The 494,492-nt window shown below is 43.7% G+C and overlaps 1 protein-coding gene, 3 non-coding genes and 1 pseudogene across 4 annotated transcripts; 3 read left to right on the top strand and 2 right to left on the bottom strand.

Annotated features, from left to right (window-relative positions):
* The first annotated feature begins 7,525 nt into the window (after positions 1–7,525).
* On the top strand, positions 7,526–312,687 carry LOC144672924 (NACHT, LRR and PYD domains-containing protein 3-like). Its single transcript, XM_078534937.1, is given in 13 exon segments — positions 7,526–7,617; positions 10,833–10,999; positions 16,913–17,084; positions 17,190–17,255; positions 20,751–22,488; positions 26,868–26,954; positions 27,316–27,495; positions 38,823–38,978; positions 299,553–299,723; positions 301,200–301,370; positions 302,764–302,928; positions 311,200–311,367; positions 312,309–312,687. Coding segments are annotated over 13 exon segments (3,399 nt in total). The 5' UTR covers positions 7,526–7,553; the 3' UTR covers positions 312,403–312,687.
* trnai-aau (transfer RNA isoleucine (anticodon AAU)) lies at positions 91,109–91,182 on the top strand. The gene has a single exon. It is a non-coding gene; the product is annotated as a tRNA-Ile (tRNA).
* Positions 312,688–353,468: 40,781 nt separating the features above from the next.
* On the top strand, positions 353,469–353,542 carry trnai-aau (transfer RNA isoleucine (anticodon AAU)). Its single transcript has one exon. It is a non-coding gene; the product is annotated as a tRNA-Ile (tRNA).
* Positions 353,543–358,702: 5,160 nt separating this feature from the next.
* trnad-guc (transfer RNA aspartic acid (anticodon GUC)) lies at positions 358,703–358,774 on the bottom strand. The gene has a single exon. It is a non-coding gene; the product is annotated as a tRNA-Asp (tRNA).
* Positions 358,775–405,056: 46,282 nt separating this feature from the next.
* LOC144672926 (histone H3.3A-like) lies at positions 405,057–406,307 on the bottom strand (annotated as a pseudogene).
* Between the last annotated feature and the right edge of the window lie 88,185 nt (positions 406,308–494,492).

The raw sequence follows: 494,492 nt of genomic DNA, 5'->3' as shown, positions 1-494,492 counted from the left end.
GGTGCTGGGTCAGTGGGGGGCGGGGGGCAGGGTCAGTGGGATGCGGGCGCGGGGCTGGGTCAGTGGGGGGACGCGGGGTTGTGTCAGTGGGAGGGGAGTGCGGGGCTGGGTCAGTGGGGGGTGCGGGGCTGGGTCAATGGGGGGGTGCGGGGCTGGGTCAGTGGGGTGTGCGGGGCTGTGTCAGTGGGATGCTGGGCTGGGTCAGTGGGGTGCGCGGACTGGGTCAGTGGGGGATGCGGGGCTGGGTCAGCGGGATGGGGGTGCGGGGCTTGGTCATTGGGGGTGCGGGGCTGATATAGTGGGGTGTGCGGGGCTGGGTTAGTGGGGGATGCCGTGCTGGGTCAGTGGGGGGTGCGGGGCTGGGTCAGTGGGGGATGCGGGGCTGGGTTTTGGGGTGTGCGGGGCTGTGTCAGTGGGATGCTGGGCTGGGTCAGTGGGGTGCGCGGGACTGGGTCAGTGGGGGGATGCGGGGCTGGGTCAGTGGGATGGGGGTGCGGGTCTTGGTCATTGGGGGGTGTGGGGCTGGGTCAGTGGGGGGTGCGGGACTGGATCAGTGGGTGTGCGGGGCTGGGTCAGTGGGTGGTGCGGGGCCGGGTCAGTGGGTTGCGCGGGGCTGGGTCAGTGGGGGTTGCGGGGCAGGGTCAGTGGGAGGTGGGCACGGGGCTGGTTCAGTGGGGGATGCGGGGCTGGGTCAGTGGGATGGGGGTGCGGGACAGGGTCAGTGGGGGGTGCGGGGCTGGGTCAGTGGGGGGTGCGGAGCTGGGTGAGTGGCGGGTGCGGGGTTGGGTCAGTGGGGGGTGCGGGGCTGGGTCAGTGGGGGGCGCGGGGCAGTGTCAGAGGGGGGGCGGTGCTGGGTCAGTGGGACGCGGGACTGGGTCAGTGGGGGGTGCGGGTCTGGGTCAGTGGGGGGTGTGAGGCTGGGTCAGTGGGGGTAGCGGGGCTGTGTCGGTGGGAGGGTGCGGGGCTGGGTCAGTGGGGGGTGCGGGGCTGGTTCAGTGGGCGGTGCGGAGCTGGTTCAGTGGGCGGTGCGGGGCTGGATCAGTGGGGGGTGCGGGGCTGGGTCAGTGGGGGTGCGAAGCTGGGTCTGTGGGGGTTGCGGGGCTGGGTCAGTTGGGGGTGCGGGGCTGGGTCAGTGAGTGTTGCGGGGCTGGGTCAGTGTGTGGTGCTGGGCTGTGTCAGTGGGATGCGGGGCTGGGTCAGAGGGGGATGCGGGGCTCGGTCAGTGGGGGGACCGGTGCTGTTTCAGTGGGGGGTGCGGGGCTGGGTCAGTGGGTGGTGCGGGCTGGGTCAGTGGAGGTTGCGATGCTGGGTCAGTGGGGGGTGCGGGACTGGGTCATCGGGGGTTGCGGGGCCGGGTCAGTGGGGTGCGCGGGGCTGGGTCAGTGGGTGGTGCGGGTCTTGGTCAGTGGGCTGTGCGGGCTTGGTGAGTGGGGGGTGCGTGGCTGGGTCAGTAGGCGGTGTGAGGCTGGGTCAGTGGAGGTAGTGGGGCTGTGTCGGTGGGAGGGTGCGGGGCTGGGTCAGTGGGGTTTGCGGAGCTGGGTCAGTGGGCGGTGCGGGGCTGGGTCAGTGGGGGGGGCGTGGCTGTGTCAGTGGGGGGTGCGGAGCTGGGTCTGTGGGGGGTGCGAGGCTGGGTCAGTGGGCGGTGCGGGGCTGGGTCAGTGGGGGGTGCGGGGCTGGGTCAGTGGGCGGTGCGGGGCTGGGTCAGTGGGGGGGGGCGGGGCTGTGTCAGTGGGGGGTGCGGAGCTGGGTCTGTGGGGGGTGCGAGGCTAGGTCAGTTGGGGGTGCGGGGCTGGGTCAGTGCAGGTTGCGTGGCTGGGTCAGTGTGTGGTGCTGGGTTGTGTCAGTGGGGGATGCGGGGCTGGGTCAGCGGGGGATGCGGGGCTGGGTCAGTGGGGGGTGCGGGGCTGGGTCAGTGGGAGTTGCGGGGCTGGCTGAGTGGGGGGTACGGGGCTGGGTCAGTGGGGGTTGCGGGGCCGGGTCAGTGGGGAGAGCTGTGCTGGGTCAGTGGGAGGTGCGGGGCTGGGTGAGTGTGGGGTTTGGGGCTGGGTCAGTGGGGGGTGCCGGGCTGGGTCATTGGGAGGTGCGGAGCTGCGTCTGTGGGGGGTGCGAGGCTAGGTCAGTTGGGGGTGCGGGCTGGGTCAGTGCGGATTGCGGGGCTGGGTCAGTGTATCGTGCTGGGTTGTGTCAGTGGGGGATACGGGGCTGGGTCAGTGGGGGATGCGGGGCTGGGTCAGTGGGGGGACCGGGGCTGTTTCAGTGGATGGCGCGGCGCTGGGTCAGTGGGGGGTGCGGGGCTGGGTCAGTGGGGCTTTCAAGGTTGGTTCAGTGGGGGGTGCGGGGCTGGGTCAGTGGGGGGTGCGGGGCTGGGTCAGTGGGGGGTGCGGGGCTGGGTCAGAGGGGACGCGGGGCTGGGTCAGTCGGGGGTGCGGTGCCTGGTCATTGGAGGGCGCGGTGCTGGGACAGTGGGGGTTGCGGGGCTGGGTCAGTGGGGGTTTTCAGGGTTGGTTCATTGGGGGGAGCGGGTTTGGGTCATTGGGTGGTCGAGGCTGTGTCAGTGGGGGTTGCGGGGCTGGGTCAGTGGGGGGATGCGGGGCCTGGGTCAGTGTGGGTGCGATGCTGGGTCAGTGGGTGGTGCGGGGCTGGGCCAGTCGGGGGTGCGGGTCTGGGTCAGTGGTGGTTTGAGGGTTGGTTCAGTGGGGGGTGCGGGGCTGGGTCATTGGTGAGTGCGGGGCTGTGTCAGTGGGGGGTGCGTGCTGGGTTAGTGGGAAGTGTGTGTGGGTCTGTTTCATTGGGGGGTGCGGGGCTGGGTCAGTGGGGGGTGCGGTGCTGGGTCATTGGGGGGTCCGGGGCTGGGTCAGTGGGAGGCGGGCGCGGGGCTGGGTCAGTGGGGGGTGCAGGGCTGGGTCAATGGGGAGTGTGGGGCTGGGTCAGTGGGAGGTGCGGGGATGGGTCAGTGGGGTGTGCTGGGCTGGGACAGAGGGGGACGCGGGGCTGGGTCAGTGGGGGGTGCAGGGCTAGGTCAATGGGGGATGCGGGGCTGGGTCAGTCGGGGGTGCGGGGCTAGGTCAGTGGGGTGTGCGGGGCTGGGTCAGTGGGGGGTGCGGGGCTGGGCCAGTGGGGGTTGCGGTGCTGGGTCAGTGGGGGGTGCGGGGCTGGGTCAGTGGGGGTTTCAGGTTTGGTTCAGTGGGGGGTGCGGGGCTGGGTCAGTGGGGGGTGCGGGGCTGGGTCAGTGGGGGGTTCGGTGCTGGGTCAGTGGGGGGGCGGCGCTCGGTCAGTGGGGGGTGCGGAGCTGGGTCAGTAGGGGTTTCAGGGTTGGTTCAGTGGGGGGTGCGGTGCTGGGTCAGTGGGGGGTGCAGGGCTCGGTCAGTGGGGGGTGCGGGGCTGGGTCAGTGGGGGGGCGCGGCTGGATCAGTGGGGGGCGCGGGGCTGGGTCAGTGGGTGGTGCGGGGCTGGGTCAGTGGGGGTTGCGGTGCTGGGTCAGTGGGAATCGGGTGCGGGACTGGGTCAGTGGGGGTTTCAGGTTTGGTTCAGTGGGGGGTGCGGGGCTTGGTCAGTGGGGGGTGCGGCGCTGGGTCAGTGGAAAGCGGGTGCGGGGCTGGGTCAGTGGGGGGTGCGGGCCTGTGTCAGTGGGGGGTGCGGGCTGGGTCAGTGGGGAGTGCGGGGCCGGGTCAGTGGGGGGTGCGGGGCTGGGTCAGTGGGGGGTGCGGGGCCGGGTCAGTGGGGGGTGCGGGGCTGGGTCAGTGGGGGGTGTGGGGCTGGGTCAGTGGGGGGTGTGGGGCTGGGTCAGTGGGGGGTGCGGGGCTGGGTCAGAGGGGACGCGGGGCTGGGTCAGTCGGGGGTGCGGGGCCTGGTCATTGGAGGGCGCGGTGCTGGGACAGTGGGGGTTGCGGGGCTGGGTCAGTGGGGGGATGCGGGGCTGGGTCAGTGTGGGGTGCGGTGCTGGGTCAGTGGGTGGTGCGGGGCTGGGCCAGTCGGGGGTGCGGGTCTGGGTCAGTGGTGGTTTGAGGGTTGGTTCAGTGGGGGGTGCGGGGCTGGGTCATTGGTGAGTGCGGGGCTGTGTCAGTGGGGGGTGCGTGCTGGGTTAGTGGGAAGTGTGTGTGGGTCTGTTTCATTGGGGGGTGCGGGGCTGGGTCAATGGGGAGTGTGGGGCTGGGTCAGTGGGGGGTGCAGGGCTGGGTCAGTGGGGGGTGCGGGGCTGGGTCAGTGGGTAGGGGTGCGGGGCTGGGTCAGTGTGGGGTGCTGTGCTGGGTCAGTGGGGGGTGCAGGGCTGGGTCAGTGGGGGGTGCGGGGCTGGGTCAATAGGGTGCGCTGGGCTGGGTCAGTGGGGTGTGCAGGGCTGGGTCAGTGGGGGGTGCAATGCTGGGTCCGTGGGTGTGCGGGGCTGGGTCAGTGGGGGGTTCGGGCCTGGGTCAGGGGGGGAACGGGCCAGGGTCAGTGCGGGATGCGGGCCAGGGTCAGTGGGAGGTGCAGGGCTGGGTCAGCGGGGGGTGCGGGGCTGGGTCAGTGGGTAGGGGTGCGGGGCTGGGTCAGTGTGGGGTGCTGTGCTGGGTCAGTGGGGGGTGCTGGGCCGGGTCATTGGGGTGTGCGGGGCTGGGTCAGTGGGGGGTGCGGTGCTGGGTCAGTGGGGGGTGAGGGGCTGGGTCTCTGGGGGATGCGGGGCTGGGTCAGTGGGATGCGGGGCTGGGTCAGTGGGGAATGCGGGGCTGGGTCAGTGGGGGTTCCGGGGCTGGTTCAGTGGGTGGTGCGGGACTGGGTCAGTGCGGGGTGCGGGGCCGGGACAGTGGGGGATGAGCGGGGCTGGGTCAGTGGGTGGTGCGGGTCTGGGTCAGTGGGAGGTGCGGGGATGGGTCAGTGGGTGGTGCGGGGCTCTGTCATTGGGGGGTGCGGTGCCGGGTCAGTGGGGTGCACGGTGCTGGGTCAGTGGGGGGTGCGGGGCTGTGTCAGTGGGCGGTGCGGGGCTGGGTCAGTGGAGGGTGCGGGGCGGGGTCAGTGGGCTGCGGGCGTGGGGCTAGGTCAGTGGGGGATGCGGGGCTGGGATAGTGGGATGGGGGTTCGGGGCTGGGTCAGTGGGGGGTGCGGGGCTGGGTCAGTGGGAGGTGCGGGGATGGGTCAGTGGGGTGTGCTGGGCTGGGACAGTGGGGGACGCGGGGCTGGGTCAGTGGGGGTTGCAGGGCTAGGTCAATGGGGGATGCGGGGCTGGGTCAGTCGGGGGTGCGGGGCTGGGTCAGTGGGGTGTGCGGGGCTGGGCCAGTGGGGGTTGCGGGGCTGGGTCAGTGGGGGGTGCGGGGCTGGGCCAGTGGGGGTTGCGGTGCTGGGTCATTGGGGGGTGCGGGGCTGGGTCAGTGGGGGTTTCAGGTTTGGTTCAGTGGGGGGTGCGGTGCTGGGTCATTGGGGGGTGCGGGGCTGGGTCAGTGGGGGGTGCGGGGCTCGGTCAGTGGGAAGTGGGTGCGGGGCTGTGTCTGTGGGGGGTGCGGGGCTGGGTCAGTGGGGGGTGCGGGGCTGGGTCAGTGGGGGGGGCGCGGCTGGATCAGTGGGGGGCGCGGGGCTGGGTCAGTGGGGGGCGCGGGGCTGGGTCAGTGGGACGCTCTGCTGGGTCAGTGGGGGGTGCGGGGCTGGGTCAGTGGGGGTTGCGGTGCTGGGTCAGTGGGAATCGGGTGCGGGACTGGGTCAGTGGGGGTTTCAGGTTTGGTTCAGTGGGGGGTGCGGGGCTTGGTCAGTGGGGGGTGCGGCGCTGGGTCAGTGGAAAGCGGGTGCGGGGCTGGGTCAGTGGGGGGTGCGGGCCTGTGTCAGTGGGGGGTGCGGGCTGGGTCAGTGGGGGGTGCTGTGCTGGGTCAGTGGGGGGTGCGGGGCTGGGTCAGTGGGGAGTGCGGGGATGGGTCAGTGGGGGGTGCGGGGCCGGGTCAGTGGGGGGTGCGGGGCTGGGTCAGTGGGGGGTGCGGGGCTGGGTCAGTGGGGGGTGCGGGGCTGGGTCAGTGGTGGGTGCGGGGCCGGGTCAGTGGTGGGTGCGGGGCCGGGTCAGTGGGGGGTGCGGGGCTGGGTCAGTGCGGGGTGCGGGGCTGGATCAGTAGGGGGTGCGGGGCTGGGTCAGTGGGGGGTGGGTGTAATGTGAGTTAAACAGCAGATTAGTAAATTTTACATTGTCTCAAACTTCTTTACAAATTAATGTTGGTAATTTAATTTGTAATTTGGAGAAAAGACTGATCCGAGACTGAATCATTTTTATACTTCGACAGTGAAGAAATGATAGGACACTGGCTGATAGTTTGATTGGGCACAAGGGTATGGGCAGACATGCAGTGAGACACACATGTGGGGAAAATGCAACAAATTTCATTTGTATAGCACCTTTCATTAACAAAACATCCCGTGCTGCTAAACAAATGCAGTGCAATTAATTTTTAAAAAGGCACCGAGATACTGAAGGAGTACCAGAGCAGGTGACCAAAAACTTTGGTCAGAGAGTTAGTGTTCTTAAGGAGAATTTGAATGGAGGAGAGAAAAGTAACAGAGGCTGAGACACTCAGGAAGGGAATTCCAGAGCTCAGAACTTGGCCCCCAGTTTTGGACGATTATCATCCGGATGTGAAACATGTCAGACTTGGAGAGATGGAGGGCAGAGATATCGATGGTTCCCAGAGCTGTTCGAGGTTACATAGATAGGACGAGAGGGGCCATGGAGAAATTTGAAATGCTAGCTTGGGGATTTTAAAATGAGATGTTGTGAGACTAGGAGCCAGCGTGGACCAGTACGCACACGTGATGGGTAAAAGAGACTTGTTTAGAGTCAGGATACAGGAAGCAGTGATGAAGTAGAGCTGGGTGTCCTCAGCTTACATGTGGAACCAGGTTGCCAAGGGACAGCGTATTGATGAGAAATAGAAGAGGGCTAACGAGACATCACTGGGAGACTCCAGAGATAATGGTGTGGGAGTGGGAAGAGATTCTTTGGCTGCAATTTAAAAGATAAGAATTGATCTGGGAACTTTTGCCGCATTTTCACCCAGCTGGGTGACAGCAGAGAGGAGTTGGAGAAGGATGATGTGGTCAACCATGTCAAAGGCTGTAGACAGGTCGGGAAGGATGAAAATGCTTCATTTCTTACTGTCAGAGCCAGGAAGGTTGTTATTTGTGACTTCATTAAGAGCCGTTTTGGTCCTGTGGAATGGTTGCACCTTGATTGGAGGGATTCAAACATGGAATTCCATGAAAGATGGGCATGGATTTTGGAGATAATAACATGTTCAAGGACTTTGAGAGGGAAAAGGAGACTGGAGGACAGTTGTTTGCAAGGACGAAGGGGTCAAGCGTGGATTTTTTGAGGAGAAGGGTGAGAGCAGGTCGTACATTGTCTAGCAGCCAAAATCTACCATCTGTATCACCGTGACATTTGTGAGACTGTAAAATCTCTAACGGTATCCTGCAAATAAATGCTGTGCATCGCCTCACTGTTTGAAGCTGTCAATGTTCTTCTGATTTTAATATATCCATCTAATCCTTGTATTCATCTAATATTTATTACAGAACATCCTAATCTGGGAACATCTGTCAGCACCATGGCTGAAGGTCCAAACGAGACAGAATATCCAACAACTACAAAAAGAATGAGAATGGGCACAGGTATGTTCATAAAATACTTCAGAATAAAATTTCTATGCTTATAGATTGACCATATCTTGTGCAAGACCTGCAGCTCAGACAGGAAGAGGGAACAGGACAGGGGCAGAGTAGAAGGAGTTAAATGAGTGACCCTCTAAAGGGACATCACAGTCACAGGTTGAGGGAGCCCCTGAGTACTGGAACTGCTTAGCAGATACCTGGCATTGGAGCCATGTGTGGTCAAATGCTGCCATGATGGCAAGGACAGTCACCTCACCTCAGATCTAGAATCAATTGGCTGCTTAAGGAAGAGTGTTCCCTTGTATTGAAGTTTTTATTATAATTTCACTCCTGAATGGTCTGGCTCCAATCTTTTTACTATACTCCCTAGTCATAGAGCCATGGGGAGAATTCCACACCAAGGCAGTGACCCGCACCACCTCCCTGGATTAAAAATAAGCTGCACCAAGCCCCAAGTGACTGGGAGTGTCCGAGCCAAATTAACAGCCATAGGGCCATTAATTGGCTCAGAACAAGACTTAAACTGCTATCAGAAAGGATGTCCCACCTCCGAGAGCTACCTGATCATAAAATGGCAAGTAGCATTCATGCCATACAAGTGCCAAGCAATGATGATCTCCAACTAGATAGAATACAACCATCTCCACTTGACATTTAATGGCATCACCATCATTGAATCGCCCGCTATCAACATCCTGGGGGTTACCATTGACCAGTAACTGAACTGGATTCGCCATATAAATACTGTAGCTACAAGAGCATGTCAGAAGTTGGGAATTATGAGGAGAGTAACTCACTCCTGTCTTCTCAAAGTCTGCCCACCATCTGCAAAGCACAACTTAGGAGTGCAATGGAATATTCTCCCCTTGCCTAGATGTCTGCAGCTCCAACAACACTCAAAAATCTACACCATCCAGAACAAAGAGCCCACTTGATCAGCACCCCATCCACCACTTAAAACATTTTAAAAATTATTAATTCATGGCTTGTGGGCTTCACTGGCTAGGCCAGCATTTATTGCCCATCCTGAGTTCTAAATTGCCCTTGAGATGATGGTGGTTAGCTGCCGCCTTGAACTGCTGCAGTCCATATGGCGCAGGTATATCCACAGTGCTGTTAGGGAGAGAGTTCCAGCAACAGTGAGGGAATGGTGACATATTTTCAAGCCAAGATACTGAGTGGTTTGGAGGAGAACTTCCAGATGGTGGTGTTCCCATCTATTGCTGCCCTTGCCTTCTGAGATGGTAGCGTCTGTGGGTGGGAAGGTGCTGTCTAAGCAGCCTTGGTGAGTTCCTGCAGTTCATCTTGTAGATCGTACACACTATTGCCACTGTGTCGGTGGTGGAGGGAGTGAATGTTTGTGGATGGGGTGCCAATCAACCGGGTTGCTTTGTTCTGGATGCTGTCAAACTTCGTAAGTATTCGTGGAGCTGCACTCATCCAGGCAAGTGGAGAGTATTCCATCACACAGCTGACTTGTGCCTTGTAGATGGTGGACAGGCTTTGGGGAGTCAGGAGCGGAGTTACTCACTGCAGCATTCCTAGCCTCTGACCTGCTCTTCTAGCCACTGTATTTATGTGGCTAGTTCATGTCACTTTCTGGTCAATTGTAACACCCACGATATTGATGGTGGAGAATTCAGCAATGGCAATGGCATTGAATGTCAAGGGGCGATGGTTAGATTCTCTCTTGTTGGAAATGGTCATTGTCTGATAGTTGTGTGGCACAAATATTACTTGCCACTTGTCAGCCCAAGCCTGGATATCACCCAGGCCTTGCTGCATGTGGACATGGACTGCTTCAGTATCTGAGGAGTTGTGAATGATGCTGAACATTGTGCAATCATCAGTGAACATCCCCACTTCAGACCTTATGATGGAATGAAGATCATTGCTGAAGCAGCTGGAGATGGTTGGGCCTAGGACACTACCCTGAGGAACTCCTGCAGTGATGTCCTGGAACTGAGATGATTGACCTCCAACAACCACAACCATCTACATTTGTGCTTGGTCTGACTCCAACTACTGGAGAGTTTTCCCACTGATTCCCATTGACTACAGTTTTGCTAAGGTTCCATGATGCCACACCCAGTCAAATGCTGCATTGATGTCAAGGGCAGTCACTTTCATCCCACCTCTGGAGCTCAGGTCTTTTGTCCATGTTTGAAACAAGACTGTAATGAGGTAAGGAGCTGGGTGATCCTGGCGGAACCCAAATGAGTGTCAGTGAGCAGGTTATTGCTGAGCAATTGCTGCTTGAAAGCACTGTTGCTGACTCCTTCCTTCACTTTACTGATGGTCGAGTGTAGACTGATGGGTAATTGGCCGGGTTGGATTTGTCCTGCTTTTTGTGTACAGGTCATACCTGGGCAATTTTTCACATTGTCGGGCAGATGCCAGTGTTGTAGCTGCACTGAAACTGCTTGGCTAGGGGCGCTGCAAGCTCTGGAGCTTAAGTCTTCAATACTGTTGCTGGAATATTGTCAGGGCACATAGCCTTTGGAGTATCCAATGCCTGCATCTGTTTCTTTATCACATGGAGTGAATTGAATTGGCTGAAGACTGGCATCTGTCATGCTGGGGGCATCTGGTGGAGGCCGAGATGGATCATCCAGTGTGTAGTGTCTACAAGATGCACCGTAGAATCTCACCAAGGCTCCTTTGACTCCACCTTGCAAATCCATGAACTTTACCGCCAAGAAGAACAGGGGCAACAGATGCATGGGAATACCATAACCTGCAAGTTCCTCTCCAGGCTACACACTATCCGGACCTTGAATAAAATCACTGTTCCTTTACTGTCACTGTGTCAAAATCCTGGGACTCCCTTCCCAGAAGCACTGTGGGCATACATGCACCAGATATATTGCAGTGGCTCAAGAAGGTGTCTCACCACCTCCTTCTCTGGGGCAATTTGGGATAGACAACAAACGCTGTCCTTGCCATCGACTCCCACATCCAGCAAACAATAAAGACAATTGCTGGTTTTAAATTTGAGATTGATAGCTTCTTGTTAACCATGGGTATGAAGGGATTTGGGGCAAGGTTAGGAATTAGGTCACAAATCAGCTATGCTATCACTTAATGTTTCTGGATTTTCACACTTTGTTTGATAATGTGGCTCACAGGAGGATTCAGTCGCTTCCTGTAAAGGAAGTAGAACAACGTGGCTAGAAATTCAATGATTTTTGTTATTCTCCATTTTGTGTGCACAGATCCAAACTCCAGAATCACTGAGTTCTTGACAAAGTGGGATGATTTCCAGCTGTTCCAGTTGACAAAATTTTACTGGGACAGACTAGAACAGGCGATTGAAGAAGGGGTGGATGGAATCAGCTCATTGTTAACATACGAGAAGATTTTCAATGGACACGAACATCGGGTAAGTGGGAGGGTTGCAATGAGTTTGGTTTATTTAAACATTACAGAACTTGCAGAATGTAAGGATGATGGAAGACCAAGATCTATCTAGATCATCTTCTAACACCCGGGCAGTCACATGCTAAGAATGGTGATAAATCAATCTCCAATAATTAGCCTAAAACAGAACCAAGCATGAGGTGAGGAAAGCCTCAGAGCTTTGGGAACCGTAGACCCAAAGTGATCTGTTTCTTCCAAGCATACAACACTTACCACATACAGATACAGCAGCATTGTGGTTACGTTACTGAATTAACAAACTAGTAGCCTGGACTCTTACTCCAGAGACCTGAACTTAGATCTCACTGTGACAGTTTGTGAATTTGATCTAAGGTAATTAGATAATATTGAATTGTCATCAAAAGCCATCTGGGTGGCTCATGTCCTTTAGGGAAGGAAACCTGCTGTCCTTACTCATCCTGACCTGTATATGGCTCCAGACACCCAGCAACATGGCTGACTCTTCACTACCCTCTGAAATGGTCTAGATCAACATGCAACACAGCTATAAAAAGGTATAATAAGAGCACCCAGCATTGGATTCAGTCACAGCTCAGTCGACCATGCAAAGTCCCCACTAACATTGAAGGACTTGTAACAAATGTGACTTATAAAACAACAGCCTGACATAAGAATAATCCTGTCAATATGACCATCAAACAACATCCCAGACTCTTCTGCTACTATTCCTGGGTATGCCCTTTCCCACTAGATGGATCCACCAGTTATGGCAGCCTAGGGGTATAAAGTAACCAGGGAGAGTCCTCAATATAGACGCAGAACCCCAGGAAATCTCTTGGCATGAGGCCAAAGATAGACAACAAAACCACCTGTTGATTATTGCCCTCCTTCAGTTGATGAATATGGACTCCTCCAGGTTAATTAGAAAAAGCAGGGGCAGAGTATTCACTATGGGTGGGGACTTAATTTCTCCCATCAAGAATGGCTCGATAGCACCACTAATGACAGTGCTTTCTGAGTCCTGAAAGACATATCTACCAGACTGGGCTTGCAGCAGTTGGCCAGAGAACCAACAGGAGGTGAAACCTTATTTGTCCTCACCCATCTACCTATTGCAGATGCATCTGTCTATGACACTATAGGAGTGACCACCGCACAGTCCTCGTAGGAAATGAAATACCATCTTCAAATTGAAGACACCTCTCATTGTGATGTGCGATAGTATCACCGTGCTAAATGTGATGGATACACAATAGATCTACTGTCTCTAAACTCACTATCCACAAAGCGCTGTGGGCCATCAGCTGCAGAATTGTGGTAAGGCATATCCATCACTCTACCATTTCAATCAAACCAGGGGCTCAACCCTGGTTCAATTAATGTGTAGGAGAGCATTGCAGGATCAGCATCAGGGGTATATAAACATAAGATGCCAACCTGGTGAGGCCACAACACATCACCATAACATATATACTTCACATCTATCTTCACCCAAGAGAATGAGGATGAAGATATCGAACTCGGGGATAGAGACTGCAAGGTTCTTGAGCAAATTGATATCGGGAGTGTCAAGGTATTGGAGGTGTTGGCAGGCTTAAAAGTGGACAACCCTCCAGGTCCGGATGATGTGTGTCCCAGACTGCTGAGGGAGGCAAGGGAGAAGATCGCAGGGGCTCTGACTCAAATTTTTAATTCCTCTCTGGCCACGGGGGAGGTTCCAGAGGACTGGAGAACAGCTAATATGGTTCTGTTATTTAAGAAGTGTTATAGAGAGAAGCCAGGGAACTACGGGCCAGTGAGCCTCACGTCAGTGGTAGGGAAACTATTGGAGAAAATTCTGAAGGAGAGAATCTATCTCCACTTGGAGAGGCAGGGTTTGATCAGGGATAATCAGCATGGCTTTGTCAGAGGGAGGCCATGCCTAACAAATTTAATTTAATTTTTTGAGGAAGTTACCAAGTGTGTAGATGAGGGTAGTGTAGTTGATGTAGTTTATATGGATTTCAGCAAAGCCTTTGACAAGGTCCCACATGGGAGACTTATAAAGAAGGCAAATGCACATGGGAGACAGGGTAATTTGACGAGGTGGATTCAAAATTGGCTTAGTTGTAGGAGAGAGAGTGTGATGACAGAAGGATGTTTTAGTGCCTGGAGGCCAGTGTCCAGTGGCGTACCAAAGGGATCTGTGCTGGGTCCCCTATTATTCATCATTTATAAAAATGACATAGATGACAATGTGGGGTGTAGGACGAGTAAGTTTGTGGATGACACAAAGATTGGCCGGGTGGTTAACAGTGAGGTTGAGTGTCCTGGACTACAGGAAGATATAGACGGGATGGTCAAATCCACAGAAAAGTGGCAGATGGAATTTAACCCTGTAAAGTGTGAGGTGATAAACTTTGGAAGGACTAATTTGGCAAGGAAGTATTCAATGAACCGCAGGACACTAGGAAGTTCATAGGAACAAAGGGACCTCGACGTGCGTGTCCATAGATCTCTGAAGGAGGAGGGGCATGTTAGTGAGGTGGTGAATAAGGCATATGGGACACTTGCCTTTATCAATCAAGGCATAGATTACAAAAGTAGGGAGGTCCTGTTGGAGTTGGAAAGAACCTTGGTGAGGCCACAGCTGGAGTACTATGTGCAGTTCTGGTCGCCACATTATAGGAAGTATGTGATTGCACTGGAAGGGGTGCAGATGAGATTCACCAGGATGTTGCCTGGGATGAAAAAGTTAAGTTATGAAGAGAGGTTGAATATACTTGGGTGGTTTTCGTTGGATTAGAGAAGACCTGAGGGGTGACCTGATTGAGGTGTACAAGATTATGAGGGGCATGGACAGAATAGATAGGGAGCAACTGTTCCCCTTAGTTGAAGGGTCAGTTACGAGGGGACATAAGTTCAAGGTGAGGGGCAGGAGGTTTAAGGGGATGTGAGGATAAACGTTTTTACCCAGAGGGTGGTGAAGGTCTGGAATGCGCTGCCTGGGAGGGTGGTGGAGGTGGGTTGCCTCACATCCTTTAAAATATACCTGGATGAGCACTTGGCACATCATAAATTCAAAGCTATGGGCTGGTAAATGGGATTAGGTAGGTAGGGCAGGTGTTTCTCACGTTTCGATGTAGACTCGATGGGCCGAAGGGCCTCTTCTGCACTCTGTGATCCTGTGATATTCAGAAGCAAGTGATCACACAACCAACAGTGCATATAGCTTTGCATTCCTGCCAGACTAGTAATATTGTGGTGAAAAGCTAAACAACTAACTGGAGGAGAAGAATCCACAAACATTTACATAATCAATGATGGGGAGCCCAGCACGAATGCAAAAGACAAGGCTGAAGCTTTTGTAACTATCTACAGTCCGAAGTGTTTAGCTGATGATTCATCCACTAGGTTCTGGTTCCCATTAACACTCAAACAAGTCTTCAGCCAATTTAAATCCCTCCACATGATGTAAAGGAGCAACCGAGCTCACTGGATACAAGGTCCCCAACAATATCCCGGTTGTAATGCTGGAGATTAGTGCTCCAGGACTAGCCGCAATTCTAGCCAAGTTGTCTCAGTGCGACACTGGCATCTCCCTGATAATATGGAAAATTGCACGGGAATATCCTATCCATGAAAAGCAGGACAAATCTGAGCCAGCAATTGCAATCCCATCAGCCTACTCTCAGTCATCAGCAAAACAATGGAAGGTATCATCGACAGTGCTTTGAACTGGCCCTTACTCAGCAATAACCTGCTCACCAATACTCAGTTTGGGTTCTGCCAGGACCACTCTGTTCCAGACCTAATCACAGCTTTGGATCAAACATGGCCAAAAGAATTCCAGAGGAAAGGTGATGGTGCTTTCCCTTCACATCCAGGCAGCATTTGAGCTAATGTGGCATCATGGTGTCCTCACAAAATTGAAGTCAATGGGAAACAGCAATCATATTACTTCTCAATCTCTTTTTCCAGTGAGGACACGCCCAGTTTACACAATAGATCCTCGCCCAACCCCTCCATCCTCTCAATCGTTCTAGTTGTTCTCTTAAGCAGCTCTCATAACCTTGTTGTACTGAGGCAATCATGACTATACACAGTATTCTAAGTATGGTCACACCAATGTTTTTAGGAAGTTGCAAATTACCTCATACTTTTGGCTCAATATTGCCCTCTTAATACACCCCAACACCTAATTTGCTTTCCATGCTGCCACTGAGAATTGTTCCCATATTAAATAACGGAATCACCAAATCTTACAGAATAGAAATGGGAAAATGGATAGAACTGCAAATATTGTGAATCTGACACAATGACATGAAACTGAAAACACCCAGCAGATCCATCATTATCTGTAAAATGATAGGGGAATGATTCAGGTTTATCTCTATAAATAAAAAGAAAGAGTTTGATGAGGCTGGGAAAAGGAGAGAACAGGGAGGGTATAGTGGGAAAGCCTTCACCATCCCCTTCTCTAGGGTCATTAAGAATGAGTAACAAATGCTGACTTAGCCGGTGATGCCCACATCTCATCAAAGAATATTTTAAGACTCCTGTCCCTGTTTCTCGCTCTGAGTGAACATCATGGGTGAACATCAGGTAATTGAGTTCATTCACTGTGTAATTTCCTGCCTCTATACACTTGGTGTGGAACGTAACTCCCTTTTCCGACTGTTAGACATTGGAAAAATTGACCCAATTGTCTGCTTTCCCAGCCACAAACTCCATCTTCTCACCACTTGTTTGGATTTCTCCCCCTGGTCACTGACTAAAGCTTAGCCAGGCTATCTGGGATTTCAGTGTCCAGCTTCAAGCTGAACTCAATTTGCTGCAAACTTGCCAGCACAAAAATGTCCTACTTCTCTCCACATAACACTGCAAGTCTCTCCCCCTATCTCAACACTTCTCCTCAACCTTCATCCATGGATTTGGAACAGTTGAGTTTGGAGGGAACCAAAGTAACCTTGCAACCTCTGGAATGTTATGCTACTCAGATTCTGCTGCCTTTACCCTGAACCACTCCAGGTCCCAGATATCACTTGTGTGCTCACAAACCTATCATATCTCCCAGTACTCAGATGCCTTCAATTTAAAATTCCCATTCTTCTGTTTAAATAACTTAATGACCTTGACCCTTTCGTTCCTTGTAAGCTGCTCGAGTCCTGAAACCTCCCATTGGAATTCTCCATTGCTCTGACTCTGGCCTTATGAGCAGCCTTTTCTCACACCGCCAGAGTGTTCAGTTATCTTGGGTCCCACTCACTCTCACACTCCTTACCTAGTTTTCATACTCGTAGCAAATTTGCAAAAATATCAAGCTTCTGAACTTTCAGTTACTGAGGGGGAAATTGATCGGATTGATTGGATTTTTCAACATTATTATTGGTCGATTCTCCTGACAGATAAATCAGCAGTACTGGTTTGGTTCAGTCAATGGTGATTTCTCTGCCAGTTTTCATTTTAAGATTCCCATTCTTTTATGAAAATAACATAATGACCAGAATTGTCTCTTCCCCTCCACCAGAGATCTGATTTGCTGCTATTTTCCTGCTGAGTAAATGAGAAACTGTAACAGCAAGAAGTCAGTGTGAGGAAACAAGTGGATCATATTGTCAATCAATAATTTGACAAAGAAAACTCATCACACTGATCACATTAAAATACTGCAGATTGTAATGATTCCTCACTCCCCCCAAAATGTATTTCAGACTTCTGGCTTAGTTTATTCACATTCATTTGCTGTTAATGACTGAGATGAGATGAAGATGATTTTTAGTGATTGTTCATTATGTATCAGTTCTCAGCCCAGTGACTGTTTATTGGGCTCAAAACAATTGGAAATGCCATCACTGAGCATATCCTTCCCTTCTCATTCTCAGTGTTTATTTTTCACTCTGATCCTCAATATATTCATTATTATTCTTTGCAGAAAGTCACCGAGCTCACGGATAAGGGAAACCGGGTGGAGAGTTCCAAGCTTCTCCTAAGTCTGGTGATGGAGAAAGGCTCTCGGGCCCGAAGGGTGATGTGGGAATCCTTTGTGAAAGTGCATCATGGGGTCCCAAAGTTGGATAAAATAATAAAAGAAATACAGGAACTTGGTATGGTAAAATCACACAGTGAATTCAATTTCAGATTCAAACATTGCAGATTTTGCTATAACATTACACAGATCTGATTTCATGACAGTTAATTGCTTTAAACAGGTTCTGATCCATTTGATTACATGAACATTGGAAGAGGCTTATCTGAAGTACCCAGTCACCTGAAAGGTAAGAGATGAAATGGACATTTAAAACCATTTCACTTTTTTTTACTCATTCACGGGATGTGGGCTACGCTGGCAGGGCCAGCATTTATTGCCCATCCCTAGTTGCCCTTGAGATGGTGGTGGTGACATGCCTTCTTGAGCCACTGCAGTCCATGTGGTGTAGGTACGCCCACAGTGCTGTTTGAAGGGAGTTCCAGGATTTTGACCCAGCGACAGTGAAGGTATGGTGATATATTTCCAAGTCAGGGTGGTGAGCGACTTGGGTGGTGGTGTTCCCATCTATCTGTTGCCTTGGTCCTCATAGGTGGTAGTGGTCGTGGGTTTGGAAGATGCTGTCTAAGGAGACTTGGTGAGTTTCTGCAGTGCACCTTGCAGATGGTACACAATGCTGCTACTGTGCGTCAGTGGTGGAGGGAGTGAATGTTTGTGGATGTGGTGCCAATCAAGCAGACTGCTTTGCCCTGGACGGTGTCCAGCTTCTTGACTGTTGTGGGAGCTGCACTCATCCAGGCAAGTGGGGAGTATTCCATCACACTCCTGACTTGTGCCTTGCAGATGGTGGACAGCTTTGGGGAGTCAGGAGATGAGTTACTTATTGCACGATTCTTAGCCTCTGACCTGCTCTTGTAGCCACAGTATTTTTGTGGCTAGTCCAGTTCAGTTCCTGGTCAATGGTAACCCCCGAGGATGTTGGTAGTGGGGGGATTGAATGATGGTAACACCATTGAACATCAAGGGGCGATGGTTGGATTCTCTCTAGTAGGAGCTGGTCATTCCCTGACACTTGTGTGGCGTGAATGTTACTTGCTACTTGTTAGCCATGCCCTCCTGCACTCTTCATTGAACCCCTGGCTTGATGGTATTTGTAGAGTGGGGGATACGCTGGGCCATGAGATTACAGATTGTGTTTGAGTACAATTCTGCTCGTATTCTTCTCTGACCTCCTCAGTTGATCGAATCCAATTCAGGAAGTCGCGTTGTCCAGTTGTTAGCTATAAGCCAGTTACTTTCTACATGATGCGATCTCTGTCCAAGTCATGAACTGGTCCAGCTCCCTCTTCAGAATCAGCACCCACCATAGCAACTGGAAACTCTTTCCAAAGGTTCTCAGTTCTCCGGGCAGAGAAAAGAAACACTGAACATGCTGTTTATTCCTACACTTACATAGTTTAAACTAGTCCTCCCCAATTTGATAAACTAGCATCATCTATCAATAGGGACTCTATCCAGGCATTCATGTATTTACAAGGCCTCTGTAAATTAGCGTAAATCTTTGCTGCTTGAAATTAAACAACTTAAAGTCCTTGAGCCTGTCTAAGTAGCTGAGGTTCTCTAAGCTAGGAATCATTCCTGCAGCTCTCCTTTGGAACATTTCCAATGACACTATATTATCCAACACGTAGGGGTAACCAAATCTGTGCATACTATTGAGATGTGGTCTGACCAGGAACCTGTACAGGCAATGTGATAGCCCTTGTTTAACACTGATTGGTTCCATCAATTTTAACTCAATACTTTGTTAGCTTTAACTACAGTTTTTCTGCACTGATCATGAACCTTCAGTGATCTGTACACAGTAGCACCAAGATCTTTTTTATCTCACCCTGTCTCAGTATTGTTCCCTGCAAGTGATGCTTGTATTCAATATTGGCCCAATCAATATGTATGAGGTACAGTTATCTGAATGGAACACTGTTTGCCAATGTGTGTCCACAGTTGTAGCACATCTAAACGTTTTATTGGATTTGATCACCCTCTACTATCTTAATCTTCAAATCGATGTTTTTGTCATCTGAAAACGTATATATTGTATGCCTTACACCCTACTACTTGTGCTCCTGATTCATATTTTCACCCTTGTCCAGCTCATGAATGCAGATTGTCAAAGTCATGGGTGCAGGACCAACCCTCGGGAGAGATCACTTGTCACATGTCTTCCAATTAAATTTGAGGTTCGGGATTGAAGAGATTTCCTAATCCAGAGCTTCAAATTTCAACTCACACTCCATCAAATGAAGTAACCTAGTGTGAGGATGCATATCGAAGGCTTTCTGAAAGTCTAGAGTGACAATGTCCACCAAAATTCTCTCATGCCCTATCCTAGTGACTTCCTCAATAAACTCCTCCAAATTTGTTGGACACAAGCTAATTTTTTTGAAGTTGTGTTGTGAATTTCTAATGGCCTCTTCCCTTTCCCAGTGATCATAAAGAACATTCCTTATTATCCCTTCCACTATTTGTCCCTTTTTAAATGGTATGGATAATGTTAATGAAATTTGAAACATTACATTTTTATTATTTCACGGAACAGGATGAGAGGTCAGAAAGTCTTTGATGCGAAATGAGAATATCTACAGATATTCACACAACAGAACATTAATGTGGAGAAATGTGAGGAAAAGGGAATATTCAGGGTGACTGGGAATCTACTGACCCATTTCCTCATGGCGGTGAAAGAGAGCACACTATTCTACTCAACGAATAATCCTACAATTCACGGTTTGTGTTTAAACCCAATGTAATAATTACAATAAATATATTTTCAATTTCCCAAAACTACATTGTGGGAAACTAGAAGGAAAACTAATTATTTGTAAACAGTTCAAATGAACTGTGAATGTTCCTGCTGTAATGTTACATGGAGTGAAGTAGGTAGTTGTTCTATTTCAAGTTCTGATCAGTAAGAGGACAGGACTATTATAAAAACACAATCAATGTATGCATGTGTAAAACTCCTGAAAAATTGTTAGCGATTTCTGAAACGCAGGACAACAGGAAAAGGATTATTCTTTTTGAGTTCTCTGTCCGAAGGCAGGTCCGACTCACAGCTAAACCACGGTAGGGCAAGGAGGCAGGTCCAAGATCCACCCCAGCTGGAATGGAATCGAACCCCATGCTGTTGGCACCAACCTGATCCATGCTGGCCGCCCAGAAAACTGAACCAATCGGCCCTAATATCTCAGATAACCTGCCCACAGCCTGATAGAATACCAGAAGGAATCTTGATCTCCAAGTGTACAGTGATATCAAAGATAACTTACTGAAGGCAGGTTACAATAACAGTGGGACTCCTGAACAATTACAGTCACTCCCTCTCCCACTCCTATCCAATGTCCTATTTACCATTGCTGCAGAAGTTTGGCTTCGCTGAGGATTTCATAAACTGATTGACAAGAACATCTACCACCATATAACCAGGGCCTTTGTGGATTCGTAATGAGGTGTCCAGAGTAAAGGCAGGTCAGAAAGTGTTAACCATCAGAGAGAAAATAACATCTTTATAAAATCTCCATGTTCAGTAAATATTAGAACCAAGTGACGAATATAATTTTTCTTGGTCATTGCTCACTTTCAAGCGAGGTTTCCAATAATTGAGCTTTAATTCCAGCAGAAACTTTGATTGAAACCGTGAAATGAATCTATCTATTCAGCAAGGTCATATTGAGAAGCCTTTTATGTTATTACAACTAACATTTACAGTCTACTTTAATTGAAGGTGTTGAACAGGAACACAAGGAGATCCTCCGGGTTCAAACTGAAACACTGAGAGTGAACACTATCCTAATAAAGGAGAAGGTTAAGATTTTCCAGCTGATTGATCGATACGGTGAGCTAACGATCATTTCTAATGTTCGAGATCGGACACTTGTAGAACATGAACTGTTGGCAAGAGGCCGGCACCATGAAGAGTGGAGAAAGAAAGATCTTCGGAGAGAACTGGAAAAAATCCGAACTGATCAATTGTTCCAGAGCAGTTTTTCCCTGAGAAAATCCAAATCTGGGAGTTCAGCAGCAGTGAGTGGAGTCCCAGGGATCGGAAAAACAACAATGGTACAAAAGATGCTTTATCATTGGTCCACTGGGAAAATATACCCAGACTTTCAATTTGTTTTCAGTTTTAAACTCCGGGATTTGAACACCATTAACTGCAGAATAAACCTGAGGAATCTGATACTGTTTTTCTATCCTTACTTTGGGAATGTTCTGGGAGAGCTCTGGAAGAAACCAGAGGGATTGCTGTTTATATTCGATGGTTTGGATGAATTCAAGGACAGGATTGATTTTGCTGACAATCGGAGAAATACAGAGCCTCAGTTCATGTGTACAGATCCTGAATGCAGGTGTAAAGTGTCCGACATTGTGTACAGTTTAATACAGCACAAGCTGCTCCCAGGATGTTCAGTGCTAGTGACCAGTCGCCCCACTGCATTACATTTATTGGAAAAGGCTGAGATTAGTGTCTGGGCTGAAATCCTGGGATTTGTTGGTGATGAACAGAAGGAATATTTCAACAAGTTTTTGGAAGATCAGGCAGTGGCAGCAGCTGTTTTCAAACACGTGGAGGAGAACGAGATCCTGTACACCATGTACTACAACCCTTCCTACTGCTGGATCCTCGGTCTGTCACTGGGCCTCTTCTTTACACAAAAAGACAGGAAACAGTAGCAAGTTCCCAAGACCATCACCCAGCTATATTCCTACTATATTTGCAACATTCTGAAAAACCATGGCCGAGAGATTGAAAGCCCCCATGATGTGTTCCTGAAGCTTGGTGAGATGGCCTTCACAGGAGTCTCTGAGAAGAAGATTGTGTTTAGAAATGGAGATTTGATCAAGTACAATCTGCAACCTTCCCAGTTCCTGTCTGGGTTCCTGATGGAACTTTTGGAGAGAGATGATTCTGTCCAGAGTGTGGTTTACACGTTCCCACACCTCACCATCCAAGAGTTTGCAGCTGCACTCGCTCAATTCCTGACTCCCGATCCCATGGACATCCAGAAACTCCTCAGTGAAGCGGACTGTGAAGAAGATGGGAGATTTGAGATATTTCGCCGTTTTGTTGCTGGTCTCTCCTCCCCACAGTCAGCTCGGCCCCTGGAGGATTTTCTGAGTCCATTTCTTCATCAAACAACCTGTCGAGTGATTGACTGGGTGAAGGAGAATGTTCACGGTCAGCTTCAAAATGGAGGGACTAAAATTGTTAAAAGGAACCTCGTGAACACGTTCCACTACCTGTTTGAGTCTCAGAATAAAGCACTGGCTCAGGCCACAGTGGGATCTGTTGGAACACTTGCATTTAGTGGATTGCGACTGACCCCGATTGACTGTGCGGTCCTGTCTCATGTCCTTGGACTTTGTGATACAATAAAACACCTCAATCTACAGAGGTGCTACATTCAGTGTGAAGGACTCCAGCGGCTGGAAAACGTTCTGTACAAATATCAGAGTTTGAGGTAATTGCTTGTTTGGTCCTGGAGCTCGTATTTTGATTATTGAAGTAAAATTTACCATCTTATAAATGAAAAAACAAATAACTTCCAGTTCAAGAAATAAGAGGCAGAGTCAGAAAAAACTTTACAAAATAAGATGAGTGTAAAATTCCAAATTAGAAAATAAGAATAATACTTTTGAGAACAAATTGTTGGGATACTTAATGGTGAATCAAATAGTTTAAGCGTGGGATTTTGATGATAAGAAATAGGGCTAATTATATACAAAGGGAAAATGATAAAGATAGTCTAAGGATAATAAACACCAGTGGAGATAAAAATAACTTAAATAATAATAACTATAAACCATATCAATTGTAAGCTGTACTCATCACAAGGAAAATAAGTTCTATATATCATCATAATTAATCAAATTGTTTCTGGCGGGAGGGTGAAATATCTTAAATTTAGATAATTACGATTAAAGACCTTTCAAATTCAAATCATTTAAATTTAGTCTCAATTCTGTTCATTTAATGAGGAAACCTGCTGCTGACCTAAACGTTCGAATTCCCCCATTGCATGTTCATACCCAGAAGGCAGGCAGACATGCTGGACAACTGGGAGGAATTTTCAGGAATCTGTACCATTGACTGGTTCTTACACAGAGTGAACAGTCTCTGGTAGAACTGACAGTTGGACAGTTACAACAGGATTTTCTGATAATCCACCCCACGTCTGTGAAACTGCTGCAAGCAGGGAACTCCCGGAAATTCCCGGATATATCATAAAAGCTGCACCTGCAGTAAATGTAGAGGTTATTTAATGGGGAATAATGTGGGAAACACCCCTCCCATATCAACTACGGGAACAGGGACATGTCAACTTTGTAACAGGACAGAATAAACTTTCCTTGTTGCATAAAATCCAGCGGATAGATTTTGCAGCAGCAATTATCACACTTTGACAATATCCAGCAATAGCTGGAAATCAAGATGTGGAAGGGAGAGAGGAACCTGGTGAAATTAGAATCACTAAGGAAGCAGTGCTGAGTGAACTGATGGAGCTGCAGGCTGACAAGATTCCGCGTCCTGATGGGCTTCATCTTAGGGTCTTAAAAGAGGTGACTAATGAGGTATTGGATGCGCTGGTGTTTTTTTTTCCAATATTCGCTAGGTTCTGGAAAGGTTCCATCAGATTGGAAAGTAGCAAATATAACCCCTCTATTCAAGAAGGGAGGGAGGCAGAAAGCAGGAAACTATAAACCAGTTAGCTTAACGTCTGAAGTGGGGAAGGTGTTTAGAATCGATCATTAAGGGGGTTATAGCTGGGCATCTTGAGAAACTCAATGTAATCGGGAAGAGTAAACATGGTTTTGTGAAAGGGCAATCATGTATAACCAATTTAATGAAGTTCTTTGAAGGAGTGACATGTGCAGTGGATAGACGGCAGCCTGTAGACATACTGTGCTTGGATTTCCAGAGGCATTTGTTAAAGTGCAACATCAAAGGTTATTGCATAAAATCGATGGGATTAGGAAAACTGCGGAAATTTCTCTGAACTATAGCAATAGTCTCACCTGCGGTAAAGGTAGAGCCTGTTTAATGCTAAATAAAGTGGGGGACAGCCCTTCCCTGTCAACGAGGAGAACAGGGACACTTCAACTTTGTTAAGGGGAGAGAATAAAATTTCCTTCTTGTATAAAATCCAGGGGGATGGATTTTAAAGCAACAGTTAGCAGAGTTTCACAATATAATTCACTCCGAGGTGTTATACAGAGTAATGTTATGCACAGAGTTATGAAGGACATGGAATCACTCCTTTAATTCTTGGAAAATTGGGCCGTTCTCATAAAAGCCCCAGAATTAACGAAGAACAGAAACGAGACAAGTTTCCTCAAACTTGACCGGCCAGTCACTGAGCTTCAGGAGAGTAATTCTGATCATCAGGGATTGAGGCCAAAGTGGGGGGCATTTAGAGGCTGCACAGACAACTCTCTATCTAATAAATATTGAGAGGGATGAAAGTGGTATACACCAGTAGTTAATTTAGTGATAGTGTATTGTTCACCAGTTTACACTGCTCACTGTTTCCTTTTCCCTTCAATTGAAAGGAAAATCGGGTGAGCTGTAGTATGGGCGGGTGATCCAAGATCACCCATCATACACTATCAACTAAAGATCAAATTACCCCCAATAGATTTAATTTACAGTAACAGTAAAATCTCTGCATTGATTTCTGATGTTGCTTCCATGTTTCCTGTGATATTGGGAAAAACAATTGAATCTGATCTGAGTTTTTATTCAATGTAACTACATTTCGGGGCTCCCCGAAGGAGGGAAACAGAGGCAGCGGAGGGAGGAGGCGAAATTGCCAAGAATACTGGCACCGGCAGTGTGTCAATTTCAAGATGCCGATGCTCGTTTCATCGTGAATCACCAAGAGTAGGCGGGTTGGGACAGGAATCTCAAGTAAGACAGTTGAGAACTTCGTTCAGCAGATAATAAGGTTTGAGATTTAAAGTTCTAAAGTTGTGGACAGTTTACCTGTTCATCTGAAGGAAAGTGGGCACAGAGTGGGAGCCACACATGGCTGCCACAGCCCGATAAGAAGGTCAGTGGGGTAGGCACTTAGTAAGGAGGTGCCTTGGTGCTGTGGAGGTGGCAGGGAGAGTGGAAACCCAGGATTTGAATGGGGTTGGCACTCCCAGCAGTGCGGAGGGAAACTCAGGATTTGAATGGGATTGGCACTCACAGCAGTGTGGAGGGAAACTCAGCATTTGAATGGGATTGGCACTCCCAGCAGTGTGGAGGGAAACTCAGCATTTGAATGGGGTTGGCACTCCCAGCAGTGCGGAGAGAAACTCAGAATTTGAATGGGGTTGACACTCCCAGCAGTGTGGAGGGAAACTCAGGATATGAATGGGGTTGACACTCCCAGCAGTGCGGAGGGAAACTCAGGATTTGAATGGGGTTGGCACTCCCAGCAGTGTGGGGGTAAAAGAGGGAGAAAGGCTGCCATGAAAAATTGAGAGGCCACCTTCCCAGAAGGAAGGCTCCAGCTGTCAGATGTTGGATGAGGGGCAACACCCTCCGCAGGGAGGGCAGAACCCCATGCATCAGAAGGGCATAGGAGAGGAAAGAGGGGCAGGAAGGCAACAGAGGCCAAACATTCAATACAGGAACTGTTGCTGAAGACGGAGCTATCAAGGCCCAGTGATGGTGGATATTGTGACTCTTCAGGCAGTGCCCACATACATCTGTGTCCTCAATGCTGAATACCTCACAGCGCTGGTCACAGTTATTGTGGCATTGAACTGCTTCACTTCTGGCTCCTTCCAAGGATCGGGTGTGGACCTTAGAGACATGTCACATGTGGCTGCTCACCAGGCCATCTCACAGGTCATGGATTCACTTTTAGCTAGAGCTGGACAGCGCATTCATTTAATAACAGGGAGGCCTTGCAGGGACACGGGGATTCCCCCAGGGGCAGAGTATCACTGATTGTACCCATTGGCCATCAAGGCACCCAGTGACTGACCAGGGAGATCCATACAGGAAGGGCTTCCACTCCCTCAATGATTCGTCTGTGACCACAACAAAAACTTCCTCCTGTGCACTCACTTTCCTGGCAGCTGCCATGATACTTCATCCTCCAAAGTGTGTGTCCTAGAGGATAACGGATATTCCTCGAAGTGATGTTACTGAGCTCTCTGTGGGAGTCCCAGAAAGAGGCACAATGGTTGGACAACCATTGAACAGGACATCAGGCTTCTGAAGATGTGATTCCAGTGCCTGGACCAGGCAGGTGGTGACCTCCAATCCCCTCTTGCAAGTGTCTCTGTCAGTGTGGAAATCTGCTGCATTCTCCATAACATGGCTCTCCAGAGAGGTGTGGACCTTGAGGAGAATGAGGCACTGGGATGACACAGCTCATCGAGGGAACAGCAGGCTGTGAGAGAGGAGGTGAAGGGAGAGGACGCTGAACAAAGTGGAGCCCCTGCTGCATGATGAGGTGGCTTCCTCCTGCCCCCCTCGGGGAAGAGGAACTCGCCCCCACCCCTTCCCTCATGGCCTCCAGTTTGGCAGTGATAAAGTGAGGGGATTCCCTGCCCTGGGTACCAAGCCTCGGGCTTCCCTGTGACATCTCACTTCACTCTGGTGCTGTGGGAGGCTTTGGTACAAACTCCTGATCTCTCCCTCAGGACAACCAGCAGCCTCAGTGTTGGCTGCCAAGTGAACAGGAAATCTGTCTCCATGACAAATAATGATGTCCCCATTTAAAAATCATAACTTTAATCACTTTCCCACCGGTTGTGGGTTTTGAACCCAAAATAATCCTGTTCCTTGCCTCCATTGTGAAAATTCAGCCTGTTTTAATGTGTTTCTCACGTCTCTGTTTAGACTAAGTCATAATAATCTGGGAGATTCAGGAGTGAAACTACTGTCTGCGGTCCTGAGGAATCCAGGCTGTAAAATTCAGGAACTGGAGTAAGTACCAGACTGTGTGAGTTTGTGTTTATAATAAAGGGATGTCTGACACTGTATTTTATTATTGGTTTCAGGATTTTGGTTATTAATAGCACTATGTACGTTATTATGAGTATCAGTAACAGGATTAATATTAATCAGTGGGGTGAAAATGGACATGGAAATGGCAGGGATGTAAAACAGGTAAAATCACATTTTCTGGTGTCTATAGGAACACCTGATATTGAGGACTATTGAAGTAGATCCATATCGCAGATGACCGATGCAATGCTGACTACTCTGCAGCTCCATTCATGTCCAATTTCACCCCCGCCTGTATTTTGTCCAGATTTCCACTGTTTTCTCTCCCTCTGATCTCCAGACTGTGTAACAACACTCTCACAGTTTCTTGTGCTAAGGATCTTGCCTCCGCTCTTAGTACAAACCGGTCACTGACGAACCTGGACCTAAGTAATAATAAACTGAAAGATTCTGGAGTGAAACTTCTGTCTGCAGCTCTGAGGAATCTAGGTAGTAAAATTGAAAAACTGAGTTTAGTACATAAGAACATTAGAAATAGGAGTAGGAGTTGGTCATTTGGACCCTCGATCCTGCTCTGCTATTCAATAAGATCATGGCTGATCTGCTTGTGTTTTGAATTTCACATTCCTTTGCCTAACAAGAATCTATCCAGCTCCGCCTTAAAAATATTCAATAACCCCGCCTCCTCCACCTTCTGAGGCAGAGAGTTCCACAGTCTCACAACTGTCTGAGAGAAAACAAATTCTCATATCTGTCCTTAAATGAAAAACCCTAATTTTAAAAACAGTGACCCCGAGTTCTGGACTCACCCACAGGAGGAAAAATCTTTTCCATGTCCACCTCATCAAGACCATTCAGCATCTTTTACACTTAAATCAAATCACCCCTCACGCTTTTAAACTCCAATTCAAACAAGCACAGTCTGTCCAACCTTTCCTCACAAGACAACCCACTCATTCCAGGTATCAATTCAGGAAACCACCTATGAACTGCTTCCAACGCATTTACATCCTTCCTTAAATAAGGAGACCAAAACTACACACTATTCAAGATACGGTCTTAGCAATGCCCCGTATAACTGAAGCATAACATCCTTACTTCTCTGTTCAATTCCCCTTTAATAAAGGACAGCATTCCATTAGCCTTCTGAATTACTTGCTGTACCTGCAAACTAACTTTTTATGACTCATGTACTAGAACACCCAGATCCATCTACACCTCGGAATTCTGCTGTCGTTCTTTGTTTAAATAATATTCTACTTTTTTATTATTCCTGCCAATGTGAACAACTTCGCATTTTCCCACGTTATAATCCATGTGCCAGATTTTGTTCACTCAACTTAGCTATATCCATCTGAAACCTCCTTCTGTCCTCTTGACAACATACTTTCCAACCTATTCTTTGTATCATCTGAAAATTTAGTGACCATGCCATCACTCCCTTCAGGTAAATCATTGATGTAAATTGTAAAAGGCTGAGAGCCCAGCACAGATCCCTGCGGGACTCCACTCGACACTTCCTGCTTTTCAGAAAAAAGACCCATTTATACATCCTCTGCTTTCTGCCAGCCAACCAATCTCCTATCCATGCTAATATGTTACACCCTACACCACCAGCATTTAATATCCACAGTAACCTTTGGCATGGCACCTTATCAAATGCCTTCTGGACATTCAAGTACAGTCTGCCTACGAGCTCCCTTTATCCACAGTGCATATTACTCCTTCAAATAATTCCCAATAAACTGGTTAAATCGGACGGGAGTCTCAGCGTCACCGCGCGCTATTCAGATTTTCAGATTGGCGGGTGTGCAGCCAAACTGTCAAAGGCCTATTGAGGCCTTTAAGAAAGTAATGAAAGTAGTTCAGAATGCTGCCTGTCCAACCTTAAGGTTGGAGGGCAGGCAAAGAGTCCAGGTGGCCTTCATATTTTTCATAAAACCTCATCCATGGGCGGGATGAGGTTTCATGAAGGGTTTATTAATTAAATCAAACATTTTAAAACATTTGATAAACACTGTCTCATGAGGGGACATGTCGAAATAATTTTTTGTGTCTTTAATAAAAACTTTCATTCCACAATTAATCTCGGTGAGGCCGCTCTGTGCCTCAGGGAGATTTCTGCCTCTGTCACCCGCGCATGTGTGAAAGATCGCACGCCCCGACTCAGGGAATCCCCCCTCCCCACTCCCGCTGCCCCCACAGGGAGTGTTCAGCGCTTCGGGGGCGTGCGTCATTCTGGGTGGGCTTTAATTGTCCCGCCCACGTAAAATGGCGGCACAGCCTCGATCTGGGGCGCCCATCGGGATCGCGCCCGACCCCACCCAACCCCCATCCCTTTCTGCCCAAGATTTTCCTTTCACAAAACCATGCTGACTCTACCTGATTACCCGAGTTTTTCTCAGTGTTTAGCTATCACCCCCTTAATGATCAATTTTAACAACTTCCCCACCACAAATACCAATAGTTTCCTGTTTTGTGCCTCGCTCAAGGTTTTAAAGTTTCGGGTTATTTAATTTCAAACTCTTAGTTATTTTTATTTATAGATCTACCTTAACTCCCTTCCACTGGGCACTTACCAGCCAATCAACGCACTGGCTTCCTGTGACGTCACAATCGCCTTTACCCCACACTGCTGCCTGACAGCAGCTGAAAGGGTGCATTCCTCAGCTCCCGACTGCCCCCTGCAGCTCCGCTCCCACTCCCAGCAAGGTCGGCCGCTCTGCAATCCCTGGTCTTTATTTACAGGCGCTTCTCAGAACCTAACTGTCTCCCGCAGCTCTGCTCTGTCTCCCAGCAAGTTACCAGGCTGTGGAATTATGTTTATAATAACTGCATGTCTGATGCTGTAAAGTATTATGATTATCAGTAATAGTGTCACTAATAAACACTGCACATTATCATTACTACAAGTATTAGTGTTATTAATAAACACCCCGGATTTACTCTGATTCATGAAATGTTTCTCTCTATGATCTCCAGCCGGATAGTAACAGCCTCACATATTCATAGCTCCGCCCTCAGCACAAATTGGGCACTGATGAGCCTGGACCTGAGTTACGACAAACTGCAAGATTCAGGAATAATACCTTTAAAAATCATTTAAAGTCATTCTCAAAGACATGAATCAGAATTAAAAACTGGACAAAACGATTATGGCTTCTACAATTCCCATGGTGGAATTTCATGGCCCCTCTCGCCAGCGGGATTTTCCAGACCCCGCCGAAGTCAATGGATTGTGAACGGCCCATCCTATTTTACAGCCCCTCCCGTGCAGTAAAATTCCCCCCCATATTGTATTCTTACATTTTTAGCTTAGCTTAATTTATCATTCACATTATAGATCTTTAAACTAAAAAGCTTCTCAGTTTGTAATAAAAGTGTAAAACATTCACAAATATATTGGTAAGGCAGATAATAAACTAGCAAAATGAATCAGCTATCACAGTCTGTGGCTCCCACTAACCCAACAGTAAAATTCAGAAACTGTGTGAGATGTTGTTTCTGATAACAGGATGTCGAACTCTGTACGGTATCATTAGTATCAGTCATGGTGTCATCAACAACAACATCAACTTTCATTCATATAGCAGCTTTAATATAGTTAATTGTCCCAAGACACTTCACAGGAGTGTTATCGAACAGACTTGGGCAGCGTGGAAAATGAGATATTAGGACAGGCAACTAAAAGCCAAGTCAGGGAGGTAGGTTTTAACGAGAGTGTTAAAGGAGAAGAGAGGGGTAGAGAGGTGGAAGGAATTAGGAAGGGAAATCCAAAGCTTGGGGCTGAAGAGCTCAAGGCGCAGCTGCCAATGACAATAATTTCCATATTTAATAATCTGAAACATAAACACGTTGTTATTATTAGTATTGGGAATAGTGTTGTTTAAAATAAAACTTATTAATAGGCACATAATTAGCTTGGCAGCGAAGTTAAAGCCCAAGTAATAAAAGGGACTGTGACAGCATGGATATAAAGTTGTCTGAGTGACAGGAAACAGAAAATAGTTGTTAATAGTTGTTTTTCAGTTCGAGGAAGCAGACAGTGGAGCTCTCCACCGGTTGCTTCAGGACGAGCAGTATTACATTTCTTGATATATGCTAATGACTTAGACTTGGGTGCACCTAAAAATGAGGCACCAAACTGGTGAAGCTACAACCCAGGACAACTTGCATGCCAACTAATGGGAGAAGAACATGATCCCACAACCAACCGATAAGATCAAAGTTTTGTACACCTGTCACATCCAGTTGTGAATGGTGACGGGCGATTAAACAGCTCACTGGAGGAAAAGGCTCCACCAATATTCCCATCCTCAATGGGGGAGGCCAGACACGTCTGACGATTATTGGCTCAAACAGTCCAATTTAACTGGGTCAGACCCATTCTTAGACCATTAAAGTTGGCTTTCCCCATATTAATTATTCTTACTCTGGACTGTTCTTTGTTTTATCCCATAGTCAGCTTAAACCTTATGATACAGTGATCACTCCTTTAGACTTGATTCACTTGGCCCATCTTATTCCAAAGAATCATGTCAAGCTGTGCATCCTTTCTCACACTGGAAACACGCTGCTGTAGAACAATTTCCTTGTCACTCTAGGAATTCTGGCCCCTCTCTGCCTGTCACATTAATATAATCCCAGTCTATATTTGGAAAATTAAAGTTCCCCATTATAACTACTCTATAATTCTTGCACCTCTCTGGAATTTCCTTGCAAATTTGTTCTTCTCCATCTTTCCCCTAGTTGGTCGCCTAGAGACTAGCAATGTAATTGCACCTTTTTTGTTCCATAGATCGAGCCATATAAATTACGTCCTTGTCCTCTTTGGATCATCCCCTTTCTCCAGCGCTGAAATATTCTGCTTAATCATTCCAAATACCCCATTCCATTTTCTCCCTTTCCTATCTTTCCTGAATACCCTACATTCAGACCAATCTTATTTACCACACTCCATGCATTCACAAACATGCTCTGTAACCCTGATTTAGACTTTAGTGTCTTCTCCCTTACTCTGCACAGACTTAATAACTTATTATTTCCTACTCTAGTGCTATATATTTCTCGCAGTATTCCTTGGTATTCCTCTCTGTTATTACCTGCTGGTTCCCACACTCCTGCCAAGTTAGTTTAAACCCTCCCCAATACCAGGAGCAAATCACCAGGAACTCAGCTCCAGCTCTGTTCCGGTGCAATCCATCTGGCCTGTAGAGGTCCCACCTCCCTCAGAGCTGCTTACAAAGTCCCAGCAATTCTAAATCCCTTTCCCCTGCACCATCTTTCCAGCCACTAATTCATCTGCTTACCCTCCTATTTCTGTGTTCACTTGTGTGGGATACAAGGAGTTATCCAGAGATTACTGCTTTTCAGGCTGCGCTTGCTAATTTCTTACCTAGCTCCCTAACTTCTGTCTGCAGGGAAACAGTCTCAGTATAGGCTACTGAACTTTAAGGACTGATGCTTCACTTAAGGGGTTATGAATCTTTGGAATTCTCTATCCCAGAGGGTTGTGGATCACCATCGTTGAATAAATAATTCTAAGGCTGAGATGGACAGGTTTTTGGTCCCTCATGGGATTGAGCAACACGGGGAGTGGGTGGGAAAGTGGAGTTGAAACCCTAGGTCATCCATGACCGTATTGTCTGAGCAGGCTATTCCGTCTCTTATTTCTTTGTTCTTGTGCAGCAAGACCAAGAGAATTTGTAGGCTTGGCCTGATAAGTGGCAAATAACAAATGCACCACACAAGAGCCAGGCAATTACCATCTCCAACAACAGAGAATCTAACCTCACCACCGCTCGACCACCACTCCACCCACCTCCCAGCCCATAGAGGCTGGGAATTCTGCAGTGAGTAACTCACCTCCTGACACCCCAAAATCTCTTAAATATCTAGAAGGCCACAAGTCAGGAATATGAAGGAATGCTCTCCACTTGCCTGGATCAGTGCAGCTCTAACAACAATCAAGAAGCTCGACACCATCCAGGGGAAATGAGCATGCTTGTACAGAATCCCATTGACCAACTTAACATCCATTCCCTCCACCACTGACCCACATTGGCGGCTGCATCACACCAAGACTCCTTCAACAGCAAATTCCAAAACCGTGGCCTTTATCACCTGGAAGGACAAGGTCAGCAGATGCATCACAAACTGCAAGTGCTCCTCGAATTCACACACCATCCTGACTTGGAACTATATCCCCGTCCCTGCACTGTCACCTGGTCAAAACATGCAAGTGAAGCTTGAGATTCAACATACAGACGTGTTCCATATGAGTCTTTACTTAGACACCCATTTAATATAATTAATCTTCCACCTTGTGCAGCTCTGCTGCTGTTTCTTTGAATGTCTTTTACATTTCCCTTGAACCGTTAGCACATGAGGCAAAAACGCTGGAAATGAATTGAACTTATTCTGTGTTGTCCTTCCATTGTCACCCTTTGCAGGAGGCAGTGAACTGTTAAAGGCCCAGTAATGTCCTCAAAATAATGGTGAAATATTAATTTTGTGATGCACCATCTTAAAATTCATTGAAGACACATACACAGCAAGGTGATATGTCACAATAAAATATAACCCTGTGAAACCCAAGTGCAATGAGATGAACCTTTTAAAGTGATGATGGGGGCTCCTACGTTGTGCTCCCCCTGCGCTTTCAGCTGAGGTGGAGGCAGGGTGCTGACCTTTCTCCTCCGAGGATTTCAATGACCATGGTGGTTGTCCTCTGGTTTCCTGAGGTCTGGAGGGCCCCAGCATACTGAGGGCCTCCTGCACAGATAGGCTCTGTTATCGTGGGTTTGTGAGGTGCTGGTGTTCCGGTCAGAGCAGTGGAGGACCCGCTGCCAAATCCAGGAGCACTCTGAGAGGAGCCCCCAGATGCTGCAGGCAGTCTCTCCTATACACTTTCAGGGCACACTGGACCCTCCCTGCTCACCTGAGGAGTCCGAGGACTTGGTGATGACTCCAGTCACCTCACCCCCTCTCACCCAGCCATTGCTCATGGAGGTGGTGATGAGATGCAGGTCAGTGTGTATCTCCAATCGTTGGTCTTCTGGATTGACTGTCCATCAAGATCACCAATCTCTCAGTACAGGATGCCTAGGGCACACATGCCCAGGACAAAGCAATACTCATCGCTTGGATTAACGCCTGCATCCTTTGTGTCTGGTTACACACAGCTTCTTTATGTTAACATACCTCATGCTGCAGTTCCAACATCTGCTACCTTGTTGAAGATGCTGGTGACATGTCATCAGCCTGAAGCTTGACATTGCCTTTCCCTCCCAAAGCCCTCCGAGTGTGTGACCTTGGCTATTACTGTATCCATCAGCTGCTCGGGCGTGTCTGTGCTGTTCACCAGATTGTGACTCCTTTACTAATGGAATGTGATTATCTCCCGACGTGATAGTACCTGCACTGGTGGAGGGTGCGACGGGAATAATGTGACGGTGCACCCTCTGAGGTCCCCTTCTCGTCCTCAGAGGTGGATGGCTGTCACCCGGTCACAGCCCTCGATCTGTGAAAGAAAAAATAGTGTTTCTAGGGAAATGTTTGTTTTGTGCTCGCCAGAGGGTCTCCTGTGTCCATCCATTAGGGCACTCATTCTCTCAGCTCCACAACCCACCTCAACATCAGTGATTGCCCACCTTGCCTCCAGATCTCCCAGTTCATGTGTCTGAATTTCCATGGGTGGAAGGATGAGGAGATCTGGGCTACAGTGACCCATCTTGGCTCAGTCCCTCTCGTCAGCTGTTTTCATCTGCAAGCATAGAAATCTTCATGTAACTGGCCCATCAAAGACACACACTAGCCTATACTGGTGGCAGCCTGACTGTCCCGCATGGCACCACATGCATGTCTCCTGCATGCAGCACTCATCAGCGTGCAACCCTTGATCTGTCTTCTGCCATTTCAGCTCTTCATTCAGTAACCAGTGCTCCCTCGCTGGTCCCTCCAGAGTTGCTGTTTTTGAAAGTACTGCTGGCTGCCTTTACGGATGGCGCCAGCATTGTCTGAACCAGGACGTCCCCTGTCTGCACCCCCGAAGTGGACGGCTCCTCCCACCTGTCAGCTCTGATTAAATCGCATTCGTAACTCTGACTACCCTGACCCTCCGTCCACACACCCACTTACAATCTGATCAGGCCTTCACCGCCTCCGGTAAAATTCCAGTCATTATCTTCAGCCCCATCACAAACTCCATTCCCAAGCCATTGACCGTCCCAAACCCCTCCCTAGCAACCCGAATAAGGACATGGGAATCCTGTGCTTTTGTTTTGTATCATCATCCTTTTTCATATTGTCCTTTCCTTGCCACCCTCCCATCCCCATTTCCCTGTTGCTTAAAACCTGCTGATTCGCTGATTTTTTTGTTCAATTCTAATGAAAGTGCATTGACAGAAACACTTAACTCTTTTTCTCTCTGAACAGATATTGCCTGACCTGCTGAGTATTTCCAGCATATTCTATTTAGATTTCAGATTTACACCAACGATAGTATTTTGCCTTCTAGATAAATGGAAGTTGTTTCTTGAATTTCTCACACTATATATTATTATTGTCATTAATGCTCTTTAAAACAATGACTTTACCCTGATCCCTCTTATCTTTCTCCTTCTGATCTTCAGCCTGCGTCATAACAATCTCACAGCTTCTTGTGCCGAGGATCTCGCCTCTGCTCTCAGTACAAACCGATCACTGACGGATCTGAAACTTGTAATAATAAACTGGGAGATTCAGGGATGAAACTATTGTCTGAGGCTCTGAGGGATCCGGACTGTAAAATACAGAAACTGTGGTAAGTACAGACTGTGTGACATTGTATTTATAATATCAGAATAGTAAACAAAACAATGTCAGCACTGTTACTGGTATAATAAATAAATGCTGTCCAATTTTATTAGTGCCAGTGATAAAGTTATTAATTTTTGAGTAAATCTACATTTACTCAGATTCATGTTATTTTTGTCTCCAGTCCAGTCCATGGGATGTCAGTCCCACAGATAGATGATCTGAGAGTGCGGGGGAATAAAGTGATGATTCACCCTCTGAGGAGCCCTCCTCCTCCCCAGAGGTGGACGGCTGGCCCCAGGTCACAGAAGTCCTTGATTTGCGAGAGCGAGAATCGTGAATGGAGGGAAATGCATATTAAAACACATCCTTCGGATTATTGTTTGTGACCAGTGATGGACAAATGAACAAGATGTTTTGTGGTCAGCAGAGGCTCTCCTGTGTCCATCCATTAAGGCACTTATTCTCTCAACTCCACAACGCACCTCAACATCAGTGATTACCGCCCTGCCTCCAGATCTCCCAGTTCATGTGTCTGAATTTCCATGGGTGTAAAGTTGAGGAGATCTGAGACACAGCGACCCATCTTGGCTCAGGCCCTCTCGCCAGCTGTTTCATCTGCAAGCATAGAAATCTTCATGTAACTCGCCCATCAAAGAGACACACTAGCCTATACTGGTGGCAGCCTGACTGTCCCGCATGGCACCACATGCATGTCTCCTGCATGCAGCACTCATCGGCGTGCAACCCTTGATCTGTCTTCTGCCATTTCAGCTCTTCATTCAGTAACCAGGGCTCCCTCGCTGGTCCCTCCAGAGTTGCTGTGTTTGAAAGTACTGCTGGCTGCCTTTACAGATGGCGCCAGCATTGTCTGAACCGGGACGTCCCCTGTCTGCACCCCCGAAGTGGACGGCTCCTCCCACCTGTCAGCACTGATAATATCGCATTCGTAACTCTGACTACCCTGACCCTCCGTCCAAACACCCACTTACAATCTGATCAGGCCTTCACCGCCTCCGGTAAAATTCCAGTCATTATCTTCAGCCCCATCACAAACTCCATTCCCAAGCCATTGACCATCCCAAGCCCCTCCCCAGCAACCCGGATAAGGACATGGGAATCCTGTGCTTTTGTTTTGTATCATCATCCTTTTTCATATTGTCCATTCCTTGCCACCCTCCCATCCCCATTTCCCTGTTGCTTAAAACCTGTTGATTCGCTGATTTTTTTTTCAATTCTAATGAAAATGCATTGACAGAAACATTAAACTCTTTTTCTCTCTGAACAGATATTGCCTGACCTGCTGAGTATTTCCAGCATATTCTATTTAGATTTCAGATTTACACCAACGTTTAACCTACTAGATCAATGGAAGTTGTTTCTTGAATTTCTCACACTATATATTATTATTGTCATTCATGGTCTTTAAAACACTGACTTTACACTGATCCCTCTTATCTTTCTCCCTCTGATCTTCAGCCTGTGTTGTAACGATCTCACAAGTTCTGCTTTCGAGGATCTCGCCGCTGCTCTCAGTACAAACTGGTCACTGACGGATCTGAACCTTGATCATAATAAACTGGGAGATTCAGGGGTGAATCTATTGTCTGAGGCTCTGAGGGATCCGGACTGTAAAATACAGAAACTGGGGTAAGTACAAACTGTGTGAGATTGTGTTTATAATAGGATAGAAAACAAAACAATGTCAGCCCTGTTACTGGTATAATAAATGAACGCTGTCCAATTTTACTAGTGCCGGTGATAAAGTTATTAATTTTAAAAATCTCCATTTACTCTGATTCATGTAATTTCTGTCTCTAATCCAGTCCATGGGATGTCAGTCCCACAAATGTTTCTGCTGAGGGTGCTGGGGAATAAAGTGATGGTGCACCCTCTGAGGACCTCTCCTCCTCCTCAGAGGTGGGCTGTCCCCCGGTCACAGGAGTCCTTGATTTGTGAGAGCGAGAAGAGTGATTCGAGGGCAATGCACATTACAACACACCCTTCAGATTATTGTGTGTGAACAGTGATGCACACATGAACACGATGTTTTGTGGTCAGCAGAGGCTCTCCTCTGTCCATCTATTTAAACACTCTCTCTCCCAGCTCCATAACCCATCTCACCATCAGTAATTGCCGCCCAGCCTCTAGGCTTCCCAGCTCCAGCGCTTCACCTTCCATCAAAGTCCGGAATGAGCCTAAGATGGTGCAGCCTGACTGTCCATCATGACACCACAGGGATGGGTCCTGCATGGAGCCATTTGGTCATCACAAATCAACTCTGACTGGGCCCTCCAGAGAGGCTGACATGTCTCTAACAGCCAATGCTGCTGCCTGGGCGTTGCCAGTGGCTGGGAGGGAATGACCTTTCTACCAAATTCACTTTCATCATAAGCCATAAGTGAAGTTGTAAGCTTCACCCTGTGTGCAGCACTCACGGCCATTATCCTCATCCCCACCACAAACTCCATCCCCTGATCACTGATGTCCCATGTCCTCTAGCGACCCCGGGCAAGGACTTGGGGATACTGTGGATGTGTCTTGCAAGCAGGGAAATTATCCCTTTGAGGTCGTGACCCTAGAATTACAGCGAGTATGACGTGGTTCAACACCCAATAGAACAATTGGGAAGTTAATGGGTTTAATTTCCCGCTTCATTATCCGCGGGAGCTCTTCAACGTTTGCGCGTGCCCGCCAAAGGAAAATTCGCACGAGTGCGCGATGATGTCAGGACGCTCGTCCGACATCATCTCGCCCGATTCCCCGCCTGCTTGGGTCAGGCACGAGCCCTCCTGCGGGACTCTGGGCTCTGTTTCTCCCTTCACAGATACTGTCTCCCAGGCTGACTACTTACAGAACTTTCCTTTATATTTCACATCCACAGCATCAATTATAGATTGCTTTCATGGTTTGAAGTTGTGTTTCTTGAATGTTTCACACTGTATATTATTATTTTAATTAGTTACATTCTTTGAAAAAAACTGGAAATTTATTCTGATTCCTGTTATTTTTTCTCTCTCGAACCCTCCCCCCACCCCCCAGTCTATGGGGCAACAATCTGACAGATTCTTGTGCTGAGGATCTTGCCTCTGTTTTTAATCGCTCACTGACAGATCTGGACCTGACTGCTAACGAACTGGGAGATTCAGGAATGAAACGACTGTCTTTAGCTCTGAGGAGACCGGACTGTAAAATACAGAAACTGGAGTAAGTACTAGACAGTGTGAGATTGTGTTTAGAATAAATGAATGTTTAACAATATATTTGTGCACTGTTACTAGTATTAAAAAACACTGTCCATTATTATTAGTGTTAGCTATGAATAAAAGGAAACATTTAGTTTGATTCATGTTATTTCTCTCTCTGAACCCTAGGCTATGGGATGCCAGTCCCAAAGATCTTTGTGTCTCGGTTGTAGGGGAATATTGCGAGGTCTCCCCTCCTCTTCAGAGTTGGGTGTCTGTCCCCGGTCACTGTGGCCATTAATTTGCGAAAAAGAAAAAAGTGATTAGATGGCAAAAGTGAGGAAAAGGTCTTGGGGTCGCTCTGTTAATAACTGATGACATTAGCACAGTAGTCAGAGATGACCTTAGTTCAGAAGATCAAGATGTAGAATTAGTTTGAGTAGAAATAAGAATTAGCAAAGGTAACATGTCACTTTTTTATTCAATCATGGGATCCAGGCATCACTGGCTAGGCCAACATTAATTGCCCATCCTTAATTGTCCTTGGAAAAGTTGTGGTGAGCTGCCTTCTTGAACCACAGCAGTCCATGTGGGAGTAGCTTATAGGCCCCTAATACCTTCACACTTTCGGACAGAATATACAGAAAAAAACATGTGCGCCTGTAAGAATGGTGCTGCAATAACCGCGTGTTATTTTAATCTTCACACATGTTGGATGAAGCAGAATGGCAAAGGTTTCCTGGAAGATGAGCTCGTAGAGTGTATTCAAGACAACTTCTTAGTCAGTATATCCAAGTACCCACCACAGAACGGCTATTTTAGACCTGGGAATGTTCAATGAGACTGGAATAATTAATGACATCTTAGTAAAGATGCCTGTAATTAGCATAGTATGAGAGCAAGTCAGAAGTATAAAACCTGATAAAGGTTCTCCAAATATTTATATAGGAAATGAGAACTAAAGTGTGCACAGGTTTCTTCGAGAATGAGGCTGGGAAATTAATATTGGGAAAGGAGGAAATGGCAGAAGTTTTGAACAGGCAATTTGTGTCCCTCTTCACTGTAGAATACACAAGAAACATCCCAAGAATACTTGGAAATCAAGAGGTGAAAAGAAAGGAGGAACTTAAAACAATCAGGGTTCCGAGGGAAAAGGTATTAAGGAAACTATTAGAACCAAAGGTTGACAAGTCCCTTGACTTGATGGCTTTCATCATAGGGTCTTAAAGGAAGTGGCTGCAGACAGAGTAGATGCATTGATTGTGATCTTCCAAAATTCACTGGATTCATGGAAGGTCCAGCAGATTGGAAATCACATGGGGAGAATGTATTAGATTTCTTTGAGGAAGTAACATGAAAATTGATAAAGGAGAATCTGTAGATTTGGTGCACTTGGATTTCCAAAAGCAATTTGATAAGGTGTGACATTAAAGATATAAAAGATAACAAGATAAGATTTTGTAATATAGGTAGTAGCATATTAGTATGTATAGATGATTGATTAGCTAACAACAAACAGAGAGTTGGGGCAAAGGGTCATTTTCGGTTTGGCAAACTGCTACTAGTGGAGTGACACAAAGGCCTCAAATACCTTTGTAAATTACTTGGGTGAAGGAACTGAATGCATGGTAGCTAAATTTGCTGATGGCGCAAAGGTAGGAAAGTAACTTGTCAAGTGGACATAAAGAGTCTATTAAGGGATTCAGAGGTGAAGTGAATGGGCAAAAAATTGGCAGATGGAGTTTAATGTGGGACAATGTGAATTTGTCCTCTTTGGCTGTAAGAATATAAAAGCAGTGTCCTACCTGAATGGAGAAAGACTGCAGACTGTACGGTACTGAGGGATCTGGGAGCCCCAGTCCATGAATCGCTAGGCATGCAGTGGAGCAAGTGATTAGGGAGAAATTTGGTCTGCTGGCGTTTCTGTGGATGCTGTGGCAGAAGCAGTTCCAACGACTGTCTAGTAAACCGAAGACCCTGAGTGTGAATCTCAGTGGTGCCTTAACCCCAATTTCCATTCAAGGCTTTGAAATGTGATGTGTTTACTTCAAAAATACTTTGATGCACAAAAACCCAGCAATCAAAGTGTCCCAACGGAAGAAATCAAGAATTGTATTAGATCAAGGGAAGAGATGTATAAAGTTGCCAGAAAAAGGAAAGCCTGAGAATTGGGAACAGTTTAGAAATCTGCCGAGGAGGACATAGAAATGGAATAAGAAAGAAAAGATAGAATATGAGAGTAAACTAGCAAGAAACACAAAAACTGATTGTAAATGCTTATGTAGGTATGTAAAAAGGAAAATATTAGTAAAAATAAATGTGGTTCCATTACAAGCAAAGTCAGGAAAATTTACAGTGCGGAATAAGGAAATGGCAGAGAAATTAAACAAATATTTTGTGTCTGTCTTCACAGAGAAATATAATAAAAAATCGCTCAGAAATAAAGGAGAATCAAGGGACTAGTGTAAACGAGGAACTGCAAGATATTAATATTTGTTAAAAAAAAAAGTATTCGAAAAATTACTGGGACCTAAAGTAGATAAACCCCCTGAACCTGATGTTCTACATCCCAGAGTGTTGAAGGAAGTGGCTGCAGAGATAGTAGATGCGTTGTTGATCATATTTCAAAATTCTGTAGCCTCTGGAATGGTTTCTGCAGATTGGAAGTTGGGAAATATAACCCCGTTGTTTAAGAAGGAGGTAGAGAGTAAACTGGGAACTAGAGATCTGTTAGCCTGACATAAGTAGTAGGGAAAATGCTAGATTCTGCAATAAAGGATGTGATAATAGAACACTTAGAAAATAATGGTAACATTGGGCAGATTCAACATGGATTTATGAAAGGGAAATCATGTTTAACATACTTGATGGGGTTTTTGAGGATGCAGTCAGCAGAATAGATAAGGGGAGACCCGTGGATGTGGTACATTGAGGTAGCACAAGGATTACAGCCGCAGCTATACACAATCTATATCAATGATTTGGACGTGGGGATTAAATGTAATATTTAGATGTTTGCGGGTGACTGGAAATTAAGTGGAAGTGTGAGTTGTGAGGAGGATGCAAAGATGTTTCGATGGGATCTGGAGAGGATAAGAGATTGGCCAAAACTTGGCAGATGGAATACAATATGGAGAAATGTGAGGTTATCCACATTGGCAGGAAATAACAAATACAGACATCTGTTAAATGGTGAGAGACTGGGAAGCGTTGATCTTCCAAGGTATTTCAATGTCCTTGTTCATGACTCACTTAAAGCTAACATGCAGGTACAGCAAACAGTTAAAAAGGTAAATGTTATGTTGGCTTTTATTACAAGTGTATTTGAGTTTAGGAGTAAAGATGTCTCACTGCCTTGGTGAGACAGCAACAGGAGCATTCTATGCAGTTTTTGTCTTCTTACCTAAGGAAAAATATACTTGTCTTAGACTGAGTGCAATGAACGTTCCACTAAAATAATTCCTGGAGCAATGCGTGCTGAGGAAAAATTAAATAGACTGGACCTCTATTCTCTTGAGTTTAGAAGAATGAGAGGTGATCTCATTCAGGCATACATAATTCTTACAGGGATTGACAGTGTAGATGCAGGTAGGAGGTTGCCCCAGGCTGGGGGTGTATAGAACCAGGGGACGCAGTCTCAGAATAAGGGGCAGGCCATTTAGGCCTGAGATGTGCAGGAATCTCTTCACTCAGAGGGTGGTGAATATTTGGAATTCACTGCCCCAGAGGAGGCTCAGTCATTTAGTATGTTCAAGACTGGGATTTATAGATTTCTACACATTGAAAGCATCATGGAACATGGGGTTAATAAAAGGAAATGTTGTTGAAGTGGAAGATGAACCATGATCTCAATGAATGGCGGAGTGGGCTCTAAGGGCTGAATAGTTGGCTCCTGCCCCTATTTCATATGTTTTTATTGCAAGGGGAATGCATTATAAAAGAAGTTTTGCTGCAGCTAAACAGGGCCTTAGTCAGACAGCATCTGGAGTAAACTATACAGTCTTGGTCTATTTAGTTAAGAAAGGGTATAATTGCATTAGAACCATTTCAGAGAAGGTTCACTCGACTGATTGCTGGGATGAAGGGGTTTATTTTATGATGAAAAGTTAAGCAGATTGGGCCTACACTCGTTGGTGTTCAGGAGGCTGAGAGGTGATCTTATTGAACACAGAAGATCCTGAGGGGACTTGATAGGGTTTGTGCTGAGAGGATTTTTCCTCTTGTGGGAGGATAACTTAGGGACACTGTTTTAAAAAATAGCGGTCTCCCATTTAAGACTCAGATGAGAAGAAATTTAGTTAGTCTGTGGAATTCTCTTCCCAAGAGGCGAGTGGAGGCTGGGTCATTAAATATATTCAAGGCTGAGTTAAGGTAGATTTTTGATTGACAAGAGAATTGAGGGTTACGCAGACCAACAGGAAAGCTGAGTTCAGGCCAGAATCAGATCAGCCAGAATCAGATCAGCCATCATCTTATCAAATGACGGAGAAGGCTTCGGGGCTGAATGGCCTACTCCTGCTCCTAGTTATTCTGTTCTTATTCCAACACGTTCTTCAGACTACAATCTGTGGCCAGTGATGGATAGAGAAGCATTATGTTTTGTGGACCCCGGAGGCCCTCCTGTGCCCGTTCACTAGGCCACTCGATCTCTCAGCTCCACCAACCATCTGCCCGGCCTTCAGGCCTCCCAGCTGCAGCACTTCATCTTCCATTGGTGTAAGGATGGCAAGATCTGGACGCCAGCACTCTTAGTGGCTCCTTCCCTGACATCATGTGCTCTCTTCTACAAGCACATACATTTCTTTGGTTACTCACCCATCAAAGGTACACATTAGTCTATGCTGATGTCAGCCTGGCTGTCCATCATGTCACCACAGAGATGCCTCCTGCATGTGGACACTCAGTCTCGGCAGTGCAGGGTCAACTCTCACTGGCCAGGGCCTTCCACAGAGAGGCTGACATGTCTCTGACAGTCAATGCTGCTACCTGGGCATCCTTAGTCACGTATAACGCTGTACGTTTAACATTGGTGCTGCACTCACCTTGCCAGAACACATCAGGACTTTGATCCTTTTGTGTCACTGCAACCACGTGCCCCACACCTGCTCACCTCCTCGGCAATCTCTACCAAGGCTTGCTTGGATTGACTGGGCCGATCTCCTCCTCCTGTCCTGAGGGAACAAGACCTCCCTCCGAGCCCGAGCAGTCTGGGGAAGCACATCCAGGGAGACATCAGTAAACCAGGGATGTTGCCTTCATAGCTTCCAGCAAGATCACAGCCATTATCCACAACCCGACCAGAAAAATTCATTCCTGAGTCACGGATCATCCCATGTCCCCCCCACCCCCGAGTGACATGGAGATACTGTGCTGCTGTCTTGCACCATCATCCCTTCTGTCAGTTAATCACATCGCAGATCCCATTCTGATCTCTCCTTGCCAGCAGATCCCCCAAACGCTGTAGCTTATAACCTGTCAATTCACTGCTATTTCCCAGTTCTAATAACAGCTCAGACTTTAATATGATAGAATTCTTCATCAAGATGGAGAGTGATGTAGTTGATTCTGAGTCTAGGGTCCTGAATCTTAATAAAGGAAACTACAATGGTATGAGGCGCAAGTTGGCTGTGATGTATTGGGAAAACGTTATTTAAAGGGGTGACGGTGGATAGGCAATGGCAAACATTCAAAAAGCACGTGGGTCAACTGCAACAATTGTTTATTCCTGGCATGCGCAGAAGTAAAACAGGAAGGGCGGACAAACCATGGCTTACAAGGGAATTTAGAGACAACATTAAATAAAAGGAAAAGGCATACAAATTAGCCAGAGAAAACAACAGACCTGAGGATTGAGAGCAGTTTAGAATCCAGTAAAGAAGGGCCAAATAATTGTTTAAGAAGAGGAAAATAGAGCATGAGAGTAAGTTTGCGGGGAACGTAAAAACTGACTGTAAAAGTTTCTATAGGTATGTGAAGAGAAAAAAATTGGTGAAGACAAATGTAGGTCCCTTACAGTCAAAAACAGGGCAATTTATAATGGGGAACAAAGAAGTGGCCGCCAATTAAATACATACTTTGGTTATCTCTTCACAAAGGAGGACACAAATAACATACCAGAAATGTTGAGGAACTCAGGGTTTAGTGAGAGGGAGGAACTGAAAGAAATCGGTATTGGTAGGGAAATGGGTTGGGGAAATTGATGGGATTGAAGGCCGATAAATCCCTAGGGCCTGATAATCTACATCCTAGAGTACTTAAGGAAGTGGCCCGAGAATAGTGGATACATTGGTGGTCATCTTCCGAGATTCTATAGACTCTGGAACAGTTCCTACAGATTGGAGGGTAGCTAATGTAACCCCACTATTTAGGTAGAGGTAGAGAGAAAACAAGGAATTATAGACCAGTCAGCCTGACGTCGGTAGTGGGGAAAATTCTAGAGTCCATTATAAAAGATTTAATAGCTGAGCGTTTGGAAAACAGTGGCAGAATCGGACAGAGTGAGCATGGATATACGAAAGGGAAATCATGTTTGACAAATGTACTGGAATTGTTTGAGGATGTAACTGGTAGAGTTGATGAGGGGGAGCCAGTGGATGTGGTTTATTTGGATGTTCAGAAGACTTTCGATAAAGTCCAGCCTAAGAGATTAGCATGTGAAATGAAAGCACATGGGATTGGGGGTAGTGTATTGAAATGGATAGAAAACAGGTTGACAGACAGGAAACAAAGAGTAGGAATACACAGGTCTTTTTCCGAATGGCAGGCAGTGACTAGTGGGGTACAGCAGGGATCGGTGCTGGGACCACAACTATTCGCAATATATATTAATGATTTAGATGATGGAACTAAATGTAATATCTCCACATTTGCAGATGACACAAAGCTGGGTGGGAGGGTGAGATGTGAGGAGGATGTGGAGATGCTTCAGTGTGATTTGGACAAGCTGAGTGAGTGGGCAAATGTATGGCAGATGCATTATAATGTGGATAAATGTGAGGTTACCCACTTTGGTAGCAAAAACAGGAAGGCAGATTATATTCGGAATGGCTATAAATTGAGAGAGGGGAATGTGCAGCGATACCTGGGTGTCCTCGTGCACCAGTCGCTGAAGGTAAACATGCAGGTGCAGCAGGCGGCAAATAAACCAAATGGTATGTTGGCCTTCATAGTCAGAGGATTCGAGTACAGGAGCAGGGATGTCTTCCTGAAATTATACAGGGCCTTGGAGAAACCACACCTGGATGATTGTGTGCAGTTTTGGACTCCTTATCAGAGGAAGGATGTTCTTGCTATAAAGGGAGTGCAGCAAAGGTTTACCAGACTGATTCCTGGGATGGCGGGACTGACATATGAGAAGGAATTGGGTCGGTTAGGATTATATTCGCTGGAGCTCAGAAGAATCAGGGGGGACCTCAAAGAAAGCTATCAAATTCCAACAGGACTTGACAGGGTAGATTCAGGAAGGATGTTCCGGATGGTAGGGGATCCAGAACCAGGGGTCACACTCTGAGGATACGGGATAGACTATTTAGGACTGAGATGAGAAATTTCTTCACCCAGAAATTGGTGAGCACTACCACAGAAAGTAGTAGAGGCCAAAGCATTGCATGTGTTGAAGAAGGAGTTAGATATAGCTCTTGGGGCGAAAGGGATCAAAGGATATGGGGAGAAAGCGGGAGCAGGATATCGAGTTGGATGATCAACCATGATCATAATGAATGGTGGAGCAGGCTCGAAGAGCCGAATGGCCAACTCCTGCTCCTAGTTTCTATGGTTCTATGTTTAACTCTGTTTCTCTCTTCACAAATACTTGCCTGATCTACTGAGTATTTCCAGTATATTATATTTATATTTAATTTGCAGCATTAATAGTGTTTTCTTTTTCCTTTATAAATGGATGTTGTGCTTTTGGAATGTCTCTTACTGTATATTATTATTAATAATATTCGTTAAAACACTGTGGATTTACCCTGATTCCTGTTATTTTTCTCCCCCTGTTCCTTAGTCTATGGGGTAACCGTCTCACTGATTCTTGTGCCGAGTATCTCGCCTCCGCTCTCAGTACAAACCGGTCACTGACGGATCTGAACCTGGTATACAACCGCTTCACAGACCAATCTGTCCCCGCTTTCAGCCGACTCATCCTGACCTGTAGGACTCCAAATCTGATCAAGTGAGTGTTTGTGTTAATTGTTAGTGTAATAATTAAAATATAAATGAGATTTAAAATATAAATGGTCCTGAATCTATCAAACAGCAGCAATGAAAAGCGGATTGCCGCTGCTCGACAAGATTCTCCCAAACTGAAACTGCTTCATTTTCCTCCCGGGACCTTCAGCAGTGACCCCACCTCCCCGGGGAGCTCCACACGAGCAGAGTCTAGTCGGGTCAGGGGAGAGTGGTGGGGTCGGGGGGTTAATGCGGTCAGGTTGATGGCCAATGGGGCTGGGTCAGCGGCGTTGTTGGGTCAGGCTGTAGAGCCGGGGGTTTAGTCAGATTTGGTCAAGGACAGAGTTGGGAGGGTTAGGAGGTAGTCGGGTTGGCGGGGGTGTTTGGAGGGGTTAATCGGGTAGTGTGGGTGTAGTATGATGGTCGGTGGGGGGGGTGGGGGTGGTTGGAGGGGTTAATCGGGTAGTGTGGGTGTAGTATGATGGTCAGTGGGGGTGTGGGGGTGGTTGGAGGGGTTAATCGGGTAGTGTGGGTGTAGTATGATGGTCAGTGGGGGGTGGGGGTGGTTGGAGGGGTTAATCGGGTAGTGTGGGTGTAGTATGATGGCCAGTGGGGTTTGGGGGTGGTTGGAGGGGTTAATCGGGTAATGTGGGTGTAGTATCATGTTCAGTGAGGGGTGGGGGTTGGAGGGGTTAATCGGGTAGTGTGGGTGTATTATGATGGTCAGTGGGGGGTGGGGGTGGTTGGAGGGGTTAATCGGGTAGTGTGGGTGTAGTATGATGGTCAGTGGGGGGTGGGGGTGGTTGGAGGGGTTAATCGGGTAGTGTGGGTGTAGTATGATGGTCAGTGGGGGGTGGGGGTGGTTGGAGGGGTTAATCGGGTTGTCTGGGTGTAGTATGATGGTCAGTTGAAGGGTGGGGGGTGGGTGATTGGGGGACTCAGTTGTGGAGTTACCCGTGTATTAGACCAGGTTTTACAGTCTAACATTTCCTGGGTAACTACCCGGGTAAGTCCTGTGGATTTGTCCCAAGTCTCCGATTCTTACCCAGAGTCAGAGACATTCACACAGGGTCCCGGACAGCAGGGGTATTGCCCAGTGGAAATTTAAACCTCTGGGGCAATTCCCACGTAGACCCGTGAGTCAGGACATCCCAGGGACCCGCTGCCCATCTTCAGCCATATGTCTGGTCTCTGATGACCCAGTGAGCAGGAGATTTGTCCCATTAACTCCAGTCTCCCTGTTATTGACACTGTTGTTCAATCTGTTTATTCCTTTTTAATCTTTAATCTCTTTCAGGCTGGAGTGCAATCAGTTCAGTCAAAGTGGAGAAAATCAGCTGAAGTTGCTGCAGGGAACCAGATCTGGACTGAGAGTGAGATGCGAACCTTAGGATTGATAAACGTTCCTGTTCTCATTATAGGAACATTTTTAACCGAGTTTCTCTCCCTCCCCTTTAACCGGCCGCGCTCCAGGTTTAAATCCTATTGGCCCTTTCCCAGTTTCCAGCTCGAGCTGAGTGAGCGTCATCTCCCATTGTGACGTCAGAGGCCCAGCCACAGGGTCACGAGACTCAGCCGCCCGACCCCACAGGCGCTGCTTCTGCAGGATATCCGGGGCTGAATGTTCCCCAATGGGTCACTGGGGAAATGTACAGACAGGGAGGCCCCAGGGTGGGGATCAGTCTGGGCTGCAGTGGGACATTGACAATTACACTCAGTATTCCTGGGATTGGGGGTAAAGCCCCTAGGGCTCCCGCTCAGTATCACTGTCCAGTGACCCTGCTGGGAAGTGAACCTGTGTGGGTTCAGGGTGGGTACAGGGTCTGTTCAGCTGGGATAGATCCCACTGTCCAATAGAGACAAACACCCACTGCATGGGGAGTCCCAGAGAGAGTATCCTATTGGGGAGGTTCCAGCGGATTCTGTAACTGAGGGATTGGACTGAAAGTATCAATGCTTTTCTGTCGTCCCTAAGAAAGAAATCATCAGTTGTTGAAACAATGTGTTGAAGTTAGACACTGCCCTATTGATATTGCTGTAATTTACACACTGAAGGGTGAGTTTCTAAACAGCTGGAATGACAAAGAGGACTGGAGTGTGTCAAATAAAGATGGTGACCTGGTAAGTTCACCCACCCGCTCAAAGAGTAACAAGTTGTGGAAGTTAAGTGACCCAGTGGAAACTACACTGCAGTAAATGGACATGATCCATGTAGGGACCCACAGCCTGAAACTCTGCGGGCCTAATGTACGGGTTGTGGTCTGAACACAGAGCAGGATCACCAGCATTTAAACAGAGAGAAGATAGTTTGATGTTCTGGGTCAGGTTCCTTAAGATGTAACTTTGTTGGATTGATATTATTTTCCAGATACTGATGGGCCTGTTGTACATTACATTATTTCCTGATTTATTTTACATTCCCCATCATATACAGTTTGTTTATTCTCCCCTCACTCTGGTACAATAAATGGTGAAGTTTTACTGTGTTCATCAGGCTTCAAAAAATCAAGGAAGGGAACCAATAATTTGAAATCAGTAATAACCAGATTCGAACAACAGGCTCACACAAGAAAGATGATCTGGTATTAGATATGTCCTGGGGCCACAGACTGACAGATCAAGGGACAGAGAGATAAGACTCTATGGTTTAATGTAAGGAATCAACTCAGAAATGTCAACGTAATCACCATACAGTAATGAGAGATTAATACTGATACAGTGGAAAGAACAGGTAACAGGGACAAAAAAACACACTTTGTAAAGGCTTTTACACCCTTTTATAATGTTGTCACTGACACCCAATTAACGCTGATAGCCCACAAATTGCAATGAGATAAGTGGCCCATTTAATGGAGTCGATTTCAACTATCAGGGGAGGATTGTGTATTGGGTTATGTTGCTGGACTAACAATCCTGGGGTTTTTCTGATAACCCAGAGAACATGAGTTCAGATGAAAGTTTGAGAATTTTAATTCAGTTTAACAGAAGCTGGATTTTAAATAGAAACTGTTGTCACTGATCATTAATCTGCCCGAGTGTTTGTAAAGGAAACGTGCCGTCCTTATCTGGCCTGTTCTGTCTCTGACTCCAGACTCTCCAATGTGATTGACTGTCATGTTCGCGGCCTCTGAAGTGCCCGAGTAATCCGCTTAGTTGTATCAAACAGTCACATCGATCATTCTAGGAGATGCCCCAACAGCGACATCTCAGGGTAATTTGAGTCGACAATTACAGTGACTTCACCAGCAACAGCCACAGCTGGGAAGTGGGTGGAAATTGTCACTCGGGTGTAAAACTGGTGTTTCAGATCCTTGAAATGGAAATTGAAAGGTTTCTGTGAGGCCGCTGATTTCTAATGCCAGTTTCTCACCAGAGGAGCAAGTTGGGGGATAAATGTTCATGCAGACACCGGGGTGCTCCCCATATCTTCTTGTACTAGAGCGGCTGGGATGTGTTGTATCCACTGGAACAGACAGAGAGCGCCAGGGATTAACACCTCATCGGGGAAAGCAACAAACAATGGAAAAGAGAATCGGGCCGAGTCCAAAAAACCCGGACGATTTACTATATACCCCGTTATGGGCAAAATCCCAAGACAAACCTCTTCTCCAATCAACAGTATTAGATCGACAGACTGCGGAATGGATGAATTAGATTCCTGAATGGTTCATAAATGAATCTCCCTAATCTGATCTAAACTATAATTTTATAATCAGTGATCTAGTGAATACTTTTTGATGGTGATAGACTGAGTTAGCAGCCTCTCATTCATTGTGCTACTTACCTGCCTATTAATTGTCAAATTAATGTTCCTGGGTGACCCTGTCTGCAACTATACAGAATAGGTCCTCCCGATCCACTCCAGCTCTACCCTCATAATTGTAAACACCTCAAATAAATGGTCACTTAGTCTCCTCTGTTCCAAAGAAAACAACCCCAGTCTATCCAGTCTTTCCTCATAGGAAATGGGTGAGTGCCAGGCTGTCAAGGAGGACAAGGCCAGTAGTGCAATAAACCCCTCAGTGCATCTCGCTCTACAACATTTATTCAGACCTGAATACTGGTGAGAATGACGGGTCAACTGGGGAGTGCAGCCAGAGCCAAACCCATGGTGCCACGGATTGTTCAGCTGACAGGGGGTGAGGAGGTGCAATAATTGGGGATTCTGTAGTTCAGGGAGACCGCTGGCCTTTCTGCGGCTGCAGAGATGAGTCTTGGATGAATTGTTGCCAGACCAACCACCTCCCCCCAACCCCCATGGTGGGTCAAGGCCACGCCGAAATCGGCAAAGGCAAAGAAAGCAATGCTCAAAAAGATGCAAATAAAAATATATAAATTGTTGAATTCTGAGCTTGGAGGTTCTTCTCAGCATCACCACATCTCTCTTAAAAGAGCTGAGACCACAAGAAAATGGCACTTGCGGCCCAGCTCCTTCTCAATAGAGATTAGTAAGAAACATGTGCTACACCCGCGCTTTCTCTTTGTCAGATCTGAACAATTATTGTGTGTTGCGTCTCCTGTGTAATGGACCTAGAGCTAATCTTCTTCCCTATTATTCCCAAATTTCCCCTGTCCAATACAATGTGAACAATTATTGTGTTGTGTTCTTCTCTAATCTGTAAACTTCATTGTTCCGGAGTGTGGGAACATCTACTGGCCGGAACTGAGAACTGTAACAGAGCGGCTCCGATTCACATTTACAGTCAGTGTTACAAAAACAGCCACAATGTGCAATGTAAGCAAATAGTTTCTGTCTGTTAATTATGTTGTATTGTTCCAAATTTTATAGTGAGAAATGAATAGAATCGAGAAATAATAACGATATTGCTTCACTCCTTGGATTATTGTGAATTTACCATTTTATTCTTTACTAGACATTAAGCACCATTTCTGTCTGATTTCTCAGGTTTATATGACTAAAAAAAATAAACACAAATAGAATAAAAACTAAGCTGATGGCTTCACAGGAAATAAAAGCAAAAGAAATGGGGGTGAAATACAAACAGAATAAAATGAAATAAATCTGAAAAAGCTGGTCAGGCTGATCCTGAAACATCTGTGGAGAAGTTCGGGTTAACAGTTCAGGGCCCTGAACCTCCTCTGGACCTGAAAAGATAATCCAGCTTCTCCACAGAGAGATTTGAACATTCGCCTTCTTTATTTTAATAATGTTTTATTTTGATTTCAGAGTTGCTTATTTGGTATTGAAATATTCTTTTGTAAATTCCATGGGCCCAAATCTTCCTGTCTCCGGATGGTCAGAAATTGGGTGTTTGTGAGAAGATGTGTGTTAGGATCTTGCGGAAGTCCTGACTCGGGGACTTTCCTTATTCAATGGGCCAAGGGAGCTGGACAGGCTTTTCCTGATTCCACATCCTGGGTTGTTCTTCCCCGGTGTCTTGGGGATGACACTAGGCAGTAAATAGGAACTCTCTGCTTCTTTCTTGCCTGTGAGCTGTCTGATTGGGACTCTTCCTGTTAATCCTGTTTTATTGTCACACTCACAAGGTCTGAACTGCTGCTCTCTTTCCCATGGTCTCTAAGATTATTAACCAGGTTAGGAAGGAATCAGTGACCCTGACCAGTAACAGCCGTTTCCTAATGGTTATCCACAAGGGCGGTTCAGACACTCTCCTCACTTCATCATTAACGACCATAAATAAAACATAAAAGATACAAAACCACAGCAACAACAATAACTTCCATTTATAGGGCGCCTTTAACAAAGTAAAATGTCACAAGTTGCAGGAGGGTTACGGACAAATTTGACACAAGAACAGAATAAATAGGAGCAGGAGTAAACCACACGGCCCGTCCAGCCCGCTCCGCTATTTCATATGGTCAGGGCCAGGATTCCCTTCCCGCCATCCGAAGAGTTGGTGGTGAACACATTCCCGCCAACTCCCACTGCCCCGCAGCCATTTCACTCTGGGATGAGCGTCAATTGGCTGCAGGTGGAAGTTCCGCCCTTCACTGGGAGGAAGTCCCGCCTCAGAGAGCTGCTGGCTATTCTGATTTGTCGAGAGCTCTCTGGTCCCTGAGGCTCCAGGAGTGGAAAGGACCGGGACTGGAAGTAGCTGCCAGAGCCTCAATCCCAAAATTCCAGCAACAGGTAATTTCTGGGGGCCTCAGGCCGGGTGGGGGGCGGCCTTGCAGCTACCGGGCTTAAGGGGTGGGGGCAAAGTTTTTCTTTATTCGTTCATGGGGTGTGGGTGTCCCAGGAAAGAAATAATTCATTGCCCATCTGTAATTGCCCCTGAACAGAGTAACTGACTACGCCACTTCCGAAGGCATTTAAGAGTCAACCACATTACTCTGGAGTAATGTAGGAGTTTGGATCCACATGTAGACAAGACCAGGTAAGGATGACGGATGAGAAATTTCCTTCCCTAAAGGACATTCGTGCACAAGATGGGTCTTTACAACAATTGACATTGGTTTCATAGTCACCATCACTGAGACTAGTTTCTATTCCAGAATTTGTGTAAGTAAATTCAAACTCCACCAGCTGCTGTGTTGGGATTTGAACCCGTATCCCCAGAGCAGTAGCCTAGGAATAAGGATTAGTATTCCAGCGACAATACCACTACAGCACCATACCCACCCCTGATGGAGGAACCTTCACTCCGCCCCCATCCCTCGCCCAAGGCCTGAACTGGATCATTGTCGGGCTTCCTCCAGAATCGAGAAGTCCTCCCGCCAGATTAAAAATTGAGGCTGGGCAGGAAAGGGCCGTTAAGGGAATATATTTAAGAAGGAAATTGATAGATCTCTGGACTCTAAAGGTGCCAAGTGTTCTGGGGAGAGAGCGGGAGGATGGCGTTGAGATAGAGAATCAGCCATGATCATACTGAATGGCGGAGCAGGCTCGAAGGGCCGAATGACCGTGCCCTGCTCCTATTTCCTATGTTTCTCAATTGGGGCAGGGGTGGACAGCCCATCTGAGACCACGTCCACCCCAGCATTAAATTGCTGAGAGATCGGGCAGGCGTGAATGCAGTGGGAAGCCTATCTGTGATACTGCCCGCTCAACCAGCCACCCCCTTCGGCCCCCTTCCCCTGCCCGGCCAACCACCGACAAACCAGCCAGACACAGCATCAAATTCAGGCCTCTTTTATTGCAGCTCACAAGCTGTGGGAAGCTCCACCCGCTTTTACTCTTATTGGTCTAACAAGGTTGAAGGTTTTCTCTACCACTGCAAACTAACTGTTTTAGTTTTATTTTCAGTAATATAACAGGCATTTAGAAATATGCCTCATGAAAGAGCAAAAATAAACTTTTGAGCAAAGCTGAGAAAAATACCTATAGGATTGGAAAAAAACAAAGATTAAAATAGTTTTTGGTTTGTCTTTTACCTGATTACAAAAAGTTTACACAGTTGTGCACATTTGGGAATGTTTGCTCCACCCTTTTGAGAAGAAGCAGAGAAGTTCACCCTTTCCACTGACAGCCCAGTGATTATTGAACTAAAAACTTTCCCTTTTAAAGATTTGGCTTCATCCCATTTGTTATCTTACAGGACAAACTGTTTGTGAACAGGAGATATGGGAGTTATCCCTAAACTGATTGCAAACACTTCTGTCTCTGATATAAAACACCGGATTATGTGAATATTATTGGACGATAACTTCCTCCAGGGCTCATGCATGAGAGAGAAGAGTAATTAATGGGATGTCCCACTTAGAATATAAGAGCGAAATAACACCAACAAATGGAAATGAATAACTCTTCCTGGCTATAGTTGAATGGAATATATCAATCCATATGGATCTATGTACATTTTAATAAAAGTCAGGAAAGGGTAGATGAAACTAGTAAGTTGAGTGCTTTATCTTGAGGTCTTTGTGTCTTTGCCTCTGAATGATTTAAGGAAACTCCTTTTGATAGTCTGCCCACTCCCTCGGGAATTGCAGCACACGAGGGAGATAAGCAAATATCTACAGGCAGATGCCACCCCCTCCTCCCATCACCCCCTTGCCCCTGAACAACTTCTGGTAAGATTACCTAAGAGTGAAGAGTGGCTTGTTTTAGATGGCATGATATTGGCATTTCGGTATGCGTGTGCAGATATGATATGTTAATGTGCAGTTACTAACATGTGGAAATGTATGATGCTCCTGCACTGAAGAATGGGCCCCAGACTTGCTCCAATACTTGGCAACAGAACCACATGAATGGATTAATGTGATCAGTAGCGTGATAAAACATTATAAATCACCAAGGCATAAAATAGATATTCCACAGAAAAAATGACTTTAGAAGAATCAGGGTACAATTAAACACACTGGTATCTACCAGGAGGAGTAACATTTAAATGAAAAGGGATTTTGATTTAGAAAATATCCACAAGGTGGATGCAGCTGAAGACAGCTGGAGAATATTTAAAGTCCATGCATAAACTTCTGTTTGAACTGTAAGTACTTACGACATTCCAATAATTTAGAATTGTGTGAGTGATGTGCAGGTGGAGAGGATGAATCAAAGTCAACAGTTACCACATTTTATTGGAAAAGGTTTTAAATGTCTTCTTGGGGGCAGCTCAAAGGTTTGTGTTGTTGATTTTGATAATTTTAATACCTTTAGTATGTTATCTACAGTTTGTAATCAAGTAATTAGGAAAAGAAGGTTATAGGTTGGAAATAGATGGATTAACCAGAAATCTGTTTGTGAATGGGCTAATTGTTGGGAGGGCTAATTTTTCGAAGAGGTGACCAGGTGTGCAGATGAGAGCAATGCAATTGACGTAGTCTACTTGGACTTCAACAAAGCTTTCAGCTTTCTTCCAGTTGTTCTATTTAGGCCTCTCTCTCTCTCTCTCTGTCTGTCTGAATTTAGTTCCTGAAATGTTCACTGGCTATTGCTCTTATGATCAAAAAATTGCCGTCAGTGTTCCAGCTCAGAATGGGATTATTAAGGAGCAGAATAGGGTCAGTTTATGAGCTCGGTCCAGGGCTCAGTTCCCCTCTGACAGCGCTGACCCAGTGACTGTGCGGCGATCCCTCATTCCCAAAACTCTGACAGTGAAGCGATCCCTCATTCCTGACCCACTGACTGTGCAGCGCTCCTGTTTTCCTGACGCTTTGAAAGTGCAGCGGTCCCTCATTTGTGGCCTACTGTGAGTGCAGCTCTCCCTCTGTTTTGACCATCTGACAGCATAGCGCTGCCTTATTCCTGACCCTCTGACAGTGCAGCGTTCCCTCATGCCTAACCATCTGACACTGCAACGCTTGATCAGTCCTGACCCTCCGACAGTGCAGCACTCCTCCAGTCGTGACTCTAAGAGTGCCGCACTCCCTCCGTCCTGCCTCACTGACTGTGCGGTGCTCCCTCATTCCAGAACCTCTGACAATGAAACGCTCGCTCATTCCTGACCCTCCGACTGTGCAGCGCTCCCTCAATCCTGAGCCTTTGACAGTGCAGCAGTGCTGCAGCCGTGACTCCCTGACATTGCAGCGCTCTGATTTTCATGATCCCCTGACAATTCAGCACTACCTCATTCCTGAGCCTCTGAGAGTGCAGCGTTCCCTCATGCCTAACCCTCTGACAGTGCAGCACTCGATCAGTCCTTACCCACTCTCGGTGTCGTGCTCTCTGAGTCCTCACCCACTGACAGCACAGCATTCCATCGGTTTTGACCCTCTGACAGCATACTGCTCCCTTATTCCTGACCCTCTGAAACTGCAGAGTTCCCTCATGCGTAACCCTCTGACAGTGCAGCGCTCGATCAGTCCTGACCCTCTGACAGTGCTGCGCTCCCCGAGTCCTCACCCACTGACAGCACAGGGCTCCTTCAGTCGTGAGAATCTCACAGTGCAACACTGCCTCAGCCCTGACCTTCCGACAGTGCAGCGCTCCCTCAGTCCTCACAGTCTGACAGTGCAGCAATCTCTCAATCCTGACCATCTAACTGTGAAGCTCTCCCTCAGTCCAAACTCTCTGACAGTACAGCACACACTTAGCCCTAAAGCTTTGACAGTGAAATGCTGCTTCAGTCCTGACCCTCCGACAGTGCAGCGCTCCCTCAGTCCTGACAGTCTGACAGTGCAGCACTCTCTCAATACTGACCATCTATCTGTGCAGTGCTCCCTCAGTCCAAACTCTCTGACAGTGCAGCACACACTCAGCCCTGAAGCTTTGACAGTGAAACGCTGCTGCATTCCTGACTCTCGACAGTGCAGCGATCCTTAGCCCTGTCACTTTTACACTGCAGAGCTACTCCAATCCCTGCCATCTGACAGTTTAGCGCTCCCACAATCCACATCCTCTGGCAATGAAGTGCTCCTTCAGTCCTGACCCTCTGACAGTGCAGTGCTCCGCCAGCCTTGACCCGTGTCAGTGCAGAGCTCCCTCAACACTGACCTTTTGACAGTACAGTGTTGTCTCAGTCAGTACCCCCTGACAATGCAGCACCCCCTGTTTCCTGTCCCTCTGACAAAGCAGAGCTCCCTCATGCCCAAACCTGTCACAGTGCAGCGCTCGATCAGTCCACCCTCTGACAGTGCAGCGCTCCCCCATTCATGACCCCCTGACAGCGCATCGCTCCATCAGCCCTGACCATATGATGCTGTAGTGTCACCTCAGGCTTAGCCTCTGACCGTGCGGCGCCCCTCAATGCTAACCCCCTGAAAATGTAGCGCTCCCTCAGCCCTTAACATCTGACAGTGCAGTGCTCGTTCAGTCCTAACCATCTGACAGTGCAGCGCTCCCTCAGCCCTTAACATCTGACAGTGCAGCGCTCCCTCAGTCCTGAGCATCTGACAGTGTAGCGCTCCCTCAGTCCTGAGCATCTGACAGTGCAGTGCTCTTTCAGTCCTAACCATCTGACATTGAACGACTCTCTTACGCCTCACCCACTGATAGTGCAGCTCACTTTCAATCCTGACCATATGGCAACACAGCGCTCCCTCAATCCTCATGCACTGACAGTGTAGCGCTCCCTCAGTCCAAACCCTCTGACAGTGAAGCACTCCCTGATTCATGATCCTCATACAATGTAGCGCTCCCTCAGCCATGTCCCTCTGGCAGTGCAGTGCTCCTTCAGCTCTGACAATGCAGTCCTACAACAGACCTGACCCTCTGACAGTGCAGCGCTCCAACAGACCTGACCGTCTGACAGTGCAGCGCTCCTCCAGTCGTAACTCCCTAAGACTGCAGCACTAACTCAACCCTGACCCACTCACATTGCAGAGCTCGCTCAGTCCTGACATCTGACAGTGCAGAGCTCGCTCAGTCCCGACCCACTGACTGTGCAGCACACCCTGATTCCTGACCCTCTGACAATGTAGCCCTCCATCATGCTTAACCCTCTGACGGTGCAGCGCTCGTCCTGACCCTCTGATACTGCAGTACTCCCTGATTCCTGACCCTCTGACAACGCAGCCCTCCCTCATACGTAAACCTCTGACAGTGCAGCACTCTATCATTCCAGGACCTCTGACAGTGCAGCGCTCCCCCATTCCCGACCACCTCGCAGTGCATTGCTCCATCAGGCCTGACCCCATGACACTGCGGTGCCACCTCAGGCCAGGCCTCTGACTGTGCAGCGCTCCCTCAATCCTAACCCCCTGAAAGTGCAGCGTTCCCTCAGTCCTGAACATCTGACAGTGCAGTGCTCTCTCAGTCCTGACCATCTAGCAACGCAGTGCTCCCTCCATCCTCACACACAGTGCAGGGCTCCCTTAGTCGAAATCCTCTGACAGTGCAACAATCCCTCAGTCCTGGTACTCACACAAGGTAGCGCTCCCTCAACCTGTTCCTCTGAAAATGCAGTGCTCCTTCAGGCCTGACCCGCTGACAATGCAGCCCTCCCTCAGAGCTGACCCTCCGACAGTACGGCGCTCCTCCAGTCATTACCCACTGAGTATGCAGCAGGCCCTCCGTCCCCACCCACTGACTTTGCAGAACTCTCTCAGTTCTGACCCACTGACTGTGCGGCGCTCCCTCATTCCTGAACCTCTGACAATGAGGCGCTCCCTCATTCCTGAACCTCTGACAGTGCGGCACTCACTCATTCCTGACCCACTGAGTGTGCGGCGCTCCCTCATTCCTGACCCACTGACAGTGAGGCGCTCCCTCATTCCTGACCCACTGACTATGCAGTGCTCCCTCAAACCTGATTCTCTGACAGTGCAGCGGTACTGCCGTCCTGATTCTCTGACATTGCAGCTCTGCCTCAATCCTGATCCTTTGACAATGCAGCGGAACTGCAGTCCTCATCTCTGACAGAGCAGCGCCCCCGTATTCCTGACCCCTCACAATTCGGCACTACCTCAGTCCTGACCATCTGACAGTGTCCGACAGGCCTCCTCCTGGAACACCAGGGTTTTTTGATTCACGAGTCCCATTTCTACACGGAATGGGAGATTAGAAAACGGCTCAAGACGCGAAGGTAATGAGTGATTCCGGGCAGTTCCCCCATGCTTTCTACCGACTATTGTGCCTGATGTTTTGTACCGGCATGTAACAAGGTTACACGTGTCCAGCTGTGGTGACCGAGGGTCTAAGTTGTTGTACATGAGAGTTGTACATGGGGTTCGGTGTGAATGCTCAAACACTGCCCGCAGCCTCCATGATTGAAATGATTATCTTCTTCTACCAGCTTCTTAACACGAGAATGCATTTCATTTAATTCATTAGCACAAAGCTTGGAAATACAAATAAGTTATCCAGATCAGTTGAATAATGTTGATTTGTTAGATACTGAAGAAACTTCTAAAGCCGGTGAACAACATGGTCAGAAATAGGTTGAAATGTATTTTAATAGAGAACCAGGTTGGGAGGAAAAGCAGCGCCTTCAGCTCATGTACGTTAATGGGATTTGATTTCATTCAGTTTTATCTGTGTAAAGCGACCGCAATAGGGCTCGAATCCACATTCTCCTCATAACGTTGCACGATAAACGGGGCTTAAAAGCCGTATCTATTCGGCCTTGAGACAAGCCAAACCTCCAGCAAACAATTGTGAATAAATGTTATCGATACATTCAAGACCCTGACTCTCAATGTAAGTAGCGCACTTTGCCCCCGAGTCCTCATCCACTCCTGAAGCTGAATTCTGACTGTTTTCTATGAATCTTGTTTGTTAATTTGTTGTTTTAACCGGAAAACACGATGTTCACCGCGGGAAAGCAGCAGACACCGCACGGCAGGAAGTTGAGGAAATGTTTTCAATTTCACAAGAACAATTTATTTTCGCCGTAGTAGAAATACAGTCAATATAAATTAGAACAGAGGCGTTAATTGAACTCGAGTTAGGACAGGAAACATGGGTTCGGTTTTTCACTTTTCTAGCCAATACCCGAATAACGGCCCAAACAGATTGAACCGCCTTCTTCAGTTCTTCCCTGAATTCAGTTTGTGTATCTGCATGAAGACACGTGTTTGTACAGGGACACAAAAACATCAGCATCTAACCTGATTGAGGAGCGATGTATGTGAAACATATATAATCGGGTCGGTAATGCACGGCTAGGTTGTGAGTTACAGAACAGACAGCGGCTGTCAACCGCAACACTATAAAACTGCCTGATATAATGAACAGGTAAATAATGGATTTCCTTCCGTTTTCCACCTCTAGATCATTGTGATTCTTAGTGTCGTGAGCCCGGAGTTCCCTGTGGGCTCTGGGAGCTGTTAAATTGCATCTGATTGTCAATTGAATAACAATATGAAAACAAAAGGAAGTCAAATAGAGAAAATACTTCCGATCCCATAGTCCGCTACCCGGCAGGTGATAAAAAATAAATCCCAGCTTGGGCGGAAACCCCCGTGAACATTGTTTAATGATCAGTTGGTGTTCATAGGCAAACCAGAATTGGATATTCTCCAAATAGTTCAGCACAAAGGCCGTTATTAAGGTCACTGTAGCAATTTTGGCAGCGCAACACTTTATTTTAACCTTCTGACAGCACATAGATACACAAAGGTCAAAACTGAAGGAGACTGTAAACCACACAGACGTTTATATGTCATTATTACTCATGTACATGTTTAACTTGCCGACGGCAGTGTAGGAGAGGAATGAGTGTGGGAAGAATTTTCTGCATTGAATCCCTTGACTCCTCAACTTCCACAGCCGAACCTGGATGTCTCTGCATCCCTTTACATCACCCCAACCAGTTTCAGTTTGCACAGAAGGTTTGGTTTCCAAATTTCAGTTTTAATTTTTGTTTCCTTAGGATATGGGAGGATCAGATTTCTTTCTCTGTTTCCTTTTTCAGATTGGGCCTGGCTCAATAAAATAAAACAAGCTTTGAAAGGAGAGATTCCATCACAGGAACTAATCGAGAGAATACATTCTGCCGCATTTGTGGTGTGTTCTATTATCGAGAGTAGCAAGTTCCTTGCAGCAAAGTCTAGTTTCTCAATACACGTTTCTACAGAGCACTTCCGCTAGCAGGTCAACGTGCCATGTTTTCCTTTCACTGATCCACTCTCCGCGAGCCTCTCTCTTGGTGGGATGCTGTGTTGTTGTTCAGCCTATTAAGTTGCATGTCGATAAGAGCTATCTTGCATTTGTTATCGACCAACTTCAAATTGTCAGTCTGATTCATGCGCATAATCCTGACGTTCCCGCTTGCGAATCGACGAGATGACCTCTCCTATATTTTAGTTTGTTTCATTTATTTGCCTGGTGCAATGGATTCTATCAACTTGTTGTGGAGAGACTCTAATCTAGAAGAACCCATTGAAGCAGCTGGGCTGTGGTGGGTCAGCACCTTAGTAGTCGGGCGCTGCCCGATGTGAGGTGGTTGGCGAATGACCAGAGAGATACGATTGTCCATCCCACCGCCAGAGGCTGCCGGTAGCACTCGTTCGTTATGGCAATCAAATTGGAGTTATCACTCATAGCTACTGTTTCCCGTGTTGTGTTAACATTCTGCAATGAAAATGGGGTGCCCTGTCTCCAGGGCTCCAGGTTTGGCAAAATGTATGTAGATCTGGGCTGCGCAAACGGCAGGGTGCGACTCTTGACCTCCCCGGTTGAATCTGCATCAATGCAGAAGACTGCGATTGGCACCAGCTTGGTTGCAAAGGTAGCCAGGAATGTGCCATATTTAGACATCAATCTGCCTTTGGGTTCCAGTCCAGATATTTTGACAGGGGTTATTCGCATCTTCTTTAGCTCTTCCGAGGCATCCATATCGCAGTGGAGCTATTGTCCCACAGCTGCGAGTTCGGTTCCTGAGTCCACATGGCAGTGGGCCTGGACACGGCATGTCTGGGGCTAACCCGCTCTGTGTTTCTCTGAAACTTCAGCCTGGGGCTGTGAGGAACCCGTTTCCATGGTCACTGGGAAGATGCACAGTTGAGAACTTGCTCATGGGGAGGCCCTGCACCGACAGAGGGAGATTTACACATTTCTCATTCTTGTAAGCCAGCAGTGTGGGCTGCAAATGAGATGACATTCAGCGCACAAAAGCAGAAAGCATGCTCACTCTCTTCACCCACACATTGGACACATCCCATCAATCTGTTGGATGCATTAATTTCAATTAAAACGGAAAAAGGAACAGGCGTACCATGCATCTACGTCAAAGCCATTAGAGTTATGGGGTACAAAGTAATTAATGGAAATTGCCCATGTCTACATATATAGAACCAGAATATGTCATCGCACTGTGTGAAGCTTCATTTGCTCTGGATATCATAGAGGGGGTATAAGTGAAGACAAAGCATTTCTGAAGATGATCAACAAAGACAGGTGAGAGTTTCTACCCTTGACATCTAGGCTGCATTTGACCGAGTGTGGAATCAAGCAGCCCTAGCAGAACTGGAGCCAATGGGAATCAGGAGGAAAATGCTTCACTGTTTGAGTCATACCTGGCAGAAGCTGAGCTGGGCGAACCATTGTGGCTACAAGAGTAGGTCAGAAGCTATGAATCCTGCAGCGAGTCACTCACCTCCTGACTCCCGAAAGCCTGTCCACCAACCACAAGGCACAAGTCAGGATGGAATACTCTCCTCTGGCTTGGATGAGTGCAGCTCCCACAACATTCAAGAAGCTTGACACCATCCGTGGCAAAGCAGCCCGATTGCTTGGCACCCCTTTCACAAACATTCACTCCCTGTGCCACCGACAAACAGCAGCAGCAGTGTGTACCATCTGCAAGATGCACTGCAGAAACTTACGAAGGCTGTTTTGGCAGCACCTTCCAAACCCACGACCACTCCCATCTAGTTGGACAGGGCATTAGACAGATGGGAACACCACCACCTGGAAGTCCCTCCCAAGCCACTCGCATTCCTGACTTGGAAATACATCTCCGTTCCTCCACTGTCGCTGGGTCAAAATCCTGGAACTTCGTCCCTAACAACACTGTGGATGTGCCTACACTACAGTGAATGCAGCAGTTCAAGAAGGCAGTTCACCACCGCCTCCTCATGGGCAAATGGGTATTGGCATTAAATGATCGCCTTGGCAACGATGAAGGCATCCCGTAAAATGAATAAAAATGTGATAAATTTTATTTGCATCTTATAATTTTTTTTGTTGATAGAAAGTTAAAAATCCAAAATCCTTAGGCATCGACACCAATTTGTTCCAACCCCTGAATATTCCAACCAGCTGTGCGAGGTTTTGTGCACCCCTGTCCAGTTGTTGTTGTTGTTCCTGTGTATCCCTGTCCAACTGTGGTAGCCGTAGGAACCCCTACTTCCACTGTGGTAGCCCTAGTTTCCTGTTTGCATCCGTGGTCCCCCTGTGTATATCTGCTCAGAGGTGCTAGTGCCTGGGTATACCTGTCAGCGGTGTAACCTGGTCAATTTGTCCATCAATGTCGTCTTCTAGGGTCGTGTTGATAAGATTTATGTGGTTATGGGAACTCGTAATACACCGTCCAAACAAAGTTTACCCCATTCACAGAATTGGAAGGGAGCTTTCCGGAGCCGGAGGGCGGTCGCTTTCCATCCAAATGTATCCGAAAGAGAGTGATCTCCTGCCGAAAATTCCGGGATGGAAATTCGGAAGTTGAGTCAGGAATTTAAAAAAATGTAAAGTATATTTTTTCCCGCTGTCACTTGTATGGCTTTGAACGTTGTGACACTTGCTGAAGTGAGTGCAGTGGATTCAACATTTCGCTGCCTCTCTTAACATTTTCTTCGAGCTGAGACCAAAGACATGGGTGTTACATCGTGTCGATGTTATCAGCTTCGCCTGACACGTGAAAGGCCCCTTATTACTTGATAGAAATCTGCTTCCGCATGCGGCGGATATTCATAGGCTGAATGCAATTGTCCTTCATCCACAAATGTGATCTGACATGTTACCTGTTTTGTGAAATGCACTTTTCTGAATGGAAATCGAACCAGAACCGCGAAAATCCTAACCATTAGGCCGGCAGGGAAGGATACCTAAATGTCGTTGAAATGACGAAAGGATCATTTGGATGTGCTTTTCATTTTGAGCATTAAATGAAAATTAATTTCATGAATCTGCTATTTAAAGATCTGTTGACGTGTTCCTCTATTCTTGTTCATTTATCCGGCTGCATCTGACTTCAATCTGGAAGGGCTTTTTTCTGCCTATTTAATTCTCCTTTACATTTCAAATACATTGAAAAATAACCCACAGGTACACATGCAGTTTTCGAGAATAATGAACTATAAAAATCTTCCCAGATCAGACCACATTCAGCCGAAATGAGGAAAAATACAGATCCATGCAAGCAGCAGAGTGTTGAAACGCATTTCGATCCAGCAGATCAAGTCAAAATCACATCGCGAGTCTCGCGCTGAGAATTGTTTTGAGCCGATATCAGGGTAATTTGCGCTTCCCCCATAGCGTAGTCATGGCTGAGTGGTTAAGGCGATGGACTACCAAGTCCATCAGGGTTTCCCTGCGTAGGTTCAAATCCGGCTGGTTACGCGGTTTCATTTGCTCCATCAGTTTCAATATTTGACGGAGTTAATTTGTGATGTATTATACCTGACGTGGAATGCTACCGCACCGAGAACAACAGGAGATATTCCCTCCCATTATTGTTCATCTGCGTATAATTACGAAATTTCAGCCATAAATTCAGCAAGTTAGTGACATGTTTCCTTCTGGCCCCCTCTCCCTTTGTCTCGATTACTCCACGTCTAATTATACATAACAAAAACAGAAAATGCTGGAAATACTTAGCTGGTCTAACAGCATCTGTGGAGAGGAAAAAAAGTTTCCACTTCTCTTTAGTTCTGAAGAAGAGTCAAACGGACTCGAATCGTTAACTCTGTCTTTCTCTCCACAGATGCTGTCAGACCTGCTGGGATTTTCCACTAATTGTTGTTTTTGTTTCAGATTTCCAGCATCCGCAGTATTTAGGTTTTAACTTAGTGTTTAATTGACTTCCGCTCTCTTCCAGGAATGCCTACCTTGCAGAAGTACTGTTCTTCACTCCGACAGGATTTCCGCGTGACTCTTTTCCCCTTTTCACCTTCATTGCTTTCCATTTCCCTTCTGGTGTTTGACAAGGTGTTCAGTAAAACTCGCTGTCACAGCCATTCTTCCTTCCAAAGTGACTGTCCCCGCCTCCAATTTACCCCTCGTGGTTCCAACTGAAGCTCTGTCCCTCATGTTTTGAAACCGCCCAGGGTTACAGGTATCCCCGGGACATACAACACTCCATGGGCTGCTGTTCTCGCTGCATCCTGAGATCCACACTCAGTGCCGTGCGCTGTTATATGGTCACACCCGACCTTTCCATCCAGCACCACCGACTTACCCTATCTCAAAGCTGTCCTTGTCCCCAGTTTCATTGTATTCTTCCCCTCATCCGAGGCCTTAAAAATAAACCTTGTCTCTCTATTTCAGGTGCTAAGGGGCGCAAGCTCCGACAAATCATTGATATGAAAGCCCAGCCAGGACCCTCCACCCCTCCCCACCCCTTTGGCCCCATCCAGTCTTCCAATCCCAGCCCCGGCCGTGAATTCACCATGCCCTCTGACCTTCCCCTCTCTGATGCTGAACGTTCAGAGCTCAGTAAAGGACTCAGGTTCATACCCTTACGCCCTTGCCTCAATGAATTCTGGGCTCGGCACAATGCTGAACTCTTCTTCCGGCGCCTTCGTCTCCGTGGTTACTTCTTTGGGCAGGAGTCCACCACCCCCACACCAACCCCCGCCCCCCCGCTCTCCCCCACCACCTTCAAAGGATCTTTTCACTCGCCTAGAGTATTCTCCCTTCACCTGGACCCCTCCCTCCGGCCTCTTACCTGCTCTTGATCTTTTCATTGAGAGCTGTCAGAGTGACATCGGCCATCTCAATTTCTCTGCTCCTCTCTCTCACGCTAACCTGTCTTCTTCTGAAGTTGTCACACTCCATTCTCTCAGGCCCATCTCTAACTATGTTATCAAATCTGCTGACAAAGGTAGCGCTGTTGTTGTCTGGTGCACTGATTTCTACCTCGCAGAGGCTGAGCGCCAACTCAAAGGCACTTCCTCCTACCTCCACATGGACCATGACCCCACCACCAAACGTCAGGACATTGTTTCCAAAGCGGTGCCTGGCCTGAACACCTCTGGGGATCTTCTCTACACAGCTTCCAACCTCACAGTCTCCCAACCTCATAATCTCCCAACCTCGGACAGCACGCTACTACCTCCTCCCCAAAATCCACAAACAGGCCTGTCCCAGTAGACCGATCATGTCAGCCTGTTCCTGCCTCATGGAAATTATTTCTTCGTATCTTGACCCCATTCTCTCTCAATTTCTCCAGTCTTGTCCCACCGACATCCACGATTCCCCTTTTCCTGACATCATATCAACAATTTCCAGTTCCCTGGCCCCAACCACCTCCTCTTCTCCATGGACGTCCAATCTCTCTACACCTCCATCCCCCACCGGGATGGTCTGAGTGCTCTCCGCTTCTTCTTGAACAGAGACCCGAACAATCCCCATCCACCACCTCTCTCCTCCGTCTGGCTGAACTTGTTCTCTCACTGAACAATTCCTCCTTAAACTCACCTCACTTCCGCAAATAAAAGGTGTGGCTATGAGTATCCACATGGGCCCCAGTTATGCCTGTCTCTTTATGGGATATGTGGAGCATTCCTTGTTCCAGTCTTACTCAGGACCCATCCCACAACTCTTTCTCCGGTACATCGATGACTGTTTCAGTGCCACTTCATGCTCTCGTCTGGGCCTGGAAAACTGTATCAATTTTGCTTCCAATTTCCACCCTCCATCACTTTCACATGGTCCATCTCCGACACTTCACTTCCCTCCCTTCACCTCTCTGTCTCAAGTTCTGGTGATAGACTGTCCACCAATATTCATTACAATCCAACCAACTCGCACAGCTACCTCAATTACAGCTCCTCACACCCTGCTTCATATAAGGACTCCATCACATTCTCTCAGTTACTTCAAGTCCGTCGCATCTGTTCCAATGATGCCACTTTCCTAAACAATTCTTCTGACATTTCTTCCTTCTTCCTGAACCGCGGTTTCCCACCCACGGTGGTTGACAGGTCCCTCAAGTGTGTCCCACCCATCTCCCACGCCTCTGCCCTAACACTTTCCTTCTCCTCCCAGAACCTTGATAGGTCATGTACTCACTTTTCAACCCACCAGCCTCCGCATTCAAAGGATCATGCTCCACAAATTCCGCCAACTCCAGCATGATGCCACCATCAAACACATCATCCCTTCACCCATCCTGTTGGCATTTGGTATGGACTGTTCCCCTTGGGGCACCCTGGTCCACTCCTCCATCACCCCCTACACCTCAAACCCCTCCCACGGCACCTTCCCATGCAATCGCAGCAGATGCAACACCAGCCCTTTTACTTCCCCCCTCCTCAACGTCCAAAGGCCCAAACACTCCTTCCCAGTGAAGCAGCGCTTCAGTTGTACTTTTTCAACTTAGTCTACTGCATTCGTTGCTCCTAATGCGGTCTTCTCTACATTGGAGAGACCAAACGCAGACCGGGTGGCTTCTTTGTGGAACAAATACGGCCTGGACACGAGCATGACCCAGAACTTCCTGCCGCTTGCCACTTCAACACTCCACCCTTCTCTCATGCCCACATGTCCGTCCTTGGCCTGCTGCATTGTTCCAGTGAAGCCCAACGCAAACTGGAGGAACAGCACCTCATCTTCTGACTAGGCACTTTACAGCCTTCTGGGCTGAATATTGAGTTCAACAACTTCATATGATGAACTCTCTCCTGCAACCTCGCGCCTTTTTTATTCTTTTTTACAAATATGTTTTTATTAATTTATATATATAATTTCTCCCCACCTATTTTAATTACTTTTTAAAAAATGTATTCGTTGTTTTATTCTGCTTTCTACTCTTAATGTCACATTTAGCACCACCTTTAGCACCACCTTTAGCCAGTATCACCACTTCGGATTTATGCTTATTACATCTTTTGCAATCTCTCCTTTGCCGCCACCTACCACTGGCCTTCTACCCAGCTTCAACTATCCCACCGCCTTAAACAGTTTACACTTCACCACATTTTCACCTCTTTAGTTCGAAAGAAGACGGGCTCGAAACGTTAACTCTGTCTTTCTCTCCACAGAGGCTGTTAGGCCTGCTGAGTTTTTCCAGCAATTTTTGTTTTTGCGTCACATTTCCAGCATCCGCAGTATTTTGCTTTTATCTTAAAGGAAAATGTCGTTATTGCGCAGGAATAAAAGAAGATCATCAACAGTTCCCCAAATCTGGCTGCCAGTGGGATTGGCAGAGTCTGGCCGCCACGTGATCCTGCAACAATCTAAACTTTGGCTTTCGGAGAGCCTCACGATTATGTGGAACATTAAAGTGTGACGGGTAAAGGGTTAGGTCACCGAACTCAACAAAAGTAGCTCTTTCACAATTGAAGTTCAAAATCCATTGTACATGTAAGGTTTACAATAACATTCTTGAACATTGAGGTGATCTGCCATAGGTTTATTAAGGATGCAATAATACACAAGGGGGGATTTGAAATTGCAATCACTCCGAGGTACTGTTGGTGGGCGACCCAAACATAGCAGAGCGCTGAGTTCAGTATCTGAAGCCGAATAGACAGTAAAGCTTTGAGTCATTGGACGTTTGTTTCCGCGTACTAGACAATGCCCCTAACATGCCTTGTTTGATTGCATTGAAGCTGAAATATTTATTTATTGATAATTTCACTCGTGATAAATATCCAAGAATAAAACATTTTAAAAGCAAGTCTGTCCTTATTTTTGTATCTATCATATTACATAAAACGGTGCCCGTTCAGGTGTTTCCTCAGGAGAACCACATAAGACGGTTCTCAAATCTGACTTTTTTATTCGTTCATGCGGTGTGGGGTTCTCGGTCAGCATTTATTGCCCATTTATTGTTCAGGGAGCGTTTAAGTGTCAACCACAATGCTGTTGGTCTGGAGTCACACGTAGGCCACACCAGCTAATGTCTGGAAGATTCCTTCCCTGAAGCACATCAGTGAAGCAGGTGGGTTGTTATGACGATCGGCAATGGTTTCATGGTCATCATCAAACTTTTACTTGCAGATTATTTTGAGGAATTTATTTTACACCATTTGCCTTAGCGAGATTCGAACCCCGGTCACCAGAACATTGCCCCAGGTCTCTGAATACTAATTTAGTGAAAATATCGCGATGTCATTCCGTCCTCTTAAAATGTTGACATCATAGGCAATGGGTGGATCAAATTAAATACCTTATTATTTCATCCTAGAACTGACTATTATTGCAGGGTCGGCTCAGGCCATTCCAAAAGTACTTTCTATAGACTGTTACTTCCCCGTTTAACCGGCAAAGATTTAGGTTAATATAGCTGAAAAATAAAGGAAAACTACTATAGCTTGAACGCACCAGAGGATAGTCTGATCAACCTTTTTGTTTAAGTGCCTGTTATTGAGGTTAAAGTATTTAAATTCAACACTAAATTAGATCTCCTCAAGATCATATACTTACTACGACCTATATTATGTCTGTGCCCTCCGTCCGCTCGTTTGGTGAATTCCGCTCTTCAGAACCAGGTTAAGCATTTTATTTAGTAGTTATGGTCTTACATTGGAACTGCTCTTTTGAACATTTCAATCATCTTTGGCGCTTCGTGATCATAGTTTCACTTTTGCGTGTCCATAGATAGCCTCAAGATTATGGACATCATTATATTCAATACAGAAAATGCTCTCCTTTCTGGCTGTCTAGGAGAATATAGCGGTGGGGTTGGGGTTGGGGGTGGGGGTGGGGTATTGGGGTGGCCTGGAGTCATTTGTTTGGAATCTTTCCCTCCATTCCCCAGATGTTTAGGGTACTGTTGAAGTTATGAAAGCTAATGTTCACATTAATCAGTTTAACCAATATCACAACCAACTGCAAGACAGCTATGAACGAACTCTCTTAACTCCACTTCCCAGACACTCACTGGTTTGGTTATTGATACCAGGTTGATTTTATTTGTCGAGTCGTGACCATCTGGATTATATTCAGGAGGACTGGATAAATAGATGCAGATAGCGCCCGTCAGTTGAGGGATCAAGAACTAAACGCCAGATATAAAATATTAAATGACAGAACAATTTAGAAATTATGGTGAAGAAAGGTCTTTACTGGAGAACTGGGAGATGGTGGAATTCGCAGATTCAGAAGTTATTCGAAAATAAAGAGGAAAATAAATAAGCTGGTGACTAAAAATAAGCAGGTGATGTTCTTACAAGGCGGCTAAAATTTATTGGGACTATTTTCTTGGCTGGAGGGTAAAGGCCCAAAAGGTTTGGCTGGTTGGAATGATCTGTTTCCTTGTTACAAAATACCGACATATTCACGACCAATTGAGAGTTGAAGTTAATACGATGAGCCAAGTTCTTGCTACCGTTATAATTAGATACTGATCAGGAGACAGGACGCTCGTCTATTACTTCTGGAAACAATGGAGAGTGAAACCTGACTGAGGTCCAGGGTTTGTAACATTCACATCAATATTACAGGTAAACTATAAACAACCACAATTTCAATACCCACTTCGTTGCTTCTATTCTAAAGGAATCTATCACTTAATATTACAGAGAGTATTATTCCTGTAGCTGGAGTGGAAGGCACTAAGCGCTAACTCCCACGTGTTCGACTCCATATCTGAACCTCAAGTATGACTGTTCCCTTTGGATGTGGGGTAAAAGGTGGAAGGTTTCAGCAGGAAATTGAGCTGCACAGTTTCGGAGAGTAGACATGAAACACACGGCTCTAAGGTCAGGAAATGTTTTCTGATGCCTGTTCATTTTCAATGACAACAAATCCCTTTGATCCAAACGGAAGGTGACCATTCTGTGCGGAATCACGGGCTGTAATTCTGCTCTAACTAGGGCAGGTCGTTTGGCTTTGTTTTATTATATTTTTAACCACGGACAAAATAAATATCCAAGGAGATTTCACAACATTAATGAGCCCTTCCACGAACTTCGCATGTGTCACTGCATAAATGCACGTGTTTATAGAAGACTTCAACTGGGTGAGCATATATCCGGTCTCATTGGCAATATATTCAGGATCCGTATATACTGGTTGGATACGTCAGACCAGGGCACCAGTCCACTGACTCACCACTGATATCAGGCTCAACAATATATATATATTCAGTATAACAATATATTCAGTTCTGTTGAAGGGTCGTGTGGACCCGAAACGTCGACTCTTTTCTTCTCCACCGATGCTGCCAGACCTGCTGAGTTTTTCCAGGTAATTCTGTTTTTGTTTTGTCAACAATATAAAATTGGCCGACACGGCGAACTGAAAAATAATGGATTTCCTTCGGTTCTCCTTCTCTGGATCGCGCTGATTCCCAGTCCTGGGAGTACGGAGTCTCCTGCGGGCAATATTGGTTACTACAATGCGTCTGACCGTTAAACAATTACACAGCAATATCAATGCAAAAGAAACCAATGAAAATAGAAAACTTTGTAATCTGAAGTAGGCTCCGCCTGCAGGCGATCTGAAAAAGGCCACATTGGTGCTGAAACCCCACTGAATATTGTTCATTATTATTTTATGTTCAAATGCAAACCAGAAAGGGATGTTCTCTAAACACATTATCACAGAAACAATTATTATGACGATGGACGCAGTTCTCACTGTACAATACCTGGTTTTCAGTTTCTCACAACATATAGCTACAAACCGTACAAATGTGAAGCAGACAGTAAACCACACGGACAAGCCGACGTTGGTAGAAGTCATGTACACCATAAGTTTGCAAATGACAGTGTAGGAGAGGAATGAATATGGAAAACGTTCCCTGAGAATTTGATGAGCAACTCTATAGACGAGCGTGGCCAATAGATCCACTGTCGCCATGGCCACCATGTGAATGGAGATACTTATGGAAAGGTGGCACTTTCCTCTGCAGACGGTCACTATTTCAAAAGATTCACTGTAAGAAAGAGGAAGAAGAGTTAAATAAGGCTGGGGGGAGTGGGGGTGGCACTCAGAAACCTCCGGTCACAATTTGTGGGGCAACGTACAGATTTGTTGCTACTTTCAATTGGGAACACGGTTTCCTTTTAGAATATTCGGCCAGCATTGATGACATTTCTTTTGAATCAAGTAAATCATTGAAGACTCAATTACCTTCAAACACATTTCATTTAGGGGGTAACAGGTTCGTTCGGATTCAGGAAGGGGAATGATCAGAGAGAACGGTCCACAACATTGAGGCCCAGACGCTGATAACACATGGCAGGGATCGGGGGGCTGGGGCCGTGGTGTGCAGCGGGGGGAGGTGGATGGTTCACTGTGGGGTGGTGGCGGAGGTTTACCGACTTGGGACGAGAAAGTAAAACATGAGGGATCAGTCAATTATCTGTCATTTTTCTACAATGATTTGTTTTCCATGCTTAACACAATTAAACTACAAAAAAGTCCACATATCTTCCATTGCTGTGCGATTAAGGAAAGATGGGGTGTGAACAGCAACAGCTAAACAATAAATATTTATCTAGCGCTTTCAAGGAAGTGCCGTAAAAGCAAACTAGACAAGGAACACGTGGGGAGCTTTTAGGACGGTGGCGAAAAGCTTGGTCAAAGAGTGAAACTTTAACAAGTTTCTTGAAAGGCCGACGAGACGTGGAGAGACGGGGGAAGGGGCGATTTGGCGGGAAATTCAGAGAGTTGGACCTAAGCAGCAAAGATACAGGAACGAATCGTGGAACAACTAAAACTGGGGATGTCCAAGATGCCAGATTTAGAAGATTGCAAATTTCACCGCAGTCTGTGGGGTTGCAGGGGATTTCAGGTTTACAATGGGCGAGGCCAGGGGTAATGGGTGTTGGGGTGTGGGGAGCGGCGGGGGTGGGGGGCCGGGGTGTGGAGTGCGGGGGGTGGAGGGAAGCCGGTGGGGTGGTGGGGGTGTGTGGGAGGTGGCGATTTGCAAACAAGGATGAGGATTTTAAAATCGAGGCATTGTTTGACCGGGAGATGATTTACACCAGCGAGCACAGGCATGATATGTCAACACGACTCGTTGTGGATAAGGGTTCGGGAGCAGAGATTTTATGACCACAAGCTAATGGAAGGCAGAATGTAGGAGCCCGGGCGGGTGTGCATTGGAATAGCAAAGTCTGCAGGTGACAAAGGCTGGAATGAGGATTTCAACAGCAGATCAAATGAGACAAGGCAAAGTCGGACAATGTTAGGGAGATGATCAAAGACTGGTCACGAAATACATTGGAACTGTGGTCAGAAAGTCACCTCACGGTGAAATTCTGACACCAAGTTTGAAAACAAACTTCCTTAGTCCAATACAATTTCTCAGCAGGGGAAAGGAGTCAAAGTTAAGCAATGGAGTTTTGAATAGACAAGAAACAATGGCTTCTGTCTACCTGATATTTAATGGGTGGAGATTTAGGATCATTCGCTGCTGGATCTTTGATAAGCAGTCTAATGAATCGGTCGAGGTGGAGCAATCTACAGGTTCGATTGCGAGGCAGATCTGGGTGTCAACAGCGGACATTTGTTTTATTCATTCCCGGGCTAAGCCAGCATTTGTTGCCCATCCCTTGTTGTGCTTGCGAAGGTGGTGGGTAGCCGCCTTCTTGCACGGCTGCAGCCCATGTGGTGCAGGTGTACCCGCAGTGCTGTTACGGAGGGAGTTCCAGGATTTTGACCGAGCGGCAATGAGGGAATGACGATAGATCTCCAAGTCAGAATGATCAGTGGCTTGGAGGGGAACTTCGACGTCGTGTTTTTCCCTCGATTCTGTTGTCCATGTACTTCCAATTGGTCGTGGATTTTGAAGCTGCGGCCGAAGGAGTCTGGGTGAGTTCCTGATTGAGTCCCTGTTCATGTGAAAACAATTGCTCTGTTTGAGCGTAATGTCGACGAGTGGCAGCATGTTGATGGGAAATAGGAAGCGGACAGGAATAGGTCCTCGCGGCGGTTTCGATATCAGAGGCAATGGCGCAGAAGAGGGAAGAGAAGCCCTTGCAATCGATGCTCTGCCTGTGATTAAATGAAAAGGTATCGCACGGAATCACAGAATTGTTATGGTGCAGAAGGGGACCATTCGGCCCCTCGTGTCTGCACCAGCTCTCCGAATGAGCAACCCATCTAACATTATTCCCCGCATCCCACCTCCCCCCCCCTCCACCCCTCCACCCCTACTTCCCGTAACCCTGCACATTCTTCCTTTTCAGATAACAGTCTAATTAACTGTGAGTGTTTCAATTGCATCGGTCTCCTCTACAGCCTTGGGCAGTGCACTCCAATCCCGAACACTCGCTGCACCAAAATATTTCTCCTCATACCACTTCTCCTTCTTTTAGTAATTACTCCAAACATTTTCCCTCTCCTTCTCGATCCTTTCACGAATGGGACAATTATCTACTCTGTCCAAACGCCTCATGATTTCGAACACCTCCATCAAACCTTCTCTCAATCTTCCTTTCTCTAAGGAAAACAGTCCTAACTTATCCAATCTATCTTCATAACCAAATTTCCTCATCCCTGGAACCATTCCAGTCAATCTGTTCTGCAACCTCTCTAATGCCTTCTCATCCTTCCTGAAGCGTGGCGCCCAGAACCGGACACAATACTGTAGCTGAGGCCGAACTGAGGCCTTGTACAAATGCAACTTTAACTTCCTGCTATTGTACTCTATTGATAAACCCCAGGATACGACAGAGCACTGTCAACATGCCCAGTTCCCTTCAATATTCATGAACAATCGGTCGCTTAGAAATACAGAACTTGAGTACTGTTGAAAAAAGACATTTTGTCGATGCTTTTCGTCTTGCCCTCATGTGGACAATCACATGAATAACAATGTCAGGGCAATTTTTGGCAAATGCTGACCGATCACAGAATCACATCTAATGTCGGACACTGTATTTTGAGTTCTGCAACCACGGTTTGTTAGGGTACAGTCTGTACCTTGCCCGTTCCGACAGCAGAAGTGAAGTGCTGTTTGATACGATTTGATATGTCTCCTATCAAACAGCATCTCCCTTCTCCTGTTCACAATGGGCAAGGTACAGACCGTACCCAACCAGCCCGTGCTCGCAAAACTCAACACACAGTGTCCAAATTAGATGTGATTCTGCGTTTGGACAACATTTGCTAAATATTCCTCAGTGAGAAAAAAATTATGCTGAAAACCAATTAAAGACTGTGAGTTGGGCTCTGTGTGTATAAAGAGCTATATATATCAATACCCAGAGCAGTGTTCTTTGCAGCCAGAAAGAACATGTACACACAATGCGCCTGTTTCAGCGAAACAAAATAAGTGATAGCCATTCGTTCCTTCTTTCCTCGGTGCAATGCCGTGGTGAATTCCAAGCATCAAGGTTTAAAATTTGAAACAATTCAGTAGCCATCGACCAGTGCTTTCTCCACGGCAACACCTCTACCAATCAGAGTCCACTTGCCAGTCACTCAGCACTCTCTTATCAGACAGTATAAAGTTGTTACTTCCCTGACTTTGGTAGTCTTGCGATTGTCATTATCATTCTCATTGCAAGGCAACAATCTTTGACAAAATGCCTTTTTTCAGCATTAACCAATTTATGAACACATACAACCAAGTCTGTCTGTCCCTCCACACCCTTCAGAGTTGTACGCTTTATTTTATAATGACCTTCCATTTTCTTCTTAACAAAATTAATCACTTCACATCACTTTGCATTAAACTTCATCTGCCTCTTGTCCGGCCATTCCACCAAATTGTCGACGTCCTTTTGATGTTCTATACTATCCTCGACACATTTCGGAATACCTCAAGGGTTTCTATATCTGCAAGGATTAAAAATTTGTCCTATACACGAGGGTCTAGGTCATTAATGCATATCAGGGAAAGCACGTGTCCCAACACTGACCCCTGGGGAACTCTAGTTCAAACCTTCATCCAGCCGACAAAGAAATCCATTCACCAAAACTTCCCGTTTCCTTTCGCTCAGCGAGTTCCATCTCCACCTTTTTACTGTCCCTTTTATTGCACGAGCTGCAAACTTGCTCACAAGTCTGTTGCGTTATATTGTGTCAAATGGTGTTTGGAAGACCATGAACACCATATCAAAAGTGGTGCCCTTATCAACCGTCTCTGTTAGCTCTTTAAAAAAATCTACAGCAATTTCGTGGAACAAGATTTTCCATTAAAGAATCGATCCATGCTAATTGAACCAAGAGAGTGCGGTCCCAGTTCACTACAAGACAATGTAAAACAATGGAGGGAGATGTCTTGGTCAACGCCATCTGCAGACAGACCCACCGGCGCCCACATCCCAGGAGTGAATAAATAAAGTCACTGGATTTTATGCTCTGATAAAGTAATGGAGTAGCGAAAATCATAGAGAGCAAATCGATTCTCCCAATTTGCCGACCAGCAGAGCCCCTCGCCGGCGAGGTGGACACCTAAATTTCCCGCTTATGTTCATCAAATGATCCCGCTGGACAAGTGTCAAAGCAAGGAGGAAATTCTCATTCTGTTACATAATCATTAACAGTGAGATATTCAACAGCTATCAGACAGCAGGAAATACTGACTTACCAGGAGTACCAATGGCTACCAGCACGGGATAGTAAATATCCTTGATCTGTAGAATTATTGGCCGTTTCATTCTTTAGAAGAATCTTCGCCTCCTGCCCTGTTTTGCAGTTCCCATTGGAATGTATCTGAGATCCTTAAGTGATCCTCTTTATAGTGCAATCCGTGCCCAGCTGAGAAAAGCAGCTTGCATAACATCTGGCGTTAGTTCCAGTCACTTAACAAACAAACAGCGCTTCCGCTTCAGTGACTTCAGAACGCCAATGGCAAAGTTGAGCAGGCCAGTCCACAAAACGCCTGCCATTGAAATTCATCATCAGAATGAAATCCCAGGGGATATGTGCCTCAATATTTCCATGATAATTTTGTGGATCAGCATTTCAACGACCCAAAAAAGGTTCTGGATCTAGTTTAGATCCCTTTTAGATCTAGTAGTGTGCAATGAAGACGGTTTAATTAATAATCTTATAGAACGCGATTTCTAAGGGAGACTGAAAATAATAAGGTAGAAGATTAGATTTTGTTTCTGTAAATGATTTGGTTTACGCTGAATCTCGGATGATGAGTCTCAAAATAGCAAACAAATAGCTTTTGAATTCGAGCTGTCAAATGTAAGTTAGGTCACCAAATTTAAAGATAAGATTTTTGACAAACAATGGTTCTCATTAAAATACTTACTGTACAATTTTAAACACGTTCACATCCATTTAAGTTGTATCAGCCCCAAGACAAAAGAAGAACAGCGCAACCGTTATGAACAAGAGTGCTTAAAGATACCATAGTAATAAACCGCGGGAATGGAAAGCTTTTAGATTTCAGCCAAAGAGGATCTACAATTTACAAGGATACAGTAAAGAGAATATGATATTACACCAATGCTAACTTTAAAAAAAGTTTGTAAACATTTCTATAAATTATGCAGATGAAAAGAAAAATAATTGTGAGAGTAAACATTGACCCTTTGGACTCAGAGAAATGTGGAATTATAATGGGGAATCGGGATTTGGCTCAAAAACGATTCAGAATAAACCTGAAACCAAATATCAAGTGAATATATTGAACTTATGTAAATCTGTACCAGGAAAGGAAGATTTCTGGAGACATTCATGGGGGTAGGTTGCAAGCAATCTCCTAGACCTTTCCACTTGCAACATTGAGTTTGACAGAAGAGGTCGCTGCAAAGATAGCAGATGTATTGGATTCGATCTTTCAGAATTACTTAGAATCCAGAACAGTTCCCAAGGATTGGAAAGTAACAAACCCCGATACTTAGGAAGAGGACAAGAAAGAAAACGGGGAACTATTAGCTTCACACCACTGCCACGCAAAATGATATTTTCCTTTCTTTTCGGGATGTGCTAATAGAACATTGGAAAATCATAATGTTATTCAATAAACTCCACACAAGATTGTGAAGGGGAAATTGAGTACGGCGACCTTATCAGCGTTTCTGAGGATGTAATTATGAGGGGGATAAAGGGAACACAAGTGAATGCACTAAATTTGGATTTTCAGAGAGCATCCATTAAAGAATCCTTAAAGGTTCTTATACAAACTTAGGAATTATGGGATCTGGCGTCAATTCTAGCATGGAAAATGAATTGGCTAATGGACAGACAACAGAGAGTAGGAAGAAAAGTGACATTTTCACCTTGGCTGGTTGTAATTAGTGGGGTGCTGGATGGATGAATACTTCGGTCTCAGCTATGTACATTCGATATTAATGGCTGAGATGATGGAACTGAGTTCGAAGTGTAGGATAAAGTTGTTTCCCACAGCAAGAGTTCACGTGAGGCTGGAAAACAGCACCGCCATAGTGTGATGTAAAGAGTCACATAACAGTAAACCTGGGATGGACAGGTTCGGACATCGGAAAGACGTGAACTAGAGACGCTCGTGTAGAAAACTGCATGGAGATAGCTCTTAGCCTGGGCTATACTGGTGGTTATGTATACAGCTGTGTGTTACCAATAAACAGTGACTGTTCAACAGTTGAACTTTCTTCGTAAGACCAATGGACAGAACTCTTACAACTTGGTAGCAACTAATGACCGAACCCAGAACTCAAGACAAGCTGGGGAAAGACCCCAAAATCTGAAAAACTAAAGGAACCACATCCTGACCTGACGAATTCACCAAAACTGAAGAGAACAGATGAAGATCGCCTAAGAAGAAACCCCATTGCAGAACTGGAGGCTCAAGGGCAGAAGAGAAATCCACTGTGTAGCTGAAGGACTCCAGCAGAGCCCGCCCCGGGCATTGTGAATCTCCATCCAATACAGAGTCAAATAACCGAGCCAGGTCGCAAGGGTGAGCAAGCTAAATAATATTTAAAAATAGGTACAAAGGCTGAACGGGTCTTTAAAAGTATTGAGGGCATTAATCAGGCAGAACAGTCCATTTCTTCAATCACCGCCCCCAGCCCAAGTCCAGAGTCGGCGGCCTAGAACCGTTGAAATAAAAACGTTTGACGCCTCAGTAAAAGCCGGAAATCCCCTTTGATGAATTGAAGACTCTACTCTGGGAAATTCGCGAGAAGACCCAAACGTTCGATTCAAAGACTTGCTGCAAAGAAAATAGATCACTTTGAGGTCGGGTCCGACATCGCCGCTGGAGCCCGCCAAAACCCCAAAAAGCGCGGGGTGAAGTGAACTAAACGGTTTCTGCAGATCCATCTTTAAAAGTGCAACAGCATTTAAATCTGAACTCCCCTCTGCTGAAAGAAAAACAGCCTTGGATAATAAATCAGAGCTAACAGGTCGATCTTTGCTGATCCAAGGGGCAATTCAGGCACAGAATTGGTGGCGTTGGCGGGCATTTTTAAAGGATATACCATAGCTTTAGGGTTAGATAAGGAGACACAGGTTGAAGAACTGAAAACACTTTTGGAAGCAGAAGGTCCGATAACCGATGACGTCATTGTGAGCCAAGGAATAAATGAATCTCCGGGTAAATTTGAAGCTGTTCTGAAATCTTTCGATACCTATTTTAATTTAAGAAGGAATACAATTTTTGTGCGAGGAAAGTTCAACAACAAGTCCAACAACCTGGAGAGCCCATTGGCATCCTGGACCTGGTGGTGTCCGATAACGGCCTGCAATTCTCTAGTGAAGCCTTCACTCAATTCATCATCCATTACGGATTTCAGCAACTTAACTGCTCCCCAAATTTTCCACAATCAAATGGTGAGGCGGAAGGTGGCGGCCCACCATTAAACCCTCTTCTGAGATATAGAAAATACGTCCCATAGACGCTTTGAACATTGAGATCCAACTTGCCTCAGTGCAACAGGCAGGAGCTGTGCAATGTCCCGCATAATCTTAGTAGAACTTAATTCTCCTAGTTTCTGTTACCAAGCTGAAACTGTTTACATTTCGGCATATTGTATTCCACCTGCCCTGTTCTTTCCCACACACTCAGCCCATCCATCTCCCTCTGCAAATTTTCTGCGTTATCTCCAACACACACTTTCCCGTCACTTTTCATCGTCAGTAAACTTGGATACTTGGTGTTGTCAGAGTTCTTTTCAGTAGCTGTTCAGTGGCATGTAATGTTGAACAATAACCGTTTGTTGGCAACACATAACTGTATGTGTGTGTGTGTGTGTGTGTGTGTGCGCGCGTATGTGTGCTTACTTGCGTGTGTGTGTGTTTTTGTGTGGTTGTGTACAAACTATAGGCCAGACTAAGAGCTATCTCCATGCTGATATCTACTCAAGTCTCCTGATCATGCCTGTCCCATGCGCTAACCTGTCTATCTTAGGTATACTGTCATGTCACTCTTTCTATCACGCTGTGGGCAGTGCTGTTCTCCAGTCTCACATTAACTCTTGCTATGCCGAACGTACTCGCAGTACCGTTCCCTCCAGTCTTAATCCAACATAATTGCATTACAATATTTTTTACAGCTACCCTTTCTCCTTCTTCAAGCCTATGACTTGATAAATTCAGACAGCCTGGAGGCCTGACAATTCTACCAGATCTCGTTCTGGTCACATCTGGAGGGTGTAGGCCCAGTTGTTCTGGGCCATCTTTATTGGTTTGGAGTTGAAAAATCAGAGTATCCTTTCTTTCTGGCACATTTTTTAAATCATTCATGGGATTTGGCAGGCGGCTGGCTAGGCCGGTGTTTATTACCCATCACCAATTGCCCTTGATAAGGTGGTGCTGAGCTGCTTTACTGAACCGCTGCAATGGATGTGATGTAGGTACACCCACTTGACTGTCTCTACCTGATTAACTTAAAAGTATGATAGGAGGTTCTTCTCAACAGATGAGGAGGAGAATCATGTTCCGGCGGATTGTACCATCACCTCCCCAGTCTATGATGCCCGCTCTTTCAAGGTGCCTGGTCCAAACCTTGTCACTTCTGTTTAACTGGAGCAGGTTCTTGGTGCAGTACCTCCTACTGTAGGCAGAACAGTGCATTCTCGGTCCTGAACTTCCTTCTGATCCCTGACTGGCAGAATAACATAGAGATCCAACCTGCCAGGGTTTCGGTCTCCTTACCAAAGGAAGGGCAGCTTTCCCTCACAGAAAGGACAATGTATCTTAATTGGACTGGTTCATGGGAGGAGATGATTGTGTGTGAAGAGGGAGTGTTTAAGCTAGGCCTCTACTCAGGTGACCGGCCTGCTTTGAAAACTTTATTTTCAGTAAGATTTGAATCTCAGAACACTCCAGCTTGGAGAATCACGGGAAACACCAGAGTCAGGAGCTGCGACAAGAGCTCCATCATCTCAGTGCTGACCCGTAGCTCCATTCAAGATCCATCTGCCAACTATATAACTGCAGCAGCTTTAACAAAGACTATTCCAGCTTCCACTACCTCAACTGCTGGTAACATACTTAGCATCAGATCGCTCCTGATTAAGAATTTACTGGCAGATCACAGAGTCACAGTAGCATAAGGTGTCGACAGGGGTGCTTCAGACTCGCCTGAGTTCTGGATCGATGTGATATCGTCCTGTGTTAACGCTGTAAATGTAAATTATTCAGCACCGGGCAGAGATGACAATAACCCCACACACTATCCTTATTACAGCTCTGGTGTGGAAGGTGGGGGCACGATTTAAGTTTCTAACTTTTCACAAAGATACGGCGACGCTTCATCTCCGGCCGCCATCTTATTCTTGCTCCACCAGCTCTATGTTTATTCATCTGCCAAAGTGATTTTTACTGACGTGACCCCAGAATTTTATCTGCTTTCATTTTATGAAGGAGCACAGTTTGATGTTGAACTGAATGAGTCACAGGCATCAACCAATATTCTCTGGGTTATTCGCTTCCCACTCCACAGGGCCCAGCCAGTTCCAGTGTCACGGGGCGAATGGATAAAATTAAAAGCAAACATCTCTGCATCAACCTCTCTGTCTCTTCTCCAGCTCTCTCTCCCTCGATATCACTCTATCTCTCGCTTTCCATTTTTCTCCCTCTGGCTCTCTATGTATCTCTCCCTCTCAACACCCAACATCCCCGCCCACCTTCAACCCGTCTCCCTCTCTCTCGCACACACGTGCACGCGCATACACGCACACACACACGTACACGCGCACACACGCGCACACACGTACACGCGCACACACGCACACACGTACACGCAAACACACGCACACACACACGTACACGCGCGCACACGCACACACACGTACACGCGCGCACACGCACACGCGCACACACGCACACACGCACACGCACGTACACGCACACACACGTACACACACGTACACGCGCACACACACACACGCACACGCACACACACGCAAACACAAACGCACACTGATACTAACACACTTTCTTCCTATTCTGGCCCAAACGAATTGAAACGAAATATTTTCAGGAAAGCCACAGTGACAGCCTTTAAAGAGATTGTTTGGGTGAAGTCGTGGTTCCTTGCCACGATTAGGAAAGGATGGCCAGACAAAACCAAAGATTTTCGATGAGGAAATATGTATCGAGCAAAAGGAAAGAAGTAAAGGCTGTCAGATTGTTTTCTTTTATTCCTTCACCTGATGAGGGCTTGCTGGCTGGGCCAGCCTATATTGCCCATCCTAATTGTCCTTGAGAAGTTGATGGCGAGCTGCCTTCTTGAACAGCCCCACTTCCTGTGGTGTAGGTACACCCAGAGTTCTGTTAGGGAGGGGGTTCCAGGGTTTTGACCATGTGACAGTCAAGGAACGGCGATATATTTCCAAGTCAGGATGGTGAGTGACTTGGACGGGAACTTCCAAGTGGTGGTGTTCCCATTTATCTGCTGCCCTTGTCCTTCAAGGTGGTAGTGGTCGTGGGTTTGGAAGGTGCTGACTAAGGAGCCTTGGTGAATCCCCGCAGTGCATCCTGTAGATGGTAGACACTGTTTCTACCGTCCGTCAGTGGTGGAGAGAGTGAATGATTGTTCGTGGGGTGCCACTCAAGAGGGCTGCGTGGAACTGGACCGTATCAAATTACTTGAGTGTTTTGGGAGATGCACTCATCCAGGCAAGTGGGGAGTATCCCATCACACTCCTGACTTGTGCCTTGTAGATTACAGACAGGCTCTCAGGAGTCAGGGAATGAGTTACTCGTCGCGGGATCCACAGCCTCTGACCTGCTCTTGTAGCCACAGCATTTATATAGCTAGTCCAGTTCAGTTTCTGGTCAATGTTAACCCCGAGAATGTTGATTGTGTGGATTCAGTGAAGTGCAGTCGGACGTCAAAGGGCGATGGTTAGATTATCTCTTGATGGAGATTATCATTTCCTGTCACTTGTGTGCTGTAAATGTTACTTGCCACTTGTCAGCCCAAGCCTGGATATTGTTCAGGTCTTGTTGCCTTTGGCCATGGACTGCTTCAGTATCCGAGGAGTTGTGAATGGTGCTGAACATTTTGCAATCATCAGCGAACATCCCCACTTCTGACCATATCTTGGACGGAAGATCATTGATGAAGCAGCTGATGATGGTTCGGCCGAGGACTCTACCCTGGGGACAATACACCACAAGTGAGAACCATGGAAAATAATAGAAAATTCATTGGGGAAGTGAAGAATAAATACAGGTAGAAAAGGGAGACTGGGAGAATAGACTAGCAGATTTTTTTTTTGCTGTATGGATATAAATATTAATGGTTGTGAAAACAGGAACGGGCCGGATAGGGACTAAAACGGAATTTCGCACCTGGAGCCAGAGGACTTATATTGTGTTTGCCAAGAAAGAAAAACACTGCCAAAGGCAGAGTGAAACACGAGGTAGTTGTGAAATTGGGTGGACGACAATTGTAGATAGAGGAGCCATTATAAACCTGGTTTTAATTAAATGTTGATAATTCACCAGGATTGGTTCAGGGGCAGGGTGTTGAGGAAAGTAAGTTTGGAAATTGCGGAGGGCAGTGGGCCGCAAATTTCCAATCCTGCTTAGTTATAACGGACGATGCTAGAGGATTGTAGAATTGCAAATGGTATACCATTGTTCACAAAATGTAGCTAATTATCATTTCGTAAACCACACACGCACCAGTTTAACCTCAAGTGGTGGAAGAGATTTTGGAAACGATATCCAGAGACAAAATGTATTACCACATGGATAAGTGCGGATTCATTCAGGAAAACATGTCTGGATGTGTTAAAAGCAGTTAGCGTTCAGTTAACTTGATTGTTTTGGGATGAAGACTGTCAGTGGAGCATGGGCACCAAGTCAGCTGAATGATAGGAAACAAAGAGCCGTGGTGAATTGCTATATAATGGGATTCTCCAGCCATCAGCAGTGTCATCAATGCTGTTTTTCTTCAACATAGGACCGAGGCGTCAACTTGGAGGGCACCATTTCAAAAGTTGTGGATGACACAAAACTCAGAAGTGTTGTAAAATTCAGAGGAGGATAATGATAAACTTCCAGAGGACAGAGGCAGGGTGATGGAACAGATGGCATGAAGTGAAATTTAACGCGGAGAAGAGTGAAGTTGTACATTTTTTCAGGGAGGGCGAGGAATGGCGATATAAGGTACACTAGTCAATGCTAAATGAGATGCAGGAGCCGAGGCGGCTGGAGAAATGTCTTGAAGTTGGCAGCGCATGTCAGGAAATTAGTTAAATTAGTGACCGGCGATTCAGAGCAAAATCCAGTGGGTCACTGACTGTGCGGTGAATTTTCAATTCACTCCCAGCATTCGGCGGAGTTGCAAGGAGAGGGAACTGGAAGATCTTTCTACCTGGCTTTCAGTAAGAGATTTGTTGTGTTTATAGCAAATATGGTAACAACTAACCAGAAAGAAAAATAATCCAACTGCAGTTGTCATTTATGCGTTGATCTCAGTGCCAGCTTGTGGCAGCACCGCTTGACAGAAGAGAAGGCAACACTGTGGAGAGTTCTCACTGCTTTCCGCTAGTATTTGCGCTGCGCTGAGTGTCCTTCATAAGAAGTGAAACCGAGTTAAATTTAATTCAAAAACGTTATACGGCGAAAGCGTTGGTTTCTCAGTTAGTGAATTATGTGTCGCCGACAAATATCTGAGCTATGACGTACATTTTGCAATATCGGTGTTTTGTTTCATTCGGACGTGGTTTAAAGTAATTCGCAATAAATTATTACCCTGTTGTACGACGCTTGTAAAGCACATAGAAGCAAATGATTTTAGTGCCTCCAGCTGAACAGTCGATGTAGAGACAGACATTAAGCATGTGGAGAGTACACAAAGAGCTTATCCAGTGAGCAATGGGCGTATTTTCTAGGTGGTGAGAAACAGGGGACCGTAGAGAAGCAAAAGGATTTCGTTCTACAGGTACAGAGCTCACTAATCGCCAGTGCACATGCACAAACAATCATTTTAAGATCTGGACTTCCAGGCTGTCATATCCGAGGTGCCACTCATTCCAATAGATAGACAGACAACTGTCTTAAATCTACAGCTACGCAGATCTATGTAACAGACGGAGTGGCATAAAAGCTACAAGCGAGTTTTGTAATGCAATATTGTGAATTGCATCCCACTATTTTGCTGTGAACATGATTCTGGGGCCGCAAACGCATTAGGAATTCTTTATCTGTGATGGTGCTGCATGATGGTACGAATTGAGGATTCTCAGGATGGTGCAACTGAAGCAGGAGATCAGGCAAAAAGTTCGTGAATTATTGAGAAGTTGTGAAATACATAATACACCTGTCCCTATTTCTCATGTTCCTCCAGACGCTACTCAGAGGAAGCAGCAGGATTACAGTGACCCTGGAGTGGAAGCAGTGCTGATTCCGGAATTTAGTAGGTCACTTTAGAAGTTCAGTTTTGATAATTCTAGATTTGTATAATTATAGGATGGGTAAAGCACAGAAGGTGCCTGTCCGTTCTGTGCTGCTTCTGAAGGAGACGATCACCTAGTGTCAATCCCTCGACGTTTCCTGCAACTTTCTTTCGTTTGCAGGGCAACTAACTGTTTCTAATCTCTTGAGAAAAGAAGAATGAAGGGTGGTTTGATCGAGGTTTCTATCTTGTTAGAATCTAGTATGAGATTAAATAGGGAGAAGCTGCTTCCACCGCCGTTAAGAATGGGGTTGAATCAGAACATATTGTTGTCACTGATTCACAGGGATAGTGTCTCGCCAAACCAAGAGAAAAGCCTGGAAGAACGTTTCACACTTAGAGTAGCTGGAAATCTGCAAATAATTCCTAAAATTCATCGAGAACGCCACATTTTCGAGAAGAAAGTTTTTTTTTTGTTGCAAATCGAAGAAACTTATACGTCTCTTCTGTTCTCTTGAATAATTCAGCATACTTTGCTCTTTTTTCCCGACATTTCAATGGGACTGTACCCTTTGTCCCAAAAGGATGCAATTGGATAAGGACTGGAGCCATGGATCTTCAGATTAAATGTCTGATGCTGTACCGACTCGGCTATCCGGCCTCCATTGAGCATGTTTTCCATAGCAGCCTTCACTGTCTAACTAGAGTTATTACAGCGTCTATTGTTTCCATTCCCTTCTTTGTATTTCACCCCCTAAAACGCGTTTCCCTCACAGACAGACCGGCAGCGTCACTTTGGCTTCATTTCACAAACCTTCCAACTTGCATCAACTATTCGCTCCTAACCAGTGGCGTGTGATGTGATGATTGTTGTTATCCTCGTCTGTGCATTAGACCTTCAAAGGTTTGAAGAGTGTATTCATTTCAGGGAGCTATTAAGTTGCAGAAATTGAAGGGGGAAGCTCTAAAGTCACAGGGATGGATTTCACGAGTGGGTAAATGATTTGTAATGGTGTTTGATGTGGGAAAGTGTAATACCATCCCCTTGAAATCAAGACAGCTCATTCGGAGTAACGTTTAAATAGTGTGAAGCACTAAGTGTAGGTGTCTAAATCGATCTGCAAGCCCGAGAGCATTGATTAAAAAGATTCACCATGCACCCCTCCCCACTCTTTCCTGCATAACGTGCGGTAACATAGATCAGTCAACATCTTCCCTTGCTCTGCTAAACCCGGAATAAATCAAAGTGCTTCCTTAAGTAAACACCTCCAAAGGTAATATTGGTCCATTCGGGCTTCTTAATATTGGCACGTAAACCCAAATGCTTTTTTCGGGCTTTGTTACGTTGATGTAAACTTCATAACATCTGCCTCCAGTTGATGTCTTGCTTGGTTTTACTGATTTAGTTTTGTCACGTTTCTATCTTTATTCCTTCATGTTACTTTCGGACGGTTGCAATGCAGCCATTCACAGCCCCACCTGGACATATCCTTTGTTTCCTTTCCATGCCCATTACAACTCTCTATGGATTTTACATCAAGAAACCTTTTCCCTCCTTCCCTCCACCCTCACAGACATTCGCGTTGTACATCCCGCCCCTTCTTCCTCTCTACAGGATTCACATTTAATATATTTAAATCTTTCTTCACTTCTGATGAAAAGTCATCGACCTGAACAGTTCACTCTGTTGCATCCACAGGTGCTCCCTGACGGGTTGAGTATTCCCAGGATTATTTTTTAATATTCCCAGCAATCACGCTGCATTGTTTTACTGTCTGAAAGGTTGGTAGAATCAGATTCAATCTGAATTTAAAGGGAACTAATTTACAGAGTGACGTGGGAAGCTTGATTGTGGAACAAAATTGACAGTTCTTTCCAAGAACGGGCACAGAGTAGATGGGCCGAGAGGCCTCCTTCTGAGCTGCAGGATTTGATGAATCACGTCTTTAATTTCTGCGTTGACCGGGAGATTAGAAAATGGCTGAAGACGTGAAGGTGATGACCGAATGGTTACAGTTAATTGTCTGATGTTGTGTGCCGAACATGTAATACATGTAAGAGGATTTCAAGCACAGCACAAGTCTATAAATTACTAGTATATTAACTCCTAAAACCCCTAATTAACCTCGCTTCCACTTACACTCCCGTTAAGGAAACAGTAAAAACAAATATATGTAAACAGACCCCAGCAAGTCGACACAATACCCTGGGAAGAAGTATTCAAAGTGGCTATTCCAAGCTTCGGTCTGTGTAGACAGCAGGCTTAATGCACAAATACTGAAGGCTGTTTGCACTTCCCGTCGACCTTAGAATGCCTTCCCTGGCATCGTTCTCCTTTATAAATGTTTGTCTTTTTTAATGTAAACCTCATTGTTCCCATATGTCTTTGAAACTTACCTTTCTCATAATATGAATCATATTGCTAATCATAGTGCTAATATTATCAGGAACATTTGGAAAAATAAACATGCTGATTGCTTGCCTTCTTCGGCTAGGTGCAACATCCAACCATCTCTTTGAAATTAAAACTACTGTGATTTACCCGAAACTGCAAATTCTGCTCACCTCACATTCTAAGACTTCAGCCATGTTTTCCCATTTAGCATTTCAAACCTAGATTCAGTTGATGAGTCAAAGACTCCAGACCAGCTGTTTCCAATTCAATTACATCCCACACACACTCAGAGAAACTAATCAAATCCCACTATTACCTACCTTTACAATAAATCACAATAATGTTACGAGAATTATTGCACGTTCGCGACATCTGGAATTCCCTCCCTTAAGCTCTGTCCCACTTTACCTCTCTCTTCTTCTTTCAAACACTCGTTCAAATCTACCCATTTGGCCAGACAGTTCGTCATTTTCCTAAATACCTCCTTGTGAAACTTCGTTTTAAATGTTGATATATCACGCTCCTTTCAAGCAAATTGGCAAGGGGAGGGGTGGGGAGTTTGTGAAATGCAATAGATACATAGAAGATTCTGCTGTGTTGTTCAGTTGAGCGGTCTTCAAAATTAAATTGTGTGGATCCGTTCAAAGTTAATATATCCCTTCGGTCAGAGCTCGGGTTATGGAATATTGATGAGGGTCACTGCTGAATCTGGGATGGCGAGTTTTATCTAACGTTGGCTCCCATTTTTAGCAGCAGAAACCACAGGATATCCACGTTCATCATGCCGGAACTCCACCATCGATTTGTAATTTGGTAATTTCCATGAGGTGACCAGGACTGCACACAGTACTCAAATTGTGGCCTAACTAATGATTCATACAGCTCCACCATAACCTCCCTGCAAGTATATTTAAGCCTCGTCTAATAAACGAAATGATTCTACTTGACTTCTTAAACACCTCATCGGCCTTTCATGTAACATTCGGGAATCTGTGGAGATTCGCTCCAATGTCCATCACTTCCTCTAAACCTCCCAATACTCTCTTCATTAATTGTGTATTCCCTGCGACCTGTTTGAGTTCCCCAGCTGCATTATATCGCTCTCCCCCGGGTTGAATTCCATTTGGCATTTTTCTGACCATCTAACCAGTCAATTGATATCTCCCTGCTATCAAACCTCCACACTATCAAACACAGCCAGTTTTCTCGTTGCCTAAAAACTTCATGAAGATTCCCCCTATATATTTCCAAATAGTTAATATGTGCCATGAAAAGCGCGGCTAAATATACATGTGGCTTTTGTTTTTCAGGAGAGAAATCTGGTTGGTACAAATCCATCTCCCAAATACCCTTAACGCTGATGTTTTCAGGATTCACGTCGGTGCTCGGGCGCAGTTTTAAATGTAAGTTCTCCATTGGCTCTGCCATGCAGCCCGATAAACAAATACCAATGATCTTTGCAGCAAAACAGTGCAACGGATTTGAAACCTTTGCATTATAACTACACGCCGTTGATTGGTGACACATAACCTCCTGGGCTCAGAAATCAATGCCGCCCCCGTCTAATTCCAACCAATCCCGAACGCTTCGTTATGAAGACAGCCAGAAGAGGGTAAACCCGAGGCAAAAAAAGATTGAGCTCCCCCCACACTGTTGTTCTGCGGCTTGTGAAGCGGCGCTGCTGTATGACTGTTAATCAGATAAATACATCAATCACAGCGGCAGTTGGCCTGTTACTTACCGCTTTCCCAACTTGCTCTGATCGCCTCAAGTCATCGATTGAGAGCCAGGCGGAAATATATTTCTGTTCCCTGACATTGCAACTCCCGCGAATGATAGCATCAAATGTAAATTTCAACAGGCACTCGGTAATTTCTCGTTGAAGCCCCCGCCGTGAGTTTGCCCGATTGTGAGCAACTTCCTTCCAATTCGCCATGAAATCCACACGCTTCAATTCCTACATCCTAGAGATACTGCAACATTTCCACACTATTTTTACTTCAGTGTTTGAAGTGCTTATATATTTTATATAATTTAGCATCGTTCCGAAGACAATTGTGAATGAGCAACTTGCACTGGTCATGCGCGACATGCCCACACCCCATGAAATAGATAGAAAAGAGATTGCATAGATACCAGCCTATTGACGGGAGATTTTGCAGTTTAAGGTTTGCTTTGAGCAGATTATTTACATCATTGACAAGAAGGAGAAGGTATCTGTAGCTGAACAGCTTTGTGAAGATCGGATCATTCAGCAGCTCTGGGAGAAACATACACTCACAGCTCGCTGTTAACCTGAACTTTCAACTGGGCAAATCCGGGAGTTGCAGACTGTGCGCGATCAATCAGCGAGGAAGATTGAGGAATCCTCCACTCACTGCCCGTTGAGTTTGAAAACCAGATACTAGGGGAGTTTCGCCAGCTGGCCGGTTAGCTCAGATGGTTAGAGCGTGGTGCTAATAACGCCAAGGTCGCGGGTTCGATCCCCGTACGGGCCAACGTATTTTATTCGAGTTAGAAGGAATTAAAGCCCGGACCCGGTTCAGTTGTTATTCCTCCGCTGTCACATGGACAGACCGTTTCGAAAAGTATTTCTGCAGCGTTGCAGGCTGTGTTTTTTTTCCTTCCATGCTTCTTCCTTCTGGAACATTTCTGCCTCTAGTTCTGACAAATCCGTCCTTCTTTTAACAATTCTGTGCTACAAATTTGTTGGCGACAAGACAACAAAGCTTTGCTACTGCACAACGGAACACTTGCAAACGACGCTCTGCTCAGCATCTCTGGGGCAAATATATCCATACAGCTCCCTGGTAACCTGTAGCTTTGACTGGGCAAATACGAGAGTTCCAGCCTGTGCGGGATCAGTCAGGTAAGGAAGAATGCTGAATTCTCCACTCACTGCTAGACTGAATTTGAAAAGCAATTGATCAAACTAGGAAACGTGCTGCTTGGCGACCAGTTAGCTCCGAGATAAAGGCAAAATGCTGCGGATGCTGGAAATCTGAAACAGAAACAAAAAATGCTGGAAAAACCTCTTCAGAGTCATACGGACTCGAAATGTTAACTCTGTCTTTCCCTCCACAGATGTTGTCAGACCTGCTGAGTTTTTCCAGCACTTTCTGTTTTTGATCAGTTAGCTGCAATGGTTAGAGGATGATGCTAATAGCGTTAAAGCTCACGGGTTCCATCCCCATTGAACAATGGGACATGGGAAATGTGTGGTAATTCTGTCCCTATTCCAGTTCAGATGCAGTCCTTCTACTGTTCCATAGTTCGAGGTTCAGTTATAATTCCTATACTGTCACATCGGAATGGGATTTCGAATCGGACCGTGTTCTCCTGCCGCATCGCAGGTTGAGCCTTTTTCTCTTCCACACTTCTTGCCTTTGGAAAATTTCTGCCTCTTGTCCTGGCATCTGTCCTTTTTCACACTTCTGTGCAATAAACCGGTCAGCATCATGGCAACAAATATTTTCTCCTGTACAGAGAAACTTGCAGACGAGCAGTGACATCGCTGTTAACTGTGCCCATGCCTGCCGTTCGCTGCAATGCTGCAGGCAAATTACCTCGAGCCAATTTGCAAGTGTCAGTGCAACCAATCGTACTAGCCTACCATAAAGTGATTGCATTGAAGCTATCAACAGCTCTCTACACGACAACAATAACTCGCTTCACAACAATTTCACGCAAATACTGCATCTGTCAGCAAAGTCTATCCATTATCAAATTTCTCAACAGTCAGTCAGCTGCTGGCGAGGCCAAAAAAACATTTGCTGCTTCGAGATATCTTTTAAAAAAGCAACACAATATACTCCTAATTTGTTGTTAATTATTCTCAAACATGCCCGGAACGAAGTAAAATACTGAACCGCGCAAAGTCTACTTCATTGCTGAGCGACTTGTAAGCGACGGATAAACTAGGTCCCTGAGAAGCCAATGTTTTCCCGTCTAACTTGTCGTAATTCCAATCTCTCTCAGACATTCTAGTGACGAAGACACCCAGCAGAGGGCAAACCCAACGCAAAATTAACGTGAGCTCTCCCCACGGTTTAGTAGCTTTGCTATATGACTGTTACTGGGATAGATTTTTGAATCACCGAGGGCAGTCGGCCTGTTATTTGTTCTCTAATTTACTGGTTCCGCAACTTGCTCCAATCGCCTAAAGCCCTGACTGAGAGCCAGGTGGAAATATATTTTAGTTTCCTGCACTTGCAACTTCCCCGGCTTTTACTACCAAATTTAAAATTCAACAGGCATTCGGTCATTTCTCGCTAAAGAACCGCTCATAATTCGTAAAAACTGTGATCGTTTTACTTCTCATTCGCAATTCAGTTCCAATTCCAAGCTTCACTTGCATCATCCTGAGGACAGGGCAACATCTCAAAACTAATTTTACTTCAATGTTTGAAGTATTTTCACTTTGTAAAGTTAGCAATCCTTCTCAAGGCAATTTCGGATGAGCAACTTATACTGGTCGTGGAGGCATATCCATATCTCATGTAATAAATAGAAAAAGAGAGTTTGGATAAGATATCAGCCTGTTGATGGCGAGAAGGTTTTCAGCTTGAGGTTTGCTTTCGGCGGAATATTTTGAACATTCAGAAGGGGAGCGTTGAAGTTGCTGATCAGCTTTGTGAACATCGGAACAATGAGGCATCTCTGGGGAAAACTCATTCCCTTCCAGATCCCTGGTAACCTAAAGCTTTCAATTTACAAAGACGATAGTTCCAACGGTCCGGCTGGTGCGCGGTCAGTCAGCAAGGACTGAGTGTCGATGGTCCTTGGGTCGTTCTTCGGTACCATTCCAGACACAGAATCCGAGTGACCCCCGCCCCCCTGCTGCCTTGATACTGTCTCAAAGAAGTGTACAGGAAGGATATTGAGCGTATATTGTTTTCATGCTTTGAAAAAGTGTCTGCATGTATGACAGGAAAGAATCAAGGCGCATAATACTCAGTCGAAACACATCTGAACATTCCCTCTACATACTGTGATATTTATCTGGCTCTCGCTATCACTGATCTCGTTTCCCTCTTTCTTACGGAGAACCTATTGACAATCATGATTCTCGCCAGAAGAAACTGCGGCCTTTTCAAATTTATATGTCTATATGGTGTCTGGAAACAGCAGATCTACTGATTATGTTCTTCATATATTAGAATATCAAACTTTCAGCAAAGTCTTTACACGTTCACTCCTCTCCAACACTGTCATTGTTATGGCAGCACCAAACTTTAAATTGAACAGGCACTCCGTCATTTCGCGCTGAAGCACCCGTCATAAGTTGGCACTGAAGTGGCCGCCTTACTTCTCATTCGCAATTTAGCTCCATGTCCAATCTTCAATTGTCACTGTCATGGACAGAATTTTAAAGCAAAGTATGTCACTGTGAAAACTGCTACAGTGACCATAACAGCGGTCTCTGTGCTGATCTATTGGGAGAATTTGCCATTTTGATTTGCTCAGGAACACAAATGTTCATTTCTCAGCAACTGAACAAACTGCAAAAACGGGTGATCAACAAACTGATCATTAACAATCTTCACTCGGGTTCCCGCCCTGGCGTGGACTTTGTTTCCATCGTCTTCCGGGGTAGTGGACTTTTCCCATGTTTTCAGGTGAAGTTCCAGGCAGCAGAATTTTGGATGAGCACAAGTATGTGTGGGGTGGAAGATGAGAGGCCGGCCAGGTGAACACTGGAATAGTCAAGCCGCGAGTGGACAAAGACATGGGTGAGGGTTTCAGCAGCAGATAAGCTGAGGCAGGGTCGCAATTGGCCGATGTTCGGGATGTTCAAGTACTGAGTGTTCATCTGATAACAGCCTGTCAGTCTGTCTAATATCATGTAGTTATATAAGAGACATTAGGTGTAAAATGGATAAAGCGTCAGCCATTATTGTCCAATATTAGGATTGTTACTGTATCTGTATCTCTGGAACATTATGTCGCTGCGGGACTTTTCACATTTCACTGCAATCAGAAGGTGACCAAAATGTCCCAGTCTGTGGCCAAGGACTGAGACCCTTTAATGCTGAAATTAGCCCCTTTAGATCGTCCAATTGGGATAATTCCCTGCAGGATATTTGCTGTTCATGAACCATTAATTTCAATAATTCCTGTCACTGGGTTCACTGAGAGGGATGAAGAGTCATTGAACAGACCGGAGTGTCACAGTTGTTCTGTTCCTGACTCTCCCCCTCCCGGTCTTTTAGTGAGGACTCGGTCTCCCAGGGAATGTGTTGTCTCCAATTCCGCCCGATTCCCGTCTTTTAACTCTGAGAGAACTGACAGCTGTCAGTAACTCCAGTATCGGGATCCTGGTGAGTTCATTGTGGTTCAGTGTTTAGACAACACAATAACAAACAAGGTTCACAGAACATATCATAACTCAGATTCAGGAGGGGATCAGATACGTGGGCAATCTGCGCTCTCTACCTTCTGATTCAGGTTCCTGAACGTTGCGGAAAAATAAATGATAATTCTGGAATTGTTGATGTTGTGGTCGTATTAGATGAGGCGTTTTACTTCCCTGTGTCGTGCAAGGTTATCAGAAGATTGTAGGTTGGAGTCCTGCAATTTGTCCTATGTTTTTTTGACGTAGGTAAATTGTCGTGTACAGAAGTTCTCGCACACTTTATGTGTAGAATTCTTTTTTCTAATTCCCTCGGTAAAAACCCTGACTTTAACTCTTTGACGGTGGCACTGGGTCCGAGATTCCCAGTCAGCGGGAATAGTTTTGGGCTGATCTTACTTGTTCAAATTTACAAAAAAATGCATCGAATGCCTCCTGCAATCATGGGGAAGGATCTCGGTAAAGGGACAGTCAGTGCGTTAAATGTAGGGGCTGAGCTCTGGTTTGATGTCGAGAATTGAAGAGGGTTAGGAGTGAGTTCAAAAGACAAACAGATTTGCAGAGGAAGAAAACGGAAAGATTGGCGACGAGGAAGAAAGAGGAATATGAACGGTCTTCACCATCTTTCAAATTTTATTCAATGAAAGATCAAAAGAGAAAATAATCTCTGTGCCAAGGAGCTGCTGATAGTGCGGAGAATAGAAAATAGAGCTGGAATTAGGAGAATCATCGTGTTCACTGAGGGAGAGGAGATGGGATAAGAAAAGAAAAGTTGCGAGGGGGCGGGGATGAAAGGCTGGATCCTGAATAGCTGCCGTCCAAAAACAATGGAAATAAAGGGAAAAAATAAGTTTAATAAATTAATAAAATGGTGGCAGATGTTATAATGTAAATTACTCTATCATGTTACAGACACTGTTTACAAGATACTCGTTGACTGTCAGATTATTAATGAATTCTGCCTCGTTAGTCATTACTAAACCGAATGGGGCCGGCTCCTCTCGGTTTTAAAATACCTTTTTTCAGCAAACTGTCCTGGGTTCAAGCTACCAATTCACTGATTTCACTGAAATTCCGATTCAGCCCAGTTTTCGTGAAAGAGCCAGAGTCGGGTGTTCGGACACACAGGGAACTGTCGGCTGACTGTTGGTGTGAAGGGGCTTTCCTCTCAAGGAACTTTAATATTCCAGGATCTCTAAAAACTACCGCTGTTCCTAAATTTCTGAGACGAAATCTGCACTCTCCCCTGTATATAAAACAATGCCCAAGACATTTCAAATTTCTTCATATGATAGACAATGCCTACTCCCCTTCGGGGAACTGAACCCCGGTCTCCCGCGTGACAGGCGGGGATACTGACGACTATACTAACGAGGAACTGCTAAACTGTGGCACAGAGTAGATAAACCTGGGGTTAACTTCACTCAGTAACAAATGAAAATGCTGAAGTGGCAAAATGTGGGACTGGAGGGGGCTTCCATTAGTTGTTTCCGAGACTTCTGATTGAAGTCGCTGTAGTTCAATTGCTGTCAGGAACTTATGATGCTTAATAACCCACAAATTGATATTTGTAGAATGAAAGAAATTAAATTGTCCTCCGATCAGCACATTCATATCGTGAAGCATGCATCTTTTCTGTAGTGTCTCGGTTTATCAATGGGAAAATCTGACCGCCAGTGAGATCCGCGGATGTAATACTCACATCAAACTTCCAGGGAAGTTGTCAATATGGGGAATTGTCAGTGAATACGCGGCACACGCCTATGCTCAATAATGCGCACGACTGAGGAAAAAATGTAAATTCTGCACCTGCAGTGAAAGTCTAGGAGAGTTCGGAGACAATGAAAATATCATCAATTCAGGTTATCTGTTTTGTGGCAAATCCTGGCAAAATAACACTCCTTCTGACCCCATTTTGGGACTTTTAATAATGATAGGGATTTATTTTTCCTCTTGAAACATTTCCCGACCAGGAACCCAATGAGGGGGAAAAAAAAACAAATGTTAAAATGAAAGGTGAATAAATTTATGTTCACCCTGCAGTGATGGGGGAATTCCCCCCGCCCCCTGTCATTATTGTGTCCAGCCTACTGCTGGGCCGCCGTCTTGCATTTGTGCAGCAGCTGTTTATTATTTGATTCAGCTCTGTCTCTCCCGCCACTGGCTCTCCATCCTGTCGATGGTGCTGTCTCATGAACTCCGAGAAGGTAACGCATTCGCTTATTAAAATCACAAGACAGAGGCTCTTTGAGTGAAACATTTGGACCCAGGCCAAGTGTTTAGTTCACCACCCAGCAGATCCTGGGAATTACATGCAATGCATTCACTTGCTTTATAAATGCCTGGTTACTGGTTGATATATGCACTCATCCTTGACTGTCTCAATGACCTTCAAGGGTAAAGGCTTCCTCTCGTCTGCTGTAGAAGCTGCGCCCCTGCAACTTGAGTTGTGCAGGACATCACTAGTGAAGAGTGCATGTACCAGGCGGCTTATAACCAGGTTTCTCTTTTCTACATTTTTTCCGATTTTTCCGGTGCTACAAAACACATTTGACGATGTTGCAGTTCCACCTTCTCGTGCCCAGGGTTCTGAAAGTTAGGGAATTAATTTGAGACCCTGATAGTCGGATGGCTGCAAATGTCTGTTGCTGCTAAAACATGATGGGATGTGAAAACTAGACAATGTACTTTCATTTCCTGAGTGAATTGTACTTGCGTCAAATCTCCTTTCCCACTCCCATTCCTCAATCCTGCCTCCAGCAGGGATCCTTTGTGTGAAAATGGATTCTTGAGGGCCCTGTAACTTTGTAATTTCGGCATTCATGTGTGGTTGATTGGCAGTTACCCCCTGAGGTCTGCATAATGCTAGGAATAACTGCTGGTCTGTTTGTAAAATATTTTTAAAAATGTTTCAATGAGGGACATTGAACCATCGTAAAGAGCGAGTCAAAGCGTGATCTCTGCGATTTCTCATTTAAATTCCCAACCCGGAGACAAGAATCATTCATTGGCATCGATCAACCTCAAAGCTTCGAGGCTGAGCTACGCAGGCCACTATATGCCTTACAGAGCGGTAGAACAAGGACTTTCTTCATTCTCTCCAATGTAACATCCCTGACAAGGCCGGCATCCCCATCCCTTGAGAAAGGTTAAGAGTCAACCACATTTCTGCAGGTCAGACTGGGTAAGGACAGCAGGTTTCCATCCCTAAAGGACATTTATGAACCTGATGTTTTTTTTTACAACAACCGATGATAGTCTAATGTGAGTCAGCATTATTTAATTTAGTTTTATAACCCAGAATTTCTTAAATGATTGTAAATTCGATCAGTTGCCGTAGTTGGATTTGAACCTGCGTCCCCTGAATATTAACCTCCCTGGATTATTAATCCAGTCACATGTCCAGAGAAAAAGGCCAGTCAATTAATGTAGGCCCCAGTCTCTCTGATCCACTGCTTGTGAGCATATTCTCGGGAAAGTCGAGGGTGAGAACATGATTAGACCTCTCAGTTTGACCTAAGTTCACATAATGGAGGGAGGGTTCCACAAGCACTCACCCACTTTTCATTTTCAGACCTGCTGTCAATTGCCACTGTCCATGCCCTCCAAGGGACCAAAAATGCCCCGCATGAGATGTAGCTTTCCAGGATTCATAGCTTCAATGTAAAGAGGAAACTCGCAGATTACTTTATCTTGCTCTCCAGATAAATCCAAGGGCTATAATTTCAGAAGCCGTGGAGGGGTCCGGGGAACGGGGGCGGGGTGGGGGGGATGATCCACGTGAATTTCACTACATTCAATATCAGGATCTCTATTCACACACATCTGTTTTCAGGCGCCTCAAACAATTCATCATAATGTGCAGGGTCCCGGCAATCACACACTGTAGAGGAAGCTGCTGATTTGTGGGGGGCAGCATGGGACAGAGAATTCTTACCCAGCTTGTCACACAGAGGACATGCTCGTACCTTGGCCCAGCTGTTCAATTAAGCCCGCGGTCTATCGTTCTCTACACACAGGATAACATTCTCCTGTCTCACGGCTTCCATTTCAGTCTGTCACACTCGCTGTCTCACCACTGGAATGTCTGGATCTGTGTAAAGTGGTGTTCGATCTGCGATGCTCGACTGCGCATGTCCATTACCCACCAATGTAAGTTCAGCTGTTACCAAGTGAAGTCCAGCAGAATGTGGCTGTGAAAGCAGCTGGTGAGGGGCTCTGTGTCTTATTGGCCTGATGTGGCTGTTATCATTCTGACTGGGGGTTAAACGTTGAGTCTCAGCCTCCTGCTGCCTTTCCTCCTTCCCTCTGGCTGCCCCACTCGGCTCCTTTCCGCTGTCACTGTACAGAGTGTCGGTTTTCACTAATGCTGAGCACTGCTCGGTTTCACTGGTGGAGGATGATACGGTCCTGGTGGGAGATGGTTCCTCCTCCCCTCATCCTCCAGCTTGGCCATTATCCCTGCAAACAGGAATTCACCAAGGCTCCTTAGCCAGCTCCTTTCAAACAAACCACCACGACCATCTAAGAGGACATGTGCAGCAGCGACATGAGAACACCCGCAGCTGAAAGTTTCCCTCCAAGTCACTCAACATCCTGACTTAGAAATATAACACCGTTCCTTCTCTGTCACTGGGTCAAAATCCGGGAACTCTCTTCCTACAAGTACCGTTGTTGTACCTACATCACAAGGACTGCGGCGGTTCAATAAGGCAGCTCACAACCACCTTCTCAAGGGGAATTAAAGATGGGCAATTAATGCTGGCCTACCCAGCCAAGCCCACATCCCGTAACTGAATAAATTTAATTATTGGTAATCAATTCCTGGAGTTGCACTTGGAACCAGGGTTTCTGGCTGAGTCCAAAAGACCTCACATCTACTATTTTAGAGGTTCTGTATAAACGCGACTTGATGTAGTTAATAATAACACTATGACTGATGGAAATGCAGTGGTGAAGTGGGGGATTTGAATATGTAGGAGCTCTAAGCAAATGAGTTTGTCATATCATCCCTTAATCTACTCTAACCTTCTCTCCCCCTGTATTAATCATTTGATTCCGCAAATATTATTAAACCTATGCTTTGTAGTTAAAACTTTTAGTTCCCGGAAGTATTTTATTTCCAACCATGTGGCGTTGTGAATCGTTGATCTTTAGCATAGCTGGAATTCAATTGTGCCACAGTTTAATAATTGAATTCAAGCCTATTAAAGCATGACATACAGGAAACGTTCCTTATTTCTGACTGGGGCTTGGAGGGAGGGCGTGAGGCTGCGGGGTGCGGTGGGGCTACCGGTATGTAGCGGGACCACTGCATTTTCAAGATTGAGATCAATAACCTAGACATGGGTGTGCAGGGCATAATTTCAAAATTTGAGGATGGTGCAAGACTGGAAGTATTGTGAACTGTGAGGCGGATAATAATATACTAAAATAGGGTATAGGTAGGGGAAGTATGGAATAGGAAGACACAAGGCAGGTGAAATTTAATGTACAGAAATGTGAAGTGATACAGTGTGGTCAGGTGAACGAGGAGCCGTGACATAAAATGATGGTCCTGATTCTGATTGGATGCAGGAGCAAAGGGACGTGGGTGTACAGGTGCATACATCATTGAAGGTGGCAGGGCAGTTTTAGAAAGCAGTCCTTCGTCCTGAATACTCGGCTTTATAAATCAGGGCATAGAGAACGAAAGGAACTAAGTAATTAACCTTCATAAAATTGTGGTTCAACTTAAACGAAGGTTTTAGAAAGAGTTCAGAAAAGATTTACGAGAATGATTCCAAGGATGGGAGACTTCAATTATGTGGATAAATGGGCGAAGCTGGGGCTGTTCTTCTTCGAGAAGAGAAAGTTGAGAGGAGATTGGTTAGACGATTCGGGTGGAGAAATTATGGTCATGTCTTAAATTGTGTGGAGGTATAAAGCAAATTATTCCCTATTGTATAAAGAACCTGAAAACGTTAACTCTGCTGTCTCTGTTCACAGAAGCTGTCAGGCCCGCGGAGGATTTCCAGCATCCTCTGATTTTATTACAAATATCTGTAAGGACAGCTGTGGCCAGTCTGTATGGTTCAGAGAGAGGGAAGATTCACCCGCCCCCCATCCGCCTCCCATTTCTTCGTCGCTTTACAGAACAAACCCTGGTAGGAGTGAAATACCAGTTATCTTTCGTTTCTGTGGCCTGTTTTGGGGGCAATGATAATTGTGCAAGACGAGTTCACCGTTTACGAGCTCGATGCGTCACTGCAGGGTTGACAATGAAAATTATATTGACACGGAAATTGTTACAGGCGTCACCTCCGATGCTCTAAATCCAGTAACAACTTCTGCAAACGCAAGTTAAATTCGGATGACACTCGCCACTCACAATGGCTTTGGTTTATGGCAGGTAGAATGAAGAAACATGATTTAAATGAAAGAACTAGTGACCGCTCGCTTCTTAAACATAAGGTGTCTTTCCACCTGGTTGCGAGATAAAGAGAGCAGAGTCCTTGAATTAACTGCTGTCAAATGCCAAAAGTGGCTGCTTTACAACAAATTTACCACATTTTAAGTGATTAGTCATGATTGAGACACAGGTGGGTTTTGTGCTCCTGCCCGCTATATCTTCGATAACATTGATTGCTATTGGCAGATTGGTGCATCTTCCCCTTGCATCTGCATTCAAGTGTAACAACCACATTTAGCTCCCCTCTTGAAAGCGACCATTGTCCTTCGTAAGGCAATTGTACTTAGGTGAATTATTACTGTTTTGTTCGCTGTCAACTGGGGAGATACATAATCGATCTATCGCCAATTGGAAGCAGTAATATTCTCCATAGCTTGACTTTTCAATTTGTGACTCCATTTTGTGTTCAGTTATAAGGTGTAAACGTCAATATTAACTGTGCATATTCAAGGATAAAATGGTTCCTGCTGCATTAAGTTTGAGCGAGGAATAGATTTATCTGCCCTATTAGCATTTTTTTTCAGTGATATGTCATGACACCCTTTCATTCTCCAAGCGCAGTTACAACCTAAAAGTATCTTTTCATTTTCCTTATTTCTTTTTGTTTATGCCCAAGGGTACTTGTGCCATGATACTTGGCCAAAGCATTATAAATGCTCCTAAAGTGAAATAGAGGATTGTAGGCAACATCACTTTCATATAATAGGGGCTTTCCCAATTTTACTCAGAGTGCTGATTAAAATATTAACTCCGGCAATGCAGAACATTACCTTATAATCAGGCGACCGGATTTCGGAAAGAAATAAAACAAAACAAGAAAAAAAAATCCTTGGAGGCACTGAATCACCCCCAGCAATGTGTCAGGGATGTTATCACGAATTACTTTGAGTACAGGCCTCCGCAGTAACATTATAGTGTTACAGCTAGAAATGTTAGAATGATTCTCTGCACGGACACAACTATTATTGTTCGTGTAGGGGCTTCCCCAGTGATGCTGCGATAGTGGATATCTGAAATTTAAAGGTCAATGCTGACCATTGCCTGAAAAATAAACTCTGATTCACTCTACGCTGATGCTACAAGATCTCCTGAGTATTCCCAGCATTTTCTGTTTGTATTTCAGGACAAAAAAATTTGGAGCAGGGCATACAAATGTTTGAGTGGAGACTTCATGAATAATGATAGGTTAAAATCAGCACCGATAATTTTCTAAATTTTCTTACTATTATTGTTATAGTAGGTAATGTCTAGTACTGTTGACTGACAGCAAAAGCATAAATACACGGACATATCCAGTATTGTTAACGTTCGAGCAATATCATCGCCAGTCATAATAACGCCGAGTCATCACGAGGTATCCACACAGAATACAATAGGTTTAAGTTGTACATTACAGTCTATAACAGGTTTACATTCTGCAATGGCTGAGTCCAGATCGCACCAGAATAATAAGAAGCTCCAAGAGACCAATACTCTTCAGGAGGAACGTCCCTTTCAACATTCAAAGGTGGCATGCGCAGAACACATCACCTCTGGGGTTACTTTCCGATCATTAATTTTATTTGACGAAGTTTCTGGAAATGAGCTGGTCAATCTTCCCATTGGCGGACCGGGGTCTCTGACGAGGTAAATTAGCCGCTTGTTTGTTAAGTGACTATAACTAATACGAATTATTAAATGAGCTGATTTCATCAGTCGAACAGGGGTTGGCCTATAAAGGGGGAAACAATTACGGTTCTTAAATACAATCAGAAAACTGAGTGAAATCTCGCATCCTTCTAAAAAAAAATGACCCGGCCAACGATTCTACAAGTAACAGATGTTTACTATCCAATTCTCGCAGCCTTTGGTATTCCCGGTAAGTCAGTGTTGTCTAATAGCTGTTTGGTTTCACTGTTAGTGATTATGTAGCTGATTGAAGGAATGTCTCACTGCCGAGTCATTTCACTGCCAGGATAAATTGCTGAATATCAGCGGGAACCCTAGCCGTTCACAGGGCCTGTGAGCCGCGGTAATGCTCAGCAGATCCTCACAGTGAAGGAGAATTTGGCTAATTTCCCGCCCCCACAAAACTAAAGCATGTGTTGCTTAGTGTCAATGGCCATCATCTCATATGTAATGTTGCCCATTCTCTACATTACATTGCTAATTCCTAGTACTTCAGCGCCCTCCACCCAGCAGTCGGCGGGAAGTTATTTTGAGGAATACGAAGCTATTCCTCATTCCTCCCTGGCAGCGAATCTTTCCGGATCCACCGCCTACCGTTCAGTTCCTGAGCGGATCCTTCAGACCGCTTATAAAGAAGCAAAGGCCAACGTTTTGAATTACATTGGATAGTGTATCTTCATCTGAAGGTTTTATTTGAATTTATTGCGTCCTGTAATGGATTGTAAATTATATTGAATGCCGCTGGCATCGGATACTCTTCCCGAGATAGTCATCTCCAATTAATCAGAAAGAGCCGAATGTAAAATTATTTTTAGTGTAACATGGAGCCCAGTGGCAATTTATCAAATTCACTCGGTGTATCACTTGGTAACGGCCCGATGACAGGAAGGTTGTTTGAAAGGAAATATGCATATTATTTGACTGTTGAAATTCAAGAAGATATAAGAATATCCCACTTTCCATTTACGAAAGTTATATCGGTAACTGGACTGCCTCTGCAAGGTGCTGACGGCTGAGTTGCGCTGGACAGTTCCATGCAGCCTCAATCTAGCGACAGGGACAATGGTCAATGAAAGGGAATCGGGCGATATGTATGCCGGACGGCTGATCCGATTTAGCCAGTTTTACGCTGTTGTCCGAAGTCACCATTGGCCCCAGTTGAGGCATCAATGCATTAGGGTCGGTGGTAGTGGGAGGGGTTTGGAGCTACTCTCCGTTACTATTTTCCAGGCTGAATTCGAGTGACCCTTCTCTCAGCATCATGAAAATATCAGACTGAAATTTAGCGGGAGGACAGCAGAGACCCAGTCCCGATACAGTGTTTCTCTACACTGAGGATCAACTCTCTGAAAGAACCGAACTTCCCCTAAGGACCCCGATGGAAGAAGACAATGGACAAAAATTAACTTTTTAAAACATTTATTGTAAAAAATCAAACCAAAGTCAAAAAGTATATAATTAGCTTCTAATTGTATTCAGTAGAAAGTATTGATTATTGTTGAAGTAACTGATACAACAATGATAAGTCTCACGGATATCTCAGTTAGCCCACAGCCCACATATGGCACTGTGTTCAGTCCTAATGTCTCTCACAACTCCATCTTGCTCCAGCAGTGCTCAACCACTGTTCTTAACGTAAGATCTGATTCTCAAGTGGCCTCCAACAACCACTTGAATGCAATCCAGCTACACGGATATGATTATCGACAGCAAGCCTACTTCTGTGTGGCCTGTTTCACTGGGGTCACAACAGTCCTGATAGCGGAGTTTTCCCAGAGGCTCTGTCACTCACCATTCAATAGCGCTCTCGTGTACAGTATCATTAGCTCTGTGGCTCATAGCTTTTCTCAGGTTTTAGTATTCTCAGATTGCTCCCATACACAACTTCAGCGAGAACCACTGAGCCTTGGCGGCTTCTGCTGAAAAGGAATTGAACTTTTTAGACTCCTGCTTGTTCTGACCACATGGTGAAACCCGATCTCCCAAACTGTTTACACTTCCCAGCCAGTTTCCAATCCCTTACCAATTACATGCGCACATTCATTTCTCAGAATTCCGGTGTCCAACGAAGAGATCCCTCCCCCATAAATCTGGTTCCGTTCTCTGTTTCAGCGAGGGGCCAATCTCAAAAATACTCCCCTCGAAACTATTTAATCACAATAGAGTGCATATTCGTTTATTTATTTTCGGAGTTTCATCAACACTGGCCAATGTTATAAATTGGACACATGTATATAACGCTGGGTAGAAATGCACAGGAACATTTCCAATAATATTCTGTGGAAGGTATCTGAGTGTCCATGTTACCTACTTTCTCTCCCTTTTTCCCACAGCGAACCTTATGACAATCGTGATTCTCTCCAGAGGAAATGGCGGCCTTTCAAAATGTATTTCTTTCTATATGGTGTCCATGGCAATAGCCGATTTACTGGTCATGCTCAACAATGTTCTCGTGCATAAAATCCTGAGTAAACGTTTTCCACATATAATCCTGTCCTATACACCCATTTGCAAGTTCATAATGTACTCAATTAGTACCAACCTGTATTTGTCGGTGTGGTTTACAGTCTCCTTCACACTTGACCGGTTTATGTTTATATGTAGCCACAAGTTTAATACAAGGTATTGCACAGTGAGAACTGCGGCTACAGTTCTAACAACAATCTGTGTCCTCTCACTTTTACATAACATTCCAAACTGGTTTGCATTCGAACCTCTGAGAACAATTAACAATTCTCACTGGGGCTTCCAGCCCAGCCTAGATTTTTATACATCTCCTTTTGGTGTAATATTTATTTGGCTACAAAGCATTTTATTGACATGGATTCCTTTCTCTTTGATATTACTGTTTAATTGTTTGACAGTCAGACGGATTTTAATAGCCAGTCGAGCCCGTAAGGAGCTCCGGGGTCACAGCAGCGAGAATCATAATGATCCGGAAATACAGAACCGAAGGAAATCAATTATATTACTGTTCACTGTATCGGCTACTTTTATACTGTTGTGGCTGACAGCAGTCGTTCGTACGTTAGTCAGTAGTATGCTCATTCATGTACGACCCGATTATGCAGCTCCTGCATACATCGCTACTGAAACCGGATACATGCTCATGTATTTGAGTTCCTGCACAAACACTTTTATTTATGTAGCTACACAAACTAAATTCAGGGAAGAGCTGAAGAAAATACTGAAATCTCCATGGACAATAATTTTGTTAATGTTAAAAAAAATGCAAAACGAAACCAACTGTTCCTGTTCTAACTATAGTTAACTTGTAGACTATGTTCCAGTTTTGAATGTGGCCTTTCTGTTGCTACGACAATGTATTGTGTTTTTTAAGGCATCAGAAATCATTATTCCACATTGTTCCATGTGTTTTATGTCTGCTGATATTCCACGGGGATTATAATTGTTTCTTGTTATAGCGGCGCACTTGCAAGTCAAGGGCCATAGAGAACAGTTAGTAACATGTTTCAGCATTGGAGTAAAACCTCTCTGTGTTGGCCTTAACTCCCCTACACGGCAGGAACTGCATGAGAAGCGCCAGTTTAATAAGCAGCTAAGGTCCCAAAACTTCCAATGTCAACAGCAGTGAATTGAAGTTGCTGTTGCGCATCCCAAACACTGCGGACGTCCTGACACGTGGACACGCTCTGAAATTGCCCCGGAAGTTTAAATTCCTGATTGACTGATTTGCGCTCTCCTGATTGACTGATTTGCGCTCTCCTGGACCCGCTGTCATTGTCTCCCACACTGAGCTCAGTGTCAGAGATTTGGGTGTCAGATACACGGGACTTGCCTGCATACTCACACTGCGAATGTTACGCTGGTTAAAACTTGATCTATCTCAGGGATTAACCAACAGAACTGAACGAAACACCACACTCAACTCTCCAATTCACCACCACCTCCCCCCAACCATGCCGACTCGATCCGACTGCCCACGAGACGCAATGGTCCACCGATCCAACTGTCACCCGAATGATTGCCCAGCCCAGCTGACTACCCTATCTCCGCCCGGACTAATCCTTCCAATTAAGCTATTTCCCTCCCAATCAGCCCCCAGCCACTCCCACCTCTCCTCACGACCTGACTGCTGTTCCCCGAACTGACTACCTGCCAACACGTTTGCTCTCCTCGACCCAGCTACTCAGCCAACCTGACTACTCACCCGGCTCAATGGCCCACCTGATCCAAAGCGACTACTGCCGATTGGGCGTGATTAACGTGATTACCCACCTATGAATCCCAACTCCAGTTCTATAGGCAAAGGGATTGCTTATTCTCTCAGTCCTAAATTCCTTACATTCTCTAATATGTGGACGTTCGTCCTCAACCATACATAAATTCAAAATCCATTGAATCTCAACAAAGTGCAGTTGAACCAGTTAATTAACATGTTTCAGTGAGAGATGCCTGTGTCCTTCCATCTACTGACGGGAGAAGAATGGATTTTACAGGTGGGAGCTGCCCAAATGACAGGGTCCGTGCAGGAGAGATTCCAGTCAATGACCTGCAGGCCCATTCCTCTGGACTGGATAGGCAGAAAATACAGGAATGCCTTCTAATAAAGACGCAGACTGGAAGACCTTATCGATTATAATTGATAAGATTGTCATGAAGTTTCTCCACATTGTATCCTCTTGTTTTCTCTTTATATTGTAGTAGCTGCTATCTTTAGCCATTATATACTAAGTAGCGAAGGATATGTCAATTTGCAACAACACGAGGCTATCAGGCCAGTACTGACCCTGCAATAAGCATCAGTTTCAGGATGAAGTTTTATGGAAGTTATTTAAAGATATGTTATTGCACACTGATTAATAAACTTCAGAAACGTTTACTCGTTTGATACCGTCTAGAAATATAATCATTTGTCATAAATCATCCTGTCAATTGGCAGCAATGATAAAGGTGAATAGCAAGGTTTATAAATAATCAATTGTTAGAATTTCAATTATGTTGACCTAGATTGAATTTATCTATTAGACAACAAGTTAAGGGCCTAATACTTTTGGCCGATTGGTAAAAAAATCTTGTGCATTAGGGGAAATTATCAACATTGAATAAGAATAAGCAAATTATATTCTCACGATATGAAATTGAAATTTAACAATTACAGAATTGTGTAAAGCAAACTTATAGGAATTGTTATATAGAGGGAGTGAGAACAACGTGTAAAAATGTAGTCGTAGTATTTCAGTTAGTGAAAAATGCAAGATTTGTATCTGCCCACGGTTTGCACCCGCCGCCCTGCAACCCGCCTCCACCGCCAAATAAAATCATTACCTGCCGCTGCAATTTCTGCCTCTAAATGTATTTTAAATAAAATTGCACGGAGTGCGTTCTCAATAAGAGAAACATTCATTCCAATGCTCTCGAACCTGATTAAAGCATTTATGCTTCAATGGCGATATAATTATACTGGTTTTGAATAGCCTGTCATTAGCTGCTTACATTGAGCGTCACTCTGCCATGTTCTCATTCATGTTGAGATCCTTCAAAAGTCGAACTTCACATTGGAATCCAGTGCGACAACACTGAATAGGTGCTTGTCAAAGTCACAGATCACACGCATGCAGGATATGAGCGTCTGACCACGTATCACCCCGATCGCATCGATTACACAATGTCGCGCAGCTCCGCCTTTTTTGCTGCTAACCTCACCCGCCAAGTTGATGTCACTCCAGACTTGGCTTATGCATTGTTACTCTGCCGGCCTTCTACCGTCCACTATCCAGAAAAGCAATATCAGAGAAAGCCCTGATGGCCAGAATGCAACTGGCACTGAGCCCCAATCACACAACACTAGCGCTCGCTGAACATGTACTCTGGTATGGGCAACCCCTCCATTTAAAAATGTTCATTCTCGTATCAATCCCATCCTTACCCTTGTCTCTACCATCGTCTGCGATCTCCTTCTCTACAGCCTTCTGAATATTATGTATTCCTCATATTCCGGCGTCTTGCTCATCTCCTAATTCCTTCACTGGACAATTGTTGGATTTTCTTTCAGATCTCTATGATGTAATCTCGGGAATCTTCTCCCAAAATCTATTTCTCCCCCTTTCAAGTCGTCATTAAAACTCACATCTGGCCTCTTTTCCTAGTGATTTAAATATCTGTCTCAGTCTCCTTATTTATCCAAATACAACATTTGTAAGCCCAACGACACTATGTTATCAAGTTAACACAGTGATATTAATGAAAGTTGTTATTTGCTAAAATGAACTATCCATTCTTGCCAGTCCGTCCCCAACACATGCCTGAATGGTCCTGTCCATTTAACGTGGATGGAGCATAAATTACTGAATATTATTGAGTGTTGGTTCCATTCGTGACACTGAACCTCTGATCATCACAGTTTACGGTTTCAGCACAGGAATAGGTTCTAATCCCGGTTCACAGGGTATTCACTGGTAACCAGCACTGGGGCAGAGGTTGTCATAGCGCAGTGGCTGTTCTCAACTACTAGGCCATCAATTGCTCCCTACAGGGTTCACCATGTCAGACCAGTTTCAGCTTATGCTGGAGAGATAACCGAAAGTGGCAACTGCGAAATGTTTTATGACAACGACAAGAAAAAACGTCGAAGCGATTATCATTCCTGGACCCCGCCATTACCATTGAGACACACTCAAGAGATCGCGGCAAGTTAGCACAACGGTTCCCGCTTGCTTCATAGATGATTTTGATCCAATCGTGGTTCCTTATAATCGCACGTGATTTGCTTCTTCCCGCGTTGAAAATGCCCGCTTCTTTTCCGGATTAATTTAAAGCTCGTTGCAGAAACAGACAGAGGCACTGCTGAGATTCACAATTGGGATCTTCATTTTAATAGACAGGCGCTTCCACTAAATAAGCCGCGGTGACAACCTGCAAGCAAGCATTGAAATACAAAGCTTTGAATTGTAGATCACTATATTGCTGCAGTATGATCTTAAGAAAGAGAGGGGAAGTTGTATTAACTCATTTTAACAATCAAGCATCCAGGCAATATCACGAGAATGCTGGAAATACTCAGCAGGTCAGTCAACATCGGTGACGAGAGCAGGAGATGTAACCTTTTAGATCGCTGGCCAGTCGAATAAACTGCTCTGTTGTGAAGTAAGTCAGATACCGAATCAGAGGGAGTGTCCAAAATAACCTTCACCTCAGCCCTATCCAATCCCGACAGATTGACCTTCATTCAGATGGACTTGACGGGGATCAATAAAATATTTATATGATGCTTGTTATTTGCTTCTTGCTAGGAGACGCTTTCTGACGCCTGGTTTTCATTGTATGTCTTCACGCTCTACACTTCCTCCTGACAGGAGAAACAACACACTGCCAAATTTATGGAGGTGTCACTTCAGTCCCTCAGGAAACATGAGGAACAGCATCAGCCAGACTGGGCAGAACCACCTGATGCTTTATTAGTAAACAAAAAATAAACACCTTGAATATCTTCTCTGTTGTGCATTCGACTTTCCTGAAAAAATACCTTCTCGATTTTTCAATTTCAATGTCATCTTCTTATAACAGTCAAACGTCAATGCATACATCACTTCCTCAACGGCCAACTTCAATTGCTTGGCGTAATTGGGTGCTGCCAGATCTGGCGTCGCATTTAATACAGTTTTCAAACTATCAAATAGCTTCTGAAACTCCAGTGTCCATTGCAAATTCTCATTCTTTTTTACTACTTCAGTTAGTGAAGCAAGCACACGGCTTAAATTTGGTACAAACTTCCAGTAACACCAGCTCATGCCCAGAAATCTCAAAACTTCCCATTTTGTTGTAGCACTGGGAAATCCATGATAGCCATGAATTTCACACCTCTTGGAACCACCTTTCCATCTCCAATTGTATGGCTTAAATACATAACTTGCATTGTTGCAAATTCACTTTTAGACAAGTTCATCGTCAAATTAGCTTCTTGTAATCGAATAAATAATTCTTCCAGACGCTGTAAATTCTCCTCCCACGCCTGACTATAAATGATTCGTTCATCAACATAAACAGCATAATTGCATTGATCTGCAACTACTTTGTTTGTCATCCTGTGATGTGTCACAAGTGCATTCTTCTTACCAAATAGCATGATTTTAAACTGTTATAGTCCATTTGTCGTCACAAAACCCGATTTGTACTTTGCTCTCTCCGATAATGGTACTTGTCAATATGCTTTTAGCAAGTCAATATTTGCGATAAATTATGTTTGCCCCACTTTTTCAATGCAATCTCCAACCGTTCTATTAGATTTGAATCCTATTTTGTCATCGCATTCACCTTTTGATTGTTCACACAAAGCCTTTGTGTTCCACCTGGTTTTGGTGCCAGAACAATGGGTGAACTCAAGTTATTGCAACTAGACTTAATGATATAATTTTGAAGCATGAAGTCAATTTATTTCTGTGCTTGTGATCACTTGCTGAATTTAGTCCATAAGAATGTTGCCTTGTCGAAGAAGAAACTCTTACAGGGGCATCTTGCACAGCTAAATCTTTCCTCCCCAATGCATTCCCACAAATAAGCATTTTTGTCTGCAATAGCGTACCCAAACCACTTTGTTAGATTTTGGAAGGCAATTCAATATTACATTTAAGTACTCAATTATTCCCTCTTTATTTATTTTGAATACAGGTAAATCAATTTCAGAGTCCTGCATTTCTACTTCTTCTTCATTATCTACCACAACTAAAAACTAATTTCGTCGTCTTCCCACCTCTTTGGAAGAGGTGACAGAACGCTCTCATCATAGTTTTTAATAGTTTGATGCAATCCTTCCAAAGCTCCTTGTTGACAAGCTGTTGACTTAAACTGTTTTTTTCCCTAAACTGTTACTTTCGCCCTTAAACAGCTGTGACATTAAATTTGAAACCTGATCTGATTGTTTTTCCTGAGATAAACCATATCTCGTAAAAAACAAATAGTCAACCCTTCCACAGTCTCCTTCGTTATATATATTTTTTTAAGATATCGCTTCAGGAAGCCTGGTAGACACATCCATCATTGTCAGTAAATCCTGATTTCCACTTTAATATTATGAAAGGGAGCTACACAATCAATCAGAGCTCATATCAAAGGCTAATCAAATGTTGGTATTAGGATTAACGGTACCGATTAATCACAGTTTGTGGTTTCCCTATCACCTGACATCTGTGACAAGTTTACAGAAGGTGGCGACAAACCTATGCAATCCTGGCCAATAAAAACATTTCTGCATTGTTGCCTGAGTTTTCCTAATTCCGAAATGCCTCCACATTGGAATTTAATGAACAATGCTCTGAATCTGATTTCTATATCCTAATGGGATGACAATGTGATGTGTCTCTCAGCAGTTTTCATTTGCTGAGACATGGTCCAGCCTCCAATTTCGCATTTCAAATATCAACCGTAAAGGAATAACACTATTGGATGCATTTGCCTCTCTTTCTGAATAAACCGTCTGATATAACTGTTTTAATCCCAAAACCTTTTGCTGCATCTCAATTAACTGCCTTGAGTTAAACCTTTCAGCAGAAATATATTCTGTTGTGTCTTTCTGAACAATAATATCAGACACATTGCCTGCTAATTGGATTTCAATACCCTCTTCCTACATTTGAACTGCCTGTCCATCTGGTTTCTCTTGCTTCAAACTATGTGCCTGTCATCTCGTTATCACTTATTCTGGAAACAATCCAGGATGCTCCTCTTGTAACACGTCTGTTTAAAACGCTTCTACACGCTTCTCAAATGCCACATTGGTGATCCAGCGACTCATTAACCAAAATAAATTGAACCTCTGCAATGGGCATTTTTTCCACCACCCCAACAATCACTTCGCTAGTTTTTCACTTACTTTTTAAATTTACCTTCCACAATGGAATATGTTTAGCATCCCCAAGAACCTCACTCAATATCACCTCTTCCTGCAATTCTCTGTATGAAAAACAAACATCACTATCCCACAACAGTAATGATCTACTAGCCGCTGTCTCTCTTGAAATTTTAACATCCTTACCTACTCCACCATGTACACATGGAAAGACATTCCCTTCACACACAAAATCTTTACACATTTTTACAAACTGCTCTTCATAATTCTCTTGGGTAATTTTTGCACACATTCCAACTTCTTCACTTGTCACTCATTCTCCTGGTTTTACTTGTACACAAACCAGGGTTTTTTTTCCTGTGCCTGAACATCAATATTCACAGTGCGTTTACTTCCAGAACATTTCTGCACCCCCCCGCCCCCCCCAATAATTCCAACAGGTTTTTCCTGCAATTTCCAACACACTGCCTTCATGTGTCCCACTTTATTAGAATGAAATCACCTCACCTTTCAGCACCTTCCTTTTCATTCAGAGATAAAACTTCCTGGGGGTTTACAGCTATTCCTTTTATTCCCTGACTCCCTACCTACCTGCTCCATTAATTCACCTCCTGGTGCATCCTTTCATCTGTGGAATTATTCTCAACTGTAACTGTCGCCTGTTATTGAGACCATTGGAGTTCCGCTTAACTGCGCTGTTAGGCAATGAATTTACTTTTAAATGAATTGGAGGTGAAATTTTGAAGGAGCAGAAAACGGGCTTCCAACTTTGACTTACCATAATTGACGGAAACCATTTTTACTGCCCACATTCCCCAGTAGGAACATTTTTACTATTTTTCAATACTTAAATTTGAGTTGCTTTTTCCCTGAATTTTACTGTGGCCCTGTTTATGACTGTGCAGCTCCGGAACCCATTTTATTTCCAAGACCTTTTTCAGCAAAGCCTATTCATGAGAACATTCCTTTACATTCAGTCAGCTGCTGGCGAGGCAAAAAAAGCATTTGCTGCTTCCACGTCTTTTTGAAAAAATACTGCACGACGTACTCCTAATGTGTTGTTAAATTACTTTGAAATACGCCCGCAACGAAACAAAATACCGGACCGAGCAACGTCTACCTTATTGCTGAGCTACTTGTAAGCGACGCGTAAACAAGGTCGCTGAGTAGCCAATGCTTTCCCGTATAGCTTGTTGAAATTCCAACTTCTCTCGAACAATCTTGTTACGATGCCACCTAGCAGCGGCAAAATAACTGTGAGCTCTCCCCACCGTGAAGCCGCTTTGCTGTACGTCTGTTACTGAGATAATTACATAAATCACAACGGCTGTTGGCCTGATATATGTTCTGTCATTTACTGTTTTCCTAACTTGCTCTAATCGCCTAAAGTCCTTGACTGAGAACCAGGCGGAAACATGTTTCAGTTCCCTGCACTTGCAACTCCCCCGAATTATACGACCAATTTTAAGACAAGCCAGAGCCACCAGAGGTGGCCGCACACCGGTACACCGTCACGGAGGGGTTGGAAAGTCGCATTGAACGAGGTAGCTCGTTTTTCGGCCGGCGCAGACACGATGGCCCAATTGGCCCCTTTCTGTGCTGTAAACTTTCTGTGATTTCTATGAGTGCAGTGTGAATATGCCGGCAGAACTCATCGGGAAACGACAACCTGATTTGGCCTCGAGGCCGATCATTCAGTGGGTGAGATGAGGTGTCAGAGGGTCCTTGTGTCGTCTGTTACCAGCTAGGGACTCGATGACAATGGATTGGGAGGAGGTGGAAGGGGAATAGGGTGGATGGAGTGGTTCATGGCCTGGTTATCTTGAGCCAGTTAATGCAATTACAGTCAGTATTAATCCGGCAACCATGAAAACCACTGGAAATTCAGGGGCCTTATCCCAGGTAATTATTGCAGAAGGAATCATGGCGAATGATAAATTTAGATGGATTGAATGGAAAACTGTGGGCAAATGGGCTAAATGGCCTGAAGGGAACATTATAAATAAGTGGGCTAGAACGGTTGAAGGGAATATCTGGTGGGGTGGGCTTTATAATTTAATTGTATGTGCTAAAGGGAACACTGCTTATTGCCGAGCTGGATGAGTTAAATGGATTATTATGGACTTGCTCCTCATTCCTCCCTCGCAAAGAATCTTTGTGGTTCTACCCGCCCTCGCTCATATCCTGAACGGGTCCTTCAGGGCGACTGTAAATAGACAAAGGGCAACGTTTTTAATTACTTCGGATAGTTTTTTTTTCTTCAGATGAAAGTTTTATTTGAATGTATTACTTCCTGCAATGGATTAGGACTCATATTGAACACCGGTGGGACCTGGTGCCCTTCCCGAGATTCCCATCCCCAACTAATCAGAAGGAGCCGACTTTAAAATAATTTTTAGTGAAAGATGGAGCCTCAGTGGCAATTTATGAAATTCACTCGGTGTATCAAAGGGTCATGGCTTGATAACAGGAATGTTGTAGTTAAGGACATTTGTTTATTATTTGACTTTGAAATTGAACAAGTTATGGAAGTATCCCATTTTCCCTTCACGATGCTTATATAGGCAACTGGCCTGTCTCTGCAAGGTACTCGCGGTGATTTGCACTGTTGAGTTCCATTGAGCCTCAATCCAGAGATGGGGCGATGGTCTTTCAAAGGAAATCGGGTGTTATGTACAACAGACGGCTGATCGTATTCAGCCATTTTTACTCAATTTTCCGAAGTCAACAATAGTCCCAGTTGAGCTATCAATGCATAGGGGCGGTGCGACTGGGTGGAGTTTGGGGCTGCTCTCCGTTACCATCCTCCAGACTGAATTCGAGGGACCCTACTCTCAGCACTATGAAAACATCAGTCAGAGATTTACCGGGAGTCGACAGAGACCCAGTCCATATAGACAGTGTTACTGTTCACTTCAGGATCAATTTCCTGAAAGAACGTAACTTCCCAAAGTTCCCAGGTGGAAGAAAATGATGGATAAGTTTTCATTTTTTATAGCATTATCTTAAAAAAAAATTCAAACCAAAGTCAACAAATATATAATTAAATGCTAATTGTATTGGGTAAAATAGTATGTATTATAATTGATGTAGCTGATATAACAATGATAAGTCTCACGCATTTCTCAGCTAGCCCTCAGCACATAGTCGGCACTGTGTTCGGTCCTAAAGTCTCTCACAATTCCGTCTTGCTTCGGCGTTGCTCAGCCACTGTCCTTAACGCAGTGTCTATTTCTCAGGTGGCCTCCATCACCCACTGGATCCCAATCCGGTTTCACGAAAATGAAGGCCTTCTTCTTTGGAACCCCTTTCACTCGGGTCACAAGAGTTCTGATGGCAGGGTTTTCCCAGACGCACTGTCACTCCATCATTCAGTAACCCTCTCGTATCAAGTATGTTCAGCTCTGGGTAAAAGAAAAAAAAAATCTCAGCTCTTCGGCGTGACTGGGTGGCTCATAGCTTTTCTCAAGTTATAGTTTTCTAAGATTGCTCCCACACACATCTTCAGCGAGAACCCCTGGGACTGCGGCCCTTCAGCTGAAAAAGAATTGAACTTTTCAGACGCCTGCTTGTTCTGACCTTATACTGAAATCCAATCTCCCAGCCTGTTATACTTCCCAATCAGTTTCCGTTCCTGTTCCTGCTTCAGCTGGGGGCAGTCATAAAAATAAAGCCCTTGAAACTGTTTAATCTCAATATTTATTTTGCGAATTTCATCAACACTGGCCAATATTATTAATCGTATACGTGTATATAACGCTGGCTAGAAATGCACATAATTTCCCATAATATTCTGTGTAAAGTACCTGAGTTTCCACTTTATCTACTTTCTCTCCATTTTCCCACAGCGAACCTGATGATAATCGTGATTCTCTCCAGTGGAAATTGCGGCCTTTCAAAATGTATTTCTTTCTATATGGTGTCCATGGCAATAGCTGATTTACTGGTCATGCTCAACAATGTTCTCGTGCGTAAAGTCCTGAGTAAGCACTTTCCACATATCATCATGTTCTATACACCCATTTGCAAGTTCATAATGTACTCAATTAGTACCAACCTGTATTTATCGGTGTGGTTTACAGTCTCCTTCACATTTGACAGGTTTGTGTCTATATTTAACCGCAAGTTTAACACAAGATATTGCACAGTGAGAACTGCGGCTACAGTTCTAACAACAATCTGTGTCCTCTCACTTTTACACAACATTCCAAATTGGTTTGCATTTGAACCAAAGCGAACAATTAACAACGTTGACTGGGGTTTCCAACCAAGCCAGGAATTTTATACATCTACTTTTGGTGCCATATTCATTTGGCTACAAAGTATTTTATTGCCCTGGATTCCATTCACTTTGATATTACTGTTTAATTGTTTGACAGTCGGACAGATTTTAATAGTCAGTCGAGCCCGTAAGGAGCTCCGGGGTCACAGCAGCGAGAATCAGAGTGATCCAGAAATACAGTACCGATGGAAATCGATTATATTACTGTTCACTGTATCCGGTGCTTTTATATTATTGTGGCTGACAGCAATCGTTTGTACGTTAGTCATTGGTCTGGTCATTCATGTACTACCGGATTATACAGCTCCTGCATTAATCGCCAATCAAACCAGACAAATGCTCATGTATTTGAGTTCCTGCACAAACGCGTTTATTTATGCAGCTACTCAAACTAAATTCAGGGAAGAGCTGAGGAAGATTGTGACATCTCCTTGGGCAATAATTCTGGTACATATTTTTAAAAATGCAAAATGAAATCAACTCTTCCTGTTCTAACTATAATTAAATTGCAGCCAATGTTCCTGTTTTGATTGGAGGCCTTTCTTCTTCCACGACAATATATTGTTTTTTTAAAAGTTATCAGAAAACACTGATCCACTTTGTGTCACGTGTTTTATGTCTGCTGATATTCCATGGGGATTATAATTGTTTCTTCCTAAAGCGGCGCACTTGCCACTCAGGGTGCACAGAGGACAGCCATTAACATGTTTCTGCATTGGAGTAAAACCTCTCTGCATTGGCCTTTACTCCCTTGTATGGCCGGTACTTCAATGAGAAGCGCCAGTTTAATAACAGCTAGGGCCCATAAACTTTCAATGTTCACGGCAGTTATTTTAATATGCTATTGCGCATCCCAAATACTGTGGATGTCCTGACACGTGCACACGGGCTGAAATTGCCTCGGAAGGTTAAATTTCTGATTGGCTGTTTTGCATTGACCTGGATCCGCTGTCAATATCTCTCAGGCTGAGCTCACTGTCAGAGACTTGGGGGTCAGATACAGGGGACTTGCCTGCATACTTGCCCTGCGAATGTTACGTTGGGAAAAACTTAATCTAGCTCATTGGCTAAGCAGCATAACTGAACTGCTCACCACAACCAGTGCTGAAACTCACCACCACCACCACGACCCCCCGAAAAACCTGATTATCCCCCAACCCTAACTGTGTACCGAACCAACTGCCCACTCCACTGATCGCCCACCTCACCTGACTATCCTCTCTCCGCCCCGACTACACCTTTCAATTCGTCTACTTCCCTCCCAACAAGTCCACCCCCTCCCCGCCACCCCCCAGCCCTCCCCACGACCTGACTGCCCTTTCCAAAACTGACTACCTGCTAACACGATTGCACTCCTCAACCCTTCTACTGACCCAACCTGGCTACTCACCTGACTCAACGTTCTCCTGAATCAAACTGACAAATGCCCATCGGACTGCCTACACAATCTGGCTGCCCGCTCAACCCGATTACCCACCTATGCGACCCAACTGCACACCCAACCTGAATGCCCAACTAGAGAGCGGACTGCCCACTGAACCCAATTACCCACCAAGTTGACACAACTACCCACTCAACCTGTGTATCCAACTACACGACCTTACAGCCGGGCCAACCTGATTATCCACCTACGTGATCTGACAACCGGAACAATTCTATTTCCCCACCACTACACCCCTAACGGCCCAACTGCCTACCCAACTGGATTACTTATCTGCCCAACCCCGAATACATACCCAACGCGATTACCCACTAATGTCACCCAACTCTCGTTCTCCAAGCAAAGGGATTGCTTCTTCTTTCAGTTCTAAATTCCTTATATCCTCTCATCTGTGGGCGATGGTTCCTGACCCTTCAGATCTTGGAAGCAGTGTGCTGCTTCACACCCTTCTTATGTTAAATCACCTGGGCACAACTCGCCAAACTATATCAATCATATTAATTTCAAAATCCAATAAATGTCAGGAAAGTGCAGATAAACCAGTTAATTAATACCTTTTTGTAGGAGTCTAAACACGTTTCTATTTTAGAATTTTCATTCCTGCATTCAAATCCACCCATGGCCTTGCCTCTGCGATCGTCTATGATCTCTTCCCTCTCTACAATGTTCTGAGAATTCTCTATTCCTCATATTGTGGCGTCATGTTCATCCATTAATTCTTCACTACACTATTGTTGGACTTGCCTTCAGGTCTCTGGGATCTTCACTCTGGAATCCTCTCCCAAAACCCATCTCTCCTCCTTTAAAATCGTCATTAAAACTAACATCTGTTCAGTTGCACTAATGCTTTAATTATCCGGCTGGGTATCCTTATTTGTCCAAATGCACTCAATGACGTTTTTTAATTAAGTTACGGTGCGACATTACGACCGTTCTTATTTGCTAAAATGAACCACCCATTCTTGTAAGCGCGTCTCCAACACATATCTGAATGGTTCTGTCCATTTAAAGTGGGTAGAATATTAATAACTGAACATTATTGAGTAATGATTTCATTCGTGGTACATAACCTATTATTATCGCAGTTTGAATGTGAATGGCTTCAGCACAGGAAATGAATCCAAGGCCGATTCACAGCGCATCCAGTGGTAATCAGCACTGGGGCAGACAGTGTCATAGCGCATTGACTGTTCTCAAATACTAGGCCCTCAACTGCCCCCTACATGGTTCAGCATGCCAGACTAGTTTCAGTTGATGCTGGCGAGATAACTGAAAGTAGCTACATCAAAATACTTTGTGACAACGATAATAAAGATGTAGACGCGGTTATCTTTCACGGACTCTGCCAAATTCCCTTGGGATACATTCAAGAGGCCGCGACATGTGTGCACAACGGTCCACATTCGCTTCATAGATAATTTTGATCCAATAGTGCTTCCCTATGGTCGCACGTGATTTGCTCCTTCCCTCCTGAAAAATGGCCACTTCTTTACCGTATTACTTTAAAGCCGTACATTGCAGAAACAGAGGCACTGCTGAGTGAATTGGACTCTTCAGTTTAAAAGACAGCCGCTTTCACTAAAAAAGGCACGGTGACAACCTGCAAGCAAGCATTGTAATCCAATGTTGTGAATTCTATACCACTATATTGCTGCAGTATCATCAAAAAAAGAGTGGGGGGAGATGTATTACCACAGTTTGATATTGTAAAATCCAGCTCATATCAAGAGAATGCTGGGAATATTCAGTTGGCCAGGCAGCATCTGTGAAGAGAGGAGGAGATGTAAGCTTTCAGATCGGTGACCAATCGATTAAACTGCACTGCTGTAAAGGAAGTCAGATACCGAATCAACAGAAGTGCCCAAAAAACCCTTCACGTCACCGCTATCCAATCGCACCAGGCTGCTCTTCATTCAGATCGACATGTCGGGAATTAATGAAACACTCATATGAGGATTCTTATTTGCTTCCTTCAAGGTGCCGTTTTCTGACACCTGGTTTTCATTCCATGCCTTGACGTTCTATACTTCCTCCTGACATGTGAAACAACCCGCCTCCTAATATATGGAGGCGCCAATTCAGTCCCTCAGAAAACCTGATGAACAGCATCAGCCAAACAGGGCAGAATAACCTGATGCTTTATTATCGCACTCAACAAGCAATAAACACTTTGAACATCTTAAACAAAAACATAATTACCTGGAAAAACTCAGCAGCTCTGGCAGCATCGGTGGGGAGGAAAACAGTTGCCGTTTCGAGTCCTCACGACCCTTCGGCAGAACTGAAGTATAGTTAGGAGAGAGGTGAAATATAAGCTGGTTTAAGGTGGGGGGCGGGGGGAGAGAGAAGTTGAGGGTGGGGTGGTTGTAGGGATAAGCAAGCAGTGATAGGAGCAGATAATCAAAATATGTCACAGACAAAAGGATCAAAGAGGTGTTGAAGATGGTGATATTATCTAAGAAAAGTGCTAATCAAGATTGGATGGCAGGACACTCAAGTTATAGCTCTAGTGGGGATGGGGTGGACAGACTAACAAAGTATTAGTTGTAGATTTAAAAATAATGGAAAAAGGTGGGAAAAGAAGAATCTATATAAATTATTGAAAAAAAAGGGGGGGGGGTGTGGGGAAGAAACGGGGTGGGGATGGGGGGAGGGGGAGTTTAAGATCTAAAGTTGTTGAATTCAATATTCAGCCCGGAAGGCTGTAAAGTGTCTAGTCGGAAGATGAGGTGCTGTTCCTCCAGTTTGCGTTGGACTTCACTGGAACAATGCAGCAATCAAGGACAGACATGTGGGCCAGAGAACAGGGTGGGGTGTTAAACTGGCAAGCGACAGGGAGGTTTGGGTCTTTCTTGCAGACAGACCGCAGGTCTTCTGCAAAGCGGTCGCCCAGTTTGCGTTTGGTCTCTCCAATGTAGAGGAGACCACATTGGGAGTAACGAATGCAGTTGACTAAGTTAGGGGAAATGCAAGTGATATGCTGCTTCACTTGAAAGGAGTGTTTGGGCCCTTGGACGGTGAGGAGAGAGGAAGTGAAGGGGTAGGTGTTGCATCTTCTGCGTCGGCAAGGGGAGGTGCCATAGGTGGGAGTTGAGGAGTAGGGGGTGATGGAGGAGTGGACCAGGGTGTCCCGGAGGGAATGATCCCTACGGAATGCCACCAGGGGGGGTGAAGGGAAGAAGTGTTTGGTGGTGGCATCATGCTGGAGTTGACGGAAATTGCGGAGGATGATCCTTTGAATGCGGAGGCTGGTGGGGTGATAATTGAGGACAAGGGGGACCCTATCATGTTTCTGGGAGGGAGGAGAAGGCGTGAGGGCGGATGCGCGGGATATGGGCCAGACACTGTTGAGGGCCCTGTCAACGACCGTGGGTGGAAAACCTCGGTTAAGGAAGAAGGAGGACATGTCAGAGGAGCTGTTTTTGAAGGTAGCGTCATCAGAACAGATGCGACGGAGGCGGAGGAACTGAGAGAATGGGATGGAGTCCTTACAGGAAGTGGGGTGTGAGGAGCTGTAGTCGAGGTAGCTGTGGGAGTCGGTAGGCTTGTAATGGATACTGGTGGACAGTCTATCATCAGAAATTGAGACAGAGAGATCAAGGAAGGGAAGATAAGTGTCAGAGATGGACCATGTGAAAATGATGGAGGGGTGGAGATTGGAAGCAAAATTAATAAATTTTTCCAGGTCCCGATGAGAGCATGAAGCAGCACCGAAGTAATCATCAATGTAACGGAGAAAGAGTTGTGGGAGGGGGCAGGAGTAGGACTGGAACAAGGAATGTTCCACATTCCCCATAAAGAGACAGGCATAGCTGGGGCCCATGCGGTTACCCATAGCCACACCTTTTATTTGGAAGAAGTGAGAGGAGTTAAAGGAGAAATTGTTCAGTGTGAGAACAAGTTCAGCCAGATGGAGGAGAGTAGTGGTGGATGGGGATTGTTGGGGCCTCTGTTGAAGGAAGAAGCTAAGGGCCCTCAGACCATCGTGGTGGGTGATGGAGGTGTAGAGGGATTGGACATCCATGGTGAAGAGGAAGCGGTTGGGGCCAGGGAACTGGAAATTGTTGATGTGACGTAAGATGTCAGAGGAATCACGGATGTATGTGGGAAGGGACTGGACAAGGGGAGAGAGAAGGGAGTTAAGATAACGAGAAATGAGTTCCATGGTGCAGGAACAGGCTGACACGATCTGTCTGCCAGGACAGTTCTGTTTGTGGATTTTGGGTAGGAGGTAGAAGCGGGCCGTCCGAGGTTGGGCGACTATGAAGTTGGAAATGTGGGAGGAAGATCTCCAGAGGAGATGAGGTCAGTGACAGTCCTGGAAACAATGGCTTGATGTTCTGTCTTGGGGTCATGGTCCAGGGAGAGGTAGGAGGAAGTGTCTGCGAGTTGACGCTCAGCCTCCACGAGGTAGAGGTCAGTGCACCAGACAAGAACAGTATCACGCTTGTCAGCGGGTTTGATGACAATGTTGGGGTTGGACCTGAGAGAACGGAGTGCAGTGAGTTCAGAGAGAGACAGATTAGAATGGGTGAGAGGAGCAGAGAAATTGAGACAGCTAATGTCACGCCGACAGTTCTCAATGAAAAGATCAAGAGAAGGTAAGAATCCAGAGGGAGGGGTCCAGGCGGAGTGAGAATATTGGAGGTGGGTAAAAGGATCCGTTGAACGGGGAGAGGACTCCTGCCCAAAGAAGTGAGCACGGAGACGAAGACGGCGGAACAAGATTTCAGCATCGTGCCGAGCCCGAAATTCATTGAGATGAGGGTGTAAGTGTATTAAGCTAAGTCCTTTGCTGAGCACTGAACGTTCAGCATCGGAGAGGAGAAGGTCAGGGGGTATAGTGAATACGCGGCTGGGCTGGGATTGGAAGATGGGGTGGGGACGGAGGGACAAGCAGGGGTGGATGGTCCCAGATGGGCGTTGGTGTCGATGAGTTGTTGGAGCTTGTGTTCCTTAGCACCTGAGAGAAAGAGAAAAAGTTTCTTTTTGAGGCGATGGATTAGGCGAAGAATAACATGAAACTGGGGGCACGCGCAGTTTGAAAAGGGTGCGGCGGTGCTGCTGGAGGGAGAGGTCGTGTGTCTTCATATGGCGGCGCATGGCACTGAGTGTGGATCTCAGAATGCGGTGGGAAAAGCAGTCCGAGAAACGTTTTATGTCCCGGAGATACCTGTAATCCTGGGTGGATTCGAAACAAGAGGGATGGAATTTCAGTTGAAATCCACGTGGGGTGAGTCGGAGATGGAGACAGTCACTGAGAAAGGAAATAAGGCTGTGAAAGCGGGTTTTAGTAAACACCTTGTCAAACATCAGGAGAGAAATGGAAAGCAATGAAGGTGAGCAGTGCAGAAGAGTCAGGCGGAAATCCTGTCAGAGAACAGATCAGTACTTCTTCAGGGAGGGCATTTCTTGAAGAGAGGTGCCCTCTCTTTTAGCCTTTTGTTTTTATCTCTATGTTTAATTGACTGCCACCTCTCTTCAAGAAATGCCCCACTAGAGCTGTACCTTGAGTATCCTGCCATCCATTCTTAATTAGCACTTTTCTTAGATAATATCACCACCTTCAACACCTCTTTGATCCTTTTGTCTGTGACATCTTTTGATTATCTGATCCTATCACGGCTTTCTTATCCCCACAACCACCCCACCCTCAACTTCTCTCTCACCCCGCCCCCCATCTTAGACCAGCTTATATTTCATCTCTCTCCTAACTATACTTCAGTTCTGCCGAAGGGTCGTGAGGACGCGAAACGGCAACTGTTTTCTTCTCAACCGATGCTGCCAGACCTGCTGAGTTTTTCCAGGTAATTCTGTTTTTGTTTTGGATTTCCAGCATCCGCAGTAGCTTTTAGCCTTTTGTTTTTATCACTTTGAATATCTTCTCTGTTGCGCATTCAACTTCCGTGAAAAATTCCCTATCGATTTTTCAATTTCAGTGTCATCTTCTTGTAACAATCTAACCCCAATGCCTAAATCACTTGCCTCAACAGCCAAATTAAATTTCTTGTTATAATTGGGTTCTGCCAAAACTAGTCTCGAAATTAAGACAGTTTTCAAATTCTCAAATGTCTTCTTAAACTCCAGTATCCATTGAATCTGCTCGTTCTTTTTAAATAGTTCAGTCAGTGCTAGAAATATGTCAAATTTGGGTACAATCTCGTAACTTAAATAGAAACACAGACTCGAAACATCTCGGGCAAACTTTGTCAATCTCTCATAACACCTATTTAACTCCAGAATATACTCTTCCATGGACTGATGGTCTGTCATCGCAAATTATTCAAACGTTGACCACGCTGCGTAGATTTCCAACAAATCACCTTCAAAATAAAACCTATCCACCAATTGCCATAGAAGAGTTAGTCCCTCCTCAGTGTCCAACCCAGCTCCAAAAATAATTGACTCCTAATCTTGTTGTTTACTGGTGCTGCCGAATTCAAAGCGGTGCCCTTCTTCCTCTTGGAAAATGAGGTAACTCGAGTCCACATTTACACCTCATTTTCCGCTGCTTCTACGGTTCAAATTACCCAAAAAACAGTTGCAATCAATGGTTGAAAATTTGATTCTGGCTTCACCATTTTTCACCAGAGATTTCCTCGAGCAATACTTCTGTCAGAAATAGATACAAAGAATGCTTATTCAGCTTACAGCCACTACAGCTCGACGTTCATTCTCTGGAACCATGGTACAATTTGATACTCATTCCCTGAGTAAAGGAGGAATATGGAGCCAGTCTTTCTTAACATTGGTTTAGTCACAAAACCCAGAGAACACAGGCACAAACTTAACTTTCCTTCCTTCCACATGGGTGGAAACCAATTCTTTTATATTCTTAATAATAATGCACCACCATTTCCCCAATTAATAACAGAACCTCTCACTTATAACTAGAGCAGGCGCTTCATGTGACAGGATTACAACATTAAGGATGATAACCGTATCTACTTCAGAATTGCTGTGCGGTCAAAGACAGGAGGGTGTGACTACCAGTGAGGCAAGTAACTGGACCCAGCAAGTAGCAATGGACGAGCCTCAGTCCTTGCACTTGTCCAACAGGAATTAATTGCTTGCAGCTTACATAAAAGAGAGCAGTGACTACACCGTGGATGAACGCAGTCCTAAAGGGTCTCATTCAAGCAGGCAAAGTAAAGAATTGAAATGAGCTGTAGAAGAGGACAGCATAGTCAGGCGTATAGATAGCAATCTTTGCAGCATGAGCTAAGACCTGAAAGTCCTGCTGCCCGCAAAATGCCCGTTTTAAGGCTGGAGAGAAACCTGGAATGGGAGGGGGAGGATCCAATTGTTCTGATCCATGTGATATCTCCTTCTGTGGCGCAATATTAACTTTGCTTACTTTTTCTTAATGATAACGCCCTTGTTAAGAGGCTTGGAGCTTTCCGGTCCATTTCGCCCTTGGCAGCCTGTGATGGTGATATAGTGGTGAGCATAGCTCCCTTCTAAGTAATTGACCCGGGTTCGACTCTCGGCCGCCGCAGTCTGTTAGTTTCTAAACCCCTCAGATATGAAGTTCGCAGCTGAATTTGATCTGTTTCGGTGAAACTCTGTTCCAAAAATACGAGCCGGTTTAATTTTTATAAAAAATATTTCCAACCTCCACTTCTCATCCATTTAAAATGTAGCTCAGGTGAATTCCTTGTTGCTGATAATGAAGGCTTTTCCTGAACTGTATTATTGAGCAGGGAGAGAATTACTCCGATTTAGTAAAATTCGCCAATTATCTGAATTTTCCCCCCTGTTGCTTCCCATTTATTATTTGAATAGGGATTGTTTTATTGTTCAAAAGGCGAGACATTGCTCAATTTGGGAATCTGAAATAATGACACTATTTGCTGAAACACTCATTTGTGCTCCGACAGCATCTGTGGAGAGAGGAAGGGAGGATTCACACTTCAGGTCGATTGAAGTTTTAACGAATAGACCTGCAATCAAAGCGTCGAAATTGCCAGAGCGACTAAGTTCTTCCAGTATTTTCCATTAGAATCATGGAATAGCTAGAACACAGAAAGAGGCTATTCGGGCTGTCCAATCTGTGCTGGCCCTCTGAAGGTGCAATTCACCGAATGCTGCTCCCTGTAATCCTGCAATGTTTCACTGTTCATCTGAGTGCTGATTGATTCTGTAATTATCAGTCTCTGGCACTATCTGGGAGTGTGGAATTGATTCTGTAAATATCAGTCTCTGGCACTATCTGTGAGTGTGGAATTGATTCTGTACATATCAGTCTCTGGTGCTACCTGCGATTGTGGGATTCATTCTATCAATGTCAGTCTCTGGTACTATCTGTGATTGTGAGATTAGTTGTGTAAATATCAGTCTCAATCACTACCTGTGAGTGTGGGATTGATTCTGTATCTGTCAATCTCTGACTCACGAACAATCAGCGTTCGGGTGGCACTAAATACCTCATGCGCAGATGTCTGCTGTAAATCAGCAACTGAAATCAACATTTTCTGCAATTCACTTAGATCATTATCTGAGCAAAAGGATTGGGATTGGGAAAAGATCACAGAGCATTGAAAAGTGGGGGCTTGACTCTTTACAAACCCCAATTTGGCATCATTCCCTACAGGGGATTTGTTGTTCACAAGCCCATCTTCACTAAGCAATCCTGCAGAAACATGGGAGGAATGAGGGAGGTAGTGATTTGCTGGGACCACGCAATAGTTAATATCTGACAGGGAGACCCCCAGATTCATTTAATCGAAGTGAAACACTCCGTTACTGAGAACAATACCCAGCAACCCTGACCTGCAAGATTGCAGAGATTACAACAGGGAAAAAGGAGGTTAAATATGAGGCTTTGGATCACTCTCTGGCACTGACCCTGAGTGTGTGATTAATAATGTATTTTTCACCGGTAAAATATCAGTGAGAAATGAGACAGCGTCTTCTACCTTTCCAATTGTATGTTCGTAAAACTGGATTGAACAATGTATTCTGCAGCCGATACTTTGCCTGACTGTCTGTCTCTCACTGCCTGAACTCACCCTGACTTTGTCTTTCACTCCGCCCTTTTTCCCTTTTCTCCCTTGCCCTATAAAACAATGTGAGATTCGCTTACTGAAGGGCCAGAGCACAACATTTGTATTTTTATATTAATTAAACATATTGCTGGCTGTGAATAATCTAATAATGTAAAATTATACCTGTCTTAATCCAGCCAGAGCTGTGATGCGTTTCAGCCCCTGAATCTGGGGAACAGACACTGTGAGCAGAGCTGCGAAACTACAAATAACCCCGGAGAGTCCACAGCAGAGGCCGAGTGGAGTGGGAAGCCTATCCCAGGAACTGTCAATCTGGGGGCAGTTTGCCCTGTGAATGTGCAGATGTGAACATTGCGTCAGAGAGAGTGTGTGAAAGGGGCTGGCGGGTTAAAATAATGTCCCCCTGTGTTTCTGTGTCCGCTCTCAGCACCTGATTTCTGTTCCCCTCTTGTGTGAAACAAAAAGATTTCCCTGTTATAGGATCACTCTGCTCTGAAGTGAGAATTAAACGGGAAGATTGAGTTGATTTTGAGATTTCAGTCAAAAAGAAAAGAACGTGTCAGTGAATGGATGAGACAGTGTGACCAGTGCAGAAGTGAAAGAGTTTTAAAACCAAACTAAGGCTTTTTCAGCGAATGAGGCCTTTTTCAAGAGCAACCATTCTGTCAGTCTGGACTGTCCGAATTTCAAAGGCTTTGGACAGTTTAACAGCAGAAAGGAACAAAATCTTTCGTGCAGTAGGACACCCAGATCCCTCTGTAACTCCGAGCTCTGCAATCTCTCATCGTTTATAATATGTGCCCCTTTTTTGTTTGTCCTGCCAAAATGGTCAAACTCACATTTTCCTGCTTAACACCCCATTTGCCATCTCTTTGTCCAATCACATAACCTATCTACATCCTTCCGTCCCCTTCACAACTAACTTTCTTACCTCCATTTGTGTGATCCTTACTTCCCCATCTACTTTGACGGTTGTTCAAGTCTTATTTGTCGCTTTTAGAAATGTTTCTGTTCAGGGATTGTTGTGAATGGGGAGTTATTCCTGCCCGGTAAAGTTTGAAAGTGATAGCAGAGTGAATCACCATCAATAAAGGATTTTAAAACATAAACATTTCAACAAGGTCCATTCTCCTGCCTTCTCCCCGCATCCCTGCGCATTGATGGTTTCCCAACCAACATCTAACCCCTCCTGCTCTGGGAGAGGAAGTGGGAATGCAGCCTGTGTCTGGGATGGTCAGTATTAGATGAATGGCCTCTGCTCCTCACAGACATACAGAAGTGGTCACATTAAAAATCCATTGTGTGGTCCAGAGGCCAATCCCTCAGTACCTGCTGCTCCCAGGGGCATTTCCACTTCCTGTGCTGGTGTGGGCCACATTTCTGCTTGTGATCAGTAAGTGCAGCAGCTCCATGTGGATCGGGAGTGAGTGGGGCAGAGAATGCGGGAGACTGTAGCCTATAGTGGAGCTTCTGTGGAAGGGGTGGGCAGGCCAGCTTGGAAATGGGGAGGGGGGAGCCAGGCCTGCACGAATATAGGGGGTGGGAGAATGGAGGCAAGGCCAGCATGGAGTTGGTTTAGAGGGTCCGGCGGCGAGGGGGAGGGGGTTGTGGGGGCAGGGGTCAGAGGTGAGACGGGGGGAAAAACAGGCTTGAGGCAAACATCGTGGTTTATTCGGATTTTCTTAGAAATAAATGGTCCGTTAACCTGATACTTCAAGGTAAGATAATTCTCTGCTTTTAACTTGGAATGTGATCTTTAGGGAGACGGGGCACATGGCTACTGCAGTTTGGAACCTCCTGCACACGATGAGACGGTTGGTAATGCAGCAGTCGGCCCTGTGCAGAGTCAGCCTGCATGGTGCATCCTGGGCTAGAACTTGGACTCCCTGCTTTCGGGATGCAGAGCGAAAAAAATAATGGCCACAGGCCAGTCCTCACCACAAAGGGGCCTGAAAAACCTGCAGCACATTCGGGAGATGTTCCTCGCTGCATGTGTTTGTCTCAACTGTAGGGGCCTCTTCAAATGTTGCTCGCACTTTGTTCAAACATTATAAAAGTTTGTAACATTTCTCAGTACTATCCCCGGACAGAGAGAGATGTTTTCTTCAACAAAGTTTACAGTGGACAGACTTTCCCAGTCAAGAGTAGACAGACTGTGTTCACCCGCTTGAAGTCTAATAATTACATCCAGCTAGAAATGGCCTAGAAACATTTGCATTCCAATAGAGGTCACAAAAAACGGTACAGTCACCCCAATTCTTGTCATGAAGTGTTCCCAGGTGTTTTTGTTTCCCGCCACTAATTTTCAGTCCTTTCTGTCATTGACAATTCTCACTCCATCAGCTGGTTCTTACCACACTTCTCCGCTTTTATTACCATCCGCTTCGGCCATATCAGGACCTCTTGTACGGACATCAGTGACCTTATTGCTGCCGAACATTCGGCGCCCCCGGCAGATCCAGCCGCAGCGACCCGAAAGTTCTGTCTGGTTTTTTGGATCGCGGAGCTGCTGACCAGGATTGAGCCGCTGTCTGCCGTGAGCGAGCAGAAGGATCGAGAGGAAGGTTGGACGGGCCCGGACTAATGGAAGGGAAGAGGGAAGTTCATCGGGAAAACTTTTTGAAAGTAGGTGGTAGGATTTTTATTTTCTTCTGTTGTAACACATAGAAGGTGAACTTCAGCCCATTTGACATGGGGAAACTAAACAAATGAATAGGCCTGGGAACATACCAAACAAGTTAGAATGTAAAACTGAGCAGAAAATTGTTTAAAATTCAGTCTGCACAATTGTTTCTTCAATACTTCCGTTTAGCCGAGTGTCTACAGCTCAAAGTTGATCATTTCGTAATGAACTCAGACACATGATTTATGTTTTGTCTGCACAGCGCAGCCCAAGGCAGTGACCATTGCACTGTTACAGATTCAGATACTAATATCTGTGAGAAGCGTGATACAAAGAATCTTTTACTCAATCATATTGATTGTGAGGTGACTGATTTCTGAGACATTCCAATATTAATTTTGCAGAGTTAAGGAAGGAGCTGTTGACCTGCAGCCGGACGCTGCTGCTGACCGGGCTGCAGGAGCGAGCGCAGAGTAGGTGAAGAATGCGAAGTCCAAGGGCAGTGTGCATCCTCCTGCCGCTGGTCACCATGGCAATGGGAGTGGCCCTCCACAGGGAAAGGGAAAACAGTGTCATTCACCCGGGCCTAGGTTGGAGACTAGCCGACTGCTGTTTGCAGGGATAATGGCCAAGCTGGAGGATGAGGAGGAGGAGAAACCACCTACAGCCAGAACCGTGTCAACCCCCACCAGAGGAACCGAGCAATGATCAGCATTGATGATAACGGGCACTGCACACAGTGCCAGTGGAAAGGAGCCTAGTGAGCCAGCCAGAGGGAAGGGGGCAAGGCAGCATGAGGCTGAGACTTAACGTTTACCCCCAGTCAGAGTGAAAACAGCCACATCAGGCCAATGAGACACAGAGCCGCTCACCAGCTGCATTCACAGCCACAAAAGGCTGAGCGTCACTTGTTAAGAACTGAACGTACATGGGTGCGAAATGGACAAGGACCGCCCAGCATCACAGATCCAACACCACTTTACCCACCTCCATACATACCAGGGGTCAGATTCCGAGGTGTGGCAGATGGACAAGCACACTTGGCCCTACGAGAGACTCTGGGTGAAATGGAAGCCCTGAGGCAGAAGAATGGTAACCTGCGTACAGAGAACGAGAGGCGGCGGTCTCAATGGAGCAATTGGATAAGGACACAGCACTACAGTGTGTGATTGCTGCACAATATGATGTATTGTTTGAGGGACCTGAAAACGGTGTTCTGTGAACTTGGAACTGACCACTCCTAACCCAGGTAGAGATTTGCAATTGGATGTCATGCAATTAATGTGTATCCCTCCTGCCCCCACTTTAACCATCCCCTCCCCATAACTGCTGAATTTATAGCCCTTCGATTCCTCTGGGTAGACATAGAGTGTAATCTGTGACTTTACTCTTTCCATTGAAGCTGTGAATCCTGGGAAGCTGCAGGTCATGCGACACATTGTTTCTCCCTTTGAGAGTAATGCTGGGTCCGACAGCAGGCCTGAAGGTGAAAAGGGGCTGAGTACTTGTGGAACTCTCTTTCCGTTACGTGAACTTAGGTCACACTGAGAGGTCACATCGTGCCCTCATCCCTGACTTTCCCGTGAACATGCTCACAAGCAGTGGATCAGAGAGACCGGGGCTTATGCCAATTGGATGGCATCTCTCTCTTGTAATGCAACTGGATTAGTAATCTAATAAATCAAAAGTAAATTGTCATCTAAACAATTCGAGCCAGACTGAAGTCCCTACAAACAGTTTCTGCCATAAGCATTGGACTGGAGCTCACAGACAGCCCGCCATACAAATGTGTTCTGTACCCTCCTGACACAGATATCGAGCTCAAAATTAATCGCATCTGGAATACTGTAAGCAACATTCATCTACATGACTATAATACAGTTATTCATCGTATTTATATTGTATATAGTGTTCTCATAAATCCGACGCACTCAAAGGAGAATAATTGTAAAAACAATCAATTATATATAAAACCGCAAAGTGCAATTGTGAAAATGTGTGAGAGAGAAGGGCAGGTAACGATCGATATTTGGTGAGAGAGAGAGAGAGTCACCCATTGGTTCCAGAGAAGTGGAGGATTGAAAATGTTACATTCAAATTTTAAAAAAATGGGAGAAATGTTAAACTGCCCATTGCCAGCCAGCCTGTTTCACGCCAATGGCGGGGAAGCTTAGACAAACAATAATCCTGAAATAAATAAATAAATTGAAATAGAGAAATAAATCGGAATCCTGGCGATCGCCGACACTGGCAGCTTTCCCGGAAGTTTAGCGTGAGTATTAAATGCGCAGATTTCACTATCGGCACATTTTCTCATTGAGAAATGGAGCCACTAGTCTCACGAGGAATTCTTCACGATAGAATTGTCCTGACCACGGGGCAACTCAATTTCTATTAGTCAACAATTATGCCAATTTTTGGGTTATTAAGCATTAAAAATCCAGATTGGAATTGAAACACAGTGAGTTCACTGAGAGAAAGTATCCTTTCATCCTCGCCTCTGAGGTAACTGAAGGAAGGCGGCACCCCGACAGTACCACATTGAACCACATCTTCAGTTTCATTTGTGAATGCGAGAAGCTAACCCAAGGTTTTTTTTACTTTGGTTACCTTGGTAAAAGGCTATGGGCCAAGTGCTGGTAAATGCGGTTAGGTAGGTAGGACAGGCGCTGCTCACGTGTCGGTGCAGACTCGATGGGCTGAAGGGCCTCTTCTGCACTGTGATTCTGTGATTCTGTGAAAATCTGAAAGATGGTGAATGCCATTCATATTCCTCTCTCTTCCTCCTCGCCAATCTTTCGTTTTCTTTTACTGTAACTCTGTTTTCCCCTTGAACTCCCTCCTAAACCTCTTCAATTTCTGTCACTAAACCGCAGCTCAGCCCCTACATTTAATCCACTGACTGTCCCTTTACTGAAGTATTTCCTCATGATGGCAGGAGGGATGCAGTACATTTATTTTATAACTGTGAACGGGTAGGATCAGTCCATAAACTATTGCCGCTGACCCAGGGTCACAGTCAAAGAATTAAAGCCAGAGATTTCCCAGCGGGAATTAGAAAATAATTCTACACACAAAGGAAGCTGGAATTTCTCTGCTCGGCAATAAATGTTTCACCCGTTGTTTATTTGAAATCTGAGATTAAAAGAGTTTTCTTAAAAGAGGTTATTAAGAAATATGAGGGAAAGGCGAAAATATGGAGGTAGTTACCAAAAAAACAGAAAATCAGAACATGCTCCATCGAATAAAGGGTCTGAACAAGAGTAAAGTTCGAGGAACAGCCCCTGACCTTGCAACTGGGTGCGAGAGAGCATTCTGGACTCAACACTGAGTTCAACAATTTTAGATCAGGACATCTGCCTCAATATTGTTCGGTCACGTTTCTTTCTTTACTCCTTCATGTTACATTCGGACCGTTGCTTAGCGGCAATTCACAAACTCAGATGGACACCTCTTTTTTTATTGCTTTCCTACAGCCACTAGAATTTGTTTGTAACCATGGAAACTCTCTCCCTGCTTTCCACCCTCATTGTCATTGTCTTTTGTACATCCCACCTCCTCCCTTCACTCCACTGGTTTAACCCCTGTCACATTTACATCTTTCTTCCATTTTGAAAAAAAAATCATCGACCTGAACAGTTCGCATTTTGTATCCACAGATGCTTTATGAATTGCTGAATATTTCCACAATTTTCTGTTAATTTCGGTTTTCCAGTGTCTTTACTAGTTTCCTTTTCAATCTGAAGGCATTTTGGAAAAAATCTTGAACGCCATTCATATTCCTCTCACTTTCTTCTTCGCCAATCTTTCAGCTTTCTTGATCCGCAACTCTGTTTGCCTCTTGAGCTTCGTCCGAACGCCCCTCAATTCCGGACACTAAAACACAGCTCAGTCCCTATGTTGAAAACTCTGGCTATCTCTGTAACGAATCCGCCCCCGTGATTATTGCACTGCTTTGATCCAAAATTTTGGAATGCTAAGGTAAACATAAAATCAATCCAAGACCTATTTCAGTTTCCTGGGAATCTCGGATTAAGGTCCACAGTGAAAATATTCAAGCCAGGGATTCCAGCATGGAAATTAGGAAACAATTCTATGCACAAAGATTCCCAGAACTTCAGAACTCTCTACAGTACAAGGAAATTAATGTTTGATCGATGGTTGTATTTTAAATCTAAGAATGTAAGATCTTTGTTAGAGGATATTAAGGGCTATGGGGCAAAGGCGAGCACATGGTGATAGTCACCAATCAGCCACAACATCATTGAACATGTTCTAGGGACTAAATGGCCTCAAGAGCAACAAACTTCGAGGACAACAGATCAACTTCCAACTGGATAATCTGCAGCCTTCTGCTCTCAACATTGAGTTCAACAAATTTAGATTCTAATATCTGCCTCAATGTTGTTTCGAGAGTGTATTATTTTTCTTATTGTCGGTTTGGTTTGTGACGTTTCTTTCTTTATTCTCCATGTTACATTTGGGCCGTTGCTATGCTGCTACTCCCACCTCACCTGGACACACTTTTTCTTTCCTTATTATACTCCCATCACCTGGACACACCTTTTCTTTCCTTATTATACTCCCATCACCTGGACACACCTTTTCTTTCCTTACTATACTCCCACAGTCACAAAAGCTCGGAAATGTTACAACGCAGGAGAAGGTCATTCGATCCATCGTGTCTGAATGAGCAATTCACTTAGTGCCATTCCCCGCGTTCTCCCCGTATGGACGGTCTTCCTTTCGAGATAACAGTCTCACTCCCTTCTTTATGCTTCCCTCGAACCTACATTCACCACAATGTCAGGCGGTGCATTCCAGAACTTAACCACTTTCTGCGAGAAAAAAAATATGTTTTTTTCGTCGTGTCTCTTTTGCTTTATTTCAAACAACTTATTTAAAGCTGCGCTAGCTCGAACTTGATCATTTCACGGATGGGAACACTTGCTTCCCATCCAACCTTTCCAGACCTTTCGCGATCTTCAATCCCTCTAGCAAATCTCTTCTCAACCTTCCTTTCTCCCAGGGAATCAGTACTAACTTCTCCAATCTATCTTCACAACTGAAGCTCCTCATCCTAGGAAACATTCTCGTGAACATTTTCGGCCTTCCTTCCAACATCCTTCACATTTTCACATCCTTCCAAAAGGGAAGCGCCCAGAACCGGGTGGAATGCACCAGCTGAGGCTGAACCAGAGCCTTCTATATATCTTGTTTATCTTATTCCCATTACAACACTCTTTGAGTTTTAGTGCCGTGAAATCCATTGCCTCCTGCCCTCTCAGACAATCACTTTCGAAGTGACCCCATAAACATCGGATCAGACCTAAGCTGTACAGGCCTTCCACATCCAGTTGTGAAAGGTGGTGGACAATTAAACACTGACTGGACAAGGAAGCTCCACAAATAAATGATGACCTTACCAGCGGTTTTCACATCCATGAAGCAACAATAAAAAAACTGTCAATGTATTCCAGGAATGGCAGCAATGCTACCCCGGGGTCCTATTCCAGTCACTGTTGAAAGGGTTCCATAGTGGCCCAATCCGCTTCTTCGACACTTTGACGGATACCACAAGGCCACGCTCTGTTTCACTCAGATTCATGTCAAGGACAGTTTCCAGTTGGCATGAAACAGGGGAACAAACTTTATTGAAATAAATTGTAGTTGATGGAGATGCCTTTAAAGCCTTGGTTTTTTGCCAGAATTAATTCTCAAACCCCTTGAGACATTCGTGGATTAATCCGTAATATCCCTGTTCGTGAAGGTGTGTGCGCCGGATCAAGATCAAAGAGCAAAAGAAAATCGGAAGTCCTCTGTAACTTCTGCTCTAACCCAGAAACGTTTATCATTCGATTAACCAGACAAACCCGTTAGTTCATTAGAATGATCTGAAGAGGAAGAGATGCTTCAGCACAACTGTGCGCGCTCGCTTTAAAGGGAATTTCGATCCTATCGTTCTTCTTTATATTCACATGTCATTCTAAATGCTTCCCTCTGACTTAAAAATGCTCAGCTCTTTGCCTGGTTAATTTGGAAAAAAAAGCAAAAACGCCATTGAAATTAGAACTCAGCATTGCCTGCATTACTGATACAAGATACCAAGCACCAAACCACAGCGCAAAGTTATAAACGACACCAGGCTGCGATGTTTTGAACCATATTCCACTATTTGGTGTAAACTCACTGGGAATTCTTCATCTGCTATGGGGCTTGGTGGCAGCGAGAATTGAGAATTTTCAGGAAGGGGAATTAAGGCAGATATTCAGCCAGTAAGTTCTGGAATGTTTGAGAAGCCGGGAGACATATGATAAACCTGCTCCTATTTCTCATGTTCTTACAGACACCACACAGAGGAAACACCAGGGTTATATCGAACTTGGAGTGGAAGCAGTGCTGATTCACCAGTGGGATTCCGGAGTTCAGTAGTTTACTTTTGGAGTTCAAGTTTCCTCATCCTAGATTCGTGTAATCATAGAATGGGCTGTTTGGCCCATCATGTTTGTGCTGGCTCTTTGCAGGAGAAATTATTCTACTATCATTTCCCCGCCTTTTCCCTGATCCCTGCACACTTTCTTTTTCTTTTCAGGGATTCAAGTTTTCCTATTGCCTTGATTTACAGAGTTTATTTTTCCTTCTTCATTATGTCTGTCTTCAGTATTTTCCCCTTCACAGGTGAGATGAGAGTGGCTGACCTCGACATCAAGACAGCTTTTGTCCGAGTGCAACGTCAAGGATCCCGAGCACAACAGGAGTTAATGGGAAGCATGGAGAAAACGCTCCGCTGGTTGGAGTCATAACCACCACAAAGGTAAGTTGTTGTTGGAGGTCAATCATCTAAGTTACAGGACATCACTGCAGGAGTTCCTCAGGGTAGACACCTCGGCCTAAACACCTTCAGCTGCTTCATCAATGACTTTCCCTCCATCATAAGGTCAGAAGTGCGGATGTTCACTGATGATGGCACAATGTTCAGCACCATTCGAAAATCCTCACACACTGAAGCAGTCCATGTCCAAATGCATCAAGACCAGGACAATATCCAGGCTTGGGTTGAGAAGTGGCAAGTAACATTCGTGCCGCACAAGTGCCAGGAAATGACCATCTCCAACAAGAGAGGATCTACTCATTGCTCCTTGAGTCCAATGGCTTTGTCATTACTGATTCTCTCATGATCAAAATCCTGGGATACCATTGGCCAGAAACTGAACTGGACTAGCCATACAAATGCAGTGGCAGCAAGACAGGTTAGAGGCGAGGAACCTTGCGGCGAGTAACTCACCTGATGACTCCCCAAAGACTGTCCTCCATCTACATGGCACAAGTCAAGAGTGTGTTTCAATACCGGCCTGGATGAGTGCAGCAACAACCCTCCAGAAGCTTGACACCATCCAGGAGAAGATAACCCACTTGACTGGCACCCCATCCACCCAACATCCCTCGACCACAAGAGTACAGTAGCAGCAGTGTTCTTCATCCAGCTGATGCACTGTAGGAACTCACCAAGTCTCCTTGGACAGCAATTTCAAAACCCACGAACACTGCCATCTAGAAGAAGAAGGGCAGCAGATGCACAGGAACGCCGCTACTTGGGAGTTCCCCTCCAACCCTCACACCATTCTGACCTGGAAATATATCGCCGTTCCTTCACTACCTCTGGATCAATACCCTAAAAATACCCCTCCCCCCACAGCTAACGGCACTGTGGGTGCACCTACACCACGTGGAATGGACAAGGCAGCTCAGCAGCACTTTCTCAAGGGCAACTAGGGATGAGATTTTATTCTCTACACTTTGACAACCGTGCTTGATGCTGACCTGGTCTAAAATTCTGCATTCCCTCCCTAAACTACTCCACTTCTCCAGCTCCTTCTGAGCTTTAAGATGTTCTTTAAAAACTTCCGCTTTGACCAAGCTTTTGCCATCTGATCTAATATCTCCTTCTGTTGCTCAGCATCATTTTTGTTTTATTTGTAATTATAACCCTCTTGTTAAGAGTTTTGTGACTTATTGCTATGTACTCATGCTGGCAGTTAGCGATGGTGGTATAGTGGTGAGCGTAGCTGCCATCCAAGTAGTTTACCCGGTTTCGATTCCCGGCCATCGCAGTTTCTTGGTTTTTAAACCTCCAAATCAGAAACCCCAAGCTTGAAGCTGAATTTGATCCGTTTCGGTGAGATTTTGCTCCGAACACACGGACGGGTTTAATAGAAATATAATTATTTCCCACCTCCACTGATCTTCCATTTAAAATGTAACTCAGATGTATTCCTTCTTGATGATAATGAAGGTTGTCCCTGAGCTGCGGTGTGGAGCCGGGATAGAATTAGTCGGATTTGTAAAATTCAGCGATTCTCTGAATATTTTCACTCTGCTGCTTCCAATTTCTTATTTGAATATCGATTGCTGCGCAGGGATTGTTTTATTGTTCATAAAATGACAGACTGCTCACGCTGGGAATCTGAAATAATAATAGAAGGTGCTGGAAAAACTCAGCAGGTCCTGCAGCATCTGTGGAGACAGGATATGGGGTTTCACATTTCACCTTGATTGAAGATTTAACGAATAGACCCGTTATCGAAGCTTTGAAACTGCCGGAGCTACTCAGTTCTCCCAGTATTTTCCATTAGAATCATACAATGGCTACATCACTGAAAGAGGCTATTCGGGCAGTCTAATCTGTGCTGGCCCTCTTGAACAATTCACCCAATGCCACTCCCCGTAACCCTGCAATGCTTTCCTATACCTGTGAGTGCGGATGGATTCTATAAATAAGCCTCTGGTACCGTCTGCGATTGTGGAATTGATTCTGTAAATATCAGTCTCTGATACTGTCTGTAATTGTGGGATTGATTCGATCAATTTCAGTCCCTGGTACTATCTGCGAGTATGGGATTGATTCTGTAAATATCAGTCTCTGATACTGTCTGTAATTGTGGGATTGATTCGATCAATTTCAGTCCCTGGCAATATCTGCGAGTATGGGATTGATTCTGTAAATATCAGGCTCTGATACTGTCTGTAATTGTGGGATTGATTCGATCAATTTCAGCCCCTGGCACTATCTGCGAGTGTGGAATTGATTCGATGAAGATCAGTCTTTTCTACCATCGGTGGGTGTGGGATTGATTCTGTAAATATCAATCTCTGTTACTAGCTGTGAGTGTGGAATTGATTCTGTATCTATCCGTCTCCGACTCACGAACAAGCAGCGTTCGGTTTGGGACTAAATACCTCATGCGTGGTCTTCCGCTGCAAATCAATAACTGAAATCAACATTTTCTGCAATTCACTTTGATCAGCATCGAAACATATAAACTGGAGATGGGGAAACGGTCAGAGAACAATGAAAAATCGGACTTGTCCTTTTAGGAAGCTCAATTTGGGATCATTCCCCACAGGGCATTTGCTGTTTACGATCCCATCTTCACAAAGAAATCCTGCAGAAACATAGGAGGACTGAGGGGGCTAGCGAGTTTGCTGGGACTGTGCAATCGTTAATACTTACTCACCTCTGAAGTGAGAATTAAACGGAAAGATTTAGTTGATTTTATGATTTCAGTAGGAAAGTAGAGAACATGTCAGCGAATGGGTGAGAGAGTGCGATCGCATCAGCAATAAAAGAGGTTTAAGTCGAGACTGAGGCTTTTTCAGCGAATGAGACGTTTGCAAAAGCAACCATTCTGCTCTGAGACAGGAAGGATCTAGCATGGCACTCTGGACTGTCCTATCTTCAAGCAGCACACAGAAACCAAATGATTCATGCACTAGGACACCCAAACTCCTTTGCATCTCAGAGCTCTGCAATCTCTCGCCGGTTGGATTATGTGCCTCCTTTTTGTCCGTCCTGTCAAAATGGACAACCTGACGTTTTACTACTTTCTACTCCATTCGCCATGTCTTTGTCCAATCACGTAACATATCTAGATGCTTACGCCCTCTTCACAACTTACTTTCCGACCTACAATTGTGTCGTACTTACTTTACAGCCTTGCCGCATGTTCAAGTCTCATTTGTCACTTTTAGAGTGTTGTGAAGGGGGTGTTATTCCCGCCGGTAATTTTTGAAAGCGACAGCAGAACGAACCACAATTTATACAGGATTTTAAAACATGAACATTTCACCAGCTGTAATTCACCTGCCTTCTCCCCGCAACCCCGCACATTGTTAATTCTCCAATCATCATCTAATCCCCTCTTGCTCCGGGAGAGGAAGTGGGAATGCAGCCTGTGTCTGGGACGGTCAGTATTAGAGGAATGGCCTCTGCACCTCGCAGACATACAGAAGTGGACACATTAAAAATCCTTTGTGTGGTCCAGAGGCCACTCCCCCAGTATCTGCTGCTCCCAGGGGCATTTCCACTTCCTGTGCTGGCCGGTGCCCCTTTTCTACTTGTGATCGGGAAGTGAAGAAGTTCCATGTGGGTCAGGAGTGAGCAGGACCGAGAATGCGAGAGTTTGGACTCTTGGGCCCGAGCGGGGAGAGGCCGCAACGTTTTAAATTGAGCGCGGGTGAAGGGCGAGGCCGGAACCAGGTGGATCCCGAGAGAGGGAGGAGTGGCGAATGCAAACAATTATTGTGATATTGGGGAAGGGGAGGGGGGAATCAGGCCAGCATGGAGACGGGGGAGGGGGAATCAGGCCAGCATGGAGACGGGGAAAGGGTTCCAGGACGGCATGGAGACGAGGGAGGGGGAGTCAGGCCAGCACGGAGACGAGGGAGGGGGAATCAGGCCAGCACGGAGACGGGGGAGGGGGAGTCAGGCCAGCACGGAGACGAGGGAGGGGGAATCAGGCCAGCATGGAGACGGGGGAGGGGGAGTCAGGCCAGCACGGAGACGAGGGAGGGGGAATCAGGCCAGCATGGAGACGGGGGAGGGGGAGTCAGGCCAGCATGGAGACGAGGGAGGGGGAATCAGGCCAGCATGGAGACGAGGGAGGGGGAATCAGGCCAGCATGGAGACGGGGGAGGGGGATCCAGGATGGCATGGAGACGGGGTAGGGGGAGTCAGGCCAGCATGGAGACGGGGGAGGGGGAATCAGGTCAGCATGGAGACGGGAGAGGGGGAGTCCGGCCAGCATGGAGACGGGGGAGGGTGAGTCAGGCCAGCATGGAGACGGGAAAGGGGGAGTCAGGCCAGCATGGAAACGGGGGAGGGGGATCCAGGACGGCACGGTGATAGAGGGTGGGAGGAGGGAAGCATGACCGGCATGGAGTTGTTTTTAGTGGGGGAGGCGGGTGAGAAGGGGGAAGAACTGGCTTGAAACAACTACCCTGATTTTTTTCGGTTATTCTTTGAAATAAATGGCCCGTTAACCTAATCTTTCTGCGTGTAAGGGCTGTGACATTGGGAGAATTCTCTGATTCATCCTCCGAATGTGATCTTTAGGGAGACGGAGCACATTCCTGCTGCAGTTTGAAACCTCCTCCACATGATGAGGCCGCTAGTAATGCAGCACTCGGCCCTGTGCTGAGTCAGCCCGCATGGTGCACCCTGGGCTAGAAATTGGACTCCCTGCTTTCGGGATGGAGAGAAAATAAAATATGACCGCAGGCCAGTCCTCACCACAAGGGAACCTGCAAAACCTCCAGCACATTCGGGAGATGATCCTCGCTACATGTTTATCTCAACCACGGAACTCTCTTCATCTGCCGCTCGTGCTTTATTCAAGAATTGTTTCAGTTTCCACCCTTTCTCAGTGCCATCCCCGCATTGGGAGATGTTTTCTTCAACTTAGTTTAGAGTGGACAAAATGTCCACTTGAGGTTTAATAATTACACCCAAATGAAAATGGTCTAGAAACATCTGCATTCCAATAGAGATCAAACAAATCTCTAGATTGATATAGTCACCAATCCTTGTCATAAACTGTTCCCAGATCTTTTTGCTTCCCGCCACTAATTTTCAGTCTTTTCTGACCATTGCTGCCATTCTGACCATTGACCATTCTCACTCCCTAAGCAGGTTCCTATCAGGCTTTGTGCACTATTATTACAACCCCTTTCGGCCATCTGGACATCAGTGACCTTATTGCTGCCGAGCACTCGGCGTCCCCGGCAGATCCTGCCGCAGCGACCCGAAAGATATGTCTGGTTTTCTGGATCGCGGAGCAGCTGACCAGGATTGAGCCGCTGTCTGCGGTGAGCGACAAGAAGGATCGAGAGGAAGGTGGGGGCGCACACTGTCAAATAGAAGGGGCGATGGAAGGTCTTGGGGAAAATTTTGAGATTAAGCGGTAAGATTTGTTCTTTATTTTCTCCGACTGTAACATCGAGAAGGCCGCAGTGACAGGGAAAAGCGAGGTTAGTGAATAGGCCTGGGGTCAAGGCGAGCAACGTAGAGTGTAAAACTAGCCAGAAAACTGCTTAAAAAATCACTCTGCACAATCATTTCTTCAATACCTCCGATTAGACATACATGTATAGGTCAAACTCGACCATTTCATTTTTTGTAAAGATACTAATGTTTATTTTGCAACCTGAGCCAAGAGTTCGAAGGAATGTTTACAAAATCTTTCGCTATTTCCTCATTAAGTCACGATCAACACTCAAAACTAACAAAAATACAAAATAAAGGCCCAGCCCCCACAAGAAGACAAACCTAAGGTCCATAATGTTTTAGAAAATGTTTAAATGTGACTTCAAAATAGTCTGGAGGAAATGTGATGAAGCAAAGAGTTTAAGCACGCTGCCCCCGGTTCCGTCGTGCAATCTGGGTGTCCTTGGGCATAACGGTCACTCTTTTGGCATGGATGGCACACAGGTTGGTGTCCTCAAACAGGCCAACCAAGTAGACCTCACTGGCTTCCTGAAATGCTCCAATTGCCGCACTCTGAAACCTCAGGTCAGTTTCGAAGCCCTGGGCAATTTCCCTCACCAGGCGCTGGAAGGACAGTTTACGGATAAGCAAGTCGGTAGAATTCTAGTATCGGTGGATTTCTCGGAGCGCGACTGTACCCGGCCTGTAGCGATGAGATTTCTTCACTTCGCCAGTGGAGGGACATTTCCGGACTGACTTGGTGGACAGCTGCTTCCTGGGCGCTTTTCCGCTGGTGGATTTACAGAGGTAGATAGTAATACCTGCAATAAACAAAGAACCCTTTTATTCAATCCTATTCATTGCGAATTGACTGATTTCGGAGACATTCAGATATTCCTTTTGCAGAGTTAAAGAAGGAGCTGAAGACCGCCCAGCACACTGTTGATCTGCAGCTGGGCGCTGCTGCTGACCGGGCTGCAGGAGCGAGCGCACAGAAGGTGAAAAAGTGAAGACCAAGGTCAGTGTGCAGCCTCCTGCCGCTGGTCACCATGGCAATGGGAGTAGCCCTCCACAGAGAAAGGGAAAACAGTGTCATTCACCCTAGCCTGGGTTGTAGACTAGCCGACTGCTGTTTGCAGGGATAATGGCCAAGCTGGAGGATGAGGAGGAGGAGGAACCATCTCCCACCAGGACCGTGTGAACCTCCACCAGTGGCACCGAGCAGTGCTCAGCATTAGTGAAAACCGACACTCTGTACAGTGACAGCGGAAAGGAGCCGAGTGAGGCAGCCAGAGGGAAGGAGGAAAGGCAGCAGGAGTCTGAGACTCAACGTTCAGCCCCCGGTCAGAATGAAAACAGCCACATCAGGCCCATGAGACAAAGAGCCCCTCACCAGCTGCTTTCACAGCCACATTCTGCTGAGCTTCACTTGGTAACTGCTGAACTTACATGGTTGGGTAATGCACATGCGCAGTCCAGCATCGCAGATCCAACATCACTTTATCCACCTCCATACCTACTAGAGTTCAGCTACTGAGTGTGACAGGCTGAAATGAAAGCCGTGAGACAGGAGAATGTTATCCTGTGTGTAGAGAACGATAGACCTCGGGGTCAATTGAACAGCTGGGCCAAGGTACGAGCATGTCCTCTGTGTGACAAGCTGGGTAAGAATTCTCTGTCCCATGCTGCACCCCACAAATCAGCAGCTTCCTCTACAGTGTGTGATTGCCGGGACCCTGCACATTATGATGAATTGTTTGAGGCGCCTGAAAACAGATCTGTGTCAATAGAGATTCTGCCATTGAATGTAGTGAAATTCACGTGGATCATCCCCGCACCGCCCCCACCCCCGCCCCCCCCCCACACCTCCCCCCCCCCGCCCCCCCAACCCCCCACCCCCCACCCCGCCCCCGTTCCACGCCCCCTACACGGATTCTGAATTTATAGCCCTTGGATTTGTCTGGGGAGCAAGATAATGTAATCTGCGAGTTTCCTCTTTCCATTGAAGCTGTGAATCCTGCAAAGCTCATGCGGGACATTTTTGGTCCCTTGGAGGGCATGGACAGTAGCAATTGACAGCAGGTCTGAAGATGAAAAGTGGGTGAGTGTTTGTGGAACCCTCCCTCCATTATGTGAACTTAGGTCAAACTGAGAGGTCACATCATGTTCTCACCCTCGACATTCCCGAGAATATGCTCACAAGCAGTGGATCAGAGAGACTGGGGCCTACATTAATTGTCTGGCCTTTTTCTCTGGACATGTGACTGGATTAGTAATCCAGGGAGGCTAATGCTCAGGGGACGCAGGTTCAAATCCAACTACGGCAACTGATCGAATTTCAAATCAGTTGAGAAATTCTGGGATATAAATCTAATTTAAATAATGCTTACCCACATTAGACTATCAGCGGTTGTTGTAAAAAAACATCAGGTTCATAAATGTCCTTTAGGGATGGAAACCTGCTGTCCTTACCCAGTCTGACCTGCAGAAAGGTGGTTGTCTCTTAACCATTCTCAAGGGATGAGGATGCCGGCCTTGTCAGGGATGTTACATCGGAGAGAATGAAGAAAGTCCTTGTTCTACCCACTCTTTAAGGAATATAGTGGCCTGCCTAGTTAAGCCTCGAAGCTTTGAGTTATTCTTGTCTCCGGGTTGGGAATTTAAATGAGAAATCGCAGCGATCACGCTTTGAATCGCTCTTTATGATGGTTCAATGTCCATCATTGAAACATTTTTAAAAATATTTTGCAAGCAGACCAGCAGTTATTCCTAGCATTATGCAGACCTCAGGGGGTAACTGCCAATCAAACACACATGAATGCCGAAATTACAAAGTAACAGGGCCCTCAAGAATCCATTTTCACACAAAGGATACCTGCTGGAGGCAGGATTGAGGAATGGGAGTGGGAAAGGAGATTTGACGCAAGTACAATTCACTCAGGAAATGAAAGCACATTGTCTAGTTTTCACATCCCATCATGTTTTAGCAGCAACACACATTTGCAGCTATCGGACTATCAGGGTCTCAAATTAATTCCCTAACTTTCAGAACCCTGGGCACGAGAAGGTGGAACTGCAACATCGTCAAATGTGTTTTGTAGCACCGGAAAAATTGGAGACTCTGAAAAATGTAGAAAAGAGAAACCTGGTTATAAGCCGCCTGGTCCATGCACGCTTCACTAGTGATGTCCTGCACAACTCAAGCTGCAGGGGCGCAGCTTCTACAGCAGACGGGAGGAAGCCTTTTCCCTTGAAGGTCATTGAGACAGTCAAGGATGAGTGCATATATCAACCAGTAACCAGGCATTTAAAAAGCAAATGAATGCATTGCATGCGATTCCCAGGATCTGCTGGGTGGTGAACTAAACACGCGGTCTGGGTCCAAATGTTTCACTCAAAGAGCCTTTGTCTTGTGATTTTAATAAGCGAATGCGTTACCTTCTCGGAGTTCATGAGACAGCACCATCGACAGGATGGAGAGCCAGTGACGGGAGAGACAGAGCTGAACCGAATAATAAACAGCTGCTGCACAAATGCAAGACGGCGGCCCAGCAGGAGGCTGGACCCAATAATGACAGGGGGCGGGGTGGATTCCCCCATCACTGCAGGGTGAACATAAATATATTCAGTTTTCATTTTAACATTTGTTTTTTTCCCCCTTAATTGGGTTAGTGGTCGGGAAATGTTTCAAGAGGAAAAATAAATCCCTATCATTATTAAAAGTCCCAAAAAGGTGTCAGAAGAAGTGTTATTTTGCCAGGATTTGCCACAAAACAGATAACCTGAATTGATGACATTTTTATTATCTCTAACTCTCCTAGACTTTCACTGCAAGTACAGAATTTACATTTTTTCCTCAGTCGTGCGCATTATTGAGCATAGGCGTGTGCCGCGTATTCACTGACAATTCCCCATATTGGCAACTTCCCTGGAAGTTTGGTGTGTGTTAAATCCGCGGATCTCACTGGCGGTCAGATTTTCCCATTGATAAACCGAGACACTACACAAAGGAGGAATGTTTCACGATATGAACGTGCTGATCGGAGGACAATTTCATTTCTTTCATTCTCCAAATCTATCAATTTGTGGGTTATTAAGCATCATAAGTTCCTGACAGCAATTGAACAACAGCGACTTCAATCAGAAGTCTCGGAAACAACTGTTGGAAGCCCCCTCCAGTCCCACATTTTGCCACTTCAGCATTTTCATTTGTTACTGAGTGAAGTTAACCCCAGGTTTTTCTACTTTGTGCCAAGGTTCAGTAGTTCCTCGTTAGTATAGTGGTCAGTATCCCCGCCTGTCACGCGATAGAGCGGGGTTCAATTCCCCGATGATGAGTAGGCGTAGTCCTATTATCTTTATTAAGAGGAAACACACGAAATGTCTTGGGCATTGTTTTATATACAGGAGAGAGTGCAGATAAAGATTTGGTCTCAGGAACAGCGGTTGTTTTCAGAGATCCCGGAATATTAAAGTTCCTTGAGAGGAAAGCCCCTTCACACCAACAGTCAGCCGACAGTTCCCTGTGTGTCCTAACATCCGACGCTGGCTCTTTCACTTAAACTGGGCTGAATCGGAATTTCAGTGAAATCAGTGAATTGGTAGCTTGAACCCAGGACAGTTTGCTTAAAAAAGGTATTTTAAAACCGAGAGGAACCGGCCACACTCGATTTAGTAATGACTAACAAGGCAGACTTCATTAATAATCTGACAGTAAACGAGTATCTTGTAAACAGTGAGTGTAACATGACAGAGTAATTTACATTATAACATCTGCCACCATTTTGTTCATTTATTAAACGTATTTTTCCCATTATTTCCATTGCTTTTGGATGGCAGCTATTCAGGATCCAGCCTTTCATCCACGCCCCCTCGCAACTTTTCTTTTCTTATCCCATCGCCTCTCCCTCAGTGAACACGATGATTCTCCTAATTCCAGCTCTATTTTCTGGTATCTGCACTATCAGCAGCTGTTTGGTACAGATGTTATTTTCTCTTTTGATCTTTCATTGAGTAAAATTTGAAAGATGGTGAAGGCCATTCATATTCCTCTCTCTTCCTCCTCGCCAATCTTTCAGTTTTCTTCCTCTGTAAATCTGTTTGTCTCTTGAACTCACTCCTAACCCACTTCAATTCCCGACACTAAACCACAGCTCAGTCCCTACATTTAACCCACTGACTATTCCTTTGCCGAGATCTTTCCTCATGATTGCAGGAGGGATTCGATACATTTTTTTGTAACCTTGAACAAGTAAGATCAGCCCAAAACTATTTCCGCTGACTGGGAATCTCGGACCCAGTGCCACCGTCAAAGAGTTAAAGCCAGAGTTTTTACCGAGGGAATTAGAAAAAAGAATTCTACACACAAAGTGTGCGAGAACTTCTGTACACGGCAATTTATCTGCGTCAAAAGAACATAGGACAAATTGCAGGACTCCAACCTACAATCTTCTGATAACCTTGCACGACACAGGGAAGTAAAACGCTTCATCTATTGGGCCATACGACCATAACAGCAACAATGCAACAAATATCATTTATTTTTCCGCAACGTTCAGGAACCTGAATCAGAAGGTAGAGAGCGCAGATTGCCCACGTATCTGATCCCCTCCTGAATCTGAGTTATGATATTTTCTGTGAACCTTGTTCGTTATTGTGTTCTCTAAACACTGAACCACAATGAACTTACCAGGATCCCGATACTGGAGTTACTGACAACTGTGTTCACTCAGTGTTAAAAGACGGGAATCGGGCGGAATTGGGGACAACACATTCCCTGGGAGACCGAGTCCTCACTAAACTACCGGGAGGGGGAGAGTCAGGAACAGAACAACTGTGACACTCCCGCTCTGTTCACTGACTCTTCATCCCTCTCAGTGAACCCAGTGACAGGAATTATTGATATTAATGGTTCATGAACAGCAAATATCCTGCAGGGAATTATCCCAATTGAGCGACTTAATGGGGCAAATGTCAGCTTTAAAGGGTCTCAGTCCTTGGCCACAGTCTGGGACATTTTGTTCAGCTTCTGATTGCAGTGAAATGTGAAAAGTCCCGCAGCGACATAATGTTCCAGAGATACAGACACAGTAACAATCCTAATATTGAACAATAATGGCTGACGCTGTATCCATTTTACCCCTAATGTCTCTGATATAACTACATGATATTAGACAGACTGACAGGCTGTTGTCAGATGAACACTCAGTACTTGAACATCATAAACATCGGCCAACTGTGAACCTGCCTCAGCTAATCTGCTGCTGAAACCCTCATCCATGCCTTTGTTTACTCTTGGCTTGACTATTCCAGTGTTCCCCTGGCCGGCCTCCCATCTTCCACCCCAGACATACCTGTGCTCATCCAAAATTCTGATGCCTGGAACTTCAACTGAATCTAGTCCAGTTGACTAATCACCCCCGTGTTTGTTGACCGACACTGGCTCTTCCCACGGCAATGCCTCAATTTTGATACCCTCATCCTTACTTTAAAAGCTCTCCATGACTTCACCTCTTCATTTCTCCGTAACCTCCTCCAGCCCAACAAAACTTCCTGATTCCTGCTCTTCTGCCATCTTGTGCATTCCGGGTTTTAATCTCTACAGCATTGACAACCGTGCACTCAGCTATCCTGGTCTAAAATTCTGTACTCCCTCCTTAACCCCTCCTCTTCTCCAGCTCCCTCTCATCTTTAGGAAGCTCCTTAAAGTCTACCTCTCTGAGAAAACTTTTGTCACCAGACCTAATTTCTCCTTTCTTGGCTGAGCATCAGCTTATTTTTTTAACGATAACGCTCCTCTTAAGTGCCTTGAGAGACTTTGCAGCTGCAAAAGTACCGAGTTCAGTGATGGTGGTATAGTGGTGAGTGGCTTTGCTTTTCAAGCAGTTGACTCTGGTTCAATTCCCTAACATCGCAGTTTGTTGATTTTTTAAACATCTCAAATCAGAAACCCCACACTCGGATCTTTATTTGATCCGTTTCGGTGAGATCTTGCACGGAAATCACGCGCAGGTGTAATTCAAATAAAAAGATTTACAACCTTCACTTATCTTCCATTTAAAACATAACTCAGGCTTGTTCCTCATCGCTGATAATGAAGGTTTTCCCTGAACTTTAGTGTGGTCCTGGGATAGGATTACTCGGATTCAGTAAAATTCACTAATTCTCTGAACGTTTTCCCTCTGCTGCTTCCTAATTCTTTATTTGAATGTCGATTCCAGCACAGAGATTGTTTTACTGTTCAGAAAGGGACAGACTGCTCACGTTGGGAATCTGAAATAATAAAAGAAGGTGCTACAATCATCTCCCAAAGAGGAAGGTTAGTAAATATTTCAGGTCTATCGAAGGTTTCAATAATTGACCCCCTAAACCGAAACTATCAGAACAGCCGAATTTTTCCTGCATTTTTCAATTTTTTGAGATGAGTTCTTTCAATATTTCACCTCTTTCCCAACTCAATGTTTCCTGTGAAAATTTCAAGGCTGTGCTCAGTTCCTTGCGTATTTATGTTTTATCTGAAGTGATGTAGGTCATATCCTGAGAAATCAGACTGAAATCCTGCTTATTCTAGGGTAAAATGTACTTGGGTTTTGTAATCTGCCTTTCAGGGATAGCAGCATGATTTACTGGAAGGGAAATGGGCCGTGAAATCCAGTCTTAGTTTCACTGCTGCCTGTGAGCAGAACAAGCACAGCTGTGATGTCTTGAAGCTTTATACCTCTGGACAAGTATTTATGTATACCTAATCCAAATATATGAAACCGCACCAATCACCCCGCATTTGCTGACCTAGAAAACTAGCTCCTGACCCGCCAATGCCTCCATTATAAAATTCCCATTCTCAATTTCAAATCCCTACATGACTACGTTCCTCCCTTATATAAGTGGACCTTGGAAATCGCTTCACTTGAATTACAGCCGCGTGTGTTTTGGGAAGAAAATCTCATCTCATCAGGATCAACTCCTGCTTGGAGCCCCTGAACTCAGAAATCTAAAATGTACAAACTGCGATTGGTGGGAATAGAACCCAGATCGACTGCTTGAAAAGCAGCTATGCTCACTACCAGGACACCACAGCTGACGACATGCAATGGATGGGGCAAAGTATCTCAAAGCATTAGCCATATATTTGAATGGTGGTTGGCGCCTCCATCATTATAACAACAGAAAATGGTGTTCAGCAGTGATCAGACAGCCTGGCATTAAGATTAACTACAGATCCGATTGGTGAACAGTGTCAGATTATGCTGCATGGCATGAGGTGACTCTTGAAGTTTTGATCAGACCTAAAGAGAGCCGAAGTTCGGAATGCATTAAGAAGACAGCGCGCTGACTGTACAGAAAAGCTTGTAAAACAGAGTCAGATAGTGTTCAAATGAAGCGCAGGGAAGCAGACGGATCCCTCATGGTGAGATTGCAGTGCATGGCCTGTGACTTCAGTGATTGGGAGAGGGTTTCAAAAGGACCAGCTCCAGATTAGGTCAGTCAAGAAAGGCGACTGACCAGGGCGTGGACCGGATTGATAGTGAGCGAGGGAGAGTCAAAGAATGAAAATAAATAAACAAAACTGCATAAACATCAGACCAGAGAAGGCTGCGATTATATTAGCACAACTTTGGAAAAGTCAGCAAAAGCAGCCACAGTGACAGTCATTCCAGGTACTACAGAAGAAGGAAGGTCAAAGGGACTTTGTCAAAATGTCCACAAAATTCCCCAGATTGAATTCGGATGCAGCTGAACTACCACCCGAATTCAAAATGTTTAAACAGAGCTATGGTTTCTTGATTCAGGTGTGCCTGAGCCAGACAAGCAAGCCATTAAAATTCGCCTAAATTTGTGAATGAAGGTCTACGCAGGCTGAACATGTCAGGATTAACAGCAGAAGAGATAAGGATGCGCAAAGATATGGGTTATTTTGGAAGACCGGTTCAGAATCACGTTCAACTTCAGAATTCATCATCGACATGTCATGTCATTTCCACCACAGACCGAACCCATGGACAACTTCATCAGCAGATGCAGAAAAAGGGGTCCATCGTATGATTTTTCTAGTGCAGAAATAGTCGGCAGAATTGGTCAGTTGTTAATCACATAGACACATTCCAGCAAGACTTGCAAGACAAGCCCAAAATAAATAGCATCAAAGAAATACTCAAGGATAGACATAAGTGTTAAATGAGCTTCGCTGGTCAACGAAGCTTAAAGGTTCCAAGTGCAACACCGACTGTTGATGCACTCAAACCAAGCAAGGCGTGTGCAAGTCAGGAGGACGCATTTACAATGCTGCGTGAATAGGCCTTCATTTATTCACGCAGCTTCCTCTCCCAATTAGCTGTTTAATTGTCCACCACCATGCATGACTCGATGTGGCAGGACTGCAGAGCTTCGATCTGATCCAGTGGTTGTGCCGTCGTTTCGAAAGTGATTGCCTGTGAGGTAGGAGACAACATTTTTCATGGCACAATGTGCCGGGCTAGGGGGAGAAGCCAGGGAATGTCTCATTCGGAGATCTGCTGCAGACAGGGTGGTCTGAGTGACCTTCTGCTGCGCTGTAACATTTCTGTATTCCTGTGGGTACAGTAAAGAATAAAGAAATGTGTCCAGATGAAGTTCTGAGTGGCAGCATAGCAACCACCTAAATGTCACATGATTTAGAAAGAAAGAATCGTGACAAAACCAAACCAGGAAAATAAAAATAGGCGCAAGAACCAACATAGAGGCGGATGTTATGGTATAAATTTCTTGAACTGAATGTTGAGTCCAGAAGGCTGTAGGTAAGTTGTTTCCCTCGAAGTTTGCTGTTGCTGAGGAGAGTTAGCCCCTGGAATACGTTCAATGATGTTGTGTCTAATTTGTTACTAACTCCATCTGCTCGCCTTTGCCTCAGATTCCTTAATACCCTCCTTTATCAAAACTCGATCAATCTCAGATTGAAAATATAACAATCAATCAAACATTAGATTCCGTTCACAGAATGTGACCCTGAAGTTCTAGCTCGCTTTGTGTGTAGAATTGTTTCCTAATTTCCATGCCGGAATCTCTGGTTTTAATGTTTACACTCCGAGATTACCAGCCAATCGAAATAGGCTCTTCGACTGACTGATATGTTTCCCTTAGCATCTGGTAAGCTTGTGTCAAATCACTGCAGAAATCGGGAAGGGGGACTTCATTACTGGGGCAGTCAGTGGCTTCAGCATAGGGACTGAGCTGTGGTTTAGTGTCAGGAATTGAGGAGCGTTAGGAGGGAGTTCACGAGACAAACAGATCTATGGAGGAAGACAACTGGAAGATTAGCAAGGAGCAAGAGCGAGGAATATAAATATTGTTCGCAACTTTTTTTCGCAAACCTTTCAAATGGAAAAGGGAAACGGTGTAGTCACTGGAATAGTGAATAAAAAAACAGAAACAAAAAAAGGACCCAAAAATGTTTAGGAGGTCACAGAGCATCAGTGTAGACAAACACAGTGAACTGTTTAGGTCGATGGCTTTTCATCAGAACAAAATAAATTAGAAGAATACAATGTTTAAACCAGTGGAGAGCGGGAGGGCGCAGGGTTAACAAAAGAGCTGAGTGAGGGTTTTTGTTGGGGCGGTGGGTTGTTGGGGTGGAGGAGAGAAAAGGCTTCATGGTACAAAAGCTGAACAGAATTGTAATGGTTCTAGTAAAAAAAACAAAGGATGTGTCCAGATGAGATTGTGAATGGCTGCATAGCAACCGGACGTTTTATTTAATGATAACGCTCTTGGTAAGTGTCTTGACATTTTCCCCTGCATTGAAGGTCCTGTCATCAGCGTTAGTGGTGCAGTGGGGGATATAATCTGTCTTCCGCGCAACTGATTCGTGTTCCATTCCTGCCAATCGCAGTTTGAGGAAGTCATGCCGACTCGAAACGTTAACTTGGTTACTCTCTCCACAGACTCTGCCAGACCTGCTGAGCTTTTCCAGCATGTTTTGTTTTTTTTATTGTTAATTTTAAACCTCTCAAATAAGAAACGCCAAGCCCGGAGATTATTTTGATCCGTTAAGGTGAGATTTTGTTCCTAAAACACATGCGGGAGAAATTCTAATGAGAAGATTTCCAACCGCTACTTTCTTCAACACGGATATAACATTCTCAATCCTCAAGTCAGCTGGCATCCTCACTGGCTCTTTCTCTCTCTGTCTCTCTCTCCACCTCTCTATCATTACCTCCGCATAACACACACACACACACACACACACCATATGTTCACCATTGCATTTTGTGGCTTTATATATGATAGATTGCTTTTCCCAGGACGATTATTATGCTCGTTTAGATCAGTCGGAAAGCATCTCCTCTACAACAGCGCAATGATCATTGCTTTGCTGCGCTGTAAATGAGTTTGTGTGTGCATGTCAGAGGCATGGAAGATCTAAGCATGTACACATCGTGCAATTCAATTCACTCGTTAGCATAGTGTTTAGTATCCCCATTTGTTACGCAGGAGATCGGGGGTCTATTCCACGAAGGGGCGAAAGCTCTGTTATTTATACAGAGAAAGCACGAGAAATTGGAAACAGAATTTGAATTTGGTAGGTATATGGGAGACAGATGCTGATAAAGATTGTATATCAACAGAGTCAAGAATCTGCGGTTGCTTTCAGAGATCCCGGAATATGAGCGCACGTTGAAAAGAAGGGCCCTGAACCCACACAGTTAGGCGACATTTCCGTATGCGCGTTAACACAGAAACTGGCTCCTTCACCTCAATTGGGCTGAATCGGAATTTCTGTGATATTAGTGTTTTGGTAGATTGAATCGAGGACAGTTTGATGAAACTAGATACTTTGAAACCGAGAGGAGCCGGGCTATGCTCAATTTGGGAATGAATATACACGCAGAGTGCATTAATAATCTGACAATAAACGTACATCTTGTAAACTGTGACCGTAACATGACAGAGTAATTTACACTTTAATCTCTGCCACCATTTTGTTCATTTTTAAAATTTACTTTTTTCCTTCATTTCCTTTGCTTTTTGACGGCAGCTATTCAGAATCCACCATCTTTTGTTTCCTTGCTTACCCCGTTTCCCCTCCCTCAGTAAACACAAGAATTCTGCTAATTTCAGTTCTATTTGCCGCTCACTGCACTAATCAGCAGCTGCTTGGCACAGGGATGCTTTTCCCTTTGGGTTCTTCATTGAATAAAATTTGAAAGATGGAGAACGCCATTCATATTCCTCGCTTTTCCTCCTTGCCAATCTTTCAGTTTTCCCCCTCTGGAACTTTGTTTGCTTCTTGAACTCCCTCCTAACCCTCTTCAAATCCAGACACTAAACCACAGCTCAGTCCCAACATTTTACCGAGTGACAGTCTCTTTACCGAAACCCATACTCATGATTGCAGGAGGAATTTGATAATTTTTTTTGAAAGTTATTTCCAATGAATTGTACCCTAGCACGCAGGGCCGCAGGCACGGATTTAAAGCCAGACAACAGTGTAGCTATCTTTTTAATGCTTCCTTTGAACCTGCCGCCAGCACACTCTCGGGCAGTGCATTCCACGCCTTAAACACTTTTTGCAGGGATAGTAAAGTTTTTCCTCGTGTCACTTTTGCTTTTTTTTAACGAACTACTTTAAATTTCTAACCTCGAAGTCTTGAACATTTCACGAACGGTAACACTTCCTCCCTGTCTCTTCTGACCAGGTACCTCGTGATTTTCAATCCTTCTATCAAATCGACTCTCAGCCTTCTTTTCTCCCAGGAAAACAGTCCTAACTTCTCCAATCTACCATCATAACTGAAGTTCCTCATTCCAGGAGTATTCTCGTGAAACTTTCCTGCCCTCTTTCCAACATCCTTCACATCACCACATCGTTCATAAAGAGCAGCGCCCAGAGCCAGACCTGATACAACAACTGAGACTCAACGAGTGCCTTCTACAAATCCTGTGCACCTCATTCCCATTACAACACTTGGTTTTTGTGCCTATTCCCTCCTGTCCTCACAGACAATCGCTTTCGATGTGATCCCACAATCAAAGGATCAGATTTAAGCTGTGCAGAGCTTGCACGTACAGTGGCGAATGATGGTGGAGAATTAAACATCTATAATGGAGAAGAAGGCTCCACAAATAAATGTTGGCCTTGCCAGCAATTCTCTCACCCAAGAACGAAAAATAGTAAAAGCTGTCGATGTATACCGAGCCTCACGGCAACCCTAACCTGGGGTCGTGTCCAAGTCTCAGTTGAAAGAATCTCATTGTGACCTCAACTCATTGCCTACACACTGACAGAGAGAACATAATCATAGAATGGGCACAATACAGAAGGCCATTTGGCCCATCCTGTCTGTGCTGGCTTTCAGAAGGAGAACTTCACCTAGTGTCAATCCTTCGCCTTTTTCCTGATCCCTGCGTAACACCGCCCCCCACCACCCGCCCCACCCCCCACCATTTCCAGGGCTTCCAAACTTTTCTATTTCCTTGAGTATAGAAGAATGAAGGTTTAAACCTGTTAAAGTGATTTGTTAGGTTAAACACGGAGAAACTGTTTCTCCCGCCAGTAAGAATGGGGTTGAATCTTGACATGTTTTTGTCTCTGATCCACAGCGATCGTGCCAACCAAGGGAAAAATCAGGAAGCACTTTTCACACTTAGAGTAACTGGAAATCCGGAAACAATTCTAAAATCGATCGAAGCTACCACAATTACGAGACGGTGGGTATTTTTCTTCAAACTAAAGGGTTCTCCGTTTCTTCAGTTCTCCTTGAAGAATTCAACCTCCATGACTCGTTTTGTTGCCGTTTTGCTGGGAGTGAACACCTTGAGCCAAAAAGGCAACGCCCAAACAGCGATGGAAGCCTGGACCCTCAGGATAAAAGTCTGATGCTCTACCGAAGGCGGGACCCGGGCTTCTTTTCACATGCATCCCACAGCCGCCTTCACTGTCCACAAAGAGGCATCGCAAACTTATGTGGCATTTCTTTCTTTGGCAGTTCTGTTTCTTTTCATATTGCCAGTTTTCACACGACTTTGTTTTTCACCTGAAAGGAAGGTGAAATCAGATTCAATCGGGATTTCAATGAAACTAATTTACAGGGTAATGGGGAAAAGCTGGTTTGTGGAACAGTATTTACAGATCTATCAAAGAGTATGGACAGACTCGATGGGCCGACAGGCTTCCTTCTGAAAGATAGGATTCCGCGATTCAGGAGTTTCATTTCGACATGGGCTGGGAGATTAGAAAAGGGCTCATGAGGGTGAAGGTGATGAGTGAATGATTCCAGACAATTGTCTGATGTTTTGTACATTACATTATGCCTGACATTTTGTACCGACATGGAACAAGGCTGCATTTGTCTTGCTGTGGTGACCGAGTGGTTAAGGTGTTGTGCATGAGTGTTGTGTATACGGTTCGGAGGGAAGGTTCAAACACCGCTCGCAGCCTCCCCATGATTAAAATGATTATCTCCTGCCATCAGTTCCCTGACTTGAGAATGCATTAAATTAAACCCATTGACCCGAAACTTTGAAACACAAATAATTTACGCAGATCAATTAGATAATGTAGATTTGCTAGAAACGGAACGAACAGAAAAAAAACAGGTGTTCAGGAAACTGGTTGAAATGTATTTTAACAAAGAACCTGAAATGTTTGGGATGAAAAGCAGGATTTTCAGCTCATGAGTATTAGCGCGGTTTGCTTTCATTCATATGGAGGGGGTTTATCTGCGAGACAGGATGGTAACAGCTTGTGTGGCTGCATAGACGCAAGTTTTTGGACAGGAACTCAAATAAATCAACATATAACTAGTTTGAGAGGCGATGTATGTCAGGGATGTAAAATCGGGTCGGTAATTAACGGCTAAGCTGATAGTTGCAGAACAGACAGCAGCTGTCAACCACAGCATCATAAAACTGCCTGATATAGTGAAGAGGCAAATAAAGGGTTTTATTCTGTTTTCCACCTCTGTGTCATTCTGATTCTTGCTGTTTTGAGCCCGGAGTCCCCTGCGGTCTCTGGCAGATGTTAACATGTGCCTGATTGTCAAACAATTCAATAATAAAATATAAAATAAAATTGAGAAATGGAGATAAAATACATCCGAAAATTCCGCTACCCCGGAAGACGATGGAAAAAAATCCGCGCCAGGGCGGGAACCCGAGTGAAGATTGTTAATGATCAGTTTGTTGATCACCCGTTTTTGCAGTTTGTTCAGTTGCTGAGAAATGAACATTTGTGTTCCTGAGCAAATCAAAATGGCAAATTCTCCCAATAGATCAGCACAGAGACCGCTGTTATGGTCACTGTAGCAGTTTTCACAGTGACATACTTTGCTTTAAAATTCTGGCCATATATCGCTGACAGTGACAGTGACAATTGAAGATTGGAAATGGAGCTAAATTGCGAATGAGAAGTAAGGCGGCCACTTCAGTGCCAACTTATGACGGGTGTTTCAGCGCGAAATGACGGAGTGCCTGTTCAATTTAAATATTGTTCCATTTGTTCCTTGTACCTTTCTTCAGCCATAGTGTCTCACTTGTGTTTCAATGGATCATATATTTTGTCAATCAATATATTTCCTGGACTCTTTAGAATTATATAAACCTTTCTCATTGTTGGCATAAATAAGTATTTGCCAATATTGCAATTTTTAAACAATTTTTAATCCACTCATTCAAATTTGGTTGTGCTCCCCAATCTATTGCAAAGATCTTTGTCATTTCTTGCTATTAACTTAAAGTCCAATATACTATGATCATTATAATCCTCTTATTTCCAAACTTATGCTCTCTATCAAGTCCAGATAGATTGCGTTTCTTGCATAATAGGTTGGAAATTTTACTGTTAGCCTTGTTGATATCCGTGCCCTCAACATCGTTGTCAAACTCATCAGCCTTTTAATTTCGTGGTAGTTGACATTTACCCATGATTATTCATCTATGGTTTACTTAACTAATTGCTCGAAATGATTGTATGATTATCATTCAACCTCCCTCCAATTTCTAGTTCAGCTGCAGTTTGCCACCGTTAGCATGATTTGATTGTTTTTGGACAATCAACGGATGAGGTCCTCTACGCGCATCCGGATACCTGAAGTTCGTAGTCTGCAGCCGAGCGGGAAACAGAAACCTTGATATCTGCTGGCACTTTACGCCAAAACAGGGCAAAAAGAAACATTATTTGAATGATAAATAGTAATGAGAATCTTTCCAAACTCATGTCTCATTTCACAGCACAGAAGGACAAAGGCACAACCACTGGAATCTGATTCCTGTAAATGAGAACAAAGAGGGGAATGCTGATCGAGTTCATTCAGTTCATGGTCACTTAAAAAGAAAACAAAGGAAAGTAAAGCGACATTTACCCAGTCAATATTCGGTGCGAAAGGAAAATTTATACTTGATCTATTTGCCTGAGTCGGCTCCTCGCCAGGTGGAATATTTTCAATCTCATTATAAATTGGTTGGTACAAACGAACAATGAATCGCTGTCGCCAATCACAGCATCTATTGGATGAAAGGTGGAAAGTGGAACTTTTTCCACCTTTTCAGACGCGTGTAAACATTAATTACGTGTTTCCTTGCATCTCAAAATACATCCGGGGCAGTTTCAGTACTTGTGCATGTGCTGTGTCAGTGCCAGCCTATGACTGTATAAAGTGAGAGATGATTTTAAGTGCAGCTCTGCTTTCTGCCTTTGAATGACGCCTCTTATGCCAGTTGGCATCTTATAACTTTCTCAATTTACAAATAAGTTGGTGTTTTTTTTAGAGTTGTACTTAAAATGAAACATTTTGTTTTTAGGATTTAGGTTTTTAAGACTGAGAATCATTCAGTCAAACAATATTTGTTTTGAAATAGTTTATTCCAGCACTGAATGATAGAGGTTTGCGAGTGGCAGGTGAGTATGTTTCCCCCTGCAAACTGTTAAACATTTACAGAAATAATGCAATAAGTAACATGTGTTAGACAGATAAAGAAGCAAACACGGGTCTCAGATAGCTCCATTATCTAACAACTGATCTCATCGGCCCTGGCAGGAATTCACTTCACAAAGCCTTTCCAACTTTAATAACTACTCTTCAAGCAAACTCTCTAAAGTGGAAAGAATCGTTGATATGGCCTTAGGTATTTATGCTGAACATTAGTGTTTTGTATGAGCGGGCAGCCCGCATTATAACCCATTCTGTGAACGGTGCCAAGATATGGAGCGAAGCAAGTTCTGAGGAGGATGCAAAACATATGAAAATGAATATAGTCTGGTTAAGTGAGTGGCCAAAATTTGAGAAGTGAAGTATAATGTGCGAAAACATGTGCTTTTCCAGGGGCTGGAAGAATATAAAATCAGAATGATGTCAAAATGAAGATAAACAGTAAGATGATTTGATAAAAGGGACACCGGTATCCAAGTACATGAACGTCAAAATTTCAGCGTGCGTCTGGAGCAAACTCAGAAGGGAAAGGCAATAATGCTCTCCATTGCAAGGCAACAGAACAAAATATCGCTGAGACCACAACTAGAATACATCGCGCAGTTTTGATTAGCTTATTTAAAGAACCATTTAATTGCATTAGAGGCAGCTCAGGGATGAATCAGGGGACCGATTCCTGTGATAAGGCGGTACCTTTTGAGAGAAGGCTGAGCATGCGATGTGGAAAGCATTGAAGTTTAGAGGACAGAAATGTAAGGTTTCTGTTAAATATCAGATTCTGAATGGGATTTATTTGGCCGTTGCTCAAGTTGCGCTGTTTAAAAATTAACGAGTTTTCCAATTAAGTGGGAGAAGAGGAGGTATGTGTTCCGTTTAATCGCAGCATTGCTGGTGTTTGAAATTTTCTCCCGCAACGGGCAGCGGAGGCTGGATCACTAAGCATATTCAGTGTAGATGTAGACACGATTTCGAAGGAGAATAATTTTAAGCATTCTGGGGACTTGTCACAGATGTGGATTTAAGAACGCATTGCCTCAGCCATGATAGGATTGAATGGTGGGGCAGTCTGGCGAGCCCGATTGGTCTACTCCTGTTTATATTTCTGATCTTCTAATATCCTATCAACAATTGGGTGGACCCCATTCAATTTCTTTGTTTTTCAAAAACAAAGAAATTTTCTAAAATACTGTGTGGGCTTCGCTAGGCATTTCATAACGCCCATGACTGCGGATGATGCAGCGCATGCGGCCTACGTTCGAATAAGCTGCAGAAAATCCGAAATTCGTTCGCGTTGCAACGTGAACCTTGGCCTCTGTCAAACAGACTTAGTAATAAACACTTTGAGACCACACCAATCAATGATCCACCTTATAATTTTACATGAGTGCTTTACTTTCTTTGAGATTAAAATATAACAACAAGAAATTAAAGCAAACTATTTCCCATGATGCTAAAATAATGCTAAGTAGCACCCTAGGCCTGCATCAATCCATAATTATCATTGTCTGTGTATTTTCTTTCCCCTCCAATCGATATGATTTTTTGATCCTTCCCAGATAAAATCACTTGGAAGAAAACTCTGTCACTAAGAACAGGAATCTTTAATTTGAATATTATGCTGGCTGGATATTGTTTTTATCGAGCACTAAATATTTCTTTGAAAATTCAATTTTTGATTTCGGACAGGCATTTTGAAGGCTCCTCTTTTGGGACATTACTCACTCACCGACTTTCCAATTTTACTTTACCATTGAACACTTGTTTGCTCATGGGATCTAATCTTCAACTGCTCAATTAGGTTTTATTTCTCTTGCTTCTTAATTCTATAACCTTTGACATATCGACATCTGTGCTCATACTCCTGACTGCAGTTAGCAAGCTTTAAGGATCAGAAATCATAGCTTTCCTTCAATGGCATTCGAAACAATCAGGATTGATTTTAAGGTAGCCTATTAAGGAGCAACAGATTTTATGTGATACCTGGGGAAAATAGACCTGACAAGCAAACAGCACATGAGATTTGAGAGCTGTTCAACGATCCAGTGAACAAATGACCCAGTGGATGCTGACATCTGGAGCTTGTGACGAACAAATTTTCGACTGTAGTTGAAGTGTTCAGAAACCCTTCCAATGGTCTTCTTCCATCTTCCTTGGAATTTCTCGATATGGGCATCTGGAAACGGCGTGATGAGAACAGCCACCTGCCTCCGTGCTCTTAATACACTTCAATTCTATGATTTGGTTTTTTAGCCTGTTGAAAATTATGAAAGTATAGGCACCCATTAACTCGAAACACAAATGTGTAACTTCATACCGATCTCACCTATGAGATTTCCGCTTGTTGATAAACTTTCGCTTCAATTTACTCATCGCATAGTGAGGCTGAATGTTACCACATCAACTTACGGATGGGCAGTTATAACAAATTGTTCATGCATTTGTTTGCGATCTTGTGGCTCAGTTGGTAAAACCCCTTTCATTGAACAGGTGATCCCCAGGTTCAATTCCAACCCCAGGCTGTAACGGCCTTGAAAATGTTGTTCAACGTAAATCTTATTCCATCCTCTATACCATCCTCTAAAATGGAGAAAGATAAGTGATAATTTCCCCAAAAAGAATAAGGTCACTGTCTGTTTCTGCAATCTGACTGGTATGGACTTGTCATTTGAGGCATAAAACGTTGTGCTCGGGGAAGTACCGGGTTTGGGAGATGTGAGTATTTCAGAAGGCTTATCAAGTGAGGTGTGGTAAATATTGGTTATATGATAGCTTGCAAGAACGGAAGGGCTCCAGTGTTCATTTTTTAACCACACTTACGTCAGTTTAAACAAAGTGGAGAACAATAGCAGAAGGGAGAAAATGTAAAGATGTCAGCCAAAACGAAGAGAAGGAAGGGACTTGATCCCACCAACCAGTCGACGCCTCCAAAGTCAGAATCGGAGAGGGAGTTAGAGAAATGGAGTGACACAACTTGACAAGGGGAATAAAATAGCGACACACTCAAAAAATTGTATTCAAAATTGTCCGTCATCTCCCCCATGCATGGTTTCCAGCACCTTGTGCTGTGGCTATCATTTTTAAAAATGGGACTTTCAGTGAAATGGCAAAAACTAACTAAAGTGCGTTACTTGTGACTATGCATTCCAAACTTAAACTAATGCAGAATCTGAATGATAATATAGGCAAAAAGCTGATACAAAATCTCAAAACAATCTCAGAAGACGGAATTAAAATAAGGACGTGGCCAAGTGATAATATTAGTGGACCAGTTATCCAGAATCCCATGTTAATGATTTGGGGATTCGAGTTCGAATGGGACATGGTGTGGTGGAAAATTCAGTTCATAAAATGTGGAATTTAAAACTAGTCTCAGAAATGATGATGATTAAAATGTAATCAAATGTTTCAAAATCACATTTGGTTCATTAATGTCCTTCAGGGAAGAAAATCTGCCATACGTACCGATTTTGACAGACATATGATGGAGGAATGTCTCTGTTGATTACCGACGATGATAACAAGACACAAAGGGAAATCAGTACTTGGAACGCGTTTGGGAAGAAGTGAAAATGATAAGGTGAAGAATTCACTTTTGGAAGTTGTGTTCAGAATCTGAGCAGTAATGGGTAGGGCAAAGTACTAAACGTCAAATAATGAGTTCATATCTGAAAGGCCGAGCGTAATTCATGGAGGATACTCATCTACATAAACTGTAAAGATCTGATCAACAAATGGGGCGCAGCTGAAGGATTCATAGAATGGTTTCCGGATAGCAGCATTGGACGTTCGGGATCCAACTATAGTGCAGCGCTCAACCTGGTACTTTGTAATAAGACAGTATTAATTAAATAGTTCATTATGAAGGCGCCCTAGGTAGACTTGATCAAAACATTACTGAATTTAACACTCAGTTTGATGGAATAAATGTTGTACCAAACTAGCATTTTAAACGTTGGTAAGCACAATGATGAGGGCATGAGTGCAGATGCTGCTAAAGCGAACTGTTAAATGAGGTTAATGAATAGGTCAATAGAAATGCAGCAACATACAGTTAAAGGGATATTTCAGAATACACAGAATACCTACTTTCCGACCAGAAAGGAAAAAAGAAAAAAATCAAGACGTGGGCCCACCAAACGTGGCTAACTAATAAAAAAAAAAATAAAGACAATATCAACCTTAACGGGATGAAAAACTAAAGCACTTAACGGTGCAAATGCTGGTGGGATGTCCGGAGATTGGAGAGATTGTACAGAACATGAAGGAATGGCAAAACAGATGAATAAGGGTGGAAACATTAAAATATGGGGGTAACCAAGCTGGAGACATACAGAGCGTGGTAAGAAATTCTATAGATTTCCAATAAGAAAATAATTAACTCAGTATGCGTTGGTACTATGAAAAGGAAGCCCGGGAAATTATGAATTGAAAATAACGGAGCCGGCAGAGTAACTGAACAAGTGATTTGTATTGCTCATCACTACAGATGATGCACGCAACATTCCAGAAATACCAGTAAATCAGGGAGCAGAATGGCAGAGTTGTGGTTCTGAGCAAATGTTGGGGGCTGCGTCCTGACAAGCGCCAGGTCCAGATGAACTTAATCTCCTGTGGCCCTACAATAAGTGGCGAGGGAGATAATTTATGCGTTGGTTTTATTTACTTCAAAATGCCGATGATAATGTAACTTTCCATTCGATTTGAAAATAGGGATTAGAACTCGTTAATTACATAGGGTGCGGGGGGCATGATTTATGGAGGGGGAAGGCAGTGCAGTAAGCAGGGAAATAAAGGACAGTTTGATTAACTAGAGGAAATATGTTATGAAAGCGCACTTAACAAATAAACAATGCAAACAGGCGGATTCATCATAGTTAAGTAGATCGGAAATCCTCTTTAACAAAAATCAGTGGATTATTTTCAAGACATGTGCTGCGTATAAAGGTGCACGGTGGATGCACCGTACTTTAGTGCAACAATTAGTTATGAAAGCTAACAGAATGTTATCGGTTAATACTGTGAGAATTTAATACTAATGTAAGTATGCTCCATTTGTACAGGGAGCTGGTGAGGCCACAACTACAGTATTCTGTACACTATTGCCCTCCCTAATTTTGGAAGGATGTACATGTGCTGGAAGCAGTTAAGAGACGGTTAAATAGGTAAATGCCAGGAATGGGCAGGTTGCCTTCTGAGGCAACATTTGACAGACTTGGCTGCATCCACTGGAGCTTAATGCGTAATAGGTGGTTTGATTGAAATATTTAAGATCCAGAACAGTGTTGACAGGATGGATGTGGAGGTGATCATTCCTCTTGTTGGAGTATCTAGAACTAGGGGTCACAGTTTAAATTAAAGGGAACACTCGGTAAAGATAGAGATGAAGAAAACGTTTTATCTTCTCTCAGGGCAAGTGAGATCTTTACTCCCCTTCCTCAAAAGAGAGTGGAAGCAGTGTATTTTCGACATTTGTTAATGCTGAGTTAGATAAATGCTTGCTGAAGTTGGGGTTGAACTGTTAACGGCAGTAAGCCGGAGGTTAATTCAGATCAGCAGTGACCTTACTGAATGTCGGAGAAGGATCGAGGGGCAGAGTGGCCAACTCCTGCTACATTTCAGTTAATTTTTATTCTAATTGTTCGTACGCATGCTCGTTTGTTATTGTTAATTAACGAAGGAATGGAATAACGGTACAGTTTCAGATCCAGTAAGTAAATAGTCAGAATCAACTTCCGCTTGAGGGCTACCACAAGGAACAATGTCGATCGATCCATTTACCTTTATACAATTATCACCAAACATTTTTAACAAACGTAAAACTTCCTCAGGTTGTTGCATGTTAAAATGTCTTAAGCAAAGAAAATTTCTACGGAGTAGAAATATCAGTATACTAAAATAACGATTTCAGAAAAAAAACCTCCTTCTTTCTTTCAGCTTGCACAAATCTAAACGGACAGAAACTCCCATTGATTCATGATCGCTGGTGTAAGGTATTAAAATCTGATTAGTGCTAGCCCTCATTGCAACTCTGCACTGATATATACTCCCAGTAAGGCATGGCAACTGGGGTCAGGTGCAGAAGTCTGTTTCGTGACAAACACTCAGTAAATTTGACAGTGGCAAATAATTACTACATACATATGCACAACGTAATCTATCACTGTCAGATTCCAGGGCAGTGCACGAAATTTGATTATATTATAATATAGTCTTGCTTGAAGTTATAAATCATCCATGTGTTGATCAGTCAAGGAGTGGCCCATCATTTTATTGATGCTGCCGATTTCTGTCTGTTCTCAGTCTCTTTGCAAGACGTCAACTGTTGAAAACTACTTCACTTTGTAGTTTTCGGCCACTTGATGAGTCATGCTATGGGCCAAACGGAATTTTTTGGCTTGATCTTGAAACAGCTGGAAATTTTGGGTCTATCAGGGACCATGTAGAGAAATATAAACATTGTACCAGGTGCTGCCGTAGACTTAGTTTATGGAGTGAATTCGACGTCTGCAGGTCGGCGCTATCAAATAAACATGATCAATGTACATCCCAGTGAGCAAATGAGAAGGAGGAATTTAAAGTTTACAGTACACGGGGCTAGCATTCTACAATACTCACCAGTGAAGGGAACCATTCCTGTATCAACTGCGAGTCGAATTATTCAATGTTCATCTTTGTTGTAAAAAGGTGAACATAGCACTATTGTATTCACAAAAGCATGCAGACAGTAGCATCTTCATGTTACACTTGGACCGCACAATATCCGTAGGCAAAGATGGACATATTTTCTATTACTGCCTCTATCCGTTGTGCCGTTTATCGCCAGTGGAATAGTTAATGAACTTAAAATCTGGGCCTTGAAATGTTTCAATTTCCCTCGACAATGTGTCCAGTTAATAAAATTAAGTGATAGAATTATGAAGTGTTCGGGCAAACCTGCGTGGCTGAACATGTTTGATTAATAATGTAACAATTGCCATTCGCCATGATTCGTGATTACGTCTCTCGATGGCTTATCTCTGTTATTAATAAGAACTTCGTGGAAATTTAACTCTCCTATAATGTCCCTGAGAATATCAGATCTGTACCTGATAGATGACAGGTTCCCTACAGAGAACAGGAGATTTCAGAAGCTTTTCAGAACAACATTATGAAATAATATAAATATGAACATTGAAATTGCATGCAATGTTTTAGGAATTGAGATATTTGTGGCAGGTCTTGGTTTCTGGAAGTTTCTGGAACAGTAACACTACATGGAATGATTGCGTAAGAGCAGCAAGTGAATGAAAAAAAAACGGCTTCAAGGTTGTAATCCAATACGCAAATTAATTCAAAGAATCATCCGTAAACGATTGATGAGTTTTCTGCAGAGGGTGCCACATGACTTGATATATTGAATCTAACAGAATACGTGTGAAGTGAAGGGAAATGGACGTCTCTGTCTGCAGTGAACTCTGGAAGGATAGGGAAAAGAAAAATAAAGTTGGAGGCGATGTTGTTCGGGGTATGATGACAATTCTCCAGGAGAGCAATTTCGCAGAGCAATGATCGGCTAGGTCAATATAGTCATATAAGCAGAAATAGCAATATAAAGTAGTTCGGCCGGTTTTATAGATTCCAGGATAACACGCAGCATATTATGGAGTTAATTTATCATCAAACTTCAGTGACATGAATCATTAACCGGAAACAATACCGGGCGCTTTAATTTAACAAGTACAGAGTGGGGAACGTCACAACCAAAGGAAAGGAGGGTGAAGGATTCCTAAATTCTCTTGAATATAAGCTGCTTAATCAATAAGTTAGAAGCAGCTTGAGGAATGATCAAATGTTCGATGCAGTTCTACGTAATGAAGTCGCATAAATTTTTCGTGTTTCAGACGAACACATTCGGTGGAATTAAAAAATATATACAAAGAACAACAAAGAAAAATACAGCACAGGAACAGGCCCTTCGGCCCCCCAAGTCTGCGCCGATCATATTGCCCGTCAAATAAAAACTTTGCACTTCCGGGGTCCGTATCCCTCTATTCCCATCCTATTCATGTATTTGTAAAGTTCCCTCTTAAACACCACTATCGTACGTGCTTCCCCAACTCCTCTGGCACCGAATTCCAGACATTCACTACCCTCTGCGCAAAAAACTTACTCCGCACATCTCCTCTAAAATTTTCTCCTCTCACCTTAAGTCGATGTCCCCTAGTAATTGACTCTTCCACTCAGGGAAAAAGCTTCTGACTATCTAATCTGTCTATGCCACTCATAATTTTGTAAACTTCTATCAAGTCGCCCCTCAATCTCCGTCGCTCCAGTGAGAACAATCCGAGTTTCTCCAACCTCTCCTCATACCTAATAACTTCCAGACCAGGTAGCATCCTGGTAAACCTCCTCTGCACCCTCTACAACGCCTCCATATCCTTCTGGTGATGTGGCGACCAGAATTGCACGCCATATTCCAAGTGTGGCCTAAACAAGGTTCTACATAGCTGCAGCATGACTTCCCCGCTTTTATACTCAATACCACTGCCGATGAAGGCACGAATGCCATATGCCTTCCTGACAAGCTTTTCCGACCGGGTTGCCACTTTCAGTGACCTGTGGACCTGTAGACCAAGGTCCCTCTGCCCATCGATGCACTTAAGGGTTCTGCCATTTACTGTATATTTCCTGCCTGTATTAGATCTTCCAAAAATTATTACTTCGCATTTGTCCGATAAAACCCCACCTGCGATTTCTCCGCCCAAGGCTCCAACCGATCTATATCCCGTTGATTCCTTTAACAATCCTCTTCACAATCTGCAACTCCTCCAACCATTGTGTCGTCTGCAAACTTACATATTAACCCAGTTACATTTTCTTCCAAATCATTTACATATACTACAAACAGCAAAGGTCCCACCACTGATCCCTGCGGAACTCCACTAGTCACAGCTCTCCATTCAGAAAAGCACCCTTCCACTGCTTCCCTCTGTCTTCTATGACCAAGCCAATCCTGCATCTATCTTGCCAGATCACTTCTGACCCTGTACGACGTTGCCTTCTGTAACAGTCTGCCTTGATGGACCTTGTCAATGGCCTTACTGAAATCCATGTGGATAACATGCACTGCCCTTCCATCCTCGATCATCTTTGTCTCTTCCTTTAAAAATTAGGTCAATTTGGAGAGACATAAACTCCCTTTCACAAACCCATGCTGCCTCTCACTAATACGCCCATTTGCTTCCAATTGTTAATAAATCCTCTCAGGAAGAATCTTCTCCAATAATTCCCCTGCCACTGATGTAAGGCTCACCGGCCTGTAATTTTCTCAGTTATCCTTGCTACACTTCTTAAACAATGGAACAACATTTGCATTTCTCCAGTCCTCTGGGATCTCAAAAGTAGCCAGTGAGGATACAAAGGTTTATGTCAAGGCCCCAGAAATCGTCTCCCTTGCCTCCCTCAGTACTCTGAGGTAGATCCCATCCAATCCAAGGGAATTATCGACCGTAATATTCTTCAAGACGCCTAAAAGCTCCTCTTTTTTGATCTCAACATGATCCAGGCTATGTACACACTCTTCCCTAGACAAATCGACGGCTAAGTCCTACTCTTTGGTAAATACAGATGAGAAGTATTCATTTAGCATCTCTCCCATTTCTTCTGGCTCCACACATAAATTCCCACCTCTGTCCCTGACTGGGCCTACCCTTTCCCAGGCTCTTGCTTTTTACATATGTATAAAGGGACTTGAGATTTCCTTAATCCTGGTTGCCAGTGACTTTTCATGACCCCTTTTAGCTCTCCAGACAATTGCATAAATTCCTTCCTACTTTCTTTATATTCTCCACGGGCTTCATCTGTTCCTAGCCTACTTGACCTTACGAATGCTTCCCTTTTCGTTTTGACTAATATCACATTATCCTTCATTATCGAAGGTTCCTGAAACTTGCCATGCGTATCCTTCAGCCTCGCAGGAACATGCCGATCCCGAATTCTAATCAACTGACGTTTGAAAGCCCCCCACATGGCCATTGTTGATTTGCCCTCAAACATCCACCTCCAGTGTCGATTCCTCAGTTCCCATCTAATATTATTACAATTAGCCTTCCCTCAATTAAGCACCTTAAACCGAGGACTCCTATTATCCTCATCCACCAGCACCTTTAAATTTATTGAATTATAGTCACTTTTCCCGAAATGCTCCCCTACTGTAACTTCGACCACCTGGCCTGGTTCATTCCCTAATACCAGGACCAGTATTGCCCCGTCCCTAGTTGGAAAATCTACACATTGTCTCAGGAAGCCCTCCTGGATGCACCATACAAATTCTGCACCATCCAAACCTCTAGCACTAATTGATTGCCAGTCAATATAAGGAAACTTAAAATCACTCACCATAACAACCCTATTGCTTATACATCTTTCCAAATCTGTCTGCAAAACTGTTCCTCAATCTCCAGGCGGCAGTTGGGAGACCAATAGTTAAACCCAACATTGTGACTGCACCTATCCCGGAGCTCTGCCTATATTGCCTCGCTGCATGAGTCCACCGAAGTCTCCTCCTCTTGTACAGCTGTGATATTCTCCTTAACCAGCAATGTAATTTTAATGATATTGAATTTGAAATAGTGCTCATTGGATGACCCTGTGACATTTTCAATCGCTGAGAAGAAAGAAGAGCCCAGTTTGCACTAAAAGTTACATACTCAATGGGGATAGTGACTTCCCTGGTGCTCAATAATTGCATGTATCATGAAACATATTTTCTGCACATGTTCAATTGGAAGATGCCTTTTCTAACTTGAATTTTCCTTCCCCTTTCTGCTGCAGACAATTCCTCTGCATTAATCTCTGAGGTGAATCATTCCCAGAGCTATTAACATATATCATGTGGAATCTCCATAGGATTTTGGGGATGTAACATTTTTTCACTTTTTATTAAAATGTACAAATGCATTACAACAACTACCCAAAACCCCCTTTCTTAATTAAACTTTGCACTGAAAGCAAATTGTACATTTCAAAGCGCAATATTTTAATAACTTAAGAATGGAAGCTGAATTCTGATAGGAAAGGGAGAAAATGAATCATCACTCCATTTGCTGCATCTCATATTCTTTCATTAATGCCCCTAGCTCGACTTTGGGCATTCAGTGATCTAATTCAAAATCGCCCGGTGTCTCTTCCATGCATGTTCTCCTGCACCTTGGCTGTGACTGACCTCTGTATCTGTGGACATTGAATGAAATGACAGGAACTAACTAAAGCGAGTTACTTTTGAATATGCATTGAAAACTTAAACTAATACACAATCTGAAAGACATTCTAGGCAGAAAGCTGATACAATACTGACTATTTTGTAGAAGTAACATGTGCTGTGGAAAAGTGGAAAAGGCGAATGTACTGCATTGTGGTAGAGGAAGTAATTATGAAAGCGAACAGAAGGTTATCGGTTATTGTTAGAAGAACTGGATACTAATGATGGGAGCTTATGCTTCACCTCCTCAGGACACTAGTGAGACAAAACTGGGGAATTATGTACAGTATCGGCCTGCTTATTTAAAGAAAGATGGAAATGCCTTAGAAACAGTTAAGAGAAGGTTTAATAGACTAATGACAGAAATGGGCTGGCTGCCTTTCTGGGGAGCGATTCGACAGTGTTTGCTTGTATCCATTGGAATTTAGAAGAGCAAGAGATGACTTGATTGCGACGCTTAAGATCCTGAGCGGTCACCACAGGGTGGATTTGCAGAATATGTTTCCTCTTGAGAGAGCATCTGGAACTGAGAGTCACTGTTTAAAATTTAGGGATCCACCTCTTATAGATCGAGATGTGAGAACATGTATTTTTTTTTTCCACAGAGAGTAGTGAGAATTGAATTCGTCTTCCTCAAAAGGCATTGGAACCAGTGACATATGAGTATGTATTTAAGGCAGAGGCATAGGATGATAAATAGTTTTAAAACAAGTGGGTGAAAGGTACGATAGGAAGCCAGAGGTTATTTCAGATCAGCCATGTTCTTAAAGAATGATGGTGCAAAGAACGAGGGGCAGAGTGGCCTGCTCCTGCTCAATTTCGCATTCTTTTTGTTATTGTTCGTTCCTATGTCCGCATGTTAATTATCAGAAAAAGAGAATACCGGGATAGTTCCAGAAACTTGTAATTAAATAAGCAGCATCATCCTCTGCAGGAGTTCAATAAGGGACAATGTCAACGATACATTTACCTTGATAAACTTATCACTAAACATTTATAACAAACATGAAACTTCCTCCAATTGACACATTTTAAATTGTCTTAAATATAGAACATTTCCATGGAGTGGAGAGATCAGTAAGCTAAATTAACGATTTCAGAATAAAGCCTGCTTTATTCTCTCAATTGGCACAAGTCTACACCGACAGAGCCTCCCATTAGCCAATGGTCACTGGTCTCAGGTATTTCAACTCTAGTCAGTGCTAACACTCATTTCAACTCTGCACTGACATATCATCTAAGTAAGGCATGGCCACTGGGGTCAGGAGCTCAACTTGGTTTCGCAACAAACACTCTGTGAAATTGACACTGGCAAATCAATTCTGCATACATACCGACGACGGATTCCGAAACTGTTTGCAAGGTTGCACGGTAGTGCACGAAATTTTATCATGTTATAGTATAGTCTCGCTTTAACGTATAAATCTTTACATGTTGTTCAATCAAGGGCCGGCCCATAATTTTATTGATGGTGCTGATTTATGTTGGGCTTCAGCCTGTTTGCAAAAGGTCAAGTATTAAAAACTCTTTCAATTTCTGTTTTTCTGCCAATTGATTGTTTGAGTCACAATGTGAGCTTTGCTTAAATGTCTTTCTTGATCTTGAAACAGCTAAAATAACGCATTTGGCAGGAACCTTTGCAAAGAAACGTACATATTGCACCACTAGGAACCGCTGGCTTAGCTTATGAAGTCTTTCTAAAGGTGGAGGTGGGCATTATGGTATAAATGTGACCAATGTACATTCTAGTGATCGAAAGAGAAGGAGGAAATTGCTCCATAAAATTCGCTAGCGCAACGGGCAGTGTTCTACAGTAGGGAACCATTATTGTATTCATTATGACGCAAATTATTCAATGTTCATCATTGCTCTGTGAAGGTGAACACTGCACTATTGTTTTCACTAATGCAAATTGCATTCCAATCAACATGATACCTTTGAACCCCACAACACCCTTCGGCGATGATGCACATCGTTTCTCTAATTGCATCATTCGTTTGTGCAGTTTTCGCCATTGAAATAGTTAGCGAATTTTAAATCTGGACCTTGATTTTTTTTTTACAATTTCCGTTCACAATGTATCTGGTTAACATTATTAGGAGTTACGGGTCACAAAGTGTCTGGACAACCATGGATTGCTGAACTTGTTTGATAAATGATGTAACTACTGTAATTCCCTTGAATCGTGATTGTGTCTCTAGATTGTTTAAATCTGCTATTATTGACAACTTCGTGACAATTTAACTCTTTCTCCCTGTCCGTGAGAACATCAGCTCTATATCTGTTAGTTGACAGGGTCCCTGAAGTGTAGAGGAGGTTTGAGTAGCATTTCAGAACATCATTATGTAAGAATATAAACTCGTACAATCAAATTACATGCACCGTTTTTAGGAATTGAGATATCTGGGTGTCTGGGAGTTGACTTCTTCCTTAACGGTTGCTGGTTGTGTTCTTGGTAAGGCTTGATATCCAATTGTGTACTCTAAGGTCAACTTTTTAATGAAATACCGCCTCGTTACTGCCATTTTCCCTGTGATGAGACACTGAGCGTCGATCTGACAGTGCCATCCGTTTCCATGGAGCCATAACACCCTGAGTTACATGTCGTGTGGACATGTGGTTCCTTGGGGGCGCTGTTCTAATAACAATGAATGAGAGTGTTCAACAATTGTTTTACAATACCCTGGGTAACTGTCAGCATATACGTGTTGATATGTCTATTCTTGGTTTGTGGAGGGCTGTTCGTTTGTTTGTCGATATGTACAATTAGTTCACGTATTTCACAAAATTTGAAGGCAGTTCTGGAGTGAGTTTAGAAGCCCTTATGAATGTCAAAGGGATTTCAGGAGATCAGGATTCAGCCATTATTTAATTTATTTGTTAAATGTAGCATTTGTTACGCAATGCACTCCAGGCAGATTTGGCAGATTTATTTTTATAGGCAGGAGTTTATGATGGACAGGCAGGGCGGTGGTGTTGAGTCCACAGTCAGATTATCCATGCTTATTTTGAATGGTGGAAGGAAACAGAAGGGCCGAATGGGCCTTTATTTACTTATAATAATAATGGGGTTCCGAGCTAGTTACAGTGCTTGCAGGGGTATTCCCAGAATTCACATTCATGGAGGGTTATGAGAATATGCAGCAGCTGTAACATGAGTAGCACGGATTCCATGCTTCGAATCCTTGATTCTAAAATGATTATTCGTAGCCAAATATATCCTGTTAAAATTTCCAGGATGTCCGTTTGTAAGTGCAAAATATTGATAGATGTCACTGTCACTGAGTCACCTCAGATACACGGCAGCAACTCTAAGATCTGCCAGCTCCACAATTCTGTGCGAGTATTGAAAGCTGCTGTGGAACCTTCTTGCTGTCTATATTCATGTTCCATGCTCATGTTTGTTGTCTGCAAAGTTGTCAGAGTGAATCAGTTTGTGTTGAACCAGATACATCAGTGGAAACAGATGACTGCGTGGCAAAGTTTTCAACGGAAAAATTCTGTTTCAATTCATTTTCATCACCGTTGACAATCGATTTAAAGAAATAGCTTTGTAAATGTCTATGTCTGCTGAGATTGTTTTCATTCTAAATAGCGTCCGGTAAATGTGCCATCCGATAAAAACTGTAACTTTATAACTGCACCACTTCTGTGTTCGGACATTGATCTTCATTAAATATTCAGATACCTATAATTATCCAGATAAACCTTTAGTCCCCGAGATTTCAGGCTGACGGTAAAATATGACTATTTAGGTTGATTCGAAGCAAGTAACCAACTGACTTATTTTCAAGGTGCATTCTCGTCACTGGATAACAGCAATTCAAGGTTTTGCATTTACACATACTCAATCTATCTGTTTGCTTTTGATAAACAACAATATTGATGCTACACTGGCCTAGAAATTAGTGCAGAAATAGTGCCTCATTTTCAATGGCTTAGACCATAAGACATAGGAGCAGAAATTAGGCCATTCGGCACATCGTGTCTGCTCCGCCATTCAATCAGGGCTGAGAAGTTTGTCAACCCCATTTTCCCGCCTTCTCCTCGTAACCTTTGATCCAATCTATCTCGGTCTTAAATACACTCAAAGACCTGGCCTCCACAGCCTTCTGAATTCCATAGATTCACCACTCTCTGGCTAAAGAATTTTCTCCTCATCTCTGTTCTAAAATGTCCTCCCTTTACTCTGAGGCTGTGTCCTCGGGTCCTAGTCCCTCCTACTAATGGAAACATCTTCCACAAGTCCACTCTATCCAGGTCTTTCAGTACTCTAAGATTCAGTTAGATCCCCCCGCAGCCCCCAAACCCCTCAGACTTCTAAACTCCATCGAGTAAAGATCAAGAGTCCTCAAACGTACCTCATATGTTAAGCCTTTCATTCCTGGGATCATTCTCGTGCACCTCCTCTGGACTCTCTCCAGGGCCAGCACATCCCTCTTCAGATATGGGGCCCAAAATTGCTCAAAATATTCTAAATGTGGTCTGACCAGAACCTTATAAAGCCTCAGCAGCACATCCCTGATTTTATATTCTAGTCCTCTCGAAATAAATGCCAACATTGCATTTGCCTTCCTAACTATCGCGTCAACTTGCATGTTAACCTTAAGAAAATCCTGGACTAGGACTCCCAAGTCCCTTTGCACTCCAGGATTCTGAATTCTCTCCCCATTTAGAAAATAGACTATGCCTCTATTCTTCCTACCAAAGTGCACAACCTCACAATTCCCAACGTAGTATTCCATCCGCCACTTATTTGCCCATTCTCCTAACCTGTCCAAATCCTTCTGTAGCCAGCCCACTTCCTCAATACTACCTGTCCCTCCACTTATCTTTGTATCATCTGCAAACTTAGCCAGGATGCCCTCAGTTCCTTCATCTTGATCAGTAATGTATAAATTGAAACGTTGTTTTCCAAACACTGACCCCTGCGGAACTCTACTAGTCACGGGCAGCCATCCTGAGAAGGATCCCCTTATCCCCACTCTCTGCCTCCTGCCAGACAGCCAATCATCTATCTATGCTAGCACCTTGCCTCTAACACCATGGGCTCGTATCTTACTGAGGATCCTCCTGTGCTGCATCTTGTCAAATGCCTTCTGGAAGTCCAAGTAGATAACATCCATTGGCTCTCCTTTGTCTAAACTACTCGTTAAATTCTCAAAAAATTCTAACAGATGTGTCAGGCATGACGTCCCCTTGATGAAACCATGCTGACTTTGCCCGGTTTTACCATGCACTTCCAAGTATTCTGAAATCTCATCATTAATAATGGACTCTAAAATCTTACCTATTTCTTCTATTTCACTTCAAAGGTACAGGGAGGATTGTGGTTCCATCTATACTTGAATTTACTGATTGATTTGGAATCGGAGACATTGATCCTGACCTGTGGATTTGTTGTGTTATACATTTGGGAAAGTGTGTACAGATTACGGTAACTTGGTACCGTGATGCTCTTTTGTGATCAGGGAAAAAAATATTTGCAGGCACTAAACTGTCCTGTAGTTTCAGTCAATACATCAACTTGCTCAAAAAAAAACTTGTTGTCTTTTTAAAGGCTTTATTTGTACAGCTCAAATTCAAGTTCCGAGGGGAAAATTCCAGGCACATTATGTCCACATTGGAGGTGAACTGCAAACATAACACGAGCAGAGAAGCCACCACAACGCCAAGTGCTTCTTGTTAGTCCCCAGGACAGCAAAACGCGCAGTGACTGTTGTGAGTCTCTGCAGGCTGCGAGTTGCGTTTAATGCGTTGGGGCACATGAATGCCCCCATCGTTTCCAAGAGTTCGCCTTCTATAAAGCACATCCCTTCCTGTTTAGAGGGAACTCAATTACGTCTCCCCTGATAGAGACCATTGAATGTGGAATTTAATTTTGTTCCCTGTTTTCGGTAATTCTTTATATTTTTTTATTATTCTCTCCTGAAGTCTCTTCGAGTGATCATGTTTCCTCAACTATTTGGAAAGTTGCCCTATGCAACTACACAACACATATATGGTGTGCAATGCAGCAGCAATACTGAGTCTACAGTTCAGAAGGTCTGAAATCTCTACAATGTGCACATGCAGCAAATTTATGATTTTAAAATGTGTTGCCTTCATTGCTGGCTGCATTGATAATGGTAATGGACGTGAAGTGCCATGATTCTAATGTTGCATTTGACTGAGACTTCAACCAAGAAGGTGACTTTGATAATCCATTTTAATACAATTTGCCAGTGTTTCTAGAGTTGTTTAATACTTTCTCTGTAGCATGTTATTTCCCATCCATTGCACCCCGAAATCTTTGTGTGTCCTTAGAATCTCTTTTTTAATGGCAGTATGCTATAGATGCTGTGAGACTGAAAACTGACCAAAAAACCTTGAAATATTTAGACTTCCAAGCAACAGCTGTAAGGAGAAAAATAATCTTCATCATTCAGCCAAGTGTCCTTTTGTTAAAAATGGTAAATGTTGTGTCGTCATAGTTCCAGTAGGAACAGGCACTTTGAAAGTGGGAAGGGGGAAAATTGTTTAAAGAGCTCAAGTAAATCTATATCATACTGAGAACGGCAGAGGTGCCTAAACGGAGGGCATAATCTTTTCCAGCTCCCTTTGTAAGCAATATTATAGAAAAACAATTTTGACATGATTTATATTTAACTCGGTTCTGAGCTTGGGAAGATGCAATGTGTGAAGGAGGGAAATAAGGTTCATTTGTAGAAAATTCAGTTAAAATCCATTGAAATAGGTCCCGGGGCTGAAGAGAGAATGGCCTGGCTGAGGTGGGAGAAAAACATTACATTGGAAACTTACTTGAAGGTGATTGTCACGCTTGAGGACTTCACAGTAATTTTCAGCAAAACAATGACATAATGTTTGCTTTGTCTCTCGAATGTAAGCAGAAAAATATTGGGGTTAATGAACACTCAACCCTTTCACTTTGGAAGGATTGAATATGGCTCTTCATATTGAATGAGAGGACATGACTGGAAACCTGCTGCACATCCACCAACTATAGGGGAAGGTGCCATTAAAAGAAGAGTGGGTATCCTTGGTGAAGCAACAATGGACCAGGGACATTTTAGGGAATGTAACCATGTAATTAAATAAAATAAATCGAGAGGTAGCTTGGATAGGTTTTATGGTAGCTTTCCATAGAATGTGGCGGAAATGGCAAAGCCTGAGGCCTGAATTTGTAGGTTTTGGAGTGAATGTCGAGGAGCAGTTTTCACCATGGTGTAAACAATAATGGAGACGAGCGTCACCTGAACTCTTTGAAATGGAACACGCATTTTTGACGGACGGCAACCATTGAGTCAGTGAGCCCACAATTGAGGAAAAGATAAATCATATCCGAAGCAACCTTTGGAAGCTTGCATTGCCAGATTGGAAATTAGAGAAACAGAGAAGTTGGGAGTTTGGCATAGCATCCTCAAGAGAGGAGGATTGTGGAAAATTTAATCCAGGTAACTGTGTTGATCAGATTCTTAGGGTATATTATTCTTGACAGAAATGGGGAAGCTGCTCTCCCCCTCCAGCATCTTTATGTCCCCAAGTGTCTGAGTTCCATGAAGATTTTATTCGTGTTCTAGTGATCTACACTAGATAAATCGTTCCCGCCCCTTCCCTTTCATTACTTCAAATTGACACTTCCAACCTGTCCTCCAACACCCTGAATTTCTGCTCTCCTCTCTATGGGACAATCCCATGCCATCACAGGTGAGAAAAACAAATGTTCCATTGGGGTGAGGCTGTACGGCTGACCTGTCCTTCACAATCTAACAGCTGTAACCAAATAGATTAAATTGGAGGAACCAAAATATTTTGCCAAAATCTCCCAAAAGGTTTTTACTACAAAAAGCTAGTATCAGTGGGCAAAAAAATTGGCTGTTCCGAACAGCAAATTTAAACAGATTTAATTTCAGCTGACATTCACCCTCTTAACTAAGGCTCCATATAGACTTTTTATACTCGCAGAAATGTTAACTATAATCTATGGATTACCTCTGGAGAAATTTACCATGATAATCATCATATTACCGAATGCTTCATTGCTAGAATGTGTTTGGGATTGGGGTAAGGACAGGGAAATATGTAATAATTAAGCAGATGAAATCTATAACAAATGCATTACGATAATACATTCTCAAATGTTTGCATGGACTCCTTTTGAACTGGTCATTATAAGACAGAGGGTGTATGTTTCAGTTTGGAATTGTTCAGCTAAGTTCTATCTGTGAATTAATGAGTCTGTGTAATGTTCTGTTAACGAGCATGCGGTTTGTGACTGACACCAAAAAGTGTAATTCACATGTCAACTCATCTAACACAAACACGTGAAACCGAGATTTAAAAGGTAACCGTGCTTTAAGCTATTGTATATTAATCTATTCGTAAGTGAAAAACAGTCTCTCAAATTGCCAACATGTCTGAGCTTCAAATAATTATTTCCACGAGAAAAGTGATAACGTTAATATAACGCATGGATTCATTTGCCTTGATTTGTTTCAAGCCTTTGAATGGAGTTGCACAGAATGTGGAATGATAACCAATATTCATTGGAAATGTTTAGTGGAGTTAAGGGCTTCTTTTATTTTAGTACTCGGTAGGGTGAGGGCTGTAGTTGTGACAAAGTCGTTTTTTTTTTTCTCCATACTGGTCAATCCCATTGCTCCCTTTGCAGATATTTTACAGGCCAGGAAACACGTACCAGGTGTAACGTCGGGAGGCAGAATGGAACTTAGGTAAAGATTACTTGCTTCCTCTTTTTAACCATCTGAAATGAAATTGACCAAAAAGTAAAGGGTGATTATCTTTAGTTCTGCTCTCGGCTGCTGTTAACATTAACAGTGGAATGCTGAAGCTCTGCTCAGCGAGGACAGGATAGGAGCAGTTACTATCGTGACCATACGATGGAAGCTGCCTTCATGGTGCGAACATAAATGTTCGTGCCTGCCTGAAACGGTAGAATCCTGTTTTGTGAATAGCAATCCAGGTGGTTGTACAGAATGGAGAATGGTTTAAAATTTAAGCACCGCTCCTCTGTGCACCACCCTTGGGTCAGGAATAAAGTATATTTGAATGCATTTGACAGCCTTTGTTTCATCATTCTAACCTTGTCCATTTAATTTCCTTACATGACTAAATTCATGCAGTGTAACAAACATGTGATGAGATTCAATCCCTTCACCTCTAACTAAGACAATGTGATCATTAATTGTGATCAAAAGAGCTTTTCACAATCCAAAATTATATATCATGCGATATTAAATCACTTCTTCCTCGATTGTCTCCATTTTCACGTTTTAAAATTGATGGTCAGCGTTGTCTATAACTCAGCGCAATGAGACTAGGTTGAAGTGCAGTCAGGAACCATTCCTAGACCCTGTTCGGGGATGGGCTGCACAGCGTGGGTCGACAACGTGCATCAGTGTAGAAGTTATTGGGGATTTGATATGAAGCGGAGTGGAATGTTATTCCTCCTGTCAAGTTCGCACATTTTGCATTTCTCCACCCGTCCCCCTAACCACACCCCCCCCCCACCCCGACCCACACCCCACCCCCCACACCCTCCTCGTAACAGAGAAAAAAATGCAGTTGAATGGGTGCAGTGAATTCTGGAAAGGCGGGACGAGTAGAAGGCGTGGTCCAATTTGGGACAGATGACATAGCTAGAGAATTGACACAGCTCATTATTACAAATTTTCATCAACGATAAACTATGAAAACCGGACATCACAGTTCATTATCTGTAGTTTCATCCCAGAGCTGCATGCTAGGAAATACTGAACCAAGAAGATAGTGCAGATGAATGCGTGGTTCCGCACATGATGGACGAGAAATAGCTTCAGGTGCCTAGGATAATCTCGACAAGAGGGAAGAGACAAGATTAATTTTGATAATCTGTCGATTTTGCCCCAGATCAGGGCTACGACAATGCATTTAAATATTGTTGTGGGCGACAGACTAAAATGTATGAGTGTGATTGGACACCAGGACCCAGCAAATGAGTGAAGGAGCAGCAACACGACAAGGAATGGAGACGTAAGAGCAGCAACAACAGTTTTAAAAATATATTAAAGGCGTGTAGGGTATTATGGAATAGCTGGCTGTCAAGTTAAGGAATTTTCCAGAATCGATTGACAAGTTTGCTACAGAAGGTGCTTCAGAAGTTGATGATAATAAGAATAAAACAGAATACTTGGGAAATGATGGGAACCGGGCGCCTTTGTCTGCAGTAAACACTGAGCGGATATAGTTGAGATAAATGAGGTTGGAGGCAATATTGTTCAGGAAATAGATGAGAATTCTACAGGAGTGCAGAATAGCATATCATTGATAGCCTAAATCATTTTGGTCAGATAAACGGAAAGAGCAATGTAAAGTAGTTCGACGTCTTTTAGTGATTATCAAATAACACACAGCAGATTCGCGATTGAATTTATCAGCAAACTTTAGTGACATGTGAAAATAAAGGGCAACAATATCGAGCGTTTTCACTTACCATGTACAGGCTGGGGAACATTTTAAGAAAAGGCAAAGAGGGCGAAAGATCACTAAATTTTCTCGAATAGAATCTGCTTAATGAATTTGTTGGAAGGACAGTGAAGAAGGTTCAAATTTTCGATATAGTTTTGCTGAAAGAATTCGCAAAAATGTTCTGTGTTTCAGACGATAGAATGCGGTGGACTAATGCATATATATATATATACATATATCTGTGTGTGTGTGTATAATAATTATTATACCAAAATTTCAAGGTTCAAAATAATAATTACATGATTTTTTATGCAATTGATGAAGGGAAGATTATAAATCGTCTACATTCAAAGTAGAAACAGTTATGTAACCAGCCAAAATATTTCCATGACGAAGGAACAATAATAAAGTTCAGAAGTTTGAGGAAAATGTTTCAATCTTCTTTGGGAATTGAACTGCAGCTCGAGAAATGAATTAGTGCAAATGTTATGGTGTTGTACATGAAGGGGCAGATGGCAACTCTTGGAATAGCGGACTCATCTTTATAACATCTTTGACATTGGAGAGACCTCATCAAGAAAAAAATAATTCTCACTTGGGAAATGGATTAACAATGTCAACCAGACCATTTGTTAAAGCCAATCATGTCTGAATAATCTGTGGGTTATCTGATGAATTAACAGACATTGCGAGGAAGGGCATGCTATCGATATGTATGACGTGGGCTTTCAATTTTGTCAAACAAACTCTCTGTAGATTTTCACAGTCAGTCCAAGTGCATTGCATGAAAGAACATTGTGAACTTGCTTGTTTGGTTGACGAAAAGGGAGGCGGATGAAAATAGTCGTAAATGAATTTTCATCCAAGTAGGAAGAGGGTGTTCCGCTTAGGCATCGAGTATAATACTATTCATCTTTTTTTTACACATATGTTTAAAATATTAAGATAAGTTTGGGTACAGAAAGAAACTGGTTACAACACTTTATAATGTTGCAAAATCATGAACATATTAGCAACAGAAATAAGACGGACACAGGCAAAGTGGTAAAGTGGCCAGACGCGTGGCTGCTTGAATTTTTTGTGCTTTTGTGAGACGCAATGCATCATGGGAAACATTCCGTCTTGTGGCATCAAAGTATAAATGTAACTACTTTGAAGGGGGAAATGAACACAATTACGATGATGTGCATACCCATGATTACTTGAAAGCGGCGTGGAGATTGGGGAAAATGAAACATACTCTGTACTGGTTTGGTAAACATGGGTATTAAATTGAAATCTAATGAATCATTTAATACATTTGTAAATTAATTTCTATTATTCAGATGGCATATGGCGCACAATTTTAGCCACTGTAATGACGGAAGGATGTGAAGGTCCTGCAGAAGGTACAGAAAAAGTTGTTAGGAAGACACGATGACAACTAAATAACATCATGAAGATAAACCAACAACATTCTGGGGTTGGCCTCACAATGTAGCTATTGGGAAGGCGTCCTTCTCGCATGAAGTCCTAGAAATAGGGAGCGATATTCAAAAACATAGGATCTCTCAAACAAGTGGCAGATGAGCAGGAATGTCTTATTTCAGAACGATGTTAGTCTTTGAAAGCTCCTTGCACGGAAGTTGATGGGCATTGAAGTTTTGTCAGTTTGAGAAAGACAATGCATTTGATCCTCAAAGAAGCTGTGTTATTTTGAAGGGTTGTGGCAGAGACATGGATTTCTGGCTCAAATCAGATCAACAATGATCATATTAAACAGCAGAGAAGTCTTGCTGAGGCATATGGCCTCTTCCATTCCCGGAGTATCTTATGGGCGGGAGAATGTTGTTATGTGGAGACATTGGTGAAATTGTTTTGTTTTTTTTCCCTGTTGGAGCTGAATAGGTTATGAAATAATCCAACAGCGCTTGTAACACATAATCATAGAACAATTACAGAACATAAGGAGACCATTCAGCCCATCTTTTCCATGCCATCCCGAGGAAACCAAGGAGCCCATTCTAATCCACCTTCCTTCACCCGGCCCATATCCCTGCAGTTTACAACACTTTAGGTGCACATCCAGGTGCTTTTTAAAAGTGTTTAAAGTTTCTGCCTCTACCACAAATATGGAATGCGAATTCCAGTCATCCACTAGACGCTGTATAAAAAGAAATCTTACCCATTTCATCCCTACACCTTCTGCCAATTGTCTTGAATCTATGTCCCCTGGTTTTAGAATTCTCCGTCAAGGGATACAATTTTATCCAGTCCACTCTATCTATTCCCCTTATAACTTTGTACACTTCAATCAAGTTACCTCTCAGCCTTCTTTGTTCTAAGCAAAATAACCCCAACCTATCCAATCTCTGCATGTAGCTACGCTTTTTAAAATCTGGAAACAATCTTGTAAAACTCCTCTGCACTCTCTCTAAACCTATTCCGACCTTCCTGTAATGCAGTCACCAGAACTGCATACAATACTCCAGTTGAGGCCTTACCAATGTTTCATACAATTCCAACAATTTATCCTTACTTTTATGTTCTATACCTCTGTCAATCAAGGAGAGCATTTCATACGGCTTCTATCCAATCTTGTCCGCTTGAAATGCTGCTTTCAGTTACCTATGTACTATTACGCCAAGATCACTACAGTTTAATCTGCACTAATGTTGTTTACATTTTATCATGAATGATTTTCTCTTGAAATCCATGTCCCTCTTCATAAAGCACAAAACCTGTATGCTTTATCATCATACTCTATCAGATTATTTAATTCATGGAAATATAGCAGCCCTCTCTGCCTCGAAACCACATATGTAAACTACTCAGTATTTTCTATATTCTCGCCTCCAGGTACTTACCAAGTTAATCACCTCATACCTTCGTGTCATTGGCAAACTTTGAAATCGTGTGTTTGCAGTCAATTATCTGCCATCACTACATACTAGTAAAAGCAGGCGATTAACGTTGATATGTTAATTGGTTAGCGAGGTGATGGCGGATTGGGAGTTATCGTACGTGGAAAGCTTGGTCAGACTTGTGGAGGATCCCATTTAGAATAATGAGAGATGATTTTATTTTTACACTTGAAAGGTCCTGATGGAGATTGACATGGTGACGGCTGAATGGATGTTTCGACTCGTGGAACAGTCTAGAACTGGATCGCAGGGCTTAAAAGCTAAGTTTCCTCCCACTTCAGTCGCGGTTGAGAAGAATTTTTTCTCAGGTGATCTTGAAACTTTGAATGTCTCTTGCCCAAAGAGCAGTGACAGCAGGGCCAGTGCACATTTTTAACGTGAATGTAGATGCACACTTGATTAACAAGGGGGTCGAATTTCATCGCGGGTAGATTAAATATGGGGTTGAGGCCACAAGAATATCAGTCATGATCTTATTGAATGGCGGAGCAGGCTCTAATGGCAGAATGACCTTCTGTTGCTCCTAGTTAGTGTGTGTGGGGAATTAGTTATTGCTGAAGAACGTCTGCTTGCTGCAATTTCCGTGTGAGAATGCGAGAGGGGGTAGTTATGTGTGGAGAGAGATCTCTGTTATTATGATGTTTCTCTGTATGGATGGTGTCTGCGGGGGCGCTAGTGTGCGTGAATGGGGAGAAGTCCTCTCTGTGGAACAAGGCTGCATCAGCAAGAATGGAAAATAGCGATGTAAACAGCAGTATCCTCCTACATCTGTCTACTCACTGTCCTGTGCACGTCTTTCTCTCTTATCTTCCTCTGGCCTCATTTCATACCGGGTTCGATTTCCAAAATAAAAGCACTGCCCGAGATCTCTCAACTACTCAAATTCTGCTCCCTTGTCTCTCTAAAATTTTCATCACTTCACTATTGAGGAGCGAGGGTTACATATGACCTACAATCATATCTCCTCCTGCTGTCGTGCAACCAATGAAACTTCACAGAGTATCATTCTAAATATACCTCAACCACCGTTATCGGAGATGAAAGCTAGTTAAGTTACTTCATTTTAAGTTCAACCTATAACCTGTATTCTCGCAAAATAAAGAAGAAGATGCAAAATTGTAATTTTAAAAAAAAACTGAAAATGCCTGAAAACAACTCTGCTCATCTGGTAGCATCTGTGGACAGGGAAACAGAAAAAAACAAAACTGTGAGTCCAATAATTATTATTTATTAGGAACTGGAGAGAAGTGGAATTCCGATGAGCTTAAAGCTGTTGCAAAAAAAAAGAAAGGGGTAGTGCAACAAATTAAGAGGTCAGGGATATGCCGGAGGGATGGAGAGACTACATCAGAAAGATGCAATTGAACACAGGACAAAGGGAATGACAATCACGTTGCTAAAGTTTGATACTTTTGTCTGGGCCAGATGTCGATAGTACAATAAATGTCAGCACTGTCTGAAACAAAATAAATGGTTCGCAGGAAATGGCAGAAAAACACGCCCGCTCTGTCGCGAGACAACAAAGTCTGCTTTCGGTCTCCGCAATGAAAACGAGACTGCATCGTGAGCAGCGAATGCAGTAGAATACATTGACTGAAGTACAAGTAAATCGCTGCTTGACCTGGAGGGATTGCTTGAGGCTTCGAAGGCCAAGGGGGATGAGGTAAAGGTGCAGATGTTACAGCTCATTCGATTGCAAGTGAGAGTGCCCTGTAAAGGCAATAAAGTGTTGGAGTAGATAGCGGATTGCACCAAGGTGTCACAGAGGGAACTGTTTCATTGTAAATTTGACTGGCAAACGAGGGGGCGATGTGTTTGCTGCTGGTATCATGCTACAATTCGTGGAAGAGGCGTAGGCTGCTGGGGTGGTGAATGAGCTCGTGGTGAACCACGTCCTAGTTTCAGAAAAGATGTGTACAGAAGTGCTGGATATGTGTCGGATACTGTTCAGGGGCCAAAGAGCAGGGTTTGCTGGGCTGGGGAAGAAGGGAGGATTCTCCGGATGTAAATTGTGAAAGGTAACATAATCAGATCTGTGGATGGCAAGAAATTTTGGAAAATTTGAGACTCCTTACCGAAATAATGATGTGAAGATTTATAACCCAGAAGTTTGTGGAAATCAGTGGGTTTGCAAAAAATGTTTGTGGACTGCCTAATGTCAACAATTGAGACAGGAAAGTCACGTATTGGAGGTATCGGAGAAGGATCATGTGATGGTGAAAAAAAGTTTGTAATTGGAAGAAAACTTGCTGAATTATATTTGTCTCCAGACATTCAGGCAAAAGCATGATTTTGCACCAAAACAGACTTCGATGTTCCAGAAAAAAAAAGAATAAACCCTGTGAGTGGGCCTAAGTCGGACTATATTCAGGAATGTCGAACATGACCACACACAAAAAAGGCAGATGTAACTGGGGTCCATACTGGCAGCCATACCCACACCGATGTGACTGCAAATGTCACATGAGAATAAAGTTTTTTCACGCAGTGAGTAGATGGGGTTTGGAATGCTATGCCTGGAATCGTGGCGGAGGCAGGTTCAATAGAGGCATTCAAAATGCCACTGGATGATTATTTAAATTGAAACAAATGTGCAGGGCTTCAGGGAAAAGGCAGGAGATTGACACGGATTTAAAATGTCCAGGGAGCTGATGTAGACACGATGTGCCTAATGCCGCCCTTCTACACCTTTACCGTTCTTTGATTCTGTGATTCTTATTTTGCGGAAGTAAAATAAAAACAAGTTAATGTTTGTTTCCTCAATGAGAGAACGAGTTGTTTTAAGCTGTGCTGTGTGGTGGTGGATGAGGAATGTCCGGGCCTATGTTCATTAAACAAACCGAGAGCCCTCAACACGCCCATGTGGAGTAGGGAGGTTTAGAGTGATTGGATGTACATAGTGAAGAGTGCCGATCAGGGCAATGTAACTGGAAAGTTTTGAGGTGATGTAGGGGATCTTAATTATCACAAAGTTAGGTAGGATGTTTAAGCACAGTAGGGGGAAAAATAAAGCCTAATATGAAGAAATAATTCCATCGGGGTAGGCTCTGGTGGAGACAATGGATTTAATAGGAAAGTCCTTTTTGGGAGTATATATAAAGTTGGTACAAGTGGGCTGCAGAGTTGGGGCACCATGAGGCTGGAGACTTTAGAGGGAAGGTCTACTTTGGAGTTGACATCAGTCGCAGGCTTGCAAACTATAGCTTGATGTTTGTTGATGGGGTTTTGTTCCAGATGTGGTGCAGAAGAAGTGTCTGAGTTTAGGTCCACAGACTCTGCAAGGTAGAGGACGGTGTGCCAGACAACATGCGCACCAAATTGAGTTTATCAACTTGGCTTTTTTGTACATTGTATCAATGTCAATGACTGAACACACAGTCACACAGAACTAGATGTTGATGAAGACTGTGATTCTGAGCCGAGCTCATAGAAAAGCCAAAGCTAATTTATCTGCCGTTATGACTCTATAGTGACACTCGGCCATTAACTGGCATAATGACTTATAAACTGACATGGTGAATATAAAGTAACCAGAACGATGGAAAATTAGTAATCACCCCAAAGTGACCCATTGTCTTCAATCCTGAGCAATAATAACATATTTACTCACTTTTAGCAAAACAAACAAAAACCAAGAGATTATCCGTGTCGCAAAGGATTTGAGGAGTTAGAAATCGACGCCTTGCAGATACACTGCCCCAATGATTAGCAAGTAATCATGTGAACTTAAGCCGTTCGATTACCTCCAAACTAGCGATGAGATATTATATACCCAACTGTCATTTAACTAACTCGCTACCCATAAACTCCCCCACTCCTCCAAAAGGACAAGCTCCCCACAACTCAACCCTCGTCCAACCTATAAAATAACATTAACATCGACCAGTCCAAAAACTACCACTCTCGGCCTAACAACGCAAAAAGTCAACAAAGCCTCTGTCTGATGTGTTGAAATAGAAGATGAAGCAGCAATGATAAAAAAAAAGCTGTACTGACGCAACTCCCGTGTTGGGGCCCTGCAATATTCGCCAATAATCTGACGGAACACCCGTGAACTGATACTACGCCTGTTAATTTACTAAACCTATGGGCAATGGCAGACCGACACAAAAACAACAATATCTAACCGTACCACTGTCTATGTAGTTAATCGTGTATTCATTTAATATTAAAAAAAACTGAAAAGCAATGCACTATCAATTAACTGAACTATTCCGATAAAGCGAATACTCTCTAATTAGAAACGTATGTAAAATTACATGACACATTGAGCTTATTGAAAATGCAGGCACAGTAACATTGTGAAGTAGCATTGAGTATTCAAGTAGCGCTCATAAAGAAATATCAATAATGAAGTAATTCAACCACTGGTTTAACCTGAACTTAACCATTAACTGTATCAGCTTCCTGATTAAACCTTACTCAACTTCAGTAGATTGACTCACATCAATCAGCTGGGTGTATGAATGCCCGACATCAGGAAATTGAATCATCAACTACCAATTCAAAAAACAGGCGAAAACTGTGTGAACACAGGCAAGGTCGTTGGACGGCCTTCGCCGGAAGGCCGGGGACGAGGGTGGGCCAAATTCAAACCGGTTTGAACATGAGGCAGAGGCATTGCGTGGCCTTCGAATGGAGGCCCAGGATTATTTGGGACTAATGTGAAAATGGTTCGCACATTAGTTTAATTCATTAATTGGCTTTAAATAATGGCTCGGGATGATTTGGGACTAAAAAATAAAACTTCCATTGTCGGCAGAGCGCATGATTTTTGTACTAAACACCTACTTTGAATCTGTCTGTGCTGGAGAGTAGAATTTTCCTAACTGGTAGAGAGAACAAATTGGCGACCTTGAATTTGAAACACATTCACATATTGGATATATGTAAACTCCAGGCATTAATCAAAGCAGCAAAATCAACTGGCCTAAAATCTGCCAGGGGGACAGAAAGCAGGGAGCGATACTGAATGGTCGTTGATTTTACATGAAGCATCAGTCCAATACTGCCCCGAACGTATATGTGTTAGGGGTACTTTCTCACATTTAGGCATTACAGTCATCATCAGAAGTGAAACATTAAATTCTTCAGCACTGTATATAAGCAGTGATCAAGCAAGAAAGCAAATAACAAATTAAATCTTGCATTGGGGTTTGCTATGTGATACATTTTGAGGTAAATTGACAGTTGGCAAAATATAATTTATATAAACCGAGACATTGCAAATAATATATAAAAATAAGTATTCCTTGCTGATTCAACGTCAATAAAATGACTCGAAGCACACGACTGTTTAAAAAATAGAACCTACTACAAGAATTTTACCTCAACTGCTACAACAATCACCTCAACTTCCAAATATTCATTTTACTGATTACCAAGCAACTGATTTAGAAATCCTCACTTAACAAAGTTACCACGACCCATCAATTCATCCCTCGCTCATAAACGAATACAATGTAGAAATGGTAACCAAGTGCTCTGAAACTGACCTAGCATCTCAGAAATTCTCCAGTGTTTATCACTTTTCATATTAACAAACCATCCATTACAATGTAAAGTGATACACTGCAGACTGGCCAAAAACCATTCAAAATATTCAGCACCCAAACAAAAAGAGGCATACTCGTTATCCGAGGTAATTTTTAGCCCTCATCGAAATCCTATCCGTAAAGTGCTGCCCCTGGACTGCTCTGGGGAGTTTGGCTACACCGAATCATTTATTTTATTCAGCAGAAACGCTGGCCGCCAGTAGCTTGAAGGCGGAGTTGTTGAGGAGGGTGACGTTAGGCAGGGATTTGGAGGCGCGGTGGGAGCGGTGATAAATGCCGACATGCCGGTTGTAGACTTTCACAGCCTGAGCAATGGCAATAGTCGATTAAAGCCGCCAAACTAGACGTATTGTTTGTTGCACACGCCAGACTGTCTCGACAGTTTACCGGCATCTTATTCCATGAACAACTATTAATGACACTGGTTTGGACTATTTGCAGGTGACATTCTGTCATGTTTTTCCCGTGAATTGGTGCCGGTACCCAGATATACTGCCACGACTCATTGACCTGGACATGTTCAATGTTTACAAGCCTTATGTCAATATTGTAAGGGAGCAGCGACGAAGTTGCTGGTGCAGACATCACCACAACGCCAGGTGTTTCCTGTCAGTTCTGCACAACAACAAAACATACAGCGAGTGCTCTGTGAATCTGCACACTACGAGCTGCTGTGGGATTACACACAGACATTTTCAGTAGTAACTACTCATCTTAAAGTAAAAACACATTTCATGTCGCAACAAATATCCCTGTTGGCTCTACTTCTCTCCAAGACTAGCGCTGATTAATGGAAAAACATTTATTCAAATGATTGGCAATATTTCCCAAAGAAGGTGCAAGTACATTTCGGCAGTTTATAGAGAATAATTTAGGAGCAGCATAGATCCGACTGGGTAAATTGGGAAAACCATCCAAGAAATAATGGTGGTCTCTACCCTTCTGTTATTGGTGATAATGGAAATCAAGCAACTGCCCTTGAAATGAAGCATTTCCTATAAGTTTAACAACAATGGGCACCAATAATTTAGAAGTCAATGGAGATGAAGCCGGTTTTCAGATTTCAGGTTATTTCATTCTCAATAGTTAGCTAAACCGCCAAGTTTAGCTGCTTGAATTTCTAATGTTTTCACTATCACCCTATTTGGAATCTCTGCCAAATTCTCCTCCACAACTTTGACAAATTAAACTCGTTATGGGACTGCAGACAACCCACTGAAATATATAACTAGTAGCCACAAAATAATCAAGAGCAAACACACAGTGTTATCAATATACACAGAATTATTTATCTGCAAAGCTTTTAAACTGGGTCCTTCGGCCTTGGACCTGAGGAGGAGAGTTTGTAAATAGATGTTTGCGTTGATTGTGTCTTCGCTATCCTATGGTGAAAAGGCCTCTCGATAAAGTGTCCCAGTGTGAAAAGCATTTATTTAATTGTTTGACACGTTTAATAAATGTAAGAATTAAGCTGCAGTCTGTCTAGCATTGAAAGCTGTAAACCACACGCTCCCCAGCTCAAACACAGATTATAATCAGGATGCAGAAAATACATCACACTAATCTTAAAAATTAGAACCTTAAAGCTGTCAAACATAACCGAATAGCTCTCATGAGGCTCATGAGTTGGCCACTCTGATTTTGATTTTAGAATAATAATGATAAATGAGTACATAAACACTTTGTTGTTCCTTACATTCTTTGTTACAGTCTGAAGGAATGTTCTTCGCCTTTTTATTCCCGACTTCTAGCGGGAAAGAAAAATCATAATTTTTTCTTGCAATGCCTGTTGAATTTCAAGTGAATTTCATATCTCATCCCAAAGCCATCAGTAACGAATAGAGTTAACGATTCATGTTGAAATGACCTTCCATGTGGTTGGGAAGTGGTTGAAATGACAGGTCATCTAGACATGAAACGATAACCGTTTCTTTCCGGAGTTGATGCATCACTGGCTGTACATTCTAGCGTTCTGTTTTGTTTGTATTTTACATCAACAGCCTCACATTTTCCCCCCCTGTTTTTTGTACTGAACAGGAAAGCCATGTAATAGGAGCAAAGAAACAGAGAGACAGTTAGAGAGTCTGGTGGTTAGAAAGACAGAGACTGAGTTAGAGAGAGTAAGCCAGGAATAAGGCAGATACAGAGAAACACAAACATTCATACAGACACACAGACAAACACACATAAAGAGATATATCTCAGGGCGAGTGGGGAAAAGTATACCAATTAGCTTTTGTGTCATTAACTGGATGTTATGAACTTAAATAAATTGACAACATTGTTATTGAACAGAAATTTAATCACACAGCGGCTGACTAAGATCTGGAATACACCATAAAACATAATGGTGTAATCATATTCCACAGGATTCTTTAGAAGGCAATTGGACATGTGCTTTAAGATAACTCATTTGCAAATGTATGTCGGGATAACAGCAGTTGTGACACAGCAGGTGTAAGAGCCCACTGCTTTGTAAGTTGCTGCTGTAAATTTCAATGATTCAATGATCTGATACAGTGTTGCTGACTCATTTCCTTTCCATTCTAACAGGAAAAGGCGGTGGATGGGCCCGCGGTTCGTTTGATCCATTAATGGGCAAGTTCATTCTCATTGGTCTGTTACCAGGCGGCACTCTAGAGCTCCCACATGATAACATCTCTATGTTATTTGGAAGGAAGAGTCAACTCTGTTCAAACTGTTTTCAAACACTTAATTGCCGCCTCAGCCGGGTTTTCGGAAGGTGTTCGAAGGAGAGCCCGGCATCTGTGTACAGCATTCGGTTAAAGCTCAATTCCCAGCGCAGGATCCCAGTGCCGGGAAGATGCTGCGGTCCTTTCTGACTCTAGCTGCACTGCAACTTCTGAAATGTAAGATTTTAAAATTAATATTATCCTGTTCTACATTGCGGCTTCCACTGTTATTCAACAATGAATCTTATCAATACAGATATTGATATTTACTGCAGAAAACATTGAGCTATTTTGTAAGGTAAATTTTGGATTTGTATTCAAACATTAACACGTTTGCCTATTGTGTAATGTGATATTGCTGCATAATAATACGCAGATCGAAGGACGCTCGCTGCCTGAAAGGCCGGTGGATGCAGGAACCCTCATCACATTTCAAACATGTTCGGTTGCGCATTTAAATTATGGTAGCGCACAAAACAAGCGGCCAAAAGTGGAAAGTGAGACTAGGCGGTATCCGATTTTTCGACCCGCGCAGGCCCATTCAACCGAAGGCTCTAATTCTGAGCCTCAAATTGCTATGGCTTTACCCGTGTGCATAGGTCCCTGTTCTCTATCAGCGTTCACCTGAATTCCCTTAACCGGCTGGCTAGTTTGGAGTTGAAAACATTCCCAACTGAGACAGTTGTACAAATATAAAACAGATGGATTTGCCGAGAGAGAATAGTCCAGTCTGGGCTTAATTTATTGAACACGGACTTTTTTACATTTATTTCTGCGCTTCATTAAGATCATATGAACTGAGGATTGATGAGTCGAGTTTATTTGCCGAAATTTTATCCAGTTAATATTTTAGGCATTTCAATTGATTTATAAATATATCATTTTGAATCATATTTGAAAGGTTTTGCACCTGGTTGGTGATTGTTTTAAATGTGATATTAAGCTCAGAACGATTTAAATCCGAAAGAGAACAGAAATAGCACAGCAGCTGAATTTATTGAGTGCCCTGCTACTCTTCCTCACACACAGCTTATTAAGATTAACACTCTGATCAGACAATTTCAGCAGAGCTGGTACGACGTCGAAAGCCGTCACTGTTGGAATATCATGGAGCCGAGTCCTGGTTTATGTCAATTAACTGAGTATGAAACTGCACCTGCTAACGTGTGAGCCTCCACACATAGTACTCTCAGGGGTATTTCTCAGTCGACGTTCCGCCTGAATTATGTGTGATATAGGGGCAAACACTAAAGCGTGCAAAACAGTTGGTTCTGCCTTCGAGTGTTTGCAAGTTCGATAAATAGTTTATATTGAAATAAGAAGAAGGAGCACAATTAATATTATAATGTTTTCTTTTGGCGATTAATTGCATTCTCCAAATATATAGTTACTGCAACTTCTTTAACTCATGGGAAATGGTACTTATCAATGTTCTTCCTTAATTTGTTAATACATCCTTCCAAGTTATGACCACATTGTATGAAGTTTGAAATTCCCATTGAACTATTTGTTTTCACGGGTTATGTGATAAGTACGTTGGCTCAAATTTATTCCGAATTCTCATTGTTTTTCAAGGTCCCATGTGGTGTTTAATGAGGTATCGAGACTTGTGCCTTTACTTCCTTCCACCGGCCTGATATTATTGTTCAGTTTTATGTCGATGCCTTGGTTGAAATTTGTTGCTGCTTCCAGTGCGTGTCTTCATTTACAATTCTAAATCTCTTATTAGAAATAGGAAATGCTGCCTTAGTGACAGGGAAACCTCGCTGCATTCTTGTCAGGTGCACGGTAAAAGGCACATGGCTCTCTCAATCAGTTTCTAATTATTTAGAAATAAATGACTGACACTAAACTCCAGGCATTGTAATTTATTTGAGGAACATGTCTTCTAAATCAAAGAACTGCTGGAAGCATGTATTATATATTGCTCCGGAAAATATTTTCACAAATCCTGGAATGAACAAAATTCTTTGTCGAAAATTGGAATATTTTTCCTTAAATTGGTAATTAATTTGGGATGAAATAGTTAATTTAATTGTGTTGAATTCTGAGCTAGTAGACTCTTTGCTCATTTGTTTCATTTTAAATCCGCCAAGTTCAAAAGGCCAAATGTTGACCATTGCTTTTGGTGGCCGTTATCTGGGCTAACATGTTTTACTTATTTCCAATTGCAACTGAGACTTGGGTGTCAAAAGGTCTAAAGTGATCATACTCCCAGCAGTTTGCTTTTATCTTGACCTCTGCCCCTCTTGTACAGAAACCGCAGACTGAACATGCAATTCGAACCTGGTTATTTAAATTTAGTGGATAAGGAGCGTAAAACGTCGCTGTTAGAAAGGAGCGGATCAAATTCTGGAATGTAAATTAACTCAATGAGTACAGAATCCTGGCCAGGGCAGCACTCACTGGTGAATGAACCAATGCAGATTTCCAGTAACTGACTTTCCTCAGAAGAAATGCGTTCAAACCTACTTGTGATACTTTGAAATAAGAAACATTGTTTATTCAGCAGTAGAGTGTTGGACACGATTTTTGAATAGAGTATAATAAAATATTAATCATTGTCAGCATCAACATTGCTTTAATTATCTGTTACCATATGTATAATTATTAACTGCAATCTACAAACAATAAATTAGCTAAAAACGTTCTTATATTTACGTATTTGCTCAGAAGTTTGTTTAGCTTTTACTTTCATCAATATTATGGCTGTTTTATATGAAGTTGTATTTTCTGCTTCGCTCATTTTCTATGTACAGATTCACGAAATTATCAAGTTTTCTCCGCCTCCTTCCACGTTCCCGATAACTTTTATGTACAGTTAAGGGGATCTCTGGATTTTTTTTTTTAATTACTTTGCATCGGGGCGAGGATTATTTTTTTTTTGCTGCTTTGTCAGTAAAAAGAACTAAAATAAATTGTGTTTTACTGTCAGGTAATAAATTCGAGAATAGTTATCAGATACATTTTTCATTTACCGAAATATATTTACATTGGCTATTTAATTTAATTCTTAAAAAAAGTAATATTTTTAAAAGTTTCAATTCTAAAATTCTAATTGTGTCGCTAATTTAACGAACATTCCCTGCACAGCGCAGAAAGGAGACAGAAGACAAAATTAATATTATTCAGAATCATTTTCACAAACCAAGCGCAGATCAGGTTTAAATCCCCAAAGAGGGCCAATGTTGTTAAAATTTAAAATGCGTGTGATTAGATGGAGCGAGATTTGAAATTGTTTAGTTACATTGTGGAAATGTCATTGAGTGCATATTATGGACTGTATTATTTTCCGTTCATTCGACATCAAACAGGGAAATTAATTTATCCAATTCTATTAATCACTGTGACATCTAAATATTAACTTGCATCTGCTTAACATAAACTTTGAATACCTGACCAAATAGATATCACATTTCGATTTAATCCAGAATACAACTCCAAAAACGAGGCAGTTAGTTTTAATTTCTCCCCTGCGGCTCTTGCACAGGCAAAGCAGAGTCGATTGCAAATGTTTTAATCCCAGAGTGCTGGAAGCAGAGCGCATTTACTCTTGGAGAAGCATGAATCACATTCTGGGATGTAAGGTCAATGACTGACTGTACCAACCATGTTAAAGTTGAAGTTACTGCCAACTGAACCCTTGCACATATTTTTCAAACATATGTTTATCAGTGGTAGAGCTTTGTGACTGTTGTGTGCTTTCATGAGCTGAACGATTTCAAATACTATTTTCAACTTTGGAATGATGGACAATGACTGTTTTTTTTTTCAAATTTAAATTGTAAATTGCGATCGATCAACGTTGGTTGTGATAGGATAATTATGGTAAAAATGAGTATTAATTGCACGCTGATAGGTGAGGAGAGCATAAGATTTCACATTTTACCGGGAATTAACCTGTAAACATGCTTGATTATTTGTATCTTTTTGGGGGCCTGAAATCTGTTTTAATTAAATCACTTTCCTAAGGCAGACATTTATGTGTATATTATTTTTGTGAACCTGAATGTTTGTCAGCCTGTTCCACATGCTTCATATGTTTTTATAATAGATCATGTTGTAGCTAATGAGATATCAGATCTCAACTCTCAAACTTGCATTCCTTTATGTCGCTTTGTATCAGGCTTTAGGTTGTATTTATATCTTGTGCACCTTGTACATGAGGTACTTAAAGAGGACATGTTTGGGCTGACGCTCAAGGGGGTTGCTATGAACTTGCTGGTGCGCAACTTGTTGAGTATTGTTGCGACTTCCATTACCCAGACAATCACAGACAATTCCAACAAACTCCTGAGTAATATTTTCTAGGTAGGTGCACGCTTTATGCAGGACTGGCAGAAATCATGTAAGGGGTTGTAGAAATCCAACTGAGGATGGGAATCAATGTAAGATGTTCTATAACACGGCAAACAGGGAATATAGAGATACAAGAATATCCTCCTGGTTAAAATAAAAACCCGAGCCAATTTTGGAAAATGTTAACGCACAGTCAATGGTGTGAAACCAACAAATGGAAAGTGACCAAGAAACATGCAGGCCACCATGTCTTCGAGCACCGAGCGTGAGTGAGGTAAACATACCATCGATAGTATGTTAGAGGGACTTTAGATGATGAGAAGGTGATCTGTGTAATGGGGTATTCTCGGGATCTCCTGGTTAAACGTTGACCAGTTAATAACATGAACTTGCTGCTGAGTCTGTACTGGATGCTTCATTAGGAGTGGAAAACAGATGAAATGACAAACCGCTTGATTATTTCTTCCGAAAAGCGACGGGAAATCTACCTTCAGATAATGATGGAAACTTGCGAGTTTGTTGAATTTTTTTATCATAAAGTTCCTGAAAACATTATGTTCAAAAAATGACAAAATATTCTCTCAGTTGCTTTGAACAAATACCGTTTCTGGCCGTTTCATCGTCCTCTTAACCCATGAAACTTTAATTCTCAACATTTCATTTCAGGCAGAACTGGGAGCAGTCAGGCTGATCCATCAGGTAATAACTCTTAATTTTCATATTATCTGATATTTTCCTGTTCAATCTACGTGAATTAAAACTAACTGTCGGAGAAAATTGCGGTACCGATTTGATCATTGATTAACTCGCTCTCCACGTGCCTGTCAGGGAGGAATGGGATGTTTCCTGCACTCTGGCAATGAACATATTTAAACCCTGTTGAGGGGCAATTGCTGCCTAATGCAGAGCGACCATGACTTGGGTCCCGGAGAGGGGAATGCCAATAACCACTGATACTGCTGCCGATCCCAAATGGGCTGCCAATTCGCGAATTACATCCAGACAGAGATAGAGGTTACATGACGTTCCAGTTCCGGTGGGCGGGGTAGGGAAGGCATGGCTGGGAGAAGGAGATTGCATTTGTGCTCTGGTGCTCTGGATGGACCTCAATCTCCGCCAGTCAGTGAGTTCGCTGTTAAAGTCACGTCCATCTCCTGACCTCCGGGGACTGGATATATTCTGAACGTATCGACCAACTGCCCCAGAAGGGGCATCTCTCCCACTTATAACCGGCTCGTTTAAAGGGTTGAATACAATTATACCCTTGTGTTTGACAGGTTTTATTTTTAAATCGGGATTCAATGGGAGATTGGGCACAGGCCAATATTCCAAATTCTTCTGCTTTGACCTGCAGAAAGTGGAGACCGGTTAGCTGGGTCTCGCGGATTTAATGGATTGTAATGCTGCGCTTATTATTGTATTTTACAGAGGCGGTGAAACTGAGACTGGCGAATGGGGGCAGTCGGTGCGCAGGAAGATTGGAGATTCACTACAGGGGAAAGTGGGGGACTGTGCATGGTTACAGTTGGGACCTGCAGGACGCCGCCGTTGTGTGTCGGGAGCTGGGCTGCGGGACCGCGGTCTCTGCACCGGGCGGGGCTCACTTTGGGAAAGGCTCCGGGCCCATTGTGACGCTTAATGTTGAGTGCAGCGGGAACGAGGCCGCCCTGCGAGACTGCGAATCAGTTGCCTGGGGTCACTATTCCGGGCCACACAACTATGGTGCCAGCGCGATCTGCTCAGGTACAAATATTTCTTCTGCTTCTCATCGCCGCCGGGTCTGATTTTTTTCCCCAGGAATAAAGGTGGAGATGTTATTTTGGGACAGCCGATTGCTGAAGAATGAGACTTAGGGCAGGATATTCCACTTGCAGTTTGTGTTATATTCAATCAGATTCATTGTGTGTCATAAATTCATGTCAATAATTGTGTTAATTTAAAAAAAAAATAAGCTCACACCGGAATGGCAGGTTGCACCTCGCTTTATATCACTGCTGGCTTCTTGCTGTGAGGTGACGCGGACCATCCGAGGATAGGGAAGAATGTCCGGAAAATCCCGCACGCATTTTACCCTCTCCCTCGCCACTCGCCCGGATGGTTCGGGGTGCTCTTGGGGGAATGAGTGAGAGCGATTGCAGAGTCCAGTTTTTCAGTTGCCCGGCTGTTAGATCATTGATTTATGTTCTCCCTCCCTGTATAAATTCCCTGGTGTAACGACCCTGGGGAGCACATCGGAGCGCGCACGTGTCTTTCATTCAGCTCCATTGCAGAGTCTCCCAGAGAGCAGGGGAATTCCCCAGATGAAGTTGAAACTTCCCGGGCTGTTCACACATAGTTCAAGGCGCCAATACTTCCGCAGGGGCCGCATGCTCATCTCTGCCATTCCTTAGGTTTCCGAGAGTCACTAGTACGGAATATTTGGGCTGATATTTTACAGGGTGTGAAACGGGAATTGGGGAAGAAGGTTTCTGTGCGTAGGGAGAGTCTAAGTCATGGGGCAGCACGGGTCTAATCTGCAAACAGAATCCCGATGTTAACTGCACAGTCCATTCGTTTCAATATTTAATTTATATTGAGATCGGAAGAAGTGCTGCATTTCAAACAAATATGTTAAGTGCAGTGCACGGCACAATTGCAGTCAATAATCTTAACAGCGTTATAGTACTGGAAGAAAGTAGAAAGTTCACCATCAACGCACCCAAGAAATCCGACCACATGGACCTAACCTGGCCATCCTCAGAACAGATTCATTAGCAATTTAACACTTTGTAGGATTTTGTTGCAAAGGGCAGCAATTATAAAACTGAATCAGTCTTTTAAAACTAAACTCAATGGAGATTAAACGGAAACTGCATTTTCTAAGTTACTGATCGATGTCGAACTTTTTTCAACTGCTTCAGTCATGTCTTTCTTAACGTTATATGTTCTGAAGACGAGTTGTTTGGGCATGACTGCTCAGTGCACGTCTCCATTCGCAATTCATCAAATTAGGAAGCAGCCCAGGAGCACACAGAGCAAATCCTGCACAACATCCATGCCTCAAATGATAAATGACAATTAATTAGTGCACCACACGTGTGTCTGCAAACGGCTAACGACAGCAAAGAATGAGAGATTCCACTTAACATTCAATTGCTTTACAATCAAACAGTCGATCACCATCTTAAACTCCGGGAAAACCGTTGACTGAACTTTCATTTGCAATACCGAATGCCAATGCCGTGGCGTCTTCAGCGGGCCAGAGGCTGAATGTTTTGTGAGTTTCGGTCTTCAACTGTCTCACCAGAGTTTCTTATTTCCCGAATCATTGCTCATTGTGGAAACTGCACTTGACCTGTATAGGCGCTGCTGAGGCACTGTTCAGGAGACTTCCCATCCCCAGACGAAGTTTTCTCTTTGACTGGGTGTTTAATCACCGCCATCAACCACCATTCTCTTCCTCACCGGGCAATAAGACTGATTTCTTAATTATGTGCAGGGGGGAACGGCAGCCCCTCTAAAAACATTCTCTTCTCCATCTCTCAAAGAAACGGCCTTCTTCTCGCTGGTTCAAATTCCATGAACTCCCAATCGAACAGCAATGTGGTAGCCCGTTCACCACACACAAGGCAGCTTATTTTATGGAACACAAAATAATCTTCTCAAGCAAACTTGGATGGACACTTAATACAGATCGTGTTAGCGAAGTTCACATCTGTAAATCTGTTGGAAACATTACACAGAATCACACATTTTCGACGATAAAGCTACTTACTCCATAGGACAACCGGTCAATCTCAGGGTTTATGATCTAATCGAGCCTCCCCCGCTCCCCAACCAATTTAGCCTCCCGCCAAATCAACACCACGTTTTCTATCTTCATCAATATAACGTGAGGTTCCATTCTCCCCCATCTGTTCATCAGTCATAAATAAATCCATGTCAACCACCTCATCTTCTGTGACCAGGAGTTCCACATTCTAACAACCGTTTGGTAAAAAAAACATTTCTTCTGAATGCATTTGCAAATTTTAGTAGTTTTTTTATGTTTGCAAGTTTGGCCATAGACCACAGTTAACGATCATCTATCCTTTCAATTCGTTCAATCGTCATAAAGATCTTTATCATTTCAGTGCTCGGGCTACCTTCCCTAGTGAAAACAAATGTACCCAAGCAATTAATTTCATTTCCCCCGACCTTCCTCGTAGAACTGTCAAAATCCAATTAAATAACTTTCAACTTTTCTCGCGTCTCTTGGAATTTGACTGCCCCGTTGCGGCGGTGCCGTGGGTGTAAATGGCGGTGAGCTATTCAAATGTCCATTGACTTCGGCGGGACTGTAATATGCCGGGAGTGCAAGAGTGGGCTGACCGAAATATAATGAAACTATCAAGATTTTTAATTTCTTCCCTCCAAAAATGAAGGCCGAGACTGAGATCCATCCCATGGCGCATCTAACTAATTTGCACTTTCATTTTCCAATGAATACTTGAGCTCTGAATTAATTCTAACAAAAGTACTGCATTGCCCTTCACTATTATAACATTCATTTGCAAACTAAGTGCACATTTTGTGAATTTATTGCATTTACTGTTTATTCTGTCTCTGTAAGTACCTCCTCACAGATTTCCTGAGTTTCAACTGAGCTTCGAATTTGACTTCACAGACTAATTTTGAACTGTTTCCTGTGGAAAATCTGTTTCTGTAAACGGTAAACAATATTGTTCCTGGCATCCGTCCTGCTGGATTACAATGTACTACCTTTGTACTGGTCTGAATATCTACCCTCAATCCCTATTCATTGATTTCTGTTTGCTATGCAGTTTGGAATTAATTCTGCTCGCTTTCCGCTAGCTCCACATCGTCTCTCACGGAATTAGCTTGTTTTTTTCTCTCTATTGCACGACAGTACAGAAAATCTACTGTTAAATGTAAAGGAAACGATGTAACTATTAAAAAAAAAACAGAAGATGCCAAAACCAATGATTTGAGTAAGAGGTTCCTGTGGAGAGACAATGTTCTCGTTAACACCAGTAGCTTTTGGCACTAAAACTGTGGAAATGATATTCAGAGACGACATTCATTAATGGCCAAACGATCCATAAACGACGTTGGTAACCATTATAGAAGGCAGCGATCTGATACTCTGTTATCCAAACGTTTGAATGCATCCGGCAGTGCAGTTGCTGTCCTGGATCAAATGACCCTTAATTATTGATGGTCATTTTTGTTTTTATCTCTTCTCCCCTACATTATGCGATGTAATTTAGGCTACGTGATGGAAGGTTACCGGACATTAATTGCCAAGGCCCGAGAAGACTATTCGGTTGCAATGAGTTTGCTTCTTCATCGCCTCTCACTGTCCTGATTAAACTAGATGTGACGGCCGAGTGACGATGAGAGAGAATATTGTTGGACTATCACTGTCTCCCCATTTATTTGCTCGTCGATCATAGCCTTAAGAGGCTCCCTAAAGCTTCGGGAATCAAAAGGTGATGTAAGGGAACAAGAACCAATCGACATAAGCTGTCCTTTCAAGTTTACACTTGAAAGACGAGGAACAGTCTGGGGAGCTCTAAATGCACTCCTTACATGATCAGCGTATTCAAACCAAGGCTTGGTTCCCAGAACTGTACATGGTTATCTGGTGTTTGGGTCCTTTTGATTCTAGCTGTCAATATGTTATAAATGCTAAAATAGGAGGAGCCATTTTTTTCCCCTTGTATGTGACCGTTACATTTTACTGATAGATTCAGAAGGGCTCTTAACATTGCTTTGTGCTTCCAGTGTTCGGAACTTTTCACTAGGAAGGCAGTGTGGGATCAATCATTTAATGTTTGAGGTTATTTCGTGTCTGTGTTCGTCAATGTGCCCCATTGACGAAATGACAAACGCAAGCAGATCAAATGGGAGACTCTAAACACTCGACGACAAGTCAGGGTTCCTGGATTTATCCGACTAATTTTCTGGCCTTTCACAGTATGTGCAATAGGTGCCAGAGAAGAGTTACGCCCTGAAAGTATTATGAAGAGAAAGCTGCTGTCGCTTCCATATAAGTAGATGTTGTGAAGAGTGGGTCTTATAATTTCAAGAGAAGGGATTGAAACGTGAGGGTCCAGAGGTAGTAAAAGTCGATAAATTGGGACTTTGAGAATAGATATGTAATAAAATTATTAAATACAACCCGATAGAAAATACAGAATGGAAGGGAAAGGGATTTTTTTTGGTGATCAGATGTTTTCCCGCAGGGATAGATGGGGGTGGGGAGGGGAGGTGCCTGGATGCAACTTGATGTAGTTTATATTTGCAAATTAGTGCCAATGTAATACCAGCTGTGAAAAGTCGAATTCTGGGTGGTCTTCATTAATGAAATCTATCGACTGCACCTCGAAGGTGTGCACGTGTGTTGGGGTGAAAGATGGTAAGGGTAGCATTATCTTTTTGTCATTCAGTGTAGACAGAATTTCAGTGTTCTTCATAGGCCGCATTTCGGTCTATAGTTTCAGGGCGGGAATCGGGATAAGAGCGATATGGGATTGAAGAAAGTTGGCTGCGGGTAGAGTAGACATTGTTTGACGTCAAAGTGCACATCTCTTTCAGTATATGCTTAGCCAAGTTCCCTCTGTAGATATAGTGCGTGTTTGTAACACGGTACTGAGGTAGCAATAAATCTAAGTATGTTAAAGGTTGCATATGGCCACTTTGCAAGCAATAACTTCTGGAGCAATGTAGGGTTTAGCTTAATCGCGATTGTGCCAGAATGAACATTTTATCAGCAGTCATCATGACAGGTTTTGCTTAAACAGATACGCACAAAATTGAAAATGATTGCGACTATCATGAATTGTTCTTCCTCAGATCACATGTTTCCCAGACTCGTTTCCGGGGATTTCCAATGCTCGGGCAGACTGGAAATACAGTTCGGCAAAACCTGGGGAACAGTGTGTGATCTTCACTGGGATTGGAATGACGCCAGTGTGGCTTGTGATCAGCTTCAGCGTGGAGTCGCTGTGTCCGTGGCAAAAGGGGCTTATTTTGGAAAGGGCACTGGACTTCAACGGAGCGACAAATTTGAATTTAAGGCAATGAGACAAGCCTGACAGACTGTCCTAACTCTCCAGTAAATGAAAACGAGCGCACCCACATGAACGATGTCAGTGTGAGCTGTTCCGGTGAGTAAAACGAATCCGAATGACAAAAAAAGTTTTCTGGTGAACTTTTCAGAAACTGAGAAAAAGCCATTGATATTTCCTTCTTTCATGATCATTCCCAAGCTCTTCTTTATAGTTCACTGTCGCTTTTTTATGATTCTGGAATAACACAATTCTGTGTAAGTCAGTAACTTCTACGTTATCTGAAAATAGCACACTATTATTGCTAAATTAATGCTTGCACCATGCATAGGTTCTTCATTCACATTTGCCGGAACACCCATTATCGAAAGAACTCTCAAGTCGTGTTCTGTTTGCCAAACCTGAGGCAGACTTCATTAATTACAAACGTAGGCGAATCATTAATTAACGGTGGTTGCGTTATTTTAGAGAGACGTTTCAATGAATTGACCCAAATGAGGTAAATAATTAGGAGAAAATTTCCTTTCTGGTTTCTCGCTCAAAATAGTGGGATTATCTCAGTCGCAGCATTGCAAGTCTACTTTCAATCTGCCCACGTCAGCAGTTCAAGAGAATGGATTTCAATCGCTTTTGCAGGGGAGTGTAGGAACCAGTAATAAATACAAACCTTGTCAAATATATTCCTATCCCCGTCAACAACAAATTCATCCTTTGAGTGGCCTTGTTCTGGATTACTGCACCCGTGACTCTTTATCAAATCTTTGAAATCAATATAAGATTTTTAACATAGTTTTATCAGCCCTAATTCTTCCAGATTAAATAGCTTCAAGTCATCTTTGTTCAAACTGGGATCATAATACAATGCTTAATTACATTATACATCTTTCATATCTACGTTTTATCCCCCCCCAAGACGAATATTTTCTTCCGGAGTGCCCTGTCCAAATCTGACATATGTTATACAGGTTGGTTCTGGCCAAGACTGGGTATGACTGAAACGTCACGTCCTGTCTTTGGTATTTCAAAGCTGTTGTGACAAAGTCCAAAATTCCATTAGCTTTTTGTTGGATGAACTCTCTACTTTGAGCAAATAGACACGTTCGTTTAAAGGCCTTCGTAGTCTGGTGAGTTTCAAACAATAAGATGTGTAAACAGTGCAGTGTAACACACACTTATCCATTTTCATCTTTTCCTTTTTTACCTTTCGCCATGTCTCTATTCAAATGTAGATTTACAAAATGTTTTCGTCCTCATTTTTATTAAAAACAGGGAAGCATGGACCCCGATTGGTTGGTGGTGAGAACAGGTGCTCCGGCCGGGTGGAAGTGCTGCATGGAGGGCAGTGGGGGACGCTGTGTGATATTCACTTTGGTTTACAAGACGCCAGTGTGGTGTGTGAGCACCTTCAGTGCGGGGATGTAAAGGAAATCCCGAGGGGTTCTTACTTTGGGCAGGGAACTGACCCCGTGTGGAAGGAAAATTACAGGTGCCGCGGGAATGAATCCCGATTGACAGATTGTCCGATTACATCCGAGGAAAATTTTAACTGCTCACATGGAAATGACGCGAGTGTCATCTGTTCGGGTGAGTCCTCTCAGTCGATGTAATCATGGATTAAAATAATCTCCCTGCAGAAGTGAAAGAGGCCTTTCAGCATGTTCTGTCCGTGCAGGTTCTCTGCAAAAGTATCTCACCCACTCACACACCCATGCAATTTACAATAATCCGGTATTATTTTCCATGCAATTATCTGACCACATATATTTTAAAATCTCCGATTGATATTCATCCACCACATCTTCAGGCAGTGCATTTCAGATCCTCGCCGCCACATGCTTAGACGGTGCTTTTAATATCTTCAAGCACCATATTTTCCGACAATGAATTGCAGATCCTCATCATCATCATTTTCAGAGAGTGCATTTTAGGTCCTCATCCTTCGCTTTCTCAGGCAGTGCATTGCAGACACTCATCATCCACATTCTCGAACAGTACATTGCAGAACATCAAACACCCACATTCTTAGACAGTGCATTGCAGATCTCCATTCCCCCACATTCTCAGGCAGTGCATTGCAGATCCACATCCCCCACAATCTCGGGCAGTGAATTGCAGATCCACATAGGCCACAAACTCAGACCGTGCATTTCATATCCTCACCCCCCACATTCTCGGAAAGTGCATTTCAAATTCTAATCCACCACTTTGTCAGGTAGCGTGAAGGAGATCCTCACGTACCACATTCTCAGCCAGTGCATTGTAGACCATCATCCACCACATTCTCAGACAGTGCATTGCAGATCCTCAGGCACTACAATCTCAGACAGTGTTTTGCAGATTGTCATCCACCACATTCTCGTACATTGCATCCCGGGTCCTCATCACCCACATTCTCAGTCAATGCATTGCAGATCCTCATCCATCACAATCTAAGACAGTGCATTGCAGATCGTAATCCAGCATTTTCTCAGACATTGCATTGCATTTCCTCATTCACTACAATTTCAGTCAGTGCATTGCAGATCCTCGTCCTCCACATTCACAGGCAGTGCATTTCAGGACCTGATTAATTGCACCATGCAAAATTAGCATCCTTACGGCACCATTTCCAATTTGTCCAGCACCATAAATCTGTACTGATCATTCATGATCCTTCCGCCATTGGCAACAATTTTTCTGTGTCATATTGTCCAGATCCCGGAGGTTTTGAGCATTCCCTCTCCAAGTAGAATATTCGTAGCTCCCTAAAACTATGTAGAAAAAGTAAGTTTATCATCACCATAATGATCTTATGAAGCATTTCTGCATCTTTTCTAATGCCTTCAGACCCTCCCTAAAGTTTGTAGCCCAAAAATGGAAGGATTACTCCAGATGAGGCCGACATGAATCATCACATCTTCCCTGCCGTGTACTCAGTGCCTTAGTTATACACCAAAGAACTCAAAACTTTAGTAGCCTTTTCCCAACCTGCGCTGTCAAGTACAATTGTTTGTAGAAATGCACCCGAGATTCATCAGCTGCTGAAACTCATTTAGAAATCATCCCGTTCTTTATTGTTCCTTCTACTCGTCCTTCGTCTGCCAGCCTTACTTCACTTATAAACACTCTCACTTCTAATGCACAAGGCCAGGTACAAGAATGACTCAAGTTATTTACCAGAGCAGTCAAGTCTGTGAATGAAGTGCAGTGCTGTGGGAATGCTGCCCTCTATAATATTTCGTGTTCCAGGTAAGAGGGGTAATCGATGCCATATCTGCATCAGTGGACGTTAATAAAAATGTGAACCATGGCTCTACTTTGAGGGAAACGAGGGAGTCTTCCCCGGTGTCCTTTCTAAAGTTATCCCTTGATCAACATCAAACAATGTAGCTCATCTGGTCATTATCACATGACTGTTTGTGCGATTTTACTGCGCCCATTATGGCTGCGGCGTTCCTTAAATTGCAACAGTGACGACATTACACAATGCAAATAAATGCCTGTAACTTGCGTTGAGACATCCGGTAGTTTTGAAAAAAACACTTATCAACTTTAAATATACATTTATTTTACTTCCGACAAAAGTGAGCCAACCAATGCTTCCCTCAGCTAAATTTCATCTGGAACTTTCCGGCCCGTTCTAACAGCTTGTCTGTGTTCGATTGAATTTTATCCTTTCAACATTTTACAACACTTAAAAATTCCGTGAAAAAAAAAACAATAAATTGTTCCTCTTACAACCAATAATATATATTACTGGAATAATATATATAATATATATTACTGGAAAATTAGGGTTGCTATCCGGGAGGAATGTTTTTTTCCTCTGGCCTGGAAAAGAAGAAATCTTGAACACGACATCCTGTCCCTTTCAAAGAGCAATTCCATCTCCAAGCAGCCATTTTAGCCTTTTATTCCACAGGCGCTAACATTTCTGCCAAGCATCATTCGTGGCCCTTTTCCAAAGGTCATTTGAAAGCCCATCAAAACCACATCCACCCCATGACCCTCATTAACACTCTCTGTAACCTCATTTATTTACTCTAGCAAGTCCGTGCAATGCGATGTCTCTTACCAAATCCGCCCTAGTTTGTTAATGAATCCGCATTTTTTCAACTTGCTGTTACTTCTGCCCCAAGCGATATTTTCCAAGGAAAGAAAACTTTCCCAAAGACAATATTAAACTTACTGGTCTGAATTTACTGCATTTATCCTTACACCCTTTCTTGAACAAGGGTATAATATTTGGAAACATCAGTTATCGGCATTGAAGAAGGATGGGAACATTATGACCATTATCTGGCGATTTCAGTTCAGGTCATGCGCCTCGAATACATCTCATCCAATCCATGTGTCGTGTCAAATTCAACATCAGTTGCCCAAGCCAATTTGTCCTCTTTATAAATATCTAGCCATTCCATTTTTTTTTCTTCTGCCTATTCTTTGTCCACCATTGAGCAGCGTTTTCTTCCTTGGCAAAAACATACTCAAAATGCTCACTCAGCAGCTGAGCCAAAACATCAGCCTTTATATACCGATGTCCTTCCTGGTGTCGGTTTTGTGCCTATATAAGCCTGTAAGATCACGTTTTATGTTAGTGGGACTCTCTTATACGGTCTGGATATTGTACATTAATCTTGGATCTCACTTGCATTATCCAAATTCAATATCCCATGCATATATTTTGTTCTGCTTCACCTTAATCCCCACCTCTTTAATCAGCCAGGGAGCCTTGGAGTTTTTGCATCGTCCTGCACGTCTCTAAGCCAATTTTCCATTTTTGCACCTGCAAAAGAGCCTGCACGTCACGGAAATCATTTATTACAATGTATGTTCACACACCTGAATGGTAAATATAATTGAAACCCTTATACAACCCCTATTGCTCTTATCCTGAATAACACCACATTATTTCCTCCGTTATTGCAATCTTTCTTTTCTAGTTTTCTGTGCAGTTTGGTTTTTCTCTCTAACATTATCTGCCCGTTCCCAAATCCCTGCGAAATTAGTTCTGAACTGTCCAACAAACAAACCAGACGGACATTGCCCTCGGACTTTTTCATCTGAAACACATGAAAACATCCATTGGTCCCTTCTTCACAGAACTGAGTCTATGAGTCCATGAGAACAGATCACAAAGTCACATGAGCTTGATTAGCGCTCTCATGGACCGTTTATCCGGCGACGTTCATCAGTTCTATCGCTCGTGCGTTGTGCTGGGATATTTTAATATAATCAGGATATTATTCCGTTGATGGCAATTTACTAGATTCTTTGCAATATCCTTAAAAATCATCTGCAGGACTACACCCCTCTTCCTACCTCTGAAATTGCTCCACTAACGGAGCACGAATGCCACTGCTCACCCTACCGCATCAGAGGGCTCAGCAGGGTCCCAGTGATCTGCCTCACCTTGGCACCACGGTCACAACATTTACTTGAATAATTATTGCCCCGGTTATGTTGAATCAAATGTGCATTTTTTTTTAACGTTAACCCTTGCTCTCAACGGCTTTCTTCTTGTAGATGAAAGTTGGTCACTGGGATTGACAAATGGGGGAAGCCGCTGTGATGGTCAGGTGGAAATTTACCATAACGGTCGCTGGGGCAGAGTACAGGACAGCCTCTGGGAAATAAATGATGCTAACGTGGTCTTCAGGCAACTAGGATGTGGTGTCGCAATTGCCGCTTTTATCTTTTCAAATTATGGAGAGAGTGAAGTGCCTGTGTGGGTGAATGATGTCCAGTGTGGAGGAAACGAATTGCATCTCCGCAACTGCAGCTCATTTGCAATGAATTCTTCTCTCAATGAGAGTGTCGGCGTCGGAGTTCTTTGTTCAGGTGAATAAATAGTTCAATTTTACAGGAACATACATAGAAATATCTAATAAGGAGTGTGGTGTGAATATACGTCACTTGTTCCTCGAGTTCTTTTAACCTAACTGCTTAACACTGTAGGGCTAACGTGGAGAGAGTGGGCACGGACAGAACTGATCAACAAACAGCACTTGCATGTTAGCTGTGCATTTATTAACGACGGAATTCTCAATTATCTCTAAGACAGGAAATTCTGACTGCACGGTTGGGAGAGTGTGTTGTTAGCGCGGGTCGGAGGGTGTTATGAGGCGGAGGTGAGGTGGTGTCGGGAGGATCCTTACAACTTGGTGCGAAATTGTGTTAATTTAACAACGTTTTCATAGAATTGCAGTTCACATACTGGTCAGGGCAAGAGGCCGCTCATGGGATTTCTGGATTATTCCATCCTTGAAAAACCTAGGTACTTACAGGCCTTTCAGCAGCAGAAGGCTGAGCTTCTGTGAAATGTCTTTCTTAAAAGTCAACTTGGTTTCTTTTTCCATTGATGCTGCCAGACCTCCTGAGGAGTTACAGCATTTTTTTCAATATAATCAATATAAAATAGCGAGATATTCAGAAATCGAGTGAAATAAGGGTTCGAGATGCGTGCAGGGAAAAATAAACTGTGTACAATTGAAGTTCATTAGTAGTTTGGGTGCAACGATGAATACAAAAAAGGTTAATTGAGGTTGAAACAGGGCACACAGCATTGAGCACACAATATGTGAACTGCAATCCAAAATATCGTAGGAGTCAGGTGTGGGAATATTTGAAATATTTGTGCATTCCACACTATAAATTTCAAATAATTAGAGATACATGGTTTCAACTATAGAAACAGTTACCTGTCATATTCAAGTCAAATATTTTTTAAATTACTTTTGCTGGATAATATCCAATAGTTTCAACTGGGTTATGACATAAATGCGTAATCGAATCCTCTTGATGAAAACTGTATTTTTTGGATCAGAACACACACAGTTAAGGCTGTCAGATGGTGGAAGCCCATGTGCAGGACGAGTGGAGATTTATTACAACGGGACCTGGGGCTCAGTTTGTGATGATTCCTGGGATCTGACAGACGCTGACGTAGTTTGCAAACAGCTGCATTGCGGAAAGGCATTGGACGTGACACTTCCTGCCTCTTGTGGACCAGGCTCAGGTCCAGTTTGGCTGGAAGGCTTGGAGTGTTCAGGGGAGGATTCGTATCTCTGGCAATGTCCCTCTGCATATTGGGGTTCCCACGACTGTTCTCATAAAGAAGATGTGAAGATTATGTGCTCAGGTATGGGTGACCTAAATGAACTCATTTCCTTTATACAAGAAGATTCACACAGTTGGTATTTTACTGAATAGCGCAGAAACTGCACATCAACGGTTTATTCTGCTCAACGCGTCTGACAGCTGCTTATTCTGCTCATAATCTTATATCATTTCATCTGGCATGAGCTGAATTCCACTCTGCATTTTCCTCTCGTGTCTTTATCAAACGTCACATTCAAGGCATCACCACAATTCGCCCCACCAAACGTACATGTTCCATGTTCCACATTCTCCTTCAACCTGGGTAATAGAGAGTGAATAAAAAAGCTGAAATCGCAATTTGTTTGGCTGTTGTGTTTCTTCGTCCAAAAAAAGCACAACTTTATTCTAATCAGCACTGAAATAATTTCGGCATTGACACGCCTATCCTGCCGTCTCTGAACGTCTTCCTGCAGTTAGTGGAGTCTGTCTTGGTATTAACTGCAAATCCTAGTGCATTTTGAACATTTACTTCAATTCCAAATACCAAGTGTAGTATGTTAATCTTAAACAGATGTGACCCCCAACATTAATCCATATGCACAGCACGCTCCATCTTCTGCTATTCTATGTGAAATCCTGCGTTGTTGTTTGTTGGCTCTTCTTTTAATACTGTGCCGATAATTTCATTTTCCCTGATCTCAGCCTTAATTCTGCTGTTTGAAAACTTTTCGAAAGTTATTGTTTTCAAAATCCATGTGGATTACATAGATATTATTATCTCCACATAATCTTTCTGAAACTTCTTCAAGTAATTCAATTAATTGAAAGATATAGAGTTCGCTCTTTTGAAATCTGCGTTGATTATCCTTGATTGTATAATTGGATTGTACATGCATCACTGTTACATTTTTGGAATAATTATCTCTATTCAGTGAGCACATCTGGCGCAACTTGGGTTAAGGGGGCACTGTTGACTTGATTCAATTTATCACTGGAAACATCTGGAGATTTCTTATTTCGTTGATAGAACACAAGGAGCCACGGCTGGTGAATGGAAAGCATCGCTGTCAGGGGAGGGCGGAAGTGTTCTACAATGGGACCTGGGGAACAGTGTGCTCGGAATCACTGAATCGCCATGATGCTGAGGTGATTTGTAAACAGCTACAGTCCGGTCCTCTCGCTTCTATTGAGTATAGCGCTCGGTCATTCGGTGAAGGATCAGGACGTATTTGGCTCGATGAGATGGAATGTATTTCACACGAGTCGACCATTTGGCAGTGTCGGACAGACCCGTGGGGACAACACAACTGTAATCACAGAGAAGATGCAGGCGTTTTATGTTCAGGTAACAAAACAAACCTTCTAATGTGAGAGTGTTATTTCATTCATTGATGTCCAAATGAGTCAGCACGTTTCCTTCCCCAACAGGAGGAAAGATAACGAAGGACCAACCCGTAAGTGAAAAGGATTGTGCTCGACAATCAGGTGATCTATCGGCTTTATTATATCAATTATCTGAGTTGTATACCTGTATTTTTGTGCAGAAATAATAGTGATTGATTATCATTGACAGATTCGGGTGTAGGTTTGCGCCTGTTTGGAGGTAACAGCAGATGCTCCGGACGAGTGGAGATACTGTACAAAACCACCAGGGGCACGGTGTGTGATGACTCCTGGGATATGGCCGATGCAAATGTTGTCTGCAGACAGCTGGGTTGTGGCTCTGCTCTACTTGCCGCAGGAGGGGCCGATTTTGGCCAGGGTGGAGGTGACATGTGGTTTGATGAGGTGAGGTGTACCGGAAGCGAATCCTTTCTCTCCGATTGTCCTTCTTCAGCGTCTGCTCAGCCTGACTGTGATCACAAGGAAGACGCCAGTGTGATTTGTTCCGGTAAGGGTAGTGCAGAACGGGGCGGGTTGGGGCCGGGAGATTGGCGGTTGGTGAATGTTCGCTCAATATGTCTCATGAATTCGTAAACGATGAACAACAGATCACTTTCTAAATTAAAGTTCTATCTTTTTTTGCATAATAACCCATAGGTCCCGAATTGTACTCGGCTGCTTCTCCATTCACACCCGCAGGTTGGTCTTATGAATAAGTAGTATTCCTGTCAAGGCTAATGTCCAGAATGATCTGATATGATTGACATTTGCTTGTTTCATAAAAAAATTCTGAAGTTAATCTTAGTGTTTCAGAATGTAGTACTATTTCACAATACATAGCATCCTGTGTCCCAGTTGAATCTTTCTTTAATATTTCATTAAGAACATGAAGACAATATCACTTCCATCCCTCTTGTGATCGGTATAACAATCGGGATCCTGTTGATCTGTGAGTTCATCGCACTAATTGTGGTAATGCGGAGACAATCATCAAGGAAAGGTGAGGTCAAATATTACCACTGACTTCACATTAAATATCGGATATTTTTATTTTTTATTTCAATTCATGAAAGATAAATGAGCCTCGCTGGCAGCCCTGCATTCATGGCCCATCCATAATTGCCCTTGAGAAAGTGGTGATGAGATGTCTTCTTGATCCGTTGCAATCCATGTCGCGTAGGTACACCCACAGTGCTTTTACAGAGGGAGTGTAAGGATTTGACCCAGCGACCATGCCGGAATGGCGACAAATATGCAAATAAGGATGATGAGAGGCTTGGAGGGTGACTTCCAGGAAGTGGTTTTCCCATGTCTCTGCTTCCCTTGTCATTGGTTGTTTATGTGGTTTTGGAAGGTCTTGTCTAAGTAGACTTGCTGGATTCTTCAAGTGCATCTTGTAAACAGTACACACTGCTGCCACTATAAGTCGATGGTGAAGGATGTGATTGGTTGTGGATATCGTGCCAATAAAGCGGAAAACATTATTCTGGATTGGGGGAAACTTCTAGAGTTTTGTTGTAGCTGCACTCAAACAGGCAAGTGGAGAATATTCAGGAACACCCCTGATTGTCCCTTGTAGATGATGAAAACGATTTGCCTAGTCTGGAGTTGAGTTCCTCAGAAGCGTTCCTTGCCTCTGACCTGCTTTTGTCACCACATCATTCATATCACAAGCCCAGTTCAGTTTCTGGTCAATGGAAACCCCCGGGATGTTGTCAGCGGGGGAATCAGTGATGGTGATGCCACTGATTGTCAAAGGCTGACAGTTAGATCACACCTTGTTGTAGATGGCCATTTCCTGGCACTAGTGAGGCACAAATTTTACTCACCAATATGAACGTCAGGCCTGGATATGGTCCATGTCTGACTAGATGCGGACATGGCCTGCTGCAGTAGCTGAGGATTCGAGACTGGTAATAAACATTGTGCCATAATCAGCGGACATCCCCACTCATGACCTTCAGATGAAGAGATGGTCATTTGATGATGCAGGTGAAGATCGTTGGTCCTAGCACGCTATGCTGAGGAGCACCTGTATTAATGCGCATTTACTGAAAGATGATTGACCTCCAACAACCACAACTTCCTTGTTTTGTGCTCACTCTGACTTCAAGCAGCGAAGATTTCCCCCTGAATCCTATTGGCTCCAGTTTTTTTTTCAGGCGCCTTCATGCTTGATACGCTGACGAGAACTCACTTTATTGCCCTTTTCCATTGAATGTCACTTGTCATGTTGGAAACTAATGTTAACCGATTTAGCGAGGATTCTCGTTCAAAGTACTCGGTCAAATAGTGAAATGTGTCATTTAAATGGAAGTGTCATTTGACTGTCCACATTCACAGTCCTAATTGTTCCACCGCTACTGTGTCTGAAGGTCAATCAATTGTTGTAGCCATCGATCTGAAGGTTATTTGTAGCATTTTAGACTTAGTGCCCAGTCATGATGTTTCCGTCAATCGAAGTCTATCCAATCAGTGTCCGTCCAGTCCTTCCGTTTCCCTGCCCAGATGCCCAATCTCGAGCTCCATAGCCAGAATCGATTCACACTTTTGAGGCAGGAGACTTTGATGGGATTTTAAGCACCAGTTTATGAATATTGTGTACCCTGACTTAACTAACTACTCTGATCTGAACAACCATAACACTCCTGTTCGATGCGCACAGCAAATTAATTTTAATACTGTTGCGATACATAAAAGAAACGTCAGCTCCTCACTCGTCTTTCCAACCTGATGCTGTCAGCAGAATTCAGTCATTTTCCCCAGCTTCTCTTCAGCTAAAATCCCCTTGGGTCTCACAACAGAGTTTTCAGCTGGAATTCATTCCTCCCGAAAACGCCTAGTTTCGTCTTTTCCGACCTTAATTACATTTTCCATAGTCTGGTGGAGTTGAACACACGTCCATGCGGTTACCCACACACGCACACACCCACACAGACACAGCCACACGCACATAAAGTCTATCTCTCTCTATCTCTCTCACACACACGTATGGATACGCGCTCTCTCGTAAAAAAAACTACTTAACAAAAGATCCTTCAAAGCCAGCTCACTGACTTTCTGCATTCACTTTCGCCATCAGTTTTGTGTTAATATTTGCAAACACATTTATTATTAAACAAAGGTAAAACGAAACAAATTGTCAATCCCACCGCATTGTCTCCAGCAGGTTATGTCACTGGCAGTTGGGGTACACCAATTGATTTGTACGAAGCAATTTATGAAGAAATTGAAGATATTCCGCCTGTCAAGGATCCCGCTCTGACCCGTGGCTCAGGTTTGTAACTTCCATTGCTAAGCCAATCCGCACTGGGGGATTCCATTTCCGTTTACTCATTTTAAAAGTCAGGGCAATGAATGGGCCCGACAGGCATTCCGCTCACTTTACTCATGTGAAAGTTTCCGATCTCCGTGTGCTTCTGTTATGTGAGAAGAGTGATGAGCTCCTCAAATTTCCCCAAATTCTGTGCTGCTCAAAGGGTGTTTTGCCGTTTGGCGGAAAATAGGGAGCAGATCGGTGTTTCCAACTTCCCAAGGGACTGCTCACTGCCTCCATTAGGTATCTGACTGACTAAATTATACAAAGAGAGGATTATTGAACAGAAAATGCAACCCACTCTCCCCAACTATGATAGTCTGCAGGGCCGCTGATCTCAGGGGCCGGGAATCACATTCGGGAATAATTGATCCAACATTATGAATATCTATAATGAAAAAGAAAATATATTCAAACTACTTTCAACTGAATCCAGGGGATCATATTTCAATAACTAATAAGAATATGATAAATACTGGGGCAAACCATTGGGAACAAGAGCACACAGAAAAAAAGAAATGACGATAAAATAGCGAAGAATAACAATGATGGGAAGCGGCTTGGTGGCAAAGCAGCATAAGGGAGAAAACGAAGAAAGACGACAAATGTAATTACGGTGATAATAATGACTAATCAATGAAATGATCGTGGACCGTCTAGCAAGTTAGTACAATATTTAACGGCACAAAGAAATGGTCGGTCAGTATGGTATGACCGTGTTCCAAAAAGGAACTGAAAGAATAGAGCAGCATTCACGAAATATCAGAAATATTAATCAACAACATTATTTCAGTATTCACCAGGGGTAAGAGGGCATGACTTTGGAAAATTAGGTTAGGAGTGACAAAATTTCATTTAAAATCAACTTAAAAAGAAAGTTAAATAAAATCTTACCAAAAAAGCATGGGTCATAACAATTTGCATCCAATCATTATGGAAAAATATTATAAGATAGCAGAGGCACAATTACAGTGATTAACCAATTAATTTCAAGCGGTGGTAGTGCCACGATCCTGGCAGATAATTAATATTAAATGTACAATTAAATATGGAGAAGGAAAATTTCCAGGGAAGAATGATCCGTTATCTGAACGTTGGTGGGAGAAAAACTAATTAAATTGATACAAAGGAGGAAAAGGGTACAAATTCGCATCAAACAACCAAAAGCGCAGTCAGCAAATACTCCATAATGGGAACTGTCACATTAGCAACTTCAGCAAAATGCTGAAAAAGTTAACAGCATAGATAAGGTTAGCAGTCAGGACATTAAATCTGTGGATTTGATAAATAATTTTGGAACTGTGCACTTAATATTCCGATGGATAAGACAAGTGCTAACCTCTCAGCTATTGCCCAGTGTGTGTCAATCTTGCCTCTGAAACAATATCCTCCGGCATCCAGTTCCACTCCAGTACTTGTTCAGAAATTTCAACGCTGACACTGTGGTGCAGAAATGAGCGGCTGATGCCTTCTTGGCCGTGTTCTCTTTCAGAGTCGTTGTTTAAGTGGTGAAAAAAATGTCTTCTCCTGGAGAATTTAGACCTGCCCTTGGTATACTGACAAATATGTATCTCTTGAGCAAAATCACAAAGTCAGATTATCTGCTAATTAGCACATCGCTGTGATTGCCTGTGGAAAGTTTTTTGTGTACAAATTGTCTGCTGCATTTCCCATATTTAAATAGTGATGATACATCACAAGTATCCATTAGCTGTTAAAAGCTTTGGACATCTGGCGATCTTGAAAATCACTGTTTGCTCGTATTCATCACATTTATATGCAGTAAAGTGACACCTATGAGAATGGGTAGCCTGCTGCCTGCAAGACAGGAAACAGAGAGTGGTACACAAGGTAGTTATGTAGGGGGAGGAAAGTGGGAATGGGTATTTAAAACGCGTCTCTGCTGGGATTACTGTTGTTCTAAATTAATCTGAACGATTCAGACTTTGGATAAAAATGATATTTTTTCTAAATTTAACTATTGAACAAATTGTGTTGGGCTGGGGGTAGTGAAAGCATTTTAAAAACATACATTATTAAATTTGCGGCAAAGAACATACGATTGGCAAATGAATATCTACATAAGTAATTATGGGGAATTTCAATCTGTATATAAACTAAGAATTAATTTTCGGTCTGTAACAATGAATCCGAATTAAATGTTAAAATCGTGGAATGCAGGGGTTCAGGGAAATAAATAAAGAAAGTAAATCGATGGAGAATGGTCAGGCTGTAAAAAGCCAAAACAAACACTATCTTTTATTTCTGGATAGATGTGCTTAAATAACAATATTATTCTGTTGAACCTCGATCGAACATTAGTTAGAGGGAATTTGGAGTATAATTTAGGGTTCTGGTCAGCATATTTTTAAAGATATAGAGGAGTAGTTGATGAGGCTCAAAGTACTTTACAAGAACGGAAACCGTGTTAGGAGCAAAAGGAATCCAAAAATGCTGAAAATAAGGATCAAAAAATGCTTGTTGGTCTCTTTTTGGTTCCGTTGCCCATGAGTTCCTTTCTCCTCCCTCAAATAGGACGGATTTAACGTCTCTGATAATGAAATGGAAAGCGGAGTTTTGGGGAGGGGGTTACTTATTTTAACCTCTACTCCAAAGGGCTGTTTACTTCTGTACCATGATGACACTATAATGACATAAATAATTCCTCCAAGAACCAATGTATTTTTTGCCCCTTTCTTTAACAGTTTCTGCTTCCATTGATTCGCTCAATCATATCGAATATTACACCAGCCATGTTTTGGATTTCAAAAGTCTTGGATCGCAAAATCCTGACGAGAACTCCTCCAGTATTCAGGGTGGGTAAACTTTTACTTCCGACCATCTGTTTTTCATCCTTCACACTCAGTAAGATCTACAATCGAATATGAATTATTAAAAAGAACGAATACAAGTTAAGTTGCACGGACGATGATATCAGCTATTACAGTGACTTTAGATAAAAGCGCTTCTAAAATACTTTCAGGCTGATACAATATCATATCAAGATCATGTGATTGTACTCAATAATATAAAGGCGTGAAATAGTTTCATTTAGAGTACATATCATTTTGTTAGTTTCATCACAAGGCCCAGTAATCTGTGAAATGTGAAATACACATGCACGCTGTAGAGATCATTGGGTCAGTGAGACACGTGACATCAAAACATAAAATAAAAATACTGTGACGCGAATGGTTGCAAAAATTCTCCACACTTTAAGCTCCCTCCCCTGTTAGCGCAATAGAACCACTGTCCTCTCTTCTGATTGTTTTGTTGACAAGTCTCAATGTTATTCTAACTGTTCATTGTTAGCAATTAATCTCAATGAAAGTCGTTTGTTCCTCCCAGCTCTCCGCGATTACGACGATGCTAAGACTACAGACAATGATTCTAAGGGCGATCACTTGCTGCTGGACAGTGTTCATGATGATTTCTTCACACGGGAAAGTGCCGTGTGATATGTGAATTCTGGGTGAGATAGAGATTTATTTATCTCCTCAGCCTGTCCTCTGTATTGTTGGTGACTTTCTTACTCTCTGCTTATATCGGTTCTGAAATGCCTGATAGTCCATTGGATGATCTGCGGAGTCTCTCACTAACGGGATACGCGCTGCTTGAAAGGTTGGGTAGACAGGTTGTTCGAAGGGTTGTGCGCTCCATCCATCATCTCGACTTAGTATATGCACGTCTGTGTTTGTTGGATTGCGGCCAACAGCGTTCTCAGATAAGTCACGGGGTTAGTTGTGTATCTTCAGGGATGCGTTGGAAACATCCCTGAATTGATTTTCCTCCTCCTTCTTGGGAGAAATCGGCCTCCACCAACTCCCGCCACTGACTTCGGAGCAGTTGATTACTTCTGAGTATTCCTTCCCTCACCTGCTCACATTTGCGGAATGAACTGGATCTGTTTTAAAGTTCATTCATATTGGCGATGGAACAAACATTTGTTTGGTGTATGCTCCTCTTGAGATGATACCATATATTTCATTAATTTATTGGATATGGGCGTCGCTGGCTTGGCCAGCATTTATTGCCCAAACACAATTGTCTTTGCGAAGGTTGTGGTGAGCTTCCTTCTTGTAGCTTTGTAGCCCCTCTATTGTAGGTCCCTGCTCAGTGCTGTTGGACACAGGATTCCAGGATTCTGAGCCAGCGACACAGAAGGAAAGGCGATAAATTTCCAAGTCAGAAAGGCTTGTGACTTGGAGGAACATTACAAATGTTGGTGATCTCATGTATGCTATACCCGTGTCGTGCTAAATGGCCCTGGTCCGGCGCTCAGAAGGTGCTGCCACAGGGGCGTTAGTGAGATTCTGCAGTGCCTCCTGCAGATGGTGCGCATTGATGCTACTATTCGTCGATGTGATGGGAGGGAATGTTTGTGGAAGGGGTATCAATCAAGCAGAGTTCCTAGTTCTGTAGGTTGACGAGCTTCTTCGGTGTTGTTGGTCGTGCCATCGTCCAGTCAAGTGGAGAGTATTCCATTAGGCTCCTGACTTGTGCCTTGTCGATTATGTACAGGTTCTCTGGAGTCAGGAGTTGAGTTGCTCGCCTCAGGATTCCGAGCATCTGACATGCTCTTGTAGTCAAAGTGTTTACCTGGCTATTCCAGTTCAATTGATGGTCAATTGTAAGCCCCAAGATTTTGATAGCAGGATTCAGAGATGAGCATGCCATTAAATGTCAAGGGGTGTTGGTTAGATTCTCTCTTGTGGGATATCGTAATTGTCTGGCACCTTGGTGGAGTGAATGCTACTTGTCGCATGTCAGCCCAAGAGTGGATATTGTGTAAATTGTGCTGCATTTAGTCATGGACAATTTCAGAACCTGAGCTGTTGTGAATGGTGATGATCATTGTGCAATCTACAGCGAACAACCCCTCCTCTCACCTTCTGATGAAAGGAAGGTCATTCATGAAGCAGTTGAAGATGACTGGGCCGAGGGCACTACTCTGAGGGACTCCTGCAGTGGTGCCCTATAACTGAGATGCATGACCTCCAAAAACCATAGCCATCTTCCTGTGTGGTATATATTACTGCAAGCAACAGCGATTTTTTTTTTCAATCCCTTGGATCCCAAAGACTCCAGTTTTGCTCGGGCTACGCTCGGTCACATAACGCCTTGATTTCAAAGGCAGTCACTGTCCCCTCACCTTGGCAGTTCAGATTTGTTGTCCATGTTTGATCCAAGGCCGAAAATAATAATGAAGCTCAGTGACCCCGTCAAATCCATACTGATCGTCACTGAGCAGGAGATTGCTAAGCATGAGACACTTCTGATTTTACTGATGATGGAGACTAGACTGATTGGGCTCGAGTTGGCTTTAGTCGTTAATAAAATTAATGCTGTTGGGTGTGATTTTCTCACTTGTTCAGACCCCAAGCGGCAATACGTCGAGTGCTAAACATGAAACATCGGACTTTGCAGGACGTCGTCTGTTGCCTCACAGCGGCACAACACAGCCCGGGCAATAATAAACACCATTTCTCTTTCACTCATGAATAAATAAATTCTAACCTCTTCATGCTGCTGTCACACACCCACGCACATGCTCACTCGCGCGCACACACACACACACACCAGGCACCGGAAATGCACCCGCTCTCAGCCCATTATTAAACAATAATATGTTCATCCTAAGTGCATAACACTCAGGTTATTTTTGATCACGCCTTATCGGCCCCTCCCATTCCTGATATGAATGGCAATGTCCTCTGTGAAACCTTCACAAGCCCACCCAATCTGTCCCCAGAAAGCAGTGAGGGTGTTGCTCAAACTTTACAACATATACATTAAACTGGTAAAGCCAATGCTTCATTACCGGCTACAAGCTTGTTCCGCATAGTTGGGGAGTATGCAGCCCTCTCTGGTTTTTACCATGTCATTACATGGAGTTGCTCTGATGCTTTTAATGATGCTGAAATTATCAATGAGAACTTGCTGTTTTTTGTTTCTCTAGAAACAACAACAACAACAACAAAAATCTAGTTGATTTGGAAATATTCTGAAGAAGAAAATGAATGCATGGCCTTCATTTCGATGATGGTGGACATAGTTGCATCACTCACTCAAAAGCAATACTATTTTAACCCATCTTTCAGGTAAAATACATCGACAAATCGAGGATGTGAAGCCCCAGGCGTGTGACTCGCTGTGTAAAATCTGAGGGAACGCCCTTAAGTTTTCAAAAAATACATCCATCTCGAAGATGCTTACCTTTCCGACATAAACATGTTTTGAGAAAAAAAGCAAACGTTACCTTGTGTGGAGACATCTAGATTCGTTTCTTAAATCTATAAATTATCTTAAAAAGTATGAATAAATACTGTCTAATCAGAATTGTAGGACAAAGGGATTTTTTTCGCGCATTTTCATGTATATAATAAAACTGTACCACACTCCGCTGTATCGACAATACAACCCATCAAGAGAATTGAAGAACCGATGACTATCATTACAAGTTATTTTCAGCTCCATTTTCTAAGATTTGGTTTTTTTTTCCCAAATGCTTTAAAAAGAAGTATTAGAACAGAGAAATAAATCGAATATCTGTTTTCCATCCATTTAATGTACTTTCTCTCTAGACTGCCACATACCGGGTACACAGAGAGCTGCATCCTCAAAGCAGCTCAAAACAACACGATGTTGCTTGACAGCACAACATATAACTCTCGGGTTATCGAGTCTGGAGGGAGGCAGGAAAACAATCAGAATTCAATATGTCTCCAATACTTTATATCTATAAAATAACTATTCAGTTACCCATCATTGGAGCTCAGTGCTAACTGACTCATGAGAAACAAATCGCCGTGCACTATCCCCCAGCAGCAGTTATAATAGTTCCATGAGGTTGGCGATTGTATCAGGCATGACCACATGCTGAGGGCCACCATTATAATAAATACAGCACAAAATAGAGAAAACATGTTCAAATAATGAGATAACATAGACTGAGAGAGAAACAATGCTCATCTTTCCTGTCTGTGAAAGGGTCATGCGCCGGAGTGATTAAGTAAACCCTCAGCTCTAGCACTCTGTGTTCTGTCCCTGTGAACTTGCTGTGCTCTGTATGCTCAGGGCCAAAATTCTTCCTTCTCTGAAAGGCTGGTGGAAAAATAATCGCACTTGGTGTTTTAGACCAATCTTCCAGCTGCCGGATCGGAATCACCAGCAGTTTGGAATTTCGTCCAAGTCTTCACCTGTAGCGAGACACCAACAGTTGGCATCAAGCCATCCTTCCCCAGACACTTTCGACACGCCATGTACGCTGGAGTTATGCTCACGGAAAACTAATTCACCCTCACGCCACACTGTACTCGAGCATATTCCGCATCCTTCCAAATTTCCGTAACACTCAAGACGCTCTTCGTTCTTTTACTGCCAATGGGCAAAAATACTGGAAATCCCTCCGAGCCGCACAGAGAATATATCTACACCACAGGAATTTGGCTCCCACCATAAATATCAGGGCAATTGGCAATGGGCAGGATATAGTGGCCTAGCTAGTGATGCAAGATCACGCAAATGCCTATATAAAAATGGTGTCGCTGTCCGACACATCATTCCCACTTCTTCCTATCACTAGTCTTTAGAAAGACATTTAAAATTCTCTTCCGACATTACGCAACATGTTTAACCATTTCCAGTATCCTGGCTTTTCCGCTGCTGCCAGACCTGCTGAGTTTTTCCAGATAATTCTGTTTTTGTTTTGGATTTCCAGCATCTGCAGTTTTTTTGTTTTTATCCAGTATCCTGGCCTTCACTAATTATGTTTCACAATGGACATCCAGTTCCCTTACAATAACCAGGACATTGAACTACATCTGTATCACCGTTCCTTCGCTGTCGATGGTTTAGGGTGCTGGAATTCCCTTCCTTACAACACTATAATTAAAGGGCAATTAGGAATCAGCAACAAATGCTGAATCTACCACTGACTCCCGCATACCATGAAAGAATAAAAAAGTGATACATTCTTCCCTCAGCAGAACAGCCAATCCCCCTACAACTCTATCTTCACCAGGTATCCCAATCCCTCTAAGCCTCATCCATCACGACGACATTCAGTCCCCCTGCAAATCCATCCATCAGCAGGACATCCAGTTCGTCTACACACACATACCTCAGCGATACAACTGGTCCCTCTGAACATGCATTGTTCAACAACACATCTAGTTTCACTATGCCAACATCCCTCAGAACGACATTCAGTCCTTCTTGACCTCCATCACTCGCCAGGACTTGCAGTGCCTCTGTGTACCATACCCTCACCAGGATATCATGTCCCTCTACACCTCAATTCCCCAGCTGGAAATCAAATCCCTCCACATCTCCATCCCTCTCCAGGGCACACAGTCCTTCCACCTCTCCATGCCTCACGAGGAAATTCACTCCCTCTGCACCTCCGTCTACCAGCAGGGTATTCAGAACCTCTACCCCTTCATCTTCACCAGGAAGACCAATCTCACTTCACCTCCATCCCGCAATACGACCGGCAGTCACTTTTCACCTCCATCCATCGTCAGGGCATGCAGTTATTCTGCACATCCGACGCTCAACAGCATGCACTTTCCCTCTACACTTTCATCCCTCAGCCAGGCACACAGTAAGTCTGCATTCCCATTACTCAGCCGGACATTTAGCCTGTCCAGGCCACCTCATTCACCCCTGGCATCCGGTCCCTCTACATTTCTCCTTCTGCTGTCATCCAGTCCTTCTACACTTTCATTCTTCAACAGTGAGGATGAGCGACTATGAGATAGTGGAGTTCTTCATGATGACAGAGAGTGACGTATTTGATTCTGAAACAAGGGCCCTGAGAGTTAATTGAGGTGGCGACGATGGTATGGGGTGCGGCCTGCCTATGCTGGATTTGGAAACGTTGTTTGGAGGGATGACGGTGGATGGGCAGTGACGGATATTCGGGGGGCGCTTCTGTGGGCTGCAACAATAGTTTGTTCATAACAAAAACAGAATTACCTGGAAAAACTCAGCAAGTCTGGCAGCATCGGCGGAGAAGAAATCAGTTAACGTTTCGAGCCTTCATGGCCCTTCGGCAGAACTGGAGCATAGTTAGAAGAAAGGAGAAATATAAATTGGTTTAAGGTTGGGGGGGGCGGGGGGAAGAGACACATTGAGGGTGTGGTGTGATGATTGTGGAGATGAGCAGATAATCAAAAGATGTCACAGACAAAAGGGTCAAAGAGGTGTTGAAGGTGGTGGTCTTTGTCTGAGAAAAGAGCTAATTAAGAATGGAAGACAGGATATTCAAAGTACAGCTCTAGTGGGGGTGGGGTGGAAAGACTAGAGGTTTTAGTTTTAGATTTAAAAATAATGGAAATAGGTGGGGAAAGAAGAATCTATAAAAATTATTGAAAAAAAAGCGGGGGGATGGGAAAAGAAACGGGGTGGGGATGGGGGGAGGGGGAGTTTAAGATCTAAAGTTGTTGAATTCAATATTCAGCCCAGAGGGCTGTAAAGTGCCTAGTCGGAAGATGAGGTGCTGTTCCTCCAGTTTGCGTTGGGCTTCACTGGAACAATGCAGCAAGCCAAGGACAGACATGTGGGCAAGAGAACAGGGTGGAGTGTAAAAATGGCAAGCGACAGGGAGGTTTGGGTCTTTCTTGCGGACAGACCGCAGGTGTTCCGCAAAACGGTCACCCAGTTTGCGTTTGGTCTCTCCAATGTTGAGGAGACCGCATTGGGAGCAACGAATGCAGTAGACTAAGTTAGGGGAAATGCAAGTGAAATGCTGCTTCACTTGAAAGGAGTGTTTGGGCCCTTGGACGGTGAGGAGAGAGGAAGTGAAGGGGCAGGTGTTGCATCTTCTGCGTGGGCATGGATAGATGCCATAAGTGGGGGTTGAGGAGTAGGGGGTGATGGAGGAGTGGGCCAGGGTGTCCCGGAGGGAACGATCCCTACGGAATGCCGTCAGGGAGGGGTGAAGGGAAGATGTGTTTGGTGGCGGCATCATGCTGGAGTTGGCGGAAATGGCGCAGGATGATCCTTTGAATGCGGAGGCTGGTGGAGTGATAAGTGAGGACAAGTGGGACCCTATCATGTTTCTGGGAAGGAGGAGAAGGCGTGAGGGAGGATGCGCGGGATATGGGCCGGACACGGTTGAGGGCCCTGTCAACGACCGTGGATGGAAAACCTCGGTTAAGGAAGAAGGTGGACATGTCAGAGGAGCTGTGTTTGAAGGTAGCGTCATCAGAACAGATGTGACGGAGGTGAAGGAACTGAGAGAATGGGATGGAGTCTTTACAGGAAGCGGGGTGTGAGGAGCTGTAGTCAAGGTAGCTGTGGGAGTCGGTAGGCTTGTAATGGATATTGGTAGACAGTCTATCATCAGAAATTGAGACAGAGAGGTCAAGGAAGGGAAGAGAAGTGTCAGAGATGGACCATGTGAAGATGATGGAGGGGTGGAGATTGGAAGCAAAATTAATAAATTTTTCCAGGTCCCGACGAGAGCATGAAGCAGCACCGCAGTAATCATCGATGTACCGGAGAAAGAGTTGTGGGAGGGGGCCGGAGTAGGACTGGAACAAGGAATGTTCCACATACCCCATAAAGAGACAGGCATAGCTGGGGCCCATGCGGGTACCCATAGCCACACCTTTTATTTGGAGGAAGTGAGAGGAGTTAAAGGAGAAATTGTTCAGTGTGAGAACAAGTTCAGCCAGACGGAGGAGAGTAGTGGTGGAGGGGGATTGTTGGGGCCTCTGTTGAAGGAAGAAGCTAAGGGCATTCAGACCAGCCTAGTGGGGGATGGAGGTGTAGAGGGATTGGACATCCATGGTGAAGAGGAAGCGGTTGGGGCCAGGGAACTGGAAATTGTTGATGTGACGTAAGGTGTCAGAGGAATCACGGATGTATGTGGGAAGGGACTGGACAAGGGGAGAGAGAATGGAGTCAAGATAATGAGAAATCAGTTCCGTGGGGCAGGAACAGGCTGACACGATCGGTCTGCCAGGACAGTTCTGTTTGTGGATTTTGGGTAGGAGGTAGAAGCGGGCCGTCCGAGGTTGGGCGACTATCAAGTTGGAAGCTGTGGGAGGAAGATCTCCAGAGGAGATGAGGTCAGTGACAGTCCTGGAAACAATGGCTTGATGTTCTGTGGTGGGGTCATGGTCCAGGGAGAGGTAGGAGGAAACGTCTGCGAGTTGACGCTCAGCCTCCGCGAGGTAGAGGTCAATGCGCCAGACAACAACAGTACCACCCTTGTCAGAGGGTTTGATGACAATGTTGGGGTTGGACCTGAGAGAACGGAGTGCAGTGAGTTCAGAGAGAGACAGATTAGAATGGGTTAGAGGAGCAGAGAAATTGAGACGGCTAATGTCACGCCGACAGTTCTCAATGAAAAGATCAAGAGAAGGTAAGAATCCAGAGGGAGGGGTCCAAGTGGAGGGAGAATATTGGAGGTGGGTAAAAGGATCCGTTGAACGGGGAGAGGACTCCTGCCCTAAGAAGTGAGCACGGAGACGAAGACGGCGGAAGAAGAGTTCAGCATCATGCCGAGCCCGAAATTCATTGAGATGAGGTCGTAAGGGTATGAAGCTAAGCCCTTTGCTGAGCACTGAACGTTCAGCATCGGAGAGGGGAAGGTCAGGGGGTATAGTGAATACGCGGCTGGGGCTGGGATTGGAAGATGGGGTGAGGACTGAGGGACAAGCAGGGGTGGATGGTCCCAGATGGGTGTTGGAGTCGATGAGTTGTTGGAGCTTGCGTTCCTTAGCACTTGAGAGAAAGAGAAAAAGTTTCTTGTTGAGGCGACGGATGAGGCGAAGAAAAAAATGAAACTGGGGGCACGCGCAGCTTTGAGTAGTTTGTTCATGTCTGGCACAAGGGAGAGATAGAAATGCTGTCCGAACCATGGCTTACAGGGGAAATTGGGGATAGCGTTGGTTCCAAGGAAGAGGCAGACAAGTTGGGGGGAAAAAATGAAAAAGTCATGAGGATTTGGAGCACTTTAGAGTTCATCAGAGGAAGACCAGGGTATTGATTAATTAGGCGAGGGTGGAGTGTGAGATTAGGCTTGCGGGAACATATCAGCTGTCTGTTAACGCTTCTACAGAGGAGGGAAGGGTTGGTGGATACACGTGCGGGTCTCTTACAGTCAGAAGCAGGGGATTTATGAATGGGAACGGAGGGGTGGCTGACCAACTAGATGGATATTTTGGTTCTGACTTCACAAATGAGGACGCAGGTGGCGTGCCAGAAATGTTGGGGAGCAGGGTATAGAGTGAGAGGGAGGAGCTGTATGGGACCAGTATGGGCACGGAATTGGTGTTGGGGGGATAAATGGGATTGAGGAGCCGTGGAATCCCGGGGCCTGATGGTCTACGTCCCAGTGTCATTGGGGAGGTCGCCCTTTACGTGGTGGATGCCCTGGTGGTCATCTTCCGAGATTCTATAGTGTTGGGTTAAGTTACTGCGGGTTGGAGTTTACCTAACGGAACGGCAAAATTTGCAAGGGGACTTAGAGAGAAGGCGGGGAGTTGTAGACCAGTCGGCCTGACATCGGTGCTTTGGAGAATTCAGGATTCCGTTTTGGAATATTTGTTAGCTGAGCCCTTGGGAAGCAGTGGCAGAATAGGACAGAGTCAGAGATGGACAGAAGACTGGTTGGCAGACAAGAATCAGGGAGCGGTCATGAGCAGGTCTTTTACCGAATGGCAGGCAGTGAATACAGCGCTGCTGTGGGGGTCGTTGCTGCGATCCCAGTTATTCACGGTGCGTGTCGATGATTGGGATGAGGGAGCTGGGTGTGGTGTCTCTGAATTTGCAAATGGTGCTGGTTGCGAGGCTGAGCTGTGTGGAGGATGCAGAGATGCTTCGGTGTGATTTGGACAGGGTGAGTGGGTGGGCAGCTGCATGCCAGAAGCAGTCTGCTGGCGATGGTTGTGAGTTTGTCCACTCTGGTCGCAGGGATGTGAGAGCAGATCGTTATCTGAATGGCTTTGAATTGAGTGAGGGGAGTGTGCAATGAGGTATGGGTGGCCTTGTGCACCGTTCGCTGAGGGTAAGCATGCGAGTGCAGTGGTCGGTGGGGGAGCTGGATGGTGTGTTGGCCTTCGTAGCTGGAGGATTAGAGTAAAGGAGGGGGGATTTCTTGCTGCAATTATACAGACAATCCAATTTCACATCAGAGTGACACAAACATTGCTCATCATAACAAGGAGACACAGGGAAGGCACATTCTGGGGAGGTAATTTACACTAGTGAAGTAGAAGGGAATAACACACTTGCCCAGGCTGTGCAAGTCCATTTCCCTAACCTCCCAAACTCTGCCCATACGTATTGGTAGACCCCAAAATCCAGATCAGAGGTGGACACAGCCTGTTGATTATCTTTACCTTGACGGGCGGCCTCTGGAGGGACGAGACCTGGAGGTGCCCGGCCTGCTATAGTGGTCCTGCTATGTGGCAGTGATACCCTCCTCGGCATGTGGAGCTGGGGCTGCTGAGGTCACAGGAAGTGGGGATTCGCAGAGGATAGGTGCTCACGGAGCCATCTGATTGTATAGACACGGTGATGTGCATTGGCGGATCATGCTGCATATTGGTGCCTGAAAGTCCTTGGCTGATTCATTGGCTGTGTGCGTGAGTTAATGTGTGTGTATGTGCCTGCGTGTGCATGCGTGTGTATGTTCATTTGTGTGTTCATGAATGTGTGTGTGGTAGAGAGAGGGAGAGGCGTGTGTGTTTATTCCTGTCTGTATTACTGTGTGTGAGAACGTGCGTTTGTCTTAAAATTTCTGCGAATGTGAAAATTCAAATGTCTTTATGTACCTGATTTATGTGTATTGCTGTTAGTGTGTGCGTGTGTGCTTTTCTGTGTGTTTGTGTGTCAGGGGGTGCTTGTGAGATCTTGTGGGTGTGCATGAGTATCTCTGCTTGTGACAGTAATTTTGTGAGCATGTGTGCATCCTTTTTTGTGTGACTATGTGTGCATTCGTATGTATGTCTGTGCATTTGTGCGTTTCTGTGACTTTTTGTGTGTGTGTGCGTGTTCTGACTGTGTGTGTATTTATGTGTGTGTTTGTGTGAGTGTGTGTTTCTTTGCGCATGTGAGAGAGAGATAGAGAGATAGGGAGAGAGTTTATGTGAAACATAGGAACATAGAAATATAGAAATTAGGAGCAGGAGTGGGCCATACGGCCCTTCGAGCCTGCTCCGCCATTCATTATGATCATTGCTGATCATCCAACACAATATCCTGCTCCAGCTTAATCCCAATATCCTTTGATCCATTTCACCCCAAAAGCTATATCAACTCTGCCTTTAAAACATGCAATGTTTTGGCCTGTACTAATTCATGAAGCAGCGAACTCCACAGGCTCAGGTACGATAGAGGTGTTGAAAACGCAGCTTGACAAATGCATGATTAGGATGGGAATAGAGGGATACGGACACCGGAAGTGCAAAATGTTTTAGTTGACGGGCAATATGATCGGCGCAGGCTTGGAGGGCCGAAGGGCCTATTCCTGTGCTGTACTTTTCTTTGTTCTATGACATCCATTCCCTCTACTTCTCCAGACCACATCGGAACAATCAATCCTTCTGCAAGTTCATCCCTCACCAATACACTAAGTCGCTCTATAACTCTATCACTCAGTTGGAAATCCATTCCTTCTAACACCTCAGCTTCTGTTAAGGACAGCCTGGCACGTGCCCCACGACCACGATCTCTCAGCTTTCCGTTCATATCCAGTGCAGCACAATATTTGGAGAAGCCATTTTGACAGAAAACACCTCTGTCTCTTCTCGGAACGGGTAGCATCAATCTCCCCCACATCCCTATTCATTATTATTCACCAAGATTACAAGTGGATATTTGCCCTCCAACCTTACTGGGAATTCTGTGGATTGCTTCACCGCTGCTCCCATCCCCGCCACGCATACGACCCATCTTTTTTATTCATATACGTTCGTCCAAATAATTGCCTTGTAACAGCAGCAAACTTCATCTGTCGAAACTGCACTCTCATTGGAAAAATCACCTTTGCATCTACAGCATTTCTCCAATGAAATCAGAATAATTATATTGAAATTCTTAAGAGTCCGAGCTATCCCTGTGTTTACGTGAAGGGAACATTATTTCTGATATTATGACTGCTATGTTATTCTGCCTTTACTTTACTGGTGTTGACTGGGAATAGACCACCTATCTATTATATAAAGTAATTCAATTCCTGTACTCCCTATGCATGACTCATCTGTGAGGCCTCCCGCTTCCTCCCTCGACTTCTCATTTCCATTTCTGGGGATAGACTGCTTGCAGTGCATGCTACAATGCTACCATCATGCACACCAATCTTTATCATAATTCCTGCCATTCTGCTTCCTGTAATTTCTCAGTTGATTTTTCACATTCCTCCGCCTTCATCACATCGTATTAATTGGGCCATGTTCCACAACACTACTATAGAAATTCCTTCCTCCCTGCTCTGCCCATAAGTCCGCCTCATTGGGGCACACAGGGATCTCGACCATGACGGTCCCATATCCTGCACTTCCGCCCTCGACCTGTTCCTCTGCATCAGCATTATGCAAGACTCCCATCTATAACAACTTTCCACAACCCTAAAGATCAATTATTTTATTGTCTTTGCAATTTGCACCTACTACGTCAGGAAATGCACTTTCTTTGTCGCCTGGTCTCTTTCGCTAATCATAAGTGGACCGTTTTTCCTCCGGGACTCAGCTTTATTTCTGTATGAAACTGCAGAGCCCCCGGTAGAGGAATAATATATTTCATCCACATGCGGTACATGCAGAACACTCTTTCCCTGTTCGCTTTTCATTTTTCAGGGCAACAACAATTCCATCCTGGTGAAGTAGTCATGTTGGTGGTACTGCTTCTGCTTTCCTATACTGCATTCATTGAACATGCGGATATTACTACAACTCACTAATGAGCCATTTTGTATCAAAGTTAGACGTTGTACTGATCGGTCACTCAGCAACGTGGCAAATTATGTACGGAATTTAAAAGCAATTTAGTGCAGTCAGTGGAGGCCTGTAATAAGTACAAAACATGCTGGAAAAGCTCAGCAGGACATGCAGCTTCCGTGGAGTGAGGAACAGAGTTAACGTTGCCAGTCCAATCTGATTCTTCTTTGGAATTCAGAGTGCCAAAAAAAACGGAGTTCTTATTATCTGAACAGATGCTGCCAGACCTACGGAAATTATTCGAACATGTTCTGTTGTTTAAATGAAGGTGGCATCTTGCTATCTGTTCTGTTGTGCCCTCTACTTGGTCGCTGTATTGCAAAGCACAAACTAATGTTTGATATGAAGTAAGAACTATGAACATAATTGGTTTTCAGGGCTGCCTGAGACACGGTAATGCATTAAAAGAAATTGAACTGTGCTGCTATGTATGTCAAATTGCAGGAGTCACTCAAGGGGCATATTTTGTTTATAAGGTACATATTTTTTTTTGTAAAACTGAAGTAATGAATAGTTTCCATTGTCTTTTATCCAAATTGTGACAGTAATTATATTCTTTTCTTTCCCCAATAATACCTGTTTGTGTTTGACATTTTCCAGCTCCAGTATAAAATCTGCAGTGACGTGGCTACAAGGAAAGAAACGCTGGGACCTGATTGTCGAATGGCATTGAACACTCAGGTAGAACAGGCAGATGTGGTGGATAGCACAGTTAATTAAACAGTATTAATACTATAGTGAGAGATAACCTTGGATCCGAACATAAATGCATGGAATTAACTGAGGTGGAATTAACAAACAGCAAGCTCCAAAAACGATGCATGAAACAGCAACTGTAATGTAAATCATAAAATAAATCAGGACATTTTTAGTGCGTGTAACAAGAATAATACCAAAATCACGGAATCACGGAATCGGAATCACAGCATCTTACCGCAGAAGAGGCCATTCGGCCCATTGAGTCTGCAACAACACACGATTACAACCAGAACTAACAGCCTAATTCTATTTCGCAGAAATGGCCCATAGCCTTGAATGTTATGACGTGCCTAATGTTCATCCAGGTACTTTTTAAAGTACCTGAGACAACACACCATCACCACCCTTCCAGACAGCACATTACAGACCGACACCACCCGCTGGTAAAAATAAAGTTTTTCCTCACACCCCCCCTTAACTTCCTATCCCTCACCTTTAGCGTATGCCCCCTTGAGACTTCAACTAGGGGGAACATCTATTCCCTATCCAACCTGCCCATGCCCCTTATAATCTTGTACACCTCGATCATGTCGTCCCGTAGTCTTCTCTGCTCCAACGAAAACAACCCAAGTCTATCCAACCTCTCTACAGAGCTTAAATGTTTCATCCCAGGCAAAATCCTGGTGAATCTCCTTTGCGCCATCTCCAGTGCAAACACATCCTTCCTATAATGTTGCGACCAGAACTGCACATAGTACTCCAGCTGTGGTCTCAACAATGTTCTATAAAACTCCAACATGTCCTCCCTCCTTTTCTAATCTATGCCTTGTTTTATGAAGGCAAGTCTCCCATATGCCTTTCTCACAGTCCCGCTAACGTGCCCCTCTGCCTTCAGGGAACTATGGAAACATACGCCACGGTTCCTTTCTTCCTCAGAACTTCCTAGTCACATTTTGTTCATTGAATACTTCCTTGACAAAGTCACCTTTCCAATGTGTATAACCTCACACTTTTCATGGTTAAATTCCATCTGTTTCTTATCTGCCCATTTGACCATCCCGTCTATATATTATTGTACCACAAGATACTGAACCGCACTGTTAACCACCCGGCCAATCTTTGTGTCATACGCAAAATTACTAATCCTAAGCCCCGCAAAATCAAATATGTCGTTCATATTATTGACAGAAAATGGTGGACCGAGCACACATCCCTGAGGTACGCCACTGGGTGGACCTGGCTTCCAGCCACTAAAGCATCCTTATGTCATCACGCTCTGCCTCCTTCAACTTAACCAATTTTGAATCCACCTTATGAAATAACCCTGAATCCCATGTGCATTTGCATTCTTTATAAGTCTCCCATGTGGGACCTTGTCACAAGCTTTGCTGAAATCCATTTAAACTACTTCAACTACACCACCATCAGTTACACATCTGGTCACCTCCTCAAAAAACTCAATCAAACTTGTTAGGCATGACCTCACTCTGACAAAGCCATGCTGAATATCCCTGAGCAAACCTTGCCTTTCCAAGTGGAAACAGGGACTCTCCTTCAGAACTTTCTCCAACAGTTTCCCTATCACTGACCTGAGACTCACTGGCCTGTTCTTTCCTGGCTTATATCAATAATCATGAGGATGTTCGAGGTCTAATAAACTGGGAAATGCTAGTCAGTACTAATGTTGTGTAGGTAGATATATTGGGGTGTATGTAAGGTGGTTTCCCGAACTTGCACGTTGAAGAACCAACTCGACAACTGGCAATTTTAGATCTAGTATCGTGCAATTAATGGGACGAATTTATACTTTTATTGTAAACTACCCTTTAGGAAAGAGAGACCATAAATCGCAAAAAAACAAGTCTTGATTCACAACGTGTTTCAATGGGATATTCGTCTAAAAGGCAAAGGAATATGTGGTTGCACGATCTTCAAGTTGACTTTGTTATTGCAAAGCTTTGTTAAAAGGCATGATTATAGACAGTCAATAGCTAAAACTTAAGGAATGCGTGCATAGTTTACCAGAAAAATACATTCATTTAATGCAATAAGGCCAATCAAGGAATGTGTTTCAGCCGTGGCTAATTTATTAAATATAGGATTACATTGTGTCATAGGAAGAATCGTACAAATTTGCAAAAATGGTAAGCTTGAGAATTGGAAGCATTTTAAATTCCGCAAAGCGGAAACAAAAACAGAGAGAATCTTCACAGAATCACAGAATAACACAGTGCAGAAGAGGCAATTCGGCCAATCGAATCTGTACTGGTACGTGAGCAACACCTGGCTTAATTAAGGGGAAAAGATTATAAGGCAAAAGTAGCGTCAAACATTAAAATATAGACTGTTAAACATCCTACAGGCAAGCATAAAGGAAAATACTTGTGAATAAACGTCAAATATGGGCCCATTACTAAAGGATTATTGAGAATTTATAATGCAGAATAAGGAAATGGCCCAGAAGCTATACAAATATATTGTGCATGTCTTTATGGAGGAAAATATTAAAACCTCCAAGAAACACTGGAGGAGCAGGGGACTACTCTTAGCGAGGAAATTCATGATATTAATATTCGTCTTGAAAATAAAACTGGAGAAATTACTGGCCTTTAAAAAAAATGGTTCCCTTTGAGTTGAAGTTCTGCATCCAAATAAATTGAAAGATGTAGCTTAGAGATAGGAGATGCAATGACGATCATCATTCAAATTTGATAGATTCTGGAATGAAATCTGCTGATCGGAATGTGCCGAATGTAACCAAGTTATTTAAGAAAATTAGGAGAGAGTAAATGGTGAACTACAGGTGTTAGCCTGACATCAGTAGTAAGGAAAATTCTAGTATTCCTAATGGAGAATGTGAACTTTATAGACCGAGGAAATAACCGGAGGGTTAGCCCGATTCAACATTGATTTATAACAGGGAAATCGCGATTAATAAATTTGTTGCAATTTTATGAGAATGTGCCCAAGCAGAACAGCTGACCATGATGCTCTGCAAGTGGAATGTTTAGAATTTCAGAAAGGCTTTAGTAAGTTACCACACGCGAGGCTGGTATGCAAAATTAGATGCATGAAATTGCGGGGTTGGGGCGATGGTGGGGGTTGGAGGGAGTGTGGTATTAAAGCCTGCATTGTGAACTGGTTAAGAGTCACAAAACAGAGACCAGGAATAATTAAATATTTTCAGGTCGGCAGGCTGTGACTAATTTGGAACTGCAAGATTAATTCCCTGGGATCCAGTTATTTAAAATCTATATCAATGATTCGGATCTGTGGATTAAAGGCAATATTTCCAAAGTTACAGATGACACAAAACAAGGTCGGAGTCGCAATTTTGAGATGGATGCAAGGTGGTTTGCAGAAGCTAAGCGAGTGGGTGTAGGTACCGCAGATGGAATACCATGTGCAGAAATACGATGTTATCCACCTTCGTCGGAAAAAAGAGAAATACCGAGTGTTGCTAAAATGTTCAGAGAGTGGGAAGTGTGCCATTGGGTATACTTGTTCATGAATCACTGAAAGCTAACATGGAGGCACATCCAGCAGTTAAGAAGCTAAATAGCACATTGGCTTTTGAAGGAAAAAAATTGAGAGCAAGGTAAAATATTTATTTATGTAATTTGATCGTTATATTTGCAGAATAGGAATGGCAACGAAGTTTCACCAAATTAATTCATTAAATGGAGGGATTGTCATATGAGGAAATATTAAATAAAAAATACATTTAATATCTAGAGTTTAGAAGGTGTGGGGCGATCGCATTCAAACAAAAAAAAATCTAACAATGTTAGGCAAGGCTGATGCTGGAAGGATTGTTCACCTGTATCGCGCGAGTGGAGAAACAGGGGAGGCATTATCTCAATTAAGAACAGGCCATTTAGGACAGGGATGAGGAGGCAGTTCTGAAAGGAGAGCGTGGAGAATATTTAGAATTCTCTGCCCTAGAGGGCTGTGGAGGCTCAGTCAATGCGTATTCAAAGGACCGATGTCAATAGGTTTCTAAAGTTAATCAAGGGTTACAAGAAAATGCAAGAAAATCGTGTTGAATGCGAATATCACCCACTATTTCATTGGTTGGCGGGAGGTCCCGAAGGTCTGAATGGCTTACACCTTCTCCTATTTCTTCCTCAGTGCAGACATGACAGCTCTGTACTGGGACATCAAGTAGGTTATATAAATCATGACGACAGCAGAATAGTATTCATCCACATTTTTCGAACATGCAGCCTCGAAATCTACTTCACTCTACCAATCGTTCAAAGGAAAATGTTCATGATTCAACGACATGAGTCATGAGCAGCCACATACAACTGAAATGGAGCTGCCAACCCGGTGAAGTGACAGCACATGTCTCATTGCATGCTGAATTGCGGAATCAGCATGAAATGTGCAGAGTTAAACGATACCAAAGCCAATGGATCAGCTCAAAACTCTGTAGGCCTGCCACATCTATCGAGAAATGGTCGTAGGTAATAAAACTACTAACATTCTGAGGCTGGTCCACGCTGACCAATCCGCTTCCAAGATTATTAAATGACAGGGATGAAGCATTTGAACCTATCTTCCTCCAGAAGCCCCCTTGCATCACAAATGCTTGCCTGGAAACAAATATTTGAAATAATTGTCGTAGATACGAGTTCTCCTCTGAAAGCAAGGTACATGCCATGGGATCATTGATTTTGCCAAACGTTTTCTCTGAATCATTAGCATCGGACATTCTTTAAATCTCAGTCAAAACATTCAGTCGACGGCGTGGAGTTTGGTGGGATATTTATACGAAGTGAGGCTGTGGGATGGTGTTGCGCACTCTGCACGGGATTTAGTCGCACCTCACACAAAAACCAGAGTCTTTTCTGTTTACGGTGGACAACCCTCTGAACCCCAGGGGAGCGTTTATGTAATTGGTCACATTTGTCTCCTACGCCCAACCATCGTTTGGTCATTTATAAATATCATCCCTCCAACATAAAGCTATCAGTGTTGATTTTCGCCGAAGGCTGGACAATATTCAGCAATATTCCTATCTGAACAGGCTCTGAAGCCATCCATTCCAATATAAAACAATGTCTGCACAACATTCCCGCTTTGACTGATAGGTGGCAACAGACTTTTTCACAATGCCAGTTCCAGGTAATTTCCAACAAAATTAATTAGAAACATCTCCTCTTACATTTCAGTGCCATCAACACCAACAAATCTTCTACCTAAAATATGCTAAGGAATGTTAATATGTAGCTCCATAAACGGCGAGCAATATGAATATTGTGCTGGCAAGTCCAGGTAAGTGGTTGAATATACTGTGGCGAGTAATTCATCACCTTCATCCCCAATGCTTGCTCAACCATCAATAAGTAGGAACTGTTCATTTCCATAGACTAATTCCGACTTTCCTAGATCAGCCAAGCTCAAGCAACACATAACAAGCTCGAGAGGATTGGAATCAAAGCGTGCCTTACTCACTACATTAAGCATTCTCATTCTCCACCGCCTGCGTACACTGACAGCAAGGAGTGCCATCCACAGGATGCATGGAGACCCTCGACAATTACCTCAAGGGCAGCAGAAACATGAGTCCACAACTAGCTGCATGTTGCGCTCGAAGGTGCACAGCATCATCACTGGTGTACATATTACCATGTCTTCATTGTCACTGCACCAACATCTTAGAGAATACTCCCTTAAATCACTGAGAGTGCACCATAGTTACACTTAATGGGGTACATCAATGTGGTCAACCTTCGAAATTGCAGTCAGGTGTGGACAAAAAATGGCGGAGTTTCTAGCGAAGCTCAGATCCTTAGAGTTAACACAGCCTATTCCTACTGCTACCACTAATTCTACTACTGCTAATACTACTACTAGTTCTACTAATACCACTACTAATGCTACTAATACAATTAATAATAATAATACTAATAGTAATAATTATAACAATGATAATAATAATAACGATGATGATAACAATTATTATCATCATCATCGTAACAACAATAATACGACTACCGCATCGAATTCTATTTCCACTATTACTCATACAAATATTAAAAATAATAACATAAAAAGTACATCACAGTCGGGAGTCATTCCAACCATTATTTCTATTGGCCAGAATGGAGCTATGCAACGTAATTTATTTTTCAAACTCATCCTTAGCCCCGAGGTTTCGATAGTTCAGATGATTTTTTTTGGTTATGCGATGAGAAGTTATGCGTCGAGAATAAATTCAGGCAGCGCATTCCGGATACTCACCAACCTGTGGCAGAAAGTAGTTCCCCTCAACTAAATTCTAATTCGTTCATTATGTTTTGATTTATGTATACGCCCCCTCGTTATTGACAATGTTTCAATGAGAAATATGGGCTTCCTCTCCACTATATCTGCCACAATAAAACTTCATCATAGTTTGGTAGAGCTCAATTAAACCTTCACATAGTCTGTGATGTTTTAACAGCCCCAGCACATCAAATCTTTCCTCATAGTTATCATTTTATATTTGTGACAAAATCGCCCATTTCCCTCCTCCTTCTGCTTTCTCATTTGATCACGTTCTTCCTGAAACACAGTCACCAGGAATGTGAAACTACACTAGTAGAATAGATAGGTTTTTCGAATCATTCTAGCTCAATATTCCTGAAGTCATATCCTATACATTGAACAAGAATGGAAAATATGTTGTACGACCCCTGTTGTTGAATGTTCTTAGGGAAAATAAAAACCGACAAAGAGCTGGACTGACTGGCTTCCTTACTCTGAAATTCCGCGGAATTTGTTTCCATCGCCTTTTTAGGGTGTACATTACAGATCATCACAACAAATCTATTCATCTCCTTTCGGAAAAGGCCAGACATTCCAGGTTCCAATACTTGTGCTTTCATGAACAGCGTTGTGTTCACTCCATGGTCTGAGCTGACTGAAACTCGAATAGAATAACAGAGGAAAGGAGACTGACCCCTTCCCGCAGAGAAAACTTCGATTTGGGGAGGAATATTGGTAGAGACAGAGGGAGAGGCGGGCGGTGAAGGGGAGGGTGGTGGGAAAGAGCGAGAGAGAGAGAAACAGAGAGAGAGAGAGAGAGAGAAGGTAGAGAAACAGGGAAAAATTAGGTGTGAAAAAAATTGCGACGAGAAAGGAGACGGTGGGGGAAGGACGACATCTTTGGGCGGTGCATGGTGGGCAGATTTGTTGCTGCTACAATCAGCATTGCCAAAAAAAGCCCACTCTTCATGATTTGGTTTTTGTACTGTTAAAATTGAAGGTGCACGTTTTGCAAATTGATGGTGACTATTACAATGTGAAAGGACACAGTTAGATTGAAAGACACATGTGCTGCATGGCATGATCAGCAATCTCAATTATGGAGTTAAATGCAGCAAAGGCAATTGGATTTTCTACAGTTAGATCTGCGTTTTTGTGGAATAATTTGTGTTCAGCTAAACTCCCTGATTGTGACTCGTTTCCAAGGTTCTTGATTATTCACTTCTCAACAGCAATGCTTACAGAGAATTTCATTGCTCTAGTTATAAACCTGCCTGCTTCAGTCTAACTATCTGTCTATCAATGTTCCATTATTTATCTCATCCTTAGTGGAATGAATCTGGAAGAGCCAGAATGTATTGATCATCGCAAATGGCCCACTTATTTAACCGCTACAGTCCAAGTGATCTGGGTATACCATTGGAAATGTTGGCGGGAAAGTGAGCAGCCGGGATTTTTTGCACAGCTTCAATGATTAAAAGACTGATTAAATTCCAAGTGTAGAGGGTATATGCCTTGGACGGGAGTTAGCAGTTATTAGTGTCCGCATACAGCTGCTGTTTTTGTCCTTTTCGGACGTCAACATCTTGGGTTTTTAATTTGCTTTCCCAGTATGTTTGACATCTTGATGAACATAATTTTGTCGGAGGTACAGGCTGCACTGAAGATGACATGGTTGCGGGGCCACAGCTTTTTTATAGCAGTGTTTAGCGTACTGCTGACCCAGGCTGTTTTGTAAGTCTTCTTGGGGAAATTCTTGCGTTTCTTTCAAGCTGGACTTAAATAGTATTTGGGGGACATTCCATCACACTCCTGACTTGAGCTTTGCAGATTTTGGAACATTGTTTTTCGGACTCTTTGGGAACTTATTTTCTGCAGAAACTCTAGGTTCTGAGTTGCTCTTAAACCACGTGATTTATTGGCTGCACCTGTTCCTGGTTAATGTTTATTTCTCAACAATACACTGACACATTGTTGTACATGAGATAGATAAGCTGTGTAACTTAACGAGCCGCAAGTAACCCTCTACAAACAGCCACGGTGAAGGCACTCTGACAATAACTTCTTACGGATCTGTAGTTACAGGTGTTACAGGACAACAAAGTATTATAATGACAGAAACATATCACTCTAAAAAGAGGCTGATACCAGTGTGTTTTCAGTACATTCCAGAAAATGTTGATTGTCGTAATCACACATCTGGTTCATTCGTGTCACTTAGGGAAGGAAATCTGCTGTTGCCACTTGCTCCGTCCAACATCTGACTCCAGGAGCAAAATTTTATGGTTGACTCTTAAAAATCCCCTCTGAAGAAGGGAGATTTAGAATGGTGGATAATTGCTTGTCCAGCCATTGATGTATACATCCAAGGAACTATATCTTAAAACAGTTCCACATCGCGGTGTTTTACCATTCTTTGATGAGGATGAAATAAATAGAAATATATGCTGATGGGGTGATGTGCAGAGAGGAAATAATTAGCTGCTGTGAAGAATAAAGATTAGCCTGGGCCTGCTTTGACGAACTGACTGTTACTGTGCCGTAAATGCTTGGTAGCACTTTATGAAAATCTAAACATTAATCTCCAATTTGCTAACACATTCTATTGAACTTGATATGCAGATATGAGGCCCTGAAATACAATGCAAGAGGGAAAAACCTGCTGAACGTAACAAGAAGCTTTAATCAAAAACATGAAAAAAATGTTCACCCAATGATGTCTTAGTTATTCGTGATTTGCCATTGGATTTTGGCTGAGGAACCAGTCCGGTCTACTGGCTTGGTTGCAAGCATTCTGCGAAATGGGCATAAGCTTCAATGGGGTAATGAAAGAGGAGAAAGACTATTTGTGCGAGGGAAGGGGAGACGGAAAATGTGATTCGGGGAGGCATTATGAGACAGAAGGACGACAATCCGCCCATCTTCTGAGATACCATTTCAGAGTGTGTAGGGCACAAGGGGGGAGAAGGGGAAAGAGAGAGTTTGCAGAAGAACGAGGAATGGTGGCTGAAAGGGGCAAGTGGGGAATCGCATAATTGTTAAGCACGCAGCTAATTTCGTGGAGTTAAGATTCATTCGTTGCTCGTCAGATGCAAAAGCGTTCGTTGTCCTCATGAAACAAGAACAGCATTCAGTTTTGGGCTGATAACTAGCAAGTGATATTAACGCCACATAATTGTCTGCAACGACCATTTACAAAGAAAAAAATATCTAACCAGCTCTCTTTGCTGCTTAACGTTATTACCACTTTTGAAATCCCTAACTTCAGCATCCTGGCTTTGGAAGGATCTTTCCAAATAGCCCAGGCGATTTGATGCAGAGCATCCTTAGGGGGAAAACAGTGATATCAATGTGCTCCTGTGGTGTGTGGTTGAGCGAGTAAGACTGAACGTCATTGAGGTGCAATATTGAACACAAATCTGTTGTTGCCATTGACTGGCATTTCCTGTTATGCTGAATGATGATACCGAACAAAGCAATTATCAGTGAAAATACTCATAGTTTCCTTAGGTTGTCGTGAAGACATTTGATGAAGCATTTGAAGATGGTTTGACTGGATTTAGTTGACAATAACCTAAGGCGATGTCCTTGGCTGAGATGACCCCCCCCACCGCCCTACCTCCAATAGGTACAACAAATTTTCTTAGTGTTTGGTTCCAGTGCGAAAATTGTTGACTTGAAGAAGGGTCCTTCAGATTCGAAACGTTAACTCTGTCTTTTTCTCCACATTTGCTGTCAGGACTGCTGAGTTTTCCCATTTTTTTTTGCTTCAGAATTCCACCATCCGCAGCATTTTGGCTGTTAATTGATGATTTCCTCTTCACGTTCCAATCACCTCAATTTTGAGCAGGATAATTGATGCTTTATTCAATGACACGTTTAACTGTAATTCGTTCGTTCCTTTGTTCATTCTTTCATCCACGCATTCATTCAATCATTCATTCATCCTTTAATTATTGCATCCATCCACTCATTCATTCATTCATTCATTCATGCTTTCATTCATGCATTCCTTCATTCATTGTTACATCCATCCACTCATTCATTCATAGAATTAGTTAGTTAATTAGCTAATTAGATCGTTAGTTAGGTATTAGAAAAGTCATACGAATTTAAAACGTTAACTCTGTTTCTCTATCCGCATATGCTGCTAGAACTGATGAAAATTTCCAGCATTTCCTATTTTTTTTTAATTTTATGTTTCAAGCACGCACGGTGTTTCACTTTAATCTCAGAACCGAGCGAGATCGCAAAGCCGGTCGTTCAGCACTATGAGTGCTGCATTTCCTGTATCCCATTATTGAGCACGTTCAGCGCTGTCAGAAAGGTATTGTTGGGAGATGTTTGGACTGTTGGATGCTCATTGCTCAATGACCGTTGGATAGACTGAGCATCCGGATTGAAAGAGTGTTGAACTGCTGTATTTTATGTACTGAAGTAAGGCTGTGATATCAGAAGATCAGTAAAATGCAGCACAGCACTCTTGCAGTTTTATCTATTGAATAATTATGAAACTGAAGCAGAGTTTACGCCGTCAGCTTGACTGAAAGAATCTGCAGCTCTAAACAGAAGAAGAGCAGTCGAGCTCCCCCCAATGATCCTGAACCTAACATGTATCCATTAATTAGTTGCACGGAAAACATATGATATCACAATGTCACATTGCTGTTTGAGGGATTTTGTTCATTCCAAATTGGGTACTGGGTTTCCTACAGTACAATCAAATCAGCATTTTCGATAAATGCCTCATTGCCAGTAAAACTTTTTGAGTTGTCTTGTTGGGTGAAAGGCGCAGGTCAAAGAAGTGTTTTTTTCTCATCAGAAAGAATATGACGCCGCTAAGTTGTCAAGGAGAAAGTTTCAGTAATTTGGAGGATATGGAATGCATTGCCGAGAGCTCCAAGCCTGAATTGACATTTGCCAAACCGATATTCGAGTGGTTCAGCTTCACAATTGTTACCCATGGCTGGGCCTCATTCATCTTCTTGCAGAAGAAGGAAGGATACTTACTCGAAAGCGTGTCCCACCCCACAACTCCAGCAATACCCGAGCGATGAATGACTTCTGTAATTGTGTAGGTTTGGCCGGATTGAGGGAGGAATGTAGGAGGGTCGGTGTGTGCACAGACAAATTGAGGGGGGAGAAATTGAGCGAGGAAAAGAGGGAGATGGAGAAAGAGAGAGAGAGAGAGAGAGATGAGAGTGAGAGAGACAGCGAGAGAGAGAGAAAGGGAGACAGACAGAGACAGAGAGAGACAGAGAGAGAGAGAGAGAAAGAGAGACAGAGACAGAGAGAAAGAGAGAAAGAGAAAGAGAGAGAGAGAGAGAGAGAGAAATGGAGACAGACTGTGAGGGAAAGAGAGAGAGAGAGAGAGACAGATAGACAATGAGACAGAGAGCGAGACAGAGAGAATGAGAGAGAGAGGGACAGAGAGAGAGAGAGAGAGAGAGGGGGGGAGACAGAGTGAAAGACGCAGAGAGAGATATAGATAGAGTGTAAGAGAGAGAGAGAGATAGAGAGAGAGAGAGAGAAAGAGAGACAGAGAGAGAGGGAGAGAAACCTCTTGAGCAATAACAACTGTGAACCTGTACTGGGGATGCAGCGGGGGGCAAAGAGAGTGAGAAACACAAAGAGAAGGAGAGAGAACGCAGAAATGGAGAAAAAAAAGAGAAGAGAGGAGATGAGCAGAGAAGAGAGGAGATGAGATGAGAGGAGAGGAGAGAGAAAAGTAGAGGAGATGAGCGGATTGGAGACGACAGGCGAGGAGAGGAGATGAGAAACAGAGACAGACGAAAACTGGAGTGAGGGGAAGACAAGGTATGGAAAGGAAATAGAAGCTGAAGTTAATTAGATGTCAGCCACTGTCTGATTGCGTGGCGGAGCAGGGTCGAGGAGACGAATGTCTCACTCCTACTCCTTGTAAGTGATGAAAAATACAGGTCAAAGGAGAAACAGAGGATGAAGGCAGAGGCTAGGGTCGGGGTCGAGAAAGACAGTTAGGTGATAAAGGGAGGGAGATGATTGTTGGAAGGAGAGACTGAGCGAGTTGGATGTGTCAGGATAATATCTACAAACAGAGAAGAGAAAAGAGCGGAAGAGTGTGTTCGAGCACAAAGTAACAAGTGCGTGTCAAAAATGAAAGAGAGTGGAAGGGAATGTTGGAGGACAAGTTAAAGGAAAGCAGAGGCACAGCGTCAGGGAGACTGGTAGTGAAATGGGGAAGAGAGAGAAAAGCAGTGAGAATGAAAGCGATAAGGAAATCGAGAATGCGCTATTATACAACCTAATTTAACTTTCACAGAATCTAGGGAAATTGGAAAATTGAAACCAGTGTATCAGCTTTCTCACTAGAGACTTCATTCACGGCCTTCGTGTGAATTTAGCGGTGCAGCGGCAGTAACAGTTTGAGGATCTCCCTTGTTTAGAGTGTCTCTATCAATTTTAGTGTTTTCCTCTCTTAGAATACCTGCAATGGTTGCAGGTTCGGCGATGGGTGTCGGGTCTGTTTAAGTTGGAGTGTTTGTATTGTTTTAATCAGCTGTATATGTTGGAGGCTTTGTGCCAGCTTCAGAAACTGTTTCTTTTCATTGGGATGTGTTACTTCGATGTTCTGCGTAAGCTGGAGGGTCTGTATGAGTTGGAGGATTGTCTCAGTTGCAATTTGTTGATTTGTTGAACGAGGACTATCGTTTGAATTTTTTGAGATTTTTGGAGGTTCTTCAATGTTTGATGTTTCTTAGTCTGTTGTCGAGTTTGGATCGGCTGGGGGATAGTTCTTGCTTGGAGAATCTGCGTTGTTTGCAGACTCCATAAATGTTGAAGTGTCAGTGTAGTTAGGGACGCCTGGCGACAGATAGCCTGGAACTCACAGATAGCCTGCAACTCACCTACCGGTCGGAGAATAGGTACCAGTTGGATGATGTGTATCCTTTGAAGGTGCAGCTCTTGTTTCTCTATGTTAGTTACAGTATGGATTGGAGAATCTGTATGGGTTGTAGTATGTATTTATATTGTATTTATATATTCATATATATAAATAAATAAATTAGAGAGTATGATCAAATGCAGAGATGCCAAGGTTTTGTTTTTTGAGGCAGACCCGTGATCAGATCAGGCACTGAAGAGAGAGGTTCAAATGGCAGCAAAGAAAGGAAAGTAAACTCTCCCAGTTCATGGGGAAACAAAAATTGCAACTTAGGGTGAAAACAAACCATCCAGGCAAAAGGAAACTGGCTCAGGCTATTATAACTGACGCACAAACATCCAGTAACATTTGACGAGTTCAGTTCTGCAGCACAGACACGCAGAGGAGGAGGGCAGATCCACAAGCTGATCACTTGTTGCTGCATCTGTTTCCACTAGTTGAAGATAACATTCGTGGATCTGCACCATCCAGAGTTAATTTGCCGAAACTTGTTATCTGTGGTGAAAGCTGTGCTGTGGATCTCTGATTGATTATGTGTTGCGTCTCGGCTGGAGATCAGGCCAAGCACTGGAAGGAGAGGAGCTGTTTCTCTCTCTCCACAGATGTTGCCAGACCTTCTGAATCTCTCCAGAATTTCCTGTTTTTATTCTAATCTAAACATTCCCTGGGGTCTAAGGCAGGAAAATAGGAGGTGCGTGAGCAGTTTGGTTGATGATTCAGTAAGTATCTTATGACTAGGAATCTGAAGGTAACACATCAACACAAGGCACAGTCCAATATTCCCTAACCGTTCGGATCTCACTTTACCTAAAGGCCAAAACTGATCATATTTTGCGACCTGCAAATCCCTGACAGATTTGCACTTCATAACTGGATTCCGGATGGCTCAGTGTTAACATTTGGTTTCAGTATAAATCGTTATTTGATCCCAGGTCATCATCCGGGAAATTATTGTGACGTTCAGACGAAGCCATTGATTGTCAGGTGGTTGCTTTCTGCCGCAAACTGGTCCTCATGACCACTTCACAGTGCGAGATGCCAATGGTGATCTCCCGACTCTCGATGAGTTCAATTGCTCGCAATTGCGCGGTCCGCACCCCTCTGTGTACTGGCGCTGTTAGGAATTCCATTCCAATCGCCCTTCAAGTGTATTTACAAAAAAACGTAACAGGAACAATCAAATATATCGGTTTATGCTTGTCAAGAAATAACAGTGTCAAGTGTGGTAGTGGAGAAGAATGTTAATGGCAAGAGATTTCAAGAATATTTTGGCTTTCAATGAACCCCATGTCCATTGCACAATGGGTGATGTTACCTATTGAAGTCTCGGCAAATCCAAGAGCTATTACTTTAAAAAACTTTGCGTGAAGCAGATAAAATAAGTGAATTTACACTAATCTAATTAATGGAAGGTCTAACAATTTGCTGCTTCGCTGGATCAGAAAGTCCTTGGAGAATGAATAAATGACTTGGTTTGTTTCTACCAGAATCCTAAACTGTCGTAATTATTGTTACTTGATGGAAAGACGATGAGCAGTTCAAAGTGCCTTCTGAGCGTTGCCAATATTAGTACATTCCTTGCACGTAACAGTAACATTAACACTCCCTTTGTCCTTTTGTTCATGACATCATTATCAGTCTCTCCTTTGCCCTCAACTATCGCTGGCCTTCTATCTGCGTTTTTCCAATCTGTTCTGTTTTTGTTTCAGATTTCAAGCACCCGCAGTGATTTGCTTAGGACTCAGTGTTTAAATCACTTGCAATGCTTTTCCAGAAATGCCTTCCTTAACGAAGCGCTGATCTTCCCTCCGACAGGCCTCCTGTTTGTCAAATTTTCCCTGATCTCCTCCAATGATTTCTATTTCCCTCCTTTTGTTTGATAAGTTGTTTAACAAATGTCGCCTTAACAGCCACATTTCCTTCTTCAGCGAGCGTGCCTACCTCCATCTTTCGCCATGTGTACTCCATCTGGACTTTCATTCCACATGTTCCGAAACCACTCAGTATTATAGGTATATCCAGGACACACAACGTTGCCCGGAATGCACTTCTGTCCGCAACCAAAGGTCAACAATCAGTGTCCTGTGCTGCCATATGTATACACGTGCCCTCCCGCCCCGTCAGCATCGACTCATCCTAACTCAAAACTGCCCTGGCCCCTGATTGATTTTATTTTTCGTCTGATCTGACAAGTTAAGAGGAATATTTTTAGCTTCTTTTCAGGTGTTAAGGAACACAAGCTCCAACAAGTACTTGATAACCAGAAACCACACCCGTCCTGTCCCTCTGACCCCATCGCGTCTCATAATCCCAGCCCTTGCCATGCATTCACAATATTCTCTGGCTTTCCCCTCTGTGACACTGAACTTTCAGTACCCAGCAAATGACTCAGTTGCATGACCTAACCTACTTACCACAATTTATTTTGGGCCCGGCCCCATGCTGAACTCTTCTTCTTCTACCTTCGACTCTGTGTTCACTTCTTTAGGCAAGGAGTATGCCACCCATTGCATGGAGACCTTCTACCGCCTCGAGTATCCTCCCTCCACCATGTGAACTGTCTCTGGTATATTACCTGCTCTTGATCTTTTCATTGAGATCATCAGTGCGAAATCAGCCAACTCAATTTATCTGGTCCTTTCATACACACTAGGCTGTCTCCTTCTGAACTTGCTACTGTCCATTGTTTTATGTCCAAACCTAACTGTGTTCGCAAACCTACCAGCAAGGGTGGTATGTTGTTATCTGGCACACTGGCCACTACCTCACAGAAGCTGAGCGCCAACTCGGAGAAAATGCTACCTATCTCCGTTTGTAACATGGTCCCACCACGGAACATGAAGCCATTGATTCCAGGACTGTCAATTACCTTTTATCCTCTTGAGATCTTCACTCCACTGCTTCCACTCATCGTCTCCCATGCTCCATCTCCGGCATTCCCGACCCTTATTTAACTCCTCTGTCTTCATTTTTGTTGATAGAATGCTCACCAATATTCATGACAAGCCCACCGACTCTCAAAGAATCCTCCACACATTCTAAACCGCACCCTGCTTCGTGTAATGGCTCCATCCCATTCTCCCAGTTTTTTCGACTATTTCACACTTGTTCCCTTGATTATACAATAAAAATCGGAAGTTCGGCCATGTGCCCCTTCTTCTTTAACCGAGTGCCTCAGGCACTGTGGTTGACTGGGCCTTTAACCAGGCCCTCAACACCTCCCGAGCTTCTGCCCTCACTCCATCCTCTCCCTGCCAGAGCCATGATGGAACTCCCTTGGTCCTCAATTTTCACCATACTCTCTTCACATTCAAATAATCTTTCAGCGCCATTTCTGCCAGCTCCAGCATGATGAACACACCTAACACAGCTACCATGCATCCCCTTGTCAACATCACATCGGAATAATTCATTCTGCGATACTCTTGTACACTCCTCCATCACCCTCAACACTTCGTCCCGCTCCCAAGCACTTTCCATTGCATTGCAGTAGTTGCAACATCTGACACTTTCCCTTCTCCCTCATCACCATCCAAACGCCCAAACAATGCTTGCAGGTGAAACAGCGTTTCCATTGCACCTCCTTCAATTTGGTCTGCTGCATTCATTGCTCCAAATGTGATCTCCTTTACACAACGTATACCAAATCCAGGCTGGGTGACCGCTTTGCAATACACCTCCATTCTGTCTACAAGCATAACGCAGCCACTTGCCATTTCAACACCCCATTCTACTCTCATGCCCACAAGTCCGTTCTTTGCCTCCTGCAATGCTTCACTGAAACCCATAGCAAACTGGAGGAACAGTACCTCATCTCCTGACTAGGCACCTTATGCTGTTTGAACTTCAGATTAAGTTCACAGATTCTGCCCATTAAATTTACCCACATGTATAATCCCCTTTTTTTACACTCACTTTTATTTATTCTACTTATTTTCGTCATTTGGCCACGGTTGTAAAACTTTTTTTATCACCCTTCTTTCCCATTATCTATCCCCTTCCCGCACCACTGCCCCCTCCCCCAACACCATCCCCAACGGCGTCATTTGTTACTTGTTAAATGTTGTTCTTTCACTCAATGCTACTCTTGCCCCGCTATTATCACATTCTGATTTCTTATATTTTTGCTACAATGAGCACCGCTTTTTGCTGTACTACTACAATTAAGACGCCTTGTGTCCTTGTAGCTCTGACACTGTTGTCAATCTGTCCTTTGACCTCACCTATCGCTGGCCTTCTATCCCGATTCACGTGCCAAAATCCCCTTAAACAGCTTAAATTTCATCATGGTCCTACTTCTGTTCAGCTCTGAAGAAGAGTCATACGGGCTCGAAGCGATGACTCTATTTCTCTCTCCACAGATGCTGCTAGGCGTGCTGAACTTTTCCAGCATTACCTGTTTTTTTCTCATAACTTTGCATCATTCCCGAGTAACGGAAACTGGAAGTGAATTTCCAAAACAGAATACTAGATGTACCCTAACAACTATGAGCTGAATATGAGGTCGACCCGAGAGCCTCAACTTCCACCAATATGCATGATTTACCCAGAATGCTGAAGAAATCCTGCACACCACCGCGCAACTTTGTATATTCAGGGAATAACATCCAGCCCCCTAAAGCTTTTCCGACAGTTACAAAACTCTGTTGAGTTTTCACACAGGTAGAGCTTTTCGTGCACTTTTTCACGTTATGGGGAATGGAGATTTGGAAAGAAATAAAAATGGACTGGGTTCAATAGGCAGGTAGCAGTTAACCAAAGAGAGGTTCAAACAAGGGAGGCGGAATTTAAATTATCCTACTTAGCTCGGAGGCTGGGAGTTGGGAGTAGCGAACATTAGGGGCGGTCCCCGCAGGAAGCCAAGGCCGTGAATGCAGAGTGAGTGAAACTTTACTTTTTGGGAGGGGAGCGAATTTTGTTTGTGTGTGTGTTTGCGTCTGTATGTGTGTGTGTGTTTTATTTTGTGTAGGGGGGATGAGCGGGGGGGTTTGAGTTGGGGCGGCAGGCTAAGGAGGTAATCAGTTCATGATGACAACCTGTGAACAGCAGGGCTCAACCTGCCAGAGACGCTGACGCCACAGGACATAATGTTCATTAAACCCCACCGAAATATAGCATTATCCGGTTTTTTGGAGAGATCAAAGCAGGTTTGCCACAGGCTTAGGAACGAGGGTCAAGGTGGGGAAAGGCGAAACCCTTTTTGGGATTGTAGCCCTAGTCCAATATGGCAGTGGAAATTACAAAGATTGGGTGATTGAGAGGAAGGGTCGTGAGGGAGCGGAACCTCGTTGGTGCGGGACATGTTGACAGAAGATAAAGTTTGGATGGTTGGTCATTGGTAAAAAGGACACTTCTAATTTTGCTTGGATAATTTTCTGATCAAGGAGAAGAAGAAAAACTCTGCAGCGAAGCAGCAAGAAAGGGTATGTCACTGGGACAATGTCATTGTCTGCGCATAATTTCTTTCAAAACAAACTCTTGGTTGGGATCCTAAATATTATATTTACATGTCCCCGTGTCAGGGACACACAGTTATTGGTTCCACTGCTCTATGATTCAGTGTAATACAGCGATACCAGTCATATTTATAATTAGTACTGAAGGAGCGAAAAGGATCCAAAAATGAAACAAAATTCTAAGTGCCTGTTCATTTTTGTGGGATCAGCCCTTAATGTGCAGACTTATGAATTTCTTGCCAGGATAGTTCTGAATTAGGTAGTGTCCTGTATTTCGAAATGTCTGCCTTGAATGAAATAATTCAAAGCTGCTGAATGAATGTGTTTGTTTAAGTGAATGTGACTTCGAGCAACAATCAAACATATTTCTCTTGGTGGGAACTCATCCCACGTATTAATCGGGGGCCACTTGAATAGTTTCCTTCAGAGTTCCTTCTTGAGGTGCCGTTTCCAGACCAGCAGAAACCGAGAAGAGGCCATTCGGCCCACCGAGGCGGCACCGACAGGTGAGAAACTGCTGACCTACCTATCTAATTCCATTTACCAGCATTTGGCCCATAGACTTTTAAGTTATGGTGTGCCAAGTGCTCATCCAGATACTTTGTAATGGCAATGCATTCCAGACCGTCACCTGGGTAAAAATAGTTTTTCCTCATTACCCCCTAAACCAGCTGCCCCTCACGTTGAACATAGGCCCCTTTGTGAAATACCCTACAACTAAGGGGAACAGTTGCTCACTATCCACCATGTCCATGCCCATCATAATATTGTACACTTCGATCTTGTCGCCCCTCAGTCTTCTTTGCTCCAAGGAAAAAAAACTAAGTCTGCCCAACCTCTGTTCATAACCTGGATATTTAATCCAAGGCAATATCGCGGTGAATCTCCTTTGCACCCACTCCAGTATAATCACATCTTTCCTATAATGTGGCAGCCAGAACTGCACACAATGCCCAAGCTGTGGCCCACATAAGGTTCGATAGAACTACAGCATGTGCTCCCGGCATTTGAATTCTATTCATCGATCGATAAGGGCAAGTGTTTTGTATGCATTTTTCACTACTCCACTAATATGACCCTCTGCCTTCAGAGATCTATGGAAACGCCCGCCAATGTCCCTTTGTTGCTCATATATTTAAACTCTTTTAAAAAGCACCTGGATCTGCATGTAAAGTGCTGTTAGATGCAGGGCTATGGGACTGGTGGCGTGAGGTGGGGTTAGAAAGAGAACGTGGATGTCCTCGCGCTGGCATGGACAAGATGGGCCGAATGGCCTCCTTCTGTGCAGCAACTTTCCTCCTGTTCCATCGTTGAAATCTAGGAATGTTGAAATCACCTAATGTAATTAACCTTTTCTTATTGCTTTTACACATCTCTGCAAATTTTGCACATATTTGCTCCTCAATTTCGCGCTGAATATCTCGGAGTCTATAATACACACCTAACAATGTGGCTGCCCATTTTTTATTCCTCAGCTCTAACTGCAAAGCTTCATTCGATGCCCCCTCCAAGATATCGTATCTCCTTACTGCAGTAACTGACTCCTTAACTAATAATGCAACACCTCCTCCTCAATTAAACCCTCCCCTGTCTCGCCTGAACATTCCATATCCCTGAATGTTGAACAGGAAAAACTGCCCTTCCCTCAACTACGTTTCAATGATGGCTACTAAATCACAATTGCACTTTTCAATCCTCACCCTTCACTCGTCTGTTTTACCTGTAATACTCCTGGTATTAAACTAGAGGCCATCCAGCCTTGCCTTACTCCCTTGAAAGCTTAATGCATCTGTATTTCCTCTGACTTTATTTCTGTACTGTATTATGATGTGTCCTTATCCTGATAACACTGTGTCCCACCCCCCTGCCGAATTAGTTTGAAATCCTGACAACAGCACTAGGAAACCTACCCGTAAGGTTGTTATTCCCGCTCTGGTTCAGATGTAGTCAGTCCCGTTGTACAGATTCCAAGTTCCCTAGAAAGGGTTCCAGTGTTCCCAGAATCTAAAAACTCCCTCCTGCGCAAACGCTGAAGCCACGTATTCATCTCCGTTATTCTCCTTATCTGAGCTCGATAGCACGTGGCACTGGTAACCATCTTGAGATTACAACCCGAGAAGTCTTGCTTTTTAGTCTACTGCCTTATTCCCTGAATTCTTGATGCAAGACCTCATCCCTCTTTCTACCTATGTCATTGTTACCAAATTGTACCAAAAACACTGCCTTTTCACTCTCCCTCTTCAGGATTCCCTGCAGCCGTTCATTGACATCCCGGACCCTGGCGCCGTCTCGCAGCCACGTTGACGGCCACAGTAGCGCCTATCTGTTGCCCTGTCATAAGAATCGCCTTTTAAAATGTTACTTCCTCCCTTCCCCCCTCCTGTTCAGACAGGTTGCCTGTGGCGCCAGAAGATTGACTCTGTCTGCACGCCCTGGGCGACCCAGCGACCTTTTCAGCCTCCAAAATGGAATACCGATTTGCGAGCGGGATCCTAGGGGATCCTTAACTACCTGCCTGCTTCTCTTGGACTGCCTGGCGGTCACCCATCCCTTCCAACCTCAAGTCCTTTCATCTTTGGTGTGACGACCACTCTAACCGTGCTGTCGATGATGCTCTCATCCTCGCGGATGCTCCTCAGTGGCTCCAGACAAAGTTCCAGCTATGAAACCCGCACTTCCTGGAGCTGCAGGAGGACTCACCTCCTTCACATATGCTGCTCCCGGGCACTGTAAATATCCCCGGCTTCCCACATGGAGCACGAGGACGGCACCACGGCTCCTGCCATGCCTAATACTTTTAATTTAAACATTTTAAGTCAATTACTCTTCGGCCCTTCTTTCCTGATCTTCGTTACTACAGAATATAGAAACTAAAAACAACAATAACACCTTAAACTATCAGAGGGTAAAATAGTAAATAACTTACCCACTACTTACCACTGATTTCTTTCCATGATAGTCTCTACTGATGCAGTATGGCAAAACCCTCGCTCTGAAAATTTAAGAATTTGGCAAAAAATGCAAAGAACAGGCCGCCCACTACGCACCGAATTCCCACTGTGCACCAAATTGCCAATACCCAAGCTGGATTTGCCCCACTGTGGATTTGATCTCTCCTTGTTCGTGTGCAAGCAGTGGTTTCACTGCATTCATAATTGAAAATGCTTTGAAAAGTTATGAATGTTGATTAATTTTTGTATCATTGTATGGGGAACGTGCTTCTGGGCTAACAGCACGAATGAGGCCACGGGGAGGTGTGAACAATGTCTTATTATGCGGCTACATGTCTTGGGTTATATTGATAAGCGTTTTTCCAGTGCTTCAGAATTAGGCTGATCACAGTTTCCATTTCTAAAACAAGCAGCTGAAATTCCTCCATCTCCAATTGCATTCTTCCGTTTTAGCTTTGATTCCAAATTTTTTTTTTGTTTTGTTTATTTTCTCACTGTTGAATGTTGTTTCATTATGGCACAGCTTCAGGTTTACGATTGAACTCTCTGCTCGCTCTTTCATATTTTCTCACAAATGCATTTCGGATGATATCACTGTAACGGGACCATGCTGAAAAGTGAAGCACGTTAATGGGGCGTTGTATAATGTTCACTGTTTTAGTAGGGATGTTCGCTGCATCTGTCCGGCGATGGTTCCTTCCAGTTAAGTGTGAACTTATTGGGAGCATAGATGAAATTGACTTCCGGCTAATTGAATCGTGGAACAATCCAGCATTGTACTTTACAATTGCAAGATAATGCTTTTATTTATTTTTTTTGTGAGGTCTGCTTGGAAGGTTCATGAATTATTTTTCTGTGCATTGTATATGATATAAACAGTTGGAGACATGCGTTGTTGCTCAAAATGTTAAACTGCTCACCGCGGCTGAACAGCACAGATTGTGAATACTAACGTTTGAAATCTGGCTGGCTAATAGGATGGAGAAGCAGGATGTAATGGCTAAATTCATCGTTGAAAAAAGAGAAGAGAGGGTTGGAGAGAGAGAGAGGACAAAATAACGTAACGCTATCATCAGTGTGAAACATGCACAAGGTTGGACGGCTGATATGCTCACAACAATTATAGAGACAAAACTGATTTTAAGTTGCACAAATGATGGTGCCACATATAGTGAGTATTCATGGTGGATCTGCTCGGTGTGAGGTAAAACTGTCAAGTCTTCAAGAGAGTTTTTTTTTGAAGCTTCATTTTCCTTCCTTACTGCAGGCTAGGCATAATAGGGCCATGTTTTCATTTCCATGATGACAATTGACAGCTTCACTATCGTGATTTAAATACCATCTGACAATTCAGTTGAAAAAAACATGATTTCAAGAACATAATTAAATTTAGTGCTCAAGAAAATGTGCTGAGAGAATTGATCACAAAAGTATTGTTCCCAGCTTACTGGTTCCATAACACAAATGGGCACAGGTAATGATGCTTTATTGCGCTAACTGAACTGTTAAAGACATGTTTGCACTATTATTCTGCTGAAAGATATCCCTTTTTATCTCATCCTACTCTGATTTTAATCAGTTTATCCAACTGCCAAATCCATCAGCTCCAGTCTTCCTTCCAGCTCGGATATGACATTTCCCCTCTCTTCCTAAATATATCATTCACTGTCTAGGCCTCCAAATCACTCTTCCAATGGTATCCAGAACCTTTAACTCACTCTGTTGTGAGTTTATTTATTTTATTTTAAAGACTGTTTGAGCAAAGCACTGATTGATTCGCTTGTACCAGTAGAACAAACCAGCTGTAATAAACGTTGTCGCAAGGAATTCCGTCCCGTTCGAAGCCAGCCCAAATGACAATTTCAGACGTCGGATTCTTCCTGTGTAACATGACTTCCGCCTCTCGGCTGGCACTGCACTGCAGAGTCACTCTGTCCTTTCCGTGGAATCGATAAAATTGATACAAATTGTTTCAAGATTTCATGAATCATTGTTGTTTTTAAAAATAAAACCCAATCAAAGGTTCAAAAAACAATGTGAATCGGATGATGCTGCGATAAAGTATTAACTTCCACCACAGATGGTTCCACCTCCTGCTGTGGCCCCACATCTTAACAATAACTGCTATGCTTTATCTTTCTCCCTCTCCGAGTTAACTTGGCGGCGATTGCGATCCTTTCCCGAGGAAAGTGCTTTCTGCCCAAATGTCTGACGGGGCACCAGCTGGGAAAGGCTGTGACCGATCTCCCTATCGTTCTACCTGAAGCGATATTGCGATGGAATCGGGCGCTTTATTCCCTAGATTACTTCCTGAAAATTACTCCTGTGTGCTACCTCATAATCACCTTGTTCTTTGAAGCAACAGCGCTTTCCATATGGTTCGCAGTCGCTTTGACTTTGACCGATTCGTGGCCATTTGTTGCGAAAAAGTGAGAACAAAGTATTGGCCCGAGAAAACTGAAGCTCTGGTTTTTGGTACAGTGAGCGTGGTGGCTGCTTTAAAATGGTCTCATGGGACTTTATACGGGAACCAATATGTAAACTTGATAATGTATTGTTACTTCACCCGCATCATCCTTAAATTTGATGCTCTTCAGATTTTGCTTCTCAATCTCCCAATGATCAGACATATTGTGGTTTCCAGTAGAATCCAACGAAGCCTCCAGAGCTGCAATAAGAAAGAGGATCGCTAGGAACTAGAGCTGGTGAGCCAAAGGAATTCCATAATTTTAATTTTCCGAATTTCTGGCAGTTTAATTCTGTTAACGGCATTTCACCTTCTTCATAGCAATTATCCGAATTTCCAAAAACTGTTAATATAACAGAAATCAGAGCAGTAATTCTGAAGCGTCACAATAATTGCACCAACACGTGTGTTCACATTCTTACCCGGATTACATCAGAGAGGAGTTGATGAACGATGTAAAACGCCCACTCAACCTTAATCTAAAAAGGGCGAAAATTCGATTCGAATGATGGCCATCCAGCAGTGTGAGATCCTCGCCCAATTACACTGGAGCCTGGTGATGGTGATGGTGGTGACTGACTGAATCATCATCACAGAAGAGCAAACTCAGCAAAGTGGATCGGAGTGTGGGGGAGGAGGTTTGGGGGGCGGTGGGTAAAGCTTCAGCTGCTACTTGATCCTCTAACAGCTGTCAGTGGTGGGCCGGGCGTGTGAAAGTGGGGTTGTTCTGTGAGGGGCAGTTCCATTTATGTTAATGGTGATGCTGTGAAGTAGGGGTTTTTTTGTCCACGGTGCTCTCTGTTAACCATTTATTCATCCATAGGCTTTGGGTGTCGCTGGCAACGCCAACAGTTATTGCATATTCCTAATTGTGCTTGAGACGTTTGTGCTGTGCTGCCTTCCATAATCGCTGAATTCCATGTTGTGTAGTTACACCTACAGTGCGGTGAGGGAGAATTCCAGGAATTTGACACAGCGAAAGTGATTAAATGGCGGTTTATTTCCATGTCATTATGGTGTGTCGTGCTGGTGAAAATGGAGGTGGCGGTCTTCCAATCTGCCTGCTACCCTTACACTTGTAGGCGGTATTCTAAGGTGCTGTGCAAGGAGGGTTGTGGAGCCTGCAGTCCTTCCTGTTGATGGTACACACGGCTGCCAATTTGCGTCGATGGTGGATGTAATGAATGTTCGTGGAAAAGGCAAACAAAGACCGGCCTGCTTTGTCCTGTATGTTGCCAAGTTTCTCGAATTTTGTTAGACTTACACTGACACAGGCAAATGTAGAGTACACCATCACACTCCGGACTGGGTCCTTGGAGATGATTGTGTTGCAGATCAGAAGTGCTCGCCCTTGCTTTATTCCCAGTGTCTATAAACTTAACGAAGGAGAACACTTTCTTCCTGTACAGCCTGCACAGGATCCACATTGTTATGAACACCAATATCATAACTCCAATTAATCGCCTCCTCTTCAAGGAGAACAGATCAAATTTCACCCACCTAATCAGGTAATTGAATTCTTCCACTCTGAACCACCGTCTGTGCTTCCTCTGTAATACCTTCATGTCATTCCTATCGTGTTCTGTTCAACACTGTGCAAAGCACTGCAGCTGAAGCTGAATTATTGCTGCTCACATGACTGTTTTGCCCTTAAGCTTCATCTCTCTTGCTATAAAACAGAAGGAGTGTATGCTTTAACATCATAGTCTGTCAGCTTCACATATTTATGGGAACAAAGCAGCCCTCTCTGCCTCGGACCCACTTTAAAATATATACATGATTCTCAATAAACTGACCTCAATCGTCTTAACAAAGTAATCAAATCAAACCTTTATGTCATTGTCAAATTTTGAAATGATGTGTTGTGCACCCAATTTTCTGCCATTACCGCACACTTTGAAAAGAAGGCAACTAACATTGATACGTTAATTGTTTTTTGAGGGAAGGGGGAAATGCAAGTTATCTTACGTAGAAAGTTTGGACAGTCATGGGCAGGATCCGATTTCGAAGAACGAGAGATGAGTGGACATACACATATAAGATCCTGACAGGACTTGACAGGGTGAATGGTGAATGGACGTCTCTCCTCTTCGGAGAGTCTAGAAATTGGTGGATCAGTAAAAAAACATGGATTCTCACATTTAAGACGCAGGTGTGACGAATGCTTCTCTCAGATCTTCGTGAACGTTTCACTCTCTCTTGTCCAACAAGCAGTGGCATCAGGGCCTGTGTAATTTATTTTTAAGGCAGGTGTAAATGCATACATAACTAACAAGGGAGCCGAAGCTGATCGAGGGTAGGTCAAATGTGGAGTAGAGTCCACAGTAACATCAGCGATGATCTAGATTGTCCGATGACATATTCTTGCTTCGAATTTGCATGTGGGCGGAGTCTGTTATTGCTGAAGAAACTCAGCCTGTGGCTGTTTCTGTGTAAGAGTTGGAGAGGTGGAAGATCGGTGTGGAGAGATATCTCTGTGTTGGTAATGTTTAACTGTGTGAGTGCTGCCGGAGGTGGGCGTTTGTATCCATGATTGGGGAGAAGTCCGCCCTGTGGAGGAAGGCTGCATCAGAAAGACTGAAAAATAGCCATCTACGCCACTGCCTCCTTCTCCTTCTGTCTACTCTGTCTTCTATACAGGTCTTTCTCTGAATGAAACTGTTTCCTACATGTGGCCTTCTTTCATTTTGGCCGCCACCTGCTACAAAAAAAAAACATGGGCAGAGATCTCTCGACTCCTCAAATACTGCTCGCTTGTCCATCTCAGTTTTTCATCACTTCACCATTGCCGAGCGAGTGTTACATCAGAGCGACAATTCGATCTACTCCTGCTATCATGCGATCAACATAACTTCAGAAAGCATCTTTCAAACTATGACCCAACCACAGTTATCACAGATGAAACAGATAAGTTACTTCGTTTTATAGTCAACTTATATCTCGTCATCTGTGAAAATAATGAAGAGTATATCATATTGCAATTTTAATAAAAACTGAAAATACGTGAAAAGATACCTGATGGTTCGTCAGCATCTGTGAAGGGGGAAACATAGATACAATTAGGAGTCCAATATTACTTATTTCGTAGGAACAGGAGAGATGTGGAAATCTGATCAGTTTAATGTTGTTTTAATAAAACAAAGAAGGGACAGGAGTGCAAATTGAGAGGTAAGGGACATGTGAGAGGGCAGGAGAAATATCATTAGAAAGATGTACTGAAACACAAGACCAAGGGAACGACAAGGAAATGCTGAAGTTTAATAATTAGTTCTCGACCAGGTGCCGATAGCACATGAGCCAGAGTAACGAATTAGCAGGAAATGGCAGAACAAACGCGTTAGCTCTGTCTGAAAGCAACACCAACAACAACAAAAAAAAAACAAGTTACAGACTTACACGTGTGTAGAATTTAAGCTGAAAAAATGAACAAAATTCATTGCCTGAAGATGTTAAATTCAATGCTCAGTCCAACAGGCTTTCAACTGCCTAACTGCAACTGAAGGTGTTGTCCTTCCAGCCTGCATCGGCCTTCATTAAAACATTCCCAGAAACTGAGGATGGAAGTTTGAGCATGAAAGCAAAGCTGGTGAAGTGACATAGCAAGCGTCAGGAAGGTAAGGTTCATGTCTGACATAGAACATTGATTTATTTTCGCAAAGAGTACACTCACTCTGATTTCGGCCTTCCCAATGTAGACACATCGTTGTGTGCAGTGAATATAGTAGACTACATTGAAGGAAGTACAAGTAAATCACGGCTTCACATGGAGGGATTGCTTGAGGCTTTAATGGTAAAGAGGTAAGACGTAAAGTTGTAGGTATTACACCTCCAGCTATTGCAAGTGAGAGTGCGGTTGAACGGCAATGATGGTTTAGCGGTGTTTGCGGGTTGGTCCAAGTGGTCACAGAGAGAAATGTTCCTTTGGAATGATGCCAGATTAGAGAAGGGATGATAAGTTTGCTCCTGACTTCAAGCTACATTTCGTGTATGTGACGCAGGCTGCTAACGTGGAGAAGGAGGGCGAGGGGAACCACATCCTGGCTTCAGGAAGGGAGGGGAAATAATGAATGCAGAAGTTCTGGATATGCATCGGACACGGTCGAGGGGCCAAAAGGTGGGAGCTTGCTTGGCTGGGGAAGAAGGAAGTTATTTGGGGATTTTAAATGTGAAAACTAATATCATGACATATGTTAGAGGCAGGAATTTTGGATATTGGAATATAGTCCTTACGGAAAGCAGGATGTGAGGATGTGCAGCCGAGGCAGCTGTGGAAATCGGTGGGTTTGTAAATAATATTAGTACACAGCCGATCGCCAGCAATTGAGACAGAGAAGTCACGGAAGGGAAGAATCGAAGTTGGATCATGTGAAGGTGAGAAAGCTCCGCAACTGGAAGCACATTTGATTGTTTTTATTTTAACCATGGGAAAGCATGAAGTCGCAGCCAAACGGTCATCAATGTTCCGGAAAAAAGAACCAAGCCTGGGATTGGGACTGATTAGAACTTTATTTAGAAACGTCTAACATGACCCCCCCGCCCCCCCACCACGAAAAAGTCAGATGTAATTCTGGTCCATGCTGCCACCTATACCCCCACCTATGTGAGTGCAAATGTGAGGTGAGAAAAAAAGCTTTTTCAAATAGTGAAAAGTTAGGGTTTTGAATGCACTGCTTGGAAGTTTTGTGTAGGAAGCTTCCGTTGAGGCGTTCAAGACGTTATTGGATGTTTATTTCAATTGAAACCGCAAAGAACAAAAAAACAAAGAAAAGCGCCATAGAGAACAGGCCCTTCGTCCTTCCAACCTTGCGTCCATCATATTGCCTGTCAAACTAAAACATTTAGCATTTCTGGTTTCTGTATCCCTCTATTTCCATCCCATTCGTGTATTTGCCAAGCTGCCTCTTAAACACCACTTGCGTACCTGTTTCCACCACCTGCTCTCGCAGTGCATTCCAGACATTCACTACCCTCTGCGTAAAAGAAGCTTGCCTCGCACGTAGCCTCTATAGTATCCTCCTCTCCCCGTAAATCCATGTGCCCTATTAATTGAATCTTTCACCCTGGGAAAAAGCTTCTGACTATCTGCTCTGTCCATGCCACTCAGAGTTGTATAAACTTCCATCAAGTCGCCCCTCAATCTCCGTCGCTCTAGTGAGAACAATCCGAGTCTCTACAACCACACCTCATAGTTTATAACCTCCAGGCCAGCATCATCCTGGCACACCTACTATGCATCTTCTCCAACGCCTCCATATCTTTCTGGTAATGTGGCGACCAGAATTGCACGCATTATGCCAAGAGTGGCCTAACCAAGGTTCTATACATCTGCACCTTGACTTCCCAGCCTTAATACTCAATACCGCTGCCAATGAAGGTAAGCATGGCATATGCCTTCCTGACTAACCTGTGGACCTGCGTTGCCACTTTCAGTGGCATGTGGACCAGTAAAACCAGATCCCTCTGCCCGTCGATGCACTCAAGGTGTCTGCCATTTGCTTTATAATTCCTAGCTGTATCAGTCCTTCCAAAATGCATCACCTCACAATTGCACGGACTAAACTCCACCTGCCTTTTCTCTGCCCATGTCTCCAACCGATCTATATCCTGCAGAATCCTTTGACAAACCTCTTCAATATCTGCAATTCCTCCAAACTTAGTGTCGTCGCAAACTTACTAATTACCCCAGTTACAGTTTCATTCAAATCACTTACGTATACTGTAAAAAGCATAGGTCCCAGAAACAATTCCTTCGGAACACCACTAGTTACCGTTCTCCATTCATATAAGCACCCTCCCACTGCCACAGTCTGCCTTCTATGACCGACACAATTCTGTATCCATCTTGCCAGCTGAAGTCTGATCCTGTGCGACGTTATCTTCACTACCGGTCTTCCATGAGGGACCTTCTCAAACGTGAAGGTTTACGGGGAATAGACAGCAGGTTTACGCTAAATTAAAATGCCCAGAGTGCCGAAGCAGTCACGGTGGGCCGAATGTTCTTCAGTGCAATGTTTCAGCTGTGTGACTCTGTGATTCTTATTTGACGAAAGGAAAGTAAAACCAATTTAACGTTTGTTTTCTCAATGAGAGATAAACTTCAGCCAGGCTGTGATGGACGTGGGTGGATGTGGACTGATCGGCCCTCTGTTCACTGAAGAAATTTAGAGCCTACAAAGCGCCAGTGTGGCGGATGGAGGTCTGGAGATATAGGATGTACATTGTGAAGTGTGACGATTAGGGCCAGGCAACTGGAAATTAATGACGAGATTAAGGGCAACAGAGTTATCACGAAGCTGGGTAGGAGGCTTCTACACCATGGGGAGAAAGACCTAGACAAATATGAAGAAATAATTTCACCGAGGGAGGCAAAGGTGGAGTTAGTGGGTATAACAGGACAGTCCTTTTTGAGAGGATTATATTAAGAAGCGAAATGTGGGCTGTACAGAATGGGGGCATCATAACTTTGGAGGCTGTAGGGGGAAGGTCTACTTTGGATTTGAGTTCGGTGGCAGGCCTGGAAACTACTACTTGATTGTACCTCTTGATGTGGTTATGGTCCAGATGGGGTGTAGAAGAAATGTCTGAGAGTTGATGCTCAGATTCTGCAAGGTTGATGCCTATGCCAGACATGTACGCCATATTGAGTGCGTCAACTTTGTCATTTTATGGATAATGTGTTATTGTAAATGACTGAACACAAAAAAAACTACAAGTTGATTTAGTTTGTGATTATAATCCAAGCTCATAGAAAACCCAAAACTCAATTAACTGACGGTTTGACTATACAGTAACACTCGGCCATTAGCTGGCATCATGATGTATAAAGTAACATTGTGATTAAAAAGTAACCGGACACTTGGCAAAAAAGTAATCATCCCCCAATGTGATCCAAAACCTTCAAACCTGCGCAATACTAACGTTTTGGCCATGTTTTTGCAAAGCAAAGAAAAAACAAAAGATTATCCACGTCCCAAGATGATTGAAGAGCCAGAAATGGTCGGACTGCTGATGCGCTGCCCCATTTTAAGAACATAATCGACTGGATTTAAACTTTTCGATCACCTCCAAACTAACACAGAGACATTAGCTACCCTACTGCCATTGAACTAACCCGTTGACAATTAACTGCCTCACTCCGCAAATAGGGAAAATTACCCACAAACGAGCCCTCTTTAAACCAATAAAACAACGTTAATTTCGAGCAATCTAAAAAGTGTAAATCTCGTTCTTCCAGCACTAAATAATCCATAAAGGCACATTCTTATCTGTTGAAATAAAAAATTAAACAATACTATTAAAATCAAGCTGCACTGACCCAACTCACATATTGTGAACCTGCAATATGTACCAATGACGTTCCGGAACACCCGTAAACTGACACTGTTCCCGGTAACTTGTAAGCGCCTTAAGCCTATGAACAATGGCAAACTGAACCAAAAACAACAAAGTGGCTCAAGAATATCAACCCGACCCGCTGCCAATGTACTTAATCTTGTACTCATTTAAAAATGAAATTTAAAAAATCCTGCTGAGTGATGTGATCAATTAACTGAACTATTCCAATATATCGAATAATCACTTAGTACGAACTTAGTGTCCATTATATGACTCATTGAGCTGAAAAAAATAATAAAGACCCTCTAAAATATCCGGTAACATTGAGTACTCAAATAGCACTCAAATCTATGTATCAGTAATATAATGAATCAGTCCATGGGTTTGATATGAACCCAGTAACTGAATAGGCTCTCATTAATCTTACTCATTTTCTACAGACTGACTCACACCAATGAGACGGACGTATGAATGCTCTGCGTCAGCATTTTGAATCATCAACCGTCAATTCAAAAAACAAGCTAAATCTGTGTCAACAAAGGCAAGGTTGTTGCATAGCCTTCGAAGGAAAGCCGGGGACAATTGTGGACCAATTAAAAAACGGTATGCACATCAGGCAAAGTCATTGCGTGCCTTCAACCGAAAGTTCGGGACAATTGAGGAGTAAGGAGAAAGTGGTTTGGACATTAGTCACATTCATTTAATTGACTTTGAAGTGTGGTTCAAGATGTTTCGGGACGAACAAAGAGACATTCCATTGTCGGCAGAGGGCATCATTGTTGTACTAAACTAGTACTTTGCATGTGTCTCTATTGAGGAACAGATGTTTGCTAAAGTGGGATTAAATGAGTAGCAATTGGCGACATTGAATATAAAACAACATTGAAAAATTGGGTCTCTAAACGCCACATAGTCCTCAAAGTAGCAATATCACCTGATCTAAAATCCGCCAGGGGTACAGAAGGCAGGGAGTGATAATGATTGGTCGTTGATTTTTGTGGAAGCAGCAATACATTACTACTCCGAATGTGTGTGTGATTGGGGAACTTTCTCATATTTCGGAATTACAGCCGTCATCAGAAGTGAAACATTAAATCCTTCAGCATTATGTAGAAACACTGATCAAGCAAAACAAAAAATAGCAAATGTAATCTTGCTTGGGGGTTTTCTATGTGATACATTTTGATGCTATATTCATAGGTGCCAAACAGAAAGATACACCTACCGGGATATGCAAATACCATATAATAACAATGAATCATTGCTGAATCAACATCCATAAAATGACTCGACGCACACACGACTGCTACAATAACCAGCAGATAAGATATTAATAAAACCTCACACGCCACAAAAATTCAGCTCAGTATCCAAATCTTCAATTTTCTGAGCACCCAGGAACTGATTTAGAATTCATCACTTAACAAAGTGACCAGGGCCCATCAACTCACCCCTCACTAATATATGCATACAATGTAGATAAAGCTAACCTAGTGCTCTGAAACTGACCTAACATCTCAGAAATACCCCAGTTTTTTTCACTTGTCATCATATCTAGCCATCTATTAGTATTAAAACTGACAGAACACATATACGCTGACCCACAATCATTAAAAATATCCAGCATCAAAACAAAATAGACATGCTCATTATCCGAGGTGTTTTTAGCCCGGATCCAAATATTCTTTGTAAAGGGGTGCCCAGGACTTCTCTGTGGAGTCTGCCTTTACTTGAAAATTTCTGTATTTCAACAGAATCCTAAACGGTCAGTGGTTCGAGGGCGGTGGGGCGTGGAGGCTGGTGTGAGGGGTTTGGTGAGGGGGGTGGTGGAGTTGGAAACTTCCCATGTTATGGCTGTAGATTTCCACATCCTCAGAAAATACAATAGTTTGTTAAACCCACCAAGGTAGACGTGATGTGTGTTTCACACGTCGGATTCTCTCAACAGATTACCGACATTTTGTTCCCTGACCAACTATTTATGATACTGGTTACGATTATTTGCTGGCGACATTCTGTTATGTTTTTTTTTCGCGTGAATTAATGATGTTACCCAGGTGTACTGGCCCGATTCAATGGCTTGGACATGTTCAATGCCCAGTAGCATTAAGTCAACATTAGAAGCGATCAGCTACTAAGATGCTTATGCAGGCATAACCAGAACGACAGGTGTGTCCTAACTGATTAGCAGAACAGCAAAACAAACAGCGAGCGCTCTGTGATTCTACAGGCTGCGAGATGCTTTGAGTTTGCACACAGCCATCTTCAATACTAATTGCTCATCTTTAGAAAACACATATTTTTACAACAAACATCTCTTTGGGCTCTACTTCTCTCCAAGAATCGCGCTGAATGATGGCAACATTATTCAATTCAAATGATTGGCAATGTTTACTGAAAAAGGTGCAAGTGCATTTCTGCTGTATTTAGGGAATGATCCCTGAGCGGCCTTTTTCCCAAGATACACGTTCGGGGAAAATCGCACAAGTAATAATGGTGGTCTGTGATATTGGTAATCAAGCAACTGACTCTTAAATTAAGCATTTGACAAAGTGTGACAATAATGAACCCCAATAAATTTAGCCAATGAAGATTCACAATATGCTTAGATTTAGGGTTATTTCAATATCAATAGTTTGCTTTATCCCTCAGTTCAGCTGTTTGAATCTTAAATGTTTCCAAAATTTCCTTACATAGAGTCATCTTCAAATTCCCCTCGACATCGTTGACAAATTATTCTGGTTTTGGGACTACAGACAGTGCAATAATTCATATAGTATGTAGCCACAAAAAAAAAAGTACAAACACACAGCGCCAAAAATGCCCGCAGAGTTATTTACCTGAGAATCTTTTAAACTGGGTCCTTCTGCCTTGCACCTTGGAAAGAGAAGTTGGAAATATATGTTTGAGTGGATTGTGCCTATCGCTTTCCCCAGGTGACAAGGCCTCTAGAGAAAATGTACCGGTGTGACAAGCATTTTTTTATTGTTTCATGTGTTTATTAAATTGTTGAACTTACGGCACAAGATCCTGCAAGGCTCTTCTCGCTCAAACATAGATTATAGTGAGATTGCAGAGAGTACATCACACTAAGTTTAAAATATAAAACCTTACAACAATCAAACAAAACCGAATATCAATCATGAGAATAATGAGCTTCCCACCTTGATTCTGATATTTAGAATAATGAGGAAAATTTACCCCGTTTAATTCATGGTGTTCATTCTATCCATGTATTATTGCCTGCAGGCATTTTCTTTTCCATTTTAAAACCCACTTCCAGCTGGATACGATAATCCTCTTTGTCTTACAATGTCTGTTAATTTTCAAGTGAATTTTCTTTATCATCCGAAAGCCCTCAGTAACCAATTTGTTAACGTTTGAGGTCGCAGTGACCTGACATGTGTCCCAGAACTGATTTTGGTGAAAGGTCATGTCGACAAGAAACGTGACTCGATTCCTGCCAAAGATAATGAAATGATTGCAAATTATTCTGGCTTTGTTATTTCACATCTCCAGCCTCATATTTTTTGTTTATTTTCTTCTACTGCACGAGAAAGTCCTGAAAACAAGCAAATAGTTGGAGAGAACGTCGGAGAGAAATACAGACAATGAATCACAGAGAGTAAGCCAGGAGCAAGGCAGGCTGAGCGAAACACAGAAAAACATGCATTAACACACACACGCAGAGAAAGAGGTTGGTGGAAATCGTTTATATTCTTGAACTTCATAGATGGGCGAGTAGGAATAAGTATTCCAACTGGCTGTGTGTCATTAGCTAGATGGTATGAACATAAAATAATTGTCAACATGGTTGCTGAACAGAAAGCTCTTCAAACAGCAACTTTTTTAAGATCTGGAATGCACTACTAGAAATAACGATGTAATCATATTCCTTGGATTTTTGGAGGGCAATTGGACACGCACTACAAGACGGCTCATTTTCAGACTTATGGAGGAAAAACAACAGTTGTGACGCAGCAGGTGTAAGAGCCCATTGCTTTTGTAAGTTTCTGCTGTAAGTGTCAATGATTCAATGATTCCGTACAGTTTGGTGACTGATTTCCTTTCCTTCCTCACAGGAAAAAAGCGTAGGAATGGTACATGGATAGATTGTATCCATTAATGGGCCGTTTCAATCGCATTACTGTGTGTTGCCAGGCGGCATTTTAGAGCTCTTCCATGACGACATCTATCGGTTAATTGGAAGAAAGAAGTCACCTCTGTACAAACTGTTTTCAAAAAATTAACTGCCTGCCTCAGCCGAGTTTTCGGAAGGTGTTGGAAGGAGAGCCAAGCATCAGTGCACCGCATTCGGTTAATGCTCAAGTCCCATCGCCGGAACGCACTGCCGGGAGGATGCTGCAATCCTTCCTGACTCAGTGTACTGCAGCTTCTGAACGTTGAGCGATTACCAATGATCAGTATTATGTTCTCTGTTAAGGCTTCCAATAATATTAAACAATTAACCATGTCAAGACAGGGATTGGTATTTACTACTTAAAATATTGGGATGTTATCGAAGGCAGTTGTGGACTTGTTTTCAATATTCGCTCTTCTACCTGGTGTCTCGTGGAATATTGATGGATAATAATATAGAGTGAGAGGATGGGAGCTCAGCACATTTATAACATGTTCGGTTGCGCATTGAAAGTGCAGCAGCTCACAAGGCAAGGAGTCAAAACTGGAAAGTGGGATTAGGCGGAAGCTATTTTTCGACCCTCGCAGGCACGTTTGATCAGAGGCCCTCATTCTGTGCTGTAAATTGCGATGGCTTCGCCCGTGAACTAAGGTCCATATTCTCTATCGGCAGCGACCTGATATTCCTGTGCCGGCTGGTTCGACAGCAGTTGAAAGGATGAGGAAACTGAACATACGTTCAGAGGGCTTCCCCGCCAGATAGTATTGGAGTCGGGGCGTTATTTATTGAAAACGGGAGTTATACATTTAGTTACGTCCTTTATTCATATCGTATGAATTGAAGATTGAACTGGCAAGTTTACTTAGCTGAAATCTTGTTTTATGACTCTATTAGGCAGTTCAATATCTTTCGAAATCGATCATTTTGAATTATATATAGAACATATTACATCTTATTATGATAGTTTCAATGGACACTTGATATTTACTTCAGAGACATTAAATTCCGAAATAGAACATATTTCCCACAGCAGATGAATTTATTGAGAACCCTGCTTCTCTTCCTCAAGCACAGTTTCGTCGAACTTCCGTCTGAATTTCATCTAATATAGAGACAGGCACGAAAGCATTAATAACATCTTGCTCTGCCTGAGTGTTTTGCAAGTTCGTTAAATTGTGTACATTAACATTAAGAATAAAAAACACAATTAATATTATAATGTTTTGTTATGATTAAGTGCATTCTCCAAATATATTGGTATTGCAATTTATTTAATCTTTGGGAAATTGTCTTTGTCAATGTTATTCCATAATTTGCGTACATATTGCACTAAATTATTTGCTTTTGAAGAATCATGTCATCAGTAAGTTGGCTGAAATTTATTCCATATTCTAACTTCTTTCACGCTCCAATGAGGTGGTAATTGAGACATCGAAACTTATTCCTGCATTCCCTTGCTGTTGCCCAATATTATTTGCTGAGTTTCATGTCGATGCCTTGGTTCAGCTTTTTTGCTGCTTCCAGCATGTGTTTTTCCATTGCTGTATAAATATCTAATTTGCAATCACATATGTTGGTTTACTGACTGGAAACACCTCGCTGCAATGTTGCCAGGTACAAGGTAAAGTGCTTATGGTTCCATCAATCTGTTTACTTTTTAAAAAGTAATGAATGCATAGTAATCGCCTGGTTTTGCCGCTGATATAAGGAAAATGTCTTGTAAATCAAAGAACTGCTGGAGGCACATATTGTAAATTGTTCCACAAATTATTATCAGAAATCCAGGAGTAAACAAAATGCTTTTGTGGAAAACTGGAATTTTCTTTCCATAAATTTACTACTAATTGGGATTGCGTGAAGTGCGTTTTGAAATAATTAATTTAATTGGGTGGAATTCTGAGTTAGCAGATGCTTTGCACATTTGTTTAATTTTAAATTCATCAAGTACAAACCGCTAAATTTTCTCCAGTGATTTCGTTGTCCGTAAGCTGGGATTTATTTATTTTTTACAGCTGTTTAATTTATTTACAGTTGCAACTGAGACGTGGTGACGTAAGCTCGAAAGTGAGCACACTCCCAGCAGTTTTTTTTTTATCTTGACATCTGCGTCTCTTGTCCATTCACAGAAGGGTGAACATTGCATTCTAAACTGGTTAATTAAATTCAGCAAATAAGGCATCGAGCCCATCGCTGCTATAATGGAGAGTATCAGATCTGGGGGATAATTAACTCACGGAGTACAGAATATTAGTCAGAGCTGTACCAACTGCAGAATGAACCAATGCAGATGTTTCTATCAGTCAGATGTCTCAATGGAAATGTTGTCAACCCTCCTGGTGATACAGCGAAACAAAGAAACAATTAAATAATTTATTCTGCATTAGAGGGCGGGCTAGAATTTTGGAATATATTATGATAAAATATTAAGCATTCTCAGCATCAATATGGTTTGAAATAATATTTATCATCAGTAAAATTACTGACTGCAATCCCAAAATATTAACATAGGTAAATTAGTTATTTTTGTTTCTATTTATTTGCTCTGAGTTTGGATTAGCTTCAACTTTCTTCATAATTAGGACAATTTGATATGAAGTTGGTGCTTTGACTTCATTGATTTTACATGTACAGATCCAAGGAAATTATCATGATTTCTCCTCCTCCTTCCACATTGCCGATAACTTTTACACAGAGTCGTGTGGTGTCAAGGGGATCAAGGGAATTATGATTTTTTTCGATCTCCTTGCAGCGGGACGTGCAATTTTTTTTTGCTGCTTTCTAGTTCGAAGATTCAAAAATCAATTTTGTTTCACTGACAGGGAATACATTCCAGCTCTGTTACCAGATAATTATTTTATTTACCGGAAATCATTTCCATTGTCTATTTACTTTAATGAGAAAAGATAGAGAAGAAAAAATGTCTAAATTAGGAAACCCTGATTGTATCGGTAATTTAATGACAATTTTCTGCACAGGGTAGAAAGGAGATTGATGTTAGCCAGACGAATTTTCACATACTCAACGCAGATCAAGTTCAAATTACACAAGCAGGCCTGTTCTGTTCAAATTTGGAACAGGTTGTCTCAGGTGGAGCGAAATTTGAAAGGGCTTATTTAATTTCTAGACATTTCATTGAAGACATATTATGGTCTGTCTTATTTTCGGTTCATTTGGCTTTTAACAGAACAATTATTTTATTCAAATCGATTTACAATTGTGACGTGTATTGTGCAGCTTCCATCTGCTGAACAAAAAGTTTGACATCGCGACAATATTCATATCAAATTTAAATTTCATCCAGAATCCAACTCAAGTAATGAGAGGGTTAGTTTAATTTCACCCCTGCGGCTCTTGTAGACAGAGCAGAGTGTAATTGCAAATCTTGCTAAAGCCAACCTGCTCGAAGCAGAGCGCCGTCGCTCTTAGAATAGCATGTATCACATTCTGGGATGGAAGTTCACTCACTGACTGTAGAAACCCAGTAAAACCTGCAGTTGCTGCCGACTGAAATAACGCGCACATTTTTCAAAACTATATTCGTCAGCGGTAGTGCAGTGTGACTGATGTGAGTTGTAATGAGCGGAAAGATTTTAAATCGTGTTTTCAGCATTGGAATTCTGGGAATTCCTGTAAATTTTGCAAATAGTAAACTTAAATCGAGATAGATCAATATTGGCTTTGAGAGTATAATTATCGTTATAATAAGTATCAACTGCACGCTGAAAAATGAGGAGAGTAAAAGATCTCACATCTTCCCGGGAATTAACCGATGAAAGTTATTTGATTATTTTTTTACGGAGATTCTGAAATTAACATCAAGTTTCCTTAGACACGCAATTAATGCATGTTATGTACGTGAACATGAATATTTGTCAGCCTCTTCCTTATACCCAACATTTTTTACATAGGATTATCTTGTATTTAATGAGATATCAGGACTCAAGTCTCAATCTCGTTACGCTCCATGTCACTTTGTATCAAGATTTTAAACTCATTTGTATCTAGGACGCAGGACGTTCTATCCGAGGGAAATGTTACTCAGTTTTGTAAGTATTGGATAAATGGTTAGTAGTTTTCTAAGTTTAGTAACTAATAATCGAACACTAATTCATTGGGTAGGAAATATTTTTTTTTTAAATTTGCAATAGTAGTTTGCGAGCCTTATCAGTCCTGAGCTTAGTGGAGAACTTAACACGAATAATGTTTTTTTTTAATTAATTTTGCTCGCAACTCTACCTTGTGGGGTGTCTGTGTGGGTGGGTGTTGCATGTGGGGATTTGGGGGATTGGGGGTGTCTGTGTGGGTGGGGTTTGCCTGTGGGATTTGGGGTATTGGAGGTGTCTGCGTGGGTGGGTGTTGCCTGTGGGGATTTGGGGGATTGGGGGTGCCTGGGTGGATGGGGGGTGTCTGTGGGGATTTGGGGGATTGGGGGTATCTGGGTGGGTGGGAGTTGCCTGTGGGGATTTGGGGGTTTGTGGGTGTCTGGGTGGGTGGGAGTTGCCTGTGGGGATTTGGGGGTTTGTGGCTGTCTGGGTGGGTCGGGGTTCCCTGTGGGGATATGGGGGATTGGGTGTGTCTGGGTGGATGGGGGTTGCCTGAGGGGATTTGGGGAATTGGGGGTGTCTGGGTAGGTGGGGGTGCCTGTGGGGACTTGGGGGATTGGGGTGTCTGAAGATTGAGGGGTCGGGCTTTACGGTGTCCGAGGTGAGGTTGGGGATTTGGGGTCTTCGTGGGAGGCTGGGTGTTGGGTTTGTCCGGATTCTGGGGGTGGGGTTCAGCCATGTCTGGGGTTGGGGGTACAGGGTATCTGGGGGTGGTTGGGGTTGAGGTCGTCCGGAAGTCGGGTGTAGGGGTTGAGTCATGGGGGTGCCTGGTGTGGGTTTTGGTGGTGTCTGAGGAGGGTTTGAGGGTGTCTGAGGGGGGTGCAGGTTGGCAGTGCCCTGGTGTAGTAGGGTTTGGGATTGTCCAGGGGGTGGAGGCTGGGGTTACGCAGAGGTCGGGGAGTGGTTATGAGGCTTCAGGATGCCGGGGGTGGAGGTGCGTGTGGAGGGGAGTGCGGTGGGTGGAGGTTTCCAGTGTTGGTGGGGTGGGGAGCTTTGGGGTTCGGGGTGTCCGACGTCGTGGGGTGTGTGGCTGGGGGGGGTTCTGAACGTCTGAGGCGTCTTAGTTTTGGGGGAGGGACCAGAATCGTGGAGGGTAAAGGGCATCCAAAGGCTGGTTCTGGGTCTTGGGAGGTCAGGGAGGGTATCGGAGGTTGGAGGGGATTCCGGGGGTTGGTCGGTTGGAGTTGTGATACGGAGGGGGGTGGGTGAGGAGGGGGAAGGGGAGGGGTGGAGGGGGGACGGTGTTCCGTACGTCGGGATGGGTGGGGGTGTCTGAAGATCAGGGGGTGGGGATTGACATTTGTGGCATGCGGAGATCGGGGGGTGAAGTCCGATTTTTGGGGCAGCGGGAGGTCCAAATGTCGAGGTGGATCCTGAGGTCGCGGTGGGTCCTGAGTTCGAGGTGGGTCCTGAGGTGGAGGTGGGTCCTGAGTTCGAGGTGGGTCCGGGGCTGTGGGTGGGTCCTGAGGTGGAGGTGGGTCCTCAGGTCGAGGTGGGTCCTGAGGTCAAGGTTGGTCCGGGGCAGTGGGGGGAGGGTGGGGTCCTGAAGTCGAGGTGGGTCCGGGGCTGTGGGGGGGCGGGGTGGGGTGGGGGGGGGGTGGATGGGGGGTGTCCTGATGTCGAGGTGGGTCAAGAGTTCGAGGTGGGTCCTGAGGTCGAGGTGAGTCCTCTCTTCCATTTTTTCTAGGGCCACTTCCTCAAGTACTCTGGGATATAGATTATCAGGCCCTGGGGATTTATCGGCCTTCAATCCCATCAATTTCTCCAACACCATTTCCCTACTCACACCGATTTATTTCAGTTCCATCCTCTCTCTAAACCCTGTGTTCCCCAACATTTCTGGTATGTTATTTGTGACCTCCTTTGTGAAGACAGCCAAAGTATGTATTTAGTTGGTCAGCCATTTCTTTGTTCCCTATTCTAAGTTCCGGTGTTTTTGACTGTCGGGGACCTACATTTGTCTTCACCAATCTTTTTCTCTTCACATACCTATAGAAAGTTTTACAGTCAGTTTTTATATTCCCCGCAAGTTTACTCTCGTACTCCATTTTTCTCTTCTTAATCAATCCTTTGGTCCTCCTTTGCTGAATTCTAAACTGCTCCCAAACGTGAGGTCTGTTGTTTTTTCTGGCCAATTTGTATGCCTGTTCCTTGGATCTAATACTATCTCTAATTTCCCTTGTAAGCCATGGATTGGCCAACTTTACTATTTTACATTTGTGCCAGACAGGAAAAGCCAATTGTTGAAGTTCACCCATGCGCTCTTTGAACATTTGCCATTGCCTATCCACCGTCATCCCTTTAAGTAACGTTTCCCCATCCATCATAGCCAACTCGCATCTCATGCCATCGTAGTTTCCTTTATTAAGATTCAGGACCCTAGTTTCAGAATCAACTACTTCGCTCTCCATCTTGATGAAGAATTCTATCGTATTATGGTCGCTCGTCCCCAAGGGGCCTCGCACAACTTGATTGCCAATTATTCCTTTCTCATTACACAATACCCAGTCTAGGATGGCCTGTTCTCTAAAATTGGCATAGGACAAATAAGATTAAAGAAACTCATGTGTGGTTCAAAGATTGGTGTGGGAGAAGTGGGGATTGTGGGGCTCTGACACCAGTACTTGGGAAAGTAGGAACAGTACCGTTGGGGTGGTCTACACCTGAACTGTGCTGGGGCAAGTGTCCTTGTGAGCTGCCTAACTAAGGAAATAGGGAGGATTTAAAACTGAATAGTAGAGGCAAGGTATCAAATTTAAGAAGATGTGGTCAATTAAAGAGTAGAGACAAGACAAGAGAGACAGCTATTAATATGGCAAATAATATACAGGCTGAAACAGGAAGGGACGGAGAGTCCAATTCTCAGGAGTAAATCGGCAGAAAAGGCTCTATTCGTTCACGGGATGTGTGCATTGCTGGCTAGGCCAACATTTATTGCCATCCCTAATTTCCCTTGAGAATGTGGTGGTGAGCTGCTTTCCTGAATCACTGCAGTCCATGTCGTGTCGGTCTGTGATGATCTGTCTTACTCTCTGTCTCCCACATGTGTACGTGGTGCTGTCTCCTCGTCAGCCTCCCACACTGTCCGCATCTCTCACTCTCTTCCTGTATCTCACCCCACGTTATCCTCACTTGCAGCTCATACCCTATATCACCCATCTGTCTACACCTGTGTGTCCATGATCTGATTTACTATCTTTCTTTGTCCCATCTTTCCCACTCTATCAGTTTGCACCATTGACCACTTTCTCCAGCTGCCCACGTCTGCCTCTCTCTCTCTTTTTCTGTCTGCCCTGCCCGTCACATTCGCTCAGTCCCCTCATCTCTCTCCTCACATCTGTATCTCTCCATCTACCATTTTATTCTCTTGCTGTCTTTTTTCCGCCTGGTGCCCCATCTCTCTGACTCTCTCTAAACCAGCCCCTTGGTTCGCTGTCTCCCCAATTCGCATCTCTGTCCATCTACATCATTTGTCTCTCTCTCTGTCTCCCATATCCATGTCTGTCTTACCTCAGCCATGTCTCTCTCCCCCATCTGTCTCTATCACCGTCTCATCCTTTATCTATCTCCCATGTCTGTGCCTTACCCTCCCTACATCTGGCTCCCTTTTTCTCTGTTTCTCCCTATACGTCTGCACCTCTCTCTGCCCTTTGCTCATCTGTATATCCCTCTTTCACTCCCATGCACCTCTCTCTCTATCTTTTCCTTGTCTGTCTCTCCATCTTTCAACCATCTTCCCTGGCTCTGTATATCCTCCATCTATCTCCCCATTATATGGCCCCCAAATACTTATCTATCCACTCTTGCTTCTCTTTATCTCTGACTCCACCCACCCCTCTCACTCACTCTGTCCCCATTCCCCCAGTATATCTCACATCTCTCTCTCGATGTCCCCCCATTCAGCTCCTCCTTCTGCTTTCGCTTCCAGTCTGACTCTCCCCAGTTGACTCCCAGACTGCTTCTCTCTTTCTCCCCCATCTATCTTCCCACAATCTGTATCCACAGGTCTCTCTTTCTATCCCTCTGTCTGTGTCTTATGTATGTCTAGCCAGGTTGTCTTCACATTTCTGTCTCTCTTTCCCACCTGTCTGATTAAATCTTATTTAATATTGCTGCTTGACTAATCAAACTGATTCTTTTTGATGGCATAGCAGAGAGGATTGATGAAGGGAATGTAGTGGATGTTGCCTATTTGGATTTTAAGAAAGCCTTTGACAACGTAGCACATAAAAGGCTGGTTAAATATTGAGGCTCATGGAGTAGGAGGGTCATTGTAAGCTTGGGTAAAAAATTGGTTTAAGGATAGTAAACAAAACAGGTCTTGATAAATGGTTGTTTTTCAGAATGGTGGATGGTTGTGTTGTTCCCCAAGGATCAGTGCGAGGACTGCTGCTTTTTAGCCCTAGCCCTAACCCTAACCCTAACCCTAACCCTATATAAAAAACTTGGATACTGGAATATAGGGTAAAATTGCAAGAATGTGCAAATGTTACCAAACTTTGTGGATGTGGAAAACAGTGAGGATGATAGCAATTGACTGCAACAGGATATAGATAGATTAGCAGAATGATCAGGCCAGAGGCATTTGGAATTTAATACAGAGAAGTGTGATGTGATGCATTTTTCCAGAAGGGAAATGGAGAGGAAGTATAGACTTAATGTCACAGTTCAAAAGAGTGTTTAGGGACAGAGGGACCTAGGGGTTCACCAGCAGAGATCTACAAAGCTGGCAGGATATATTGGCAGAGCAGTTAGCAAAGCATATGGGATCATTGCCTTCATCACCAAGGTATTGAGTAAAAAAGCAGGGATGTGTTGCTGAACTGGTTAGGTCACAATGAGTGTATTGTGTTCCAGTTCTTGTCACCACACTTTAGGAAGGATTTAAAGGTCCTTGGGAGGATGCGGTGGAGATTTACCAGAATGGTTCCAGGGATTTAGTTTAGGTTAGAGAATCTGTTATTATTTTCCTTGGACCAAAGGAGGCTGAGGGGAGATCTGGTAGAGCTGTGCAAGTTTGTGACATACATAGGTAAGGTAGACAAAGAAAAGCTGTTACCCTTAACTGATGGCACAAGGACTTGGAGATACAGGTTTAAGGTTTTGGGAAAGAGATGCAAGGGAATGTGAGGAAAAAGATTCTTTATGCAGCCTATGGTAATAACCAAATTTAGCCAAAATTAGATGACAGAGCAAGTGAGTCTGGAAGGCATAGAAATTGTAGGCCAGTTAAGGCACAAGGGATTTTGGCAAGGTTAGATGGTGTTTATTTTAATGCAAGGAGTCTGACGAATAAGGCTGATAAGTTGAGGGCACAAATTAATACATGGAAGTATGATGTCATTGCTGTCACAGAAACATGGTTGAGAGAGGGGCAGGATTGGCAGCTCAATATTCTAGAATATAGGGTCTTCAGGCAAGACAGGGAAGGAGGTAAAAGAGAAAAGGGTATCACAATATTGATCAAGGGATCAATTACAGCAGTAAGGAGGGATGACATCTTAGAAGGCTCCTCAAATGGAGGAATATGTGTAGAACAGAAAATCAAAAAAGGAGCAATCACCTTGTTGGGAGTGTACTATAGGCCCCCAAACAGTCAGAGAGAAATAGAAGAGCAGATATGTAGGCAAATTTCAGAGAAATATAAAAAAAATAGAGTAGTAATAGTGTGGGATATCAACTTCTCCAACATGAACTGGGTTAGTCAGACTGTGATAGGTTTAGAGGAAGTGAATTTTTAAAATGCATCCAGGAGAGCTATTTAAGCCAGTACGTAGAAGGTCCTAAAGAGAGGGGGTGGTCCTCGACTTAATTTTAGGGAATGAAGCCGGGCAAGTGGTAGAGGTATCAGTGGGGGGAGCATTTTGCAGATAGTGATTGCAGATGGATTCAAGGTTGTTATGGAAAATCACAAAGATGGGTCAGAAATCAGAGCTCTAAATTGGGGGAAGGCCGATTTTAATAAGATCAGATATGATTTGGCCAGAGTGGAATGGGAGCAGCTACTTTTAGGTAAATCTGATTCAGAGCAGTGGGACGCATTCAAGATGGAAATGGGGAGAGTACAGGGCCAACATATTCCAATAAAGATAAAGGGTGGGACCAAGAAATTCAGGGAACCCTGGATGACAAGGGATATACAGGATCAGATAAAGAGAAAAAGGAAGGCTTATGGCAGATACCGAGGGTGCAAAACTGCGGAAGCCCTAGAGGAGTATAGAACGTGTAGAGGGGAACTTGAAAAGGAAACTAGGAGAGCAAAAAGGGGGCATGAAAAAAACATTGGCAGGTAAAATAAAGGAAAATCCAAAGTTTTCTTTACAATTACAATACGAATAAGAGGATAACTGGGAAAAGAGTAGGGCCAATTAAGGACCATAGTGGTAATTTGTGTGTGGAACTGGAAGACATAGGTAGGGTTCTAACTGAATACATTGTGCCGGTGTTCACAAGTGAGAGGGTCGACGTAGGTATGGAAATCAGGCAGAAGGACTGGGATATAATTTTAAAAATTAGCATAGAAAGGGGGGGGGGGGGTGGTGAGGGTTCTAAGTGGTCTGGCAGGCTTAAAAGTAGATAAGTCTCTAAGCCTGGATGAAATGTATCCCAGGCTGCTGAATGAGGCATCTGTCTGCCTCTGTCTGTCTCGACAAGTCTGCCTGTCCCCTTCCCTCAGGATTTCCCTCCACCAGTTGATGTCCCCACCATCTGCCTCTTGCACTGAATCTGTCAGATTGTTACTCTGGAAATAGAGGAAATGGCTCAGCAAAAATAACTGAAAATGGAAATAACAAATCCACCATCACGTGTGCAGGGCACAGTAAGAGGAAGGTTAACCCTGAACATTCAGACAGGTTTCTTTATTTAACAATGAAGTTGTGATGCCAGTAATGGGATCCCTCCACAGACATAGCTGGACAAGCTTTATTTTTCCAGGAGTTTCTATGTTTATTATAAACAAACCGCTCACTGCAAGTCCCCCAATTGATGGCAGGAAACAGCAACACGAGTGCGCGGGAGACAGATACACGCCCCACGCATGCGCATCAATGTTTCTGCACCGCCCCCTTTTCAGTGAATATTGATTGGCTACCAGCGCCGGGCATGCGCAGTCAGTTCTGTTGCTCCTTCTTCAGCTGCACATTGAATATCACAGTCACCAAAACAGCAGAGAGAGAAACAGAGTGAATCCCACATTGACACAGATTAGAGAGTCTGACAGTAACAGAGGTGGGCAGACATTGAAATGTTCCAGCTCACAGGCAGTACCAGACACTGAAAGATTCAATCGTATAAAAGCAAAATATTACAGGTGCTGGAAATGTGAAATTGTAACAGAAAATCCTGAAAGACTCAGCAGGTCTGGCAGCATCTGTGGAGAGAGAAACAGTTAACGTTTCGAGTCCGTGTGACTCAGAATGAATTTCACACTTGGACATAGTGCAGAAATTGACAATTCACACTAAATCGGAGTCATGTACCATATACCAGACAATCTCTACAAACATCATTCCAGGACCATTGAAATATTAATGTCTGAGACACTCAGTTTTTGTTGTACAAAACTGGTAAAATATAAGAGGAAAATACTGTAAAGTACATAGTAAAGTTCAAATGATATTACAACTGTTTGATCTAACAAAATGCACTTAGATTTCATCTACATCCCCATAATTCCCAATTTTCCCCAGTCCTGTTAAATGTGAACAATTATTGTATGTTGTGTCCTTCTTGGATCAGTTCTTCAGTCATAGTTTGAAGGTTGCTTGTTGTTTTTGAAGCTGCACAAAGACACTAAACAGAAAAAAAAACATCCTAAATGAATTGTGAATAGCGATGTCTCTGCACAATGTTTGGGACTTCAAAATTAACAGTTATTGATATAGAGTATATAGATGTTACTTTCCAGCTACCAGCTCCTGTTTAACACTCAATAAACCAACAGTCATCAAATCAGAATTGTTAATCTTTCACTGAGTGCCGATATCCAAAATCACACCATTCCCAGAAATCTAACCTGTAAAGTTCATTGTTCTGAAGTGTGGGGACATGTACTGGCAGGAACTGAGGTGCAAGGGTAGGGGAAAATGGTTTTTAAAAAAGGGGGTTAAAAAAGGTTAAAACAATGAATGAATGAAAATCAAAATAAGTAAATAAAATACTTTTTTTTTAAAAGATTTAAAAAGGGGTGGAGTTTGAGGAGAGGGTTCAAGACCTGATGTTGTGGAAGTCAATATTAAGTCCAGAGGCTGTAAAGCGCCTGTTCGGAAGATCAGATGCTGTTCTTACTGTTTACGTTGGGCTTCACTGGAACATTGCAGCAGGCCAAGGATGGACATGTGGGCATGAGAGCAGGATGGCATGTTGAAATGGCAATTGACAGGAAAGTCAGGATGATGCTTGCGGACAGACCAAAGGTGTTCCGCAAAGCAGTCACCCAGCCTGCGTTTGGTTCAGTGTAGAGGAGACTGCATTGGGAGCAGCAAAAACAGTAGACCAAATTGAAGAAGGTGCAAGTGATGCATTGCTCCAGCTGAAAGCAGTATTTAGGCCCTTGGATGGTGAGGAAGGAGGAGGTAAAGGAGCACGTGTTGCATCTTCTGCGATTGCATGGGAAGGTGTTGTGGGAAGGGGATGAGGTGTTAGGGAATAGTGATGGAAGAGTGGACCAGGGTCTCATGGAGGGAATGGTCCCTACAGAATGCTGACTAGGTGGTTGACAGGAAGATGTTTTTGGTGTTGGCATTGTTGTGGTCACTTTGACAAACGGATCACAGAAGTCTCAGGTACAGGTCATGATCATTTTTCGAGCAATTGCAAGGAGAGAACCATCTCAATGCAGCTTGAGGCAGTACTATGCTAAATTACAAGTGTTGAACATATTTATACATTATTGGTGACATACAAGTATAGTTTCCAGATTCCAATCTAGTCAACATATGGGTTTACATTAAACAGTCATCTCTGGTACATGCATCGTCTGTTCATATATTCACCCAGGCAGAGATGTTCCCTCCCATCTAAGCTGGGACCATCTGTCCTTTCCCTATCTGTTGAAGAGAACACTTCATCTTGGCTGTTTTCCAACCTAAGTCTCCAGTCTAACTCCCAGGACCTTGCTGGTGATTGCAAACCCTGAGGGTGCACAAAGTTTGAGGGTGTATAAGGTTCATATGTTTTAACTGTTTAATTGTTGATTTACTGATTTGCGCTGGCCTGCCTATAGATTCTAATATAAGAAATTCATTCCCTGAAAATGAATTCTCCCTTACCATAAATTCTCATTTACTCTCTTCCCCCTAACGGTCCCCTCTTTTGGCCCTTGGCCTAGCCCAAGGTTGCCAACGACAGTGGTACTTTCTGTCCCTTTACACAACGCCGCCCATTGATGGTAGCCAGCCATTCAGCTTTGCATTGTAAAAGGTATCGTCAGACTATCTGTATCATCTGGCCCTTCAATTCAGGCGTCTGGCTTCTAAAACTCCCCCAGCACCACCTCTTTTGCCACCTTTGGGTACAATGAATCAAGCATGTTAAATATATAACTAGTATCAGCTGAAGCGCCACCAGGGCATAGGAGATCATTTGAATCCACGGGTGTATTTGTACATTTGAGCCTCAGTTCCACCACCACCATGTGGAGGAAATGATTTGCTCGATATCCTCTTTTAAGGCTCTAACCTGTTTCTGCAGTGTATAGTAAGTTCAGTATATCTGCTGAGCCTGTCTCCGAATCGTGGTTAGGTGCTTAGGTAATAAGGGAATTTTATGGGACAACTGGTTCAAATACTGGGTCAGGTTATCCTTAAGACTTTCATTGACCTAAACAGTAGTCGTTCCTCTCCTGGATATCTCGACCAGTTCCACTTTCCCTACCCTTGCCGTCACCTGTGGGTGTAGGCACACTGAATGATTGTGGATTGGGCACATGCGGTTGCTCCCGTACTGGACCTTTTCCTGCCACGTGGTAATACAATATCTCCCATTCCCCGTATATGCAACATGGGTCGGTTCTTGGCAGCCCATATACTTTCCATTGTACAACTTGTTGCTGCTTTAAACTGGCACTTAGCTCATTCTGTCTCATATATTGGGTGCGCCTACTACTGCGGTGGTCTCTATCCTACACTCTTCTAATGTGGTACGAACTATATTTCCTTCTATGTCTACTGCGTATGGTGGAATGTCATGATACCTAATATAATAATGCCCCCTTATAACCATAATATTTTCTACTCTATATAATGCCTTGCCGTTTGTTGACATAGGTATGACAGGTGTTACTAATACAATGCCTATCAGCATATTACTATTGACTATACATTCAACGTTCATTCTATATATGCGTGCTAAACCTCAGAGTTGACAACCGGTCAAGTCATGATCCTTATGTCGTGAAAAATTAAATACATGCACATTAGTAACCCATAAAGGAACTACCCCTTCATTAATCTGTCTTAAATTCTCTCAGGCTTGTTCCAGTGCCCAGGATCCACATGTGTTGCAAACATCATTTCTGCTTGCTTTGTCTGAAATAGTTTCCCCTATGTTAATCAGTTTATTGATAGTCCCTGCATGACTTTCGAGCATGGCAGCCAGGTTTTGGATTAACCATGTCATGTCCTGGTCTGTGTTTAATTGGGTGTTATGAATTCTCTGTCCCCGCTCTAAAATTTCCTTAAGCTTAAAGCTCAAGGTCCGGACCTTCTGGTCAACAGTTGCCAGGTTCTGAATTAACCACTGATGTCCCTGTATTGAATATCGTAGCAGCAACATTTATCAGGCTGTGCTTAACGGAGTTCCCTCCCAAGCCTGATCGCATCCCGCTGTTGAACTGAGATGCTTCAGTCATCAGCTGGCTCATCAGAGCCGTATATAGTTTTCGATTATGAGTTGAGCACCACTGGGGCGTGGCAATTCCGGATATGTTCAAGACCACGGGTAGCAGCTCGAGGTGTACATTGTCCATACAAAACTTCTGATTAACCAATACCGAACGATTCGTCGGTCCTGGATACATAGTAGGACAAGGTGGATCAGTCAGTGTGGTGTGAGAAGTTTTAATTATCTCTACTCGGACTGTGGAAGTAGAGGTGGGAGGTGGCTAAATAGTGGCTCTTTTGGGCGGACTTCCCACGCCCGATATAAAGCAAACCCTTACTATAATTCGAAAGCATTTGTTCTCCTACTGTTACATTTATTATTCCCCGTTGCGTGTCACATTCGGCACTGTCCATGCTGTACCAAAGTTCCTCCTGCGATGCGGGATGAGCAGTGATGATCCCCGACCATGTTGCCAGTACTGATATGCCCACGACCAGGATTGTAGCTCGTTGGAGACGTTAACATCGGCTCCCGTTCTCCGGGTTACCGCTTGGTCAATTATCATGTATCTTTAACTGTGTGTAATGCCTTCATTTACTTCCCGTTGTCATATCTACAAGTGCGCATGTATCACCTATCATAATTTCCTCGAATGGTCCATGTCTGTTCGCTCTAGGCTCACGTTGACGATCAGCTTATCCTCCACTTGGTCCATTGTTGCTCTTTAGATTTACCTGTTTCCATATCCTTAATCACCTGTCGGTCTCTGACTTCCTTCCTTAACTCATGCAATTGCTTACTTATTTCCCTCACATAGTCTTGCATCCTTCATTTTAGTGGTCCTACATCTCCCATTCCTACTATGATTCCCTTGGGTAACTGCATTGCTCTCCTTGTCATTATTTCAAATGGGGTGAACCTGGTGGTCCTGCTTGGGGTAGCCCTAAGGCACATTAGAATATTGGGCTATTCCCTGTCTCTTGAATTGATTTTACTATTGATGTTTTTTTTAAGTAAGGTTCATCCTTTCCAACATCCCCGAGCTTTGTGGCTGGTAGGGAATGTGGAATTTCTGTTTAAATTTAAATTTATACATTTATTTAATGACTCTTCCTGTGAAATGAGTTCCCTGATCGGAACCCGTCTGGATAGGCACCCCCAATCCTTCCAATCTACTGTCTCCTGCTGGTGTCCCACGTTGGACCTCAATTCCTTAAACTGCCAACACCACTCTACAATTCACATTCTTATCCTATCTTTCAATGGCTCAGTATCTTCACTTCCAGTGATGGTTCTCTCTGGGAACCCCTTAACTCTGCCTGTCATCATAGTGTTAAACCTGTGATCTTACTTTTTGCAGATCACAGGCACATTAATACAATCAGTGATACATCTATTTAGCCTTTTTCAAGCTTTCCCTTTACCTATCTTGTGGTAAATTGTTGTTAAGTATTATTTCCCCTTACATTTCAATTCCTGAACTACAGATTCCACATAGTTACAACTCTAAGTTTTTTTCCCCTGACCATGATCTTCCTAAGATTCTCTTGGTGTCAGTTTCTCTATTGCCTTGATCGTTTATAATGTTTCCTTGCTCTTTAGGCCATATAAACTATTCTATGTCAATGAGGATCTCTGTCTCTAGATCCTTGCTTATCTCACCCTGTGCGTTTCCAATGTGTCAGTTGATGGCCAGATTATCAAATTCACTTCCCTTGAAACAGTTTGTATATTGTGTCCCCTTGCCCTAACTCTTTCTCCTATTTGCCTCATAAGATTTTACACATGCAACAGCTACCATCTTCTCTTGTTCAGGTTGCCTGGAGAGACTTTAAATTAAATAAAATATTCTCATAACAGTTTTAAAAACAGAAATCAGGCATTGACATGCTCCTTATCTTCTTCTCAAACAACATTTTATTGTCTCAAAGGTAACCGACTAAATTGTGTCTGACCCATTTCTTTTAGAATTATCCCAGATTCATTAACTCGGCCAAAAATTGGATTTCTGCCAAACTTTGTCAAGGTCTTGAGCTTAGCTTCATATTTTGGGAACAGACTTACAAACACAATAGCTTGCAGCATTTGAATTAGTGCCAATTGTTGTCAAAAACCCTTTAATATGTAAAATTCCTTTTGAGAACTTTATCACGAACCAAACCTCAAAATTGAAAACTTTGAAAGAAATGTAATTTACGCTATCAAAATCAAAACTACCTCTTTCTTATGTGTATTGATTTGTATCCAAGTTATAATTCCCATATGTTTATCGACACATTCTCTATCGTTGGATAAAATCCTCATTATTCAAAGTAATCTTCTAAACTACACTGCACTTTACACCTCAAGCCTTGTCCCAACTTCAAATAACAGTTCTGTTGAAGGGTCATGAGGACTCGAAACGTCAACTCTTTTCTTCTCCGCCGATGCTGCCAGACCTGCTGAGTTTTTCCAGGTAATTCTGTTTTTGTTTTGGATTTCCAGCATCTGCAGTAGTTTTTTGATTTTATATTCAAATAACAGTGCTGTTGGGATGCTGATTTCCTTTCATATTTAATTCATCTCTTCAAAAGAAACCCATTTTTATCCATTGGAACCACCTAGGCCGTGTGTTTATGCTTTTTGGTTTTCCTAGAATCGCTTGAGCTTCAGGTAATTTTTCCCCTCAGAAATTTAGAAAACTAACTCGTCTGAGTTAATGTAACTCGTATGTATCAATCCCAATCCGTTGGAAGCTGGTAATACTAGTCTGCAAGGGGGTGGTACAAAGGTTGGTTCATCTAACCCTGTTTAGCTTTATGATACCTTCAAATTGCGATTTTTTTACGCCAGAAATCTCAACTCAAACTTTGTACTCAAAACTTTGCAATGTTTCAGTATACTTTTCCTTTAATCTAACATGGGGCTTTCAACCCTAAAGTGCTGAACTACACACATAAATAACAAGTTAAGGAAGAAAACACATTAAAACTCACACACAAATGCTTCCTTGCACACAAAGACACTTATATTTAGAGGTATGTATTTATATTCCTGTATCCTTAACTTAATGACTTAAAATTCTCATATTCTAAACGAAACTTCAAATAGCAGTGGGGGAAATAAAGAGATCTTGAAGGCTCCACCTATAGGGACCATCAAACTGACGAAAGCTCACATTTCCCTGCTCCTGCCTGTCAGTGCTTATTAACTCCCTTTTCTCTCTCTCTCTGCTCAGCTCAAGCTCTTGTAACTTAGATCACTTATACAAGGTAATAGTATCCATTACCCCTTTCTTTTCCTTATCCTTTTAGTTCTTAGTTCTACCCACCACTGTTTTAGTTCTCCGGAGGTTCCCTGTGGATTCCAAACCTCCTTCTGCATTTTTGTGATTGGTCTTGACTGTTTTTCCGCTATGAACCTCATAATGGAGTCCGTGGGTCCCCAGTCGAGTTCCATAGCATGATTCTGTTTCCCTGACCGCTCTCTGTTTTTATTCCTGTCTATCTCTGCGTGGTACGTTCGCACGGCCCTAACAACGTAGTAACTTGCGGTATGTGTGGTTTCACTTATTTCACTGGGGTATGGCCTTCCTGCGCGGCTTCGGTTATGGGTATATTTCAAACCGTAACCCGCCAGCACGGCTCCGCCTCCTCTTAACAGGGGTCTGGCCTCCCTGCGTGGCTTCGGTTATGGTTATATTTCAAACCGTAACACGCCAGAACGGCTCCCCCTCCTCTTAACTGGGGTCTGGCCTTCCTGCGCGGCATCGGTTATGGTTATATTTCAAACCGTAACCCGCCAGCATGGCTCCGCCTCCTATTTTGGGTAGTGCTCTGGTCTCCCTGCGCGGCTTTGGCCCCGCTAGCCACCTGCGTGTCTCCCCCTCCTCTCAGCGCCTCCTATCTCTGTCCTGTCCCGAGTCCTCACCCTGATTATTTGATACTCGGCCGGACCATACTCGGGTAGGCTTAATGCACTAAGTACAGGTGGTAAATGAAATATACTCACCTACTTTCCAGAGCCGTCCTGACTGTCCAATCCGAGTATCTTGCCGACTACGCCAAACTGATGTGGTCACTTTGACAAATGGACAACAGGAGTCTCAGGTACAGGTCACGATCGTTTATTCGAGCAATTGCAAGGAGAGAGCCATCTCAATGCAGCTTGAGATAGCACTCTGCTAAATTACAAGTGTTCAACATATTTACATTATTGATCACGTACAAGAACAGTTTCCAGATTCTGATCACGTCAACATACAGGTTTACATTAAACAGACATCTCTGGGACATGCATGTTCCTATTTTCACCCAGGCAGAGACCTTCCCTCCCATCTAAGATGGGTCCATCTGTCCTTCCCCTATCTGTTGAAGAGCACATTTAATCTTGGTTGTTTTCCGACCGAAATCTCCAGTCTAACTCCCAGGACCTTGCTAGTGATTGCAAACCCTGAGGGTGTACAAAGTATGAGGGTGTATAAGGTTCATCTGGTTTAACTGTTTAATTGTTGATTTGCTGATTTGCGCTGGTTTGCGATGTCCTGACTATAGATTCTAATTTAAGCAATTTATTCCCTTATAATGAATTCTCCCTTACCATAAATTCTTATTTACTTTCTCTCCCCTAACAGCATCATGCTGCAATTGGCGGAAATGTTCGAGGATGATCATTTGAATGCGGAGGCTGGTGGACAGAAAAGTGAGGACAAGGGGCACCCTATCATGGTCCTGGGAGAGAGGGGAAGGTGTGAAGGCAGAAGCGCGGGAGATGGGTCGGACACGGTTGAGGGCCCTGTCAACACAGTGAGGGGTAAACCTCAGTTAAGCAAGAAGGGAGACATGTCAGGAGCCCCATTTTGGAAGGTGGAATCACCAGAACAGATGCGACGGAGGTGAAGGAACTGAGAGAATGGGATGGAATCCTTACAGGAAGCGGGGTGTGAGGAGCTGTAGTCGATGTAGCTGTGGGAGTCAGTGGGCTTGGAATGGATATTGGTGGACAGTCTATCACCACAGCAGCTTTCAGCTTCCTTGGAGCTGAAAGTTTCATCTGATCTTCCTCTCCACTGACATATTTGCATTTCCCCGTTTATTTTTGTAAATTTCTCATTTGATTTCAGAGTTGCAGATTTTGTGTTGAAAGCTCACTGGGAACCCACAGCAGCTCCTTTGATTGACAGCTCACTCCCTCTCTCTCTCTCTCTCTCTCTCTCTCTCTCTCCCACGTGACCCGCCTCAGCGTCACACGCCCTTTCCGAGCTGAGACGCCGCGCCTGCGCCCTGCCGCCACTGAGCCGCGTTCCCTTAGCAACGGGCCGGGCCCGGCTGATGAGCCGCCTTGTTTCCAGTGTCGGGGGAGCCGGGAGCCCCGTTACTGAGAGTGTCCCCGCACGGGGGAGGGGGAACCAGCAACACGGTCCGGGGCTGAGTCTCTGTGAACCTGGGCATTGTTCCTGACCCTAAAATAAAAATAACAGACATAAAGGTAACCGACATCAGACAAGGGGTAAAGTATTGAAAGGTGGGCTGTCCCGGATCAAAGCGGCCGAATGGCCACCGCCTGCTACAGGACCCGGCAATGTCCCCCCCGCCCGCCGTCCCGGCCCGGCCCGGCCCGGCTCCGGGCCCGGAGGTAAAGCAGGCTCTGAGTTCTGGCAGTGGGAACAGGAGGAGCCATTCAGCCCCTCCAGCCTGAGCCGCCCATTCACTCAGATCATGACTGATCTGGGAGACAAACTCCATCCGGCCGCCTGGGCTTCATATCCACAGCCTCGGGCTGCAACAAAATCCCCATCTCAGGCTGAACATTATTCACTCATCTATTGTCTGCTGCTTTATCTAGAGAGACTTCCCAACTTCCACCAGCCTTTGTGTGAGGAAGCGTTTCCTAACTTTCTCTCCTCAATATGCTGACTCTGATATTAAGATATTTGTCCCCTTGTCCTGGGCTCCCCCACCAGTGAGTAAAGTTTCTGTCTCCTGACCAATCCCTTTAAACACACTAAAATCCTCTGTCAGAGCTGGCAGTTGGAGAGGGGACAGGATGGGGAGTTACTTCTGCCCTCACTCCTTCAGATAATTCCTTCCAGATCATCATAACTCAATGTTTAAAATAAAAGCTCACCTCCCTCTCCTTTTACAACAATTACAGAATAGCATAAACCTGTCGTCCTCTGCATCCCACCCTCTGTCATTCGAAACACTTATGTCAGTGGAAATCCTTTCTCCCTCATTATCAAAACATTGTTCATTTTAAACTTCTCTGTTCAATCTCCCTTCTATGCTCTAAGGAGAACAGCACTAGTTTCCCCAGGGTCTTCATATAACAGAAGTTTTTTCTCTTTTATGAGATGTGACTGGCAAGGTCAGCATTTGTTGCCCATCCCTAATTTCCCTTGAGAAGGTGGTGCTGAACCAGCTTCTTGAACCGTTGCAGTTCATTTGGTAATATTCCTGATTCCTGGTACTGTTGTGGGAATCCGGTCCAGGGACCCAGATTGGACGCGGCTGAGGCGGAACCGATGACTGATAACATAACTTTTAACATAACTTCCTCGTGTTTGTAATTTATAGATTTGTTTATGAAGCTGAAGATTCCTAGCTTTTAAAACGATTGTCTCAACTTGTCGTGTTATCTTTAAACATCTGTATTTGTTATGCCCCAGGTGTCGCTGTTCCTGCAATACCATTAACATTGTACCTCAAATTAACATTATTTTTAATTTGAAGGTTTCAGTTGCATATCTGGAATCTCTAATTGAATAAGTAGAAAGCAGTGGCAGGATAAGTTTGCAGGTTGATTTTGGGAAATGGAGAAGGTGGTGATTGTAAATTCAGACAAGGGAGGGAGGTGGTTTTTGAGATTGTTCATGCTCCATTATAAGATCCTTCTCTCTCTCTGTCTTGTTCCAGCTGTTCCCATTTGCACCTGTAATCTGACTGACCCAGTGTGCGAACTCAATTGCTGCTGTGACAATGGCTGCTCCTCCACAGACATCAATGCCTTCCCTTTCTGTTTGCCAGGCAGAGAATTGTAAGTGTCTATTAGAGTATTATTATATTGGCTCTGAATCAGGAGATGCCTGGATTTCAACTTAAGAATGTAAAAACTATGAGCAGGAGTCGACTGTATGCTCCCCTTGAGTCTGCTCTGCCATTCAATGTGATCAGGGCTGCTCCTTTGTCTCAACTCGACTTTCCTGCCCGATCCTCATTTCGCTTTTTTTCCTGAGAGATCAAACATTTCAATCTTAGTCTTGAATATACTCAACAATGGAGCGTCCACCATCTCTCGGGTAGAGAATTCCAAGGATTCACTATATTTGAGTCTCCTTATCTGAGTCTTACAAGCATTCCGACTCTGACAGCCACCTCAACTACAGCTCCTCACACCCTGATTAATGTAAGAACTCCATCCCATTTACTCAGTTCCTTCGCCTCTGTCGCATGTTTTCTGATGATGCCACGTTCAAAAACAGTTCCTCTGTCATGTCTTCCTTCTTCCCTAACCAAGGTTTTTCATCCACTGTGGTTGACAGGGCCCTCAACCATGTCCAGCCCATCTCCTGCACATCTGCCCTCACACCTTCCTCTCCCTCCCAGAACCATGATTGGGTTCCCCTTGCCCTCGCCTATCACCCTACCAGCCTCCGCAAACAAAGGATCATCCTCCGCCATTTCCACTAACTCCAGCATGATGCAACCACCAATCACATCTTCCCTCCACCCTGCCGGAGTCATTCCGCAGGGATCATTCCCTTCGGTTCACTCTGGTCCACTCGTCTATCACACCCTACACCTCAACCCCCTCCCACGGCACCTTCCAATGCAATCACAGAAGGTTCAACACCTGCACCTTTACTTCCCCACTCCTCACTGTCCAAGGGCCCAAACACTCCTTTCTAGTGAAGCAGCACTTCCCTCAATTTAGTCTACTGCATTCCCTGCTTCGAATGAGGTTGTCTCTACATTGGAGAGACCAAGCGCAGACTGGGTTACTGCTTTGCAGAACACCCTCGGTCTGTCTGCAAGCATGACCCAGACCTTCCTGTCGCTTGCCATTTCAACACTCCACCCTGCTCTCATGCCCACATGTCCGTCCTTGGCCTGCTGCAATTTTCCATTGAAGCTCAACACAAACTGGAGGTACAGCATCTCATCTTCCGACTAGGCACTTTACAGCCTTCTGAACTGAATATTGAGTTGAACAATTTTAGATGATGAACTCTCTCCTCCGTCCCCATTCCATTTCCGATCCCCCCTTTTCCAATAATTTACATATATTTTTCTTTTCCCACCTATTTCCATTACTTTTAAATGTATTTCCATCCATTGTTTTATCTGTATTTTAGCCTATTTCGATCCCTTCCCCCCACCCCACCCCCACTAGGGCTACCTGTACCTTGCTCGTCCTGCTTTCTACCCTTAATGTCAGCATTTGCACATTCCTTAGCTAATGTCACCACCGTCAACACCTCTTTGGTCCTTTTGTCTATGACATCTTTTGGCAATCTCCACCAATCACGGGCCCTCTATCCAGCTCTACCTATCCCACCCCCCACCCCCCTCCCCCTTAAAGCAGCTTATATTTCAACTCTTTTCTATTTTCCTTAGTTCTGATGAAGAGTCATTCGGACTTGAAAAGTTAACTGTGTTCCTCTCCGCAGATGCTGCCAGACCAGCTGAGTTTTTCCAGGTATTTTTGTTTTTGTTCTCTTGTGCTGTAATCTTTCTATGTTGCAAGCAAGGATGATAAGGGGGAATCTGTAGATGTGGTGCACTGGATTTCCAAAAGGCATTTGATAAGGTGGCACCTTTAATGTGTTTCTCACTTCTCTGTTTAGACTAAGTCATAATAATCTGGGAGATTCAGAAGTGAAACTACTGTCTGCGGTCCTGAGGAATCCAGGCTGTAAAATTCAGGAACTGGATTAAGTACCAGACTGTGTGAGTTTGTGTTTATAATGACCGGATGTCTGACACTGTATTTTATTATTGGTTTCAGGATTTTGGTTATTAATAGCACTATGTACGTTATTATGAGTATCAGTAACAGGATTAATATTAATCAGTGGGGTGAAAATGGACATGGAAATGGCAGGGATGTAAAACAGATAAAATCACATTTTCTGGTGTCTATAGGAACACCTGATATTGAGGACTATTGAAGTGTACCCATATCGCAGATGACCGATGCAGTGCTGACTATTCTGCAGCTCCATACATGTCCAATTTCACCCCCGCCTGTATTTTGTCCAGATTACCACTGTTTTCTCTCCCTCTGATCTCCAGACTGTGTAACAACACTCTCATATATTCTTGTGCTAAGGTGCTTGCCTCCGCTGTCAGTACAAACCAGTCACTGACAAACCTGGACCTCAGTAATAATAAACTGAAAGATTCTGGAGTGAAACTTCTGTATGCAGCTCTGTGGAATCTAGGTAGTAAAATTCAGAAACTGAGTTAAATACATAAGAACATAAGAAATAGGAGTAGGAGTTGGTCATTTGGACCCTCAATCCTGCTCTGCTATTCAATAAGATCATGGCTGATCTGCTTGTGTTTTGAATTTCACATTCCTATCTACTGCTTTGATTCCCTTGCCTAACAATAATCTATCCAGCCCCACCTTAAAAATATTCAATAACCCCGCCTCCACCAGCTTCTGAGGCAGAGAGATCCACAGTCTCACAACTGTCTGAGAGAAAACAAATTCTCATATCTGTCCTTAAATGAAAAACCCTAATTTTAAAAACAGTGACCCTGAGTTCTGGACTCACCCACAGGAGGAAAAATCTTTTCCATGTCCACCTCATCAAGACCATTCAGCATCTTATACACTTAAATCAAATCACCCCTCACGCTTTTAAACTCCAATGGAAACAAGTACAATCTTTCGAACCTTTCCTCACAAGACAACCCACTCATTCCAGGTATCAATCCAGGAAACCAACTATGAACTGCCTCCAACCCATTTACATTAAAATGACGCACGGTGACATCGGACAGGAGTCTCAGCGTCATCGCGCGCTGTTTAGATTTTCAGTTTGGTGGGTGAGCAGCCAAACTGTCAAAGGCCTATTGAGGTCATTAAGAAAGTAATGAAGGTAGTTCAGAATGCTGCCTGTCCAACCTTAAGGTTGGGGGGCAGGCAAAGAGTCCAGGTGGCCTTCACATTTTTCATAAAACCTCATCCATGGGCGGGATGAGGTTTCATGAAGGGTTTATTAATTAAATCAAACATTTTAAAACATTTGATAAACACTGTCTCATGAGGGGACATGTCGAAATAATTTTTTGTGTCTTTAATAAAAACTTTCATTCCACAATTAATCTCGGTGAGGCCGCTCTGTGCCTCAGGGAGATTTCTGCCTCTGTCACCCGCGCATGTGTGAAAGATCGCAGGCCCCGACTCAGGGAATCCCCCCTCCCCACTCCCGCTGCCCCCACAGGGAGTGTTCAGCGCTTCGGGGGCGTGCGTCACGCTGGGTGGGCTTTAATTGTCCCGCCCACGTAAAATGGTGGCACAGCCTCGATCTGGGGCGTCCATCGGGATCGCGCCCGACCCCACCCTACCCCCAACCCTTTCTGCCCATGATTTTCCTTTCACAAAACCATGCCTACTCTACCTGATTACCCGAGTTTTTCTCAGTGTTTAGCTATCACCCCCTTAATGATCAATTTTAACAACTTCCCCACCACAAATACCTATAGTTTCCTGTTTTGTGCCTCGCTCAAGGTTTTAAAGTTTCGGGTTATTTAATTTCAAAGTCTTAGTTATTTTTAATTATAGATCTACCTTAACTCCCAAACCAGTCTAAGCCTGCACACTGTCCCTTCCACTGGGCACTTACCGGCCAATCAACGCACTGGCTTCCTGTGACGTCACAATCGCCTTTACCCCACACTGCTGCCTGACAGCAGCTGAAACGGTACATTCCTCAGCTCCCGACTGCCCCCTGCAGCTCCGCTCCCACTCGCAGCAAGGTCGGCCGCTCTGCAATCCCTGGTCTTTATTTGTAGGCATTCCTCAGCTCCCGACTGCCCCCTGCAGCTCCGCTCCCACTCCCAGCAAGGTCGGCCGCTCTGCAATCCCTGGTCTTTATTTACAGGCGCTTCTCAGAACCTAACTGTCTCCCGCAGCTCTGCTCTGTCTCCCAGCAAGGTACCAGACTGTGGAATTATGTTTATAATAACTGCATGTCTGATGCTGTAAAGTATTATGATTATCAGTAATAGTGTCACTAATAAACACTGCACATTATCATTACTACAAGTATTAGTGTTATTAATAAACACCACGGATTTAGTCTGATTCATGAAATGTTTCTGCCTCTGATCTCCAGCCGGATACTAACAGCCTCACTTATTCATAGCTCCCCTCTCAGCACAATTCGGGCACTGATGAGCCTGGACCTGAGTTACGACAAACTGCAAGATTCAGGAATAATACCTTTAAAAATCATTTAAAGTCATTCTCAAAGACATGAATCAGAATTAAAAACTGGACAAAACGATTATTGCTTCTACAATTCCCATGGTGGAATTTTATGGCCGCTCTCGCCAGCGGATTTTCCAGACCCCGCCTAAGTCAATGGATTGTGAACGGCCCATCCTATTTTACAGCCCCTCCCGTGCAGTAAAATTCCCCCCCAAATTGTATTCTTACATTTTTAGCTTAGCTTAATTAGACATTCACATTATAGATCTTTAAACTAGAAAGCTTCTCAGCTTGTAATAAAAGTGTAAAACATTCACAAATATATTGGTAAGGCAGATAATAAACTAGCAAAATGAATCAGCTATCACAGTCTGTGGCTCCCAATAACCCTACAGTAAAATTCAGAAACTGTGTGAGATGTTGTTTCTGATAACAGGATGTCGAACTCTGTACGGTATCATTAGTATCAGTCATGGTGTCATCAACAACAACATCAACTTTCATTCATATAGCAGCTTTAATATAGTTAATTGTCCCAAGGCACTTCACAGGAGTGTTATCGAACAGACTTGGGCAGCGTGGAAAATGAGATATTAGGACAGGCAACTAAAAGCCAAGTCAGGGAGGTAGGTTTTAACGAGAGTGTTAAAGGAGAAGAGAAGGGTAGAGAGGTGGAAGGAATTAGGAAGGGTAATCCAAAGCTTGGGGCTGAAGAGCTCAAGGCGCAGCTGCCAATGACAATAATTTCCATATTTAATAATCTGAAACATAAACACGTTGTTATTATTAGTATTGGGAACAGTGTTATTTAAAATAAAACTTATTAATAGGCACATAATTAGCTTGGCAGCGAAGCTAAAGTCCAAGTAATAAAAGGGACTGTGACAGCATGGATATAAAGTTGTCTGAGTGACAGGAAACAGAAAATAGTTGTTAATGGTTGTTTTTCAGTTCGAGGAAGCAGACAGTGGAGCTCTCCACCGGTTGCTTCAGGACGAGCAGTATTACATTTCTTGATATATGCTAATGACTTAGACTTGGGTGCACCTAAAAATGAGGCACCAAACTGGTGAAGCTACAACCCAGGACAACTTGCATGTCAACTAATGGGAGAAGAACATGATCCCACAACCAACCGATAAGATCAAAGTTTTGTACACCTGTCACATCCAGTTGTGAATGGTGACGGGTGATTTAACAGCTCACTGGAGGAAAAGGCTCCACCAATATTCCCATCCTCAATGGGGGAGGCCAGACACGGCTGACGATTATTGGCTCAAACAGTCCAATTTAACTGGGTCAGACCCATTCTTAGACCATTAAAGTTGGCTTTCCCCATATTAATTATTCTTACTCTGGACTGTTATTTGTTTTATCCCATAGTCAGCTTAAACCTTATGATACAGTGATCACTCCTTTATACTTGATCCACTTGGCCCATCTCATTCCAAAGAATCATGTCAAGCGGTGCATCCTTTCTCACACTGGAAACACGCTGCTGTAGAACAATTTCCTGGTCACTCTAGGAATTCTGGCCCGTCTCCGCCTGTCACATTAATACTATCCCAGTCTATATTTGGAAAATAAAAGTTCCCCATTATAACTACTCTATAGTTCTTGCACCCCTCTGGAATTTCTTTGCAAATGTGTTCTTCTCCATCTTTCCCCTAGTTGGTAGCCTATAGACTAGCAATGTAATTGCACCTTTTTTGTTTCATAGATCGAGCCATATAAATTCTGTCCTTGTCCTCTTTGGATCATCCCCTTTCTCCAGCACTGAAATATTCTGCTTAATCATTCCAACCACCCCATTCCATTTTCTCCCTTTCCTATCTTTCCTGAATACCCTATATTCAGACCAATCTTATTTACCACACTCCATGCATTCACAAACATGCTCTGTAACGCTGATTTAGACTTTAGTGTCTTCTCCCTTACCCTGTACAGACTTAATAACTTATTATTTCCTACTCTAGTGCTATATATTTCTCGCAGTATTCCTTGGTATTCCTCTCTGTTATTACCTGCTGGTTCCCACACTCCTGCCAAGTTAGTTTAAACCCTCCCCAATACCAGGAGCAAATCACCAGGAACTCAGCACCAGCTCTGTTTCGGTGCAATCCATCTGACCTGTAGAGGTCCCACCTCCCTCAGAGCTGCTTACAAAGTCCCAGCAATTCTAAATCCCTTTCCACTGCACCGTCTTTCCAGCCACTAATTCATCTGCTTACCCTCCTATTTCTGTGTTTACTTGTGCGGGATACAAGGAGTTATCCAGAGATTACTGCTTTTCAGGCTGCGCTTGCTAATTTCTTACCTAGCTCCCTAACATCTGTCTGCAGGGAAACAGTCTCAGTATAGGCTACTGAACTTTAAAGACTGATGCTTCACTTAAGGGGTTATGAATCTTTCGAATTCTCTATCCCAGAAGGTTGTGGATGCCCATCGTTGAATAAATAATTCTAAGGCTGAGATGGACAGGCTTTTGTTCCCTCATGGGATTGAGCAACATGGGGAGTGGGTGGGAAAGTGGAGTTGAAACCCTAGGTCATCCATGATCATATTGTCTGAGCAGGCTATTCCGTCTCCTATTTCTTTGTTGTTGTGCAGCAAGACCTAGAGAATTTGTAGGCTTGGCCTGATAAGTGGCAAATAACAAATGCACCACACAAGAGCCAGGCAATTACCATCTCCAACAACAGAGGATCTAACCTCACAACCGCTCCACCACCACCTCCACCCACCTCCCAGCCCATAGAGGCTGGGAATTCTGCAGTGAGTAACTTACCTCCTGACACCCCAAAATCTCTTAACTATCTAGAAAGCCACAAGTCAGGAATATGAAGGAATGCTCTCCACTTGCCTGGATCAGAGCAGCTCTAACAACAATCAAGAATCTCGACACCATCCAGGGTAAATGAGCATGCTTGTACAGAATCCCATTGACCAACTTAACATCCATTCCCTCCACCACCGACCCACATTGGGGGCAGCATCACACCAAGACTCCTTCAACAGCAAATTCCAAAACCGTGGCATCTACCACCTGGAAGGACAAGGTCAGCAGATGCATCAGAAACTGCAAGTGCCCCTCGAAGTCACACACCATCCTGACTTGGAACTATATCCCCGTCCCTGCACTGTCAACTGGTCAAAACGTGCAAGTGAAGCTTGAGATTCAACATACAGACGTGTTCCATATGAGTCTTTACTTAGTCACCCATATAATATAATTAATCTTCCACCTTGTGCAGCTCTGTTGCTGTTTCTTTGAATGTATTTAACATTTCCCTGGAACCGTTAGCACATGAGGCAAAAACGTTGGAAATGAATTGAACTTATTCCGTGTTGTCCTTCCATTGTCACCCTTTGCAGGAGGCAGTGAACTGTTAAAGGCCCAGTAATGTCCTTAAAATAATGGTGAAAGATTAATTTTGTGATGTACCATTTTAAAATTCATTGAAGACACATACACAGCAAGGTGATATGTCACAATAAAATATAACCCTGTGAAAGCCAAGTGCAATGAGATGAACCTTTTAAAGTGATGATGGGGGCTCCTACATTGTGCTCCCCCTGCGCTGTCAGCTGAGGTGGAGGCAGGGTGCTGACCTTTCTCCTCCGAGGATTTCAATGACCATGGTGGTTGTCCTCTGGTTCCCTGAGGTCTGGAGGGCCCCAGCATACTGAGGGCCTCCTGCACAGATAGGCTCTGTTATCGTGGGTTTGTGAGGTGCTGGTGTTCCGGTCAGAGCAGTGGAGGACCCGCTGCCAAATCCAGGAGCACTCTGAGAGGAGACCCCAGATGCTGCAGGCAGTCACTCCTTTACACTTTCAGGGCACACTGGACCCTCCCTGCTCACCTGAGGAGTCCGAGGACTTGGTGGTGACTCCAGTCACCTCACCCCCTCTCACCCAGCCATTGCTCATGGAGATGGTGATGACATGCAGGTCAGTGTGTATCTCCAATCGTTGGTCTTCTGGATTGACTGTCCATCAAGGTCACCAATCTCTCAGTAGAGGATGCCTAGGGCACTCATGCCTGGGAGAAAGCAATACTCATCGCTTGGATTAACTCCTACATCCTTTGTGTCTGGTTACACACAGCTTCTTTATGTTAACATACCTCATGCTGCAGTTCCAACATCTGCTACCTTGTTGAAGATGCTGGTGACATGTCATCAGCCTGAAGCTTGACATTGCCTTTCCCTCCCAGAGCCCTCCGAGTGTGAGTGACCTTGGCTATTACTGTATCCATCAGCTGCTTGGGCGTGTCTGTGCTGTTCACCAGATTGTGACTCCTTTACTAATGGAATGTGACTATCTCCCGACGTGATAGTACCTGCACTGGTGGAGGGTGCGAGGGGAATAATGTGACGGTGCACCCTCTGAGGACCCCTTCTCGTCCTCAGAGGTGGATGGCTGTCACCCGGTCACAGCCCTACATCTGTGAAAGAAAAAATAGTGTTTCTAGGGAAATGTTTGTTTTGTGCTCGCCAGAGGGTCTGCTGTGTCCATCCATTAGGGCACTCATTCTCTCAGCTCCACAACCCACCTCAACATCAGTGATTACCCACCCTGCCTCCAGATCTCCCAGTTCATGTGTCTGAATTTCCATGGGTGGAAGGATGAGGAGATCTCGGGTACAGTGACCCATCTTGGCTCAGTCCCTCTCGTCAGCTGTTTTCATCTGCAAGCATAGAAATCTTCATGTAACTCGCCCATCAAAGACACAAACTAGCCTATACTGGTGGCAGCCTGACTGTCCCGCCTGGCACCACATGCATGTCTCCTGCATGCAGCACTCATCAGCGTGCAACCCTTGATCTGTCTTCTGCCATTTCAGCTCTTTATTCAGTAACCAGGGCTCCCTCGCTGGTCCCTCCAGAGCTGCTGTGTTTGAAAGTACTGCTGGCTGATTTTACAGATGGCGCCAGCATTGTCTGAACCAGGACGTCCCCTGTCTGCACCACCGAAGTGGACGGCTCCTCCCACCTGTCAGCTCTCATAAAATCGCATTCGTAACTCTGACTACCCTGACCCTCCGTCCAAACACCCACTTACAATCTGATCAGGCCTTCACCGCCTCCAATAAAATTCCAGTCATTATCTTCAGCCCCATCACAAACTCCATTCCCAAGCCATTGACCATCCCAAGCCCCTCCCTAGCAACCCGGATAAGGACATGGGAATCCTGTGCTTTTGTTTTGTATCATCATCCTTTTTCATATTGTCCTTTCCTTGCCACCCTCCCATCCCCATTTCCCTGTTGTTTAAAACCTGCTGATTCGCTGATTTTTTTGTTCAATTCTAATGAAAGTGCATTGACAAAAACATTAAACTCTTTTTCTCTCTGAACAGATATTGCCTGACCTGTTGAGTATTTCCAGCATATTCTATTTAGATTTCAGATTTACACCAACGATAGTATTTTACCTTCTAGATTAATGGAAGTTGTTTCTTGAATTTCTCACACTATATATTATTATTGCCATTCATGGTTTTTAAAACACTGACTTTACACTGATCCCTGTTATCTTTCTCCCTCTGATCTTCAGCCTGCGTTATAACAATCTCACAGCTTCTTGTGCCGAGGATCTCGCCTCTGCTCTCAGTACAAACCAATCACTGACGGATCTGAAACTTGATAATAATAAACTGGGAGATTCAGGGGTGAAACTATTGTCTGAGGCTCTGAGGGATCCGGACAGTAAAATACAGAAACTGTGGTAAGTACAGATTGTGTGATATTGTGTTTTTAATAGCAGAATAGTAAACAAAACAATGTCAACACTGTTACTGGTATAATAAATAAATGCTGTCCAATTTTATTAGTGCCAGTGATAAAGTTATTAATTTTTGAGTAAATCTACATTTACTCAGATTCATGTTATTTTTGTCTCCAGTCCAGTCCATGGGATGTCAGTCCCACAGATAGATGTGCTGAGAGTGCAGGGGAATAAAGTGATGGTTCACCCTCTGAGGACCCCTCCTCCTCCCCAGAGGTGGACGGCTGGCCCCAGGTCACAGAAGGTCCTTGATTTGCGAGATCGAGAATCATGAATGGAGGGAAATGCATATTAAAACACATCCTTCAGATAATTGTTTGTGACCAGTGATGGACAAATGAACAAGATGTATTGTGGTCAGCAGAGGCTCTCCTGTGTCCATCCATTAAGGCACTTATTCTCTCAACTCCACAACGCACCTCAACATCAGTGATTGACCGCCCTGCCTCCAGATCTCCCAGTTCATGTGTCTGAATTTCCATGGGTGTAAGGTTGAGGAGATCTGGGACACAGCGACCCATCTTGGCTCAGGCCCTCTCGTCAGCTGTTTCATCTGCAAGCATAGATATCTTCATGTAACTCGCCCATCAAAGAGACACACTAGCCTATACTGGTGGCAGCCTGACTGTCCCGCATGGCACCATATGCATGTCTCCTGCATGCAGCACTCATCAGCGTGCAACCCTTGATCTGTCTTCTGCCATTTAAGCTCTTCATTCAGTAACCAGGGCTCACTTGCTATTCCCTCAAGAGCTGCTGTGTTTGAAAGTACTGCTGGCTGCGTTTACAGATGGCACCAGCATTGTCTGAACCGGGACGTCCCCTGTCTGCACCACCGAAGTGGACGGCTCCTCCCACCTGTCAGCTCTGATTAAATCGCATTCGTAACTCTGACTACCCTGACCCTCCGTCCAAACACCCACTTACAATCTGATCAGGCCTTCACCGCCTCCGGTAAAATTCCAGTCATTATCTTCAGTCCCATCACAAACTCCATTCCCAAGCCATTGACCATCCCATGCCCCTCCCTAGCAACCCGGATAAGGACATGGGAATCCTGTGCTTTTGTTTTGTATCATCATCCTTTTTCATATTGTCCTTTCCTTGCCACCCTCCCATCCCCATTTCCCTGTTGTTTAAAACCTGCTGATTCGCTGATTTTTTTAGTTCAATTCTAATGAAAGTGCATTGACAGAAACATTAAACTCTTTTTCTCTCTGAACAGATATTGCCTGACCTGCTGAGTATTTCCAGCATATTCTATTTAGATTTCAGATTTACACCAACGTTTTACCTACTAGATTAATGGAAGTTGTTTCTTGAATTTCTCACACTATATATTATTATTGCCATTCATGGTTTTTAAAACACTGACTTTACACTGATCCCTGTTATCTTTCTCCCTCTGATCTTCAGCCTGTGTTGTAACGATCTCACAGGTTCGGCTGCCAAGGATCTCGCCTCTGCTCTCAGCACAAACCGGTCACTGACGGATCTGAGCCTTGATCTTAATAAACTGGGAGATTCAGGGGTGAAACTATTGTCTGAGGCTCTGAGGGATCCGGACTGTAAAATACAGAAACTGGGGTAAGTACAGACTGTGTGATATTGTGATTATAATAGGATAGAAAATAAACCAATGTTAGCCCTGTTACTGGTATAATAAATGAACGCTGGCCAATTTTACTAGTGCCGGTGATAAAGCTATTAATTTTAAAAATCTCCATTTACTCTGATTCATGTAATTTCTGTCTCTAATCCCATCTATGGGATGTCAGTCCCACAGATGTTTCTGCTGAGGGTGCAGGGGAATAAAGTGATGGTGCACCCTCTGAGGACCCCTCCTCCTCCTCAGAGGTGGTCTGTCCCCCGGTCACAGGAGTCCTTGATTTGTGAGAGCGAGAAGAATGATTCGAGGGCAATGCAAATTACAACACATCCTTCCGATTATTGTGTGTGAACAATGATGGACAAATGAACAAGATGTTTTGTGGTCACCAGAGGCTCTCCTCTGTCCATCTATTTAAACACTCTCTCTCTCAGCTCCATAACCCATCTCACCATCAGTAATTGCCGCTCTGCCTCTAGGCTTCCCAGCTCCAGCGCTTCTCCTTCCATCAAAGTCCGGAATGAGCCTAAACTGGTGCAGACTGACTGTCCATCATGACACCACAGGGATGGGTCCTGCATGGAGCCATTTGGTCATCACAAATCAACTCTGACTGGGCCCTCCAGAGAGGCTGACATGTCTCTAACAGCCAATGCTGCTGCCTTGGCGTTGCCAGTGGCTGGGAGGGAATGACCTTTCTACCAATTTCACTTTCATCATAAGCCATAAGTGAAGTTGTAAGCTTCACCCTGTGTGCAGCACTCATGGCAATTATTCTCATCCCCACCACAAACTCCATCCCCTAAATAACTGATGTCCCGTGTCCTCTAGCGACCCCGGGCAAGGACTTGGGGATACTGTGGATGTGTCTTGCAAGCAGGGAAATTATCCCTTTGAGTTCGTGACCCTAGAATTACAGCAAGTATGACGTGGTTCAACACCCAATAGAACAATTGGGACGTTAATGGATTTAATTTCCCGCTTTATTATCCGCCGGAGCTCTTCAACATTTGCGCGTGCCCGCCAAGCGAAATATGGCACGAGTGCGCGATGACGTCAGGACGCTCGTCCGACATCATCTCGCCCGATTCCCCGCCTGCTTGGGTCAGGCACGCGCCCACCTGCGGGACCCAGGGCTCTGTTTCTCCCTTCACAGATACTGTCTCCCAGGCTGACTATTTACAGAACATTCGTTTATATTTCACATCCACAGCATCAATTATAGATTGCTTTCATGGTTTGAAGTTGTGTTTCTTGAATGTTTCACACTGTATATTATTATTTTAATTAGTTACATTCTTTGAAAACAACTGGAAATTTATTCTGATTCCTGTTATTTTTTCTCTCTCGAACCCTCCCCCCACCCCCTAGTGTATGGGGCAACAATCTGACAGATTCTTGTGCTGAGGATCTTGCCTCTGTTTTTAATCGCTCACTGACAGATCTGGACCTGACTGCTAACGAACTGGGAGATTGAGGAGTGAAACGACTGTCTGTAGCTCTGAGGAGACCGGACTGTAAAATACAGAAACTGGAGTAAGTACTAGACAGTGTGAGATTGTGATTAGAATAAATGAATATTTAACAATATATTTGTGCACTGTTACTAGTATTAAAAAACACTCTCCATTATTATTAGTGTTAGCTATGAATAAAAGGAAACATTTAGTTTGATTCATGTTCTTTCTCTCTCTGAACCCTAGGCTATGGGATGCCAGTCCCAAAGATCTTTGTGTCTCGGGTGTAGGGGAATATTGCGAGGTCTCCCCTCCTCCTCAGAGTTGGGTGTCTGTCCCCGGTCACTGTGGCCAATAATTTGCAAATAAGAAAAAAGTGATTAGATGGCAAAAGTGAGGAAAAGGTCTTGGGGTCGCTCTGTTAATAACTGATGACATTAGCACAGTAGTCAGAGATGACCTTATTTCAGAAGATCAAGGTGTAGAATTAGTTTGAGTAGAAATAAGAATTAGCAAAGGTAACATGTCACTTTTTTATTCAATCATGGGATCCAGGCATCACTGGCTAGGCCAACATTAATTGCCCATCCTTAATTGTCCTTGGAAAAGTTGTGGTGAGCTGCCTTCTTGAACTACAGCAGTCCATGTGCGAGTTGCTTATAGGCCCCTAATACCTTCACACTTTCGGACAGAATTTACAGAAAAAAACATGTGTGCCTGTAAGAATGGTGCTGCAATAACCGCGGGTTATTTTAATCTTCATACATATTGGATGAAGCAGAATGGCAAAGGTTTCCTGGAATATGAGCTCGTAGAGTGTATTCAAGACAATTTCTTAGTCAGTATATCCTAGTACCCACCACAGAACGACTATTTTAGACCTGGGAATGTTCAATGAGACTGGATTAATTAATGACATCTTAGTAAAGATGCGTATAATTAGCATAGTATGAGAGCAAGTCAGAAGTATAAAACCTGGTAAAGGTTCTCCAAATATTCATATAGGAAATGAGAACTAAAGTGTGCACAGGTTTCTTCGAGAATGAGGCTGGGAAATTAATATTGGGAAAGGAGGAAATGGCAGAAGTGTTGAACAGGCAATTTGTGTCCCTCTTCACTGTAGAATACACAAGAAACATCCCAAGAATACTTGGAAATCAAGAGGTGAAAAGAAAGGAGGAACTTAAAACAATCAGGGTTCCGACGAAATGGTATTAGGGAAACTATTAGAACCAAAGGTTGACAAGTCCCTTGACTTGATGGCTTTCATCATAGGGTCTTAAAGGAAGTGGCTGCAGACAGAGTAGATGCATTGATTGTGATCTTCCAAAATTCCCTAGATTCATGGAAGGTCCAGCAGATTGGAAATCACATGGGGCGAATGTATTAGATTTCTTTGAGGAAGTAACATGAAAATTGATAAAGGAGAATCTGTAGATTTGGTGCACTTGGATTTCCAAAAGCAATTTGATAAAGTGTGACATTAAAGATATAAAAGATAACAAGATAAGATTTTGTAATATAGGTAGTAGCATATTAGTATGTATAGATGATTGATTAGCTAACGACAAACAGAGAGTTGGGGTAAAGGGTCATTTTCGGTTTGGCAAACTGCTACTAGTGGAGTGACACAGAGGTCAGTGCTGGGGCCTCAAATACCTGTGTAAATTACTTGGGTGAAGGAACTGAATGCATGGTAGCTAAATTTGCCGATGGCGCAAAGGTAGGAAAGTAACTTGTCAAGTGGACATAACGAGTCTATTAAGGGATTTAGAGGTGAAGTGAATGGGCAAAAAATTGGCAGATGGAGTTTAATGTGGGACAATGTGAATTTGTCCTCTTTGGCTGTAAGAATAGAAAAGCAGTATCTTACCTGAATGGAGAAAGGCTGCAGACTGTACGGTACTGAGGGATCTGGGAGCCCCAGTCCATGAATCGCTAGGCATGCAGTGGAGCAAGTGATTAGGGAGACAATTGGTCTGCTGGCGTTCCTATGGATGCTGTGGCTGAAACAGTTCCAACGACTGTCTAGTAAACCGAAGACCCTGAGTGTGAATCTCAGTGGTGCCTTTACCCCAATTTCAATTCAAGGCTTTGAAATGTGATGTGTTTACAACAAAAATACTTTGATGCACAAAAACCCAGCAACCAAAGTGACCAAACGGAAGAAATCAAGAATTGTATTAGATCAAGGGAAGAGATGTATAAAGTTACCAGAAAAAGGAAAGCCTGAAAATTGGGAGCATTTTAGAAATCTGCAGAGTAGGACATAGAAATGGAATAAGAAAGAAAAGATAGAATATGAGAGTAAACTAGCAAGAAACACAAAAACTGATTGTAAATGCTTCTGTAGGTATGTAAAGAGGAAAATATTAGTAAAAATAAACGTGGGTCCATTTCAAGCAAAGCCAGGAAAACTTACAATGCGGAATTAGGAAATGGCAGAGAAATTAAACAAATACTTTGTGTCTGTCTTCTCAGAGAAAAATACTAAAAAAATCGCTCAGAAATAAAGGAGAATCAAGGGACTAGTGTAAACGAGGAACTGCAAGATATTAATATTTGTTAAAAAAAAAGTATTCGAAAAATTACTGGGACCTAAAGTAGATAAACCCCGTGAACCTGATGTTCTATATCCCAGAGTGTTGAAGGAAGTGGCTGCAGAGATAGTAGATGCGTTGTTGATCATATTTCAAAATTCTGTAGCCTCTGGAATGGTTTCTGCAGATTGGAAGGTGGGAAATATAACCCCGTTGTTTAAGATAGGAGGTAGAGAGTAAACTGGGAACTAGAGATCTGTTAGCCTGGCATAAGTAGTAGTGAAAATGATAGATTCTGCAATAAAGGATGTGATAATAGAACACTTAGAAAATAATTGTATCATTGGGCAGATTCAACATGGTTTTATGAAAGGGAAATCATGTTTAACATACTTGTTGGGGTTTTTGAGGATGCAGTCAGCAGAATAGATAAGGGGAGACCCGTGGATGTGGTACAGTGAGGTAGCGCAAGGATCACAGCCGCAGCTATTCACAATCTATATCAATGATTTGGACGTGGGGATTAAATGTAATATTTAGATGTTTGCGGGTGACTGGAAATTAAGTGGAAGTGTGAGTTGTGAGGAGGATGCAAAGATGTTTCGATGGGATCTGGAGAGGATAAGAGAGTGGCCAAAATTTGGCAGATGGAATACAATATGGAGAAATGTGAGGTTATCCACATTGGCAGGAAATAACAAATACAGACATCTGTTAAATGGTAAGAGACTGGGAAGCGTTGATCTTCCAAGGTATTTCAATGTCCTTGTTCATGACTCACTTAAAGCTAACATGCAGGTACAGCAAACAGTTAAAAAGGTAAATGTTATGTTGGCTTTTATTACAAGTGTATTTGAGTTTAGGAGTAAAGATGTCTCACTGCCTTGGTGAGACGGCAACAGGAGCATTCTATGCAGTTTTTGTCTTCTTACCTAAGGAAAGATATACTTGTTTTAGACTGAGTGCAATGAAGGTTCCACTAAAATAATTCCTGGAGCAATGCGTGCTGAGGAAAAATTAAATAGACTGGACCTCTATTCTCTTGAGTTTAGAAGAATGAGAGGTGATCTCATTCAGGCATACAAAATTCTTACAGGGATTGACAGTGTAGATGCAGGTAGGAGGTTGCCCCAGGCTGGGGGTGTCTAGAACCAGGGGACACAGTCTCAGAATAAGGGGAAAGCCATTTAGGACTGAGATGTGCAGGAATCTCTTCACTCAGAGGGTGGTGAATATTTGGAATTCACTGCCCAGAGGAGGCTCAGTCATTTAGTATGTTCAAGACTGAGATTTATAGATTTCTACACATTGAAAGCATCATGAAACATGGGGTTAATAAAAGGAAATGTTGTTGAAGTGGAAGATGAACCATGATCTCAGTGAATGGCGGAGTGGGCTCTAAGGGCTGAATAGTTGGCTCCTGCCCCTATTTCATATGTTTTTATTGCAAGGGGAATACATTGTAAAAGAAGTTTTGCTGCAGCTAAACAGGGCCTTAGTCAGACAGCATCTGGAGTAAACTATACAGTTTTGGTGTATTTATTTAAGAAAGGGTATAATTGCATTAGAACCATTTCAGAGAAGGTTCACTCGACTGATTGCTGGGATGAAGGGGTTTATTTTATGATGAAAAGTTAAGCAGATTGGGCCTATACCCGTTGGTGTTCAGGAGGCTGAGAGGTGATCTTATTGAACACAGAAGATCCTGAGGGGACTTGATAGGGTTTGTGCTGAGAGGATTTTTCCTCTTGTGGGAGGAGAACTTAGGGAGACTGTTTTAAAAAATAGCGGTCTCCCATTTAAGACTCAGATGAGAAGAAATTTAGTTAGTCTGTGGAATTCTCTTCCCAAGAGGCGAGTGGAGGCTGGGTCATTAAATATATTCAAGGCTGAGTTAAGGTAGATTTTTGATTGACAAGAGAATCGAGGGTTACGCAGACCAGCAGGAAAGCGGAGTTCAGGCCAGAATCAGATCAGCCAGAATCAGATCAGCCATCATCTTATCAAATGATGGAGAAGGCTTCGGGGCTGAATGGTCTACTCCTGCTCCTAGTTATTCTGTTCTTATTCCAACACGTTCTTCAGACTACAATCTGTGACCAGTGATGGATAGAGAAGCATTATGTTTTGTGGACCCCAGAGGCTCTCCTGTGCCCGTTCATTAGGCCACTCGATCTCTCAGCTCCACGAACCATCTACCCGGCCTTCAGGACTCCCAGCTGCAGCACTTCGTCTTCCATTGGTGTAAGGATGGCAAGATCTGGACGCCAGCACTCTTAGTGGCTCCTTCCCTGACATCATGTGCTCTCTTCTACAAGCACATACATTTCTATGGTTACTCACCCATCAAAGGTACACATTAGTCTATGCTGATGTCAGCCTGGCTGTCCATCATGTCACCACAGAGATGCCTCCTGCATGTGGACACTCAGTCTCGGCAGTGCAGGAGTCAACTCTCACTGGCCACGGCCTTCCACAGAGAGGCTGACATGTCTCTGACAGTCAATGCTGCTACCTGGGCATCTATAGTCACGTATAAGGCTGTACGTTTAACATTGTTTGCTGCACTCACCTTGCCAGAACACATCAGGACTTTGATCCTTTTGTGTCACTGCAACCACGTGCCCCACACCTGCTCACCCCCTCAGCAATCTCCACCCAGGCTTGCTTGGATTGACTGAGCCGATCTCCTCCTCCCGTCCTGAGGGAACAAGACCTCCCTCCGAGCCTGAGCAGCGTGGAGAAGCGCCTCCAGGGAGAAATCAGTAAACCAGGGATGTTGCCTTCATAGCTTCCAGCAAAATCACAGCCATATCCACAACCCGACCACAAGCTTCATTCCTGAGTCACGGACCATCCCATGTCCCCCCCACCCTCGAGTGACATGGAGATACTGTGCTGCTGTCTTGCACCATCACCCCTTCTGTCAGTTAATCACACCGCAAATCCCATTCTGATCTCTCCTTGCCCCCAGATCCCCCAAATGCCGTAGCTTATAACCTGTCAATTCACTGCTATTTCCCAGTTCTAATAACAGCTCAGACTTTAATATGGTAGAATTCTTCATCAAGATGGAGAGTGATGAAGTTGATTCTGAGTCTAGTGTCCTGAATCTTAATAAAGGAATCTGCAATGGTATGAGGCGCAAGTTGGCTGTGATGTATTGGGAAAACGTTATTTAAAGGGGTGACGGTGGATAGGCAATGGCAAACATTCAAAGAGCACATGGGTCAACTGCAACAATTGTTTATTCCTGGCATGCGCAGAAGTAAAACAGGAAGAGTGGACAAACCATGGCTTACAAGGGAATTTAGAGACAACATTAAACAAAAAGGAAAAGGCATACAAATTGGCCAGAGAAAACAACAGACCTGAGGATTGGGAGCAGTTTAGAATCCAGTAAAGAAGGGCAAAATAATTGTTTAAGAAGAGGAAAATAGAGCGTGAGAGTAAGTTTGCGGGGAACATAAAAACTGACTGTAAAAGTTTCTATAGGTATGTGAAGAGAAAAAAATTGGTGAAGACAAATGTAGGTCCCTTACAGTCAAAAACAGGGCAATTTATAATGGGGAACAAAGAAGTAGCCGCCAATTAAATACATACTTTAGTTATGTCTTCACAAAGGAGGTCACAAATAACATACCAGAAATGTTGAGGAACTCAGGGTTTAGTGAAAGGGAGGAACTGAAAGAAATCGGTATTGGTAGGGCAATGGGTTGGGGAAATTGATGGGTTTGAAGGCCGATAAATCCCTAGGGCCTGATAATCTACATCCTAGAGTACGTAAGGAAGTGGCCCCAGAAATAGTGGATACGTTGATGGTCATCTTCCGAGATTATATAGACTCTGGAACTGTTCCTACAGATTGGAGGGTAGCTAATGTAACCCCACTATTTAAAAAGGGAGGTAGAGAGAAAACAAGCAATTATGGACCAGTCTGCCTGACGTCGGTAGTGGGGAAAATTCTAGAGTCCATTATAAAAGATTTAATAGCTGAGCACTTGGAAAACTGTGGCTGAATCGGACAGAGTGAGCATGGATATATGAAAGGGAAATCATGTTTGACAAATGTACTGGCATTTTTTGAAGATGTAACTGGTAGAGTTGATGAGGGGGAGCCAGTGGATGTGGTTTATTTGGATGTTCAGAAGACTTTCGATAAAGTCCAGCCTAAGAGATTAGCATGTGAAATGAAAGCACATGGGATTGGGGGTAGTGTATTGAGATGGATAGAAAACAGGTTGACAGACAGGAAACAAAGATTAGGAATAAATTGGTCTTTTTCCGAATGGCAGGCAGTGACTAGTGGGGTACCGCAGGGATCGGTGCTGGGACCCCAGCTATTCACAATATATATTAATGATTTAGATGAGGGAACTAAATGTAATATCTCCAAATTTGCAGATGACACAAAGCTGGGTGGGAGGGTGAGCTGTGAGGAGAATGTGGAGATGCTTCAGTGTGATTTGGACAAGCTGAGTGAGTGGGCAAATGTATGGCACACGCAGTATAATGTGGATAAATGTGAGGTTACCCACTTTGGTATCAAAAACAGGAAGGCAGATTATATTTGGAATGGCTATAAATTGAGAGAGGGGAATGTGCAGCGATACCTGGGTGTCCTCGTACACCAGTCGCTGAAGGTAAACATGCAGGTGCAGCAGGCGGCAAATAAGCCAAATGGTATGTTGGCCTTCATAGCCAGAGGATTCGCGTACAGGAGCATGGATGTCATCCGGCAATTATACAGGGCCTTGGTGAAACTACACCTGGAGTATTGTGTGCAGTTTTGGACTCCTTATCAGAGGAAGGATGTTCTTGCTATAGAGGGAGTGCACCAAAGGTTTACCAGACTAATTCCTGGGATGGCGGGACTGACATATGAGAAGGAATTGGGTCGGTTAGGATTATATTCGCTGGAGCTCAGAAGAATCAGGGTGGATCTCAAAGAAACCTATCAAATTCTAACAGGACTTGACAGGGTAGATTCAGGAAGGATGTTCCGGATGCTAGGGGATCCAGAAGCAGGGGTCACACTCTGAGGATACGGGATAGACTATTTACGACTGAGATGAGAAATTTCTTCACCCAGAAATTGGTGAGCACTACCACAGAAAGTAGTAGAGGCCAAAGCATTGCATGTGTTGAAGAAGGAGTTAGATATAGCTCTTGGGGCGAAAGGGATCAAAGGATAAGGGGAGAAAGCAGGAGCAGGATATTGATAAAAACAAAAAGCTAAAAGCTACTGCGGATGCTGGAAATCCTGCTCAAAAACAGAATAACCTGGAAAAACGCAGCAGGTCTGGCAGCATCGGCGGAGAAGAAATCAGTTAACGTTTCGAGCCTTCATGGCCCTTCGGCAGAACTGAAGGACTGAAGTCTTCAGTTCTGCGGAAGGGCCATGAAGGCCGAAACGTTAACTGATTTCTTCTCCGCCGATGCTGCCAGACCTGCTGCGTTTTTCCAGGTAATTCTGTTTTTGAGCAGGATATTGAGTTGGATGATCAACCATGATCATAATGAATGGTGGAGCAGGCTCGAAGGGCCGAATGGCCTACTCCTGCTCCTAGTTTCTATGGCTCTATGTTTAACTCTGTTTCTCTCTTCACAAATACTTGCCTGATCTGCTGAGTATTTACAGTATATTATATTTATATTTAATTTGCAGCATTAATAGTGTTTTCTTTTTCCTTTATAAATGGATGTTGTGCTTTTGGAATGTCTCTTACTGTATATTATTATTAATAGTATTCGTTAAAACATTGTGGATTTACCCTGATTCCTGTTATTTTTCTCTCCCTGTTCCTTAGTCTATGGGGTAACCGTCTCACTGATTCTTGTGCCGAGGATCTCGCCTTCCGTCTCAATACAAACCGGTCACTGACGGATCTGAACCTGGTATACAACCGCTTCACAGACCAATCTGTCCCCGCTTTCAGCCGACTCATCCTGACCTGTAGGACTCCAAATCTGATCAAGTGAGTGTTTGTGTTAATTGTTAGTGTAATAATTAAAATATAAATGGGATTTAAAATATAAATGGTCCTGAATCTATCAAACAGCAGCAATGAAAAGCGGATTGCCGCTGCTCGACAAGATTCTCCCAAACTGAAACTGCTTCATTTTCCTCCCGGGACCTTCAGCAGTGACCCCCCCTCCCCGGGGAGCTCCATCCGAGCAGAGTCTAGTAGGGTCAGGGGAGAGTAGTGGGGTTGGTGGGGTCGGGGGGTAATGCGGTCAGGTTGATGGTCAATGGGGCTGGGTCAGCGGCGTTGTTGGGTCAGGCTGTAAAGCCGGGGGTTTAGTCAGATTTGGTCAAGGACAGAGTTGGGAGGGTCAGGAGGTAGTCGGGTTGGCGGGGGTGTTTGGAGGGGTTAATCGGGTAGTGTGGGGGCAGTATGATGGTCAGTGGGGAATGGGGGTGGTTGGAGGGGTTAATCGGGTAGTGTGGGTGTAGTATGATGGTCAGTGGGGGGGTGGGGGTGGTTGGAGGGGTTAATCGGGTAGTGTGGGTGTAGTATGATAGTCAGTGGGCGGTGGGGGGGTGGGTGATTGGGGGAATCGGTTTGTGAGTTACCCGGGTATTAGACCGGGTTTTACAGTCTAACATTTCCTGGGTAACTACCCGGGTAAGTCCTGTGGATTTATCCAAAGTCTCTGATTCTTACCCAGAGTCAGAGACATTCACACAGGTTACCGGGCAGCAGGGGTATTGCCCAGTGGAAATTTAAACCTCTGGGGCAATTCCCACGTAGGCCCACGGGTCAGGACATCCCAAGGACCTCTGCTCATCTTCAGCCATATGTCGGGTCTCTGATGACCCAGTGAGCAGGAGATTGGGCCCATTAACTCCAGTCTCCCTGTTATTGACACTGTTGTTCAATCTGTTTATTCCTGTTTAATCTTTAATCTCTTTCAGGCTGGAGTACAATCAGTTCAGTCCAAATGGAGAAAATCAGCTGGAGTCGCTGCAGGAAACCAGATCTGGACTGAGAGTGAGATGCGAACCTTAGGATTGAAAAACATTCCTGTTCTCATTATAGGAACATTTTTAACCGAGTTTCTCTCCCTCCCCTTTAACCGGCCGCGCTCCAGGTTTAAATCCTACTGGCCCTTTCCCAGTTTCCAGCTCGAGCTGAGTGAGCGTCATCTCCCATTGTGACGTCAGAGGCCCAGCCACAGGGTCACGAGACTCAGCCGCCCGGCCCCACAGGCGCTGCTTCTGCAGGATATCCGGGGCTGAATGTTCCCCAATGGGGCACTGGGGAAATGTACAGACAGGGAGGGCCCAAGGTGGGGATCAGTCTGGGCTGCAGTGGGACATTGACAATTACACTAATTATTCCTGGGATTGGGGGTAAAGCCCCTAGGGCTTCCGCTCAGTATCACTGCCCAGTGACCCTGCTGGGAAGTGAACCTGTGTGGGTTCAGGGTCTGTTCAGCTGGAATAGTTCCCACTGTCCAATAGAGACAGACACCCACTGCATGGGGTGTCCCAGAGAGAGTATCCTATTGGGGAGGTTCCAGCGGATTCTGTAACCGAGGGATTGGACTGAAAGTATCAATTCTTTTCTGTCGTCCCTAAGAAAGAAATCATCAGTTGTTGAAACAATGTGTTGAATTTAGACTCTGCCCTATTGATATTGCTGTAATTTACAGACTGAAGGGTGAGTTTCTAAACAGCTGGAATGACAAAGAGGACTGGAGTGTGTCAAATAAAGATGGTGACCTGGTAAATTCACCCACCCACTCAAAGAATAACAAGTTGTGGAAGTTAAGTGACCCAGTGGAAAATACACTGCAGTAAATGGACAGGATCCATGTTGGGACCCACAGCCTGAAACTCTGTGGGCTGAATGCATGGATTGTGGTCTAAACACAGAGCAGGATCACCAGCATTTAAACAGAGAGAAGATAGTTTGATGTTCTGGGTCAGGTTCCTTAAGATGTAACTTTGTTGGATTGATATTATTTTCCAGATACTGATGGACCTGTTGTACATTACATTATTTCCTGATTTATTTTACATTCCCCATCATATACAGTTTGTTTATTCTCCCCTCACTCTGGTACAATAAATGGTGAAGTTTTACTGTGTTCATCAGGCTTCAAAAAATCAAGGAAGGGAACCAATAATTTGAAATCAGTAATAACCAGATTCGAAATACAGGCTCACACAAGAAAGATGATCTGGTATTAGATATCTCCTGGGGCCACAGACTGACAGATCAAGGGACAGAGAGATAAGACTCTATGGTTTAATGTAAGGAATCAACTCAGAAATATCAACATAATCACCATACAGTAATGAGAGATTAATACTGATACAGTGGAAAGAACAGGTAACAGGGTCAAAAAAACACACTTTGTAAAGGCTTTTACACGCTTTTATGCTGTTGTCACTGACACCCAATTAACGCTCATAGCCCACAAATTGCAATGAGATAAGTGTCCCATTTAATGGAGTCGATTTCAACTATCAGGGGAGGATTGTGCATTGGGTTATGTTGCTGGACTAACAATCTTGGGGTTTTGCTGATAACCCAGAGAACATGAGTTCGGATGAAAGTTTGAGAATTTTAATTCAGTTTAACAGAAGCTGGATTTTAAATAGAAACTGTTGTCATTGATCACTAATCTGCCCGAGTGTTTGTAAAGGAAACGTGCCATCCTTATCTGGCCTGTTCCGTCTCTGACTCCAGACTCTCCAATGTGATTGACTGTCATGTTCGCGGCCTCTGAAGTGCCCGAGTATTCCGCTTAGTTGTATCAAACAGTCACATCGATCATTCTAGGAGATGCCCCAACAGCGACATCTCAGGGTAATTTGAGTCGACAATTACAGTGACTTCACCAGCAACAGCAACAGCTGGGAAGTGGGTGGAACTTGTCACTCGGGTGTAAAACTGGTGTTTCAGATCCTTGAAATGGAAATTGAAAGGTTTCTGTGAGGCCGCTGATTTCTAATGCCAGTTTCTCACCAGAGGAGCAATTTGGGGGATAAGTGTTCATGCAGACACCGGGGAGCTCCCCATATCTTATTGTACTAGAGCGGCTGGGATGTGTTGTATCCACTGGAACAGACAGAGAGCGCCAGGGATTAACATCTCATCGGGGAAAGCAACAAACAATGGAAAAGAGAATCGGGCCGAATCCACAAAACCCGGCCGGTTTACTGTATACCCCGTTATGGGCAAAATCCCAAGACAAACCTCTTCTCCAATCAACAGTATTAGATCGACAGACTACGAAATGGATGAATTAGATTCCTGAATGGTTCAGAAATGAATCTCCCCAATCTGATCTAAACTATAATTTTATAATCAGTGATCTAGTGAATACTTTTTGATGGTGATAGACTGAGTTAGCAGCCTCTCATTCATTGTGCTACTTACCTGCCTATTAATTGTCTAATTAATGTTCCTGGGTGACCCTGTCTGCAACTATACAGAATAGGTCCTCCCGATCCACTCCAGCTCTACCCTCATAATTGTCAACACCTCAAATAAATGGTCACTTAGTCTCCTCTGTTCCAAAGAAAACAACCCCAGTCTATCCAGGCTTTCCTCATAGGAAATGGGTGAGTGCCAGGCTGTCAAGGAGGACAAGGCCAGTAGTGTACTAATCCCCTCAGTGCATCTCGCTCTACAACATTTATTCATCCCTGAATACTGGTGAGAATGACGGGTCAACTGGGGAGTGCAGCCAGAGCCAAACCCATGGTGCCATGGATTGTTCAGCTGACCGGGGGTGAGGAGGTGCAATAATTGGGGATTCTGTAGTTCAGGGAGACCGCTGGCCTTTCTGCGGCTGCAGACAAGAGTCTTGGATGAGTTGTTGACAGACCAACCACCTCCCCCCAACCCCCATGGTGGGTGAAGACCATGCCGAAGTCGGCAAAGGCAAAGAAAGCAATGCTCAAAAAGATGCAAATAAAAATATATACGTTGTTGAATTCTGAGCTTGGAGGTTCTTCTCAGCATCACCACATCTCTCTTAAAAGAGCTGAGACCACAAGAAAATGGCACTTGCGGCCCAGCTCCTTCTCAATAGAGATCAGTAAGAAACATGTGCTACTCCCGCGCTTTCTCTTTGTCAGATCTGAACAATTATTGTGTTTTGTGTCTCCTGTGTAATGGACCTAGAGCTAATCTTCTTCCCTATTATTCCCAAATTTCCCCTGTCCAATACAATGTGAACAATTATTGTGTTGTGTCCTTTACTAATCTGTAAACTTCATTGTTCCGGTGTGCGGGAACATCTACTGGCCGGAACTGAGAACTATAACAGAGCGGCTCAGATTCACATTTACTGTCAGTGTTACAAAAACAGCCACACTGTGCAATGTAAGCAAATAGTTTCTGTCTGTTAATTATGTTGTATTGTTCCACATTTTATAGTGAGAAATGAATAGAATCGAGAAATAATAACGATATTGCTTCACTCCTTAGATTATTGTGAATTTACCATTTTATTCTTTACTAGACATTAAGCACCATTTCTGTCTGATTTCTCAGGTTTACATGACTGAATAAAACAAACACAAATAGAATAAAAACTAAGCTGATGGCGTCACGGGAAATAAAAGCAAAAGAAATGGGGGTGAAATACAAACAGAATAAAATGAAGTAAATCTGAAAATGCTGGACAGGCTGATCCTGAAGCATCTGTGGAGAAGTTCGGGTTAACAGTTCAGGGCCCTGAACCTTCTCTAGACCTGAAAAGATAATCCAGCTTCTCCACAGAGAGATTTGAACATTCGCCTCCTTTATTTTAATAATGTTTTATTTTGATTTCAGAGTTGCTTATTTGGTATTGAAATATTCTTTTGTAAATTCCATGGGCCCAAATCATCCTGTCTCCGGATGGTCAGAAATGGGGTGTTTGTGAGAAGATGTGTGTTAGGATCTTGCGGAAGTCCTGACTCGGGTACTTTCCTTATTCAGTGGGTCAAGGGAGCTGGACAGGCTTTTCCTGATTCCACATCCTGGGTTGTTCTTCCCCGGTGTCTCGGGGATGACACTAGGCAGTAAATAGGAACTCTCTGCTTCTTTCTTGCCTGTGAGCTGTCTGATTGGGACTCTTCCTGTTAATCCTGTTTTATTGTCACACTCACAAGGTCTGAACTGCTGCTCTCTTTCCCATGGTCTCTAAGATTATTAACCAGGTTAGGAAGGAATCAGTGACCCTGACCAGTAACAGCCGTTTCCTAATGGTTATCCACAAGGGCGGTTCAGACACTCTCCTCACTTCATCATTAACGACCATAAATAAAACATAAAAGATACAGAACTACAGCAACAACAGTAACTTCCATTTATAGGGCGCCTTTAACAAAGTAAAATGTCACAAGTTGCAGGAGGGTTACAGACAAATTTGACACAAGAACAGAGTAAATAGGAGCAGGAGTAAACCACACAGCCCGTCCAGCCCGCTCCGCTATTTCATATGGTCAAGGCCAGGATTCCCTTCCCGCCATCCGAAGAGTTGGTGGTGAACACATTCCCGCCAACTCCCACTGCCCCGCAGCCATTTCACTCTGGGATGAGCGTCAATTGGCTGCAGGTGGAACTTCCGCCCCTCACTGGGAGGAAGTCCCGCCTCAGAGAGCTGCTGGCTATTCTGATTGGCCTAGAGCTCTCTGGTCCCTGAGGCTCCAGGAGTGGAAAGGACCGGGACTGGAACTTGCTCCCAGAGCCTGAATCCCAAAATTCCAGCAACAGATAATTTCTGGAGGCCTCAGGCCGGGTGGGGGGCGGCCTTGCAGCTACCGGGCATATGGGGTGGGGGCAAAGTTTTTCTTTATTCGTTCATGGGGTGTGGGTGTCCCAGGAAAGAAAGAATTTATTGCCCATCTGTAATTGCCCCTGAACAGAGTAACTGACTAGGCCACTTCCCAAGGCATTTAAGAGTCAACCACATTACTCTGGAGTAATGTAGGAGTTTGGAGTCACATGTAGACGAGACCAGGTAAGGATGACGGATGAGAGATTTCCTTCCCTAAAGGACATTCGTGCACAAGATGGGTCTTTACAACAATAGACAATGGTTTCATAGTCACCATCACTGAGACTAGTTTCTATTCCAGAATTTGTGTAAGTAAATTCAAACTCCACCAGCTGCTGTGGTGGATTTGAACCCGTATCCCCAGAGCAGTAGCCTAGGAATAAGGATTACTAGTCCAGCGACAATACCACTGCAGCACCATACCCATCCCTGATGGAGGAACCTTCACTCCACCCCCATCCCTCGCCCAAGGCCTGAACTGGATCATTGTCAGGCTTTCTCCAGACTCGGGAAGTCCTCCCGCCAGATTAAAAATTGAGGCTGGGCAGGAAAGGGCCGTTAAGAGATTATATTTAAGAAGGAAATTGATAGGTCTCTGGGCTCTAAAGGTGCCAAGTGTTCTGGGGAGAGAGCGGGAGGATGGCGTTGAGATAGAGGATCAGCCATGATCATAATGAATGGGGGAGCAGGCTCGAAGGGCCGAATGACCGTGTCCTGCTCCTATTTCCTATGTTTCTCAATTGGGGCAGGTGTGGGCAGCCCATCTGAGACCTCGTCCACCCCAGCATTAAATTGCTGAGAGATCGGGCAGGCGTGAATGCAGTGGGAAGCCTATCTGTGATACTGCCCGCTCAACCAGCCACCCCCTTCGGCCCCCTTCCCCTGCCCGGCCAACCACCGACAAACCAGCCAGACACAGCATCAAATTCAGGCCTCTTTTATTGCAGCTCACAAGCTGTGGGAAGCTCCACCCGCTTTTACTCTTATTGGTCTAACAAGGTTGACGGTTTTCTCTACCAGTGCAAACTAACTGTTTTAGTTTTATTTTCAGTAATATTACAGGTATTTAGAAATGTGTCTGATGAAAGAGCAAAAATAAACTTTTGAGCAAAGCTGAGAAAAATACCTATAGGATTGGAAAAAAACAAATATTAAAATAGTTTTTGGTTTGTCTTTTACCTGATTACAAAAAGTTTACACAGTTGTGCACATTTGGGAATGTTTGCTCCACCCTTTTGAAAAGAAGCAGAGAAGTTCACCCTTTCCACTGACAGCCCAGTGATTATTGAACTAAAATCTTTCCCTTTTAAAGATTTGACTTCATCCCATTTGTTATCTTAGAGGACAAACTGTTTGTGAACAGGGGATATGGGAGTTATCCCTAAACTGATTGCAAAAACTTCTGTCTCTGATGTAAAACACCGGATTATGTGAATATTATTGGACGATATCTTCCTCCAGGGCTCATGCATGAGAGAGAAGAGTAATTAATGGGATGTCCCACTTAGAATATAGGAGCGAAAAAACACCAACAAGTGGAAAAGAATAACTCTTCCTGGCTATAGTTGAATGGAATATATCAATCCATATGGATCTCTGTACATTTTAATGACAGTCAGGAAAGGATCGATGAAGCTAGTAAGTTGAGTGCTTTATCTTGAGGTCTTTGTGTCTTTGCCACTGAATGATTTAAGGAAAGTGCCATTTGATAGTCTGCCCACTCCCTCGGGCATTGCAGAACACGAGGGAGATAAGCAAATATCTACAGGCAGATGCCACCCCCTCCTCCCATCACCCCCTTGCCCCTGAACAACTTCTGGTAAGATTACCTAAGAGTGAAGAGTGGCTTGTATTAGATGGCATGATATTGGCATTTCGGTATGCGTGTGCAGATATGATATGTTAATGTGCAGTTACTAACATGTGGAAATGTATGATGCTCCTGCACTGAAGAATGGGCCCCAGACTTGCTCCGATACTTGGCAACAGAACCACATGAATGGATTAATGTGATCAGTAGCGTGATAAAACATTATAAATCACCAAGGCATAAAATAGATATTCCACAGAAAAAATGACTTTAGAAGAATCAGGGTACAATTAAACACACCGGTATCTACCAGGAGGAGGAAAATTTAAATGAAAAGGGATTTTGATTTAGAAAATATCCACAAGGTGGATGCAGCTGAAGACAGCTGGAGAATATTTAAAGTCCATGCATAAACTTCTGTTTGAACTTTAAGTACTTACGACATTCCAATGATTCAGAATTGTGTGAGGTGATGTGCAGGTGGAGAGCTTGAATCAAAGTCAATAGTTACCACATTTTACTGGAAAAGGTTTTAAATGTATTCTTGGGGGCAGCTCAAAGGTTTGTGTTGTTGATTTTGATAATTTTAATACCTTTAGTATGTTATCTACAGTTTGTAATCAAGTAATTAGGAAAAGAATGTTATAGGTTAGAAATAGATGGATTAACCAGAAATCTGTTTGTGAGAGGGCTAATTGTTGGGAGGGCTAATTTTTCGAAGAGGTGACCAGGTGTGCAGATGAGAGCAATGCAATTGACGTAGTCTACTTGGACTTCAACAAAGCTTTCAGATTTCTTCCAGTTGTTCTATTTAGGCCTCTCTCTCTCTCTGTCTGTCTGAATTTAGTTCCTGAAATGTTCACTGGCTATTGCTCTTATGATCAAAAAATTGCCGTCAGTGTTCCAGCTCAGAATGGGATTATTAAGGAGCAGAATAGGGTCAGTTTATGAGCTCGGTCCAGGGCTCAGTTCCCCTCCGACAGCGCTGACCCACTGACTGTGCGGCGATCCCTCATTCCCAAAACTCTGACAGTGAACCGATCCCTCATTCCTGACCCACTGACTGTGCAGCGCTCCTGTTTTCCTGACGCTTTGAAAGTGCAGCGGTCCCTCATTTCTGGCCTACTGTGAGTGCAGCTCTCTCTCTATTTTGACCATCTGACAGCATAGCGCTGCCTTATTCCTGACCCTCTGACAGTGCAGCGTTCCCTCATGCCTAACCATCTGACACTGCAACGCTTGATCAGTCCTGACTCTCCGACAGTGCAGCACTCCTCCAGTCGTGACTCTAAGAGTGCCGCACTCCCTCCGTCCTGACTCACTGACTGTGCGGTGCTCCCTCATTCCAGAGCCTCTGACAATGAAACGTTCGCTCATTCCTGACCCTCCGACTGTGCAGCGCTCCTTCAATCCTGAGCCTTTGACAGTGCAGCAGTGCTGCAGTCGTGACTCTCTGACATTGCAGCGCTCTCATTTTCCTGATCCCCTGACAATTCAGCACTACCTCATTCCTGAGCCTCTGAGAGTGCAGCGTTCCATCATGCCTAACCCTCTGACAGTGCAGCACTCGATCAGTCCTTACCCACTCTCAGTGTCGTGCTCTCTGAGTCCTCACCCACTGACAGCACAGCATTCCATCGGTTTTGACCCTCTGACAGCATACTGCTCCCTTATTCCTGACCCTCTGAAACTGCAGAGTTCCCTCATGCGTAACCCTCTGACAGCGCAGCGCTCGATCAGTCCTGAACCTCTGACAGTGCAGCGCTCGATCAGTCCTGACCCTCTGACAGTGCTGCGCTCCCCGAGTCCTCACCCACTGACAGCACAGGGCTCCTTCAGTCGTGAAAATCTCACAGTGCAACACTGCCTCAGCCCTGACCTTCCGACAGTGCAGCCCTCTCTCAGTCCTGACAGTCTGACAGTGCAGCAATCTCTCAATCATGACCATCTAACTGTGAAGCTCTCCCTCAGTCCAAACTCTCTGACAGTACAGCACACACTTAGCCCTAAAGCTTTGACAGTGAAATGCTGCTTCAGTCCTGACCCTCCGACAGTGCAGCGCTCCCTCAGTCCTGACAGTCTGACAGTGCAGCACTCTCTCAATACTGACCATCTATCTGTGCAGTGCTCCCTCAGTCCAAACTCTCTGACAGTGCAGCACACACTCAGCCCTGAAGCTTTGACAGTGAAACGCTGCTGCATTCCTGACGCTGGAGAGTGCAGCGTTCCTTAGCCCTGTCACTTTTACACTGCAGAGCTGCGCCAATCCCTGCCATCTGACAGTTTAGTGCTCCCACAATCCACATCCTCTGGCAATGAAGTGCTCCTTCAGTCCTGACCCTCTGACAGTGCAGTGCTCCGCCAGCCTTGACCCGTGTCAGTGCAGAGCTCCCTCAACACTGACCTTTTGACAGTGCAGTGTTGTCTCAGTCAGTACCCCCTGACAATGCAGCACCCCCTGTTTCCTGTCCCTCTGACAAAGCAGAGCTCCCTCATGCCCAAACCTGTCACAGTGCAGCGCTCGATCAGTCCACCCTCTGACAGTGCAGCGCTCCCCCATTCATGACCCCCTGACAGCGCATCGCTCCATCAGCCCTGACCATATGATGCTGTAGTGTCACCTCAGGCTTAGCCTCTGACCGTGCGGCGCCCCTTAATGCCAACGCCCTGAAAATGTAGCGCTCCCTCAGCCCTTAACATCTGACAGTGCAGTGCTCGTTCAGTCCTAACCATCTGACAGTGCAGCGCTCCCTCAGCCCTTAACATCTGACAGTGCAGCGCTCCCTCAGTCCTGAGCATCTGACAGTGTAGCGCTCCCTCAGTCCTGAGCATCTGACAGTGCAGTGCTCTTTCAGTCCTAACCATCTGACATTGAACGACTCTCTTACGCCTCACCCACTGATAGTGCAGCTCACTTTCAATCCTGACCATATGGCAACACAGCGCTCCCTCAATCCTCATGCACTGACAGTGTAGCACTCCCTCAGTCCAAACCCTCTGACAGTGAAGCACTCTCTGATTCATGATCCTCATACAATGTAGCGCTCCCTCAGCCATGTCCCTCTGGCAGTGCAGTGCTCCTTCAGCTCTGACAGTGCAGTCCTACAACAGACCTGACCCTCTGACAGTGCAGCGCTCCAACAGACCTGACCCTCTGACAGTGCAGCGCTCCTCCAGTCGTAACTCCCTAAGACTGCAGCACTAACTCAGCCCTGACCCACTCGCATTGCAGAGCTCGCTCAGTCCTGACATCTGACAGTGCAGAGCTCGCTCAGTCCCGACCCACTGACTGTGCAGCACACCCTGATTCCTGACCCTCTGACAATGTAGCCCTCCATCATGCTTAACCCTCTGACGGTGCAGCGCTCGTCCTGACCCTCTGATACTGCAGCACTCCCTGATTCCTGACCCTCTGACAACGCAGCCCTCACTCATACGTAAACCTCTGACAGTGCAGAACTCTATCATTCCAGGACCTCTGACAGTGCAGTGCTCCCCCATTCCCGACCCCCTCGCAGTGCATTGCTCCATCAGGCCTGACCCCATAACACTGCGGTGCCACCTCAGGCCTGGCCTCTGACTGTGCAGCGCTCCCTCAATCCTAACCCACTGAAAGTGCAGCGTTCCCTCAGTCCTGAACATCTGACAGTGCAGCGCTCTCTCAGTCCTGACCATCTAGCAACGCAGTGCTCCCTCCATCCTCACACACAGTGCAGGGCTCCCTTAGTCGAAATCCTCTGACAGTGCAGCAATCCCTCAGTCCTGGTCCTCAGACAAGGTAGCGCTCCCTCAACCTGTTCCTCTGAAAATGCAGTGGTCCTTCAGGCCTGACCCGCTGACAATGCAGCCCTCCCTCAGAGCTGACCCTCCGACAGTACAGCGCTCCTCCAGTCATTACCCACTGAGTATGCAGCAGGCCCTCCGTCCCCACCCACTGACTTTGCAGAACTCTCTCAGTTCTGACCCACTGACTGTGCGGCGCTCCCTCATTCCTGAACCTCTGACAGTGCGGCACTCACTCATTCCTGACCCACTGAGTGTGCGGCGCTCCCTCATTCCTGACCCACTGACAGTGAGGCGCTCCCTCATTCCTGACCCACTGACTATGCAGTGCTCCCTCAAACCTGATTCTCTGACAGTGCAGCGGTACTGCCGTCCTGATTCTCTGACATTGCAGCTCTGCCTCAATCCTGATCCTTTGACAATGCAGCGGAACTGCAGTCCTCATCTCTGACAGAGCAGCGCCCCCGTATTCCTGACCCCTCACAATTCGGCACTACCTCAGTCCTGACCATCTGACAGTGTCCGACAGGCCTCCTCCTGGAACACCAGGGTTTTATGATTCACGAGTATCATTTCTACACGGACTGGGAGATTAGAAAACGGCTCAAGACGCGAAGGTAATGAGTGATTCCGGGCAGTTCCCCCATGCTTTGTACCGACTATTGTGCCTGATGTTTTGTACCGGCATGTAACAAGGTTACACGTGTCCAGCTGTGGTGACCGAGGGTCTAAGTTGTTGTACATGAGAGTTGTCCATGGGGTTCGGTGTGAATGCTCAAACACTGCCCGCAGCCTCCATGATTGAAATGATTATCTTCTTCTACCAGCTTCTTAACTCGAGAATGCATTTCATTTAGTTCATTCGCACAAAGCTTGGAAATACAAATAAGTTATCCAGATCAGTTGAATAATGTTGATTTGTTAGATACTGAAGAAACTTCTAAAGCCGGTGAACAACATGGTCAGAAATAGGTTGAAATGTATTTTAATAGAGAAACAGGTTGGGAGGAAAAGCAGCGCCTTCAGCTCATGTAAGTTAATGGGATTTGATTTCATTCAGTTTTATCTGTGTGAAGCGACCGCAATAGGGCTCGAATCCACATCCTCTTCATAACGTTGCACGATAAGCGGGGCTTAAAAACCGTATCTATTCGGCCTTGAGACAAGCCAAACCTCCAGCAAACAATTGTGAATAAATGTTATCGATACATTCAAGACCCTGACTCTCAATGTAAGTAGCGCACTTTGCCCCCGAGTCCTCATCCACTCCTGAAGCTGAATTCTGACTGTTTTCTATGAATCTTGTTTGTTAATTTGTTGTTTTAACAGGAAAACACGATGTTCACCGCGGGAAAGCAGCAGACACCGCAAGGCAGGAAGTTGAGGAAATGTTTTCAATTTCACAAGAACAATTTATTTTCGCCGTAGTAGAAATACAGTCAATATAAATTAGAACAGGGGCGTTAATTGAACTCGAGTTAGGACAGGAAACATGGGTTCGGTTTTTCACTTTTCTAGCCAATACCCGAATAACGGCCCAAACAGATTGAACCGCCTTCTTCAGCTCTTCCCTGAATTCAGTTTGTGTAGCTGCATGAAGACACGTGTTTGTACAGGGACACAAAAACATCAGCATCTAACCTGATTGAGGAGCGATGTATGTGAAACATATATAATCGGGTCGGTAATGCACGGCTAGGTTGTGAGTTACAGAACAGACAGCGGCTGTCAACCGCAACACTATAAAACTGCCTGATATAATGAACAGGTAAATAATGGATTTCCTTCCGTTTTCCACCTCTAGATCATTGTGATTCTTAGTGTTGTGAGCCCGGAGTTCCCTGCGGGCTCTGGGAGCTGTTAAATTGCATCTGATTGTCAATTGAATAACAATATGAAAACAAAAGGAAGTAAAAGAGTGAAAATACTTCCGATCCCATAGTCCGCTACCCGGCAGGTGATAAAAAATAAATCCCAGCTTGGGCGGAAACCCCCGTGAAGATTGTTAATGATCAGTTTGTGTTCATAGGCAAACCAGAATTGGATATTCTCCAAATAGTTCAGCACAAAGGCCGTTATTAAGGTCACTGTAGCAATTTTGACAACGCAACAGTTTATTTTAACCTTCTGACAGCACATAGATACACAACGGTCAAAACTGAAGGAGACTGTAAACCACACAGACGTTTATATGTCATTATTACTCATGTACATGTTTAACTTGCCGACGGCAGTGTAGGAGAGGAATGAGTGTGGGAAGAATTTTCTGCATTGAATCACTTGACTCCTCAACTTCCACAGCCGAACCTGGATGTCTCTGTTTCCCTTTACATCACCCCAACGAGTTTCAGTTTGCACAGAAGGTTTGGTTTCCAAATTTCAGTTTTAATTTTTGTTTCCTTAGGATATGGGAGGATCAGATTTCTTTCTCTGTTTCCATTTTCAGATTGGGCCTGGCTCAATAATATAAAACAAGCTTTGAAAGGACAGATTCCATCACAGGAACTAATCGAGAGAATACATTCTGCCGCATTTGTTGTGTGTTCTATTATCGAGAGTAGCAAGTTCCTTGCAGCAAAGTCCAATTTCTCAATACACGTTTCTACAGAGCACTTCCGCTACCAGGTCAACGTGCCATGTTTTCCTTTCACTGATCCACTCTCTGCGAGCCTCTCTCTTGGTGGGATGCTGTGTTGTTGTTCAGCCTATTAAGTTGCATGTCGATCAGAGCTATCTTGCATCTGTTATTGACCAACTTCAAATTGTCAGTCTGATTCGTGCGCATAGTCCTGACGTTGCCGCTTGCGAATCGACGAATTGACATCTCCTATATTTTAGTTTGTTTCATTTATTTGCCTGGTGCAATGGATTCTATCAACTTGTTGTGGAGAGACTCTAATCTAGAAGAACCCATTGAAGCAGCTGGGCTGTGGTGGGTCAGCACCTTAGTAGTCGGGCGCTGCCCGATGTGAGGTGGGTGGCGAATGACCAGAGAGATACGATTGTCCAACCCACCGCCAGATGCTGCCTTTAGCACTCGTTCATTATGGCAATCAAATTGGAGTTATCACTCATAGCTACTGTTTCCCGTGTTGTGTTAACATTCTGCAATGAAAATGGGGTTGCCTCTCTCCAGGGCTCCAGGTTTGGCAAAATGTATGTAGATCTGGGCTGCCCAAACGGTAGTGTGCGACTCTTGACCTCCCCGGTTGAATCTGCATCAATGCAGAAGACTGCGATTGGCACCAGCTTGGTTGCAAAGGTAGCCAGGAATGTGCCATATTCAGACATCAATCTGCCTTTGGGCTCCAGTCCAGATATTTTGACAGGGGTTATTCGCATATTCTTTAGCTCTTCCGAGGCATCCATATCGCAGTGGAGCTATTGTCCCACAGCTGCGAGTTCGGTTCCTGAGTCCACATGGCAGTGGGCCTGGACACAGCATGTCTGGGGCTAACCCGCTCTGTGTTTCTCTGAAACTTCAGCCTGGGGCTGTGAGGAACCCGTTTGCATGGTCACTGGGAAGATGCACAGTTGAGAACTTGCTCATGGAGAGGCCCTGCACCGACAGAGGGAAATTTACACGTTTCTTATTGTTGTAAACCAGCAGTGTGGGCTGAAAATGAGATGACATTCAGCGCACAAAAGCAGAAAGCATGCTCACTCTCTTCACCCACACATTGGACACATCCCATCAATCTGTTGGATGCATTAATTTCAATTAAAATGGAAAAAGGAACAGGTGTACCATGCATCTAAGTCAAAGCCATTAGAGTTATGGGGTACAAAGTAATTAATGGAAATTGCCCATGTCTACATATATAGAACCAGAATATGTCATCGCACTGTGTGAAGCTTCATTTGCTCTGGATATCTTAGAGGGGGTATAAGTGAAGACAAAGCATTTCTGAAGATGATCAACAAAGACAGGTGAGAGTTTCTGCCCTTGACATCTAGGCTGCATTTGACCGAGTGTGGAATCAAGAAGCCCTAGCAGAACTGGAGCCAATGGGAATCAGGAGGAAAATGCTTCACTGTTTGGAGTCATACCTGGCAGAAGCTGAGCTGGGCGAACCATTGTGGCTACAAGAGTAGGTCAGAAGCTATGAATCCTGCAGCGAGTCACTCACCTCCTGACTCCCGAAAGCCTGTCCACCATCCACAAGGCACAAGTGAGGAGTGTGATGGAATACTCTCCTCTGGCTTTTATGAGTGCAGCTCGCACAACATTCAAGAAGCTTGACACCATCCCTAGCAAAGCAGCCCGATTGCTTGGCACCCCTTTCACAAACATTCACTCCCTGTGCCACCGACAAACAGCAGCAGCAGTGTGTACCATCTGCAAGATGCACTGCAGAGACTTACGAAGGCTGTTTTGGCAGCGCCTTCCAAACGCACGACCACTCCCATCTAGTTGGACAGGGTAGTAGACAGATGGGAACACCACCACCTGGAAGTCCCTCCCAAGCCACTCGCATTCCTGACTTGGAAATACATCTCCATTCCTCCACTGTCGCTGGGTCAAAATCCTGGAACTTCGTCCCTAACAACACTGTGGATGTGCCTACACTACAGTGAATGCAGCAGTTCAAGAAGGCAGTTCACCACTGCCTCCTCATGGGCAAATGGGGATTGACATTAAATGATCGCCTTGGCAACGATGACGGCATCCCGTAAAATGAATAAAAATGTGATAAAGCCGAATGGTTAAGGCGATGGCCTACAAAGTCCATCAGGGTTTCCCTGCGTAGGTTCAAATCCGGCTAGTTACGCGGTTTCATTTGCTCCATCAGTTTCAATATTTGACTAAGTAAATTTGTGATGTATTATGCCTGACGTGGAATGCTACCGCACCGAGGAACAACAGGAGATATTCCCTCCCATTATTGTTCATCTGCATATAATTACGAAATTTCTGCCATAAATTCAGCAAATTAGTGACATGTTTCCTTCTGGTCCCCTCTCCCTTTGTCTCAATTACTCCACGTCTAATTATACATAACAAAAACAGAAAATGCTGGAAAAACTTATCTGGTCTAACCGCATCTGTGGAGAGGGAAAAAAAAGTTTCACTTCTCATTAGTTCTGAAGAAGAGTCAAACGGACTCGAATCGTTAACTCTGTCTTTCTCTCGACAGATGCTGTCAGACCTGCTGAGATTTTCCAGTAATTGTTGTTTTTGTTTCAGATTTCCAGCATCCGCAGTATTTAGGTTTTAACTTAGTGTTTAATTGACTGCCGTCTCTTCCAGGAATGCCTACCTTGCAGAAGTACTGTTCTTCACTCCGACATGATATCCGCGTGTCTCTTTTCACCTTTTCACCTTCATTGCTTTCCATTTCCATTCTGGTGTTTGACAAGGTGTTCAGTAAAACTCGCTTTCACAGCCATTCTTCCTTCCTCAGTGACTGTCCACGCCTCCAATTTACCACTCGTGGTTCCAACTGAAGCACCGTCCCTCATGTTTTGAAACCGCCCAGGGTTACAGGTATCCCCGGGACATACAACCCTCCTCGGGCTGCTGTTCTCGCTGCATCCTGAGATCCACACTCAGTGCCGTGCGCTGTTATATGATCACACCCGACCTTTTCAACCAGCACCACCGACTTACCCTATCTCAAAGCTGTCCTTGTCCCCAGTTTCATTGTATTCTTCCCCTCATCCGAGGCCTTAAAAATAAACCTTGTCTCTCTATTTCAGGTGCTAAGCGGCGCAAATCATTGATATGAAAGCCCAGCCAGGACCCTCCACCTCTCCCCACCCCTTTGGCCCCATCCGGTCTTCCAATCCCAGCCCCAGCCATGTATTCACCATGCCCTCTGACCTTCCCCTCTCTGATGCTGAACGTTCAGAGCTCAGTAAAGGACTCAGGTTCATACCCTTACGCCCTTGCCTCAATGAATTCTGGGCTCGGCACGATGCTGAACTCTTCTTCCGGCGCCTTCGTCTCCGTGCTCACTTCTTTGGGCATGAGTCCACCACCCCCACACCAACCCCCGCCCCCCCGCTCACCCCCACCACCTTCAAAGGATCTTTTCACCCGCCTTGAGTATTCTCCCTCCACCTGGACCCCTCCCTCCGGCCTCTTACCTGCTCTTGATCTTTTCATTGAGAGCTGTCAGAGTGACATCGGCCGTCTCAATTTCTCTGCTCCTCTATCTCACTCTAACCTGTCTTCTTCTGAAGTTGCCGCACTCCATTCTCTCAGGCCCAACTTTAACTAAGTTATCAAATCTGCTGACAAAGGTAGCGCTGTTGTTGTCTGGTGCACTGATTTCTACCTCGCAGAGGCTGAGTGCCAACTCAAAGGCACTTCCTCCTACCTCCACATGGACCATGACCCCACCACCAAACGTCAGGACATTGTTTCCAAGGCGGTGCCTGGCCTGATCACCTCTGGGGATCTTCTCGACACAGCTTCCAACCTCATGGTCTCCCGACCTCATAATCTCCCAACCTCGGACAGCACGCTACTACCTCCTCCCCAAAATCCACAAACAGGCCTGTCCCAGTAGAGCGATTGTGTCAGCCTGTTCCTGCCTCATGGAAATTATTTCTTCCTATCTTGACCCCATTCTCTCTCACTTTCTCCAGTCTCGTCCCACCGACGTCCACGATTCCCCTGATCCCGACATCATATCAACAATTTCCAGTTTCCTGGCCCCAACCACCTCCTCTTCTCCATGGACGTCCAATACCTCTACACCTCCACCCCCCACCGGGTTGTTCTGAGTGCTCTCCGCTTCTTCTTGAACAGAGACCCGAACAATCCCCATCCACCACCTCTCTCCTCCATCTGGCTGAACTTGTTCTCTCATTGAACAATTTCTCCTTAAACTCACCTCACTTCCGCAAATAAAAGGTGTGGCTATGAGTATCCACATGGGCCCCAGTTTTGCCTGTCTCTTTATGAAATATGTGGAGCATTCCTTGTTCCAGTCTTACTCAGGACCCATCCCACAACTCTTTCTCCGGTACATCGATGACTGTTTCAGTGCCACTTCATGCTCTCGTCTGGGCCTGGAAAAATGTATCAATTTTGCTTCCAATTTCCACCCTCCATCACTTTCACGTGGTCCATCTCCGACACTTCTCTTCCCTCCCTTCACCTCTCTGTTTCAAGTTCTGGTGATAGACTGTCCACCAATATTCATTACAATCCAACCAACTCGCACAGCTACATCAATTACAGCTCCTCACACCCTGCTTCATATAAGGACTCCATCACATTCTCTCAGTTACTTCAAGTCCGTCGCATCTGTTCCAATGATGCCACTTTCCTAAATAATTCTTCTGACATTTCTTCCTTCTTTCTGAACCGCGGTTTCCCACCTATGGTGGTTGACAGGTCCCTCAATGGTGTCCAACCCATCTCCCACGCCTCTGCCCTAACACTTTCCTCCCCCTCCCAGAACCATGATAGGTCATGTACTCACTTTTCAACCCACCAGCCTCCGCATTCAAAGGATCATCCTCCACAAATTCCGCCAGCTCCAGCATGATGCCACCATCAAACACATCATTCCTTCACCCACCCTGTTGACATTTGGTATGGACTGTTCCCTCCGGGGCACCCTGGTCCACTCCTCCATCACCCCCTACACCTCAAACCCCTCCCACGGCACCTTCCCATGCAATCGCAGCAGGTGCAACACCTGCCCTTTTACTTCCCCCCTCCTCAACGTCCAAAGGCCCAAACACTCCTTCCCAGTGAAGCAGCGCTTCAGTTTCTTCAGCTTAGTCTACTGCATTCGTTGCTCCTAATGCGGTCTTCTCTACATTGGAGAGACCAAACGCAGACCGGGTGGCTGCTTTGTGGAACAAATACGGCCTGGACACGAGCATGACCCAGACCTTCCTGCCGCTTGCCACTTCAACACTCCACCCTTCTCTCATGCCCACATGTCCGTCCGTGGCCTGCTGCAATGTTCCAGTGAAGCCCAACGCAAACTGGAGGAACAGCACCTCATCTTCTGACTAGGCACTTTACAGCCTTCTGGGCTGAATATTGAGTTCAACAACTTCATATGATGAACTCTCTCCTGCAACCTCGCGCCTTTTTTATTCTTTTTTACAAATATGTTTTTATTAATTTATATATATAATTTCTCCCCACCTATTTCAATTGCTTTTTTAAAAAATGTATTCGTTGTTTTATTCTGCTTTCTACTCTTAATGTCACCTTTAACACCACCTTTAGCACCATCTTTAGCACCACCTTTAGCCAGTATCACCACTTCGATTTATGCTTATTACATCTTTTGCAATCTCTCCTTTGCCGCCACCTACCACTGGCCTTCTACCCAGCTTCAACTATCCCACCGCCTTAAACAGTTTACACTTCACATTTTCACCTCTTTAGTTCGAAAGAAGACGGGCTCGAAACGTTAACTCTGTCTTTCCCTCCACAGAGGCTGTTAGGCCTGCTGAGTTTTTCCAGCAATTTTTGTTTTTGCTTCAGATTTCCAGCATCCGCAGTATTTTGCTTTTATCTTAAAGGAAAATGTCGTTATTGCGCAGAAATAAAAGAAGATCATCAACAGTTCCCCAAATCAGGCTGCCAGTGGGATTGGCAGAGTCTGGCCGCCACGTGATCCTGCAACAATCTAAACTTTGGCTTTCGGAGAGCCTCACGATTATGCGGAACATTAAAGTGTGACGGGTAAAGGGTTAGGTCACCGAACTCAACAAAAGTAGCTCTTTCACAATTGAAGTTCAAAATCCATTGTACATGTAAGGTTTACAATAACATTCTTGAACACTGAGGTGATCTGCCATAGGTTTATTAAGGATGCAATAATACACAAGGGGGGATTTTAAATTGCAATCATTCCGAGGTACTGTTGGTGGGCGACCCAAACATAGCAGAGTGCTGAGTTCAGCATCTGAAGCCGAATAGACAGTAAAGCTTTGAGTCAGTGGACGTTTGTTTCCGCGTACTAGACAATGCCCCTAACATGCATTGTTTGATTGCATTGAAGCTGAAATAATTATTTATTGATAATTTCACTCGTGATAAATATCCAAGAATAAAACATTTTAAAAGCAAGTCTGTCCTTATTTTTGTATCTATCATATTACATAAAATGGTGCCCGTTCAGGTGTTTCCTCAGGAGAACCACACAAGACGGTTCTCAAATCTGACTTCTTTATTCGTTCATGCGGTGTGGGGGTCTCGGTCAGCATTTATTGGCCATTTATTGTTCAGGGAGCGTTTAAGTGTCAACCACAATGCTGTGGGTCTGGAGTCACACGTAGGCCACACCAGCTAATGTCTGGAAGATTCCTTCCCTGAAGCACATCAGTGAAGCAGGTGGGATGTTATGACGATCGGCAATGGTTTCATGGTCATCATCAAACTTTTGCTTACAGATTATTTTGAGGAATTTATTTTTCACCATTTGCCTTAGCGAGATTCGAACCCCGGTCACCAGAACATTGCCCCAGGTCTCTGAATACTAATTTAAGTGAAAATATCGCGATGTCATTCCGTCCTCTTAAAATGTTGACATCATAGGCAATGGGTGGATCAAATTAAATACCTTATTATTTCATCCTAGAACTGACTATTATTGCAGGGTCGGCTCAGGCCATTCCAAAAGTACTTTCTATAGACTGTTACTTCCCCGTTTAACCGGCAAAGATTAAGGTTAATATAGCTGAAAAATAAAGGAAAACTACTATAGCTTGAACGCACCAGAGGATAGTCTGATCAACCGTTTTGTTTAAGTGCCTGTTATTGAGGTTAAAGTATTTAAATTCAACACTAAATTAGATCTCCTCAAGATCATATACTTACTACGACCTATATTATGTCTGTGCCGTCCATCCGCTCGTTTGGTGAATTCCGCTCTTCAGAACCAGGTTAAGCATTTTATTTAGTAGTTATGGTCTTACATTGGAACTGCTCTTTTGAACATTTCAATAATCCTTGGCGCTTCGTGATCATAGTTTCACTTTTGCGTGTCCATAGATAGCCTCAAGATTATGGACGTCATTATATTCAATACAGAAAATGCTCTCCTTTCTGGCTGTCTAGGATAATATAGCGGTGGGGTTGGGGTTGGGGGTGGGGTGTTGGGGGTGGCCTGGAGTCATTTGTTTGGAATCTTTCCCTCCATTCCCCAGATGTTTAGGGTACTGTTGAAGTTATGAAAGCTAATATTCACATTAATCAGTACAACCAATATCACAACCAACTGCAAGACAGAGCTATGAATGAACTCTCTTAACTCCACTTCCCAGACACTCACTAGTTTGGTTATTGATATCAGGTTGATTTTATTTGTCGAGTCGTGACCATCTGGATTATATTCAGGAGGACTGGATAAATAGATGCAGATAGCGCGCGTCAGTTGAGGGATCAAGAACTAAACGCCAGATATAAAATATTAAATGACAGAACGATTTAGAAATTATGGTGAAGAAAGGTCTTTACTGGAGAACTGGGAGATGGTGGAATTCGCAGATTCAGAAGTTGTTCCAAAATAAAGAGGAAAATAAATAAGCTGGTGCTAAAAATAAGCAGGTGATGTTCTTACAAGGCGGCTAAAATTTATTGGGACTATTTTCTTGGCTGGAGGGTAAAGGCCCAAAAGGTTTGACTGGTTGGAATGATCTGTTTCCTTGTTACAAAATACCGACATGTTCACGACCAATTGAGAGTTGAAGTTAATACGATAAGCCAAGTTCTTGCTACCGTTATAATTAGATACTGATCAGGAGACAGGACGCTCGTCTATTACTTCTGGAAACAATGGAGAGTGAAACCTGACTGTGGTCCAGGGATTGTAATATTCACATCACTATTGCAGGTAAACTATAAACAACCATGATTTCAACACCCACTTCGTTGCTTCTATTCTAAAGGAATCTATCACTTAATATTACAGAGAGAATTATTCCTGTAGCTGGAGTGGAAGGCACTAAGCGCTAACTCCCACGTGTTCAACTCCATATCTGAACCTCAAGTATGACTGTTCCCTTTGGATGTGGGGTAAAAGGTGGAAGGTTTCAGCAGGAAATTGAGCTGCACAGTTTCGGAGAGTAGACATGAAACACACGGCTCTAAGGTCAGGAAATGTTTTCTGATGCCTGTTCATTTTCAATGACAACAAATCCCTTTGATCCAAACGGAAGGTGGCCATTCTGTACGGAATCACGGGCTGTAATTCTGCTCTAACTTGGGCAGGTCGTTTGGCTTTGTTTTTTTATATTTTTAACCACGGACAAAATAAATATCCAAGGAGATTTCACAACATTAATGAGCTCTTCCACGAACTTCGCTTGTGTCGCTGCATAAATGCACGTGTTTATAGAAGACTTCAACTGGGTGAGCATATATCCGGTCTCATTGGCAATATATTCAGGATCCGTATATACTGGTTGGATACGTCAGACCAGGGCACCAGTCCACTGACTCACCACTGATATCAGACTCAACAATATAATATATATATTCAGTATAACAATATATTCAGTTCTGTTGAAGGGTCGTGTGGACCCGAAACGTCGACTCTTTTCTTCTCCACCGATGCTGCCAGACCTGCTGAGTTTTTCCAGGTAATTCTGTTTTTGTTTTGTCAACAATATAAAATTGGCCGACACGGCGAACTGAAAAATAATGGATTTCCTTCGGTTCTCCATCTCTGGATCGCGCTGATTCCCAGTCCTGGGAGTCCGGAGTCTCCTGCGGGCAATATTGGTTACTACAATGCGTCTGACCGTTAAACAATTACACAGCAATATCAATGCAAAAGGAACCAATGCAAATAGAAAACTTTGTAATCTGAAGTAGGTTCCGCCTGCAGGCGATCTGAAAAAGGCCACATTGGGGCTGAAACCCCACTGAATATTGTTCATTATTATTTTATGTTCAAATGCAAACCAGAAAGGGATGTTCTCTAAACACATTATCACAGAAACAATTATTATGACGATGGACGCAGTTCTCACTGTACAATACCTGCTTTTCAGTTTCTCACAGCATATAGCTACAAACTGGTCAAATGTGAAGCAGACAGTAAACCACACGGACAAGCCGACGTTGGTACAAGTCATGTACACCATAGGTTTGCAAATGACAGTGTAGGAGAGGAATGAATATGGAAGACGTTCCCTGAGAATTTGATGATCAACTCTATAGACGAGCGTGGCCAGTAGATGCACAGCCGCCATGGCCACCATGTGAATGGAGATACTTATGGAAAGGTGGCACTTTCCTCCGCAGAGGGTCACTATTGTCAAAAGATTCATTGTAAGAAAGAGGAAGAAGAGTTAAATAAGGTTGGGGAGTGGGGGTGGCACTCAGAAACCTCCGGTCACAATTTGTGGGGCAACGTACAGATTTGTTGCTACTTTCAATTGGGAACACGGTTTCCTTTTAGAATATTCGGCCAACATTGATGACATTTCTTTTGAATAAATTAAATCATTGAAGACTCAATTACCTTCAAACACATTTCATTTAGGAGGTAACAGGTTCGTTCGGATTCAGGAAGGGGAATGGTCAAAGAGAACGGTCCACAACATTGAGGCCCAGACGCTGATAACACATGGCAGGGGTCGGGGGGCTGCGGCCGTGGTGTGCAGCGGGGGGAGGGGGATGGTTCACTGTGGGGTGGTGGCGGAGGTTATGGGACGATATAGTAAAACATGAGGGATCAGTCAATTATCTGTCATTTTTCTACAATGATTTGTTTTCCATGCTTACCACAATTAAACTGCAAAAAAGTCCACATATCTTCCATTGCTGTGCGATTAAGGAAAGATGGGGTGTGATCAGCAACAGCTAAACAATAAATATTTATCTAGCGCTTTCAAGGAAGTGCCATAAAAGCAAACTAGACAGGGAACACATGGCGAGCTTTTAGGACGGTGGCGAAAAGCTTGGTCAAAGAGTGAAACTTTAACAAGTATCTTGAAAGGCCGACGAGACGTGGAGAGGCGGGGGAAGGGGCGATTTGGCGGGAAGTTCAGAGAGTTGGACCTAAGCACCGAAGATACGGGAACGAATCGTGGAACAACTAAAACTGGGGATGTCCAAGATGCCAAATTTAGAAGATTGCAAATTTCACGGCGGTCTGTGGGGTTGCAGGGAATTTCAGGTTTACAATGGGCAAGACCAGGGAGTAATGGGTGTTGGGGTGTGGGGAGCGGCGGGGGTGGGGGGCCGGGGTGTGGAGGGGAGGTAGGGGAGGGGAGCCGGTGGGGTGGTGGGGGTGTGGGGGAGGTAGCGATTTGCAAACAAGGATGAGGATTTTAAAATCGAGGGATTGTTTGACCGGGAGATGATTTACACCAGCGAGCACAGGCATGATATGTCAACACGACTCGTTGTGGATAAGGGTTCGGGAGCAGAGATTTTATGACCACAAGCTAATGGAAGGCAGAATGTAGGAGGCCGGGCGGGTGTGCATTGGAATAGCAAAGTCTGCAGGTGACAAAGGCTGGAATGAGGATTTCAACAGCAGATCAACTGAGACAAGGCAAAGTCGGACAATGTTACAGAGATGATCAAAGACTGGTCACGAAATAGGTTGGAACTGTGGTCAGAAAGTCACCTCTTGGTGAAATTCTGACACCAAGTTTTAAAACAAACTTCCTTAGTCCAATACAATTTCTCAGCAGGGGAAATGAGTCAAAGTTAGGCAATGGAGTTTTGAAGAGACCAGTAACAATGGCTTCTGTCTTCCTGATCTTTAATGGGTGGAGATTTAGGATCATTCGCTGCTGGATCTGTGATAAGCAGCCTGATGAATCGGTCGAGGTGGAGCAATCTATAGGTTTGATTGCGAGGCAGATCTGGGTGTCAACAGCGGACATTTGTTTTATTCATTCCCGGGCTAGCCAGCATTTGTTGCCCATCCCTTGTTGTGCTTGCGAAGGTGGTGGTGAACCGCCTTCTTGCACGGCTACAGTCCATGATGTGCAGGTGTACCCGCAGTGCTGTTACAGAGGGAGTTCCAGGATTTTGACCGAGCGGCAATGAGGGAATGACGATAGATCTCCAAGTCAGAATGATCAGTGGCTTGGAGGGGAACTTCGACGTCGTGTTGTTCCCTTGATTCTGTTGTCCATGTGCTTCCAATGGTCGTGGATTTTGAAGCTGCGGCCGAAGGAGTCTGGATGAGTTCCTGATTGAGTCCCTGTTCATGTGAAAACAATTGCTCTGTTTGAGCGTAATGTCGGCGAGTGGCAGCATGTTGATGGGAAATAGGAAGCGGACAGGAATAGGTCCTCGCGGCGGTTTCGATATGAGAGGTAATGGCGTAGAAGTGGGAAGAGAAGCCCTTGCAATCGATGCTCTGCCTGTGATTAAATGAAAAGGAATCGCACGGAATCACAGAATTGTTATGGTGCAGAAGGGGACCATTCGGCCCCTTGTGTCTGCACCAGCTCTCCGAATGAGCAACCCATCTAACATTATTCCCCGCATCCCACCTTCCCCCCCTCCACCCCTCCACCCCCACCCCTACTTCCCGTAACCCTGCACATTCTTCCTTTTCAGATAACAGTCTAATTAACTGTGAGTGTTTCAATTGCATCGGTCTCCTCTACAGCCTCGGGCAGTGCACTCCAATCCCGAACACTCGCTGCACCAAAATATTTCTCCTCATATCACTTCTCCTTCTTTTAGTAATTACTCCAAACATTTTCCCTCTCCTTCTCGATCCTTTCACGAATGGGACAATTATCTACTCTGTCCAAACGCCTCATGATTTCGAACACCTCCGTCAAACCTGCTCTTAATTTCCTTTCTCTAAGGAAAACAGTCCTAACTTATCCAATCTATCTTCATAACCAAATTTCCTCATCCCTGGAACCATTCCAGTCAATCTGTTCTGCAACCTCTCTAATGCCTTCTCATTATTCCTGAAGCGTGGCGCCCAGAACTGGACACAATACTGTAGCTGAGGCCGAACTGAGGCCTTGTACAAATGCAACTTTAACTTCTTGCTATTGTACTCTAGTGATAAACCCCAGGGTACGACAGAGCACTGTCAACATGCCCAGTTCCCTTCAATATTCATGAACAATCGGTCGCTTAGTAATACAGAACTTGAGTACTGTTGAAAAAAGACATTTTGTCGATGCTTTTCGTCTTGCCCTCATGTGGACAATCACATGAATCACAATGTCAGGGCAATTTTTAGCAAATGCTGACCGATCACAGAATCACATCTAATGTCGGACACTGTATTTTGAGTTCTGCAACCACGGTCTGTACCTTGCCCGTTCCGACAGCAGAAGTGACGTGCTGTTTGATACGATTTGATAGGTCTCCTATCAAACAGCATCTCCCTTCTCCTGTACACAACGGGCAAGGCACAGACCGTACCCAACCAGCCCGTGCTCGCAAAACTCAACACACAGTGTCCAAATTAGATGTGATTCTGCGGTTGGACAACATTTGGTAAATATTCCTCAGTGAGAAAAAAATTATGCTGAAAACCAATTGATGACTGTGAGTTGGGCTCTGTGTGGATAAAGAGCTACATATACCAATACCCAGAGCAGTGTTCTTTGCAGCCAGAAAGAACATGTACACACAATGCGCCTGTTTCAGCGAAACAAAATAAGTAATAGCCATTCGTTCCTTCTTTCCTCGGTGCAATGCCTTGGTGAATTCCAAGCCGCAAGGTTTAAAATTTGAAACAATTCAGTAGCCATCGAACAGTGCTTTCTCCACAGCAACACATCCACCAATCAGAGTCCACTTGCCAGTCACTCAGCACTCTCTTATCAGACAGTATAAAGTTGTTACTTCCCTGACTTTGGTAGTCTTGCGATTGTCATTATCATTCTCATTGCAAGGCAACAATCTTTGACAAAATGCCTTTTTTCAGCATTAACCAATTTATGAACACATACAACCAAGTCTGTCTGTCCCTCCACACCCTTCAGAGTTGTACGCTTTATTTTATAATGACCTTCCATTTTCTTCTTACCAAAATTAATCACTTCACATCACTTTGCATTAAACTTCATCTGCCTCTTGTCCGGCCATTCCACAAAATTGTCGACGTCCCTTTGATGTTCTATACTATCCTCCACACATTTCGGAATACCTCAAGGGTTTCTATATCTACAAGGATTAACATTTTGTCCTATACACGAGGGTCTGGGTTATTAATGCATATCAGGGAAAGCACGTGTCCCAACACTGACCCCTGGGGAACGCCAGTTCAAACCTTCATCCAGCGCACAAAGAAATCCATTCACCAAAACTTCCCGTTTCCTTTCGCTCAGCGAGTTCCATCTCCACCTTGTTACTGTCCCTTTTATTGCACGAGCTGCAAACTTGCTCACAAGTCTGTTGCGTTATATTGTGTCAAATGGTGTTTGGAAGACCATGAACACCATATCAAAAGTGGTGCCCTTATCAACCGTCTCTGTTAGCTCTTTAAAAAAATCTACAGCAATTTCGTGGAACAAGATTTTCCATTAAAGAATCGATCCATGCTAATTGAACCAAGAGAGTGCGGTCCCAGTTCACTCCAAGACAATGTAAAACAATGGAGGGGGATGTCTTGTTCAACGCCATCTGCAGACAGACCCACCGGCTCCCACATCCCAGGAGTGAATAAATAAAGTCAATGGATTTTATGCTCTGATAAAATAATGGAGTAGCGAAAATCATAGAGAGCAAATCGATTCTCCCAATTTGCCGACCAGCAGAGCCTCTCGCCGGCGAGGTGGACACCTAAATTTCCCGCTTATGTTCATCAAATGATCCCGCTGGACAAGTGTCAAAGCAAGGAGGAAATTCTCATTCTGTTACATAATCATTAACAGTGAGATATTCAACAGCTATCAGACAGCAGGAAATACTGACTTACCAGGAGTACCAATGGCTACCAGCACGGGATAGTAAATATCCTTGATCTGTAGAATTATTGGCCGTTCCATTCTTTAGAAGAATCTTCGCCTCCTGCCCTGTTTTGCAGTTCCCATTGGAATGTATCTGAGATCTTTAAGTGATCCCCTTTATAGTACAATCCGTGCCCAGCTGAGAAAAGCAGCTTGCATAACATCTGGCGTTAGTTCCAGTCACTTAACAAACAAACAGCGCTTCCGCTTCAGTGACTTCAGAACGGCAATGGCAAAGTTGAGCAGGTCAGTCCACAAAACGCCTGCCATTGAAATTCATCATCAGAATGAAATCCCAGGGGAGATGTGCCTCAATATATACATGATAATTTTGTGGATCAGCATTTCAACGACCCAAAAAAGGTTCTGGATCTAGTTTAGATCCCCTTTAGATCTAGTAGTGTGCAATGAGGACAGTTTAATTAATAATCTTATAGAACGCGATTTCTAAGGGAGACTGAAAATAATGAGGTAGAAGATTAGCTTTTGTTTTTGTAAATGATTTGGTTTACGCTGAATATCGGATGATGAGTCTCAAAATAGCAAACAAATAGCTTTTGAATTCGAGCTGTCAAATGTAAGTTAGGTCACAACATTTAAAGATATGATTTTGGACAAACAATGGTTCTCATTAAAATACTTACTGTACAATTTTAAACACGTATACATCCATTTAAGTTGTATCAGGCCCAAGACAAAAGAAGAACAGCGCAACCGTTACGAACAAGAGTGCTTAAAGATACCATAGTAATAAACCGCGGGAATCGAAAGCTTTTAGATTTCAGCCAAAGAGGATCTACAATTTACAAGGATACAGTAAAGAGAATATGATATTACACCAACGGCTAACTTTAAAAAAAGTTTGTAAACATTTCTATAAATTATGCTGATGAAAAAAAAATAATTGTGAAAGTAAACATTGACCCTTTGGACTCAGAGAAAGGTGGAATTACAATGGGGAATCGGGATTTGGCTCAAAAACGATTCAGAATAAACCTGAAACCAAATATCAAGTGAATATATTGAACTTGTGTAAATCTGTACCAGGAAAGAAAGATTTCTGGAGACATTCATGGAGGTAAGTTTCAAGCAATCTCCTAGACCTTTCCACTTGCAACATGGAGTTTGACAGAAGAGGTAGCTGCAAAGATAGCAGATGTATTGGATTCGATCTTTCAGAATTACTTAGAATCCAGAACAGTTCCCAAGGATTGGAAAGTAACAAACCCCGATATTTAGGAAGAGGACAAGAAAGAAAACGGCGAACTATTAGCTTCACATCACTGCCAGGCAAAATGATATTTTCCTTTCTTTTCGGGATGTGCTAATAGAACACTTGGAAAATCATAATGTTATTCAATAGACTCCACACAAGATTGTGAAGGGGAAATTGAGTACAGCGATCTTATTAGCGTTTGTGAGGATGTAATTATGAGGGGGATAAAGGGAACACAAGTGAATGCACTAAATTTGGATTTTCAGAAAGCATCCATTAAAGAATCCTTAAAGGTTCTTATACAAACTTAGGAATTATGGGATTTGGCGTCAATTCTAACATGGAAAATGAATTGGCTAATGGACAGACAACAGAGATTAGGAAGAAAAGTGACATTTTCACCTTGGCAGGTTGTAATTAGTGGGGTGCTGGATGGATGAATACTTCGGTCTCAGCTATGTACATTCGATATTAATGGCTGAGATGATGGAACTGAGTTCGAAGTGTAGGATAACGTTTTTTCCCACAGCAAGAGTTCATGTGAGACTGGAAAACAGCACCGCCACAGTGTGATGTAAAGAGTCACATGACAGTAAACCTGGGATAGACAGGCTCGGACATCGGAAAGACGTGAACTAGAGACGCTCATGTAGAAAACTGCATGGAGGTAGCTCTTAGTCTGGGCTATACTGGTGGTTATGTATACAGCTGTGTGTTACCAATAAACAGTGACTGTTCAACAGTTGAACTTTCTTCGTAAGACCAATGGACAGAACTCTTACAACTTGGTAGCAACTAATGACCGAACCCAGAACTCAAGACAAGCTGGGGAAAGACCCCAAAATCTGAAAAACTAAAGGAACCACATCTTGACCTGACGAATTCACCAAAACTGAAGAGAACAGATGAAGGTCGCCTAAGAAGAAACCCCATTGCAGAACTGGAGGCTCAAGGGCAGAAGAGAAATCCACTATGTAGCTGAAGGACTCCAGCAGAGCCCGCCCCGGGCATTGTGAATCCCCATCCAATACAGAGTCAAATATCCGAGCCAGATCGCAAGGGCGAGTTAGCTAAATAATATTTAAAAATAGGTACAAAGACTGAACGGGTCTTTAAAATTATTGAGGGAATTAATCAGGCAGAACAGTCCATTTCTTCAGTCACCGCCCCCAGCCCGAATCCAGAGTCGGCGGCCTAGAACCGTTGAAATAAAAACATTTGACGCCTCAGTGAAAGCCGGAAATCCCCTTTGATGAATTGAAAGACTCTACTCTGGGAAATTCGCGAGAAGACCCAAACGTTCGATTCAAAGACTTGCTGCAAAGAAAATAAATCACTTTGAGGTCGGGTCCGACATCGCCGCTGGAGCCCGCCAACCCCCAAAATCGCGGGGTGAAGTGAACTAAACGGTTTCTGCAGATCCATCTTTAAAAGTGCAACAGCATTTAAATCTGAACTCCCCTCTGCTGAAAGAAAAACAGCCTTGGATAATAAATCAGAGCTAACAGGTCGATCTTTGCTGATCCAAGGGGCAATTCAGGCACAGAATTGGTGGCGTTGGCGGGCATTTTTAAAAGATATACCATAGCTTTAGGGTTAGATAAGGAGACACAGGTTGAAGAACTGAAAACACTTTTGGAAGCAGAAGGTCCGATAACCGATGACGTCATTGTGAGCCAAGGAATAAATGAATCTCCGGGTAAATTTGAAGCTGTTCTGAAATCTTTCGATACCTATTTTGATTTAAGAAGGAATACAATTTTAGTGCGAGGAAAGTTCAACAACAAGTCCAACAACCTGGAGAGCCCATTGGCATCCTGGACCTGGTGGTGTCCGATAACGGCCCGCAATTCACTAGTGAAGGCTTCACTCAATTCACCATCCATTACGGATTTCAGCAACTTAACTGCTCCCCAAATTTTCCACAATCAAATGGTGAGGCGGAAAGAGGCGGCCCACCATTAAACCCTCTTCTGAGATATAGAAAATACGTCCCATAGACGCTTTGAACATTGAGATCGAACTTGCCTCAGTGCAACAGGCAGGAGCTGAGCAATGTCCCGCATAATCTTAGTAGAACTTAATTCTCCTAGTTTCTGTTACCAAGCTGAAACTGTTTACATTTCGGCATATTGTATTCTACCTGCCCTGTTCTTTCCCACACACTCAGCCCATCCATCTCCCTCTGCAAATTTTCTGCGTTATCTCCAACACACACTTTCCCGTCACTTTTCATCGTCAGTAAACTTGGATACTTTGTGTTGTAAGAGTTCTTTTCAGTAGGTGTTCAGAGGCTTGTAATGTTGAACAATAACCGTTTGTTGGCAACACATAACTGTATGGGTGTGTATGTGTGTGTGTGTGTGCGCGCGCGTATGTGTGCTTACGTGCGTGTGTGTGTGTGTGCTTTTGTTTGGTTGTGTACAAACTATAGGTCAGACTAAGAGCTATCTCCATGTTGACATCTACTCAAGTCTCCTGATCATGCCTGTCCCATGCGCTAACCTGTCTATCTTAGGTATACTGTCATGTCACTCTTTCTATCACGCTGTGGGCAGTGCTGTTCTCCAGTCTCACATTAACTCTTGCTATGCCGAACGTACTCGCAGTACCGTTCCCTCCAGTCTTAATCCAACATAATTGCATTACAATATTTTTTACAGCTACCCTTTCTCCTTCTTCAAGCCTATGACTTTATAAATTCAGACAGTCTGGAGGCCTAACAATTCTACCAGATCTCGTTCTGGTCACATCTGGAGGGGTGTAGGCCCAGTTGTTTTGGGCCATCTTTATTGGTTTGGAGTTGAAAAATCAGAATATCCTTTCTTTCTCGCACATTTTTTTAATCATTCATGGGATTTGGCAGGCGGCTGGCGAGGCCGGTGTTTATTACCCATCACCAATTGCCCTTGATAAGGTGGTGCTGAGCTGCTTTACTGAACCGCTGCAATGGATGTGATGTAGGTACACCCACTTGACTGTGTCTACCTGATTAACTTAAAAGTATGATAGGAGGTTCTGCTCAACAGATGAGGAGGAGAATCATGTTCCGGCGGATTGTACCTTCTGGAGTATATAACAGGTATGATCTTGCTTGATCATCACCACCCCAGTCTATGATGCCCGCTCTTTCAAGGTGCCTGGTCCAAACCTTCTCACTTCTGTTTAACTGGAGCAGGTTCTTGGTGCAGTATCTCCTACTGTAGGCAGAACAGTGCATTCTCGGTCCTGAACTTCCTTCTGATCCCTGACTGGCAGAATAACATAGAGATCCAACCTGCCAGGGTTTCGGTCTCCTTACCAAAGGAAGGGCAGCTTTCCCTCACAGAAAGGACAATGTATCTTCATTGGACTGGTTCATGGGAGGAGATGATTGTGTGTGAGGAGGGACTGATTAAGCTAGTCCTGTACTCAGGTGACCGGCCTGCTTTGAAAACTTTATTTTCAGTAAGATTTGAATCTCAGAACACTCCAGCTTAGAGAATCACGGAAAACACCAGAGTCAGAAGCTGCGACAAGAGCTCCATCATCTCAGTGCTGACAAGTAGCTCCATTCAAGATCCATCTGCCAACTATATAACTGCAGCAGCTTTAACAAAGACTATTCCAGCTTCCACTTCCTCAACTGCTGGTAACATACTTAGCATCAGATCGCTCCTGATTAAGAATTTACTGGCAGATCACAGAGTCACAGTAGCATAAGGTGTCGACAGGGGTGCTTCAGAGTCGCCTGAGTTCTGGATCGATGTGATATCGTCCTGTGATAACGCTGTAAATGTAAATTATTCAGCACCGGGCAGAGATGACAATAACCTCACACACTATCCTTATTACAGTTGTGGTGTGGAAGGCGGGGACACGATTTAAGTTTCTAACTTTTCACAAAGATACGGTGACGCTTCATCTCCGGCCGCCATCTTATTCTTGCTCCACCAGCTCTATGTTTATTCATCTGCCAAAGTGATTTTTACTGACGTGACCCCAGAATTGTATCTGCTTTCATTTTATGAAGGAGCACAGTTTGATGTTGAACTGAATGAGTCACAGGCATCAACCAATATTCTCTGGGTTATCCGCTTCCAACTCCACAGGGCCCAGCCACTTCCAGTGTCACGGGGCGAATGGATAAAATGAAAAGCAAACATCTCTGCATCAACCTCTCTGTCTCTTCTCCAGCTCTCTCTCCCTCGATATCCCTCTATCTCTCTCTTTCCATTTTTCTCCCTCTGGCTCTCTATGTATCTCTCCCTCTCAACCCCCAACATCCCCGCCCCCCTTCAACCCGTCTCCCTCTCTCTCTCTCACACATTCACACGCACACACACGTACACGCACACACACGTACACACACGCAAACACAAACGCACACTGATGCTAACACACTTTCTTCCTATTCTGGCCCAAGGGAATTGAAACGAAATATTTTCAGGAAAGCCACAGTGACAGCCTTTAAAGAGATTGTTTGGGTGAAGTCGTGGTTCTTTGCCACGATTAGGAAAGGATGGCCAGACAAAACCAAAGGTTTTCGATGAGGATATATGTATCGAGCAAAATGAAAAAAGAAAAGGCTGTCAGATTGTTTTCTTTTATTCCTTCACCTGATGAGAGCTTGCTGGCTGGGCCAGCCTATATTGCCCATCGTAATTGTCCTTGAGAATTTGATGGTGAGCTGCCTTCTTGAACCGCCGCACTTCCTGTGGTGTAGGTACTCCCACAGTTCTGTTAGGGAGGGGGTTCCATGGTTTTGACCATGTGACATTCAAGGAACGGCGATATATTTCCAAGTCAGGATGGTGAGTGACTTGGACGGGAACGTCCAAGTGGTGGTGTTCCCATTTATCTGCTGCCCTTGTCCTTCTAGATGGTAGTGGTCGTGGGTTTGGAAGGTGCTGCCTAAGGAGCATTGGTGAATCCCCACAGTGCATCCTGTAGATGGTAGACACTGCTTCTACCGTCCGTCAGTGGTGGAGGGAGTGAATGATTGTGCGTGGGGTGCCACTCAAGCGGGCTGCGTGGAACTGGACCGTATCAAATTACTTGAGTGTTTTGGGAGATGCACTCATCCAGGCAAGTGGGGAGTATCCCATCACACTCCTGACTTGTGCCTTGTAGATTACAGACAGGCTCTCAGGAGTCAGGGAGTGAGTTACTCGTCGCGGGATCCACAGCCTCTGACCTGCTCTTGTAGCCACAGCATTTATATAGCTAGTCCAGTTCAGTTTCTGGTCAATATTAACCCCCAGAATGTTGATTGTGGGGATTCAGTGAAGTGCAGTCGGACGTCAAGGGGCGATGGTTAGATTATCTCTTGATGGAGATTATCATTGACTGTCACTTGTGTGCTGTAAATGTTACTTGCCACTTGTCAGCCCAAGCCTGGACATTGTTCAGGTCTTGTTGCATTTGGCCATGGACTGCTTCAGTATCCGAGGAGTTGTGTATGATGCTGAACAGTTTGCAATCATCAGCGAACATCCCCACTTCTGACCATATCTTGGACGGAAGATCAATGATGAAGCAGTTGATGATGGTTCGGCCGACGACACTACCCTGGGGACACTAGACCGCAAGTGAGAACCATGGAAAATAATAGAAAATTCATTGGGGAAGTGAAGAATAAATACAGGTAGAAAAGGGATACTGGGAGAATAGACTAGCAGATTTTTTTTTTGCTTTATGGATATAAATATAAAAGGTTGCGAAAACAGGAACGGGCCGAATAGGGACTAAAACGGAATTTCGCGCCTGGAGCCAGAGGACTTATATTGTGTTTGCCAAGAAAGAAAAACACTGCCAAAGGCAGAGTGAAACTCGAGGTAGTTGTGAAATTGGGTGGGCGACAATTGTAGATAGAGGAGGCATTATAAACCTGGTTTTAATTAAATGTTGATAATTCACCAGGATTGGTTCAGGGGCAGGGTGTTGAGGAAAGTAAGTTTGGAAATTGCGGAGGGCACTGGGCCGCAAATTTCCAATCCTGCTTAGTTATAACGGACGATGCCAGAGGATTGTAGAATTGCAAATGGTATACCATTGTTCACAAAATGTAGCTAATTATCATTTTGTAAAGCACACACGCACCAGATTAACCTCAAGTGGTGGAAGTGCTTTTGGAAACGATATCCAGAGACAAAATGTATTACCACATGGATAAGTGCGGATTCATTCAGGAAAACATGTCTGGATGTGTTAAAAGCAGTTAGCGTTCAGTTAACCTGATTGTTGTGGGATGAAGACTGTCAGAAGAGCATGGGCACCAAGTCAGCTGAATGATAGGAAACAAAGAGCCGTGGTGAATTGCGATATAATGGGATTCTCCAGCCATCAGCAGAGTCATCAATGCTGTTTTTCTTCAACATAAGACCGAGGCGTCGACGTGGAGGGCACCATTTCAAAACTTGTGGATGACACAAAACTCAGAAGTGTTGTAAAATTCAGAGGAGGATAATGATAACCTTCCAGAGGACAGAGGCAGGCTAATGGAACAGATGGCATGAAGTGAAATTTAACGCGGAGAAGAGTGAAGTTGTACATTTTTTCAGGGAGGGCGAGGAATGGCGATATAAGGTACACTAGTCAATGCTAAATGAGATGCAGGAGCCGAGGAGGCTGGAGAAATGTCTTGAAGTTGGCAGCGCAGGTCGGGAAATTAGTTAAATTACTGACCGCGATTCAGAGCAAAATCAAGTGGGTCACTGACTGTGCGGTGGATTTTCAATTCACTCCCAGCTTTCGGCGGAGTTGCAAGGAGAGGGAACTGGAAGATCTTTCTACCTGGCTTTCATTCAGAGATTTGTTGTGTTTATAGCAAATATGATAACAACTAACCAGAAAGAAAAATAATCCAACTGCAGTTGTCATTTATGCGTTGATCTCAGTGCCAGCTTGTGGCAGCACCGCTTGACAGAAGAAAAGGCAACACTGTGGAGAGTTCTCACTGCTTTCCGCTAGTATTTGCGCTGCGCTGAGTGTTCTTTATAAGAAGTGAAACCGAGTTAAATTTAATTCAAAAACGTTATACGGCCAAAGCGTTGGTTTCTCAGTTAGTGAATTATGTGTCGCCGACAAATATCTGAGCTATGAAGTACATTTTGCAATATCGGTGTTTTGTTTCATTCGGACGTGGTTTAAAGTAATTCGCAATAAATTATTACTCTGTTGTACGACGCTTGTAAAGCACATAGAAGCAAATGATTTTAGTGCCTCCAGCTGAACAGTCGATGTAGAGACAGACATTAAGAATGTGGAGAGTACACAAAGAGCTTATCCAGTGAGCAATGGGCGTATTTTCTAGGTGGTGAGAAACAGGGGACCGTAGAGAAGCAAAAGGGTTTCGTTCTACAGGTACAGGGCTCACTAATCGCCAGTGCACATGCACAAACAATCATTTTAAAATCTGGACTTCCAGGCTGTAATATCCGAGGTGCCACTCATTCCAATAGATAGTTAGACAACTGTCTTAAATCTGCAGCTACGCAGATCCATGTAACAGACGGAGTGGCATAAAAGCTACAAGCGAGTTTTGTAATGCAATATTGTGAATTGCATCCCACTATTTTGCTGTGAACATGATTCTGGGGCCGCAAACGCATTAGGAATTCTTTATCTGTGATGGTGCTGCATGACGGTGCGAATTGAGGATTCTCAGGATGGTGCAATTGAAGCAGGAGATCAGGCAAATGGTTCGTGAATTATTGAGAAGTTGTGAAATACATAATACAGCTGTCCCTATTTCTCATGTTCCTCCAGACGCTACTCAGAGGAAGCAGCAGAATTACATTGACCCTGGAGCGGAAGCAGTGCTGATTCCGGAGTTTAGTAGGTCACTTTAGAAGTTCAGTTTTGACAATTCTAGATTTTTATAACTATAGGATGGATAAAGCACAGAAGGTGCCTGTCCGTTCTGTGCTGCTTCTCTGAAGGAGACGATCACCTAGTGTCAATCCCTCGACGTTTCCTGCAACTTTCTTTCGTTTGCAGGGCTTCTACCTGTTTCTAATCTCTTGAGAAAAGAAGAATGAAGGGTGGTTTGATCGAGGTTTCTATCTTGTTAGAATCTAGTGTGAGATTAAATAGGGAGAAGCTGCTTCCACCGGCGTTAAGAATGGGGTTGAATCAGAAAATATTGTTGTCACTGATTCACAGGGATAGTGTCTCCGCAAACCAAGGGAAAAGCCTGGAAGAACCTTTCACACTTAGAGTAGCTGGAAATTTGCAAATAGTTCCTAAAAATCATCGAGAACGCCACAATTTCGAGAAGTATGTTTTTTTTTTGTTGCAAATCGAAGAAACTTATACGTCTCTTCTGTTCTCTTGAATAATTCAGCATACTTTGCTCTTTTTTCCCGACATTTCAATGGGACTGTACCCTTTGTCCCAAAAGGATGCAATTGGATAAGGACTGGAGCCATGGACCTTCAGATTAAATGTCTGATGCTGTACCGATTCGGCTATCCGGGCTCCATTGAGCATGTTTCCCATAGCAGCCTTCAATGTCTAACTAGAGTTATTACAGCGTCTATTTTTTCCATTCCCTTCTTTGTATTTCACTCCCTACAACGCGTTCCCCCTCACAGACAGACCGGCAGCGTCACTTTGGCTTCATTTCACAAACCTTCCAACTGCATCAACTATTCGCTCCTAACCAGTGGCGTGTGATGTGATGATTGTTGTTATCCTGGTCTGTGCATTAGACCTTCAAAGGTTTGAAGAGTGTATTCATTTCAGGGAGCTATTAAGTTGCAGAAATTGAAAGGGGAAGCTCTAAAGTCACAGGGATGAATTTCACGAGTGGGTAAATGATTTGTAATGGAGTTTGATGTGGGAAAGTGTAATACCATCCCCTTGAAATCAAGACAGCTCATTCGGAGTAACGTTTAAATAGTGTGAAGCACTAAGTGTAGGTGTCTAAATCGATCTGCAAGCCCGAGAGCATTGATTAAAAAGATTCACCATGCACCCCTCCCCACTCTTTCCTGCATAACGTGCGGTAACATAGATCAGTCAACATCTTCCCTTGCTCTGCTAAACCCGGAATAAATCAAAGTGCTTCCTTAAGCAAACACCTCCAAAGGTAATATTGGTCCATTCGGGCTTCTTAATATTGGCACGTAAACCCAAATGCTTTTTTCGGGCTTTGTTACGTTGATGTAAACTTCATAACATCTGCCTCCAGTTGATGTCTTGCTGGGTTTTACTGATTTAGTTTTGTCACGTTTCTATCTTTATTCCTTCATGTTACTTTCGGACGGTTGCAATGCAACCATTCACAGCCCCATCTGGACATATCCTTTGTTTCTTTTCCATGCCCATTACAACTCTCTATGGATTTTACATCAAGAAACCTTTACCCTCCTTCCCTCCACCCTCACAGACATTCGCTTTGTACATCCCGCCCCTTCTTTCTCTCCACAGGATTCACATTTAATATATTTAAATCTTTCTTCACTTCTGATGAAAAGTCATCGACCTGAACAGTTCACTCTGTTGCCTCCACAGGTGCTCCTTGACCGGTTGAGTATTCCCAGGATTATTTTTTAATATTCCCAGCAATTACGCTGCATTGCTTTACTGTCTGAAAGGTTGGTGGAATCAGATTCAATCTGAATTTAAAGGGAACTAATTTACAGGGTGACGTGGGAAGCTTGATTGTGGAATAAAATTGTCAGTTCTTTCCAAGAACGGGCACAGAGTAGATGGGCCGACAGGCCTCCTTCTGAGCTGCAGGATTTGATGAATCACGTCTTTAATTTCTGCGTTGACCGGGAGATTAGAAAATGGCTGAAGACGTGAAGGTGATGACCGAATGGTTACAGGTAATTGTCTGATGTTGTGTGCCGAACATGTAATACATGTAAGAGGATTTCAAGCACAGCACAAGTCTATAAATTACTACTATATTAACTCCTAAAACCCCTAATTAACCTCGCTTCCACTTACACTCCCGTTAAGGAAACAGTAAAAACAAATATATTTAAACAGACCCCAGCAAGTCGACACAAGACCCTGGGCAGAAGTATTCAAAGTGGCTATTCCAAGCTTCGGTCTGTGTAGACAGCAGGCTTAATGCACAAATGCTGAAGGCTGTTTGCACTTCCCTTCGACCTTAGAATGCCTTCCCTGCCATCGTTCTCCTTTATAAATGTTTGTCTTTTTTAATGTAAACCTCATTGTTCCCATATGTCTTTGAAACTTACCTTTCTCATAATATGAATCATATTGCTAATCATAGTGCTAATATTATCAGGAACATTTGGAAAAATAAACATGCTGATTGCTTGCCTTCTCCTGCCAGGTGCAACATCCAACCAACTCTTTGAAATTAAAACTACTGTGATATACCTAAAACTGCAAATTCTGCTCACCTCACATTCTAAGACTTCAGCCATGTTTTCCCATTTAGCATTTCAAACCTAGATTCAGTTGATGAGTCAAAGACTCCAGACCAGCTGTTTCCAATTCAATTACATCCCACACACACTCAGAGAAACTAATCAAATCCCACTATTACCTGCCTTTACAATAAATCACAATAATGTTACGAGAATTATTGTACGTTCGTGACATCAGGAATTCCCTCCCTTAAGCTCTGTCCCACTTTACCTCTCTCTTCTTCTCTCAAACACTCGTTCAAATCTACCCATTTGGTCAGAGAGTTCGTCATTTTCCTAAATACCTCCTTGTGAAACTTCGTTTTAAATGTTGATATATAACGCTCCTTTCAAGCACATTGGCAAGGGGAGGGGTGGGGAGTTTGTGAAATGCAATAAATACATAGAAGATTCTGCTGTGTTGTTCAGTTGAGCGGGCTTCAAAATTAAATTGTGTGGATCCGTTCAAAGTTAATATATCCCTCCGGTCAGAGCTCGGGTTATGGAATATTGATGAGGATCACTGCTGAATCTGGGATGACGAGTTTTATCTAACGTTGGCTCCCATTTTTAGCAGCAGATACCACCGGCAATCCACGTTCATCATGCCGGAACTCCACCATCGATTTGTAATTTGGTAATTTCCATGAGGTGACCAGGACTGCACACAGTACTCAAATTGTGGCCTAACTAATGATTCATACAGCTCCACCATAACCTCCCTGCAAGTATATTTAAGCCTCGTCTAATAAACGAAATGATTCTACTTGACTTCTTAAACACCTCATCGGCCTTTCATGTAACATTCGGGAATCTGTGGAGATTCGCTCCAATGTCCATCACTTCCTCTAAACCTCCCAATACTCTCTTCATTAATTGTGTATTCCCTGCGACCTGTTTGAGTTCCCCAGCTGCATTATATCGCTCTCCCCCGGGTTGAATTCCATTTGGCATTTTTCTGACCATCTAACCAGTCAATTGATATCTTCCGGCTATCAAACCTCCTCACTATCAAACACAACCACTTTTCTCGTTGCCTAAAAACTTCATGAAGATTCCCCCTATATATTTCCAAATAGTTAATATGTGCCATGAAAAGCGCAGCTAAATATACATGTGGCTTTTTTTTTTCTGGAGAGAAATCTGGTTGGTACAAATCCATCTCCAAAATACCCTTAACGCTGATGTTTGCAGGATTCACGTCGGTGCTCGAGCGCTGTTTTAAATGTAAGTTCTCCATTGGCTCTGCCATGCAGCCCGATAAACAAATACCAATGATCTTTGCAGCAAAACAGTGCAACGGATTTGAAACCTTTGCATTATAACTACACGCCGTTGATTGGTGACACATAACCTCCTGGGCTCAGAAATCAATGCCGCCCCCGTCTAATTCCAAACAATCCCGAACGCTTTGTTATGAAGACAGCCAGAAGAGTGTAAACCCGAGGCAAAATAAGATTGAGCTCCCCCCACACTGTTGTTCTGTGAAGCGGCGCTGCTGTATGACTGTTAATCAGATAAATACATCAATCACAGCGGCAGTTGGCTTGTTACTTACCGCTTTCCCAACTTGCTCTGATCGCCTCAAGTCATCGATTGAGAGCCAGGCGGAAATATATTTCTGTTCCCTGACATTGCAACTCCCGCGAATGATAGCATCAAATGTAAATTTCAACAGGCACTCGGTAATTTCTCGTTGAAGCCCCCGCCGTGAGTTTGCCCGATTGTGAGCACCTTCCTTCCAATTCGCCATGAAATCCACACGCTTCAATTCCTACATCCTAGAGATACTGCAACATTTCGACACTATTTTTACTTCAGTGTTTGAAGTGCTTATACATTTTATATAATTTAGCATCGTTCCAAAGGCAATTGTGAATGAGCAACTTGCACTGGTCATGCACGACATGCCCACACCCCATGAAATAAATCGAAAAGAGATTGCATAGATACCAGCCTATTGACGGGAGATTTTGCAGTTTAAGGTTTGCTTTGAGCAGATTATTTTCATCATTGACAAGAAGGAGAAGGTATCTGTTGCTGAACAGCTTTGTGAAGATCGGATCATTCAGCAGCTCTGGGAGAAACATACACTCACAGCTCGCTGGTAACCTGAACTTTCAACTGGGCAAATCCGGGATTTCCAGCCTGTGCGCGATCAATCAGCGAGGAAGATTGCGGAATCCTCCACTCACTGCCCGTTGAGTTTGAAAACCAGATACTAGGGAAACTTCGCCAGCTTGCCGGTTAGCTCAGATGGTTAGAGCGTGGTGCTAATAACGCCAAGGTCGCGGGTTCGATCCCCGTACGGGCCAACGTATTTTATTCGAGTTAGAAGTAATTAAAGCCCGGACCCGGTTCAGTTGTTATTCCTCCGTTGTCACATGGAAAGAGCGTTTCGAAAAGTTCTGCTGCAGCGTTGCAGGCTGTGTTTTTTTTCCATCCATGCTTCTTCCTTCTGGAACATTTCTGCCTCTAGTTCTGACAAATCCGTCCTTCTTTTAACAATTCTGTGCTACAAATTTGTTGGCGACAAGTCAACAAAGCTTTGCTACTGCACAACGGAACACTTGCAAACGACGCTCTGCTCAGCATCTCTGGGGCAAATATATCCTTACAGCTCCCTGGCAACCTGAAGCTTTGACTGGGCAAATACGAGAGTTCCAGTCTGTGCGGGATCAGTCAGGTAAGGAAGAATGCTGAATTCTCCACTCACTGCTAGACTGAATTTGAAAAGCAATTGATCAAACTAGGAACGTGCAGCTTGGCGACCAGTTAGCTCCGAGACAAAGGCAAAATGCTGCGGATGCTGGAAATCTGAAACAGAAACAAAAAATGCTGGAAAAACCTCTTCAGACTCATACGGACTCGAAATGTTAACTCTGTCTTTCCCTCCACAGATGTTGTCAGACCTGCTGAGTTTTTCCAGCACTTTCTGTTTTTGATCAGTCAGCTCCAATGGTTAGAGGATGATGCTAATAGCGTTAAAGATCACGAGTTCGATCCCCATTGAACAATGGGATATGAGAGATGTGTGGTAATTCTGTCCCTATTCCAGTTCAGTTGCAGTCCTTCTACTGTTTCGAGGTTCAGTTGTAATTCCTATACTGTCACATCGGAATGGGATTTCGAATCGGACGGTGTTCTCCTGCGGCATCGCAGGTTGAGCCTTTTTCTCTTCCACACTTCTTGCCTTTAGAAAATTTCTGCCTCTTGTCCTGACAAATCTTTCCTTTTTCACACTTCTGTGCAATAAACCGGTCAGCATCATGGCAACAAATATTTTCTCCTGTACAGAGAATCACTTGCAGACGAGCAGTGACATCGCTGTTAACTGTGCCCATGCCTGCCGTTCGCTGCAATGCTGCAGGCAAATTACCTCGTGCCAATTTGTAAGTGTCAGTGCAACCAATCGTACTAGCCTACCATAAAGTGATTGCATTGAAGCTATCAACAGCTCTCTACACGACAACAATAACTCGCTTCACAACAATTTCACGCAAATACTGCATCTGTCAGCAAAGTCTATCCATTATCAAATTTCTCAACAGTCAGTCAGCTGCTGGCAAGGCCAAAAAAACATTTGCTGCTTCGAGATATCTTTTTAAAAAGCAGCACAATATACTCTTAATTTGTTGTTAATTATTCTCAAACATGCCCGGAACGAAGTAAAATACTGAACCGCGCAAAGTCTACTTCATTGCTGAGCGATTTGTAAGCGACGGATAAACTAGGTCCCTGAGAAGCCAATGTTTTCCCGTCTAACTTGTCGTAATTCCAATCTCTCTCAGACATTCTAGTGACGAAGACACCCAGCAGAGGGCAAACCCAACGCAAAATTAACGTGAGCTCTCCCCACGGTTTAGTAGCTTTGCTGTATGACTGTTACTGGGATAGGTTTGTAAATCACCGAGGGCAGTCGGCCTGTTATTTGTTCTCCCATTTACTGGTTCCGCAAATTGCTCCAATCGCCTAAAGCCCTGATTGAGAGCCAGGTGGAAATATCTTTTAGTTTCCTGCACTTGCAACTTCCCCTGCTTTTACTACCAAATTTAAAATCCAACAGGCACTCGGTCATTTCCCGCTAAAGAACCGGTCATAATTCGTTAAAACTGTGATCGTTTTACTTCACATTCGCAATTCAGTTCCAATTCCAAGCTTCACTTGCATCATCCTGAGGACAGGGCAACATCTCAAAACTAATTTTACTTCAATGTTTGAAGTGTTTTCACTTTGTAAAGTTAGCAATCCTTCCCAAGGCAATTTCGGATGAGCAACTTATACAGGTCGTGGAGGCGTATCCATATCTCATGATATAAATAGAAAAAGAGAGGTTGGATAAGATATCAGCCTGTTGAGGGCGAGAAGGTTTTCAGCTTGAGGTTTGCTTTCGGCGGAATATTTTGAACATTCAGAAGGGGAGTGTTGATGTTGCTGATCAGCTTTGTGAACATCGGGACAATGAGGCAGCTCTGGGGAAAACTCATTCCCTTCCAGATCGCTGGTAACCTGAAGCTTTCAATTTACAAAGACGATAGTTCCAATGGTCCAGCTGGTGCGCGGTCAGTCAGCAAGGACTGAGTGTCGATGGTCCTTGGGTCGTTCTTCGGTACCATTCCAGACACAGAATCCGAGTGACCCCCGCCCCCCTGCTGCCTTGATACTGTCTCAAAGAAGTGTACAGGAAGGATATTGAGCGTATATTGTTTTCATGTTTTGAAAAAGTGTCTGCATGTATGACAGGAAAGAATCAAGGCGCATAATACTCAGTCGAAACACATCTGAACATTCCCTCTACATACTGTGATATTTATCTGGCTCTCGCTATCACTGATCTCGTTTCCCTCTTTCTTACGGCGAACCTATTGACAATCATGATTCTCGCCAGAAGAAACTGCGGCCTTTTCAAATTTATCTGTCTATATGGTGTCTGGAAACAGCAGATCTACTGATCATGTTCTTCATATATTAGAATATCAAACTTTCAGCAAAGTCTTTACACATTCATTCCTCTCCAACACTGTCATTGTTATGGCAGCACCAAACTTTAAATTGAACAGGCACTCCGTCATTTCGCGCTGAAACACCCGTCATAAGTTGGCACTGAAGTGGCCGCCTTACTTCTCATTCGCAATTTAGCTCCATTTCCAATCTTCAATTGTCACTGTCATGGCCAGAATTTTAAAGCAAAGTATGTCACTGTGAAAACTGCTACAGTGACCATAGCAGCGGTCTCTGTGCTGATCTATTGGGACAATTTGCCATTTTGATTTGCTCAGGAACACAAATGTTCATTTACCAGCAACTGAACAAACTGCAAAAACGGGTGATCAACAAACTGATCATTAACAATGTTCACTCGGGTTCCCGCCCTGGCGCGGATTTTGTTTCCATCGTCTTCCGGGGTAGCGGACTTTTCCCATGTTTTCAGATGATGTTCCAGGCAGCAGAATTTTAGATGAGCACAGGTATGTGTGGGGTGGAAGATGGGAGGCCGGCCAGGTGAACACTGGAATAGTCAAGCCGAGAGTGAACAAAGACATGGATGAGGGTTTCAGCAGCAGATGAGCTGAGGCAGGGTCACAGTTGGCCGATGTTTAGGATGTTCAAGTACTGAGTGTTCATCTGATAACAGCCTGTCAGTCTGCCTAATATCATGTAGTTATATCAGAGATATTAGGTGTAAAATGGATACAGCGTCAGCCATTATTGTTCAATATTAGGATTGTTACTGTATCTGTATCTCTGGAACATTATGTCACTGCGGGACTTTTCACATTTCACTGCAATCAGAAGCTGACCAAAATGTCCCAGGCTGTGGCCAAGGACTGAGACCCTTTAAAGCTGACATTTGCCCCTTTAGCTCGTCCAATTGGGATAATTCCCTGCAGGATATTTGCTGTTCATGAACCATTAATATCAATAATTCCTGTCACTGGGTTCACTGAGAGGGATGGAGAGTCAGTGAACAGAGCGGAGTGTCACAGTTGTTCTGTTCCTGACTCTCTCCCTCCCGGTCTTTTACTGAGGATCCGGTCTCCCAGGAAATGTGTTCTCTCCAATTCCGCCCGATTCCCGTCTTTTAACACTGTGTGAACTAACAGCTGTCAGTAACTCCAGTATCGGGATCCTGGTGAGTTCATTGTGGTTCAGTGTTTAGACAACACAATAACAAACAAGGTTCACAGAAAATATGATTACTCAGATTCAGGAGGGGATCAGACACGGGGGCAATCTGCGCTCTCTACCTTCTGATTCAGGTTCCTGAATGTTGCGGAAAAATAAATGATATTTGTTGCATTGTTGATGTTGTGGTCGGAGGGCCTATTAGATGAGGCGTTTTACTTACCTGTGTCGTGCAAGGTTATCAGAAGATTGTGGGTTGGAGTCCTGCAGTTTGTCCTATGTTCTTTTGACGCAGATAAATTGCCGTGTACAGAAGTTCTCACACACTTTGTGTGTAGAATTCTTTTTTCTAATTCCCTCGGTAAAAAGCCTGACTTTAACTCTTTGACGGTGGCACTGGGTCCGAGATTCCCAGTCAGCGGGAATAGTTTTGGGCTGATCTTTCTTGTTCAAATTTACAAAAAAAATGAATCAAATGCCTCCTGCAATCACGAGGAAGGATCTCGGTAAAGGGACAGTCAGTGCGTTAAATGTAAAGGCTGAGCTGTGATTTGGTGTCGGGAATTGAAGAGGGTTAGGAGGGAGTTCAAGAGACAAACAGATTTACAGAGGAAGAATACTGAATGATTGGCGAGGAGGAAGAAAGAGGAATATGAACGGTCATCACCATCTTTCAAATTTCATTCAAAGAAAGATCAAAAGAAATAATTATCTCTGTGCCAAGGAGCTGCTGATAGTGCAGAGACCAGAAAATAGAGCTGGAATTAGGAGAATCATCGTGTTCACTGAGGGAGAGGCGATGGGATAAGAAAAGAAAAGTTGCGAGGTGGCGGGGATGAAAGGCTGGATACTGAAATGCTGCCGTCTAAAAGCAATGGAAATAAAGGGAAAAAATACGTTTAATAAATTAATAAAATGGTGGCAGATGTTATAATGTAAGTTACTCTATCATGTTACACTCACTGTTTACAAGATATTCGTTGACTGTCAGATTATTAATGAATTCTGCCTCGTTAGTCATTACTAAATCGAGTGTGGCCGGCTCCTCTCGGTTTTAAAATACCTTTTTTCAGCAAGCTGTCCTGGGCTCAAGCTACCAATTCACTGATTTCACTGAAATTCCGATTCAGCCCAGTTTTAGTGAAAGAGCCAGAGTCGGATGTTCGGACACATAGGGAACTGTCGGCTGACTATTGGTGTGAAGGGTCGTTCCTCTCAAGAAACTTTAATATTCCAGGATCTCTAAAAACTGCCGCTGTTCCTGAATTTCTGAGACGAAATCTGCACTCTCTCCTGTATATAAAACAATGCTCAATTCGTGTGTTTTCTCTTATGAAAGACAACGCCTACTCCTCGTCGGGGAATTGAACCCCGGTCTCCCGCGTGACAGGCGGAGATACTAACCACTATACTAACGAGGAACTGCTGAACTTGGGCACAGAGTAGAAAAACCTGAGGTTAACTTCACTCAGTAACAAATGAAAATGCTGAAGTGGCAAAATGTGGGACTGGAGGCGGCTTCCATCAGTTGTTTCCGAGACTTCTGATTGAAGTCGCTGTTTTTCAATTGCTGTCAGGAACTTATGATGCTTAATAACCCACAAATTGATAGATTTGTTGAATGAAAGAAATTAAATTGTCCTCCGATCAGCACATTCATATCGTGAAACATTCCTCTTTTGTGTAGTGTCTCGGTTTATCAATGGGAAAATCTGACCGCCAGTGAGATCCGCGGATGTAATACTCACACCAAACTTCCAGGGAAGTTGAAAATATGGGGAATTGTCAGTGAATACGCGGCACACGCCTATGCTCAATAATGCGCACGACTGAGGAAAAAATGTATATTCTGTACCTGCAGTGAAAGTCTAGGAGAGTTCAGAGACAATGAAAATGTCATCAATTCAGGTTATCTGTTTTGCGGCAAATCCTGGCAAAATAACACTCCTTCTGACCCCATTTTGGGACTTTTAATAATGATAGGGATTTATTTTTCCTCTTGAAACATTTCCCGAACAGGAATCCAATGAGGGGAAAAATAAAACAAATGTTAAAATGAAAGGTGAATATATTTATGTTCACCCTGCAGTGATGGAGGAATCCCCCCCCACCCCCTGTCATTATTGTGTCCAGCCTACTGCTGGGCCGCCGTCTTGCATTTGTGCAGCAGCTGTTTATTATTCGGTTCAGCTCTGTCTCTCCCGTCACTGGCTCTCCATCCTGTCTATGGTGCTGTCTCATGAACTCCGAGAAGGTAACGGAATTCGCTTATTAAAATCACAAGACAGAGGCTCTTTGAGTGAAACATTTGGACCCAGGCCGAGTGTTTAGTTCACCACCCAGCAGATCCTGGGAATTACATACAATGCATTCATTTGCTTTATAAATGCCTGGTTACTGGTTGATATATGCACTCACCCTTGACTGTCTCAATGACCTTCAAGGGTAAAGGCTTCCTCCCGTCTGCTGTAGAAGCTGCGCCCCTGCAGCTTGAGTTGTGCAGGACATCACTAGTGAAGAGTGCATGTACCAGGCGGCTTATAACCAGGTTTCTCTTTTCTAAATTTTTCAGAGTCTCCAATTTTTCCGGTGCTACAAAACACATTTGACGATGTTGCAGTTCCACCTTCTCGTGCCCAGGGTTCTGAAAGTTAGGGAATTAATTTGAGACCCTGATAGTCCGATGGCTGCAAATGTGTGTTGCTGCTAAAACATGATGGGATGTGAAAACTAGACAATGTGCTTTCATTTCCTGAGTGAATTGTACTTGCGTCAAATCTCCTTTCCCACTCCCATTCCTCAATCCTGCCTCCAGCAGGTATCCTTTGTGTGAAAATGGATTCTTGAGGGCCCTGCAACTTTGTAATTTCGGCATTCAGGTGTCGTTGATTGGCAGTTACCCCCTGAGGTCTGCATAATGCTAGGAATAACTGCTGGTCTGTTTGTAAAATATTTTTAAAAATGTTTCAATGATGGACATTGAACCATCGTAAAGAGCGAGTCAAAGCGTGATCTCTGCGATTTCTCATTTAAATTCCCTACTTGGTGACAAGAATCACTCATTGTCATCGATCAACCTCAAAGCTTCGAGGCTGAACTAGACAGGCCACTATATGCCTTACAGAGCGGGTAGAACAAGGACTTTCTTCATTCTCTCAAATGTAACATCCCTAACAAGGCCGGCATCCCCATCCCTTGAGAAAGGTTAAGAGACAACCACATTTCTGCAGACCAGACTGGGTAAGGACAGCAGGTTTCCATCCCTAACGGACATTTATGAACCTGATGGTTTTTTTTACAACAACTGATGATATTCTAATGTGAGTCAGCATTATTTAAATTAGTTTTATATCCCAGAATTTCTTAAATGATTGTAAATTCGATCAGTTGCCGTAGTTGGATTTGAACCTGCGTCCCCTGAGTATTAACCTCCCTGGATTATTAATGCAGTCACATGACCAGAGAAAAAGGCCAGTAAATTAATGTAGGCCCCAGTCTCTCTGATCCACTGCTTGTGAGCATATTCTCGGGAAAGTCGAGGGTGAGAACATGATGTGAACTCTCAGTTTGACCTAAGTTCACATAATGGAGGGAGGGTTCCACAAACACTCACCCAGTTTCCATCTTCAGACCTGCCGTCAATTGCCACTGTCCATGCCCTCCAAGGGACCAAAAATGCCCCGCATGAGATGTAGCTTTCCAGGATTCATAGCTTCAATGTAAAGAGGAAACTCGCAGATTACATTATCTTGCTCCCCAAACAAATCCAAGGGCTATAAATTCAGAAGCCGTGGAGGGGTCCGGGGAACGGGGGCGGGGTGGGGTGTGGTGTGTTGGGGGGGCGGGGGGGTGGTGCGGGGATGATCCACGTGAATTTCACTACATTCAATGGCAGAATCTCTATTGACACAAATCTGTTTTCAGGCGCCTCAAACAATTCATCATAATGTGCAGGGTCCCGGCAATCACACACTGTAGAAGAATCTGCTGATCTGTGGAGTGCAGCATGGGACAGAGAATTCTTACCCAGCTTGTCACACAGAGGACATGCTCGTACCTTGGCCCAGCTGTTCAATTGAGCCCGAGGTCTATAGTTCTCTACACACAGGATAACATTCTCCTGTCTCACGGCTTCCATTTCAGCCTGTCACACTCGCTGTCTCACCACTGGAATGTCTCGATCTGGGTAAAGTGGTGTTCGATCTGCGATGCTCGACTGCGCATGTGCATTACACATCAATGTAAATTCAGCTGTTACCAAGTGAAGTCCAGCAGAATGTGACTGTGAATACAGCTGGTGAGGGGCTCTGTGTCTTATTGGCCTGATGTGGCTGTTTTCATTCTGACTGGGGGTTAAACGTTGAGTCTCAGCCTCCTGCTGCCTTTCCTCCTTCCCTCTGGCTGCCTCACTCGGCTCCTTTCCGCTGTCACTGTACAGAGTGTCGGTTTTCACTGATGCTGAGCACTGCTCGTTGCCACTGGTGGAGGATGATACGGTCCTGCTGGGAGATGGTTCCTCCTCCCCTCATCCTCCAGCTTGGCCATTATCCCTGCAAACAGGAATTCACCAAGGCTCCTTAGCCAGCTCCTTTCAAACAAACCACCACGACCATCTAAGAGGACAGTGCAGCAGCGACATGAGAACACCCGCAGCTGAAAGTTTCCCTCCAAGTCACTCACCATCCTGACTTAGAAATATAACACCGTTCCGTCGCTGTTACTGGGTCAAAATCCTGGAACTCCCTTCCTAAAAGTATTGTTGGTGTACCTACATCACAAGGACTGCAGCGGTTCAATAAGGCAGCTCACCACCACCTTCTCAAGGGCAATTAAAGATGGGCAATTAATGCTGGCCTACCCAGCCAAGCCCACATCCCGTAACTGAATAAATTTAATTATTGGTAATCAAGTCCTGGAGTGGCACTTGGAACCAGGGTTTCTGGCTGAGTCCAAAAGACCTCACATCTACTATTTTAGAAGTGCAATATTAACGCGACTTGATGTAGTTATTAATAACACTATGACTGATGGAAATGCAGTGGGGAAGTGGGGGATTTGAAGATGTAGGAGCTCTAAGCAAATGAGTTTGTCATATCATCCCTTAATCTACTCTAACCTTCTCTCCCCCTGTATTAATCATTTGATTCCGCAAATATTATTAAACCTATGCTTTGTAGTTAAAACTTTTAGTTCCCGGAAGTATTTTATTTCCAACCATGTGGCGTTTTGAATCGTTGGTCTTTAGCATAGCTGGAATTCAATTGTGCCACAGTTTAATAATTGAATTCAAGCCTATTAAAGCATGACATACAGGAAACGTTCCTTACTTCTGACTGGGGCTTGGAGGGAGGGCGTGAGGCTGCGGGGTGCGGTGGGGCTACCGGTATGTAGCGGGACGACTGCATTTTCAAGATTGAGATCAATAACCTAGACATGGGTGTGCAGGGCATAATTTCAAAATTTGAGGATGGTGCAAGACTGGAAGTGTTGTGAACTGTGAGGCGGATAATAATATACTTCAAGAGGGTATAGGTAGGTCTGTGGAATGGGAAGACACAAGGCAGGTGAAATTTAATGTACAGAAATGTGAAGTGATACAATGCGGTCAGGTGAACGAGGAGCGGTGACATAAAATGATGGTCCTAATTCTGATTGGATGCAGGAGCAGAGGGACGTGGGTGTACAGGTGCATAAATCATTGAAGGTGGCAGGGCAGTTTTAGAAAGCAGTCCTTCGTCCTGAACACTCGGCTTTATTAAACATGGCATTTTGAACGAAAGGAACTAAGTAATTAACCTTCATAAAATTCTGGTTCAACTTAAACGAAGGTTTAAGAAAGAGTTCAGAAAAGATTGACGAGAATGATTCCAAGGATGGGAGACTTCAGTTATGTGGATAAATGGGCGAAGCTGGGGCTGTTCTTCTTCGAGAAGAGAAAGTTGAGAGGAGATTCGTTAGACGATTCGGGTGGAGAAATTATGTTCATGTCTTAAATTGTGTGGAGGTATAAAGCAAATTATTCCCTATTGTATAAAGAACCTGAAAACGTTAACTCTGCTGTCTCTGTGCACAGAAGCTGTCAGGCCCGTGGAGGATTTCCAGCATCCTCTGGTTCTATTACAAATATCTGTAAAGACAGCTGCGGCCAGTCTTTTTCTGTAAGGTTCAGAGAGAGGGAAGAATCACCCGCTCCTCATCCCCCTCCCATTTCTTCGTCGCTTTACAGAACAAACCCTGGTAGGTGTGAAATACCAGTCATCTTTCGTTTCTGTGGCCTGTTTTGCGGGCAATGATAATTGTGCAATACGAGTTCATCGTTTACGAGCTCGATGCGACACTGCAGGGTTGACAATGAAAATTATATTGTCGCAGAAATTATAACAGGCGTCACCTCCGATGCTCTAAATCCAGTAACAATTTCTGCAAACGCAAGTTAAATTCGGATGATACACGCCACTCACAATGGCTTTGGTTTATGGCAGGTAGAATGAAGAAACATGATTTAAATGAAAGAACTAGTGACCGCTCGCTTCTTAAACATAAGGTGTCTTTCCACCTGGTTGCGAGATAAAGAGAGCAGAGTCCTTGAATTAACAGCTGTCAAATGCCAACAGTGGCTGCTTTACAACAAATTTACCACATTTTAAGTGATTAGTCATGATTGAGACACAGGTGGGTTTTGTGCTCCTGCCCGCTATATCTTCGATAACATTGATTGCTATTGGCAGATTGGTGCATCTTCCCCTTGCATCTGCATTCAAGTGTAACAACCACATTTAGCTCCCCTCTTGAAAGCGACCATTGTCCTTCGTAAGGCAATTGTACTTAGGTGAATTATTACTGTTTTGTTCGCTGTCAACTGGGGAGATACATAATCGATCTATCGCCAGTTGGAAGCAGTAATATTCTCCATAGCTTGACATTTCAATTTGTGGCTCCGCTTTGCGTTCAGTTATAAGGTGTAAACGTCAATATAAACTGTGCATATTCAAGGATAAAATGGTTCCTGCTGCATTAAGTTTGAGCGAGGAATAGATTTATCTGCCCTATTAGCATTTTTTTCAGTGATATGTCATGACACCCTTTCATTCTCCAAGCGCAGTTACAGCCTAAAAGTATCTTTTCATTTTCCTTATTTCTTTTTGTTTATGCCCAAGTGTACTTGTGCCATGATACTTGGCCAAAGCATTATAAATGCTCCTAAAGTGAAATAGAGGATTGTAGGCAACATCACTTTCATATAATAGGGGCTTTCCCAATTTTACCTAAGTGCTGATTAAAATATTAACTCCGGCAATGCAGAACATTACCTTATAATCAGGCGACCGGATTTCGGAAAGAAATAAAACAAAACAAGAAAAAAAAATCCTTGGAGGCACTGGATCACCCCCAGCAATGTGTCAGGGATGTTATCACGAATTACTTTGAGTACAGGCCTCCGCAGTAACATTATAGTGTTACAGCTAGAAATGTTAGAATGATTCTCTGCACGGACACAATTATTATTGTTCGTGTAGGGGCTTCCCCAGTGATGCTGCGATACTGGATATCTGAAATTTAAAGGTCAATGCTGACCATTGCCTGAAAAATAAACTCTGATTCACTCTACGCTGATGCTGCAAGATCTCCTGAGTATTCCCAGCATTTTCTGTTTGTATTTCAGGACAAAAACATTTGGAGCAGGGCATAAAAATGTTTGAGTGGAGTTTTCATGAATAATGATAGGTTAAAATTAGCACCGATAATTTTCTAAATTTTCCTACTATTATTGATATAGTAGGTAATGTCTAGTACTGTTGACTGACAGCAAAAGCATAAATACACGGACATATCCAGTATTGTTAACGTTCGAGCAATATCATCGCCAGTCATAATAACGCCGAGTCATCACGAGGTATCCACACAGAATACAATAGGTTTAAGTTGTACATTACAGTCTATAACAGGTTTACATTCTGCAATGGCTGAGTCCAGATCGCACCAGAATAATAAGAAGCTCCAAGAGACCAACACTCTTCAGGAGGAACGTCCCTTTCAACATTCAAAGGTGGCATGCGCAGAACACATCACCTCTGGGGTTACTTTCCGATCATTCATTTTAATTGACGAAGTTTCTGGAACTGAGCTGGTCAATCTTCCCATTGGCGGACCGGGGTCTCTGACGAGGTAAATTAGCCGCTTGTTTGTTAAGTGACTATAACTAACACGAATTATTAAATGAGCTGATTTCATCAGTCGAACAGGGGTTGGCCTATAAAGGGGGAAACAATTACGGTTCTTAAATACAATCAGAAAACTGAGTGAAATCTCGCATCCTTCTAAAAAAAATGACCCGGCCAACGATTCTACAAGTAACAGATGTTTACTATCCAATTCTCGCAGCCTTTGGTATTCCCGGTAAGTCAGTGTTGTCTAATAGCTGTTTGGTTTCACTGTTAGTGATTATGTAGCTGATTGAAGGAATGTCTCACTGCCGAGTCATTTCACTGCCAGGATAAATTGCTGAATGTCAGCGGGAACCCTAGCCGTTCACAGGGCCTGTGAGACGCGGTAATGCTCAGCAGATCCTCACAGTGAAGGAGAATTAGGCTAATTTCTCGCCCCCACAAAACTAAAGCATGTGTTGCTTAGTGTCAATGGCCATCATCTCATATGTAATGTTGCCCATTGTCTACATTACATTGATAATTCCTAGTACTTCAGCGCCCTCCACCCAGCAGTCGGCAGGAAGTTATTTTGAGGAATACGAAGCTATTCCTCATTCCTCCCTGGCAGCGAATCTTTCCGGATCCACCGCCTACCGTTCAGTTTCTGAGCGGATCCTTCAGACCGCTTATAAAGAAGCAAAGGCCAACGTTTTGAATAACATTGGATAGTTTATCTTCAGCTGAAGGTTTTATTTGAATTTATTGCGTCCTGTAATGGATTGTAAATTATATTGAATGCCGCTGGCATCGGATACTCTTCCCGAGATTCTCATCTCCAAATAATCAGAAAGAACCGACTATAAAATTATTTTTGGTGTAACATGGAGCCAGATTGGCAATTTATCAAATTCACTCGGTGAATCACATGGTAACGGCCCGATGACAGGAAGGTTGTTTGAAAGGAAATATGTATATAATTTGACTGTTGAAATTCAAGAAGATATAAGAATATCCCACTTTCCCTTTACGAAAGTTATATCGGTAACTGGACTGCCTCTGCAAGGTGCTGACGGCTGACTTGCGCTGGACAGTTCCATGTAGCCTCAATCTAGCGATAGGGACAATGGTCAATGAAAGGGAATCGGGCGATATGTATGACGGACGGCTGATCCGATTTAGCCAGTTTTACACTGTTGTCCGAAGTCACCATTGGCCCCAGTTGAGGCATCAATGCATTAGGGTCGGTGGTAGTGGGAGGAGTTTGGAGCTACTCTCCGTTACTATGTTCCAGGCTGAATTCGAGTGACCCTTCTCTCAGCATCATGAAAACATCAGACTGAAATTTAGCGGGAGAACGGCAGAGACCCAGTCCCGATACAGTGTTTCTCTACACTGAGGATCAACTCCCTGAAAGAACCGAACTTCCCAAAGGACCCCGATGGAAGAAGACAATGGACAAAAATTAACTTTTTAAAACATTTATTGTAAAAAATCAAACCAAAGTCAAAAAGTATATAATTAGCTTCTAATTGTATTCAGTAGAAAGTATTGATTATTGTTGAAGTAGCTGATACAACAATGATAAGTCTCACGGATATCTCAGTTAGCTCACAGCCCACATATGGCACTGTGTTCAGTCCTAATGTCTCTCACAACTCCATCTTGCTCCAGCAGTGCTCAACCACTGTTCTTAACGTAAGGTCTGATTCTCAAGTGGCCTCCAACAACCACTTGAATCCACTCCAGCTCCACGGATATGATTATCAACAGCAAGGCCTACTTCTGTGTGGCCTGTTTCACTGGGGTCACAACAGTCCTGATAGCGGAGTTTTCCCAGAGGCACTGTCACTCACCATTCAATAGCGCTCTCGTGTACAGTATCATTAGCTCTGTGGCTCATAGCTTTTCTCAGGTTTTAGTATTTTAAGATTGCTCCCATACACAACTTCAGCGAGAACCACTGAGCCTTGGCGGCTTCTGCTGAAAAGGAATTGAACTTTTTAGACACCTGCTTGTTCTGACCACATGGTGAAACCCGATCTCCCAAACTGTTTACACTTTCCAACCAGTTTCCATTCCCTTACCAATTACATGCGCACATTCATTTCTCAGAATTCCGGTGTCAAACGAAGAGATCCCTGCTCCATAAATCTGGTTCCGGTTTCTGTTTCAGCGAGGGGCCAGTCTCAAAAATACTCCCCTCGAATCTATTTAATCACAATAGAGTGCATATTCGTTTATTTATTTTCGGAGTTTCATCAACACTGGCCAATGTTATAAATTGTACACATGTATATAACGCTGGGTAGAAATGCACAGTAACATTTCCAATAATATTCTGTGGAAGGTATCTGAGTGCCCATGTTACCTACTTTCTCTCCCTTTTTCCCACAGCGAACCTTATGACAATAGTGATTCTCTCCAGAGGAAATTGCGGCCTTTCAAAATGTATTTCTTTCTATATGGTGTCCATGGCAATAGCCGATTTACTGGTCATGCTCAACAATGTTCTCGTGCATAAAATCCTGAGTAAACGTTTTCCACATATAATCCTGTCCTATACACCCATTTGCAAGTTCATAATGTACTCAATTAGTACCAACCTGTATTTATCGGTGTGGTTTACAGTCTCCTTCACACTTGACCGGTTTGTGTTTATATGCAGCCACAAGTTTAAGACAAGGTATTGCACAGTGAGAACTGCGACTACAGTTCTAACAACAATCTGTGTCCTCTCACTTTTACAGAACATTCCAAACTGGTTTGCATTCGAACCTCTGCGAACAATTAACAATTCTCACTGGGGCTTCCAGCCCAGCCTAGATTTTTATACATCTCCTTTTGGTGTAATATTTATTTGGCTACAAAGCATTTTATTGACATGGATTCCTTTCTCTTTGATATTACTGTTTAATTGTTTGACAGTCAGACGGATTTTAATAGCCAGTCGAGCCCGTAAGGAGCTCCGGGGTCACAGCAGCGAGAATCATAATGATCCGGAAATACAGAACCGAAGGAAATCAATTATATTACTGTTCACTGTATCGGCTACTTTTATACTGTTGTGGCTGACAGCAGTCGTTCGTACGTTAGTCAGTAGTATGCTCATTCATGTACGACCGGATTATGCAGCTCCTGCATACATTGCTACTGAAACCGGATACATGCTCATGTATTTGAGTTCCTGCACAAACACTTTTATTTATGCAGCTACACAAACTAAATTCAGGGAAGAGCTGAAGAAAATACTGAATTCTCCATGGTCAATAATTTTGTTAATGTTAAAAAAAATGCAAAACGAAACCAACTGTTCCTGTTCTAACTATAGTTAACTTGTAGACTATGTTCCAGTTTTGAATGGTGGCCTTTCTGTTGCGACGACAATGTATTGTGTTTTTTAAGGCATCAGAAATCATTATTCCACATTGTTCCATGTGTTTTATGCCTGCTGATATTCCACGTAGATTATAATTGTTTCATGTTATAGCGGCGCACTTGCAAGTCAGAGGCCATAGAGAACAGTTATTAACATGTTTCAGCATTGGAGTAAAACCTCTCTGTGTTGGCCTTAACTCCCCTCCACGGCAGGAACTGCATGAGAAGCGCCAGTTTAATAAGCAGCTAAGGTCCCAAAACTTCCAATGCCAACAGCAGTGAATTGAAGTTGCTGTTGCGCATCCCAAACACTGCGGACGTCCTGACACGTGGACACGCTCTGAAATTGCCCCGGAAGTTTAAATTCCTGATTGACTGATTTGCGTTGTCCTGGACCCGCTGTCATTGTCCCCCACACTGAGTTCAGTGTCAAAGATTTGGGTGTCAGATACACGGGACTTGCCTGCATACTCACACTGCGAATGTTACGCTGGTTAAAACTTGATCTATCTCAGGGATTAACCAACAGAACTGAACGAAACACCACACTCAACTCTCCAATTCACCACCACCTCCCCTCAACCATGCCGACCCGATCCGACTTCCCACGAGACGCAATGGTCCACCGATCCAACTGTCACCCGAATGATTGCCCAGCCCAGCTGACTACCCTATCTCCACCCGGACTAATCCTTCCAACTTAGCTATTTCCCTCCCAATCAGCCCCCAGCCACTCCCACCTCTCCTCAGGACCTGACTGCTCTTTCCCGAATTGACTACCTGCCAACACGTCTGCTCTCCTCGACCCAGCTACTCAGCCAACCTGACTACTCACCCGGCTCAATGGCCCACCTGATCCAAAGCGACTACTGCCGATTGGGCGTGATTAACGTGATTACCCATCTATGAAACCCAACTCCAGTTCTCTAGGCAAAGGGATTGCTTATTCTCTCAGTCCTAAATTCCTTACATTCTCTAATATGTGGACGTTCGTCCTCAACCATACATAAATTCAAAATCCAGTGAATCTCAACAAAGTGCAGTTGAACCAGTTAATTAATATGTTTCAGTGAGAGATGCCTGTGTCCTTCCATCTACTGATGGGAGAAGAATGGATTTTACAGGTTGGAGCTGCCCAAATGACAGGGTCCGTACAGGAGAGATTCCAGTCAAAGACCTGCAGGCCCATTCCTCTGGACTGGATAGGCAGAAAATACAGGAATGCCTTCTAATAAATGACGCAGACTGGAAGACCTTCTCGATTATAATTGATAAGATTGTCATGAAGTTTCTCCACATTGTATCCTCTTGTTTTCTCTTTATATTGTAGTAGCTGCTATCTTTAGCCATTATATACTAAGTAGCGAAGAATATGTCAATTTGCAACAACACGAGGCTATCAGGCCAGTACTGACCCTGCAGTAAGCATCAGTTTCAGGATGAAGTTTTATGGAAGTTATTTAAAGATATGTTATTGCACACTGATTAATAAACTTCAAAAACGTTTACTCGTTTGATACCGTCTAGAAATATAATCATTTGTCATAAATCATCCTCTCAATTGGCAGCAATGATAAAGGTGAATAGCAAGGTTTATAAATAAACAATTGTTAGAATTTCAATTATGTTGACCTAGATTGAATTTATCTATTAAACAAGTTAAGGGCCTAATACTTTTGTCCGATTGGTAAAAAAAATCTTGTTCAGTAGGGGAAATTATCAACATTGAATAAGAATAAGCAAATTATATTCTCACGATATGAAATTGAAATTTAACAATTACAGAATTGTGTAAAGCAAACTTATAGGAATTGTTATATAGGGGGAGTGAGAACAACGTGTAAAAATGTAGTCGTAGTATTTCAGTTAGTGAAAAATGCAAGATTTGTATCTGCCCACGGTTCGCACCCGCCGCCCTGCAACCCGCCTCCACCGCCAAATAAAATCATTACCTGCCGCTGCAATTTCTGCCTCTAAATGTATTTTAAATAAAATTGCACGGAGTGCGTTCTCAATAAGAAAAACATTCATTCCAATGCTCTCGAACCTGATTAAAACATTTATGCTTCAATAGCGATATAATTATACTGGTTTTGAATAGCCTGTCATTAGCTGCTTACTTGGGGCGTCACTCTGCCATGTTCTCATTCATGTTGAGATCCTTCAAAAGTCGAACTTCACATTGGAATCCAGTGCGACAACACTGAATAGGTGCTTGTCAAAGTCACAGATCACACGCATGCAGGATATGAGCGTCTGACCACGTATCACCCCGTTCGCATCGATTACACAATGTCGCGCAGCTCCGCCTTTTTTGCTGCTGAGCTCACCCGCCAAATTGATGTCACTCCAGACTTGGCTTATGCATTGTTACTCTGCCGGCCTTCTACCGTCCACTACCCAGAAAAGCAATATCAGAGAAAGCCCTGATGGCCAGAATGCAACTGGCACTGAGCCCCAATCACACAACACTAGAGCTCGCTGAACATTTACTCTGGTATGGGCAACCCCTCCATTTAAAAATGTTCATTCTCGTATCAATCCCATCCTTACCCTTGTCTCTACCATCGTCTGTGATCTCCTTCTCTACAGCCTTCTGAAAATTATGTATTCCTCATATTCCGGCGTCTTGCTCATCTCCTAATTCCTACACTGGACAATTGTTAGATTTTCTTTCAGATCTCTATGATGTAATCTCTGGAATCTTCTCCCAAAATCTATTTCTCCCCCTTTAAAGTCGTCATTAAAACTAACATCTGGCCTCTTTTCCTAGTGCTTTAAATGTCTGTCTCAGTCTCCTTATTTATCCAAATACAATATTTTTAAGCCCAACGACACTATAATATCAAGTTAACACCGTGATATCAATGAACGTTGTTATTTGCTAAAATGAACTATCCATTCTTGCCAGTCCGTCCCCAACACATGCCTGAATGGTCCTGTCCATTTAACGTGGATGGAGCATAAATTACTGAATATTATTGAGTGTTGGTTCCATTAGTGACACTGAACCTCTGATCATCACAGTTTACGGTTTCAGCACAGGAATAGTTTCTAATCCCGGTTCACAGGGTATTCACTGGTAATCAGCACTTGGGCAGAGATTGTTATAGCGCAGTGACTGTTCTCAACTACTAGGCCATCAATTGCTCCCTACAGGGTTCACCATGTCAAACCAGTTTCAGCTTATGCTGGAGAGATAACCGAAAGTGGCAACTGCGAAATGCTTTATGACAACGACAAGAAAAAACGTCGAAGCGATTATCATTCCTGGACCCCGCCATTACCATTGAGACACACTCAGATCGCGGCAAGTTAGCACAACGGTTCCCGCTTGCTTCATAGATGATTTTGATCCAATTGTGGTTCCTTATAATCGCACGTGATTTGCTTCTTACCGCGTTGAAAATGCCCGCTTCTTTTCCGGATTAATTTAAAGACACACGTTGCAGAAACAGACAGAGGCACTGCTGAGATTCACAATTGGGATCTTCATTTTAATAGACCGGCGCTTTCACTAAATAAGCCGCGGTGACAACCTGCAAGCAAGCATTGAAATACAAAGCTTTGAATTGTAGATCACTATATTGCTGCTGTATGATCTTAAGAAAGAGAGGGGAAGTTGTATTAACTCATTTTAACAATCAAGCATCCAGGTAATATCAAGAGAATGCTGGAAATACTCAGCAGATCAGTCAACATCGGTGACGAGAGCAGGAGATGTAACCTTTTAGATCGCTGGCCAATCGAATAAACTGCTCTGTTGTAAAGTAAATCAGATACCGAATCAGAGGGAGTGTCCAAAATAACCTTCACCTCAGCCCTATCCAATCCCGACAGATTGACCTTCATTCAGATGGACATGACAAGGATCAATAAAATATTTATATGATGCTTGTTATTTGCTTCTTGCTAGGAGACGCTTTCTGACGCCTGGTTTTCATTGTATGTCTTCACGTTCTACACTTCCTCCTGACAGGAAAACAACACACTGCCAAATTTATGGAGGTGTCACTTCAGTCCCTCAGGAAACATGAGGAACAGATTCAGTCAGACTGGGCAGAACCACCTGATGCTTTATTAGTAAACAAAAAATAAACACCTTGAATATCTTCTCTGTTGTGCATTCGACTTTCCTGAAAAAAATACCTTCTCGATTTTTCAATTTCAATGTCATCTTCTTATAACAGTCAAACGTCAATGCATACATCACTTCCTCAACGGCCAACTTCAATTGCTTGGCGTAATTGGGTGCTGCCAGATCTGGCGTCGCATTTAATACAGTTTTCAAACTATCAAATGGCTTCTGAAACTCCAGTGTCCATTGCAAATTCTCATTCTTTTTTACTACTTCAGTTAGTGAAGCAAGCACACGGCTTAAATTTGGTACAAACTTCCAGTAACACCAGCTCATGCCCAGAAATCTCAAAACTTCCCATTTTGTTGTAGCACTGGGAAATCCATGATAGCCATGAATTTCACACCTCTTGGAGCCACCTTTCCACCTCCAATTGTATGGCTTAAATACATAACTTGCATTGTTGCAAATTCACTTTTAGACAAGTTCATCGTCAAATTAGCTTCTTGTAATCGAATAAATAATTCTTCCAGATGCTGTAAATTCTCCTCCCACGCCTGACTGTAAATGATTCTTTCATCAACATAAACAGCATAATTGCATTGATCTGCAACTACTTTGTTTGTCATCCTGTGATGTGTCACAAGTGCATTCTTCTTACCAAATGGAATGATTTTAAACTGTTATAGTCCATCTGTCGTCACAATACCCGATTTTCCTTTGCTCTCTCCGATAATGGTACTTGTCAATATGCTTTTAGCAAGTCAATATTTGCGATAAATGTTGTTTGCCCCACTGTTTCAATGCAATCTCCAACCGTTCTATTAGATTTGAATCCTATTTTGTCACCGCATTCACCTTTTGATAGTTCACACAAAGCCTTTGTGTTCCACCTGGTTTTGGTGCCAGGACAATAGGTGAACTCAAGTTACTGCAACTAGACTTAATGATATAATTTTGAAGCATGAAGTCAATTTATTTCTGTGCTTGTGATCACTTGCTGAATTTAATCCATAAGAATGTTGCCTTATCGAAGATGAAATCTTACAGGGGCATCTTGCACAGCTAAATCTTTCCTCCCCAGTGCATTCCCAAAAATAAGCATTTTTGACTGCAATAGCTTACCCAAACCACTTTGATAGATTTTGGAAGGCAATTCAATATTACATTTAAGTACTCAAGTATTCCCTCTTTATCTATTTTGAATACAGGTAAATCAATTTCAGAGTCCTGCATTTCTACTTCTTCTTCATAATCTACCACAACTAAAAACTAATTTCGTCGTCTTCCCACCTCTTTGGAAGAGGTGACAGAACGCTCTCATCATAGTTTTTAATAGTTTGATGCAATCCTTCCAAAGCTCCTTGTTGATAAGCTGTTGACTTAAACTGTTTTTTTCCCTAAACTGTTACTTTCGCCCTTAAACAGCTGTGACATTAAATTTGAAAGCTGATCTGATTGTTTTTCCTGAGATAAACCATATCTCGTAAAAAACAAATAGTCAACCCTTCCACAGTCTCCTTCGTTATATATATTTTTTTAAGATATCGCTTCAGGAAGCCTGGTAGACACATCCATCATTGTCAGTAAATCCTGATTTCCACTTTAATATTATGAAAGGGAGCTACACAATCAATCATAGCTCTCATCAAAGGCTAATCAAATGTTGGTATTAGGATTAACGGTACCGATTAATCACAGTTTGTGCTTTCCCTATCACCTGACATCTGTGACAAGTTTACAGAAGGTGTCGACAAACCTATGCAATCCTGGCCAATAAAAACATTTCTGCATTGTTGCCTGTGTCTTCCTAATTCCGAAATGCCTCCACATTGCAATTTAATGAACAATGCTCTGAATCTGATTTCTATATCCTAATGGGATGACAATGTGATGTGTCTCTCAGCAGTTTTCATTTGCTGAGACATGGTCCAGCCTCCAATTTCGCATTTCAAATATCAACCGTAAAGGAATAACACTCTGGGATGCATTTGCCTCTCTTTCTGAATAAACCGTCTGATATAACTGTTTTAATCCCAAAACCATTTGCTGCATCTCAATTAACTGCCTTGAGTTAAACCTTTCAGCAGAAATATATTCTGTTGTGTCTTTCTGAACAATAATATCAGACACATTGCCTGCTAATTGGATTTCAATACCCTCTTCCTACATTTGAACTTCCTGTCCATCTGGTTTCTCTTGCTTCAAACTATGTGCCTGTCATCTCGTTATCACTTATTCTGGAAACAATCCAGGATGCTCCTCTTGTAACACGTCTGTTTAAAACGCTTCTACACGCTTCTCAAATGCCACATTGGTGATCCAGCGACTCATTAACCAAAATAAATTGAACCTCTGCAATGGGCATTTTTTCCACCACCCCAACAATCGCTTCGCTAGCTTTTCACTTACTTTTTAAATTTACCTTCCACAATGGAATATGTTTAGCATCCCCAAGAACCTCACTCAATATCACCTCTTCCTGCAATTCTCTGTATGAAAAACAAACATCACTATCCCACAACAGTAATGATTTACTAGCCGCTGTCTCACCTGAAATTTTAACATCCTTACCTACTCCACCATGTACACATGGAAAGACATTCCCTTCACACACAAAATCTTTACACATTTTTACAAACTGCTCTTCATAATTCTCTTGGGTAATTTTTGCACACATTCCAACTTCTTTACCTGTCACTCATTCTCCTGGTTTTACTTGTACACAAACCAGGGTTTTTTTCCTCCTGTGCCTGAACATCAATATTCACAGTGCGTTTACTTCCAGAACATTTCTGACCACCCCCCCCCCCCACCCCCCCCCACCCCCACCTCCAATAATTCCAACAGTTTTTTCCTGCAATTTCCAACACACTGCCTTCATGTGTCCCACTTTATTAGAATGAAATCACCTCACCTTTCAGCACCTTCCTTTTCATTCAGAGATAAAACTTCCTGGGGGTTTACAGCTATTCCATTTATTCCCTGACTCCCTATCTACCTGCTCCATTAATTCACCTCCTGGTGCATCCTTTCATCTGTGGAATTATTCTCAACTGTAACTGTCGCCTGTTATTGAGACAATTGGAGTTCCGCTTAACTGCGCTGTTAAGCAAAGAATTTACTTTTAAATGAATTGGAGGTGAAATTTTGAAGGAGCAGAAAACGGGCTTCCAACTTTGACTTACCATAATTGACGGAAACCATTTTTACTGCCCACATTCCCCAGTAGGAACATTTTTACTATTTTTCAATACTTAAATTTGAGTTGCTTTTTCCCTGAATTTTACTGTGGCCCTGTTTATGACTGTGCAGCTGCCGGAACCCATTTTATTTCCAAGACCTTTTTCAGCAAAGCCTATTCATGAGAACATTCTTTTACATTCAGTCAGCTGCTGGCGAGGCAAAAAAAGCATTTGCTGCTTCCACATGTCTTTTTGAAAAAATACTGCACGACGTACTCCTAATGTGTTGTTAAATTACTTTGAAATACGCCCGCAACGAAACAAAATACCGGACCGAGCAACGTCTACCTTATTGCTGAGCTACTTGTAAGCGACGCGTTAACAAGGTCGCTGAGTAGCCAATGCTTTCCCGTATAGCTTGTTGAAATTCCAACTTCTCTCGAACAATCTTGTTACGATGCCACCTAGCAGCGGCAAAATAACAGTGAGCTCTCCCCACCGTGAAGCCGCTTTGCTTTACGTCTGTTACTGAGAAAATTACATAAATCACAACTGCTATTGGCCTGATATATGTTCTGTCATTTACTGTTTTCCTAACTTGCTCTAATCGCCTAAAGTCCTTGACTGAGAACCAGGCGGAAACATGTTTCAGTTCCCTGCACTTGCAACTCCCCCGAATTATATGACCAATTTTAAGACAAGCCAGAGCCACCAGAGGTGGCCGCACACCGGTACACCGTCACGTAGGGGTTGGAAAGTCGCATTGAACGAGGTAGCTCGTTTTTCGGCCGGCGCAGTCACGATGGCCCAATTGGCCCCTTTCTGTGCTGTAAACTTTCTGTGATTTCTATGAGTACAGTGTGAAGATGCCGGCAGAACTCATCGGGAAACGACAACCTGATTTGGCCTCGAGGCCGATCATTCAGTGGGTGAGATGAGGTGTCAGAGGGTCCTTGTGTCGCCTGTTACCAGCTAGGGACTCGATGACAAAGGATTGGGAGGAGGTGGAAGGGGAATAGGGTGGAGGGAGTGGTTCATGGCCTGGTTATCTTGAGCCAGTTAATGCAATTACAGTCAGTATTAATCCGGCAACCATGAAAAACACTGGAAATTCAGGGGCCTTATCCCAGGTGATTATTGCAGAAGGAATCATGGCGAATGATAAATTGAGATGGATTGAATGGAAAACTGTGGGCAAATGGGCTAAATGGCCTGAAGGGAACATTATAAATAAGTGGGCTAGAACGGTTGAAGGGAATATCTGGTAGGGTGGGCTTTATAATTTAATTGTATGTGCTGAAGGGAACACTGCTTATTGCCGAGCTGGATGAGTTAAATTGATTATTATGGACTTGCTCCTCATTCCTCCCTCGCAAAGAATCTTTGTGGTTCTATCCGCCCCCGCTCATATCCTGAACGGGTCCTTCAGGGCGACTGTAAATAGACAAAGGGCAACGTTTTGAATTACTTCGGATAGTTTTTTTTCTTCAGATGAAAGTTTTATTTGAATTTATTACTTCCTGCAATGGATTAGGACTCATATTGAACACCGGTGGGACCTGGTGCCCTTCCCGAGATTCCCATCTCCAACTAATCAGAAGGAGCCGACTTTAAAATAATTTTTAGTGAAAGATGGAGCCTCAGTGGCAATTTATGAAATTCACTCGGTGTATCAAAGGGTCATGGCTTGATAACAGGAATGTTGTAGTTAAGGACATTTGTTTACTATTTGACTTTGAATTTGAACAAGTTATGGAAGTATCCCATTTTCCCTTCACGAAGCTTATATAAGCAACTGGCCTGTCTCTGCAAGGTACTCGCGGTGATTTGCACTGTTGAGTTCCATTGAGCCTCAATCCAGAGATGGGGCGATGGTCTTTCAAAGGAACTCGGGTGTTAAGTACAACAGACGACTGATCCTATTCAGCCATTTTTACTCAATTTTCCGAAGTCAGCAATAGTCCCAGTTGAGCTATCAATGCATAGGGGCGGTGCGACTGGGTGGAGTTTGGGGCTGCTCTCCGTTAACATCCTCCAGACTGAATTCGAGGGACCCTACTCTCAGCACTATGAAAACATCAGTCACAGATTTACCGGGAGGTCGACAGAGACCCAGTCCATATAGACAGTGTTACTGTTCACTTCAGGATCAATTTCCTGAAAGAACGTAACTTCCCAAAGTTCCCAGGTGGAAGAAAATAATGGATAAGTTTTCACTTTTTATAGCATTATCTTAAAAAAAAATTCAAACCAAAGTCAACAAATATATAATTAAATGCTAATTGTATTGGGTAAAATAGTATGTATTATAATTGATGTAGCTGATATAACAATGATAAGTCTCACGCATTTCTCAGCTAGCCCTCAGCACATAGTCGGCACTGTGTTCGGTCCTAAAGTCTCTCACAATTCCGCCTTGCCCCAGCGCTGCTCAGCCACTGTCCTTAACGCAGTGTCTATTTCTCAGGTGGCCTCCATCACCCACTGGATCCCAATCCGGTTTCACGAAAATGATTATCATCAATGAGGCCTTCTTTTTTGGAACCCCTTTCACTCGGGTCACAAGAGTTCTGATGGCGGAGTTTTCCCAGACGCACTGTCACTCCATCATTCAGTAACACTGTCGGATCAAGTATGTTCAGCTCTGGGTTAAAGAAATAAAAAATCTCAGCTCTTCGGCGTGACTGGGTGGCTCATAGCTTTTCTCAAGTTATAGTTTTCTAAGATTGCTCCCACACACATCTTCAGCGAGAACCCTTGGGACTGCGGCCCTTCAGCTGAAAAAGAATTGAACTTTTTAGACGCCTGCTTGTTCTGTCCTTATACTGAAATCAAATCTCCCAGCCTGTTATACTTCCCAATCAGTTTCCGTTCCAGTTCCTGCTTCAGCTGGGGGCAGTCATAAAAATAAAGCCCTTGAAACTGTTTAATCTCAATATTTATTTTGCGAATTTCATCAACACTGGCCAATATTATTAATCGTATACGTGTATATAACGCTGGCTAGAAATGCACAAAATTTCCCATAATATTCTATGGAAAGTACCTGAGTGTCCATGTTACCTACTTTCTCTCCATTTTCCCACAGCGAACCTGATGACAATCGTGATTCTCTCCAGAGGAAATTGCGGCCTTTCAAAATGTATTTCTTTCTATATGGTGTCCATGGCAATAGCTGATTTACTGGTCATGCTCAACAATGTTCTCGTGTGTAAAGTCCTGAGTAAGCAATTTCCACATATAATCATGTTCTATACACCCATTTGCAAGTTCATAATGTACTCAATTAATACCAACCTGTATTTATCGGTGTGGTTTACAGTCTCCTTCACATTTGACAGGTTTGTATCTATATTTAAACACAAGTTTAAGACAAGATATTGCACAGTGAGAACTGCGGCTACAGATCTAACAACAATCTGTGTCCTCTCACTTTTACAGAACATTCCAAATTGGTTTGCATTTGAAGCGAAGCGAACAATTAACAACGTTGACTGGGGTTTCCAACCAAGCCAGGAATGTTATACATCTACTTTTGGTGCCATATTCATTTGGCTACAAAGTATTTTATTACCCTGGATTCCTTTCACTTTGATATTACTGTTTAATTGTTTGACAGTCGGACAGATTTTAATAGCCAGTCGAGCCCGTAAGGAGCTCCGGGGTCACAGCAGCGAGAATCAGAGTGATCCGGAAATACAGAACCGATGGAAATCGATTATATTACTGTTCACTGTATCGGGTACTTTTATATTATTGTGGCTGACAGCAATCGTTTGTACGTTAGTCAGTGGTCTGGTCATTCATTTACTACCGGATTATACAGCTCCTGCATTAATCGCCACTCAAACCAGACAAATGCTCATGTATTTCAGTTCCTGCACAAACGCGTTTATTTATGCAGCTACGCAAACTAAATTCAGGGAAGAGCTGAGGAAGATTGTGACATCTCCTTGGGCAATAATTCTGGTACAGATTTTTAAAAATGCAAAATGAAATCAACTCTTCCTGTTCTAACTATAATTAAATTGCAGCCAATGTTCCTGTTTTGATTGGAGGCCTTTCTGCTTCCACGACAATATATTGTTTTTTTAAAAGTTATCAGAAAACACTGATCCACTTTGTGTCACCTGTTTTATGTCTGCTGATATTCCATGGGGATTATAATTGTTTCTTCCTAAAGCGGCGCACTTGCCACTCAGGGTGCACAGAGGACAGCCATCAACATGTTTCTGCATTGGCCTTTACTCCCTTGTATGGCCGGTACTTCAATGAGAAGCGCCAGTTTAATAACAGCTAGGGCCCATAAACTTTCAATGTTCACGGCAGTTAATTTAATATGCTATTGCGCATCCCAAATACTGTGGATGTCCTGACACGTGCACATGGGCTGAAATTGCCTCGGAAGATTAAATTTCTGATTGGCTGTTTTGCATTGACCTGGATCCGCTGTCAATATCTCCCAGGCTGAGCTCACTGTCAGAGACTTGGGGGTCAGATACAGGGGACTTGCCTGCATACTTGCCCTGCGAATGTTACGTTGGGAAAAACTTAATCTAGCTCATAGACTAAGCAGCATAACTGAACTGCTCACCACAACCAGTGCTGAAACTCACCACCACCACCACGAACCCCGAAAAACCTGACTACTCCCCCAACCCTAACTGTGTACCGAACCAACTGCCCACCCTACTGATCGCCCACCTCACCTGACTACCCTCTCTCCGCCCCGACTACACCTTTCAATTCGGCTACTTCCCTCCCAACAAGTCCACCCCCTCCCCGCCACCCCCCAGCCCTCCCCACGACCTGACAGCCCTTTCCAAAACTGACTACCTGCCAACACGATTGCACTCCTCAACCCTTCTACTGACCCAACCTGGCTACTCACCTGACTCAACGTCCCTCCTGAATCAAACTGACAAATGCCCATCGGACTGCCTACACAATCCGGCTGCCCGCTCAACCCGATTACCCACCTATGCGACCCAACTGCACACCCAACCTGAATGCCCAACTAGAGAGCAGACTGCCCACTGAACCCAATTACCCACCTAGTTGACACAACTACCCACTCAACCTGTGTATCCAACTACACGACCTTACAGCCGGACCAACCTGATTATCCACCTACGTGATCTGACAACTGGACCAATTCGATTTCCCCACCACCACACCCCTAACGGCCCAACTGCCTACCCAACTGGATTACTTATCTGCCCAACTCCGAATACATACCCAACGCGATTACCCACTAATGTCACCCAACTCTCGTTCTCCAAGCAAAGGGATTGCTTCTTCTTTCAGTTCTAAATTCCTTATATCCTCTCATCTGTGGGCGATGGTTCCTGATCCTTCAGATCTTGGAAGCAGTCTGCTGCTTCACACCCTTCTTATGTTAAATCATCTGGGCACAACTCGCCAAACTATATCAATGATATTAATTTCAAAATCCAATAAATGTTCGGAAAGTGCAGATAAACCAGTTAATTAATACCTTTCTGTAGGAGTCTAAACACTTTTCTATTTTAGAATTTTCATTCCTGCATTCAAATCCACCCACGGCCTTGCCTCTGCGATCGTCTATGATCTCTTCCCTCTCTACAATGTTCTGAGAATTCTCTATTCCTCATATTCTGGCGTCATGTTCATCCATTAATTATTCACTACACTATTGTTGGACTTGCCTTCAGGTCTCTGGGATCTTCACTCTGGAATCCTCTCCCAAAACCCATCTCTCCTCCTTTAAAATCGTCATTAAAACTAACATCTGTTCAGTTGCACTAATGCTTTAATTATCTGGCTCGGTATCCTTATTTGTCCAAATGCACTCAATGACGTTTTTTAATTAAGTTACGGTGCGACAATACGACCGTTCTTATTTGCTAAAATGTACCACCCATTCTTGTAAGCCCGTCTCCAACACATATCTGAATGGTTCTGTCCATTTAAAGTGGGTAGAATATTAATAACTGAACATTATTGAGTAATGATTTCATTCGTGGTACTGAACCTAAAATTATCGCAGTTTGAATGTGAATAGCTTCAGCACAGGAAATGAATCCAAGGCCGATTCACAGCGCGTCCATTGGTAATCAGCACTGGGGCAGACAGTGTCATAGCGCATTGACTGTTCTCAAATACTAGGCCCTCAACTGCTCCCTACATGGTTCAGCATGCCAGACTAGTTTCAGTTGATGCTGGCGAGATTACTGAAAGTAGCTACATCAAAATACTTCGTGACAACGATAATAAAGATGTAGACGCGGTTATCTTTCACGGACTCTGCCAAATTCCCTTGGGATACATTCAAGAGGCCGCGACATGTGTGCACAACGGTCCACATTCGCTTCATAGATAATTTTGATCCAATAGTGCTTCCCTATGGTCGCACGTGATTTGCCCCTTCCCTCCTGAAAAATGGCCACTTCTTTACCGTATTACTTTAAAGCCGTACATTGCAGAAACAGAGGCACTGCTGAGTGAATTGGACTCTTCAGTTTAAAAGACAGCCGCTTTCACTAAAAAAGGCACGGTGACAACCTGCAAGCAAGCATTGTAATCCAATGTTGTGAATTGTATACCACTATATTGCTGCAGTATCATCAAAAAAAGAGTGGGGGGAGATGTATTACCACAGTTTGATATTGTAAAATCCAGCTCATATCAAGAGAATGCTGGGAATATTCAGTTGGCCAGGCAGCTTCTGTGAAGAGAGAAGGAGATGTAAGCTTTCAGATCGGTGACCAATCGATTAAACTGCACTGCTGTATAGGAAGTCAGATACCGAATCAACAGAAGTGCCCAAAAAACCCTTCACGTCACCGCTATCCAATCGCACCAGGCTGCTCTTCATTCAGATCGACATGTCGGGAATTAATGAAAAACTCATATGAGGATTCTTATTTGCTTCCTTCAAGGTGCCGCTTTCTGACACCTGGTTTTCATTCCATGCCTTCACGTTCTATACTTCCTCCTGACATGTGAAACAACCCGCCACCTAATATATGGAGGCGTCACTTCAGTCCCTCAGAAAACCTGATGAACAGCATCAGCCAAACAGGGCAGAATAACCTGATGCTTTATTATCACACTCAACAAGCAATAAACACTTTGAACATCTTAAACAAAAACAGAATTACCTGGAAAAACTCAGCAGGTCAGGCAGCATCGGTGGAGAAGAAAACAGTTGACGTTTCGAGTCCTCACGACCCTTCGGCAGAACTGATGTATAGTTAGGAGAGGGGTGAAATATAAGCTGGTTTAAGGTGGGGGGCGGGGGGAGAGAGAAGTTGAGGGTGGGGTGGTTGTAGGGATAAGCAAGCCGTGATAGGAGAAGATAATCAAAAGATGTCACAGACTAAAGGATCAAAGAGGTGTTGAAGGTGGTGATATTATCTAAGAAAAGTGCTAATTAAGAATGGATGGCAGGACACTCAAGGTACAGCTCTAGTGGGGGTGGGGTGGACAGACTAACAAAATATTAGTTGTAGATTTAAAAATAATGGAAAAAGGTGGGAAAAGAAGAATCTATATAAATTATTGAAAAAAAGGGGGAGGGGGAAGAAACAGGGTGGGGATGGGGGGAGGGGGAGTTTAAGATCTTAAGTTGTTGAATTCAATATTCATCCGGGAAGGCTGTAAAGTGCCTAATCGGAAGATGAGGTGCTGTTCCTCCAGTTTGCGTTGGACTTCACTGGAACAATGCAGCAATCAAGGACAGACATGTGGGCAAGAGAACAGGGTGGAGTGTTAAAATGGCAAGCGAAAGGGAGGTTTGGGTCTTTCTTGCAGACAGACCGCAGGTGTTCTGCAAAGCAGTGGCCCAGTTTGCGTTTGGTCTCTCCAATGTAGAGGAGACCACATTGGGAGCAACGAATGCAGTATACTAAGTTAGGGGAAATGCAAGTGAAATGCTGCTTCACTTGAAAGGAGTGTTTGGGCCCTTGGACGGTGAGGAGAGAGGAAGTGAAGGGGCAGGCGTTGCATCTTCTGCGTGGGCAAGGGTAGGTGCCATAGGTGGGAGTTGAGGAGTAGGGGGTAATGGAGGAGTGGACCAGAGTGTCCCGGAGGGAATGATCCCTACGGAATGCCGCCAGGGGGTGTGAAGGGAAGATGTGTTTGGTGGTGGCATCATGCTGTAGTTGGCGGAAATGGCGGAGGATTATCCTTTGAATGCGGAGGCTGGTGGGGTGATAATTGAGGACAGGGGGACCCTATCATGTTTCTGGGAGGGAGGAGAAGGCGTGAGGGCGGATGCGCGGGATATGGGCCAGACACAGTTGAGGGCCCTGTCAACGACCGTGGGTGGAAAACCTCGGTTAAGGAAGAAGGAGGACATGTCAGAGGAGCTGTTTTTGAAGGTAGCGTCATCAGAACAGATGCGACTGTTGCGAAGGAACTGAGAGAATGGGATGGAGTCCTTACAGGAAGCGGGGTGTGAGGAGCTATAGTCGAGGTAGCTGTGGGAGTCGGTAGGCTTGTAATGGATATTGGTGGACAGTCTATCATCAGAAATTGAGACAGAGAGGTCAAGGAAGGGAAGATAAGTGTCAGAGATGGACCATGTGAAAATGATGGAGGGTTGGAGATTAGAAGCAAAATTAATAAATTTTTCCAGATCCCGATGAGAGCATGAAGCAGCACCGAAGTAGTCATCGATGTACCGGAGAAAAAGTTGTGGGAGGGGGCAGGAGTAGGACTGGAACAAGGAATGTTCCACATTCCCCATAAAGAGACAGGCATAGCTGGGGCCCATGCGGGTACACATAGCCACACCTTTTATTTGGAGGAAGTGAGAGGAGTTAAAAGAGAAATTGTTCAGTGTGAGATCAAGTTCAGCCAGATGGAGGAGACTAGTGGTGGATGGGGATTGTTGGGGCCTCTGTTCAAGGAAGAAGCTAAGGGCCCTCAGACCATCGTGGTGGGGGATGGAGGTGTAAAGGGATTGGACGTCCATGGTGAAGAGGAAGCGGTTGGGGCCAGGGAACTGGAAATTGTTGATGTGACGTAAGGTGTCAGAGGAATCACGGATGTAGGTGGGAAGGGACTGGACAAGTGGAGAGAGAAGGGAGTTAAGATAACGAGAAATGAGTTCCGTGGGGCATGAACAGGCTGACACGATCGGTCTGCCAGGACAGTTCTGTTTGTGGATTTTGGGTAGGAGGTAGAAGCGGGCCGTCCGAGGTTGGGCGACTATCAAGTTGGAAGCTGTGGGAGGAAGATCTCCAGAGGAGATGAGGTCAGTGACAGTCCTGGAAACAATGGCTTGATGTTCTGTGGTGGGGTCATGGTCCAGGGGGAGGTAGGAGGAAGTGTCTGCGAGTTGACGCTCAGCCTCCGCGAGGTAGAGGTCAGTGCACCAGACAACAACAGTACCACCCTTGTCAGCGGGTTTGATGACAATGTTGGGGTTGGACCTGAGAGAACGGAGTGCAGTAAGTTCAGAGAGAGACAGATTAGAATGGGTGAGAGGAGCAGAGAAATTGAGACGGCTAATGTCACGCCGACAGTTCTCAATGAAAAGATCAAGAGAAGGTAAGACTCCAGAGGGAGGGGTCCAAGTGGAGGGAGAATATTGGAGGTGGGTAAAAGGATCCATTGAATGGGGAGAGGACTCCTGCCCAAAGAAGTGAGCACGGAGACGAAGAGGGCGGAAGACGAGTTTAGCATCGTGCCGAGCCCGAAATTCATTGAGATGAGGGCGTAAGGGTATTAAGCTAAGTACTTTGCTGAGCACTGAACGTTCAGCATCGGAGAGGGGAAGGTCAGGGGGTATAGTGAATATGCGGCTGGGGCTGGGATTGGAAGATGGGGTGGGGACGGAGGGACAAGTAGGGGTGGAGGGTCCCAGTTGGGTGTTGGTGTCGATGAGTTGTTGGAGCTTGTGTTCCTTAGCACTTGAGAGAACGAGAAAAAGTTTCTTGTTGAGGCGACGGATGAGGCAAAGAATAAAATGAAACTGGGGGCACGCGCAGTTTGAAAAATGGCGCGGCGGTGCTGCTGGAGGGAGAGGTCGTGTGTGTTCATATGGCGGCGCATGGCACTGAGTGTGGATCTCAGAATGCGATGGGAACAGCAGTCCTAGAAACGTTTTATGTCCTGGAGATACCTGTAATCCTGGGTGGATTCGAAACAAGAGGGATGGAATTTCAGTTGAAATCCACGTTGGGTGAGTCGGAGATGGAGACAGTCACTGAGAAAGGAAATATGGCTGTGAAAGCGGGTTTTAGTAAACACCTTGTCAAACACCAGGAGAGAAATGGAAAGCAATGAAGGTGAGCAATGCAGAAGAGTCAGGCGGAAATCCTGACAGAGAACAGAACAGTACTTCTTCAGGGAGGGCATTTCTTGAAGAGAGGTGTCCTCTCTTTTAGCCTTTTGTTTTTATCTCTATGTTTAATTGACTGCCACCTCTCTTCAAGAAATGCCCCACTAGAGCTGTACCTTGAGTATCCTGCCATCCATTCTTAATTAGCACTTTTCTTAGACATTATCACCACCTTCAACACCTCTTTGATCCTTTTGTCTGTGACATCTTTTGATTATCTGCTCCTATCACGGCTTGCTTATCCCCACAACCACCCCACCCTCAACTTCTCTCTCCCCCCGCCCCCCACGTTAGACCAGTTTATATTTCACCTCTCTCCTAACTATACTTCAGTTCTGCCGAAGGGTCGTGAGGACGCGAAACGTCAACTGTTTTCTTCTCCACCGATGCTGCCAGACCTGCTGAGTTTTTCCAGGTAATCCTGTTTTTGTTTTGGATTTCCAGCATCCGCAGTAGCTTCTAGCCTTTTGTTTTTATCACTTTGAATATCTTCTCTGTTGCGCATTCAACTTCCGTGAAAAATTCCCTCTCGATTTTTCAATTTCAATGTCATCTTCTTGTAACAATCAAACCCCAATGCCTATATCACTTGCCTCAACAGCCAAATTAAATTTCTTGGCATAATTGGGTTCTGCCAAAACTAGTCTCGAAGTTAAGACAGTTTTCAAATTCTCAAATGTCTTCTTAAACTCCAGTATCCATTGAATCTGCTCGTTCTTTTTAAATAGTTCAGTCAGTGCTAGAAATATGTGAAATTTGGGTACAATCTCGTAACTTAAATAGAAACACAGACTCGAAACATCTCGGGCAAACTTTGTCAATCTCTCATAACACCTATTTAACTCCAGAATATACTCTTCCATGGACTGATGGTCTGTCATCGCAAATTATTCAAACGTTGACCACGCTGCGTAGATTACCAACAAATCACCTTCAATATAAAACCTATCCACCAATTGCCATAGAAGAGTTAGTCCCTCCTCAGTGTCCAAACCAGCTCCAAAAATAATTGACTCCTAATCTTATTGTTTCCTGGTGCTGCCGAATTCAAAGCGGTGCCCTTCTTCCTCTTGGAAAACGAGGTAACTCGAGTCCACATTTCCACATCATTTTCCGCTGCTTCTACGGTTCAAATTACCCAAAACACAGTTGCAATCAATGGTTGAAAATTTGATTCTGGCTTCAGCCATTTTTCACCAGAGATTTCCTCGAGCAATACTTCTGTCAGAAATAGATACAAAGAATGCTTATTCAGCTTACAGCCACTACAGCTCGACGTTCATTCTCTGGAACCATGGCACAATTTGATAGTCATTCCCTGAGTAAAGGAGGAATATGGAGCCAGTCTTTCTTAACATTGGTTTAGTCACAAAACCCAGAGAACACAGGCACAAACTTAATTTTCCTTCCATCCACATGGGTGGAAACCAATTCTTTTATATGCTTAATAATAATGCACCACCATTTCCCCAACTAATAACAGAACCTCTCACTTATAACTAGAGCAGGCGCTTCATGTGACAGGATTACAACATTAAGGATGATAACCGTATCTACTTCAGAATTGGTGTGCGGTCAGAGACAGGAGGGTGTGACTACCAGTGAGGCAAGTAACTGGATCCAGCAAGTAGCAATGGATGAGCTTCAGTCCTTGCGCTTGTCCAACAGGAATTAATTGCTTGCAGCTTACATAAAAGAGAGAAGTGACTACACCTTGGATGAACGCAGTCCTAAACGGTCTCATTCAAGTAGGCAAAGGAAAGAATTGAAATGAGCTGTAGAAGAGGACAGCATAGTCAGACGTATAGATACTAATCTTTGCAGCATGAGCAAAGAGCTGAAAGTCCTGCTGCCCGCAAAATGCCCGTTTTAAGGCTGGAGAGGAACCTGGAATGGGAGGGGGAGGATCCAATTGTTATGATCCATGTGATATCTCCTTCTGTGGCTCAACATTAACTTTGCTTTCTTTTTTTTAATGATAACGCCCTTGTTAAGAGGCTTGGAGCTTTCCGGTCCATTTCGCCCTTGGCAGCCAGTGATGGTGATATAGTGGTGAGCATAGCTCCCTTCTAAGTAATTGACCCAGGTTCGATTCTCGGCCGCCGCAGTCTGTTAGTTTCTAAACCCCTCAGATATGAAGTTCGCAGCTGAATTTGATCTGTTTCGGTGAAACTCTGTTCCAAAAATACGAGCCGGTTTAATTTTTATAAAAAATATTTCCAACCTCCACTTCTCATCCATTTAAAATGTAGCTCAGGTGAATTCCTTGTTGCTGATAATGAAGGCTTTTCCTGAACTGTATTATTGAGCAGGGAGAGAATTACTCCGATTTAGTAAAATTCGCCAATTATCTGAAATTTCCCCCCTGTTGCTTCCCATTTATTATTTGAATATGGATTCCTGCACAGGGATTGTTTTATTGTTCAAAAGGCGAGACACTGCTCAATTTGGGAATCTGAAATAATGACAGTATTTGCTGAAACACTCATCTGTGCTCCGACAGCATCTGTGGAGAGAGGAAGGGAGGATTCACACTTCAGGTCGATTGAAGTTTTAACGAATAGACCTGCTATCGAAGCGACCAAATTGCCAGAGCGACTAAGTTCTTCGAATATTTTCGATTTGAATCATGGAATAGCTAGAACACAGAAAGAGGCTATTCGGGCTGTCCAATCTGTGCTGGCCCTCTGAAGGTGCAATTCACCGAATGCTGCTCCCTGTAATCCTGCAATGTTTCACTATTCATCTGAGTGCGGATTGATTCTATCAATATCAGTCTCTGGCACTATCTGTGAGTGTGGAATTGATTCTGTAAATATCAGTCTCTGGTACTACCTGCGATTGTGGGATTCATTCTATCAATGTCAGTCTCTGGTACTACCTGCGATTGTGGGATTCATTCTATCAATCTCAGTCTCTGGTACTATCTGTGATTGTGAGATTAGTTGTGTAAATATCAGTCTCACTCACTACCTGTGAGTGTGGGATTGATTCTGTATCTGTCAATCTCTGACTCACGAACAATCAGCGTTCGGGTGGCACTAAATACCTCATGCGCAGATGTCTGCTGTAAATCAGCAACTAAAATCAACATTTTCTGCAATTCACTTAGATCATTATGTGAGCAAAAGGATTGGGATTGGGAAAAGATCACAGAACATTGAAAAGTGGAGGCTTGACCCTTTACCAACCCCAATTTGGCATGATTCCCTGCAGGCGATTTGTTGTTCACAAGCCCATCTTCACTAAGCAATCCTGCAGAAACATGGGAGGAATGAGGGAGGTAGTGATTTGCTGGGACCACGCAATAGTTAATATCTGACAGGGAGACGCCCAGATTAATTTAATCGAAGTGAAACACTCCGTTACTGAGAGCAATACCCAGCAACCCTGACCTGCAAGACTGCAGAGATTACAACAGGGAAAAGGAGGTTAAATATGAGGCTTTGGATCACTCTCTGGCACTGACCCTGAGTGTGTGATTAATAATGTATTTTTCCCCGGTAAGATATCAGTGAGAAATGAGACAGTGTCTTCTACCTTTCCAATTGTATGTTCGTAAATTTGGATTGAACAATGTATTCTTCAGACGATACTTTGCCTGACTGTCTGTGTCTCACTGCCTGAACTCACCCTGACTTTGTCTTTCACTCCGCCCTCTCTCCCTTTTCTCCCTTGCCCTATAAAACAATGTGGGATACGCTTACTGAAGGGCCAGAGCAGAGCACAACATTTGTATTTTCATATTAATTAAACATATTGCTGGCTGTGAATAATCTAATAATGTAAAATTATACCTGTCTTAATCCAGCCAGAGCTGTGATGCGTTTCAGCCCCTGAATCTGGGGAACAGAACCTGTGAGCAGAGCTGCGAAACTACAAATAACCCCGGAGAGTCCACAGCAGAGGCCGAGTGGAGTGGGAAGCCTATCCCAGGAACTGTGAATCTGGGGATAGTTTGTCCTGTGAATGTGCAGATGTGAACATTGTGTCAGAGAGAGTGTGTGAAAGGGGCTGGCGGGATAAAATAATGTCCCCCTGTGTTTCTGTGTCCGCTCTCAGCACCTGATTTCTGTGCCCCTCTTGTGTGAAACAAAAAGATTTCCCTGTCATAGGATCACTCTGCTCTGAAGTGAGAATTAAACGGGAAGATTGAGTTGATTTTGAGATTTCAGTCAAAAAGAAAAGAACGTGTCAGCGAATGGATGAGACAGTGTGACCAGTGCAGAAGTGAAAGAGTTTTAAAACCAAACTAAGGCTTTTTCAGCGAATGAGGCCTTTTTCAAGAGCAACCATTCTGTCACTCTGGACTGTCCGAATTTCAATGGATTTGGACAGTTTAACAGCAGAAAGGAACAAAATCTTTCATGCAGTAGGACACCCAGATCCCTCTGTAACTCCGAGCTCTGCAATCTCTCATTTTTTATAATATGTGCCCCTTTTTTGTTTGTCCTGCCAAAATGGTCAAACTCACATTTTCCTACTTTACACCCCATTTGCCATCTCTTTGTCGAATCACATAACCTATCTACATCCTTCCGTCCCCTTCACAACTAACTTTCTTACATCCATTTGTGTGATCCTTACTTCCCCATCTACTTTGACGGTTGTTGAAGTCTCATTTGTCGCTTTTAGAGATGTTTCTGTTCAGGGATTGTTGTGAATGGGGAGTTATTCCTGCCCGGTATAGTTTGAAAGTGATAGCAGAGTGAATCACCATTAATAAAGGATTTTAAAACATAAACATTTCAACAAGGTCCATTCTCCTGCCTTCTCCCCGCAGCCCTGCGCATTGATGGTTTCCCAACCATCATCTAACCCCCTCCTGTTCTGGGAGAGGAAGTGGGAATGCAGCCTGTGTCTGGGATGGTCAGTTATAGAGGAATGGCCTCTGTTCCTCACAGACATACAGAAGTGGTCACATTAAAAATCCATTGTGTGGTCCAGAGGGCACTCCCTCAGTACCTGCTGCTCCCAGGGGCATTCCCACTTCCTGTGCTGGTGTGGGCCACATTTCTGCTTGTGATCGGTAAGTGCAGCAGCTCCATGTGGATCGGGAATGAGTGTGGCCGTGAATGCGGGAGACTGGAGCCTATAGTGGAGCTTCTGTGGAAGGGGTGGGCAGGCCAGCATGGAAATGGGGAGGGCGGATCCAGGCCAGCACGAATATTGGGGGTGGGAGAATGGAGGCAAGGCCAGCATGGAGTTGGTTTAGAGGGTCCGGCGGCGAGGGGGAGGGGGTTGTGGGGGCAGGGGTCAGAGGTGAGACGGGGGGAAAACAGGCTTGAGGCAAACATCGTGGTTTTTTCGGATTTTCTTAGAAATAAATGGCCCGTTAACCTGATACTTCAAGGTGTAAGGGCCGTGACATTAAGATAATTCTGATTTTAGTTTGGAATGTGGGCTTTAGGAAGGTGGGGCACATGACTACTGCAGTTTGGAACCTCCTGCACACGATGAGGCCGGTGGTAATGCAGCACTCGGCCCTGTGCAGAGTCAGCCTGCATGGTGCATCCTGGGCTAAAACTTGGACTCCCTGCTTTCGGGATTGCAGAGCGAAAAAAAATAATGACCACAGGCCAGTCCTCACCACAAAGGGGCCTTAAAAACCTCCAGCACATTCTGGAGATGTTCCTCGCTACATGTTTTTATCTCAACTGTAGGGGCCTCTTCAAATGTTGCTCGAACTTTCTTCAAACATTGTAAAAGTTTCTAACATTTCTCAGTACTATCCCCGGACAGAGAGAGATGTTTTCTTCAACAAAGTTTACAGTGGACAGACTTTCCCAGTCAAGAGTAGACAGACTGTGTTCACCCGCTTGAAGACTAAGAATTACATCCAGCTAAAAATGGCCTAGAAACATTTGCGTTCCAAAAGAGGTCACAAAAAACGGTACAGTCACCCCAATTCTTGTCATGAAGTGTTCTCAGGTGTTTTTGTTTCCCGCCACTAATTTTCAGTCCTTTCTGTCATTGACAATTCTCACTCCATCAGCTGGTTCTTACCACACTTCTCCGCTTTTATTACCATCCGCTTCGGCCATATCAGGACCTGTTGTATGGACATCAGTGACCTTATTGCTGCCGAACACTCGGCGCCCCAGGCAGATCCAGCCGCAGCGACCCAAAAGTTCTGTCTGGTTTTCTGGATCGCGGAGCTGCTGACCAGGATTGAGCCGCTGTCTGCCGTGAGCGAGCAGAAGGATCGAGAGGAAGGTTGGACGGGCCCGGACTAATGGAAGGGAGAAGGGAAGTTCATCGGGAAAACTTTGAAAGTAGGTGGTAGGATTTTTATTTTCTTCTGTTGTAACACATAGAAGGCGAACTTCAGCCCATTTGACAGGGGGAAACTAAACAAATGAATAGGTCTGGGAACATACCAAACAAGTTAGAATGTAAAACTGAGCAGAAAATTGTTTAAAATTCAGTCTGCACAATTGTTTCTTCAATACTTCCGTTTAGCCGAGTGTCTACAGCTCAAAGTTGATCATTTCGTAATGAACTCAGACACATGATTTATGTTTTGTCTGCACAGCGCAGCCCAAGGCAGTGACCATTGCACTGTTACAGATTCAGATACTAATATCTGTGAGAAGCGTGATACAAAGAATCTTTTACTCAATCATATTGATTGTGAGGTGACTGATTTCTGAGACATTCCAATATTAATTTTGCAGAGTTAAGGAAGGAGCTGTTGACCTGCAGCCGGACGCTGCTGCTGACCGGGCTGCAGGAGCGAGCGCAGAGTAGGTGAAGAATGCGGAGTCCAAGGTCAGTGTGCAGCCTGCTGCCGCTGGTCACCATGGCAATGGGAGTGGCCCTCCACAGGGAAAGGGAAAACAGTGTCATTCACCCGGGCCTAGGTTGGAGACTAGCCGACTGCTGTTTGCAGGGATAATGGCCAAGCTGGAGGATGAGGAGGAGGAGGAACCACCTACAGCCAGAACCGTGTCAACCCCCACCAGAGGAACCGAGCAATGATCAGCATTGATGATAACGGGCACTGCACACAGTGCCAGTGGAAAGGAGCCTAGTGAGCCAGCCAGATGGAAGGGGGCAAGGCAGCATGAGGCTGAGGCTCAACGTTTACCCCCAGTCAGAGTGAAAACAGCCACATCAGGCCAATGAGACACAGAGCCGCTCACCAGCTGCATTCACAGCCACAAAAGGCTGAGCGTCACTTGTTAAGAACTGAACGTACATGGGTGCGAAATGGACAAGGACCGCCCAGCATCACAGATCCAACACCACTTTACCCACCTCCATACATACCAGGGGTCAGACTCCGAGGTGTGGCAGATGGACAAGCACACTTGGCCCTACGAGAGACTCTGGGTGAAATGGAAGCCCTGAGGCAGGAGAATGGTAACCTGCGTACAGAGAACGAGAGGCGGCGGTCTCAATGGAGCAGTTGGATAAGGACACAGCACTACAGTGCGTGATTGCTCCACAGTATGATGTATTGTTTGAGGGACCTGAAAACGGTGTTCTGTGAACTTGGAACTGACCACTCCTAACCCAGGTAGAGATTTTCAATTGGATGTCATGCAATTAATGTGTATCTCTCCTGCCCCCACTTTAACCATCCCCACCCCATAACTGCTGAATTTATAGCCCTTCGATTCCTCTGGGTAGACATAGAGTGTAATCTGTGACTTTACTCTTTCCATTGAAGCTGTGAATCCTGAAAAGCTGCAGGTCATGCGGCACATTGTCGCTCCCTTGAAGAGTAATGCTGGGTCCGACAGCAGGCCTGAAGGTGAAAAGGGGCTGAGTACTTGTGGAACTCTCTCTCCGTTACGTGAACTTAGGTCACACTGAGAGGTCACATCATGCCCTCATCCCTGAATTTCCAGTGAACATGCTCACAAGCAGTGGGTCAGACAGACCAGGGCTTATGCCAATTGGATGGCATCTCTCTCTTGTAATGCAACTGGATTAGTAATCTAATAAATCAAAAGTAAATTGTCATCTAAACAATCTAAACCAGACTGAAGTCCCTACAAACAGTTTCTGCCACAAACATTGGACTGGAGCTCACCGACAGCCCGCCAAACAAATGTGTTCTGTACCCTCCTGACACAGATATCGAGCTCAAAATTAATCGCATCTGGAATACTGTAAGCAACATTCATCTACATGACAATAATACAGTTATTCATCGTATTTATATTGTATATAGTGTTCTCATAAATCCGACTCACTCAAAGGAGAATAATTGTAAAAACAATCAATTATATATAAAACCGCAAAGTGCAATTCTGAAAATGTGTGAGAGGGAAGGGCAGGTAACGATCGATATTTGGTGAGAGAGAGAGAGAGTCACCCATTGGTTCCAGAGAAGTGGAGGATTGAAAATGTTACATCCAAATTCAAAAAAAATGGGAGAAACGTTAAACTGCCCATTGCCGGCCAGCCTGTTTCACGTCAATGGCGGGGAAGCTTAGACAAACAATAATCCTGAAATAGATAAATAAATTGAAATAGAGAAATAAATCGGAAGCCTGGCGATCGCCGACACTGGCAGCTTTCCCGGAAGTTTAGTGTGAGTATTAAATGCGCAGATTTCACTATCGGCACATTTTCTAATTGAGAAATGAAGCCACTAGTCTCACGAGGAATTCTTCACGATATAATTGTCCTGACCACGGGGCAACTCAATTTCTATTAGTCAACAATTATGTCAATTTTTGGGTTATTAAGCATTAAAAATCCAGATTGGAATTGAAACACAGTGAGTTCACTGAGAGAAGGTGTCATCTCATCCTCGCCTCTGAGGTAACTGAAGGAAGGCGGCACCCCGACAGTACCACATTGAACCACATCTTCAGTTTCATTTGTGAATGCGAGAAGCTAACCCAAGGTTTCTTTACTTTGGTTACCTTGATAAAAGGCTATGGGCCAAGTGCTGGTAAATGCGGTTAGGTAGGTAGGTCAGGCGCTTCTCACGTGTCGTTGCAGACTCGATGCGCCGAAGAGCCTCTTCTGCACTGTGATTCTGTGAAAATCTGAAAGATGGTGAATGCCATTCATATTCCTCTCTCTTCCTCCTCGCCAATCTTTCGTTTTTTTTTACTGTAACTCTGTTTTCCTCTTGAACTCCCTCCTAAACCTCTTCAATTTCTGTCACTAAACCGCAGCTCAGCCCCTACATATAATCCACTGACTGTCCCTTTACTGAAGTATTTCCTCATGATGGCAGGAGGGATGCAGTACATTTATTTTATAACTGTGAACGGGTAGGATCAGTCCATAAACTATTGCCGCTGACCCAGGGTCACAGTCAAAGAATTAAAGCCAGAGATTTCCCAGCGGGAATTAGAAAATAATTCTACACACAAAGGAAGCTGGAATTTCTCTACTCGGCAATAAATGTTTCACCCGCTGTTTATTTGAAATCTGAGATTAAAAGAGTTTTCTTAAATGAGGTTATTAAGAAATATGAGGGAAATGCGAAAATATGGAGGTAGTTACCAAACAAACAGAAAAACAGAACATGCTCCAGCGAATAAAGGGTCTGAACAAGAGTAAAGGTCGAGGAACAGCCCCTGACCTTCCAACTGGGTGCGAGAGAGGATTCCGGACTCAACATTGAGTTCAACAATTTTAGATCAGGACATCTGCCTCAATATTGTTCGGTCACGTTTCTTTCTTTACTCCTTCATGTTACATTCGGACCGTTGCTTAGCGGCAATTCACAAACTCAGATGGACACGTCTTTTTTTATTTCTTTCCGACAGCCACTGCAATTTGTTTGTAACCATGGAAACTCTCTCCCTGCTTTCCACCCTCATTGTCATTGTCTTTTGTACATCCCACCTCCTCCCGCACTCCACTGGTTTAACCCCTGTCACATTTACATCCTTCTTCCATTTTGAAATAAAAATCATCGACCTGAACAGTTCGCATTTTGTATCCACAGATGCTTTATGGTCTGCTGAATATTTCCACAATTTTCTGTTAACTTCGGTTTTCCAGTGTCTGTACTAGTTTCCTTTTCAATCTGAAGGCATTTTGGAAAAAATCTTGAACGCCATTCATATTCCTCTCACTTTCTTCTTCGCCAATCTTTCAGCTTTCTTGCTCTGCAACTCTGTTTGCCTCTTGAGCTTCGTCCGAACGCCCCTCAATTCCGGACACTAAAACACAGCTCAGTCCCTATGTTGAACACTCTGGCTATCCCTGTAACGAATTCGCCCCCGTGATTATTGTACTGATTTGATCCAAAATTTTGGAATGCTAAGGTAAACATAAAATCAATCCAGGACCTATTTCAGTTTCCTGGGAATCTCGGATTAAGGTCCACAGTGAAAATATTCAAGCCAGGGATTCCAGCATGGAAATTAGGAAACAATTCTATGCACAAAGATTCCCAGAACTTCAGAAGTCTCTACAGTACAAGGAAATTAATGCTTGATCGATGGTTGTATTTTAAATCTAAGAATGTAAGATCTTTGTTAGAGGATATTAAGGGCTATGGGGCAAAGGCGAGCATATGGTGATAGTCACCAATCAGCCACAACATCATTGAACATGTTCTAGGGACTAAATGGCCTCAACAGCAACAAACTTCGAGGGACAACAGATCAACTTCCAACTGGGTAATCTGCAGCCTTCTGCTCTCAACATTGAGTTCAACAAATTTAGATTCTAATATCTGCCTCAATGTTGTTTCGAGAGTGTATTATTTTTCTTATTGCCGGTTTGGTTTGTGACGTTTCTTTCTTTATTCTCCATGTTACATTTGGGCCGTTGCTATGCTGCCACTCCCACCTCACCTGGACACACCTTTTCTTTCCTTATTATACTCCCATCACCTGGACACACCTTTTCTTTCCTTATTATACTCCCACAGTCACAAAAGCTCGGAAATGTTACAACGCAGGAGAAGTTCATTCGATCCGTCGTGTCTGAATGAGCAATTCACTTCGTGCCATTCCCCGCCTTCTCCCCGTATGGACGGTCTTCCTTTCGAGATAACAATCTCACTCCCTTCTTTATGCTTCCCTCGAACCTACCTTCACCACACTGTCAGGCGTCAGGCGGGGCATTCCAGAACTTAACCACTTTCTGCGAGAAAAAAATATGTTTTTTTCGTCGTGTCTCTTTTGCTTTATTTCAAACAATTACTTTAAAGCTGCGCTAGCTCGAACTTGATCATTTCACGGATGGGAACACTTGCTTCCCATCCAACCTTTCCAGACCTTTCGCGATCTTCAATCCCTCTAGCAAATCTCTTCTCAAACTTCCTTTCTCCGAGGGAATCAGTCCTAACTTCTCCAATCTATCTTCACAACTGAAGCTGTTCATCCTAGGAAACATTCTCGTGAACATTTTCTGCCTTCCTTCCAACATCCTTCACATTTTCACATCCTTCCAAAAGGGAAGCGCCCAGAACCGGGCGGGATGCACCAGCTGAGGTTGAACCAGAGCCTTCTATATGTCTTGTTTATCTTATTCCCATTACAACACTCTTTGAGTTTTAGTGCCGTGAAAACCATTGCCTCCTGCCCTCTCAGACAATCACTTTCGAAGTGACCCCATAAACATCGGATCAGACCTAAGCTGTACAGGCCTTCCACATCCAGTTGTGAATAGTGGTGGACAATTATACACTGACTGGAAAAGGAAGCTCCACAAATAAATGATGGCCTTACCAGCGGTTTTCACATCCATGAAGCAACAATAAAAAAACTGTCAATGTATTCCGGGAATGGCAGCAATCCTACCCCGGGGTCCTATTCCAGTCACTGTTGAAAGGGTTCCATAGTGGCCCAATCCGCTTCTTCGACACTTTGACGGATACCACAAGGTCACCCTCTGTTTCACTCAGATTCATGTCAAGGACAGTTTCCAGTTGGCATGAAACAGGGGAACAAACTTTATTGAAATAAATTGTAGTTGATGGAGATGCCTTTAAAGCCTTGGTTTTTTGCCAGAATTACTTCTCAAACCCCTTGAGACACTCGTGGATTAATCCGTAATATCCCTGTTTGTGAAGGTGTGTGCACCGGATCAAGATCAAAGAGCAAAAGAAAATCGGATGTCCTCTGTAACTTCTGCTCTAACCCAGAAACGGTTATCATTCGATTAACCAGACAAACCCGTTAGTTCATTAGAATGATCTGAAGAGGAAGAGATGCTTCAGCACAACTGTGCGCGCTCGCTTTAAAGGGAATTTCGATTCCTTTGTTCTTCTTTATATTCACATGTCATTCTAAATGCTTCCCTCTGACTTAAAAATGCTTAGCTCTTTGCCTGGTTAATTTGAAAAAAAAGCAAAAGCGCCATTGAAATTAGAACTCAGCATTGCCTGCATTACTGATACAAGATATCAAGCACCAAACCACAGCGCAAAGTTATAAACGACACCAGACTGCGATGTTTTCAACCATATTCCACTATTTGGTGTAAACACATTGGGAATTCTTCATCTGCTATGGGGCTTGGTGGCAGCGAGAATTGAGAATTTTCAGGAAGGGGAATTAAGGCAGATATTCAGCCAGTAAGTTCTGGAATGTTTGAGAAGCCGGGAGACACATGATAAACCTGCTCCTATTTCTCATGTCCTTACAGACACCACACAGAGGAAACACCAGGGTTATATCGAACTTGGAGTGGAAGCAGTGCTGATTCACCAGTGGGATTCCGGAGTTCAGTAGTTTACTTTTGGAGTTCAAGTTTCCTCATCCTAGATTCGTGTAATCATAGAATGGGCTGTTTGGCCCATCATGTCTGTGCTGGCTCTTTGCAGGAGAAATTATTCTACTATCATTTCCCCGCCTTTTCCCTGATCTCTGCACACTTTTTTTTTTCTTTTCAGGGATTCAAGTTTTCCTATTGCCTTGATTTACAGAGTTTATTTTTCCTTCTTCATTATGTCTGTCTTCAGTACTTTCACCTGCACAGGTGAGATGAGAGTGGCTGACCTCGACATCAAGACAGCTTTTGTCCGAGTGCAATGTCAAGGATCCCGAGCACAACAGGAATTAATGAGAAGCAGGGAGAAAACGCTCCGCTGGTTGGAGTCATAACCATCACAAAGGTAAGTTGTTGTTGGTGGTCAATCATCTAAGCTACAGGACATCACTGCAAGAGTTCCTCAGGGTAGACACCTCGGCCTAAACACCTTCAGCTGCTTCATCAATGACTTTCCCTCCATCATAAGGTCAGAAGTGCGGATGTTCATTGATGATGGCACAATGTTCAGCACCATTCGAAAATCCTCACACACTGAAGCAGTCCATGTCGAAATGCATCAAGACCAGGACAATATCCAGGCTTGGGTTGACAAGTGGCAAGTAACATTCGTGCCGCACAAGCGCCAGGCAATGACATCTCCAACAAGAGAGGATCTAGTCATTGCTCCTTGAGTCCAATGGCATTGTCATTACTGATTCTCTCATGATCAAAATCCTGGGATACCATTGACCAGAAACTGAACTGGACTAGCCATACAAATGCAGTGGCAGCAAGACAGGTTAGAGGCGAGGAAACCTGCGGCGAGTAACTCACCTGATGACTCCCCAAAGACTGTCCTCCATCTACATGGCACAAGTCAAGAGTGTGTTTGAATTCTGGCCTGGACGAGTGCAGCAACAACCCTCCAGAAGCTTGACACCATCCAGGAGAAGATAACCCGCTTGACTGGTACCCTATCCACCCAACATCCCTCCACCACTAGAGTACAGTAGCAGCAGTGTTCTTCATCCAGCTGATGCACTGTAGGAACTCACGAAGGCTCCTTGGACAGCAAATTCCAAACCCAAGAACACTATCATCTAGAAGAAGAAGGGCAGCAGATGCACAGGAACGCCGCTACTTGGGAGTTCCCCTCCAACCCTCACACCATTCTGACCTGGAAATATATCGCCGTTCCTTCACTACCTCTGGATCAATACCCTAGAAATACACCTCCCCCCAAAGCTAACGGCACTGTGGGTGTACCTACACCACGTGGAATGGACAAGGCAGCTCAGCAGCACTTTCTCAAGGGCAACTAGGGATGAGATTTTATTCTCTGCACATTGACAACCGTGCTTGATGCTGACCTGGTCTAAAATTCTGCATTCCCTCCCTAAACTACTCCACTTCTCCAGCTCCTTCTGATCTTTAAGATGTTATTTAAAAACTTCCGCTTTGACCAAGCTTTTGTCATCTGATCTAATATCTCCTTCTGTGGCTCAGCATCATTTTTGCTTCATTTGTAATTATACCCCTCTTGTTAAGAGTTTTGTGACTTATTGCTATGTACTTATGCTGGCAGTTAGCGATGGTGGTATTGTGGTGAGCATAGTTGCCTTCCCGGTTTCGATTCCCGGCCATCGCAGTTTCTTGGTTTTTAAACCTCCAAATCAGAAACCCCAAGCTTGAAGCCGAATTTGATCCGTTTCGGTGAGATTTTGCTCCGAACACACGGGCGGGTTTAATAGAAATATAATTATTTCCCACCTCCACTTATCTTTCATTTAAAATGTAACTCAGATGTATTCTTTCTTGATGATAATGAAGGTTGTCCCTGAGCTGCGGTGTGGAGCCGGGATAGAATTAGTCGGATTTGTAAAATTCAGCGATTCTCTGAATATTTTCACTCTGCTGCTTCCAATTTCTTATTTGAATATCGATTGCTGCGCAGGGATTGTTTTATTGTTCATAAAGTGACAGACTGCTCACGCTGGGAATCAAAAATAATAATAGAAGGTGCTGGAAAAACTCAGCAGGTCCTGCAGCTTCTGTGGAGACGGGATATGGGGTTTCACATTTCACCTTGATTGAAGATTTAACGAATAGACCTGTTATCGAAGCTTTGAAACTGCCGGAGCTACTCAGTTCTCCCAGTATTTTCCATTAGAATCATAGAATGGCTACATCACTGAAAGAGGCTATTCGGGCAGTCTAATCTGTGCTGGCCCTCTAAATGAACAATTCACCCAATGCCACTCCCCGTAACCCTGCAATGCTTTCCTATACAAGTGAGTGCGGATGGATTCTATAAATAAGTTTCTGGTACCGTCTGCGATTGTGGAATTGATTCTGTAAATATCAGTCTCTGGTACTGTCTGTAATTGTGAGATTGATTCGGTCAATTTCAGTCCCTGGCACTATCTGCGAGTAAGGGATTGATTCTGTAAATATCAGTCTCTGATACTGTCTGTAATTGTGGGATTGATTCAATCAATTTCAGTCCCTGGCACTATCTGCGAGTATGGGATTGATTCTGTAAATATCAGTCCCTGATACTGTCTGTAATTGTGGGATTGATTCGATCAATTTCAGCCCCTGGCACTATCTGCGAGTGTGGAATTGATTCTGTATCTATCCGTCTCCGACTCACGAACAAGCAGCATTCGGTTTGGAACTAAATACCTCATGCGTGGTCTTCAGCTGCAAATCAGTAACTGAAATCAACATTTTCTGCAATTCACTTTGATCAGCATCTAATCATAAAAACTGGAGATGCGGAAACGGTCAGAGAACAATGAAAAATCGGACTTGTCCTTTTAGGAAGCTCAATTTGGGATCATTCCCCACAGGGCATTTGCTGTTTACGATCCCATCTTCACAAAGAAATCCTGCAGAAACATAGGAGGAGTGAGGGGGCTAGCGAGTTTGCTGGGACTGTGCAATAGTTAATACTTACTCACCTCTGAAGTGAGAATTAAACGGAAAGATTTAGTTGATTTTATGATTTCAGTAGGAAAGTAGAGAACATGTCAGCGAATGGGTGAGGGTGCGATCGCAGCAGCAATAAAAGAGGTTTAAGTCGAGACTGAGGCTTTTTCAGCGAATGAGACGTTTGCAAAAGCAACCATCCTGGTCTGAGACAGGAAGGATCCAGCTTGGGACTCTGGACTGTCCTATTTTCAATGGTATTGGAGAGTTTAGCAGCACACAGAAACCAAATGATTCATGCACTAGGACACCCAAACTCCTTTGCATCTCAGAGCTCTGCAATCTCTCACCGGTTGGATTCTGTGCCTCTTTTTTGTCCGTCCTGTCAAAATGGACAACCTGACGTTTTACTACTTTCTACTCCATTCGCCATGTCTTTGCCCAATCACGTAACATATCTAGATGCTTACGCCCTCTTCACAACTTACTTTCCGACCTACAATTGTGTCGTACTTACTTTACAGCCTTGCCGCATGTTCAAGTCTCATTTGTCACTTTTAGAGTGTTGTGAAGGGGGTGTTATTCACGCCGGTAATTTTTGAAAGCGACAGCAGAACGAACAACAATTTATACAGGAGTTTAAAACATGAACATTTCACCAGCTGTAATTCACCTGCCTTCTCCCCTCAACCCCGCACATTGTTAATTCTCCAATCATCTAATCCCCTCTTGCTCCGGGACAGGAAATGGGAATGCAGCCTGTGTCTGGGACGGTCAGTATTAGAGGAATGGCCTCTGCACCTAGCAGACATACAGAAGTGGTCACATTAAAAATCCTTTGTGTGGTCCAGAGGCCAGTCCCCCAGTATCTGCTGCTCCCAGGGGCATTTCCACTTCCTGTGCTGGCCAGTGCCCCTTTTCTACTTGTGATCGGGAAGTGAAGAAGTTCCATGTGGGTCAGGAGTGAGCAGGACCGAGAATGCGAGAGGTTGGAGCCGGGAGAGGCCGCAACGTTTTAAATTGGGCGCGGGTGAACGGCGAGGCTGGAACCAGGTGGATCCCGAGAGAGGGAGGAGTGGCGAATGCAAACAATTATTGTGATATTGGGGAAGGGGAGGGGGGAGTCAGACCAGCATGGAGACGGGGGAGAGGGAGTCAGGCCAGCATGGATACGGGGGAGGGCGATCCAGGACGGCATGGAGACGGGGGAGGGGGAGACAGGCCAGCATGGAGACGGGGGAGGGGGAGTCAGGCCAGCATGGAGACGGGGGAGGGGGAATCAGGCCAGCATGGAGACGGGGGAGGGGGAATCAGGCCAGCATGGAGATGGGGGAGGGGGAGACAGGCCAGCATGGAGACGGGGGAGCGGGAATCAGGCCAGCATGGAGACGGGGGAGGGGGAGTCAGGCCAGCATGGAGACGGGGGAGGGGGATCCAGGCCAGCATGGAGACGGGGGAGGGGGAGTCAGGCCAGCATGGAGACGGGGGAGGGTGAGTCAGGACGGCATGGTGATAGAGGGTGGGAGAAGGGAAGCATGACCAGCCTGGAGTTATTTTTAGTGGGGGAGGCGGGCGAGAGGGGGGAAGAACTGGCTTGAAACAACTACCCTGATTTTTTTCGGATATTCTTTGAAATAAATGGCCCGTTAACCTAATCTTTCTGCGTGTAAGGGCTGTGACATTGGGAGAATTCTCTGCTTCATACTCCGAATGTGATCTTTAGGGAGACGGGGCACATTCCTGCTGCAGTTTGAAACCTCCTCCACATGATGAGGCCGCTAGTAATGCAGCACTCGGCCCTGTGCTGAGTCAGCCCGCATGGTGCACCCTGGGCTAGAAATTGGACTCCCTGCTTTCGGGATGGAGAGAAAATAAAATATGACCACAGGCCAGTCCTCACCACAAGGGGACCTGCAAAACCTCCAGCACATTCGGGAGATGATCCTCGCTACATGTTTATTTCAACCGCGGAACTCTCTTCATCTGCCGCTCATGCTTCATTCAAGAATTGTTTCAGTTTCCACCCTTTCTCAGTGCCATCCCCGCATTGGGAGATGTTTTCTTCAACTTAGTTTAGAGTGGACAAAATGTCCACTGGAGGTTTAATAATTACACCCAAATGAAAATGGTCTAGAAACATCTGCATTCCAATAGAGATCAAACAAATCTCTACATTGGTATAGTCACCAATCCTTGTGATAAACTGTTCCCAGATCTTTTTGCTTCCCGCCACTAATTTTCAGTCTTTTCTGACCATTGCTGCCATTCTGACCATTGACCATTCTCACTCCCTCTGTAGGTTCCTATCAGGCTTTGCCCACTATTATTACAATCCCTTTCGGCCATCTGGACATCAGTGACCTTATTGCTGCCGAGCACTCGGCGTCCCCGGCAGATCCAGACGCAGCGACCCGAAAGTTAGGTCTGGTTTTCTGGATCGCGGAGCTGCTGACCAGGATCGAGTGGCTGTCTGCGGTGAGCGACAAGAAGGATCGAGAGGAAGGTGGGGGCGCGCACTGTCAAATGGAAGGGGCGAGGGAAGGTCTTGGGGAAAATTTTGAGATTAAGCGGTAAGATTTGTTCTTTATTTTCTCCGACTGTAACATCGAGAAGGCCGCAGTGACAGGGAAAAGCAAGGTTAGGGAATAGGCCTGGGGTCATGGCGAACAACATAGAGTGTAAAACTAGCCAGAAAACTGCATAAAAAATCACTCTGCACAATCATTTCTTCAATACCTCCGATTAGACGTGCATGTATAGGTCAATCTCGACCATTTCATTTTTTGTAAAGATACTAATGTTTATTTTGCAACCTGAGCCAAGAGTTCGAAGGAATGTTTACAAAACCTTTCGCTATTTCCTCATTCAGTCACGATCAACACTCAAATCTAACAAAAATACAAAATAAAGGCTCAGCCCCCACAAGAAGACAAACCTACGGTCCAATAATGTTTTAGAAAATGTTTAAATGTGACTTCAAAATAGTCTGGAGGAAATGTGATGAAGCAAAGCACGCTGCCCCCGGTTCCGTCGTGCAATCTGGGTGTCTTTGGGCATTACGGTGACTCTTTTGGCATGGATGTCACACAGGTTGGTGTCCTCAAACAGGCCAACCAAGTAGGCCTCACTGGCTTCCTGAAATGCTCCAATTGCCGCACTCTGAAACCTCAGGTCAGTTTCGAAGCCCTGGGCAATTTCCCTCACCAGGCGCTGGAAGGACAGTTGCGGATAAGCAATTCGGTAGAATTCTGGTATCGGTGGATTTCTCGTAGCGCGACTGTACCCGGCCTGAAGCGATGAGATTTCTTCACTTCGCCAGTGGAGGGACATTTCCGGGCTGCCTTGGTGGCAGCTGCTTCCTGGGCGCTTTGCCGCTGGTGGATTTACAGAGGCAGATACTAATAGCTGCAATAAACAAAGAACCCTTTTATTCAATCCTATTTGTGTGAATTGACTTATTTCGGAGACATTGAGATATTCCTTTTGCAGAGTTAAAGAAGGAGCTGAAGACCGCCCAGCACACTGTTGATCTGTAGGTGGGCGCTGCTGCTGACCGGGCTGCAGGAGCGAGCGCACAGAAGGTGAAAAAGTGAAGACCAAGGTCAGTGTGCAGCCTGCTGCCGCTGGTCACCATGGCAATGGGAGTGGCCCTCCACAGAAAAAGGGAAAACAGTGTCATTCACCCGGGCCTGGGTTGGAGCCTAGCCGACTGCTGTTTGCAGGGATAATGGCCAAGCTGGAGGATGAGGAGGAGGAGGAACCACCTACCACCAGGACCGTGTGAATCTCCACCTGTGGAACCGAGCGGTGCTCAGCATTAGTGAAAACGGACACTCTGTACAGTGACAGCGGAAAGGAGCCGAGTGAGGCAGCCAGAGGGAAGGAGGAAAGGCAGCAGGAGGCTGAGACTCAACGTTTAGCCCCCGGTCAGAATGAAAACAACCACATCAGGCCAATGAGGCACAGAGCCCCTCACCAGCTGCTTTCACAGCCACATTCTGCTGGACTTCACTTGGTAACAGCTGAACTCACATGGGTGGGTAATGGACATGCGCAGTAAGCAGGCATTTATAAAGCAAGTGAATGCATTGCATGTAATTCCAAGGAGCTGCTGGGTGGTGAACTAAACACTCGGTCTGGGTCCAAATGTTTCACTCAAAGAGCCTTTGTCTTGTGATTTTAATAAGCGAATGCGTTACCTTCTCGGAGTTCATGAGACAGCACCATCGACAGGATGGAGAGCCAGTGACGGGAGAGACAGAGCTGAACCGAATAATAAACAGCTGCTGCACAAATGCAAGACGGCGGCCCAGCAGGAGGCTGGACCCAATAATGACAGGGGACAGGGGGGGTGGGAGGATTCCCCCGTCACTGCAGGGTGAACATAAATATATTCACCTTTCATTTTAACATTTGTTTTTTTTTCCCCCTCATTGGGTTCCTGGTCGGGAAATGTTTCAAGAGGAAAAATAAATCCCTATCATTGTTAAAAGTCCCAAATGGTGTCAGAAGAAGTGTTATTTTGCCAGGATTTGCCACAAAACAGATAACCTGAATTGATGACATTTTCATTGTCTCCGAACTCTCCTTGACTTTCACTGCAGGTACAGAATTTACATTTCTTCCTCAGTCGTGCGCATTATTGAGCAAAGGCGTGTGCCGCGTATTCGCTGACAATTCCCCATATTGACAACTTCCCTGGAAGTTTGGTGTGAGTGTTACATCCGCGGATCTCACTGGCGGTCAGATTTTCCCATTGATAAACCGAGACACTACACAAAAGAGGAATGTTTCACGATATGAACGTGCTGATCGGAGGACAATTTAATTTCTTTCATTCAACAAATCTATCAATTTGTGGGTTATTAAGCATCATAAGTTCCTGACAGCAATTGAACAACTGTGAGTTCAATCAGAAGTCTCGGAAACAACTGATGGAAGCCCCCTCCAGTCCCACATTTTGCCACTTCAGCATTTTCATTTGTTACGGAGTGAAGTTAACCGCAGGTTTTTCTACTCTGTGCCCAAGTTCAGTAGTTCCTCGTTAGTATAGTGCTTAGTATCCCCGTCTGTCACACGGGAGACCGGGGTTCCATTCCCCAATGGTGAGTAGGCGTAGTCCTATTATCTTTATTAAGAGGAAACACCCGAAATGTCTTGGGCATTGTTTTATATACAGGAGAGAGTGCAGATAAAGATTTGGTCTCAGCGACAGGGAGATTCAGGAACAGCGGTTGTTTTTAGCATTCCCGGAATATTAAAGTTCCTTGAGAGGAAAGGCCCTTCACACCAACAGTCAGCCGACAGTTCTCTATGTGTCCGAACATCCGACGGTGGCTCTTTCACTTAAACTGGGCTGAATCGGAATTTCAGTGAAATCAGTGAATTGGCAGCTTGAACCCAGGACAGTTTGCTGAAAAAAGGTATTTTAAAACCGAGAGGAACCGGCCACACTCGATTTAGTAATGACTAACGAGGCAGAATTCATTAATAATCTGACAGTAAACGAGTATCTTGTAAACAGTGACTGTAACAAGACAGAGTAACTTACATTATAACATCTGCCACCATTTTGTTCATTAATTAAACGTATTTTTCCCTTTATTTGCATTGCTTTTGGATGGCAGCTATTCAGGATCCAGCCACTCATCCCCGCCCCCTCGCAACTTTTCTTTTCTTATCCCATCGCCTCTCCCTCAGTGAACACGATGATTCTCCTAATTCCAGTTCTTTTTTCTGGTCTCTGCACTATCAGCAGCTCCTTGGTACAGATGTTATTTTCTCTTTTGATCTTTCATTGAGTAAAATTTGGAAGATTGTGAAGGCCATTCATATTCCTCTCTCTTCCTCCTCGCCAATCTTTCAGTTTTCTTCCTCTGTAAATCTGTTTGTCTCTTGAACTCACTCCTAACCCTCTTCAATTCCCGACACTAAACAACAGCTCAGTCCCTACATTTAACCCACTGACTATTCCTTTGCCGAGATCTTTCCTCATGATTGCAGGAGGGATTCGATACATTTTTTTGTAACCTTGAACAAGTAAGATCAGCCCAAAACTATTCCCGCTGACTGGGAATCTCGGACCCAGTGCCACCGTCAAAGAGTTGAAGCCAGAGTTTTTACCGAGGGAATTAGAAAAAAGAATTCTACACACAAAGTGTGCGAGAACTTCAGTACACGGCAATTTATCTGCGTCAAATGATCATAGGACAAATTGCAGGACTGCAACCTACAATCTTCTGATAATCTTGCACGACACAGGGAAGTAAAACGCCTCATCTATTGGGCCATACGACCATAACAGCAACAATGCAACAACTATCATTTATTTTTCCGCAACGTTCAGGAACCTGAATCAGAAGGTAGAGAGCGCAGATTGCCCACGTATCTGATCCCCTCCTGAGTCTGAGTTATGATATTTTCTGTGAACCTTGTTTGTTAATGTGTTGTCTAAACACTGAACCACAATGAACTTACCAGGATCCCGATACTGGAGTTACTGACAACTGTCAGTTCACTCAGTGTTAAGAGACGGGAATCGGGCGGAATTGGGGACAACACATTCCCTGGGAGTCCGGATCCTCACTAAACTACCGGGAGGGGGAGAGTCAGGAACAGAACAACTGTGACACTCCGCTCTGTTCACTGACTCTCCATCCCTCTCAGTGAACCCAGTGACAGGAATTATTGATATTAATGGTTCATGAACAGCAAATATCCTGCAGGGAATTATCCCAATTGAGCGACTTAATGGGGCAAATGTCATCTTTAAAGGGTCTCAGTCCTTGGCCACAGTCTGGGACATTTTGTTCAGCTTCTGATTGCAGTGAAATGTGAAAAGTCCCGCAGCGACATAATGTTCCAGAGATACAGACACAGTAACAATCCTAATATTGAACAATAATGGCTGACGCTGTATCCATTTTACCCCTAATGTCTCTGATATAACTACATGATATTAGACAGACTGACAGGCTGTTATCAGATGAACACTCAGTACTTGAACATCCTAAACATCGGCCAACTGTGAACCTGCCTCAGCTCATCTGCTGCTGAAACCCTCATCCATGTCTATGTTCACTCTCGGCTTGACTATTCCAGTGCTACCCTGGCCGGCCTCCCATCTTCCACCCCAGACATACCTGTGCTCATCCAAAATTCTGCTGCCTGGAACTTCACCTGAATCTAGTCCAGTTGACTAATCACCCCCGTGTTTGTTGACCGACATTGGCTCCTCCCCCGGCAATGCCTCAATTTTAATACCCTCATCCTTACTTTAAAATCTCTCCATGACTTCACCTCTTCATTTCTCCGTAACCTCCTCCAGCCCAACAGAACTTCCAGATTCCTGCTCTTCTGCCATCTTGTGCATTCCGAGTATTAATCTCTACAGCATTGACAACCGTGCACTCAGCTATCCTGGTCTAAAATTCTGGACTCCCTGCTTAAACCCCTCCACTTCTCCAGCTCCCTCTCATCTTTAGGAAGCTCCTGAAAGTCTACCTCTCTGAGAAAACTTTTGTCACCAGACCTAATTTCTCCTTTCTTGGCTGAGCATCAGCTTATTTTTTTAACGATAACGCTCCTCTTAAGTGCCTTGTGAGACTTTGCAGCTGCAAAAGTACAGAGCTCAGTGATGGTGGTATAGTGGTGAGTGGCTTTGCTTTTCAAGCAGTTGACTCTGGTTCAATTCCCTAACATCGCAGTTTGCTGATTTTTTAAACATCTCACATCAGAAACCCCACACTCGGATCTTTATTTGATCCGTTTCGGTGAGATCTTGCAGGGAAATCACGCGCAGGTGTAATTCAAATAAAAAGGTTTTCAGCCTTCACTTATCTTCCATTTAAAATATAACTCAGGCTTGTTCCTCATCGCTGATAATGAAGGTTTTCCCTGAACTTTAGTGTGGTGCTGGGATAGGATTACTCGGATTCAGTAAAATTCACTAATTCTCTGAACGTTTTCCCTCTGCTGCTTCCTAATTCTTGATTTGAATGTCGATTCCAGCACAGAGATTGTTTTATTGTTCAGAAAGGGACAGACTGCTCACGCTGGGAATCTGAAATAATAACAGAAGGTGCTACAATCAGCTCCCAAAGAGGAAGGTTAGTAAATATTTCAGATCTATCGAAGGTTTGAATAATTGACCCCCTAAACCGAAACTATCAGAGCAGCTGAATTTTTCCTGCATTTTTCAATTTTTTGAGATGAGTTCTTTCAATGTTTCACCTCTTTCCCAACTCAATGTTTCCTGTGAAAATTTCAAGGCTGTGCTCAGTTGCTTGCGTATTTATGTTTTATCTGAAGTGATGTAGGTCATATCCTGAGAAATCAGACTGAAATCCTGCTTATTCTAGGGTAAAATGTACTTGGGTTTTGTAATCTGCCTTTCAGAGATAGCAGCATGACTTACTAGAAGGGAAATGGGCCGTGAAATCCAGACTTAGTTTCACTGCTGCCTGTGAGCAGAACAAGGCACAGCTGTGATGTCTTGAAGCGTTATACCTCTGGACAACTATTTATGTGTCCCTAATCTAAATATATGAACCCGCACCAATCACCCCGCATTTGCTGACCTAGAAAACTCGCTCCAGACCCGCCAATGTCTCCATTATAAAATTCTCATTCTCAATTTCAAATCCCTCCATGACTATTTTACTCCCTTATATAAGTGGACCTTGGAAATCGCTTCACTTGAATTACAGCCGCGTCAGTTTTCGGAACAAAATCTCATCTCATCAGAATCAACTCCTGCTTGGAGCCCCTGAACACAGAAATCTAAAATGTACAAATTGAGATTGTTGGGAATAGAACTCAGATCAACTGCTTGAAAAGCAGCTATGCTCACTACCAGGACACCACAGCTGACGACATGCAATTAATGGGGCAAAGTATCTCAAAGCATTAGCCATATATTTGAATGGTGGTTGGCGCCTCCATCATTATAACAACAGAAAATGGCGTTCAGCGGTGGTCAGACAGCCTGGCATTAAGATTAACTACAGATCCGATTGGTGAACAGTGTCAGGTTATGCTACATGGCATGAGGCGACTCTTGAAGTTTTGATCAGACCTAAAGAGAGCCGAAGTTCGGAAAGCATTAAAAAGACAGCGCGCTGACTGTACAGAAAAGCTTGTAAAACAGAGTCAGATAGTGTTCAAATGAAGCGCAGGGAAGCAGACGGATCCCTCATGGTGAGATTGCAGTGCATGGCCTGTGAGTTCAGTGAGTGGGAGATGGTTTCAAAAGGACCAGCTCCAGATTAGGTCAGTCAAGAAAGGCGACTGACCAGGACGTGGACCGGATTGATAGTGAGCGAGGGAGAGTCAAAGAATGAAAATAATAAACATAACTCCATAAACATCAGGCCAGAGAAGGCTGCGATTATATTGGCACAACTTTGGAAAAGTCAGCAAAAGCAGCCACAGTGACAGTCATTCCTGGTACTACAGAAGAAGGAAGGTCAAAGGGACTTTGTCAAAATGTCCACAAAATTCCCCAGATTGAATTCGGATGCTGCTGAACTACCACCCGAATTCAAAAAGTTTGAACAGAGCTATGGTTTCTTGATTCAGGTGTGCCTGAGCCAGACAAGCAAGCCATTACAATTCGCCTAAATTTGTGAATGAAGGTCTACGCAGGCTGAACATGTCAGGATTAACAGCAGAAGAGCTAAAGGATGCGCAAAGATATGCGTTATATTGGAAGACCGGTTCAGAATCACGTTCAACTTCAGAATTCATCATCGACATGTCATGTCATTTCCACCACAGACCGAACCCATGGACAACTTCATCAGCAGATGCAGAGAAAGGGGTCCATCGTATGATTTTTCTAGTGCAGAAATAGTCGGCAGAATTGGTCAGTTGTTAATCACATAGACACATTCCAGCAAGACTTGCAAGACAAGCCCAAAATAAATAACATCAAAGAAATACTCAAGGATAGACATAAGTGTTAAATGAGCTTCGCTGGTCAACGAAGCTTAAAGGTTCCAAGTGCAACACCGACTGTTGATGCACTCAAACCAAGAAAGGCATGTGCAAGTCAGGAGGACGCATTTACAATGCTGTGTGAGCAGGCCTTCATTTATTCACGCAGCTTCCCCTCCCAGTTAGCTGTTTAATTGTCCACCACCATGCATGACTCGATGTGGCAGGACTGCAGAGCTTCGATCTGATCCAGTGGTTGTGCCGTATTTTCGAAAGTGATTGCCTGTGAGTAAGGAGACAACATTTTTCATGGCACAATGTGCAGGGCTAGGGGGAGAAGCCAGGGAATGTCTCATTCGGAGATCTGCTGCAGACAGGGTGGTCTGAGTGACCTTCTGCTGCGCTGTAACATTTCTGTATTCCTGTGGGTACAGTAAAGAATAAAAAAATGTGTCCAGATGAAGTTCTGAGTGGCAGCATAGCAACCACCTAAATGTCACATGATTTAGAAAGAAAGAATCGTGACAAAACCAAACCAGGAAAATAAAAATAGGCGCAAGAACCAACATAGAGGCAGATGTTATGGTGTAAATTTCTTGAACTGAATGTTCAGTCCAGAAGGCTGTAGGTGAGTTGTTTCCCTCGAAGTTTGCTGTTGCTGAGGCGAGTTAGCCCCTGGAATATGTTCAATGATGTTGCGTCTAATTTGTTACTAACTCCATCTGCTCGCCTTTGCCTCAGATTCCTTAATACCCTCCTTTAACAAAACTCGATCAATTTCAGATTGAAAATATAACAATCAATCAAACATTAGATTCCGTTCACAGAATGTGACCCTGAAGTTCTAGCTCGCTTTGTGTGTAGAATTGTTTCCTAATTTCCATGCCGGAATCTCTGGTTTTAATGTTTACACTCCGAGATTACCAGCCAATCGAAATAGGCTCTTCGACTAACTGATCTGTTTCCCTTAGCATCTGGTAAGCTTGTGTCAAAACACTGCAGAAATCAGGAAGGGGGACTTCATTACTGGGGCAGTCAGTGGCTTCAGCATAGGGACTGAGCTGTGGTTTAGTGTCAGGAATTGAGGAGCGTTAGGAGGTAGTTCACGAGACAAACAGCTCTATGGAGGAAGACAACTGGAAGATTAGCAAGGAGCAAGAGCGAGGAATATAAATATTGTTCGCAACTTTTTTTCGCAAACCTTTCAAATGGAAAAGGGAAACGGTGTAGTCACTGGAAAAGTGGAAAAAAAAACAGAAACAAAAAAAGGACCCAAAAATGTTTAGGAAGTCACAGAGCATCAGTGTAGACAAACACAGTGAACTGTTTAGGTCGATGGCTTTTCATCAGAACAAAAGAAATTAGAAGAATACAATGTTTAAACAAGTGGCGAGCGGGAGGGCGCAGGGTTAACAAAATAGCTGAGAGGGTTTTTGTTGGGGCGGTGGGTTGTTGGGGTGGAGGAGAGAAAAGGTTTCATGGTACAAAAGCTGAACAGAATTGTAATGGTTCTAGTAAAAAAAACAAAGGATGTGTCCAGATGAGATTGTGAATAGCTGCATAGCAACCGGCCGTTTTATATTTAATGATAACGCTCTTGGTAAGTGTCTTGGCATTTTCCCCTGCATTGAAGGGCCTGTCATCAGCGTTCGTGGTGCAGTGGGGAATATAATCTGTCTTCCGCGCTGCTGATTCGTGTTCCATTCCCGCCAATCGCAGTTTGAGGAAGTCATGCCGACTCGAAACGTTAACTTGGTTACTCTCTCCACAGACGCTGCCAGACCTGCTGAGCTTTTCCAGCAATTTTTGTTCTTTTTATTGTTAATTTTAAACCTCTCAAATAAGAAACGCCAAGCCCGGAGATTATTTTGATCCGTTAAAGTGAGATTTTGTTCCTAAAACACATGCGGGAGAAAATCTAATGAGAAGATTTCCAACCGCTACTTTCTTCAACACGGATATAACATTCTGAATCCTCAAGTCAGCTGGCATCATCACTGGCTCTTTCTCTCTCTGTCTCGCTCTCCACCTCTCTATCATTACCTCCGCATAACACACACACACACACCACATGTTCACCACTGCATTTTGTGGCTTTATATATGATAGATTGCTTTACCCAGGACGATTATTATGCTCGTTTAGATCAGTCGGAAAGCACCTCCTCTACAACAGCGCAATGATCATTGCTTTGCTGCACTGTAAATGAGTTTGTGTGTGCATGTCAGAGGCATGGAAGATCTAAGCATGTACACATCGTGCAGTTCAATTCACTCGTTAGCATAGTGTTTAGTACCCCCATTTGTTACGCAGGACATCGGGGTTCAATTCCCCGAAGGGGCGAAAGCTCTGTTATTTATACAGAGAAAGCACGCGAAATTGGAAACAGAATTTGAATTTGGTAGGTATATGGGAGACAGATGCTGATAAAGATTGTATATCAACAGAGTCAAGAATCTGCGGTTGCTTTCAGAGATCCCGGAATATGAGCGCACGTTGAAAAGAAGGGCCCTGAACCCACACAGTCAGGCGACATTTCCGTGTGCGCGTTAACACAGAAACTGGCTCCTTCACCTCAATTGGGCTGAATCGGAATTTCTGTGAAATTAGCGGTTTGGTAGATTGAATCGAGGACAGTTTGCTGAAACAAGATACTTTAAAACCGAGAGGAGCCGGGCTATGCTCAATTTGGGAATGAATATACACGCAGAGTTCATTAATAATCTGACAATAAACGTGCATCTTGTAAACTGTGACCGTAACATGACAGAGTAATTTACACTTTAATCTCTGCCACCATTTTGTTCATTTTTAAAATTTACTTTTTTCCTTCATTTCCTTTGCTTTTTGACGGCAGCTATTCAGAATCCACCATCTTTTGTTTCCTTGCTTACCCCGTTTCCCCTCCCTCAGTAAACACCAGAATTCTGCTAATTTCAGTTCTATTTGCCGCTCACTGCACTAATCAGCAGCTGCTTGACACAGGGATGCTTTTCCCTTTGGGTTCTTCATTGAATAAAATTTGAAAGATGGAGAACGCCATTCATATTCCTCGCTTTTCCTCCTTGCCAATCTTTCAGTTTTCCCCCTCTGGAACTTTGTTTGCTTCTTGAACTCCCTCCTAACCCTCTTCAAATCCAGACACTAAACCACAGCTCAGTCCCAACATTTTACCGAGTGACAGCCCCTTTACCGAAACCCATACTCATGATTGCAGGAGGAATTTGATAATTTTTTTTGAAAGTTATTTCCAATGAATTGTACCCTAGGACCCAGGGCCGCAGGCACGGATTTAAAGCCAGACAACAGTGTAGCTCTCTTTTTAATGCTTCCTTTGAACCAGCCGCCAGCACACTCTCGGGCAGTGCATTCCAGGCCTTAACCACTTTTTGCAGGGAAAGTAAAGTTTTTCCTCGTGTCACTTTTGCTTTTTTTTAACGAACTACTTTAAATTTCTACCCTCGAAGTCTTGAACTTTTCACGAACGGTAACACTTCCTCCCTGTCTCTTCTGACCAGGCACCTCGTGATTTTCAATCCTTCTATCAAATCGACTCTCAGCCTTCTTTTCTCCCAGGAAAACAGTCCTAACTTCTCCAATCTACTATCATAACTGAAGTTCCTCATTCCAGGAGTATTCTCGTGAATCTTTCCTGCCCTCTTTCCAACATCCTTCACATCACCACATCGTTGCTAAAGAGCAGCGCCCAGAGCCAGACCTGATACAACAACTGAGACTCAACTAGTGCCTTCTACAAATCCTGTGCACCTCATTCCCATTACAACACTTGGTTTGTGTGCCTATTGCCTCCTGTCCTCACAGACAATCGCTTTCGATGTGATCCCACAATCAAAGGATCAGATTTAAGCTGCGCAGAGTTTGCACGTACAGTGGCGAATGATGGTGGAGAATTAAACATCTATAATGGAGAAGAAGGCTCCACAAATAAATGTTGGCCTTGCCAGCAATTCTCTCACCCAAGAACGAAAAATAGTAAAAGCTGTCGATGTATTCCAAGCCTCACGGCAACCAAAACCTGGGGTCGTGTCCACGTCTCAGTTGAAAGAATCTCATTGTGACCTCAACTCATTGCCTACACACTGACAGAGAGAACATAATCATAGAATGGGCACAATACAGAAGGCCATTTGGCCCATCCTGTCTGTGCTGGCTTTCAGAAGGAGAACTTCACCTAGTGTCAATCCTTCGCCTTTTTCCTGATCCCTGCATAACACCGCCCCCCACCACCCGCCCCACCCCCCACCATTTCCAGGGCTTCCAAACTTTTCTATTTCCTTGAGTATAGAAGAATGAAGGTTTAAACCTGTTAAAGTGATTTGTTAGGTTAAACACGGAGAAACTGTTTCTCCCGCCAGTAAGAATGGGGTTGAATCTTGACATGTTTTTGTCTCTGATCCACAGCGATCGTGCCAACCAAGGGAAAAATCAGGAAGCACTTTTCACACTTAGAGTAACTGGAAATCCGGAAACAATTCTAAAATCGATCGAAGCTACCACAATTACGAGACGGTGGGTATTTTTCTTCAAACTAAAGGGTTCTCCGTTTCTTCAGTTCTCCTTGAAGAATTCAACCTCCATGACTCGTTTTGTTGCCGTTTTGCTGGGAGTGAACACCTTGAGCCAAAAAGGCAACGCCCAAACAGCGATGGAAACCTGGACCCTCGGGATAAAAGTCTGATGCTCTACCGAAGGCGGGACCTGGGCTTCGTTTCACATGCATCCCACAGCCGCCTTCACTGTCCACAAAGAGGCATCGCAAACTTATGTTGCATTTCTTTCTATGGCAGTTCTGTTCATTTTCATATTGCCAGTTTTCACGCGACTTTGTTTTTCACCTAAAAGGAAGGTGAAATCAGATTCAATCGGGATTTCAATGCAACTAATTTACAGAGTAATGGGGAAAAGCTGGATTGTGGAACAGTATTTACAGATCTATCAAAGAGCATGGACTGACTCGATGGGCCGACAGGCTTCCTTCTGAAAGATAGGATTCCGCGATTCAGGAGTTTCATTTCGACATGGGCTGGGAGATTAGAAAAGGGCTCATGAGGGTGAAGGTGATGAGTGAATGATTCCAGACAATTGTCTGATGTTTTGTACATTACATTATGCCTGACATTTTGTACCGATATGGAACAAGACTGCATTTGTCTTGCTGTGGTGACCGAGTGGTTAAGGTGTTGTTCATGAGTGTTGTGTATGCGGTTCGGAGGGAAGGTTCAAACACCGCTCGCAGCCACCCCATCATTAAAATGATTATCTTCTGCCATCAGTTCCCTGACTTGAGAATGCATTAAATTAAACCCATTGACCCGAAACTTTGAAACACAAATAATTTACGCAGATCAATTAGATAATGTAGATTTGCTAGAAACGGAACGAACAGCAAAAACAGGTGTTCAGGAAACTGGTTGAAATGTATTTTAACAAAGAACCTGAAATGTTTGGGATGAAAAGCAGGATTTTCAGCTCATGAGCATTAGCGCGGTTTGCTTTCAGTCATATGGAGGGGGTTAATCTGCGTGACAGGATGGTAACAGCTTGTGTGGCTGCATAGACGCAAGTTTTTGGACAGGAACTCAAATAAATCAACATATAACTAGTTTGAGAGGCGATGTATGTCAGGGATGTAAAATCGGGTCGGTAATTAACGGCTAAGCTGATAGTTGCAGAACAGACAGCAGCTGTCAACCACAGCATCATAAAACTGCCTGATATAGTGAAGAGGCAAATAAAGGGTTTTATTCTGTTTTCCACCTCTGTGTCATTCTGATTCTTGCTGTTTTGAGCCCAGAGTCCCCTGCGGTCTCTGGTAGCTGTTAACATGTGCCTGATTGTCAAACAATTAAATAATAAAATATAAAATAAAATTGAGAAATGGAGATAAAATACATCCGAAAATTCCGCTACCCCGGAAGACGATGGAAAAAAATCCGCGCCAGGGCGGGAACCCGAGTGAAGATAGTTAATGATCAGTTTGTTGATCGCCCATTTTTGCAGTTTGTTCAGTTGCTGAGAAATGAACATTTGTGTTCCTGAGCAAATCAAAATGGCAAATTCTCCCAATAGATCAGCACAAGAGACCGCTGTTATGGTCACTGTAGCAGTTTTCACAGTGACATACTTTGCTTTAAAATTCTGGCCATATATCGCTGACAGTGACAGTGACAATTGAAGATTGGAAATGGAGCTAAATTGCGAATGAGAATTAAGGCGGCCACTTCAGTGCCAACTTATGACGGGTGTTTCAGCGCGAAATGACGGAGTGCCTGTTCAATTTAAACATTGTTCCATTTGTTCCTTGTACCTTTCTTCATCCATAGTGTCTCACTCGTGTTTCAATGGATCATATATTTTGTCAATCAATATATTTCCTGGACTCTTTAAGAATTATATAAACCTTTCTCATTGTTGGCATACATAAGTATTTGCCAATATTGCCATTTTTAAACAATTTTTATTCCACTCATTCAAATTTGGTTGTGCTCCCCAATCTATTGCAAAGATCTTTGTCATTTCTTGCTATTAACTTAAAGTCCAATATACTATGATCATTATAATCCTCTTATTTCCAAACTTATGCTCTCTATCAAGTCCAGATAGATTGCGTTTCTTGCATAAAGGGTTGGAAGTTTTACTGTTAGCCTTGTTGATATCCGTGCCCTCAACATCGTTGTCAAACTCATCAGCCTTTTAATTTCGTGGTAGTTGACATTTACCCATGATTATTCATCTACGGTTTACTTAACTAATTGCTCGAAATGATTGTATGATTATCATTCAACCTCCCTCCAATTTTTAGTTCAGCTGCAGTTTGCCACCGTTAGCATGATTTGATTGTTTTTAGACAATCAACGGATGAGGTCCTCTACGCGCATCCGGATACCTGAAGTTCGTAGTCTGCAGCCGAGCGGGAAACAGAAACCTTGATATCTGCTGGCACTTTACGCCAAAACAGGGCAAAAAGAAACATTATTTGAATGATAAATAGTAATGAGAATCTTTCCAAACTCATGTCTCATTTCACAGCACAGAAGGACAAAGGCACAACCACTGGAATCTGATTCCTGCAAATGAGTACAAAGAGGGGAATGCTGATCGAGTTCATTCAGTTCATGGTCACTTAAAAAGAAAACAAAGGAAAGTAAAGCGACATTTACCCAGTCAATATTCGGTGCGAAACGAAAATTTATACTTGATCTATTTGCCTGAGTCGGCTCCTCGCCAGGTGGAATATTTTAAATCTCATTATAAATTGGTTGGTACAAACGAACAATGAATCACTGTCGCCAATCACAGCATCTATTGGATGAAAGGTGGAAAGTGGAACTTTCCCCCCCTTTTCAGACGCGTGTAAACATTAATTACGTGTTTCCTTGCATCTCAAAATACATCCTGGACAGTTTCAGTACATGTGCATGTGCTGTGTCAGTGCCAGCCTATGACTGTATAAAGTGAGAGATGATTTTAAGTGCAGCTCTGCTTTCTGCCTTTGAATGACGCATCTTATGCCAGTTGGCATCTTATAACTTTCTCAATTTACAAATAAGTTGCTGTTTTTTTTAGAGTTGTACTTAAAATGGAACATTTTGTTTTTAGGATTTAGGTTTTTAAGACTGAGAATCATTCAGTCAAACAATATTTGTTTTGAAAAAGTTTATTCCAGCACTGAATGCTAGAGGTTTGCGAGTGGCAGGTGAGTATGTTTCCCCCTGCAAACTGTTAAACATTTACAGAAATAATGCAATAAGTAACATGTGTTAGACAGATAAAGAAGCAAACACGGGTCTCAGATAGCTCCATTATCTAACAACTGATCTCGTCGGCCCTGGCAGGAATTCAATTCACAAAGCCTTTCCAACTTTAATAACTACTCCTCAATCAAACTCTCTAAAGTGGAAAGAATCGTTGATAGGGCCTTAGCTCTTTATGCTCAACATTAGTGTTTTGTATGAACGGGCAGCCCGCGTTATAACCCATTCTGTGAACGGTGCCAAGATATGGAGCGAAGCAAGTTCTGAGGAGGATGCAAAACATATGAAAATGAATATAGTTTGGTTAAGTCAGTGGCCAAAATTTGAGAAATGAAGTATAATGTGCGAAAACATCAGGTTTTCCAGGGACTGGAAAAATATAAAATCAGAATGATGTCAAAATGAAGATAAACGGTAAGATGATTTGATAAAAGGGACACCGGTATCCAAGTACATGAACGTCAAAATTTCAGCGTGCGTCTGGAGCAAACTCAGAAGGGAAAGGCAATAATGCTCTCCATTGCAAGGCAACAGAACAAAATATCGCTGAGACCACAGCTAGAATACATCGCACAGTTTTGATTAGCTTATTTAAAGAACCATTTAATTGCATTAGAGGCAGCTCAGGGATGAATCAGGGGACCGATTCCTGTGATAAGGGGGTATCTTTTGAGGGAAGGCTGAGCATGCGATGTTTAAAGCATTGAAGTTTAGAGGACCGAAATGTAAGGTTTCTGTTAAATATAAGATTCTGAATGGGATTTATTTGGCCGTTGCTCAAGTTGCGCTGTTTAAAAATTAACGAGTTTTCCAATTAATTGGGAGAAGAGGAGGTATGTGTTCCGTTTAATCGCAGTATTGATGGTGTTTGAAATTTTCTCCCGCAACGGGCAGTGGAGGCTGGATCACTAAGTATATTCAATGTAGATGTAGACACGATTTCGAAGGAGACTAATTTTAAGCATTCTGGGTACTTGTCACAGATGTGGATTTAAGAACGCATTGCCTCAGCCATGATAGGATTGAATGGTGGGGCAGTCTGGCGAGCGCGATTTGTCTACTCCTGTTTATATTTCTGATCTTCTAATATCCTATCAACAATTGGGTCGACCCCATTCAATTTCTTTGTTTTTCAAAAACAAAGAAATTTTCTAAAATACTGTGTGGGCTGCGTTAGGCATTTCATCACGCCCATGACTGCGGATGATGCAGCGCATGCGGCCTACGTTCGAATAAGCTGCAGAAAATCCGAAATTCGTCCACGTTGCAACGTGAACCGTGGCCTCTGTCAAGCAGACTTAGTAATAAACACTTTGAGACCACACCTATCAATGATCCACCTTATAATTTTACATGAGTACTTTACTTTCTTTGAGATTAAAATATAACAACAAGAAATTAAAGCAAACTATTTCCCATGATGCTAAAATAATGCTAATTAGCTCCCTAGGCCTGCTCAATCCATAATTATCATTGTCTGTGTATTTTCTTTCCCCTCCAATCGATATGATTTTTTGATCCTTCCCAGATAAAATCACTTGGAAGAAAACTCTGTCACTAAGAACAGGAATCTTTAATTTGAATATTATGCTGGCTGGATATTGTTTTTATCGAGCACTAAATGTTTCTTTGAAAATTCAATTTTTGATTTCGGACAAGCATTTTGAAGGCTCCTCTTTTGGGACATTACTCACTCACCGTCTTTCCAATTTTACATTACCATTGAACTCTTGTTTGCTCATGGGATCTAATCTTCAACTGCTCAATTAGGTCTTATTTCTCTTGCTTCTTAATTCTATAACCTTTGACATCTCGACATCTGTGCTCATACTCCTGACTGCAGTTTGCAAGCTTTAAGGATCAGAAATCATAGCTTTCCTTCAATGGCATTCGAAACAATCAGGATTGATTTTAAGGTAGCCTATTAAGGAGCAACAGATTTTATGTGATACCTGGGGAAAATATACCTGACAAGCAAACAGCACATGAGATTTGAGAGCTGTTCAGCGATCCAGTGAACAAATGACCCAATGGAAGCTGACATCTGGAGCTTGTGACGAACAAATTTTCGACTGTAGTCGAAGTGTTCGGAAACCCTTCCAATGGTCTTCTTCCATCTTCCTTGGAATTTCTCGATATGTGCATCCGGAAACCGCGTGATGAGAACAGCCACCTGCCTCCGTGCTGTTAATACACTTCAATACTATGATTTGGTTTTTTAGCCTGTTGAAAATTATGAAAGTATAGGCACCCATTAACTCGAAACACAAGTGTGTAACTTCATACCGATCTCACCTGTGAGATTTCCGCTTGTTGATAAACTTTCGCTTCTATTTACTCATCGCATAGTGAGGCTGAATGTTACCACATCAACTTACGGAAGGGCAGTTATAACAAATTGTTCATGCATTTGTTTGCGATCATGTGGCTCAGTTGATAAAACCCCTTTCATTGAACAGGCGAGCCCCAGTTTCAATTACAACCCCAGGCAGTAATGGCCATGACAATGTTGTTCAACGTAAATCTTATTCCATCCTCAATACCATCCTCTAAAATGGAGAAAGATAAGTGATAATTTCCCCAAAAAGAATAAGGTCATGGTCTGTTTCTGCAATCTGACTGGTATGGACTTGTCATTTGAGGCATAAAACGTTGTGCTCGGGGAAGTACCGGGTTTGGGGGTTGTGAGTATTTCAGAAGGCTTATCAAGTGAGGTGTGGTAAATGTCGGTTATATGATAGCATGCAAGAACGGAAGGGCTCCAGTGTTCATTTTTTAACCACACTTACGTCAGTTTAAACAAAGTGGAGAACAATAGCAGAAGGGAGAAAATGTAAAGATGTCAGACAAGATGAAGAGAAGGAAGGGACTTGATCCCACCAACCAGTCGATGCCTCCAAAGTCAGAATCGGAGAGGGAGTTGGCGAAATGGAGTGACACAACTTGACAAGGGGAATAAAATAGCGACACACTCAAAAAATTGTATTCGGAATTGTCCGTCATCTCCCCCATGCATGGTGTCCAGCACCTTGTGCTGTGGCTATCATTTTTAAAAATGGGACTTTCAGTGAAATGGCAAAAACTAACTAAAGTGAGTTACTTGTGACTATGCATTCCAAACTTAAACTAATGCAGAACCCGAATGATAATATAGGCAATAAGCTGATACAAAATCTCAAAACAATCTCAGAAGACGGAATTAAAATTAGGCCGTGGCCAAATGATAATATTAGTGGACCAGTTATCCAGAATCCCATGTTAATGATTTGGGGATTCGAGTTCGAATGGGGCATGGTGTGGTGGAAAATTCAGTTCATAAAATGTGGAATTGAAAACTAGTCTCAGAAATGATGATGATTAAAATGTAATCAAATGTTGCAAAATCACAGTTGGTTCATTAATGTCCTTCAGGGAAGAAAATCTGCAATACGTACCGAGTTTCACAGACATATGATGGAGGAGTGTCTCTGTTGATTGCCGACGATGATAACAGAACACAGAGGGAAATCAGTATTTGGAACGCATTTGGGAAGAAGTGAAAATGATAAGTTGAAGAATTCACTTTTGGAAGTGGTGTTCAGAATCTGGGCAGTAATGGGTAGGGCAAAGTACTAAACGTCAAATAACGAGTTCATATCTAAAAGGCCGAGCGTAATTCATGGAGGATACTCATCTACATAAACTGTAACGATCTGATCAACAAATGGGGCGCAGCTGAAGGTTTCATAGAATGGTTTCCGGATAGCAGCATTGGACTTTCGAATCCAACTATAGTGCAGCCCTCAACCTGGTACTTTGTAATAAGACAGTATTAATTAAATAGTTCATTATGAAGGCGCCCTAGGTAGACTTGATCAAAACATTACTGAATTTAACACTCAGTTTGATGGAATAAATGGTGTACCAAACTAGCATTTTAAACGTAGGTAAGCACAATGATGAGGGCATGAGTGCAGATGCAGCTAAAGCGAACTGTTAAATGAGGTTAATGAATAGGTCAATAGAAATGCAGCAACATACAGTTAAAGGGATATTTCAGAATACACAGAATACCTACTTTCCGACAAGAAAGGAAAAAAGAAAAAAATCAAGCCGTGGGCCCACCAAACGTGGCTAACTAATAAAAAAAAATAAAGACAATATCAACCTTAACGGGATGAAAAACTAAAGCACTTAACGGTGCAAATGCTGGTGGGATGTCCGAAGATTGGTGAGATTGTAATGAATATGAAGGAATGCCAGAACAGATGAATAAGGGTGGAAACATTAAAGTATGGGGGTAACCAAGCTGGAGACATACAGAGCGTGGTAAGAAATTCTATAGATTTCCAATAAGAAAATAATTAACTAAGTAAGCGTTGGTACTATGAAAAGGAAGCCAAGGAAATTATGAATTGAAAATAACGGAGCCGGCAAAGTAACTGAACAAGTAATTTGTATTGCTCATCACTACAGATGATGCACGCAACATTCCAGAAATACCTGTAAATCAGGGAGCAGAATGGCAGAGTTGTGGCTCTGAGCAAATGTTGGGGGCTGCGTCCTGACAAGCGCCAGGTCCAGATGAACTTAATCTCCTGCGGCCCTACAATAAGTGGCGAGGGAGATAATTTATGCGTTGGTTTTATTTAGTTCAAAATGCCGATGATAATGTAACTTGCCATTCGATTTGAAAATAGGGATTGGAACTCGTTAATTACATAGGGTGCGGGGGGCGTGATTTATGGAAGGGGGAAGGCAGTGCAGGAAGCAGGGAAATAAAGGACAGTTAGATTAACAAGAGGAAATATGTTATGACAGCGCACTGAACAAATAAACAATGCAAACAGGCGGATTCATCATAGTTAAGTAGATCGGAAATCCTCTTTAACAAAAATCAGTGGATTATTTTCAAGACATGTACTGCGTATAAAGGTGCACTGTGGATGCACCGTACTTTAGTGCAACAATTAGTTATGAAAGCTAACAGAATGTTATCGGTTATTACTGTGAGAATTTAATACTAATGTAAGTATGCTCCAATTGTACAGGGAGCTGGTGAGGCCACTACTACAGTATTCTGTACACTATTGCCCTCCCTATTTTTGGAAGGATGTACATGTGCTGGAAGCAGTTAAGAGACGGCTAAATAGGCAAATGCCAGGAATGGGCAGGTTGCCTTCTGAGGCAACATTTGACAGACTTGGCTGCATTCACTGGAGCTTAATGCGTAATAGGTGGTTTGATTGAAATATTTAAGATCCAGAACAGTGTTGCCAGGATGGATGTGGAGGTGATCATTCCTCTTGTTGGAGTATCTAGAACTAGGGGCCACAGTTTAAATTAAAGGGAACACTCGGTAAAGATAGAGATGAAGAAAACGTTTTATCTTCTCTCAGGGCAAGTGAGACCTTTACTCCCCTTCCTCAAAAGAGAGTGGAAGCAGTGTATTTTCGACATTTGTTAATGCTGAGTTAGATAAATGCTTGCTGAAGTTGGGGGTGAACTGTTAACGGCAGTAAGCCGGAGGTTAATTCAGATCAGCAGTGAACTTACTGAATGTCGGAAAAGGATCGAGGGGCAGAGTGGCCAACTCCTGCTACATTTCAGTTAATTTTTATTCTAATTGTTCGTACGCATGCTCGTTTGTTATTGTTAATTAACGAAGGAATGGAATAACGGTACAGTTTCAGATCCAGTAAGTAAATAGTCAGAATCAACTTCCGCTTGAGGGGTACCACAAGGAACAATGTCGATCGATCCATTTACCTTTATACAATTATCACCAAACATTTTTAACAAACGTAAAACTTCCTCAGGTTGTTGCATGTTAAAACGTCTTATGCAAAGAAAATTTCTGCGGAGTAGAAATATCAGTATACTAAAATAACGATTTCAGGAAAAAAACCTCCTTCTTTCTTTCAGCTTGCACAAATCTAAACGGACAGAAACTCCCATTGATTCATGATCGCTGGTGTTAGGTATTAAAATCTGATTAGTGCTAGCCCTCATTGCAACTCTGCACTGATATATACTCCCAGTAAGGCATGGCAACTGGGGTCAGGTGCACAAGTCTGTTTCGTGACAAACACTCAGTAAATTCGACAGTGGCAAATAATTACTACATACATATGCACAACGTATTCTATCACTGATTGTAAGATTCCAGGGCAGTGCACGAAATTTGATTATATTATAATATAGGCTTGCTTGAAGTTATAAAGCTTCCGTGTGTTGATCAGTCAAGGAGTGGCCCATCATTTTATTGATGCTGCCGATTTCTGTCTGTTCTCAGTCTCTTTGCAAGACGTCAACTGTTGAAAACTACTTCACTTTGTAGTTTTCGGCCACTTGATGAGTCATGCTATGGGCCATGCGGAATTTTTTGGCTTGATCTTGAAACAGCTGGAAATTTTGGGTCTATCAGGGACCATGTAGAGAAATATAAACATTGTACCACGTGCTGCCGTAGATTTAGTTTATGGAGTGAATTCTACGTATGCAGGTCGGCGCTATCAAATACACATGACCAATGTACATCCCAGTGAGCAAATGAGAAGGAGGAATTTAAAGTTTACAGTACACGGGGCTAGTATTCTACAATACTCACCAGTGAAGGGAACCATTCCTGTATCAACTGCGAGTCGAATTATTCAATGTTCATCATTGTTGTACAAAGGTGAACCTATCACTATTGTATTCACAAAAGCATGCAGACAGTAGCATCTTCATGTTAGACTTGAACCGCACAATATCCATAGGCAATGATGGATATATTTTCTATTACTGCCTCTATCAGTTGTGCCGTTTATCGCCAGTGGGACAGTTAATGAACTTAAAATCTGGGCCTTGAAATGTTTCAATTTCCCTTGACAATGTGTCCAGTTAATAAAATTAAGTGATAGAATTATGAAGTGTTCGGGCAAACCTGCATGGCTGAACATGTTTGATTAATAATGTAACAATTGCCGTTCGCCATGATTTGTGATTACGTCTCTCGATGGCTTATCTCTGTTATTAATAAGAACTTCGTGGAAATTTAACTCTCCTATAATGTCCCTGAGAATATCAGCTCTGTACCTGATAGATGACAGGTTCCCTACAGAGAACAGGAGATTTCAGAAGCATTTCAGAACAACATTATGAAATAATATAAATATGAACATTGAAATTGCATGCAATGTTTTAGGAATTGAGATATCTGTGGCAGGTCTTGGTTTCTGGAAGTTTCTGGAACAGTAACACTACATGGAATGATTGCGTAAGAGCAGCAAGTGAATGAAAAAAAAACGGCTTCAAGGTTGGAATGGATTACGCAAATCAATTCAAAGAATCATCCGTAAACGATTGATGAGTTTTCTGCAGAGGGTGCCACATGACTTGATATATTGAATCTAACAGAATACGTGCGCAGTGAAGGGAAAAGGACGTCTCTGTCTGCAGTGAACTCTGGAAGGATAGGGAAAAGAAAAATAAAGTTGGTGGCGATGTTGTTCGGGGTATAATGACAATTCTCCAGGAGAGCAATTTTGCAGAGCAATGATCGGCTAAGTCAATATAGTCATATAAGCAGAAATAGCAATATCAGGTAGTTCGGCCGGTTTTATAGATTCCAGGATAACACGCAGCATATTATGGAGTTAATTTATCATCAAACTTCAGTGACATGAATCATTAACCGGAAACAATACCGGGGGCTTTAATTTAACAAAGTACAGAGTGGGGAACGTCACAACCAAAGGAAAGGAGAGTGAAGGGTTCCTAAATTCTCTTGAATATAAGCTGCTTAATCAATAAGTTAGAAGCAGCTTGAGGAATGATCAAATGTTCGATGCAGTTCTACGTAATGAAGTCGCACAAGTTTTTCGTGTTTCAGACGAAAACATTCGGTGGAATTAAAAAATATATACAAAGAACAACAAAGAACAAAGAAAAATACAGCACAGGAACAGGCCCTTCGGCCCCCCAAGTCTGCGCCGATCATATTGCCCGTCAAATAAAAACTTTGCACTTCCGGGGTCCGTATCCCTCTATTCCCATCCTATTCATGTATTTGTAAAGTTCCCTCTTAAACACTACTATCGTACGTGCTTCCCCAACTCCTCTGGCACCGAATTCCAGACATTCACTACCCTCTGCGCAAAAAACTTACTCCGCACATCTCCTCTAAAGTTTTCTCCTCTCACCTTAAGTCGATGTCCCCTAGTAATTGACTCTTCCACTCAGGGAAAAAGCTTCTGACTATCTAATCTGTCCATGCCACTCATAATTTTGTAAACTTCTATCAAGTCGCCCCTCAATCTCCGTCGCTCCAGTGAGAACAATCCGAGTTTCTCCAACCTCTCCTCATACCTAATAACTTCCAGACCAGGTAGCATCCTGGTAAACCTCCTCTGCACCCTCTCCAACGCCTCCATATCCTTCTGGTAATGTGGCGACCAGAATTGCACGCAATATTCCAAATGTGGCCTAAACAAGGTTCTACACAGCTGCAGCATGACTTCCCCGCTTTTATACTCAATACCACTGCCGATGAAGGCACGAACGACATATGCCTTCCTGACTAGCTTTTCCGACCGGGTTGCCACTTTCAGTGACCTGTGGACCTGTAGACCAAGGTCCCTCTGCCCTTCGATGCACTTAAGGGTTCTGCCATTTACTGTATAATTCCTGCCTGTATTAGATCTTCCAAAAATTATTACCTCGCATTTGTGCGGTAAAATCCCACCTGCGAATTCTCCGCCCAAGTCTCCAACCGATCTATATCCCGTTGTATCCTTTAACAATCCTCTTCACAATCTGCAACTCCTCCAACCATTGTGTCGTCTGCAAACTTACATATTAACCCAGTTACATTTTCCTCCAAATCATTTACATATACTACAAACAGCAAAGGTCCCAGCACTGATCCCTGCAGAACTCCACTAGTCACAGCTCTCCATTCAGAAAAGCACCCTTCCACTGCTACCCTCTGTCTTCTATGACCAAGCCAATCCTGCATCTATCTTGCCAGATCACCTCTGATCCTGTACGACGTTGCCTTCTGTAACAGTCTGCCTTGATGGACCTTGTCAATGGCCTTACTGAAATCCATGTGGATAACATCCACTGCCCTTCCATCCTCCATCATCTTTGTCTCTTCCTTTAAAAATTAGGTCAATTTGGAGAGACATAAACTCCCTTTCACAAACCCATGCTGCCTCTCACTAATACGCCCATTTGCTTCCAAATGTTAGTAAATCCTCTCACAAAGAATCTTCTCCAATAATTCCCCTGCCACTGACGTAAGGCTCACCGGCCTGTAATTTGCTCGGTTAGCCCTGCTACACTTCTTAAACAATGGAACAACATTTGCATTTCTCCAGTCCTCTGGGATCTCAAAAGTAGCCAGTGAGGATACAAAGGTTTTTGTCAAAGCCCCAGAAATCGTCTCCCTTGCCTCCCTCAGTACTCTGAGGTAGATCCCATCCAATCCAAGGGAATTATCGACCGTAATATTCTTCAAGACGCCTAAAAGCTACTCTTTTTTGATCTCAACATGATCCAGGCTATGTACACACTCTTCCCTAGACAAATCGACGGCTAAGTCCTACTCTTTGTTAAATACAGATGAGAAATACTCATTTAGCATCTCTCCCATTTCTTCTGGCTCCACACATAAATTCCCACCTCCGTCCCTGACTGGGCCTACCCTTTCCCAGGCTCCTGCTTTTTACATATGTATAAAAGGACTTGAGATTTCCTTTATCCTGGTTGCCAGTGACTTTTCATGACCCCTTTTAGCCCTCCAGACAATTGCATAAATTCCTTCCTACTTTCTTTATATTCTCCACGGGCTTCATCTGTTCCTAGCCTTCTTGACCATACGAATGCTTCCCTTTTCGTTTTGACTAATATCACAATATCCTTCGTTGTCGAAGGTTCCTGAAACTTGCCATACGTATCCTTCATCCTCGCAAGAACATGCCAATCCCTAATTCTAATCAACTGACGTTTGAAAGCCCCCTACATGGCCATTGTTGATTTGCCCTCAAACATCCGCCTCCAGTCTCGATTCCTCAGTTCCCATCTAATATTATTACAATTAGCCTTCCCTCAATTAAGCACCTTAAACCGAGGACTCCTATTATCCTCATCCACCAGCACCTTTAAACTTACTGAATTATGGTCACTTTTCCCGAAATGCTCCCCTACTGTAACTTCGACCACCTGGCCTGGTTCATTCCCTAATACCAGGACCAGTATTGCCCCTTCCCTAGTTGGAAAATCTACACATTGTCTCAGGAAGCCCTCCTGGATGCACCATACAAATTCTGCACCATCCAAACCTCTAGCACTAATTGATTGCCAGTCAATATAAGGAAACTTAAAATCACTCACCATGACAACCCTATTGCTTTTACATCTTTCCAAATCTGTCTGCAAAACTGTTCCTCAATCTCCAGGCGGCAGTTGGGTGACCTATAGTTAAACCCAACATTGTGACTGCACCTATCCCGGAGCTCTGCCTATATTGCCTCGCTGCATGAGCCCACCGAAGTCTCCTCCTCTTTTATAGCTGTGATATTCTCCTTAACCAGCAATGTAATCTTAATGATATTGGCTTTGAAATAGTGCTCATTGGATGACCCTGTGACATTTTCAATCGCTGAGAAGAAAGAAGAGCCCAGTTTGCACAAAAAGTTACATACTCAATGGGGATAGTGACTTCCCTGGTGCTCAATAATTGCATGTATCATGAAACATATTTTCTGCACATGTTCAATTGGGAGATGCCTTTTCTAACTTGAATCTTCCTTCCCCTTTCTGCTGCAGACAATTCCTCTCCATTAATATCTGAGGTGAATCATTCCCAGAGCCATTAATATATATCATGTGGAATCTCCATAGGATTTTGGAGATTGTAACATTTTTTCACTTTTTATTAAAATGTACAAATGCATTACAACAACTACCCAAAACCCCCTTTCTTAATTAAACTTTGCACTGAAAGCAAATTGTACATTTCAAAGCGCAATATTTTAATAACTTTAGAATGGAAGCTGAATTCTGATAGGAAAGGGAGAAAATGAATCATCGCTCCATTTGCTGCATCTCATACTCTTTCATTAATGCCCCTAGCTCGACTTTGGGCATTCAGTGATCTAATTCAAAATCGCCTGGTATCTCTTCCATGCATGTTCTCCTGAACCTTGGCTGTGACTGAACTCTGTATCTGTGGACATTGAATGAAATGGCAGGAACTAACTAAAGCGAGTTACTTGTGAATATGCATTGAAAACTTAAACTAATATAGAATCTGAAAGACATTCTAGGCAGAAAGCTGATACAAAATTAGAAAGCAGTCTAAGAAGATGTCAGTAAATGAAGGATGCGCCGAGAAATAATGTCACACGGGAGGGCAAAGTACTAAATAATATACAATGACAGCTTATCAGAAAGGCCCAGCGAAATTTTTGGACGATTTTAATCCAAATAAGCTGGACGCATCTGATGGGCAATTGGAGCCTAGGTAGTGAATTTCTACAATGCTTTCGGTATAGTTTCTTAGAAGAGCACGTTCCGAGGTCATCTATACTGCAGCCTGTGCTCGACCTGGGTCTGTGAAATGAGAGAGGATTAAATAAATATATTTTAGTGAAGACGCTCTAGGTAGCTACGATAATAATTTGATTGAATTATACACTCCGATTGGGGGAAAGAAGGGCTGTCTAAGGCGAACATTTTAAACATAAGTAAGTGCAATTATGAGGGAACGAACGTAGAAATAGCTGATGGGAACTGGGAAAGGAGGTTCATGAATATGCAATAGAAATGCAGCAGCAGATATTTAAAGGTATATATCACAATACACAAAATTGAAACATTCCAACGAGAAAGAAAAATAAAGAACAAATTCAATCTGTGGACCAATAATAAATTTAAAAAAAACATTTAAAGACAATGTCAAACTTAAGGAAAACAAACATAATGTGCAAAGGCAGGTGACATGTCAGAATATTAGAAAGGATGTAAAGAACATGAATGAATAACAAAATAGATGAACAAGGAGAAAAACGATAACGTATGAGAGAAGCCAATATCGAAATATGAAGCGGGTAGTAAGAATTTAGGTAGATACTCAAATATGATGAGAGTTAACTAAGTTAGCCTTGTTCATATAGAACGTGGGTCTCCGAAACTAATAATCAAAAACCATGCAGACCTACACAAGTATTTGGCATGTGCCTTCATTATGGAGGATGCAAGTAACATCCCCGAAGTTTCTGTAAATCAGAGAATAGGACGGATGGAGCAACTCATGAAAATTGCAATGAGCAGGGTTGTTGTTCTGAAGAAATCTTTAAAGCTGCAGTCTGACAGCGCCCGGGTCTTGATGTAATTCACATGAGTGCAGTTAAATAAGTGGCTAGTGAGATCATGGATGTATTGATTTTATTTTGCTCAACATGTCCGTCATACGGGAAGGTTCCAGTAGATATATAAACAGCGAATTTAAGTTACTTATACCAATAAGAGTCATTTCGCGGAAGGTACAGGAAGCAGAGTACTATTGGGCAGTTAAGTTAACAGAGGGAAACTGTTAGAAACTGTTACTGAAGATTTTATGGCAGGGCACTTGGGAAAAATCAAGGCAATCAGGCAGAGTCAGCATGCTTTTGTGCATGGGAAAACTTGTTTAACCAAATTATTGGACTATTTTGTAGAAGTAACATGTGCTGTGGAAAAGTGGAAAAGGCGAATGTACTGCATTGTGGTAGAGGAAGTAATTATGAAAGCGAACAGAAGGTTATCGGTTATTGTTAGAAGAACTGGATACTAATGATGGGAGCTTATGCTTCACCTCCTCAGGACACTAGTGAGACAAAACTGGGGAATTATGTACAGTATCGGCCTGCTTATTTAAAGAAAGATGGAACTGCCTTAGAAACAGTTAAGAGAAGGTTTAATAGACTAATGACAGAAATGGGCTGGCTGCCTTCTGGGGAGCGATTCGACAGTGTTTGCTTGTATCCATTGGAATTTAGAAGAACAAGCGATGACTTGATTGCAACGCTTAAGATCCTGAGCGGTCACCACAGGGTGGATTTGCAGAGTATGTTTCCTCTTGAGAGAGCATCTGGAACTAAGAGTCACTGTTTAAAATTTAGGGATCCACCTCTTATAGATCGAGATGTGAGAACATGTATTTTTTTTTTCCACACAGAGTAGTGAGAATTGAATTCGTCTTCCTCAAAAGGGATTGGAATCAGTGTCATATGAGTATGTATTTAAGGCAGAGGCATAGGATGATAAATAGTTTTAAAACAAGTGGGTGAAAGGTACGATAGGAAGCCAGAGGTTATTTCAGATCAGCCATGTTCTTAAAGAATGATGGTGCAAGAACGAGGGGCAGAGTGGTCTACTCCTGCTCAATTTCGCATTCTTTTTTGTTATTGTTCGTTCCTATGTCCGCATGTTAATTATCATAAAAAGGGAATACCGGGATAGTTCCAGAAACTTGTAATTAAATAAGCAGCATCATCCTCTGCAGGAGTTCAATAAGGGACAATGTCAACGATACATTTACCTTGATACACTTATCACTAAACATTTTTAACAAACATGAAACTTCCTCCAATTGACACATTTTAAATTGTCTTAAATATAGAACATTTCCATGGAGTGGAGAGATCAGTAAGCTAAATTAACGATTTCAGAATAAAGCCTGCTTTATTCTCTCAATTGGCACAAGTCTACACCGCCAGAGCCTCCCATTAGCCAATGGTCACTGGTCTCAGGTATTTCAACTCTGGTCAGTGCTAACACTCTTTTCAACTCTGCACTGACATATCATCTAAGTAAGGCATGGCCGCTGGGGTCAGGAGCTCAACTTGGTTTCGCAACAAACACTCTGTGAAATTGACACTGGCAAATCAATTCTGCATACATACCGACGACGGATTCCGAAACTGCTTGCAAGGTTGCACGGTAGTGCACGAAATTTTATCATGTTATTATATAGTCTCGCTTTAACGTATAAATCTTTACATGTTGTTCAACAAAGGCCGGCCCATAATTTTATTGATGGTGCTGATTTATGTTGGGCTTCAGCCTGTTTGCAAAAGGTCAAGTATTAAAAACTCTTTCAATTTCTGTTTTTCTGCCAATTGATTGTTTGAGTCACAATGTGAGCTTTGCTTAAATGTCTTTCTTGATCTTGAAACAGCTAAAATAATGCATTTGGCAGGAACCTTTGTAGAGAAACGTACATATTGCGCCACTAGGAACCGCTGGCTTAGCTTATGAAGGCTTTCTAAAGGTGGAGGTGGGCATTATGGTATAAATGTGACCAATGTACATTCTAGTGATCGAAAGAGAAGGAGGAAATTGCTCCATAAAATTTGCTAGCGCAACGGGCAGTGTTCTACAGTAGGGAACCATTATTGTATTCATTATGACGCAAAATATTCAATGTTCATCATTGCTCTGTGAAGGTGAACACTGCACTATTGTTTTCACAAATGCAAATTTCATTCCAATCAACATGATACCTTTGAACCCCACACCACCCTTCGGCGATGATGCACATCGTTTCTCTAATTGCATTATTCCTTTGTGCAGTTTTCGCCATTGAAATAGTTAGCGAATTTTAAATCTGGACCTTGATTTTTTTTTTACAATTTCCTTTCACAATGTATCTGGTTAACATTATTAGGAGTTACGGGTCACAAAGTGTCTGGACAACCATGGATTGCTGAACTTGTTTGATAAAAGATGTAACTACTGTAGTTCCCTTGAATCGTGATTGTGTCTCTAGATTGTTTAAATCTGCTATTATTGACAACTTCGTGACAATTTAACTCTTTCTCCCTGTCCGTGAGAACATCAGCTCTATATCTGTTAGTTGACAGGGTCCCTGAAGTGTAGAGGAGGTTTGAGTAGCATTTCAGAACATCATTATGGAAGAATATAAACTCGTACAATCAAATTACATGCACCGTTTTTAGGAATTGAGATATCTGGGTGTCTGGGAGTTGACTTCTTCCTTAACGGTTGCTGGTTGTGTTCTTGGTAAGGCTTGATATCCAATTGTGTACTCTTAGGTCAACTTTTTAATGAAATACCGCCTCGTTACTGCCATTTTCCCTGTGATGAGACACTGAGCGTCGATCTGACAGTGCAGCGTCCCCATCCGTTTCCATGAAGCCATAACACCCTGAGTTACATGTCGTGTGGACATGTGGTTCCTTGGGGGCGCTGTTCTAATAACAATAAATGAGAATGTTCAACAATTGTTTTACAATACCCTGGGTAACTGTCAGCATATACATGTTGATATGTCTATTCTTGGTTTGTGGAGGGCTGTTCGTTTGTTTGTCGATATGTACAATTAGTTCACGTATTGCACAAAATTTGAAGGTAGTTCTGGAGTGAGTTTAGAAGCCCTTATGAATGTCAAAGGGATTTCAGGAGATCAGAATTCAGCCATTATTTAATTTATTTGTTAAATGTAGCATTTGTTACGCAATGCACTCCAGGCAGATTTGGAAGATTGATTTTTATAGGCCGGGTGTTATGATGGACAGGCAGGGCGGTGGTGTTGAGTCCACAGTCAGATTATCCATGCTTATTTTGAATGGTGGAAGGGAACAGAAGGGCCGAATGGGCCTTTATTTACTTATAATAATAATGGGGTTCCGAGCTAGTTACAGTGCTTGCAATGGTATTCCCAGAATTCACATTCATGGAGGATTATGAGAATATGCAGCAGCTGCAACATGAGTAGCACGGATTCCATGCTTCGAATCCTTGATTCTAAAATGATTATTCGTAGCCAAATATATCCTGTTCAAATTTCCAGGATGTCCGTTTGTAAGTGCAAAATATTGATATATGTCACTGTCACTGAGTCCACTCAGATACAAGGCAGCAACTCTAATATCTGCCAGTTCCACAATTCTGTGCGAGTATTTAAAGCTGCTGAGGAACCTTCTTGCTGTCTATATTCATGTTCCATGCTCATGTTTGTTGTCTGCAAAGTTGTCAGAGTGAATCAGTTTGTGTTGAACCAGATACATCAGTGGAAACACATGGCTGCGAGGCAAAGTTTTCAACGGAAATATTCTGTTTCAATTCATTTTCATCACCGTTGACAATCGATTTAAAGAAATAACTTTGTAAATGTCTATGTCTGCTGAGATTGTTTTCATTCTAAATAGTGTCCGGTAAATGTGCCATCCGATGAATGGCTCTTGATAAAAACTGTAACTTTATAACTGCACCACTTCTGTGTTCGGACATTGATCTTCATTAAATATTCAGACACCTATAATTATCCAGATAAACCTTTAGCCCCCGAGATTTCAGGGTGACGGTAAAATATGACTATTTAGGTTGATTCGAAGCAAGTAACCAACTGACTTATTTTCAAGGTGCACTCTCGTAAACTGGATAACAGCAAGTCAAGGTTTTGCATTTACACATACTCAATCTATGTGTTTGCTTTTGATAAACAACAATATTAATGCTACACTGGCCTAGAAATTAGTGCAGAAATAGTGCCTCATTTTCCATGGCTTAGACCATAAGACATAGGAGCAGAAATTAGGCCATTCGGCACATCGTGTCTGCTCCGCCATTCAATCAGAGCTGAGAAGTTTGTCAACCCCATTTTCCCGCCTTCTCCTCGTAACCTTTGATCCAATCTATCTCGGTTAAATACACTCAAAGACCTGGCCTCCACAGCCTTCTGAATTCCATAGATTCACCACTCTCTGGCTAAAGAATTTTCTCCTCATCTCTGTTGTAAAATGTCCTCCCTTTACTCTGAGGCTGTGTCCTCGGGTCCTAGTCCCTCCTACTAATGGAAACATCATCCCCAAGTCCACTCTATCCAGGTCTTTCAGTAATCTAAGATTCAGTTAGATCCCCCCCCCCTTCATACTTCTAAACTCCATCGAGTATAGACCAAGAGTCCTCAAACGTACCTCATATGTTAAGCCTTTCATTCCTGGGAACATTCTCGTGCACCTCCTCTGGACTCTCTCCAGGGCCAGCACATCCCACTTCAGATATGGGGCCCAAAATTACTCACAATATTCTAAATGTGGTATGACCAGAACCTTATAAAGCCTCAGCAGCACATCCCTGATTTTATATTCTAGTCCTCTCGAAATAAATGCCAACATTGCATTTGCCTTCCTAACTACCGCATCAACTTGCATGTTAACCTTAAGAAAATCCTGGACTAGGACTCCCAAGTCCCTTTGCACTCCAGGATTCTGAATTCTCTCCCCATTTAGAAAATAGACTATGCCTCTATTCTTCCTACCAAGGTGCACAACCTCATAATTCCTAACGTAGTATTCCATCCGCCACTTATTTGCCCATTCTCCTAACCTGTCCAAATCCTTCTGTAGCCATCCCACTTCCTCAATACTACGTGTCCCTCCCCTTATCTTTGTATCATCTGCAAAGTTAGCCAGGATGCCCTCAGTTCCTTCATCTTGATCAGTAATGTATAAATTGAAACGTTGTTTTCCCAACACTGACCCCTGCAGAACTCTACTAGTCACGGGCCGCCATCCTGAGAAGGATCCCCTTATCCCCACTCTCTGCCTCCTGCCAGACAGCCAATCATCTATCTATGCTAGCACCTTGCCTCTAACAGCATGGGCTCGTATCTTACTGAGGATCCTCCTGTGCTGCATCTTGTTAAATGCCTTCTGGAAGTCCAAGTAGATAACATCCATTGGCTCTCCTTTTCTAAACTACTCGTTAAATTCTCAAAAAATTCTAACAGATGTGTCAGGCATGACGTCCCCTTGATGAAACCATGCTGACTTTGCCCGGTTTTACCATGCACTTCCAAGTATTCTGAAATCTCATCCTTAATAATGAACTCTAAAATCTTACCAACTTCTTTTATTTCACTTCAAAGGTACAGGGAGGATTGTGGTTCCATCTATACTTGAATTTACTGATTGATTTGGAATCGGAGACATTGATCCTGACCTGTGGATTTGTTGTGTTATACATTTGGGAAAGTGTGCACAGATTACGGTAACTTGGTACCGTCATGCTCATTTGTGATCAGGGGAAAAAATATTTGCAGGCACTAAACTGTCCTGTAGTTTCAGTGAATACATCAAATTGCTCAAAAAATAATACTTGTTGTCTTTTTACAGACTTTATTTATACAGCTCAAATTCAAGTTCCGAGGGGAAAATTCCAGGCACATTATGTCCACATTGGAGGTGAACTGCAAACATAACACGAGCAGAGAAGCCACCACAACGCCAAATGCTTCTTGTTAGTCCACAGGACAGCAAAACGCGCAGTGACTGTTGTGAGTCTCTGCAGGCTGCGAGTTGCGTTTAATGCGTTGGGGGACATGAATGCCCCCATCGTTTCCAAGAGCTCGCCTTCTATAAAGCACATCCCTTCCTGTTTAGAGGGAACTCAATTACGTCTTCCCTGATAGAGATCATTGAATGTGGAATTTAATTTTGTTCCCTGTTTTCGGTAATTCTTTATATTTTTTTATTATTCTCTCCTGAAGTCTCTTCGAGTGATCATGTTTCCTCAACTATTTGGAAAGTTGCCCTATGCAACTTCGCAACACATATATGGTGTGCAATGCAGCAGCAATACTGAGTCTACAGTTCAGAATGTCTAAAAGCTCTTCAATGTGCACATGCAGCAAATTTATGATTTTAAAATGTGTTGCCTTCATTGCTAGCTGCATTGATAATGGTAATGGACGTGAAGTGCCATGATTCCAATGTTGCATTTGACTGAGACTTCAACCAAGAAGGCGACTTTGATAATCCATTTTAATACAATTTGCCAGTGTTTCTAGAGTTGTTTAATACTTTCTCTGTAGCATGTTATTTCCCGTCCATTGCACCCCGAAATCTTCATGTGTCCTTAGAATCTCTTTTTTAATGGCAGTATGCTATAGATGCTGTGAGACTGAAAATTGACCAAAAAACCTTGAAATATTTAGAATTCCAAGCAACAGCTGTAAGGAGTAAAATAATCTTCATCATTCAGCCAAGTGTCCTTTTGTTAAAAATGGTAAATGTTGTGTCGTCATAGTTCCAGTAGGAACAGGCACCTTGAAAGTGGGAAGGGGGAAAATTGTTTAAAGAACTCAAGTAAATCTATATCATACTGAGAACGGCAGAGGTGCCTAAACGGAGGGCATAATCTTTTCCAGCTCCCATTGTAAGCAATATTATAGAAAAACAATTTTGACATGATTTATGTTTAACTCGGTTCTGAGCTTGGGAAGATGCAATGTGTGAAGGAGGGAAATAAGGTTCATTTGTAGAAAATTCAGTTAAAATCCATTGAAATAGTCCAGGGGCTGAAGAGAGAATGGCCTGGCTGAGGTGGGAGAAAAAAATTACATTGGAAACTTATTTGAAGGTGATTGTCATGCTTGAGGACTTCACAGTAATTTTCAGCAAAACAATGACATAATGTTTGCTTTGTCTCTCGAATGTAAGCAGAAAAATATTGGGGGTAATGAATATTCAACCCTTTTACTTTGGAAGGAGTGAATATGGCTCTTCATATTGAATGAGAGGACTTGAATGGAAACCTGCTGCCCATTCAACAACTATAGGGGAAGGTGCCATTAAAAGAAGAGTGGGTATCCTTGGTGAAGCAATAATGGACCAGGGACTTTTTAGGGAATGTAACCATGTAATTAAATAAAATGAATCTAGAGGTAGCTTGGATAGTTTTTATGGTAGCTTTCAATAGAATGTGGCGGAAATGGCAAAGCCTGAGGCCTGAATTTGTAGGTTTTTGGCGTAAATGTCGAGGAGCAGTTTTCACCATGGTTTAAACAATAATGGAGACGAGCGTCACCTGAACTCTTTGAAATGGAACACGCATTTTTGACGGACGGCAACCATTGAGTCAGTGAGCCCACAATTGAGGAAAAGATAAATCATATCCGAAGCAACCTTTGGAAGCTTGCATTGCCAAAATGGAAGTTAGAGAAACAGAGAAGTTGGGAGTTTGGCATAGCATCCTCAAGAGAGGAGGATTGTGGAAAATTTAATCCAGGTAACTGTGTTGATCAGATTCTTAGGGTATATTATTCTTGACAGAAATGGGGAAGCTGCTCTCCCCCTCCAGCATCTTTATGTCCCCAAGTGTCTGAGTTCCATGAAGATTTTATTCGTGTTCTAGTGATCTACACTAGATAAATCGTTCCCGCCCCTTCCCTTTCATTACTTCAAATTGACACTTCCAACCTGTCCTCCAACACCCTGAATTTCCGCTCTCATCTCTATGGGACAATCCCATGCCATCACAGGTGAGAAAAACAAATGTTCCATTGGGGTGAGGCTGTACGGCTGACCTGTCCCTCACAATCTAACAACTGTAACCAAATAGATTAAATTGTAGGAACCAAATTATTTTGTCAAAATCTCCCAAAAGGTTTTTACTACAAAAAGCTAGTATCAGTGGGCAAAAAAATTGGCTGTTCCGATCAGCAAATTTAAACAGATTTAATTTCAGCTGACATTCACCCTCTTAACTAAGGCTCCAGGTAGACTTTTTATACTCGCAGAAATGTTAACTATAATCTATTGATTAACTCTGGAGAAATTTAGCATGATAATCATCATATTACCGAATGCTTCATTGCTAGAATTTGTTTGGGATTGGGGTAAGGACAGGGAATTATGTAATAATTATGCAGATGAAATCTATATCAAATGCATTACGATAATACATTCTCAAATGTTTGCATGGACTCCTTTTGAACTGGTCACTATAAGACAGAGAGTGTATGTTTCAGTTTGGAATTGTTCAGCTAAGTTCTATCTGTGAATTAATGAGTCTGTGTAATGTTCTGTTAATGAGCTTGCGGTTTGTGACTGACACCAAAAAGTGTAATTCGCATGTCAACTCAACTAACACAAACACGTGTGGAGCGAGATTTAAAAGGTAACCGTGCTTTAAGCTATTGTATATTACTCTATTCGGACATAAGTGAAAAACAGTCTCTCAAATTGCCAACCTGTCTGAGCTTCAAATAATTATTTCCACGAGAAAAGTGATAACGTTAATATAACGCATGGATTCATTTGCCTTGATTTGTTTCAAGCCTTTGAATGGAGTTGCACGGAATGTGGAATGATTACCAATATTCATTGGAAATGTTTAGTGGAGTTAAGGGCTCCTTTTATTTTAGTACTCGGTAGGGTGAGGGCTGTAGTTGTGACAAAGTCGTTTTTTTTTCTCCATACTGGTCAATCCCGTTGTTCCCTTTGCAGATATTTTACAGGCCAGGAAACAGGTAGCAGGTGTAACGTCGGGACGCAGAATAGAACTTAGGTAAAGATTACTTGCTTCCTCTTTTTAACCATCTGAAATGAAATTGATCAAAAAGTAAAGGGTGATTATTTTTAGTTCTGTTCTCGGCTGCTGTGCAGTCCAGTGCATGAAACAGTCATGGACACTTTTAAAATTAACAGTGGAATGCGGAAGCTCTGCTCAGTGAGGACAGGATAGGAGCTGTTACTATCGTGACCACACGATAGAAGCTGCCTTCATGGTGCGAACATCAATGTTCGTGCCTGCCTGAAACGGTAGAATCTTGTTTTGTGAATAGCAATCCAGGTGGTAGTACAGAATGGAGAATGGTTTAAGATTTAAGCACCGCTCCTCTGTGCACCGCCCTTGGGTCAGGAATAAAGTATATTTGAATGCATTTGACAGCCTTTGTTTCATCACTCTAATCTTGTTCATTTCAATTCCTTACATGACTAAATTCATGCAGTGTAACAAACATGTGATGCGATTCAATCCCTTCACCTCTAACTAAGACAATGTGATCATTAATTGTGATCAATAGAGTTTTTCACAATCCAAAATTACATATCATGCGATATTAAATCACTTCTTCCTCGATTGTCTCCATTTTCACGTTTTAAAATTGATGGTCAGCGTTGTCTATAACTCAACGCAATGAGACTAGGTTGAAGTGCAGTCAGGAACCATTCCTAGACCCTGTTCGGGGATGGGCTGCACAGCGTGGGTCGACAACGTGCATCAATGTAGAAGTTATTGGGGATTTGATATGAAGCGGAGTGGAATGTTATTCCTCCTGTCAAGTTCGCACATTTTGCATTTCTCCACCCGTCCCCCTAACCCCCCCCCCACCCCCACCCCCCCCCACCCTCCACCGCCACCCACACCCCACCCCCCCACACCCTCCTCGTTACAGAGAAAAAAATGCAGTTGAATGGGTGCAGTGAATTCTGGAAAGGCGAGACGAGTAGAAGGCACGTTCCAATTTGGGGCAGATGACATAGCTAGAGAATTGACACAGCTCATTATTACAAATTTTCATCAACGAGAAACTGTGAAAACCGGGCTTCACAGTTCATTATCTGCAGATTCATCCCACAGCTGCATGCTGGGAAATACTGAACCAAGAAGATAGTGCAGATGAATGCATGGTTCCGCACATGATGGACGAAAAATAGCTTCAGGTGCCTAGGATAATCTCGACAAGAGGGAAGAGACAAGATTAATTTTGATAATCTGTGGATCTTGCCCCCGATCAGGGCTACGACAATGCATTTAAATATTGTTGTGGGCGACAGTCTAAAATTTATGAGTGTGATTGGACACCAGGACCCAGCAAATGAGTGAAGGAGCAGCAACACGACAAGGAATGGAGACGTAAGAGCAGCAACAACATTTTAACAAATATATTTAAGGCGTGTAGGGTATTATGGAATAGCTGGCTGTCAAGTTAAGGAATTTTCCAGAATCGATTGACAAGTTTGCTACAGAAGGTGCTACATGAGTTGATGATAATGAGAATAAAACAGAATACTTGGGAAATGATGGGAACCGGGCGCCTTTGTCTGCAGTAAACACTGAGCGGATATAGTTGAGATAAATGAGGTTGGAGGCAATATTGTTCAGGAAATAGATGAGAATTCTACAGGAGTGCAGAATAGCAGAGCATTGATAGCCTAAATCATTTTGGTCAGATAAACAGAAAGAGCAATGTAAAGTAGTTCGACGTCTTTTAGTGATTATCAAATAACACACAGCAGATTCGCGATTGAATTTATCAGCAAACTTTAGTGACATGTGAAATTAAAGGTCAACATTATCGAGCGTTTTCACTTACCATGTACAGGCTGGGGAACATGATAAGAAAAGGCAAAGAGGGCGAAAGATCACTAAATTTTCTCGAATAGAATCTGCTTAATCAATTTGTTAGAAGGACAGTGAAGAAGGTTCAAATTTTCGATATAGTTTTGCTGAAAGAATTCGCAAAAATGTTCTGTGTTTCAGACGATGGAATGCGGTGGAATAATGCATATATATATATGTGTGTGTGTGTATAATAATTATTCTACCAAAATTTCAAGGTTCAAAATAATAATTACGTGATTTTTTATGCAATTGATGAAGGGAAGATTACAAATCGTCTACATTCAAAGTAGAAACGGTTATGTAACCAGCCAAAATATTTCCATGACGAAGGAACAATAATAAAGTTCAGAAGTTTGAGGAAAATGTTTCAATCTTCTTTGGGAATTGAACTGCTGCTCGAGAAATGAATTAGTGCAAATGTTATGGTGTTGTACATGAAGGGGCAGATGGCAACTCTTGGAATAGCGGACTCATCTTTATAACATCTTTGACATTGGAGAGACCTCATCAAGGAAAAAATAATTCTCACTTGGGAAATGGATTAACAATGTCAACCAGACCATTTGTTAAAGCCAATCATGTCTGAATAATCTGTGAATTATCTGATGAATTAACAGACATTGCGAGGAAGGGCATGCTATCGATATGTATGACGTGGGCTTTCAATTTTGTCAGACAAACTCTTTGCAGATTTTCACAGTCAGTCCAAGTGCATTGCATGAAAGAACATTGTTAACTTGCTTGTTTGATTGACGAAAAGGGAGGCGGATGAAAATAGTCGTAAGTGAATTGTCATCCGAGTAGGAAGAGTGTGTTCCGCTTAGGCATCGAATATAATACTATTCATCTATTTTTTAAACATATGTTTAAAATATTAAGATAAGTTTGGGTACAGAAAGACATTGGTTACAACACTTTATAATGTTGCAAAATCATGAACATATTAGCAACAGAAATAAGACGGACACAGGCAAAGTGGTAAAGTGGCCAGACGCGTGGCTGCTTGAATTTTTTGTGCTTTTGTGAGACGCAATGCATCATGGGAAACATTCCGTCTTGTGGCATCAAAGTATAAATGTGACTACTTTGAAGGGGGAAATGAACACAATTACGATGATGTGCATGCCCATGATTACTTGAAAGCGGCGTGGAGATTGGGGCAAATGAAACATACTCTGTACTGGTTTGGTAAACATGGGTATTAAATTGAAATCTAATGAATCATTTAATACATTTGTAAATTAATTGCTATTACTCAGGTGGCATATGGCGCACAATTTTAGTCACTGTAATGGCGGAAGGATGTGAAGGTCCTGCAGAAGGTACAGAAAAAGTTGTTAGGAAGACACGATGACAACTAAATAACATCATGAATATAAACCAACAACATTCTGGGGTTGGCCTCACAATGTAGATATTGGGAAGGCGTCCTTCTCGCATGAAGTCCTAGAAATAGGGAGCGATATTCAAAAACATAGGATCTCTCAAACAAGTGGCAGATGAGCAGGAATGTCTTATTTCAGAACGATGTTAGTCTTTGAAAGCTCCTTGCACGGAGGTTGATGGGCATTCAGGTTTTGTCAGTTTGAGAAAGACAATGCATTTGATCCTCAAAGAAGCTGTGTTATTTTGAACGGTTGTGGCAGAGACATGGATTTCTGGCTCAAATCAGATCAACAATGATCATATTGAACAGCAGAGAAGGCTTGCTGAGGCATATGGCCTCTTCCATTCCCGGAGTATCTTATGGGCGGGAGAATGTTGTTATGTGGAGAGATTGGTGAAATTGTTTTTTTTTCCTGTTGGAGCTGAATAGGCTATGAAATGATCCAACAGCGCTTGTAACACATAATCATAGAACAATTACTGAAGATAAGGAGACTATTCAGCCCATCTTTTCCATGCAATCCCCAGGAAACCAAGTAGCCCATTCTAATCCCACCTTCCTTCAACCGGCCCATACCCCTGCAGCTTACAACACTTTAGGTGCACATCCAGGTGCTTTTTAAAAGCGTTTAAAGTTTCTGCCTCTACCACAAATATGGACAGCGAATTCCAGTCATCTACTAGACGCAGTGTAAAAAAAAATCTTACCCATTTCACCCCTATACCTTCTGCTAATTGTCTTGAATCTATGTCCCCTGGTTTTAGAATTTTCCGTCAAGGGATACAATTTTATCCAGTCCACTCTATCTATTCCCCTTATAACTTTGTACACTTCAATCAAGTTACCTCTCAGCCTTCTTTGTTCTAAGCAAAATAACCCCAACCTATCCAATCTCTCCTTGGAGCTACGCTTTTTAAAATCTGGAAACAATCTTGTAAAACTCCTCTGCACTCTCTCTAAAGCTATTCCGACCTTCCTGTAATGCAGTCACCAGAACTGCATACAATACTACAGTTGAGGCCTTACCAATGTTTCATACAATTCCAACCATTTATCCTTACTTTTATGTTCTATACCTCTGCCAATCAAGGAGAGCATTTCATACGGCTTCTATCCAATCTTGTCTGCTTGAAATGCTGCTTTCAGTTACCTATGTACTATTACGCCAAGATCACTACAGTTTAATCTGCACTAATGTTGTTTACATTTTATCATGAATGATTTTCTCTTGAAATCCTTGTCCCTCTTCATAAAGCACAAAACCTGTATGCTTTATCATCATACTCTATCAGATTATGTAATTCATGGAAATATAGCAGCCCTCTCTGCCTCGAAACCACATATGTAAACTACTCAGTATTTTCTATATTCTCGCCTCCAGGTACTTACCAAGTTAATCACCTCATACCTTCGTGTCATTGGCAAACTTTGAGATCGTGTGTTTGCAGTCAATTATCTGCCATTACTACATACTAGTAAAAGCAGGCGATTAACGTTGATATGTTAATTGGTTAGCGAGGTGATGGCGGATTGGGAGTTATCGTACGTGGAAAGCTTGGTCAGACTTGTGGAGGATCCCATCTAGAATAATGAGAGATGATTTTATTTTTACACTTGAAAGGTCCTGATGGAGATTGATATGGTGACGGCTGAATGGATGTTTCGACTCGTGGAACAGTCTAGAACTGGATCGCAGGTCTTAAAAGCTAAGTTTCCTCCCACTTCAGTCGCGGGTGAGAAGAATTTTTTCTCAGGTGATGTTGAAACTTTGAATGTCTCTTATCCAAAGAGCAGTGACAGCAGGGCCAGTGCACATTTTTAACGTGAATGTAGAAGCACACTTGATTAACAAGAGGGTCGAATTTCATCGCGGGTAGCTTAAATATGGGGTTGAGGCCACAAGAATATCAGTCATGATCTTATTGAATGGCGGCGCAGGCTCTAATGGCAGAATGACCTACTGTTGCTCCTAGTTAGTGTGTGTGGGGAATATGTTATTGCTGAAGAACGTCTGCTTGCTGCAGTTTCCGTGTGAGAATGCGAGAGGGGGTAGTTCTGTGTGGAGAGAGATCTCTGTGTTTAAGATGTTTCTCTGTATGGATGGTGTCTGCGGGGGCGCTCGTGTGCATGAATGGGGAGAAGTCCTCTCTGTGGAGCAAGGCTGCATCAGCAAGAATGGAAAATAGCGATGAAAACAGCAGTATCCTCCTACATCTGTCTACTCACTGTCCTGTGCACGTCTTTCTCTGTTATCTTCCTCTGGCCTCATTTCATACCGGCTTCGATTTCCAAAATAAAAGCACTGCCCAAAATCTCTCAACTGCTCAAATTCTGCTCCCTTGTCTATCTAAAATTTTCATCACTTCACTATTGAGGAGCGAGGGTTACATATGACCTACAATCATATCTCCTCCTGCTGTCATGCAACCAATGAAACTTCACAGAGTATCATTCTAAATATACCTCAACCACCGTTATCGGAGATGAAAGCTAGTTAAATTACTTCATTTTAAGTTCAACCTATAACCTGTCTTCTCGGAAAATAAAGAAGAAAATGCAAAATTGTAATTTAAAAAAAAAACTGAAAATGCCTGAAAACAACTCTGCTCGTCTGATAGCATCTGTGGAGAGGGAAACAGAAAAAAAACAAAACTGTGAGTCCAATAATTATCATTTCTTAGGAACTGGAGAGAAGTGGAATTCCGATGAGCTTAAAGCTGTTGCAAAATAAAAAAGAAAGGGGTAGTGCAACAAATTAAGAGGTCAGGGATATGCCGGAGGGATGGAGAGACTACATCAGAAAGATGCAATTGAACACAGGACAAAGGGAATGACAATCACGTTGCTAAAGTTTGATACTTTTGTCTGGGCCAGATGTCGATAGTACAATAAATGTCAGCACTGTCTGAAACAAAATAAATGGTTCGCAGAAAATGGCAGAAAAAACACGCCCGCTCTGTCGCGAGACAACCAAGTCTGCTTTCGGTCTCCGCAATGAAAACGAGACTGCATCGTGAGCAGCGAATACAGTGGAATACATTGACTGAAGTACTAGTAAACCGCTGCTTGACCTGGAGGAATTGCTTGAGGCTTTGAAGGACAAGGGGGATGAGGTAGAGGTGCAGATGTTACAGCTCATTCGATTGCAAGTGAGAGTGCCCTGTAAAGGCAATAAAGTGTTGGGTTAGATAGCGGATTGCACCAAGGTTTCACAGAGGGGACTGTTTCATTGTAATTTTGACAGGCTAGTGAGGGGGCGATCTGTTTGCTGCTGGTATCATGATACAATTCGTGGAAGAGGCATAGGCTGCTGGGGTGGTGAATGAGTTCGTGGTGTACCACGTCCTAGTTTCAGAAAAGATGTATGCAGAAGTGCTGGATATGTGTCGGATACTGTTCAGGGGCCAAAGAGCAGGGTTTCCTGGGCTGGGGAAGAAGGGAGGATTCTCCGGATGTTAATTATGAAAGGTAACATAATCAGATCTGTGGATGGCAAGAAATTTTGGATTATTAGAGACTCCTTACCGAAATAATGATGTGAAGATTTATAACCCAGAAGTCTGTGGAAATCAGTGGGTTTGCAAAGAATGTTTGTGGACTGCCTAATGTCAGCAATTAAGACAGGAAAGTCACGCATTGGAGGTATCGGAGAAGGATCATGTGATGGTGAAAAAAAGTTTATAATTGGAAGAAAACTTGCTGAATTATATTTGTCTCCAGACATTCAGGCAAAAGCATGATTTTGCACCAAAACAGACTTCGATGTTGCAGAAAAAAAAAAATGAACCCTGTGAGTGGGCCTAAGTCGGACTAGATTCAGGAATGTCGAACATGACCACACACAAAAAAGGCAGATGTAACTGGGGTCCATGCTGGCAGCGATATCCACACCGATGTGAGTGCAAATGTCACATGAGAAAAAAGTTTTTTCACGCAGTGAGTAGTTGGGGTTTGGAATGCCATGCCTGGAATCGTGGTGGAGGCAGGTTCAATAGAGGCATTCAAAATGCCACTGGATGATTATTTAAATTGAAACAAATGTGCAGGGCTTCAGGGAAAAGGCAGGAGATTGACACGGATTTAAAATGTCCAGGGAGCTGATGTCGACACGATCTGCCTAATGCCACCCTTCTAAACCTTTACCGTTCTTTGATTCTGTGATTCTTATTTTGCGGAAGTAAAATAAAAACAAGTTAATGTTTGTTTCCTCAATGAGAGAACGAGTTGTGCTAAGCTGTGGTGTGTGGTGGTGGATGAGGAATGTTCGGGCCTATGTTCATTAAACAAACCGAGAGTCCTCAACACGCCCGTGTGGAGTAGGGAGGCTTAGAGGGATTCGATGTACATAGTGAAGAGTGCCGATCAGGGCAATGTAACTGGAAAATTTTGAGGTGATGTAGGGGATCTTAATAATCACAAAGTTAGGTAGGATGTTTAAGCACAGTAGGGGGAAAAATAAAGCCTAATATGAAGAAATAATTCCATCGGGGTAGGCTCTGGTGGAGACAATGGGTTTAATAGGAAAGTCATTTTTGGGAGTATATATATAAAGTTGGTACAAGTGGGCTGCAGAGTTGGGGCACCATGAGGCTGGAGGCTTTAGAGGGAAGGTCTACTTTGGAGTTGACATCAGTCGCAGGCTTGCAATCTATAGCTTGATGTTTGTTGATGGGGTTTTGTTCCAGATGTGGTGCAGAAGAAGTGTCTGAGTTTAGGTCCACAGACTCTGCAAGGTAGAGGACGGTGTGCCAGACAACATGCGCACCAAATTGAGTTTGTCAACTTTGCTTTTTCGTACATTGTATCAATGTCAATGACTGAACACACAGTCACACAGAACTAGATGTTGATGAAGACTGTGATTCTGAGCCAAGCTCATTGAAAAGCCAAAGCTAATTTATCTGCCGTTATGATTCTACAGTGACACTCGGCTATTAACTGGCATAATGACTTATAAACTGACATTGTGAATATAAAGTAACCAGAACTATGGAAAATTAGTAATCACCCCAAAGTGACCCATTGTCTTCAATCCTGAGCAAAAAATAACATATTTACTCACTTTTAGCAAAACAAACAAAAACCAAGAGATTATCCGTGTCGCAAAGGATTTGAGGAGTTAGAAATCGTCGCCTTGCAGATACACTGCCCCAATGATTAGCAAGAAATCATGTGAACTTAAGCCGTTCGATTACCTCCAAACTAGCGATGAGATATTATATACCCAACTGTCATTTATCTAACTCGCTACCCATAAACTCCCTCACTCCTCCAAAAGGACAAGCTCCCCACAAATCAACCCTCGTCCAACCTATAAAATAACATTAACATCGACCAGTCCAAAAACAACCCTCTCGGCCTAACAACGCAAATAGTCAACAAAGCCTCTGTCTGATGTGTTGAAATAGAAAATGAAACACCACTGATAAAAACAAGCTGTACTGACGCAACTCCCATGTTGGGGCCCTGCAATATTCGCCAGTAATCTGACGGAACACCCGTGAACTATACTACGCCTGTTAACTTACTGAGCACCATAAACCTATGGGCAATGGCAGACCGACACAAAAACAACAATATATACCCGTACCACTGTCTATGTAGTTAATCGTGTATTCATTTAATATAAAAAAAAATTGAAAAGCAATGCACTATCAATTAACTGAACTATTCCGATAAAGCGAATACTCTCTAATTAGAAACGTATGTAACATTACATGACACATTGAGCTTATTGAAAATGTAGGCACAGTAACATTGCGAAGTAACATTGAGTATTCAAGTAGCGCTCATAAAGAAAAGTCAATAATGAAGTAATTCAACCACTGGTTTAACCTGAATTTAACCATTAACTGTATCAGCTTCCTGATTAAACATTACTCAACTTCAGTAGATTGACTCACATCAATCAGCTGGGTGTATGAATGCCCGACATCAGGAAATTGAATCATCAACTACCAATTCAAAAAACAGGCGAAAACTGTGTGAACACAGGCAAGGTCGTTGCACGGCCTTCGCCGGAAGGCCGGGGACGAGGGTGGGCCAAATTCAAACCGGATTGAACATGAGGCAGAGGCATTGCGTGGCCTTCGAATGGAGGCCCGGGATTATTTGGGACTAATGTGAAAATCGTTCGCACATTATCTTAATTCATTAACTGGCTTTAAGTAATGCTCGGGATGATTTGGGACTAACAAATAAAATTTCCATTGTCGGCAGAGTGCATAATCTTTGTACTAAACACCTACTTTGAATCTGTCTGTGCTGGAGAGTAGATTTTTCCTAACTGGTTGAAAGAACAAATTGGCGACCTTGAATTTGAAACACATTCACATATTGGATATAGGTAAACTCCAGCCATTAATCAAAGCAGCAGAATCAACTGGCCGAAAATCCGCCAGGGGGTCAGAAAGCAGGGAGCGATACTGAATGGTCGTTGATTTTACATGAAGCATCAGTCCAATACTGCCCCGAACGTGTATGTGTTAGGGGTACTTTCTCATATTTAGGCATTACAGTCATCATCAGAAGTGAAACATTAAATCCTTCAGCACTGTATATAAGCAGTGATCAAGCAAGACAGCAAATAACAAATTAAATCTTGCATTGGGGTTTGCTATGTGATACATTTTGAGGTAAATTGACAGTTGGCAAAATATAATTTATATAAACCGAGACATTGCAAATAATATATAAAAATAATTATTCCTTGCTGATTCAAAATCAATAAAATGACTCGAAGCACACGACTGTTTAAAAAATAGAACCTGCTACAAGAATTTTACCTCACTTGCTACAACAATCACCTCAACTTACAAATATTCATTTTACTGATTACCAAGCAACTGATTTAGAAATCCTCACTTAACAAAGTTACCACGACCCATCAATTCATCCCTCGCTAATAAACGAATACAATGTAGAAATGGTAACCAAGTGCTCTGAAACTGACCTAGCATCTCAGAAATTCTCCAGTGTTTATCACTTTTCATATTAACAAACCATCCATTACAATGTAAAGTGATACACTGCAGACTGGCCAAAAACCATTCAAAATATTCAGCACCCAAACAAAAAGAGGCATACTCGTTATCCGAGGTAATTTTTAGCCCTCATCGAAATCCTATCCGTAAAGTGCTGTCCCTGGACTGCTCTGGGGAGTTTGGCTACACCGAATCATTTATTTTATTCAGCAGAAACCCTGGCCGCCAGTAGCTTGAAGGCGGAGTTTTTGAGGAGGGTGACGTTAAGGACGGATTTGGGGGCGCGGTGGGAGCGGTGATAAATGCCGACATGCTGGTTGTAGACTTTCACAGCCTGAGCATTGGCAATAGTCGATTAAAGCCGCCAAACTAGACGTATTGTTTGTTGCGCAGGCCAGACTGTCTCGACAGTTTACCGACATCTTATTCCATGAACAAATTTTAATGACACTGGTTTGGACAATTTGCAGGTGACATTCTGTCATGTTTTTCCCGTGAATTGGTGCTGGTACTCAGATATAATGCCCCGATTCTTTGGCCTGGATATATTCAATGTTCACGAGCCTTATGTCAATATTGTAAGGGAGCAGCGGCGAAGTTGCTGGTGCAGACATCACCACAACGCCAGGTGTTTCCTGTCAGTTCTGCACAACAACAAAACATACAGCGAGTGCTCTGTGAATCTGCACACTACGAGCTGCTGTGGGGTTAAACACAAACATTTTCAGTAGTAATTACTCATCTTAAAATAAAAATACATTTCATGTCGCAACAAATATCCCTGTTGGCTCTACTTCTCCCCAAGACTAGCGCTGATTAATGGAAAAACATTTATTCAAATGATTGGCAATATTTCCCAAAGAAGGTGCAAGTACATTTCGGCAGCTTATAGAGAATACTTTAGGAGCGGCATAGATCCGACTGGGTAAATTGGGAAAACCGCCCAAGAAATAATGGTGGTCTCTACACATCTCTTACTGGTGATAATGGAAATCAAGCAACTGCCCTTTAAATGAAGCATTTTCTATAAGTTTAACAACAATGGGCACCAATAATTTAGAAGTCAATGGAGATGAAGCCGGTTTTCAGATTTCAGGTTATTTCATTCTCAATAGTTAGCTAAATCGCCAAGTTTAGCTGCTTGAATTTCTAATGTTTTCCCTATCATCCTATTTGGAATCTCCGCCAAATTCTCCTCCACAACTTTGACAAATTAAACTCGTTATGGGACTGCAGACAACCCACTGAAATATATAACTAGTAGCCACAAAATAATCAAGTGCAAACACACAGTGTCATCAATATACACAGAATTATTTATCTGCGAAGCTTTTAAACTGGGTCCTTCGGCCTTGGACCTGAGGAAGAGAGTTTGTAAATAGATGTTTGCGTTGATTGTGTCTATCGCTATCCTATGGTGAAAAGGCCTCTCGATAAAGTGTCCCAGTGTGAAAAGCATTTATTTAATTGTTTAACACGTTTAATAAATGTAAGAATTAAGCTGCAATCTGTCTAACATTGAAACCTGTAAACCACACGCTCCCCAGCTCAAACACAGATTATAATCAGGATGCAAAAAATACATCACACTAATCTTAAAAATTAGAACTTTAAAGCTGTCAAACGTAACCGAATAGCTCTCATGAGGCTCCTGAGTTGGCCACTCTGATTTTGATTTTAGAATAATAATGATAAATGAGTACATAAACACTTTGTTGTTCCTTACATTCTTTGTTACAGTCTGAAGGAATGTTCTTCTCCTTTTTATACCAGACTTCTAGCTGGAAAGAAAAATCATATTTTTTTCTTGCAATGCCTGTTGAATTTCAAGTGAATTTCATATCTCATCCCAAAGCCATCAGTAACGAATAGAGTTAACGATTCATGTTGAAATGACCTTCCATGTGGTTGGGAACGGGTTGAAATGACAGGTCATCTCGACATGAAACGATAACCGTTTCTTTCCGGAGTTGATGCATCACTGGCTGTACATTCTAGCGTTCTGTTTTGTTTGTATTTTACGTCAACAGCCTCACATTTTTTTCGCGTTTTTTGTACTGAACAGGAAAGCCATGTAATAGGAGCAAAGAAACAGAGAGACAGTTAGAGAGTCTGGTGGTTAGAAAGACAGAGACTGAGTTAGAGAGACTAAGCCAGGAATAAGGCAGATACAGAGAAACACAAACATTCACACAGACACACACACAAACACACATAAAGAGATATATCTCAGGGCGAGTGGGGAAAAGTATACCAATTAGCTTATGTGTCATTAACTGGATGTTATGAACTTAAATAAATTGACAACATTGTTATTGAACAGAAATTTAATCACACAGCAGCTGACTAAGATCTGGAATACACCATAAAACATAATGGTGTAATGATATTCCACAGGATTCTTTAGAAGGCAATTGGACATGTGCTTTAAGAGAACTCATTTGCAAATGTATGTCGGGATAACAGCAGTTGTGACACAGCAGGTGTAAGAGCCCACTGCTTTGTAAGTTCCTGCTGTAAGTTTCAATGATTGAATGATCTGATACAGTGTTGTTGACTCATTTCCTTTCCATTCTAACAGGAAAAGGCGGTGGATGGGCCCGCGGTTCGTTTGATCCATTAATGGGCAAGTTCATTCTCATTGGTCTGTTACCAGGCGGCACTCTAGAGCTCCCACATGATAACATCTCTATGTTATTTGGAAGGAAGAGTCAACTCTGTTCAAACTGTTTTCAAACACTTAATTGCCGCCTCAGCCGGGTTTTCGGAAGGTGTTCGAAGGAGAGCCCGGCATCTGTGTACAGCATTCGGTTAAAGCTCAATTCCCAGCGCAGGATCCCAGTGCCGGGAAGATGCTGCAGTCCTTTCTAACTCTAACTGCACTGCAACTTCTGAAATGTAAGTTTTTAAAAATAATATTATCCTGTTCTACATTGCGGCTTCCACTGTTATTCAACAATGAATCTTATCAATACAGATATTGATATTTACTGCAGAAAACATTGAGCTATTTTGTAAGGTAAATTTTGGATTTGTATTCAAATATTAACACGTTTGCCTATTGTGTAATGGGATATTGCTGCATAATAATACGCAGATCGAAGGACGCTCGCTGCCTGAAAGGCCGGTGAATGCAGGAACCCTCATCACATTTCAAACATGTTCGGTTGCGCATTTAAATTATGGTAGCGCACAAAACAAGCTGCCAAAACTGGAAAGTGGGACTAGGCGGTATCCGATTTTTCGACCCGCGCAGGCCCATTCAACCGAAGGCTCTAATTATGAGCCTCAAATTGCTATGGCTTTACCCGTGTGCATAGGTCCCTGTTCTCTATCAGCGTTCACCTGAATTCCCTTAACCGGCTGGCTAGTTTGGAGTTGAAAACATTCCCAACTGAGACAGTTGTACAAATATAAAACAGATCGATTTGCCGAGAGAGAATAGTCCAGTCTGGGCTTTATTTATTGAACACGGACTTTTTTACATTTATTTCTGCGCTTCATTAAGATCGTATGAACTGAGGATTGATGAGTCGAGTTTATTTGCCGAAATTTTATCCAGTTAATATTTTAGGCATTTCAATTGATTTATAAATATATCATTTTGAATCATATTTGAAAGGTTTTGCACCTGGTTGGTGATTGTTTTAAATGTGATATTTAGTTCAGAACGATTTAAATCCGAAAGAGAACAGAAATAACACAGCAGCTGAATTTATTGAGTCCCCTGCTACTCTTCCTTACACACAGCTTATTAAGATTAACACTCTGATCAGACAATTTCAGCAGAGCTGGTACGACGACGAAAGCCGTCACTGTTAGAATATCATGGAGCGCAGTCCTGGTTTATGTCAATTAACTGAGTATGAAACTGCACCTACTAACGTGTGAGCCTCCACACATAGTACTCTCAGGGGTATTTCTCAGTCGACGATCCGCCTGAATTATGTGTGATATAAGCGCAAACACTAAAGCATGCCTAACAGTTGGTTCTGCCTTCGAGTGTTTTGCAAGTTCGATAAATAGTTTATATTGAAATAAGAAGAAGGAGCACAATTAATATTATAATGTTTTCTTTTGGCGATTAATTGCATTCTCCAAATATATAGTTACTGCAACTTCTTTAACTCATGGGAAATGGTACTTATCAATGTTCTTGTTTAATTTGTTAATACATGACCACATTGTATGAAGTTTGAAATTCCAATTGAACTATTTGTTTTCACGGGTTATGTGATAAGTACATTGGCTCAAATTTATTCCGAATTCTCATTGATTTTCAAGGTCCCATGTGGTGTTTAATGAGGTATCGAGACTTGTGCCTTTACTTCCTTCCACCGGTCTGATATTATTGTTCAGTTTTATGTCGATGCCTTGGTTGAAATTTGTTGCTGCTTCCAGTGCGTGTCTTCATTTACAATTCTAAATCTCTTATTAGAAATAAGAAATGCTGCCTTAGTGACAGGGAAACCTCGCTGCATTCTTGTCAGGTGCACGGTAAAAGGCACATGGCTCTCCCAATAAGTTTCTAATTATTTAGAAATAAATGACTGACACTAAACTCCAGGCATTGTAATTTATTTGAAGAACATGTCTTCAAAATCAAAGAACTGCTGGAAGCATGTATTATATATTGCTCCGGAAAATATTTTCACAAATCCCGGAATGAACAAAATTCTTTGTCGAAAATTGGAATATTTTTCCTTAAATTGGTAATTAATTTGGGATGAAATAGTTAGTTTAATAGTGTTGAATTCTGAGCTAGTAGACTCTTTGCTCATTTGTTTCATTTTAAATCCGCCAAGTTCAAAAGGCCAAATGTTGACCATTGCTTTTCGTGGCCGTTATCTGGGCTAACATGTTTTACTTATTTCCAATTGCAACTGATACTTGAGTGTCAAAAGGTCTAAAGTGATCATACTCCCAGCAGTTTGCTTTTATCTTGACCTCTGCCCCTCTTGTACAGAAACCGCAGACTGAACGTGCAATTCGAACCTGGTTATTTAAATTTAGTGGATAAGGAGCGTAAAACGTCGCTGTTAGAAATGAGCGGATCAAATTCTGGAATGTAAATTAACTCAATGAGTACAGAATCCTGGCCAGGGCAGCACTCACTGGTGAATGAACCAATGCAGATTTCCAGTAACTGACTTTCCTCAGTAGAAATGCGGTCAAACCTACTTGTGATACTTTGAAATAAGAAACATGCAAATTGTTTATTCAGCAGTATAGTGTTGGACCCAATTTTTGAATAGATTATAATAAAATATTAATCATTGTCAGCATCAACATTGCTTTAATTATCTGTTACCATATGTATAATTATTAACTGCAATCTACAAACAATAAATTAGCTAAAAACGTTCTTATATTTACGTATTTGCTCAGAATTTTGTTTAGCTTTTACTTTCATCAATATTATGGCTGATTGATATGAAGTTGTATTTTCTGCTTCGCTCATTTTCTATGTACAGATTCACAAAATTAACAAGTTTTCTCCGCCTCCTTCCACGTTCCCGATAACTTTTATGTAGAGTTAAGGGGATCTCTGGATTTTTTTTTAAAATTACTTTGCATCGGGGCGAGGATTATTTTTTTTTGGCTGCTTTGTCAGTAAAAAGAACTAAAATAAATTGTGTTTTATTGTCAGGGAATAAATTCGAGAATAGTTATCAGATACATTTTTCATTTACCGAAATATATTTACATTGGCTATTTAATTTAATTCTTTAAAAAAGTAATATTTTTAAAAGTTTCAATTCTAAAATTCTAACTGTGTCGCTAATTTAACGAACATTCCCTGCACAGCGCAGAAAGGAGACAGAAGACAAAATTAATATTATCCAGAATCATTTTCACAAACCAAGCGCAGATCAGGTTTAAATCCCCAAAAGCAGGCCAATGTTGTTAAAATTTAGAATGCGTGTGGTTAGATGGAGCGAGATTTGAAATTGTTTAGTTACATTGTGGAAATGTGCATATTATGGACTGTATTATTTTCCGTTCATTCGTCATCAAACAGGGAAATTAATTTATACAATTCTATTAATAACTGTGACATCTAAATATTAACTTGCATCTGCTTAACATAAACTTTGAATACCTGACCAAATAGATATCACATTTCGATTTAATCCAGAATACAACTCCAAAAACGAGGCAGTTAGTTTTAATTTCTCCCCTGCGGCTCTTGCACAGGCAAAGCAGACTCGATTGCAAATGTTTTTAATCCCAGAGTGCTAGAAGCAGAGCGCATTTACTCTTGGAGAAGCATGAATCACATTCTGGGATGTTAGGTCAATGACTGACTGTACCAACCTGTTAAAGTTGCAGTTACTGCCAACTGAACCCGTGCACATATTTTTCAAACATATGTTTATCAGTGGTAGAGCTTTGTGACTGTTGTCTGCTTTCATGAGCTGAAAGGTTTCAAATACTATTTTCAACTTTGGAATGATGGACAATGACTGTTTTTTTTCAAATTTAAATTGTAAATTGCGATTGATCAACGTTGGTTGTGATAGGATAATTATGGTAAAAATGAGTATTAATTGCACGCTGATAGGTGAGGAGAGCATAAGATCTCAAATTTTACCGAGAATTAACCTGTAAACATGCTTGATTATTTGTATCTTTTTGGGGGCCTGAAATCTGTTTTAATTAAATCACTTTCCTAAGGCAGACATTTATGTGTATATTATTTATGTGAACCTGAATGTTTGTCAGCCTGTTCCACATGCTTCATATGTTTTTATAATAGATCATGTTGTAGCTAATGAGATATCAGATCTCAACTCTCAAACTTGCATTCCTTTATGTATCAGGCTTTAGGTGGTATTTATAACTTGTGCACCTTGTACATGAGGTACTTAAAGAGGACATGTTTGGGCTGGCTCAAGGGGGCTGTTATGAACTTGCTGGTGCGCAGCTTGTTGAGTATTGTTGCGACTTCCATTACACAGGCAATCACAGACAATTCCAACAAACTCCTGAATAATATTTTCCAGGTAGGTGCATGCTTTGTGCAGGACTGGCAGAAATCATGTAAGGGGTTGCAGAAATCCAACTGTGGGTGGGAACCAATGTAAGATGTTTTATAACACGTCAAATAAGGAATATAGAGATACCAGAATATCTTCCTGGTTAAAATAAAAACCCGAGCCAATTTTGGAAAATGTTAACGCACAGTCAATGGTGTGAAACCAACAAATGGAAAGTGACCAAGAAACATGCAGGCCACCATGTCTTCGAGCACCGAGCGTGAGTGAGGTAAACATACCATCGATAGTATGTTAGAGGGACTTTAGATGGTGAGAAGGCGATCTGTGCAATGGGGTATTCTCGGGATCTCCTGGGTAAACGTTGACCAGTTAATAACATGAACTTGCTCCTGAGCCTGTACTGGATGCTTCATTAGGAGTGGAAAATGATGAAATCACAAACCGCTGGATTATTTCTTCCGAAAAGCGACGGGAAATCTACCTTCAGATAATGATGGAAACTTGGGTGTTTGTTGAATTTTTTTAACATAAAGTTCCTGAAAACATTATGTTCAAAAAAGGACAAAATATTCTCGCAGTTGCTTTGAACAAATAACGTTTCTGGCCGTTTCATCGTCCTCTTAACCCATGAAACTTTAATTCTCAACATTTCATTTCAGGCAGAACTGGGAGCAGTCAGGCTGATCCATCAGCTAATAACTCTTAATTTTCATAGTATCTGATATTTTCCTGTCCAATCTACGTGAATTAAAACTAACTGTCGGAGAAAATTGCGGTACCGATTTGATCATTGATTAACTCGCTCTCCATGTGCCTGTCAGGGAGGAATGGGATGTTTCCTGCACTCTGACAATGAACATATTTAAACCCTGTTGAGGGACAATTGCTGCCTAATGCAGAGCGACCATGACTTGGGTCCCGGAGAGGGGAATGTCAATAACCACTGATACTGCTGCCGATCCCAAATGGGCTGCCAATTCTCGAATTACATCCAGACAGAGATAGAGGTTACATGACGTTCCAGTTCCGGTGGGCGGGGGAGGGAAGGGCTGGCTGGGAGAAGGAGATTGCATTTGTGCTCTGGTGCTCTGAATGGACCTCAGTCTCCGCCAATCAGTGAGTTCGCTGTTATAGTCACGTCCATCTCCAGATCTCCGGGGACTGGAATATATTCTGAACGTATCGACCAACTGTCCCAGAAGGGGCATCTCTCCCACTTATAACCGGCTCGTTTAAAGGGTTGAATGCAATGAGAGGTTTTATTTTTAAATCGGGATTCAGTGGGAGATTGGGCACAGGCCAATATTCCAAATTCTTCTGCTCTGACCTGCAGAAAGTGGAGACCTGTTAGCTGGGTCTCGCGGATTTAATGGATTGTAATTCTGCGCTTATTATTGTATTTTACAGAGGCGGTGAAACTGAGACTGGCGAATGAGGGCAGTCGGTGCGCAGGAAGATTGGAGATTCACTACAGGGGACAGTGGGGGACTGTGAATGGTAACAGTTGGGACCTGCAGGACGCCGCCGTTGTGTGTCGGGAGCTGGGCTGCGGGACCGCAGTCTCTGCACCGGGCGGGGCTCACTTTGGGGAAGGCTCCGTGCCCATTGTGATGTATTATGTTGAGTGCAGCGGGAACGAGGCCGCCCTGCGAGACTGTAAATCAGATTCCTGGCGTCACTATTCCATTTCACACAACAATGATGCCAGCGCGATCTGCTCAGGTACAAATATTTCTTCTGCTTCTCATCGCCCGCCGGGTCTGATTTTTTCCCCCTGGAATAAAGGTGGAAATGTTATTTTGGGACAGCCGATTGCTGAAGAATGAGACTTAGGGCAGGATATTCCACTTGGAGTTAATGTTATATTCAATCAGATTCATTGTGTGTCATAAATTCATGACAATAATTGTGTTAATTTTTTAAAAAATAAGCTCACACCGGAATGGCAGGTTGCACCCCGCTTTATATCACTGCTGGCTTCTTGCTGTGAGGTGACGCGGACCATCCGAGGATAGGGAAGAATGTCCGGAAAATCCAGCACGCATTATACCCTCTCCCTCGCCACTCGCCCGGATGGTTCGGGATGCTCTTGTGGGAATGAGGAGACGAGTTGTTTGATCATGACTGCTCAGCGCTCGGCTCCATTCGCAATTCATCAAATTAGGAAGCAGCCCAGGAGCACACAGAGCAAATCCTGCACAACATCCATGCCTCAAATGATAAAAGACAAGTAATAAGTGCACCACACGTGTGTCTGCAAACAGCTAGCGACAGCAAAGAATGAGAGATTCCACTTAACATTCAGTTGCTTTACAATCTAACAGTCCATCACCATCTTAAACTTCGGGAACACCGTTGACTGAACTTTCATTTGCAATACCCAATGAAAATGCCGTGGCATCTTCAGCAGGCCAGAGGCTGAATGTTCTGTGAGTTTCGGTCATCAACTGTCTCACCAGAGTTTTTTATTTCCCGAATCATTGCTCATCGTGGAAACTGCACTTGACCTGTATAGGCGCTGCTGACACACTGTTCAGGAGACTTCCCATCCTCAGACGAAGTTTTCTCTTTGACTGGATGTTTATTCACCGCCATCAACCACGATTCTCTTCCTCAGTGGGGTAATAAGACTGATTCCTTAATTATGTGCAGAAGGAACGGCAGCCCCTCTAAAAACATTCTCTTCTCCATCTCTCAAAGAAACGGCCTTCTTCTCGCTGGTTCATATTCCATGAACTCCCAATCTAACAGCAATGAAGTAGCCCGTTCACCACACACAAGGCAGCTTCTTTTATGAAACACAAAATAATCTTCTCAAGCAAAACTGGATGGACACTTAATACAGGTCGTGTTAGCGAAGTTCACATCTGTAAATCTATTGGAAACATTACACAGAATCACACATTTTAGACGATAAAGCTACTTACTCCATAGGACAACCGGTCAATCTCAGGGTTAATGATCTAATCGAGCCTCCCCCGCTCCCCAACCAATTTAGCCTCCCGCCAAATCAACACCACGTTTTCTATCTCCATCAATATAACGTGAGGTTCCATTCTCCCCCATCTGTTCATCAGTCATAAATAAATCCATGTCAATCACCTCATCTTCTGTGGCCACGAGTTCCACATTCTAACAACCGTCTGGTTAAAAAAAAATATTTCTTCTGAATGCATTTGCAAATTTTAGTAGTTTTTTTATGTTTGCAAGTTTGGCCATAGACCACAGTTAACGATCATCTATCCCGTCAATTCGTCCAATCGTCATAAAGATCTTTATCATTTCAGTGCTCGGGCTACCTTCCCTAGTGAAAACAAATGTACCCAAGCAATTAATTTCGTTTCCCCCGACCTTCCTCGTAGAACTGTCAAAATCCAATTAAATAACTTTCAACTTTTCTCGCGTCTCTTGGAATTTGACTGCCCCGTTGCAACGGTGCCGTGGGTGTAAATGGCGGTGAGCTATTCAAATGTCCATTGACTTCGGCGGGACTGTAATATGCCGGGAGCGCAAGAGTGGGCTGACCGAAATATAATGAAACTATCAAGATTTTTAATGTCTTCCCTCCAAAAATGAAGGCCGAGACTGAGATCCATCCGATGGCGCATCTAACTAATTTGCACTTTCATTTTCCAATAAATACTTGAGCTCTGAATTAATTCTAACAAAAGTACTGCATTGTCCTTAACTATTATAACATTCATTTGCAAATTAAGTGCACATTTTGTGAATTTATTGCATTTACTGTTTATTCTGTCTCTGTAAGTACCTCCTCACAGATTTCCTGAGTGTCAACTGAGCTTCGAATTTGACTTCACAGACTAATTTTGAACTGTTTCCTGTGGATAATCTGTTTCTGTAAACGGTATACAATATTGTTCCTGGCATCCGTCCTGCTGGAACACAATGTACTACCTTTGTGCTGGTCTGAATATCTACCCTCAATCCCTAATCATTGATTTCTGTTTGCTATGCAGTTTGGAATTAATTCTGCTCGCTGTCCGCTAGCTCCACATCGTCTCTCACGGAATTAGCTTGTTTTTTTCTCTCTATTGCACGACAGTACAGAAAGTCTACTGTTAAATGTAAAGGAAACGATGTAACTATTACAAAAAAACAGAAGATGCCAAAACCAATGATTTGAGTAAGAGGTTCCAGTGGAGAGACAATGTTCACGTTTCACACCAGTAGCTTTTGGCACTAAAACTGTGGAAGCGATATTCAGAGACGACAGTCGTTAATGGTCAAACGATCCATAAACAACGTTGGTAACCATTATAGAAGGCAGCGATCTGATACTCTGTTATCCAAACGTTTGAATGCATCCGGCAGTGCAGTTGCTGTCCTGGATCAAATGACCCTTAATTATTGAGGGTCATTTTTGTTTTTATCTCTTCTCCCCTACATTACACGATGTAATTTAGGCTACGTGATGGAAGGTTACTGGACATTAATTGCCAAGGCCCGTGAAGACTATTCGGTTGCAATGAGTTTGCTTCTTCATCGCCTCTCACTGTCCTGATTAAACTAGATGTGAGGGCCGAGTGACGATGAGAGAGAATATTGTTGGACTATCACTGTCTCCCCATTTATTTGCTCGTCGATCAAAGCCTTAAGAGGCTCCCTAAAGCTTCGGGAATCAAAAGGTGATGTAAGGGAACAAGAACCAATCGACATAAGCTGTCCTTTCAAGTTTGCACTTGAAAGACGAGGAACATTCTGGGGAGCTCTAAATGCACTCCTTACATGATCAGCGTATTCAAACCAAGGCTTGGTTCCAAGAACTGTACATGGTTATCCGGTGATTGGTTCCTTTTGATTCTAGCTGTCAATATGTTAAAAATGCTAAAATAGCACGAGCCATTTTTTTCCCCTTGTATGTGACCGTTACATTTTACTGACAGATTCAAAAGGGCTCTTAACATTGCTTTGCGCTTCCAGTGTTCGGAACTTTTCACTAGGAAGGCAGTGTGGAATCAAACAGTTAATGTTTGAGGTTATTTCGTGTCTGTGTTCGTCAATGTGCTCCATTGACGAAATGACAAACGCCAGCAGATCAAATGGGAGACTCTAAACACTCGAGGACAAGTCAGGGTTCCTGGATTTATCAGACTAATTTTCTGGCCTTTCACAGTATGTGCAATAGGTGCCAGGGAAGAGTTACGCCCTGAAAGTATTATGAACAGAACGCTGCTGTTGCTTCCATATAAGTAGATGTTGTGAAGAGTGGGTCTTATAATTTCAAGAGAAGGGATTGAAACGTGAGGGGACAGAGGTAGTAAAAGTAGATAAATTGGGACTTTGAGAATAGATTTGTAATAAAATTATTAAATACAACCCGATAGAAAATACAGAATGGAAGGGAAAGGGATTTTTTTTGGTGATCAGATGTTTTCCCGCAGGGATAGATGGGGGTGGGGAGGGGAGGTGCCTGGATGCAACATGATGTAGTTTATATTTGCAAATTAGTGCCAATGTAATACCAGCTGTGAAAAGTCGAATTCTGGGTGGTCTTCATTAATGAGATCTATCGACTGCACCTCGAAGGTGTGCAAGTGTGTTGGGGTGAAAGATGGTATGGTTGGAGGGAAAGGGTAGCATTATCTTTTTGTCATTCAGTGTAGACAGAATTTCAGTGTTCTTCATAGGCCGCATTTCGGTCTATAGTTTCAGGGCGGGAATCGGGATAAGAGCGATATGGGATTGAAGAAAGTTGGCTGCGGGTAGAGTAGACATTGTTTGACGTCAAAGTGCACATCTCTTTCAGTATATGCTTAGCCAAGTTCCCTCTGTAGATATAGTGCGTGTTTGTAACACGGTACTGAGGTAGCAATAAATCTAAGTATGTTAAAGGTTGCATATGGCCACTTTGCAAGCAATAACTTCTGGAGCAATGTAGGGTTTAGCTTAATCGCGATTATGCCGGAATGAAAATTATATCAGGAGTCATCATGACAGGTTTTGCTTAAATAGATATGCACAAAATTGAAAATGATTGCGACTATCATGAATTGTTCTTCCTCAGATCACAGGTTTCCCAGAATCGTTTCCGGGGATTTCCAATGCTCGGGCAGACTGGAAATACAGTTCGGCAAAACCTGGGGAACAGTGTGTGATCTTCACTGGGATTGGAATGACGCCAGTGTGGTTTGTGATCATCTTCAGTGTGGAGTCGCTGTGTCCGTGGCAAAAGGGGCTTATTTTGTAAAGGGCACTGGACTTCAACGGAGCGATAAATTTGAATGTAAAGGCAATGAGAGAAGCCTGACAGACTGTCCAAACTCTCCAGTAAATGAAAACGACTGCACCCAAATGAACGATGTCAGTGTGAGCTGTTCCGGTGAGTAAAACGAATCCGAATGACAAAATAAGTTTTCTGGTGAAATTTTCAGAAACTGAGAAAAAGCCATTGATAGTTCCTTCTTTCATGATCATTCCCAAGCACTTCTTTATAGTTCACTGTCGCTTTTTTATGATTCTGGAATAACACAATTCTGTGTAAGTCAGTAACTTCTACGTTATCTAAAAATAGCACATTATTATTGCTAAATTAATGCTTGCACCATGCATAGGTTCTTCATTCACATTTGCCAGAACACCCATTATCGAAAGAACTCTCAAGTCGTGTTCTGTTTGCCAAACCTGAGGCACACTTCATTAATTACAAACGTAGGCGAATCATTAATTAACGGTGGTTGCGTTATTTTAGAGAGGCGTTTCAATGAATTGACCCAAATGAGGTAAATAATTAGGAGAAAATTTCCTTTCTGGTTTCTCGCTCAAAATAGTGGGATTATCTCAGTAGCAGCATTGCAAGTCTACTTTCAATCTGCCCACGTCAGCAGTTCAAGAGAATGGATTTCAATCGCTTTTGCAGGGGAGTGTAGGAACCAGTAATAAATGCAAACCTTGTCAAATATATTCCTATCCCCGTCAACAACAAATTCATCCTTTGAGTGGCCTTGTTCTGGTTTACTGCACCCGTGACTCTTTATCAAATCTTTGAAATCAATATAAGAATTTTAACATAGTTTTATCAGCCCTAATTCTTCCAGATTAAATAGCTTCAAGTCATCTTTGTTCAAACTGGGATCATAATACAATGCTTAATTACATTATACATCTTTCATATCTACGTTTTATCCCCTCCAAGACGAATATTTTCTTCCGGAGTGCCCTGTCCAAATCTGACATATGTTATGCAGGTTGGTTCTGGCCAATACTGGGTATGACTGAAACGTCACGTCCTGTCTTTGGAATTTCAAAGCTGATGTGACAAAGTCCAAAATTCCATTAGCTTTTTGTTGGATGAACTCTCTACTTTGAGCAAATAGACGCGTTCGTTTAAAGGCTTTCGCAGTCTGGTGAGTTTCAAACAATAAGATGTGTAAACAGTCCAGTGCAACACAAACTTTTCCATTTTCATCTTTTCCTTTTTTATCTTTCGCCATGTCTATATTCAAATGTGGATTTACAAAATGTTTTCGTCCTTATTTTTATTAAAAACAGGGAAGCATGGACCCCGATTGGTTGGTGGTGAGAACAGGTGCTCCGGCCGGGTGGAAGTGCTGCACGGAGGGCAGTGGGGGACGCTGTGTGATTTTCACTTTGGTTTACAAGACGCCAGTGTGGTGTGTGAGCACCTTCAGTGCGGGGCTGTAAAGGAAATCCCGAGGGCTTCTTACTTTGGGCAGGGAACTGGCCCCGTGTGGAAGGAAAATTACAGGTGCCGCAGGAATGAATCCCGATTGACAGATTGTCCGATTACATCCGGGGAAAGTTTTAACTGCTCACATGGAAATGACCCGAGTGTCATCTTTTCGGGTGATCCTCTCAGTCGATGTAATCATGGATTAAAATAATCTCCCTGCAGAACTGAAAGAGGCCTTTCAGCATGTTCTGTCCGTGCAGGTTCTCTGCAAAAGTAACTCACCCACTCACACACCCATGCAATTTACAATAATCCGGTATTATTTTCCATGCAATTATCTGACCACATATATTTTAAAATCTCCGATTGATATTCATCCACCAGATCTTCAGCCAGTGCATTTCAGATCCTCGCCGCCACATCCTCAGACGGTGCTTTTCATATCTTCAAGCACCATATTTTCCGACAATGAATTGCAGATCCTCATCATCATCATTTTCAGAGAGTGCATTTCAGGTCCTCATCCTTCGGTTTCTCAGGCAGTGCATTGCAGACCCTCATCATCCACATTCTCGAACAGTACATTGCAGAACATCAAACACCCACATTCTTAGACAGTGCATTGCAGATCTCCATTCCCCCACATTCTCAGGCAGTGCATTGCAGATCTAAATCCACCACATTCTCAAGCAGTGCATTGCAGATCCACATCCCCCACAATCTCTGGCAGTGAATTGCAGATCCACATAGGCCACAATCTCAGACCGTGCGTTTCATATCCTTGCCCACCACAATCTCGGAAAGTGCATTTCAAATCCTAATCCACCACTTTGTCAGATAGCGTGAAGCAGATCCTCACGTACCACATTCTCAGCCAGTGCATTGTAGACCATCATCCACCACATTCTCACACAGTGCATTGCAGATCCTCAGCCACTACAATCTCAGGCAGTGTATTGCAGATTGTCATCCACCGCATTCTCGTACATTGCATCCCGGGTCCTCATCACCCACATTCTCAGTCAATGCATTGCAGATCCTCATCCATCACAATCTAAGACAGTGCATTGCAGATCGTAATCCAGCATTTTCTCAGACATTCCATTGCATTTCCTCATTCACTACAATTTCAGTCAGTGCATTGCAGATCCTCATCCTCCACACTCAGAGGCAGTGCATTGCAGGACCTGATTAATCGCACCATGCAAAATTAACATCCTTACGTCACCATTTCCAATTTGTCCATCACCATAAATCTGTACTGATCATTCATGATCCTTCCGCCAATGGCAATATTTTTTCTGTGTCATATTGTCCAGATCCCGGAGGTTTTGAGCATTCCCTCTCCAAGTAGAATATTCGTAGCTCCCTAAAACTATGTAGAAAAAGTAAGTTTATCATCACCATAATGATCTTATGAAGCATTTCTGCATCTTTTCTAATACCTTCAGACCCTCCCTAAAGTTTGTAGCCCAAAAATGGAAGGATTACTCCAGATGAGGCCGACATGAATCATCACATCTTCCCTGCCGTGTACTCAGTGCCTTAGTTATACACCAAAGAACTCAAAACTTTAGTAGCCTTTTCGCAACCTGCGCTGTCAAGTACAATTGTATGTAGAAATGCACCCGAGATTCATCAACTGCTGAAACTCATTTTGAAATGATCCCGTTCTTTATTATTCCTTCTACTCGTCCTTCGTCTGCCAGCCTTACTTCACTTAAAAACACTCTCACTTCTAAAGCACAAGTCCAGGTACAAGAATGACTCAAGTTATTTACCATAGCAGTCAAGTCTGTGAATGAAGTGCAGTGCTGTGGGAATGCTGCCCTCTATAATACTTCGTGTTCCAGGTAAAAGGGGTAATCGATGCCATCTCTGCATCAGTGGACGTTAATAAAAATGTGAACCATGGCTCTACTTTGAGGGAAACGAGAGAGTCTTCCCCGGTGTCCTTTCCAAAGTTATCCCTTGATCAACATCAAACAATGTAGCTCATCTGGTCATTATCACATGACTGTTTGTGCGATTTTACTGCGCCCATTATGGCTGCGGCGTTCCTTAAATTGCAACAGTGACGACATTACACAATGCAAATAAATGCCTGCAACTTGCGTTGAGACATCCGGTAGTTTTGAAAAAAACACTTATCAACTTTAAATATACATTTATTTACTTCCGACAAAAGTGAGCCAACCAATGCTTCCCTCAGCTAAATTTCATCTGGAACTTTCCGCCCCGTTCTAACAGCTTGTCTGTGTTCGATTGAATTTTATCCTTTCAACATTTTACAACACTTAAAAATTCCGTGAAAAAAAAACGTTAAATTGTTCCTCTTACAACCAATAATATATATTACTGGAATAATATATATAATATATATTAGGGGAAAATTAGGGTTTGCTATCCGTGTGGAATGTTCTTTTCCTCTGGCCTGGAAAAGAAGAAATCTTGAACACGACATCCTGTTCCCTTTCAAAGAGCAATTCCATCTCCAAGCAGCCATTTTAGCCTTTTATTCCACAGGCGCTAACATTTCTGCCAAGCATCATTCGTGGCCCTTTTCCAAAGGTCATTTGAAAGTCCATAAAAACCACATCCTCCCCATGACCCTCATTAACACTCTCTGTAACCTCATTTATTTACTCTAGCAAGTCCGTGCAATGCGATGTCTCTTACCAAATCCGCCCTAGTTTGTTAATGAATCCACATTTTTTCAAGCATAACTTGCTGTTACTTCTGCTCCAAGGGATATTTTCCAAGGAAAGAAAGCTTTCCCAAAGACAATATTAAACTTACTGGTCTGAATTTACTGCATTTATCCTTACACCCTTTCTTGAACAAGGGTATAATATTTGGAAACATCAGTTATCGGCATTGAAGAAGGATGGGAACATTATGACCATTATCTGGCGATTTCAGTTCAGGTCATGCACCTCGAATACATCTCATCCAATCCATGTGTCGTGTCAAATTCAACATCAGTTGCCCAAGCCAATTCGTCATCTTTATAAATATCTAGCCATTCCATTTTTTTTCTTCTGCCTGTTCTTTGTCCACCATTGAGCAGCGTTTTCTTCCTTGGCAAAAACATACTCAAAATGCTCACTCAGCAGCTGAGCCAAAACATCAGCCTTTATATACCGATGTCCTTCCTGGTGTCGGTTTTGTGCCTATATAAGACGGTAAGATCACGTTTTATGTTAGTGGGACTCTCTTATACGGTCTGGATATTGTACATTAATCTTGGATCTCACTTGCATTATCCAAATTCAATGTCCCATGCATATATTTTGTTCTGTTTCACCTTAATCCCCACCTCGTTAATCAGCCAGGGAGCCTTGGAGTTTTTGCATCGTCCTGCACGTGTCTAAGCCAATTTTCCATTTTTGCACCTGCAAAAGAGCCTGCACGTCACTGCGGGTTGGAGTTTACCTAACGGAACGGCAAAATTTGCAAGGGGAGTTCGAGAGAAGACGGGGTGTTGTAGACCAGTCGGCCTGACATCGGTGCTGTGGAGAATTCAGGATTCCGTTTTGGAATATTTGTTAGCTGAGCCCTTGGGAAGCAGTGGCAGATTCGGACAGAGTCAGAGATGGACAGAAGACTGTTTGGCAGACAAGAATCAGGGAGCGGTCATGAGCAGGTCTTTTACCGAATGGCAGGCAGTGAATACAGCGGTGCTGTGGGGGTCGTTGCTGCGATCCCAGTTATTCACGGTGCGTGTCGATGATTTGGATGAGGGAGCTGGGCGTGGTGTCTCTGAATTTGCAAATGGTGCTGGTTGCGAGGCTGAGCTGTGTGGAGGATGCAGAGATGCTTCGGTGTGATTTGGACAGGGTGAGTGGGTGGGCTGCTGCATGCCAGAAGCAGTCTGCTGGCGATGGTTGTGAGTTTGTCCACTCTGGTCGCAGGGATGTGAGGGCAGATCGTTATCTGAATGGCTTTGAATTGAGTGAGGGGAGTGTGCAACGAGGTATGGGTGGCCTTGTGCACCGTTCGCTGAGGGTAAGCATGCGAGCGCAGTGGTCGGTGGGGGAGCTGGATGGTGTGTTGGCCTTCGTAGCTGGAGGATTAGAGTAAAGGAGGGGGGATTTCTTGCTGCAATTATACAGACAATCCAATTTCACATCCGAGTGACACAAACATTGCTCATCATAACAAAGAGACACAGGGAAGGCACATTCTGGGGAGGTAATTTGCACTAGTGAATTAGAAGGGGATAATACACTTGCCCAGGCTGTGCAAGTCCATTTCCCTAACCTCCCAAACTCTGCCCATACGTATTGATAGACCCCAAAATCCAGATCAGAGGTGGACACAGCCTGTTGATTGTCTTTACCTTGACGGGCGGCCTCTGGAGGGCCGAGACCTGGAGGTGCCCGGCCTGCTTTAGTGGTCCTGCTATGTGGCAGTGATACCCTCCTCGGCATGTGGAGCTCGGGCTGCTGAGGTCACAGGAAGTGGGGATTCGCAGAGGATAGGTGCTTACGGAGCCATCTGATTGTATAGACACGGTGATGTGCATTGGCGGATCATCCTGCATATTGGTGCCTGAAAGTCCTTGGCTGATTCATTGGCTGTGTGCGTGAGTTAATGTGTGTGTATGTGCCTGCGTGTGCATGCGTGTGCATGTTCATTTGTGTGTTCATGAATGTGTGTGTGGAAGAGACAGGGAGAGGCGTGTGTGTTTATTCCTGTCTATATTACTGTGTGTGAGAACGTGCGTTTGTCTTAAAATTTCTGCGAATGTGAAAATTCACATGTGTTTATGTACCTGATTTATGTGTATTGCTGTTAGTTTGTGCGTGTGTGCTTTTCTGTGTGTTTGTGTGTCAGGGGGTGCTTGTGAGATCTTGTGGGTGTGCATGAGTATCTCTGCTTGTGACAGTAATTTTGTGAGCATGTGTGCATCCTTTTTTGTGTGACTATGTGTGCATTCGTATGTATGTCTGTGCATTTGTGCGTTTTTGTGACTTTTTGTGTGTGTGTGCGTGTTCTGACTGTGTGTGTATTCATGTGTGTGTTTGTGTGAGTGTGTGTTTCTTTGCGCATGTGAGAGAGAGATAGAGAGATAGGGAGAGAGTTTATGTGAAACATAGGAACATAGAAATATAGAAATTAGGAGCAGGAGTGGGCCATACGGCCCTTCGAGCCTGCTCCGCCATTCATTATGATCATTGCTGATCATCCAGCTCAATATCCTGCTCCAGCTCTATCCCAATATCCTTTGATCCATTTCACCCCAAGAGCTATATCAACTCTTCCTTTAAAACATGCAATGTTTTGGCCTGTACTAATTCATGTAGCAGCGAACTCCACAGGCTCAGGTACGATAGAGGTGTTGAAAACGCAGCTTGACAAATGCATGATTAGGATGGGAACAGAGGGATACGGACACCGGAATTGCAAAATGTTTTAGTTGACGGGCAATATGATCGGCGCAGGCTTGGCGGGCCGAACGGCCTGTTCCTGTGCTGTACTTTTCTTTGTTCTATGACATCCATTCCCTCTACCTCTCCAGACCACATCGGAACAATCAATCCTTCTGCAAGTTCATCCCTCACCAATACACTAAGTCGCACTATAACTCTATCACTCAGTTGGAAATCCATTCCCTCTAACACCTCAGCTTCTGTTAAGGACAGCCTGGCACGTGCCCCACGACCACGATCTCTCAGCTATCCGTTCATATCCAGTGCAGCACAATACTTGGAGAAGCCATTTTGACAGAAAACTCCTCTGCCTCTTCTCGGAACGGGTCGCATCAATCTCCCCCACATCTCTATTCATTATTATTCACCAAGATTACAAGTGGATATTTGCCCTCCAACCTTACTGGTAATTCTGTGGATTGCTTCACCGCTGCTCCCATCCCCGCCACGCATACGACCCATCTTCTTTATTCATATACGTCCGTCCAAATAATTGCCTTGTAACAGCAGCAAACTTCATCTGTCGAAACTGTACTCTCATTGGAAAAATCACCTTTGCATCTACAGCATTTCTCCAACGAAATCAGAATAATTATATTGAAATTCTTAAGAGTCCTAGCTATCCCTGTGTTTACGTGAAGGGAACATTATTTCTGATATTTTGACTGCTATGTTATTCTGCCTTTACTTTACTGGTGTTGACTGGGAATAGACCACCTATCTATTATATAAATAATTCAATTCCTGTACTCCCTATGCATGACTCATCTGTGAGGCCTCCCGCTTCCTCCCTCGACTTCTCATTTCCATTTCTGGGGATAGACTGCCTGCAGTGCATGCTACAATGCTACCATCATGCACACCAATCTTTATCATAATTCCTGCCATTCTGCTTCCTGTAATTTCTCAGTTGATTTTTCACATTCCTCCGCCTTCATCACATCTGTATTAATCGTGCCATGTTCCACAGCGCTACTATAGAAATTCCTTCCTCCCTGCTCTGCCCAAAAGTCCGCTTCATTGGGGCACACAGGGATCTCGACCATGACGGTCCCATATCCTGCACTTCCGCCCTCGACCTGCTCCTCTGCATCAGCATCATGCTAGACTCCCATCTATACCCATTTTCCACAACCCAAAAGATCAATTATTTTATTGTCTTTGCAATTTGCACCTACTACGTCAGGAAATGCACTTTCTTTGTCGCCAGGTCTCTTTCGCTAATCATAAGTGGACCGTTTTACCTCCGGGACTCAGCTTTATTTCTGCACGAAACTGCAGAGCCCCCCCGTAGAGGAATAATATATTTCATCCACATGCGGTACATGCAGAACACTCTTTCCCTGTTCGCTTTTCATTTTTCAGGGCAACAACAATTCCATCCTGGTGAAGTAGTCATGTTGGTGGTACTGCTTCTGCTTTCCTATACTTCATTCATTGAACATGCGGATATTGCTACAACTCACTAATGAGCCATTTTGTATCAAAGTTAGACGTTGTACTGATCTGTCACTCAGCAACGTGGCAAATTATGTATGGAATTTAAAAGCAATTTAGTGCAGTCAGTGGAGGCCTGTAATAAGTACAAAACATGCTGGAAAAGCTCAGCAGGACATGCAGCTTCCGTGGAGTGAGGAACAGAGTTAACGTTGCCAGTCCAACATGTTTCTTCTTTGGAATTCCGAGTGCCAAAAAAAACGGAGTTCTTATTATCTGAACAGATGCTGCCAGAACTACGGAAATTATTCGAACATGTTCTGTTGTTTAAATGAAGGTGGCATCTTGCTCTCTGTTCTGTTGTGCCCTCTACTTGTTCGCTGTATTGCAAAGCACAAACTAATGTTTGATATGAAGTAAGAACTATGAATATAATTGGTTTTCAAGGCTGCCTGAGACACGGTAATGCATTAAAAGAAATTGAACTGTACTGCTATGTATTTCAAATTGCAGGAGTCACTCAAGGGGCATATTTTGTTTATAAGGTACATATTTTTTTTTGTAAAACTGAAGTAATGAATAGTTTCCATTGTCTGTTATCCAAATTGTGACAGTAATTATATTCTTTCCTGTCCCCACTACTACCTGTTTGTGTTTGACGTTTTCCAGCTCCAATATAAAATCTGCAGTGACGTGGCTACAAGGAAAGAAACGCTGGGACCTGATTATCGAATGGCATTGAACACTCAGGTAGAACAGGCAGATGTGGTGGATAGCACAGTTAATAAAACAGTATTAATACTATAGTGAGAGATAACCTTGGATCCGAACATAAATGCATGGAATTAACTGAGGTGGAATTAACAAACAGCAAGCTCCAAAAACGATGCAATAAACAGTAACTGTAATGTAAATCATAATATAAATCAGGACATTTTTAGTGCGTGTAACAAGAATAATACCATAATCACGGAATCGGAATCACAGCATCTTAGCGCAGAAGAGGCCATTCGGCCCATTGAGTCTGCAACGACACACGATTACAACCAGAACTAACAGCCTAATTCTATTTCCCAGAAATGGCCCATAGCCATGAATGTTATGACGTGCCTAATGTTCATCCAGGTACTTTTTAAAGTACGTGAGGCAACTCGCCACCACCACCCTTCCAGACAGCACATTACAGACCGACACCACCCGCTGGTAAAAATAAAGTTTTTCCACAAACCCCCCCTAAACTTCCTATCCCTCACCTTTAACGTATGCCCCCTTGAGACTTCAACTAGGGGGAACATCTATTCCCTATCCAACCTGCCCATGCCCTTTGTAATCTTGTACACCTCGATCATGTCGTCCCTTAGTCTTCTCTGCCCCAACGAAAACAACCCAAGTCTATCCAACCTCTCTACAGAGCTTAAATGTTTCATCCCAGGCAACATCCTGGTGAATCTCCTTTGCACCATCTCCAGTGCAAACACATCCTTCCTATAATGTGGCGACCAGAACTGCACATAGTACTCCAGCTGTGGTCTCAACAATGTTCTATAAAACTCCAACATGTCCTCCCTCCTTTTCTAATCTATGCCTTGTTTTATAAAGGCAAATCTCCCATATGCCTTTCTCACAGTCCCAATAACGTGCCTCTCTGCCTTCAGGGAACTATAGAAACATACGCCAAGGTTCCTTTCTTCCTCAGAACTTCCTAGTGACATTTTGCTCATTGAATACTTCCTTGACAAAGTCATCTTTCCAATGTGTATAACCTCACACTTTTCATGGTTAAATTCCATCTATTTCTTATCTGCCCATTTGACCATCCCGTCTATATCTTACTGTACCACAAGATACTGAACCTCACTGTTAACCACCCGGCCAATCTTTGTGTCATACGCAAAATTACTAATCCTAAGACCCGCAAAATCAAATATGTCGTTCATATTATTGACAAAAAATAGTGGAACGAGCACACATCCCTGAGGTACGCCACTGGGTGGACCTGGCTTCCAGCCACTAAAGCATCCTTATGTCATCACGCTCTGCCTCCTTCAACTTAACCAATTTTGAATCCACCTTATCAAATAACCCTGAATCCCATGTGCATTTGCATTCTTTATAAGTCTCCCATGTGGGACCTTGTCACAAGCTTTGCTTAAATCCATTTAAACTACTTCAACTACACCACCATCAGCTACACATCTGGTCACCTCCTCAAAAAATTCAATCAAACTTGTTAGGCATGACCTCACTCTGACAAAGCCATGCTGACTATCCCTGAGTAAACCTTGCCTTTCCAAGTGGAAACAGGGACTCTCCTTCAGAACTTTCTCCAACAGTTTCCCTATCACTGACCTGAGACTCACTGGCCTGTTCTTTCCTGGCTTATATCAATAATCATGAGGATGTTCGAGGTCTAATAAACTGGGAAATGCTAATCAGTACTAATGTTTTGTAGGTAGATATATTGGGGTGTATGTAAGGTGGTTTCCCGAACTTGCACGTTGAAGAACCAACTCGACAACTGGCAATTTTAGATCTAGTATCGTGCAATTAATTTGCCGAATTAATACTTTTGTTGTAAACTACCCTTTAGGAAGGAGAGACCATAAATCGCAAAAAAACAAGTCTTGATTCACAACGTGTTTTTGTTCAATGGGATATTCGTCTAAAAGGCAAAGGAATATGTGATTGCACGATCTTCAAGTTGACTTTGTTATTGCAAAGCTTTGTTAAAAGGCCTGATTATAGACAGTCAATAGCTAACACTTAAGGAACGCGTGCATAGTTTACCAGAAAAATACATTCATTTAATGCAATAAGGCCAATCAAGGAATGTGTTTCAGCCATGGCTCATTTATTAAATATAGGATTACATTGTGTCAAAGGAAGAAGCGTACAAATTTGCAAAAATGGTAAGCTTGAGAATTGGAAGCATTTTAAATTCCGCAAAGCGGAAACAAAAACAGAGAGAATCTTCACAGAATCACAGAATGACACAGTGCAGAAGAGGCAATTCGGCCAATCGAATCTGCACTGGTACGTGAGCAACACCTGGCTTAATTAAGGGGAAAAGATTATAAGGCAAAAGTAGCGTCAAACATTAAAATATAGATTGTTAAACATCCTACAGGCAAGCATAAAGGAAAATACTTGTGAATAAACGTCAAATATGGGCCCATTACCAAAGGATTATTGAGAATTTATAATGCAGAATAAGGAAATGGCCCAGAAGCTATACAAATATATTGTGCATGTCTTTATGGAGGAAAATATTAAAACCTCCAAGAAACACTGGAGGAGCAGGGGACTACTCTTAGCGAGGAAATTCATGATATTAATATTCGCCTTGAAAATAAAACTGGAGAAATTACTGGCCTTTAAAAAAAATGGTTCCCTTTGAGTTGAAGTTCTGCATCCAAATAAATTGAAAGATGTAGCTTAGAGATAGGAGATGCAATGGCGATCATCATTCAAATTTGATAGATTCTGGAATGAAATCTGCTGATCGGAATGTGCCGAATGTAACCAAGTTATTTAAGAAAATTAGGAGAGAGTAAATGGTGAACTACAGGTGTTAGCCTGACATCAGTAGTAAGGAAAATTCTAGTATTCCTAATGGAGAATGTGAACTTTATAGACCGAGGAAATAACCGGAGGGTTAGCCCGAGTCAACATTGAATTATAACAGGGAAATCGCGATTAATAAATTTGATGGAATTTTCTGAGAATGTGCCCAAGCAGAACAGGTCACGGTGATGCTCTGCAAGTGGAATGTTTAGAATTTCAGAAAGGCTTTAGTAAGTTCCCACACGTGAGGCTGGTAAGCAAAATTAGATGCATGAAATTGCGGGGGTGGGGCGATGGTGGGGGTTGGAGGGGGTGTGGTATTAAAGCCTGCATTGTGAACTGGTTAAGAGTCACAAAACAGAGACCAGGAATAATTTTAATATTTTCAGGTCGGCAGGCTGTGACTAATTTGGAACTGCAAGATTAATTCCCTGGGATCCAGTTATTTAAAATCTATATCAATGATTCGGATCTGTGGATTAAAGGCAACATTTCCAAATTTACAGATGACACAAAACAAGGTCGGAGTCGCAATTTTGAGATGGATGCAAGGTGGTTTGCAGAAGCTAAGCGAGTGGGTGTAGGTACCGCAGATGGAATACCATTTGCAGAAACACGATGTTATCCACCTTCGTCGGAAAAAAGAGAAATACCGAGTGTTGCTAAAATGTTCAGAGAGTGGAAGTGTGCCATTGGGTATACTTGTTCATGAGTCATTGAAAGCTAACATGGAGGCACATCCAGCAGTTAAGAAGCTAAATAGCACATTGGCTTTTGAAGGAAAAAAATTGAGTGCAAGGTAAAATATTTATTTATGTAATTTGATCGTTATATTTGCAGAATAGGAATGGCAACAATGTTTCACAAAATTAATTCATTAAATGGAGGGATTGTCATATGAGGAAATATTAAATAAAAAATACATTTAATATCCAGAGTTTAGAAGGTGTGGGGCGATCGCATTCAAACAAAAAAAAATCTAACAATGTTAGGCAAGGCTGATGCTGGAAGGATTGTTCACCTGTATCGCGAGTCGAGAAACAGGGGAGGCATTATCTCAATTAAGAACAGACCATTTAGGACAGGGATGAGGAGGCAGTTCTGAAAGGAGAGCGTGGAGAATCTTTAGAATTCTCTGCCCTAGAGGGCTGTGGAGGCTCAGTCAATGCGTATTCAATGCACCGATGTCAATAAGTTTCTAAAGTTAATCAAGGGATACAAGAAAATGCAGGAAAATCGTGTTGAATGCGAATATCACCCATTATTTCATTGGTTGACGGGAGGTCCCGAAGGTCTGAATGGCTTACACCTTCTCCTATTTCTTCCTCAGTGCAGATATGACAGCTCAGTACTGGGACATCAAGTAGGTTATATAAATCATCACGACAGCAGAATAGTATTCATCCACATTTTTCGAACATGCAGCCTCGAAATCTACTTCACTCTACCAATCGTTCAAAGGAAAATGTTCATGATTCAACGACATGAGTCATGAGCAGCCACATACAACTGAAATGGAGCTGCCAACACGGTGAAGTGACAGCACATGTCTCTTTGCATGCTGAATTGCGGAATCAGCATGAAATGTGCAGAGCTAAGCGATGCCAAAGCCAATGGATCAGCTCATAACTCTGTAGGCCTGCCACATCTATCGAGAATGGTCGTAGGTAATAAAACAACTAACATTCTGAGGCTGGTCCACGCTGACCAATCCGCTTCCAGGATTATTAAATGACAGGGATGAAGCATTTGATCCTATCTTCCTCCAGAAGCCCCCTCGCATCACAAATGCTTGCCTGGAAATAAATATTTTAAATAATTGTCGTAGATACGAGTTCTCCTCTGAAAGCAAGGTACATGCGATGGGATCATTGATATTGCCAAAAGTTTTCTCTGAATAATTAGCTTCGGACATTCTTTAAATCTCAGTCAAAACATTCAGTCGACGGCGTGGAGTTTGGTGGGATATTTAGACGAAGTGAGGTTGTTGGATGGTGTTGCGCACTCTGCACGGGATTTAGTCGCACCTCACACAAAAACCAGCGTCCTTTCTGTTTACGGTGGACAACCCTCTGAACCCCAGGGCAGCGTTTATGTAATTGGTCACATTTGTCTCCTAGGCCCAACAATCGTTTGGTCCTTTATAAATATCGTCCCTCCAACATAAAGCTATCAGTGTTGATTTTCGCCGAAGGCTGCACAATATTCAGCAATATTCCTATCTGAACAGGCTCTGAAGCCATCCATTCCAATATAAAACAATGTCTGGACAACTTTCCCGCTTTGACTGATAGGTGGCAACAGACTATTTCACCATGCCGTTCCCAGGTAATTTCCAACAAAATTAATTCGAAACATCTCCTCTTACATTTCAGTGCCATCAACACCAACAAATCTTCTACCTAAAATATGCTAAGGAATGTTAATATGTAGCTCCATAATCGGCGAGCAATATGAATATTGTGCTGGCAAGTCCAGGTAAGTGGTTGAATATACTGTGGCGATTAATTCATCACCTTCATCCTAAATGCTTGCTCAACCATCAATAAGTAGGAACTGTTCATTTCCATAGACTAATTCCGACTTTCCTAGATCAGCCAAGCTCAAGCAACACATAACAAGCTCGAGAGGATTGGAATCAAAGCGTGCCTTACTCACTACATGAAGCATTCTCATTCTGCACCGCCTGCGTACACTGACAGCAAGGAGTGCCATCCACAGGATGCATGGAGACCCTCGACAATTACCTCAAGGGCAGCAGAAACATGAGTCCACAACTAGCTGCATGTTGCGCTCGACGGCGCACAGCATCATCACTAGTGTACATATTACCATGTCTTCATTGTCTCTGCACCAACATCTTAGAGCATACTTCCTTAAATCACTGAGAGTGCACCATAGTTACACTTAATGGGGTACATCAATGTGGTCAACCTTCGAAATTGCAGTCAGGTGTGGACAAAAAATGGCGGAGTTTCCAGCGAAGCTCAGATCCTTAGAGTTAATACATCCTATTCCTACTGCTACCACTAATTCTACTACTGCTAATACTACTACTAGTTCTACTAATACCACTACAAATGCTACAAATACAATTAATAATAATAATATTAATAGTAATAATTATAACAATGATAATAATAATAACGATGATGATAACAATTATTATCATCATCATCGTAACAACAATAATACGACTACCGCATCGAATTCTATTTCCACTATTTCTCATACAAATATTAAAAATAATAAATTAAAAAGTACATCACAGTCGGGAGTCATTCCAACCATGATTTTTATTAGCCAGAATGGAGCTATGCAACGTAATTTATTTTTCAACACTCATCCTTAGCCCCAAGGTTTCGATAGTTCAGATGATTTTTTTTGTTATGCGATGAGAAGTTATGCGTCGAGAATAAATCCAGGCAGCGCATTCCGGATACTCACCAACCTGTGGCAGAAAGTAGTTCACCTCAACTAAATTCTAATTCGTTCATTATGTTTTGATTTATGTATACGCCCCTTCGTTATTGACAATGTTTCAATGAGAAATATGGGCTTCCTCTCCACTATATCTGCCACAATAAAACTTCATCATAGTTTGGTAGAGCTCAATTAAACCTTCACATAGTCTGTGATGTTTTAACAGCCCCAGCACATCAACTCTTTCCTCATAGATATCATTTTATATTTGTGACAAAATCGCCCATTTCCCTCCTCCGTCCGCTTTCTCATTTGATCACGTTCTTCCTGTAACACAGTCACCAGGAATGTGACAGTGCACTAGTAGAATAGATAGGTTTTTCGAATCATTCTAGCTCAATATTCCTGAAGTCATATCCTATACATTGAACAAGACTGGAAAATATGTTGTACGACCCCTGTTGTTGAATGTTCTTAGGGAGAATAAAAACCGACAAAGAGCTGGACTGACTGGCTTCCTTACTCTGAAATTCCGCGGAATTTGTTTCCATCGACTTTTTAGGGTGTACATTACAGATCATCACGACAAATCTATTCATCTCCTTTTGGAAAAGGCCAGACATTCCAGGTTCCAATACTTGTGCTTTCATGAACAGCGTTGTGTTCACTCCATGGTCTGAGCTGACTGAAACTCGAATAGAATAACAGAGGAAAGGAGACTGACCCCTTCCCGCAGAGAAAACTTCGGTTTGGGGAGGAATATTGGTAGAGACAGAGGGAGAGGCGGGCGGTGAAGGGGAGGGTGTTGGGAGAGAGAGAGAGAGAGAGAAACAGAGAGAGAGAAGGTAGAGAAACAGTGAAAAATTAGGTGTGAAATAATTTGCGACGAGAAAGGAGACGGTGGGGGAAAACGACATCTCTGGGCGGTGCATGGTGGGCAGATTTGTTGCTGCTACAATCAGCATTGCCAAAAAAAGCCCACTCTTCATGATTTGGTTTTTGTACTGTTAAAATTGAAGGTGCACGTTTTGCAAAATGATGGTGACTATTACAATGTGAAAGGACACAGTTAGATTGAAAGACACATGTGCTGCATGGCATGATCAGCAATGTCATTTATGGAGTCAAATGCGGCAAAGGCAATTGGATTTTCTACAATTAGACCTGCGTTTTTGTGGAATAATTTGTGTTCAGCTAAACTCCCTGATTGTGACTCGTTTCCAAGGTTCTTGATTATTCACTTCTCAACAGCAATGCTTACAGAGAATTTCATTGCTCTAGTTATAAACCTGCCTGCTTCAGTCTAACTATCTGTCTATCAATGTTCCATTATTTACCTCATCCTTAGTAGAAAGAATCTGGAAGAGCCAGAATGTATTGATCATCGCAAATGGCCCACTTATTTAACCGCTACAGTCCAAGTGATCTGGTACACCATTGGAAATTCTGGCGGGAAAGTGAGCAGCCGGGATTTTTTGCCCAGCTTCAATGATTAAAAGACTGATTAAATTCCAAGTTTAGAGGGTACATGCCTTGGACGGGAGTTAGCAGCTATTAGTGTCCGCATACAGCTGCTGTTTTTGTCCTTTTCGGACGTCAACATCTTAGGTTTATAATTTGCTTTCCAAGTATGTTTGGCATCTTGATGAACGTAATTTTGTCGGAGGTACAGGCTGCACTGAAGATGACATGGTTGCGGGGCCACAGCTTTTTTCTAGCACTGTTTAGCGTAGTGCTGACCCAGGCTGTTTTGTAATTCTTCTTGGGGAAATTCTTGCGTTTCTTTCAAGCTGGACTTAAATAGGATTTGGGGGACATTCCATCACACTCCTGACTTGAGCTTTGCAGATTTTGGAACATTGTTTTTCGGACTCTTTGGGAAGTTATTTTCTGCAGAAACTCTAGGTTCTGCGTTGCTCTTAAACCACGTGATTTATTGGCTGCACCTATTCCTGGTCAATGTTTATTTCTCAACAATACTCTGACACACTGTTGTACATGAGTTAGATAAGCTGTGTAACTTAACGAGCCGCAGGTAACCCTCTACAATCAGCCACGCTGAAGGCACTCTGACGAAAATTTCTTACGGATCTGTAGTTACAGGTGTTACAGGGCAACAAAGTATTACAATGACAGAAACAGATCACTCTAAAAATAGGCTGATACCAGTGTGTTTTCAGTACATTCCAGAAAATGTTGATTCTCGTAAACACACATCTGGTTCATTCGTGTCACTTAGGGAAGGAAATCTGCTGTTGCCACTTGCTCCGTCCAACATCTGACTCCAGGAGCAAAATTTTATGGTTGACTCTTAAAAATCCCCTCTGAAGAAGGGAGATTTAGAATGGGGGATAATTGCTTGTCCAGCCATTGATGTATACATCCAAGGAACTATAATTTAATACACTTCCACGTCGCGGTGTTTTACCATTCTTTGATGCATCCTTGAGGATGAAATAAATAGAAATATATGTTGATGGGGTGATGTGCAGAGAGGAAATAATTAGCTGCTGTGAAGAATAAAGATTAGCCTGGGCCTGCTTTGACGAACTGACTGTTACTGTGTCGTAAATGCTTGGTAGCACGTTATGAAAATCTAAACATTAATCTCCAATTTGCTAACACATTCTATTGAACTTGATATGCAGATATAAGACCCTGAAATGCAATGCAAGAGGGAAAAACCTGCTGAATGTAACAAGAAGCTTTAATCAACAACAAAAAAAAAATGTTCACCCAATGATGTCTTAGTTATTCGTGATTTGCCATTGGATTTTGACTGAGGAGCCAGTCCGGTCTACTGGCTTGGTTGCAAGTGTTTTGCGACATGGACGTAAGCTTCAATGGGGTAATGAACGAGGATAAAGACTATTTGTGCGAGGGAAGGGGAGACGGAAAATGTGATTCGGGGAGACGTTATGAGACAGAAGTTCGACAATCCGCCCATCTTCTGAGATACCATGTCAGAGTGGGTAGGGCACAAAGGGGGAGAAGGGGAAAGAGAGAGTTTGCAGAAGAACGAGGAATGGTGGCTGAAAGGGGCAAGTGGGGAATCGCATAATTGTTAAGCACGCGGCTAATTTCGTGGAGTTAAGATTCATTCATTGCTCGTCAGATGCAAAAGCGTTCGTTGTCCTCATGAAACAAGACCTGAAGAGCATTCAGGTTTGGGCTGATAACTAGCAAGTGATACTAACGCCACTTAATTGTCTGCAATGACCATTTACAAAGAAAAAAATATCTAACCAGCTCTCTTTGCTGCTTAACGTTATTACCACTTTCGAAATCCCTAACTTCAGCATCCTGGCTTTGGAAGGATCTTTCCAAATAGCCCAGGCGATTTGATGCAGAGCATCCTTAGGGGGAAAACAGTGATATCAATGTGCTCCTGTGGTGTGTGGTTGAGCGAGTAAGACTGAACGTCATTGAGGTGCAATATTGAACACAAATCTGTTGTAGCCATTGACTGGCATTTCCTTTTATGCTGAATGATGGTACTGAAGAAAGCAATTTTCAGTGAAAATCCTCATAGTTTCCTGAGGTTGTCGTGAAGTCATTTGATGAAGCATTTGAAGATGGTTTGGCTGGATTTAGTTGAAAATAACCTAAGGCGATGTCCTTGGCTGAGATGACTCCCCCCACCCACCCCCCCGCCCCACCCACACTCACACCGCCACCCCCCACCCCCCACCCCCCCCCCCCCCGCCACCCCCCACCCCCCACCCCCCACCCGCCGCCTCACCTCCAATAGAAACAACAAATTTTCTTACTGTTTGGTTCCAGTGCGAAAATTGATGACTTGAAGAAGGGTCGTTCAGATTCGAAACATTAACTCTCTTTTTCTCCACGTTTGCTGTCAGGACTGCTGAGTTTTCCCATTTTTTTTTGCTTCAGACTTCCACCATCCACAGCATTTTGGCTGTTAATTGATGATTTCCTCTTCACGTTCCAATCACCTCAATTTTGAGCAGGATAATTGATGCTTTATTCAATGACACGTTTAACTGTAATTCGTTTGTTCTTTTGTTCATTCTTTCATTCACGCATTCATTCAATCATTCATTCATCCCTTAATTATTGCATCCATCCACTCATTCATTCATTCATTCATGCTTTCATTCATGCATTCCTTCATTCATTGTTACATCCATCCACTCATTCATTCATAGAATTAGTTAGTTAATTAGCTAATTAGATCGTTAGTTAGGTATTAGAAGAGTCATACGAATTTAAAACGTTAACTCTGTTTCTCTATCCGCATATGCTGCTAGAACTGATGAAAATTTCCAGCATTTCCTATTTTTTTTTAAATTTTATGTTTCAAGCACGCACAGTGTTTCATTTTAATCTCAGAACCGAGCGAGATCGCAAAGCCGGTCATTCAGCACTATGAGTGCTGCAATTACCGTATCCCATTATTGAGCACGTTCAGCGCTGTCAGAAAGGGATTGTTTGGAGATGTTTGGACTATTGGATGCTCAATGCTCAATGACCGTTGGATAGAATGAGCATCCGGATTGAAAGAGTGTTGAACTGCTCTATTTTATGTACTGAAGTAAGGCTGTGATATCAGAAGATCAGTAAAATGCAGCAAAGCACTCTTGCAGTTTTATCTATAGAATAATTATGAAGATGAAGCAGAGTTTACGCCGTCAGCTTGACTGAAAGAATCTGCAGCTCTAAACAGAAGAAGAGCAGTCGAGCTCCCCCCAATGATCCTGAGTATAACATGTATCCATTAATTAGTTGCACGGAAAACAGATGATATCACAATGTCACATTGCTGTTTGAGGGATTTTGTTCATTCCAAATTGGGTACTGGGTTTCCTACAGTACAATCAAATCAGCATTTTCGATAAATGCCACATGGCCAGTAAAACTTGTTGAGTTGTCTTGTTGGGTGAAAGGCGCAGGTCAAAGAAGTGTTATTTTTTTCATCAGAAAGAATATGACGCCTCTAAGTTGTCAAGGAGAAAGTTTCAGTAATTTGGAGGTTATCGAATGCATTGCCGAGAGTTCCAAGCCTGAATTGACATTTGCCAAACCGATATTCGAGTGGTTCAGCTTCACAATTGTTACCCATGGCTGGGCCTCATTCATCTTCTTGCAGAAGAAGGAAGCATACTTACTCGAAACCGCGTCCCACCCCTCAACTCCAGCAATACCCGAGCGATCAATGACATCTGTAATTGTGTAGGTTTGGCCGGATTGAGGGAGGAATGTAGGAGGGTCGGTGTGTGGACAGACAAATTGAGGGGGGAGAGATTGAGCGAGGAAAAGAGGGAGATGGAGAAAGAGAGAGAAAGAGAGAGAGAAAGAGAGAGAGAGAGAGAGAGATGAGAGTGAGGGAGACAGCGAGAGAGAGAGAAAGGGAGACAGACAGAGACAGAGAGAGACAGGGAGTGAGAGAGAAAGAGAGACAGAGACAGAGAGAAAGAGAGAAAGAGAAAGAGAGAGAGAGAGAGAAATGGAGACAGACTGTGAGGGAAAGAGAGAGAGAGAGAAAGAGAGAGAGAGAGAGACAGAGAGACAATGAGACAGAAATCGAGACAGAGAGAATGAGAGAGAGAGGGACAGAGAGAGAGAGAGAGGGTGAGACTGAGTGAGAGAGGCAGAGAGAGAGATAGATAGAGTGTAAGAGAGAGAGAGAGATAGAGAGAGAGAGAAAGAGAGACAGAGAGAGAGGGAGAGAAACCTCTTGAGCAATAACAACTGTGAACCTGTACTGGGGATGCAGCGGGGGGCAAAGAGAGTGAGAAACACAAAGAGAAGGAGAGAGAACGCAGAAAAGGAGAAAAAAAAGAGAAGAGAGGAGATGAGCAGAGAAGAGAGGAGATGAGATGAGTGGAGAGGAGAGAGAAAAGTAGAGGAGAGGAGCGGAGTGGAGACGACAGGGGAGGAGAGGAGATGAGAAACAGGGACAGACGAAAACCGGAGAGAGGGGAAGACAAGGTATGGAAAGGAAATAGATGCTGAAGTTACTTAGATGTCAGCCACGGTCTGGTTGAGTGGCGGAGCAGGGACGAGGAGCCGAGTGCCTTACTCCTACTCCTTGTAAGTGATGAAAAATACAGGTCAAAGGAGAAACAGAGGATGAAGGCAGAGGCTAGCGTCGGGGTCGAGAAAGACGGTTAGGTGATAAAGGGAGGGAGATGATTGTTGGAGGGAGACACTGAGCGAGTTGGATGTGTCAGGATAATATCTACAAACAGGGAAGAGAAAAGAGCGGAAGAGTGTGTTCGAGCACAAAGTAACAAGTGCGTGTCAAAAAACGAAAGAGAGTGGAAGGGAATGTTGGAGGACAAGTTAAAGGAAAGCAGAGGCACAGCGTCAGGGAGACTGGTAGTGAAATGGGGAAGAGAGAGAAAAGCAGAGAGAATGAAAGCCAAAAGTAAATCGAGAATGCGCTATTATACAACCTAATTTAACTTTCACAGAATCTAGGGAGTTTGGAAAATTGAAACCAGTGTATCAGCTTTCTCACTAGCGACTTCATTCACGGCCTTCGTGTGAATTTAGCGGTGCAGCGGCAGTAACAGATTGAGGATCTCCCTTGTTTAGAGTGTCTCTATCAATTTTAGTGTTTTCCTCTCTTAGAATACCTGCAATGGTTGGAGGTTCGGCGATGGGTGTCGGGTCTGTTTTAGTTGGAGTGTTTGTATTGTTTTAATCAGCTGTATATGTTGGAGGCTTTGTGACAGCTTCAGGAACTGTTTCTATTCATTGGGATGTGTTACTTCGATGTTCTGCGTAAGCTGAAGGGTCTGTATGATTTTGAGGATTGTCTCAGTTGCAATTTGTCGATTTGTTGAACGAGGACTACCATTTGAAATTTTTGAGATTTTTGGAGGTTCTTCAATGTTTGAAGTTTCTTAGTCTGTTGTCGAGTTTGGATCGGCTGGGGGATATTTCTTGTTTGGAGAATCTGCGTTGTTTGCAGACTCCATAAATGTTGAAGTGTCAGTGTAGTTAGGGACGCCTGGCGACAGATAGCCTGGAACTCACAGATAGCCTGCAACTCACCTACCGGTCGGAGAATAGGTACCAGTTGGATGATGTGTATCCTTTGAAGGTGCAGCTTTTGTTTCTCTATGTTAGTTACAGTATGGATTGGAGAATCTGTATGGGTTGTGGTATGTATTTATATTTGTATTTATATATACATATATATAAATAAATAAATTAGAGAGTATGATCAAATGCAGAGATGCCAAGGTTTTGTTTTTTGAGGCAGACCCGTGATCAGATCAGGCACTGAAGAGAGAGGTTCAAATGGCAGCAAAGAAAAGAAAGTAAACTCTCCCAGTTCATGAGGAAACAAAAATTGCAACTTAGGGTGAAAACAGATCATCCAGGCAAATGGAAACTGGCTCAGGCTATTATAACTGACGCACAAACATCCAGTAACATTTGACGAGTTCAGTTCTGCAGCACAGACACGCAGAGGAGGAGGGCAGATCCACAAGCTGATCACTTGTTGCTGCATCTGTTTGCACTAGTTGAAGATAACATTCGTGGATCTGCACCATCCAGAGTTAATTTGCCGAAACATGTTATCTGTGGTGAAAGCTGTGCTGTGGATCTCTGACTGATTATGTGTTGCGTCTCGGCTGGAGATCAGGCCAAGCACTGGAAGGAGAGGAGCTGTTTCTGTCTCTCCACAGATGTTGCCAGACCTTCTGAATCTCTCCAGAATTTCCTGTTTTTATTCTAATCTAAACATTCCCTGGGCTCTAAGGCAGGAAAATAGGAGGTGCGTGAGCAGTTTGGTTTATGATTCAGTATGTATTTTATGACTAGGAATCTGAAGGTAACCCATCAACACAAGGCACAGTCCAATATTCCCTAACCGTTCGGATCTCACTTTACCTAAAGGCCAAAATTGATCATATTTTGCGACCTGCAAATCCCTGACAGATTTGCACTTCATAACTGGATTCCGGATGGCTCAGTGTTAACATTTGGTTTCAGTATAAATCGCTATTTGATCCCAGGTCATCATCCGGGAAATTATTGTGACGTTCAGAATGAAGCCATTGATTGCTTTCTGCCGCAAACTGGTCCTTATGACCTCTTCACAATGCGAGATGCCAATGGTGATCTCCCGACTCTCGATGAGTTCAATTGCTCGCAATCGCGCGGTCCGCACCCCTCTGTGTACTGGCGCTGTTAGGAATTCCATTCCAATCGCCCTTCAAATGTATTTACAAAAAAAGGTAACAGGAACAATCAAATATATCGGTGATAAAAACAAAAAGCTAAAAGCTACTGCGGATGCTGGAAATCCAAAACAAAAACAGAATTACCTGGAAAAACTCAGCAGGTCTGGCAGCATCGGCGGAGAAGAAATCAGTTAACGTTTCGAGCCTTCATGGCCCTTCGGCAAAACTGAACGTTCTGCCGAAGGGCCATGAAGGCTCGAAACGTTAACTGATTTCTTCTCCGCCGATGCTGCCAAATATATCGGTGTATGCTTGTCAAGAAATAACAGTGTCAAGTGTGGTAGTGGAGAAGAATGTTAATGGCAAGAGATTTCAAGAATATTTTGGCTTTCAATGAACCCCATGTCCATTGCACAATGGGTGATGTTAAATATTGAAGTCTCAGCAAATCCACTTTAAAAGACTTTGCGTGAAGCAGATAAAATAAGTGAATTTACACTAATCTAATTAATGGAAGGTCTAACAATTTGCTGCTTCGCTGGATCAGAATGTCCCTGGAGAATGAATAAATGACTTGGTTTGTTTCTACCAGAATCCTAAACTGTCGTAATTATTGTTACTTGCTGGAAAGACGATGAGCAGTTCAAAGTGCCTTCTGAGCGTTGCCAATATTAGCACATTTCTTGCACGTAACAGTAACAATAACACTCCCTTTGACCTTTTGTTCATGACATCATTATCAGTCTCTCCTTTGCCCTCACCTATCGCTAGCCTTCTATCCAGCTTTACCTGCTCCACCCACTTTGAACAATCTAAATGGCCTGATATTTCTACTTCGCTTTAGCTCCGAACAAGAGAGATGCAAACTCGAAACTTCAGCTTTTCCCCCCCCCCCCCACAGATGCTCTCAGTTCGGCTGCGTTTTTCCAATCTGTTCTGTTTTTGTTACAGATTTCAAGCACCCGCAGTCATTTGCTTAGGACTCAGTGTTTAAATCACTAGCAATGCTTTTCCAGAAATGCCTTCCTTAACGAAGTGCTGATCTTCCCTCCGACAGGCCTCCTGTTTGTCAAATTTTCCCTGATCTCCTCCAATGATTTCTATTTCTCTCCTTTTGTTTGATAAGGTGTTTAACAAATGTCGCCTTCACAGCCACATTTCCTTCTTCAGCGAGCGTGTCTACCTCCATCATTCGCCATGTGTATTCCATCTGGACTTTCATTCCTCATGTTCCGAAACCACTCAGTATTAGAGGTATATCCAGGACATAAACGTTGCCCGGAATGCACTTCTGTCCGCATCCAAAGGTCAACAATCAGTGACCTGTGCTGTCGTATGTATACACGTGCCCTCCCGCCCCGTCAGCATCGACTCATCCTAACTCAAAACTGCCCTGGCCCCTGATTGATTTTATTTTTCGTCTGATCTGACAAGTTAAGAGGAATATTTTTAGCTTCTTTTCAGGTGTTAAGGAACACAAGCTCCAACAAGTACTTGATAACCAGAAACCACACCCGTCCTGTCCCTCTGACCCCATCCCGTCTCATAATCCCAGCCCTTGCCATGCATTCACAATATTCTCTGGCTTTCCCCTCTGTGACACTGAACTTTCAGTACCCAGCAAATGACTCAGTTGCATGACCTAACCTACTTACCACAATTTATTTTGGGCTCGGCCCCATGCTGGACTCCTCTTCTTCTACCTTCGACTCTGTGTTCACTTCTTTGGGCAAGGAGTACGCCACCCATTGCACGGACACCTTCTACCGCCTCGAGTATCCTCCCTCCACCATGTGAACTGTCTCTGGTATATTACCTGCTCTTGATCTTTTCATTGAGATCATCAGTGCGAAATCAGACAACTCAATTTATCTGGTCCTTTCATACACACTAGGCTGTCTCCTTCTGAACTTGCTACTGTCCGTTGTTTTACGTCCAAACCTAACTGTGTTCGCAAACCTGCCAGCAAGGGTGGTATGTTGTTATCTGGCACACTGGCCACTACCTCACAGAAGCTGGGCGCCAACTCGGAGAAAATGCTACCTTTCTCCGCTTGTAGCATGGTCCCACCACGGAACATGAAGCCATTGATTCCAGGACTGTCACTTACCTTTTATCCTCTTGAGATCTTCACTCCACTGCTAACCACTCATCGTCTCCCATGCCCCATCTCCGGCATTCCCGACCCTTATTTAACTCCCCTGTCTTCATTTTTGTTGATAGAATGCACACCAATATTCATGACAAGCCCACCGACTCTCAAAGAATCCTCCACACATTCAAAACCGTACCCTGCTTCGTGTAATGGCTCCATCCCATTCTCCCAGTTTTTTCGACAATTTCAAACCTGTTCCCTTGATTCCACAATAAAAATCGGAAGTTCGGGCATGTGCCCCTTCTTCTTTAACAGAGGTGCCTCAGGCACTGTGGTTGTCAGGGCCTTTAACCAGGCCCTCACCACCTCCCGCGCTTCTGCCCTCACTCCATCCTCTCCCTGCCAGAGCCATGATGGAACTTCCTTGGTCCTCAATTTTCACCGTACTCTCTTCACATTCAAGTAATCTTTCAGCGCCATTTCTGCCAGCTCCAGCATGATGAACACACCTAACACAGCTACCATGCATCCCCTTGTCAACATCACATCGGAATAATTCATTCTGCGATACTCTTGTACACTCCTCCATCACCCTAAACACTTTGTCCCGCTCCCACAGCACTTTCCATTGCATTGCAGAAGTTGCAACATCTGACACTTTCCCTTCTCCCTCATCACCATCCAAGCGCCCAAACAATGAATGCAGGTGAAACAGCGTTTCCATTGCACCTCCTTCAAGTTGGTCTGCTGCATTCATTGCTCCAAATGTGACTTCCTTTACACAACGTATACCAAATCCAGGCTGGGTGACCGCTTTGCAATACACCTCCATTCTGTCTACAAGCATAACGCAGCCACTTGCCATTTCAACACCCCATTCTGCTCTCATGGCCACAAGTCCGTTCTTGGCCTCCTGCAATGCTTCACTGAAACCCATAGCAAACTGGAGGAACAGTACCTCATCTCCTGACTAGGCACCTTATGCTGTTTGAACTTCAGATTAAGTTCACAACTTCTGCCCATTAAATTTACCCACATGTATAATCCCCTTTTTTTACACTCACTTTTATTTCTTCTACTTATTTTCGTCATTTGGCCATGGTTGTAAAACTTTTTTTATCACCCTTCTTTCCCATTATCTATCCCTTTCCCGCACCACTGCCCCCTCCCCCAACACCATCCCCAAAGGCGTCATTTTTTACTTGTTACATGTTGTTCTTTCACTGAATGCTACTCTTGCCCTGCTATTATCACATTCTGATTTCTGATATTTTTGCTACAATGAGCACCGCTTTTTGCTGTACTACTACAATTAAGACGCCTTGTGTCCTTGTAGCTCTGACACTGTTGTCAATCTGTCCTTTGACCTCATCTATCGCTGGCCTTCTATCCCGATTCACGTGCCAAAATCCCCTTAAACAGCTTAAATTTCATCATGGTCCCACTTCTCTTCAGCTCTGAAGAAGAGTCATACGGGCTCGAAGCGATGACTCTGTTTCTCTCTCCACAGATGCTGCTAGGCGTCCGGAACTTTTCTAGCATTGCCTGTTTTTTTCTCATAACTTTACATCATTCCCGAGTAACGGAAACTGGAAGTGAATTTCCAAATCAGAATACTAGATGTACCCTAACAACTATGAGCTGAATATGAGGTCGACCCGAGAGCCTCAACATCCACCAATATGCATGATTTACCCAGGATGCTGAAGAAATCCAACACACGACCGCGCAACTTTGAATATTCAGGGAATAACATCCAGCCTCCTAAAGCTTTTCCGACAGTTACAAAACTCTGTTGAGTTTTCACACAGGTAGAGCTTTTCGTGCACTTTTTCACGTTATGGGGAATGGAGATTTGGAAAGAGATAAAATTGGACTGGGTTCAATAGGCAGGTAGCAGTTAACCAAAGAGTGGTTCAAACAAGGGAGGCGGAATTTAAATTATACCACTTGGCTCGGAGGCTGGGAGTTGGGAGTAGCGAACATTAGGGGCGGTACCCGCAGGAAGCCAAGGCCGTGAATGCAGAGTGAGTGAAACTTTACTTTTTGGGAGGGGAGCGAATTTTGTTTGTGTGTGTGTTTGCGACTGTATGTGTGTGTGTGTGTGTGTTTTATTTTGTGTAGGGGGGAAGAGCGGGGGGTTTGAGTTGGGGCGGCAGGCTAAGGAGGTAATCAGTTCGTGATGACAACCTGTGAACAGCAGGGCTCAACCTGCCAGAGACGCTGACGCCACAGGACATAATGTTCATTAAACACCACCCAAATAATGCATTGTCCGGTTTTTGGAGAGATCAAAGCAGGTTTGCCACAGGCTTAGGAACGAGGGTCAAGGTGGGGAAAGGCGAAACCCTTTTTGGGATTGTAGCCCTAGTCCAGTATGGCAGTGGAAATTACAAAGATTGGGTGATTGATAGGAAGGGTCGTGAGGGAGCGGAACCTCGTTGGTGCGGGATATGTTGACAGAAGATAAAGTTTGGACGGTTGGTCATTGGTGAAAAGGACACTTCTAATTTTGCTTGGATAATTTTCTGATCAAGGAGAAGAAGAAAAACTCTGCAGCGAAGCAGCAAGAAAGGGTATGTCACTGGGACAATGTCATTGTCTGCGCATAATATCTTTCAAAACAAACTCTTGGTTGGGATCCTAAATATTATATTTACATGTCCCCGTGTCAGGGACACACAGTTATTGGTTCCACTGCTCTATGATTCAGTGTAATACAGCGATACCAGTCATATTTATAATTAGTACTGAAGGAGCGAAAAGGATCCAAAAATGAACAAAAATTCGAAGTGCCTATTCATTTTTGTGGGATCAGCCCTTAATGTGCAGACTTATGAATTTCTTGCCAGGATAGTTCTGAATTAGGTAGTGTCCTGTATTTCGAAAAGTCTGCTTTGAATGAAATAATTCAAAGCTGCTGAATGAATGTGTTTGTTTAAGTGAATGTGACTTCGAGCAACAATCAAACATATTTCTCTTGGTGGGAACTCATCCCGCCTATTAATCGGGGGCCACTTGAATAGTTTCCTTCAGAGTTCCTTCTTGAGGTGCTGTTTCCAGACCAGCAGAAATCGAGAAGAGGCCATTCGGCCCATCGAGGCGGCACCGACAGGTGAGAAACTGCTGACCTACCTATCTAATTCCATTTACCAGCATTTGGCCCATAGACTTTTAAGTTATGGTGTGCCAAGTGCTCATCCAGATACTTTGTAATGGCAATGCATTCCAGACCGTCACCTGGGTAAAAATAGTTTTTCCTCATTACCCCCTAAACCAGCTGCCCCTCACGTAGAACAGAGGCCCCTTTGTGAATTACCCTACAACTATGGGGAACAGTTGCTCACTATGCACCATGTCCATGCCCATCATAATATTGTACACTTCGATCTTTCGCCCCTCAGTCTTCTTTGCTCCAAGGAAAAAAACCTAAGTCTGCCCAACCTCTGTTCATAACCTGAATATTTAATCCAAGGCAACATCGCGGTGAATCTCCTTTGCACCCACTCCAGTATAATCACATCTTTCCTATAATGTGGCAACCAGAACTGCAGACAATGCCCAAGCTGTGGCCCACATAAGGTTCGATAGAACTCCAGCATGTGTTCCCGGCATTTGAATTCTATTCATCGATTGATAAGGGCCAGTGTTTTGTATGCATTTTTCACTACTCCACTAATATGACCCTCTGCCTTCAGAGATCTATGGAAACGCCCGCCAAGGTCCCTTTGTTGCTCATATATTTAAATTTTTTTAAAAAACATCTGGATCTGCATGTAAAATGCTGTTAGTTGCAGGGCTATGGGACTGGTGGCGTGAGGTGGGGTTAGAAAGAGAACGTGGATGTCCTCGCGCTGGCATGGACAAGATGGGCCGAATGGCCTCCTTCTGTGCAGCAACTTTTCTCCTGTTCCATCGTTGAAATCTAGGAATGTTGAAATCACCTAATGTAATTAACGTTTTCTTATTGCTTTTACACATCTCTGCAAATTTTGCACATATTTGCTCCTCAATTTCGCGCTGAATATCTCGGAGTCTATAACAAACACCTAACAATGTGGCTGCCCATTTTTTATTCCTCAGCTCTAATTGCAAAGCTTCACTCGATGCCCCCTCCAAGATATCATATCTCCTTACTGCAGTAACTGACTCCTTAACTAATAATGCAACACCTCCTCCTCAATTAAACCCTCCCCTGTCTCGCCTGAACATTCCATATCCCTGAATGTTGAACAGGAAAACCAGCCCTTCCCACAACTACGTTTCAATGATCGCTACTATATCACAATTGCACTTTTCAATCCTCACACTCCACTCGTCTGTTTTACCTGTAATACTCCTGGCATTAAACTAGAGGCCAACCAGCCTTGCCTTACTCCCTTGAAACCTTAATGCAT

The sequence above is a fragment of the Cetorhinus maximus genome, unplaced genomic scaffold, assembly GCF_964194155.1.
Source record: "Cetorhinus maximus unplaced genomic scaffold, sCetMax3.hap1.1 HAP1_SCAFFOLD_145, whole genome shotgun sequence".
NCBI classification, from domain to species: Eukaryota; Metazoa; Chordata; class Chondrichthyes; order Lamniformes; family Cetorhinidae; genus Cetorhinus; species Cetorhinus maximus.
This window is presented reverse-complemented; position numbering and strand designations above follow the sequence as displayed.